At 43.0% G+C, this 576,716-nt stretch overlaps 2 protein-coding genes and 4 long non-coding RNA genes across 11 annotated transcripts; 3 read left to right on the top strand and 3 right to left on the bottom strand.

Moving 5' to 3' along the window:
* The first annotated feature begins 109,834 nt into the window (after nt 1–109,834).
* On the top strand, nt 109,835–131,681 carry LOC307226037. Of its 2 annotated transcripts, XR_013843280.1 has the most exons (4): nt 109,835–110,194; nt 110,686–110,719; nt 111,235–111,374; nt 131,548–131,681. It is a non-coding gene; the product is annotated as an uncharacterized lncRNA (long non-coding RNA). The 2 variants fall into 2 exon arrangements; XR_013843279.1 differs by lacking the exon at nt 110,686–110,719.
* Nucleotides 131,682–131,930: 249 nt separating this feature from the next.
* LOC307226047 lies at nt 131,931–480,696 on the bottom strand. Its single transcript, XR_013843291.1, has 3 exons — nt 480,226–480,696; nt 419,442–419,532; nt 131,931–132,420 (listed from the first exon to the last, which is right to left on the bottom strand). It is a non-coding gene; the product is annotated as an uncharacterized lncRNA (long non-coding RNA).
* LOC307226026 lies at nt 156,190–158,996 on the top strand. Its single transcript, XR_013843266.1, has 2 exons — nt 156,190–158,016; nt 158,225–158,996. It is a non-coding gene; the product is annotated as an uncharacterized lncRNA (long non-coding RNA).
* Nucleotides 158,591–212,899, bottom strand: LRIG3 (leucine rich repeats and immunoglobulin like domains 3). The gene is made up of 19 exons (XM_079994112.1): nt 212,517–212,899; nt 202,078–202,149; nt 201,676–201,750; nt 179,034–179,168; nt 178,387–178,530; nt 177,323–177,466; nt 176,924–177,067; nt 176,378–176,521; nt 175,496–175,576; nt 173,693–173,764; nt 172,509–172,580; nt 169,867–170,030; nt 165,420–165,740; nt 164,082–164,363; nt 162,461–162,913; nt 162,086–162,250; nt 160,307–160,450; nt 159,908–160,183; nt 158,591–159,389 (listed from the first exon to the last, which is right to left on the bottom strand). Exons 1-19 carry the CDS (start codon nt 212,822–212,824, stop codon nt 159,142–159,144), a joined length of 3,444 nt encoding a protein of 1,147 aa, XP_079850238.1. The 5' UTR covers nt 212,825–212,899; the 3' UTR covers nt 158,591–159,141.
* Nucleotides 460,399–574,323, top strand: SLC16A7 (solute carrier family 16 member 7). Of its 5 annotated transcripts, XM_079994298.1 has the most exons (6): nt 501,263–501,324; nt 502,104–502,175; nt 531,111–531,342; nt 560,942–561,085; nt 564,157–564,969; nt 567,007–574,323. In XM_079994298.1, exons 3-6 carry the CDS (start codon nt 531,132–531,134, stop codon nt 567,276–567,278), a joined length of 1,440 nt encoding a protein of 479 aa, XP_079850424.1. In that variant the 5' UTR covers nt 501,263–501,324; nt 502,104–502,175; nt 531,111–531,131; the 3' UTR covers nt 567,279–574,323. The 5 variants fall into 5 exon arrangements, with proteins under 5 accessions (XP_079850425.1, XP_079850426.1, XP_079850427.1 ...); XM_079994299.1 differs by lacking the exons at nt 501,263–501,324; nt 502,104–502,175 and adding an exon at nt 460,399–460,761; XM_079994300.1 differs by lacking the exons at nt 501,263–501,324; nt 502,104–502,175 and adding an exon at nt 465,432–465,531.
* Nucleotides 565,182–566,965, bottom strand: LOC307226068. The gene is made up of 2 exons (XR_013843312.1): nt 566,887–566,965; nt 565,182–566,642 (listed from the first exon to the last, which is right to left on the bottom strand). It is a non-coding gene; the product is annotated as an uncharacterized lncRNA (long non-coding RNA).
* Nucleotides 574,324–576,716: the final 2,393 nt, after the last annotated feature.

Below are 576,716 nucleotides of genomic sequence, written 5' to 3'. Positions count from 1 at the left end.
ATGGGGATGAGGTTCACTGGTTATTTGTGCCTGTTTAGTGCTGGCTTGGTTCATGCCAATGCTGGGTTCACTTTAGCAGTATGTATTGGCTTAGTCTGTTGCTTATACATTGACTGTGAAATCAGCTCCGCTGTCATTAGCCTGTCAAGCTGAAAATGCAGAGCTGTAGCTCAAGAATATGATGACTATTTGAACAAATATTCTAATATTAAAGATATGTAATCACTTGAAAGAACCAATCAGGCCTAGGATTAAATTAGATTTAAATATATAAATAAGAAAATGTATTATAAGAAAGGTAAATAAATTGGAATACGACTGTAATATTGTTTTATGAAATAATAATATTGGAAACTGCTACATTCAAATTAAGAGGAAATTCAGATGGAGGAGATTAGAGGAAGCCAACCAAAATGTTTATGAAAATGCATTTTAATGAATTAATTGAGTTTCTTTTTTTCTGTTTAGGTATCTTAAGTTTGTTACTTTTTCTTCTTCTTTTTCACTTTTCTATTGTGTTTTTGTATATTTTCTTTTTTGTTATGTCTATTGATGAAATTTAATAAATATTATTGTAAAATAAAATAAAATTAAAATTAAAAAATAAAAAGCTGGACAGTGTTGCATCCCTGTGTTCCCCCCATTTTTAATTCATTTTATTACACTATTTATAACCTGCTTTCCATAAAGTGTTCGCGATGTTGGTTGATAATTTAATTAAAAAACCTATAATTGAATGAAATGCAAATAGCAGCTTCAAAGAAGAACGATAGCAGAGAGAGAAGAGTTTAAAGCCTTTCTCCTCTCCCTCACATCCTTTTCCTAGGTCTGCTCAAACTTCCTTTCTGCTGCTGTTATTCACAAAAAAAGGGTGCATGTTGTTTGAATCGTTAATGTCCTGCTCAACCTGGCGCACTGTCCAGACAGCTCCAGTTAGTGGAACTGGCTGAAGGAGCAAATGGAACTGGAACTAGGGTTAGAGTGAGAAAACATGTGCAAAATACTTTGAAATGTGTCCCTTGCATTGACATTGGAAAATAAGAAGTAAAAGTAGTGTTGAAGAGAGGTAGCATGGGGGGGGGGGGAACCTGCTTCATGCTTATGCCCTCCTTAATTCAGGTTTTCAAAGGAGGGAACATCGTGGAAGATCTAAACGCCAGAACCCAGGGTGAGGAGATTACACAGTAGTATGATGTGAAGCTTCTTCCTCCCTTTCTTCCCTTCTCACTGTGCAATGTATAATTTAAACATAGCAGTGAATAGCTGAAGCCCTGCACGGTGTCAGAAATCCTCAGGAATCGTCTACGTGGGCATCACTGCAAGATTTTGATTCACGCTGTGCCTTTTAAGATGCTGATTCTGCAGTATGTTCAACTCTTCCCTTTCTGTATACTAATGACAATACCTGACCAGCCTTCTCCTTCCACAGAATACTTTTACCTGGGAAGAAAGAGACAGAGACAGAGACAGAGACCGACAGAGAGAAAGAGACAGAGAGAACGGGATATATATATTCAAATAAAGCTCCAGCATTGCGGATTAGTATTCCAGGGGCTCCTCTCGCAAGCTATGCCAATTTTCTTTAATTGTTGTAATGATGAGAATGTTTTCGTTGATTGTTACGGTAGGCTCAGGACAATTCCGTTCTGACTTTGCAAAAAGGTGAAATAGCACAAGTAGATCTCATTCTGTTTCGCTATGCAGACGGAAATTACGTTTTGGTGATTATTGTCATATTTGAGTCGAGCAGAGCCCACGTGGCACTTTGAAGGAAAATGTTCTTGTTAAAAGGTGATAAGACAGAAAGCAACAAGGAACGATGCTGCAAACAGAACGAGGCATTATATTGGCACATGGGAGCACCCATTTTAAGCATGGCGCTCTGCTCTTCCTGGGTGAGAGATAGAGGAAACTGCACTGGCGCAAGTTGCATGGGTGCGATATCATTCGCACGCTTTGCATTGTCACTCACATCTCCCAATGCTGTGCAAGCCAGGGCAGCCTTCTGAAACGTTGCACCAGGCCCCCTCAACATTGGGGGGGGGGGCTGAAGACACCTCTGCGCCCTAGATTGTTGTGCCTGGCTCCCAGTTTGATGTTTTGGGGATTTATTTTGCATTGATCTGTTGGGAATTATTGAATAGCTAACTGCGTGAGAGGGTACAGTGGTACCTCGGGTTAAGAACTTAATTCGTTCTGGAGGTCCGTTCTTAACCTGAAACTGTTCTTAACCTGAGGTACCACTTTAGCTAATGGGGCCTCCCACTGCTAAAGTGCCACCACCATGCAATTTCTGTTCTCATCCTGAAGCAAAGTTATTAACCCGAGGGACTATTTCTGGGTTAGCAGAGTCTGTAACCAGAAGCGTCTGTAACCCAAGGTACCACTGTACTTGTTTCTTCAATGTGTGTTTGGGAAGAGTGAGGTTGGGTAGGAATGGGGGTGCTTATTCTATTTTTTTTTTTTTAATATATATAATATTTATTGAAATTTTCCATATAATAGCAAAACAAAAAACAAAAATTGAAAAGCACAAAAAATATCCAAAAAAAGAAAAACAATTAACAAACATGACATATTTAAAGAACCTTATCTTCTTTCACCTTATTTCTCAGACCTCCTCCCTCTCCCCTTCTTGCATTCCATTTTATATTGTCTGCTCAACAAGTTCTTATCATTTTTCTCAACCTTAGCTTAATGATTTCTTTATTCATACTAGTTATTTTCCTTTCCTTCTTTCTACCATTTCTCAATTAATTTTAAAAGCCTTATTTCTAATTAATTTAAAAAACCCAATTTTAACTTAATCTTAAACCTTTTTCCTAAAGTCGACCCAAATTTCCCTTCCACAATTTCCCCACATTCCATAAAAATCGCAAAAGTTATAAAAAGAAAAAAGAACTTAACAAACTATATTTTAACACCCTTTGGATTTCCAAATCCCACCCTCCCTTTCCCGGTTTGATCCCCAAATCAGTGTCCATCAGTCCATCAATTCTCAGCCTGGATCCCAAACTTCCGAGGCTCCTAAAACTCTTTCCATTTCACTCTGCTGGATTTTTTTGACCATCCTTTGTATTCAACACAAACTCTCGGGGAAGATCTGTCCCAATAATGACCATTTTTCTTCCAAGCAGGCCTCTAAATTTAAAAGTGGAGCTCAAATTTTGTTCCTTAAATTTTTTAAAACTGTATGTCCCAAAAGCTCCAACTTCCATCTTGATCTCACTTGTGTTAACAGGCCTCTGATCTGCCTTGATCTTCCACAACATTATAGCTTCACCTTCATTTTCCACCAAATTTTCCACCAAATCCTCATATGTCTCTCTTTCCACTTTCTCAAATTTATCAGATTTCTTTTGCCCAGCTGCAGCAACTTCTGTTCCAACTTCAAGAGCTTTTGGTTCCACAACAAAGGCTTGTATCAAGTCTCTTCCTGTTCCAGCAAGTTTATTTACTGCTTCATTCAATGTTGTCACCCTCGTAGTCAAAATATTACCCTGGTCCTGGATCTCTCCCTGTAATTCCTGAAGCTTTCCCAAGAGATGAAATGTCCTATTCAGCTCAGTCAGTATTTTTCCACTTAGAGCCATTTTTTGCAGTGTTCCAAAACTCCCCTCTAGGGGGATTTTGTTTACTTAGTATCTTTCCAGTTCCAATCCAAAAGTCCAATGTAACTTATTTTTCTTTATTCCCAGCAATTTGTATCCAAATTACAGAAAATCTAACCGGCAGAGTCACCAGAAACAACGTTTCCTTTTATTTCCCAGCTTTGACAGCTAGTTTGACAGCTGTCAAAGTCCGTATCTTTTCAGCAGGCTCTCTCACAGATCACTCCCGGGTCCCGGGGGGTTGCACTTTAACTTTCCAAACCGACTCTTGTCCTCCAGCAAAATTAATTGTAATGTCCAATCATGAAATTAATAATTTTTCTCCACAAGGGACAAAGATGTTTCTCTCAACTTTAGCTCTCTAGTCCTTTAGGTTGTCTGCAAGGCGGGGGGGGGGGGCGGACTTCCTTTTTACACCTCCCCTGGTCGTACCAAATTTAAAAACAAAAGTTCCTTTTTAAATCCAATTTCCGTATTACTCACGGGTTGTTGCTTTTAGTCCGAATGTTCAAGGGAAAAAGTCAGCGCTCTCCGTCCATGGCTTGCGGCTTCACTCAGCAGGGGAAGCAGAAGACTCTCAGCACCGCGCCGCTCCCCCTTCCCCGTTCCGTAGCCTTTAAAAAGGCTCCTTCGCGGGTCGGGAGGGCGCTAATGGTGCCCACCGAGTCACCACGTCCACAGGCATCCGCGCCTGTGGTTTTTAAGGGTCCCCGCGTCGCTGGCGCGGCAGGACCCGAACCCTGTTGAGCCGATTCCCTCCGGAGCTCGGGGGGAATCTGCCATTAGGCGATGGCACTAACCCGGAAGTCCTCTGGGGGTGCTTATTCTATCCCAGTGACCCTGGGTTGCAACTGGGTGGAGAAGATTTCACCATAAGAGATGGGGTATCAGGTTGCACACCAAGTATGTTTGAGCTCCGAGACCCCAGAGTCTCAAGTTCCTGTTAGCTCTACTCTGATAACACTATCCAGTCTGGATGTTCAATGACAGAATACCAGGTCAGTTCACAGCAAGACCTCACTCATCCATGATTTGATGGTGGATGAGGGAGTTGGTCTGGCATTTCTCATGGAGATCTGGGTAGGTGAGCTGGGAGGAGTAGACCTTACCTAGCTTTGTTCACCCAGGTACTTGGTGTATCATGAGCACAGACTAGAATGTGGGGGGCACTGTCATGATCTTTGAATCTCCTACCTTACTCTCAAGGATATCTCTCCATTTGGCAGCTGGCCTTGCTGGCCTCTGGAGAGAGGATGTGGTTGGAGATGTTGTATAGCCTGGGAACAGTCCCAAGGGCCAGAGATAGAGAGAGGCTTGGATGGCTGCATTTGACCTCTGGGCCTGAAGTTTGCCACCCATGTCCTGCTGTAACTTACCCTACAACTAAACCTGCACAAGTGGAGCAATCTCACATTGCTTCTCTGATCACCTGCCAACCACAGCTGTACAGTGGTACCTCGGGTTACATACGCTTCAGGTTACAGACTCTGCTAACCCAGAAATAGTACCTCGGGTTAAGAACTTTGCTTCAGGATGAGAACAGAAATCGTGTGGCAGCAGCGTGGCAGCAGCAGGAGGCCCCATTAGCTAAAGTGGTGCTTCAGGTTAAGAACAGTTTCAGGTTAAGAACGGACCTCCGGAACGAATTAAGTACTTAACCCGAGGTACCACTGTATTGTCCAACTGGAGTTCTATTTCTTGGATAAAATCAGAACGTACCAAGAGCTCTGCTGGATCGAGCCAAAGTTTCAACTCCATATATCCCCTCACTTGATGACCTGGGACAGCTCAGTTGGTAGAGCACGAGGCTCTCAATCTAAGGGTTGTGGGTTCAAGAAACCCCACATTGGGCAAAAGATTTCTGCATTACAGGGGGTTGGATTAAATGACCCTCGTGGTCCCTTCCAACTCTACAATTCTATGATTCTATGTGCTTTCAAATGAGGATATTAATCTGAACTCTCCTAGAAAAATAGCATAATAATATGCCATTGCTGTTGCTTTGGTGTAACTCTAATCACAAGTGGCACAAATGTGTCAGAAAACCTCCTTCCATAGCCAACCTCCACTTAAAAAACATAGTCCTATGCATGTTTACTCAGAAGCAAGTCCCACTTTGTTCACTGTGGCATACTCAAATATAAGTATATATAATATGATGGTGATGTTGATGATTGGGTTTCCTAAACATCCTGCACCTCAAGAAATCAGTTAAAAATATAAAAATATAAATATCAGTTAAAACAATCTGCAATCCTGCCCACATTCACACACAAGGAATTGGCTTCAGCGTGCCTGGGTTCTTGGGGGACGAAGCTCATTTAAAAGATTGGCTAGATGCAGATTTAAAAAGGTAAAGGGACCCCTGAGCATTAGGTCCAGTCATGACCGACTCTGGGGTTGTGGCACTCATCTCGCTTTATTGGCCGAGGGAGCCAGCGTACAGCTTCTGGGTCATGTGGCCAGCATGACTAAGCCGCTTCTGGTGAACCAGAGCAGTGCACAGAAACGCCATTTACCTTCCCACCAGAGCGGTACCTATTTATCTACTTGCACTTTGACGTGCTTTTGAACTGCTAGGTTGGCAGGAGCAGGGACCGAGCAACGGGAGCTCACCCCGTCGCAGGGATTCGAACTGCCGACCTTCTGATCGGCAAGCCCTAGGCTCTGTGGTTTAACTCACAGCGCCACCCGCGTCCCTCAGATGCAGATTTAGGAAGCAACAAAAAAATTGAAAAAGGTTAAAATACTGAGTCTTGACCCCAAAACTATTAAAGAGATCCGGAGTTTAGGAGCTGACTTCAAGAAGTGTCCGATTTTCTGCATTCACCTCTTACATGCGCTGCCGCCTTCTTCTTTTTATTATTATTTCAGCCCATTTACATGACTCCTTTTAAAACATTCTTTACCTGCTGCTTAATTCCCCACTGGAAGTCCTAATCCTTCTCTTTGTGACATGGCCAGGGGCTCCCCTTGCTGTGGAAATAATACAACAGGCCACAAAATGGTGGTCCTACTGGGTCTTTAGGAAAAATGACAGGATCAACCCCAGAAAGTTGTGCCAAGAGCAGCAGCTCTATTATGATTCTGTAGCAGCATGGTCCCTATTTTCATACAAATGGCGCCCTCTGCATAAAAAGGACATTGCTGACAGAAAAAGAACTTTTCTGTATGTGTGTGTGTGTGCTTGAGATAGACTCTTCCTCGCATCTGCAACAAAACCTGTTTTGTTATATGCTTTGAGAGTGCAGAAGACAGACCTTTCTGAAAAATGGGACCAATAAATATTGAAGAGATACGATTACTGACCTCTTTATGAAGAGCTCACAGTGGCTCGTCATTTGTACTGGCACTTGTAGCTGCTTGTCTCTCCCACTCTTATCGTGCAAGAGAGAAGAGGAAAAAGAGGAAAAAGGGGGGGGGAGTTGTGACTAGTCATGGCTGAGAATCAGGGATTGCTGATCTGCAGAGCAGTTCCCCATTTGTTCCATACAAGAGTTACACTTCATTCAGAAACCTATATCCAAATAACTGTCCTCTCATTCCAGCGTGGCAATGCAATGTTAGATGCCTTACTGAGGTCTAGGAAAACCCAGCCAGGTGTCTGTTTGAAGCAGAGGCTTGATATATCGGCAACAGGAATAAAACAAAAATGTGTATTCCACTAAATCAAAATTTGTGTTCCGCAAAAATAAATAAATAAATAAATACATATCAGTAAAAAAAGGTCCAAACACAGAGGAAAATATATTGATTATGCCAGTGCTTTTTTTCTGGGGGCATACCCCTAAACATTTTGTGAATCGTTGCACGTTTGTCCATTTACTGTATTAATTTCCCCCAATTTGAACTACAAAATGTTGGTTTTCTTGAGTCAGAATGAGTTTACCCCTAACCATTTTGTTTAAAGAAAAAAAGCACTGGAATATGCACATGGAATCCAGAGAAGGCTGCCAAGTGATGTACTCAGAAAAGGCCATTCCCTTCTCCGTTGTAGGACACTTCCTTTGTATTTGCCATTTTGATTGATGTAAAGCAGATGTGGGGAACCTGTAGCCCTCCAGATGTTGCTGGACTACAACTCCCATCATCCCTGACCAGGGATGTAGTTCGGCATTTGTGTCACCCAAAACGTGACACAGTACTCTAGGCAGAATAGAGTGGTACCATTACTTCCCTTGATGTGGATACCATACTTCTGTTGATGTAGCCTAAAATAGCATTCACTCTCTTTTTTGCTTTGAGGAAGCAATAAATAAACCAATGCTTTGTTTAACAGTCAGTCATCATTGTGCCTATGCCTCTGAAGTTAATTCTGAAGATATTAGCATGGAGTACTGCTGTAGTGAAATATTCTCTCTTCCTTCTGTGGATTTTTTCACCTTGCTGAAAAGTGACATCACATGCTTGAGACTCCGCCCACCCTCATAACAGAAGTGAATATGTACTTATTGCAAGGGCGGGGTTTTCAAAATGGCCAGTCTGCATCTTGGCACTAACAGATTGCAATATTTTCTTCAAAAATCAATATTGTGTAGACTTATTCCTGCTTCATATTTTCTTTATTTTATTTTATTTTATTTTATTTTATTTTATTTTATTTTATTTATTACCTGCTTCATATTTTCTGTTAGAAATGACCATTCATTCTGTCATTTGTGTGGAAGACTGGGAGATTTCCCCTCCAACCAATATTACCTAATGCATTTCTTAGCTTCTAATTTAAGACAGTCCAGATGAAGTATTGAATCTAATTCAGATCTGAGATCTGTATCCGGCTCCCACTTCATCCATGAATGCCTTGAGAAGCCTACCTTCAAAAAAGTGCTGAGTGACGGGCTCTTTCATATTTTATTTGCTTTATTTATATACAGGATTTATATACTGGTTAATCAGGAAAAAAACCCAGATACGGTTTACATAAAATATGAAATATACATTAAAATTACTGATAAAATAAAATGTTAAAAACTAGTTAGCTAACGAATAAAATCAGAATAAAACCAGCTGTTTTAAAAAGTATATCCTTGCACCTTTCAAGCTGCTATGCAGCTTTTTCTGATGATGCCTGCCAGTCTGTTGTGCGAAAGTTCAGCATTCCAGATATAGAAACAGAAATCACATGTTTGCAGCTATTGATATGTGTCTTGAATAAAGCAACTAGTTTCTGAACAGCTTTATGATAGATTTGTGGGAGAAAAGGGCACATTTCCTAGTCAAATTGAGTCTCTTTGTCATCCATACACTTGTAGTAAGTCATATAGGGGTGTGTGTTTGAAAGGAAGAGGTCCAAATTCCTCTTCAAAGAGTGACTGATGTTTTGGGAACCTATTTAGGCCTATGAAAGTGTCTAGCCAATTTGCCATTAATCTGAGAAAGCTGGATTGATCTGGTGGTGGTGGTTAGCTGAGATCCAGCAACTTTCCAAAACAGCCTATTATGTTCAAAGCTGAAGTGAGATCTAAGTCCAGATCTCATGGCTCCAATTTCTCCATCCACTGAACCATACTGGCTTAAACTTTAAGTCAAGGGATGCAATAAGGGTAGTATTGACAGGGGCAAATACCTTTCAGCTGCTCACAAACATCAGAATGACTGGTAATTTCTTTTTTTAAAAAAATGCAGGAGAGGATGAAGTATAAATGATTGTGAACGTTCATACTCCCTTAGCACAGGCACAAAGAGAAGTCCAGCCAGCATCAGGCAAAATTAAGCACAGAACTGCACACTGCAAGACCCACTGACCTTTCTTTCTCAAAATAGTAATACAGGGAGGCACTGGTAGCGATGAACTGGAATAAGCTGGAAACATGGGATAACCAGCCTCATATAACCAACATGCTTAAAGCTAATTAATGTGTGAAGGAGTTAAGACCATAAGCTGTTCAACCAGACTTAGCTCATGTTGAGAGGTAATCAAGCCTTTGTTTCTCCAGTCTACCTGAGAAACTCAACATATGAGGAGGTCTGAAGTGGAGCAACCAGCTCAGACCACATGGCTCTCACAAGCCATTCTTTTGTTAATATACCAATAATTTAGGAGATTTCACCACTTGGGAATGAAACGAAGTTTTACTGCCTGTGCAACTTTTCTGACAGATGTATGGAACCTTACCTTTGAAGAGTGTGTAACGAAACCAATTTTTAACATATTTTCCCTATGTTGGGGGAAGAAGCAAGTTCTGGAATTCATAAAGGCATATTTTGAAGGTCTAACAGCCTATATTGCTGCACAACCTTAACCATTCTGAGTCTACTAAGAATTCAACGGGGTAAGTGGGGTTAGGATTGCAGCTTTAGTTCTCAAACCTCTACAGCAGTTGTGGCAAACCTTTGGCCCTCCAAATGTTGGTGAACTACGATTCCCATCTGACCCAGCAAGCATGGCCAATGGCCGGAGAGGATAGGAGTTGTAGTTCAACAAAGCATTCAGAGGGTTAAAGGTTCCCTACAGCCACTATACAACTCTTTTCAACAAGGTTTGCACTGAAGGAATGGTATAGATCAGAAGATTAGCAAACCAGAGTGACTGAAATGCTGTTGGTATTATTAGCAGGAGACAAATGTCACAAGGTATCAGGGCGGCTCCAAATGTTAAATATTGTTTCAGGGGGGAAATGTGTTTTACTATTTACACACATGCTGACAGTTCATTTTCAGGCTGGAGCACTCCTTCCCGACACACTGCAGCTTCAATCTCCCTACTGTGAAATTTCAGACAGCTCAAATGCCGAGTCCTTGGAAGCCCTATTAATATTTATACATTCCATACACATCCCGGTCAAAGCATATAAGTTGCAGATCTTTCTGATTTGGAAGCTATTAAGATTCATGACCCCTTTAGCTATTTACTCTGTGGTCTAGGCGCCTTTGCCATCAGCTTACAAATCATTACTGTTCAAATATTGCCCTGAACTGTGTCCATTTGTAGTCCATCAAAGAGCAGTTAAGATCTTTAATGCATTCATTTATCTCCGAGACACAGGTTATTAGGAGAGACAACCCCAGAGATGGAATAGAAGACCTACTTTCCTTTTAATTCTGGATTAATGACTGTTTGTTTGAAGACACCCCCACCCCCTCTGATTAAGAAATAATACCCAATGATTTTCCTCCCTCAAATTGCATTTGAAGATTAATGTTCCATTGTTCAGTGGGGTGATGTTCCAATGTTCAGTGGGGTGAACCCCTGCAGAAAATTAGCTTTTTAAAAGTGTTTATGAAAATGCAGTTCAGCATATTGCATATTTTGCAGAGAAAGAAAGGAGAGACTTGGTGTTATGTTTTTTCACACTTTTAAAATAGTGTGCTAAAGCTGGCCACTATTTTTCTGAAGGAGAAATAGTTGCAGGACAATGATATGGAATGCGCTCACAATCCAAATCAGACCTCCTTTTCAGTTTCCTACTGAACTTCATCTCTCCCCCTAAATAGTAGTAAGACAAGGGGTGATTTTCAGCAGCAAATGGTGTCCACCCCTTCTCTGGATTGGGAGCAAGTTCCAGATCAGTGAGTTGCATCCAGCAAAGTTCTGCTTCGAATAGACCCAGTGAAATTAATAGTCAGGGAGCTGACAAGGAGAAGAGCTTGTTTGCAGGTCAGAGAAAGAGAGTGAAACATTTGGCTGACTTATGGTTAGTTTCATTATTAAGGAAGAAGAACAGAGAATGCATGGAGATTGCTAAGGGTTGCTCCTTAGTAAACTGCTCTTAATGAAGAAGTTGTCCGGACTGGCTTGTAACTTCCCCTTCAGCTCTCTGTGTCTACGGCAAGCCCCAAGGGACCCTCTCTGTGTCTGCCTGGCTCTCTGCTCGCCAACATGCAATAGACGCCTCGTTCTAGGAGTGGGTGGGGGGGCTTGCTGGCTGTTGGCAGAGAAGCTGTCAGGGTGGCTCTGTGGTAGAACTGCCAAGTCTGATTCTGGTCCCTGCCCTGCCAGTTTCCTCCTCTTCATCAAGCTCCCAGCATCCCCTACTTTCCAGCTCTTCCTCTCATCTGGGGTGTGGCTAGTTTCCCATCACCAGGAGCCAGGGCTTTCCCTGGGGGTCTCTTGGTCAGGCAGCTTCCACTCCAGCCAGTCCCTGACCCTGCCCATCCCACAAACGGGGACTCCCGCCATTTGCCAGGTTCATCCATCAGTTCATTGCATGTTGCCTGGGATTATGGGACTGCCATTCAGATTTTTCCCCACGTGTACATGTAAACCTGAGAGAGAGGGATTGTATTATATGGGTGGTATGACATTAAAACCAGTATTTAGATGCACGCTCAGCCTCCACAGCGCTTTTTTGATTGTGTTTCAAGGTACAGCATGAAAAGCGACTCTCAGAGAAGCTGTCACACCATGCATGAAGAAAGGGAGGGAAAACATAATCAGTACTCATGTGAAACTCACTGCAAGAGAAGAGCATAGGTCATAAAGAACAACAAAATAAAAATAATGGTGGGGGGGATGCAAAGCTTTCGCTTCTGAATGCAATAGCTTAGACCAGGCTAGTTAGCTTTTCATCCCGTTTCTTCTACTCTCCAAAAAAGATGAGCAAGTTCTGCGTTCCATTGTTTGCAACTTTTTTCCAATTACAAACTCCCTGCCGCTGCGGCTTAAGAACAACAAGAGCTGTCCACATTCCCTTTAAAAAAGTCATTTTTTTTTCATCAGGCGAAACAAAAAGAACCCTCTTGTGCTCAGAAAGCATTTTAAAGTCGAAATAATTGATACCAAAAAACCGGACTGAATACAGATGTGATAGTATCATCCAGGTAGTAACAAACAAAGGCAGGTGAGCCGTTTCTCTTTTGTTCAAATGGATGGGTAACAATAAAGGGAAAATGATTGCGCTGCGACAAGGCAAAGAGCTTTTGAATTCGAGATCTAGCTTTTCATTTGATCAAAACAGTTCTTCACAATGCCCTCTGCTAATCCCTGGCTTCTTCTGAATAAACAGGGTGATCCCTTTCCCCCGCCCCTCCCCCTTAGAAGAAATCATTAATCAGATAAAACTCTTTGCAGGCCTTATATTGTTATTTAGAGGGGGGGGGGGGTTGCATATAAATGGGAGCATCTCCAACTATTTTGAGACAGCCAGTATTTGATGACTGAATTAAATGGGCCGATTGACCCTGCCGTTCCAGTACATGGGGAGACTGGTACTCCAGGCCAGATGCCAGTTATAACACAGGCCACATTCACACCATATATTGAAAGCACTCTTTAAACAGTCACATACCCTCCAGCATGTTACCGATGAAAACAGGGACTTCCTATTCAATAATACCCCACATTCTCCATAATGGACTCCACATTATACAGAATCAGAATTATTTCAAGGCTATGGATTTTTTTTTTGGCTTGTTTATGGTATTGATGCTTTTGAATGATGGTGTTGGAGGAGACTCTAGAGAGTCCCATGGACTGCAAGAAGATCAAACCTCTCCATTCTTAAGGAAATCAACCCTGAGTGCTCACTGGAAGGACAGATCCTGAAGCTGAGGCTCCACTACTTTGGCCACCTCATGAGAAGAGAAGACTTCCTGGAAAAGACCCTGATGTTGGGAAAGATTGAAGGCACAAGGAGAAGAGGACGACAGAGGACGAGATGGTTGGATAGTGTTCTTGAAGCTACCAGCATGAGTTTGACCAAACTGCAGGAGGCAGTGGAAGACAGGAGTGCCTGGCATGCTCTGGTCCATGGGGTCACGAAGAGTCGGACACGACTAAACGACTAAACAACAACAATGGTATCAAGCTGCACTACATTTTTTAAAAAAAATATCTTCAGCAAGGGTTGTTGTCAAGACAACACCAGCTGTAGCATCTTGAAGAAGCGATGGTTGGAAATAGATTTAGTTTTAGTACATGAATCGAACCCTCCCGGTGGTTGCCAACAATTTTCAGTGATTTTACAAAGAAGAGAGAGAGAGAGAGAGAGAGAGGAAGGTGTGGAAGTTGTTGTGGAATAAGCAGACATTTCCTGCATGCAAAATACGCAGCAAACAAAACAAAGTATTTATATATGTTTACTGATACCATAGCTGCAATTGTTTGCTTGGAAAAATGTATTCTTTTATTTTTAAATGTGTATGGGATATTAATCAGGTTGGTGCACCATATGTGCCCGCTCCTGTCCCCAAAAGTTAATGAAAAACTGGATGCATCTTTAATAGCTTTAGAATACAGTCACAATATTATGGGTGTCTTTGTTTGTTACTTTATTCACAGGCTGCGGAATCACCTTGAATGTACTGTAATGAAACTTACCACACTCATAAAGCACAGCCCCTCTCTCTCTCTCTCTCTCTCTCTCTCTCTCTCCCTCCCTCCCAGTCCCTGAAAGGAATCAAGCAGGACAGTAAGAGATTCAGATTTGCCTTTTGTTTTCATTCTCACCTCAATGTCACCAGGTAACTTCTTCCAAGTGTTTCCATTGCCTGTATGGGTTCTTTGATATTGATGGGGGGCTGTTCATGCTCCTTCGACCCATTTTAACAGGACTTCCTCCCTACATAAGAAACAGAGATAGCTTTATTTTGCATTTAGAGAAAAAATAGCACCTGCCAGTTGTGGCCCAATGGCCACACCTGCAGTTACAACATATTTTAATATTCAAAAAAGATTACACTAAAAAAATAAATAAATCCAACCTTTGAACTGAAAGAGAAGATGAGCCAGTCTGGGAGCTAACCAGAAATAAAATGAAGGATATAAGCTATTTCTGTTGTGTCAAAGTTTTTCATAACATAGGCATTCCTCTGAAAGAAGGAATTGTGCTTAAAGAGAGAGACAGAAGCCCTTGTAAGTGGAGGCCCAAAGTGTTAAATCCAAATTTAGAATGGAAGTTGAATACTTCTCCTTGTTTTCAAAGCAAGGAAGCTCTGTTTACTTGGCTACCTTTTTACAGTCCTATTACATTAAAGAGGTTTTGCTGTTTAAACTGTAATTTCACAGTCAATTAATCCACGGCAAACTGCAGGCTTGTGTCTTTAGAGCCTTAAGATGAATACAAGTCACTACGCAGGCCTATCTTGATTGTAAACCTCCAGGCAAGGGGCCTGTGCATTTAATTCGTGTACAGTACCTAGTATATTTTAGGCATCTCAGTAAATAATTGAGGTTGATGGTGTATGGCAATTTATCATGAGCTGCACAGCAGCTCAAGAATAAAGCACTTCCATGTGGATGATTGTGCTTGATGCAATTTCTACATGCACATGAGTGCTGCATATACAACCCCCTTCCCCAACATTGCCACTCACCTGTGGGACAAGGGGAACTGAATCCTGTATTGCCCTCAAGTGCTCAGTGCAGTCAAAACTAATGGTGTCCACTGTCTGCTCAGTAGATTAGTGTATTGCAAATGGTGAGCATAAAACTCATGGCTGTAGGTGTGGCTGGAAGTCAAAAGAAGCAACATCCTGTCCACTGCTTTTTTCTAGGGGTATGCAGGGGTACACATACCCTTAAACATTTGTGAATCTAAGTTTGGCCTCATTGAGGGGCAGTATTTCAATATGAGTAGGAAAATGACAGTTTTTAAGAAAAAAAGCACTGGTCCTGTCACTGTTAGCATGTAGGAACATACCCTCCAGCAATATCTCTGATGAAAATAGGGGCGTCCTATTCCATAATAGGGATGCGGGTGGTGCTGTGGGTTAAACCACAGAGCCTAGGGCTTGCCGATCAGAAGGTCGGAGGTTTGAATTCCCGTGAAGGGGTGAGCTCCCGTTGCTCGGTCCCTGCTCTTGCCAACTTAGCAGTTCAAAATCACGTCAAAGTGCAAGTAGATAAATAGGTACCACTCCGGTGGGAAGGTAAACATCATTTCTATGTGCTGCTCTGACTCACCAGAAGCGGCTTAGTCATGCTGGCCAAATGACCCAGAAGCTGTACGCTGGCTCCCTCGGCCAATAAAGCAAGATGAGTGCCACAACCCCAGAGTCGTCCGCAACTGGACCTAATGGTCAGGGGTCCCTTTACCTTTTATTCAGTCATCATCATCATCATCATAATTTTACCCAGCTCATCTGACTGCTTGCCCCAGCCATTCTAGGCAGCTTCCAAAATAATAAAACATAAAAACACAACACAATATTAAACATAAAAAAACCTTCCCTGTGCAAGTGTGGTGAATGACCCACCTCGAAAAGTCTAGTCAGGATGGGAATGCTCAGGAATTCCAGCAAGACCAATTTCCATAAAAACATACAAGAACTTTATGAAAAACAAAACCCTGAAAAGAGGAAAAGCTTCAAGCAATTACACAAATTAAGACTGCTCAGGGGCTAAAAAATAAGAAAACCTATTTTATCTAGCTAGCTGACATTTACATATAAATCTTAGAAGGCTGAGCGGCAAAGCAAAACACCTTGTAAGGTCCGAACAGGCAACCTGCTCGCCTCTGCCCAGGTTTTTAAGTGAATGTTGACTATGGGCGTTAACTCCTTCTGCCCAACAAAATCAGCACCTGCTCCCGTAACGTGTCTTTGACTCTGGCCTTGAGGTCTTAATGAGAGGCATCTGTGTTTAGGTTCATTTCTCCAGAAATTCTAACAAATTCCCATGCAACCCACAAGCTAAAGGGACTATATCACCACAACAGGGCTGCCTTCAAGTGTCTCCTAAAGGTTGTATAGTTATTTATCTCCTTGGCTCAGGAGGGTGGGTCCCATAACTCCATACCCTCTGATGAAAATAGGGACGTCCTAAGGAAAAGCGGGACATTCAGGGATCACTGTCACTGCCCCATCTATGGGATCACAAAGAATGGCACCATAACGTGTCAAGAGTTACAGTGAATTTGGCTATTTCATTGTGCCTTATGCCTAGATCTAGCTTCACCTATAAAAAGGTAAAGGGACCCCTGACCATTAGGTCTAGTCGTGACCGACTCTGGGGTTACGGTGCTCATCTCACTTTACTGGCTGAGGGAGCCGGCGTACAGCTTCCGGGTCATGTGGCCAGCATGACTAAGCCGCTTCTGGCAAACCAGAGCAGCTCACGGAAACGCCATTTACCTTCCCACTGAGCGGTACCTAATCAGGAAAAGACAGACATAATATTTTACAAGGATAGGAAGAAACATCACGGGCAGAATAACTGCCACACACAGGAAGAACAAGGATATAGTCTGAGTGCCTCACCTATGGTTTTATAAATCATTTAATGTGTCAATACAAATGGAAGTTGTTAATATTGCAGTTGCTGTAAAAGGGATTGTTATTTTGACCGGAATATAATTGAGATTAATAAGATTTTAGAACGCAGAAATAAAGTAAATCATCAAAGCATCAATTCTAGCACACAGGGGGCCACCTAAATTATATAATTTGGTATTTGAATGATTGGTATTAGTAATTGTATTATAATTTGGCCTTGTTATAATGAGGCTATTATTGGATTATTGTAATTGAAAACTAATAAAAATTATTATAAAAAAGAGTTAGAAAGTATGGTGACATCTCAAAGAACACCACGCTGAATAGGCTTTAGTCTGTTGTCTAGCTGAAAGAACCGCAGCTCCCTTCCCCTATATTTAATGAGCATTAGGCATATTACTTTCACTGACAGAGGTCAGGAAATGCAGATTTTAATTGGGTTTCTAATGGAGATGTGAGCCGTCCATTTGCCAAGGAATCACAGCTGGATTGGATATTACATTTTAATGTAAACTTTATATACCTGCTGATGTTCATCATATAAATAGAATGTCTAGAAATGCCACAGCATGCTGGGAAACTATTAAATAGTTTATAAAACCTTGGCCAGTGTTGTGTTTGAAAAGAAACATTTGAATGTTAGATATAACGGGGGGGGGGGGGGGGGTTAAAAAGAATTAAAGAGAGAGAGGGATCCATCCATTTAAGCAGGGAAATGTCAATGCAAATAATTTTCAGATGCAACGTCATTTCTGAAACATAATCTGTTTTTAAAAAAGTAGTCTGTAAAGTTTCCCCTTAAAACTAAGGAACTGTTTCAACCCCAGGAGCCACATTCCCTTCTAGGCATCATTCTGAGGTCTGTGTCAGAGGTGGGTGGAGCCAGAGACAAAAGTGGGCAGAGCAACAAATGTAAATTATAAGCTTTGCCCAGTAGGTAAGTTTCTGCACACTCACTCACTCAACTCTATCGGCCATCTAAGCAAGCAAGAATTATTATCAGAGTTCGAAGATACATTTGAGGCAAAGCAGGACCAGCGAGTGACGTGGGCTAAGGAGAATAGATGTGCCCTGGAAAGAGTTAACAAGGCCAGATACAGAGGCAGATTTAGGGGAGTGTGATTGGTTCGCTTGCACTGTTGCAAATATTAGTATTGCACAGTTTGAAGTGACTGGCGGTGTAAAAACTGACTCCTTTCGGAAGAAATCATTGTCCAGGCCCATAAAAATATTATTCAAACTTTTACTCTTCCAAACAAAACATAAGCCTCAAAGATACACCCAAAATAACCATATAATGTCTTGTGCGGTCCAGCACAGGTTCAGCATCTTAAAAATATGAAATAATTCAAACAGACCTATAAGCAAAGGTCTCTCCCTCTCTTTAACAGCATCCATTTCCGTGGAGCTGTTTTCCCTTAGAGCTTCTGTTCCCTGTGGCGTTCAGAGGAAGACTAACATGAACCACCCTTTCAAGATGGTGAATTTGCAACTCAATGCCTTCACCACATGATCCAAGGTTCACTCTCAGCACAGAGTAGAAAAAAACAATCAACAGGTAATTGGTAACCCATTTAGGAGCTTTAGCAATACAGTGGTACCTTAGTTTAAGAACAGTCAGTTTTAAGAACAATTCGGTTTACGAACTCCGCAAAACTGGAAATAGTGTCCCAGTTTGTGAACTTTACCTCGGTCTAAGAACGGAAACTGAACAGTGGAAGGGCACCGGCGGTGGAAGGCCTCATTAGGAAAAGCACGCCCCAGTTTAAGAACAGTTTCGGTTTAAGAACAGTTCGTAAACCGAGGTACCACTGTACACATTTATCCATTTCCATTTTAAACCTTCATCTTTCATTTCTGTGTCAATTAAACTTCTTATATTTAACACGCACTGGACCCTGAGTTGAGAGAGCACCATAGGGGTGCCACAACAGTGATATCAAATGAAAGGTGAGAGGTGGGGGGTGCCAAATTTTGGGGTCACACAAGGCATTGCTGAAATTTGAAAGCTCAAATTCCACCGCTGGCTAGAGAACTATATTTGGTTACTTGAGCTCAGGCTCCTCACTCCCATATTGAGGATATAATTCCATCTCCTAAGGCAACTGGAAGCAAGGCACAACAAGGGTCTGCCTTGGGCAGACTGCATCCAGAAAAATGAGGAGACAGCGTGCATTGCTTTAGATTCCACCTAAAGAAAATTCAAGCTGGAGATTGAAAACTTGGTCTCGCTTTATGATGGATTAATACTGTTCCTGAAGGAGATCAACCAATAATTTAAGAGCGTAGACATTCATCATTTTAAATAACCCTGTGATAAGCACTGGAGGGATCACTTTAAACTGTCCTATTTGCTTGAGGAACAAACACTCAACATGATTGGAATCAAGAGTACCACATAGGCGGTCCATGGTACCATATGGACACCATTGTGACAGATTCAGGTGGTGGCTATTCCAGCTGAAATAATGTGAAATAAAACATTGCGATGGAAAATGCTCCTGTACTGATTTTCCAGGGCTATCCCAGCGATTAATATCATTGGAGCTGGTCTTGAAAACCCTGAGCCACTTCTCCACCCATGGGTCTTTTAATGTAAATATTTATCGTTCGTGTAACCAGTAGATCTTATTTACATAGAAAGGGCAGTTTGATACAGTTCCTTACATTTTTATGAGGCTTTTGTTTCTCTCGTAACTAAAATTAAATACACAATAATTCAATGGCAAATATTAGATTTACAAATTAGGTTTCAGCAAATGATTCATTAGCTGACATGAAATATACAACCAGCAGCTTTACTCAAACTTCCTTTAAGACTCCTGTTGTAAATTGTAGCTGACCGTTGGTTTATGGGAAAAGTAAATGGAATTTGTTCCTATATCTACTGAAGAATGAAGTTCATTACAATAAAAGTAATAAAGGTGGTGATATTAGAAAACAGAACCCAACTGTTAACATGTTTGAAAATTAAACTTTTGAAGATACTATAGTGTCAGAAGCAAACAAGCTTCATTTCAAAGCCTTCTCGGTATTTCCAAATAGAGTAACTTTCCTGTGAAAGTTTCAACTTTTGCTACGGGCTTGGAAGCAACTGGAAGCAGATGTGAAGGCTGTGTTTTGAACAAGTGCTCTTACAATACAGTGCTGAAAGCAAGGTGGGTCAGAGCAAAGCTCAAAAACAGCTTTTCCTTTGCAACCACGGTGGTCCCACAGAAGAAGAAACACAAGCAAATTCCATAAATAAGTAAAACAGATCTCTCACAAATCGGTCCAGACTGCTGCAGCACTGCAGCCACTGCTATGCAAGATTTATCACTTGTGATCTCCTTCATTTCCCTGCATGTTCTTATGATCCAGTGACTCCAACGTATGTGTGAAACACTCTGATTGTGAGTCCTCAACCTGAGTTGTGAAGCTTCCCAGACTGTGAACACTTCATGAGTTGAGGAAGGGAGTGGGATTGCACATGCCATCCACGCCCCCCGCCACCTTTCAGCAGATATATTTAAAGCATAAGCAACACATATTGAAAGCACATGACTCAGTGCCAGTTTTACGTATATAAGCTAAACAAGGTATAGCTTAGGGCCCCACTCTCTTGGGGGCCCCAATGTACATTTCTAAAATATAAGATAAAAAACAAATAAAATAAAGCTACATACAGCAACAGTGTTTTGTGTTGTGTAGGTCCATAAATTACCATATAGCACATGGGTAGGCAAACTAAGGCCTGGGGGCCAGATCTGGCCCAATCGCCTTCTAAATCTGGCCCACGGACGGTCTGGGAATCAACGTGTTTTTACATGAGTAGAATGTGTGCTTTTATTTAAAATGCATCTCTGGGTTATCTGTGGGGCATAGGAATTCGTTCATTTTCCCCCCAAAAATATAGTGCAGTCCCCCACAAGGTCTGAGGGACAGTGGACCAGCCCCCTGCTGAGAAAGGTTGCCGACCCCTGATATAGCATACATTCAACACACAAAAAGCGACAATTTATTGTTGACAAAGGACAGCTGGACATATAAAGGGCCCCATTACCTTCAGTAGCCTAGGGTCTCATCAAACCTAAATCTGGCCCTGATATGACTCACCCCCCCCAAAGAATCCTGGTAGCTGTAGTTTCTTAAGGATGCTTGGGATTGTAGCTCTGTGAGGTAGAAGCTACAGCTCCCAGAATTCTTTGGGGGAAGACGTGTGCTTTCAATGTGTGTTGGACGTGATCCAACTGTATGGTGAGGATCTGCCCTTTGTGTTTGACATGAATAAGACGGGCCCCCACCATGTACTGACTGAAGCTTTAAGAAACTTAAGATTCAAGGCCCCTAATCCCAGAGGATTGCTTAAACATTTTGGGTCTTGTAGACCCAATCTGAGTCACACTGAACTGAGTCAAATGGATTATTATTTTTTGTTGTTGTACAGTGGTACCTCAGGTTACATACACTTCAGGTTACATACGCTTCAGGTTACAGACTCCGCTAACCCAGAAATAGTACCTCAGGTTAAGAACTTTTTTTCAGGATGAGAACAGAAATTGTGCTCCAGCGGTGCAGCAGCAGTGGGAGGCCCCATTAGCTAAAGTGGTGCTTCAGGTTAAGAATGGACCTCCGGAACGAATTAAGTTCTTAACCCGAGGTACCACTGTATATATTTCAACAATCCCGGAGTTTGAGGGTCAGGAGCACAAATGTTGTAAAGGTGCGCTGATCTGTCATGGAACAACTCCATTGAAGAAGATAACAATGGCTACCCAGACCTCACTGCTGGTTGCGAAAGGGCCCCTATAACGGTTCAGGGCCCCCAAAATGTACCTCCATCACTGCACCTCCATCATTTCCTTCTCCCCCCGTCCTGCCTCCTTGCCAACAGCCTGCCTGTCTAATTAGAGTTTGAACCTTGATTAAACATGTTGTTAGGCAGCAACAGGGCAGAGGTTGAAGGAGATAATGCAAGTGAGACTCTCGGCCTGCTCTGTCTTATCCTTATATTTACTTATTTATTAAATTTGTCAGTTGTTTGATCTTGTCCAGAGCAACACAAAGCAACTCATGTCCAGCAATTCTCACCTTCTGATGGCATGTTTAGCATTCACTTCCTCACAGACTTTTGATAGCTCCAGATTGCTCCAGGTATATCTGAGGTGAATCAGAGATGCCTCAACCTTCTCTGGACAAAATCTCAGCTCAACTAAACACAGAGTCCTGTTATACCTGCAGAATATTTCCATTCATGGAATGTGAAGCCACTGAGTATGTGACGCTTTGACGTACATCCTAAATGTGACTTCCAATTTGTATATATTTATTGTGCCTATATCATTAGCTTGACTTTCCATAAGTATCAATTGACAATTCTAATCTCCTAGGCAGGGAGAATCCTAGAAGAAAAGACCAACCTTATTAATCATTGGCAACATCATGCCCTCTGGTAAACATATGCATGTTTTCTTAATATTGTATTTCATAACTAAGCACCTAGGATTTATTGACGATGGAAGAATGGTTGACTAATCTACACGTGGGCTTTAACAGGAGTCTGAAGCAGAGATCAGGTTGCTCAGGAAAATAAAACCAGATCATACCACTAGGGGTCACTGTTGCACTTTACCTTTTTAATAGTGCAGCCAAATGTTCCATTTTTTTCGTTATTCTTTCTAATGCAAAAAACCCCTATTAATTTAGTAATCTAGTACACAATAATATTTTCTTAAAGCAAAACTGCAGTGATCTCACCATGCACATTCTTAGTTTATAACAATCAAAAGCAAAGTGGTGTTAAAATGTAAATTGTTAGGATTTTATTATCAATTTCTTTTAATACTTTTTATACTTATCAACACACAACTAGCTAAATCCATCCCCTTTATGTTGGTAGTGATGATTGTCTATTACATTTTTTTAAGTGAGTGAGAATGACAAAAAATGAAAATAAATACTCAGTTACATTACCGTACTGTACATTGATATAAAAGGGACGCGGGTGGCGCTGTGGGTAAAAGCCTCAGCGCCTAGGGCTTGCCGATCGAAAGGTCGGCGGTTCGAATCCCCGCGGCTCGGTCCCAGCGCCTGCCAACCTAGCAGTTCGAAAGCACCCCCGGGTGCAAGTAGATAAATAGGGACCGCTTACTAGCGGGAAGGTAAACGGCGTTTCCGTGTGCGCTGCTCTGGCTGGCCAGAGCAGCGATGTCACGCTGGCCACGTGACCCGGAAGTTTCTCCGGACAGCGCTGGCCCTCGGCCTCTTAAGTGAGATGGGCGCACAACCCCAGAGTCTGTCAAGACTGACCCGTACGGGCAGGGGTACCTTTACCTTTACCTTTTACATTGATATAAAGGTAAAGGTAAAGGGACCCCTGACCATTACATCCAGTCATGACCGACTCTGGGGTTGCGGCGCTCATCTCGCTTTATTGGCCGAGGGAGCCGGCGTACAGCTTCCGGGTCATGTGGCCAGCATGACTAAGCCGCTTCTGGCGAACCAGAGCAGCACACAGAAACGCTGTTTACCTTCCCACTGGAGCGGTACCTATTTATCTACTTGCACTTTGGTGTGCTTTTGAACTGCTAGGTTGGCAGGAGCAGGGACCGAGCAACGGGAGCTCACCCCGTCACGGGGATTCGAACCGCCGACCTTCTGATCAGCAAGTCCTAGGCTCTGTGGTTTAACCCACAGCGCCACCCGCGTCCCTGTGTACATTGATATACACATGAGTATATTCTTCTTAGCCTAATACACATACAATTATCAATAACCTAATATATTCTGTGTAAACTCATTCCAAATATCATTGAATTTATCTAAAGGAAGTCTGCATCTATAAGCTGAAAGTGTTCAATACCAGGATAGACAGTTACCGGTGGTGTTTGGACTCAGCTTGGAAATCTCTCTCTCTCTCTCTCTCTCTCTCTCTCTCTCTCTCTCTCTGTGTGTGTGTGTGTGTGTGTGTGTGCGTTTTCCTCACTCCCTCCTTTTTCCCCCAGCTAGGAAGCAGTTATATCAACATGAAGATTTCTTCTTCTTTAGCTTTTTCCATAAACAAGTTGGCCTAATAAAATATGTTACATACCACATATATTTTGAGACACCAATGAAACAGTACCTGAATGGTTTGTTTGTTTTTTTTTTACTTACCCAGCCTACCTTCCCTATGTTATCAAATACTTTTATATTGAACAGATGGAAAGGATTTGTCTAAATATGTGAACACAAGTGTATCAGCAATCTGGATTTCACAGTGTTCCACATCCCAAGAGTACAGTCATGATTTTTTGTTTACTAAGATGAGAAAGAATGTGACGATTTTGGACTTTTATGGCTCCCATCCTGCAGGACCTGGGGGTAATATAGACGTACGCAATGCACAATTGTCAGGGTGATCTACTCGGCACATACTGATGTCATATTTGAACTATCTTTTGTGGCTAACGTCTAATTGGAAAGAGAAGGAAGCACAAGGAAAAACATGAAAGCCGCTCTAAATGGTACCATATGTTCCAAAATATGAAAAAAAAAATGTGCTCTTTTCATGTTCTGTCCCCATAAACTATCAGTACAGTTGGATCAGGAAAGGCTGTAGATCAGTGGAAGATCAGAATGTCCCAGATCCAACTCCTACCATCTCCAGGTGAATCTGGCAATGCCCTCTCTTTGATATCCTGGATAAAAATAAAAATAAAAGGAAAGGACCCCTAGATGGTTAAGTCCTGTCAAAGGCAACTATGGGGTTGCGGCACTCATCTTGCTTTCAGGCTGAGGGAGCCAATGTTTGTCCGCAGACAGCTTTCTGGGTCATGTGGCCAGCATGACTAAACTGCTTCTGGCGCAACAGAACACTGTGACAGAAGCCAGAGCACTTGGAAACGCTGTTTACCTTCCCACCGCAGTGGTACCTATTTATCTACTTGCACTGGTGTGCTTTCAAACTGCTAAGTTGACAGGAGCTGGGATAGAGCAACAGGAGCTCACCCCGTCGCAGGGATTTGAATCGCCAACCTTCTGATTGGCAAGTCCAAGAGGCTCAGTGGTTCAGACCACAGCGCCACCCGCGTCCCTGTGGCTGGATCCATACTGATCTGTTTAACATTATACCCCCTATTAGAACAATATTAGATATGTCGTTCTAAAATGTCACAGGGCATACTTGTTAATTAAAATGCTTTTTACCTTGGTTTTTTCATCAAAAGCAAGTAATGCCCAGCCACACCATTTTCCCAAAAACTGTTTCTTTCTCTGCTGCTGGTCGCTGGTTGCTCTGCTCTGCCGCCTGATGTCATATTTTAATTCTCCCTCCCTTCCTCCTTCTGTGTCCTTTGCTATCTGCCCCTCAAATACCATTGGAGGGCGGCCAGAGTTTGAATGCAGTGGAAAAAAACCAACAACCTCAAAGGCTACATAGGAGCAGTGTTTCACCAATATAGTAGCATAAAACAATTAAAAAGTAAGCGACAAAAAAGGCAAGGTAATCGTGCAAAGTAGGACATCATGTGTCCATCTACATTATCAAAACCATTCCTTAACCCTTCCTTAATGTTTAAAACCATGAGTGTATGAAGCTAGATGGTCTTACTCAGTAGGAGGCAACTTCCAATTATTCTATTGAATGGGAGGTGCAATTTTGTCCCTTGCTTCAAACATCAAATGCTTTGGGCAACAATGAGTCCCATTTCAAAACATGGAGAATACGAACATCCCCCAGTTATTCCACTGCAGCAAACCTTTATGCGAAATGCAGCTTTTGCTTGCAAGGCTGTTCTCAGGGAAGGAAAAGAACCGATGTCAAGTGTCCTGGAACACCAAGGGCCAGGAAAAGCTTTGAACAAAGAGATGCAGAGACTGTGTAAATAACCAGTACAAAAGGTCACCTCCGGGATGAAGAGAAGAGAACCTGGCAGAACGTTCGGAATGGATTATTTTATACTTATTAAAAGCAAGTCAGCATTTGTGGATGTCATCGCTGATGTTTGACCAATTATAGATTAAAAGTGGGCTGGAAATTATTTGTGGCAAGGGTTGTCTCTTTCAGTTTCTCTCTCCAAGAGTTGGTAAAGTGGGCGTCCCATATCAAGGCCACACAATTCTGGAACAAGCAAGCAGCTCCTATTAAAAAGACAAGAAAAGAGTGCATATCCCTTCTCCTCAGACATGTAGGGAGAGGTAAGTCAGTAAAGCTCAGATGGGTCCTTCCCTCCCATTTGGTAGAGAGCAAACCATCTGCCCACATCTCCTGCTACATCTAACTTTAGGTGACAATCAGGGAAAGTCGTGGTTGGGATTGGCTGCACTAAGGAGTTCCCCACTGGGAATTTAGTTTAGCTCAATGGAATTTCCCCAATGTTCTCAGCAACACACATTCAAACACTGGCTAGAGAGCCAGTGTGGTGTAGTGGTTAAGAGCGGTAGATTCGTAATCTGGGGAACCGGGTTCGCGTCTCCGCTCCTCCACATGCAGCTGCTGGGTAACCTTGGGATAGTCACACTTCTCTGAAGTCTCTCAGCCCCACTCACCTCACAGAGTGTTTGTTGTGGGGGAGGAAGGGAAAGGTGAATGTTAGCCACTTCGAGACTCCTGAAGGGATATCAAATCCAAACTCTTCTTCTTCTTCTTCAATGTACAATCGTACCTTGGTTTTCAAACAGCTTAGTTCTCGAACGATTTGGCTCCCGAAAGCCGCAAACCCGGAAGTGAGTGTTCTGGTTTGCGAACTATTTTTGGAAGCCAAACGTCTAATGGGGCTTCCGGGGCTTCTGATTGGCTGCAGGAAGTTCCTGCAGCCAATCGGAAGCTGCACTTTGGTTTCTGAACATTTTGGAAGTCGAACGGACTTTCGGAACAGATTCCGTTCAACTTCCGAGGTACGACTGTACAATTAATTATACTTAACCGGGACTACAGAGTGCCAGCTACTGGAGAGATGATTTATAGAATGAAAGGACACTCATGAACACTCCTCTGCCACGTTAACAATAAGGTAAGTACAACACAAACCCTGTTAATTTACTGAATTTAATATGGTTTTTTTCTCATTAATTGATGGAAAATAATTAAAAAACACACAAAAACCCTCCACAGGCTACATTTCTGTTCAGAGAGTTTAGTTGATGTTCTTCTGGTCTACCTTTCAGAAGGTCTTTATGATGGCAATGGCAGGCATTGGGTCACAGAATCATAAAATTGTAGAGTTGGAGTCATCTAGCAATGCGGGGATCTTTTTTGCCCAACATGGTGCTCGAACCCATGTCCCTAAGATTAAGACTCTTCTTCTCTACCAACTGAGCTATCCCATGGCAACACACTCATTTCCCTCTCTGGGCACACTTCTATAGTGATGCTGCTTAGTCACTGAGATCACAGCAAAAAGTCTGCATTTTTAAGTGCTAAACAAATGGTCCATTTTGAAAGCAAATGATCCGGCAACATGAAATCACGGCTCAAGTTTCAATTCTATCTATGGGACAGCGCAATAAGTTTTCCTTCTTGGAAAGTGCCATTAACAGCAGTAGGGCTAATGCCTGAGCCACTCCGGTCAGGATTGGGTGTCAAGTTCCATGGAAACAAACAGGACTGCAATAACTGCACAAGTTGTCAGGTGGCAGAGGATCCAGCCCTCACAGCAGGTTGCCAGGAATGGATAAGACAAGGAGAAGTTCTTACAAACTGCTTTATAGTCAATATTCACACAGAGAGGCTTGGAAATGCAGCCTCTTTGAGTAGTGACGTTGCCCTGAGTGACTCTCCACCCTCTCTCCTCTTCATTCTTCATCACTACAGGTGCTGAGAAGTGCCCTTTGCCTCTGGGCTCTCTGCTCTCCTACTTTCAATGCCCACCAGATTCTGGGAGAGGGGAGGTCTGGAATGCTTTCCCAAGACACTGTGTCTGTCAGCTGTCACCCCTCTGGCGCTTCTTCTTCCTCCTCTCCCATTATTTCCCAGCTTTCCCCCTCTTCTTCCTCTAAGCTGTGATCTCCCTCAAACCCCTGTTGTAATCCTGAACTGTCTTCTTCTCCTCTGGAAGGGTCAAGCTGGGGAGGCTGTATTAAGTCGTGGGTGGATATAGCAGACGACACAGAGATTTCTCCAAGTAGTTCTTTAAAAGTAAGCTGGAACAGAACTGAACTGAACAGCAAACAGCTCAGTTATAGGCAGCCGACTGTCAACATTGTAACGACAACAGCCCGGGGTTTCCCGCCTAAATTAACTTACGTGGACCTGAGTGAAAACTATACAGTGGTACCTCGGGTTAAGTACTTAATTCGTTCTGGAGGTCCATTCTTAACCTGAAACTGTTCTTAACCTGGAGCACCACTTTAGCTAATAGGGCCTCCTGCTGCCACTGCACCGCCGCTGCACAATTTCTGTTCTCATCCTGAAGCAAAGTTCTTAACCTGAAGCACTATTTCTGGGTTAGCGGAGTCTGTAACCTGAAGCGTATGTAACCTGAAGCGTATGTAACCTGAGGTACCACTGTATACACAATACCCCTTGGTGGCCAGGGTAAGAACTTCAATAAATAACAGGCAGTCTCCACCATTCCTTCTTTGCCCAGTCCCTGACTACAGTGTCACTGATTTCCATGGGACTATCTCCGGATTGCACCCATGCTTTGAATTCAGCCCCAGGAATTGTTTCTTGAAAAGCATTAGCTTTAGCTGCAGGCTGCTTCTCACGGTTTTGTGATGTGCTGCCATTCAGTGTTTCCAGGAGAAGAAGCTTAAAGGGAGTCTTTCTTGGCTTCTGGATAATTGTACGCGTGCCAAGGGTTTACCACCCGCTTCGCAGTGCGATCTACGGAATGAGAGTATATTGCTGTAGGAATGGCTTTGCAAAGGAGCTTCCCTCCCCGAGATTAGCCTTCCTAAGCTACCTTCATTTTTCACCGAGTATCAGAGCAAATATGTGCGCAGAACATGCGTGACTTGTTGGCACCAGTGCAAAGGAAGCCTCCGGGCACGACCAGCTTATGCATTATCCTTTCCTTGATTTCTCTGTTTTGTTTTAATTTGAAAACTGTCTCTGCTTTAGACGGACTGTACACATTTTTTATGTAACTTGGCTCCAGCAGTATTAAGCAACCGGACTTATACTCTCCCGAGTATTTAGCATGTATTACAACATATGCAGGGGACTGGGGTTTATTAAAGCTCTCCTCTTAGTTGTTCATTTTTCATAAGAGCATGAGAATGCCACTTAAATGAATACTGCAAAGTCATATTCTGCATTAACTCCACCACCTTCCTGCGTATTTGAAAATGGGGCTTCAGACAGCTCTTTCCTCATTTCAGATATTTTTTTTAAAAAAATATTTTTTATTGATTTTTATATTTTTATCTTCATCCCAATCATATCATCTCCAATATACGCACAGACACAATTCCCCCCTCCCCCCATGACTTCCCTCAACTTCCTTTTCTGGTTTGTTGTATAATGGTTTCCCTGCTTTTTTGTTATACCTTAATACTGTATTCTCTAAATTAATAGTAATAATAATAATAATAATAATAATAATAATAATAATTTTTAATACCCCGCCCTTCCCGGTTCAAAAACCAGGCTCAGGCCAGCTAACAACAAATTTAAAACACGTAATTGTAAAAGCAGCATAAAATACAGTATAAAAACATGAATAACAATAAAATTCAGAAATCAATTTAGGGGAAATAACCATTAGATAATCCCCAGGGCTAGCTGGCTGAGTTGATATAACTTGAGCCAGTGAGGAGGCTAGGGGAGAATTAGCTGTGGGGTCTCAGAGTGGGTAATCTTCATAAAAGGGGAGGGGGAGGGTTAAATTGAGTCCTTTCTCTTTTCTGTTTTGTAATTGTAAGGGTTTAGTCAAATCCTGATAGTGAGTTCATTTCTTTGCAACATTTCTGTAAATATATCATAAATGGTTCCCATTCTTTTTTTTGTCTCTATTGTCTTTATCTCTTAGTTTCTCCGTCAATTTGGCCAAGGCCTCACTTCAGATATTGAGGTGTAGAATTAGGTTTCTGAGGTTGCTCTAATGTCCCCGACAATTTCGGCTCAGCGGCACATCTGGAAAGCTAAGAATTGGTTGTGAGCACCACAAAAGACCCATTTCACAGAAGAAGAGCTGGTGATGCTCAGACCCTCCCCCCCAACAGATAAAAACCTACACACGACCAAAAGTCAATAAAACACAGACAGAAATGCACCCTGAGGCATTTCTGAGGTATGTTTGGTGCGGACACTGTGTGTTTTCTGGAGCCAGGTTAAAACCTTTTTATCCACCCAGGAATATTAGACTGCAGTGTTTTTAGCTTGTTCTGTTCATGCTTTTGTACTTCAAGACAATACTGAGGAAGTTGAAATCCAGTGATTCCAAGGTCGATGTCTCAACAAGTTGGATCACGTGACACCTATTCTTAAATAACTTCACTGGTTCTCTACTGGGATGGGCTGTAGCTCTGCAACAGAGCATCTCTTATGCATGCAGGAAATCCAGGTTCCTCATAATCCAGCTAGGGCTGGGAAAGAATCCTGGAGAACTGCTATGTGTCTATGTCAGACATGGCCAAACTTGGCCCTCCAGATGTTTTGGGACTACAATTCCCATCATCCCTCCCTGACCACTGGTCCTGTTAGTTAGGGATGTTGGCAGTTTCCTGCATACCTACAGTTCTGGATTCAGTCTAGAAAGCCCTCTATTATTTGAGACCCCGGCACTTAAAAGATTGCCTCCCCTGCTACCTACTGACTCATATCTTAAGATGTGCGAGAGAGGCACTGATCTCGGTTCCATCTTCCACTACAGTCCACAGTGTGGCTGTGCAGATTGCATATACCTCAACTGTCCCAATTTAAGCGGGACATCCTGGAATTACAGAAGCCATCCCAGCTTCTGATTGGATCCTGGAATGTCCCATATTTTTTTTTTGGTCAGGCACTCAGGCATGAATCCCTTGGCTCCCAAGAGAGCCTGGGATCAAAAAACGAGTGTCCCAATTTTGATCAGTGGGGTGATGTGGGAGGGTATGAGATTGGAGATTTTTCTGCTGTGGCACCCCAGATAGGAAGGCCCACCCCTCACGAAGATACAGTTGTCCCTGAGTAAGTCAGGTTTAGACATCAGATCAAGAGGCACTTGTTTCTTATGGAAATGGTTGAAGCAGAGGTATAGTATGGGGAGCGGGGAAGGGGGCTGTAGCCCTGGGCTCATGATTTTGAGTGTGAATGAACCAGGCACCAAGGGCCTCTGGGCCCTGGAGCCTGGCTGAGCTATGCCGCTGCATCCCCAGCCGCCTCACGAAATGGCCGCTCAGCCAGTGTTGGGGGGATGTGCTTGCCAAGGGCCATGTCGGCTGGTCATGCGCAGGTGGGCGGGCAAGTGGGACGACGCAGCCCCACGAGCCCCCATGCTCTGCTCTAGCACTGCAGGGTTTATTCACCCTTCATGCCCCGCCACTGTGTCCACATGTATGCATGGAAGGATGCAACACTGCTGGGGTGATGTGAGGCACACCTGACACCACCGGCAACGTATTTTCGAAACCACCAAATGAGTCCAAACCAGATCCTGTGGTTAGCACCTATCTCTGCTGTCCATACAGCAAGCTATCCATTATGTTAATGAATGAGGTTTTGAATGCATAGGGCAGGGAATTTACACTGGTTCAGTATCTCTCAATTACAGTTTAGGAGCACCTGCCTGAACCACTTCCACTGCCGCCGCTGGTCTCCTGCACTGCCAGCCACTTTCTTGCTCCACTTATAATTCACATACACCCTCCCAGTTGCCTTAAAAAGGTAAAGGGACCCCTGACCATTAGGTCCAGTCGTGGCCAACTCTGGGGTTGCAGCGCTCATCTCACTTTATTGGCCGAGGGAGCAGGCATACAGCTTTTGGGTCATGTGCCCAGCATGACTAAGTCACTTCTGGCAAAACCAGAGCAGCGCACGGAAACGCCATTTACCTTCCCGCCAGAGCGGTACCTATTTATCTACTTGCACTTTGATGTGCCTTTGAACTGCTAGGTTGGCAGGAGCAGGGACCGAGCAACGGGAGCTCACCCCGTCGCGGGGATTCAAACCACCGACCTTCTGATTGGCAAGTCCTAGGCTGTGTGGTTTAACCCACAGCGCCACCTGCATAGTTCATTTATTTCCATGGGCTTTGGGCCACACTCTTAAGGCAAAGCAGCCTATGTATGCTGCATGTTCTGCTCCTATCTAATACTTTCCTCCTTGTTTGTTATTCATCTAAAGCCCTCCTTGCTTGTTAGAGGTTACTTACTGTGTCACCCCATTGATCATTCACTAACATGCTCGCGGTCTCCAGGCCTGATCGTGATTTTTCTCATGCGCTGCCCTAAATCCAAGCTCCACTCTAATCTTTTGACCTTTATGAGCTTTTCTGCTGCACTACATGCTTCTTACACTGTACAGGCACTGTAAATACCAAAACAATTTATTGTCAATTACGTACCTTTATAATTGCTGGGAAACTCACTGGGCAAAAGCTTTACATTTCCCATTACACCCTTGTGCTTGGAGATGCTGACCTTGAATTTTAATAATGTGTAAATTACATGCTTTTAACTTTTGACATTGTAACGTTAAGATTTAAAAACTGGTATCTACTAGTTTAACACTGTGGTATTTTTTAACCTGCAATTTAATATTTAAATGCCTATTGCCATGCATTGTACCTGTCTAATCATGGTATAAAACAATAGCATCCTTGAGTACTTGAATACAGCCGAGCACCCAGTAATGTAACTTTATTTTCTAATCTCTCGTTCCCTTATAACTTGTATTCTCAGCAGAGGTGACAGAACAATAGACTTTCAATGTGATCTTTAAAATGTCAATCACCTCTTTTCATTATTGAAAATTATAAATTCAAAGTATGCTTTCTTGATGTGCCATGAATGCCATTAATAGGGGTTAGATGAGCAAATCTATACGTGATCCTTTTTCTTATTCAAGGCTACACTGCATGTAGTCAGTCCTCAGTGTTTAATCCTCTAGCCACCCCACTTCTTTGGAGTGTATAAATTAAGTTCAAGCATGACAGGAACAAAATCATGTAGAGTTTCAGGGACAAGAATTCAAAATCTGTCCCAGTTTTCTTTTTTTTAAAAATGACTGTGTTCAGCATCCAACAAAAATGTCAAGGATTGTCAGATATTGTTAGTTACCCCCAATTGGGTAACTGCACACACACACACACACACACACACACACACACACACAGCTATGCAACAACAAGTCAGTATTTGATATGATTTCCCATTGTGAGAAATTCCATTTTTTCCCTTTCTGATATTATTCAAATGTTGTGCTATAAAACCTATGAAGCTTTGCTGAAAGCTCAGCCAAAGCACAAACTCAATGACTTTTGAATCTCACTCTATTTTGTCATGAGCTGGATATTTAAAAGCCACACTAGACTTACTATCAAATACATTCCCGCAAACGTCAAATATATTCTTGCAAATCAGAGTACAGGAAAAATGGGATTGTGTGTGTGCTTGTCTTTCTAAACCTTTCAACAGTAGCTAGTTCATTCTGGAAATTGAGAAAAATGGAATTATATCCCATGTTTAGTCCTTTTTTGAATTTAAATCTTCCTTTCTTTCTATCTATGTGAAACAACATTCTGACCTGGTGATTGAAGGGACTAAATTGGCCTCATTGACTATGCACATAAATAGAAGCTTGAAGAAACTGCTTGGTCGTTGGTCAAAACTAATAACTTGAACATAGTGTGCTTACTTACACAATTTGTCCATCTGTTCTAGTATTGTCTATCAGTAGTTCTTCAGAATCTCAGGGACAAGTCATCCTCATCAACAGCAACAATTTGTACTCTGCTCTTCCCCCAAAAAAGAAGCCAGCAGCAGCTAATAACAGCATACAAACCAAATATAATAATAATAATATCAAAAACAGCCAAGCAAGCTGCTACCTGTTCCCTTTAACTTGAGATGCAACCTGGGACTTTGTGTAAGCAAAATGGTGCATCTTCCACAGCCGCCATGTTTCCTTGAAGAATTGATTGCTGTTCCTGTCAAGAAACAGGAATTTGAGTGTAGGCTTCCCATGGGTATCTGGTTGGCTGCTGTGAGAAGAGGAAGCCAGACTAGATGGGTCTGTGGCCTGATCTACTTGGGCTTTTCTTATGTTCTTAAACCAGTTTGTGTACTGACAGTTCTCTTGCTCTGTTAAGTTGTGGGTGAACATATCAGACGACACAGCGATTCTTCAACAGCTCTTGTTTATTCACAGGCCAGAACAGAACTGAACTGAAGGGTTCAGCCAGCCTGCTTATATAGACTACAACGCAACAGTAACAACTTTCTGTAACTATCCAATCACTGAACATCACTTTCAATTCCTTATTTGCATATGTGGACCTGAGTGAAAACTATCTACAGTATCTCCCTGCTGGCCCAGGGTGAGAACTTCAGTACATAACATGCTCTACTTACACACCCCAGTCTTGCCACCCTGACCTTATGCTTTGGGAAGCCTGATACAATCAAAGCTTTCTTGCCTCAAATCACATTTTTATACACTTCAGTGGAGGGGACCAGTCCCTTCGAACACATGCTTCTAGTTCAGTCTGTATCTCCACATCCCTTACCTCTACCAAATACATCCAATGGCAAAGAAAGAAAGACAGAGCTTTTTGTCCCATAGATCCATACTCTGCAGACAGACTGTTTTGGTTATTAACTGTTATTAACAGTTAGATGGATTTGCATTCTAGCATGGCAAAAAAAAAAAAAAGAGCAGCCAGGATAGGTGGAGAACACATCTCAAGAGGGCTGCATTAGACACTGAGCAGGGGGAGATCATTGGAGAAAAACTGAAGGCAAGAAAATATCCTAACAGCAGCAGTAGTGAACCAACTAAATATGCAAATTGAAGAATTTCCCTTTCTCTACAGGTACAGCGGTATTCTCCTCCTTCCTATTATTCTCCAAATTCCTCAGGTTTATTATCAAACATAGCACGTCCGTAGCCATGGGAACGTGATTAAAGTTGTATCCAGTTGGTGCACCACAAAAAAGGGCTTTTCAATCCCACAGGATGCTACTCGAGTTATTTTATGGATTTTTGTATCCATTGCCCGACACTATCAATATATGTGGTATAATATGATTTTAATATAGTTCCTTTTTCTTTAATAACTTAAGGTGCCCTTGACAGCTGATGTCTGATAACAGGCTAGTGGAAGTAGCCTTCTCAGAGTCACCTTTGTGGAACCTCCAACTAACTTGTGAAACCCACCTAGCTGTTTTCAGTATTTCTGGAAACATTTTCTGTTCAGAAGGGCGTTTGGTGTTAATTTTCTGGTGATTGAATTTATGGAGGTTTTCTTTCTTTTTTACTATTTATACGGCAAGTGTTATAAGCTACAAGCATATACTTACTTACCATATTTTTTGCACCATAACACTCACTTTTTTCCTCCTAGAAAGTAAGGGGAAATGTCTGTGCGTGTTATGGAGGGAATGCCTACGGGTGGCATGCCTATGGATTTTCCTCCTCTAAAAACTACGTGCGTGTTATGGTCGGGTGCGTGTTATAGAGCGAAAAATATGGTATCTCTAGAGTGTGCTCCCATGAACTGGGACTTACCGTACTTCTGAGAAGACATGTATACCATACCAACTGATTATTGATTTTGCAAGGTTTTTGGGGCCATTTTTCTTTCCCTTTTGTAAGAACCCACTGAGCTATTGAGAAAAATATCATACAGCAGAGGATTCATGCAATATCCTCTTCAGTTTTGCCCAGGTTCAGTAAAAATGAACGTTTTGTGGAACTGCATTCTTCTGGAACAAAATGCCTTTTGGTTTTCTTTCTTTCTTGTTTTTGAATTTGTAACATCAAACTTTAATAAATATCTATTTTTAAAGCTTTCGTGTAAAAGAAAGAGAAATTGACATTTGAGTTTATTAGAGCATGCCTTAATGCATTTGATGTTCTGATCTTAGAGACAGAGAGAGGTTTTTCAGGACAGGGGGAAATGCCCCCAAACAATTTGCAAAGCGTATTTGAACCCTGTGCTAATTGATAACAACTGTGGTCTAAACCACTGAGCCTAGGGCTTGCCAATTGGAAGGTTGGCTGTTTGAATCCCCGTGACAGGGTGAGCTGCGTTGCTCGGTCCCAGCTGCCAACCTAGCAGTTTGAAAGCACGTCAGAGTGCAAGTAGATAAATAGGTACAGCTCCGGCGGGAGGGTAAATGGCGTTTCCATGTGTTGCTCTGATTTCACCAGAAGCAGCTTAGTCATGCTGGCCACATGACCCGGAAAAACTGTCTGCGGACAAATGCCGGCTCCCTCGGCCAGTAAAGTGAGATGAGAGCCACAACCTCAGAGTCAGGGGTCCTTTACCTTTACCTTTTACACCAACCTAAGATGTCAGCCATTTTCCAAAGCATCACAGAACAAGGTGCACAAGGACGTTTTGGGCTTGTGTGTTATATTTATTCGATGTTTATCAACCACCCTGAACTCTCGGAAAATCCTCGGAGCACCAATAAGAAGAGCCTCCTGAACCAGACCAATAGGCCATCTAATATCCTGGTCCCACATTGGTCAACCAGATGCCGGTGGGATCTTACTTCAGAGTGTACTGAGTTGGACCATTGCTACAAGAACTCAGATACTCTTTTCATCGACAAAGTTAGTGATGCCCGTTAATTTCAATAGGTCTACTCTGAGTAGGACTAGCATTGAATACTACCCTAACTGCTCCATCATTTTAAATAAGTCCTGCATGTACAGTGGTGCCTCACAAGACGAAATTAATCCGTTCCGCGAGTCTCTTCGTCTTGCGGTTTTTTCGTCTTGCGAAGCACGGCTATTAGCGGCTTAGTGGCTATTAATGGCTTAGCGGCTTAGCGGCTATTAACGGCTTAGCGGCTTAGCGGCTATTAACGGCTTAGCGGCTTTAAGAAAAAGGAAACAAACTCGCAAGAACTCGCTAGACGTTTCGTCTTGCGAAGCAAGCCCATAAGGAAATTCGTCTTGCGAAGCACCTCAAAAAACGGAAAACTCTTTCGTCTAGCGAGTTTTTCGTCTTGCGAGGCATTCGTCTTGCGGGGCACCACTGTATTCTACAATATGGCAAACACATTAAGCTTAACACACATGCTGGTAATAAACAGCTTTTTTTTTAGTTCTGGGCTGCAAGGAATGCTTCTATCAGTGCCAAAGAACTGCATTGGCCTGTGTGTCAAAAAATCATCTAGCATGGTTTTCCGGAAGAATATGGCAACAGCGGCTATTCTCAAAGTGCCTGCAGAATCACAGAACTGTGATAGCAAGTATACGCATAACACAGCCTTAACCTTTGTTCCAGGTAGAGCCGTCAAACTTGTCACCATGGAAACAGGCCTTTAAAAATTGCCACTTGACCCATAGAAATAGCCGTGACCCACTAAGGCACTGTGTCCTGGAAGGAAGGTCTTGAGAAACATAATCATATGGTTGCTGTGCTTGTGACCTGGGACGAAGAACATTATTTCCCCGTTTCGAATTTGTGCCTCAGCATTTGGGGGGCAAGTCTCAGTGGCATGAGCAGTCACAGTAAGCCTAAGTGGTGCTTTGAAAGGGAGGCAGAACATTTGCGCTATTCCACGAGCATCGCCTGCTTTGCTTTCTTTCTCTTCAAGAGTCCAAGAGTATAATTCATTTTCGCCAAACAAAGGAAGGATTACCACCCAGTTTTGTGAGGCTAGAGATCAGCTCCTTCTAAACGCTAGCCCCTTCGGTTTCTTGCCACATGAAAGACGTGTTTGAAAAGGCACACAAAATGGTCAGGCACTGCCTTTGTCTTTGCCCTTTGTTCGCTAGCTGCCAAGTTAAAATTTATACTCACTCAAATGTGGCTGAGATAATTTTCAACAGCTATGTATGGGCTGCTGAGAATGCCCCTTTAAAAACGGGGACATGATTTTCGAAGGCTAATAATTAGGAGCATTGCTGGCCATCGGAAAATCAACATGGCTGAAGATCTCAGTGACGTAGGGGAGAATACCCTTTTCTTTCCTCTGTGTTGCTCCTGACATTGATGTGCATTGTATTCACTAGAGAGCAAATAAATAAAGGAATAAGATGTCCAGTCTGCCAGCTCTATCATCTATTGCTGCTCTGCAATAAAATATGTGGAGTTTTACAGGGGGTGTCAGAATGACCAGCTGAGAATACAGTGGATCATTTTTTAATGATTAGATAGCATCTTACCATCTGCATTCAGTTTAGATCTTAGTCATATTAACTCAATTACAAAGTCACTTAAAAACACATTAGTTCAGGATATTTATAACCTCAACCAATGAGAAATATTTCTGACAGTTAACAAAAGATCTAATTTCATTACACAGAATATTGGTGTAAATGCTGTCCTTTAACTTTTTTCTTTCTTTCTTTAACCCTCTGAAAATCATTAAATGTTTGGTATATTAAGTCTACTTAACTGTCCAGGGTAAGAGGTTTTAAAATTGGGTAGATTTGCAAAGACACTCAATATTCCTTTATCCAATTATTTATTCTGAATAGCTCACAGGGATCCAATTCAACCAAGAACCATCTCATTTGGTAAAGTGTATTAGAATTACAGGAGCAATCTAAGGTAGAAGAGAGGGCCAAGCCAGGCTTTAAAATTGAATCTGGAATCAAATTAATAGAATAGAGTGTGAACCTAGGTGGATTTTCCCAATGAGTTATAAATTTACACATTCTCCTGAACTTTTCTCAAACAGCAGAAATCCACAAAAGGCATTCAGATAGGTAGCCGTGTTGGTCTGATGCAGTCAAAATAAATAAAAAAATTGTCAAGTAGCAGAAGATGTGTGCTTGCACACTAAAGCTCATACCCAGAACAAACTCAGTTGGTCTCTAAGGTGCTACTGGACAATTTATTTATTTATTTTTTTATTTCACAAAAGGCATGTAATGTAGCTGTTTTGACTTTCAATACAGTCCTGCCCATGACAACTCAGAAGTAAGGCCCTCAATGGGACGTTCTCCCAGAAAAGTGTGTTCCAAGTTTCAGTCTTAGTGTCTTTATTCCTACATTGTATTCCCTTCTCACTTCATTTCCTGTTCTTCCTGTTTATTCTTAATTCATGCTAAGTGCTCTAAAATTAGTGAAATTGGAGATTGTGCCATGCAGTTTCACTGTGGGACAGTGATTGTTTCATACCAACCATTCATTTAGTCCAACCCTCTGCTGATGCAGGACGTCCCTTACTACAGCATCATGGATACATGGTCATCTAGTTTCTGCTTGAATGCCACTAATGATACCATTGTTGCCAACTCGTTACATTTTTCTCCAAACCTGATTTGTGATTATTTTTGTTGTTGTTGTCTGAAAACATAACACTGCCAGTCCGTCCACTGTGAACTGGGTAGGCACCAACCAAACACGACTACCATGCTAGAGTGGTTGCGATAATATGAATAGGTGGCATTTATCAGCCTTTGGCAGCAATGGGTGATTTTCACACACCTGGATATTTTTCTTTCCTGTAAAGGATGGGGTCCTTATGTAAGGTTGCCAAACAGTGTCCAGACATGAAATGTCTGGGAAAATCCAGACGCAAGGGAACCCATGTCATAAGTGTAGATTGGGATGAATTTCCTTTAAAAAATACCTCAAACACTTCTTCTTTTTGAGATTTTGACCAACAACTTTGGCCGAAAAAAGCTCCAGAACACTTTTTTTGTCTGGATTTTCACTTGCCTTATGTCTCGTTCTGCCATATCCCCACCCCCTCCATACTGAGTCATGATTTGGTTTTATTAGCATTTATTAATGCCAGTAATGCCTTGATTTGTTAAGCCACAAGATACCAGTAATAGTTAGGCCTTGTTCCATTGTACGTCTATATGTGATTGCTTCCCTTAGATGCCACTCCCCCCCCATCTCCTACTTAATAAATTTATCTTGAGGTATGCCAGTTGGTAATAATTGAAAAAGGTATGCCAATTTTGGGACCAGATTTGTTTAATTATGAACCATACATTTTAAAGAAATTGAAAACCTGAATTTTACCCATTTTGGAATGATGCTGCAATTAATACATGGGAAATATTTTTAAAGCCCTGAGGATTCTATCTATTCTATCCATCCACATATGTATGTAGCTGGTTGTTTTGTCTTTCATTTGTTTTCTATCTCCAATGATGGCTTGGCTTTAAAAGTTCATTATTAAACCACTCTTGTTTATGGGACATATAGTGTGGCAAACAGAGTGATATATTTGCATTGTTGTGAGAATAGCAAGTTTAAATTGTCTTCATTTGTGATTTGCTCACTCCGAGCTCCTCAAGAAGGAACATGATTTAACCATCTTCTTCTTTATATTCTGTATGTGCACTAGAGAAAACAACCAATGATATCTGAGTCATGTGGTACCAGCCTAGTGATTGACTTAGAAACTGGTAATTACAAATCACATAAGGGAACACATGTATCAGAAAATGTAACAGCAAACCAAAAATGATTGCCTTGCAGTAGCTAAGAAATCCATGATTCTAGGATATAAATTGCCACTACCAGAAAGAATATTAAGCAACCATTGATTAAAATAACAGCTAGTGATGAGATTTGTGGACATTAAGAACAAGCATTGACCACTGACAAGCTGAAGTCAATATTTTCTGTACCTATCTTAAAATAAATCTTGATATAGGCAAAACACAAATTCAATAGGTGTGTTGTACAATGTATTTTAAAGGGAATATTCTATTTTTAAAGTTAAAGGGAATATTATTTTTTAAAATTAAATAAATGTAACTCATAAGCTATATATTTGTACCCCCAGTTTTGGATCCCTTTATTTCACAATGTGATCTTATGAGGAATTTGTGAAATTGAAATAAGGATAGCTTCCTTAATTCAAGCACACCAGGACATTAACTTTTATATATATCCTGATACTAAAAGATATCTAAAAGAAGCCCTATTTAAGCCCACGAGGGTAGAATTCAGTTCTGCATGAGGCTTAAGGAATATAGCTGGTGTCCCCATCCTGCTTTTCAGTTGCTATGAATTATAAAAAGTTACTACATATATAAAGAGTCATAATGCACAGTAAAGTGGCCAATGTAATCCAACGTAACCAAGTGCAAAGTGAAGCACATTGTGGTGAAAAATCCCAGTTTTATATATTTTAAATAATGGTTGTGGTGACCGGCCAAGAATGAGACCTGGGGGTCTCAGGCAGTCAATAGCTTGATGACGATGTTCATCAGGAAAAGGACTGAAAATAAAACTGTCAATATCATCATGCTGTTATATAAGACGTGGGTAGTGCTGTGGTCTAAACCACTGAGTCTCTTGGGCTTGCCAATCAGAAGGTTGGCAGTTCAAATCCTCATGATGGGGTGAGTTCCCATTGCTCTGTCCCAGCTTCTGCCAACCTAGCAGTTCGAAAGCATGCAGTGCAAGTAGATAAATAGGTACCACTGCGGCGGGAAGGTTAACAGCCTTCTGGTTTCCGTCACGGTGTTCCATTGCACCAGAAGCAGTTTAGTTATGCTGGCCACATGACCTGGAAAGCTGTCTTGCCTGAAAGCAAGATGAGTGCCACAATCCCATGCTTGCCTTTGATTGGACTTAACCATCCAGGGATCCGTTCTCTTTTTACCTTTTTACCTTTATACAGTGGTGCCTCGGGTTAAGAACTTAATTTGTTCTGGAGGTCCATTCTTAACCTGAAACTGTTCTTAACCTGAGGTACCACTTTAGCTAATGGGGCCTCCCGCTGCCGCCGCGCCACCCCCACGTGATTTCTGTTCACATCCTGAAGCAAAGTTCTTAACCCGAGGTATTATTTCTGGGTTAGCAGAGTCTGTAACTTGAAGTGTCTGTAACCTGAAGTGTCTGTAACCCGAGGTACCACTGTATAAGACTATAGTGAGACACCACATTTAAAGGCCACAAACACTCCACCTCCCGATGGATATGGTAGAGCCAAGAAAACTCAGACGAGGACAACACAAATGATCAAGGTGTTGGCACAACTCCTGTATATGGAACGGTTACATCATTTGGGCCTTTTTAGTCCATTCAGTGTATTTAATGTGTATTATTCATTTATATTTTATTCATATTGTTACAGATCTGGGGTAACAAGAGTTTGGGGGTGCAAGGGCACCCGTAACTGCTAAAATTAGTGAATGCTAGAAATCAATAATAGTAAAAATTTAGGTAGTACTTGGAGCATTGAAGTGAAGTTGCCAATGAACAATGCAGGCTAAGGTTCTTTTCCAGGGCCTCAGCTGGGATAGTCGTTATGAATGACAAAAAGGTGACGAAAGCAAGTCATTATACCATCCATGAAACCCATAAACCAGGCAGGAGGCTCTGCTAGTGAGGGGAGGAGGTTGCCAAGGTGATGGGGGGCATGATGTCATACAGGAAAAAGGTGCCCTTTTGAAATTTAGAGGTTGCTGAAGAAGAGGGAGAGCCATATTTGTAAACTGACAGAAAGCAGGCTGGGAGAGAGGCAGAGTAATGTCTGGGAATCCAAGGCTAGGCTGCTGCGAAGGATGGGCATCTCTTGAGATGTGAATGATGTGAAATCTCGATCCATTGAAAGCTTCTGGTGTAAATATGTGTGGATAAGTCATATTTCAAAAATACACTGTGGACTCTTCTGTGCCTCATTTTCCCCAAAGGAACACAGAACCTGGTTAAGTGCTAAGACCTCTGGGAATCTTGTGTACCGTTCTGTAGAGATTGGGGTGGTTAGTAACAATACCTTCCATTTCTGAAATTTGTATAAGACATATTATAAATATCTGGAATTTGGAAGGAATGTGCGGATGACATGAAATTAAATGTTGTCATTTATAAATAAGGAAGAAGTTGAATACATTTTATAAACTTAGCACAAAGGCACAAAGCTTTGATTTTCTGGAGCAGGATTTGAATTCGGAGCCCAAGCTGATTTGGGCAGCCTCAGCCCCTGCTTTCAACTTCATGTTGCTCTTTTCTGAAGCACTGAAGTGAGGTTGAAATTGAAACTTATGGTTGGTCTGCACCTTATTAGCTAGCTTGTGCTGAGGAAGCTCAGCTTGCCATCTGAAGGACAGCACTGTCAAAATACATCACCCCCGGTAGAAATCTCAGTGCTGCTGGAAGTGAGTAACTTTTTGCCCAGATACATCTAGTGAGTTTAGTCTGTGTCCTCAAATAAATCTATCTTCTACCCTTAGTTAAGAAGCTAATTGTGCATCTGTAATGGTTCATGTGATTCAAGTCCTATTTCTTATGATTTTTTTTAATAATGTAGATATTATTTTGCTCTTTTCTGTAATCACCCCATTTCTTTTTTTCCATATGAACAAAGGATGCTAGCAACGTGTGTTTTACCACAAATGATTGGGATCTGAACAACCATTTCTTGCCCTGCATCTGAAGAGCCTATTTCTGTTGCAGCTTTTGAAGAAAACCCTGCTTTAATAATTCATCTGAAAATATGAGAAATCACATCACAGTCACTCGATATTTTCAACTTGCTTTTGTTTGTTTGCTGCGGAAGCATTTATAACATATTTAGAACTTCTCAAAATTATTAATTTATCCCTAGCTCTGTATCCTTCTCCTGCTTTTGTTTTCCCTCCATTATCAGCATGTTGTTGTTGTTTAGTCGTTTAGTCGTGTCCGACTCTTCGTGACCCCATGGACCAGAGCACGCCAGGCCCTCCTGTCTTCCACTGCCTCCCGCAGTTTGGTCAGACTCATGTTTGTAGCTTCGAAGACACTATCCAACTATCTCGTCCTCTGCCGTCCCCTTCTCCTTGTGCCCTCCATCTTTCCCAACATCAGGGTCTTTTCCAGGGAGTCTTCTCTTCTCATGAGGTGGCCAAAGTATTGGAGCCTCAGCTTCACGATCTGTCCTTCCAGTGAGCACTCAGGGCTGATTTCCTTAAGAATGGATCGGTTTGTTCTTCTTGCAGTCCATGGGACTCTCAAGAGTCTCCTCCAGCACCATAATTCAAAGGAATCAATTCTTCGGCGATCTGCCTTCTTTATGGTCCAGCTCTCGCTTCCATACATCACTACTGGGAAAAACATAGCTTTTACTATACGGACCTTTGTTGGCAAGGTGATGTCTCTACTTTTTAAGATGCTGTCTAGGTTTGTCATTGCTTTCCTCCCAAGAAGCAGGCGTCTCTTAATTTCGTGGCTGCTGTCACCATCTGCAGTGATCATGGAGCCCAAGAAAGTAAAATCTCTCACTGCCTCCATTTCTTCTCCTTCTATTTGCCAGGAGGTGATGGGACCAGTGGCCATGATCTTCATTTTTTTGATGTTGAGCTTCAGACCATATTTTGCGCTCTCCTCTTTCACCCTCAATAAAAGCTTCTTTAATTCCTCCTCACTTTCTGCCATCAAGGTTGTGTCATCTGCATATCTGAGGTTGTTGATATTTCTTCCGGCAATCTTAATTCCGGCTTCGGATTCATCCAGCCCAGCCTTTCGCATGATGAATTCTGCATATAAGTTAAATAAGCAGGGAGACAAAATGCAGCCTTGTCGTACTCCTTTCCCAATTTTGAACCAATCAGTTGTTCCATATCCAGTTCTAACTGTAGCTTCTTGTCCCACATAGAGATTTCTCAGGAGACAGATGAGGTGATCAGGCACTCCCATTTCTTTAAGAGCTTGCCATAGTTTGCTGTGGTCGACACAGTCAAAGGCTTTTGCATAGTCAATGAAGCAGAAGTAGATGTCTTTCTGGAACTCTCTAGCTTTCTCCATAATCCAGCGCATGTTTGCAATTTGGTCTCTGGTTCCTCTGCCTCTTCTAAATCCAGCTTGCACTTCTGGGAGTTCTCAGTCCACATACTGCTTGAGCCTTCCTTGTAGAATTTTAAGCATAACCTTGCTAGCGTGTGAAATGAGTGAAATTGTGCGGTAGTTGGAGCATTCTTTGGCACTGCCCTTCTTTGGGATTGGGATGTAGACTGATCTTCTCCAATCCTCTGGCCACTGCTGAGTTTTCCAAACTTGCTGGCATATTGAGTGTAGCACCTTAACAGCATCATCTTTTAAAATTTTAAATAGTTCAGCTGGAATACCATCACTTCCACTGGCCTTGTTATTTGCAGTGCTTTCTAAGGCCCATTTAACTTCACTCTCCAGGATGTCTGGCTCAAGGTCAGCAATCCCACTACCTGGGGTGTACGAGACATCCATATCTTTCTGGTATAATTCCTCTGTGTATTCTTGCCACCTCTTCTTGATGTCTTCTGCTTCTGTTAGGTCCTTACCACTTTTGTCCTTTATTATGGTAATCTTTGAACGAAATGTTCCTTTCATATCTCCAATTTTCTTGAACAGATCTCTGGTTCTTCCCATTCTGTTGTTTTCCTCTATTTCTTTGCATTGCTCATTTAAGAAGGCCTTCTTATCTCTCCTTGCTATTTTTTGGAAATCTGCATTCAATTTCCTGTATCTTTCTCTATCTCCCTCGCATTTTGCTTGCTTTCTCTCCCCCGCTATTTGTAAGGCCTCGTTGGACAGCCACTTTGCTTTCTTGCATTTCCTTTTCATTGGGATGGTTTTCGTTGCTGCCTCCTGTATAATGTTGCGAGCCTCCATCCATAGTTCTTCAGGCACTCTGTCCAGCAGATCTAAATCCTTAAACCTGTTCCTCACTTCCACTGTGTATTCATAAGGGATTTGATTTAGATTGTATCTTACCGGCCCAGTGGTTTTTCCTACTTTCTTCAGTTTAAGCTTGAATTTTGCTATAAGAAGCTGATGATCTGAGCCACAGTCAGCTCCAGGTCTTGTTTTTGCTGACTGTATAGAGCTTCTCCATCTTTGGCTGCAGAGAATATAATCAATCTGATTTCGATGCTGCCCATCTGGTGATGTCCACGTGTAGAGTCGTCTCTTGTGTTGTTGGAAAAGTGTGTTTGTGATGACCAGCTTGTTCTCTTGACAGAACTCTATTAGCCTTTGCCCTGCTTCATTTTGCTCTCCAAGGCCAAACTTGCCAGTTGTTCCTTTTATCTCTTGGTTCCCTACTTTAGCATTCCAATCTCCTATAATGAGAAGAACATCCTTCTTTGGTGTCACTTCTATAAGGTGTTGTAAGTCTTCATAGAATTGGTCAATTTCAGTTTCTTCCGCACCAGTAGTTGGTGCATAAACTTGGATTACTGTTATGTTAAAAGGTCTGCCTTGGATTCGTATCGAGATCATTCTATCATTTTTGAGATTGCAACCCAGTACTGCTTTCGCAACTCTTTTGTTGACTATGAGGGCCACTCCATTTCTTTTGCGGGTTTCTTGCCCACAGTAGTAGATATGATGGTCATCCGAACTAAATTCGCCCATTCCCGTCCATTTTAGCTCACTGATGCCCAGGATGTCAATATTTATTCTTGCCACCTCATTTTTGACCACATCCAACTTACCCAGGTTCATGGTTCTTACATTCCAGGTTCCTATGCAATATTTTTCTTTACAGCATTGGACTTTCCTTTCGCTTCCAGGCATATCCGCAACTGAACGTCCTTTCGGCTTTAGCCCAGCCGCTTCATCAGCTCTGGATCTACTTGTACTTGTCCTCCGCTCTTCCCCAGTAGCATGTTGGACGCCTTCTGACCTGAGGGGCTCATCTTCCAGCGTCATAACTTTTATATGCCTGTTGTCTTTGTCCATGGAGTTTTCTTGGCAGGGATACTGGAGTGGCTTGCCGGTTCCTCCTCCAGGTGGATCACGTTTGGTCAAAACTCTCCACTATGACCTGTTCATCTTGGGTGCCCTGCTCGGCATAGTTCATAGCTTCTCTGAGTTCTTCAAGCCCCTTCGCCACGGCAAGGCAGTGATCCATGAAGGGGATTATCAGCATAATACAAATCAACTGTGTGAACATCTCATGTTCCGAATTCAAATAAAGGCACTTGATTTCAGTGGGTTTTTATAAATCTTTCTATAAACCACCAAAATATCTCAACATATTTTGTTTCACACTGAAAAAATATGTTTTTAGAGAGAGAAAATTAATTCCGTATGTGTAGTTTTAAAAGTATAAGTATTTCCTGATTCTTCATTTTATCATGCTCTGTAACTACATGTATGTATCTGTGGCTGTGTACATGCCAGACATTTGAAGCATATGACTTCCTCAAAAGAATCCTGGTAATTGTAGTTTCCCCCATCACAGAACTCTAATTCTCAGCACCCTTAACAAACTACAGTTCTCGTGATTCTTTGGGAGTTCTGTGCTTTAAATGAATGCTGTGCATGCAGCCCATATCAAATGCTTTCATGCAACACCATAGGAAGCAATCCCCACAGGAAAGAGTGTGGTTTTGATATTTTAAAAGAATTTCTTGACATTTTACTTGGTAGGGCCAAGCCCTGGCTCCTTCCACTGACTTTCATCAGAGAGTAGAAGAAATGAAGAGTGAAAACAATGCAAGAAACCAAAATACAGCGAAACCTCGGTTTTCGAATGTCTCCGTTTTGTGGTAAAATAAAATCACTATTTTAAAAAATATATTTATTTATTGCATTTATATCCATACTTCGTGTGCTGGGGACATTTCTTCATCATGAGTTCATTGGCTCTACCTGGGTGGGAGGCATGGCAATGTAATTGCAGGCCTGGGCCCTGATTGGCTTGGTGGAGATTTCCAGTTGTAGGTGCCATTTTTGCCCTGCTTCCAAGGAGTCTATTTTCCCTTCTCCTCCTGGACGGAGTGTATATTAGATATGGTGGCTGTTCAATCAGCATAGCAATGGTGTTTCTTCGCTCTTCATCCATGTAGAATGATTCTTCTGTCCATTGAGTCTCCTAGGCCTGGCTTAAAGGTAAAGGTAAAGGACCCCTGATAGTCAAGTCCAGTTGCAAACAACTCTGGGGTTGCGGCGCTCATCTCACTTTACTGGCTGAGGGAGCCAAAGTTTGTCCACAGACAATTTTCCCGGGTCATGTGGCTAGCATGACTAAGCCACTTCTGGCGAAACCAGAGCAGCGCACAGAAACACCATTTACCTTCCCACCATAGCAGTACCTATTTATCTACTTGCACTTTGACGTGCTTTCGAACTGCTAGGTTGGCAGGAGCAGGGACTGAGCAATGGAAGCTCGAACCGCTGACTTTCTGATTGGCAAGCCCTAGGCTCAGTGGTTTAGACCACAGCGCCACCCGTGTCCCCTTTAGGCCTCACTTATGTGGGTGTAAATAACATAGCAGACACAAATTATTTGTAATTTAAAGTCAAATGGAGAAGGAGTAAAAACTGGTTAATGGGAACATACCTAAAAGGCAGATAAATTGCTTGCCGTTTCTTAGCCACCTGCTACTAATTACTTTAGCTACAGGTTCCTAAGTCAACACAGATGTTGCAAGACTAATCACCAGAAAAACAGGTAAAATGCTAAAGGGGGGGGCACCCCACAATAACAAAAAAAATGTGACATGTGCTGTGAAGCAGAGTTTGGGTATTTCTCTCTCTCTCTCTCTCTCTCTCTCTCTCTCTCTTGTGTGTGTGCATATGAAAAAGGTATCTTGCTTTCTTTTTTCTTTGTTCAGCTTTAACCAGAGTCCTATAGATGGGAGCTGTTGTCCCTCTCCTTTGGAACATATGAATCCTTCAATTGGTCCACCCTTTACTGAATAGCCTGGGTGATTATTTTTTTTTGTGCGAGAGGACTTTTTTTTTCCAAACAAAACATTTGTAAAACGATGTAGAAATGTCACTAACTGAACTTAACATTGGAAAAATGAGGAGCTCAGAGAAACCGAAATGGAAGGATTCATCCGTCTGTCCCAAGAGACAATGGGATTCGTCTCTGGGGGTGAAGTCAAACCACTGTGTTAGCAACACCAAATTAACCTTCTTGGGGTCCATGCCTGGGCAGTGTGTATTATTATTATTATTATTATTATTATTATTATTTTGAATTTATATACTGCCCTATACCCGGAGGTCTCAGGGCGGTTCACAGAAAAGATCACAGTATATAAAATCAAAATAAGAACAATAACCCAATAATACCCACTCCCCACAAAAGAGCAGCATTTTAAAAGAGTATAGGATGTCAATCAGGTCAACTAAAGGCCTGGTTAAAAAGGAACGTTTTTGCTTGGTGCCTAAAGGTATATAATGAAGGTGCCAGGTGAACTTCCTTGGGGAGATCATTCCACAGACAGGGAGCCACTGCAGGGAAGGTCCGTTCTCGTGTTCTCATGTGTATGCAGGTCCTGGGCTGCCCCAGCAACATGTTCCCCTCTAGGCCTTGCTGATATGGTCTGAAGGAAAGCAGAGCAATGCGTTTGACACCAGCTTGACTGTAGGAGTTACCAAAAGGAGGCAAACAAGGCGCCATTATTTCTTCATGCATTTGGTTTGAGTGCCAGAAAAGGACTGAAGATATACATTTGACGGTGTAGGAGTTTATACTAAATGGGATCCAGTTCCTCTCCTTGCCCACCATATAAGATTTGCCAAAAAGTTGCTCAAAACGAGAGGATCTATGAACCCTGAGGAATTTGAACACAGATCCTGCCCCCCTCCCAGTGATTCCTAATTATGAACCATCTGGACTTAAGAGGTTATAGAACATGCTAAAAATAATTGGCATCGGTCTGCTAGCTGGATGTGATAATTTATAATTTCCTTTGATCCATCTTCCACAGCTTTTGTTTTCACATGGGTAAACAAACAAGAAAAGAAAATGCACAGATTCTGGATTTATTTTTTCACACAAAGCTATAGTGTAGGTCAAAAATGGAAAAAAAACCCCAAAACAAAACCCTTTTGGTATATTTGGCTGCACCTGTTTCAGGAATCTGCATTAATGCATGCTAAACGATGACAAAAAAAAACCCCAACACCAATGAGAGTGGGCTTTGGAAATGAATTGTGTGAGTTAAAACACTAGAACATCAGAAGGTAAAAAAAAAAAAATTTAAGCCATTGCAACAGGTACAGATCTGAGGCTGAGAACTACATCAGGCAGGAGAATCTTAGATCAAATACTCCCGATTTTTCTTTTCACCCTTTGGGGTCGTTCCTCTGATAAATAATTCAGAGACTGCAGTGGCAAGTAGTTTGCATACAGACAAGATTAAAAAGAATGCTTTGTCTGGGTTAAATTTACAATCTGAAACCTTCCTTTAAAATGTCAAGATGGTAATTAATTTAAGATGGTTTGCCAAGCAGAATCGTCCGACCCTGTCAGAATAATTTCATTTCCTGAGGGTGAAAGGGATGTTGCATTTATCTTAGCAAAGCTTTGGGTTTTATTTTTGCTGTCTCTCTCTCTCTTCCCGCCCACCCCCACCCCTGGTCCTCCATCCCTCCACTCGGTTTGTAACATGTTTCTCATTGTCTTCCAGAAGTAAAAATTAGCTCTGCAATCTTTCCTGCTGAATTTCACTCTCCTCCTCCTCCCTGAGATAAAGCAAATATGGGCAGCAAATTACTACTGAACAGGGAATGAAATACCAGTCAGAGCTTTCGACTCAGATGGAAGAGGAGCCTTTTCTGCTGAGAGTGCTCTCCCCTGTGTGCACATTCAGACAAGCATCTTTGAGTAGCAGCAGGAAGTGCATAAATTCAACAGCATGAAGATTGGGTTTGGGGCATAGCAACGCCTCCTGTCCTGCAGGAGCACAGCGGCGAGATTCCTTATGAATGAGTCCCCTAAATGCACTGCCACCAGCGGGACTTCTTGCTCTTCAAGCTATGTTCACTGGTGTTCAAATGCATTAGAAATCAGGCCATCTAAGGCTCATTCCCACCGGGCAGTGTGAATGTGATTAAACAATAGAGCATCATTTGCAGAATTCATTTAATCAAATGACGTATCCCAACAGATAGATTGCAGATAAATGGATGAAAGACAAAGCTGCTAAAGGTGGTTGAACCAAAATTTTCTCATCTCCCACTCAGGCGAGGCAACTTGGATGGCTTTAAAAAAGTGTTGGACAAATTTGTGGAGAATCACAGAATTGTAGACTGGAAGGGACCTCGAGGGTAATCCAGCACAACCCCCGCAGTGCAGGGATTTTTTGCCCAATGTGGGACTTGAACACCTGTCCTTGAGATTAAGGGTCTCATGCTCTATCAACTGAGCTATCCCAGCTGCAGAAGGCTATCAATGGCTACTGGCCATGATGGCTCTGCTCTGCTTCCTCAGGTGGAGGCAAAGATGCTTCTGAATACCAGTTCCTGAAGACAACAGGAAGGGAGAGGGATGGAAGCTTCAGGGCCTGCTTGAGGGTTTCTCACAAGCATCTGAGTGGCCACTGTGAGAACAAGATTCTGGGTGAGATGGGCCATTGGTTTGATCCAGCAGGCTCTTTTATGGATCTGGAATGGGTTAAATAGCAGGAAGTAGAGAGTGGGACTAAATGGACAGTTCTCCAAAAGATGTAGAAGTGAGAGTCCCTCAAGGGTCACTACTGGGATCTGTGCTTTTCAATTTATTCATAAATGATCTGGAGTTAAGGATGAAGTGGCTATGTTTGCTGATGATACCGAATCGTTCAGATTAATTAGATTGCGAAGAACCTCTCCAAACTACCAGATAAGTGCTGGAGATGCAAAGAGGTGGAGGGAATGTTCTTTCACATGTGGCGGACTTGTAAAAGGGTAAAAGAGTATTGGGAAATAATCCATAATGAATTGAAAAAAATGTTTAAAAGTACTTTCCCCAAAGAACCAGAGTCCTTTCTGTTGGGGATAATTCAGACTGAATTACCCAGGTGTCAAAAAACATTATATATGTATGCCACTACTGTGGCTTGTGTTTTGTTACCCAAAAATGGAAAACAAGTGAGGTCCCAACCAAAGAAGAATGGCAACTCAAGCTGACAGAATATGCACAACTTGAAGACTTAACATATAGAATAAGAGAACAAGAAGAACATAGGTTTTAAAGATTGGAAAACATTTATTGAATATGTGGGAAATAATTGTGTACAGCTGAAAACACTGGCAGCATTAAGATAAATTCAACAGTGTAAATAAGTTTTGAAGGATGCAATAATGGAATACTGAATGGTACTATAGCTTTTGTAAAATATGCAGGGATTTATGATATGTAAAATGAACCATGGGAAGAGAAGAAGGGAAAGTAAAAACGGCAAATGCAATTCAAAGTGTGTGTTTGGGCAAAAAAAATATTCAGACCCTAAGAAGATAATGCTGGATCAAACCAATGACTCATCAGGGCTGTCAGGGAAAGGGACTGAGTGGGGTGTATTTTAGAGTTCTGAGTAGATTTTCTGCCAGTGCCAGGCTGCAGGATACATGGGACTCCTACACTGCCATGGTGGGTGACCCAAGAAATGAGTTACCACACACAAACCAACCCCATATTACACATGTTGGTTCATGAAAGTATCAGTTTGGTGATCTTTACTGCAGACAGTTCTGCACTACAGAGGTTATTGCAATAGACATGATTACTTTAAAAATATCAATATTGTCTTGCTTACTTGGGGGAATTAGCAAGAGCAAACAAATGCCAATACGAATGAATATGTAATGTTTATTTACAGAAAATGTCAGACAGTTGGTAGAATGGCTCTGACGCTTTGAAGCACAAGTCCAAAAATATAGAGCACCAAAGTGCTTAGTTGTTACACATTAAGCAGGCTGCACAAGCCCACATTGCCTGGCCTGTAAACAGAGATTGCCTTATATGGAATAGACATGGGCACCAGAGAAGCCAGCCAGGAAAACCTGAATGCAACTGACTGGAATTTGGACTAATATGAAGGTCAGAGACAGTGAGATTTCGCAAGTAATAATGGTAGGGCTAGAATAGAAAAATGAAACACTAATAATAATGAGAACCTGCTCCTTCAGTTTCGCCATGACCTGCTAGGGTGCATATTCACTGATATTTAAAAATAGCTATGTGCACATTTTGGGTTGGTCAGTCTGCTTGGATCTAAGATGCTTGCCTCTCATTATCTATAAATATCTGGAAAAAACAGAGTTGGGATCAAGCTATGATGAGCAGGCTGAAAGTAGGCTAGCCCTTGAGCTGAGTCTTCTGAACACTCTGGGAGCCAATCACAGTTAAGTTCAAGGTCACCATGCTAGCCAGTAAAGGGGTGAGGCCCGTGAGTGCCTATAAGCCCACTTCTACTCCCAACAAACTTATTTGTTGATGAGGACCTGGAAGCACCAGTACGGTTAATAGGGCTTTTCCTAGATTTGCCCTCTAAGCTTTGGGTGGGGAAAAGAACCCCCTCAGGGGCTTGCCTGGAGTGGTTCATACACCCAGAGAATTGGAACTCAGGGAAGGAGCGAATGGGGAGGACTTTCCTCAGCACCAAAAGCTGTAGCAATAGAAATATCTCATCTCTTTAGCCCAGGTGCAGGAATGGTAGGCTGGCATGTAACTACTGTTTACAGAACCCTTTTAGTGTTAGCATTTAGCATTATTTGTTTTTATTCCAAAAAACAAGAGTGAGCGATAAAGCACTGTTATCACGAATTGAAAAAGACAGTTAGCTAGCAAATGCCTCCCATTCCATAGGATATATCATAAGCATTGCTTTTTATGACGTTGTTAATAAAAGCATAACGACTATGAAACTGGAAGCATGGTACTGAAAATATGATGGAGCAGGCAAAACACTGATATATCATGTCTATAATCACTTTCAGAAAAGCTGTAATTCTGGTGCACCACAATATCTTAGAGGCTCTACCTGTTTTGTTTACACATTGGGTCTGTGTCTTGGCTGCCACCCAGGCCATGGGGCCAGATGCCATGGAAGCAGAAGAGTTGTCCCAATGGGTGGGCACACCCACCCACCCAGCTTTAAAAGAGAGGGCAGGGTGAGCTGCTTCTTCTTCTTCTTCTTCTTCTTCTTCTTCTTCTTCTTCTTCTTCTTCTTTAATTAATTAAATTTGTATACTGCCTTATACTTGCATGTCTCAGGACGGTTCACAGGATAAAATCTGAATATAAAATCACAAAATATATAATCAAAATAAAAATAAGAACAACCCAATAACCCCCCCCAACACACACACACACACACACACACACTTTAAAACAGCATAGGGTGTCAGTCAACCAAAGGCCTGATTAAGAGAAACGTTTTTTGCCTGGCACCTAAAGGGGCCTTGGGAAAGCATTCCACAGATGGGGAGCCACTACCGAAAAGGCCCATTTCCTGTTGCCACTCTCCAGACCTCTCATGGAGGGCCTCAGAATATGATCTTAGGGTCTGGGTAGGTTCATATGGAAAGAGGCAGTCCTTGAGGTATTGTGGTCCTGAGCTGTTTATGGCTTTATAGGTCAAAACCAGCACTTTGAACTGGGTCCAGAAACTAATTGGTAGCTAGTGCAGTCTGACCAGGATTGGTATAATACACTCAAATTGTCTTGCTCTGGTAAGCAACCTGGCCGCTGAATTCTGCACTAGCTGAAGTTTCCGAACCTTCTTCAAAAGCAGCCCTACGTATATAACGCATTGCAGTAATGCATTACCAGAGCATAGATGACAGTGGTTAAGCTATCCCTGCCCAGATAGGGGCATAGCTGGGCCATCTGAGCCTTAAGTGACAGCAAAGTATCCAGGAGTACCCCCGAGCTGCAAACCTGCTCCTTCAGAGGAAGTGTAACCCCATAAAGAGCAGGTGACCGCCCACCCACCCAGTCTCAGTAACCACCCAATAACAGTGTCTCAGTCTTATCTGGACTGAGTTTCAGTTTGCTGGCTCACTCAGTCCATTATCAACGCAAGACACAGGTCCCAGCACTTCCACTGCCTCACCTGAAGCTGTAAAGGAGAAACAGAACTGAGTGTCATCAGCACACTGCTGACAATGTACTCGAAACCTCTGGATAATCTCACCCAGTGGTTTCATGTTGAACAGCATAGGGGATAGGATTGAGTCCTGCGGAACCCCACATTGAAGGCTCCATGGGGCTGAAAAGCACTCTCCAGGCAACAGCCACCAGGAACGACCTTCCAAGTAGGACTGGAACCACTGCAAAGAGGTGCCACCCACTCCTAGTTCGGACAGCCGCTCCAGAAGGATACCATGGCCGATGGTCATAGCTGTCAACATTTCCCGTTTTTTAAGGGAAATTCCCTTATTCCGAATAGGATTCCTCACAAGAAAAAGGAAAAGTTGGCAGCTATGCCGATGGTATCAAAAGCCGCTAAGAGGTCGAGGAGAATTAACAGGGACAGGTTTCCCTTGTCTCTCTCTTGACAGAGGTCATCATACAGGGAGACCAAAGCAGTTTCTGTGCCAAAACTGGGCTTAAATCCTGATTGAAACAGATCTAGCGTAGCCATGAAGTTCTCATGCCTTATGTAACCGTCGATCATGTGGAAGGTCACTGCATCAGGGAGGTTGTGTCTGCTCCCAGTGAAAAGAGTGCCACAAGGTCCTGGGCAACCACACTGTGTCCTTCCTTTCTCACTCTGGTTCATCCACCCTTAGTGGTTAAAGGTAAAGGTAAAGGAACCCCTGACCATTAGGTCCAGTCGTGACCGACTCTGGGGTTGGGGCGCTCATCTCGCTTTATTGGCCGAGGGAGCTGGCGTACAGCTTCTGGGTCATGTAGCCAGCATGACTAAGCCGCTTCTGGCTAACCAGAGCAGTGCACAGAAATGCCATTTACCTTCCCACCGGAGTGGTACCTATTTATCTACTTGCACTTTGACGTGCTTTCGAACTGCTAGGTGGGCAGGAGCAGGGACCGAGCAACGGGAGCTCACCCCATGGCGGGGATTCGAACCACCGACCTTCTGATTGGCAAGTCCTAGGCCCTGTGGTTTAACCCACAGTGCCACCTGATGCCAAATGCAGACTCATTTGCTGTGCTCCCTTCTCTGGGAGAGAGGAGAAGAGATGGGAGTCCTACTTCCCCACCGGGGGCAGCCATATCCTGAGAGGGCGATGCACCTACCTTCTACAGCCCCTGTCCCCCAGTCTCAGCTCCTGGTGTTAATTCTCAAATATTTGAGGGATTATCACTTCTAAATTCCTGCCTATGCCCAAATCCAGTGACCAGGGACAGGACCAGCTATAAAATGAATACATGTATTTGTGGGAAATGAAAGTGATACACACTTGGCTTGGACCTGGAACCTGGAACCATGAAGAGCTCTGTCACAAACAGCCTTAAATAAAACATTTAATAGCTGATTAAAAAACTGGCCCCAGCCAAAGAAATTACCTTTCCACAATGTCACAAGGCTGGACAGCAACTAGCCAAACAGCTTGGAGGAGAAATATTCTCCCTGCCTCGTAAAATAATCCTGAAGGTAAACATGGAATTAAAAATAAACTTTGGAGAGGATAATCCAAAGCAAGCTCTGCATTCCTCGAGGTGCCTGTTTTGCACTTTAAAGGTAATCACCTCAGATCTCGAAGGATTGAAGAATCTAACTGTCTAACTAACAGTTGGGGGAAACAAGCCCATCCCCCGACTTCAGTACTTTGTGAAACATTCATAATTCATAGACGGGGCTATCAGAAAGCATTTCCCAGGATTGTCACAAAATTCTGCCGTCTCCTGCCGTGATGAAAAAGTACAGTATTGTGAATATGATTAGGTGCATTGGAATCGAAGAAAAACCCATCAGCTGCCGCTCCAGCTCTGTTCACGCTCTTGCAATGTAGCGGCTGGAGCGAAAGGAAAATTCTGACAGCTGATTTCACAGAGTTTTACCCAAAAGCAGGATATATTTCCACCACGAGTGATATCAAAAACCTTGACCCTTGCTGCTCCCCTCTCCACTGTTAGGTTTGATTTAAAAGATTAGAAACACTGTAGAAAAAAAATACTCAATCTCCTCAAATGCCTTGACAAAACACATTGGAAGAAAATCATACGGAGAGGACGAAGGAGCATTCTGCTTAGCACATAAATAGACAGGGCGCTGAGAAGGAGATTATTTGGAAATCTCTATCCCTTCCATACAATCTGATCTCATTGTGGAGAGATGAGGGACTTCTGCATTTGATGGGGCTGCTGCAAGATTAGCAACTTTCCTTCGCAATGAGGGCTATTTCCATGCTGCTGTAGCACAAACTTTTTCTAGCAGCGCCAAGCCAAGGGTGAAACGAGCTACAAAATGGTGAGAATCAGTTCCCAACATCAGGATTGTTGCTGATTGACTCAGATGAAATACCATGCTCTGAATAATACACCCTTTAATTTCATCAGTAGCTAGAATTTTTATGCTAACAAGATACAGTGGTACCTCGGGTTACAGACGCTTCAGGTTACGGACTCCGCTAACCCAGAAATAGTGCCTCGGGTTAAGAACTTTGCTTCAGGATGAGAACAGAAATTGCGAGGTGACGGCGCAGCGGCAGCAGGAGGCCCCATTAGCTAAAGTGGTGCTTCAGGTTAAGAACAGTTTCAGGTTAAGAACTGACCTCCAGAACGAATTAAGTTCTTCACCCGAGGTACCACTGAACTGTCAATTCCTTACGTCACTCTTCTAGAAGAGTACCATATGCCATTGTGGTTTGCGGTGGCTACGGAATGGGCCATTTTATTACAATCAGGCTGTAACATTTTTACAATTTTATATTTCAGTTTCTGGAAAAAAAAAACTTATAGCAAACAATCCCCATTTACTTGCACTCCCCCCAAAAAAGAAATATTCCATGGATCTACTGTGTAAATGTACATGCAGTCAAACATTAAGCAGGTTTTCATAATGGTTTAGAGTTAATTATGTCCATTAAACTTCTTCTACTCTCTGTCTTAACAGAGTGTCCCAGTGTGAGACATGGGTAGCGGATGGAAACATTGTTCCTTCCAGTGTACTGAAACATGTACCATGCAGTTTCAAAATTGTCTTTGGTCTTTGCGTTTTTTATTGCTCCTAAGATGCTTCATTAGTTTCTCCTTAAGAGCAATGCTCCATAGTCTATTCCACCATGCCTCTAGAGTCAAGTTAGTAGCTGTTTTCCAACATTGTATTAATACGTTTCTAGCTGAGTACATGATAAAGATTATTATTAGGTCCTTAAGCAGCAAATTCTTATGGTCATTTATAAGCAGATTTAATAAAGCAAGCCTTGGATCAGGTTGTATCACCTGTTTTGTAACAGCAGCCTCTCCAAAAACCATTTTCCAAAATAATTGTATTGGTTTGCATTCCCACCACAGATAGAAATACAGACCCAACTGTTGACATCCTCTACAACACAAAGGACTTAAATAAGAGCTTAACCTGTGGCTTTTCACGGGTGTGTAGTGCCATCTGTGTTTGGTTTTAAAACTATTTTCTTTCGTTTCAGTTGACACTGACTTAAAAGGTTTCGTTGACTGCAGATATATTTCATGACTAATTGAATTAAGGACTGCAGAGTCAAGGTTAGTTTCATTCCTGAAGAACCTTGGAGCTGAAAGAAATTCGTTCCAAAAATCCTTCTTTGTGAATTTTTAATTGACTACCCCTGTATTCTCCAGCTATTTTCTAAATGTCTGCCATTATTGATCTTCTCCTTAAGTAACCAGATGTTTTCAGTAACTTCCCAGGATCCCCAGAAGACAGTTTTAAAACTGTATATCAAATATGACGGTGTTTTTCAGTAGTAGTTTAATATTTAACAGCACATGACAGTTGACATGTCTACTGGCCTAAAGGAACTGGGTCCTGAGTAAAAAATCCCAGCATTCAAAATGTATCACTTCCCACATAGAATGTTCATTGTGGATGTGGGCATTTCATCAAACATGGTGTCTCTCTCTCTCTCTCTCTCTCTCTCTCTCTCTGTGTGTGTGTGTGTGTGTGTGTGAAAAAATTAGTGATGATGAAAGTTCACAGCCAGAAACTTCAGACTTAAAACCAAGGGAGCAGAAGATGAAACTGGTCTCTGTGTGTGCAGCGGGGAAGCAGGGGTAGGGAGAGGTGGAGGTTACAAAAATTTCCCAAAAGTTTTGGCTGGGCACATTTTCCTTCCAGCAATGCCCCTAGAACAGGCATAGGTAAACTCCGGCCCTCCAGATGTTTGGGACTACAATTCCCATTATTCCTGACCACTGGTCCTGTTGGCTAGGGATGATGGGAGTTGTGATCCCAAAACACCTGGAGGGCTGGAGTTTGCCTATGCCTGCCCTAGAATAATGCTACATTATGATATAAAATCACTGAGGATCATTCAATGAGAGAGGATGATATTCCATCCCAAACTGGTACCTCTAGAAAGTTTCATGTCTCCAGCAAAATTAATGAGATGCCCCTAGTGAATTTGGGGTGGCAACCATTTTAGTTCTGCACTAGTTTGTTTGGGCAGTATAAACAATATAATGGTCACAAGGAAGTAACACAGGCAGACCAATTATTTGGGGGTAGGGGAGAATGAATCCAAGGTAAGGTAGAAGGGGGGGAAGCATTCTCCCATTATTTTATAGACCCCACCCCATGATTTTCCCTACCATTGATGCCAATGGAAATCAGTACATAAACACCAAGATTGTCATAATCCCTGCCTCCATGTCCTGTGTCCTGAAGCAGGAGGACTTCAGATATGATGGATCCAAAGTCTTCACTGATCTGACCTGACCTGGAAAACCCTTTTTTGCCATTAACACCATTAGAACAAGAGTGGTGGATTTTTCTGTGCTGATAATAGGGAAGCGTGCGGGGGAAGGCCTTCTTCTCTGTCCACAGACCTCCTTCTCCACAGGCAGAGAGAGAGATCTGCTCTGTCCTCTCACCCTTGGGACACCCTTCCAGCACCATAGGGCAAGGTGCTGTAATAGTTGTGCAGAATTTCAGCAAACTTGCTGAGATTCCTTCTTCCATGCAAACATTGAAAATGGGGAAGCCGTGCCTCCTTTTCCATCCAACCATCTGAGGGGCAAATGACACTGTACCTCACCCTACTTCTCTGTTGCCATTGTTGTTGTTGTTTAGTTGTTTAGTCGTGTCTGACTCTTTATGACCTCATGGACCAGAGCACGCCAGGCCCTCCTGTCTTCCACTGCCTCCCACAGTTTGGTCAAACTCATGCTGGTAGCTTGTCCAACCATCTCATCCTCTGGTGTCCCCTTCTCCTTGTGCCCTCCATCTTTCCCAACATCAGGGTCTTTTCCAGGGAGTCTTCTCTTCTCATGAGGTGGCCACAGTATTGGAGCCTCAGCTTCACGATCTGTCCTTCCAGTGAGCACTCAGGGCTGATTTCCTTACAAATGAATAGGTTTGATCTTCTTGCAGTCCATGGGACTCTCAAGAATCTTCTCCAGCACCATAATTCAAAAACATCCATTCTTCTCTGGTTGGAGGCTTTAGCACTATAGTGCAAGGATCTGGCTGTGTGGAGTCTTCAGGTCCTGTGCTAGTCATTTGTGGAACAGCAGTGGCAGCAGAATTCAGCGTCAGGACCTGAAGACTCCACACAGTCAGATCCTTGCATTATAGTGCTAAAGCCTCCAACTAGAGATGCTGAAAGCATTTCAGATGATGTTTTGACATCCCTTTCCAAGTGCTAGCAAAACCAAACCGTCACAGTCATTCCCACTTCCCAGAGGAGTGTTTGGCCCCATGGGGATTGGGATCAGTCTCTATCCTCAGCAGAAAAATATCCTCCACTAGGCAGTTCCTGATACCCAGTTTGCCTTTGACTTCATCCACCTCAAGGAGCATTCCTCATACTAGGACTCAGGAAGAGGAGGAAGCAGACCAGGCATTTGTGGAGCACACTCGACACTTTGTCTGCATTTGCTTAGGAGATGCACCAAGGTTAAAAACCCTTCAGTGTAACCCTTTCAGTGTAAGCTAAGCATTTCTCTTCATTCCCAAATAATGAGATGCCCAGAAATACTGGGTTTATTTATTTTAGATAGTAGTTTTACCTTGTACTTCAGGGCTCAGGGACCTTTGACCCTTGAGATATTGTTGGACTCCAACTCCCATCAGCTGCAGGCACCATGGCCAATGGTGAGGGATGATGAGAGATGTAGTGCATTTACTGGAACATCAGAATATAATTGCGAAAGGACTCGCCATGTGGGGAACAATGTCTTTTGTGGTGGTATAAACACTTAGAATTCTTATTTAAACCAAGAAAAGATGTCAGGTTTTGCGTTCAGTAGCAAGTCTTCTCAAGGAATTGGCAGTAGGTGGCACTGTAGCACTTTCAAAGATCTAGCTCAGACATCTGGGTTCTGCTGAGGTTTTCTTTTGCTTGATGAACACAAAGAATAAAAGCTGCAGCCCCTGCTATGTAGGCTTGTCCTCCGGCCACTGATTTAACAAAGTTGGTGGCTCACTTGTTTTATTTCAGAGTAATGCGCTAAACGACTCTTTGCTAGATCTGGCAAAAGCACCAGCTGTTTCCAAATTAAAAAATAAATAAAAATGAAGTCTTATTCACTGGGTGTCATTTACCAGCATAAGTGTGACTTTTGGAGTCATATGTTCCACTGCGTAAACAAAGAATTGGATGGAAAGAATTTTCAATAATTTTTCCAGACCGCAAAAACAACCATATAATCCTGGGAGTCTGTTACAAAATAATTACAAGCAAAATGCAGGGCCAGCTACAGTTGCAAACACTACCTGGCTGTGCTCTTTGAACTCAGATAGAATTACAGTGGTACCTTGGTTTTCAAATGTCTCTGTTGATGAACATTTCGGTTTTCGAACGCTGTAAATGCTTCGGGTTTTGAACACGCCTCGGAAGTCAAACATGCCACACGGCAGCTGTCAGCTACTGAGTTTTCAGTTTTTAAACGTTTCAGAACTTGATCGGTCTTCCAGAATGGATTGTGTTTGAAAACCGAGGGACCACTATATTTAAACTCCTTGCAGACCTGCCCATGCCCTGAGATCTGTGAACGATATCTTCCTGGTGGTCCCTGTTCAGGTCAAAGCATGTAGTGCAGGGGCTCAGGGAAGGGCCTTTTGGGTGATGGCTCCACGTCTGTGGAATTCCCTCCCCACTGAGGTGCATCAGGCCTTTTCATTATGCTCCTTTAGAAAAAAGGACAATGTGACATGTTTTGTGACTTCCTTAGAGGAGGTGTGGGGTAAAGACTAGTCCATTTTTACAGTTGGATTTTTATGGAATTGGTGGATAATTTAATGGTGCCTTCCCTCTTTTCTTCCATTTGTTAGGTACTATGGAATTGCTTTTGTTATATTTGATTTGTTATTCTGTTGAAGAAGAAGAAGAAGAAGAGGAGGAGGAGGAGTTTGGATTTGATATCCCACTTTATCACTACCCTAAGGAGTCACAAAGCAGCTAACAATCTCCTTTCCCTTCCTCCCCCACAACAAACACTCCTTGAGGTGAGTGAAGCTGAGAGACTTCAGAGAAGTGTGACTAGCCCAAGGTCACCCAGCAGCTGCATGTGGAGGAGCGGAGACATGAACCCGGTTCACCAGATTACGAGTCTACCGCTCTTAACCACTACACCACACTGGCTCCCACACTGTTGTCTCGTTCCGTGGTTTATCAGTTGTAAATTACTAGATAGCTCTTCCAGGCATTCAGAGGCCCAACCCATTTCAGCACCTGATAAGGGATCTCTGTCTCTCTCATTGTGATTCTTTTGGTCACCCTTCCTGCACCTGATGCTCTCTAGATGCTTTGACCTATAACTCCCATCAGCCTCGGCCAGCATGGGAAGGCTATTTTATATGTGCCATATTTTCATTTGCAGAAGAAGAAGTGCTGTCCAGCCCAGTTAATATACTGCTAAAGGGGGAGTGTATGTGAAAGAGAAGCACTTAACAATATAAGTCTACACACCTACAGAGCAATAATTATTAGCCTTCTTAATACGAGGATGTAAGTCAAAATGACAACTGACAACAGCTCAATAAGAGGTCAAAAACAGCCATGCGGCTGGATTTGTTTAAGGCTTATGTTATCTGGTTTTGATAAGTGAAACAATTGGCCTAAGTCTTGTCACCTGAGGCTCTTCACGTCTGCTTGAAGAGTGCTTGGCGGCGTTGAATAAGATTATAACAATTCCTTTTCTTTTTTGCTTTGTGTCCTTCCCACAGGACGTTCAAAGGCAAATAAAACATTTTTTTAAAAAATGACAGTTTGCTGGAAATAAGGTTAGAGCACTCTCTGGTTTGCTGCTGCTGAATTACATTAACCTGTGAGTGAACGTGAGGCTGCGTTGGCATTTTCACTTCAATCGATGCATGAATTAGTTTATATTACAAAGGCGACAAAAATCCCTGAGCCGGTCTACTGCGTATGAGAAGATCCTCACACAGGAGAAAAGAGACTTGGCGCAGAGGGGAAAGTGCAAAATGGGTGCCTTTTATTCTATGCACCCAACTCCCTTTGTTTAAATCATCCACCTGTCGTACAGAGAAAAAGGGGAACAAGCACGGCCCTGCCATTACTCAGGGTTAGGCAACTGCCTCAGGCAGCAGATGTTGTGGACAGTGATGACAGCCCCCTGGCCTTTCATCCTGAAAACCACCAGCCATTCTCTGCTGTTGGAGGACAGAGATGTGTGTACCATGTGGCCTGTCCTGAACTCCTTAAGCTGGGGGTCAGCAAACTTTTTCAGTAGGGGGCCGGTCCACTGTCCCTCAGACCTTGTGGGGGACTGGACTATTTTTTTTTGGGGGGGGGGATGAACAAATTCCTATGACCCACAAGTAACCCAGAGACGCATTTAAAATAAAAGGACACATTCTACTCAGGTAAAAACACGCTGATTCCTGGACTGTCCGTGGGCCGGATTTAGAAGGCGATTGAGCCGGATCTGGCCCCCAGGCCTTAGTTTGCCTACCCATGCCTTAAGCATTCCTGCTGTCCCTTCATCACTAGTGTTGAAGTAGGATTCAGTGCCAGTCCAATTGCCTGATATATGTGTTAAGGAGGGTACCCTCTTGTCCCTGTGCCTCAGGGAGCAAAATGTCTTGGGCTAGCCCTGAGAGAGAATGGTGACCAGCCGCTCAACAAGTTCAAGGTCATGAACAGTCCACAGATCTTCAAATTCCAGAGGCAAATATTTGAACCCAGGCAGCTAGGGGAAAGAAACTCAATTTTGACTTCTACAAAGGAATTAGCCCTGGTTTGTAAACTCTTCAAACAATCAAATGCTCTTCCAAGGGAATTCTGGGAATTGTAGTTCGGGGGGGGGAATAGGTCTCTCCTAACCCTCAGCATCCTAAGCAAACTACAGTTCCTAGAATTCTTTGGGGGAAGCAATGGCTGTTTAAAGTGGTCTAATAGTGCTTTAAAAGTAGGGTGCAGAGAGCCTTTATTTCGCACTAAGTGAGTTTAGGAGTGTAGCCTAAGAATATAAATGAGTACATAATTTTATAAGAACATTCTATACGCACATTCGTTTTGGCCCATAGTGGAATGGAGAACACAAAAATGGCATCTGCCACAGTCAGATAATAGGCATCATTTCCTTGTTTTGTGTGTGTGCGTATGTGTGTGTCTCTTTTTAGTCCATTGTGACAAAGTACTCTTCTTTACTTGGCTAGGGAATACAGAGTAAAATGATGAGTGTCAAAGTGATCCACACTCAGCAGTGACTAATTGAAATCCTGACAGATGGGACATAATTAAAACCTTTATTATCACTTCACCAACAGTTAACTCACAGGTATACTTCAGACAATAAAAATGTTTTATCCATCCTTCTGCCAGGGATTTAATTTTTTTTATCTGCTCTAGATACATTACTTCAGAACTCAGTTTGATCAGCAAAATTCACAGACAAATATTACAATCTGCTGTAGGTTTTTTTAAAGTAATTTTTAAAAAAGTTATCTTCTCTGCAGTTATTATTACTCACCACATCGGCTGCTTAAAGCTGATGGAATTATAGATTTAAAATGAGATATATTTTATAGGCTCCTCCCTCAACCTCACTGCTAAGAAGGTTTTGCCAAGGAATTCTTAACCCGGAATCACTCCATTTATGGAGTTTGTTCTTCTCAGACAGGGCAGGTCTTGTATTTATCATACATGTCTCTCTTGCTTCCTCAACAATCTCCCATTAGATGCATAGCATTATCTCACACCATCCTTGAAAGAGTTCTGTGAAGCAGATCTGTCTGAGGACTGGCAACTTGTGGAGACAGGGGTGGGGAACGGGATGTGATCAGTCAGTTCCTTAATTTATGCCAACTTCCAGGGGCCATCTTTGACAGGTGGGGCCACCTGATATCCCAGCAATATCCCAAAGTTCAGCGGTGCTTGCTGTAATCCCCAATCAACAGATAGACAGTTCCAGTGATCTCCATTGAAGGTGAAATATGAGCACCAGTCAGAAGATTGACAGTTACATTTCAAGTCTGCAGAAGAAGAATGCTCCAGTTTGGATTCAAATCACTTCCTGTAAATGGACTTCAAGTGCCTCCTTATAATCGCCAACTACTGATCAGCAGCCAGTTGCTAATGGTTGGCATCCATCCGTCTCAGGAGTCCACTTTTGGGGGTGAAGTCAAACTTTTGGAAGGTTACAGCACCTTCTGTAACTGTAGATATCAATACGGGAGAGACATGTTTTGTTGCAGCTGGAGCAGATGAAGGCATCCAGTTGTGTTGCTGCAGATGCATCATGACATCATTATTATTATTATTATTATTATTATTATTATTATTTTGTGCTCCTCCCAGCAGTTGTTCCTCCTCTGGTTACTGCTGAGGATACAAAACCTGACTGACTTTCTTCAGGTGCAGAAGTGTGGCGCCCTGTTTATGGTATTTATTATTTATTTATTTAGATATATTTATTTATTTAATTTCTATACTGCCCTTCATCTGAGGATCATAGGGCAGTTTACAATATAAAAAACACAAAATGCATAATGCAACCATAAATAAAACTAATACCCCACTGCCTTTCCCAGAAAGGCTCATCGATCACACTCACATTTCAACCTCTTAGGTAACTTAGATGAAGACATTTTTACTTGCCAAAGCTTTTTAATTGTAATTCTTTTTTTAGTGTTTATGTCTTGCCTTTCTACTACAGAGCAGCTTACAAAAAATAATAAATAGAAAAGTTAATATGTACACACACACACACACACACACACACACACAGAGTGCTCTTTTTTCTGGGGGGATGCATATCCCTAAACATTTTGTGATCTGTGTACTTTTGTCTGTTTACTGTATTTATTTCCCCCAATCTGAATTATAAAATGGTGGTTTTCTTGAGTCAAAATGAGAGTAGCCCTAAACATTTTTTTTAGAAAAAAGCATTCTCTCTCTCTCTCTCTCTCTCTCGCTCTCGCTCTCGCTCTCTCGCTCTCCTCATGAACATGACCCAAAACAGGCTTTTTAAAAAATAGCATAACACCCACATATTCTTGTAAAATGAATATATCCAAAAGTCAGTAATTACCATAAATTAGAATGATACCGTAAATGTCTCTTCAAAAATGCCCCATTTAGACTGCCTAAATTATAGTAGGCTTATAGGTAGAGGGCCTTCTCGGTGGTGGCACCCGCCCTGTGGAACGTCCTCCCATCAGATGTCAAGGAAATAAACAACTAGCTGACTTTTAGAAGACATCTGAAGGCAGCCCTGTTTAGGGGTGGGGTATTATTGTTATTATTATTATTATTATTATCATAAAAGTATTTTTCTTCACTGGTTTTATGCTGGTTTTAAAATTGGTTTATGCTCCTGTATCTGTGCTGTTCTTCTATTGATTTGTATTGTTTACAGCTGATCTTATTATTGTTGTCATTCTTTTGTTTTATCATCTGTGTTGTATTTTAATAGGTTTGCACTGAGGAATTAGTTATACGAGTGGCTTATAAATGTAATAAAATAAATAAAAGTTGGAAGTTTATGAATGTCGCAGCAGTAATGTATATGACTGACGTCTCATTTATTACTACACTGCAACATGAATAATACTGCTTTGTCTAGATTCTGTGAGAATACTGGATGAGGACCTGATTATGTCAACCACTATATTCTCTGAAAATCTACTCACTTTCACAAATGCAGGAAGGATGTCCAACAGAAAAGCAGCTGTCCCTCATTTAAGCAAGAAGAAAACAAAGAGAGAGAGAGAGAGACCATTCTGTTGACATCCTTGGAGAGCTGATAATGCAATGCATAATAGCGAAGCCAGCAGATCAATAGACATGATCCATTGGCTAAATAGAAATAGTGACATTTTGCAGAAGCCAAAAATAAAAATGTAATTATGATGCTAAAAACTAGGATGGGGAGCTTGAATGCAATTCAGGAAAATGAAGCCAGAATGAATCATTTGCTTTTCTTTCCAGAGGCATTTGGCTTTTAATGAGAAAGTACAGGTTGTACATGATCGGGTACAACTGCAGAGGCAGCTCTTGTCAATGTAGTTAGTGCTTCGAGTTCAGACAAGGACTGGGAAGCCCTGTTTCAAATCTCCATCCACTGGGAGGGGCTGCTGAGACCATATAACACCAGTCCTGGAAGACCTACATTGGCTCCCAGTACATTTCTGAGCATAATTCAAAGTGTTGGTGCTGACCTTTAAAGCCCTAAACAACCTTGGCCCTGTATACCTGAAGGAGCATCTCCACCCCCATCCTTTTGCCCGGACGCTGAGGTCCAGCGCCGAGGGCCTTCTGGTGGTTCCCTTCTTGGCAGAGGGCCTTCTTGGTAGTGGCACCTGCCCTGTGGAACACCCTCCCATCAGATGTCAAAGAAATAAACAGCTACCTGACTTTTATAAGACATCCGAAGGCAGCCCTGTTTAGGGAAGTTTTTAATTTTTATTTTTTTTTTAATAATTTTTATTAACTGGCCAATCACATCAAATTAAATCACATCATATAAATTCCGAATTACAAAGCCAAATTTTTAAATTTTGTTGGGGGAACCCCTACTTCAAGATCCAAAGGGGAATTCAGATCATCTTCTTATTACTGCGTTAATGTCCAAATCAGTCCCAATCAGTCCAAACAAAGTTCATAATTCTATCCAGTCTTATCTTGGTGTTGCCACATCATATCTTGTTCGTATAATTTCTCTTTTTCCTTTACGATCTCTTCTGTTAGTCTCCTTAAGCCGATAGCAAGTGTAATAATCCTGTGTGGATTTCCCGTTCCTTCACTAAGTCCAGATGGTTTCCATATATCTCCTTCGTAGATAACATCACTTTATCCATCGTAAATTTTGGCATTTGTCGCTCTTAAGTCCCACCGAGGAGTTGATTCACGATATGTAAACAACTCTATTTCTCTCTTTCTCCTCCCAGACCCAAGAGCTCCCACAATGCCTCACAAAATGGCAAACGGCATTTTTTCCTGACTGCGTCACTCCAAAACTCTTAGCTTTCCAGCTTCATCTTGAAACATTGCTTTGGATCGAAAGTTTATCTCCACACAGCCTTAAATCCACAGCTTAAGTCCTTAATTTCTGACTCATTAGGGGAGGGGGATTCTTGTTAAGTCACATAAAAAGGTAGAGGCAGGTTTTTCCCCCCCTCCCCCCTCAGTCATTACCGTATCTTGACGTTCTTCTCGTATTTTATTGTTGTCTTGTTATCAGAGATCTCTTCTGTCAGCAGTATTTACTCCCCTTTTTCCTTGATGTATGTGCAATTAATCATGTCCAAATTATTTCTTTTAAAGATCATTGCAACCAGCGGCGCGAATCGGGGACGGCGTCGAGGAGTGCCGAAAATCCCACAGGAGGGCTTTGTGCCTAGTGCCCCCACCCCCACAAATTCGGGGGTGGTATAGGGCACAGCAGGCAAGAGCTGTCCCCCCCATAATCCTGGGGGGGTTAAGGAGGCTAATTACCCCCATCATAGCCTCCAAATTACCTCGTGTGGGTCGGAGAGATGTTATTGTCAGCCATCTTCCGATGCGCCACCTAGTGGCCCCCAAGGAAGTTTTTAATGTTTGACGTTTTATCGTGTTTTTAATATTCTGCTGGGAGCCTCCAAGAGTGGCTGGGGAAACCCAGCCCAATGGGCGGCGTAATAATGATGACGATGACGATGATGATAATATATTATTATTATTATTATTATTATTATTATTATTATTATTACTGCTACTACTACTCAGCGATGAGGCTCACTTGGTAAGTCTAAGCCAGTCATTCTCTCAGTCCAGCCAACCTCACAAAGTTGTTCTGAAAGAAACATGGAGGGGAAGAGGCCATGTATGCCATTTTAAAAATTTCTTTAAACTTCCATGGAATTATAGAATAGTAGGTTTGGAAGGGACCCCAGGCCATCCAGCCTCTGCTTGAAAACCTCCAATTATTTTTCAGTTTATAAATATACATTAAACAAACAATCCCCATATACCCCATTCCACACACATGCAATGTAGATAATGCAGAAAAACATTGTCTGAAAATAATAATAATAATAATAATAATAATAATTTATTATTTGTACCCCGCCCATCTGGCTGGGTCTCCCCAGCCACTCTGGGCGGCTTCCATAAAAACCAAAAATACACTAAAATATCACAGATTAAAAACTTCCCTGAACAGGGCTGCCTTAAGATGTCTTCTGAATGTCAGGTAGTTATTTATTGCTTTGACATCTGATGGGAGGGCGTTCCACAGGGCGGGCGCCACTACCAAGAAGGCCCTATGCCTGGTTCCCTGTAGCTTTGCTTCTCGCAATGAGGGAACCGCCAGAAGGCCCTCGGCACTGGACCTCAGCGTCCGGGCAGAACGATGGAGGTGGAGATGCTCCTTCAGGTATACTGGGCCGAGGCCGTTTAGGGCTTTAAAGGTCAACACCAGCACTTTGAATTGTGCTCGGAAACGTACTGGGAGCCAATGTAGGTCTTTCAAGACCGGTGTTATGTGGTCTCGGCGGCCGCCCCCAGTCACCAGTCTAGCTGCCGCATTCTGGATTAGTTGTAGTTTCCGAGTCACCTTCAAAGGTAGCCCCACGTAGAGCGCATTGCAGTAGTCCAAGCGGGAGATAACTAGAGCATGCACCACTCTGGCGAGACAGTCCGCAGGCAGGTAGGGTCTCAGCCTGCGTACCAGGTGGAGTTGGTAGACAGCTGCCCTGGATACAGAATTGACCTGCGCCTCCATGGACAGCTGTGAGTCCAAAATGACTCCCAGGCTGCGCACCTGGTCCTTCAGGGGCACAGTTACCCTATTCAGGACCAGGGAGTCCTCCACACCAGCCCGCCCCCTGTCCCCCAAAAACAGTACTTCTGTCTTGTCAGGATTCAACCTCAATCCATTAGCCGCCATCCATCCTCCAACCGCCTCCAGGCACTCACACAGGACCTTCACCGCCTTCACTGGTTCTGATTTGAAAGAGAGGTAGAGCTGGGTATCATCTGCATATTGATGAACACCCAGTCCAAACCCCCTGATGATCTCTCCCAGCGGCTTCATATAGATGTTAAAAAGCATGGGGGAGAGGACGGAACCTTTATACACACACACACACACACACACACACACACACACACTGCCCTTCAATTGAGGATCACAGGGTGGTTTGTCGGACAAATACCAGTAATTTAGAACCGACTACATCAGTTCAGTATTTTCTACTCAGCATCTTAGTAGATTTTCCCAGAGTAAGCCATGGGTAACTGCTGGCATTGGCGACATCATCCTTTCCATTGTGATGAATATATATGTACCATAAAGTTTCCAAAAAAAAAGGGTCTCTAGTCTTTGTGTTCCTGAGCACTCTGTAAGATGCTTTGGATCAGGGGTCAGCAATTTTTTCAGCAGGGGGCCGGTCTACTGTCCCTCAGACCTTGTGGGGGGCCAGACTATATTTTGAAAAATATAAATAAATGAACAAATTCCTATGCCCCACAAATAACCCAGAGATGCATTTTAAATAAAAGCACACATTCTATTCATGTAAAAACACGCTGATTCCTGGACTGTCCGTGGCTGGATTTAGAAGGCGATTGGGCCAGATCCGGCCCCCAGGCCTTAGTTTGCCTACCTATGCTTTAGCTGTTCCATATTCTATCCCACCATACCTCTGGAGTTAAGTTAGTAGTTGTTTTCCAATATTGCGCTATTATGTTTCCAGCTGCAGACATTTAAAAGATCCACAGGCCCTTAAACAATAAACACTTATAGATAGCCATGTATGCCATCTTGAACTCCTCAGAGGAAAAGAAGTATATAAATCTAATTAATTAATGTATCATGATCCATAGCTTGAAACATTTTTCCAGAGTTGGAAGTGGCAGGTTCCATGTTGCCTGGTCCCTGAAAACTAATAATTCCCAGTGGTATCCATAAATTTCTAGAAAATGTTAAATAAATGGTTGCTCCCTGCCCATACCTCCTCCCAGAGTTTGGATACTGGGAAGTTTTCTTCTCCCCAGAGAAAGAAAAACGTGGCAGCCTGCAACCTCAAATTCAACCCACGGCAATAAATACAGTAAAAATTACAAATCAATACAAGACTTAATTTTGAAAAGTAAATGCATTAGCTTATCTCAACACCCCACCCCCACCCCTGCCGCTGGCTGGATTCCAGACATCCAAACAATCTCCTTTGCACACAGAGAGGCTGAGCCGTTAATCAATACAACAAGGTATTTCCAGTGCTCCTGGCCTGACAAAAGAATCAAGTAATTCATTATTTTGTCATAAGTCTGCCCTGTTGGAAACATGACTTAAAATAATCTTGAAAAATTGTTACACGCTGATTAACAATTGTGCTTAATTTTTTATTTTTTTTGGTAGATGGAATAGGACAAAAAAATAAATAAAATCCACCATTGTTAATGTAATAAGAGTCTGGCATATAAGTCCAAGGAACCTAGGACTTTCAGAGATGAGTGAGAAGGAATAATTGCACTTTGAAAAGAAATCAGGACAAAAGAAGGCCTAACTTGATACTTGAACCCACAGCACTCACTATTGCACCTTTCAATATATCTTTAAATAAATTTCATTTTCTAAGGGGTCTGAGCACTGGAAACCATTGCGCAATGTGGTTTTGCAATGGAAGGTAAAAAATGGTTTGTTAAAGTCTCTGTGCCAATTGGCTGCTTCTTTTCGATCTTATTCCAATGCAGAGTCTCCAAGTGTCCCTATTTTCCAGGGACAGTCCTGGATATACAGAAGCCATCCCGGTTTATGCTTTGATCCCAGGGTGTCCTGCTTTTCCTTAGGACGTCCCTATTTTAATTGGAGAAATGTTAGAGGGTATGGAATAGGATGTCCTATTTTCAACAAAGAAATGTTGAAGGGGACGTCTCTATTTTCACCTGAGAAATGTTGCAGGGTATGGGAATGTTAAGCACTACCTTTTGCAATAGATAGTGCAAGCTCATTTTATCTTTGTCATGTGCATGTGTACATATGCGGACATGCGCACACATAACTGAGAAACAATAATTGTCTGATATTTTCAGTCGTCCCCTGTGACCAGTCAGGTGCTTCACTAGTCAATGCATGGCAATAGAGATGGGAAAGGTATTCCTATCATCATCTCTCACTATTTGGAGACAGCAGTATATCTCTGGTGCATAATAAGCCCAACATGGTCGCTGTACAATGCTGTACCTCCGCCACTGCCTTCTTGAAATGTAAGAAATGCCAGTGATAAACCAATTTACCAGCCACCGCTATCTACATACATGCACTGGTTTTCATTTGTGCATGAACAAACATATATGCAAAGCCCTCCTTCCTTCCTCTTTTCCTGTAAATTGATAAATGCAAGAAATGGTTCTCATCAAAGGCAAGTTCAAAGCTGCTTTTGGCTGATTTCCCCTTTCCCAGTTCAGTTCACCTGGAATATTTTATATGCAAAGGTGGGGCAAAAACGGTGAAATGAAATAGATCTGATCACACGAGCAATGCGACACAGGAGGCAGGGTGTCCCAGAGCTCACCCAGGGTCACTCTGCAACCCCCCCAACTTCTCAAACGTACCCTTCCGATCATGGCGGATGCAGTGACAAGCTCGCCCATTGAACAGCTCGAGTGAGTAGCTGACTCATAGGAATGTGTGAAGCAGCCAGAAACAGCCTTGGAACAGACTGTGAGAATTTGGAGCAAGGAACACACCTTGCTTCTCACTGTTGCTTTCATCTCTCCAGGAACCCCTCCTCCTGCAGCCAATCCATTCCAGTGTTCCCTGAGGCTATTTCAGCTAGGATGCTGCTTCCAGTTCAGAAATGAAGTGCAGAGATGCAGGGGCAAAACAGTGGGTGCACACCACAAGGCTGTGTCACTGCAGACTCTGTTGCTCTTTCAGCTTTGCTATCTGCCTTCAGCATACCCTCCAACATTTCTCCGATGAAAATAGAGACGTCCTTTTCCATCATCATAATTTTGCTCCTTACAGCTGGCCCATCTGACTGGGTCGCCCCAGCTACTCTGGGCGGCTTCCAACATGTAGAAAAACATAATAAAGCATTAAACTTCCCTATACAGGGCTGCCTTCAGATGTCTTCTAAAGGTTGTAGAGTTACTTATCTCCTTGGCTCGGGGGCCACATAACTCCATAACCTTCAACATTTCTCTGATGAAAATAGGAACGTCCAAGTGGGACATTCCAGGATCAAATCAGAAATTGGAACGGCTACTGTAAATCCGGGACAGTCCCTGGAAAATAGGGACACTTGGAGGGTCAGCTTCAGGTCTGTGACAGACCACACAATCAGGTCTGTGATTGTGTGGTATGTGTGGTATGCCGTGTACACCATGGTGTTGTTGTGTTGGCCTAGGAACTGGGAGACCAGAGTTGACCTCTCCATTCAACCTTGGTGTTCTTGGGCCAGTTGCTACCTCTCAACCTAAAGTACCTTGCAGTTTTGTTATTGGGACTAAAGGAGGAGACAGAGACCCTTGTACACTACTTTGAGTTCCTTGGAGAAGGAGATATAAATGCAATAAACAAGCAATGAATATAATAATGATGATTTTTCATAATATGGTTGAACAGGACTTTTCTTTCAAATCTGATGGGCCAGTAGGCCTGCAAAGCTTGTGGCGTTGTCTTGCTTTCCTCTGCAGTATGTGGAAGGGATTGCTTTTCCAGCTGCTGCTCTCACTTTGTGTGTCATCCTCTGGAGCGAGGGGCTGTTGGGATGAGATAATGATAATGAACAGATATCTCTGCCTTGTCTTGGGGCAGAGAATCGGATTCCACTTCTCAGGCTACAATCCTACCTGGGAATAGAGATGAGGGAGGTATTTTGCATTCTAATGCTAATCTACCAGATCTGCACAGCCTGAAATGAAGCACAAACTGAGACAAAGTTAGCTTTCAAAATTCTGCCCTCTGCCAGATTTGGGGAAGGAGTTGTCCAATTAAAAATAAAGGTTTACAAAAAGTGTGCTTTAAAAATGCATGCATTAGTGAAGATACCGTACAAAAAATGCATTACATTTGGGGAAATTGCTTGCAAATCATGTGTTTGCTAGGCAGAACTACATTTAGAACAATACATATTGGAAGAAATTAACAAACAAAGAAACAAAATCACAAATGTGGTGAACTGAAAATGTAGGCACTCAGGAAAAAACAAAACAAAATTTATGGTTTTGTCCATCTGTAACTGGGAGTAAGTCTGATTACAATCAATGCATTGAAATCACAATTGGGGTAGAAAAGGGGAATTGAGCTAGAAATGTGCATACATTTAAATATCCTGTGGACTGAAGGTAGTTATCTGCAAATACTAACAATTGTGTTTTGTTGCTTTAAGAAAATACTTGAAACAGATAATTTACAGTGCTTTAAGGACATTCATTTATTCAAGGGGATTATGAGATTTTAACAGGTTCATGCCTTTCAAATGGATTATAAAGCACACACATGTTTATGGGGAAATATTATGCCTATTCTGATACGGACCATTGGCTGCTTCTAAGCCCAGTCCTTTTCAAGCTGGTTCAGTCTATGATCTAATACTTTAAGCCACGAAACAAAATAAACAACAATGATAGAAAACATGCCCAGGCAAACTATTTCAGGCTGTGATGGAATAAGCATAAGAAATGACTTACAAAGAATTCAATTTGAGTCCTTGGGGAATTGAATTAAAAAAGCAATGAAAACATTTCCTTGTATCAAACATTTTGTGAAGAAATAAACCACACAAACCTAAAGAGAGAGAGACTGAGGGGGGAAACTGTAGGTGGAAAAAGTGTAATTAATTATTCAAGACAAACTAAAGTACAATTCAAAAGAGGGATTTATGTAAAGAGTTTAGTGCCGATGATTTATTCATAGATGTACTCGGTAAGCCTTCAATAGTTTTGCATACTTTAGAAAGATGACAGTGGGAGAAAACCTGGACTGATAATCATCATACAAACATATGTAGTCACCTTAGCAAAGTATTCTTACAGGTTTTGTATGCATGCATGGAAAGTTTGGATATTGCAAGGACCCCTGGTGTCTGCTGTGCAGAGATACACATTGCCATCTCTCCAAGGTTTGTTGCCAGACAGGGCTTGTCCACGCAGGTTCAACGATGGAGGAGTCTCTTACCACCAGAGTGTCTCCAAAGTGCAACACTTTCCACTTGGAGGTAGCACTTGGGCAAGTTATAGCCTGCATCAGCAGCTGCTTCTGTGTGGCTGGTGTGGGAATGTTAAGGATACAGTAGTAGGAGAGCCTATATTGATTAAATTCCTTCACTCACGCTAGTGAGTCATGTGTAGCAGAACAGATTCCCCTCAATACAGCAGGAAGCTAGTTTGCAGATTCGTTCGAATCTCTTTAGTTAAGATCATTCCTGGTGTCCCCTTTGATCCCTTTGATCTTAAAAGAATAAAGACACAAAGAGTATTTCCTTAAAAGTAACAAGAAGTTTACTCACATTCAGTTCACAGTCTGATCCCTGAAGGCAGACTGTAGCTAGCAGTTACAGAACATAGTGTGTGTTTATCCCTTATGGGGATTGAGTCAATGTGTTGCTGGCTGACAGCCAGCAGACAGCAAAATACATTAAGAGAACAGCATCAAGAGAACAAAATGGCTGCAGGAGAGTAGCATGGCATCAAGCGATGGAGAGATGACTGTGTGATTCAGCTCTTTTATGGAGTCAGTCAGGGTCACACCCTGGTCACATGCAGGGGGAGGACACTCAAGAGCAGTGGAACCAGTCAGTTATACTGACTGGAGTAACATCCCCCTGCCTGTGCCCTCTCTAGGGAAACAAGGAATGTTGTATTTGATTGCTCCAATGGATTATATCCCACAGCTGGCTAATGTAGTGAGCTACTGAACTGCATCTTGTGGCAATTGCCTAGACAATTCCGTATCCCAAGCCCTTGGGCTGACCGCATCAACCCAACCACTCAGGCTAGCTATTGAATTTTCTTCTTGGCAGGAGCAGCCCACCCTGTTTAGCCACCTGAGGGTAATCAGAAAGGTGCCAGCCCATCGCTTACTGGGATTGCATGGCTTCCAGCAAGGTCTCGTGGGAAGCTGTTGCCACTCTGCGACCCCAGCAGCAGCAGAGGTGGGGCACCCATGGGATTCTGATGCCTGAGGCAGCTGCTTCAGCCTGCCCCATGGGTGTGATGGCATACAACCATTCTGGTGCCTTTTTTTCTTAGCTAATATCACAAAATTGGGAGAACAGTTACCTTCCGACACTCACATCAGCCTGGGAGATACAGAGTCAGGTCAATCTGCATGTGGTTTCATCAAAACCAGATTTCTGAAGCATCTTACTCTGTGTTGAAGCCAATCTCCCATACACTGGCTGGGGAACTGGTTCAAAGTAAAGGATATCTATCGTGTTATTTTCTTCAGGCTAAATCTTCTCATCACTTTTATCAAACACAAAGTAAGTTACTTAAACATTTCCGGAGAAAATCTTTGTCAAAAGCAATCACTTCCTCCAACAACAATAATCCTGGAAAACTGACTGTGTAAAATAAAAATAAATAAGTAGACTGAGCCCTGTCAGAAGAGCAAACCCCAAGGTCACGTGACTAATAGGTTATGAGAAGATATTCTCTCTCTCTCTCTCTCTCTCTCTCTCTCTCTCTCTCTCTCTCTCTCCCAGCTTCTGGACTTTATATATTAGTTTATTTAAAATGGGATCTACAGTGATTTCCTGGCAGTCTCTCTTCACCACCACCCTGCCCCAATTCATAACTACTATCACAGTCACCAATAACGCAGGGTAGGTGGAACAAGGCTGGAGGCAAGGTTGACAATATGATTTCACCTATATTGCAGTGCAGATGGACAGGTTTTTGTTGGGATGAGTTGATGGGCGGCGGGGAGCAAAATCTTCTTTTCAATTTGCTCCTCTGTGTCTTCTGAATGTCTTTTCCTGCTTGTTTGGAGTAAATTATCCTTCAGGCAAAGACAGAAAATTAAAGCACAAGCACACAAAAGTGCTCGTCCCTCGAGAGGCCGGCTTCAGGCTGTTGTTTTAAACTCTTTTAATAGTTAAAACAAAAATAAAATGCTTCCCGTGACTTACACGAGAAATAATTATGCAAATAGGTGGATATGCCAAAGAAGTGAAGTCCAGAAGGCATTTTGCCAGATCTTTTGCAGAGCCGGTTTAGCTGGTATTCATTCATTTTTATTTTTATTTTGACCCATCAAATGAAAGGGCGTTGTGCTGCTTTATGATGTTAGATAGGGGGAGAAAGACATTATTGTGTCTCAATTGCCATTTGAAATCCTGAATCTCATTTGCACAGGAGCATGGAATTGAAGTCACACTGCACATGACAATCAGGATTCCATAAGAATATAAGAAGAGGGGGCCCACTAGGGGGCGCATAGGAAGATGGCCGACAATAACATCTCTCCGACCCACGGGAGGTATTTGGAGGCTATGTTGGGAGTAATTAGCCTCCCTAAACCCACTCAAGACGGTGAGTGGGGCCGTATGCCTGCTGTGCCCGATACCACCCCCGAATTTTTGAGGGGGATGGGGGCATTAGGCACAAAACCCTCCCGTGGGTTGGCACTCCTGGACGCCATCTCTGACCTGCGCCACTAGCTGTGAGAACTTCAAAAGAAACGATTTGGCACGAAGGAAACGCACATACTTCAGGAAATGAGGAGGAGTGAATACTGCAACAAAGAGGTCTCTGGAAAAACAAGATTTAATTTATGAGAAGATACGTCAAGATACGGTATGGCAAAGACTGATGGGGGAGGGGGAAAAACGTTTTATTTTACTTATGTGATTAACCCCAAGAATCCCCTCCCTTCAAGAGTCAAAAGCCAGAAATGAGGTTTTAAGGACTTAAGCTGTGAATCTAAGGCTGTGTGGAGATAAACTTTCGAACCAAAGTATGTTTTTAGAAGGTCGTCGTCGCCATCTTGGGAAGCTCTGTCGGAGGAATAAGCTTGGGAGGACAGTGAATATTGTGGGAGAGACTCATCAAAGAGGCTTTAAGTACGACAGAGCTATGAATTTACGAGGGGAAAAGTGATTTTATCTCCAAAGGTGATGATTTATGGGAACCATCGGGATGGAGGTTCACGACGGGAAATCTACGCAGGAGCATTACCGGTGTATATCGGCTTAAGGAGACCATCAGGAGAGACCATAAAGGACAAAGAGAAAATATTTGATTAAGAAGTGATGTGGAAACAGCAAGATAAGACTGGAAAGAACAATGAATATGTGTTTGGACTGTTTGAACATCTATTTGGACTTATTTGGACTTATTTGGACATTAATGCAGAAGTAATGATTAGATCAGAATCCCTCCTCGGATCTGGAAGTATGGGACCCTCCAACAAAATTTTAAAATTCGGCACTGTAATTTGGAATTTATGTGATGTGGTTTGATTTGATGTGATTGGCTGGTTAATAAAAATTTATTAAAAAACCGTAAGAATATAAGAAACCCCTATTGGATATTGATTGCTTTGTTCAGCATCCTGTTTTCTTCAGCTGCTAACCTGATATCTATAGTTCCTTCCTCCACAAAGAAGACATGAAGACAATAGCCCTCTCCCACTGTTGATCCCTGACAGCTGAAATCCTAGGCTGGCATGTATAGCCATCATGTGTAGTAGTCATTGATAGTATTATCTGCCATGAATTTATTTCATCCCTTTTAAAAGCAGTCTAGAGTCCTGATATGCCTGAACAGGAAATATTTGGCCATGTTCAAGGTACCAGGCCACACTTCTGACCCCAATGCTCCTGTCTATGCTGGGTCCATCTTCTCCATTCCTGACCTTCTGCAGAGGGACTGTCTGAAGTGGGCTATGTACACACATTCACTTGAATGCAGAATTGGGAACCTAGTGAAGCAGGGTTCCCTATTACACAGTCTTCTCCTTGTATTCAGATAGAACACAGAGACCTTACTCCCTGAGTACAGAAAGGTGGGGACTGAAGGAGGAAGCCCACTCCATGGCTTGGCACCTGACCAGGCCTTAAGCTGATGTCCACCATACATTAAGGTAAAGGTAAAGGGACCCCTGACCATTAGGTCCAGTCATGACCGACTCTGGGGTTGCGGCGCTCATCTCGCTTTATTGGCCAAGGGAGCCGGCGTACAGCTTCCAGGTCATGTGGCCAGCATGACTAAGCCACTTCTGGCAAACCAGAGCAGCACACGGAAACACCATTTACCTTCCCGCCGGAACGGTACTTATTTATCTACTTGCACTTCATGCTTTCGAACTGCTAGGTTGGCAGTAGCAGGGACCGAGCAACGGGAGCTCACCCTGTCGCGGGGATTCGAACTGCCAACCTTCTGATCAGCAAGTCCTAGGCTCTGTGGTACCTGAGAGGCTTGCCTCGTTCTGCCAAGCCATTGCAGTTGTTCTCTTGCTGTTCCTCAGAAACTTGGGGTAGTGACAGTAGCATCAGAGCTGGTGAAATTGGTTTTGGTGTTTGCCCAAAAGATGGGGAATTAGGCTGCACTGTAGGTATCATTAGAACTCCAGGTCAAGGGAGGATTTTTTTCAGGAGCAGATATGTCACCACCTCCTTAAGGACAGTAGGCACTATTCCCTCATGTAAAGCCATGCTGTCAGTTCTCTGCACCCAGCCATCCAATCCCTCTCATCTAGCTCAGACAAGACCAAAGATCAAGAGAGAACATGGTTGGCTGAGCCACTGCAAGCAGCTTGTCTATTGGTATTGGTACTTTAGTGAGCTCCTTGGAAGCTGCTGATCTTTTATATGATAAAATGACCTGACAGCAGGTGTCTAGGTGTCTTCTAAAAATAAATGATGCTAGAAATAGAAGACAAAGCACTAGAAAAAGGAATAGTAATTTTAAAAAACCCCACACATAGTGGCTCACTTGCATTTACATACATTCTTGGGGTCCAGATGCAAAAGATGAACGTTTATTGAAATGATCGAAAGGATGGATTTGATCAACTCAGATGGAAACCTGGAGAAGCATTTTCTCATCAGATTTTCAGTACTTCCTACATCCACTGCAAGAACAGATTTTCTCACAGAATGTTGGCACTTCCATGGTGTAACGGTGGCATGTTGGAACATCAGAAATTTTGGATTAAAGTCAAGGTCTGATGAAAGATTTGGACCTGTTTTCCTTTTGTTAGAGGTGGTTTTTCCATCAGTGTGCTACAAGCAGATGTTCTTGTAAAGCAATGGACTCCTTTTTTTGTTCTCTGATGTAATAGCTGTTTAAGCCATCTCTCTGATTATACACTGCCGTTTGGGAGCCAAACTGGTGTTCCATATCCATTCTCTTTTGGCATCTTTCAAGCATCTTCCTTGCCATTGAATCTTTGTGTTTATGAAGATGTTTCCCTAGGTGAATTTTCTTGTATTTCATTCCAACTTAAATGTATTTAAATATTTCCTGTTCACATAACCTATCCAACATGGGCCCCAGGCTATTATTGCAAGACTTTTTTTGTTTTGGTTTAAAGAGGAGACCAACAGCAAAATACTAACTGTGCCCACTTGAAAATAAGTCCTATAGAACTCGGGGAGGGGGGGGGCTTACCCCCAGGTAAGGAAGGCTAGGATTGCAGCCTAAGTCAAAATATTAAAATGTAAAAAAAGAATTCACACATAGTACAATATCTAACAGTGCAACTCTATACAGTCTTACCTTGGTTCTTGAATGCCCCAGAACTCGTATGTTTTGGCTTCAAAAAGATCAAAAACCGGAAGTGAGTGTTCCAGTTTTCGAACATTCTTTTGGAAGCTGAATGTTCAATGAGGCTTCCAATTGGCTGCAGGAGCTTCCTACAGCCAATCAGAAGTCGCGCTTTGGAAGTTGAACATTTCAGAAGTCGAGTGGACTTCCGGAACAGATTCCGTTCGACTTCTGAGGTCCGACTGTACAGTCATACCTTAGGTTAAATGTGCTTCAGGTTGAGCACTTTCGGGTCGCGCTCCGTGGTGACCCGGAAGTAATGGAATGCGTTACTTCCGGGTTTCGTCACTCACGTATGCGCAGATGGTCAAAATGATGTCACGCGCATGCGCGGAAGCGGACAATCATGACCCATGCACACGCAGACGTGCAGACGCAGGTTGCATTTGCTTCTGGATGCAAACGGGGCTCCAGAACAGATCCTGTTCGTATCCAGAGGTACGACTACACTCTGTCTCAGAACCGAATCTAGTATAAGCTTCCATCATGGTTCTAATAGTCATGTACTTTTGTACTCTTTTGATTTCCCCCCATCTCCAGCTTTGTGTAACATCTTTCTTGGGGAACTGAAAAACTTACCGCCATTTTGTAACATTTTTCCTTGGTGCTGGATAGCTCAGTCGGTAGAGCATGAGACTCTTAATCTCAGGGTTGTGGGTTTGAGCTCCAGGTTGGGAAAAAGATTCCTGCACTGCAGGCGATTGGACTGGATGACCCTCGTGGTCCAATCCAACTCTACTATTCTGTGATTCTATGTCTACTCAGAAGTCAGCTCCATTGATTTCATTGGAACTTCTTCCCTGGTAAGAATATACACAACTGTAGCCTAGGTAGATAATAGAAGCAGGCAGAACAATCTCTAAAACAATATCCGCATTGACTGTTGTATATAATTTGCATCCGTTTTCCTTGTCCCAGTACAGCGGCCTAATCCGCCATCCTGACTTACAAAGCTAATGAAATGCAGTGTGGATGCCAGAATCAGCCCAGAACATTTTGCCACCTTAGGTGGAGGAGTAAATGACACCTTGCTCCATGTGTCAAGGTGCATTGTTCCCAGTTCCAATTATTTTGGCTACTCCAAGAAACAACAGCAACCCACAAACATGCTTCCCTGGCAGTTAAAATGCAACAATAATAAACTGAATAACAAACACCTTGTTTGCCTTTTCATGCTGAATAAGGCAGCCACCCCACTCTGTCCAACAGGGCATATTTTAAAGGCCTAACAAGCTAAATTTCCATGCTTTACTTTGCTGCATATCGTGTGACTTTAGTTCTCTGCTGGAGTTATCTCACCAAAGAGTACTTGCCCCAAACTTGGATCTTAACACCCAGAACTTCTTCTTTTGATATATTTTTTTTCTCCTGAACCAAACCCCTGAGCAGCAAATTTTGTGAAATCTTCATGAAAGAGTTAAAGAAGGGGTTGGTTTCAAAGTGTTCTTGCATGCTATGGTCCAGCTCCACATTTTAATTTAGAATTTTGCTTGGTTCTTTTCTGTTTGTATTTTATTTTGTTGCCAAGTTGCCTTGACACATTTCATTTTTGTATGAAGTGACTAACAAGTGCTAATTACAAAAAATGCTGATAATAAGAAGGCTATTAATTAGAATGTGGACAACAACATTATGCCATTCCTGTGCGTGCATGTTGGTGATCAAAGTCACAGGATCTTAAGCAATAGTAGCTATTTCATATTTTTGTCTAAGAATTTTTTTTAAAAAAAATGCTTTGACCTTTTTTAATAGAGGAAAGCAATAGGTCCTCTAGAGAAGAACAAAATGCATGAAATGATGGAATGATTGCTGTAAGTGGCTCCGTTATGTACCAGATGAAAAATGACATTTTCTGATCTCCTGCTGTCTTTCTATTCAAAAAACATTAATGCACATTAATTTCAACTTCGCATTTCGATATGATACGAGGAAGAAAACACCCCATGGGAAGCTAATGGGAAATAGTGAGCATGCCTGTGTCGATGGTCATAGTGTCTGGCATACAAAACTCTCCCAACAGTCCTCATCCACATTCAAGAAAAAGAATAACTTGGTGCAAGGTTTTCCTGGCAGCCATTTATACTGGGAGAACAAGGAGGTTCATTCCATCAGACCTCCTGCGGATCAATAAAAGGGCTTTTTCCCAGCTGGAACTCACTGGAACTCAGTTCTGTCCTCTCTCAGGTGGGCACCATTGCCATTATATGAGAACAAAGAAGGTGTTCATGGTGAGTTCCAGCACCTCTTTTTCTAGAAAAATTGCACTGGGCTGGGAGAAAGTCTGTTGCCATCTCATACTGGGATAAGGTCTGTTGCCTTCCCCATGAGGACATTTTACTTCACAGAGCCACTGCAGACACGAAGAGACAGAAGCCTTGTTCCCACTTACATTTGCAGCCTAGTGAAAGAGAAGCTTCACCTCATCATCTGGTGCTAAGATTTCCTGACATCCCGGGGACAAGAGGCGGGTGAGAATTAGAACTGGTACTCAAGTTTTAATATTTTATGTAAGTAGGTTACATGTCCATGGAGTTTTCTTGGCAGGGATACTGGAGTGGCTTGCCGGTTCCTGCTGCAGGTGGATCATGTTTGGTCAAAACTCTCTGCTATGACCTGTCCATCTTGGGTGGCCCTGCACAGCATAGCTCATAGCTTCTCTGAGTTATTCAAGCCCCTTCGCCACAGCAAGGCAGTGATCCATGAAGGGGTTGGACAGTGTTCTCGAAGCTACCAGCATGAGTTTGACCAAACTGCGGAGGCAGTGGAAGACAGCAGTGCCTGGCGTGCTCTGGTCCATGGGGTCACGAAGAGTCAGACACAACTAAACAACTAAACAACAACAACAGCAACAAGGTTAGATGTGTCTGAAAGTTCACACAGGCCAACCATATGCCTTATGGGGAGCCACAAGCAGAACCTACATGCAACAGTACTCTCCCTGCTTATGATTCCCAACAACTGGTATACAGAGGCATCCTGCCTCTGCCAATGGCATACCCTCCAGATGTCAGGGGCTGGACTGAGGAGGAATGGTGGGAGCCACACGCCCCCTCTTCTCCTGAACCTTCCCAAGGGCAAGAGGGCAGTATTGATTTAGAACAGTGGTTTGCAGAGGGGCATAGTCCAGAGGGAAAAAGCTGGGAAATACTGGGTGAGGAACAGCTAGAAGGGGAAACACCAGGAGAAAGACATCTAGCAGATTCAGTGTCCTTGGACAGCATTCTTGGGCTCCCTTCGCCTAGGACTAGACAGGTCCTGAGAGTGGTAGAACAGAAAGCACAGTAGCAACAAGCTCAGATTACCCGACATAGGAATGGCGTAGATTAATGGGGGTGGAGGGAGTGAACCTTAAATGGGAGCATCACCATTTTTAGAGAGATATGCATTCCTTTGTCTCTCGCTGTGATTATTAAAGAAAGTATCTGCTAAGAATGCTCCTTTCGTTTGATCTGCTTAATTACTGCCACCGGGGAAGGATCCGATTCCCTGAAGTCTGACACCAACACATTGAGGCAAAAAACTGGGACATGTATGTGTTTATGGGTTCTGTGCTATCACACAAAAAAGGGGGATGTCCCGATTTTATTGGGGCAGTTGAGGGGTATGCAGTGGAGGTAGAATGTAGCCATCACTGCTACTAGCCATTTATTTTCCATGAATTTGTCTCCTCCTTATTTCAAGCCATCCAAGTTGGTGGTCATCATTCATCTTGTGGAAGCGAATTCCACAGTTCAACTACACGCTGTGTGAAGAACTACTTCTGTGTGTTCTGCTTTTGCCAATGTATTCACTGTTCTTGGGATAGGGGTTTCACATGTCAAGATTTATATTAATTTGTTGTAGCCATGCAAAAAGCAGTGAGGAAATAGTGAAGAAGTGGGGGGGGGGAGGAATCAAGAGCTTCCCATATTTTTCATCTTTCTAACAGACTTTGCAGCCTAATATTTTGATGTCTCCCCCTACCACTACAGTATGATATGAGCATGGAAACAGACAACCAAATGGTTGATTATACATAGACTTGTATTCATGAAATACTTACTCAGCAAAAAGCATGAACATTTTCAATTAGATAGGAAAAGAGATGCTTAAGATTTTGGAAAAAAAGAGAGACCGTCCTTATTAAATAAGTCTGAAGACATACAATGGTTACTACAAAATGCATACCAAATTAAATCAAGCAGGCACATTAATCACTGACAATAAAATAAATAGCCCTATGCACCAAACATTTATTTAAGAGGCCTGGGGCAGCAGAAGAAATAATGATACAAGATAATGAGTGCTGTGAAAAGTTTTCCTCGCCTATTTTCCATGTTTCCTATAAGCACAGAAGATGGACAATAATGGTACTTACTGGAGATGTTTCAGATTGCTGTTGAAAAGTGGGGAATAGCCTGCTGGGTGATATCTTCTAATAGAGCAATTGCAAATCCATCTTCTAATAGAACAATTGTAAATCCACTTGTCACAGCCGTACTGTGCCAACAGTGCTGCGAAGGTGTAGGAATCAGGGTAGGTGTTCAAACCTTTTAAGCATGGGTTTCACTGACAGTCACCCAGGGTTAACAACGGACAGAGTGCTTGTTGGAGGAACAATGGAAACAAATTCATGTTCAGCTGAAGTCTGGGTGCACGTGGTTAGGAAGAACGAAGCAGCTCCTGAATTTGTTCCCACCCAGCCAATCCCATCCACCCCCATCTTCTTCCAACTGTTGGTCGACCAAATTCCCACCCCAAGCGTCATTCCATTCACAGCAGCTCAGATAGCTAAGAGCAGGGGTCAGCAAACTTTTTCAGCAGGGGACCGGTCCACTGTCTCTCAGACCTTGTGGGGGGCCAGACTATATTGGAGGGGGAGGGTGAACAAATTCCTATGCCCCACAAATAACCCAGAGATGCATCTTAAATAAAAGCACACATTCTACTCATGTAAAAACATGCTGATTCCTGGGCCATCTGCAGGCCAGATTTAGAAGGCGATTGCACCGGATCCAGCCCCTGGGCCTTAGTTTGCCTACCCGTGGCTAAGAGGTTTTGAGTTCTGAATGGAACTGATCTTTTGGGAGAGGCGTAGCCAACATAGAAGCGCCTCCCCGCTCCCACAGATATTGCTGGACTACATCTCCCATCAGTCAGTAGGTCCAATGGATGATAGGAATTATAGTCTAACAACATATGGAGGGAGATGAAGCAGAACCACGATCCACTCCATTCTCCCTATATTTAATGGATTGTTGAGAGTAAGAGCTACTAATGCAGGAATCTATATATGGAAGCTCTGACACATAGTAAAGGATCCATATAGCGAAGGGGTGGAGGGTCTTTTATCTGTAGAGGGCCTCATTCCTTTGGGGTATTGTCAGTGGATGCATGCCAGAAGGGGGCAGGAATGGAGCTAGCGGAAATGGGTGGAGCCAAAAGTGGGAGGGACCATCAGCAAAACGGAATGAGCCCCCTCTTTTCTCTCTTGTCATTTCTCTCTCCCTCCACTTTCCCTCCTATTTTGCATTCTTGCCACCCACGTGAAATTAGGCAAAGCACATAGCTCACTCCTGACACATGGAATGTGGGAGGGTGTGTGACAGCAGGGCTTGCTCTTAGCTCTGCATGTCGACAATACAAATACTGCAGCCATCTTTGAATACAGTGGTACCTTGGGTTACATATGCTTCAGGTTACAGACTCTGCTAACCCAGAAATATTACCTCGGGTTAAGAACTTTGCTTCAGGATGAGAACAGAAATCGTGCAGCGGTGGTGCAGCGGTAGCAGCAGGCCCCATTAGCTAAAGTGGTGCTTCAGGTTAAGAACAGTTTCAGGTTAAGAACGGCCCTCCGGAATGAATTAAGTACGTAACCAGAGGTACCACTGTAAAGGTTCTTTTTTTAAAAAAAGGCAGACAATTACAGTTGCAATATCAGAGCTCCTTTATGCAATAAAAAGGGCATTTTTCATGCAACTTGTTATCCCACTGTACCAGAAAATTGGGGGCAGGGGGTTTGCTTAGTTCTCTCTCTCTCTCTCTCTCTCTCTCTCTCTCTCTCTCTCTCTCACACACACACACACACACACACACACACACTTTTCTTCCCAACAGTCCTGTGAGGTACCTTGGGCTAAGAGATAGTGACAGACCCAAGGTTTCTCAGAGCTAAGTAGGAATGCGCAGAGAATCCTAGCAGATGACTCTGCCTGCCCACTACAGTGGGGGATGCAATGCAAATGCACATTCTGTTCTCTACTAGTGCGATCCTATGTCTATTCAGAAGTCTGTCCCATTGAGTTCAATGGGACTTACTTTCAGTTAAGCGGTTTATAGGATTGTAGCTTCAGTCTCAGCAAATCTATGCTTGAGAGAACTTCAATTCTAGTTAGAAGGAAGAGTTAATCTGATGAATGTCTCTTAAATTAATTTTTGATTCCCTAAATAATAAAAGAGGGTGGTTTTTTAAAGTGTGAAAAGTCTACATGTGGATTACTAAGAAGTACTTCTGATTCAGCAGCCCCTGAGAAATTAAAGTGACACTTGGCACTTGACCTTGTAGTCTCTTAACAGAAATATTTTTGTTCTTGGATTGATCTCAATATTGAGTGTTCTTATATAATATTAATATTTCTGAGACTACCTCATACATTTATTTATGTTGCAGGAATCTAATAATGATGTTGGGGTGTGTGAACATGAACTAAATAAAATGGCAATGAATCATGGTTGAATCATTAGATTATTGAATCTCACAGTCATTAATCAAACCTCCCACCCCATGTAACCAGTTAAGAAAAACGAATAAAGCCTTCATTCATCGAAGCTAATCTTATAATCATAGAGTTGTAAGGGACCACGAGGGTCATCTAATTCAATGTCCTGCAATGCAGGAAACTTTTGTCCAACTTTGGCAGAAGAGATATCACATGATGCAATGTTTAACCTATTACTTAAGTTGCCGGTCTACTCCAGTGTGGTGTAGTGGTTAAGAGCGGTAGACTAGTAATCTGTGGAACCGGGTTCGCGTCTCTGCTCCTCCACGTGCAGCTGCTGGATGACATTGGGCCAGTCACACTTCTCTGAAGTCTCTCAGCCCCACTCACCTCACAGAGTGTTTGTTGTGGGGGAGGAAGGGAAAGGAGAATGTTAGCCGCTTTGAGACTCCTTCGGGTAGTGATAAAGTGGGATATCAAATCCAAACTCTTAATCTTCTTTCATTTAATAATAATAATAATAATAATAATAATAATAATAAATTTATACCCCACCCATCTGGCTGGGCTTCCCCAGCCACTCTGGGCGGCTTCCAACAAAATATTAAAATACCGTAATACATCAAACATTAAAAGTTTCCCTAAACATTTAACTCCACCTCCCTTCCCCTGGGGATTGAATATCTTCCTGGGTTCTGATTCAAGACAAAACAAATTATCATTTTGCGCATCATTCCTCCAAAGTTACTTACAGTTGTACCTTGGATCTCGAATGCCTTGGCTCCCAAACAAATCGGCTCCCGAACAATTGAAACCCAGAAGTGAGTGTTCCGGTTTTCAAATGTTCTTTTGGAAGCCGAATGTCTGATGGGGCTTCCACTGCTTCTGACTGGCTGGAAGAGCTTTCTGCAGCCAATCAGAAGCCGCACTTTGGTTTTCTAACGTTTTCGAAATCGAACAGACTTCCGGAACAGATTCCATTAGACTTCCATGGTACGACTGTATTTATAAGTTCTATTGATTTAAAAAGAAGTGTTGATCATGTGTTTAACTCTCTCATTAAGCATCAGTAATATTAAAGCCAATGTCCAGTTTCTGCGGTCAGCATGGTCAGGCTGACAAGGCTAGAAAAATGCCCACTGTGCCAGCGTTTTTAGTTCTTATCAGGCATCTAGGAGGGACTCATGACACTTGAGATCTTTATCAACAACTGATGCAAAACAACAGTGCCCAAGCACCACCTATTTCTTCACAGAGATTGCCAGGAAACAGAATGAATTGGATTGTTTTTGTTTGATTATTTCCTTTTGCATTTTTATGTTGTGACCTGCCCTGTGATCTTTGGATGAAGGGCGGCATACAAATTTAAAAATACAGTTATATAAATTTATAATGAATATTCTGTCTCAGCATGCCTCCGATCCCCCTGGGCTCTCGGCATGTACTGAGAGAGACTGTTCTCTGCCCCACCCATGAGATACAGAAAATTACAAAGCACAATTCTGTATTCATGTGCAGCAAATAAAAGAGAGGTGAACCTGCTGTTTCTGACCTTGCTTGAGTGCACTACACAAAATAAGGGAGTTTGTCTCCACCCATCACATAAGGGGAGCTGTGTGCTCTTGTAAAATCTGGGAACAGATGGGTGTTTCTTGCAGTTCACGAACTACGCTACTTGTTAGAAAAATCTTGCACATAAATCAAACTTATGTGCCACTGAAATGATGCAAAAAAATAAAAGAGATGCTCAACATTTAAGTTCAGTCCAATGTGGCTTTAGCTTCTGAAGCCAAAGCTCTAAATCCTAGCTGTATTTTGTTCACTTGACTCTCTTTCCCTGAACTTTGTCTGATTTCCCTCTTTTAATTGTCTGAACTCTTTTAATCAGGAAAGAATCGAAGTGCAGTTCTTCCCCATCACCTTTGTAATGCTGCGGAATAATTCTATGACTCCATGCTTCTTAATACACCATGTGCCGATTTATACTTATCAAAATTTCTATACTTAAACCCACTGGCATGCATCGAAGACAGATCTGTTGCAATCAGTGGACTTTCATTTGTCACAATTAATTTAAGTCCATTGATTTTAATGAGTCTGCGGTGGGTATGATTAGTTGAATATAGCCAAATATCCCTACATTGTTGGATCAGGCTGTAACTTGTCATCAAGTGAACTAGCAGTAGCAGCCCAACCACAAACATTTGGGGGTTTTTAAGTTTAGAAAAAATGCAAATAAGAGAGGACATGTTAGAGGTGTATAAAATTATGTGTGGTGTAGAATTACCAAATTCGCAAAAGTGAAAATCCTTGCAAAGTTGTTGAACTTTTTTAAGTCTTTGGACTTGGGGGGGGGGGGTTACAGCATTTTTCTTAAACAATTGCCCTGGTTGCCATACGTCCAGGTTTTCAGCAAAAATACCTCTGGATGCTATTTTGACAGTCCAATACCCGGGTGTGAAACAAACAAACAAACAAACATTTTAAGAGAAGACAATACTATGGTGTGAGACAACAAGAGAGAGGAAGGCAGGGGAAGGAGAAAAAAAAATCATGGAAAATGAGAAGTTTTTTTTAAATAAAAAGTTGGCTCCAAGATACAAGTTGGGGGTTAAATGTGGGCTCTGAAATGATTGAAGGCTACTAGAATAACATAAAAATCCTATACATACTGACACAGAAATCCCACTGACTCCAATAGTACTTAACCCCAGGCTAGGGTATATAGGACTGCAGTTAAATCGACCAATTTTAGATAAGGGGGAAGAGTCACGATTGCACCATAAACCCAAGGAAAGTATAGAAAACTACCATTAGTGTTCACCTAAATTAATGCAAGCTTTACATTGCTCCCAGATAATGCTGGGAACTAGAGCGATAGTATCATATAGGGTGTAGCAAAGGTAAGCTTTGTTTTCTCTTCGGCTGCAAGATCTGGACTCCAGTGCCTGTTTTCCCTCAGTGCAGCCTGAATGATATCAACTGGGTTTGTTATTCAGGTGTAAATCCAATGTGTGGCACTTAACAATTTTGTTAATATTTGCATGTTCTTGTTATAAAGTCATGATGCTGTATTGTTACGACTTTCTGGAATCTGCAGCTACTGCATACTGCACAGGAGAGGCATGGAGTCATTTAAAACATGGAGAAGTTGAAGTTATTTGCTTACCTAGCACAGACCCGGTGATTCACTGAGGAATGAATCTGAGGCTCTCATTTTTCTTGCAGATTGAAGGTACAGTTTCTATTCTGTTCCCTCTGAATGCTGGCCCTGAGCAACGCAGTGGGCAGTGAGCAGATGGATTGAATTAAGAGCAGTTTCACTGCCAAGTTCAATCATGTGTGTGAACTGTGAAAAGGAGCATTCATCTCAAATGGCTTTCCTATTTCTTTCTCTCTCCTTTCTTGCTTTACATTTTTTTTAAAAAAAATCAATATTTTTACTCAGCTACACGCTATCCTATCTCCTTTAAAAAGTAAGAATAACGACATTTATTCTGAGCTGAAACAGGAGGGAGAGGGACTGGGGGAAAGCCTGTGAGTTAAAGCCCAAGTAAAGTTATTTTCAGACGTGCTATGGAGTGGAAAATAACCTCTAGGTATATATCGACAATGCGGTCCTAAAATAGAAACACGTGTAATTCTACACATCTGTATGAGGTACGGCTCCACACGAGGTGCCTGATTCCAGGCTCAGCCCACCCATGAGGCAAGGTGGGGTGACCACTTTGGACAGCATGATCCATAGGGGCAGCAGGTTCCAGTGTAAATTGTTATTTCACCTCCCTTGTTCTTGATATAGCTCTTCATTCACTTGATATAGAGCCAGTGTGGTATAGTGGTTAAGAGCGGTGGACTCGTAATCTGGTGAAACAGGTTCACTTCCCCACTCCTCCACATGCAGCTGCTGGGTGACCTTGGGCTAGTCACACTTCTCTGAAGTCTCTTAGCCTCATTCACCTCACAGAGTGTTTGTTGTGGGGGAGGAAGGGAAAGGAGAATGTTAGCCGCTTTGAGACTCCTTCTGGTAGTGATAAAGCGGGATATCAAATCCAAATCCCTCTTCTTCTTCTTCTTCTTCTTCTTCTTCTTCTTCTTCTTCTTCACACCCTTCTTCCCTTGTGAGGAGGGAGGCACCATTTTGTGGTTTGCCTCAGGTGCCAAAATGTCTTGGGCTTGGGCCCTGCCTGATTCATTAGAGAAGGGCTAACACGGTTCCATGCAATGGGGCTGAATTAGAACCAGGGGCCATTCAGTGAACCAGAATGTTGGAAGATCCAGGAGAGACGAAAGGAGGCACTTCTTCACACTGCCAGGGGCGCCGACTTATAAAAAATATTGGGGGGGCGGGGGCCCATACCGACTTATAAAAAATATTGGGGGGGCCCAAGACCTCCAAACCGCTGCTGCTGGGGGAACGAAAGGGGCGAGCCCTGGGCTGCCCCGACCTTAAGTGAACCTGTGAGGGCCCGCCCTTTGCGGCAGCCGATCGGCTGCCGCCGTGGGCGGTGAATATTAATGAGCTAGGGGGAATCCCCGCTTCTCGCGGGGCTGACGCCAGCCCCGCGAGATTGTTGATGGGTCGAGAGCCCGCAACCCCACCCCCTCTCTCGATCGGGAGTGGCTTTGTTTTTCTTAAATTATTGGGGGGGCGGAGCCCCCCAAACGAATTTTTGAGGGGGCTCGGGCCCCCTCAGGCCCCATGGAGTCGGCGCCTATGCACACTGCACATTGTTAAACCATGGGCGTTGCTACCATATGACGTAGTGATAGCTTTAAGCTATACAAATTCATTGAGGAGAAGGCTACCAGTGGCGATTAACTACCTCCAAGATTGGAGGAGGCATGCCTCTGAATACATATTGCTGGGACTCACAAGTGGGGAGAGTGCTGTTGTGGTCAGATCCTGCTTGCGGGCTTCCCTCAAAGGTCTTCTTGGCCACTGTGAGAACAGGATACTGGGTTGGAGTGGCCCTTTGAGAGCTCGTCTTATGTTCTTATTATTTAAAAATATATAAAGTGGTACCTCGGGTTACAGACGCTTCAGGTTACAGACTCTGCTAACCCAGAAATAGTACCTCGAGTTAAGAACTTTGCTTCAGGATGAGAACAGAAATCATGCTCTTGCAGTGCGGTGGCAGTGGGACGCCCCATTAGCTAAAGTGGTACCTCAGGTTAAGAACAGTTTCAGGTTAAGAACGGACCTCCAGAACAAATTAAGTTCTTAACCTGAGGTACAACTGTATCTTGAAAATGTATGACAGGGGCATATACCTTTAGATAGCCATGACTTGTTATGGCCTAATAATGACTAAAGAGTCATAGGTGAAAGGGTAAAGGATGCGGGTGGCGCTGTGGTTGAAACCTACCTAAGGGCTATTAACGGTATAAGATTTACTGAAATTGCCGTGCTTCATAAAGTCTCATATTTTAGATTTTTAAAACTGTATGCTAATGAGTTTCACTAGCAGAACCAGTTGCACCGACTCTTAGCAAACCATATTCTGCAGAAGAGTAAGTCAATTGTCTTGTCCCAGCGATATGTCCAGCGGCACATTAGAGATTAGCAAACTGATGAGTAGAAAACTCATTCATTTCTCTTCTGCACAAGGTCCAGATCAGGGATGCCATTTGCAAGAACACCACTATAGTCCAATATAGTGATTAGACTAATGGATCTCTGAGCAGTGGGACAATACTGTAATCACATTTTAATAATGATAATTCGAGACTTCACTGGGAGCTGTACTTAAAATATCTGGGGGCCATTATGCTGGGAATGGTTGCTTTACATGGTTGCCATACAAGTGCTATCCAGCACCGTCCGTTAAGAGTTTGGGTGTAATCTTCGATACCTCCCTCTCTATGGAGGCGCAGGTTACAGCTATAACAAAGGCAGCATTTTTTCATCTCCGCCAAGCTAAGCAGTTGGCCCCTTATCTCTCTCGCCCTGACCTAGCCACTGTGATCCATGCGACGGTCACCTCCAGACTGGATTATTGTAACTCGCTCTACGTGGGGCTGCCCTTGAGACTGACCCAGAAACTCCAGCGGGTGCAGAATGCCGCGGCAAGACTCCTTATGGGGTCTTCGCTGCGAGATCACATTCCTCCGGTACTATACCAGCTGCACTGGCTCCCGGTGGAGTACAGGATCAGGTTTAAGGTGCTGGTTTTAACCTTTAAAGCCCTATACGGCCTAGGACCCTCGTACCTACGGGACCGCCTCTCCTGGTATGCCCCACAGAGAAACCTACGGTCTGCAAATAATAACATCCTCAAGGTCCCAGGCCTCAGAGAGGTTAGGCTGGTCTCAACTAGAGCCAGGGCCTTCTCAGCTGCGGCTCCAATCTGGTGGAACGCTCTGTCACAAGAGACTAGGGCCCTTCGGGACCTGACATCTTTCCGCAGGGCCTGCAAGACAGAGTTGTTCCACCAGGCCTTTGGTCAGGGCACAGCCTGACTCCCTCCTCTGGCAACCTGCACAGAATTTTGCTTAATCGGTTGCCATTAATTTGATTTTAATTAATTTTTATAATGAAATATTTTTAGAATGTGTGATTATTTGATTGTTTGATTATTTGATTATTGTTAGCCGCCCTGAGCCCGGCTTCGGCTGGGGAGGGCGGGATATAAATAAAATTTATTATTATTATTATTATTATTATTATTATTATTATTATTATTTCCCTGTGAGTTTCTGCTGCTTAAAGAAACACTGCTTGCATTGGATTAGCATACACTAAACTGGGTAGACAACCTGCTGTCCTCCAGATGTTGTGGGCTACAACTCCCATCAGTCTTAGCCAGCATGGCCAATGATGGAATTTGTACTCCAAAATAGTGGCAGTGCAGGCTACCCTTGAATTAAAACAATACAATAAATGGCCTCCGAGTCAGATTTATTCTGTTGGTGGCTGCTAGCAACAGCAAAAGAAAAAAGACAAAAAGACAATCAATTGTTACTTAGGAAGAGAAATGCTCAAGAGAAGGTGGAAATGAAAATTGATGGTCTGTGTGCCTCAAAACAATGGTCACTGTCGTTAATCTGACTATCGCTGCATGCTGTGCCTCTGAATTAATACTGAGCTATAAATGTCAGCCTTGAAATAATTTCATCTGGAGTCCTGATGTGTTGCCATTTGCTGGAGAATATGCTTGCAAGCTGTGTAACACTGAATAAGGTGAGAGACTAGGAGAGCTTTCTAAGGCTCGACAGGAACGTTCCCCGGCAGGAAATACAATATAGTTGTGCGGACAATGGGCCATGGTGATGACATCCCAGTTGGGGATTTTTTAGTTGGGTAAGAGTCGAAATGTAAATGGGTAGAGGGAGGAATATTTCATCTAGATGTCCTGAACCATATAAATATGATGGCATCAATCCTTCATCTTTTTCTTTGTGTGCCTTTACCTCAATACCTGTGTTCGCATGGAAGGATCCACAACCAGAGACATGGCTGATGTTGACAGCTATGACTGTGCTCATCACTATGGCATAAGGATGAGGGAGAAATCAGATTCACATTTCTAGGCAATAGCCTAGCTAATTTGAACTTTCCGAAACAATGAGTGAACTGGAATGCAGCTATCTCACAGCATCTCTGGATTTTGAAATACAGTGTTCCAACAAAAAAACCGAGATGTACTCCAAAAAGTTGTTAGGAGACCCTTATTCCCCCCTAGAGCTAAAATTCCCAGAGTGCTTTAACAGTCACAGAATCATAGAATTGTAGAGTTGAAAGGGACCACGGGGAGTCATCTAGTCATCTAGGCTCAAACCCACAACCCTGAGATTAAAAGTCTCATTCTCTGCTGACTGAGCTATCCCAGTCAATCCCTCTTCCCAAGGAACTCTGGGAATTGTAGATCTGGGAGGGGAATAGGGGTCATCTAACAGCTTTCAGCACCCTTAACAAATGACAGTTCCAAGAGTTCTTTGGGGGAAGCCATGACTGTTTATAGTCAAATACTAGCACTTTAAATGTATGGTTTGAATGTATCCCTAGATATATTCAGCTTCAAGTCACTGTATGGGCAACATATTCTTACAAACCCATTTCCTGAGTATGCATTTTGCCATTTAAATTAAACCTAAACCCAATTACATTTCCTCCCGATTTCTGTTGAGGATCCCTTATTACATGGATTGTTTTTAAAAAATGGAAACACAAGTTGGAGATAATTGGGAGCCCTGAGAAAATGTTCTTCTTTTTCATGAAACAAGCAAACGAAAGTAACACCCCCGAGAGCGCAAAATACAAACATATTTTTTTTCTAGCTAAAAATAATAATTGCAATAAATATATATATATTGTCTAGGGAACAGTCCCTCCTCACCTCTGTGTTTCATCCATCACTTCCTACCAAGCAGAAATGAAATACAATAATTTAAAAGCAAATTTATTACATTTAATAAAATCACATCAAAAATCCAATGTGATAAATATTTTAGATTCACTGTTATTTCCTCAGAGTATTGTTACATTATTCATAGGATGTATGTTCTATGAGGGACCCCCTTTTCACATATACAAATAGCTCTAGGGCAAAATACTGGACTCACATGGGGATAAGCCCTGCTGAATTCAATGAGACTTACTTCTGAGTAGACATGCCTATGATTATGCTAAATGTGCAAATAATTTATTTTCAGTTGTTCTTTATGTAATCATCTTTAGTTTTTCCTTTGGATTGAATTCTTACTTCTAGTAATGCACAAGTTGCAGCTCAGATTATCAGCTGTTTCTCAAAAGCAGAGGTGGAGAACCTGGGGTTCTGCAGATGTTGTCGGGAATCAACTCTCATCAGCTCCAGTCACCATGGGTAATGGTCAGGGATGATGTGAGTAGCAGTCCGACAAAATCAGGAGGGCCCCCAATTCCCCATCTCTGCTCTAACATACTATGAAATATCATCAGCATCAGCAGTCTTAATGTAGTTTAAGGTGGGACATAAGCTAATTGTCGCCATTTTCTTTCGTGCCATGGTAATAGGGCCCGAAGTTATGCTGAAATAAATAAGTTTACTTTCTAATAAATCATCAAAATAAGATTTGCTGCTCAGGAGAGCTTTTCCTTGAATCATTTGCTCCTGAAGAAGAGCGGGGAATATTCAAAGACAATTTATTAGTGCAAAAAAATAAACCAAAGCCACTTCAGACGGTTTTGGGTCTTGGCCTAGTGGAAACAGGATCATTCTAAAGAGACCCAGGCCAGTGTGGAAACCCCTAAAGTGCTTCAGATCTTTGGGTGTTTAAAGTTTTGCTGTATAAATTGTATCTGTGGAAATTTAATCATTTCTTCTCATATATTGAAAATACTAGAGTGAGGAGAACAATCAGAGTGAGTGATTTAACCGGGGGAGCTTGGGAATCAGATCTCTTTGGAAAAAGGATATTAAAGTAGTGTTCTTGTCTGTTTTTGCATTCTTTCCTAGTTCTGTTACTAGTTGTTGTTGTTTAGTCGTTTAGTCCTGTCCGACTCTGTGTGACACCATGGACCAGAGCACACAAGGCCCTCCTGTCTTCCACTGCCTCCCGCAGTTTGGTCAAACTCATGTTGGTAGCTTCGAGAACACTGCCCCACCATCTCTTCCTCGTCCCCTTCTCCTTGTGCCCTCCATCTTTCCCAACATTAGGGTCTTTTCCAGGGAGTCTTCTCTTCTCATGAGGTGGCCAAAGTATTGGAACCTCAGCTTCAGCATCTGTCCTTCCAGTGAGCTCTCAGGGCTGATTTCCTACAGAATCGATAGGTTTGATCTTCTTGCAGTCCATGGGACTCTCAAGAGTCTCCTCCAGCACCATCATTCAAAAGCGCCAATTCTTTGGTGATCAATCTTCCTTATGGTTGAGCTCTCACTTCCATACATCACTACTGGGAAAACCATAGCTTTAACCATACAGACCTTTGTTGGCAAGGTGATGTCTCTGCTTTCTAAGATGCTGTCTAGGTTTGTCATTGCTTTTCTCCCAAGATGCAGGTGTCTTTTAATTTCATGACTGCTGTCACCATCTGCAGTGATCATGGAGCCCAAGAAAGTAAAGTCTCTCACTGCCTCCATTTCTTCCCCTTCTATTTGCCAGGAGATGATGGGAACAGTCTGTTACTAGTACTTGTTGGGAAAATGCTGGAATGTCAAGTCCTTCTGCCTCTGTGTCACATCCCCAGATTACTTTCTTAGGGGCACCTCTGTGGTATATGCCATTTTCATCTTAATAAAACCTTGGTGGAAAAATGGCCATTTAATCCATGGCTGCAAAGGCAGATATTTTTCCTTGCAGACATGGCTTCAATGCGGCTGCAAAGGAAGAATCAGGCTGTCATAGGATGACAGGTGATTCATAGGTAGGTCATCTGTCAAAATGTCCCACAGAGGGCTGGCCATTTCTGGAAGCAGCCCAGTAACTGGACCCAGTATTCTAGCCCTGCTGTCAACAGACTGGCAGCTGTCATGACATCATTTCCACTGTAACTTACAAAGGCCTCCAAATTATTTTCTGTCATTGAAGTTAATGTGTTTGCTATTTGTTTCAGCCGCCACAGTCTGTGTGCCTTAAAGGGTCTCAAAACAGTGCAACAGGAAAAGAAGCAAACCCGTAACAGGATTGTTTGCTCGATCAAAGTGCTAGACCTCTCAAATATGCTGGCATCTTTGAAATGGAGCCGCTTTTTACAAGCAGGCAAGACATTCCCAACATTTGGAATGTTGACCATATTGTTTTGGATTGGTTTACAAAGTGAAAGAAGCATGACTAATGGAAGGCCTTGCATTGGTCAAATAAAAATAAGTACATCTGGGTTGTCAAACTATGGAGTGTGTTTCATTGACGTTATCGTAAAAGTTGATCTTCCAAAGTTCAACTGAGTATGGAGGGATTTGGTGAATTGTTTTCACTGTTTTTATGCCTTCTGTTACAACTCCTTTAAGGGATGAATGGGAAACAAAGGGCTCGTGGTTAGGATCACTGTTCCAGGGATCATGATCAGTAAGTTGAGAATGGTGATGCATCATTGGAAATGGCAGATATTTTAATTAAAATTTCAAAGCAAATGAAATCACCAGTCATCCACGTCTGCAAAGCCATAAAAGCAATGCAACACAATCAAAACAGAATACAAAATGCAGATGTGTGAATGCCTGAGGATTAACCATCCAGAAAAAGAGGTATTTGTGCATGCTGCTTACATAGAACAGTTTCGATAGAATGACACTGAAGCCTTTTGCAGGCATTCTAGTTAGAATTATGTTTGGGAAAACATGGATGCATGTGCTAGCTTCCCCCTATCCACATATCACCATACCATTAATCCCCATTTCAGGGGCGACCAATCTTTTTTTTTTTTTTTTGGAGGGGGGCAATAGGCACATCTGGAATTCTGAAGAAGTGCCATGGGTGCCAGGCACAAAATGGCTGCTTTGTTTGTTTGTGTATGTTGCATAACACAAAATGGCTGCCACATCTATAAATGAAAACAAAATGGTGCAAGCATGCCTTCCCACTGGTGGAAAAAGGTACCTACATCAGCTAAATCTTCACATCTCTGCATTCTGTCCAGGATGGTAAGGAAAGTGGGTGTCCAATCATGGCATCCAATGAAATGTGGGCATGTTTAAGAATGTTTGTTCAATGTACAACAGGTCAAGCCAGTGCAAACAGGAACTGAACTCAAATGGCAAGTGTGCATTGCGGATTTTTGCAGGGATATTGACTGACACCTTTTTCAGCCAACAGAGGGGGTACTGGTGGGAACGCTGTTTTTTGTGGGTGCCAAGCTGGAGCCTCCTGTTCCATGAGTCAGATTCAGATGTCTGCAGTGGGGAGCCTACTTTCCCATACAAGCTTCCCACAAGATGTACTCTCCTGGAAGATCAGGGTTCTGAATCATAGGTCAGCCTACATGCATAGAAAAGACTTTGGACATAAGAAGAAAGCCCACTTCAGAAGTAGACAGTGAGAGGGGATCGTGAGCTTAGTGTTCTCATCTTCTCTTTCATTCATTGCATAAGCAGTCTGAATGACTTAGTAGGGTTTAGGCTTGCATAGATTTGGCTACTACAGAATTTTGGATAACTCAGTTTAGATGAAATGATATCTGCTGGATTCCAAAGCTCTTGGTGGAGTGGACCAATCATACTCTTCATTAAAAGGTAGAGGGTATTTTTCTCCAGTATATAGCAATCATAAATCTCTTATTAAATGACCATTTTCAAACACCAAGTCTATAATTCCGTATCCCTAAAGTGGGAGTGAGCCCTATTGAACTCAATGGAAATTATTTGTGAGTATATGTATATATAGCATCGAGCTGTCAATATGCTACCTTGTCAACTCAAACTACTTACGGCCCATTGAGTCCAGGTTCCTATACCTAATAGGTAGCTGTCCTCAGCGACCTCACATGGGAACAAACTGACCCAAAAAATGCCATCTGCCATGCTGCTGATGGGCCAGTAAAGTATGTTATTGTGATCAGAAGCCAGCTGGCCAGTTCCTTTGTTATCCTTTACAAATAGTTTACAGCAAGAAGGTATTGCATAAAATAACATTTAAAAAAAAATAGAGAATGCTCAGGCTATTCATAACACAGGCAGAATGGGTTGTTGGCTGGAGTTGCAAAGCCTGTTTTCCCAGCCTTTTTATTTGTTTGTACATTTTCTAGTTATCCTAACTTTGGATGTGGTTCTCCATTTCTAAAATACATAATGGTTCAGTTCATGCATAAAATACTATGATGGAAACAATTGTCTCAACAAGCCTTCTATGCTATAAAGCAAATGGATCGAATGTGAAAGGGAAGAATGACAGCTGAAAAGAAAGGAGGACGCACATTTCAGGGACGTTTTTGTCCCCAGTGAAACATATCACACCTGACCAGCTGCTTCTGGTGGGTGCAGAGCTGCTATGCTAGCTTACCAGAATGAAGAGAGGGAGGTTCAAGGAAGGGGAGAGGTGGGTGTGGTGCAAATGTCCTGGCAAGATTTCTGCTGGTTCATTTGCAAGGCACTAACCTCCACTCCACCTCTTCCTTTCTTCTCTCCCTCCCAGTAAACAACAGTCACCCTGCCATGGAGCTAGCATAGTAGCTCCACCCCACTCAGAGAGCCACTTGTGATATTCATGCCTGGGGGTGCCAATTTGAATAAAATATGGGGGGCAGGTAAGCTCCGCCCTATATAATCGATCACAAGAGGCAGCACACGGACATAATTTGAATGGCAATGTCCCTCAAATATTTTATGGGGGTGTGTGAATAGACCTCTGTCCCTAGGAGTTGGCTTCTATGTTCATGACACTTGGGACCTTTCTGCACTCACCTTTTATAGTGATACAGTTGCTTTAAAAAAATGGCATGCTGCCACATGACATCATCATAATCATTCAGCTACAATTCTGAAACTATGTACCGTATTAATAAAAAAAAATCCCCAGCGCAAAAAACCAAACCCCTGACATTTCAGAAAAATCCAAAATGGATCCTCAGTATTTTCATTTGTGTGGCATGGATATAATCCCCCACACCACTTCCCGTGTGGAGGGGCTGGGGATTGATGAGCATGGCTTTGGAGATGTCTGTTTCACATCAATTCCCTTTGACCAAAGTGAGTTCTTCATGTCAGAGGACAGATGTGCCACCTTAACCGAAGAGGATGCAAAGGGCAGCTGTCCACCCAGCAGCCAGGCAACAGCCAACTTTGGGTTTTGCTTTGCCTTTCAGAATTTTCTAGGATGGAGAAAATCAGAACTCTATCTACAAAAAGGCAGGGGGTGGATTGAGGACAACGTCATGAGAGTGACGCCCCATTTTTTTTTGGACTTGAACAGCCTCAGACTCACAGTAAAGCTCAGTGTGGACAAGTCCTCACTGTCTAATAAAAGAGATGAATGACCAAACGTTCAGACAATCAGCTTCAAAATCACCCCTTAGAATAGTGGACAAAAACAGTGACTATGCCATTGTGAAAGGTAAGTGTGAAAAGACACTTTAGGCAGGGCTGCAAAGATTCCTGGCTGAAGTGAGTCTGGCAATTGATGCACACATGCAACATCGTGTCTGGATCCAAACCCAAGCCCCATGTCTTGTAGTTGCTATGTTCACCATGCTTCGTTCTGTATCATAGCTGGCCAGTTAGTACTATTTGCCACTCTGCATTTCAATTCTTTGTTCATCTTAAGAAAATTGTGGCACTTAAAAGAATTCAGTGCAAATCAAAAGACATATCTTGCCATTTGAAGTTCTTACTAGAGAGTTCAGAAGCAAAAGATTATTTGATGTGGGAGGGATTTCAGCTTTTCTGTCACTAACTATAATTAGCACAATAAGACAAATGGGCTTTCCAACATTAGATCTCACAACAATGACACATATAGATCTCTTGTATTTGAAGGGGATTTAAATAGATACAACATTTTGTGATTAACGCATCCAAGCGAGTTTGATGAAGCACAGTGGGGATGCTACCCTGGGTTTGACACTTCTTTCTAAGCAATGTTGGCTCAGCTTCATGGCATTCAACAGACATAAAACATCCTCATTTATTATTGTGGATCTAATCCAGGCCTACAAACACTTACGTCCCAAGAACAATCCAATATAATACATTAAAAATAAATAAATCTCCAGGCTGCATGGATATGGATTCTTTCCCCCTCTGCAAAGTGTGGAAATGAAGCCAAATATTTTATGAGGTTATAGTTTGTGAAGATAGTGAGGAACAGAGGCAAAGAAAACACCGGAGTCTGCTCCAACCAGACGGTCCACTGCCCACAAAGGACATCATCTGCCTGGTGCCTTGACAGAAAGATGGAATATAAAAGTACTGGATGAATAAACAAACCCACATGTTATGGTTGAATTTTAAATTTTGTTAATGCAGTTAGCTGCCTTGGTTTGCTGAAAGACAGGATAGATACACATCTTTTAAATAAATCACTATTAATCAATCATGCATATGGACTCAATCAAGATCAGTGAGTTGGGTCTCAATTAAGAGATTGATGTGGACAACAAGTAGGTTGCTGCACATTCTTATCACAAGATCCCAGCCTTCCAACAGGATGATTTGGAAGGATGGAGGTTGAATGGAAGTCCTCCTCCTGTTGTGTCCCCTGATGAAAAGGTCAAGAGGCTCAAGAGCATCAAAGCTGGTCAACAGCATCAAAGGTGGCAGCATCTGATCCTCTGAGCACAGATGCAGCGCCAGGGGTTGTCCATCCCATTTCACCACCTAAGGTGAAACAGAAATGTGTTGCCCCCTGCATCCTCTTCCCCACCACTTCTACCACTACCAGAATGCTCCCCCCATGCAACTGGAACACCCACCATCCTGGGGCTGAGAAGATGAATGGCAATGTTGTGTGCAGGAATTACCTGCTCTCCCCAAACCATTCAAGAGCTGGTAAATGGGCTAAGAGAATGACAGAGCTGCACATATTTTACAGACCTTCCAAGTATCTCTATTTTCCAGGGACAATCCCAGATTTACAGAAGCTATCCCAATTTCTGACTTGATCCCTGAATGTCCTGCTTTTCCTTAGGACGTCCCTATTTTCATCAGAGAAGTGCTGGAGAGTATGGAGTAATGCAATCCCCAAGCCAAGGAGATAAGTAACTATACAACCTTTAGAAGATGGTCTTCAGGGAAGGAGGTGGTCTCTCAGATATTTAGGCCCTAACAGTTTAGCATTTTGAACACTAGTGTGAGCTTACCCTCCAACATTTCTCCAATGAAAATAGAGGTGTCAATAATAATAATAATAATAATAATAATAATAATAATAATAATACTATTTACCAGTTTCTGATGGAAATAGGGACATCATAAGGAAAAGCAGGACATTCAGGGATCAAATCAGAAACCAGGAAGGCTTTTGTAAGTATGGGACTGTCCCTGGAAAATAGGGACACTTGGAGGGTCTGTAAAGCATGTGAAAGTATCTGAATGCTGAAAGCACTATGCAAATATTGAATCTTCTTATGACCTAGATAGGGTCATATTCTCGTTTCTAAGCAGGGCCATCTTTACCCGGGAGTGCAAGAATGTGGGGCACCCAGGTGCCGAATTCTGGGGGTACCAGGCACCCGCCGTTGAAGCCGCCTAAGCTCTTAACTATCTACCTGTTATGAAATAATAAATAATTTTGATCAAGCTAGAAAAACAAAATACATGTATACCTAGGTATTACCGAAATGCATACCTACTGTTTCACTTAAGGACTTTAGACTTTGTGGGCTCATTTACTAAAGACGCGCCATGCCAGTGGTGGTACTTGTCATTCACAACAGCGGCGCTTAACTCAACAGCGGCGCTTGTCATTCTCAAAGACGCTGTGCACATGAAATTAACTCTTACATCATAGTAAAAGTTAATTTGGGGGCTAAACTAAATTTGGGGGTGCTGGGTGGATCTTTGCACCCCAGCGGTGCATATGCTAAAGACTGCACTGTTTCTAAGCACTAGATGCAGACATTCAGCACTGGGAGTCACATGTGAGACTCTGTTCACATGCATAACCCCCGCTGGATCAAGGAAGATTATAAAATTCACATGTTTTTGGGTTTCACAGTTGCAACCACTTTGTAGACCATGTGATGCAACCTGACTGAGATGCCTTATGGATCCAACGTCCCTTAAGGATAGCATGTGCAATTTTCTGACCCACTGATGTGCACTTTTATCTGCCATTATTTTATTTATATATGACCTGCGCAACCCGTTGTATCCAGGGTAAAATCACCACCCCAGTCCAAGAATGTCTTAATCCATGCTGATCTTGCATATGGCTAACTGCACATTTATTTTGCATTTGGTTGCACTAAAAACGCCCCTTGGCATCATCTCTCCCTTGGATACGTCGGGGTCCTGGAAAATTAGTTCCATGTACATTTTAGGAAATCTTGCGAACAGCTGCGTTTTTCCATTCATGATGGTTTCAAAGGCTGCATAAAGGAATGAAAGCCAAATGAGGCAAAGTTTAAGGGAGAAAACATGTGTGTGACTGTCGGCCAAAGAAAAGGAACAGTCCTGTTTTTAGGGAAGCAGGGAACATTTCTGCAGAGAAGAGAAGAAAAGTCAGCCACAAATTAGAAGCCACAAGCCAGATGATTAGTTGGGCTAAACACAGATGCATTAAATAACAACAGGCCCCCAATCCAGATATATAGACATGCAACAATGGGATGGTGATAGACTGCTTAGAGTGGAGTGGGTACATTCACCCAGGGTGAAATTTAAAGTGCTCACACTAGGCCCTCCAAGTGTCCCTATTTTCCAGGGACAGTCCCAGATTTACAGAAGCAGTCCCAGTTCCTGATTTGATCCTGCTATGTCCCACTTTTCCTTAAAAGGTAAAGGACCATTAGGTCCAGTCATGGCCGACTCTGGGGTTGCAGCGCTCATCTTGCTTTACTGGCCGAGGGAGCCGGCGTACAGCTTGACTAAGCCGCTTCTGGCGAACCAGAGCAACGCACAGAAATGCCATTTACCTCCCCGCTGGAGAGGTACCTATTTATCTACTTGCACTTTTATGTGCTTTCGAGCTGCTAGGTTGGCAGGAGCAGGGACCGAGCAACGGGAGCTCACTCCGTCGTGGGGATTCGAACCGCCGACCTTCTGATCGTCAAGTCCTAGGCTCTGTGGTTTAACCCACAGCGCCACCCACGTCCCTCAGCGCCCTATTTTAATTGGAGAAATGTTGGAGGGTATAAAGTTATGTGACCTCTGAGCCAAAGAGATAAATAACTCTACAACCTTTAGCAGACATCTGAAGGCAGCCCTGTGGAGGGAAGTTTTAAAATGATTAATGTTTTATTATGTTTTTATAAAAGATGGAAGCCGCCCAGAGTGGCTGGGGCAACCCAGTCAGATGGGCGGTGTATAAATACAGTGGTACCTCTGGTTACGAACTTAATTCGTTCCGGAGGTCTGCTCTTAAGCTGAAACTGTTCTTATCCTGAGGCGCCTCTGGCAAACGATTTCCATTGCATCCTGGGAAAAGTTTGCAACCAGGACCAGCTACTTCCGGGTTGGCAGAGTTCGTAACCTGAAGCGTTCGTAACCAGAAGCGTTCGTTACCAGAGTTACCACTGTAATAAAAATTATTATTATTATTATTATTATTAAGATCCTTAGTTTTAGCAGAGAAATGTTGGAGGGTATGTTCAAAATGTTAGGGCCTAAATATCTGAGAGACCATCCCTGAAGACCATCTCAGATGTAAAGACGAGCAAAGCAGCCTTCTTGGTAGAGCGCCACCACCCTCAGAAGTTTAAGGTGTAGAGAGACCTGGGTGAGAGCATCTTCTATGGGAGCCCCATACTTGTGGAATTCCCACACCACAATGGTGCATCTGGCATGAAATAAACTGTCGTGTGAATGCAGCCTAAGATAAAGGACAAGGCAGCACCTAGGCACAACATTTCCACTACTGAAGTGGACTGGATTGGCAGCTGAATATTACTTTCACATTGGGAGTAGGACAGCGTTCCCACCACACCTGAGGGCAGCGGAGTGAGCCACATGGTGCATACAACTAGTGGCTACTATTGCTGCCATCCTTGATCTGCATGTGCCACCTGAAGCACGTGCCATACTCTGCCTGTTGTCAGGGCTGGCCCTGGCAATGAGCTAACTCCAGGAACAGCACACACAACCATATGCAGACATGGTCCGGATCTATTCATCAAGTGCAATATATAAATTAAGATTTCACCCTATGCATTGATCTCATTCCTTCATGATGACTTGGCTCAGCTGGTGAACCAACTGCCCAGAAGATCTTCCTACAAGATCTCATACTTACATAGCAGGCCTAGAATCAGCTTGGCCATCAGTACCTTAAACACAAGACCTGCTTTTGCAAATGTCTAGCGAGATATACAATTCTTTGATGCCTAATGTGGACTAACAGCTGGATGGCAATTTTACCCAGAAGACTTTCTGAACATATGGGCTTTTGAAATGTTATTGGTTTCTTGTTTCCCTTATACAGCACACTACTGGGCTGTCCACAGTTCCTCAGCTCTCTCACAGACTGATTATGAGAGGCTAACACAGAACACCTCTCACCAGGCCCTCACCACCCCTCCCCTGGAATGTGGTGGTGGGGTATGAATATATATTTTTTATGCTTTCAGTTGAAACCAAGTCATGGTCAGACCACATCTCCACACCTGAGATGTGTTTACACTGGAAATAGTTCATATGTTAAAAAAAAGGAGAGAGAAAAAAGAAAAGCATCCGAGCTTAGGTCTCTCAAGCAAATAGTTTCCAGTTTTACTATTTTTAAGTTGGTGTTATGGCAAACTTTGCTCCATATTTTGAAGATTGCTGCTTAGCAAGAATCTCCAGAAAGAAAACAAAAGCAAGCAAACATGCCGGACATTCTTTCCACAGCATCTGTTAAATTTGATGATCGCAGGAGAATTTGTGTGCATGTGGCCATAAAGTTGAAACTTAATTGTAAGATTAATTAACTACTGGTTGCTTGGTGTTAAGATGAACTAAGATATTCACCCCAGAAGCATTTCATGCAGAGCCTACCAAACCTGTGAAACCGAGGACAATGTGTGGCTTTGGAAGAAGTGGAAGAAACACTTTTTAATGGTTTGGGGTTTTTTTTATAAAACAAGCTATGCATTGCATTCTCTTTTGTCTGTGATTAAAAGTCAAAGTATTTGGATTGTACTACATGTATGAGAGGATGCGGGTGGCGCTGTGGGTTAAACCACAGAGCCTAGGACTTGCCGATCAGAAGATCGGCGGTTCGAATCCCTGCGATGCGGTGAGCTCCTGTTGCTCGGTCCCTGCTCCTGTCAACCTAGCAGTTGAAAAGCACGTCAAACTGCAAGTAGATAAATAGGTACCACTCCAGCAGGAAGGTAAATGGCATTTCCGTGTGCTGCTCTGATTTGCCAGAAAAGGCTTAGTCATGCTGGCCACATGACCCTGAAGCTGTACACCGTCTCCCTTAGCCAATAAAGTGAGATGAGCACAGCAACCCTGGAGTCTGCCACGACTGGACCTAATGGTCAGGGGTCCCTTTACCTTTACCTGTATGAGAACCTGTATGAGAAGTCCTTTTATAGCACAGTCCTATAAATGTCAACTCAGAAGTAAAACTCATTGAGTTTAATTGATTTACTCCTGTGTAAGTGGAAATAGGGTTGCAGTCTTGCTTGGAAATGTTTCAATGGAACCTGATTCTAAATATATTGCATCCCACAAAAGCGTATAAGAAAAGTCATACTGGATCAGTCCAAAGGCCTATCTATTCCAGCACAGGATGCGTTGGGTCTGGAAAGCCCAAAGCAAGAAATGAACACAATAGCCCTCTCCCATCCTTGTTGCCACAATTTCCACAATTCCCATTTAAAGCCATCTATATTGGTAGCCGTCACTATATTTTATGGTCCCAAATTCCGAACTTTAACTAAGCACTGTGTGAAGAACTAGTTCCTTTTGTTCATCTTGAATCCCTCATCATTCAGCTTCACTGGATGAGACTGGGTTCTCGTGAGTGACAGAGAAAGCTTCTCCCTACCCACTTTCCCCATGCAATGCCTCATTTTATACCTCAGTCAAGTTTCCCCTTTTATCTAAGCTGGAAAGCTCCAAATGCTTTAACCTTCTTTCTAAGGGAGTTGCCTCACAAAGTCACACATTTCTGAACTTGTTGATGATGCTGTTATGCATCCATACACATACCCCCATCTGTATTGTGATGCTCGTTCGAACCCTACCGAATATATTCTTTAATATGGTTTGAGTGAACTTCACAGTGCAGATGAGAGTGTGCATACAGATGCATAAGAGAATCACTATTTGAATGACTTACTCAAGGCCAGCAGTTACTACATGTTGTTACATGTGACTAGTTTCCCATGTTAAAGATATTAGTTTAAGATGCATTGAAGTTTGAAAAACTTACCTATAGGTTTGCATTTGCAAAGCTGAGAAGTTTGTATTATGCAGGAGGTTTCTGTCTGGCAAATGTGGCAGAAAACATTGGATGTTTCTATTAGGCTAATAGATGACTTGTTGCTGGAAACCTGCGAGATCTCTCACAAAAGGAAGGTGAAACCTGAGAAGTCAGCATTGAAGGTAGCTGCAAAAGTAAGAACTCAGCTCAGCATTGTTGAACAAGCAAGTTGCTTAGGAACTCTCTCTCTCTCTCTCTCTCTCTCTCTCTCTATCTCTCTGGCACCAGAGAGTGGAAAGTTGAGTGGACTGTATTAAGGACTAAACCGAAGGCTTCACTTGCTTGTTTAAAGCAATGTGTTACTTTGTACTTTGCAACATTTATTTGTAAAAAATTGTTTTAAGATTGTTTCCAGTAAAGCTTTGAAACTCATGTGCCCAGTCATTTTCTGCACTGCACAAGGTCCAGATCAGGGATTCCTCTGGCAGCAACTTTAACAGCCCACAGATACAACTGGATTGGGAATAGTGCAATTAGGATTAATGTGTCAGCCTGCTTTGTCTAGGAGCAGAAATATTTCAATGAACTAGGAAAATCACACACACACACACAGACACACACACATTTATATTTCCTATTGGCCCAAAGTAGGGATAAAGAAGTGGGGGGCATGCAGTCAGTCACTGGAAGTTCAGCCAGTGGGATGAAGATGATGGGATGGGATAATGTCTTGTTGCTAAATTGACTTGAATCTCGAAGGCATTGCTCCAGTTTAAGACTTGCCAAGGGGAAATAAGAGGGATGGGCTATCTAGTACAGGGTTGGCCTCTGTGGTGTTCCCAAATGTGGTTTGACTACAACTCCCATCATCCTTGGCCATTAGCCATACTGGCTCATGTGAATTTGCTTCAGCGGTAGCAAAGAGGGAGAATCAAGCAACATCCTTTCCAATACTGGAGAGAGATAGCCGACATATTGGATCACCCAGAACCCATAGGATTGCACCCTTGGGTGGCTATCGAAATACCTTAGTTTCTCAGAAACTCATCCCTTTATCACTTATATTCCCATTTTACAAATGAAGAAGTGAGACTGAATGGTAATAACTTCTCAGGATAATTTGGAGGCAAGGCTGTGTTTGTATGAGGAAACCGAAGGTGCGGTGCTATGATACTTGGTTGGGTGTAGGCCCCAGTCAAGACAGTGGGTCATAGTTCTGAGAAAACAGGCCCAGGTTTGCGCCGCACATTTCCAAGGCACATGGGTCCGCTTGCTGTGGAAATGTGGCTTTTGTGGTTTCGGCTCTTTTTCACGGAGGGAGGGAGATGCAAGACTGACTTCCTTGAATTGTTCAGCAACACCATATGTACAACCGAATGCTGTCTTTGTTCAGGCTTGCAGCCATTTCACCACGCTGCCTCGTGCTTGATTCTAGACACATTGCACCAATCTGCTTGCTAAATCGAGGCTTGTTATGTCTCCCTTTAGTACTGTGCCAGTCTCTGCCTCGCCTCTGACAGAAGCTTGGCAGCTCCTGCAAAAGACCCAAAAGCGGGGGTAAAGCAGAGAGACCCGCAAGCAGGATCCAATAGCGAGGGAGTAGAGCTGGCAGGCAGAAATGGAGCACGGATAATATCACCAGCAATCAAGGCTTTGCACCGGGTGCCAGGGACATCTCACTGAATTCCACCAGGCAAGTCATTGCTGGATTTTACATCCAGAAACACAGCCTCTGTATTCCTCTCCCAGCACAAAATGGTGGCTTAGAGCCACAGCAAAACATCGTGCATAGCTCAGAAGGTCAAAACCAAATTGAGAAAGGAAGGTAATTTCCAAGTTGTTTGTTTCACCCCGAGAAGAAGTGCAATATGTATTCATCTGGAAATCATTAGCTTAAAAGAGCAGTCTGGGAGAAAACTATTTATATACGGTATTTTAAAATTGGAAAACAACGCAGCATCTTGTATTTACTTGACCTTGTTAACCTAAATAACAGAACAGGTGGTACACAAAGCCTTTAAACCGGATTTAAGTTATGATCCTATACTGACAACTTATAATGTAGTGTGAGTTGGAGACCTTTGTGACTTACAAGTTTAAATAACAACAACAACCTGAGAGTAAGGCTCATTAATTTAATGGGGCTTACTTCTAGGTAGATAAGACTACACTGTTGCATTAGTAAAATGCTTTCGTGCAGTGTGATTCAGTTCACCTAGAGAGTTACAGTCTATACTTACCCAGTGAAAATTATTGATGCATTTACAATTACTTTTCATCCATCATGGAAATCTATACATATTGTTCCCCATACAGACGCTGACCAGACCCAGACCTTGGCTTCAGCAAGGTAGTGACCACATGCATATTTAAGATAACAATTCTGAATATTATGAAGCAGATTTTCAGCAGTGGAATAATAAAACCATTTCTACCTGAAATTTGCAAGCCTCTTGGTACATCTTGCTTCAGGCCTTTAACAAACACAGGATCTCTGGCAGTAAGCAGAACAAAGAGCTAATGAAACTTCATGTTCCAATAGGTTGCACATTGAGAAGAAAGAGCAATTGAAAAAGCAAGCCAATAGATTTGTTTTTCAGAATCTGCTGCCTGCATTTACAGTGGGGGGCATGAACGGTTCTTGATGATACTAATTGTCCCCCTTTTACATATTACAACTCTAGACTAGTTTCTTTTGCACCGTAGATTTGAAGCATACGTTTACAGAGATTTGAAATGTGGTTAGATGACAAATTGTCAATCACAAAATTTGAAAAAGTTCCCAGTTTTTGTCCATCCATCCCACGCTGAGGTAAATTCTAATGGCAAGGAGCCTGATCGATCCTTGACCCGCCTACCGTGCAGGCTAAGTACAGGTCATTTTGAGGTTAAGGTCCTGAGGAGGAGATTGCTGGATGAGTCTGCAAGAGGGACAACCAGGCTTTCCTTTCTCTGTTTCAACTATTACGACTTGATCAGGCAACAACCATTTGCCAGAAGGTCAGGTAAGCATATCTGGTTTTGACCTATAAAGCCTTAAACGTCTCAGGACCACAATGCCTCTTCCCATATGAACCTACCCGGACCCTAAAATCATTTTCTGAGGCCCTCCTTCATGTGTCTCCTTCTCAAGAGGTGCGGAGGGTGGCAACACAAGAACTGGCCTTCTCTGCAGTGGCTCCCCATCTGTGGAATGCTCTCCCCAGGGAAGTCCATCTGGCGCCTTCCTTATACACCTTTAGGCACCAGGCAAAAATGTTCATTTTAAACCAAGCCTTTGGTTGACCTGCTTGACATCCTTTACCCTTTTAAAATGTGGTGTTTTTTTTGGGGGGGGGGGTTATTGGGTTGTTGGTTTTATTCTTATTATGTATTTTGTGGTTTTATATCTTGATTTTATTCCGTTAACTGCTCTGAGACCCTGGGAAATAGGGCAGTATATACAGTGGTACCTCGGGCTAAGAACGTAATTCGTTCTGGAAGTCCGTTCTTAACCTGAAACTGTTCTTAACCTGAGGTACCACTTTAGCTAATGGGGCCTCCCGCTGCTGCCATGCCACCACCGTGCGATTTCTGTTCTCATCCTGAAGCAAAGTTTTTAACCCAAGGTACTTTTTCTGGGTTAGTGGAGTCTGTAACCTGAAGCATCTGTAACCTGGGGTACCACTGTATATTCTAATAATAATAATAATAATAATAACAACAACAACAACAACAACAACAACAACAACAACAACAACAACAACAACTTTTTGAAGCATAGGTTCTAGAAAGACTGGGCAAGTTAAAGACCACATAAAGTGAGGGAAGGCAAAGCTCAGAGAAGGAACGAAACTGAAGCCATGGATTTGTACCTATAGCATCTCTGCTTACAACTGAGGTACTCTCTCATTTTCTGAAGATGTCCTTTATGTTCCCAATATTCCCCACTGTCCTGTCCTCGACCCTTATGTATCCTTTTGCACAAAAATATGTTTGCTGCATACACAATGCGCGCTAGCATTTGTGCCCAAACATATCCACAAATGTCGGGGCGGATTCTGAGGAGCAATGGACAGGAGAGGCAGAACAGGGAGAGGAGAGCAGTCAGGGAGAACAGGGGCTCAGGGATGCTGAAGAGCCCTGCAACCACCCGAGGGCTCGGGAAGGAAGCTCCGACTCAGGAAGGGAGGGTTCAAGGAGGGAAATGAAACGTAAGGATCAAAGACGTTTCACGCGATTCCCACGCCTACTTTGTTGGTGCGGGAATCGTAGGAAGCCACTCTCCGAATCTGACTCAACGGGTTCAGACGTGTAATGCTGAACTGTAGCTGTTCTTGTATATATGTAATAAAGACTGTAACTATCATGCTGATTGTGCCGGAGTGTTACTGCAAAGCAGAAACATCACCTTTACAACAAACAAATTTGCAGCCTGAGGCAGCCAAGGGCACCAAGATGGCCGCCACTGAGCTACAGAATTTCATGCTAACTCACGCAAAATATTGTGTTAAGAGAAAGGTCCAGGGGCCTGTAAGCAAGGTTCACATATGAAAGACCTGAAAGTAAGAGAAGCTTGCTTCTGACTTCAAGTGGTCAGCGGTAAAGAATGATACTTTAGAAATCAGGAGATAAGCAGTCAAATAAACTTAATTCACAGGTGATCTGCAATCTATGTCATTTATGACACATTCCCATGCTTTAAACAAGGAGCTTGAAATGAGAATGTGTGGAAGCAGAAGGAGAAATGAATCAGTTTAGGAGGCAATGAATCTAGAATCTAGCCCTGCAGTAGTAAGCAGCAGTGTGTTCCAATCCAGCCACAAATATTAATACTTCTTAGGTTGTTAAACTGAAAATAAGAAGGCACTTCCCACTGTTAGCTAGAGCACTGTTTAAAAAAAGAAAAGTACAGGCACACAGGAAATACTTCTCTGATTCATTATAAAAAGTGATCGTATTACAGGCAAGACAATCACAGCATTGAGTTTAACATAAAGCTTTTTCCGGCCTCCTCACCTCTCTGATACATCATGCATGGAAAATCTCCTTCCAGTAAATGGCATACCTGTTCCACATATAAGGGGGAAGTGTTCGTCTGTGTTTTATCCACCCCCAAACCACCTTGTCTTAATCATCGTACTTACTTATACCAAGGTAATAGAGATGCACCACAAGAGATTTTCATCATGGGCTGTGAAACATAGGAAATTCTACTGCATAAGAACATAGTCAATTAAAAATGCTTATCCACACTCTGTGTTTCATTTGCAAAGTTTATTAAAAAGGGTTTGTTTGTTTGTTTTTGAATGGATTACTTTAATTTTCACTAGTTTGGAATAGCATACTCTACTTTACCAGCTTACTACCTGTTAAAAACATATACACAGGGCCTTCTGTAGGGCTGGACAAATCTTCAGTTCCACTCTGTTTCTCATTTTTCCAATCTTAACATCAGCTTTTCATCATTCTACATCAGTTTTTTTGTTGAAGTCCTTATGCAAATTCATTAGCATTTAGCACAAGTGTATCCCGATGTACATACTTTTCTATGCAATTTTGCCTAATACACATGGGATTATTTTTGCAAAGAGCTTCCCCTGATATAATGTATTTTTCTTTGCTTTCACAAACAGAGGCATTTTTATGCCCCCTTTACCCTAGTGCAGAGCTTTCCAAACTGTGTTGTGGTGGTGGCTGTTGCAGGGAATCAGCAGGATGCTGAGGCAGAACTTGGGGAAGAAAAAAAAGGAAAAGAAAGTTGTGTGAGGAGAAGTAGCTGAGGCAGTTCTCAGTGGCAGCTACCCTTGCCTTGGTTGGCAAGTAGGGCTATGATGTGGCCAAAAATAAAAGAGCTCAGCAACTTTGGAGTTCGGATTTTCACTTTTCAAAATATGGCAACCCTATAGTTAAATGCATGCTATTAAGATAAGTAGGATCTGGAAACATAAACTATGATGGGGACCCCTGCTGCTGTTCTTCTTTTATGAAAAAAAGAACAATAATTGGATTATATTATTTCATTATCTTTTTATTTTATTTTCCCTTTTCTTATTTGCCTTGTGGTTCCCATGTTGTAGGGAAAGGAAAGGAAATGAGTTAAAAATATTTTAATAAAGAAAGAAAAAATAAATGAGCTTAGTAATATTCTGCTCTGCATGCCATCAACACCAATACAGTGGTACCTCGAGTTACAGACGCTTCAGGTTACAGACTCCATTAACCCAGAAATAGTACCTTGGCTTCAGGATGAGAACAGAAATCATGCAGCAGTGGTGCAGCAGCAGCAGGAGGCCCCATTAGCTAAAGTGGTACCTCAGATTAAGAACAGTTTCAGGTTAAGAACGGACCTGCAGAACGATTTAAGTTCTTAACCCGAGGTTCCACTGCACCTGATAAACTACAGGGCAGCAAAAGCACTAGGTTCCATGCTCCAAGGCCAATGGAAAAAGTTTAGGAAGCAGCTGCAAATGGCTCTTCAGATGGAATCTTGCGAGCATTGCCTACAATTGGATCTTATATTGCCATAGTTTTCAGGCTGTGCATCACTACTCAGATCTGGCCAAAGAAGCTTTGGTGAGATTATCTATAGCTACAAACCAAATTGTTTGCAACAATAGACTAGACTAGCTCAGGTGGAGGGTGGTCCATTTAGAGCAAACAGGACACTGCTTCACCAACCTCTGCCTGCTATTAGCAAGCCCCTTCCTGCCTTATTTGCAACTGGTTCATGCTGTAACATGTCCTGTGAGCTTCCTCCACCTTCATCTCAGTAGGGAGTAGGATAGGAACAGTAATTTTGCTGGTTCTGGCTCTACCTACTCTGTCTTGCCTTCTAACCTAGTGCTCCTAATGTGCACCAGTCAACCACAGTGATAACAAACCTATGACCCTCCAGGTACTGTTGAACTCCCATCAATCCCAGATTGCATGGCAAGTGGTATAGGCTGATGGGAGTTGGAGTCCAGCAGCAACTAGACCTGTGTTCTTCAACCTTGGGCCCCCAGATGTTATTGGATTCCATCTTCCATCATATCACTCACTAAAATGTCTGGTGTGGATAGGGGTTGTAGGCCACCAACTTGTAGGATCCAAGCCTGCAGATCACAGATTAAGATGGCCACAGGATGCTCCCCACTGTGAGAGAGGTCCCTATAATGTCTCTCAGGCCAGTCTCACTTATTTGTCTGACATCTGAGCACTTCAGAGATGCTTCTATTGTCCTGGATAGAAACAAAGTTGGACCTCCCCAACTTTGCTTACCTTGCAATATGAATGAAGCCAGTTATGCCAACATTTTGTGAATAGGACAGCATCATATCTCTCATATATTGTGAGTATATTAGGAAGAGCTTCTCTGGAGCAGCCAAATTTATTAGTGTATATCTCTATTCCTATAAACAGGCATTGCTTAATGCATCTTTTAAACATAGCAAGTTGTTGAACTATCCATTTATCTGCCAACTGTGGAAATCTCAAGGTTAATATTAGGACTATTGTAAAAGACAGAAAGTAGCTACAAGTGCAACTAGCATCTTTCATTATCGTTGTTTGACAAATGCACCATGCGCTCCTTAATGACACTATGATAAATCAATGGCAAGCTTCCTAAAAGTATTTTTAAGGAAATCAGACGTGACAAATGTCACAATTCCACCCCGCCCCCCCCCGAACTGTTAACTCACAGAACAATTTGCTTACTTGCTGCTTTCTCCAAATGAAATTCTTGCAGATTCCCTTTGATTTACTAGTCTAATTTGCAGCTATAGCAACTGCCACTATCCGCCTTATTTATGCTGCTCTGCGTTTGTCACCCAGGAATCTGTAATTGCCAATATTGTGCTTCTTTGCAAGACAAAAGGTTTTTATTTCTCCCGGCGGAAAACTACTGAGCTGTAGTACAGTTGAGCATGTAACATCTTATAGCTCAATCCTATTGCTTTAGGCCAAAATTCACCAGGAAATTCCCTGGCCACGTTTTAAAAAATAACATAAAATAGAGATTGCACAAGATCATTCAGTTCAATGGGGTAGGTTCAAGAGATGTTTGCAGCGGTTTGTGCTCTTGGCTGCAATGCTTTGTGCACTTGGCTGAGCATAAGCCCCCAAACAGCAAGATTTACTTCTGAGTAAGCATATATAGAATTGTACTGATAGAGAAAAATAAAACCACTCTTGCTCAAAGCAATAGTATGTAATGGAAAAGAGGTAGACCAATGAGGCAAGACATAAGAACATAAAAAGGACATAAGGCCAATAGCCCGTCTAGACCAGCATCTTGTTCTCACAGGGTATTACAGGGCTTTTTTCCAGCTGGAACTCACCAGAACTCAGTTCTGGCACCTCTCAGGTGGGCACCACTGTTGTTCTAACAGAACAGGGATGCAGGTGGCACTGTGATCTAAACCACTGAGCCTCTTGGGCTTGCTGATCAGAAGGTCAACGGTTCAAATCCCCATGACGGGGTGAGCTCCTGTTGCTTGGTCCCAGCTCCTGCCAACCTAGGAGTTCGAAAGCAGTGCAAGTAGATAAATAGATACCACTGCAGCGGGAAGGTAAACAGCATTTGCATGTGCTCTGGTTTCCGTCACAGTGTCCCGTTGTGCCAGAAGCGGTTGAGTCATGCTAGCCAGATGACCCGGAAAGCTGTCGGTGGACAAACGCCGGCTCCCTTGGCCTGAAGCAAGATGAGTGCCACAACCCCATAGTCGCCTTTGACTGGACTTAACCATCCAGGGGTCCTTTACCTTTTTTATAAGAGAATAAGGGAGGTGTTCAGGGTGAGTTTTGACACCCTCTTTTTCTAGAAAAATAGCACTGGGGTATTATACCATGCACATGATACCCCCCTGTCTCAAAGGAGTGATAGCACTGGGCACCAATAAACTACCAGACCAGGTTGAAGGCCTGGAGTTCAAGACTCTTTACAAACGTTTGCTGTGCTATACCATTTAATAGACTAATATAGCAGTTCCAAAAGTGGGTGGTCCCACCCCTGAAGATGGTAAGGTTACCCAGGAGGAGCACTAAGAGACAAGAGGACAGCAGGGGCAAGTTGGAGGTGTAAGTGGCTATTAGATTTTGAAAAGCTGGGATGACTGGATCAAGTTCATTAATTTAGTTGCCTTAATCAAACTTATTAGTTTTAATTGGATTTTGAATAAATGTGATGATGATGATGATGATGATGATGATGTTTGGTGTTTTATGGTGTTTTTACATTTGCTGGAAGCAAAATAATAAATAAAAATATTTATACCCTGCCCATCTGACTGGGTTGCCCCAGCCACTCTGGGTGGCTCTTTCGAATTGTTACCACGTCAAATTTTATTGTGTTATCATCTTCTTTTATTGTGTTATCACTTTAGTGGGTTGTGCAAACTGCTATTCCGAATAATGCTTTTTATAGAGTAGGGTAGAGGGCGCTGGGAATAGGCTTATTGAACTAAAGGGTTGGTGGCCCCAAAAAGTTTGTGAACCACTGGACTAATATTCCCAGCAAAGTACCAAAGCACAGTGGCTAATAATAACACATGTCAAATACTAGCCAGACTCAGGTAGACTCTTTATAGGGAAGCAGGTCGCCACAGCAATAAGAATAGACTGCCAGCTGCATAATTAGCATTAGCTTTGCCAAAAACCATCCACCTCTCCAAGAGTTCTATTATGGATGGGAAATAATAGCTGAAATGCGCCAGATGAGCCAAAAGGATTCAGGAATAACCCGTGTGTGATATTTGCGTCTCATTTTCATTATTTGCTCCAGCCTGATGAAGGTCTTTGTTACTTTTTTCTATTAAAATCTGCGGGCTGACTGGAAGTCTTTAGCACACACAGGCCATTCCTTCAGAGGCAAGAACAAAGACATTAAATGTGATTTTTTTATTTTTGTTTTCACAAAATCGTTTCACTGTTTATTCTATCTCGGTGTTTTCAATGGAGCCACTCAGTCTACTGAAAGAAGGCTGCCAATTTCTTAACCATGAACTGACATTTGAAATGGTTTATTAGACGGGAAGGAGAAGGGGGTGGGGGCAGAATACTAAAAACATAGCGATTAATTTTCAGTATGTTTTAGTTAGTAGTACACCTCAGAGGATGTGCTAAAATGTTCAGCTCATAAATTTGGGCAAGGTTAATTAATATAAAGTGTCTAGGTTTGTGGACAATATAAACTTCATCAGCTAGCTGCCGGTTAGCTGAAGAAAAGCTTCAGCACTAAGCCAGCACTGTCCCTTGCTTGGTGTAAAGGATACGTCTGGGGAGGTGGGGTAGAAATTAAGACACAAAGCACACCTTTCTTTTTAATTCTGTTGTTTTTAGTTTCCCTTCTCTTCCAGTTCCTTCACTTCCTTCCGGTTCCTCCACAGCAGAAATACAGTGCACCCTCTAAGCATGTAGAAAGACTCTCTGAATAGAATTTGGCTTACTTTTTGGTAAGTTTAAGAATGAACTCCTCAGTCTTTCCCTCCTCACAGCTGTAAGCAACAGTGACGAGCCTCTAGATCAGGGTTTCTCAAACTTGGGTCTCCAGCTGTTTTTGGGCTACAACTCCCATCATTCCTAGCTAGGTCAGAGATGATGGGAGTTGTAGTCCAAAAACAGCTGGAGACTCAAGTTTGGGGGGGGGGATGCTCTAGATCCTGGTGGCCAATATGCTGCTCTCCAAATGTTGTTGGGCAATATCCCTCATCAGCCCCGGCCAATGGTTAGGGTCACCTTGAGGGTCCACCTTGTGCTATCCCTACCCTACTAGATACATGTTGCATTTTCTGGACAGGTTATTTTAGGACATCTAGAGCAGGGATCAGAAACTGGATCTAGCTAGCAGGCTAGATGCGTTGGCTGGATCCCACCTGTCAACTACCTCATGTGACAATCATGTCAGATGAGCCATTTTTGCCGACACAGCTTGAAATCAATCAGGCTGTGTTCACAACCTTCCGTTTTGGCCCAACCCCATGTTTCATCTTGCCTCAGGTCAGTAGTGGCAGGTGTCCACTGGGATATTGGGGGGGGGGGGCGGAATGCATGAAGCCCAGCAGTAGGTGGAGTCAGAACCTACAGTGGGCGGAGCCAACTCTTTATCATTTTGTCCTCATTCTCCTCTGGCGAGTTTTAGAAGAGCAACGCTGAGGCTAAAAAGAAGGAAGCAGATAGCCAGAGCCTGTTAGTTTCTGTTTGCCACTGAGCAGTGCTTTGGAGTCACAAGACTCTGTTTACATTCCACACATTCCATACTGTTGGAAGTCTCACAGGAGACGGGAGACGTATGTGATGTTGTTACTGGTTTCCTGTTCATTTGTTCCTTTGTTTTCAGTTGCTCTCTGCTCTCATAGAGAGAGGATGTATTTCTTTCTGTCTGCGTAGCTTAGTAATAAAGGATAGCATGTAGCCATAAATCTCATCACTTCCACATGCTGCTTTGATTCTCTGCTGAGTAGGATGTGCCTGGAGCCTTATCAGAGGCACAGGTCGTTAATTATTGTCGGAGGGCAATTCTGAAGGACTCAACTTGAAGATGAGCTTTATCAACTCGGTCGTAACGGAGATTCCGACAGAGCCAACCTCTGGACTGGTTATAAGTAAAAAGGCAGGTAGGATTGGATGAATTAAGATGGAGGTTGGTGCGGTGGTGCCCCATTTGCCCCATTGGATCAGCCCCCATTGCCTCAGGTTAAAGGCAGGTGGGCGTGGCTTGACAGAAACAGACTTGCAGCTTGAACAGGGAGGTCTGGCCTATAGACTGGAGGTTCCTCACTGCTGAGGTCGTTCTGCCACTCTTCTTGGGCAGTAAGAGGACTGAATGAAGTGAGGTGGCAAGGCTGGCCTTTGCAGAAAACTCAATGAAAAGGCAGGGCTTTCTTCATAGCCAGGCACACATTGTACCACAAAGCCAATCTTGCAATGTTTAACACGCCTGCTTTCTAGCAGCCGCTCATAGGAGGATAATTACAGCAAGACAGTTTGTGACTGCCTAAGCCAATGGCTTCGAGCTGTTTCAAGATTCTTTGCCAAAAGACATTTTCACACATGAGGCTTAAAGTGGTGGTTGCCTAAACCAGTCGGTAATGCAAATGCTTAATCCTCATGTCTTTAGCTTTTTATGTTTTTTGAAACCTACCTAAGGTTCGTTCCAAGTCGACACCACCCAAACACTTTCCACTTCTCTCTTCCCCACCCCTTTTCTTTGTCCTGGATCAATGCTTTTTCGAAGCTCACTGTATTTGAGCAAGTTAGAGCCCAAAGATAATATAATGTCATGATCCTGGCTTTGTGTCATATCCAAATGTTTCTGAAAGAGATCAAAGAAGAGTGAAGCAACTCAGCTCATTTGATCTACAGGTGATGGTGCTCTTAGAAATTAGAGAGTTACTTATCTCCTTGGCTTGGGAGTCATATAACTCCATACCCTCCAACATTTCTTCAGTGAAAATAGGGATGTCTGGATAAGGGGAAACAAGGAAACCATGGAGTGGGGAATGGGAAGTTTACATTTGTTAAAAATATTGGAGGAAAACAAATACGTAATTAACTTTTGAAAATCAAAGTAAAACTGGCAAAGCAAAGCAAAGCAAAGCAAAACGGAACATTCTTGAATCAAATCAGAAACTGGGGCTGCTTCTGTAAATCTAGGACTGTTCCTGGAAAATAGGGACACCAGTAGGGTCTGCCTCTGGTGGGGAGGGAGTTCCACAACTTAGGGGCTACCACAGAGAATGTCCTTGAGGAGGACATGGCCCATGTGCAGTTTGGGGTGTGCCCTGGGGAGCGGGGTGGTTTTGTCAAAGGATCTATATTTCTTCTTTGCTAACCATTCAGCATTGGCCCTGGAGGCACCCAGCTCCTGGCACACTTGATCTTTTACAAGGGGAGGGGGGGAATTATTTTGATTCATATCCAGGTGCTGAACAAGGTGTTTGAGTTGGTTTGCTTCATTGTCAGGCCTTCGTTTTAAAACTTCAGGTGTTTCCAGGTGAATGTAGAGGCAAACCAACCAAAGGCTGGAAAAAGAGGCCTGGCGGGGGGGGGGGAGCGTCAATCAAATATATAAAATATTATGATGAGCTTAGCAGCCTTCTGAAGCTGAAGGCAATGAAATTTCACCACTAGAAAAAATGCATAGATCTCGATTAAAAAAATAAAATGGCTTGCAAATGGATGTGAATAAAATTATTGATTTGCTTATTTATTTAGTAATAGTTTTGCATTTGTGCCCTGCTTTTGCCTTTACAGTGCTACCTCGGGTTAAGAACTTAATTCATTCTGGAGGTCCATTCTTAATCTGAAACCGTTCTTAACCTGAGGTACCACTTTAGCTAATGGGGCCTCCCGCTGCCACCAACACGCAATTTCTGTTCTCATCCTGAGGTAAAGTAGTTAACCCGAGGTACTATTTCCAGGTTAGCGGAGTCTGTAACCCAAAATGTTTGTAATCCAAGGTGTTTGTAACCCGAGGTACCACTGTACTTCATCCTGCAAATGTAAATCACATGCAGGTTGTTCGTTTGTTTTTATTGAATTTATATACCGCCCTATACCCAGAGGCTGTACCAGGCCTGCTATAAGTAGAGCAAGATATCATATGTAGCAATGCAGGAATGAATTCTAAGAGGTTGTCCACACTAGAGTTAACTGTGTGTTTGCCCTCTCAATTAATTAGCATAGTCCACATGACATTGCCTTCAAACAATGCCAGTCTTGAAGCTTTCTTTCTTTCTTTCTTTCTTTTAAATAATTTTTATTAACTGGCCAATCACATCAAATTAAATCACATCATATAAATTCCGAATTACAAAGCCAAATTTTTAAATTTTGTTGGGGGAACCCATACTTCAAGATCCAAAGGGGAATTCAGATCATCTTCTTATTACTGCGTTAATGTCCAAATCAGTCCCAATCAGTCCAAACAAAGTTCATAATTCTATCCAGTCTTATCTTGGTGTTGCCACATCATATCTTGTTCGTATAATTTCTCTTTTTCCTTTACAATCTCTTCTGTTAGTCTCCTTAAGCCGATAGCAAGTGTAATAATCCTGTGTGGATTTCCCGTTCCTCCACTAAGTCCAGATGGTTTCCATATATCTCCTTCGTAGATAACATCACTTTTTCCATCGTAAATTTTGGCATTTGTCGCTCTTAAGTCCCACCGAGGAGTTGATTCATGATATGTAAACAACTCTATTTCTCTCTTTCTCCTCCCAGACCCAAGAGCTCCCACAATGCCTCACAAAATGGCGAACGGCATTTTTTCCTGACTGCGTCACTCCAAAACTCTTAGCTTTCCAGCTTCATCTTGAAACATTGCTTTGGATCGAAAGTTTATCTCCACACAGCCTTAAATCCACAGCTTAAGTCCTTAATTTCTGACTCATTAGGGGAGGGGGATTCTTGTTAAGTCACATAAAAAGGTAGAGGCAGGTTTTTTCCCCCTCCCCCCTCAGTCATTACCGTATCTTGACGTTCTTCTCGTATTTTATTGTTGTCTTGTTATCAGAGATCTCTTCTGTCAGCAGTATTTATTCCCCTTTTTCCTTGATGTATGTGCAATTAATCATGTCCAAATTATTTCTTTTAAAGATCATTGCAACCAGCGGCGCGAATCGGGGACGGCGTCGAGGAGTGCCGAAAATCCCACAGGAGGGCTTTGTGCCTAGTGCCCCCACCCCCACAAATTCGGGGGTGGTATAGGGCACAGCAGGCAAGGGCCGTCCCCCCCCATAATCCTGGGGGGGTTAAGGAGGCTAATTACCCCCATCATAGCCTCCAAATTACCTCGTGTGGGTCGGAGAGATGTTATTGTCAGCCACCTTCCGATGCGCCACCTAGTGGCCCCCCAGTCTTGAAGCTTTCCCCTTGTAGATCTGGGTTTATCTGAATGGGGGTAATCCAATAAATTGAGGGAAATTGGTAGGGGAGGAATTTTGCTGCCTGAGGAGAAATGGGAAGGTGCTACCCTCGCCAAAGCCTTCCTTACCTGGGCCACGCATGGGAAATGATATACTGTATAATGAATTGAAAATGATGTTGAAAATAGTGTTTGTAAAAAAAAAATCAGAAGCTTTTCTTCTGGGAATTATAGGGACAGAACTACCTAAACTATATAGGGATTTATCTATGTACGCTATAGCAGAGGCAAGAGTGCTACTTGCCCCAAAATGGAAGCAGAAGTCCCAGCAAAGGAAGAATGGATACAAAAACTGATGGAATATGCAGAAATGGCGAAACTTACCGGAAGAATAAGAAATTGAGCACTGGCAGGGTTATTGTAATAACCTGCAGTTTTATAAGAGTATATATTTAAAGAAGCTGAATAAATGGGCAAATTAAGTTAATTTGGATATGCTGAAGATATTAAAAATAAATTTAAGGAACCGCAGAAGGAGGGGGAAGGAAGTCAAGCTTTGAAATGTTAAAATGACTGTAAACTTAGTGAAATGTATAAAACTGAGAAGTATAAAAAAATAATTAAAATACCTGAGCCACGCAGAAGCAGAACCAGCAACAGAGGTAGAGGTGGGGTTCCTTCAGGAGTAACCCCTCTTGCAGTTCTGCTGCATGGGCAGGCTGGCCCTGGAAACCAGACTCCAAGCTACTCCACTCAGGGTCACAGACAATTTGGGGGGTGGGGGGTTCAATTATTACTTTCAGGTACTCCTCTTTCCATGTCCACTATTTCTTCAATTCTTTCATTTCTCTTCTGGCTGTGCTCGTAACTATTTCCAGTAGACTCTTGAACTAATGTTCTCTTCTTCTGTTCCCTCAGATTCGCACTATGCAAAAAACCTGCACATACAAATCAGTGGTGTAGCACAGGTTGTTGGCGCCCGGGGCATATGTGTGTGCACTGCTCCAGCCCAAGTCTTTACCACCAACCAAGTCACAGCAGTCTGAGCCAGTGATGAGTGAGGCAAGGCAAGGGAAGGGAGAAAGAGGCTCAAAACTGCCCCGTGGGGAAAAGCGGTGTGTGTGTGTGTTGTGTTTTCTCAATCTTCTTCAAACCTAATTAAAAGACGTTTTTGCTAATTCCCATTTAACTATGAGCAACATTGGTCCACAACAACCCCCAAAGGTGCTTTCAGGCAGTCCCCCCCTGTTAGGATATATAAAATTATAAAGCAGGGTGGGCTGAACGCTGCAGCTGATTTAGACAGTTTGCTGATGCAGCCTGCCATTTGTACAAAGAGGGAATATGCAATAGGGGTGTGCTTTTGTCTGGTAATGAGTGGGACAATGAAACAATTGGGAACCATTCATTTCATTTATTGCTAGTAAAGAAATGAATGTAAGACTTTCAATATTCCATTCATTAGGAAACAAATGCCATATATTCATTTGGAACTTATTTGGAGTCACTTTAATTTTAATTTTCTTCTAGTCTCTGGAATAGCTCACAGGAGAGACAGGGGGATGGAGTGGGGAGGGGGGAGATCTTTATTTTTTTTTTTATAATGATTTTTATTAATTTTCCACACATAAAATAAAGAACAATGTAACACAGTATAACTTCATAATCATCGGTTCATAACCTTTTTTCTCTGACTTCCCCATACCTCCCTATCCCTGCATCCTTGTTTAAAATTCTTTAGCAACCCTTAAGTCCATTGTCTTAATTCTTTTTCATAAATATTTCTTAAGTTTTTTTTGTTTACTGCTGCAATTCTTTACTTCTTACCCCCTGACATCTTAACATTCCTCAATTTTACAGTTATTTTTAAGATATATCTTGAAATTCTTCCAGTCCTCTTCCACTGTCTCTTTCCCCTGGTCCCGGATTCTGCCCGTCATCTCAGCCAGTCCCATAAAGTCAATCACCTTTGTTTGCCATTCTTCCAGAGTAGGTAGTTCTTGCGTCTTCCAATACTTTGCCAGTAGAATTCTTGCTGCTGTAGTGGCATACATAAAGAATGTCCTGTCCTTCCTTAACACCACTTGGCCCACCATACCCAAGAGGAAAGCCTCTGGTTTCTTAGGAAAAGTCCACTTAAGGACCTTCTTAATTTCATTATAGATCATTTCCCAGAAAGCTTTAACCTTTGGGCAGGTCCACCAAAGGTGGTAGAAAGTGCCTTCAGTCTCATTACATTTCCAACACTTATTATTAGGCAAATGATAAATTTTTGCAAGCTTGACTGGGGTCATGTACCACCGGTAGATCATTTTCATAATATTTTCTTTTAAAGCATTACATGCAGTAAATTTGATACCGGTGGTCCATAACTGTTCCCAGTCAGCAAACATAATATCATGACCTATGTCTTGTGCCCATTTAATCATAGCTGATTTCACCGTTTCATCCTGTGTATTCCATTTTAACAGCAAGTTATACATTCTTGATAAATTCTTAGTATTGGGTTCCAACAATTCTGTTTCTAATTTTGACTTCTCTTTCTGAAATCCTATTTTCCTGTCCTGTTTAAACGTCTCATTTATCTGGTAGTAATGCAACCAATCTCGAACCTTAGGTTTTAGTTTCTCATAACTCTGAAGTTTCACCCTTTCACCATCGTATTCTATAATCTCATGATATTTTGGCCATTTAGAATCCATATTAAGCTTTTTTACTTCCCTAGCTTCCATTGGTGACACCCACCTAGGGGTTTTGCTTTCCAACAGATCTTTGTATCTAATCCAAACATTATACAATGCTTTCCTTACAATATGGTTTTTAAAACTTTTGTACACCTTTACCTTGTCGTACCATAAATATGCATGCCAACCAAAGCTATTGTCATACCCTTCCAGATCCAGAATGTCAGTATTCTCAAGAAGTAGCCAGTGTTTCAACCAGCAGAAAGCTGCTGATTCATAGTAGAGTCTTAAGTCCGGCAGGGCAAACCCCCCTCTATCCTTTACATCAGTTAAAATCTTAAATTTAATTCTGGGCTTTTTGCCCTGCCAGACAAATTTTGATATATCTTTCTGCCACTTCTTGAAACAATCCATCTTGTCCACAATCTGCAGCGTCTGGAATAAAAACAGCATTCTAGGCAATACATTCATCTTAATAGTAGCGATTCGGCCTAACAAGGAAAGTTTCAGCCTTGACCAAATTTCCAGATCCTTTTTAACTTCTGACCAACATTTTTCATAATTATCCTTAAATAAATTCACATTCTTAGATGTTAAGTTTACCCCTAGGTATTGGGAGGGGGGAGATCTTTAAACCGGGATGGCATAATTTGTGACCCTGTTGCTGGACAATATCTCTCCCCTTTCCCACTGGGAATGATAGGGGAAGTGTGATCCAGCCCAGGGGCGTCTTGCCCATAGAGGCAAGTGGTGCGGGGGGGGGGTGCCAGGGTGCCAAGTTCTGGAGGGCACCAGGGAAGAGGTAGAGGCTGGACGCGGTGCCTCCCGGCATCAGCTTGCTGCCCTCGCCCACCTCCGCCATGCCGCGCTGAAGCAGCGCCGCACCCGGAGCCTCCAGCTGCCCTCCAGCTGCTGCCTGCCTCCTCCAGCCACGCAAAGCTGCCGGCAGCACCGTAAAAAGGTTAGCAACTCTAGGAAATTGGGGGGAGTGCGCAGGAGGAATCTTTGCACCACGGCCCGGATATACTTAAGATGGCCCTGATCCAGCCCATTCTCCTTGACCTCTCAATAGTTTTCAGAACTGTTGGCCACAATATCTTACTGGACTGGCTCAGGGAGAAGGGGTTGTAGGCACTGTACTTCAGTGATTGAGGGACATGGATGGCGCTGTGGTCTAAACCACAGAGCCTAGGGCTTGCTGATCAGAAGATTGACAGTTCGAATACCCGCAATGGGGTGAGCTCCTGTTGTTTGGTCCCAGCTCCTGCCCACCTAGCAGTTCAAAAGCACATCAAGTACAAGTAGATAAATAGGTACTGCTCCGGTGGCAAGGTAAAAGGTGTTTCCGTGCACTGCTCTGGTTTGCCAAAAGCAGCTTAGTCATGGGGGGGACTGCCTTGCCTGCTGTGCCCTATACCACCCCTGAATTTGTGGGGATGGGGGCACTAGGCACAAAGCCCTCCTGTGGGATTCCGGTGCTCCTGGACTCCTGCTCCCTGATCCGCGCCACTAGCTGCAAGAACTTCAAAAGAAACAATTTGGATGAAGGAATGCACATATCTCAAGGAAGAAGGGGGAGTAAAGACTGCTAACAGAAGAGATCTCTGATAAAATAAGACGAGTCGGAGGAACAAGAGAAATCATGAGAAGATACGCCAAGACTCGGTATGGCAAATGACTGATGGGGGAGGGGGAAAAAACTTTCCCTTCTTTCCTTATGTGATTAAACAAGAATCCCCTCCCCTCACGAGTCAGAAATGTCATTTTAAGGACTTAAGCTGTGGATTTAAGGCTGTGTGGAGATAAACTTTCGAACCAAAGCATGTTTTAAGAAGAGCGTGGAATGTATAAGAGCTTTGGAATGACGCAGTTAAAAATGCCGTCGCCATATTGGGAAGTTCTGTTGGAGGATTTAAGTCTGAGAGGAGAAATAGAGAAATAGAGCTGTTTTTATATTGTGGGTGAAACTCCTCAGTGGGACTTAAGAGCGACAGTTTTGCGAGATTAATGATGGAAAGAACGATGTTATCTATGAAGGCGATGATATATGGAAACCATCTTGATTTGAGGATTGGAAGAACGGAAAAATTCACACAGGATTATTATTGGTGTTTATCGGCTTAAGGAGACTATCAGAAGAGATCATAAAGAAAAAAGAGAAAATATATGAACAAGATGTGATGTGGAAACAGCAAGATAAGACTGGATAGAATTATGAACTCTGTTTGGATTGATTTGGACTGATTTGGACATTAACGCAGTAGCAAGAAGATGATCAGAATCCCCCTTCGGATCTTGAAATATGGGTCCCCCCAACAAAATTTAAAATTCGGCTTTGTAATTTGGAATTTATGTGATGTGATTTAATTTGATTTGATTGGCCGGTTAATAAAAATTATTTTAAAAAACCAAAAACAAAAGCAGCTTAGTCATGCTGGCCTAATAATAATAATAATAATAATAATAATTTTTTATTTATATCCCGCCCTCCCCAGCCGAACCTGGGCTCAGGGCGGCTAACAACAATAATATAATACAACATTCTAAAATCATTTCATTATAAAATTAATTCAAATCAAATTATGACCCGGAAGCTGTCTGCGGAGAAACGCCGGCTCCCGCGGCCTATAGAGCAAGATGAGCGCACAACCTCAGAGTCGTCTGTGACTCGACCTAACAGTCAGGGGTACCTTTACCTTTACCTTTAACCATCCAGGGGTCCTTTACCTTTTCCTTTACCTTTTACTTCAGTGATTCTTCTCCTGCCTCCAGGGCCATTGTTCGGCACCATAGAAGTTGTTTGGTGTCTCACAGGATCCCACTTTCAGAGCTTCCATCTCAATCTGAAAACGTCTGAAGAGAAGCTGGTGTGCGGAACGATCTGGGGTGGGGTGGGGCTTTCATGTATGCCTCCACCCTGCTTTTAGTCCACATGCATCCAGGCAAACATTGGTTTTGTGAGTAACTTCAGAATAAATAGGGTTAGGATTAGAAGTGCAATTCACAAAGACCTGGCTCTGAAAACAATGGCCACTGCCACTCATTTTCAGAAGATTTGAACATTGAGAGACCCTCCCATGCATCCACCCCCCCCCCAAAAAAAACACCTTGTCGTCCTACCCTTTTCACACTGGAATAATAAAACATTTCAGTAGCCTTTTTTTTCCAATGTAAGATTTCCAAATGCTGACTTTCCCTCCCAATCCAAGAAGAAAATGTGTGAGGCTAAAAGGTCAGACTTCCTCAGAGGACTGGAAATCCATTTCTTTGGCAGTCTTGCAAACGCTACAACCCTGTTTTCAAAAGGCTGCTTCTTCCCTTTTAGGTTGGTATTGGATTCCCCCTTTCTTTCTATTTTCTTTCTGTGCTTTCACACTCTGTTCTGTTTTTCATATTGCTAGAACCACTCGTCACTTCTCTGCATGATCTTTCTATTGGTCGTTAAGGGTAGGGCATCAATCAATCTTGAGATCACTTCAAAAAAAACCACACCACCCCAGCAGTCCTGTGTGGAGTTTGTATTTAATAAATCATTTACCGTAGCTGTGCCCTCAGCCACAGAGGTTCTATAGTTAGTTTACAAGCAGTAAAAAATAGTATAAAATAATCACAACAATTTTTTAATGGCTGTGTTAAAATAATTACAAATGTCTAAGGTCTCCTGCTTCTGAAAAGATGATGATGTAGATGTCATGTTCTTTTCCTGTTTAGAATATTTCAACATTTAGGTACTGCAGCTAAAAAGGTGGTCTCTGGTTGATAGCCTACTCACTTCCAATGGCAGAAGAGCCCCAGAAGATGCCCTTTGTGCAGGGATGAGAAACTGTGGCCCTTCATCTGTTGTTAGATTCCAACCCCTATCAGCCCAAGCTAACAAGGTCAACGGCCAGGAGTGATGCTCATCCAGCAGTGGTCCCCATAGTGGATGGAAAATCCACTAGTTCTGCACCTCTGCTGTAGATGCTGCAACTTTCTGGTGAGGAAAGTAACCTGGGCTTTATTTTAGGTGGAGTTCATCAGGACAAACAGAGGGGAAGTTCCATTGAGGAGCTACTTCTCCTGTAAATGTTTTGGGAGGAGAGCTAGCATTCTTCAGAGGGTTGTGTGTGTGTGTGTGTGTGTGTGTGTGTGAGAGAGAGAGAGAGAGTTTTCTCATTTTTATATTGCAATATATTTACAAGAAAGGGGATGTGGGTGGTGCTGTGGTTTAAACCACTGTGCCGCTTGGACTTGCCGATCAGAAGGTTGGCGGTTCGAATTCCCACGACGGGGTGAGCTCCCGTTGCTCGGTCCCTGCTCCTGCCAACCTAGCAGTTTGAAAGCACGCAGTGCAAGTAGATAAATAGGGACTGCTCTGGCAGGAAGGTAAACAGCGTTTCTGTGCGCTGCTCTGGCTTCACCAGAAGCGGCTTAGTTATGCTGGCCACATGACCCGGAAAAACTGTCTGCGGAAGCAGACAAACGCCGGCTCCCTTGACCTGTAAAGTGAGATGAGTGCCACAACCCCAGAGTCGTTCACAACTGGACTTAACTGTCAGGGGTTCCTTTACCTTTACTATATTTACAAGAGACTTGGTGTGGGAGTATTTAATTTTTAACAATAGACCATGGGAAGCTCCAAAAAAGTAATAAATATAATTTGGATTATAATTTGGTCTTTCTTATTTTATTTTATTTTATTTTAATCGAAGTATTATGATTGGATATATTAATTGGATGATTCTTATAGGAAGATTAAAAAAATGATTTAAAAAATAATAATTTTTAACAATAGAAGTGAAAGGAATGGTTCTGCTTCCCCCCTTAGTTATGACAATCGATTTGTATCAGTATCTGCAGCTCAGTAGAAACACTGGATCCTTTCTCTAGCTCTATTCCCATTTCTTCTAAGCATGCAGGCCTTTACACCTGCAAACCTGGGTAGCTGCTTAATGTGTAACAAATGGAAACCCTCAGTGGAAGTGAATGAAAGCAGGGCTTGGACTATCTACCCATTACATTAAACAAAACACTGTTGAGAGAATTACTGTAATGTAATGGATCCTAAATAAAGCTACTGACATAATTCAGCCACTCTTCTCTTCCAGATTAAAAATAAACTAAAAAATAAACACCCCTGTCCACACCTCATATAAATGTCATTTAATTCTCACGAGGGGCACACGATGACATTGTTATTGTTTCTTTACTCTCAACAATATGCCTGGTGCTCACATCACTCAACTGGAGACATGGGCTCAGGAGTGCTGTTCCCTTCCATGGGTGCAGCGTTCTCTGAAATTAACACCTTGCACTTGTCACATCAGGTTGGTAATCTGTTATTCTGGTGTCACCTGTATAGGCACCGTTAATCACCCCCTCCCCCTTCTTGGCCTCCATTCTATTCGTGAGAGTGACACCAAGGGAAAAGTAAGTTGTTATGGCGTGACAATTCTGGGCAAAGATAAGTTATAGTGCCGTAAACAGAGCCGAGAAACGAGATTATGTTCCACACAGTGATGGATATTCTGCTCCGTGTTTCACGCAGCAGGAATATCTGAAGTGCAACAAGGGTGGATGGAAAAGGCCTTTCTGTTTTGCTGACTTTAAATAACGTGCTATAAAAGGTTTTCAGTGTTGTTGCTGTCGTGTTTAATTGTTCTCTCTTTTTTCCATTTAGGGCTTTAGAAAACGGGATCCCCGTCTTCCTGTTTTGGGACAAGTCCAGTTCGAATGGGAGACTGATGTGAAGAATTCCTCTGTGAAGCTGTATTCTACAGCGAAAATGGATGTTTTGCTGAAGCCATTACCATAGCCCAATACAGTGGTACCTTGGGTTAAGTACGTAATTCGTTCCGGAGGTCCGTTCTTAACCTGAAACTGTTCTTAACCCGAAGCACCACTTTAGCTAATGGGGCCTCCAGCTGCTGCTGCGTTGCCGGAGCACGATTTCTGTTCTTATCCTGAAGCAAAGTTCTTAACCTAAAGCACTATTTCTGGGTTAGCGGAGTCTGTAACCTGAAGCGTATGTAACCTGAAGCATACGTAACCCGAGGTACCACTGCAATCACAGAACTTCAGTTGAAATACTTGATGCATTTTCATCCTTTCCATGGCTGATATTCAACTAAGTTTTACTCAGCTGCTAAAATTAATGGTCCTAATTTATGGTATCTTCACATTAGAAGATTGGAACTCTGTGAGGTCATTTCCTCCCGCTGTGTTTCTAAGCTGCTTTCTTCTGCCACAGTTCACACCAGATCGGGGGCAGGGATGTCTTCACCCAGTGATTTCTTTCCCCACATCAAGCTCCAGTTCAGTGAAGATTTCATCTGTGCACGCGCCAACATCTGCACATGCGCAAAATCTTCCCAAACAGTTCACACCAAAATGGAAATGTGGCTTCCATATTGGAAAGGAACGGAAGCTGCTTTGAGGGGGGGGGGGGGAAAGCACATCATACAGGTGTATTTCTCTAAAAGCTACGGGATACAAACAGATTGCAACTACAGTGGTACCTCAGGTTAAGTACTTAATTCGTTCCGGAGGTCCGTTCTTAACCTGAAACTGTTCTTAACCTGAGGCACCACTTTAGCTAATGGGGCCTCCCGCTGCCGTCGTGCCGCCGGAGCACAATTTCTGTTCTCATCCTGAAGCAAAGTTCTTAACCCGAGGTACTATTTCTGGGTTAGCAGAGTCTGTAACCTGAAGCATATGTAACCTGAAGCATTTGTAACCCGAGGTACCACTGTAACATTGTTTGAACCCAGCTTACAATACTGTGGTAGCAGCACACTGGAGCCACAGTATGCAGTAATGTGAACAACACCCTTAGTTATGTTCATTAATTTCAGTGGGTCTATTGTTCGTAAGATTTAGTGGAATACTACTCCATGCTTTGGCATAGATCTCATTAATTTCAAGGAGAACTGCCCTGTGGATTGTACCCCTACTTTTGCAATCATGTTATTGCACATAGCTAGCTAATATTAAGAGGGAATGGGCTGGTTCTTGTTCAACTATCATGCTGCTTCTAGACAATTTCATTCAACTGCAGCTGTTTGCTAGTTGCCTGTAACTCAGATAACCAAGATGATTCTCTGCCACCTTTCTCAAAGCAGCTGCCACCCATCTTGCCCCTTCATGTGGCACAATGAAAACACATGTAAATTTACCCAGCTGGGAGGGAGGGGGTAAATGTGATTAAAAATCCGCTCAGAGACTTCAACCTCTTGAGGCAATTTGACTGCCCTTGAACAAACTGTCAGTAAGTTCTCGCTCTGAGATTACATTACACAGATAAATTACTTCACAACACATGCATCCTAGATTTTCTTCTTCTTCTTGAAATAGCTTGAAAAAGGGGGCAGGAAATCAATCCTTTTCTATCTGGTTTTTTGAAAATAGCACTGGCCCACCTAAGCTCTGGAGCTGTTGTGAAAGAAGGGAGAGGAAGTGGGGGAATCAGATAACGCTCAGGCCTGCAAATAGTGTCATTTAATTACTATTGATAGGAAAGAAAGGAGAACACATTGCTGTGTCACACAATCAGATTTGTTCCCTCTCCGAACTGTTCTGTAGGCGCCTCCCCATCCATTGGTCATGTGGAAACTGCATCCATCTGTTGGTTATGTGCCTGAATGTTGAAGAACAACTTCCAGAGAGTGGAAATGGGACAAAATTGGATTTGGTTCACATTGAAAGGCAAGCCTTCCTAATTCCCACTTCCCAAAACCGAAAAGCAGTGAAAACAGCGCTTTGAAATTTGCAGCCTAGTAATGTGTACAAAAATGCACACACTATGGTGACATGTACATATAAATTCACACATTAGTGAAAATAACATACAAAATGCATTATATGAGGGGAAACTGATTTGCAAAACTGTATATATTAGGGGAAATTGCATACAGAATTTGGCATTAAAATGCTGGTGAATTTCCATGATTTTAAAAAACAAAACAAAAATGGAAACTGATATGGAGTTGTGGAGAAATGAAGATGGGGAAAATGAGAAACAGAGAGAAACTGAAATTGACATATCCATTTGTCCCTCCTAAAGGGTAGTCTATGGCAGCAAGACTTTGTAGCACCATACAGAGTAACAGTGGAATTCTATAATCTCAACTCAGAAGTCCAGTGGTACCTTGGCTTTCAAACAGAATGCTTTCCTGGAGTCCGTTCGACTCCCGGAACCGTTCAAAAACCAAAGTGCAGCTTCCAATTGGCTGCAGGCGTGTCCTGCAGCCAATCAGAAGCTGCGGAAGCCGTGCCAGACATTTGGCTTCTGAAAATTGTTTGAAAACTGGAACATTCACTTTCGGGAGCCAAGGCGTTCAGCTTCCAAGGTACGACTGTAAATCCCATCGGGTTCAGTGAGCTTTACTCCCAGCCAGCTGAGTGAGTATGAGAAGGCAACCTTAAACAACCGAAGCATAGAGTCCACCTCTCATTGGTAACTGACAGTATAATATTTACTGGCCCTAAAGGTTGTTCAGAAATCATTGCTGATATGAATAACATGAGCATTTGGCACTCATACAATAAGTTCCATACATAGATTTTTCAGAGTGTTTTATGAGTTACTTTAATTAATTCAGTGCTCCTAGCAAATAAAACGTATAGAACGAACAAATCCTGGAAAGCCATCAAAGCCGACAGAGCCAGGATTCTTTAGAATTAATTGGAACCTGTCGAAATTTGCAATTAACCAGAAGGACTTGTAACAAAATGTTGCAGTATATTCTTATCCCTTGATAGTTCTTTCCAGGGTCCCAGTCAGCTAGTCATGCCCATCTGCATGATACTCCATTTCGTTCACCCCAGTTTTCCATTTTTTTCTTTTCCCAATCTCTCTCTCACACACATACACACACACTGTGTGTGTGTGTGTACTTCTGCAAACTTTGTGTTGTCCTGAGAACATACCCTCCAGCATTTCTCCAAATGAAAATAGGGATGTCCTACAATCATTCCATATCTTAGTTTGGATTTGAGAACCTCAAGCCAAATTCTCATGAATTTTCAACTCTGCAACTGACTGTCATTTGCGGTACTAAAATCATGTTAAGGTCAAATATAGTATGTCCAAAACACTAAAACGCCCCTCAGCCCAACCATCTTCTCTTCTCTTTAATGTTCAGTCTTTTTTCATTTATCCATACTTTTGAAATATACATTCCCAATTTGACCATGTAAAAACAAAGGGTTAGTTGTGCTCCAAGAGTCCTGAACTGACCCTCATTCTGATGGGACTTTCCACGCAACTGGTTGAAGTGAGAACCATTCCATGGATTTCCTACAGGAAATGCTACAGTACTTTGAGACTCAACTTACTCGGTTCAGGGTTCTCAAAAGAAAGAAATGGAGCAGATAAGATTTCAAACTTTGGAGCTCAAATCCAAACCACTTTGGTCTGGAACTTGAGACTAGAAATAACTCAAGCAGGATTTCTTGAAAGATTTCCAGGACTTTCTGGGGTTTGGCTTGTCCAGTAAATACTCCAGGAATAGCCTTTTGGAGGGATATTTTTCAGCAATGTTTGACTTCCTGTAGCATGCTGAACTAGAATATTCAATTTATTTTCTCTCCCTTTCTTTTCTTTTTCAAAGAAAGAACTTCCCATACTTATTTTAGAATTCTAGAAGGTTCATGCGCAGTTCAGCTAGAGGTTAGGCCACAGATTCCTCTTTGGTCAAAGGAACTGGTCTGCTTGTATGTGCTGCGTGACCTGAAAGCAATTGAGAACATTGCTGAATAGTAATATTTCCAAGATTCGAGACAGGAACCGAAGAATGAGAAGGTAGCTTGGTGCACTTTTTGAATACTTCAAATATTTGGATCCACCACACAGAGTCACTGAGGGGGAGGAACCACATATCCATTTATAGAGCTGTAAAATACAGCTATATAAATAACCAGTTCATATAAACAACAACAGCATGGATTTCCTGACCCTTAACTGTAATGATGACTCAGTCTCTAAAGCTTGTGTTATTCTGATGCAATGGGACAACTCCCACATATTACATGGTTGTAGTCCTACACCGCAGGACAAATATCTGTAGGATCATCAAGGAACTTCTGCAGAAGCTTGAAGTGAAGCCCAGAACACCAATAAGGAGAACAGAAGCAGGGAATAACCAGAAGTATCCAAAATCTGAAACAGGACTACACAGCTTTGTGGCCCACCATACGGCTCAGGAAAAGCCACTTCCGAGCTGAAGAGGAGGTGGGGTTGCAGGCTACACGCTATCCCCACGTGCGTAGGGGCTGAATCACAGTCCCCAGAAGACTGGGGGAATCCTCGGACGCGTAATCTCCCTGGCCAGCCAATTGGCTGGCCAGGGAGGTGTGGCCCAGACTATTTGGAGCCAGTGCGGCCGAGGATTTCCCTCTCTTCTCCGTTCCAGCTGCTCCAGTTTCCCACCCCGCTCGCCCTTAGGTTTGGCTCTCTGACATTGCTATGGACTTTGGTTGGTCACTGTCAAGGGGCCTGGTAGGAATTTTTTCCACTTGGCAAATTGGCACCAGCCATTTGGTTTTTTCCTACCTCGTAGCAAATCGTCACAACTTCCTCGGCATTGGTGGTTAGGCATTGGTAAGGGTATTGTTATGCAGATGAGGGGGGGGAGGAAGCGCCATCACCTTCCCCCAAATCGAAGGGTAGTCTGGTAAAGGATTCTGGGGGGCATTGCCCTGTCCAAAGCCTATGGAGGTGTGGGCCTAAGGCACGCCCCCGAGTGGTGACCCCGGGGGAGCTCCTAGTTGATGTACATCAGCAGGACTCCCCCTGCTGTCAGTTAATCCTTGCTGGTCTTCAAGCAATCAGGCTGAAGCCAGTTAGTCGATAGGACCAATGCCTAAGCCTGATTGCTTTAAGACCGGCAAGGGTTAACTGCCAACAGGGGGAGTCTTGCTGATGTACATCAACTAGGGGCTTTATTGATTGCAGGAAGTTGTGGCCTTTTTTCGCCCATTAACCTTAAATGATGCGTCTTGTGTCTTTATTTCCCAAGGGGGAAGGCGCAACTTCCTGGATCTCATGTGCACACAGAAGGTCCCAAGCTCAACCACTGGGCTCTCCAGGCAGGGTTGAGAATGTTCGTTGTCTGAAGCCCTGGAGAAGTGCTGAAACTGCCAGTCAGTATCAACAATTCTGAGCTGAATGGGCCAATGATCTGACTCAGAATAGAGCAGCTACCTCCTTTTCTATTAGGAGGTTACAGGCAAGTGTATCGAGCTCTGTTTTCATCACTGTCACCTTTCAGGAAAATACCTTTAGGCAGCTTCCAACTTGGCTTGTTGCTTCTTCACCTGGGTTAAGCTTGTCCTCAAAGTTTGAGCAGGCCCTAGCAAAATACCTTCTGGTGGACCTAGTGATTGAGCATCACTGTGATCTGCTGTGGGCTGCTCAGATTATCCACAAGGCTCCTGGCTTAGTGTTGCTACCAGGGCATTCTGGGAAATTTAACTTGCACCCCCCTTTTGGAGGTTCTGTAGATGACTGAAATAGTGGGCAACTCACAGACTGAACTGCTTGGTGTAGATCAGGGATTGCCAATGTGTTACCCTCCAGATGTTGTGGACTCCCATCGTTTCTGACCGTTAGCTAGGATGGCTTGGGCTGATGGGTGTTGCAACCCAAAATATATGAAGGGCTATATTTGTAGCACGGGGACCAACCCCTGCCCAAAACTGATAGTTTGCATGATTTCATCCATTTACGTTCAAAGAGCACCATCTTCTGCCTCTTGGGAATGCCCGTTCTCACAGAGACTTTTATTTGCACCTTGAACAACTCTTTTCTCCCATAGACTGCTTCCTTCCTCCTTGTTTCGGTTTTGTACTATAGAAGTGAAGTGGAAGCAGAAAAATTATTGCAGGTTGACATGCCTTTAGAACAGGAGGTCACCCTGCTTTTGAATATGTTCCACTGAAACCAACAGGTCTGCCTCTTGAAGGACATATATTTAAAATACCCCCAAGCAGGAAAAGCCACACACATGCATCTGAGGGCAGACTTTTTTCTTTTTCTTTTTTTAAAGCAACCCTTACCACATGAATTCTACAGCTGAGGTACCACTGAGCATTAGTCACAGGCTGACGCAATGTGTGGCCTTACACACACACACACACACACACACACAATCACATATGTACAACCTTGGGGGTCGCTGATAGTAACCATTCTAATTTCCAGGCCAGGAACAAGAGTGAGAGAGGATGGGCTGCGCAGGGTCTTCAGAATCAGAGCTGCTCTTTCTTGAAGTGAGCAAAGGATAATATTGGCACCAGGTTTCCTTTGACTTGAAGCTAATTAACACACCCATGGCCACACACAAAGCAAGCCTGGCAGCGGATGAGCTCATAAACCACACTCTGTAATCAACATTGCTGGCAGCGCTTTGCTCTCGGGTTATGTTTGCAAACGGTTCTCTTGCTGACTCGGCTGAATCTTTCTGTGGCTGCCTTGGATAACATAGCCGGCCTAAACTGCTTTTATTAGCTATAGCTGCCAAAGGTCTATTCTAAGGCTTCATACAAAGTGCATGTGTGTGTGTGTGTGTGTGTGTGTGTGTATGCATATTTATTGTGTGTCTGTAATTCATTAATTTGTCAGTCACCTTCTTCATTAGTCTTAAGGCGATTCCACAAAACAACGGAGTCTAATTCTAATACTATTTTAATTCTATTTGTATTTAATTACATTTTAATGATGTCTTTTTGTTTTAGCTTGTTCTGTTTTATATGTGCATACCGCCTTGCGTCCAGACTGGGAAAAAGGTGGGAAAGAAGAAGACGATGACGACGACGAAGAAGAAGAAGAAGAAGAAGAAGAAGAAGAAGAAGAAGAAGAAGAAAAAGAAGAAGAAGAAGAAGAAGAAGAAGAAGAAGAAGAAGAAGAAGAAGAAGAAGAAGAAGAAGAAGAAGAAGAGATCCTCCACCATAGGACAAGGAAAAATAGGTTTAAATACAATACAAAATGACCTTTCCAGCCCACTGGAAAATCATATTTATGTGCTTCTTGAGGTGATAAAGACATAGCATTAGAAAATAGGCATGCTTTGTTGAAGATAGAGGAATAATCCAGATGTTGCTAAACCACAATGCCCATCAGCCCCATGCAAGTCTGGTGGGAATTGTAGTTCAGTGGCCAGAGGTGCTCCACACCCAATCTTGGGATGATGAAGGAAGCAACTTTCAGGAGGCAATTGGTGGCCTTAGAAATGTCAGTGCTGTGGCACCAAAGTATGATTTCCCCCGGCCCCCAAAGCAAACTGAAGAGGGATGTTCTCCAGGATCACAGCAGGGAAGGAAGGAGTAACCTCATGACCCATCCTTGCTGTTTATCAGTTTTCCCTCAGTGGATGCATCTTACATTTAAAATAAACACACACCCTGAACTTTAAATGCAAAAAACCCCACACATTTAGCACCACATCTTTCCCCTAAAATACTTTTTTAGAAGTCCATTTGCTTTTAATGCGGCGGCGGGAGGGTGGGGGAGAGAGAGAGAAGCTTTCAGTTTTGCAGCCTTAGCAAGTAGATGAGGTGGAAAGATGAAATATTTGCTGCAGTGGCAACTTAGACTGGAGAAGGATTAAATCCAAGGTAAACCCTTTATCTAAACAGAACTGGTGTTTGATGCCATCTCCAGCAGTAGCTGGCCTAATCTGACACATGTGTGTGTGTGTGTGTTTCCTGAACTGTTTCCCTCACTATCTGCTTTTGCCTCCAGAAGATTTAGTCAGTGGGTAAGTTTGGCTTTTCCAATTGCCTTTAATTACATTTATCTTTATTTATACCCAAGAACAATCAATGGCCTCCATCCCCTCTGATTTTTCATTACAGTTTTGGAGTACTTATTATATGAGCAGTTAATGACACTTTGAAAAAGCCCCACCTGGGCCTTCAGTTCATACCAATAGTATTGCCCTAATAACAAAATATCAGCAGTGTCTGTCTAGATGCCAGGGCTAAATAGATGGCAGGCTGACTGGAGAGATAACAGGGTCAATGCTGAGGGAAGAGAGGCTTTGGAGATGACAACATAATTTGAAAAAAAGTAAAACCCGTAATCCAGGATTTCTGCCCATTATTTTTCTTTCCCCTCCCAGAATGCAAGGACATTCAGCTGTCTCCCCCCTAGCTAACTTTGAAACACAGGATGACAAATAAGAATGGTGGCTGCAGAGATTTAGATCCATCTCCTTACCATGTCTTAAGGAGCCCAATCTCAAAATATAAGTGTGTCTTCCCTGCTGATCAATCTTTCCCTACTACATAGTGATAATATGAACATATCCCCTTATAGACATGTGTGTGAGCATGTCCAGGTCTGAGAAACACCACCCAAAATATTGCTGTGACTTTGCATACAAAAGCATGGGAGTGATGGGATCCATTGTTAAACTCTGTCTTTCTTTCTTTTTTGTTCTTCTCTTTATCTTTGTTCTGTTGCGCCTCAGGTTCTTTTTATTTATTTTTAATTGTTTTTATTAGATTGGTCCGAGGTCTCATACACACCTTGTGTGTTGCTGCGGCGGCAGCCGCAAACATCGTTTCCCACGGAAAGGTCAGCCCAAAGTGATACTCAAGTGAGCAGACCTGATGAAGCTCTCGTATCATCGAACTGCAAATGAGAATTACAAATGGGGAACTGGATGTAATATAAAGCTAGATGGCCAACCAGAGCTTTGTAATCACATATGGTTCCAACATGTTGCTCTGCAAAAGACATTTTTAAAATATAACTCATGGAGGAAATGTAATTTCCAAAGCAGAGTCCATTTTATCTACAAATCAGTGTGGCATCTCTCATGGACTACTATACAGTGGTACCTCGGGTTACATACGCTTCAGGTCACACACTCCGCTGACCCAGGAATAGTATCTCGAGTTAAGGGCTTTACCTCAGGATGAGAACAGTAATTGCGTGCTGGCAGCAGCAGGAGGCCCCATTAGCTAAAGTGGTGCTTCAGGTTAAGAACAGTTTCAGGTTAAGAACGGACCTCTGGAATGAATTAAGTACTTAACCCGAGGTACCACTGTACTTAAGTGCTGGTTGACTTGAAAACATTCAGATTATGTATCACAATTTGGACCAGGGAAACAATATTAAAACCCATTTCTATTGTTCCATCCCCCTTCAACGTTCATGAAAAAAATGAGAACTAAGCTCCATTAAGTTCCAAATGAAGATAGCATGCAAAAATAAGAGACTCGGGGCCAATGCAAGACCTTTTGCAGTCACTGCCTTCACCCTACTCATAGCCCCCTCTCCATTGACTTCCTCCGGCCTCCTTTTCCGGTCACTATCTGCAGGTGTCTTCTGGGGCCTTCCATTCAGCAATGGAAGCAGAGGATGTTTTGACTAAGGGCTCAACCACACTTACATATTGCCCCACACTTTCCAGACACAGGTCTGGGCTTTAAAGCTCTGTGTCCCAGATCTTTCCCCGTGAAACCCCACTCTTTAAAGCTGCAGTGCAACAAATGTCAATTCAGGTTTTTTGCAGATTGCAAAATTCAGCAGTAAAGAGGGGTTCAGTTCAGACTGAAACCAGGGACAATGTGCCTAATGGCTAAACTCTCAATGCCCATATGCACATAGGTCAACCTACTGGATCCTTAAGGAAGACATCAAGACCTATTCCTTTGCAGGAATCCCCACCACATTCCTGCCCATGCCTCTCTGTGCTTCTCTTCTCTGTGGCTCCAAAGCACAGGCCACACGCTTCTCAGATTCCATGCAGTCCCTGTCTGCTCCTTTTCTCTGGCCACCCTGGTCTATTTTTCTGCAAGCATTCACATTAGTTCGCACTCTTGACCACACATCTAGGAGGACGCCAGTTCAGTCACTAACTGCTCCTCGACATGCTGGACTGCACTCTTCCTACAGTGCACATAGAAATGCTAACTATGAAAAACAAGAGTTGCCCTCAGAGTGACATCACCCCTGGAAATCCAAGCCTAGCAGGACGCACCATCTGCGATTATGGGTTGCCTAGGCTTCGTGTGTATAATTATGTAACCCCGGGGTTTTCCACTGATTCGTTTTAGAATGAAAAATCCATTTTGTCACTTTCGTACCTCTAGCCAGTGTATAATTATGGGGTGGGGAAGAGATAGTAGTGGAATCCACAAGCCCTACTCCCGACTTCCCTTATTACGTTTCTAAAAAGTCAGCAACAAGGGGGAGGGCAACCCCCTCTGCCCCCACCTGTAATTTGAGCACTGCCACCAAGAAACTTTCTCTAAACATTTTGTGAATTTAATGGGAAAAGAAACTAATATATATAATTTTTTAGTTTCTTCTCTAGCACGGTGAATTGTCAGTTCCGTTGCTTCCCGCAATGGTGGCCTTATTTTCTGTCACAGTGTTTCCTGAGTCTCAGACAGAATCGAGTGTTTAATGTGTCAGCTATGTAATATGAGGTAATGCATGTTCTTTGTACTTTTGTCCATTTACTGTATTTATTTTTTCCAATTTGAACTATAAAATGGTGATTTTCTTCAGTCAAAACGAGAGTACCACTAAACATTTTTTAAGAAAAAAAGCACTGACTAAGGGTATGCCACAAAATTATTGCATTAACTTAGCTCTCTGCCTATAAGCTGCTGCCCATTACAAACTTACAGTATACCAAGGAGAAGGGGGATTATTTGAAAGCTACCTTCTCTCATCCAGCAGGCACATAGCATGGTTAAAAATCTAGAAGATTTATGGTCACAAAGAGACAATTGCTAGCTCAGAATGTATAATCTGGATGCCCTGTGGTATGCTTAGGGCCCATGCTTAATTTGTTGCAAGTTTATTGTAAGTAGCTTTTCTGCTCTCCTGCCCAATTTATCACATCCAACTACACAGTCAGATAATGGCGAAGGGAAAAGGAGAGAAGGAGGAACATAAAGGAGTTGCAGCCCAATGGTAGTTTGCTATAGCTATGACAGTATTTGACAACAAGGCCAATTATGTGCATTTGGTCAGTTGAAAACACTGGGGAAAATGTGAAAGATAATAGCAGATTTTAGTATTGTGCTAGACTCGCACACACACCCCTTGCTCCACACACACTTTGTTAATTATGTACAAAATTAAAAATGGAAGACACTGCCAGAAAGCATAGAGAAAATACAAAAGATGACAGGATGATGTGTTCTGAAAAATGAAACTACCTCTAACGACAAAGGATATAAAAATTTAAATAAAATACTATCTTATGGAATATGGTTGTGTCAGCATGAAATATTTTATAACCAAAGAGAGAGAGAGGGAAATTGCCACATAAGCCAAAAGGGAGAATTTATATTTCAGCATTCAAGTCTCTTCATAAGTGATATCAAGTTGTACAAAAAGCTCTGTTAGCGACACGTGTTGATGACTTCCTCTTGGTTCCCATCATGCCCTGCTTTGCTGCCATGATGGGGTGAGAAAAATCACATGTGGGCTGGGATAGGTACAGTGGGATATTCTGCTGAGGCACTATGTAATATTGCTTGAAATTCGTTTTGGCATTTGAAATCAGATCTAGGGGCTGCTCTTCAATTCGAATTAAGATATTGTTTCTAACAGCTTTGTGCTGGTGCCAGAACTGCTTGAACCAATGTATCAGTTATTCCTGGTTGCTACTCAGCCTAGTGGGTCTGCTCGTGCAATAGGACCTTCCTTCCTTCCTTCCTTCCTTCCTTTTCCTCCCCACCTGCTGCATGCCACATGTCCCAATCTGCCCCAGAGAGTTATGGGAGCAGAAATTCATTGCATTTGTAATGAACATGATTGGATGACACTGTCCTCATTTCCTTGGGAGGCATAATTAACCAACAGCTTTGTGACTGCTGTGTGTCAGAATTGCTTGAAGCAATCTAGCAGTTGTTCCTGGTTGCTGATATCTAGGTCCTAACCCAAAGTCCTGCCACCCTCTTTGATAATCCAGCCCTGGTTAAAATGGCCTCAATCATGATTGAGTGAAAAATGAAACTAAGTGCAGAAACAAGTACAGTGGTACCTCGGGTTAAGTACTTAATTCGTTCTGGAGGTCCGTTCTGAAACTGTTCTTAACCTGAAGCACCACTTTAGCTAATGGGGCCTCCCACTGCTGCCACGCCGCCGGAGCACGATTTCTGTTCTCATCCTGAAGCAAAGTTCTTAACCTGAGGTACTATTTCTGGGTTAGTGGAATCTGTAACCTGAAGCGTATGTAACCTGAAGCGTATGTAACCCGAGGTACCACTGTACAGATAACCTCAACTGCTCCTCAGCCTTCCACCTGGACGGAGAACATGGACCACCAGTGGCCCATCACCATGTGAGAATCTCTGGTCCAGAGGCATGGCTTTCATCATTATCGTCATCATTGGTTTAAACCACAAACAAACCATGTCAGTGGGGAGAAAAAGCAGTACATAAACAATAAAAAAATGAAGGCAGTATATGATGAAGTGCTAGCTTCAGAGAACAAAAAACAGGAATTGTTTCCTTCATGTCCTGCTTACAAGTTTCCCAGAAGCATCTGGCTTGCAACTGTGGGAAGCAGAATTCTGGACGAGGCAAACCTTTTCCCTAGCGCTGAGCTGAACGTTCTCAGCCAAGAATTTCAGTTCTAAAGGAGAGGTGGGGGAGAGAAGAGAAGTGAAATGGCTCTCCTTTCTTCACCATTTTCATTGCAGCTAGTTTCACAGCAGTGGTTGTGACAAAGAGAGCTTTTCTTAGCACAGTGACCAGCTGGCAGCTGACATTTTCCCCACCAGAAGGACCTGAGAAGCATGTTAGGATATGATGTAGCCTCATTGCCAGTGTACTTTGGGAAAGTGTGTCTGCATGTGGTGAAATGGGCAGTTTCCATCCAGTGATAATAATAACTTTCTTTTCAACCACCACCCAATCTGATATTTTAGTTGCATTTTCACCACCCACTTTGATGCCCATGAAACAATTATTTTCATAATGATTAGATTTGAAGTTGGTGGAGGTTCTTCAAGGTTTTCTTTATAGATTTGGATGCCAAATATTTGCCAGAAATTCTATAATATATGTGAGTGTGTGTGCGCGCGCGTGCGCGCGTGCACACACACACATACACATATACACACTGTTGTGTATGTGGTGTATAATTTATAATTTAATAAGTTAATTTACCCTTTAATGTTTTAAGGTTTTTATATATGTTGGAAGCTGCCCAGAGTGGCTGCGACAACCCAGTCAGATGCACGGGGTACAAATAACAACAACAACAATTTATTATTATTAGCATTGAATATGTATTGTATATTGATTCCTGAAGTTCATATTGCAAATATTCATTTAGGGTGATATTCAATGTTATACTCAGAATAGACCCATTTGAAATAAGTGGGACTATGTAACAAATCATTTTAATCCACTGGGTCTACCCTGAATATGGCTATCATTCGCTATCATCTATGAGCTATAAGAACTGTCATTTCACGAACATTCCTTTGCCAACGTTTAGCACAGTTCTAACTTATTTAGCACATTTTTTTAAAGGAAGGTGCATTGCTAAGCTCTGAGAAAAATATGGATTGCACCTGGAGCTTCTTCTATGAGATCAGCACACCACATACACAACAGTTTAAAGCAATCATTAAAGATTTTGACTGGAGTCATAAATACAGAGAAGTCAATCAATAATTCTAAAATATAGCGTCTTTTTCTTTTATCAGCCAAGGGTGAAACACAGGCACATCCACTGAACATGGCTTTAATTGAATCACAGTTGCTTAAGTGTTCTCAGGAGGTGATAAATTAAAAAGTGTTATGCATGAAGGAAATAGGTTTCCACAAGCTGGAAAAAGCAATAAGGCCTGAACTTGGTAATAAATTGCTGGTTATCCACAAAAACCAAGTTGCTACCAATAAAAATTATCTGTGCACCTTTTTTCAAAAAAATGAAAAAAGAAGGCAAGAAGAACATGTTTGCTTCTGTTCTCAAATTAACAAGGCTATCTATAAAAGAGGCAGAATGATTTCCTGCAGCCAACAAATGTTGCCTTTTCTTATCCTTTATGTTGTTTACAAGAACACCATTTAAATCAAGCACAACACCACCATTTAAATCAAGCCATAATTCAATTCAACTGCTGTTCTTTTTTTGAAATAATTCTTTGTTTAATGTTTGATGATGATATTGCTTGCTAAATTGACTGGCATTTGCTATCCACATAATGCAGTCGGTTACCAGAATCTTTTGACATAAAGTAGTAAAACAAATACTAAACTATGTGTTTTTATGTTAAATTTCTGTTTGAGAAGGAAATCAGGACATACGTTTCAAGATGAATCAATGTAATTACTAAAGAATCTTCCACACTTTAGTTTGCCCTTCCACTTCCCCCAGGAAAACCTGCAGTTTAATAATGAATTGGAACAAACAGCAGTGGGATTTTCTGTGGACTGCTGTTTGTTCCGATTAACACTAAAGAACACTAAAGAACAGGTTTTCCGGGGTAAAGTGGCGGGGCAAAGTCAAAACCCATTGAACCTGTGCCTAGAAAACCATTTGTACCCATGCTTTCTAGGTATGGAACAAGTGGAAGTGTGAATGAGCCCTTATACTGAGTAAAATTGTGTACCAAAAAAACAAATTGGGAAAATGAAAATGCATATGAGATTTGGCTATTCTCAGGATAGAGGCAAGCTGCACTTCACTGTTATGAAGAGCATCAGATCTTTCCTCACTTTACATATGCAATCTATGTACTATTTACTTGTTAAATTTGTATCCTACCTTTGAACCCAGAAGCCTACTTTCCCTCATGGTCAATGCAGGAGTTGCCTGTATGCTGGTGATTTGGAGTGGAGTGAGCAGCTAAAAATTGCAGGAAAATGTCTCAAAACCATTGCCTACTGTAGTGTGCCTCCTCCCCTTCTGGCTTAAAATACAGTGGTACCTCAGGTTACATACGCTTCAGGTTACAGACTCCGCTAACCCAGAAATAGTACCTCAGGTTAAGAACTTTGCTTCAGGATGAGAACAGAAATCATGCTCTGGTGGCGTGGCGGCAGCAGGAGGCCCCATTAGCTAAAGTGGTGCTTCAGGTTAAGAACAGTTTCAGGTTAAGTACAGACCTCCAGAACGAATTAAGTACTTAACCCGAGGTACCACTGTAATCATAAGAAAAATCTGGCACTTGGAGTCTTAGGGAAGTTAAACAGAAAAAGGATCTATTTCACAATAAGAATGGTAAACAGAGATATTTTGGGAGTTAGAGACTTTCGAAGAATCAGCAAAGTGTACACACCAAACTCAGCAGATGTCACAGACTTTTCAATAAGATGGTAAGTGTGCACCTTAGATTTAGTTTGGCTACTTAGACTTAACACAGAAATGTTCCAGCTTAGGTTTCGATAACTTGTGGGGTCTGAAACAGGCTGGTACTTTCTGCCAGGCTAGTATTAATCTGCCTATTGTCCTTCTGATTCCTCACCTTTAGAAATCTCACACCTGAGGCTCCTCTATTTGACTCAGCAAGGTTTATTTCTTTTAGCTGGAATTCACCAGAACTCAGTTCCGACACTTCTCAGGTGGGCGCCATTGCCATTATAAGGAGAACAAGAGTGGCATTCATCGTGAGTTCCAGCACCTCTTTTTTCTAGAAAATAGCACTGTGGCTATGGGACGCTGGTGGCGCTGTTGGTTAAACCACAGAGCCTAGGACTTGCCAATCAGAAGGTCGGTGGTTTGAATCCCCGTGACGGGGTGAGCTCCCATTGCTTGGTCCCTGCTCCTGCCCACCTAGCAGTTTGAAAGCACGTCAAGTGTAAGTAGATAAATAGGTACCACTCCTGCGGAAAGGAAAACGGCATTTCCGTGCGCTGCTCTGGTTCACCAGAAGCGGCTTAGTCATGCTGGCCACATGACCCGGAAGCTATATGCTGGCTCCTTTGGCCAATAAAGCGAGATGAGCGCTGCAACCCCAGAGTCGGCCATGACTAGACCTAATGGTCAGGGGTCCCTTTACCTTTACCTTAGCACTGTGGCTCAGTATATTGGACCAGGAAGATCAGTGCACACTCCCTTTCTAGCTGGTTTGGGATTCTTCTTCTCTCACTAGGAAATCTATCCCCTTCCTATGGAATTGGGATTTAAGTAGAGTGTTCCCTCAGAACTCCACTTCTCTTCTCCCAGAATTCAGCTTTCTCATGTCTGTATACCCTTTGAAAGACAATAACCATGGTCTTTCAATCTAGCCCCCAACTCAGAGACTGCCTTCTCTTGCTGCAAATATCCCCTCAGGGTGGATTTTCCATGGCTCAGAGGTTATACTGTTTCCCCAGCCCAATACCATGAACAGAGTCCTGTCTCCACCCTCCTTCTGGCTAGCTGTACCTACGGCCAATCAGAGTGAAGCTCTAGCTCAGCATATTCCACTCTGGTGGAGTTCCACCTGCACTGCTTTTTCCTGGACTTTCCATCACACCTACGCATTTGGAAACTAATGCAAACAACACCATTACCCATATGTGTTAACATGTTCAGACGTAGGAACAGAACAAACCATCTGCTTCTGTAAACGAAGAAGCAGTTAAAAAACCCATAAAAATGCATGAAAGGGTAAGTAGAGCGAACATCCCAGCTCCGCAGTAATACAACATATGGGCAACCCAAGGAACAGTAACAGCAACTCATGGCATACTACAAATCTGGAAAACCACAAGACCACCCACAGTCATCGGCAGTGCTGAGCTTAGCACACATTTTTAAACTGGCAAGCCTCTCCTCATTTCTCAGATGATAAGCTGGTAATTTGTATTCAGCCAATGCACCTCCCAAAATATTCTTTAAAATGCACATGATCATATGAGCCTAGAGGAGGAATGGAAGGTGAGGGACTTTAGTTGTTTAAAAAGCAAACAGAAATTATTAAGGTTGTTGTTGTTTTGCAATTGCCTGACCCAACTGAGGACATCTCAGAAGTTTGCTGGTAGTGTGACTGACTGGTTTGTTCTATTTTTACGTTTCCAGGTAAAGTTCAGAGGGGTGTGCATTTCTCATGTAGGGAAAAACATCTAATGCATGCATCTTAGTGGAATTGACTGAATGCCAATAACGGGGGCAAATTCACTGTTGGAAGTCTTAGGTCCCATCCACACTGTACATTTGAAGCTGCATCATACCACTTGGCTTTCCCCAAAACATCTTGAGAACTGAGAATGCTGAGAGTTGTTATGAGACACCTATTCCCCTCATGGAGCTACAGTTTTGACAGGGTTTAAAAATCAATCCTCGTTTCCCAGAGAACTCTTAGAATTGTAGCTGACAAATCTCTCCACCTTTAACTTACAACAGCTCCTGGGATTCTTTAGGGGAACCCATTACTGTTTAAAGTGGTCTGTTACCACTTTAAATGTCTGTATCAGCAACATGACATCAGCCAACATGACATTACTGAGCTAAGTTCAGTGGATTAGTGTTAGTGTACAAAGCCTTGAATGACCTAGGATCAGGTAACTAGAAGGAACACCTTGTCTCATTATACACCAGCCAGGTCATTGTCATCAGGCAGAGAAGCTCTCCTGACTGTCCCACAGGTGTTTGTTTAGCAGTCAGTGGTGTAGCGTGGGTTGCCTGTGTCCGGGGCATGCGCATTCAACTGCCTAGCAGAGATTGCAGCCAGAGAGATAAGAAGAGTTGTTCTGTTGTCTGAAGAGGTCACTTCCTGATTTGCAAGGAGAAGCCGTTTTTAATGGAGCTCAATGACGGAAGCACACAACTATATTGAGGCAGCACCAAGTGTCGAATTTTTGCACCCCCTAACAATTTTGTGCCTGAGGCAACCACCCCCTGCCTCCCCACACTATGCCACTATTAGCAGCTTCCACTGGAACTAAAGCTTTCAGAACAGTAGTACTAACCCTTTGGGATACACTTCCTGTTGGAATTAAACAGGCACTTGCAAATCCTGATCTGTTCCATTGTTTGCTGAAAACATTTATGTTCTGTCAAGAGTGTTTAGAGAACGCACTTAATTGAATTCCTTGTTGGATCACTTGATCCTGTCCATTTGCAAAATGAAATGTGACTGTAGATTTTGCTTTAATTTGGGGAAACACTTCCACAATATTTTATTATAATGAGCTGCTGGTTCAGAAATGCCTTTATAAGTAAAAGTGAATATTCACATGTAATGGCGTCAAGCTAGCAGTCACCTTTCCTGTATTTGTGCATTCGGTTCTTCCTATCAAATTTCAAGTCACGTTGACATCACTTTGGATTCATAACCAGTTCAATATAAGCTTCACCATTTCTTCACTACCTAAACCACCCCCCCCCCATTTAAATGGCAACCATGTTGTGACTGGTGCCTTCTTCTTCTTCTTCTTCTTCTTCTTCTTCTTCTTCTTCTTCTTCTTCTTATTATTATTATTATACCACAGGTCTCAGGGTGGTTCACAGAATAAAATCTAAATATAAAACCACAAAATGCATAATCAAAATAAAAACAACCACCCAACAGCACTTGAAATGCACCCACAGGTCTCAAAAGCTTGAAAAACCTCTGATATGACAGCATGGGCACTGCCAAAACACGTCTTGTTTTAGTTATTTCATACCAGGACCAGATGTAGGTTTGATGAGGCCCTAAGCTACTGAAGGTAATGGGGCCCTTTATATGCCCAGCTGCCCTTTGTCAACAACAAATTGTCACTGTTTTCTGTGTTGAATATATGCTATATGGTAATTTATGGACCTAACAGGTATCTAAAGCCATTTGCACATAACAAAATATGTATTTTATCAAAGTAATTGTTGAACTGAAATACAATGAAGAAGTATATTAATAGTGAAATACAATGAAGAAGTATATTAATAGTGAAATAACTATTAAGCTCTAACTTAAAATGATTTTTTATGCATAACAAACTTAATAATGCAAAACAAAAAAAAATCCTTCCAGTAGCACCTTAAAGACCAACTAAGTTAGTTCTTGGTATGAGCTTTCGTGTGCATGCACACTTCTTCAGATACACTGTGTATCTGAAGAAGTGTGCATGCACACGAAAGCTCATACCAAGAACTAACTTAGTTGGTCTTTAAGGTGCTACTGGAAGGAATTTTTTTTGTTTTGACTATGGCAGACCAACACGGCTACCTATCTGTAATTAATAATGCAAACACATTGGCATTACATCGTAGGAGCCTACACAGCACATAACACTGTTGCTGTACGTAGGTTTTATTTTATTTGTTTTTTATCTTATATTTTGGAAATGTACATCCAGTTATTTTCCTTTAATTTTTTTTTGAGGCCCACAAGAGAGTGGGACCCTATGCCAGGCTTCCTCATCCTCGGCCCTCCAGATGTTTTGAGACTACAATTCCCATCATCCCTGACCACTGGTCCTGCTAGCGAGGGATCATGGGAGTTGCAGTCCAACAACATCTGGGGACCTACAGGTTGAGAACCGCTGCAAGCTAGAACTTGTTTAGGTTATATGTAAATCCAGCACTGTTCCATACTACATAAACCAAATTCAAAACTTTACCCATTTCCTTCGTTCTGCAGTATATAATTCCATTAAAATGCTTGGCAGGTTAAACCAAGCCATTATTGTCCTAGAATAATCAATGTCTCTTAGCATGTTAAAGCCACAGACAATTGCAGAGTTTCCCCCCTTATCTGTTGGATTCTCACCACCTCCCTGTCCCTCCTATCAAAATACACAAAGCTCTTGTTTATTTGTTATCATTAAGGTTTCTTGCTGGGACACTAGTCTCCCCCAGTCTCTTTTCCATGCATGTATGCTTCTAAGCAGGGCAGTATAGATGCTCATCAGATGCCCAATATACATCGTAGATCATTTCTAACACACACAAAAAATGCAATTAAGATAATGCTAATGACTTTATCAGATATATTTTTTTTAAGTAGTTGAATGAAGTCATGGAATTTGGCTCATAGCAAGAGATCTCTCTACACACTTTTTATTTATGACTTGCTTTCCACCTACGCTGACACAGCTGGGAATTTACAACGGCACCAAAAGCATTACAAGTAGTAACCTCAGAAATTCCACATTTTTATCGGGCTGCATTATTATGGAACGTTTGTCATGCAGCCCAAACGCTGTCAGTTCTGTAAGTGATTTACGGCAACATCAGAAAGGGAAAAAAAAAACCCGAAACAAAAAACACGGGGGAAGGGATAGGAACTCATCCCTGTATTGGACCCTACTGCTTCAGAAGATATTCCTGCCACATCATGCAAACGCATATCAGGAAAATGTGGCTGAAGAGGTCTAAAAGCAAAGCCCAACCTTTTCTAAGCCGTACTCCTATGCCAGTCTACCCAACAAATTCATTGAGACTTTCTCCAGAATCACAGGTTGTATAAAACATCTGTTGAGGGAAATATATTGATTTTAGGTCCTCCCTGAAAAATACACACAATAAAGATGCAGCCAAGGGTGAACATAATTATTTAACAGGTGGGGCTCAATGAGAACACTGGTTTAATATTTGATAATATACAGATGCACACAAATCAAAGCAGCAACAACAAAAAATGAAGCAGTGTCTAAGCAGTGTCCATTAAAGCTAGTGAAATTCTAGGTTGCATCCACCGAAGTATAATGTCCAGATCAAGGGAAGTAATAGTTCCACTCTTTGCTGCCCTAGTTAGACCCCACCTGAGTACTGTGTCCTGTTCTGGGTGCCACAATGTAAGAAGTGTTAAGTTGTGGGTGAACATATCAGACGACACAGCGATTCTTCAAACAGCTCTTGTTTATTCACAGGCCCAAACAGAACTCAACTGAAGGGTTCAGTCAGCCTGCTTATATAGAGCTCCAGTACAACGTAACTCTAACAATTTTCTAAAACTATCCAATCACCGAATGTCACTTTCGATCCCTTATTTGCATAACTATCTACAATATCCCCCTGCTGGCCCAGGGTGAGAACTTCAGTACATAACAAGAAGGATATTGACAACCTGGAACGTGTGCAGAGGAGGGCGAAGAAGATAATAAAAGGTCTGGAGACCAAGCCTTATGAGGAATGGTTGAGGAATGTTTAGCCAGGAGAAGCCTGAGAGGTGATATAAAAGCCATCTTCAAGTATCCGAAGGGGATTCAAATGGTAAGAAAAGAGCTTCTGACGAAACATTCTGTCATTTCAAACTCATGTCCTATCACCTGCGCTACACCTGTATGAATATCAAGCCACAAACTTTATTTTATATCTGTGTCAGAAGGAAAAATAGCATAACATAGCTCTGCATTCCATGAGCGCAGAGTGTCAGGGCCAACCGTTTAGCCTCTTTCTAACTAATAAAACTCAGGTGCCTGAAACTGTGTGCGGAAGCAAACTAAAAATATATTTTTGCAATGTTTCTACCTCCAAAAATTAATGTGTGACAACATGTACTCTGGAACTGGTTCCTCCATACAGGCACATATCAGAATGAAGGGTGCCTTGTGAAGAAATCATAGTTCTTCCTTTCAAAATGTGCACAAACAGTGTATTTGTCCAGAGGCAGCCTTCACAGCCAACACAAGCGGCAAATGTTCTTTTACTCAGGAATTCCATCTGTAAGACATCTTAAGAGGTCCTCAGTGTCCAGCAATTGGGAGTTGACAATTGAAACTGGAGCTCCTCTAATAGCTGAAAAGTGTTGCAATATGCTTAAGAGCATGATACACTTAAGCACCATTAAGGCCCATTGATGTTCATAGGAGATTTAAGTACAGTATATGCCTATTTGCTCTACTTAAAATCAATGGAAATCAGAAGTGCCCAACTTTGGGTAGCTGGGCCTTCTGACAAGATGTAAAGCCATAATACGAAAAGCAGAATTTTACACTTGTTCGGGTCCCACCCTCCTCTATTTTGGCTTGGTGTCAATTCTTTCTCCTCTTATCTGGAATTTCCCAGGATTGGAAAGCCAACTTGTTGAAAGCCCTCGTCTAGGAAGAAGAGGAAAAGAATCCCAAAGTCTGCCTATCTATGCACATCTCACCATGCAGATCTTTAGCTCTTTAGTCTAACGTATGGGTAGGCAAACTAAGGCCTGGGGCCAGATCCGGCCCAATCACCTTCTCACCTTCTAAATCCAGCCCGCGGATGGTCCAGGAATCAGCGTGTTTTTACATGAGTAGAATGTGTCCTTTTATTTAAAATGTGTCTCTGATGTTATTTGTGGGCCTGCCTGGTGTTTTTACATGAGTAGAATGTGTCCTTTTATTTGAAATGCATCTCTGGGTTATTTGTGGGGCATAGGAATTCATTCATCCCCCCCCCCCCAAAATAGAGCCTGGTCCCCCACAAGGTCTGAGGGATAGTGGACAGGCCCCCCTGCTGAAAAAGTTTGCTGACTCCTGGTCTAACTGTCTGTAAAATTAAACTCTGATCTGTCATTAGTGTAACTTTAGATAGAAGTATTGAAAATTGTTGAGTATGAGCATCCAGTGAATAATGAGATTACTCTTAGGAAAGTGAGTATAGGATCACACCATGAGCAAGCAAATCTAATTTAGGGTTTCTTGCATTACTGTCTCGGAGCTGTGTGTCTAACCCTAGAAAAATTAATTTCTTTCAAAACACCGTTAATTATCCCCAAATGCTGATATCAGTGTCTGCCACCACATAACCACATCTGGCAACAATGAAGACAAATTAACAATAACAGTCAGAAAACCTGGCAATTTGATAAACAAAAGCATGAAAAATCCATTCTGTACAGTTAGACCGCCGGTGACTGAAGATGGATTAGCTTCCTGTCTCCAATGCTAGGGCTGAAATTAAAGAGGGAAATTACACTGCAATCTGGATGCCAGGTTCCTGGATGGGGAGAAAAAGAGAGAGCTTTGCCTTCACTGGGAGGGGCAATGGGGAGGGGAAAGGACCTTTTGCTCCAGACTTACTCTCTGAAAGATGCAGCCTACAGAGTTCTGTTCCAACAGCTGCTTTCAATTAAGCTTTAAAAAGTCTGACAACTATATAAATTTGCACCTTCAAAGTGAAGGGATTTTTTAATATATTTTTTAAAAAGAGACTCATAATATTAGCCTACAGGGAGCCACATGGGTCTAAGCACATTGTTGAGATGAGGATTCACAACTTTCAGGAGCCCTCAAGTAATGAAAACAGATGGGGGAGTGTAAATTAGGCTTTCAATACCTTGACATACATTTCTTACCACTCCCACCATTCTTGCTTAAAAATGGCGTGGTTGCAGGGTTCCCCCACTTAAAACCTGGTCTAGATGAATTGTACCATTTAACTGAAGAATACTTAAATGTGTATTTTTAAGACAATAGGGAATTATGTGCTTCCTCCATAAATTGGCCTCCAATTCCTATCAACTGCAGCTACCATGGTCAATGGTCAAAAATTGTAGTTCAGCAGTATCTGGAGGCCACAGGTTAGCCACCCCTACTTTACTTTAGAGTAATACATTTACCGTTTACCTTCCCGCCAGAGCGGTACCTATTTATCTACTTGCACTCTGACGTGCTTTCGAACTGCTAGGTTGCCAGGAAATACAGGGATAACCTCGACTTAATATAGGGCTGCAAATACAATGGCTTCTCTGTAATATATAAATTTTGCACATGCAGGGAGAGTAGAGAACGTTTTCAAGGAAGCCCTCTACTGTGTGCATATTTGGAGGTGATGAAAATCATACCACACACCCTGAAAAATATTTGAGTCCCCCTTAACGCATTATACACAGAGACGCGGGTGGCACTGTGGTATAAATCAGCAAGCCTAGGGCTTGCTGGTCAGAAGGTCGGCGGTTCGAATCCCCGCAACAGGGTGAGCTCTCGTTGCTCTGTCCCTGCTCCTGCCAGCCTAGCAGTTCAAAAGCATGTCAAAGTGCAAACAGATAAATAGGTACCACTCCGGCGGGAAGGTAAACGGTGTTTCCGTATGCTGCTCTGGTTCGCCAGAAGCGGCTTAGTCATGCTGGCCACATGACCTGGAAAAACTGTCTGCAGACAAACGTTGGCTCCCTCAGCCAGTAAAGCGAGATGAGCGCCGCAACCCTAGAGTAGTTTGCGACTAGACTTAATTGTTGGGGGTCCTTTACCTTTACCGCATTATACACAATCATTTTACCAATATACTGAGTGCATCGAGGGGTGCAGGTGGTCAAATCCACAGGCATAGGATGTGGGATACAGTGGTGCCTTGCAAGACGAAATTAATCCGTTCCGCGAGTCTCTTCGTCTAGCGGTTTTTTCGTCTTGCAAAGCAAGCCCACTGACGGCTTAGTGGATTAGCACTATTAGCGGCTTATCAGCTTTTAGCGGCTTATCAGCTTAGCGGATCAGCTGATAAGAGGTTTAGCGGCTTAGAAAAAGGGGCGGGAGGAAAAAAAAACCCACAGGAACTCGCAAGACATTTTCGTCTTGCGAAGCAAGCCCATAGGGAAATTCGTTTTGCGAAGCGCCTCCAAAACAGAAAACCCTTTCGTCTAGCGGGTTTTCCGTCTTGCGAGGCGTTCGTCTTGCGGGGCACCACTGTATCTGGCTTGGCAGTGCTATATGAGCAAAGAACCTTGAGCTTGTAGTCTCAGGATGATCATACCAGCAGTGTTAATGCGGCTGCAAAACACAGTTTTAGGCTGCATTAACAGAACCATTGTTTCCAAGACTCAAAAAGTAATATTTCTAGCCATACCTCATCTGGAATACTGCATAAGGTTCTGGTCACAGCATTTTAAGGAGGATATAGACAAATCAGAAAAGGTTCAGAGGAAGGCAACAATGCTAATCAGTGGTTGTAGGAAGTAACTTGTCTCTAGAGTAGCACTGAGGAATCTCTGGCCCGCAGGCCTAATGAAGGCCTCGTTTGGTCCATGAGTTTGCTTAGGCCAAACCATGATCACCTGTCCTGTATGATCTCAATGTGGGACAAGTACAGATGCAGCTCCCTACCAAAAGGGACCAGCTGCCCATCACCTTCAAAACCCTGTGCTTTTGCCCTTTCGGTTTGTGGAAAGGTAGTTTCCCCAAAGGCATTGGGACCTGTGATTTTTAACTTGTAACCTGGAATGCACTGTGGACATCAAAACTGTTCTGGATCTTACCAAACTGGGTGGACAAGCATTGAAACGGCAAATGCGATTCAACATAAGCAAGTGTTAAGGGAGGTAAGGTAAAGGTAAAGGGACCCCTGACCATTAGGTCCAGTCGTGGCCGACTCTGGGGTTGCGGTGCTCATCTCGCTTTATTGGTCGAGGGAGCCAGCGTACAGTTTCCGGGTCATGTGGCCAGCATGACTAAGCCGCTTCTGGCAAACCGGAGCAGCGCACGGAAATGCCGTTTGCCTTCCCACCAGAGAAGGTACCTATTTATCTACTTGCACTTTGACGTGCTTTCGAACTGCTAGGTTGGCAGGAGCAGGGACCGAGCAATGGGAGCTCACCCTGTCGCGGGGATTCGAACCGCCGACCTTCTGTTCGGCAAGTCTTAGGCTCTGTGGTTTAACCAACAGCGCCACCCGTGTCCCGTTAACGGCAAAACAGTCTAACTTCCCATCTACAGTGGTACCTTGTGTTGCGTAACCTCCAGGTTCAGGTTACAGGTATACTTCCAGGTTTCGCCGCTCATGCATGTGCAGAAGCACTCTATCGTGCCACGCATGTGTGCAGAAGTGGCGCCTCTAGTTATGGATTTTTAAGGTTGCACACGGCACCCCAAAACGAATAAAATCCGTAACCAGAGGTACCACTGTACAGCTTTGGAGTCTGAACTGACAGTGACTGATGGCAAAAGTGTTTGGATATGTGCAGTGTAGCCCCACAAGCCCATCAGAGTGTTTTGGCTCAAACAGAGCAGGGTGCCTTTTGCTGTTTTCGAGTGAGGATACATAAGTAGTAATGTTCCCAGTTACTTCTTTACAATTAGAAGATTTCATCAGCTGTAAGCTTTGTTCCATTCCTAGGCAGCTAACCTTCTGAAAGTATTCTGAAAATACTTTATTGGGGTATGCTTTCATAAAGCAGGCATAACAGACTGTTGAATGACTTGGTAAACAGGGTTTAAAACTATTTTTCGCTCTTTGGCAAAAATAATAATAATTGGATATTGCTACATTTTTAGAGATGATTTTGTTTGGGAAACTGAAATGGTAAAATAAAAAGCATAAAATGATTAACTTATATTCGTCTGGGAATGTTTTGTGGGTGACAGTAAGAGCTGTTCGACAGTGGAATTTGCTGCCAAGGAGTGTGGTGGAGTCTCCTTCTTTGGAGGTCTTTAAGCAGAGGCTTGACAACCACATGTCAGGAGTGCTCTGATGGTGTTTCCTGCTTGGCAGGGGGTTGGACTCGATGGCCCTTGTGGTCTCTTCCAACTCTATGATTCTATTCTATGATTCTATTCTATTCTAAGTGGCACGCAATCAAAGATTCATACAAATCAAACATGTCTGCCTTAAGGAACGCATCACATGTGGATGGGCTATTCTTTTGCATGTGCGAAGCTCTACATACAACTTGGAATTAGGCCAATGTATGGTGGGTTTGAATATGCTGTTGCTCATTTTGCTCTGCAGAACTGTGATGCACATTGGCGAAGCTGCCTAAGTCAAAAGTAGCAGCTCAAGTAAAATAATGAACACTATCTGGAAAAGGAGACTTACAAGTGCCTTTGTTCAGATGCCAAATATTCTGCTATGGGCGCTTATGCACTGTAGTGCAGACAAATTGGTGAAAAGATGGTTGGAGGAGGGAAACGACTTTTTCATTTCTCTGAACATAAAAAGCTGGCTGTATTTTTCTTTTTATTACAGTGGTTCAAGTGCACAAGGCAGCCCAATGTATTAAAAAGTGATATGGAAATATGACCATTTTACCTGCTTACAACTTTGGAATGACCATTAAATGCACACACACACACACGCACGCGCGCACACACACCCCTTGGAAACAAAACTTGTACATATGTTAGTATTCCTTTAGAACACTTTAGCACCCATTTCAACAAAATGAAATCTGTCTTAGTAACAAATGCATAGTTATTATTCACACCGTTAATTTACAAAAAGGTACCATTCAGTTAAAACAAAGCTATAAAATTATTAGAAATATATTCTATAAGGAATGTATAATCTGCATAAAAATGTATAATGTTTTGGCAATAAAACTGCATCTGTATAAAAAAATGTATTTCTTTCTTTCTTTTTGAATCATAGCCCTAATAAAAAACAAGTATGGAGTGTCTTCTTTCCTCTCCTTTTTTAAATAATGTCCACTTTGAGGTAGTATATTCCTTTGGTTCATAAATCAGTTTGCAGGGTAGAGGGGGAGCTATGTATCCAACTCAGAGAACCGAAAAGCAGGAGTCCTAAAATTTTCAGCAGCCTGTCCGTATATACAATTGCCACTGTCCCCTTCATGAAACGTCCGGTCTTTTCTGTTATCATCCTCAGACTCTGAGTCAAAATTCAATGATTCACGAGGATGATTTTGAGAAGCTCTTGGCTGCCAAATTGAAGGCTGCCTACAACTTGAGAAGGAATCAAGCTGATGTCTCCATATAGGTTTCCCAAATGTTCCTGAAAGACACACACAAGAGAGAAAATATGTTTGTCAACTGCTCTCCATTAAGAAGGGACAAAAGGCCACCCCACAGACCAGTGAAATGTTCTTAAATCAGATTCACCTTTCTACCTCTGCCTTTTGACACAGTTAAATGTTGAAGTTAGTAACAAGATGCATTTTTAAAATAGCCAACCTTGAGTTTAGCCAGAGGCGGTATACATGTGGCTGCAGATTTTCACTCAACACTGTCGCCAGCTGGTTGGGGAATTCTGTGTGCAAATGGGTGCTGAATGCTGTATTTCCCAACCCAATGTTGAAATAATAATAATAATTTAATAATTTATTATTTGTACCCCGCCCATCTGGCTGGGTTTCCCCAGCCACTCTGGGCGGCTTCCACAAAGACCAAAAATACACTAATAAGACCAAAAATACACTAATAAGACCAAAAATACACTAATAATGGAGACTGCATCCCCATGGTTCACATTTATTTGCTTTTTCAAAGCTATTTTAACCACTGAAAGCATACCCATGAAAGTGCCGCTTGTAGTAAGAGGAGGCAGCTCTTGATTTCTGCTAAATTCACATGCATCCAAATTCAGATGCAAGCTTCTTGTCCCACTGTCTTCATGCTGAGTGTAAGCAGAGGGGAGCAATTTACTACTTGGAGGGTGTATTCCAGAAATGCTGATATACTGGTCAAAAGGATCTTCAGGCGGGTGGAGATAGGGGTAGCATTCCTTTTCCTTCAAGCAGCTTGAGTCATACAGGTCCGCACACACTGTCCTTTGCTCTGGATTGCAGCCTATACAAACAACATAAGCAAAAAAACAAGGTTGGGTTAGCTTCGCTAAGCAAAAGAGAGCCTTCAAAAAGAGCAATGAAATGCAGCAAACTATTTTAGATATACATATGTAATGAAGATTACCTGTGTGGTATACGTCAAACATATCTGGGCCACATATATTGCTTTTCAAATATATACTTCCTGAAGTTCCCAGATAATGGCATAAGAATGGATCTGTTACAGCTTCCAAGTCATTTTCGCTACAGTTATCTGTATGGCAAATTCCTTCAAAACAGAAATGGTGTATAGGTCAGGATCCCTTTATTTTCACTTTAACAGTCATATGTGAATACATATAATTTTTTATTGATTTCAAAGCAATATTATTTTGAGGTACTCATTTATTTCTTTATTAAGTGTATTTAGAGTCCACCCTTCACCCAGAGGTCCCAGATATCATACTAATTTGAGAACTTAATGAGATTTTTCAGAGTTAGTGGTTTCCAGCGTTAAGAGTTGTGCACCCTTAACATGCAGTTCCACAGAGTCTATTTAGATGGTGTAGCACTGACCACGCTGTGGGACCTCTCAGCTTTCTGTAAAAATGCCCCTAAATTCTAGAAGTAGCTTGTCAAAGGTGTGGAAAAGCTGCTGCTTGGACAGGGTGGTGGCGGAGAAGATCTCCTAACAACATTCCTTACAAAGAACTGGCTGTGCAGCCCTCTAGATCACAGCCATTGCCAGGGTCACTATGATAATGTCCCTTGTCAAGTTAGGTGCACTTATTCTGGCACAAGATTTCCTCAACAGTGAGAGCTATAACAAGGCTGGGGAATCTGTGGCCCACAAGCTGTTGTCCCATCATCTCTGATCATTAGTTGAGGCTGATGGGAGCTGCAAGATTATTATTATTATTATTTACAGTAATACCTCTGTGAACGTACGCCTTGTCTAGCGTCCATTCCAGTGTATGTCCGCAGCAAAGACAGATGTACCAGAATGGGCTACTTCTGGGGTTTGCTGCTTGCGCGTGTGCAGAAGCTCTAAATTGTGCTTCGCGCATGCGAAGAAGCACAAACCACTCCATGCGTGCGCACAGATGCGGCACTTTGCCCTGCGTCCTTTTCAGGCTCTGGAGCGGATCCCAGCTGCAAAACGAGGTACCACTGTATTGTTTATACCCTGCCCATCTGGCTAAGTTTCCCTGGCCACTCTGGGCAGCTCCCAACAGAATATTAAAAACACGATAAAACATTAAACATTAAAAACTTCCCAAAACAGGGTTGCCTTCAGATGCCTCTGGGGGGCCACAGTCTCCCCACCTCTGATCTAGAGCATTAAGTAGGGCACAAAATATGGCTGCCACACCAAGTCCTTCTGTTGCATCTCACAGAAAGAACCAGTGGATACAGACTTTGCCTTCTGGATATGGAAAACTTGGGAAAGTACTAACTTGGAACAAAAGCACCTCTGCATGATGCTGGGGAATGGGGAAAAACTGAACTTATCCTGTCAAGACAGAAAGGTCTCAGCTGACTCTCTTGCTGAAGACGCTTGGTAGCATTCGGATCACTACTGTATTGATGTCCTTGGCCAGTGGTTGAAAAGCTTGGCTCCAGGTGGAAAATAAAATGAAAGAAAATGCACAAGAAAAATCTCCAAGCCATTTCCTGGAAGCACTCCTCAGCAGGATAAAAATGTATGAATTTGCATCTGTAAACACCGATGATCTACTACAGAATGCTAAAAGATGGCAGGTGTTTTGATATTCCAATACCCTTTAAGGGACCATAGCCATTAGTTGACAATTTTCTCATCAACAGAGTCTATTTGTCAAAGAAGGTACCCTCCATGAATTAAGGACAATAGTGATTGGATCTCTAGCTTCGGATGGTACACTTCAACATTTTGAATGCTTACCGCCGCTGTCTCTTTGTTGTAAGAAATATCCTCCCACGGATGAGGATGAAGATACAAAATGATGTTGACTTCCATTCTCCAATGACCCATATCCATCTTGCCTTTCAGCTAGAGTTCCCTGGGATGACAGATAGCTTGGAATATCAGCAGGCAGATTTGTCTCATCTGCGATTTAAGCAAACATGGAGCTATCAGCATCGAGATTCTTTGCCGCATTTTAAGGCTAATGAGCAACAGAGGGATGTATTTGAAAAGCTATTCGCTCTTCTGAATCGGAGTCAAGAGACACAAATAAGCCTGGAAGAAAAACCTCTGTAGGTTAACCACAAACATATTTCAGTCTGCTCTTCCGGTGCCAAGTTTCAGTTTACACACCTGTGTTTGTGATGCTGCAATCTTCATTTCTCCTTCTTGTGTGGTATATGATGACCACCCACACGAGGGAAGTGCCCACCACGCAGCACACCACAGCTATGATCACAACGCCCACAGTGGCCCATCCATCATCGTCCAAAGACGGGGCAGCATTCTGAGGAGAGTCACAGGTTGGTGTGGGAATTACGCTGAGGTGGATGTTGCCTCTCTCTGTCCCAAGAGTATTAGACATTTCGCACGTGTACTTCCCAGCATCTTCAAAGTCTGTGTCCACAATGATGAGCAACTGGTTTCCTGCTGCAAAGAAATGCCTCTCGGTCACCATCAGAGTGCTGTCATCTTTGGTCCAGTTAAGCCGAGGTGGGGGGCTACCACCGGCGATGCACTGCAAGACGGCCGTTTCACCTTTCGTCACCGTTCGGTCCAGCAAAGGCCTCAAAAACGAGGGCGTTTCTGAGGGGGGGGGGCAAATATATGAATATATGAATGTTGCCAAGAATGAATCTTTATTTGCATCAGCCATCAGCAATAAAACAACAATATGATATACAAAGAATAGAAAGAAAAAGTCAATTATATAAAATACATTTTAAGGTTTTGAATCAATAGTCAAATAGAAGAAGAAGAAGAAGAAGAAGAAGAAGAAGAAGAAGAAGAAGAAGAGGAGGAGGAGGAGGAGGAGTTTGGATTTGATATCCCACTTTATCACTACCCGAAGGAGTCTCAAAGCGGCTAACATTCTCCTTTCCCTTCCTCCCCCACAACAAACACTCTGTGAGGTGAGTGGGGCTGAGAGACTTCAGAGAAGTGTGACTAGCCCAAGGTCACCCAGCAGCTGCATGTGGAGGAGCGGAGATGTGAACCCGGTTCCCCAGATTACTAGTCTATCGGTCTTAACCACTACACCACACTGGCTCTCAGTGTGGATCTTATTCTGATTACCCCAGCTAAAAACCTTGCAACCTTTGCTGTCACCTGCTCATCTTGATCTGCCAAGAGAAAGGACACTGTGGCAGTGGCTGGGCGACCCGGAAGGGACAATAAAAGAGGGGTGATAATCTCATTCCTCAAGTCTTTATAAAGAGTGCAAGCCAGAAGGGCATGCGCCACCAATTCGGTACTGCCATCTCCGCAAGGACATAAGCGTTTTTCGTGTGGAATCTGTTGGAATCGTCCCTCAAGTACAGCCAAGGGCAATACAGTCAATCTTGCGAGAGTAAAAGCGCGTCTGTATTTCAGAATTGCTAGGTTATGCAGATAGGGTGCCAGAGAGTTGAAATGGGAAGGTGGAAAATAGTCATAACATGGGCAAAATTTCCTTATTGTGGCCAGGTTCTTCTGATGCTCGATATCATTTAGGCGCTGACAAATTAGACTGTTTGCTTTACTAAAACCCAAAGTGAGTAGCTGTTGTGGTGATAAACCACAAGTGAAGTTTTTGACAGACAATTTTAGTCCAGGCGCTCCTGTGACAATCTTGCAACACTAGGGATATTAGACTGGGGGGCGGGGGGATTTAAGTCCAAGTCCAAAAATATCTCTAAAGCTTTAATCATGTTACCAGCAAGCAAAGACAAAGGGGCACCCCCAGTGTTCAGTTGGCAATCACATTTTATCTTACCTAACACTGTTAATGTTGCATTAGCAGAGATGCTCCCAGCAGTGTTCTGAGCTGTGCAGCTGTAGACACCAGTATCTTCGATTTTGACATCCACTATAAAGAAGACATCGTCCTCAGGCATCACGTGCATGCGTCTCTTACGTGCTGCGGGAAAGTCAGTGCCGCCATCTTTCTGCCAAGCGATCTGGGGCACCGGGTGGCCGACTGCAGCACATTCCAACCGTGCCATCGCCCCTGCACGGATGGTGAGGTCCATGGGCATCTTGGTAAATGAAGGAAGCACTACAAAAAACACAAAAGATGCAAATATATACAAGTGAGTTTTCTTATTAGATAGTGTAGACCACAGTTTTCAGTATGGCCACACAATGTAATTGGAATCGGTGTCACCATCGATTCATGGACAGTTGTTTCCCCTGCTCTCTAACAGCTCAACTAGGTCTAGATTTTTTAATGCCCAACTCCGAAGGAAACATCTGCAAGCTGCTTTTGAAATAAGGACTGATTTCAGGGAAGCACATACAGGGCAATCATTTCCTCATCCCAGGCACTAGCAGCATAACATTACGAAGTGGCTGCTTGCTATGCTATCAATTCTGTTGCTGATTCTCTAGTTTATTTGGGGATAGATGAACCTGTCAATATCAGTTTCTCTCGGTGTGCCTTGTTTCTTCATCAGATTTTTTTTTTTATAAAAAAATTGTCTGCATGAAAATCTGTATGCAATTCCTGCCGATATGCACATTCTGCATTCATACTGTGATTTGAGAAAGGCACCACAAAATTTGTAGATGTGCATATTTTGAATGATTGCTGCCTCCTGGTTTATGCATTAATTCTGGGAGTGTGAGTCATGTGAATTTCTCCCCCATGATACTGTATTTCATTTTACTTGAATATTTGACTGAATGGTCTCCTTAACTGGGTATATCTTGGATGGCAATTCTTTGAATCTTTGATGAACCAAATGCAGTCTACTTTATATAAATAATTTCTAAAGAATCAAATGAGGTTAAACAGGTTGTGACGTACACAACTCGGGAAAACATATATATGAATTAATCTTATTTTAGACAGACCGTATTCATTCACATTTCACTCCAATTAATTAATTAGTTAATTCTGGGACAACTTTGTTGGATATAACCTACTGAATCCCAGATAAATATGGTTTTGGTGCATTCAAATATAATGTGCTTTCACATTTGTTCCCCATGTGTCCAGAGAAGGCAGCCAACAGCATCTCAACTTCCAGTATCCAAATATTTCGGGTGATGCCTTTTGGATTACATATCATATGATTTTTGTTTAATATACAGGTAATCTCAAGATGCTTACTGTTCACTGTGAGTTTAGCTTTGACAGAGTAGGATGAGCCAAAGTGATTTGAAATAACACACTGATATTTCCCCTCGTTGCTGAATTCCACATTGCGCAGCCTAAGAATGGTGGTATATTCCATCACTTCGCCGCCCTGTGCCCTGAGATGTGCGTAATTCTCCATTTCAGCATCATGCAGCAATTCATTGTCCTTCTTCCAAGCAAAAGTCATCGGGGAATCACTGCTGCTGGCGGCTGAACATATAAAACTTAAATTGGAACCTTTGATTGCTGACTGAGTTTCAGGCTGTACAGTTATCTGTGGCTTCGGAAAATCATCTGTGAATATAAGAGCAAAGGGGGGGGGGGAGAAATGAATTGCAATAAGCTCAGAGACGAAAGTGAGAGACCAGACTAGACCTTTAATTATAGGTTTGGAAGAATCAAGTACTTAAAAGAGATATGATGCAGATTTCCAATCAGCAGTCTAAATCATGGGTGGCGAACCTTTGACTCCAACTCCCATCATCCCTGACCATTTGCTACAGTGGCTGGGGCCTGATGGGAGTTGCAATCCAACATCATCTGCAGGGCCACAGGGTCCCCCATCCCTGTTCTAAATTGTACTCTTGAGGGAGGTTCTTTTACCAATAGCTGGGGAAGCGGGTGACGCTAAACCACTAAACCTCTTGGGCTTGCCAGTCGGAAGGTTGGCAGTCAAATCGACAGGGTGAGCTCCTGTTGCTCTGTCCCAGCTTCTGCCAACCTAGCAGTTCGAAAGCACACCAGTGCAAGTAGATAAATAGGTACCGCTCCGGTGGAAAGGTAAACGGCGTTTCCGTGCGCTCTAGCTTCTGTCATGGTGTTCCGTTGCGCCAGAAGCAGTTTAGTCATGCTTCCCACATGACCCGGAAAACTGTCTGCGGACTAACGCCGGCGAACAGCATCTGGTGGAACACTAGTTCTCCATCTCAGGTCTACAGAGTAACTTTGTACTTGAGTTCATCTCAGAAACTGTGTCCGTCAAAGGCACCAGCCTTTCCCAAATAAGGAAGCAGCACACATACACAAATGGATCCTCTGTTTCTTGTCTACAGAAAGAGGACGTTGCTGGATTGGCTGGGGCAAGCAAGCTCAGGCCTCCCATTCCCTCTGATGTTTGGTCATGCTGCTTCCGCATGTGGTTGGGGGTAGGTGGGGCTAAGGGAAGATAAACAGGGCTCTACTGAATCCCATTGGGAAATTGTTGTACTCTGAACACTATAACGTTTTGACCAATCAACTAATGTTTAGCATTTCACTCAAAAAGCAGAAGTACACTCCAATTGCAATCCTCTATGCATTTATCTGACAGCTGAGTCCTACTGAACTCAATAGAGCTTGTTTCTGAATAGCCTAAGATTGTGCTGCCAGTTTCCACCGCTTGTCAGCTATTGGCTTTGCCACTCTGTCAAGGGAGTAAGAGGTGGCATGTTAAAAGTCAGGTTCCTGGCCTGGTGTAAAATTTCATTGCTTATAATCGCAGCAACTTCCATATTGCCTTTTCACCTTTGGGTTGTGCAGCTTTGGCCCATGGAATACCAGCTGACAACTTCTATTGCATAATCATATGCTGATCATACACAACAATGGATCAGCAAGATTATTTTATATTTTAAATCTCATTTTCACCTTCTTTTTTGAAAAAATGCCTTTAGGTCTGAAATTTATCATATTTTGATAGCTGGGAGAAGTACAAATTACATCAATTTCAAATTATAAGGACAAAGGAACTGGTAAGCACACAATTTCATTTTGTTAAAATGCCCTGTTTCTGTTTCCTCGGCTTCTTTTCTTTACAGAACTTTAACCTGGCATGTTGAATTAGCTTCTAAAACCACATACATACAGAGAGAGTTGTTTTCATTAAATTTAGAAAGGCATGTGGTATTTTTCTCCTGCTGAGCAATCATTTTAATGAATGCAAGGATGAATATTTAAATTACTGTCATTCAGCTGCAAGTTCTGAGAATTAAGGAGCACAATTCTTTTTGACTGAAAATATATCTTTAAGCAACATTTCCCACTGAAACATTAACGTGACAACTAGGCTATGGAGATCAAAAAGTGTTTATTAAATTCAATTAATTTGTTTAGTCCATTAAAGAAACCAAATTTTTGTCCAGTTTTTGGTATATGCTGCAAAGAAAGTTTAATTCAAACAGTAACTGTCTCAATTAGACATGAGGGATTTATTTTAAAAGTTATTAAGAAGCCGTATTGCAATGATGCTTTAGCATATATATTTGTAATGTACCACATTTCGGTGCTTCCCAGCTGAATGCTTGTAACATTGGTTCAGCTGAAAGCATGTCTCTTTCTTGTAGAAGTGATTTTTTGTGGCTTAATTTCCCATCTCTAATAATGGGGTCAATTATGCTTTTGGACCTATAGTTTCATTAGTTATATTTTACAGCTCTTCAGAGCAAGCCATGGTAGGTTTTTCTTTTTACAAAAGCTGCATTTCTGCTGCCCGTTATGCATTCATAAATCATTTTCTTTTAATGCCAGTGTTAACTGTGTACAAAACTCCAGCCCAAGTTTGCTTAGGGCCACCAACTATGGCCATTAACTGTGGCTATGAAAGAACACTTTTGATAGTGGTTCAATGAGCAGCACGTTCATGAGCAGCACAAAAATAACAGAAATCCTAGACCTGAACCTTCCTGCTATTCAGCACTGGTGTGTTTTTCACTGTAAGAAAGATAAACCAGAGTTAACCCCTCAAAAATCCACAATGCATGTCAGATTGTTTGCTCTTTCTGGTCAGTTCCCGTTACCACAGGCTCCCTGCTTCTTTAAAACATGCTCACATTTCATTGGCTGTCAGGACTGGACAACCTCCCTCCCTTCCATTGTGAACCGAGAGATGCAAAGATATTCTCACTGTGAGTAAGCTGATGCAGCTGCCCTCCAATAGGGTCTAATGAGGAAAGTGCTCACATCATTAGGGCTGGGCGATATATCATCCAAAATCACTTTGAAGTCCATATTAGGATATCCGTTTCATAATTTTTGACCTGGCGATATATCGCGAATCATGATTCGTGTGCTATGCCAAAAACATAACTTGAGAAAAACCATAAAGACAGCCAATGTCCCCACATAAAGGTAAAGGGAACCCTGACCATTAGGTCCAGTCGGGACAGACTCTGGGGTTGCGGCGCTCATCTCGCTTTAGTGGCTGAGGGAGCTGGCGTACAGCTTCCAGGTCATGTGGCCAGCAAGACTAAGCCGCTTCTGGCGAACCAGAGCAGCACACGGAAACGCCGTTTACCTTCCCGCCAGAGCGGTACCTATTTATCTACTTGCACTTTGACATGCTTTCGAACTGCTAGGTTGGCAGGAGCAGGGATCAAGCAACGGGAGCTCACCCCATCGCGGGGATTCGAACCGCTGACCTTCTGATTGGCAAGTCCTAGGCTCTGTGGTTTAACCCACAGCGCCACCTGCATAATTCCATTCTTATTTCGGACACTGTGCTATATCAGTATATTGTGAAGTTTAGCTGGTGATATATCAACAATGCTGAAAACCAGATACTGCCCAGCCCTACACATCGTTTTGTGGTCCAATCTCTTTCTACTCTCTTAGAAATTAAACTATGCCCAAACAAAATTGATTGTGGAAAAGACATTGGAATTCCCTAATTTTTGGGGTGGTGGGTGGAATAATTTTGCTGAGTTGCAAACACAGAAAAGTGAGTCTGTGAGAAAATATTTCCCTAAAGACCATGAGCTCAATAGAACTTCCTGGGCAGCTGCTAACATGCTGGTCAAAATAGAACGGATGCCTTTGTCCCACCTCTGACTCTTCTTTTAAGGAGGTGGGAGCCAGGAATGCTGGAGCTTTGCTAGAGCTCTCAAATGTTCTTAGATGTAGGAGTGCACAAAGGCCATAAAAATGAAATATTGTGCTTAAAGATGACTATGTGGATTTTGTATGTTAACAAAACTCCTGAAGAACGTCTTAACCTCTGCACAATGAAGGTGCTATTCATATTATACATATTCCTGCATTTTTGCATTTAAGAACACTAAGCATGCATCTGTCTAAACATTTCACAGAATGCCAAAATATTTAGAACAATGCTTACCTAAGTGGCATTCACATTTTAAGCCTAGCAGCATATATGCATTTGCCACCACAAACCACTGGGCCTTTTTTTGTACACAATATGCAACTATGCAGTACACAAAACTTAATCCTAAACTGTCGTTCCTCATCTGAAATAAAACCACAAACTTGAAATATCTGCAGTGCAGAGCTCATGAACAGTGGAGGGGTGTGGGGAAGAGTATTTTAAACAAATAAACAAACTATTAACCCTCACAGTTCAGGTAATAAAGCTAAAGCTGTTTAAATCTGCCCTGAAACAACCATCTAGATGGCAATGAAAAAGGATTACAAAAAACAACAACCTTACCACACACAAAATCTTCTAGGCTGACAGCAAGTACATTCCTCCCTTTTAGTATCTGAGGATGGGCACAAGTGGCATTGACGAAAGCCTGGAAATTGTTGTCCATCAGCCATTCCGGTAGCCATTTCAGCTGGCAGTCGCACAAAAGGCTAGATGTGTTTAGGTACCTATAAAACGAAACAGGAGCGGATTCCATTCATAGGAAGCAGAACTTCACAGCTTCCAGAGCAGGAAAGCAGTATTAAATCAAACCTGAAGATAAGTTAAGCATCAAACTGATGACAAAAAATCAACGGCGTTGCACTGATTTATTTACTTCGTTTGCAGCCAAGCCGGTCTCAACATCTCAGGGAAGGTTCATGGAAAGGTGAGAATCATGGGCTATCAGGTGTACATGTGTTGGAGAGAACATATTACAGGCTTCTTGCTCATTCTGGTCTAACACATACATAAGAACTGAGTGTGGCAGTGTGTACAAGCGTCCTGCCTCACTCCTAACCTATCCAGATGTACTACAAAGCCAGCACAGAAGGATTAACTTTTTATACAAATATAGGAAGCTGCCTTATACAGAATCAGACCATTGGTCCATCTAGTTTGTATACACCTGTATACCTGAAGAAGCGTCTCCACCCCCATCGTTCAGCCCGGACACTGAGGTCCAGCTCCGAGGACTTTCTGGCAGTTCCCTCATTGCGAGAAGTGAGGTTACAGGGAACCAGACAGAGGGCCTTCTCGGTAGTGGCACCCGCCCTGGGGAACGCCCTTCCATCAGATGTCAAGGAAGTAAGCAGCTATCTTATTTTTAAAAGACATCTGAAGGCAGCCCTGTTTAGGGAAGTTTTTAATATTTAATACTGTATTGTTTTTAACACTCAATTGGGAGCTGCCCAGAGTGGCTGGGGAAACTCAGCCAGATGGGTGGGGTATAAATAATAAATTATTGTTGTTGTTGTTGATTGTCCACACTGAATAGCAGTAGCTCCCCAGGGTTTCAGACAGATGCTAGGGACTGAACCTAGAATCTTCTGTATGCAAGGCAGATATTTTATAGCCCTTTCCCTATACTTAGAGGAGAATGAGGGGGACAGAAACAAAGCCTTCCCCTACCTTGCCTCACTGAGCTAAATCCTGTGCTGGCTCCCTGGTATCAGAACCAGGGTGGTGGAGGAGGAAATTACTTAAAGAAGCAGAGCCCAGCATGATTAAGGGTTTGGTTTAGTGTTACGTACATGCAGCTGAACAGGTAAGTGTCTAATATAGTCAGTGCCGGATTTATGTATAAGCTAAACAAGCTATAGCTTAGGGCTCCACTCTCTTGGCCCCCCCCCCAAAAAAAAAATTAAAGAGAAAAAAACCTGGATGTACATTTCCAAAATATAAGATAAAAAACAAATAAAATAAAACCTACATATAGCAACAGTGGTTTTGTTGTGTAGGCTCCTATGATGCAAGTAATGGGCCCCGTCTGCTAGCCTGTTCCCTAAAATATCACTGGTTTGTTCCTTTCTATATACAGGGTGCCTACATTCTGCATGTGCAAATGGCTTTAGATACCTATTAGGTCCATAAATTGGGACGCGGGTGGTGCTGTGGGTTAAACCACAGAGCCTAGGACTTGCCGATCAGAAGGTCGGCGGTTCGAATCCTCCCAACGGGTGAGCTCCTGTTGCTCTGTTCTTGCTCCTGCCAACCTAGCAGTTCGAAAGCACATCAAAGTGCAAGTAGATAAATAGGAACCACTCCAGCGGGAAGGTAAACGGTGTTTCCATGCGCTGCTCTGGTTTGCCAGAAGCAGCTTGGTCATGCTGGCCACATGACCCGGAAGCTGTACGCCGGCTCCCTCGGCCAATAAAGCGAGATGAGCACTGCAACCCAAGGGTTGGCCGTGACTGGACCTAATGGTCAGCGGTCCTTTACCCTTTACCTTGGTCCATAAATTGCCATATAGCATATATTCAACACAAAAAACTGACAATTTGTTGTTGACAAAGGACAGCTGGACATATACAGGGCCCCATTAGCTTCAGTAGCCTAGGGCCTCATCAAACCTAAATCCAGCCCTGGGTATAGTTCAGAGTGGCCCTTGCTACTAGGTGGGGAAAGAATTTCTGTCTTTTTATAGGACCAAAACAGAGTATTATTACTTGTTGAGCACGGACTTCTAGAATTATCCTTGCCTTAGCTGTATACCTCAAAATACGTACAGTGGTACCTTGGAAGCCAAACGGAACCCGTTCCGGAAGTCCTCTCAACTTCCAAAAAGTTCGGAAACCAAGGCACAGCTTCTGATTAGCCGCAGGAGCTTCCTGCAGCCAATCAGAAGCCACACTGGATGTTCAGGTTCCAAAAGAACGTTCGCAAACAGGAACACTCACTTCCGGGTTTGCGGAGTTTGTGAGCCAAAACTTTTGAGTCGCAAGGCATTCCAGAACCAAGGTACAACTGTTATTTCCTTTTTCAGATCCACAGCACCTCTTTTCTTAACTGTGCCCTATGTTGTTCAACAACGACGTGAGAAAGTTGCTAAAGGTACTGCTTTTCAAAATAAATGCATCATCATTACTACCAATGTCCATTGCTATGATTATCTGATATATTCAAACATAACGCACGTCTCATTGGGGCAAACTAGAGACACTTACAATTCTTTAAGTTTCTTCATTTGTGAAAACGTGTTTCCTTGAATTGACATGATGGCATTGTTACTTAGATCTCTGCGGGTGGAAACAAAAGGAAAAGGCAAAATGTAGGATCAAAAGGCAAACAAAGTCAAAGCAAATTCTCACATTCTGCTAAAATAAAACATGAAAAAGAAGCAGCTTGTACCATATAAGTACCACTACACAGAGGCTCATTTAAAAGATAATATATCATAGAATTGTAGAGTTCGAAGGGACCGTGGGGATCATCTCATTCAAGCCCTGCAGTATAGGAATCTTTCTCCCAGTGTGGGGCTCAAACCTATTGGGTCTCATGTTGTACCAGCTGAGCTACCCCAGTTGTATGATTTGACTATATTTCCTAGATACAATGCAATTTGGCAGGGGAATGCCATCTATAGACCCTATGCTGCAACACAGAAAGTCGTCTCATACTCAAACCATCTCTAACTCAGTCTACACTGATAGGCAGCTCCCCTGGGTTTCAGAGGCTTTCTTCTCAGCCCTTATTGGAGATTGAAACTGGGACTGCAACTGGGAACCTGGGTGTGCAAAGCTGTTCCTTTGGAGGAAGCACTGTGAGGGGAGAGACTCCATCAGGCAATGCCTCTTTCCACCTGCCTTGCCCCACCCTCCGGTCCAGGGCCTCCTCATAAGGAAGCTGTTCCTGGAGGAAGAACTGTGAGGGGAGAGACTCCATTAGGCAATGCCTCTTTCCACCTGCCTTGCTCTACCCTCTGCTCCTTAATGTGTATTGTTTTTTTTTTTTTTGATGTACTGTGGCTTGCTGTTGTTTTATTGATTATAGTTTAGATATTATCGTAGCTGTTGAGTGGATTTCTGTTTAACTTTTCTATGTTGGTATTATTATTTTATACTATTCTAATGATTGTTGAATGTTACTTTTTTGACGGAGGTTGACTATTTTAAAGTTATGTTTTATTATCACATTTTTGTATTGCATTAGATTGTTAGAAGATGTACATTTTTTGTTCTTCAGCTTGTAAACCGCCTTGAGTATTGTAAGATAGAAAGGCAGTATACAGCTTAAAAATGATGATGATGATGAAAGCAGGAGCTCTACCACTGACCTATATGCCCCCTTTGAAGGTTATCATTGCATATTTTAAAAATTGTCTGGTTCAATGTGATTTTCAACTACTTACAGGTGTTCAAGTGCATCTAGACCAGAAAACGCTTTCTTAGTAATTGACCTAATCCGGTTTCCTTGGAGTAGCCTGGAAATATAAAACATTTAACATGTAACAGATGAAAATGAAATAGATGTATGATTTTTGGAACCGTTAGGAGAGACTCTTGATAATTGCTTTTAAGGCATGTTTTACTGCACTGTGTCTACCTACCTCTCAACACTTTCCTCTCCTAAACATATACATGTATTCTGCTTCAGTTACTGGAGAGATGAAGGCATGTTCAAAGTCTTTTAATGTATATAATTTGGTGAAGTTTTTTTTTTTTTTTGGCAAGGGCTGTCAGCCAATTTATTTCTACATCTGTGCATTGTGAAGAAAATCTTTGCATTCTAACAGAGCCATTGCCTCTGAACACTGGATTGCCCTGCCAAACATCTGCCCTTGTCTGCCTTATGTAGCTTTCCACTAACATGACTGCCTCTAATTTCTACTCTGAAGAATCTTGGTGAAAGCTATAAGGACTGATTGCATGACACCATGCATGCAGTTAAGATAATCCAAAGTCTTTTCAACTGAAGAGTATTTGGAAACTTTTTTTGTAATTAATGAAAAGAGAGATGTACTGAAAAGAGGGACACGGGTGGCACTGTGGGTTAAACCACAGAGCCGAGGACTTGCCGATCAGAAGGTCAGCGGTTTGAGTCCTCGCGATGGGGTGAGCTCCCGTTGCTTGGTCCCTGCTCCTGCCAACCTAGCAGTTTGAAAGCACGTTAAAGTGCAAGTAGATAAACAGGTACTGCTCCAGTGGGAAGGTAAACGGCATTTCCGTGCACTGCTCTGGTTCACCAGAAGCGGCTTAGTCATGCTGGCCACGTGACCCGGAAGCTGTATGCCGGCTCCCTCAGCCACTAAAGCGAGATGAGCGCCGCAACCCCAGAGTCGGCCACGACCGGACCTAATGGTCAGGGGTCCCTTTACCTTTACCTTACTGAAGAGAAGCACATCAAAGAAGGCCGGGTTAAATTAAGGCAACTCCAAAGAGCAAATCAAGAAAAAATCCTGGTGTTTCTGGACTTTTGCTCCAAGGTTTCAAAGGATGTGTTTATTCCCCCTCTGCCTGCCTCCACTTTAGCTAATTTCGTCTTTCCTGATTACCCTTCTCCCTCCAACTATAAGCTAAATAAAGCAGATTAATTTGAGAATCAAGCTTCTGCTAGCTTTGCACTGTTGCAGCTCAGACCTCAGCAGAGAGGGCTGTGTCAGTGAAGTAGAGTGGTACCCCGGAAGTTGACCGGAATCCGTTCCGGAAGTCTGTTCGACTTCCAGAACCTTTGGAAACCAAGGCATAGTTTCTGATTGGCTGCAGTAAGCTCCTGCAGCTAATCGGAAGCCATGGAAGTTGTGTCAGCTCTTTGGGTTCCAAAGAACATTTGCAAACCGGAATGCTCACTTCCGGGTTTGCGGCGTTCGCAAGCCAAAACCTTCAACTCGCAAGGTGTTTGGGATCCAAGGTATGACTGTAAATGTTAACGTACAGCCAAGCACCCTAGTGGCCAAATCCACCTTACAGATGACTTCCAGCTTCCCTCAACCACTAGCTTCCCTCAACCACTAGCTTCCCTCAACCACTTGCAATACTAGCAATCTTTTCTTTCCCATCCTTCCTGCCTAGTCCTTCTTTAATATTTACCTTTGCCTCCATTGCCTCTCTCTAATGTGCGAAAGCGGAAAGAGATCTGGAAGGACAATAGCAGCTGGGGTGGGATGGGGAATACAGAATCTGCATTTGAAGATAAAGCAGTAAGTTGTACTTACAGCCACCTAAGTTTGTCAAGTCCAGAAAAGGCGCCATTCATATCTTCAATTGTCCAGGAGATTTCATTGTTTTTAAGATCCCTGTTGAAAGAAATAGATAAGTCAGATCCAGGGTCTTCAAAGTGTACAAGTAAGTTTAAATCACAAAAGCAATTGATTCCTAGAAGGAAGCACATTGGGAACCCAGCGGCATGTTCACCCCTAGCCTAAATGTTTTACCCAACTGGAAACCCAGGAAATTGGTTACTCTTTCCACACACAGTGCTTAGAAGCGCCCTCTTAAAAGTCGTTTTCAAAAGCAGCAGCTGCATGTCATAAAATCAGCAAAGTAAAGCAGCCCTGCTATGTCATGATTTTACTTTTTGTTCAACTGATCGTATGATGTTTTAATTTTTTTCACGCCTGTTGTGAGGAATTATTCTAAAATGTGAAGTATATATACAGTGGTACCTCGGGTTACATACGCTTCAGGTTACATACGCTTCAGGTTACAGACTCCGCTAACCCAGAAATAGTGCTTCAGGTTAAGAACTTTGCTTCAGGATGAGAACAGAAATCATGCTCCGGCAGCGCGGTGGCAGCAGGAGGCCCCATTAGCTAAAGTGGTGCTTCAGGTTAAGAACAGTTTCAGGTTAAGAACGGACCTCCAGAATGAATTAAGTTCTTAACCCAAGGTACCACTGTGTGTGTGTGTGTGTGTGTGTATGAAATAAAACTGAAACAGTTAAAGTAGCTTCAACAGTTGTTGTCAATGCATATCAATGGCAGCAGAGATGAAACCTTCCTTGTATCAAGATGTATTCATTGTTTAGAATTCCTTCACATTCATCTACACTAAGATAGTCTTGGTATTGTAGAGAAAAACCCTACTATGAAACTTACAAAGTCTGCAAACTCGATAGTCCTCGGAAGGCACAATCGGCAATGTAGCTCACTCTGTTGTTCCCAACATTCAGCCTCACAAGTAGGCTTAAACCAACAAAGCTTGAATCCTCTAGCCGGGTTAAATGATTATAAGTTAAGTCCCTGCAAGTTTGAGAGGGGGAGAAACGTTTGCTTTAATCAGAATTAATAAGGAACCCAAACCCAATTCACAATTCGTCCCCTGATTAAGTTCAGCCTGATTATTTTTGATATAAGCTTGCACATTATTTTCCATTACACAGAAAATAGCAGAATGGGCTTCCTTATTTTAAAAATTACAGTAACGAAAGACCAAACATAACTTTTACGAGGGGGGGGGGGAACGCAGTTGGCTTCAGCTCCTCACAACAAAATATCATTGCATTAACTAACACACAAACAGCTGTTGCCACCTTTAGAAATCTTGTTACAAAAAAATTCACAGCTCACTGGTAAGCTGTTCATGCTTTGGCTTGTACCCTACTCTTAAAAATGGAAGGGTTTAAACACAAAACTACTACTCACAGCTCACTGAGTTTTTGGCAAAACTCCCAGGCATCAGGGCTGATTCTGCTGATAGCATTTTGGCTAAGATGGAGCTGCTGCAACATCAGCAACCCATAAAGCCAGCCTTTGGTAATCTCTGTTAGGTTGTTATGATCCAGCTGCCTGTACACACACACATACATACATAGAAACAGAAAAGGGGGAGAAAGACCTCAAGTTTCATATGAAAACTTAAAAATCAATACATAACAAGAAGAAATTAAGGCTCTTCCTACTGGAAACAGAAGCCAGAAAAGTTTTACAGGTTGGTGGGTTGTACATTTATATATTGTTAGCATCGCAGTTACTCAAAATAAGCAATGTACTAAGGGATTCAAAAATGGTTATTTTTTGAAGACTATGGAAGCGTATACTTACAGGATTTCCATGCTACTTAATCCCCAGAAAGCTCCATCCATGAGCCTAGCTAGCCCATTTCTTTGTATTCTTAAAGATTTCAAAGAAGGAAGTCCTTGAAACGTAAGCCCATCTATTTTTTTAATTTTGTTACGGTTCATTTCTCTGAGGGGAAAAAAAGAGATCCAAGTTAACTAAAATAAGTTCAGACTTCCCAGCATATATACATATATATATATATATATATATATACACACACACACACTGAGGTCCAGCACCGAGGGCCTTCTAGCAGTTCCCTCACTGCGAGAAGCCAAGTTACAGGGAACCAGGCAGAGGGCCTTCTCGGTAGTGGCGCCCTCCCTGTGCAACACCCTCCCACCGGATGTCAAAGAGAACAACTACCAGACTTTTAGAAGACATCTGAAGGCAGCCCTGTTTAGGGAAGCTTTTAATGTTTGATGTATTACAATATTTTAATATTTTTTTGGAAGCCGCCCTGAGTGGCTGGGGAAGCCCAGCCAGATGGCCGGGGTATAAATAATAAATTATTATATATATATATATATATATATATATATATATATATATATATATTCTGGGCTGCTCCTCTCTTGGTACAATCAGAACGTCAAAGTGTGGCCCCACAAATTGTTGATTACGTACGTTCCTTGTAGCGAGATGGAACAGTAACAAATAAAAGCCAGATCTTCCTGATGTACCAGGATAAAATTGTGAGCTGCAAAAGTAGGGGCATTACTCAGGGCAAAGCAAGCAGATCATATCAATATGAAACCTTAGGACAGGGATGGTGGAAACTGTGATCTCCATTGTGTTGTTGGTCTACAGGTCTCAACATCCCTGACAACTGGCCACACTGACTGCAGCTGATGGGAGCTGGTGTCTAGCAACATCTGGAGCACAACCAGTTCCTCATCCTCGGTTTAAAACATGAATGCATCATGAGAACTATGCCTCTGTTCTATCTAAAGCTTTCGTGCCTTTATGTGGTTACTACTGAGGTTGATGCTCAACCACTGCCAGAAGCCTGCAAGACTAATTTAAAACAGTTAGGCTGTACTTACAGATGCTGGAGATGAGGGAGTTTAAACATCTTCTGTGGGATGGCTGAAATTCGGTTCCTGTTCAGCTTTAATACTTGAAGTGTGCTAGACAGGTTGTCAAAAGTGCCTGGTTCCATGGAGATTATTCGATTATTATTAATGTGGCTGTGGAAACAATGACAGTTAGCAGCTATGGAAACTGTAGCAGATTTCGTACCAAGACCTCATTACCGACTATGTGGTAACTGCTAATCCTAACTTAAGAACTTAATAATCGCTTTAAAATCTCCCCCACCTCTGTCAACCTCCAATCGGTGGTTAAGGGGAACTTTGAATGGAAACATACGTTTTGCCTTCAGCCAAAGTCTATGGTACCTAGCAGACAGGAAATAACCAGCACTGATCCAATGGCAAATAGAATTTAAATTCTCAAAATAATATTTCAATGACTGAAAGATATTCTGTCCTTCCACTCATAGAAGGGACCATTAGATTTAACCCAATGTCTTTATAGGACTATTATTATTATTTTTAAAATCACACATACTGAAAGGGCTGTTTTTACTTTAGTCTACTACTTTAACTATGCTTATCAGACAGTAAATTAATATACAATTTTAGAACTCAAGGTGTAATGAAAGCCTTGTCTTAAATAAAGTTAAACTTACATGTACTTGAGCATCAGAGAAGGAAATGACTCCGCCTTAAGCACAGAAATATTGTTATTGCTCAAGTCCAAAGTTTCTAGACACTGGAATGGTTTCAGGTCTTCAGGCAAGATGTCTGTAATCTTGTTACTTGTCCTAAATTAAAATTTGCATGTCAAATTTAAGGCAGTTTCCAGACAAGTAATGAAATGATTGTACTTCCCAAGAACTTAAGGAAAAATAAAAAGTTTTGCCAGAATGAAAGTAGCAATCCTATATTCATGCACCTGGCCGTAAGTCCCACTGAACTCCACAGAGCTTATTTCTGACCAGACATGGAGAAAACTGCAATGTCAGAGCCACACATAAAAGCAAAACAACATAAAGATTATGGAGGGTTGGTGGAGTCTCTGGTGTGCATTGGGGCAGGGGGATGCAGGGGGAAATGAATGGAGGGGAAGTCTCAACATTTCCAACCCCCTCCCCCCAAAAAAATCACATACAAGGAACCATGAGCAAAAGAGGCATAGCACACAAAAAGAGAAGAAGAGGGAAGGCAACTATTAAGATGCAGAAAGCTCTGAACACATGGAAAAGGCAGAGAAAAATGATAAAAACATGACAGAACAGAGCAGCTAGTCAGATGGATGAGATTGAGCAATGTGCAAAGAACAAAACATGGGGAGGAAATCAAGGAGAGGAGGACAAACAAAACATGAACGTCTTTGGAATTAAGAAATTTATAATTAATACCACCAGGAAAAGAACAAAAAAAGGAAGAGGTGATTATAATGTGAGATAGGAGAACAAGTTAAGAAGCCGAATTCAGGAGCCAAAGAAGGGGAACACTGTGAACTTGGGAGCCAAAGAAGAAAAACAACCAAAACCTGAACACAACAAGAATAAGGCCTTCCATGTACACCTCTAATAACAGGGTATGTGATCATTGCAACTTTGCTGTTCTGCTACAGTGTTCATTGGCATCGTATCTGAAATTAAAATTTAGTTCTTTTGAGGAAACAAATTATTCATAATGACGATTTCTTTATTTGCTTCCTTTGGGAGAGTCAGTTCAGCACAATAATTGTAGAGCTGACCCAGAACTTATCAGGCACTAGGTCAGGCACAGTGTCAAACATGCTGCTCTTATTCTGTCAAGAGCACAATTTGAAATAACCACAAGCAAAGCTCTCTTCTCCTCAGCTATCAACCCAAGAAAAGGGCCACCAGTCGCCCGCTCTGAACAAAATTATAACAATTTGATCTCATGTTTGTGTGTAGGATAGGGTGCCACCAGCAAAAGAGATACCATGTGCCATGCTTAGAGGAATAGAAGGTGCTTTAAAGTTTTCATAAAGACTGCATCGTTTCATCCTTCCACATAATTTCAGGATGTTTTTCTGCATTCAGGATCCAACAACAACCCTCTGAAAATTCTTGCCCAAATAGGAGAAGGTCACATAACAGCAGTTACAGAACAGATGGGGGAAAATGGAAACACAGCTATTCCATTGCCTCTGGCCTACCCTCAACAACAGCCAGTTCCATCCTACTTCCATTCCAACTGGTCCTCATAAGAACTGTGTACCCGAGTTTGCTACCAACCCTTCCATACATACATACATACATACATACATACATTCCTTTGGATGTCAAGCCTGAAAGCAGCAGGGATGATCTTACTATTGATCTTGGAAGCTACTCTGGGAGCCTTTTCAGCTAAAAAATGAGGGTAAAAATGCTTGAGATCAATAAATAATTGGCAATCCTTGTTGAGATGGCTGCCAGAAGACACCTCCAGGTTTGAGGGAGGACTAGTCAAAGAGCTTTCTGCTGGGCCTTCTCCTATATCAGGCACAAGGAGTTCGTGGCCCTTTGAGTATTGTTGGGACTCCCAACTCCCATCAGCCTCAGTCAGCATCACCAATGCCCAGGCATGATGCAAGATGGAGTCCAACAAACATTTGGAAGGCCGCAAAGATTCCTCGCTCCTATCCTTCATAGATAAGATTGTTGGGCTTCTGAGGCTTTTAAATTGCCTTCAGTACTCTGGAGCAATGCAGGAGCCCTCTGGAAAATTCAAAATGGTGGTTCAGAGCCCTAGCTGCCTATAGCAAGAAACCCAAAGCAGGCATTGTTGCTGGCGACCCAGTTGCTGGGCACTGGGTTACTAGAAGTTGCTGGAAGCTGCCAAGTGCTGATGGCAGGCCCGTAAGGCTACTATATGGGGCAGATTAGAAAATATGAAAGGGCAGAAACGTAATGTGGTTTATCATGTTTTAAATCTAAGCAGAGGGAGAAGCTGGCTTGCCCACCTCAATTCTGCTAAAATTATACCATTTGAGGGTACTCTGAGCACATCAATGGGACTGTTCCTTCAAAATAAGTTGTTTCTATTTAAAACAGGATGTCTGGCAACTGAGGTACCCATATAAGCACTTAAGGGAAGTTAGAGGCTGAGATTAATCACCACTCATTAAAACCAAGAAATTGGCTAAAAAGAGAAGCCAGAAGTTGTGGATTAACTAGCCCTCACACCAGATGTGTTAAAAAGAAGTGATATTTTGTTACACCTCAGACATTGTTCTCACTCAGCATCAAGTTTCAGCCCTTGGCCTGTCGAGTCTAGGCTCTTTAAATTTAACTCTTATCTGCAAGGTCTTATTTAAATCTTTTTTTAAAAAAAACAACCCAATGGATGAGCCATGCGGCAGATTTATGAGTGAGCAAGACAAAGTTAGATAACAAGTTTAAGAGGCTTTAGTTTAGACGTTAGTGTTCATAAGGTAATTACTAATAAGGTACTAAAAACTGCCAATTACTTGAGTGACAAATAAAATTTTCCTTGCAGTAAAACTGTGCTTCAGCCTAAGCCAGCAATTTCCTGAACTGCACGCCTCCTAAATTGCAGTGTGAAAGTATTCAGTTAGGGAGAGCGTACACACTGCAGTCTTTGTGTCACCATTGCTTCATAAAAGAGAAATTTCTTACAACTGGCTGGATAATAGCCCCCCCCCCCAATCATGAATTTCAGCTGTTCCTAATGGATCTGAATAATCTCACCTTCAGATCAGATGTTAACTAACTGGCAAATTACTCCAAGGCAGCCTCCTTTACAGATAAGGCTTGCTGGAGCTTTATTGTGGGAATACGGGAAGAGAAAGAACATTCGTTTGTTAACTAACACCGGGCAAGACATTAGTAGTTTAATTACATCTCAATATAGTTCAAAGGCAGAGTAAGTAATTAAACCACACTAAATTTTTGGTGCTGGTTATTTGAAAGATGCACTTGAAGATAAAGCTCTCTCATCTCTGCACTGAGTGTTACACTGTCTTAAAGAACATCATACCTTCAGCCAGAGATCCTCAATCTTTCTAGGCCCACTGGCCCACATGGAGTTTGGAGAGCAGGTCACAGGGAAAAACCCCTTTGCTCCCTTCTATTCTCCCTCCCCACAACAGGCAAACTATCTGCCCCCCTTTTTTTCCATGGGGTCTGAATAAAAGTCAAATCCAGAAAAATGAAACTGGATTTTAGTAAATTCACGTAATTCTGTATCCTCCCCTCCAAATAAAAAGCCATAAAATTAAAATTTATACTGGTAGACTGCACCGTTAAAAAATGTGAGTAAATCACAAATCCAAAGCTTGCCAGAACACTAATCCAATGCACAGATCCATAGAGGTCATCATGATTTATTTATTTTTTTTGCAAAGGATTAAAACAAAACCACCAATGAATTACAGAATGCATCTGCGGACACAGAGGTAACCTATAATTTGATGACTGTTTTGAGGGGATCCCCTGAAAAACCGAGGAGAATTCAAGCTCTCATATAAACTAACCTGAGTTAAACTAGATTTGAATGTCACTTATTAGCAGGAACATCAACAAAACTTTGAAGTTTCCTCAGACCTCGAATATTTCCTTACATATAACAAGTATGTAAGAGCGCCGTCATGCTGCAATTTGCAAAAGTGTCGACAGGGGGCGCTACAAACTACAGGGGGCAACAAACTGGGCTGTCAGAGCTGTTGAGCCATCACAGCAGAATCAGAGAATTAGGAAGCAGCTTGAGGTACAAGGACAAGACTATCAGGACAGGGCAGCTACCCAGCAACCACTGTGCTCTGCTACTGTCCGTCTCACACCGATGACGCCTGTTAGTGGGCATCCTATGAAGGGACAGGGTGGTTTGGTTGAGCTGTAGGTGGGGGGTTGGAGATTGTGAATGGAACAAGCACAGATACAGCTCTTGGGGCTCCCAGTATCTACACCTGTCTTTCTCTGCCTTGGGTCCTCCAATGCTGTTGGGCTACAACTCCCATCACCCCTAAACTAGCAGGACTAGTGGTCAGGGATGATGCGATCTGTAGTCCAACAACACTGAGGACCAAAAGCTGAGAAAGGCTGATCTATACAGAATGCTGATCTTGCTGGGAAACTGGGTGCATCAACTGAAGTCAACTGGTGAGTGCAAAGGAAGAGGAACCTGAATGACGGACACAAATCCCCAGATACTCTGATTTAATTGTATACTTTTTGTTTCAAAATTAGCATTATATCTGAAACACAAGAATGTGCCAATCATGGCTATAAATCACATCAAAGCTCAGAAAGATTATCAACAGTGGTGACCATTTACAGGAGGTCTATCATTACCGTGAGCTTGTAGAGAGGAAAATAATGATTTGCGTAACATACTATAAATAAAACAAATTAAAACATCTTTTAAATCAGGGTTGGGCAACCTGAAGTCCAAGGACATATGTGGCCCTCTGTATTGTTTCATGCAGCAGAAAGGACAGAAAAAAACGTCATGAAAGATGAGTGGCAAAAAACAGAATATATACTTAAAAGTAAAACTAAAACCACACAACTATTATGATTGTGCTGATGGTTACTGTATCCTTAATGTGAGCTGATAATTTATCAGTAGCAGTATTCAGATATTATTTCTTTTCCTTTTTTTTTAATAATCTTATTATTTCTCTTCATTAAATTTGCAAGCTGTACTCATTTCAAGCTGTACTAGTAAAATCTGCAGTTTTTGTAGTTGGTCCTAACAGGTTACTCACACTTTTTGATAAAGATCAACTCCCTTCTTATTGCATTACGTTTTACTTGGCAGGCATTCAGATTTGATGTCAGACCATTTGTGGCTCTACCTATTCATCTTATTGAGAGAGGCAGTGTTGTATATTTTTAACTAGTGATTTTATTTATACTTGGATTTTTGTTTAGGCCAACTTGTTTTTAACTTCTGACTTTTACTGATAATTTTAATGTATCTTTTTTTGTTTCTAATGTATATTTCTGTTCTACTTTTTGTTTAATGTATATTATTTTTGTTCTAAAGCTTAGAGATTTCAACAATTAAACAGTGTATATATGTTTTTTTTAAAAAAACCCTTAAAAGTAAAGTCATACCTTGGAAGTCAAATGGAATCCGTTCCGGAAGTCGGTTCGACTTCCAAAGCATTTGGAAACCAAATTGTGGCTTCTGATTGGCTGCAAGAAGCTCCTGCAGCCAATCAGAAGTCATGGAAGCCCCTTCGGATGTTCGTATTCCAAAAACCTGAACAGTCACTTCCGGGTTTGCTGCCTTTGGAAGCCAAAACATTTGAGAACTAAGCTGTTTGAAAACCAAGGTAAAACTGTACAGTGATTAAATAAATAGAAATTCCAAGGTCCAATAATCTATTTGGTTTAGGACACCCTTTCTCAACCTGTGGGTCCCCAGATGTTGTTGAACGCCCATCACCCCTAGCTAGCAAGGCCAGAGCTCAGGGATGATGGGAGTGGTAGTCCAACAACATCTGGGGACCCACAGATTGAAAATCACTGGTTTGGGACATTGAACATCTTCTATTGGATTGTTTCTCTTGGCAGAGGACTCTCACTATTGTGCAAACAACTAATTTCACATCTTTCACCTCCACTTCTCTTAAACGCCAAACGGCCTTAGCCCTTTGAGAAGGAAGACTCCAAGCATGACTGGATCTCTTTGTGCCTGGAGAAGGGAAGCAGCAGCAGAAGCAAGAGGAAATGTCAGGAGAGACTGCCGCTGTCTCCTTTCTCATCCAAATCCTGAGAGAATCATAGAATGAATTGTAGAGTTGGAAGGGACCCCAAGGGCCATCTAGTCCAAACCCCCGCAATGCAGGAATATTCAGCTGCCCCATACGGGGATCAAATCTGCAACCTTGGTGTTATCAGCACCACAATCTAACCAGCTGAGCCATCTCTCAGACTCTCTTCCAGGGTTTCTATGTTTCATCTGCCTAAGTCCAGAGAACTCCAGAAACTATAAAGTGGACCCCAGCTATATCTTTTGCCTCCACCAACTTCAGCACAAATGAGAGATGCTCAAATAAGAATAAGAGGAATCCTGGTGGACCAGATCAAAGGCCTGTATCCCAGTATCCTTTTTCCCATGGTGGCCAACAAGCAGGACAGGAAGCCAAGAGTTGTTGCTCAGTATCTGGTCCTCAGAGGTACATGGGTGGCGCTGTGGGTTAAACCACAGAACCTAGGACTTGCTGATCAGAAGGTCAGTGGTTCGAATCCCCACGATGAGATGAGCTCCTGTTGCTCTGTCCCTGCTCCTGCCAACCTAGCAGTTTGAAAGCACGTCAAAGTGCAAGTAGATAAATAAGTACCACTCCAGCAGGAAGGTAAACGGTGTTTCCGTGCACTACTCTGGCTTCACCAGAAGCGGCTTAGTCATGCTGGCCACATGACGTGGAAGCTGTATGCCGGCTCCCTCGGCCAATAAAGCGAGATGAGCGCCACAACCCCAGAGTCCGTCACGACTCGACCTAATGGTCAGGAGTCCCTTTACCTTTACCTAACTGGTCCTCATGGCCATACTGCCCCTGAAACCAGTAGGAAGCGTATAGTCGTCATTCCTTACTGATGAATCTTCACTTCCTTCACAATCCTTTACACTTCTGTGACCTCATCTATTTGGCACGCGTCATACACACTGGTACTCCCAGATCAGCCTTTGTTTTCTGTTACCATTTTCCCTTCCAATTTGCTCTGCCACAGACCAAACATTTAACACGCAGGCGTATTCTTCAGCTTTACCATGAACCACATTCAAGAGCTTGTAGAACCTGCTCCTTCCTCCCTCTGTTTGCAGTCCTTTGTTTGCTGCCTCCCCCCACAAGTAACATTTTACCACAATTTTCATTCCTGGGCCTGATTCCAAGTGGATTCCAAGAACGAAATCTTGCCTGTAATTCAATAGGTCATGCATGCACCTTCGTCTCAAGTTCACAACTTCTTTTTCAAGGCTCACATACCCTTAAGCCCATCACAACAAGTTGCTAGTACATGACCATTTAAACATCTGATAAAAACAGTTTTGCTAGTTTCAGATATAGAAGCTTATACTTTTAGGCTTGTGGTCTGAGATCCCACCTATTTCCCCAATCCCAGTTAGCCCAGAAGACCAAAGCACTGGTCATGTTCCCATCACTTGTACAGCTGCAAGAAATGTGACTTCCATATGTGTCACAGCGAACATACAACTTTATACCTTCTCAAAACACACCGGTTGACAAGGAGTTCAGGTTATATCTTATGGCTCAAAAAAACCCCCAAAGGAATGAGAAACCAAGTTTATATATATGAAACAAGGGACAAGCTTGTATGTGCACATTCATCACACAAAAACAATGCCATCAAGGAACGACTAACATGTGAGCAATCATCAACAGATGAAGCAACACAGAACTTTTGGGCTAACATAATTTCACTGGGGGTAGTTCATATATTATCTCCAACCCCTCAGGTGGTGAATAATTAAATGCTGCATATTTTAGAGTGTGTATTTTTAATTTGGGGGTTGGTGGAGAGGGATAGCAGCTAGGAGCAACCTGGAAATTGCTGAGATTTGCCCAGTGCTCATAACCAATGATTGCACATAGTGATCAATATCCACACAACACAACTATTCATCTGGTCCCCTCCCAAAACAATTTATAAGCAAACACCAGAAGTAACCAAGGTGCCACATCAGATAAGCTCACATGATTAAATAACTTATTTGAGAAATTATTTAAACAGCCTAGATGGTTGAAGTGACAGTGCCAAAATTTGTATTGTAAGGGAAAGACAAATATTAAGTAGGGGGGGGCATTCTTTTCAGCCTCAGATGTGAAGGTTATTTAAATATAAAGTAGTATGCATTCACACCAATGCTCTAGCATAACTGCAGGTCAAGAAGTTGTTGATCTTAAGTTGTGACTAGCTGCAGCGCACAAAGGGAACCAGAGTAGCAGTTACACACTTCCAGCAGTAGGGGAGCTACGCTCTCTGAGATGGGGTGAGGTTGAGAAAGCTCTGGTTTCACAGTGGTGGTACCACAGCCCCTCCACCCATGCTCTCATGTACTGCTGTTGGTTGTGACAATCTCCCAATGTTGCACTGGGGATAATAGGAAAACAAAGTTATGAGGATGAGGAAATGGTTGCTGAACTCTTCAGGTTCCAACTGAAATAGAAAGTCAAAGAATGCCAATCATTAACCAACTGGGCCAGTCAGCTCAACAGCCAAACTCTTGGGCACATTCTTATTTCCAATGCAAGGGGTTCTTCCAGTTTTTTCTAGGACAAAATTTGTCAGGCAAGAATAGTCTAACATCTTATTTCCCTACCTGTGCCCTCCAGCTGTTTTGGACAACTTCCATCAGCCCCAGTTGTAGTCCACAACAGCTGGTCGACACCGTGTTCCCATCGTTCAGCCCGGACTCTGAGGTCCAGCTCTGAGGGCCTTCTGGTAGTTACTTCACTGCGAGAAGTGAAGTTACAGGGAACCAGGCAGAGGGCTTTCTTGGTAGTGGCACCCGCCCAGTGGAACGCCCTCCCAGCAGATGTCAAAGAAATAAACAACCATCTGACTTTTAGAAGACATCTGAAGAAAACCCTGTTTAGGGAAGTTTTTAACGTCTTATGTTTTATTGTGTTTTTAATATTTTGTTGAAAGCCACCCAGAGTGGCTGGGGAAAACCAGCTGGATGGGTGGGGTATAAATAATAAATGCTGCTGATGATGATGGTTTACTCTATACAGAAAAATGTCCCAAGGCAGCTGCCTCCCATCATGCAAATCTTGTATCAAGAGCAAAGTTAGGATGGAATCGCACAGCTATTTACAGCACAAAGTCCCCTTGAAAACTTAACAATGTGGTGACTCTAATCGTGCAACAATCTGATCACTTCTAAACTTCTGTAATGTTCAGAGGAGACATTCTCATTTTGGATGAGGCACGTAGAAGTGCAGGAGACATGGCAATACCCCAGCCCTCAAGGTGTGGGGATACAATGAACTAACTCTACGCACTTATCACTACCATGCAGAGAGTTTCGGCAACCATCAAATTATAGCCATTATATGGTCTGCTTATCTTAACTCTACCACCGCAAGATAACTACCAACCGTATTACATGCCTTTCTCAGACATTCATTACCAAGGCATACATTTCATCCCATTTATGACTGTTAGCAAACAGTAAAACTTACAGAAGCTGTACCTGCCCTCCTTGAGAGAGTATCACCAAAGTACCCAGGAGCAAGAAGACAGCCAGGAATGCATGAAGTGTTTCACGAAATACTTAAAACCACACAACAGATGGCCTCACAGGTGTTTTGTTTCACTCATCACCGTTCTTATTGCAAAACTCCCTTTGTTCATAGGCTTTGTTTGCCGACCATTAGGTGTCTAGTACACACTGTAAGACTCCGACAAACAATATCCTATTACCTCACAGTCCTCCCTCAGGCTTGTATAAGAAGTAGACTGGACACAAAAGCCAAGTGGGCTGAAATGCTGAGCCACTGCTACGTCATTTTCACAGAGTAACCTTGTGCATGTTTATTCAGGAGCAAGTCCCACTACGTTCAACGGGGCTTGCTGCCTAGGAAGTGTAGGACAGCAACCTCAGTTTTAATGGGTCCTCTCATACAACACATATATTCACATCACATTCCCAGCTCTAGCAAGAAGTCATGGTGCAGAAGAAAGTGCATTAGACAACCTAACCAACCTGTGACAAACAGGTCTAATTTATGCAAGCACTTAAGAAGGAATTCCATCTAAAGCAATCCCACGGATGATGATAATAATTATATTTATATGCCACCCATCTGACTGGGTTGCCCCAGCCAGTTTGGGTGGCTTCCAACCAATTAAAACGTCAAATGCAGAACAACATCAAACATTAAAAACTTCAAATGCCTTCTAAAAGTCATATAGTTGTCTATCTGTTTGACATCTGACGGGAGGGTGTTCCACACGGCAGGCACGGCTATCAAGAAGGCCCCTCTGCCTGGTTCTCTGTAACCATATTTTTTGCAAAGAGGGAACCTCCAGAAGGCCCTTGGAGATGAAACTCAGCATCTGGGCTGAACAGAAGATACGGTAAGATTTCATGATATGGCAATTTGTAAGTCATTCATTCACAAGGGAGCTTTTTTAAATTCAAAAATGGTTCTGTGCATGAAAATGGAATGGCAAAGACACTACATGAGGACCTTAACAGAGTGAAAAATAAATGAGTGAATTGACCTTTAAATTGGTGATTAACTTGCACAACAGATTGTACTATGCTGCCTATTGAACCACTCGTTGACTCCAGCTTATCTACAGCAATCAGAAGGTCAACACAAATGTTAAATGTAAGGCCCTGGAGCCTTATTAGAACCTGTGGGATTGCTAAAACAAGTGTCCACTCCTGTGCTGCCTGTAACACACAATTCAAGCATTTAAAAGGTTGTCACGTGACATGCTTGAGGTGCCCTTGCAACACATTGCTTTCCTTGTACTATGAACTAAGTCAACCAGACATCACAAATCAGATTTGATAGTGGACTTATTTCCAAAGCCTTGTTGCTTCCCTACCCTTGCAGGAGTATCTCTTCTTGAGATATACTGTACTCCGGGAAGAGAAAAACTTTCCACAGTTAACAGCAAAAAGAGAATTTTGGGGAAATGCTTTCACCAAAAGCGCAATTGACTTTTTTCCCCCATAGCAAAAAAATACAGTGCCACTGAACATCTGTCAGGTACAGAATTCTGTTCTTATGAGCACCTGTGTTTTACACCCTACTCCAGGGTGTAAGTCCTTTCAATGGGAAAAAAGGTCCTAGAGTCATCAAAACACAGCGTCTTTGATTTTGAGAATATATTATCTATCTTGAGTTGTTAATTTACTGCTGGTTAATTGTTCTGAAGAAACGCCATGTGTTCAGATAGGCAGGCTACTCCTCTGGCAGGAAAAAATACTGTGCACACCAATTTGAATGAAGATCTTCTATACCAATAGCAAACACATACTCCATGTGTGGGTCATTATCAGCCTCCATCACAGGCTGAGCGGGTTCTAGCTGCTCAGTCCCACTCCCTTGCCTCAGAGGACCTCAGTGGGAACTGTTGCCTGCTATCCGCAGAACAAGTCTTGTCTCCATCACCAGCTAAGTGAGTGCCACTTATTTAGCATAACTCCCTTGTCTCAGATGTCATCAATGAGCTCTGTTGCCTAGTAGGAAAGACCAAGGAGGAGGACAGGGAATGCCACCTGCAACCAGGGCCAGATTCAGGTTTGATGAGACCCTAAGCTACTGAAGTTAATGGGGCCCTTTATATGTCCAGCTGTCCTTTGTCAACAACAAATTGTTTCTGTTTTTTTGTGTTAAATATATGCTATATGGTAATTTATGGACCTAATAGGTATCTAAAGCAATTTTATTTGTTTTTTATCTTATCTTATATTTTATATACATCCAGGTTTTTTTCCTTTAAATTTTTTGGGGTCCCCCAAGAGAGTGGGGCCCTAAGTTATAGCTTGTTTAGCTTATACGTAAATCCAGCACTGCCTGCAACACTCTGTTAGGAATCTCACTTGCCCTACTGATTTCAGCAGCACTAACCTCCAAGTTTAGCAGGTCTGAGCTGCAAACTCTCTGCAAAAGTTCCTAGGGAGTAAGTTGCATTGAACCAAGTTTGACTTAGGCATATTTCTGCACAGCTCAACTCTAAAATCTGTTTTTATCTGTTTTACATTCTTTGTTAGCTACTCCAATAAGAGCCATACTGAAGGGCATGGCTATATTTTTACTGTTATTTGTAGCTCAATACTACTTATAATGTCATATTTTTATAAATTGTTTTCTGGTCATTGACCGTATTAAAGATATTTGATTTGATTTGAAGAGCCATACTGAAGGGCATGGTATATATATTTTTTCAAAATAAATAAAATAAACAAGTACTCTCACTTCAAGGTAATCTACCATGTGAGGAAGATGACAGCACAGTAATTACTTCAGACTTAATGAATGCTGGCAGCTTGTATCAAATTCATTTGTGTCAGTATTTAACCCCAAATCTCTGGGTCATAGTGTTAAGATACACAAATAACAACAACAACAACAAAACCTAAATTGCTCTATTTCACTCAGTCATAAAGTGGAAAATGAGGGTGTTTTCTTTTTCATATTGCACCAGATTACAGTAGCCTTTTTATTCTATATATAGTTATTCCAGTCATTTGCAGCCTAAAAGCAAAAAGAGCCCATTTCATTCTGAAATTCAGCAACCTTTGTCACCTCAGAATTGGTGACCCTGGCTGCAAGTTACACCCAAATCTGGCAGAGAATTTACAAAAAGCTACACAGACACTACTTTTAAAGCTGTGCTACATAAAAGCTCCTAGATGTATCTGACTACAATCTGGCAAGCTTCATCCACTCTGGAGGGGAGGCTGTGCTTGCAAATTTTATCCACTCCTATGAAAAGTTTTTCAAAAAGTTATAAACCACTTTTAGATTCCCTGTCATAGTATATTGGGGGAGGGGGGAGGGAAACGACTTTGTTTTCAACATATCTAATTCTGTTCTGCATGAGTCAAAATGGAGAGACACAGAGAAGCCCCAAAACAGATTGGGCTGCTTCCCAAAGCTGCCGATATAGATACAAGTCAAATCTTGTTGCTGGTGCACACCCCTAGAGAATATTGTCAAAAGATAACAAACTTTCATCCTTATGATTCATGTGCAGTCAACAATAAAGAGATATAATTTAAAGTAGCCTAAGCCACTGAGAAGCATATTACCAGGAAATAAGTGTGTATGGGGATTTGCTCCTGCCTCCAACATTTCTATCAAACAGCCTTTTGCAAAAACCTCCTTGGAGGGACAGGGCCACACATGGGGCTCCTCTAGAAGCAGCAACTTCTATGAAATTACTTTAGCGGAAGAGAAAGCTCCATGCCTCGTGGGGCAACTCACAGTGAGTTGACATCTTCTTGCAGTGAATTGGAAAGCACACTCACTGAAAGCACCTCTGGGTGTGAACATCAGAATGCACAGCAAGTTCCATGTCAAGTGTCCAGAAGCAGGGAAAAAGTGGCCTCGCCATTAATATAACTGGTATGCGCATGGAAGAATGGAGTGTTTATTTTACCATTTACTCAACATTGTCAATCACACATACCGTTGCAAGACAGAAGGCAACTACCCCCTCTTATGCAGTGAAATATAGCACGGATCTGAATGAAAGCCAATACAATCAAGAAGTCAAATGCTCTCGGAAAATGACAGCCTATTGGATGTACTGCAAGGCTTTCCATCATTCTTCACATATTGGTTGGCTATGTCAAAGCTGAAGGGTGAAACTTATTCACTGGTGCCCTCCAACTAAAGTTTGAGAAGTAGCAGCCAAACTGCACGGAGAAGGCAGAAGGATGATCTTGGCAGTGCCGCAACGGGCTCTCGGCAAAGCACACTCCATCACTTTCTCTGTAGGACTGTATGAGATACAGCACTACTGAAAAAGTGCAAATTTTCATATAGAAATATAGAGGCAAGCCCCTATTTATGCAGGGGTTACATTCCGAGGCAGTGTGCGCATCAGTGAAATCACGCATATTTGAAACACACTGAAAAAGCCTGCAAGTGCCCTGCTCCACACTTGTCCTGCCTCCACGCCACTCTAATACAGTGGTACCTCGGGTTAAGTTCTTAATTCGTTCCGGAGGTCCATACTTAACCTGAAACTGCTCTTAACCTGAAGCACCACTTTAGCTAATGGGGCCTCCTGCTGCCGCCGCGCCGCCAGAGCACAATTTCTATTCTCATCCTGAAGAAAGTTCTTAACCCGAGGTACTATTTCTGGGTTAGTAGAGTCCTGAAGCATATGTAACCCGATGTACCAGTGTATTATAAGAGAAGGCAGGGAACATCTCCCGATCCACTTTCCTCCCACCACACATGATTTCTTCAGTCACAATGCTGAAGAGTTGATTAATGGGTTGGGAGTTAGCAGAGTTCTTATCACGACACTGGGGCATATTGCATCCCATTCTCATAGAGGCTGTCTGTGTTATGAACCCTCCATGCATCTCTAATGGCGGGTGGCTTTGAAAGCAGGTGGGGTAATGGCAAGAGAACCCCTCTCCTTCCACCACTCTCAGAAATTTATTGTGTCCAGACAGGGAAACCTTTCCTGAATTATTATTTTTAATTTTTTTAAATCAGAGCATAACTTAGGACTGAAACCACACTTACAAAGGAGATTGCCATGGACTTTCACTTTTAATGAAACAAAGGAAGTGGCCCTTGCCAAAGTATAACAGAAACCAGGTGAGCATCATTCATCTCACATCCACTTCTCAACTACAGGACCAAGGGAAGCCTAAGAGCAGGAGTCAAGCTTGTCCACATTCACAAAAAGTGCCTTTTCCCCAATTCAGAGACTTCCATTCAAGCACAAAAGTAGAGAATGGAGAGAGTGAGTGCCTGCTTCTATGCAGAGCAAAGAGTGTAATGTGCAGAATCTGTGGTCACACTTCACAAGTGCAGAATTAAGTACCGGACACGGAATTTCTGCATGCTAGAAATCTGTGGATATGTTTGTTTACAGCAACATAGAATGGAATGGAGGTGGTGAGGGCAGGATGGGGTTTTACTGCCCAACACAGATCTGAGAGCGGTAGAAACAGAAATATGCAACAGATGCATGTGCAAATTAGCTTCATTTCCTTAACTGATGCAGGCCACAGACTCCAGCGCTTCTCAGCACATTGTTTGGGGTATCCTGGATTTTTCTTATTAGAACATATGCCACGCCAGTAATAGCAGTCTCGCCCCAGATCAAGCTGCAAAATTGCCAGCTGCACTCCTATCCTGCTCCAACTCATCGGAGGGATTAGTAGCAGAGAAAGGAAGAAAGAGAGGCTGCCAGATATGGAGACAAAAAAGAAGTCCGTCTGCTTTCCAAAATAAGCCAAACGTGCTCTGGGAACGGGAAAATCTGACACAACGATGGCAGGCAGCCCAACACTCCACCCATTTCGAGGAGCAGTTATAAAAGCTCACTCAGTTCAATTCCCAGCTCGTATTTACCTTCCTCCCAATTCCAAAGGCCACTAGTCGGACTGGGTTGATACAAGCCATGCAGTTCTGAGCAGAACTGTCAATTTGCTTCCATGCCAATTGACAGGGCAGCACACACAAGAAAGGTCGCACACAGGGATTGATCGGAGCAGCATTTATCTGGTTCAGTCAGAATTTGTGGAAAGGTGCTAATGGGCACACACTGCAGGCTGAGATTAGGAGCAGTTGTTGCAGTTTGGCCAGATCACTAGTACAGATTGATAACCTGCGCTGCTTAAAATGAGAAAATGGTTACCCAATACTGCTAGTTGCCCAATGCTTTGCACCCCTGCAACCTGAGAATCCTACTGCAGCAAGTTCTGCTCCTGAGCATATTTGCTATGGGGCTAATATTCTGCTCAAGACAACACTGCCACAGAAAATGTACACACACACAAACACACACACACATATATACACATACACACACTAGGCAAGAAGGAGGTCAAAGGACAATTCTACATATCTGTTCCAAGAATGGGGCAACACTAAGTTCAAAATGTTATCTGTTATGAAAAACTAGCCTGTTATTCCAGGCAACAGCCAAAGAAAATCTACATGCAGTGGGTGCTTCTATAGTTTTCTTTAGGTTGCCCTGATCTCTGGCAGCAAAGTGAATTAAACAGTTTAGTAGAAGCTCTCTTTTTCTCTGGAACAGAACCTCATCTGGGAAAACACTGTGTGCATTCATCATCCATAAGGTACTCATGGGAAAGTCAAGGTACAAGCAAGTCAAGCTACGACACAGGTGCCATTATTTAGACTGCAACAATGCACTCTACATGGGTCTGCCCTTGAAGGTGGTTTGAAAGTTGCAGGTAGTGTAAAATGGTACCGCCCAAGTCTTACTGGGTCTGGCACCTAGGGATCGTATAACACCCGGCTTCAAAGATCCACATTGGCTGGCATGAACTATTGACCCCAATTCAGGGTTTGGGTCTTGATATATGAAACCCAAAATGACTTGAGGCCCAGTTATTCAAAGCAGTGACAACCCATCCATTTTAACCTGTCCACCATGATTTGAGATCTACTGTTAGATCTCCCAGCTTTAAGGGGAGGTGTGGGGATGTATGTGCAAGAGAGAGAGGTCTATTACTTGTTGAAAGGCCTTTATAGGAACAGCACCCAATTTGTGCAATGTGCTCGCCCTAGAGTTCCAACTGGCACCAACACTGTTCAACATTAGGGCAACTGTATCAGTCTTGCCTAGATCTCAGACAAGAGACACACTGTGTTTAACTGTGTTTCAGATAGTGTATTTTGTTTCACAATTTTTTTATTGTTTAGCCTATTTATTGCTGTAACTTGCCTTGGGAGGTCATAGGACAAAGGCGATACAGTTGCACCTTGGTTTTCGAACAGCTTAGTTCTCGAACATTTTGGCTCCCGAACACTGCAAACCCGGAAGTGAGTATTCTGGTGTGTGAACGTTTTTGGGAAGCCAAACGTCCATTCAGAAGCCGCACTTTGGTTTTTGAACGTTTTGGAAGTCAAACGGGCCTTCCAGAATGGATTCTGTTGGACTTCCAAGTTAGACTGTATATATAGACATTTAAAATAAATCAATAAATCTCAAGAATGTTGACCATAATAGCAAGTTCTGGATGGAAGACCCAATTCTCTTTCATTGTGGGGGGTTTTTTGGGTGGACAGGTGATCAGACACCTGTGAAAGATGCTGTCAATCCAGGTCATTCATCCCAAACTCTCATCACTCAAGTCTCAAAGACTGCAATATTGTGTTGTATGCTTTAAGAGAACCCTGTGTTCACTGTATGTGGTCCTTCAAATATTTAAGGAATGCAAATAAGCAAATATTTTAAATATCTGTGTTTAGGGATACAGAATATGGCTCTGTATCATTTATAGCAGTTTAAATCCAGAATCCCCAATACTGGAGGGTGTGGGGGACTGCATTCATTCCGTGCTAATTTCTTCCAAAACAGTTTTTAATAAGGATGATAAAAATAAGTATTTAAATGCTCATTTGTCAATAGTTGAGTACATAAAAATGAATGGGACTGTGCTGAACCAAAATCTTTTATGGCTAAATTTTAAGTCAAGCAAGGCAACACATTAGTATTTCCTTTAAAATTCCCCCAGGAGGTCTAAGAGAGGACATATCCACAAGTACCAGTCAAATAGAAGATGTGGGTACTCTGCTTTGAAAGTAACGCTCACTTTTCAGCATTCCCCAAAAAAACTCCCTAAAAGAGGGTGCCCGCACTGCCAAATAATTGCACTGATTATCTACCCCAGGGGTCAGCAACCTAAGGCCCTGGGCTGGTAGTGCCCCACAGGGTTCATCTATCCAGCCCATGACAACCCCTGCCACCCCCCTGCTCTTACCGGCGCGGGGGCCGATTTCCCGACTGATGGCGCCTGTGCGCATGCGCACAGGCACTTCTCCGACCCAGATGTGTGCTGGAAATAGCATGTGTGCACACGTGTGGGACGGAGAAGCATCCATGCGCATGCACTATTTCCGGCACACATCCAGGTCAGAGGAGCACCGGAAACTCCGGCCCATCCTCCAATGGACAGAGCGCAGACTGGCCCATCGTCCAGTAAGCTTGCTGACCCCTGATCTACACAAATGCCCATCTCTGGGAACCGGAAGCTGGGGATATTTTTGCCTAGCAAAGGTTCCTTGTGAATTGGAGGTTGGGCAATCCAGAAGACAACTCACAGAAGAATTCAGTGTGGCCTCCCCTCAACTAAGTGGGGTACGGCTTTGTCATTTGATAAGCAGAAAAGCCATTTGTCATTTTAATTTTTATTTGGAAAAATCACCAGCATCTATTTTTGCAGAATCGTGGAGTTGGAAAAGAGACCATTTAGTCAAGCCCCCTTCCTCTATCTGCAATGCAGGGTGTTTCTATAGCATCTCTGTCAGATGGCCACCCATCCTCTTCTTAAATATCCATAGCAAAGGAGATCTCTGAAATTCCTGAAACAGTCTGAGGAAACTTCACCTAATATTTAGCCAAAATCTGTTCTCCTGCAATTGCCGCTTGATGGTTCCAGTTTTGTTCTCTGGAGCAAGAAAGAACAAGTCTGTTTCATCTTCTACTATTCAAACACCACTATCATATCTCTCTTAATCTTCCCTTCTCCAGACTAAATATACCCAGCTTTTTCAACAATTCTTCATAGGATTTAATTTACATACGCCCCATGCCACCCTAGTCCTCTGGACACACTCCTGTTTATGTAGAAGCCAAACAGACCACAGATTGACCAATGTAGAAGAGAAAGAACCTGCAATCTCAATGATATTGCTTCTGTTAACATACCCTAAGATTGTATTGGTTTTTTTAAAAAAAAAATCTGGAGCATAAAACATTCGCTCAGAACAGCAGACAATACGTGCTGAGTACAATTCACTGCAGAAATTCCTAGGCACACAAGGTAAAAACTTAAAGTCTCAAACTTATACAAGGGTTACTATTCACTGATTCAAAGAGGGACACTGGAACGTTTAAGAATCTGAATGGGCGGCAGAAGTATCAGTAGATGTGTTTAGATGAAATATAGATAATATTTGCACACTTCCTATGTCATTTGTGCACATGTAAGCACACACACATCACCAGGACTCACTTAGAAACAGAACTGACCCCTATGCAGAAAAAAAGGCTAGCAATAACACACACACACACACACACACACACACACACACGAAAAAGCTTTTCATAAAAGCTCTCTATAGATATTCCTTCAACAAACTCAGCCTTTGAAAGTGGGGGGGGGGGACATTGCCATAATGCAGCCACACTGATTCATAAGATGTCTCTTCCAAAGTGCACAACCTCAAAATCACTTCCAACTTGCTAGATACCAACTTGGAAAATTTAAGTGCTGTGATGGCAGGAATTTCACAGTACAATCCCATACATGCCTAATCAATAGTAAGCACCATCAATTACAACAGTTCTTACTCCCAGGTAAGCAGGTACAGGATCACAGCCTCAGCCATTCTTGCACATTCCAAGCTGTGAGCTCTGAGAGAATCAGCTTCATCCTGGCAGGCCACAGGGTCGATTCTGCTTTGCAGGGGGTTTTGTGTGCCTGTGTGTGGCGCGGAACAGTTAGCTTGAAGAATGTAGAGCGAACATCCCTGATTACATACTCAACTGCCACCTGATCCCTGTCCTTTGCCTTTATTTTATTTTGTGCTCATCCCAAAGTTGGGCCCATGCTGTGCTGACCTAAAGGTGGCTTTCATGTCAAAGCAGCCATAATAAATTGCTACTATTTCTAATTCCAGTCATTCTCTGCAGAGGTCAGGAGGTGGATGGTACATACACTTGTAACCTCAGCCGAGTTCTGCTGAGCATAATCAGAAGCCTTCGGAGGCCATTCAGAGGCACTGTGTGAGTTTCAAAGGACAATGGTAACAAGACACCTCTTCTCAAGCAGCCCAACTGTGCCGCATAACAATTCCACATCTTTTCAGGAAGCACCTTAAAAGAAATGTGTACTTTTATTTATAAGGGGGAAAAAACACCCCATACACACAACCAAAATCAAACAAAGATCTTTATATTTGGCCGGCTTGCTAAACTAACATAAACTCACAAGTTCAAGATTGTGAGACTTGACTTTTGAAGTCTTTTCACAGCTGCAGAGGAATATTTTTAGGTTTTCCTGAGCTGCAGTTACACTTCTTTGGAATGTAAAAAGTAGAGGACACAACAGAAAGCCGTGGTGGCTGGTGCTGATTGAGACATGGTAGGGTGGAAAACGGGGAAACCAACAGTGGATGGAGCCAGAACAAATGAAAGGCAGAACCAAACAATTCAAGTTTTGTCCCTCATCTTCCTCCTTGTGGTGTTCTGTTGCAAGGGCAACTCTGAGAAGGAAGCCAATAGGCAATGCTATTTACTGGATTGGTCATAAATAGTGAGGTAAATATTTGAGGCCTTGCTAAGGGCAGATTGAGGTTGGTGGGGCAATGTCCCATTTGCACTAATGGAGCAGCTTCCACTAGCAGAGATAAATAATAATACTAATACTACTACTAAAAGTAAAGGTAAAGGGACCCCTGACCATTAGGTCCAGTCACGAACGACTCTAGGGTTGCAGCGCTCATCTCGCTTTATTGGCCGAGGGAGCTGGCATACAGCTTCCGGGTCATGTGGCCAGCATGACTAAGCCACTTCTGGCGAACCAGAGCAGCGCACGGAAACGCCGTTTACCTTCCCACTGGAGTGGTACCTATTTATCTACTTGCACTTTGATGTACTTTCAAACTGCTAGGTTGGCAGGAGCAGGGGCCGAGCAACAGGAGCTCACCCTGTTGTGGGGATTCAAACCGCCGACCACCCATCTGACTGTGTTGCCCCAGCCACTCTGATGGCTTCCAACAAATCAAAACATCAAACATTAAAAACTTCCATATACAGAGCTGTCTTCAGATGTCTTCTAAAAGTTGTATAGTCATTTATCTCCTTGACGTCTGATGGGAGGGTGTTCCACAGGGCAGGCGCCACTACTGAGAACGCTCTCTGCCTGGTTCCCTGTAACCTCACTTCTCACAATGAGGGCAACTGCCAGAAAGCCCTTGGACCTCAGTGTCCAGGCTGAACAATGGGGTTGGGAGATGCTCTTTCAGGAATATAGAAGATCTAGCCTTGTTCTTCAGAGCCCATGTGATAAGATTTCATGGTATGGCAATTTGTAAGTTGTTCATTCACAAGGGAGCTTTTTTAAAAATAAAAAAAAAAGATTCTGTGCATGAAAATGGTAAGGTAAAGACACTACATGAGGACCTTAAGATAGTCAAAAATAAACGAGTGAATTGATCTTAAAAATCTTGATTAACTTGCACAACAGCTCAGGCTGAACGATAGGGGTGGGGACCTTAGAAACCAAACTTTTACGCCTCAAGTTGATATTTCACCTATGGAATTCTACAGTAATAGGCTGCTGTTAATTTTATGGACCAGCTCTCCACTTCTTCTTTTCCCCCATAAACCATCTGCCTTTCCTTTTCAGTTCTCTCCTCCACCCAGCTTAATCTATAAGAAAGCCACACCAATATCAAATGTCATTCAGCTCTTTCCCAAATAGGAGCAGAGCAGACACAGCGGCTGCAACCAGCTGACTTAGCTGACCTAGGCTCAGAGTAAAAACAGCAGGATAATAAGTCACCAGATGTAAGCAATTGAATACTGATCACTTTCATTAACTGAACGGCTTCCCAAAATTTACCATATTATTTTAACCCTTTAGCGTCCTCTACCAACAGACACCGTGCAACTTGTACTTAAGTGCAGATTTTCACTGTCAGAAAAAATGAGACAACCGTGAAGCAATCGAATAGCACTTCCAAGTCACACAAAGAACAACATTTTTTACTTACTAAGGATTGGACAACTTAAGACTGAGAAGTTCTTACAAACATTCCATTTCACAGGAGCAAAAGGTTATGAGTTGGAAAGTTGCCAAATTCTTGAGAAAAGGGAAATTATTGTGATCAATATTCAGAATGGGATGTTCAATTCTGCTTTTCTTAATTTCTAACTAAACATACAGACCTAGAATTTTAAAAAACAAAAACATTGATCATTAGAAAAAGGTAAAAGTCTTGACAAAGAGGTGCTCTGTTCAGAGCTCTGACAAAGAGCTGTACTCAATTCAACTGGTGGGAGTTCAGCCTTTCTTTTTTTTAAAAGAAGTATTTCATGTATGCAGATCCATATGTTCTGTTGGACTGAAGTCTGCATGTTTCCCATAATATCCATCTATGACATATTTTTTGGAAGAAGCCGCTCTACGAAAGCCAGCAACCAACTCCAGGCAAGCAGCAGCAAAGGAAGCCACCTTACACAAAGTCAGAATGTTGATTCCCAGTCACAGACTATACAAGTGTAGGCCTGGCTTGCACACAATGCTAAACCATAGTTTAGCTCTACATGCACAAGTTAGAATGAGCCCAAGCACACCCAACCCTCCCCTCTCCTCCCACGCAACTAGAAGGACTTCTGCAGTATTTAGTTTCACTTGTTATGAATCCTAGAAAGCGAAATTAAGCTGTACTGAAGTGTTTCTCCTAGTGGTCTAGAAAGGAGAGGGAAGTGTGCATATTCAAGGTTTCATTCACTCGAGCTCATTCTATCTTGTCTGCATAGTGATAAATCATGGTTAAACATTATGTGTTAACATGGCCACTGTTTTCAAATATGAATAAAAATATTTTTAAAATCGACTTACAGAGTCAGGAGAGTGATGTTTGCTGAAACAGGTCCCAAATTTGGTATGGCTTCAAATTCATTACTGTTTAGTTTTCTGCCAACATTAAAAAAAACCAAAAACACAAGTCAGCTGACACAGAAACAAGAGCCGATTGGTATTTGCTGATTTCCCCTTGACCATTTTAACCCATCGCACTAACTTAAAGTAGCCTCCCCAAAGGGAAGTGGGGACAACCTATAGCAACACTGACTTACAGATACCCTCTGAAACACCACCCCCCTGAAAAGTTATAGCCTCATTTCACATTGTATAATTTTGTGCCCATGCATCACTATGAATATCACCACTCAAAATCATTTAAAGGAATGTATCTTACATCATGCATATTATAGTCAAACAGAAGAATATGCAGCCACTTACATTTCTCGTAGTTTACCAAGGTGACTCAAGGAACTAGGCTTGATTGAAGACAATTTATTGTGGCTCAGATCTCTACAAGGATACAAGAAGAAAAGCTCTTGTATCAATTTCACCATTATCAGGTACATTTCAAAGAGAACAAGCAAGTAGCTTGCACAGAAGGAAACTGGATCATATATTGAAATATAACACATAAAATGCACACTGATTTTGTTGTGCCTCTCCCCTCCATCTACAGATAACCTTGTTATTGTTCTTCTAAGGCAGGTGTGAGGAACTTGTGGCTCTCCATATGCTGTTGGACTGCAACTCCGATCATCCCTTACCAGTGCCTTTTCATTCTCCACCATCTGATCCAGGGGTGAGGAACTTGTGACTTGCCCAACATTTCAGGACTACAAGTCCCATCATCCACAATCACTGGCCATGCTGGCTGGCTGACTGGGGAGTGTTGAAGGCCCACAGGAAGATACTTTTGCATCCGCTTAAGTTGGCTCAATTAATTGCCAATAAAACACCGTCACAGTTCTACATCTCCTATTCAGTATATGAGCCAAACTTTTTTCCCCCCACCATAGAAGTCTAGGGGGGCAAAGACTGTTGTTATAGTCTTGCGACATCTGGCAAATCCAACATAAAGCTGTTGCTCAATTTATGGCTTTCACCTGGTAAGTCTAAATTTGCAAAGTCTAGGTATATTGACGGCTGGGTGGTACGGAAACCTCTCCTCTCCTGTGTTCACGTGTCTTTGCACCATTAATTCTCACACATAAAAATGTTAATGCATGCCATATGTGAGTAGTGGAAAACAGGCCTGGATAAACACTCCAGCCTCAAGGCATCGGCATTTCGAATGCAAAGCTGAACAAAACAGCCCCATCTGCAACAGATGTGTCTATCCTGCAGCATCCTAAGCCCGCTTCCTCATGTGCATCAGCCATAATGGATGGAGGCATAAGTCTTTCCAGGGCACCCTTGACGGAACTGAAGAGATGTAGGCCAACTAATTCAACAAGACTGAAACGGTGATCTGAATTAAGCTCACTTTAACACAGAGAGAGGCCTTTCTCCTGCCTCTGCGCCTCAACTGGAATATTTGGCCTTGGCTCACAGGGATTAGAAGAACTATGCAAAGCCACAGCCAAAATGCTATGAAGTCATGGCTGTTAAAAGTCTAATACATTACTGTTCATCCTGCATTAGACAAGAATCAGCAATTATTTCAACAAAGAGCTTTCAAAATCCTGCTGCAAAAAAGTGCTGTTTCCAACAACCTGCCTTTCTTCAGTTCACCTAAAAAGTAAGAAAGCAGGATGGGGGGGGGGGGAGAGAGAGACACCCTATGAAAATTTATTTAAAACATGCTTGTTTGCCTTAGGACCTACCAGACAGTATCAGACATGAGTGGATTTGTTCTGCTGTAGCTATAACATTGGGGCGAGGAAGGGGGGGGGGGAGAGAGAAATCTGGCAGAGCCTTTAAACTATAAAAATCCTGCAATTACAACCACTGCTGTGCATGATCACCAAACTGGAGCCAGACACTTTCACTCACAGCTCAAGCTCACCATCCATCTGGAGTCCATCAAGGCAACCATAAGCATAACAACTTGCATTATGTTTCAGACTAAATTTGTGTTTTCTGACACTGCCGATATCCACAGATTTTCCATGCACTGTGCTGCTTTAAAGCGGGGGGGGGGGGGGGAGGAGATGCAAATATCCCTCAAAAAGCCCTTAAGGTTTTCTTCAACCTGATTCGGAAAATTATGACTCCCATCCCAAAAAAATTACAATGTGCCTTTATTGCTCAACAGCTCAAATCAAACAATTACCAGCACTTTAATAGGTCTTCTATTTATAGCAATTTTTAACACTATCTAGAATCAACAAGGAGAAGATGACTCTTTTGAAGAGATAAGCATTCCTGCAAAACTGCTAGAAACAGGATGGGAGCTAAAATAATGATATAATCCTTTCTGAAATCAGCTTCTCCCCTGATGTAATAGGTTTTTAAGTGTGCACATTTGTCTTTTTAAAAGGGCAGGAGCAACAAATACAATTTCTTAAACCAGTAGAAAAAATAATGTGAACAGACCTCCTCCTTATAATTTAGGAGCAGAAGCTGGAATCACAAAAGTGGTGGAAACACATTTTCCACTCCCAATTGCCTCCTCCCTCTTTGCCCTTCCCTTAAACCACAGTACATGGAAAGAAAAATCTCTACAGTGGTTTAAGCTTACTAGTAGCACTTTGAAACTTATAAGGCGGCTGGATTCAGGCATTTCAAGCGCAAGCTTCACTTTTGAAAGCAGAGCACATTTTAAAATGCCATGGTGTTGGTACAAACTCAAAAGTGCAGCTTCCACACTCTTCTCACCTTAGAAGACACATAGTGGACTGCTGGCTTGGAAGCTTTTTCCTGCAAAGGAAGACCTTCTTGAGGAGGAAGCTTCTGCACATGAAACTTCTGGTGCAGTTTTGCTTTCAAAACAGAATTCCCCAATGCTCTCTCTGTGACGAATTATGAGAACCAAGTGTGTATAACATAAACTTAAAGGACATTTTAACAACCCTCTGCTAAAAGATAGCAATACTTGCTGCTTTAGTGTATAAATGCAGAATTTAAACTCATCAGTTAACATTCTTTTCAGTTCACAAATGAACAGAAATAAATATTTATCTAGAGTCGACACTTGAGTCTGATTGAGGGAGGGATTGACATTTGGGGGGGGAGGTACATCAGATAAACAGAAGGGTGTTGTATGTTTAACATCTCCCTTCTCTACTGCATTAGCAAGGAGGAGAGCATTTGCCAGTTTCAACTATATGGTTTGTTGGTAATGTGGGGATCTGGTTAGTCTTCAAACTATGGTTTAGTGTAGCAAGTCATGATCAGAAGAACCAAGGTTTGAACTCTGCTTATTTCCCAAAACTGTGGTTAAGGCAAACCACAGTTAACCTGGTTTCAGAAATATCGATAAACTTCAGTTAGTTAAAGCAAATGCGCTTTTAAGAGATAGCTTATAGGAGGAGGAGGGAAAGTCAGAAAGCAGGACAATCAACATACGCCTAAGGCACTGAAGTATTCCACAGTTCCAACTTTTAACAATCCTTGGTTTACAGAATGGTACTAAGCTGTACTAAATAAGGTCTTCCAAGCCTGTGTTTCTGTGTTTGTCCAAGTAATTGCTCACCATGAAGGGTGGTGTTATCAGCAATACAATTCACAAATAATCTCAACAAAGTGAAGTGGTGAAGAAACAGCTCTTGGGACGTTTTATAAATGTGTATGTTAGGGATCAGCTCCATGTGTGCCATTTAGGTGCAATCAATATGGTCTTTCTTGGAAATGCCTGAAACTTAATTCAAAATTTTAAAATGCAAATCCAGCAGCAGCTTCTTAATCAATTCCCATTGGGGCCTTTATAGCTGCTAATTCAGCAAAAAGAAGGAAAGCTAAAAAACAAAGAGGCAGGCTGTAGCTGTTTTAAGACACAGATCCAAAGTGACTCATAAATCAGCATGCTATGTTCGGATTTTAGTCTGGAAAATGCTGAAGAACAGCTGTGAAAACTATCCAAACTTTTTTCCTCTGGCAATTCTGGTAAGAACTGGAAGGTTTAGAAAATGTAAATACCAAGATGTAATACAAACATTAGCAGAAACCATCCTTTAGATTTCCCCCTGTCTCAGTGACAGCTTCAACATTCCTAGACAAACCCTGGTAAAATAATCTAGAATTCCAAAGAGAACTGAAAAAACAGCAAAGATGTATGGCGACTGTTCAGAGTCTCTCTTCCTCTCCCATCCTGGCTGCTAAACTTTAAACCTAACAAAAGCGAAGTTCTTAAACTGTAGTGTTTCTCTTGAGCGACTAGCCTCCTGCCCTGAAAGCAGAGGCAAACCGTAAAGAAAATTTGTTGATAAACTATTACAAACACTCACAAGCTCTGAACAGTCTTGGTTTTATTTAAGTCTGTGAATACCTCTTCAGTGAAAGCCTGTAGTAAAAAAACTGTGTTAAAATTGGCCACTTTCCCTCACTCGGAGACTTTTGCTATGTCAACTGCAATTACAAGAGTAACCACAACTCAGACAACACGTACAGATAATACAATTTTGGTCCTCCATCAGCCAGTTCAAAAAACAGGTCTGGGATTCGCAGTTGCATCATTTGTTCCAACCCACCACCCAAAATCACATCCAGCAAGAAATTTGAATGTAAAAGGGGGGGGGGTAGGTTTTTCACTCAGATGGCTACCAGTGTTTAAGATAGCAAGAAGAGCCTGCTGGATAGCCCATCTAATCCATAATCCTGTTCTCGCAAGCAGCACTTGTGCACAAGAGCACTCTCTCCTCAGAAATGGGGTGGTTGCCTTGAGTGGGAAGAACTAAAGGGAGACATGCGATAGGGGAAAGCTCTGGTCAAGCAAGAATTAATCAGCATCTCTCTACAGCACGGATGAAGCACCTCCAGATGTTGTTGAGACTCCTATCAGCCCCAGCCAGCATAACCAATGGTCTATGAGAGGTTTACTCTCAGGGATCGAACCTGCAACCTCAGCATTCTCAGCTCCACGCTCTCACCAGTTGAGCTATACTCAAGCAACATCTGGAGGATCCTCACCTCTGCTCTACAGAAGGATCTAAAATTGAATTCAAAAATTTGCACTGCTTAGGGCAGGCATCCCCAAACTCGGCCCTCCAGCTGTTTTGGGACTACAATTCCCATCATCCCTGACCACCGGTCCTGTTAGCTAGGGATGATGGGAGTTGTAGTCCCAAAACAGCTGGAGGGCCGAGTTTGGGGATGCCTGGCTTAGGGTAACTAAGTCTATAAAAAATCTTACAGGAGTTAGCCTGCAATCCCCCTCCCCCTTGAAATAAATTATAGTAGACTACACTAAGCTTACTTCTGAGTAGACACGTATGGGGTTGCACTCTTAGCATGCTATTTCGATCATTTTTACATACAGCCTATTCCTTAATATGTTTGCTCAAAAGTAAGCTGCATTCTGGGAAAGCAAGCATAGGATTGCTCTCTTGAAGTCCACACACCAAGACTGCATTCCTTACACATTTGGGAGTAAACACTACTGAACTCTGTGTGGTTTGCTCCCAAGTGTGAAAAGGAATGCAGTCTTGAGCCGAAATGCTAAGCACTCTGGAGAACACATTCCTCTGCACAGTTTACTCAGAAGCAACCCTACTGGAACTTACCTCCCAGTAGATGTGTTTAGAATTACAGACTTTCTGGAAAGTAAGATCTTCTGAAATCAGTAGGAACTCTTCCCTGGGAAATATATTGGTGAGGTGCCAGAGATTTAAGATTTTTGAAGCAAGTAGTTTTGGTTATATAATCAACATGAACTCCCATCACGAATATTTCGGCAAACACGCTTGCAGCCTCATATTATTCACAGACAAAACTATCTGGGACAACAGTGATCTACGCTAATAGCAACAAACTATTTTGTTTCCTTATTGCCTCTTAACTGCCTAGAGTTCTTTAGCAGTCTCAGTTCTGCTGCATAAGAACAACAGGAGGCAAGAGAAGAAGGCCACATGTCTGCCTGCATGCTTTTTAAGGGGGGTGGAAAAGCAAGTAATGAACAGGAACTTCTAAAGGCATTTAACTCAAACAAAAGAAACATTTGCACAAAACCTAGCAGACCACATGGTCTGGTGACACCTACAAAGATGGTAACCCTGTGAGTTTAAGAACAAGTGACACAGCTGCCCAATGAGTGATCACAGCAGGGTTCCTTACAAAAGGCCAAGTGCTTATTTATACAAGTGGAGCCCATTTTTCACACTTCTTTTAAAGGAATGCGAATGTACATATGGACAATTTACGTCTCCAGGGGAAATCCAATTAGAAAGCTTCCACTGTGCTAACTGAAACAACAAAAGATCTGTTTGTTTTAGTGGCCACTAAATTAACTGTCACAGAGATATCTTGCTATTATTTCTGTTGACCCAATATCCGTCTTAGAAAACAACCCTTTAAAATCAGTTTTAATTCCTAATTAGCATTTTTTCTATAAATTACATGCTAGGATTTCCTACCACTTATTTGTTAGATTGTTACTATTGCACCTTTAACCAGGAAAACTACCATCATATTTGATAAACTTTTGTTGAAAAGTTTATGGGATTTTTTGTTGTTGTTTAAAATCAAATCTACAAATAAAAATTGTGACAAACGTTTCTTGTCAAATAATAGCTTGGCCTTTAGATTCTTCAACTATTTGTGGCTCTGATCATATGCACAAGTTAAAGGTAAAGGTACCCCTGACCATTAGGTCCAGTCGCGGACGACTCTGGGATTGTGGTGCTCATCTCGCCCTATAGCCCAAGGGTGCCGGTGTTTGTCCGCAGACAGCTTCCGGGTCATGTAGCCAGCATGACTATGCCACTTCTGGAGAACCAGAGCAGCGCACGGAAACACCGTTTACCTTCCCGCCAGAGCGGTACCTATATATCTACTTGCACTTTGACGTGCTTTTGAACTGCTAGGTGGGCAGGAGCTGGGATCGAACAATGGGAGCTCACCCGATTGTGGGGATTCGAACCACCAACCTTCTGATTGGCAACCCCCAGGGCTCTGTGGTTTCCAACTTAAAGGTAAAGGTACCCCTGCCCGTACGGGCCAGTCTTGACAGACTCTGGGGTTGTGCGCCCATCTCACTTAAGAGGCCAGGGGCCAGCGCTGTCCGGAGACACTTCCGGGTCACGTGGCCAGCGTGACATCGCTGCTCTGGCGAGCCAGAGCCGCACACGGAAACGCCGTTTACCTTCCCGCTGGTAAGCGGTCCCTATTTATCTACTTGCACCCAGAGGTGCTTTCGAGCTGCTAGGTTGGCAGGCGCTGGGACCGAGCAGCGGGAGCGCACCCCACCGCAGGGATTCGAACCGCCGACCTTTCGATCGGCAAGTCCTAGGCGCTGAGGCTTTAACCCACAGCGCCACCTGCGTCCAGGTTTCCAACTTACCTGGGAGTAAATGCCATTAAACTCAACGGAGCTTACTTTTGAGTAGGGACTGTTCTGTAAATGTTCCAGAGAGTCAAACCCAGGTGTTATGAATACAACAGTCACTTTTTCTCAGTAAGGAAGACCTCCAGAGGAGGCAATTGAACAGAATTAGCCAGAACTAATTCAAAGACTTCCTGTTTACTTTAAAGTTCTTATCTGCACTTGCTTCTGAAGTGCAAGAGAAAATTAATAAACCAATTGAGATGTGATTGAAATGACAAGAGGTTAAGCTCAATCACACTATTCCAAAGTTTTTCACCTACTTTCTGACTTTAGAAAATTTCCAAGTCTTTGTGGAGGAATCAGTGTGGATACTAGATATTAAAATACCAGCTCAATCCTGTCCCATCTCTCATGCTTGTGTTGATGAGTTAATTTAAGAGCTAGTGGAATCAGTAACTTAGCACAAGAGACTGAAACCCACAGAACAATGAATGAATGCTTGTCAAGTTACAACTACTTTACTGTGTCAATAAATCATCACGTGAACAAAAGCACAAGAGACCACAACTTTTCTAAAACTGCTCTCAGCTTGGAGGAATGTTGCTCAGGGACCATACTGGGTCCCATGTTTGCTTAAACAAGTATCAGCCAGAGCAGTTCTCAAAAATCCACGTTTTTTTATATAGCCAACATTTGGAGAAAAAGCAAGTGGAGTTGGAATGTAGGATGCCAGAAACCCTTGTTTTAAAGAAACATATTTAATATACATTTAATTAGCAGAGAGTCAGAGTCCCTATTCATCCCCTTGCCTATTAACACAATGGCATTTCAATACATATTTGTATTGCTTTTAATTCTCTGTGGAATCCTGTATTGTTTCCAAGCCATATTTCTGCATCATTCTCCCAATAAGAGAGGCTCCCAGGGCAATGGTTTCTGCACATGAACTAAAGATGTTACCAACTGTAGATCAGCATCCTCCTTGTGTAAAAAGAAACTCTGTTTGGATGCTTCCTGGTGAACATAGCAATTTTCATTATGCATTAGGCTCATCAAACATTAAGTTATATGCACATGATATAAGAATGCAAATTTCCACATGAAAGTGCCACCCATTTCTTTGACTTTTTAATGTGTCATTATAGGATAACGGCATTGAGGAAATGGAAGGGGGAACAAAATTGCATCATTTTTCCAAGGAAAGGTACAGATCACTGTTAGAAACTGAAATATGAAAGCTAGGAGCTACATGGCACCTTAAACCTAGGTTATGGGCGCAACAACAGAATGTCTAGGTGCACTTTTTTATAACGAGAATACAAAGCTGAAAATGAGTGAACTGCAGCTAAAATGTTATGTTCATTTTTCACAGCCTTCCCCTACCCACCCCCATAATATTCTTAAGAGGGTCTCTCCTCCAGTCTTCAGAGAGTAGCTGGAAGTGGGGAGGCAACAAAAGGTCCTCCTTTCCTTCCACTCTGCAGTTTTAATCCGAAATCTTAGGCGCAATACTGCGCCCAGAGCTCAAAAACTGATCACACTGATGAAATTCACCTAGAACAATGGGAGTTTCAGACATAATAGGCCTGAGATGTTGCCCCTGCCCATTACACTCCTATATGCTGTCCATTCTAGACGGAAGAAATCCGCTTTGCCCTACAGACACACAACTAACCACATTTACACATCCCTCTGCCTCAGACCCCACCCCCCACTCAGAAGTTTCAAGTTGATTACTTGCGCCAGTCAAGACTGACATCTGGAGCTGGTACCCTTAGGCAAGGCCCCAGCATCTCAAGGCCCTGGCACCTGCCAACATGAGAGGTTTGGACCCGTCTCAAGAAGATGAGGTTCCACCCTCTTTGAAGCAATCTTTCCTCTTTACCACCTCCTCCTCCTCAAGGGAGGCACAAATCAAAGCAAGTGGGAGATGCAAGGGGCAGCCACTTTCCCCCTCTCTCTCCCCCACCCCACACATAACCTTTCCCTCTGCACAGCAGTGGGAACAGAACCCAGCCCTGCTTCCAGAGGGAGCACCTAGGCGAGGGGGGCGGCCAGTTCAATGCCACCCTTGCTGCTCCTTCACCCATCCAAGCCCTCCCCTCAGAACCACAACCTTCAAAGGAGCATTAGGCAACTTTGTGAAGACAACCAGCAAATTACTAGTTACGGCAACCATGCGCTACCTCCAGGAACAGAGGCGGCGGCAGCAACAGAAGAGAGCTATTGCTTTCCTGCCATGCTTACGGGTCTCCCAGAGGGAGCTGATTGACCACCGCAGGGAATAGGATGCTGGAATACATAGGCCTTGGCTCTGAAGTTCTTACAGTGGGTTGGAGTTGCCCCCACCAGGGCCCAACTCCACATGCTGGCCCAAGAGAAGCAGTGGTGTCTGTTTTGCTCACCTATGAGCTCCCCATGTGTAGTGCAGCAGCTTGGAGGCACTCCCTCTAGGAAGGCCTAGCAGATTCCACCCATACCTCCCTGTTGCGTGAGAGAGAGAGGGTAGGGCAGGGCCTCTGCCTTATCTCTCACCTGCTCACTTTCCAGCTGGCCTCTGGGCAATGCAACAGGCTGAGATTGAGTACAACAGTCCCAGTTCCACATCCCAGAGAGAAACAAAGCGAGGGGATTGTGTTGAGGGAGTGGGTTTCCTCCAAAGGAGAGGTGGCTCTCCATTAGGTTGGTGGGACTCCCAACTCCCATTGGCTCCAGCAGCGTGGTCTATGGTCGGGACTGAAGCACTGGTTTTCTACCTCTGCTTTGAAGCCATCTCTGTCACCTGACAGCTCACCCACTTTGGAGCCAGGAACTTCGCTTGGATGCCCTGCCATTTGGGTGGGTTCATCTCTCCCCCCCCCCCCCCGTGGCAAAGCACAGTGAGTGTGTGGAAGCCACTAACGTCTAGGAATCAGCCTGCTAAGAGGATAGGGAACACAAGGAAGCCCACTCAAAACATGCCACTGCCCCTATGACTGCCCCTATGTGTAGCTCAGGGGGTCTAGCGGGGGCAGTGACACAAGGTCCTGGGTTCAAACAACCAAGTTTTATTGGCAGATGGAGAAGACAGGAATATATGAATCGAAACGTAGAATTGGCATCTGTTCACAAGGAGGAGATGCTTCGAGATAAAACTATACAGGCCTAATAAGGTGAAAAAGCAGCACTCAAGTCTAAGTCCTGGGTTCTCCAAGAGGCCCAAAATCTTGGCGAGCCGCTGTCAGCCCGCGCAGACAACACCGAACTAGATGGGACTCTGCAAAAGGTTCGTCCCTTCCACACTCCAGCCTGTTTTAAACTTATTAAGCGGTGCAGAAATCAAATGAGAACAGGAATAAGAGCACGCGAAAGAATAAATCAAAGCCATTCGCTCCTGGGACGCGGGGAGCCCGGAGCGCCCCCTAGCGCCCCTAAGCCCGGCAGGAGCGAAGCCCGCTCGCCCGCTCTCGCTACTCACAGCTGCACGACCCAGTCCGGGAGAGGCTCGGGCACTCGGCTCAGCTTCAGGCGGCTGCAGTCCAGCAGTTCCCCCCGGCAGCGGCACGGCAGCGCCGGGCACCCTTCGGCCAGCGCCGAGGAGGGGGAGAAGGCGGCGACCAGGCAGCAGCAGCATAGGAGCAGCGGCGGCGGCAGCGCGGCGCCCATGGCCGGAGCTCCCTTGGCGCGCGTCGGCGCGGCGCGCTTTCCGACGGGGCGGCCGGGCGCGCTCGGGAAGCGCGGAGCGTGTCCCGTTTTGGGGGTGCTGGGCCGGAGGTTCCCTTTCATGGCCGCCTGCCCCCGCTAGACCCGCGGGCGAGGCTCCGCCGCTGCACAGCCAACTCCAGACGCCTCGCCAAACTTTCCGCCGCCGCCGCTGCCTCCTCGTCGCGGCAGCGCCTGCCTGGGCCCGCCCCCTGCCATGTGATGACAACAAGGCGGAGGGCGGGCGCTCGGGAAGAGATGCTCGACGGCAGAGGCAAAGCAGCCGGCCTCGCCGACGGAGCTGCGCCGCGCAGCCGAGGCCAGCAGCCCCGCTGTTGGAGGCACGGGGCGCCAAGACCTCCAGGAAGCGCTCCTGGCTTCCCTCTCTTTTCTACCCGCCTTCGAGGCTTTCTACCAAGACCCGTCTGCAGAAAAGAAACGCGCGCAATTTCAAGAAGTCCCCCAGTCCGCAAACACTTCTCTCTCTCTCTCAACACAGGAGCCAGCTAGCAATGCCCAAGCCGGTGCCAATCTGCTAGGAACTCACCACGAACGCCTCCCTTGTTCTCTTATCATGGCATTGGCACCCATCCGGCTGGAAAAAAAGAAAAGCCCTGCAACAACGGGTGCCATCAGTGCCAGATTTACTTATAAGCTAAACAAGCTACAGCTTAGGGCCCCACCCCTGTATGTACATTTCCAAAATAAAAGATAAAAAACAAATAGAATAAAACCTACATACAGCAACAGTGTTTTGTTTTGTGTAGGCTCCTATGATATAAGCAATGTGCCCCGCCTGCTAGCCTGCTCCCTAAAATATCACTGCTTAGATCCTTTCTATATCTAGGGCGCCTACATTCTGCATGGACTGGTTGCATGGCAGCATGGGCAAATGGCTTTAGATACCTATTAGGTCCATAATTCACCATATAGCATATAAAGGTAAAGGGACCCCTGACCATTAGGTCCTGTCGTGGCCAACTCGGGGGTTGTGGTGCTCATCTCGCTTTATTGGCCGAGGGAGCCAGCGTACAGCTTCCGGGTCATGTGGCCAGCATGACTAAGCCACTTCTGGCAAATCAGAGCAGCACACGGAAACGCCATTTACCTTCCCGCTGGAGCGGTACCTATTTATCTACTTGCACTTTGACGTGTTTTCGAACTGCTAGGTTGGCAGGAGCAGGGACTGAGCAATGGGAGCTCACCCCGTTGTGGGGATTCGAACTGCCGACCTTCTGATCGGCAAGTCCTAGGCTCTGTGGTTTAACCCACAGTGCCACCCGCGTTCCATATAGCATATATTCAACACAAAAAACGGTGACAATTTGTTGTTGACAAAGGACAGCTGGACCTATAAAGGGCCCCATTACCTTCAGTAGCTTAGGACCTGATCAAACTTAAATCTGGCCCTGGGTGCCATTAATAACTGGGAAGACAGAAAGTCTTAACCTGCGTTTTGTTTGCACATACGTTAAAAATGGGTGTATGTGGAGAGTGTGGTAGAGATATAAAGATAGAGATAGAGATATATTACTGTTGTAAATAAAGGGATGATGAAGAAGACAAAAGACAGGACTGTACTCACTCTTTGAAGACTTAGGGACAAAGTTTCATGGGCATCTACTGCAATTTGAGGGGGGAGGGGTTTGAAGTAATTTTTTCCAAACAAAATGATTCCTCTCACCAGCCCAATCCTGTTACACCCTTTTAGCTGTGAGCAGGCAGTGGTGCCACTATTGAACAGGGGCTCCCACTCACCGCCATTTTAATTTGCCCAAATTGCAATGCTCCAGCTCATAGATCTGTGAAACACTGTGTTTACTAGGCGTAAACCCTGCTGAACTCAATTTGTTTTACTTCTGAGTAAAATATATATTAGGATTGTGCTGTTAGGGGGACATATACACCCATTTTTGTCATGTATATGAACAGTAAACAGTCTATAGAATGCTTTCCCCAGCAAGGCCTGCCTGGCACCTACATTAACATCTTCTTGGTGCCAGTTTAGACTTTCTTTATTCCCAGGTATTGATGGCACCTGCTGGGTTTTATAAGATATTTTTCTGTTGGGTATTAGCTGGCTCCTCTGCTGAGAGATAGGTATTTGTAATGTGGGATGTTGTTCTGTTCCTGTTGCTCTGCTTGAAAATGTGTGTTACTTTTCTGTAAGTTGTCTCGAGTCAGTCTTGATATGAAGCATCTAAGCAATGATACTATGCAGCAATGAAATGAAATTATGAAATGCAATAATTATTATTTGTTTACATTATAAAGTGATGCAAAAGCATGCAATACATGTTCTCTTTATATCTTAATTGAGTGAAAATAGCATACATCAATGAAAAAAAGGCTAGCCTACTGACTGCATAATGCTCCAATTCCTGGAGTTCATAGGAAACTGCTTTAAAAAAACAAAAAACCACCATTTTTTCCCTTCTTATCTAGAGTGTTGGCAAGGGCAGTGACTCATATGCAAGTGTTAATAGAGGCATTAAGCTTTCAGCATTCACTTTCAAGAAAAAGAACAGAAACAAAGCTTGTCTGAACTTATCATGCCGACTGAAACGTTTTGCATAAGTGTAAACTATAAACGGGTGGGAAGGTTTCAGAAATAAAGAATAAGCATAAACAAACTCTGATCTTTAAGGATGCTTTTATAATAACAGGGGCTTAATAAAGCAATATATGCATTACAGATATACTATTAACAAGGCACAGAACTCTTTTAACATGCTTAAGAAAGGGTGGGAGGCAGCATTGGTAGTTATTATACACCCAAATTAGTGGCTTCAATAAAGTACAATGAAACCCTTGTGCTAATTCAGTTCATGCCCCCCTGATGGAATGACAGTACCATAATCTACAAAAAGATGCAGGGTGGGGTTCCGGTTTAGCAGCCATGAACCATCTCCATCACCAGATAATACTGTACAATAATTGTTTCATGCAAAAACTGTGTGGCCCAGAACTGGGCAAACACTGGATGTGTTTGGAACTTATAACTATTTGTGTTATGACGAAATATGGCATATTCTCATGTTAATTCGTATTGAAAGCTGTGTTTTGGTGTATGGGGGCAACATCTTCATAAGGCCTACCAAAAGGTCCACAGAGTAATGTGCAGGTTTTCAAGCGCACCAGAATTCTTCATCAGGCTAGATGTAATAAATGTAGTCGGGTAAGGGAGGAGAGAGAAAGGCTGTTCTAACCATCTGGAGTGAGTCTTTAAGATTGGGCGTGGGAGGAGGTAGCAAGGATTCAAAGGATGCTTTGCAGTTCAGGTGGCACCCAGGACTCCCAGGAAGGATAGAAGATGATGGCAGGTCCTCTCTGTAAATACAGCAGCCATATGTTAGTTCTGTGTCCATTTAGGCAAAACAGAAACATCCTTTTGTAGGTGACAAGCAAGAATAAAGAGAAACTGGACTGTAAAGGTAGCCATATTCACCCATAAGAAATTATGGCACACAACATTTTTGTCGTTCTATCAAAGGTATTGGCCTGATAATGCATTTTGGAAGTTTTCTCGTGTCTCAACACAGCTACTTTTACCTTTTTTGTAGCATGTAAACTGCAGGTGGTGGGAACAGGGGCAGAGGAAGGGGAGTGTGGTGGGGGCGGACTCACCGGGTGTCACCACTGAGGGGGGTGACAAAATGCCGGGCGGCACTCACCGCAGGAACTGCAGCGTGCCCAAGCCACGCGTCTCTCCTGGGAGTGACGCGGTGGCTTGGGTGCCCGCTGGCTCTGCGCTGCCCCAGACAGTCCACCCGCCGCCTCCTCGCCCCCAGCTGTAGGGCAGGCAGATTCCTAGGAGACCCCGCGAAGCATCCTGCCCCGGCTCACCCCACCTTGCAGGCGGCTGGCCCCGCCCCTGGGCGCAGTGCCTGCGCGCCACCCCAGGCGCCTGATCTGCTTGCTCCGCCGCTGGGTAGGAGATTAGTGGGACATGATTTAGAGAAGCAAATTGCCTGTTTGGGGGATCACAATTTCACAAACACAAATCCATGAAATCAATATAAGCAAAGGCTATTTCCTAATCGTTTCTTTCCTGGTTGTTTCACAAGAAACAAATCAAATTTAAGCTGCTTAGGTCACCCAGTGTACCATGAGGCATTGAATGTTAACTTATGTTTTGCAAAAGCTGAGTTCAAATCAGTGGAAGATCATGGGCTAGTTGATCTCTCTCAGTCTATCCAGGGTAGGGCACCTCAGATCCAGCTGCCAAATGTGGCCCTCCAGGCTTCTCTACCTGGCCCTCAGAACTTTTCCCGGAGCACCTAAATATCCTCCTTAAATGATTTTGCTTGGGTGCAATGGCCCTTGATAATGACTTCCTTGCCTGGATGCAAGTTAAGAGGGGCGTGTGTATAAACTAGCCTAGTGTACAGAGGCAATGCCCCTCCCAGCATGCGGCCCCTGAAATGTTGCCTGGAAGGGAATGTGGCCCTCAGACTGAAAAAAGGACCCCCACTCTGGACTAGCCTATCTTGCAGGATTTTGGTGATGATAAAAAATAGAACAGCCTCCATGCATATCCATTCTGAAGTCCTTGAACTAACAGGAGCGAAAACACAGAGCAAATTATGTACCAATTTGTTTGGAGAGGATTTATTTCCTTATTCTACTCTTGAGAAAATAAGTCATTTCTATTTGAGTTCAACGGGCAGCTTGAATGCTATGAGAGACAGGCATGGAATATAGCACATTCCTAGAGCAATCTACAGAGATGAAAGCTAACTACAAGCTAAGGATGAAACAGCCTGTCCCAATCATCTTCAGAAGGGACTTTTACATGCAGTAGATGGACTGACTTTAATCTAATACGATAGACTTCTTTTAAACTAGAACCCCTGTCCTAGCTCCCACCCAAAACATGACAACAGAGGCTCTTACTTGCGAGTAAGAAAGATAACTTTATTCAGATAAGTAATGGTCCAGGCTTAGGAGTCAAGAGTCCAGGAGAAGGGCAAAAAGTTCAGAACTGAATGAAAGCAATGGAGATGTCCCAACAAGTTTCCGTGCTCCTCCCACCAAACTTTTAAAAATGTGGGAATGGTGAGGATGTAGATACACATTGCATCTGGGCAGGTGACTCATGTCCCACCTATGGAAGCAGTGCCTGGATCTTGGCAACAAAGCTGAACCTTTGCCTTCTGCTGCTGTTTGCTGCACAACCCTGCCCCCACAGTGGTTGGTTGAGGCCCTCCCCAGGCCCCCATGATGCTCTGCATTCTGAAGGTGGTGGAGGGGAGGGCCAGGGTTTCTGCTCCCCCTTCCCTAGTAAAGGTAAAGGGACCCCTGACCATTAGGTCCAGTTGTGACCGTCTCTGGGGTTGCGGCGCTCATCTCGTTTTATTGGCTGAGGGAGCCAGCATACAGCTTCCAGGGTCATGTGGCCAGCATGACTAAGCCGTTTCTGGTGAACGAGAGCAGCACACGGAAACGCCGTTTACCTTCCCACTGGAGCAGTACCTATTTATCTACTTGCACTTTGATGTGCTTTCGAACTGCTAGGTTGGCAGGAGCAGGGACCGAGCAATGGGAGCTCACCCCATTTAAAGTCTTAGGCATCCATTGCTTTTTCCAGGAAAACAATATTCTCTGTTACTTTCTATTTCCTTATGTATTACTTTCTCCAAGAAGGACCCACAGCTGTTCCCATGGTGCTTCTCCATTTAAGTTCTGTACTATCCAGAACCAGATCCCGTTAGCATCAGAAGTTCAACTATATCATGTGCTTTTAGAATATTCCCAGGGCTACATGAGTATATACTCCTATGTAAGAACACCCCAAGTTCCAGATCCCACAATGGTGTCACTTAACTTGCCAGGATGTAGATGAGGCGTGGCAGGGTGGCAATGAGATCAGAGCTGTGCGGACACTGGTGGAGACAATCCACCATTCCCACAGGTGCACCAAAATAGACCTGTCACCCTTTGCCACAACCCTGACCCAAGCCAGCCCCATAAGGTGTAGCAATAGCAATGCTGGGAGGTTAGCTCCATGTCTTCCTCACCCCCCGTCCATCTTCTTCTTCTTTGGAGATCACTCATAGCCAAGTAAGATGGTCTTCCATTAACACGGTTTTAACAATGAGTCCGTAAGTGGCTGTGGAGGCCAAATAATAATAATAATAATAATAATAATAATAATAATAATAATAATAATTTATTTATATCCCGCCCTCCCCAGCCGAAGCCGGGCTCAGGGCGGCTAACAACAATAAAACAGTACAAATGTACAGCACAAACAGTACAGCACAAATTCTGGATCCACACGTCTTTCCACAGTGGGGACATTTGTTTCCGGGCGGGAGCTGATCATGGTGTGGATTTGCCAAGCGTGCCTTCCTCCTAGCATGTTTCTCCCTTGCATCCTGAGTCTGAGCATCTTCAAAGTCCACGATACCTTTGGCAAAGGCTGTTTTCCAACTGGAGCGCTTGCAGGCCAGTGTTCCCCAATTGTCAGTGTTTATTTGCCTTGAGAGAGTCTTTCAACCTCTTTTGTTGACCATTATGCTTTCCATTTTCAAGTTTGGAATAGAGTAACTGCTTTGGAAGATGATCATCAGGCACCCGCACAACATGACCAGTCCAACAAAGTTGATGTTGAAGAAGAATGTTCATGTCCTGTGAAGACAGGCGAACTAATATCAGTGTACAGTGGTACCTCGGATTAACTACTTAATTCGTTCTGGAGGTCCGTACTTAACCTGAAACTGTTCTTAACCTGAAGCACCACTTTAGCTAATGGGGCCTCCTGCTGCTGCCACGCCACCGGAGCACAATTTCTGTTCTCATCCTGAAGCAAAGTTCTTAACCTGAAGCACTATTTCTGGGTTAGTGTAGTATGTAACCTGAAGCGTATGTAACCCGAGGTAGTAGTAATAATAATAATAATAATAATAATAATAATAATAAATTTTATTTATATCCCGCCCTCCCCAGCCGAAGCCGGGCTCAGGGCGGCTAACAACAATAAAACAGTACAAAAGTACAACACAACACTCTAAAATCATTCATTATAAAATTAATTCAATTCTGTACTGGAAGAAGCAGAGATCACCCCCCACACACACACACACACATAGGATGCTACTGGCTCGTACTAATTGGTTCACTATAAACTGGATAGCAACTCACAGGTCAATTGTTGTCTACCACCAATAGATACTCTCTATGCAATCTCCCTCCATTTCCCAGAAAACGTGCCATTGTCTTCACAAAGCCTGAGGTGCTCAGACACAGAAAGTTGTAAACTCTATGGGACCTTGCTATCTCAGTTAGATGAAGAGTGGCACCACGATCTGAGGAAGTGCCTTTCACAATTTATTTACCCTTGCATCTACAGTCTCCTGAAAGAGATAGCGATAGCAATAGACACTTGAAACAAAACGAGACTGATGCACTGAGCCAACTTCAACAGCAGTTTTTTTCTACAACATATGTGGTATAAAATCATTTGTCAGAACCATTGCTGTTGTTAATTTTTTCCCCATCTATAGTTCGAGAAATCTTGCCTTAGATACTGGAATATCTATGAAACTATCCTTTTACTCATATATACTCATATATTCTCTAGCCAGAGCAAGGGATACTTTGCTCCTCCTGTTATTCCTGTCCCCTCTTTCCTTACCCTTCCCAACATCTTTTTTCATATAATCAAAATAATGCTTTTGCCCCTGCCAGGCATAAAAATATCAATTGATAATCCTTTTTATTTTATAATAACACTAAAACCTGATGACCGTTTACCACAGTTCCTGTGATTACTCATTGCAATTTCACATGCCTTTGAGGAAAAACAAGAAAACGTATTTAAATAATTTCCCAGTAATTGCAGTTCCTTTTCGGAGTGTGTCATAGGTCCACAGTGAATGCCCTGAAATGCATGTAGAATTCTCCTTTGTGGTAGTAATTATACTTGACTTTATGTGATCCAAGACCCAACCGTGAAAACCAAATTATGCATAATTTGAGCTGGGCTGATTACAGCTAGCAAAACCATATGAACTCTCTCTGAAAGCTTTGCCTAGGGCACCAAATATTCAGCCATTTGTAGCGTTCGCCCAAATGTGGAGTGTTTGTCTCCATTACAAATAAACTCAAGTATCCTTCTGGCAATTCACATTTCATAATGATTGCTAATGTCTTCAAGATATGTCCTGCATATGGTAAATGGCAAGTTAAATGCTTGTGAGTGTGCTGCAGAGGGAGGGGCAGTCGATTAAACATTCATCATTTAAGATTATGTAACCATATATATTTTTTAATATAGGTCACAGTCCTAAAACCAGGCCCTTTCAACAAGATGCACTGAATTTGTGTGTGTTTACTTTCTGATCCTATAAATATTTCTTGGACGCAAGACCCATTAAAATTGGCAGGTTTATGAAAAACAGCAAGATGCCATGTTTTTCAAGACACATAATTTAAATGAAATAAACTTTATAATGCTCCGTGGCAAGAAGACACAAATAAGCCCCCATTAATTACAAATACTGTATTATAATTATATCATGTCCTAGCTCTGGTTTTTGTGATAGGAAGGTTGATGTCTGGGTCCCTAAATTTTACTCCTAAATTTTCGGAATGACCTCTCTCATAACCCAAAGTAGAATTATACTTTGCAAGCAAGGTAGGACCTTAAAGTGGTACCTTGGTTCTCAAACTTAATCCGTTCCATAAGTCTGTTCCAAAACCAAAGCATTCCAAAACCAAGACGCACTTTGCCATAGAAAGTAATGCAAAACAGACTAATCCATTCCAGACTTTTAAAAACAACCCCTAAAACAGCAATTTGACATGAATTTTACTATCTAACGAGACCATTGATCCATAAAAATGAAAGCAATAATCAATGTACTGTACTATAAAATAAATAAGACCGTATTGTAAATGATAAAAATTAATTTTTTTTTCTTACCTGCACTGATGATAGTTATTGTTAGGATGGGGGGCTTTTATCCCTTTCTGCAGTAACACAGTCAATCAATCAGTAGCTGAACTGGGTTCCACACAGTCACAAAAACAAATTAACCAAAAAAGCCTCAAAAACAAAAATGCTAAATAAATAGCAAAAAGAAAAGCGTGATCCTTAATCCGTTCCGGAAGTCCGTTTGACTTCCGAATTGTTCAAAACCAAGGCGCACCTTCTGATTAGTGCAGGTGCCCCGGAAAGAATAGCTGACAACTGCATCATATGTTCGGCTTCTGAAAAAAGTTCGAAAACCGGAGCACTTACCTCCGGATTTTCAGCGTTTGAGAACCAAGGCGTTTGAGTACTAAGGCGTTTGAGAACCAAGGTACCACTGTACTGTGCCTTCCTGTATCAACATCAAGAGGTGGAGAGGAGGGATAGACTGGTCCATTGACTTTCATGAAGCAGTACAAGACATTACTAAAATCTATTTTGGAAAAGAATATGAATTCCAATTGATCTGGCATATAGAACAGAAGCAGAGTGAAGAACTGTAGATAAAAGGTAATGGGTCACAGGCGGGGGGAACAGAGCTTCAGAGAGGTACAGTAGTAATTAGTACAATAAAAGATTATTTGCTTTAATTGTTTTGTTCATTATAAAAAAGGATAAGCCACAAATTGCATATCTAGTAATGGAACATTTTATAAAGGTGAAACAGCAGCTTTAGTAATACTAATACAGGAAATAATAAGGGGCATGCATCCTGTCCTGGAAAATTAATTAATATTATTACTATTAAATTAATTACCCTACACTTCAGTAGCAGGTCCTAGGATGGGTTACAACAATTTAATTTTCAGAAGTCAAAACAGATTACAGTTGTAGGGATAAGGCTGGTTCTGAAAAAACACAGGCTAGGCTATGTATCTGCTTCACATACTGTATTTTTCGCTCTATAACACGCACCAGACCATAACACGCACGTAGTTTTTAGAGGAGGAAAACAAGAAAAAAATATTCCAAACGAGATAGTGGATATATGATTTTTGTGGTTCATGCTGTGGCCACAGACATGTGATCTGACAGTGAGTTTGGAGTAGCCCAATGCAAAAATCCTGAGGATCCATGTGGATCCATGCTTTGTAACCATGGAGGAGGGAAGGAAGGGGAACCATGGATCCTCTGCTCACGACTGCAGCAGATCCCCCCTGCCACCCGCAGGCATTCGCTCCATAACACGCACAGACATTTCCCCTTCCTTTTTGGTAGGAAAAATGTGAGTGTTATGGTGCAAAAAATACAGTACATGTTGCTTTGACCTACGGTCAGCAGATTGCAATGGCAACAGTAATCCTCTGGTTTTGATAGTTGTTTGAACAATAACTTCAACCAGTGCTTTCCCCACCATCATAGCACCATGACAGACAAGCTACACAGGCCAAAATACTGTAAGCATGTTATTGCAGTTACTAGAAGACAGGAAAGTTTCCCTCATGTTCTTCTTTGTTCTTACACGTCAACTGAGCATATTTGTACTGCCATGGCTTCCTTCAAGTAACCTTGATAGTTTTGTCAGGGTATTCTGATCTCTGTGTTATGGTTTGCGAACACAGGTAGGTCAGACTGAGAGGTAGTGAAATGTCTACTATTATCCCTGGCTTTTCAGTCCAACGCTTCACCAGGCCCTTTGCAGAGAAGCCCCAGAGACAGATCAGGAGGGGGAAAGGCCTGCAAGGTTTTGAGGATGTCAGCACTGAAGGTTAAAAAAAAAAAGTGTATTAAATGATCCAGCAAGATAGGCAATAATTTGCAAGTGTTCCATGGAGGGGGGAGTGGTGGCTGAGTTTGAGAACTGCTGTCCAGAGGTAGAGTGTGGCCCTTAAAAAAATTCAACCTAGAGAATCTTTTCTCATTCTGTGGTGCTGTTGTGAAATATAACATGAGCGTATAATTTCTTACATATTAGCTTAAATGCTCACTTTAAATCCAATCTCAGAGCAAAGAGTGAAGCAGGAATAGGGTGCTGCTACTGAGAGTTGACTGGGAAGCAGAAAGCCCTTACACCAGGGGTGGCTAAACTGCAGCCTCCCAGATGTGGTTGCAACTCCCATCAGCCTCAGCTGGTGTGCCCTATGGTAGGGGATGACAGGCGTTGTCATTCAATGACATCAGGAGGTCCACAGCTTAGCCAACCTTGCTGCAAGAAGCAAAGATCACCCCTGTTGAAGCAACGATTCTTCAACATCAACTTCGTTGGACTGGTCATGTTGTTCAGATGCCTGATCATCATCCGCCAAAGAAACTACTCTATTCCGAACTTGAAAATGGGAAGCATAATGTCGGTGGTCAACAAAAGAGGTTTAAAGGCTCTCTCAAGGCAAATAAACACTGACAATTGGGGAACACTGGCCTGCAAGCACTCCAATTGGAGAACAGCCTTTACCAAAGGTGTTGTGGACATTGAAGACGCTCAAACTCAGGACTAAAGGGAGAAACGTGCTAAGAGGAAGGCACGCTTGGCAAACACTCACCATGGTCAACTCCTGCCCGGAAACCTATGTCCCCATTGTGGAAGGACGTGTGGATCCAGAATTGGCTTCCACAGTCACTTACGGACTCAATGTTAAGACCGTCTTTATGGAAGACAATCTTACTCGGCTACGAGGGATCAGCAAAGAAGGAAAGACACCCTTCCTGTGGAGGGTGGCATTGGAGCACCTGCCTGGCTTTGAGCTTCTCTACACCTTGTGTCCACTATCACCTTGTATCTCCAGCCTATGAGAGCGTGAGGGCTCCCATCTCCTTTGGTCACCACTCAGAGGCAGAGAGGTACCTCAACACTTCTAGATACTTCCATCTTTCAGTAGCTAGTCATTAACCACACACTTCTCCATTTCTATTAACTTGGAGAGGCTCACACAAGCATAGTTCCCAGTTAAAAGCTGATTAATCAGCATATTACAGGGGGATAATATTTCTTTTAAAGTGTCCCTTTGTAATTACTGTCTCATGCTGTCTTCTGGCAACGTTTGCGTCTGTTTACTCCTGCAGTTTGACACATTGGAAAGAGCTTTGCGGAGCGAGGGCATTTGGCGCTCTTTTGGCCTCTGCATATTTTCATGAAAGTAGCAATAAAGGATGTGTTATGACTAGATAAATGAGAAATTGGTTAACGAGTTTCAAATTGCTTATTGCCTCAGGAAAGCTTTAAATAAACCTTCCTTAGATGTTACTTCATTTGTTAGGATTCCAAAATCAAGTTTAATACAAACAGTGGAGTGGAGCGAAGAAAGTACAGCCGAAAAATATTTCCTTTGAAGCTTAAAGAACATATGAAAGCACATATTAAGACAAATATTTTTCTTTGATTTGCGCATTCTTTCATTTTTAAGATGGGGGAAACAATCCTATGAAATAAGAACAAGGCCAGATAGCAAAATGTGAACCCCCTGTTTCCCTATATGTTCTTAGTTTTCAGTTTTCTAAACAAGTAAAATGTACAGTTTACTTATCTCTGTCTTTACTCAGGAGTAAAACCCCATTGTGCTCAAAAGGCTCTCCACCTATAGGATATATACTATAATCACATGAAAGAGGGGAGTACAAAATATGGTCTGAAGCTCAACATCAGAAAAACTAAGATCATGGCCACTGGTCCCATCACCTCCTGGCAAATAGAAGGGGAAGAAATGGCGGCAGTGAAAGATTTTACTTTCTTGGGCTCCATGATCACTGCAGATGGTGACAGCAGTCACCAAATTAAAAGACGCCTGCTTCTTGGGAGAAAACCAATGACAAACCTAGACAGCATCTTAAAAAGCAGAGACATCACCTTGCCAACAAAAATCCATATAGTTAAAGCTATGGTTTTCCCAGTAGTGATGTATGGAAGTGAGAGCTGGACCATAAAGAAGGCCGAAGAATTGATGCTTTTGAATTATGGTGCTGGAGGAGACCCTTGAGAGTCCCATGGAATGCAAGAAGATCAAACCTATCCATTCTTCAGGAAATCAGCCCTGAGCACTCACTGGAAGGACAGATCCTGAAGCTGAGGCTCCAATATTTTGGCCACCTCATGAGAAGAGAAGACTCCCTGGAAAAGACCCTAATGTTGGGAAAGATTGAGGGCACAAAGAGAAGGGGACGACAGAGGACAAGATGGCTGGACAATGTTCTCAAAACTACCAACATGAATTTGATGAAACTGTAGGAGACAGTGGAAGACAGGAGTGCCTGGCGTGTTCTGGTCCATGGGGTCATGAAGAGTCGGACATGACTAAATGACTAAACAACTACAAACTATAGTCACATGGACTCTTGCTGTAGCATGACGGGAAGGAAAAGAGATTCCAATTGCATGAGGGAAAATTCCAGGATTTTATAGGTCGTGTGAGGCAATGCCAGGGGACTCCCTTAACCTCCAATGAACTGCCTTCAGCTTTGTCAAGTCAGACACCAATCCAGTTATGTGGTTGTCTGGGAGGGGATAGTGGGCTTCTTGCCAGATTTGTAGTCCCAGCCAATGACCAACCATGCTGCCTTCTGTAGCCAGCCATGCCCAGAGACTATGCCATATCTACATTGCTAGGTTTGCAGTCAGTCTTAAAGAAACACAATCCCTGAACCCCCTCCAGGGAACACTTGCAAATATGTGGATCATTTAATATACTTTTTTTTAACTTTCAGTGCTGACACTCAGCAACCCCCTCTGTAGGGACAACCAAGCAATCAGGTACCAGATTCAGGGCCAAAGTTTACCATGATAAGCCAAACCAGGTAATAAATGCAAGACCTTACAAAACTAAGCAGAACTCTTTAACCTAAAAATTGCAGAAGAGAGATACAAAGATGCCTTTGGGAATCGAAGTACAGGCCAAAAATAGCAAGAGGTAGTTTGCCCCACCCTAATACCGAGCACAGACCCCACCAGCAAACTGCATCCAGGCGTTGTGGTTGTTGCAACATTCAAATGGGGGTTATTAGACCCAGGTCAAAGACCAATTTTTATACAGAAAGCCCTTGATACAGGAGGGTAGATTTTCCTTTAGCCAATCTGGGTTTAGGGCCTGTCTCCCAGCTCTAGTGAGTGTTCTTGCTGGAAGATCATGCAGCTACTAAGTGGATGTCTGCACTGTCTCTGCGATCTTGACACAATATTGCATCAAACACCCCACACGTTGGTAAGTTGGACTAATTAAATGGAACTTTTAATTAAACAGAAGACCATAGCCAGAACCAGTGGCGTAGCGTGGAGGGTGCAGGGGGGGCCGGCTGCACCGGGCGCAACATCTGGGGGTTAGGGTTAGGGGACACAAATTACTTGCCTTGCCCCGGGTGCTGACAACCCACGCTACGCCACTGGCCAGAACCCTAAGTAAAATGAACCATAGAAATTGGAAATTCTTTACAAAAGTAATGTGGTTTATTTACATTTTTTGCTTTTTTTTTTTTTTTTTTTACTTGTGTTGAAATAAGTTACTCAACAAAATCAAAAATGTCTCCCACCTCTTGCATGGTAAAGGAGCACTACAGAAAACTTGGTTAAATTTAGGGCCCACTGTGGGGTAATTTGAACTTGTCTAATAATAAAGCAGCAATTTCCATGGAAGGGACTGAATCTGTGGAAATACTTTAAGGATTTAAGCTGTCCAAAATGTCTGGTATTTTGAAATGTCTGCTAATCATTTTGCTTTTCATAGTCCTACTGTCACCTTCTTTCATGAAAATGCTTTTTTATAGCATTTTTCTCCTGCAGCTTTTTATATCAATTTTGCTCTCAGTGTGGAATAAAAGTGAATGTCAGAATGCCATGCACTTTGGAAATTTCTTTCTTTCTATCTGAAGCACACCTTTCAGCAATGTACGATATTTTCCGAAGACCAAAATTGCCCATGAATCAGCTAAACATGCAGCTACTTGAAGAAAACTTCCTTTCCAATATATTCGGTAAACATATTGCAAGATTGTACAGGGTTTGTTCTAAGATGTTTGGCAGTAGAGGGGATGTGTTGAAAATATTAGTTCAGAAAAAAATAACCTCACAAACTTCTCCATTTCCCCTCAGGAGAAAATCTGATGCAAAAGTGATCCCATGCAGAAATGGCATTCTATTCATTATTTTAACCTGTTGTTAGGAGGGTGAAGAAAACCTGAAGAACAGCTACAGGCCGGTGCGATAGTGACTTTCTAGAATTGTAAAAAGGCCTTAAGTTCTTAGTGGAGGCCTTTTGCAACCATTGTGGCTTCTTGGGTGCAAGACCTGGACCCATCTGCGCTACAGAGTTAAAGCAGTATCATCCCACTTTAAACATTTGCGGGTTCCCCCAAAGCATCATGGGAACTGTAGTTTGTTAAGGGTGCTGAGCGTTCTTAGGAGACGCTATTCTCCTTGCAGAGTACAATTCTTAGGGTGATTTAATCATCAATCCCTCTTCCCCAGGAACTCCAGGAATTGTCACTTTGTGAGGGGAATAGTGGGTGTCCTAACAACTCTTAGCACCCTTAACAAACTACAATTTCCAGGGTGCTTTGGAGGAAGCCATGATTGTTTAAATCTATATGATGCGGCTTTAAATGTATAGTCCAGATGGGGCCTTAAGATCTGAGATAGTGGCAAGACCTGACATTTACTTTGCAAAGACTTCAAGACTGAGTATTTGTTATTTATTGTTATTCATGACATTAATATCCTGTCTTTCCTCCAAGGAGACGAAGGCTGTGTATGTGGACCCCTTTGCCAGTTCCCAAACACAACACAACAAGTATGGCTGCTGCTGGGATGCTGTCTCCAAAATGCCTTGCTGCTCAAAGGAATGACCCCCTCTTGGTCCTTTCTCAGAGAGAGCTGAGGCAAAATATTATTGTTATTGATTAAATTTCTATACAGCCCTTCATCCAAAGATCAATATACAGTGATACCTTGGGTTAAGAACTTAATTTATTCCGGAGGTCCGTTCTTAACCTGAAACTGTTCTTAACCTGAGCTACCACTTTAGCTAATGAGGCCTCCCGCTGCCACCATGCGGTCGCCGCACGATTTCTGTTCTCATCCTGAAGCAAAGTTCTTAACCCGAGGTACTATTTCTGGGTTAGTGGAGTCTGTAACCTGAAGCGTCTGTGACCTGAAGCACCTGTAACCTGAGGTACCACTGTAAAAACAAAAAAACCCACCAAAATAAACAGAAATAAAACCCTCACCACAGTTTTAAAGGCCATAGATTAATTAGCCAAAGGCTTTGGAGAAGAGGAATGTTTTCACCTGGCGCCTAAATAGAGGAGGAAGAGAGCTCCTTGGGTGTTTCCACCATACCAGCAGAACCAAAACTAAGCCGGCTCTGATAAAAGGTGGAGAGGGAGCTGTAGCAAAGATGAAGGAAGCCATGGGGCAGGTGGAAGGAGGAGGCAATGGGGGGGGGGGGGAGAGAGAGAGATAGTGGTGGCACTGACAATGCACACAAGTGAGGATGGAACCCACTGCTTACAACCCATATATATTACAACCCATATATAACATATATTTTTATGGATTGAGGAAATGTGATATGACTTATAGTCTGACAAACCATCAGCTTAAAATTTCTTTGTGCAGCAGTGCAGATCCCTGAGCCAAATCACAAACTGCTTTTCAGTTTCAAAAAAAGTTGTTTGCATGAAGCATGGGCAGCTGCTGTTCGAGAAAGACACCCTCAGAGCTTCCTTGCTGCATGGAACTAGATGTTTTGGATCCCAGCCTAAATCTTTTAACTTCGACAGTATGGCGATGGGCAGCCATTGAGAGACTTGCCATCCACCCGAGCTGTTTTTAAATACTTGCCAATTTAAATGTTAAGCATTTTGCTTTCTCTCTCTGAAGCAGTGGAAGACATCCAGATGATATCCAGACGATTAAATGTCTTTATCCTGTTAAAATCAGTCTGAAGCTCAGCTATAATTTTCTAGATATCCTTTCAGCTTTTCCTGTTTATAAGCCTTTTATGTCCATTCTGGGGAAATGCAGAACACCTGGGATTGTTCATTATTAAAATACTTAATAAAATACATTTCTAAAGTTCAGCAGCATTAATCTTCCAAATGACTAAATTCAATAATTTCCTTGACAGGGCAATCAGCTACTTTGTTCCCAGCGGGTGAGTGTTAATGATTAAAATAAAGACATTTGCAATAATATATAGTTTGTCAAATAAATTACCCCAGATAATTTCATGTAAAGACAAGGTATTCAGCCCAGCAATGACCAGCTGCATGCAAGAAGAAACCTTCCTCTTAGGGTGAAAATAGAAAGGATGACAAACATGGCATTGGCTTCAAAACCAACAAACCTGTGTCAGGTTTGATGAACTTAGTACAGTGATATGCTTTACTTGCAGAGGGTTCCAGGTTCAGTCCCTACAAAGAGTAGGGAAAGCCTTCTTTGAAATATTGGAGAGTGTAGACCAGGCATAGCCAAACTTGGCCCTTCAGCAGTTTTGGGACTACAACTCCCATCATCCCTGACCACTGGTCCTGTTAGCTAGGGAACGTGATGTTCTTCAGATGTTCTTAGATTCCAGCTCCCATCAGTTCCAGCCAATATGGCAAATGATCAGAAATGGTGGGAGCTATCATCATCATCACCATTTATTAAATCTCTATACCGCCCTTCCACCAAAGATCACAGAATGGTTTACAATAAAAACACACACAAAAACACATAACATTATAATAACAAACAAAATCAATACCACCACCCCAAGTTTAAAAGGCCATCGATTGTTTAATTAGCCAAAGGCTTAGGAAAAGAGAGATGTTTTTGCCCGGCACCTAAAGATCTCCAACAAAGGCGCCAGGTGAGCATCTTTGGGTAGAGCATCCCACAAGTGGGGAGCCACCGAAGAAAAGGTCCCTTCTTGTGTTGCCGCCCTCCGGACCTCTCGCAGAGAAATGAGTGTAAACAATTATGTGTTTCAGCTTGTAATTTTTTTAAAAAAACCCATACCCTAATAAATATGAAACAGTGTCCAACTATACCATCCCATCAGTATCCAACTATATCATCCCATCCAACTATATCATCAGCACAAGGATTGTTATTAGAAGGACACAACTTCCCCCTTCCCCTACTCGCCCTTAATCTGTTCAGGGCTCCCTACCCTCCGCAACACTCCAGAGCAGATTTGGGGAGCACATGAGGTCTGCATGGAGAGAGGAGAGTGGAAGTGTGGATCCTTGCATTGATGTAACCACCCGGAAGCACAAACACCATTCCAGATTTATTAGAAGCCAGTTGGGAAATCACGAGCATCCAAACATTATTGCTTATATTCATTCATTCATTCATTTCCAGCTTGTCAGTTCACCATAGCTGGAGAATCAGACACTTTCCCTTCTGTATTGCACACCAAAAAGTTTGGAGCCCTTAACAGATGCTTGAAGCATTTTTTTTTTTTTAAAAAAAAACGGCCTTTAATCTTTCTTATTTCCAATGTAGTGAATTGAGTTTTAAACCAAACTTTAAAACCATCCATTTTACGTAGGGGAAATTATGTTTGCCATTAACATAAATAATAACATGCATTTAGGAACGCTTAACTTTTAATGATGGTTAATTTGCTCTATCCTTTATTCTGACACATTTCAGTGTCTCTATCATTGTTATTGATAGCGCCATTGTTCTGAGACATTCAGCAGTCAATCAAGGCAGGAAACAAAGACTTGAATATGTTTTTTTTAAAAAAATGAAACATTCTTCTCATTAACTGAGAGACTTTCACACATGAAAATGCATTGGATGAAGCTCACTGGTTCATTTCAGACCTGGGAGAGCAAAGGTGATAACTAGATTGCAGTCAGAAATGAGAGTTGGGTTTCACAATGAGCTTCGACTAATTTGTAAACAAACACAAACACAAATCTTTTGGCAGCCTGCCGGAGGATGGGGGGGAAACTGTTCCCCAGCCAACCAACTCATGAGAAATATAGCTTAGCTGATCTTGAGATAAAAAGATTTTTCCAAATATATTCAGCACTGATTGCCACCTCTCTCTTGGAACAGAACCAGGCAGTGATCCTTGAGGAACTTGCAACATGGTAGCTCAAGACTGTCTAATGTTTATGAGTGTAGCGGTTCTCCAAAGACCTTCCTAAAGGAGCTTAGCAAGGGAAAGCTGTCTTTGCTCTAAGCGTCAATCCAAAGACGACCTGCAAGTCACTTCTCCTATGCAGCACAATCTGTGGCCTGGTGAAACTGGAGCCGTTCGATTTATTATACCAATGTAGTCAATAAAGTTGTTGTTTAGTCGTTTAGTCGTGTCCGACTCTTCGTGACCCCATGGACCAAAGCACGCCAGGCACTCCTGTCTTCCACTGCCTTCTGCAGTTTGGTCAAACTCATGCTGGTAGCTTTGAGAACACTATCCAGCCATCTCGTCCTCTGTCGTCCCCTTCTCCTTGTGCCCTCCATCTTTCCCAACATCAGGGTCTTTTCCAGGGAGTCTTCTCTTCTCATGAGGTGGCCAAAGTATTGGAGTCTCAGCTTCAGGATCTGTCCTTCCAGTGAGCACTCAGGGCTGATTTCCTTCAGAATGGAGAGGTTTGATCTTCTAGTCAATACAGTAGTCGATAATAATTCCTATTTTATTGTTGGCTCATATTTCTTCATTGGTTTGGTAAACTCACTGTCTGTTCATGTATCTGCCACTCTGTGAAACTGGGAAGCAAATTTATTGACTTCTTATTCATTTAGAGCTATATTTAGAACTATGTCGGAGCTATCTATGCACATCTGAAAGAACAAGTTGGACAACTCCCTTCCCCAAGAAGCATACCATCTGAAATAGATACAATGGAAGAAACATAAGCAGGGATATGCAGAGGAGGAATATGTGATTATTGTATCATTTCAGCCTGCTTGTGCTACTAATGCTATAACACCAATGAGCAGCAGCATCTCTCTCCCTCCCTCTCTCTCTCTCTCTGTGTGTGTGTGTGTGTTGGGGGGGGGGGATGGAGGCATGGCAGTGCCAGCCTGCGACAAAGTTGAGGAACCTCTGGTTTGTATCATGGCAAAGGCAGCACCATCACTGGGAGCTGGGCTTTTTTTCAGGGGAAAATCACAGGAACTCAGTTCCGGCCCCTCTCAGGTGGGCACCATTGCCATTCTAAGAGAATGAGGGAGGTATTCATGGTGAGTTCTGGCACCTCTTTTTCTAGAAAAATAGCACTTACTGGAAGGTTGCCATCGCCCTGGTGCTCTGCCATCTGGCACTGCTGATAAATGATAGGGGTTTTGTGTGAGTGTGTGGCAATTCCAGAGGGAACAGGAGAAGTAAAGTAGTGCTGATAGGGAGAAGAGAAGAAATAAATAATAATAATAATAATAATTTATTATTTGTACCCCGCCCATTTGGCTGGGCTTCCCCAGCCACTCTCGGCGGCTTCCAACAAAGATTAAAAATACATTAAAATGTCACACATTAAAAACTTCCCTGAACAGGGTTGCCTTCAGATGTCTTCTAAGTGTCAGGTAGTTGTTTATCTCTTTGACATCTGATGGAAGGGCGTTCCACAGGGTGGGCACCACTACTGAAAAGGCCCTCTGCCTGGTTCCCTGTAGCTTTGCTTCTCGCAGTGAGGGAACTGCCAGAAGACCCTTGGAGCTGGACCTCAGTGTGTGGGCTGAACAATGAGGGTGGAGACGCTCCTTCAGGTATACTGGGCCGAGGCTGTTTAGGGCTTTAAAGGTCAACACCAACGCTTTGAATTGTGCTTGGAAATGTACTGGGAGCCAATGTAAGAGAGAGAGAGAGAGAGAGAGAGAGAGAGAGAGAGAGAGAGATATGAATAGGAATGAGATTAGGAGAAACAGGGTAGGTAGTTACATTTGAGTCAGGTAAAATCAAGAGTTCAAGCTGCCAAGGCAAAGCAGCTCCTACCTGATGCTCTTCCTTGTGTATTTGTTTTCATTTATTATCCCCACTCCACCCGCCCCCCGTTCTGCAAACAGCACTCAACGACACTGTATGAACGTACAGTAAAAATTCTATATGTGTTAATAATACTGAAAAAGGAGCACATAAAAACTAATCAAAAGGCTGGTTCATAAACGAGCAGTAAAGCCTTGAGACAAATTGGTACATAATGTGTAGAGGAGAGTGGGGAAAGAGACCTTCTTGGAGGCTTGATTTGGTCCCTGAATCTGAATTTGCTTCTCCTCAGAGTACAGCTACCACCCCAAACACAATTCCCTGTCCCAAGGAATTTACTGACTAATCCTCAAGGCATGTTTCTCTTGATTACAGCTCCTATGGTTTTATAGAGGGGAGACACTTTGCGTTGTCATCAAGCAACAGAAAGAGCTAACATGATTATTATGCCATTAAGTGTTTAGAGAAAGTCCTAGAACAATCAAAACGTGCTTAGCGAGACAGTTTGCACTTACGCAACGTGTCTGCCTCAAGAATGTGTCCTTAATTTGGCTCCTCTGTGATGATCGATTCACACAACGTGTTTGGCATGGTGAAATGAGGGATGTTTACCCGTTGTCTGCTCTGTTATTCTAAGTTACCTCCCACAAGAAAGGCTGTGTGGCGTAGTTAATGGTGTCACAGAACACTTTTGGAAGAGTTTTCAGAGTCACAAACCAGTCAATTAATCTGCAGTGCGTCACCATGGCATCACAAACAGTTCAGTGGTTTTAAAAAATATTGTTACACAGCACCCCAACCTCCACAGCAGTACGAAATTCCAGTGGTCCAGGCACTTACCCAGGGTGTTTGCTTTGTCTCGTACACTTCTGAGTATGCCCCACCTGAGGGAGGTGCAGAGAGTGTCCAGGGGACATGCCTAGTGCCATTATTGTCAGTCTTTTGGCACCAGTCTCATAACTTTTTGTTCACTCAGTTGCTTATCTTCTAATGGGGTCAGTTGTCCTTATTAATAAGTTTTTAGATGAGCATTTTATGTATTTTGCATTGTTCATGGTTTGAAAAAAAATCCTGGTCTTAAATTGCTTTTATTTATTGTATTCTGGCTTGTTAAGTTGCTACGAGAATTTTTTCCTTTTGCATAAAAGCTAATGACAAGCATAATAAATACAAATTGAATGTGTGCATGAAAGGGACCAAAATAACTCCCAGGTCCCATTTTATCATTTAACCTTTTCTTTTTGAATGGGATTCTGACACCAGAGGTTCCATGTTGCCCCCATGATTGAGGGGCAATGGTGTGCATTGCACATGTGTGACCTCACACGCATCACATGTGTGTGATGTCACGTGTGTGATGCGCACACAACATCACGTCATCTGAAAGAGGCCAAGCACTCCGGAGGAGTCAGACAACGAAGCTGTGCCATGCTTGGCTCCCTACTCAGTCTCCTCTGCCCTCTCAACAATGAAGGGCCCCAACCCCCTTCCAACAAATTGTGAGGGGGATGAAGACACTTTGGCTCCCAAGAGTTGGCACACCTGTCTGGCACCATTTGCCTCCTGCAACCAATGGGAAGGCCATAAGGTCTTTGTTTCCTTTGCTAATTTATGAATGGATCTGTTGACAAATTTTGACTTGCTTGATGGCTTCTCCCCATGTCTAAGCAACCTTTAAAACGGTTGAATTTCCACGAAACTTGCTCACTTAAGAGGAAGACGGGACTCTCCACTGAGTCTAGGCCAGTTCCTTGGTGCCTGTAACGTCTTCTCTTCCAGTCAGCCTGTTACTCTCCATCTGATTTTAATAGGAAAGACATCTCTATCCTCCCCTCAAAAAAAGGAAATACTTCTTTAATGTTCCTCAGCAAAGTCAACATTTATATTTCCAGACTTCATTGCACACAATCCAATGCGCGCCCCCCTTGCCACTGCCCCACCATGCATGGTTTAAAGAAACACCCAAATGGTTTTGAGTATCCTACTTCAAACAAGATACAAAGCTGCATAAATGGGTCACCGCCAAAATTATTCTTACAAAATAAAAACCCAAGAATGCCTTGGAAAATAGTGTGGTTATTGCCTCATTGTTCCAAGCAAACAAGGCATGAAAAAATGGATCAGGCCAAGCCGGGTGGCAAGGACCCACGACTTCCTGCTGGTGCTGCTGCTCCTGCCCTGGGCTCCCTTTGGCGGTGCTCACTTGTAATTGACCACAATGCCCCGTAGTAATGCAACATCTATTGGTGCCAAAAGAAGCTTCTCTCCTGTGGCTAATAGCAGTATTGGAGTGTGTGCATGGTTTTCATTAAGACTCTTCAGCAGGAGGAGAAAGGGTTTAACATTCCTCCTGAGATCTTACTGTCCCAATGTTGATTGCTGACTCACCCAATTGTCCCAGAGAAATATCTTATATGCATCCATACATTTAAAGTAATATATAGTTCCTCCCCCCCAAAAAAACCCCTGCCTTAGATGCAGAACAGCCAATAATAATAATAATAACAATATCCCTGCCATCTGACTGGGTTTCCTCAGCCACTCTAGCTGGCCTCCAGCAAAATATAAAAGGTAAAGGTACCCCTGCCCGTACAGGCCAGTCGTGTCCGACTCTAGGGTTGCGTGCTCATCTTGCTCTAGAGGCCGTGAGCCGGTGCCGTCCGAAGACACTTCTGGGTCACGTGGCCAGCATGACGAAGCTGCAGCTGGTGAGCCAGCACCAGCGCAGCACACGGAAACGCTGTTTACCTTCCCGCTATAAAGCGGTCCCTATTTATCTACTTGCACTTAAGAGTGCTTTCGAACTGCTAGGTGGGCAGGAGCTGGGACCGAACGATGGGAGCTCACCCCGCCGCAGGGATTCGAACTGCCGACCATACGATCGGCAACTCCTAGGCACTGAGGTTTTACCCACAGTGCCACCCGCGTGCCTCCAGCAAAATATAAAAACATATTAAACCATCAAACGTTAAACACTTCCCTGAACAGGCCTGCCTTCAGATGTCTTCTAAAAGTCAGAATGTTGTTTATTTTCTTGACATCTGATGGGAGGGCATTCGACAGGGCGGGCATCACTACCAAGAAGGCCCTCTGCCTGGTTCCCTGTAACTTTGCTTCTCACAATGAGGGAAACTGCTGGAAGACCCTTGGAGCTGGACATCAGTGTCTGGGCTAAACAACGGGGGTAAAGGCACACGTACTGAGAACCAGTGTAGATCCTTTCAGACCGGTGTTATATGGTCCCGGCAGCCATTCCCAGTCACTAGTCTAGCTGCCGCATTCTGGATTAGTTGTTGTTTCCGAGTCGCCTTCAAAGGTAGTCCCACGTAGAGCGCATTGCAGTAGTCCAAGTGGTGGATAACCAGACCATGTTATCTGCTCTGCATGCAAGTCAATCCCTGACATCTCCAATTAAGACTGGGAATGTTGCCAGGCAGCAACCCTGTAGAGTTGATGCCAATCAGTGTGGACAATACAAGTTTCACTCAGCATAAGGCAACTTCCTGTGTTCCTACAGTTAAAGCAGTTTTATCTGTGGATGGCTATTTTTGAGTCCATGATCAAAAGATAAGGCCCAACCACCCACTTCCTCCTATTCCCACCACCACAGTTATTGAGTTCCATGTGTCTAAACTTTGGGAAGTACCTGTATACTGCAGAACCACTTTTTCCTGCTTCCTCCATCTGTTGCATTTACTTTTAGACTACGGGAGAATGGATGATGAAAAGACCATGCCAACACTCCCTGTTGCCTGACCGAATTTCTGTATAGAAATCTCACCATGAGCTATGTTAACACCCACTGTTGCCGTGTCATGTCTATCACTGAGCGCCAGGAAATGGACTTCAGTGGCAAACCATATTAAAGCAGTCGTTCAATTTATTCTGAACTAAAAAGAAAGGGGGGGGGAAATCCCTCCATTTCAAATGAATTGCAACCCAGGAGTCGATCAACATTTGTCACCGCAGGAAGCGCTCCACCAAATCAAAGTGTAGTCCCTGTTCCTCTGAACAACGTCCTGCTCCTTTAGCAGCAAATCCAGCAACTCTACCTCTGAGCTAGACTCCTAGTTAGAAACATGTCTTTCATTTGTGGGAACTAAGTCTGTTATTACACAATTTAGCCCCAGAAACAGAAAATAGGTGAAGCAAGCTGTAGCTCGTTTGAACATGAAAGAAGAAATCACCTATTGCTAACCAAGAAGATTGATAGCATTTTTATTTTATTTTTAATTTTTTTCCCCTGCAGAAGTCTGTATTTGCATAAAAATAGTTTCTCCTTTCCTACTGGAGGAAATAATGAAGACTCTAGTAGTCCCGAAGAGATCAGTAAAAGAATCTAAATTACAGCCAGCTGATGCCGTGGAAGCCTATTTTTCTGAACTTTCAGGATTGTACAGCTTGCAATTCCACTCTGGGTTCATCTGTCATGATGAACGATACTGCCAACAAGTGATTTTTATAAGAAAGGAGGGAGCAATTCAGAGTATATCCCACTGGCAGCCTCTCCCAGTCTGGTGCCTTTGAAATATTGTTGGACTCCCATCAGCCCCAGCCAGCGTGACAAAGAGTCAAGGATGGTGGGAGTCATAGCCCAACAACATTTGGAGGACTCAAGCTTGGGAAGGGCTTTTCTAGACCACTGAGCAAAAAACCCCGTAAAGCATGGGAACCTGTGGAAAGACCCCTTGTTAAATAATCCTTTCCCCTGATACTTTTAGTTTTAAAATCTTGAAGTTCAGTTAGGGATTAGACAAATCCGTCAATTTCAGTTTCCCTCAGTTTCTTATTTTCCCAATCTTCAGTTCTCCACATTGCTACATCAATCTGCATTAAAGAAAAAAAAAAGTCTTCATGAAAATCAACCAGTGTTTTATTGCAAATTTCTTCAAATATACACATTGCTTTAAACGTATCAGCTGTTTTTTGTGCTTTTATTTGTTTTCTGCAGGTTTTTCTTGTGCATTGCCTTGAAATAATCAGATTCTCAGATTCTCAAACCTTTATTGGCATATCTACAAGATTCCATGGGACGCGGGTGGCGCTGTGGGTAAAACCTCAGCGCCTAGGACTTGCCGATCATATGGTCGGCGGTTCGAATCCCCGCAGCGGGGTGAGCTCCCGTCTTTCGGTCCCAACTCCTGCCCACCTAGCAGTTTGAAAGCACCCCTAAGTGCAAGTAGATAAATAGGTACCGCTTTATAGCGGGAAGGTAAATGGCGTTTCTGTGTGCTGCACTGGTGCTGGCTCGCCAGAGCAGCTTCGTCACGCTGGCCACGTGACCCAGAAGTGTCTCCGGACAGTGCTGGCCCCCGGCCTCTTAAGTGAGATGGGCGCACAACCCTAGAGTCGGACACGACTGGCCCGTACAGGCAGGGGTACCTTTACCTTTACCTTTACAAGATTCCAGTAGGGTTCAATTAAAAAAAACAACACCTCAACAAACCAACAAACTCCTGCATTTAACACTTAAGTTGTATAGCATCCATGAATCTTCACTGCATGTTGCAGAAACCTGGCTACTATCTCCATCATATCCACATCCTGAGTAAACATAAGGAAGGATTAATAAACTTAGATCAAATTGTCTGATACCAGGGACAGTGCAAAAGAACATGGATGACTGATGCCTTGAAACAACCATGTAGCTGATGGTGATGGTGATTTGAATGCAATTTTGCCTAATATAAACATTTTTAAAGCACTTCCCATTATATAATGCACTTTTATATATCATTTTCACTATTAACATTTCTAGGCACACTTTACCTCCACATTCACATTTTTATACACATTACTTGGGCTTGAAAGCTGCTTTGCAAAATTCAGAGGTGTGCGAATTTTGAAAGATGGCTGCATTTTGGGTGTAATTTCAGAAAATGAACATGAAGGAGATTCCCTTTCAATGTGAACCAAATTCCTCTCCAGTCCCTAGCTTTAGTGCAGGATGGTTTGATACCTGTTGTTGTTGTTGTTTATACCCCACCCATCTGGCTGGGTTTCCCCAGCCACTCTGGGTGGCTGGCAACAGAATGTTGATAATAATAAAAATAACAAAGTGATAAAATATCAAATATTGAAAACTTCCCTAAACAGGGCTGCCTTCAGATGTCTTCTAAAAGTCAGATAGTTGTTTATTTCTTTGGCATCTGATGGGAGGGCGTTCCACAGGGTGGGTGCCACTACCGCACATAGCACACAGAACCAGCAGTACAGTGGTACCTTTACTTGCATTCACCTCTGGTTGTGTATCCTTTGGGATTTTTCTGGGTTTTGCCCCACGTGCATGTGCAGAAGCACATGTGCAGAAGCTCTACCATACCGCATGCTTGTGCAGAAGTGGTCCCTCCAGTTGTGGAAACCTTGGGATCCGACTGGAGCTGCGGAACAGATCCCATCCGCAACCTTTGGTACCACTGTAGTTCCAACCTTCCAATTGTGCTGTTGAAGTTATTAGAACAAAAAGGCAGAAAATGCAGACATTTATGTTTAACCATTTATTTATATTTTATATTTTTGCAGGACAGTTACAGAGTTGAGTGTGCATGAGGGTGAAGACACATTTCTGCATCACTGTATAATTTTCAGCTACTGGACTTTTTTAAAAAGTGTACCTGAGTGGGGTCTTGAGCTCTGCCCATGTGAAAGTGTGAAGAATGTACAATTTGTAGACTGTTTCGCAATGTCACCTAACATGCCTATGTGCAGGTGGAGAGGGATCTACATTCATAAATGGGAATAATCCTGCTATATGCACATTCACTTGGACATGTGAAAAGGCTCATAGTTTTTGAGAAGTGTGTGTGGTATTCTGCTAAGTTATAGTCAGAGTGGACCCCACTGAAATGAATATACAGTGGTACCTCAGGTTAAGTACTTAATTCGTTCTTGAGGTCCATACTTAACCTGAAACTGTTCTTAATCTGAAGACCACTTTAGCTAATGGGGCCTCCCGCTGCCGCCATGCTGCCAGAGCACAATTTCTGTTCTCATCCTGAAGCAAAGTTCTTAACCCGAGGTACTATTTCTGGGTTAACTGAGTCTGTAACCTGAAGCATCAGTAGCCTGAAGCATATGTAACCCGAGGTACCACTGTAACTAAGTTAGGTCCATTAATTTCAACGAGTAAAACTTGGCTGAATACCATTCTATGTAGCACCAAATTATGGCACGCATACTGTTTTTTACGCAGTTTTGCCTGCACGATTACAGCAAAATATGTACTGAAAAGGCCTCTCCCGTCTTATCACGGTTATTAATAAACCACAACAGAAGCCTTAACCTTTCTGTAACCCAGAATATCCAATCCACACATTTCCTTTCTTAAGTGTTTTAATGAGGGAAATTAAGTTGTTGCGAGCTTTCAGTAAATAATGGCACATTTTAATTTCATAATTGCGGAGCTTAATTATATCATTACTGTTTGTACTTGCAGTTCAGCAAGGAGCACATTTGATGTTTTGTTGTTTCTGTGCAATTACAGGTGGCATAACCGTCGGAAATAATAATGGGCAGAGGAGCAAAGGACTCTGGCAAGAAAGTTGCTTCTTCAGAAGTCAGCAAAGCCATGGAAGAAAAGTATGTAGAAGTCCCAGCATTTCCGGTTCTTCCCAGAATAAACCACTCACTTTATAGTTCCTCTATCATTTCTTTGGAATTCCTCTGTCAATTGTATCATACACTCTCGACTTGTTCTGTGCAAGAGCTTTTAAAATAATGATTTATCATACATTTTGTCTATGATTCTGTTGGTTCTCAGGCCTGCAAGTAGTCCAAAATCCCAGTGGACACCAGCTGTCACTGCCTTACGAACATTTCTCTGTATCCTCAGGCATTTCAGTCTGTTGCATATGCTAGTCTGTTTTAAGGATTTTATCTTCTGTTTTTATAATAATTATTATTATTGCCTCCCACAGCTCTCTAATTGATCACTAATGACAGGAAGTATCCTTCCAGGAAGAAAATGAATATTTGCTAGGATGTGTACTGTGAGCAGATATTTAATAAAATACCATGTTAACAGAAAACATCGAAAACAAAGGCTTGACAACTATGGATTCCAGTTCTGACTAATGACTCTATTTGCATTTAATTATGATTAAGAAAATCAAACTTGCTGTGTGAAAGAATGACTTGTGGGACCAAGCCACAGAGTAATACTTTTCCAAAGACGCAACGAAGCCTTATGCAGGTGTAAATGAGAACAATCCTTAATGCCTGTGAGAATCTGGTTCATAAAATAGATGAATATTTATTTGGCAACACAGAGCCACAGATTTAATTTTATTTCAACCATCTACCTGAAACACTGATTTACAGGACAGTCCTGCAGTCTAACATTGTTGGAAGCTGTTACACCAGGACTAATACTGATGTAGATATAAGTCCATGCTAGCTTTCCCAACCTGGTGCCCTTCAGATATTTTGGACTACAGTTCCCATGCCCCCAAGTAAGCATGACTGTGGCTTTTGGGGCTGATGGGGGGTTGCACTTCAAAACATGTGGAGGCCACCAGGTGGGGGAAGTCACATCTATGCACTTAAGGCTCAAAGAAAGCACAACAGCCAGAGAAATATAAAACATGAAAATACAAAAAGACAGGTTCTTTGGTAACTGCCATCAACCAACTGTGAGAAGATCATTTGTTCCTCCTCAGACACATGTCCACACCTGATATCACATATGTTGTCAACCGTGGGGCAGGTGGACATGGAATAGGGAAAACGGCGCAAAGGCCAAATTAGGACCCCTACTGGGTGTAGTTAGGCTGGTGGACCAGAGATCCCCCTCTGCTGCTTTAAAGGCACACAATTCCTGTCAGAAGTAAGGTGATTAAACATATAGTATGAGATTATGATACTGACATCTGGTAGTGCTTGACTGTGAATAGGCAGTAGTGATTAAATGTATCCATGTTATGTTATCTTGTTTATATAACCCTAACAGTTAATGCAGGGATGCAGGTGGCGCTGTGGGTTAAAGCCTCAGCGCCTAGGACTTGCCGATCGAAAGGTCGGCGGTTCGAATCCCTGCGGCGGGGTGCGCTCCCGCTGCTCGGTCCCAGCGCCTGCCAACCTAGCAGTTCGAAAGCACCTCCGGGTGCAAGTAGATAAATAGGGACCGCTTACCAGCGGGACACAGGTGGCGCTGTGGGTTAAAGCCTCAGCGCCTAGGGCTTGCCGATCGAAAGGTCCGCGGTTCGAATCCCTGCGGCGGGGTGCGCTCCTGCTGCTCGGTCCCAGCGCCTGCCAACCTAGCAGTTCGAAAGCACCTCCGGGTGCAAGTAGATAAATAGGGACCGCTTACCAGCGGGAAGGTAAACGGCGTTTCCGTGTGCGACTCTGGCTCGCCAGAGCAGCGATGTCACGCTGGCCACGTGACCCGGAAGTGTCTCCGGACAGCGCTGGCCCCTGGCCTCTTAAGTGAGATGGGCGCACAACCCCAGAGTCTGTCAAGACTGGCCCGTACGGGCAGGGGTACCTTTACCTTTACCTTTACCAGCGGGAAGGTAAACGGCGTTTCCGTGTGCGGCTCCGGCTCGCCAGAGCAGCGATGTCACGCTGGCCACGTGACCCGGAAGTGTCTCCGGACAGCGCTGGCCCCTGGCCTCTTAAGTGAGATGGGCGCACAACCCCAGAGTCTGTCAAGACTGGCCCGTACGGGCAGGGGTACCTTTACCTTTACCTTTAACAGTTAATGCATGTGCATCATTTGCCTCAGACACCATTTGTGATTTATGGTGCCCCCCCCACCTCCCCATGTGATACACAACCCTATGTTGTACCCCATTCTCAGTACAGTGGTACCTCTAGTTACAAACTTAATTCGTTCCAGAGGTCTGTTCTTAACCTGAAACTGTTCTTAACTAGAGGTGTGCTTTCGCTAATGGGGCCTCCTGCTGCCGCTGCACTGCTGGCACACGATTTCTGTTCTCATCCTGGGGCAAAGTTCTCAACTTGAGGTAACTCTTCCAGGTTAGCGGAGTTTGCAACCTGAGGCGTTTGTAACCTGAGGCGTTTGTAACTCGAGGTACCAGTGTACATATATTAGGCATGCCAGGCAGGCAGAATGACACCATAGCATTCTTCTCAGTAGTCTTTAATTCCCAGGATCCCTGTAGACACAGAATTGAAAACAACAACAAAGCCACCAGGATCCTTCCCAGAGGGCAGCTGGTGGTGGCAGGAAGGGGATTGTCAACCTGTTGCAGACTTTGGGGCGGTCTTTATCTCTTCTGCAAACCTTGCAGCAATAATAATAATAATAATAATAATAATAATAATTTTATTTATACCAGAGCCGAGCTCAAGGCGGCTAACACCAGTAAAATTACAATAAAAATTAAAAAATAAACCAATTTAAAATACAGGTTACAATATAATTTAAAATGTAGCCTCATTTTAATAGTAGCCCGTAGATCAAAACCATAAGGGGAGGGAAACATAAGGGTCAGACTGAGTCCAAACCAAAGGCCAGGCAAAACAGCTCTGTCTTGCAGGCCCTGTGGAAAGATGTCAAGTCCCGCAGCCATAGAACAGTTGATGGTAGATTGCCCTGTAGGGATGGGGAGACAGAGATATAAGAACATAAGAAGAGCCTGCTGGATCAGGCCAGTGAACCATCTAGTCCAGCATCCTCACAGTGGCCAGCCAGTTGCCTATGGGAAACCAGCAAGTAGAACATGAGGACTCTCCCCTCCCATGGATCCCAGCAATGTGACCTATTTCACACTGAAGAACAGGTAGCAGTGATTCTGAGATGCAGCAGAATATGGTGACTGGTTCTAGATAGTACTGAGGCTTGTGATGTTATCTTCAGAGCCCTGAGGCCTGTGTGCCATTGCTGCAGCTACTTTTCAGTAACATCAGAAAGTTTAAGTCACATGGATACACAATGCAACATCTTTCCATACCAGTGATAACTCAAATTCCAGAATGTAGGGTGCTACTATGAGAAAAGAGCCACAGCATTATCTCTTCCCATGTGACCTAGATCTCCTAATGATGCCAGGGTGGCATGGGAGGATGATACTGCCTTTTCTCACACCCAACGCCAAGAGGCACAAATGTTGGCATGGGAAAGAGCCTGGGTATGGGCTCTTCCACCATGACCTACATCTTCTGACAGCACCAGACATCAAAAGGGGTCCAAGGAGGCCATTTCAAGTAGTCATCAAAGAGAAGGTCATCAAAGAACATGCCCTAGCTCAGTGGTAGGGCATGTTCCATGCATGTAGAAGTCCCAGGTTCAATCCCTGACATTGCTAGTGGGAAAAAGTAACTGGTGATGTAAAAGACCTCTGCTTGAAATCCAGAATTGTTAAGTCTTCTGTGCTCCTAGATCAGTTATAGATGAATCAACCTGAAATACTGGTACCTTCTCAAATGCTTAGAACAGGAATATCTTGGCATCCAAATTTGCTTTCATCAGTTTCCTGCGAAACCTCGACTCTTGTCATGCCATCTTGTATACAAAATTAAAATATGTGAATGATGTGCATTTCAATTGCAATCCGTGGACTTAAACTACATAGTAACATGCTTAGGAGCACAACCCTTTATGTATTTATAAAATAATTTATTTTGCTGTCCATCAGTAAATATTCCCCGGAGAGCTTGCAAACAAGGCACGATTAGAAAATACAATATTTATTAATTAAAATCAACAAAAAGCAATAAATGCTAGTCATCGTCTAAATCATTTCCTTGCAACAGACAGCATAAACAGAAATGGCTAACACCCTGGATTTGAAATGAAGTTTAAAAGCCTGAATGAACAAAATAGTCTTCTCCTATACCTGTCTATTCAGAGGTAGAGTTGTGTACACACTATACTTTTAAAGAACATTTATCTGAAGCACATTCTTTCCCTCAAAGAATTCTGGGCACCGCGGTTTCCTCCTCACAGAGTTAATGTTCCCAGCAACCCTTAACAAACTACAGTGCCCAGAATTCTTTGATGAGGGAATGTGCTTTGAATGTGCTTTCAAGGTATAAGTGTGTATGCAGTGTAAGTCTCACTGAGCTCAATGGGACTTAAGTGTTCAAAAGCCTGCAGCCTAAGTCCCACTGATTTCAGTGGGATTTAAGCATGCCTGCCTTTTGCAGAATTTCAGCCAGTCGTTGCTTTCGGGATGACAGCAAAGAAAGTAGGTTAGCTGACTTTGAAGATTTATGCAGATCTCTAAAGATTGTTTACATGGAGCTGGTTTCGTAAGGCAGTTATTTGTTGATCAAGATCTTCCTGCCCTTATGGAAGAACTGCCAGCAGCAGGCGTGACCTGCAATCCAGATAGCAAAGGAAATGGGTGTTTTTCCTTATGGGATAGGAGTTGATATAACCTGGCACTTGCTGAGAACAGCAAATTCCTTTTGCAGATATTTTGACCTTAGGCGTGCAGGTTTTGTGGATAAACCTTATGTTTTCACTTCTACAGCTTTGAGCTATATTATTATTATTATTATTATTATTATTATTATTATTATGCCACCCATCTTACTGTGTTGCCCCAGCCCCTCTGGGCAGCTCCCAGGAGAGCAGTAAAAACACAATAAAACATCAAACATAAAAAACCTTTCCTAAACATGACTGCCTTCAGATATCTTCTAAAAGTCAGATAGTTGTTTATTTCCTTGACATCTGACAGGTGGGCACCACTACCAATAAGGCGTTCTGCCTGGTTCCCTGAAACCTCACTTCTTGCAGGGAGGTAACCAGCAGAAGACCCCTGGAACTGGATCTCAGTGTCTAGGCTGAACGATGGGGGTGGAAACGCTCCTTCAGGTATCCAGGGCCAAAGCCATTTAGGGCTTTAAAGGTCAGCACCAACACTTTGAATTGTGCTCAGAAACATACTGGGTGCCAATGAAGATCCTTTAAGACAGGTGTTATATGGTCCCGACGGCTGCTCCCAGTCACCAGTCTAGCAGACTTTAGAGTTGGGATGGGGAACCCTTGGACCTCAATACATTGCTAGACTCCAACTTCCACCCTCCATGGGATCGATGGGAGTTGGCGCCCAAAACCTGTGAAGAGTCACAGGTTCCCCAAACCTGTTTTAATAGGTAATTCAGGATCTATTCTTGAGTACTCTCAAGCTATGTAACATTCAATTCTATGATGGAAACTCACTATGATATATCTGCTCTTGTCCACCTTTCCGCCTGATCTTTTCCGATACCCCATCCACTCTTCTCTGCATGTTCACTGTATACTCGACACATGCTTTCGAACTCCAGCACACCTGTTTACCCCAGCCTGAGAAACAACAAAAATGAACATACTGAAACGAAACAGGATGGGGAAAGATAAGTTTCCTATACCTGCTGCTGCCACTACTGTTGTACACAGCGAAGGGCAGTGCTAAACTGCTTTGTTGCATGTAGTATATTATGCTCTTAGCCAAATATTTGGTAGCCAGTGATGAGAGATACGCAGTGTCAACTGAAGCTAAAAGCCAACAATATGTAGACCTGAACCAAGAGATGCTGGGGAATAAATGGTATTACTTGCTGATACTTTGAATTTAAAACATTTTGCACCATGTTTGTTTGATTACAACATACACAACCCACTTACTCTGGTCTAGCAAACAGTTAACAGTCTCCTTGTATCTGCAGACCCAGACAGGAAGGAAAAAACAGAAGATTTCTCAAACACCTAATAGGCCACTGTAGACAGCTGGTGTGCTGCATTGGGCTTGGCGGGTTACAGTTTTTCTAAGCTTGTAGTTGTGTGTGTGTGTTTTAAATAATAATCCCTTCTGCATGTTTTTCTGCAAAAGAGGTTCTCCCTCCCTGCTATATTCAACATATTAGCGAAAGTTAACTTCTGCAAGTGCCTGATTAAAGAAGTGCTTCCACTTAATGTTTGCTTGTTCTCCCGACAAGATCAAACATGTCTGTGAGAACTAATAACAGCAGTTACATTCCAAAAAACACAGATCTAAATTTTTCAGGCGCTTGCAATGTGTTTGCCTTGGCTCGGCCAACGTGGCATTATAGTCTATGCCGTGATGGAATGATAATTGGGTTTTGATGAAAAACATCAATCGCCATTGCATTGTGATTCGCGTTATATTTGCTTTAAAGTGAAGCTCAAAGTTGTTGTGAAATAAAACCGTTTGGTTTTGGTGATTGCATTTTAAAAGCTTCATCCCTTTTCCTTACAGGGGCTGTATGTGAGTCATGGCTCGAAATCAATAGAGTTGTGGGGATTTTTTTGTTTTTGTTTTGAAAACACATACACATACAGAGTGGGATTACCTGGGGGGGGAAACTATCAAAGGGCTTGTCATTAAAAGAAATATAAAAAACCGTGTTCTTTGTCATTCCTACCCCCAATTTCATTTCACTCTTAATCCTAGTTATAGCCATTGCTCTGCCAGGACTGCTGCCAGGAACAGGCACCTGATTTTGATGAACGTTTTAAAAAAATGGTTTACCAGAGTCGTTCTCATATCTGCATGAGGAATGATTCAGCTGCGGTTTGTGGCGAAATGAAATTCAAGTAGAACTTGCCCAGAGTGGTAGAGCTGCCTTTGGAATATATCTACATACATTATCCTAGCCAGGTGCAAAGACACCCATCTTTCTCCCATGGTGGAAAACAAATGTTCAATTATAAACAAACAAAGGGTGTGTGTGAGAGAGAGAGAGAGAAGGAAGATGAGCTGGATACTGTTTGAGCATTTAATCTCGCTGCTAGCAACGGCAAATGACTTTGAGCAAGAAGCAATCTGGAATTAAGAAGGCTAATGTTCCTACACTACTACTAATACTAGTTTTAATAAATGACGAGTCAGTTGTGTCGTACAATAAGCATTCGAAGGAAGGTGTGGGCATAAAATGTGGGTGGGGAGCAGACTCCACTCCTAAGGTCCCTGTTCCCACCTGCTCCATCACCCACAGGGGCTTACAGGGTTGCTTACAGGGGCTGTATGTAACACAACTCATGGAACACAGCTCTGTATGTAACCCCACAACTCTATTGATTTCGAGCCATGACTCACATACAGCCCCTGTAAGCAACCCTGTAAGCCCCTGTGTTGAAAAAGGAAGTTTCTAAATGGATAGAGAAAAGTTTCTCTCCTCTCTCTTTTTCTCAGAACACTAGAATTTGTGGACATCCAATGAAGTCGAATGTTGGAAGATTCAGGACAGTTAAAAGGCATGGCTTAGTTAGTTAAACTATGGAACTCATTGCCACAGGAGGCAGTGATGGCTACTAACATGGATTGAACCCATAGGAGCCAACTCCTGGGGGCCGAGGTCCCTTTGCCCCACCAATAAAATATTTGAGGGGGCTGGGGCATTGATGGGCATTGCCCTTCAAATGGTGTGTGTGTGTGCCACATCATGGGATTGATAATGCAGGGCAAGGCTTTTGCTGAGATTCTTGCATAGTCAGGGGTTGGACAAGATCGCCCTTACAGTCCCTTCCAACTCTACAATTCTATGATTCTGTGATAAACATGTACAAGATTCCTGTGTGTACCAGTACATTGGTAACCTTAAAATGGCAATCAGAGCAAAAGCTGCAGGAAATGGATGCAATGTTTTTGCATTTAGGCATCAGGATCGGAGGAGGCTGTGTCAGACCCCTGTTCCTTCTAGTTCAGCATTGTCTATATCAGGCATGGCCAAACTTGGCCCTCCAGATCTTTTGGGACTACAACTCCCATCATCCCTAGCTAACAGGACCAGTGGTCAGGGATGATGGGAATTGTAGTCCCAAAACATCTGGAGGGCCAAGTTCAGCCATGCCTGGTCTATATTGACAGGCAGAGCATGTCCAGGGTTTCAAAAAGGAGTGTTTTCCATCTCTGCCTGGAGATGTTTTGCATGCAAAACATCTCTCCCAATAAGGTAAATTCCGGTACTTTACTCAAAAAGTTTGTATGATCAGACTGGGCTTTCCCAAAGAAAACTTTAGCTTCTCGCTCTAACTGTTGTAACATTCCTGTTTGGCAGTATTGTTAGTTTTGCCCAAGAAGGTGTGAGACGGTTGGCATCACCCTTCCCTCAGTGACTGTGTCATGGAATATTTTTACTCTTCTGCAAACAACTCATATTCAAAAGAAAAATATTTCTCCAAAGGCTTTATAACTTCTTCTAGTGCTATAGAAATCCCTCACAGAAAATAAAAAACGGGTTGCTGCTACCCAGAGGCACAAAGAGTCTTCGTTATTAAAAAATGCTTGCCTAATTAGTTTTTCTTTCAAGTCGAACCACTTTCTTAAGCAACAACTTGGCAAAGCGGCCCACATGAAAATGAACAGAGATCGTTGTTTTCACACCACCTTTGTAACTAAGCAAGCAGCAAGTAACTATTAATTATTTAAAGGTTGCTCCCTTTTTTTAAAAAAAAGGAATCTCTCTTCATAATGGAAGTAAGAATGACACAAAGCTCTGCAAATCACACTTTTCAATGCAAAGCACTAGCCTAACTTAGCATTGGTGCTGCCTGTGTTATCTGTAATAGTTAACTTCCTTTTAAGTTTCAGCAAGACATTACACACACACACACACACACACACACACCCTCTATCTGTGACATTCTGGGCTACAAACTACTGACTTTATTGCAGAGTCAACCCCTAAAACTTGCTGTTTCAGCTGTCAAATGATAAAATTATACATCCTTTGTTTTAGATTTATTCTCTCACATTATGCCTTTACTGCAAAAAAGGGAAAAAAAGGAATGAAAACCAGCTCCATGCTGTATTAATGATGCATCTTTAAGAAAGAAAGGAACTAAACAAACTTTAAAAGAAACTCTAAAGTATACTTTCTAGCACTTTTACCCAGGGATGGCTCCTGGCTTGAGAAGGTGCTGGACAAAGTCCGCAATTATGATGATGATAGTGATTTAAACTTGTCAGTTGCTTGTTTGTCTCTGAGTGACTTAGAACACATTGCTATGGGTTCGTGGAGGAGCAGAGATTCCCCCAGATTCCTTGATGCTAGATTCTTGGATGCTGGGCAGCGCTGGATTTATGTATAGGCTAAGCAAGCTGAAGCCTAGGACCTCTAACTCTAGGGGGCCTCACCAGCCTGCCTGCTCCCCCCATGCCACAGTTTCCCCTCTCCCAAAATTGCAAACCCAAGACTTCATGCGAGGGCAGGGCAATTCGGGCCCAGCAACTATGAGACTCAGGGCTAGCCAGTGGGGCCCAACCTGAATTTTTTTGTAGGGCCCCAGTTCACAGCCAAAGTCTGCAAAATCTTAGAGATATAAATAAAATCCATCTAGATTGCCCTGGTGCGAGGACCTCCTTAGGAGCTGCCCATGGGGCTTAATTGGCCCAATTGCTCCAATTGCCTTAAGGCCAGCCTTGATGAGACTGTGCAGGGGTTGGACTGACAAGCCCTGCCCCTTCTAGGTCCCTGGTGTCACTATTCAAAGTATAAACTCAAGGATTTGTTATGGAAATAAAGGCGGGGCACTTATTAGAAATCAGTTTTGTCACTACTTCCACTCCCAAACCCCGGGATGATGAGCCCAGCCACCTTTTATTCACAGTCGGATAAGCACTATACTACAGCATGGCCATAAACCTGTACGTATACACCCAATATGTACCAACGGAGATTTATGTTACTGCTTTATGAATGAACACTATATTTTATGAATGGACTCTGTATTTTGTGAATTACTTAAGAGACACCAATAGGGAGCTTTAGAATCTGACAGCTAACCAATTGGGTACTACCAAACAGCAACCCCTATTGCTGAAAGCAGGGAACTAGCAGGAACGCTTCAGCTCAGCCTTTGCACTGTTGACTGAACACCTCCTGCCATGCAGATAATGGAGAAAGCTCATAAATTGTATCCCTTCTGGTTTTGATTGGAAAAACTTGTTGCATTGTTGCAAGAAAGTGTCAAAATTGTATCCCCTTGTACTTGACAGTGCTGATGGACTACTAACCTGCCCTGTCATTTGATTGGGTGCCCACTTGCCCTCCTTCTTGACATGGAATGCTCTCTGTTGGAGTCTCCAGTATAAAGACCATAAGAAGGGAGAGGAGGGACCTTGAAGTTCCCAACAGCTGTTAATCAAGCAAGCACACCTTTGTGCAAGTCACCTTTGTCATAGCCAGGACGCTTATGTCCTGGCCAGGCCTGCACCCAATCTTGTTTTTGTACAATCTTGTTTGTCCTCGGTAACCAAAATCATATTATCAACATATACAAGCAGAAAAGTTGTTTTCCTTCATTTCCAAGTAATCCTACAAAACAAAGTGGTACTAGTAAAGAAAAGTTCCAGGGTAGCAACAGAAAGCAAACTAAAAAGTGCAGTGATTTTTAGGAAGTCATTAGTTTGCACCAGGCGTCCTATTGGGAAGACCCAGTTTTCTGAGTGCATGTTCTGGAAGTTGGGCAATAGGGGCAGTACAGGATTCCTTTTGGTGTACCGACCTCCCCGCTGCACCAAGGATTCCCTGCCCGAGCTGCTTCAGGTCATGGCGGATGTTCTCCTGGAGACACCTAACTTGGTCGTCCTAGGGGATTTTAACATCCATGCCGACACGACCTTACAAGGGGCCGCTCGGGACTTCGTGGAAAGCATGGCCTCCATGGGGCTGTCCCTGAATAAGTCTGGCCCAACCCATAGCCGCGGACATGCCTTGGACCTGGTGTTTACCTCTACGGATGTTGGTGATCTGACACTAAGTAAAAGTGAAACGAAAGAAGTGCCATGGTCAGACCACTTCCTGGTGCAACTGGACTTCTCTGCGACCCATCCCCTCTGCAGGGAGGTGGGACCGATTCGGATGGTCCGCCCCCGCCACTTAATGGATCCAAATGGTTTCCAGAGAGTGGTAGGGGATGCTTTATCCCATGTTGATGGCCTTTCAGCCAATTCCCTGGTGGCCCGCTGGAATGTGGAGTTAACCAGGGCTATTGACTGTTTGGCTCCGAAGCGCCCTCTCCGATTGCATGGAGCCCGGAGAGCCCCGTGGTTTTCCACGGATCTGAGGGCAATGAAACAATCGTTGAGACGGCTAGAGCGCCGGTGGCGGATAACCCATTCTGAATCTGACCGGACACAGGTTAGAGCTCAACGTCGAGCCTACCAAGTGGCGATAGCGACGGCGAAGAAGACTTTCTTCACCGCCTCTATTGCATCTGCAGAAAACAGCAGCAGGAGACTCTTTCAGGTGGTTCAGAATTTAGCGGAACCACCTGTAACATCGGGGCCCAGTACGGGCCACATGTTCTCCTGCAATGATTTTGCAAATTTTTTTGCAGATAAAATCGCTCAGATTCAGGAAGAAGTAGACTCCACCGTGGGAGCAGGGCCGGGGCGGGAGAGTGCTAGAGTCCTGTCTGGTCAAGTTGTGTGGGATCAATTCCAATCTGTTACCTCCGAGGATGTGGACAGGGTGCTTGGACGAGTGAAGCCAACCACCTGTCTCCTGGATCCTTGCCCATCCTGGCTTATAAAAGCTAGCCGGGAAGGACTGGGCGATGGGCTTCGTGGGGTGGTGAATGCTTCCCTCCGTGAGGGAGCCTTCCCAGACCCGCTGAAAGAGGCGGTTATTAAACCGCTTCTTAAAAAACCATCTCTAGATGCGGCCACGATGGCCAATTATCGCCCAGTCTCAAACCTTCCATTCTTGGGCAAGGTGATTGAGCGAGTGGTTGCTGAACAACTCCAGGCACGCCTGGAAGAAGCGGACCATTTGGATCCCTTCCAGTCGGGATTCAGGCCTCATCATGGGACTGAAACTGCCTTGGTTGCACTGGTTGATGATCTCCGGCGGGCTAGGGACAAAGGTGAGAGCTGTTTCCTAGTTCTGCTGGATCTCTCAGCGGCATTTGATACCATCGACCATAACATCCTTCTGGACCGTCTTGAGGGGCTGGGAGCTGGGGGCACTGTCATACAGTGGTTCCGCTCCTTCCTCCTGGGCCGTGTTCAGAAAGTGGTGGTGGGGGATGAGTGTTCAGACCCCTGGGCTCTCACTTGTGGGGTGCCTCAGGGTTCTGTCCTCTCCCCCATGCTTTTCAACATCTACATGCAGCCGCTGGGAGGGATCATCAGGAGGTTTGGGCTGGGTGTTCATCAGTATGCAGATGATACCCAGCTCTACCTCTCTTTTAAATCAGAACCAGTGAAGGCGGTAAAGGTCCTGTGTGAGTGTCTGGAAGCGGTTGGAGGATGGATGGCGGCTAACAGATTGAGGTTGAATCCTGACAAGACAGAAGTACTGTTTTTGGGGGACAGGAGGCGGGCAGGTGTGGAGGATTCCCTGGTCCTGAATGGGGTAACTGTGCCCCTGAAGGACCAGGTGCGCAGCCTGGGAGTCATTTTGGACTCACAGCTGTCCATGGAGGCACAGGTCAAATCTGTATCCAGGGCAGCTGTTTACCAGCTCCATCTGGTACGTAGGCTGAGACCCTATCTGCCTGCAGACTGTCTCGCCAGAGTGGTACATGCTCTGGTTATCTCCCGCTTGGACTACTGCAATGCGCTCTACGTGGGGCTACCTTTGAAGGTGACCCGGAAACTACAACTAATCCAGAATGCGGCAGCTAGACTGGTGACTGGGAGCGGCCGCCGAGACCATATAACACCGGTCTTGAAAGACCTACATTGGCTCCCAGTACGTTTCCGAGCACAATTCAAAGTGTTGGTGCTGACCTTTAAAGCCCTAAATGGCCTCGGTCCAGTATATCTGAAGGAGCGTCTCCTCCCCCATCGGTCTGCCCGGACACTGAGGTCCAGCTCCGAGGGCCTTCTGGTGGTTCCCTCACTGCGAGAGGCCAAGTTGCAGGGAACCAGGCAGAGGGCCTTCTCGGTGGTGGCGCCCGCCCTGTGGAATGCCCTCCCATCGGATGTCCAGGCGTTGGACAACTACCTGACATTCAGAAAACATCTGAAGGCAGCCCTGTTCAGGGAAGTTTTTAATATGTGACATTTTAGTGTATTTTTCATTTCTGTTGGAAGCCGCCCAGAGTGGCTGGGAAACCCAGCCAGATGGGCGGGGTACAAATAATAAATTATTATTATTATTATTATTAAAAATGCTTTTGTAGTTCATCAAAACTATCCAGCAATATCAAGTTATAGGAAAACTGATGCTATTAACAGTAATTCTTCTAGTTGGTTAATTGGTTCGGTAACTTCCATGCACATGACGTGTGATGCTAATTATTTCCCCCAAGAGTTAAATGATAACTAATCAGAGGCAGCTACAGTTGCAAATGGCAACAAAATATCTGTGAAAGGAAGAGGAGCAGGTTTGCTCAAGTGTGTTGCAGGTAGAAATACTGTTTGTAATGACGTGAGAGCAGTAGTTTATTTGCTCGAATTAAAAAATAAGAAAGTTTTTAGAATTAAATTCTAGATTAAAATTGATTACTAAATTGTGAAGGGGATTGTAAGAAAAGCATTGGGGCCTAATTTGAATAGTAGAGTGCCTGGTATCTGGTGGGCCATCTCATCCTTTATTTACACACTGTGGCTGCGGACCAAATCACCTTCCAGGAGAGTTATGAGATTCAGGTGAGGATCAGGTGCCTTGTCAATCCCAGCAGGTATATAAGAGGATGACCGCCCTGGCCAGGCCTTCGCCTCCTCCTCGAGAGAGATTCAGAGGGTGGCAACACGAGAACGAGCCCCCTCTGCAGTGGCTCCCTGTCTGTGGAATGCTCTCCCCAGGGAAGTTCACCTGGCACCTTCATTATACACTTTTAGGCGCCAAGCAAAAAGGTTCCTTTTCAACCAGGCCTTTGGGTGACCTGATTGACATCCTATACCCTTTTAAAATGCGGCTCTTTTCGGGGGAGGGGTGTTATTAGGTTATTGCTTTTATTTTGACTTAATATATTGTGATATTTTCTGTGAACCGCCCTGAGAGCTCCGGGTATAGGGTGGTATATAAATTCAATAAATAAAATGACCATCAGGATTCTCCATGGTGACTTGCCACTATTTCTTTATTTCAAGGGATGGTCCCTTATTTAGCAACAACATTTAGCATTGCGAAATGGGGAGCTGTTGGTTGAAATAAGGAACAAGTGGGCAAGCCAAGCTGGAGTTGAATTCTTCTAGGAAGTTGAACTGGTTTTGTGTCACTTGTTGTTTACTGATAATTCCCCCACATACCCCACCAGCCACAGGAGGGACACTGTGTATTTAGGAATGATGAATTATTCTGATGGTTAACTTCTTCTTCCCATGTTATGTTTATGATGAAAAAATAAGTGAAAATAAATACAAGCAGTCCTGTCCTTTTGAGACATAGGTAAACACTCTTAAACAGCTAGCATACGCATGTGCTTGTATCTGTCATTATTCTAAAGAACCGCTGTGTAATATATTCACTTTGTACACATGCACAGATATTCTGCAGCAAGAAATATGGTCACGGGAAGAACTTATTTACACTCCAGCTTGCATTGGACGGGAAGCTCCTCTGTCGACTCCTGAGCTGAATCAACAGCTCCCTCCCCTGTTAATTTATGCCGAGTTAGAAATCAAATTGCAATAAAGTTGTGCCTGCAATAAAACAAGTGTGTGTAGACTATAACTGCTGCATGATTGATTTCATGATATATAACTCCTTTCATTGTGAGCCACGGAACAGGTAGAGGCATGGTAGACTAATTTGGTTTATATATACAGCTGTAAGGCTAGACACTGCATCATTCTTTTCGCAGACCCATGACTCTAGGCATGTGGAACTCGTAGCCATGACAACAATAAAGCAGTTCTGAATTTGAGCCTGAACTAAGAAACTCTGCTTTGTCTCCATCACTTCCTGTTCATGACCTGACTTTCCAAGCTCCCTCTCTCTCTGGGCTGAAGCCATATGAATGATCTATTGAGTAGAGCGACTACTGCAAGCTGATCCTGGAACACACGGGTTGATCTTTTGAGTTTCTCGCTGACATGGGCTCTGCTGTCAGAGCTGGCTGCAACAATATTTGAACAGTTAAGTTCTGCAAAGGGCCCTTGGCTGCTGCAGCTCTTGGCGTGGGTCTAAGCAAGGCAGGATGCTGAGCGAAGCAAGTGTGGCGACTTTCCCCCCGAAGCCTGTGTCTTCTGAGGGTCTGGCATTTGCTGGGTGGTCTCCCCCCCTTGCCTTCATGGTTCAAGGACATGTGGATTCACACATCCCAAAAATATATAGAGCAGGGGTGGGGAAACCCTTTTCAGCCTGAGGGCTGTGCTGCTTCTTCACAAACCTGCAGGCCAGGAATGGGAGTGTCCAGAAGACAAAGTGGATGGAGCAAAAGGTATGACTCTTAAGATTTGTACAGTGGCATACCCTCCAACTGTCCTGATTTTCCAGGGACAGTCCCAGAATTACGAAAGCCAACCCCAGCTTTTGATTTGATTCTGGAATGTCCCTGTTTGCCCCACTCAGGGAGGAGTATGAGCCAGCTCTTGTCCTGAGCAGCAGCCACCACAAAGAAGCATCCGATTGTCACTCCATGGCCTCTCCATGACTACTGCTTCTGGCCTCCACCTTTGGACAACTCATAGTGGCTGCTGGAGAGTGGGCAAGGGGGAGAAGAGGCTGTCACTGCTGAGGCCCAGGCCTGTGTGACAGGCTAGCTCTGAGGGGCAGGCAGAGGGGAGGGCCACCCTGGGCAGGAGAAAAAGGGGGAGTGAAGCAGAGCACAAGGAATCTTGATTATTAATGATTTGAGCACCCATGTCTAATCTTGCCCCTTTCTAAAATTTATTTATTGGTGTGTGCTTTTCTTTTTGTAAATCTATCAAAGAATAAAATAAAATAAAATCAGGATTAAGGGGTTTTCTCAGGACAGTGGAGGATGTGTCCTGTTGGTGTAGTGATGGTGGCATTTGCCCTTCTTCTGAAAGGAAATACTCTGAGGGGAGGGGACCAAAAAGGGGAGGTCAAAGTGTGTCAGTTGGAGAGGAGTGAGAAATGTCCCCATTTTCATCTGAGGAATGTTGGAGGATATACAGTAGGCTACAGCCAGCTTTTTCCTCAAAACCCATCCACTCCCCAAACCTCCTCACTCTAAGCAAGCAAGATAAATTATCACAGTTCAGGAACACATTCCAGCTAAGCAAATGCATTCAAGGAGGGAGCAGAGAAGAGGAGGGGTGTGGCCTTGGAAGGGCTGTGGGCATACCCTGGACAAGGTCCCAAGAGCCCATAGGTAGCCTAGGCAGACAAGTCATAGATGCCACATTGGTTAATCCTGCTTTAGCATGTCATTTTTTGAACACCCAATGGTCACCTTACAATAGACTACCAAGCTGCACATGGCATGCCAGCCATATGAAATGACCTGTAAGATGCCTATCAACCATTTCTGATTTGCACAAGCCTAGCTAGTCAGAAAAAAGGGAGGTGTATCAAGTTCCCAGTAGTGATGTATGGAAGTGAGAGCTGGACCATAAAGAAGGCTGATCGCCGAAGAATAGATGCGTTTGAATTATGGTGCTGGAGGAGACTCCTGAGAGTCCCATGGACTGCAAGAAGATCAAACCTATCCATTCTGAAGGAAATCAGCCCTGAGTGCTCACTGGAAGGACAGATCCTGAAGCTGAGACTCCAATACTTTGGCCACCTCATGAGAAAAGAAGACTCCCTGGAAAAGACCCTGATGTTGGGAAAGATGGAGGGCACAAAGAGAAGGGGACGACAAAGGACGAGATGGTTGGACAGTGTTCTCGAATCTACCAGCATGAGTCTGACCAAACTGCGGGAGGCAGTGGAAGACAGGAGTGCCTGGCGTGCTTTGGTCCATGGGGTCATGAAGAGTCGGACATAACAAAACAACTAAACAACAACAACAAGATCAAGTTCCTGGTGGTCCATCAAACATGGCTGGTAGGTTGTGTTTGGCTTTGTGGATCTTCCTTTTTCCAGCTGGCTCAGGTCTTGTGTCTGCATTCCTAAGCCTTGTGCAGGGCCCTAACACCTTAGCAACATCCATTGCTGCATTAATCACCAGCCCCGGTTTGGAGCTGCCATTAATTTCCCACAATGCCCTCTGATATTGCTCTGGAGTAATGAGAAAAATGTCCATGGTGGCCCACCAGAGGGCACTTTGCCAGGGGTCCCCTCAAGTCAGCTCTGATCTCTATTCTCCTTTGCAGTAGTTTGAATCAATGCTTCTTTCAAGGGCAAAAGAAGAAAGTTCTGCTAATTGTGTGTGTGTGCGTGGCAACAGAAAAACAAGAAAGCTGAATCTTTTTCTTCAATGCAATGCTCATATTTCTAAGGATGAGGAACAGATCAGCCACTATCTTTATTTTGCTACTTCCTAGCTGTACGGTAATGATCATTTTCAGGTGTTTAATGGACCTTAAGAAACATATGTATTGCTTTTTTATAATTTGAAACAAAGAGTGGAATTGTGTTTGGATTATTATGCTAGCAATTTATTTTGGATAGAATTCAGTGCCTTCGCAGTAAACACAAATGTCTGAAAAATCCACTTTTTACTCAGTAAACAAAAAAAGATTGAAACCTAATTTACTGAAACATACCTTGCGCAGGATACTGAATCAGCATCTCCTGTCAGATAAACTTGGGGTTCTTTTATTAAGTAAAGTGAAGGTGTAAAATATGTTACATTTCAGAAGAAACGGAATAATTTCTTGCATAATGTAACTTGAGCTTTTCTTTCTTTTCAGGAGGAATGGTTTGTTCTTGTTTATGATAACCAGAACTGGAGAGAGAGAGAGAGAGAGAGAGAGAGAGAGATGTGAAGGGAGAAATACAAGCTGCAGAGGAATTCCTGGGCTAGCCTATGCAAAACGAACTGGCCAAGCTAGAGCCATTAAAAAACAATACGGGGACCATTGAGGGCCATTGGCAATACAAGAGAACTGTCCTTTCCACCACCTGAAAGTGTGAACAGAGACTGGGGATTTGGAAGGTTGCCAGGGTAACTGGGTGTGAGGTGACAGGACAAAAGGAGCCTTGAGCAAGGGTTGCTGGGAAAAAGAAAAACTGGGATCCATCTTGGGCAGGTTGACTGAAGTCTGGCTGCAATGTTGTGGAGGACAAGCCCTTCTTGAAATGACCATGCTGTAATATCAGGACTCCCTCCTGTCAGGAGCTCATCCTGCACTTGAGTAGGACCCTGGCAGAGACACATGCCTGACTGGCATGTTCTCTTCCTCCTGGTCAATCGTTCAGGAGCTTCATTAGCTTTTTTAAGCCTGAACATCACAGCGACCGATGCAAACAGACATCGGCACACTTAGGGATCCGCAGAGTCTTCGCAGTTGCGTAACAGAACTCAGCAACCCAGCATTTTGGCTAATCTACTTTATTTACATATAAACACACACAGAGCACTGAAACATGGCTCTCTCTCTCTAGCATCAGACAGCAAAGAGAAAAAGAACAAAGGACAATAGTCCCACTTCACAGAACACAGTAACACAAACATCCTGTCTCCGTCACTTCTCACTCTGTGGAGTCAAAACATATACCGTCGTGTAAAAGACCAAAAATCCCATGACTGCAATCATGGAGCAGGAATTCTAACACCTCCATGCAGACTGAAGGTGTAAATAGGTGAACATACCACATTTCTTAAGCTACAACAGTCTCTGCCATATATCAATTCTCCAAAGGAACTGTAATGGTTCTAGGGGGTTGCTCATGCGTAAGTTGCCGCCACTCTTGGCTTGGTTGCCTGGTTGAACCCTTTCTGTCTGGACAGCCCTTCACTGCGTGGCTGTCTCAGTCGCTGGCAGAATCCCTCAGTGGGCGTTTCTTAAACTTCTTCCAGCAAAAAAGTTCTTTGACGCCAAGTTTCCTCCTACTCTCCCTGCGCAGAAGTCTTCTGCGCAGGGAGGGTGTGGGCAGCGGAGCACCCATGCTCTCCCCACTAGTCTCCGTTGAAGAGTCCTGGAGCCTTTTCTCCGATTCCCCCATCTGCCCCCCTTCTCTCCTGGTGTTACGTTGATTTCCTTCCCCAGCAGCTGGGCTGCCTCTCTCCCTGCTGGGACCCTCTCCGGCATCGCTCTGGAGCCTTCCCTCCACCTCTGTCTCTGATGGCAGTTCCCTGACAGGAACATAGACCCTAGGCGAGTGCTTGGAACCCCATGGGCTCTTGCCATTGCTCGGTAGAGAGAGGAGGAGGCACCCAACTTTTGTAACAATAACTTAGCCATTAAATATATAAAAAATAACAAATACAGCAAATAATCCAACCACAGCAATTTAAAAATGGAACAACCAGTTATGCTTCCTAAAAGGAAAGGTCTTAAGCACGTTAGAGAGAGGGGCTGAAAGGAACCAGGACCAAGCAAAAGATTTTTATGACGGCAATTTTGTTTTTACCCTTGGCCAACAGAACTGGCACCCAAAGCTATATAGTCCTTGCATCTTTTGTTCTGTCACTATCTGACTACTATTAGGTCAAGCCTTTACCATTTGCTAATGACCAAAGCAAATGAAGGCACTGGTTCCTACAAATTCTTACAAATACATGGAAATCCCACTTGAAACAATGGGGCAATGTGCACCTCAACTTATAAATGGCTCCAGGCCAAAACTTTGATACAAAAGGTTATTCATTCCTGTCTAAGCTGATTTTGTAGGCTTCTCTCCCCACCACGACACCCCCTCCTCAGAAAAAGAAAACCCAGGGAAAAAAGTATGGCTGGTACAGGAGAATAAACACGGAGAAAATGTGTTTAAATCAATAATAATGCGGGGTATTGGTTTTCTATATATAAAGATAGAGCTAAAGATAAAGCATTTTAAAATTAAATTCTCTGCATGGCAGGAGATAAAATATAATTATTTGGCATGAAAGGAAAATAAAGCCATTAAATACATTTTTGTACACAGCTTCTATTACTGGGGGGAGGGGGACTTAATATTAAGACACATATGAAATTGTTAAAAGGATAGAATTAAAGAAAAAAGTATTGTTTTTGTACATCAACACCATGCACTGACAATACCCCACTGTCATTTAATTAAATTGAGATTAAAATTTTACGAAGCCCACGCTACAGAAAAGAACTGCATATTGTTTCATGGCAGTAAATCACCCAAATTTCATATATATTCGAACAAGCATTTTCTAGAGTGCTACAGATAATTTTATTTGCACAGATCACATTTTGCCAAGATAAGAAGTTTTGATTTTCAGTGCAGCTCAGGATAATATACTTTCAGACCATTCAACAATGTTCAAAAAAGAGCACTGCATTTTTGGTATTCAGAAATGTTGCTGATAAAGCTTAGTGTGAAACAGCAGAACAATAAATGCAATTCTTAATGTGTAACAACGTTTTCTTCCAGTTAGTTATTGCATAACATTAAGATTTGTGCTGAGTTGCAAAATGTTTAAGCTAAACAGGTCGTTTAATGGCTCAGTTTTAAAACTTGCCGCATCAGCAAATAAATGCTTAGAAATGGTCATACCAACCTTTGTACTAGCACAATATCTTGCCAGCTTTCCCAGTGTGTTGTTTGATGAAGCAAACGTTTGGCGTTAATATAAATTAAAAAAATAGTGTATATAGTTGTACGCACTTGGGAGTTCAGTTATATAGTGCACGAAGTTAGGGTTGTAATGTCAACTTTTGACTCTTTAGCAAGGCGTTGTATCAATTTCAGTGGGTCTACTCTGAGTAGGACTAGCATTTGATACAGCCCAATACATCTTGCTTCAGGGCCTGATGCACATAGATTTTTAGCTCATTAGGGCTGCCTCCATTTTGTTTCACCTCTGCAAACCTAAGAATTGCTTTCACGCTCAAAACATCCTGCTACTTTTCGGTTTACGTTTTGTGAAAAATCACAGAAAATGCGGAAACTATCAAGTAAGGAAACACTGGGTGAATTGAATAAAGTGCTGTCTGAATGCAACCAGTGTGTGCTTGTGTGTGTGCATGTACAGGCAACCCCACATTTACGTGTTTTCAAAGCACGTGTTGCAGACCTGGAAGTGGTATGAAAAGGGGCAAAAGTGGTTCTAAAAGAGCGCGAAAATGGCAAAAATGGCACGAAAACAGTGTCTAGCAATCCCACAAGACTTTGTAAATGCAATCCCAGGAGCCCTTTGAGGCCTGTGGTTAGTCAGATTTTCAGCAAGGAGGTTTGGAGGGATCGATTGTGGTTGAGTATGGCAGATCTGTTGTTTTTTTAAAGGGTTTTCACGGGTTTGCAGGGTGTTTGCAGGCTTTTTCAATGGCGGTCCAAATAAACACGTGGAATGTAACCCCAGTGTAAGTGGGGCATGTAAGGTCAGATAGGCCAGGAAGGGGTTACTGGGTGTGCCTTAACTATCACTCTGTAGTCATGCCATCTGAAAAAATGCTTAACATTTATCTTTCAGAGTGAATAGATGCATAAACATTCAGAATTCACGCATCTCCTTTGGAGGAGGGGGATAGAGAACGAAAGGCGCATTTCACACACAAGCGGGAAATATGAAACATTCCTACTTCCTGTTTCCTTGTATCACCATCACACTCAAAGTTACTCTATATGTGGGTAGCTAAATGTCAGTTGCAGTTTCTTGTCTTCCCATGATGAGCAGAAATGTGTCACCAGAGAGCCTGGGTGTCTGTGTGTGTAGCAAAAAACTTTATAAGCTGCAATTTACATTTATTAGCTTTCCAGGCAGAGAATACAGAAATGGGAAAATATCAAATGCAGAATAAAGTTGGAAAAACACATATATATATTTTGTTCATCATTATTTTTCAACCTTCTCTGTTCAAGAACAAACTAAAGTCATGCTTAAAAAAATAAAAAAGACCCTTCTAGTCATGTGATTATCAATGTGTGGTCAAGGCTGCTCTAGGAAGGTCTGCAACCTTGGTAAATTAACTATGTTGCATATGTAACTGGAAAATATTTCACCTTACACCCTAGAAAAATGCTGTCAATTCAGACAGATGCTGATACGCTATGGATAGGTCACTGAGCTAAGTAATGTCAGGTCCTTTTTATTAATGGAAAATGCTTCTTCAAGTCAGCATTAGATCCAATTCATCAGCACAGAACCAATCACGACTGTGTCGCTGTATTGTCCTTCATCCATAGTGAATAATCAAACTATAAGGCTACTTAAGGCTGCAATCTGAAACACAAAGAAGCTTGCTTCTGAGTAAGCATGCACTGTTAGATGCACAGTCTTTATATGCCAGCCTTTCAAGAATCTGTGCTCTTAAAACTCTGGAAAGTTGCCTTGTTTAGAATTAAACTTTTATTCTCTGCTATATATAGCAATGTCTTTTAAAGGCTTCCTTGCAAAGAGTCATTGATGAATGCAAGCTAGGCTATCCACAATGCACACACACACTATAGAAAGCCATGCATAAATGGTATGATTTGCTTGTGACTGACTGACTATTTACTCTTTCTTTCAAAGGGGTTTGCAATCTACTAATTGCTTTTCTTTATGCACCCTTAAAAGGTTCCTTGTAACCTAGCATCTCCCGAGTCCCCTTAAATTGGTCATCTGTGTTCCTGTTATAGCAGAAGTTGTGCAGGAACAAATCATTTTCCATTGGCTTTACCTTTATACATCCCCTCTTCTTTAGTCTTGCTCTCCTAGCTGGGGGATAGATATAAAAGTGATGAGAGTTTGGTTTATCCTTGGCCTTTATTATCTGATACCCACGCAAAAAAAAAGCAGAGCTTTGATCTACTTCCTTAGAAAGATAATCCGAGTGATTATGTGGCAATGTGTTCATTGGTAGCTATAGGGATATACCTCTTTAATCTCTTGGTGTTGAATACTTAATCCAGTAAGGATTCTTGGCAGGGAGATTTAAAGAACAAAATAATTAAACTGTTCGCAGGCATTGTTTCCAGGAATGCCGATGTCTGGTAGCTTTACCACTGCTGGGTCTCCCATATAGTGGCTTTGTAACAGAATACTTTCTGCAAAAGCAACAATGCACTTGTGCATTCCAAAGCAAAACACAGCAGAATGGATTATTTTCCTTGCCACCATACGAAGTCAAGGTCCCTCAAAACAGAAACCTAGAATATCTGCTACGGCTGGAATCAGCAGTGTTTATATCAGGCATTTCTCAGTTAAAGCTGGCTTCTGGCCAATAATCTCTGCCCAGGTCAGAAATGTTGGGAGACGTGCCTAGAGATCTTCCTATTACTTTTCAGCTCTAGAAGATCCTCAGGGAGACAGCCATCTGCAGAGAGCAGGACATTGTCTGGATTGTGTCTGCTAGCTCTTCAATAAAGTTCAGATGCGGTTCATTTTAGCACCTGTCTCAAGAGGTTATTGCACCCTGTCTGAACACAAATCATAAATCAAAGCAGGCTGACTCTGAGCTGGGGCACAGGCTCACTAGAAAGGTTCATAAAGTTTTTAATGATTCCAGGGTGAATTTCACCTTGAACCTACGCATCACAATGAATGTGCTGCAAGCTGTAATCATCATCTTGCTGCTGCGCAGATTTCTTAACAAATGTAATGGCAATAGCTCATCGTTTTGACTCCCACCTGAACAAGCCTAATGGAAACAACATCCAGTACCTGTTCAGTTTTTGTTTTAGAGACACAGCTATCAGGTTAACGGCTAGAATCTGTTGGGAAGTATGTCTTTCCCCAGTCCCAATACAACAAATTAAGATTCACACAGTTTCTGTGCAATTCTTACACATTGACCAGATTTTGTGCAAGGAATCTTCACAGTGAGCTACACCCAATATTTGGAAGTTGTCATAGTGTGCGAGTATCACACACTTCCGATTTCAATAATTATCCCTCTTACGTGGAAGGGCAGTGCTGGATTAAACCTGGTGGAGGTCCCTGGGCAGCTGAAATCTCAGGGCACCCCTTGCGAATTATCTTGAAGCTTCTACTCGGTTACCCACAAATATTCTACTAGGACCTGGAGTCGGTGGGAACTTGCAACACACCTAACTCACAGAAAGCTTTGTATCTGGAGGTTTCTTGTGCGCAAGCTCTAGTGGGATAACATTGAACTAAGAAAGTTTGATTGTAATTTTCTCTCAAGATCAAATAAATATTTTTCTGATCCATTGTTGTGGGCTCCTAAAAGGTGTGCCCTCCTCTTCCTATTTGGTAATCCGGCTCTGTGGAAAGGGAGTATATGAAACACTTCACAGATCCCCTCCTGCTGGAATGAGTTCCTTTTCTTTGTGGGTTGAATTTAATCATCAATGAATTAACCTGACCCTGTAGGCTGTCATAGAGACGCAAATTCATAATGAATGGAAGTGGCATGTGGATCTGCCAGCAATACATGATTCAAGAGACCACAAAGTATGGTGTGTGTGTTTGTTTATTGATAAGAGGGCTACAAACACTCAACCCCACCACTAGTCTTGTGAGTTGTAGACAGCAAGGAGGATCAGGCCCCTGGTCCCTCTCTTCCCTTTAAAGCATCAGCAATGTGGGAGGATTTCCACCTCTGTCACCACAGTTAGTCACAAGCCATGCCTGTGCTGATGTTACCTTCTTTCCATATGTCAGCTGCAGTTACAACTTTTCCGATTTACTCCTCTGGAAGTGCACCGTAATATCCATTCATTTATTCATTTTCATTTCATTTATGAATCTCTTCTCAAAGCAATTTCACAGTACAATAAAAACACACATAAAACAATGGCATATATCAAACATTTAAAACAATAAAAACAATTTCAAATCAATCTCCCCTTAGAAGGCTCATTTAAAGAGGTGAGTCTTCAACAGATGCCTGAGATGTAACAGGAGGAAGTTCCAAAGACCAGGAGCCACATCATATAGACTCAAACTCAGATGAGATGTTACCTGCAAGATGCCCACTTCTACAGGGTGTGGTGATTGGCTGGCTACATAAGAGGGTGAGATAATCTAAACGCATGGAAGTTTACACCATCCTACACATCCACAAAGCCAATCTATTCTAATTCCTTATGCAGTCTATGAAGAAGCTTGCTTACTGCTATGGTGTTGGGGGTCAATCATAGCCTATTGAGAAGCTTCACAGTGCTTGGGAAAATGGCCAAGGAGATGAGGAGGCATCAGTTTGTGCAAATGCTGCTCTCATTGAGAGACTCAGGGCGAATCTACACTCATTGGTTATAACGTCAGAAATGCGTTATAAAAATGTAGAGCAGTGAAACTTTGACAATGGAAAACTGCATTGAGAGTTATGTAATGTTATAGTTCATAATGTTTGTACATATCAATGTAGATCCAGCCTCATACTGTACTGGACAGGGCAATGGCTTTATCCCATCAGATTTGTTGATGTGTAGGATGGTACAAGCCTCCATCCCTCAAAATATGGACAATCAGAAGGTTGGCGGTTCGAATCCCCGCAACGGGGTGAGCTCCCGTTGCTCAGTCCCTGCTCCTGCCAACCTAGCAGTTCGAAAGCACGTCAAAGTGCAAGTAGATAAATAGGTACCGCTCCAGCGGGAAGGTAAACGGCGTTTCAGTGGGCTGCTCATGACCCGGAAGCTGTACGCCGGCTCCCTCAGCCAATAAAGCGAGATGAGCGCCGCAACCCCAGAGTCAGCCACGACTGGACCTAATGGTCAGGGGTCCCTTTACCTTTATTAATAACACAGCAAATGATTGTATCCAGCATGATCTTAAAAACCTTTCATGCTTTGGGACATAAAAAAATGATAGTATAATAGTATAATAATATTGTTGCAACTTAGTTGCATATAGTTATCTATAGTTACCTTATCATGTGGTGGGCTGTGAAAGCCTTTAATCACAGATACGTCATCTCATGCACTACAGCAGTTAGATCCAGCTAGTGGAAATAAATACTGTATGTGTTCCTCATATGTATATTCCTGCTGCTGCCAAGCACTGACAGTATTGATGGTTCTAGACCACCAGCACTGCCTGAAAATATCTGTATATTTAAAGCTCTTCTATGTGATGGGGTATTCATATTTCTTCTAATCCCCCTAATAGTTAACTCTGTATGTTTTCAATGTTTCTTTTAATATAAAAACAGACTTATTTTAATTTGTTTTCAATTCTTCAAGTTGACTTTACACTTATTTCCAGACCCTTCCCCCACAAAAAAAAACAACATTTACGCTGAAACTTTGACGCAGGCAAACAGAGACATGTCTGGAGGGGGCCACTGATGGGGGAGCAGAACATTGGAAGACAAAATGGTGAGAATTGTTATTTTTTGCAGCTGGGCAGAAGAATGTCGTTTCAGAACTGAGCTTGCTGGCAAAGCCCCAACTGTATATAAATGGTTTGCAGCTGGTTTAATAATCAGTCTAAGCCTCTGGTAAATGGGATAATTGTTATTAATGTTTGTAATGTTTTTTGAATAGCATGAATCATCATAATCAGATTTCCTCCCCCCACCCTCGGTTTCGTTTGTAAGTATATATAATGGTAAAAGAGTTGGACAATATATAGAGTAGCTGGATTGTATAAAATGGGCGATAACCATTGCCTCACCGTCTCGAATCCAGACAGTGTGGTCTGTTTCTAAATTTGCATCTCTAATAATAGCCTCGTTCAAAATAATGTAGGCATTGTGGAAAGAATTAAAAATAAATAGAGCACTTACATAGACACCCCATTCAAACCTTATGCATCATGCACAACATTTTTCTTCATTGTTCTCACTGGAGCTATATCCAATTTAATCTCGAATAGCGTAATTTAACTGACAATGGCTTGACTACTTCCCTTGGCAGTTATTTCCAATGCCAAATTACTGTAACGGTGGAGAAGTTTTCTTTCACATCTAACCTGAATGTTTTTAGTTTTCGCTCATTACTCTTCCTCTTACCATTTTAAGTAATGGACTCTTTCTTCTTCTCCCTGAATACTACTCAAACAGATGAACTGTATGAGCAGGATTTCCTCGGGGTGGAATTCCGTCGCCGTTGACCAGGGATAAACAGTGGTTTTTTTGCCACTTCACTGCCTCTTCGACAAACATACAGCAGATATAATAACTGCACTGGGGATGTTGTGTCCACCTGAAATTAGGATGGCTACTTAAAAAGCAAGAAAAGCTAAAATATATCATGGAAGGATGGTCAATGTCAGAGCACAACATGTTATACATATTTGAGAAGCAAGCAATTGGCCGTTGTCATAGCTCCCCAAGTGACAAGTCAGCTGATCTGAGTAGATATACAGATTCAATTAATATCCAGCATAGATTTTCAGTGTCTTCAGTAGCAAGCTCACATACACACACATACACTAGGCCTCAGAACCCACCGTCCATGGGCAGCTCCTGCCTACCCATTCCTCCAGAGGTAGAATTACCTGGCAGCAGCGTCTGGATCTGGGAAATTAATTAATCACCATGTTAAATTTCAAACAATGGTATGGGGCACCTAACAGTATTATGCTGGGTGCTCCTGAGAATTGTGGGAAATTTAACATGGTAGGTGGTTTTCTGCATTCAGTTGATGCTCTATCTGGAAAGCACCAACATTGTGAACTGCCCTGGGATCTGTGGCTGTAGGCATTTATTTTTGCTGTTGTTGTTGAATATAATAATAATAATTTATTATTTATACCCTGCCCATCTGGCTGGGTTTCCCTGAGCGGCTTCCAACAAAAGATTAAAAATACCTTAAAACATCAGTCATTAAAAACTTCCCTAAACAGGGCTGTCTTCAGATGTCTTCTAAATGTCAGATGGTTGTTTATTTCTTTGACATTTGGTGGGAGGGCATTCCACAGGGTGGGCGCCACTACCAAGAAGGCCCTCTGCCTGGTTGGTTCCCTGTGACCTCACTTCTCGCAGTGAGGGAACCGCCAGAAGGCCCTCAGCGCTGGAACTCAGAATGCTTCTGGAGGGGTGTTAATATATTCACTCAGTGCTTTTTTTTCTAAAAAAAAACAACACCAACATTTAGGGGTACTCTCATTTTCCTACTCATATTGAAATACTGCCCCTCAATGAAGCCAAACTTAGATTGACAAAATGTTTAGGGGATTGCGTACCCCTGTGTCCCCCCAGAAAAAAGCACTGTATTATTGCTATCCTTTGAGAATGCCACCCGTAGACCTTTTCATACCCATTAGCAAACAATAAGTGTTTTTGCTTTGCAAGGGATGCACCAACATTTCACATTCAGAGGATGGGAGGGTGTGCACATTGTCAGAGGCCAATAAATAATGAGGTTCTCTTGGTTTGATGTTCACTCAGCATAAATAGACCCTGGCAAGGAGGCAGGGGGAAATTGCAAAAAAATATAATATCCAGAAATCCAGATTCTCATTCCTTGGATGTTTTGAAGCATCTGTCATGGATGCTTTAGCTGGGATTCCCAAACTGCTGAGGGTTGGACTAGATGGCACTCAGGATCCCTTCCAACTCTCTATAATTCTATGAAATACCGTATTTTTCTCTCCATAACATGCACTTTTTTCCTCCTAGAAAGTAAGGGGAAATGTCTGTGCGTGTTATGGAGCGAATACCTACAGATGGGGGGGGGGATCTGCTGCAGTCGTGAGCAGAGGATCCATGGTTCCTCTTCCTTCCTTCCTCCGTGGCTTGCTTTGAAACAGCAAAGCGGGAGAGGAGCCGCTTACACAGGTGTAAGCGGCTCCTGTCTGGTTGGCTGCTTTAAATCAACCATGCTCTCTGTCCCTCTCTCCTCCCCAAACAGCTCGCTAAATAGCAGCAAAGCTTTTCAGTGAGCCGAGCCGGGGAGGAGAGAGAGAAGCAGAGCCTGCTTGTTTTAAAGGAGCAAAGCGGGAGAGGAGAGGAGCCTTCTTCCCTTATACCCCTCTCCTGCATTATTAGCAGCATCCCTCCCCACACACCCCACGTATGTTCTTTCTCCCCTTAAACCCCTCTCCTGCATTATTAGCAGCATCCTTCTCCACACACCCCATGCATGCTCCTTGTCCCTTGAGTGCTTTTCCTTCCCTCCCCACTTAAAACATGGTTACAAAGCATGGATCCACATGGATCCTCAGGATTTTTGCATTGGGCTACCCCAAACTCACCATCAGATCACATGTCTGTGGCCACAGCATGAACCACAAAAATCATACATCCAATGTTTCGTTTAGAATATTTTTTTCCTTGTTTTCCTCCTCTAAAAACTATGTGCGTGTTATGGTCAGGTGCATGTTATAGAGCGAAAAATACGGTAATTATGTGAATGGACTTGCTTACAGAAGGGCAGCTCTCCGCAATAGCAAAGGAGGCAAATCTGGTCTTGAGAAACATTACAGATTGAGAGTTAAATATGCTCAAATAGGATTTTACTTCATTTGAAGCATAAATATCCAGTTGCTTTGTGTCGACGACTGCAGTAGCTAAGGGACAAGTTTGAAGCTGTAAATGCAAAGCACAGTTTACATCCCCCCCCTCTTTGTGAGGCAGGATGCTGACTGTTCCAAAACATAGCAGAACAACTGTTTCCCAGAGCTCAGGATTTGAATATACTCTTCAAACTGCAGACCACACATGTGCATGGAACATCCGATGGTGTCAAAGGCAAAATTACACTTAAGCTCACCACACAACCAGTAAATCTGATTTTAGTTTAAATTGTTATAGACGTGTCTCAAGATTCAGGGGGAATTCTCATATTTCTGAGAGACCGTTTGAGAAAGAATAGGGGAAGGCGGCAGAAGCAAAGACCTCATCCTGGCTCAGCCACAGATATGCCAGTGGAAATTCCTCAGCTCAGCTCAGAAAGGCAGCTGAGGGGAGTAAAGTAAGTCCCCAGAAAGGGCTGTTTCAGGGGAATGGGTGGGGGCATGGGATGGGGCATGAGGAGCCTTACCCCTTTCCCAAACTCTGTTCTACTTGGCCATGTTTCCTAGAAAACCAGCATAATTTACACCAGAGAAAGGGTGGTGCAAGTCAAACTATTCTAAGGCTTGTTTTCCCTCTGCCAGGCTCAGATCAGTTCAGCCAGCAGCAGTCCTGTTGCTGAATGGAGTTTGGAATAGGGTTGTTAACATGGCCTAATTTACCTCAGCATAAATTACACTGGTTTCCTGTAGTGTGGATTGTTCTGCCTGTGTACAAAGGGAATAATGGATATCAGAAGCACCTATTAAATGGCAAAGAGGAGGAGGAGGAGGAGGAGGAGGAGGGGGAGGAGAGAGAGAGGGGGGGTAGCACACACTTACTCTAATGTCTTGTGGCACCTCTAAGGCAAACATATTCATGATGGTAGAGTCTTTTGGAAACTTTATTTCACTTCATGCAATGTTATCTTGAGTTACAGACATAAAGAGATGTGTATGTGTGTGTGTGCCTGTATTTTTTTTTTGGGGGGGGGCTAGTTGTGTCCGCTTTTTCTTTTGCATAGAGACTGGCCTGTTTTTCTGACATAGGACATAGAAGGGCATTCTACATAAACAAATAAAAGACACAATTTTTGTAGGCTATATATTAAAGGTAAAGGTAAAGGTACCCCTGCCCGTACGGGCCAGTCTTGACAGACTCTGGGGTTGTGCGCCCATCTCACTTAAGAGGCCAGGGGCCAGCGCTGTCCGGAGACACTTCCGGGTCACGTGGCCAGCGTGACATCGCTGCTCTGGCGAGCCAGAGCCGCACACGGAAACGCCATTTACCTTCCCGCTGGTAAGCGGTCCCTATTTATCTACTTGCACCCGGAGGTGCTTTCGAACTGCTAGGTTGGCAGGCGCTGGGACCGAGCAGCGGGAGCGCACCCCGCCGCAGGGATTCGAACCGCCGACCTTTCGATCGGCAAGTCCTAGGCGCTGAGGCTTTAACCCACAGCGCCACCTGCGTCCCCTAGGCTATATATTAGCTTGATGGTAATTAATGCACGAAGGGGTTAAGACCATAGAGTACGCTGTCCTGCCAGGCTTAGCTGGATCACATCCCCTCATCTTAGGAGGAAGGTGTTGGGAAACGCCGAGGCTGATGCCTCTCCCCCAACACAGCACAGCCCGAGATGAGTCATCACTCCTGTGTCCTGTCACACTGATGTGACCCATATCCAAGGACATGAGCACACGACACTAGCAGAGTCCAAACGGAAGCTGAGCCTTGAGGTGTGACATCTAAGCCTAATTTATTATGTACAAAATCAAACGTAACAGAACAAAGAAAACATGGCTCCTCTCTTTCTTCCTTGGAGAGAAGGGAAAAACAAAAGCTATCTGAACTTCCGTTCCCATGACATCCAACACTGTGGAACGTAAACACAGACGTGTGACAACAACAATCACACAACTGTAGCATGGAGTAAAGAAATTCCCAACATCAGGGTTACTACAATCTTTGTTCTTTTTCTTCCACCATGTGAACTCTACCAGTGAACGATGCAAGCTTAGACTGCATGGCTTAAGCAAGCCAGTTTTGTGTTTCTATACAAATAATTTAGAAACACTTTCTATTTCTGCCTGTCTTTTCTTGTGGCCAGCTCACCCTGCCCCATTCTCTGAAGAGCAGCAGATGCCATGAGGGCAGGAGCGGAGGAAGGGGTGCGGTGGGGGTGGTCTGCCCCAGGTGTCATCACTGAGGGGGGGTTACATTTGGCACGCCACCCACCCGCGACTTCCCCCCTCCCCCTTCATTTTGACTGCTCGGGGGAGGCCTGGGAGTCGCGGGCGGGCAGTGTGCTGTTGCCCCCCACTCCCGGGCTGCTTCCTGGGGGGGGGGCGGAGTCTCCCCTAAGCTGTCAAAAGGAAGAGGGAAGTGAGGAAGTCTGTTGGCAAAGTGGTGCAGCTCCCTTTAGCCCCTCGCCCAGGAAGCAGCCTGCCATGGGCGTCTTGCTCCACCCCCCTGGGTGTCTCACCCCCTGGGATGCTCGCCCCGCCCCCATGGCCCCACCCATGGGTGCACAGCATGTGCACCGCTCCAGGTGCCGGAGCAGCTAGCTCTGCCTCTGTAAGTGGGTACTGATGCTACACTGTCTTGCACTGCTGGTGCTGTTTACAATACCCACCAAGCTGTGTGTATATGTAGCTGTCGCTCAGAATAGCACTTTTGCACTCGATGTAGTCCATGAAAGCTGATGCCGTCATAAATTTGTTTGTCTTCAAGGCGCCCCAAGACTCACGGTTGCTTTTGTTGCAACAAACTGATGTGGCTACCCCTCTGGAAATGGTTACTTTCCCTGAAGTCAGTGAAAAGTGCTACACGCTAAGGTGGAAATTGGATGGAGCCTCTCAGAAGGTTTGCTTCAGATCCCTGCAGAAAGCTGACCAAAAACATCAGTTCTGCTAGGTCGTAGTAGAAAACTTTTAGAGCTCTTAGGAAATGTACTGAACATTTAAGAAAGCATAACAAAGCTGCAGTATAAATGAATGGTATATTGGTGGTTAGAAGAGCGTGTCTGTTAGAAGGGTTAGTTCAATATGTCTGGCGTGTGCACGCGCGCGCACACACACACACACACACACACGATGCAGGCAGATTCCTTCCTAAAGTGAAACAGGTCTGCATCTGACTGGTGTCTGGATGAGAGACCACCTAGAATCGAATGCATGCCACCTTAAGTTCTATAGAAGAAAGGTGGAATATACATGAATAATTACATAATGTTACAGATGAAAATACAGTGGTACCTTGGGTTACAGACGCTTCGGGTTACATACGCTTCAGGTTACAGATGCTTCAGGTTACAGACTCCGCTAACCCAGAAATAGTGCCTCGGGTTAAAAACTTTGCTTCAGGATGAGAACAGAAATCGCGCGGCAGCGGGAGGCCCCATTAGCTAAAGTGCTACCTCAGGTTAAGAACAGTTTCAGGTTAAGAATGGACCTACAGAACGAATTAAGTTCTTAACCTGAGGTACCACTGTACATGAAAAGGAAAACAGAAAGAACAGAGGCTGGGATGTAGCATCTTCTTTTTACCTGCAGCTGAACTCTGAATTTTCCCTCAGGCTGCCATTACTCAGCCGATTCAGACACTCTTCCCCAAGCTTAATTCTCTCCCTTCCTGGCCCTCCATTGCCCTGAGCTTAATTATCCCTCTAGGTATTAATGCTTGCTGGCCCATGAGCCCCTACCACCTGAGCTTCCTTCTGGAGGGGCATCTTAAATAGTAGGGGCTATTTAGCTTGGACAAAAAACTGACTGAGATTAGGGATGACAGAGATGTATACAATTATGAACAGAAAAAAAAGGAATGTATTGTCTGGTACACTCGTGTTGGCTGGTTGACTGAGTTCAGGACAAAAAAAGGAAGCAATCATTGGTGTAGGACACCATTAAATTACAGAACTTATCACCATGGGAAGTTGGAATGAGCACTAACACAGATAGCATTTTGAAAGGTATTTGCAACATTGCATCTTGGCCACAATAGCTAAGAATAGAACCTAATATTTAGGAGAATTTTATCTCCGAAGGTAAACAACAGGAGATGGCTAGGTCCATAATGCCTCGCTTGTCAGCTTCCTAGGGTTTTGGTTACCAGAGGTGGGTTTATAATCTGATTCAGCAAGGCAGCGATTACGTTCCCACACAAAGATTTTGAAAGGGAAAATTCGCAACCTCATTATGGTAACACAGTGTAGTGGTATAAAGTTAAAGGTACCCCTGCCCATATGGGCCAGTCTTGACAGACTCTAGGGTTGTGCGCTTATCTCACTTAAGAGGCCGGGAGCCAGCACTGTCTGCAGACACTTCCGGGTCACGTGGCCAGTGTGACAAGCTGCATCTGGCGAGCCAGCGCAGCACACGGAACGCCGTTTACCTTCCCACTGGTAAGAGGGCCCTATTTATCTACTTGCACCTGGGGATGCTTTCGAACTGCTAGGTTGGCAGGCGCTGGGACCGAACGACGGGAGTGCCCCCCGCCGCGGGGATTCAAACTGCCGACCATGCGACCGGCAAGTCCTAGGCGCTGAGGTTTTACCCACAGCACCACCCGCGTCCCTGTAGTGGTATAAAGGTAAAGGTACCCCTGCCCGTACGGGCCAGTCTTGACAGACTCTAGGGTTGTGCGCTCATCTCACTCTAGAGGCCGGGAGCCGGCACCGTCCACAGACACTTCCGGGTCACATGGCCAGTGTGACATCGCTGCTCTGGCAAGCCTGCACCAGCGCAGCACACGGAACGCCATTTACCTTCCCGCTATAAAGCGGTACCTATTTATCTACTTGCACTTTAAGGGTGCTTTCGAAGTGCTAGGTGGGCAGGAGCTGGGACCGAAAGACGGGAGCTCACCCCGCCGCGGAGATTCGAACCGCCGACAATACGATCGGCAAGTCCTAGGCACTGAGGTTTTACCCACAGCGCCACCCGCGTCCCCCCTCTATTAAACTCCTCTGGTATACTCCTCTATTAAAACCCTGTTTTTCAAACATGAAGGAATTTAAGGCTGAAAACATGCAATTCCTAAGTACCATCTGCATGTTACTCGCATGGACGGCAGTCACAGGTTCAAGCATTCAGGCTGCCTTCAAAGCAGCATTGCCATGCCACCTGTGCCTCTGACGACCATATGTTGCCTGCAAGGGAACATCTACGCATATGCAGCTGCTCATACATAAGCACAGTTCCTCTCCAGTTAGTGCCCTACATGCAAATAATGCATGAATAGAGCTTAATCTTACCCTCTAGGAACTCTTTTAGTAAATGGAGTGTAGCTGGAACTCTTTTAGTAAATGGAGTGTAGCTGGACAAGCTGGAAATCCATGAATCCATTGTCCTGTTTCCAAGGTGATGCCCTGCTGTACCATTGGTTCCCATTCTTCTCCCCCTGGCCACGTTGAAGTAGCACAGCAGTGCCACGATTTAGCCATGGTGTTACTTTATTTGCATGCAGAATTTGCTGGTGGCACATGAGTCAATCAATTTGCCATGAGTAAGCACTTGTTCTGAGCAGGATGGTCATGTCTGTCATATAATCCATTCTACTGAAGGTCCTGCTTGAGTGCTGAACCAGTGATGACACATGCACCTTAAAAGGTAAAGGGACCCCTGACCATTAGGTCTAGTCGTGACCGACTCTGGGGTTGCGGCGCTCATCTTGCTTTATTGGCCAAGGGAGCCGGCATACAGCTTCCGGGTCATGTGGGCAGCATAACTAAGTCGCTTCTGGTGAACCAGAGCAGCGCATGGAAACACCGTTTACCTTCCCGCCAGAGTGGTACCTATTTATCTACTTGCACTTTGACGTGCTTTTGAACTGCTAGGTTGGCAGGTTGCTAGGTTGACACATGCACCTTAGATCAATGCATTTTCCTTCATAGAAAGTCACTGTTTAATGGGTGGAATATGAGTTATTCCACCCTTATCTTGTTGGCTAATGCAAATAAAGTTTCTATCATCTATCTATCTATCTATCTATCTATCATCTATCATATATTGAAAATAAACAGTCATATAAGTGACATTAATAAAATGAGACTATAAAATAGGGACCCTTTGTCTAATCTTTCCAAACTTTGCCAGGTGCAATGCCCAGAGATGGGGGTAGTTCAATTTCTGAAATTATAACCTTGCCCAGTTTTATAGCCAAGTCTTACAATAGAAGGCCCAAGCCTATAAGAAGCATGATAAAAATAAAAATAAAGCAGTAGTATCTGAATTGTACCTCTCTCTCTTTTTTCTTAATTTTGGTATGATGTAATCAATCCCGTGCCTCCAAAAGAAATAGCATGTTTTCCAAGCCATGGTCCTCTTTAGCAAGAACTATCTTTAAAAAAAATAAATCCCTTCTTTCCCCCAAAAGAACCGATCAGCCTCGGAGGAGGAAAACATCCCTGTGTTTCTCAGAATAAATATTCCCTGCTAGCTTTCTGGCATCCATTGAGACCACCCTTTCAGAAAGAAATCAGATCCTAACCAAACAAGTATGTGTGTTTGCGTGTGTGTGTGTGTGTGTGTGTGTGTGTGTGTGTATAGTTTTAAACCCCAGCTGTTAAAACATTTGGGCTGATTGCCGACCCCCTTGCAAAGCATACAATCATCTTAGACATTTTGCTTGTGTGTTTGAAAGGAAACGTAGACCCTCTGCAACGAGCGTGAACAGCATGGCTCATTCCCATTCTCTGTTGCTGCTGTCCTCCTCTTCACCACCTTCTTTCCACATTCCTGGAGGACAGTCGGAAGATTTATTGTATAATTTCTTTGGCGGCTGTTAGCCGAGCGTGCAAGTACAGCTTGCTTTAATTAGGAAATCAGAGCATTTATTTTATGTAGGTCACATCAGTTTTTGATTCTGAAGCTCATAAAGTTATAACCTTTCTGAAAAGTCAGCTACGTCTGCATGCATGTGGATGTGTGTACGGCCGAGCTTTGTAGGAGGAGAAAGAATGACTCACTGAAGGCTTCTGAATGTTCCCCATGTGCCAGGAAACACAGTCCCCTCTCTTTGAGACAAATGGCGAGAAAAACCTTTCTCTGAATATCTTGATGTGGCACTTGACAAAATCTGTATATTGTCTGACAAGCATAAAAATGCTTCCAGGCAGGATTTAGAATGACAGACGAGGCCTCCAACTGCCTGCAGTCTGGCAGTTTTGGAAAGAAAACAGCTTATCGCGAGAAGTATATTTCTATCTGTCCTTATAATTCATATCCATTGGAATTACATTAAAATAAAATGCTCTATCCATCAAAGCACTAAGAGCTCCCCTTTCAAATAATTTTTCAAATCCTGTTATCAGATAATGGCATTTTGGCTGCAGTCCACATCTGGACTATAAGTTTAAAGCAGTGTTACAGCAGTTTAGGGCAGATGTGCACTCAGAGGCAGAGAAAAGTGGGAGTGGTGGGTGTGGCCTGTCCCAGGTGCCATCGCTGAATGGAGGGTGACATCACCATGCTCGCAGCGGCCGTGCACCCCCCGGATGCTTGCGACAGGTAGGTGCACACTCCCTGGGAAGCTCGCTGCGGGTGGCCGCGCACCTCCTGGGACACTTGTCCCACCCCTGGGACATTCACCCCACCCCCTGGGATGCTAGCCCTGCCCTCACAGGTGGCTAGCCCCACCCCCCGGGTGCACACCGCTCCGGGTGCTTGAGCAGTTAGCGCTGCCTCTTTCTGAACTATGCCTTTAAAGCATATTCAACACATCTGAGAAGAAGAAGAGTTTGGATTTGATATCCTGCTTTATCACTACCCGAAGGAGTCTCAAAGTGGCTAACATTCTCCTTTCCCTTCCTCCCCCACAACAAACACTCTGTGGGGTGAGTGGGGCTGAGAGACTTCAGAGAAGTGTGACTAGCCCAAGGTCACCCAGCAGCTGCATGTGGAGGAGCGGAGACGCGAACCCGGTTCACCAGATTACAAGACTACCTCTCTTAACCACTACACCACACTGGCTCTCAGAGGTGCCCCAAAATTTTGAAGGATGAATCTAGGCCCCATCAATATTCTTCAGCCTGTGGCAGGCCTTGTTGGACCCTCCCGCGGCTGCAATGGGTCTTGGGCGTACCCACAGCCACAGCAGGCCCCACCAGGCCTCCTCCCACTGCTTGACATCACACGCATGCCACACGTGTGACATCACACACGTGCGCTGCTGCCCTAAGACGGGTGGAACACAGCACACGTGACACACATAAAGTGAATTACATAACTTCCCCCAAAGAATCCTGGGAACTGTAGTTTTCCCATCACAGAGCTTCAGATTCCCAGCAACCTTCACAAACCTACAGTTCCAGGCATTCTTTGGGGGAAGTTGTGTGCCTTAAATGTGTGTTGGATGCACTTTCAATGGATCTGCCTTATTCATCAGTTATGGCTTCCCCCAAAGAAATCTGGCAACTGTCTTTTGTTAAGGGTGCTGAGAGCTGTTAGGGGACTCCCTAGCCCCTTCCCAGAGCTACAGTTCTTTGAGTGGTTTAACAATCTGTCTTTCCTAGGAAATCTGGAAATCGTAGCTCAGTGAGTGGAATCGGAGTTTCCCAACAACTCTCAACACACTTTACAAAATACAGTTCCCCAGACACTTGGTATTACAGCACTATAAATGTATAGTACAGATGAGGCCCTACACACACTTCCATGGGAGTTAAGTCCAGTTGAACTCAGCGTGACTTGCTTCTCAGGAAACATGTATAGGATTTCACTTACTTTTCTGATGTTTCCAGGGATTTTTCTCAAATTGCTCCTCTCACTACAACAAGTACAACCAGTTCATCAGCCAAGACACTGCACCATCCTGCTGTCAAAACACAGGTGCTTATTCATTTAATATCCAAATTTGCTTATTTATGATGTTGGTGGGCCTGCTTCCAGCATAAACACCTCATGGAAGACAATTGAAAGACTAAAAATGATAGGTTTTTATTCCTGTAATGGACAGTAATACACCATTGGAAGGAAGTTTCAAATGGATCAATTCTTTCCTATGATACATACCAGAATCTACCAGAATTCCTGGCAAGCGTTTGCGTTGTCAATGATTAGAGATATGAAATTTCTGGAAATGTTGAAGCCATAACAAAAACCATTAAAACAGAAACGATCACCATTATAGTTAAAAATAAAGAAAATGATTGTGTATTTTGAAAATTGTTATGGGTTATATTCAGCTAAGTCCTACCCAGAGTAAACTTACTGAAATTAATAAACCTAAGTTAGTCATGTCTATTAACTTCAGTGGGAGTGAATAGGACTAACAGTGAACACCATCCTAGGTCTCCTGTCCTCCACAGTGTCAGTCAGACATATATTTCCATACAAAAAGCTGTGGAACAAGGGCCAAAGGACCAAGACTCAGTGAATACTATGTAAGCTTTAATCAGTCTCATTTTCTGAGCTATCGCTATCAGTTTCTGCTTTTTCATATTCGTCACCATATTTATCATGGACTTCTAAAAATTGAAGGTTGGTCTGGACTGAAACAAGCTTTCACATCTACCCTTTCACAGGTCACAGTCCAGCATTTTTTCCATTTTTCAGAAAAACAAAACAAAACAGGCTTCTGGGGAAATGGAAAAGCACAACAGTGTTTCCAGACCCCTTTAGGTTTGCAGGACAATGCTAATAGCTTTACCTAATAATAATAATAATAATAATAATAATAATAATAATTTATTATTTGTACCCCGCCCATCTGGCTGGGTTTCCCCAGCCACTCTGGGCGGCTTCCAACAAAGATGAAAAATACACTAAAATGTCACATATTAAAAACTTCCCTGAACAGGGCTGCCTTCAGATGTCTTCTGAATGTCAGGTAGTTGTTTATCGCTTTGACATCTGATGGGAGGGCATTCCACAGGGTGGGCGCCACTACCGAGAAGGCCCTCTGCCTGGTTCCGTGTAACTTGGCCTCTCGCAGTGAGGGAACCGCCAGAAGGCCCTCGGAGCTGGACCTCAGTGTCCGGGCAGAACGATGGGGGAGGAGACGCTCCTTCAGATATACTGGACCGAGGCCATTTAGGGCTTTAAAGGTCAGCACCAACACTTTGAATTGTGCTCGGAAACGTACTGGGAGCCAATGTAGGTCTTTCAAGACCGGTGTTATATGGTCTCGGCGGCTGCTCCCAGTCACCAGTCTAGCTGCCGCATTCTGGATTAGTTGTAGTTTCCGGGTCACCTTCAAAGGTAGCCCCACGTAGAGCGCATTGCAGTAGTCCAAGCGGGAGATAACCAGAGCATGTACCACTCTGGCGAGACAGTCTGCAGGCAGATAGGGTCTCAGCCTACGTACCAGATGGAGCTGGTAAACAGCTGCCCTGGATACAGATTTGACCTGTGCCTCCATGGACAGCTGTGAGTCCAAAATGACTCCCAGGCTGCGCACCTGGTCCTTCAGGGGCACAGTTACCCCATTCAGGACCAGGGAATCCTCCACACCTGCCCGCCTCCTGTCCCCCCAAAACAGTACTTCTGTCTTGTCAGGATTCAACCTCAATCTGTTAGCCGCCATCCATCCTCCAACTGCTTCCAGACACTCACACAGGACCTTCACCGCCTTCACTGGTTCTGATTTAAAAGAGAGGTAGAGCTGGGTATCATCTGCATACTGATGAACACCCAGCCCAAACCTCCTGATGATCTCTCCCAGTGGCTGCATGTAAATGTTGAAAAGCATGGGGGAGAGGACAGAACCCTGAGGCACCCCACAAGTGAGAGCCCAGGGGTCTGAACACTCATCCCCCACCACCACTTTCTGAACATGGCCCAGGAGGAAGGAGCGGAACCACTGTATGACAGTGCCCCCAGCTCCCAGCCCCTCAAGACGGTCCAGAAGGATGTTATGGTCGATGGTATCAAACGCTGCTGAGAGATCCAGCAGAACTAGGAAACAGCTCTCACCTTTGTCCCTAGCCCGCCGGAGATCATCAACCAGTGCGACCAAGGCAGTTTCAGTCCCATGATGAGGCCTGAATCCCGACTGGAAGGGATTCAAATGGTCCGCTTCTTCCAGGCATGCCTGGAGTTGTTCAGCAACCACTCGCTCAATCACCTTGCCCAAGAATGGAAGGTTTGAGACTGGGCGATAATTGGCCATTGTGGCCGCATCTAAAGATGTTTTTTTAAGAAGCGGTTTAATAACCGCCTCTTTCAGCGGGTCTGGGAAGGCTCCCTCACGGAGGGAAGCATTCACCACCCCACGAAGCCCATCGCCCAGTCCTTCCCGGCTAGCTTTTATAAGCCAGGATGGGCAAGGATCCAGGAGACAGGTGGTTAGCTTCACTCGTCCAAGCAGCCTGTCCACATCCTCGGAGGTAACAGATTGGAATTGATCCCACACAACTTGACCAGACAGGACTCTAGCACTCTCCCGCCCCGGCCCTGCTCCCACGGTGGAGTCTACTTCTTCCCGAATCTGAGCGATTTTATCTGCAAAAAAATTTGTAGAATACCTGTTTCATGTGTTGGCTATTGTACATCCTTGGAGACAATGTGTGGGATTTCTGCATGGACTCATATGTACACTTTGGCACCACAGAAAGGTTATATATAGATAAAATAAACAGCAAATGACTTTTTTCCAATGGGGAAAGAGGGGTTGCATTAACTCAATGTGAGACATAGCTTTAGCTTCCAGCTGTTCTTGAGTGATGGTATAGGACTGTTTACAAATATACACCCACATGTAAACTCTTGCAGAGCAATGGATTGGGTTTTCTCTCCCTATTTTTTGCCATCAAAAGGTCTGTATATGTTGGCAGATATGGCAAGATGAAATTTCCGCCTGGGACAAGATCACAAGTATTTGCAGAATATAATTTCTCGTCGTCGTAGATCCATGAAGCCAAATCTGAAAGTTTCGCCAAATGCCAGATAAGTGCTGTAGACAGGCAGACTGTCTCTAGTGGATTGTTCCTGGATCAAAGAATGATCAAGTTTTCATCCTAGCTCTTTCACTGACAGCGTGTGGTCTTTGGCAAATCACAATTCTTGTCTAGTATCCTCATGTGTAAAAAGAAATGGAGTTTCAATATCTGCCTATTTCACTCAAATGAGAACTAAGTGAATCAAGTTTGCAGTACTTGATGCTGCAACAGTTTAATAAACATGTACGTGTGAAACAAAGAGCTGATTCTCTTTATTTGGTGCACCTATTTTATGTACACATTACCTTGGGCACGGATATTTGGTGCACATCCAAGGGCAGCACTATTCAAGTCCAGATTTAATGTCTCCAACACAAAACCACAACATGAAACTGCTGAATATATAATATATATAATAAGTTCAATGCTATCACTTGCAGATTGAGCTGAGCCAGGATTTTTAGCACATTGTGTTAATTTGCTTACCACTGCTAGGGTATATGCCAAATATCTGTAGAACATTATCAACAACTGTTTTGCGAGTTGCCACTGTTGTCTTTGGGTTGCATCTAGTGTTAGTTCTAGTCAGACCAGACTCATTGAAAACTATGTGCATGATTAACTTAGGTCTATTAATTTGAATGAGTCTACGCTAGGTATAACTTAGTTGTATGCAACCTTTTATCTGTACTTTCCCTCTGAAGTCACTGTCTATCATCCTCACTGCCACCCCAACAATGTGTATATAGCTGTAACTCAGGATCTGTAACTTCAAGCATCCGATGACATGAACTATAATAATAAATAATAATAATACATTTTCATTTATACCCCACCCTCCCCAGCCAGAAACAGTCTCAGGGCGGCTAACACCAATAAAATTACAATAAAACATCATAGAGTGAGGGAACAACAACAAAAACCAGTTAATTAAAATACAGGTTAAATTACGGGTTAAAATACAATTTAAAATGCAGCCTCATTTTAATAGGTAAAGGTAAAGGTAAAGGTACCCCTGCCCGTACGGGCCAGTCTTGACAGACTCTGGGGTTGTGCGCCCATCTCACTTAAGAGGCCAGGGGCCAGCGCTGTCCGGAGACACTTCCGGGTCACGTGGCCAGCGTGACATCGCTGCTCTGGCAAGCCAGAGCCGCACACGGAAACGCCGTTTACCTTCCCGCTGGTAAGCGGTCCCTATTTATCTACTTGCACCCGGAGGTGCTTTCGAACTGCTAGGTTGGCAGGCGCTGGGACCGAGCAGCGGGAGCGCACCCCGCCGCAGGGATTCGAACCGCCGACCTTTCGAACGGCAAGTCCTAGGCGCTGAGGCTTTAACCCACAGCGCCACCTGCATCCCATTTTAATAGTAGCCCATAAATCAAAACCACAAGGGGAGGGAAACATAAGGGTCAGACTGAGTCCAAACCAAAGGCCAAGCAGAACAGCTCTGTCTTGCAGGCCCTGCGGAAAGATGTCAAGTCCTGCAGGGCCCTAGTCTCTTGTGACAGAACATTCCACCAAGTCGGGGCCAGTACTGAAAAGGCCCTGGCCCTAGTTGAGACCAATCTAACCACCTTGCAGCTTGGGACGTCCAACGTGTTGTTATTTGTGGACCTTAAGGTCCTCCTCGGGGCATACTAGGAGAGGTGGTCCCGTAGGTACGAGGGTCCTAGGCCGCATAGGGCTTTAAAGGTCAAAACCAGCACCTTAAACCTGACCCTGTACTCCACCGAGAGCCAGTGCAGCTGGTAAAGCACTGGATGAATTTGATCCCATGGCAAGGATCCCGTAAGGAGCCTTACCGCGGCATTCTGCACCCACTGGATTTTCTGGGTCAGCTTCAAGGGCAGCCCCATGTAGAGTGAGTTACAATAATCAAGCTTGGAGGTGACTGTCACATGGATCACTATGGCCAGATCAGGGCAAGAAAGGTAAGGGATCGACTGCTTGATACGGCGGAGATGGAAAAATGCCACCTTTGCTTTGGCTGCAACCTGCACCTCCATGGAAAGGGAGGCATCGAAGGTTACACCCAAGCTCTTGACAGAAGGCGCTGGCACTAATTGAGCCCCCGCAAGAGATGGGAGGCCCCCCAACCCCATGTCGTCCCGACCCAGCCGGAGGACCTCTGTCTTTGAAGGATTTAACTTCAACCGGCTCCCATGCAGCCATCCAGCCACAGCTTCCAAGCATCTGGTCAGTGTGTCTGGGGCCGAGTCAGGATGGCCATCCATCAACAGCCCAAGAAAGCTCATGTCATAAGAAATGCATTTATCTTTTATGTGCCACAAGATTCTTTTGTTGTTTTTCCTGCAAGAAACTATCACGGCTACTCTCCTGGACACATTTCCATGATTATTCAGCTACAGGGGAATGAACAACTAATTGAAAGACTCAGAAAATGGAGTTTGCTTGAGAGAAAGTAAGGACTTCAGTGAGCTGGCAAGGAAAAACAACAAGGTACTTTGAACATCGTCAGACAAGCCATCTTATTTTCATTAGTAAGAAATGCAAGACTATTGCTAAATATAGCTACGTGACTAAGAAGGTGACAGATTAATGAACACCTTTATGGGTTCTTAATAACATTCTAATTTATCCTTGTTTTCAGCCTTTTATCTTTGATTTTCATAAATGTTCAGGCAAGCCAGGTTTTGTTCGTGAAAATTTTTGGGAGTCTAATTTCAGGCCTCTGGCTGAGATTTCTTTAATGAAAATTGTTACTTTGTTCAACACATTTGTATAGTGACTAAATGCTTTTTTTGCCCTTAAAGAGGTCTCTGCAAAGGCCACAGTGTAATCCTGCCAAGACAAACAGCAGCACAACGTGACCTACATTTCAATCAAACAGTTAGAATTTAAAATTTGGACCCATAAATAGTAGATTAATCGTCTGATTAATACTCACTATGAATATTCCCCAAATGAGTCACAATTTTTGATTTTATTACAGACCATGTGCTAGGCCATTTCTGAATAATGCAGAAATGCTAAAAAAGCAACACCCTTTAAAACAAAGGAAAAGCCAATTCAATTAAGAGTTAACTTCAGAAGTTGCAAAAGTACAAGTTTTCCAAACTCAAAATACTTTCAAGGACAGTCATTTTGGACTATATTACTAATCAGAACATAATAGAGAAATCAATGCTTAAAATCCGCTTAGACGCCCAACCAGAGATTCCTGAGCAACTCAAGAAAAGTGCTAGACAAATCCTGCTGGTTACTGATATTTGACTCAGTCTCTTTCTAACCCCCAGGAAAGTCAGAAATTCTGCAAAGAATGTCTATATAGTTGATTTGTCCACATGCAGGACTTCGATGTAATCCAAAACCAGATTACATAGTTGCTCAGCAGGCAATATAAACCCTCCCTTGAGGAGCCTGTTGGAAGTGCAGTGATCACTGCACACCAAGCCAGATTGTGCAAGGATTTGTGTCATCTAGGACAGCACTCATCCTGATTCCCTAGCACAATGATTATGTGGTGTGGTTTGTGAATCTCCAGTCTACTGAGCATTCACTCTGATTTGTTTGTGGCCTGGTTATATGACAATGAGCATTCAGCCAGGTTTCTTCCCACCTGTCACTTGTTCATTCCACACTTTTCAGTTAATTTCCCGGTCACTTTCCTAACTGCAAAAAGTTCATTTTAAAAAACCCAAAAACAGACTGTGTTATGCTTGGGAGCCAGGGCACTTTAATTCATTTTAATTATGCAAACCTAAATTATGTAATTTTTTTGTTTTTTTATATTGAAGACAACCCTGTGATCGTCGGATGAAGGGCAGTACAGAAATTTAATAAAGAATAATATTTTTTTATAAAAAATATCGGTATGCACTTGAATCCCTCCTACAAAACATTGTTAGTCCGGAGGCCTCCGTAGATAGATAGATATCAATAGCTAGTAGATTAGCTACACATGATGTTTAAACCAGCAAGGATAATAGTTTCCGTGTTATGGTCAAAATTCAGTTTCTTGCTCTGGAGAACACAAATCCTCATCTTTTTTAATTTTCATATTAGACTTGAAGGACACAAGTCATTTTAAACATTTATATCTATAAGAGTTTAAAGTCCTCTGTGGGGTGTTTAGCAGGGCTGGTGGTTTAACATACCTTTCACTCCCTCTATTTTTCTCTGCTCTGTTCATGTATATCTTTGGCATATTTTCAGCCACAGACCAAATGCGTGGAATGGGTCTCTCTGTGTTAAGGTGCACCGCCATTCCCTCTTTGTTGGCATTTGGCAGTGCAGTGGAAGAGGACCACTACAGAGTGGAGCTGTGCTGTTGTGAGTCCCCCTGCCAGGACTGAGTCAGCAAACCCCCCCCCCCCAAGATAGGATGTTTAGGGGCAGTGCTGGAGGTGGTGCACCAGATTCTTCAACATTTTCAACTTCAACTTCAACTTCAGCATCAACATCAACTTCATTGGACTGGTCATGTTGCGTGGATGCCTGATTATCCTCTTCCAAAGCAACTTCTCTATTCCAAACTTAAAAATGGAAAAGAGGTTTAAAGACTCTCTCAAGGCAAATCTAAAAAAAGTAGTATAAACACCAGCAATTGGGGAACACCAGCCTGCGAGCACTCTAATTGGAGAACAGCCTTTATCAAAGGGGTGATGGGCTTTGAAGACGCTCAAACGCAGGACCAAAAGGAGAAATGTGATAAGAGGAAGGCACACTTGACAAATCCACACCGTGATCAACTCCTGCCCGGAAACCAATGTCCCCACTGTGGAAGGATGTGTGGAACTGGCCTCCACAGTCACTTACGGACTCACTGTTAAAACCGTGTTTATGGAAGACATCTTACTCGGCTATGAATGATCACAGAGGAAGAAGAAGAAGAAGAAGAGGAGGAGGAGGGGGAAGAAAAGATTTGGATCTATAACAGGTGATGCAGCAAAAAAGCAAGCAAGCAAGCAAGCAAACAAACAAACAAACCATCTCCGGCTAAGAGTAGCTGTGCTTCAGTTCATGCATTGTTTCAGAAAGTGTGAATTAGGTAGGTTCACTATAAAGACTGAACTGAGCCAAGTTTACCAAGTCTACCCCTATCTTCCACCCAGACTGGCAGAAGCCTTTCAGGCTCCTCTGCATCTCTTCACACTCTCTTAATAAACCATCAGAAGGGGATTGAAACTAGATCTGGGCCTAGCATGTGTTTAATTTAGGAAAATTTAGGAAAATTATTAGTGAGTCTTTTTTGTTTGAATGATTATGTGGCGAAGATTCCATTTGTTCACGAGTTGGAGACATTAGAACAGGAAGCTCCTTTGCTGAAAAGTGGAAGAAGAAAGGGGAAAGAAAAGAAGAAAGCTCTTTATGCACTTGCCCTGGAACATTTGGGCCGTGTGTGTGTGTGTGTTTGTGTGGAGATCAACAGCAATATCATCACAGTGGATGCACACTATCTTTATTGGGATAGCACATTTCAGAGCAGTTTTATTTCCCATTTCTGGTGCATTATCTTTTGCCTCCCATGCTGTGTCACAGCATGTTATCTTGTTTTGCAACAAGACGCCATGTGAAGCCTTAAGAAAGAAAGAAAAAATGAAACTCCAAAGAAAAATGTATACACACTTTCCTATTTCAGAGGCAGCGCAGTCCACACTGTGCAAGGAACACGTTGCAGGCGCTCATCAAAAAAACTGGAATTTACATAATTCCCATGCATTTGCTTCTACCCGTTTAATGTTTGCTTAAACAATTGTAATTGAAGAAAATGGTCCACCATTAGCAATGTTATTTCCCCTTTTAAAGGTATTCTTAAATACTGAGAGAGAAAATGAGACCTTTGACTCAAGCAGCATGAATGTAATTCTAGACCTGACATGATAAAAACAACAGGCAAGGCAATGAGGTGAGGGAGATCGGGAATCTGAAAAATCACTCGCAGAGGGTAAAGGCAGAAAAGAGAGTTCAATTCTATAGCTATACAGATTGGAGCTAGGAAGAATAGAAGTGACAATAGCTATTTTTAAAAGCAGCTCACAACAAAGTAGCACAGCTCTGGAGGAATCCCCCCACCTTAGGTAATGGGGAGCCACACGACTGGTTCACTGAGAAGAGTCCAAAAGTGATTCAACTTTGAGCATATTATTCAAAAATTTTGAGGCTAATGGCTTGGGCAGAGCCAAAATATCCTTTGGGACAGAGTCAAATTATCCTCCCTTACTCATAGCCATAGCAGGGAAAGGAAGAGTTAAACCATAGACTCAGAGACTCATTGGAGGGGGCCCATAGGATCATCTAGTCCAATGCAGGAATTGTGGGCACTACCATTTAAGAAGGATATTAAGAAGCTGGAACGTGTGCAGAGGAGGGCAACCAAGATGATCAAGGGTCTGGAAACCAAGCCTTAGAACGAACAGTTGAAAGAGCTGGGTATGTTTAGCCTGGAAAAGAGGAGACTGAAAACAGGTCTGATAGCCATCTGCAAATATCTCAAGGGTTGTCACATGGAAGATGGAGCAAGCTTGTTTTCTCCTGCTCTGGAGCATAGGACTCAAACCAATGGTTTCAAGTAACAAGAAAGATTTCAAATAAACACCAAGGAGACTTTCTGAAGGTAAGAGCTGTTCGACAATGGAACAGATTCCTTTGGGAGGTTGCAGGTTCTCCTTCATTATAAGTCATGGATGCTTTAGCTGATATCACTCAGATTCCTCCATCCCTAGCAGGTACGATCTGCACAATCCCCCAAAAAACTTACATTTGAGGCAAAGACACAATTATAGCACCATATCTCATTTGGCCCTGGTTACTCATGCATTTCTGACAGAGGACACTTCTGAAGGATATGTAGAATTCACCCCAGTGAAGTCCTGCTCTTCAAACAGGTAGATTGCTTAAGGTTCAAATGAATAAAGTACATATTGTTTTCTCCTTCTTTGTGTTTTTTGGGCCAGACCGAGCTGTGAAAATCAGGGCTGACTTCAGACTTGAGGGGCTTCTGATCATTGTAGAATCCTCCGGAAAAACAATCTCTCAAAGGACCTGTTGACGGCATTTTAACATTGCACTGTGGAGAGCGTACTAACTTATGGTCGGTGTGTGTGGTTTGGGAGCTGCACGGCCAGGGAAAAAACGATGCTGTCCAGGGTTGTAAAGACTACAGAGAGAATAATTGGGTGCACTCTTCCCACCTTAGATCAAATCTGTGCTGTCAGGTGCCATAAGAAAGCTGCAGAGATAGCACAGGATAGTACACACCCCGGAAATGATCTCTTTCAGCTTCTGCCTTCTGGAAGAAGGTATAGGGTTATAAAGACCAGGACTAGCCGCCTGAGAAACAGTTTCTACGCAAATGCAATTCTGGTTCTAAACGCAGCATAAGGGGTCTCTATAGTATAGTGTATTTTAAAATGGGGTTTCAGAGTTTTTAGGGGGTTTTGAATGTTTTATGTAGTTTTTCAATTTCATTGTTCTGCATGGGACAATGACAATAAATATATCGTATATCGTAGCCATAATGCCTTTCCACTAAGATTCCCACTCACCCAGAAAGCTCACCCAGCAGCGATGGCGCCACTTCAACTTGTCTTTGATCAGTGTTGGGCAATCATCATTTAAAAAATTTCCAGAACACGCCCCCAATGTAGCATCACTTTGACGAATTATGGGAAATACAAGGCGACTCAGAAGTGCAGGACAGGGGGCAGCCCAAGTAAAGTGACCAACAATGATCAGTCTGCTGATCCTGATCCTGGTGTCACTGCAGAAAATGGCACGCCTGTGTTCCCCTTCCTCTTCCAGACACCCATAGTTAAGGAAATGCGGGGCACGATGTCATGTTGTGCAACTGCTTGCTCCTCCCTCCTCAGGTCAATGAATGACATGGAACGGGCGCAGGGAAAAGCACAACATGTGAACACATTTCTTCAATTATCCATTACAGGGACTGGAGGGATAGATCAGGTTGCCATGCGCGGCGGCAGCCAGCCATCACTTCTGAAGTGGCTTTGAGTAGGTCTTGAATTCATTGTACAATTTCCCTGGAGAGACAGTTAATCCCTCAACATGTCAAAATGCCTTTTCCTATGCAGCTGTTGTTGTTGTCCTTTCCTGCATATTCTTTGCAGCTGTCATCTTGTTGCTTCAGTCATAATCCAAATGCAAAAAATAAAAATAAAATTGTTTGATGCATGTAGCCCATAAACCCTTCTCCTCCTTACCAAGGACTCATTACTGTAAATAAAACCTAAATATTACAGATTTTACTTTGTCAGTCATCACCTTCTGTACAATCCATGACCACTTAGAAAACAACTGAGAGCAAATGAGTGATAATATCCCGCTTTTATACTGTACCCACTATTCTCTCTCTCTCTCTCTCTCTCTCTCTCTCTCTCTCTCTCTCTCTCTCTGCAATCAAAAATGGGGGAGACATTTGATTCTGCTTGTATTTAAAGGCCTGAGGGTCATTTGGACTCACAGCTGTCCATGGAGTTGCAGGTCAACTCTGTGTCCAGTGCAGCTGCCTACCAGCTCCACCTGGTATGCCAGCTGAGATCCCACCTGCCTGCACACTGTCTTCCTAGAGTGGTAACTGCTCTGGTTATCGCCCATTTGGACTACTGCCATGGGGCAGGTGATTTGGAAACTACAACTAATCCAGAATGCAACACCCATCCTAAAGGATTTACACTGGCTTCCAGTATGTTTCCAAGCACAATTCAAAGTGTTGGTACTGACCTTTAAAGCCCTAAATGGCCTTGGCCCTGTATAGCTGAAGGAATGTCTCCACCCCGTCATTCAGCCCAGACACTGAGGTCCAGCTCTGAGGGTTTTCTTGCTTTCCCTCACTGCAATAAGTGAGGTTACAGGAAACAGGCAGAGGGCCTTCTCAGTAGTAGTGCTCACCTGTCGAGTGCCCTCCCATCAGATGTCGAGGAGATAAGCAGTGCTTTTTTTCTTTAAAAATGTTTAGGTGTACTCTCATTTTCCTACTCATATTGAAATACTGCTTTTCAATGAGGCCAAACTTAGATTCACAAAATGTTTAGGGGTATGCATACCCCTGCGTCCCCCCAGAAAAAAAGCACTGAAGATAAGTACTGTAACTATACAACTTTTAGAAGACATCTGAAAGCAGCCCAGTAAAGGGAAGGTTTTTTAGAAAAAAAATTAATATTTTTATATATGTTGGAAGTTGCCCAGAGTGGCTGGGGCAGCCCAGTCAGATGGGTGGGGTACAAATAATACCATTATCATTATCATTATCATTATCATTATCATTATTACTACTAATGCACATTTTCCAAAACCATGCATGAATCAAACCACAGTCATCTTTTGGCATTCTCCAATCAAGTAATGGGTAAACATATATTAGTTTAAAATAGTAATGTACACAGGGCATTGTTTTAGGAGAACTTGCTTTGCGAAGATGTGTATGTTCAGCAAACTCGCATATAAACATGTATATTAGTAAAGGTAAAGGTAAAGGTACCCCTGCCCGTACGGGCCAGTCTTGACAGACTCTGGGGTTGTGCGCCCATCTCACTTAAGAGGCCAGGGGCCAGCGCTGTCCGGAGACACTTCCGGGTCACGTGGCCAGCGTGACATCGCTGCTCTGGCGAGCCAGAGCCGCACACGGAAACGCCGTTTACCTTCCCGCTGGTAAGCGGTCCCTATTTATCTACTTGCACCCGGAGGTGCTTTCGAACTGCTAGGTTGGCAGGCGCTGGGACCGAGCAGCGGGAGCGCACCCCGCCGCAGGGATTCGAACCGCCGACCTTTCGATCGGCAAGTCCTAGGCGCTGAGGCTTTAACCCACAGCGCCACCTGCGTCCCTAAACATGTATATTAGGATCAATTAATACTAAAATGCTGGTGAGTTTTCATGAGGACTTAAAAAAAAATACCTTACTGATGTGGAAATGTGAAGAGCTCAACTTGACTGGAAAAATGATAAACCATGAGAAACTGAATCGGACAGTTTTGCCCATTCCTAGCTACAGTACATCTGACAGAGAACCCTTTCCCTAAACTTAAAAGACCATCACTGGACTGTCTGAATTGTTTGTTCCCACCTTAAAAGGGCTGGCAAGATGAAGCTGGGTACTCTTCCCAAGTGAAGGAATGCGATAGCACTGGGGGAAGCAGTGAGGGTGTGGAGAAAGCAAGATTGGAGGCTAAAGGGTCTTGCTTATGGATCGGGATCCTCATCACCATAAGTCATTGTGAATATAAACCCAGAGCATAGTTAAGTAAAGGTTAAGGGACCCCTGACTATTAGGTCCAGTCGTGGCCGACTCTGGGGTTGCGGCGTACAGCTTCCTGGTCATGTGGCCAGCATGACTAAGCCGCTTCTGGAGAACCAGAGTAGAGCATGGAAATGCTGTTTACCTTCCTTCCGGAGTGGTACCTATTTATCTACTTGCACTTTGATGTGCTTTCAAACTGCTAGGTTGGCAGGAGCAGGGACCGAGCAACGGGAGCTCCCGTCGCAGGGATTCGAACTGCCGACCTTCTGATCAGCAAGTCCTAGGCTCTGTGGTTTAACCCACAGCATATTCCAGAGTAATTTGTGTAGACACCCAAGGATATGAATGCTGGCATTAGTCTTATGGATGTAAAAATGGAAAAATAGAGAGAAGTACAATACAGATTCAACAGGTTATATCTTTGCAGCTTAGGTGCAATTATATTCTTACTCCCAGCATATTCCCAACCAAGGCATTGCAAGCTAACTTTACAAGCTTCCCAGCTTTCCGCTTTCATAGAAAGACTTTAATGCGACAGATTGCATTTTCTGTTTCTGCGCATGCAATTACGGCATTATTTTGTTGCTATTAGCGAGCCATTTCATCCCAAACTGCCTGGACGAGGCAAAGCGATGGCAAACAGCAAGTCTGTTGACACGGACATTACGATTGATTGACACTGGCTGCAAGCAAGCTCAGAGGTATTTGAGTCCTGAACCCTTGGAGAAAAGTTGCTCTAGGCAAAACTGCAAGAGGAGCGAGCTTTGTGTTTTGGATCTCCTGGGACCTGTAATATATTGAGGGGTGGGATAGACAGAATAAATTACTGTCATTTATTATTTTATATTGAGCAAAAAAATGCCTGCCAATATAGCAAGGGGGTTGGGGAATGGGGGAAAATGCAATTTCTTTCTTTAAAATGACTGTTCAGCAGTAAAAGCCTCATAAATGCTTCCAAGTTCCAGGAATAATTTTCTGGGCCAAACTCTGTTGCACCTAATTTTAAAATTATGTCTGTATTATAACCTCCTGTAAAATAATGCATGCTCTTTTTTAGTGGGTTTTACCTGAGATGCTTGGCTAGAATAGATTTCTCCCTGTATAAAATGTATTATCTCAACAGGTAAATTGAACCAATATGGTAAGTCAGGTAGATATTCGGGGCTAGATGATGGGGCTAAGGGTTGGGCTTATTAAACTTGATGACATGCAATGGTGTGGAGTGATATTAAAAGCTTGAAGGTAGACTATGGTCAAACCCACTGCTTATGTACCAACCTCCATGCACTGCAACACCACATTTTGTAGACCTTCCTGCCTTCAGAGGCCACTGAGGAATATCTGGTACTGATCTTCCATGCAGGTTCATGTTAGGAATGGCACTGCAAGTCACAGGAATGCATGTCTTGACTGAGGACCTGGCCTAACAGCTGTGATCACACAATTTTACCTATTACCCTGATCACTGTTTTATACTGGGCTTTGAACAACTGCAGTTGAAAGGATAGATGGTAGCCACCAAGCTCCAACATTTCCATTCCTCTTCTTCAGGCAAAAAAACGTGAGCTACACATAACTTTTTGTTTTGTTGTTTAGTCATTTAGTCGTGTCCGACTCTTCATGACCCCATGGACCAGAGCATGCCAGGCACTTCTGTCTTCCACTGCCTCCCGCAGTTTGGTCAAACTCATGCTGGTAGCTCCAAGAACACTGTCCAACCATCTCGTCCTCTGTTGTCCCCTTCTCCTTGTGCCCTCCATCTTTCCCAACATCAGGGTCTTTTCCAGGGAGTCTTCTCTTCTCATGAGGTGGCCAAAGTATTGGAGCCTCAGCTTCACGATCTGTCCTTCCAGTGAGCACTCAGGGCTGATTTCCTTCAGAATGGATAGGTTTGATCTTCTTGTCGTCCATGGGACTCTCAAGAGTCTCCTCCAGCACCATAATTCAAAGCATCAATTCTTCGGCGACCAGTCTTCTTTATGGTCCAGCTCTCACTTCCATACATCACTACTGGGAAAACCATAGCTTTAACTATAGGGATTTTTGTCGGCAAGGTGATATCTCTGCTTTTTAAGATGCTGTCTAGGTTTGTCATTGCTTTTCTCCCAATAAGCAGGCATCTTTTAATTTTGTGACAGCTGTCACCATCTGCAGTGATCATGGAGCCCAGGAAAGTGAAATCTGTCACTGCCTTCATTTCTTCCCCTTCTGTTTGCCAGGAGGTGATGGGACCAGAGGCCATGATCTTAATTTTTTTGATGTTGCGCTCTCCTCTTTCACCCTCATTAAGAGGTTATTTAATACCTCACTTTCTGCCATCAAAGTTGTGTCTTTATACATTTTTATACATGCAAAACACTTTATACATGCAAAATGTAAATTGCAATTAGCATAAGGTCACATAGAGTTTCTTCAAGTAAATGAAAAAAATTTGTTTAGTCATGAGATCAGCACTTCAGGCAATTGTAAGACAATGCAGAAAATAAAAAGCTACCAGGTTTTCCTGAATTATTTCCTCTGCCTTACAATGTCCTAGGAGTTGATGGGAATGCAGTGATGTGGCTGGTGACTGTGGCTTCCGTGATGTGATCACATCACATGATGGATAACAGTTGAAGAGGGCTAAAATTGCAAGTAGGTGAAAAAGGCTGTTAGGGTTGGTTCCAGGCAAGCATCCATTAATGAGCAGCATTCCATAATTTGGACAACTGAAAAATATCTTTTCCTAAGCACCTTCCATTTAATATCTGGTTGGGTGGTGGGGCCAGGAGAAGGGTCTCAGACAATTATTTTTCATCATTAGTAATCAGGCAGTCTTACGTAGGAGGTGGTGTTCCTTTGACTGCCAGTGTCTTGTCACACAAGGCTATAAATGTGAACACCAGAGCTTTGAATCATGTTTTGAAATGGTCTAGGAACCAGTGATTGATTGATTGATTGATTGATTGATTGATTGATTTTAAGAGTGAGATGTATTTCATTTCATTCACAGTCTAGGACCCTCGTACCTACGGGACCGCCTCTCCTGGTATACCCCATGGAGGACCTTAAGGTCCATAAATAGCAACACCCTAGTGGTCCCAGGACCTAAAGAAGTTAGATTAGCTTCAACAAGAGCCAGGGCCTTTTCAACACTGGCTCCGGCCTGGTGGAACACTCTGCCTCATGAGACCAGAGCCCTGCGGGATCTGATTTCTTTCCGCAGGGCCTGTAAGACAGAGTTGTTCGCCTGGCCTTTGGCTTGGAGCCAATTTATTTCCCTCCCCCTCTTTCTCTCCTCCTGTGATGAGGCTGCATTTTAATATTTTAATGTTTCAATATTTTAATGTTGTATTTTAATCTTGTTTTTAAGTTGTATTCATTCAATTTGTTTTTATTATTGCTTGTTAGCCGCCCTGACCCCGGCCTTGGCTGGGGAGGGCGGGGTATAAATAAAAAATATTATTATTATTATTTACCTGAAAACTAGCAACTGCACTTCGGATCAGTTCTTCAAAACTCCTTGGGGACTTGCTGAAGGGTGGGATACAAATAAGTAATGAAATTATGTTATGACTATTTCCCCCATATGTCAAGTAAATATTACCTGTCTGGAAAACCAATGTCTGTCTCCTTATCTTTGCTTGAACTTCAAAACCCTGTATATATATTTGAAATGGTTAAGTAAAACCCATTTTATCTTCTGGAACACATTTGCAGAAATCCTTTAAGTTAAATGGGTGAAGGTGAACATATGGTGTGTTTGTGTGTGGGGTTTTGTTTGGTTTTGTTTTAAATAAGGCTTTAAGCCCTGGGAAAGCAGAACTGAAGGGCAATGGATGTTTGCCATCACATAGAGGACCAGGAGCTGTTTACTGCTATTCAAGGAAGGATGCCAATAAGCCTAGTCTGAACTGGATATAAGTGTGGGCTAGTCCTCCAGATCTTGTTGGACTGCAGCTCCCATCATCCTTGGCTATTGGCCGCTCTGGCTAGGGCTGGTGGGAGTTGTATTCCAAATCATCTGGAGAGCTAAACATTTGCCCAGGAACAGGAATGGGAAGGAAATCTGAAGGTGAATTTAGCAAGTTCAGATTTCCAAACCGATATCTGTTCTTCAAAATTCGCTTCTACAAATTGTGCAATATAGGGCTCCAATCCTATAATGGTGTAGTACAGTGGTACCTCAGGTTAAGTATTTAATTCGTTCTGGAGGTCTGTACTTAACCTGAAACTGTTCTTAACCTGAAGACCACTTTAGCTAATGGGGCCTCCTGCTGCCGCCGTGCCACCAGAGCACGATTTCTGTTCTCATCCTGAAGCAAAGTTCTTAACCCAAGGTTCTATTTCTGGGTTAGCGGAATCTGTAACCTGAAGTGTCTGTAACCTGAAGCGTCTGTAACCCGAGATACCACTGTACAAGAAACTTATTGATGGTGATATACAGTGGTACCTCGTGTTACATACGCTTCAGGTTACAGACGCTTCAGGTTACAGACTCCGCTAACCCAGAAATATTACCTCAGGTTAAGAACTTTGCTTCAGGATGAGAACAGAAATCGTGCTCTGGTGGCGCGGTGGTAGTGGGAGGCCCCATTAGCTAAAGTGGTACCTCAGGTTAAGAACAGTTTCAGGTTAAGAACGGACCTCCAGAATGAAATAAGTTCTTAACCAGAGGTATCCCTGTATAAGCCAAAGACCATGACCAAAAAGTGCACACAAATAATGCATATATTCTTTAAAATATACAAAAATGGATTGTGTTAGGTCAAATTACTTGTAGAAATGTGTATATTAAGAGAAATGTGCATGAAAACTCATAAGAATTTTTGTACAGGTTTTTTTTTTAAAAAAAACTTCATTAATAGAATGGAATTGCCCCCCCCAAAATGAGGGAAACTGAAATTGACATGTTCACCCATCCCTTTCTAGAATAAGCCCCATTGAAGACAGCAGGACTTTCTTCTGAGAAAACATCTGTGGAATTGTGCTGCAAACTTTTTTTTTATGACCATTTATCTCTTTTTTGCTCACCTCCATTTTTGCATGGCATCAGCTTAGATTCCTCCTCCAGGGTAGCTCCTTACATGCAACCGTGTAACGGGAAATATTTGTTTCAAACTAGCAAGCACCTATTCCCCACCTCTTCCTTTAAGGGGAAGAAAATTTCATTCCTGTACGGCTGTTGCAAGTCAAGTCAACACCTGTGAAAACACTTAGCCGAATGGAGATTTTTTTCATCCTCCCAATGAACCCATCCCAGACCTTTGTTTGGCTGCCCTCAGCCACAGGCTTTGTTTATCCGTCCTCTCAGGCTACCTCAGCTGTGACAGTTTTAGGATTAGCCCATTATTTGCTATCCATACATGGTGCAAAGAACAAATAGGCTGGTTTAAAAATTGGTGGCAAGAGAAAGCTGTAATGGGGAAGAAAAGAATCAGAGTCCCCGAGGAAACTGTCTTTGACATTTTATTTTATTTTTGTTTATTATTTTTACCTTAAGGTCATCACTGAATTCCCACCCTAAGGCTTTTTTTTTTTTTGAGAAGCCAGTAGAGAAAGTTGAAAAGAAGCTCTGAGAGCTCCCTGTGGTTTTCACTTTTTCTCCAGATGTGACTACTCATGAGGCCTTTCACTTACTGTACACACAGAGAACACTGGTGAACTCTACAATCTCTCTAATAAATTCATTAAGGTTTAGAGAAACCAACTCTTTTCCCACCTCTGAAGTTCTGAACTCTTTAGAACCAAAGACTTACATGCTACTGATAGTTTGTAGTCCATTGTCTCAAGGGATTGGCAGGAAAATGTTGTGTTTCACCTTCTTGTAGGTTGGTTATATTTTCTTTAGGCTGCAACGTTCATTGAATGCTGCCAATGGAACTTATGCATAAATAGCCAGACAAATAAGATTGCCTCCTTGAGATCTCCATCCTCGGAATCACTGCAGTGTAGTGTAAAACTTCTGTGAGGCAAAGATAGGATGGATTCCGTCAACACACACCAATGGAATTCCACTCATTGGTGCATGTGAGTGAGTGGGCATTGCCTGGAGAGATAGGAAACTTGGGCAGCACAGTAACAGTAGAACAAAACCAGTTTTTCTGTGTCCCAAAAAACAGAGTTTATTCTGCTCTCCGGATAGCGGAAGGCACTTGCGTGATCAAGTCCACAGCAAGCCCAAAGAAACGAGAAGTTTCATGCAGTATATATATCCTCCAGACACCCTCTCCCCCTTCCCCAGCCACGTCAGCTTGTACACGCAGGTTGACATCACAGATGTTCCTGCTCCGGCACTCTTAACCATAAAAGGGATTTCCTTCCTGCACTCTTGCCCATAAAAGGATCTTCCTCTTCCTACTCTCATCTTGGAGGAAGAGGTCATCATCTCCGGGAACACGCTTCTGGTGTTTTTCCCAGACTTGGGTCTGTGCGTCTTTGTGGTAAGAACATAAGATAAGGCACAAACATGTTTTCTCTATTCTTCTGATACAGTCAGGGTCATCATTGATGTCACAAACGGATAAAGGAGAGAGCTGTGTTCTTGTTATGCATTTGCTCAATGGCTCAAATTATGCATTTTAGCTAAGGAAAAATAAGGATTTTGGTGCAGTTTAAAACTGCCTGCACAGTCAGTTTTGGGTTTGGGGAAACCCATTCCTTCAAGCCCAGCAAAGGCCTCGTAAAAAATGTCAGTCTCTGCCTGATACTGAAAATATGTTGGAGCTAGGCGGACCTCACCAGGGAGATCATTCCACGGATAGGGAGCCACAACTGAAAAGGTTCTCTCCCTTGTCATCACCTTCAATCTTCTCTCAGAGGTCATCAGTAGCCCACTAGATACCTCTGAGGAATTTTAAAAGGTCCTTACATTTTATATCCTGCTTTCATTCCACCATGGAATCCAAGGTGGAGGGCATGTGATTCCCATGATGTAAGCTAAGCATGGGCCAGATCCAGACCTACTCGATTCCAGCAAGGTAGACAATAGGCCTCCTCTGCTGTTCCAAAGTGATTGGTATTATAGCCCTTCCTTCGTTGACCAGGATTAAATAAAAGGGTACAAAGTCACCCTGAACTTCCCATCACTTAGTGCTGTGGGAATGATTCTCTGTTACCAGACTAAGATGTTGGTGGAAATAGTTTTTTTAAAAATAAAAAAATTAAACACAGAGACATTTCAAACTTTCCAAGGTGGTCAGTCTCGTCTTGCTTCTTTGACTCTACGATACAGTTGGAATTCCATGGTTAAGTAACTAATTTTCCATGCGCTGTGTGTATGTGTTTTTCCACAGTTTCATTTGCAGAAGTACTTGGTAATAGCACAACTTAATTGGCATAGCTAATGGAAAATGTTTTGTTTGTAATTATTTTTTCTTATTCATATTTTTAATGGCAATTGGTCTAGGCAATGATCACAACTATAGCAAAGTTTTTCTTCTGCACAGATAGAGAGAAAGAGAAAGAAAGAGAGAGAGAGATTATGAAGCTGAAATAAACTTTGTAGTCAATGAGACTCTCAGATGACAAAACCTAACCTCACTTCTAGTTGATTAAGCTTGCAGGCCTACACACATTTTCCTGAGAGTAAGCCCCACTGAGTTCAGTGGGGCTTACGTCTGAGTAGACATGTACAAGATTGCACTGTAAAATATTATAAGGCTTGAATAATAGTTCCCAAGTAGATTCCGAAACATCTTATTTCAAAATACAGTTATGGGAACAGTGAAACACTATATGCTGCTGGCAGACGGATGCAAGCGTTTAAACCTTTAATCAAGCACTGCTGCACATTTCAGATTATAAATTGTTTATGAGTGAACTGGAGTCTTTCCACACAAATCTATTTCAATTTAATAAAAGTCTGGAACTTTTCTATGCAGAATTCTGTGGAGCATAGTCTTCGAGTGTTCCGATTTCACTAATGTTATGGTTTGTTCCAAAGACACAAAGGTCCCTCAGCATGAGTGCAATGAGAACAGTTTGTCACAGTTAAGGTCACAATCCTTTCCACAATGACCTGGCAGGAAGGACTGTGGACCATGCTAAGGATTGCATTCGAACACATAATGAATGCTTTGGTTTCAGAAAGGTGTGCAAACAGCTCTGTGCCTTCCTTGATGACTTTAAGAAAATAAGAGCTTGCTGGATCAGGAAAATGACCTATCTAGTCTAGCATCCTGTTTTCACAGTGGCCAGCCAGATTCCTGTTGGAAACCCAACAGCAGGACCCGAGCATGGGTTGCCATTTCCAGAAACCGGTATTTGGGGGCATATTGCCTCTGACAGTGAAGGGAGAACATCGCTCCATACCCTCCAACATCCCTCAGATGAAAATAGAGTCATTTCTCGCACACTCCCAACTGGCCCTCCTGAACCCCAAATTTTTTGTTCCCCACAACCACAGAGCATTTCCTATTAGAAGTAGGGTGAGTGCTACCACCACCACTTCACCAAAGGGACCCAGGACACAAGCCCTCCACCATCTTGAGAAAACCCTTTCATCCCGATTTTAATTTACCTTATTGGCCCAAAGATAAGTGGCACCCGAATATAAGCCGCACCTTTAAAATCCAGGGGGGGAAATGAAAGAAAAAACAGACAATACCCGAATATAAGCCACTCCCTTAAAATTCCTCAGGCACTCACACCTGTTCCATTTTACTGTATGTGTTTCAGCAGTGGTATCGTAAAAGCGAATTTTTGTAAGGTCGCAAATTTAAGCTGCACTTTAACTTTTCACAGTCGGAATTTGGAAAAAAAGTGAGGCTTATATTCAGGCCAATATGGTATTCTCGGGTAGATTTGCAAAAAGAAAAGCGCACAACAATAAATAACTTTTAGAAAAAAAATGGCTTCGATTGGCCGGCTAAACCTGGTGAGTGTAGCCAATGGAACTCAAACCCTCAGTGAGTTAGGGACTTGCCCCCCTCCCCCACATGCATAGGCAGGCTCCAGCAGATTGAGCGAGACGAGATCAATAGTTATATATTTGGACTTTTATAACTTTGGGTTGGAAAATTCAAATAAAAATCATTTCAGAGAGAGAGAGAGAAGGAAGGAAGACTCTCATCCTAAACCTCTGCTGCCTTGTGGGATATTTTTGGGAGAAGAAAAGGCTAAGAATTAAATCCATCACTTTGTAACCTGCAGAATGGAACTCACCTGCCTCCCCCAGTGAGGAATATGAGTTCCATATTTGCAACTCGCCTTTCTCACCTCCTACGGATTCCTCCTTCAGACTTATCCCAGGAAATGCAAACAAGAGTCATGTGTCGCTTGCTTACCCAGGAGGCCACTGCTGTATATTTTGGCTCTTCAACCCTCAGTATGTTTTCAGTGCAGTATACATGCCATCTCAAAGAGCTGTTTCCACTAGATCACTACTGGGACAGAGAGTTTTTATTTCTTTTGAAAGCGACCCCTCCAAACGAAAGACCGCAGGTTCACTAGGTACATTCAATAACCTGAAATAAGTGCCACCCACAGGTTCTTCATTCACACTCACTAACATGTTTTTTTTGGAAGGTATCAGGACGTGACTGACCCATATGAAATACCACAGGAATTAAAATCACCACCACGGGGAGCTGTCCTTGTGATGGTGGTTTTCAGTAATGCCATTCAATTTGTCATGTGATAGTACGTGCCCCTGTGAAATTTCATAAGTAAAGCCCAGTCTTTGGGTGCCTGTTCTGTGAATCACTAAACAAGATGGCCTGGCCAAAAATGATAGACAAATCTATGTTCTATTGGAGATTTCCCTTAAATGAGGCATGTAAGTCATTAACTTTCTGAAATGGACAAAGATGAAGCCTGGCAAAACATATTTAATAAGCATCACTGCCCTCTTGTGGTCAAGTCTCCCTCCTAAGCGAATGGCATCCAGCTTTTTACAACAGGATCTGGCAACAGAATTAAGTGGACCCAGAAGTCATCTCTCTCCTAGATCCTTTTGGTTCTACTGTTTTTTAGCTTACTCAGCTAAAAATGCTTCTGACTCAAAAGTGGATTTCTGGACCTCATCTTCTGCTTAAGAATTGAGAAGCTGATTAAAGGCATGTGAGTGAGAGAGGTCAGATAGATCTAGAATTGTTGACATTGATTTGGGGAAATGTTTTGTTCTTTAGATCTATCCTTGCAGGCTATGTGCTCCATCTTTCAGGAATAAAATGTTCATTTCCCACTTGTGCATTTCTGTGTCTGCTTAAAACATGAATAGGATTAATCTCCCCATTCCCACATGCCAACCTTTGAACTGGCTTCTCTAGCTATCCCATTAACAGCAATCTGGTTTGTAGCGATCAGCGGGTGATAATGTTTAGCTCCATCCATGGGATGGGAAATATCACCCACTGATTGTTACAGACCAAACACCTAAAAAAAAAAGATAGAAGTGAGCTCTCCCCACCCAGGTAGCCAGCAAAACTAATTGCATGTTGGATTACAGTATTTCCTATAAATGTGTTCTTGTAGTTTTATCCCACTAACTTTAAAATGAGGTTTGGCTGATCATCTGGACAAGACATTATTGTGATGGTTCCTGTTGCACCAGCTACAGTTGCCACCACCAAAGTTTACAAGGCAACAGTCCTCTTTATGTTTGAATATGTCAGCAGATGACTATGTACATAATGGCTAGAGTGACCTAGCTATATCCTGCAGATATAGCAAGAGGGACAGCTATGTGACAGCAGCTCTACACTAGTATATGAATTGGCCCTGGGTTTGGTTGTAATGGATCTTATTTGTGCTGCAATGACATTTCATATAACACCAGTCCTGAAAGACCTACATTGGCTCCCAGTATGTTTCTGAGCATAATTCAAAGTGTTAGTGCTGACCTTTAAAGCCCTAAACAGCCTTGACCCAGTATACCTGAAGGAGCATCTCCACCCCCATCGTTCAGCTCAGACACTGAGGTCCAGTGCCAAGGGTCTTCTGGAGGTTTCCTCCCTGCGAGAAGTGAGGTTACAGGGAACCAGGCAGAGGGCCTTCTTGGTAGTGGAACCCGCCCTGTGGAATGGCCTCCCATCAGATGTCAAGGAAATAAACAACTACCAGACTTTTAGAAGACATCTGAAGGCAGCCCTGTTTAGGGAAGTTTTCAGTGTTTGAAGTTTTATTGCTTTTTATTATTGTTGTTGTTGTTGTTATCATTATCATCAATATTCTGTTGGGAGACGCCCAGAGTGGCTGGGGAAACCCAGACAGATGGGCGGGGTATAAATAATAAATTTTTATTATTATTATCATTAGTTACTGCAAATCATATCACTGTATCACATTGTCTATACATTAGATCATCCTCTTTAATATTTGGCACACTAATAGTAGAACAAAAGCTTTACCCTTGGAACAGCTTTTATCACTCACACATAACATTTGCTATGAATCATTAAGAGTACATGTTCTTCTCCATTTACTACATGCTAATAATGGATTCCTAGGTTTTGTACATCAAATAAAAAGGGGGAAATAATATTTCATTTAGATGTTATACAACGCTGGTTCCAGTATAATGCTCCTTGAATGAATGTTCTTTGAAACAATGAGTAATAGAAATTGTAATGCACTGGCTTTTGTTTTTGTTACCCATTAGAGGGTAGAGACAGCACTCTCAATAGTAGCCTCAATAGTACAGAAAAAACAACATATTCCATGCATCAGACCTATATGCTAATGCCCTCTGCTGGATGAAATCAGGAGTGGCTCAATGTTTCCTCTTAGCCAGAATCTGTGTTTGGAGCCATTAAAAAAAAGCTAAACATTTGAGAGGGAAGCAAGTCTTATAATTTAGCATTCCTGCAATCTAAAATCTAGAGCTCTGGTTATAGCAGAATTGAACTGAAAGACAGAGAGAGTTCATGCCATTAGATCAAATATATATTTCACATTATCCTTTCTCTTTCAGGGCTAATTCACTATGGGTTGCACCCAACTAGGCCCTATTGAGAGTAGACCGGTCAGAATAACAGACTTAATTAACTAAAGTCAGATGATTTCAATAGGTCTATAGTGAGTCAAATACAACCCTTTCTTCTCCTCTTCTGTTTGCAGATAGTGAGTGGGTCATCAGAATTATTTACGAGGAATACAAACTACCATTTTGCATGGTAACTTACCAGGAACGCCTCCCTCGTTCTCTTAGAATGGCAATGGCACAAATAGTCCCAAGGCAGCATTGCTTAGCCAGGGTTGGTTTCATTTGGAGTGAGGGGGGATGTCATTGGAGACTTAAGGCATTTGGTAACATTTGTGTCTTCTTTTACATATACAGTGGTACCTCAGGTTAAGTACTTAATTCGTTCCTGAGGTCCGTTCTTAACCTGAAACTGTTCTTAACCTGAAGCAACACTTTAGCTAATTGGGCCTCCTACTGCCGCCGCACCACCGGAGCCCTATTTTTGTTCTCATCCTGAAGCAAAGTTCTTAACCTGAAGCACTATTTCTGGGTTAGCGGAGTCTGTAACCTGAAGCGTATGTAACACGAGGTACCACTGTATACATGTTGAACATAAATAGAGACCCATAAATAGAGACACCAACAAACTGCCCAAGTCTAGCGCTCCCTTATCAGATCTCTGTGCAAACACCCAGCAACCTAAAACTAAGCTCTTTGTGGATTCCTCAGTCTATCTCAAACTCAAAACATGGCTCATTTTCCTCCCACACATGGACCACATTTGCAAGTCACAATAAGCCAAAGAATGGAGGCACACAAATGTGATGGCTCCCAGAGAGAAGCTCACACCTGCTTTGCTTCTCCCTGGGCTTCTTAGCTGAGTATGGTGTGGCAGCTTACCCCATGTTATCCAAATCTGGGAGGAGAGACCTTAATCCAGGTTCAAATGAATGATAAGCAATCTTTGGCTTGGCTTCCACACTAGAGGAGCCAAATGGGTACCATCTCCACCTTGAGAGCCAGCATGTTTGTACTAAGGCATTGTTTCTCTTAGCATTACATGTGAACATGGCCACAGGAACCTTGCTCAATCCCCTGGCTAGAGGGGGGATCCAGATGATGAATATTATCTGATTTCCATTAGCCTTCTTAGCTTCCATGGAGACACATTGCCAGAATTATCATGGCCCTCCTTTGTCATACATGAGAAATTGCCCTGGGGCAATCAAGTGTAGTGTAGTGTAGTAACCCACCCTGACAGCCCTGTGCTGACAGAAGTCTGACAGAAAACCCATAGCAATATAATCCAGTCTTTCAGAAGCCGCTATGGAAGTTAAACCTGTAATTGTTATATGGGTATATTGGGCCCAGGTTATCTGAAAGATCATATCTCCCTATACAAACCTGCCCAGGTGCTAAGATCCTCAGGTGAACGCCTTCTCTCAATCCCACCAAAATCAGAAGCACAGTTGGTTGTGACACGAGAGAGAGTTTTTTCTGTGGCTGCTCCCATATTGTGGAATTTCCTTTCAAAAACGGTTAGAGTGGCTCCTTCTTTGCCATCCTTCTGCAGGCAGGTTTAGACCTTCTTCAAACAGCCCATTGAAAATTAATGCTGTTCAGTTGGCTGCTGTCAGGGCAAGGTGTTTCTAATTGCTGGTTTAAAATGTATTTTGATGCATATTAATTATTGTTTTGAACTAGTTTTTTTACTTTGTATTTTAAAATGTTGTTTTCAAATGTTGGAAGCCTCATTGAATCCCAACTTGGGAGGAAGGTGGGAGATAAACATATCAAATAAATAATAATAATTCCAGGACTTCATCTGCAAAATACCGTATTTTTCACCCTATAGGACGCACCTTTTCCCCTCCAAAAATGAAGGGGAAATGTGTGTGCATCCTATGGGGTGAATGCAGGCTTTCGCTGAAGCCTGGAGAGCAAGAGGGGTCGGTGTGCACCCCTCCCCGCTTGTGGAGAGCTGCCTGCACCCCGAAGCCTGGGGGCACGCTGAGCTCAGCGCCCCCCAGGCTTTGGGCTTCGTGCAGCTCTCCGCAAGCTGTGGGAGAGCTGCGCGAATTACTAGGTGCGCCCTATGGGCCGGTGCGCCCTATGGGCCGAAAAATACAGTATATTATTTCTTACAGTGTACCGAGATGGACAGTGTAGCAAGATACTCTTTTTGTTTTGTTTTCTATCTGACCAAACTTCTGTTCAGCTCCTGTGAGTACCAGTCAGCAGCCCAGCAGGTATGCAAGTGAAGAAGCACATTTGCCTCATTTGACTGCTTACTGCTGTGGAATTTAATATGTCTGGAAGTTGCAGAAATATTGAAGATTTTAGCGGAGGATATTAACATGATGGCTCAGAGAAAACAGGTGTCCTTTTACTATAAGTCTAATTTCATTTTTCTCTCTGGATAATAATAATTTGGAATGCACTGACTGCAGAGTCATAAAAAGATACTTAGAAGCTCAACAGTAGAACAGGATCAAATGAGCTGCATTTGATTCTTGCCCAGTAGTGCCAGCCTCAATTGCTGGCATTTTCCAGGTAGGCCCTATTTTGCATAAGGTGCAGAGCTCAGAGGAAGAGGGTCTGACTGCCATCCTATATCCTACTCTCTGTAAGCCCTCTTGAATTTCCTTGGATTTACTGCTGAGTAGACAATGTACTCAGTATAGTGCACTGTAAGTGTGTCAGTTGCTTGGTAGTATTTGCATTACTGAAGATTCTGTTGAGAAGAGGGGAATTGAGCTATTGCAAAGACATTTTAAGTGATTTTTAAACACTGATCCCTATACCATTCTGGGTTTTCCAGAAATGTCATAAGCTGTCTTATACTGAGTCAGACCATTGGTCTAAAAGGTAAAGGTAAAGGACCCCTGGATAGTTAAGTCTAGTCAAAGGCGATTATGGGGTTGTGGTGCTCATCTCGCTTTTGTCCACAGACAGCTTTCCGGGTCATGTGGCCAGCATAACAAAACTGCTTCTGGTGCAACGGGACACTGTGATGGAAGCCAGAGCTCATGGAAACGCAGTTTACCTCCCTGCTGCAGTGGTACCTGTTTATCTACTTGCACTGGCGTGCTTTTGCACTGCTAGGTTCGCAGGAGCTGGGACAGAGCAATGGGAGCTCACTCTGTTGCAGGGATTCGAACCGTCAACCTTCCAATCGGCAAGCCCAAGAGGCTCAGTGGTTTAGCTATTGTCAAGTGGCAGCAGCTCTCCCTGGTTTCAGACAAGAATTTCCCCAGCTCTACATGAAGATGCAGGCCATTGAACCTGAGACCCTCTGCATACCAACAGATGCTCCACCACAGAGTTATACCCCTTCTCTTATATAAGGTTTGGCTTCCAGATGACATCTACCAGAGCCTAAACTGCTGAAGAATTCAGTATGGAGCATCAGGGTCTGTGATATCACTAAGCTGTGATATCAGATGATATCAACCCTGTACCCCAACTTTTCCAAATCACCTCATTTCTTCAGAAGACTGTTTTTTTTTTAAGGTGGTGCTTTAGTGTCAAGTGGAAATATTGCAAAAGGCTGGGACCTGACAGCAGTTATTCCATACCAACCAACCTTCTCCTCATGGACCTGTCTCATATATTCTGCAATGGTTTACTTACCTCTAGTTCACAGTTCCCTTACCCATAAATAGTGCAACTTGTTATGCCAATAACTCTTGGCTGCCAGAAAAATTAACTATAATGCCAGTTCCCCCTCCTTCTGTTCTCCCCCGGTAAAAGCCTGTGATGACAAGAATTATAGAGCAGATGCAGAAATTTAAGCATGCATTCAAATCCCTTATCTTTTACTATTCAAATGCAATTATGAAGTGTGTTTGTTTTGCATTTAATTAGAGAGTAGAACAGATGGTGAAAGCTTAGCATAAACTGATGTGTCCATTAAAGTAATTTGTGCTGTGCAGGGAGATAGGCCAAACCCTGCTCTGTTACCTGCGTGATTCCAGGGGTTCGGTCTTTGGTGAGGATTTCAGGAGGCCAAGATGGCACGTGAAGAGGTTGCTATTAACTAAGGAGGGAGCATGAATTGCTCTCTAGCTCTGAATGGAGCTAGTCACCTCTTAGTAAAGTGTTCGGATCAGGTAAGGCAAATCAAGGTGCTTTGTCTGAAGTACGGTGATGGCTGGAGGAGCATGATTATTAATCTTTTTATGTTTTGTCAATTGTGTAATGAATTCTTCATTTTAAAGTCAAGGTTTGTAATGGATGTTGAGATACACTTTTGGGGAAGTAAGAAGATAAGCTGATGATTGTGGAATCCTCATCACAAGATTGGATACAGGGAAAGTGGGGAGACACTTGTTTCTTCCTCTCCTGTTTTGTAACACATTTTGATCCGTGGCAAGGTCAAATGTGGACTTCAAAGCTTCTGAAACACCATTCGCTTCAGTTTTTGTCTTGATTCCTTGTGATTTGCCTTGAAAGGAGATTTGGAATTCTTTGTTCATTTTTATTTTACTAAGGTCTCCACTGAACCTTCCTCTAAACATTCATTCCAGATTAGTACACTTTAAGATATCAGGAAATATTGAAAAGAAACAAAAATGAAAACAGCAGAGTGAAATCTGAGAAGGAATAGACCAGGCCCGTCCAACTCCCAAGAGACTGTGATCTACTCCCAGTGTACAAAAACTGGCAGTGATCTACCCATTGTCACTGAGGACTGACCAGAGTTGTTGAGGTTTTCTTAAGGGAGAACGACATGCTTCGCTCATCTCACGCTCCGCCAATAACAAATGCACGCAGCACTAAAGTCAATCAACGTATTCCACATCGCAATTAGACAACAACATACTCCATCCACTAGACGCAATGGAGGGACAGGGCGAAGGCGCGGGGGGGGGGGGAATATTCGTTCTGTAGTTATTCTAAGCCTGAGATTGATAAGGATCCCACGATCTACCAGGATCACCTGTCGATCGTGGTCGACCAATTGAACATGTCTGGAATAGACCAAATAGCTTCTTTATTAGGGCGACTGGGCCACCAAATGGCTTGCAAATGTCTTTCTCCGTACCAATCAGCTGGTGGGCGCTGCAAAACATCACTTTGAAAACTGTTTGCAAGTGCTTCACAATAAAACTGCTCACAAACAGATTTCAAAGATGAGCCTAGCTGGCATCGGTTCACTATCATGGCACGATATGCGCTTTCCTGCACATGAGATGTCCTCTCGGGTCTTTGTGTGTTGAGCACAAAGATCTGGGTGGAGTTGCTGACAAATGTGTTGTGTAGGTTATTCATCCTTGCTGGATCCAAACAGCGGTGATAGAGTCTGCTGACGTTCCGGATCACTCTTGAGAAGGAGAGAATTGTTTATTCACTTTCAGTCAGGCAATCAACTGCATTACAGAGGCAGGCATCCCTGGAACATAATTCTGGAAGGGGTGACATTTTGCAGGACTGAAGGACCAAAGAATTAATCTGGAACCAGAACTTTTATTATCACATGAATGAATGAGATGAGTTTAAAACACAGGCTGACTTAAAAGGAAAAATATGAAAGTGTAGGCCTCTTCTAGATAACCCGTTTCCTCAGCTTCATCCTCATTTGCTTGCAGCCAATGTGGATGTCCATGCTAATTTCTTTGCAGAAAGATTAGATAATGTTATTGCATTTCCACTTGCTTTATCACTCACAAGACGTCTAATCTTTCAGGGAAGTGGGTCCGTTATGCAAGAGCTTCAAACCAGCTTTTGATTGTACAACCTGAATCTGTAGCAATGTGATTGAATCTCGCTTATAAATAGGGACAGTGTGGAAGCAACCTGACTCACCTGTTTTGAAGATATAGACTGTTAGGTAAGCAAGGACTTAAATACAAAGGGCAAATTTTCAGGAGGAATTTGAAAGCAGAGATAATCAGAAACAAGCAGTATCAGACAGCTTCCGGTTTGTAGGCAGCACATCGAAAAACTGACCTGAAGCAGCATGCTGTAGTATTTGAAGCTGACATACCCTAGCTGTTGTAAAGCACTTACTAAATGTTGGCATTTGTGCTTTATTTAGCCATTCAGTTAACAATTTCAATAAATAGATAACAAAGAGGGTCACATTTTCAATTTTGAGGACAATCCCAACTTTTGGATGGTTGTCACATTTTATATACTTTTGAAAATGTCTGTTTCACCTTTAAAACACCTTTAAAACATCATAGAAATACCATTTATAACACTGTGGTGTTTGTTGATTGCTCTCATACCAGTGATCTAGTTCTTTAAGCTGGGTTGCTTCTTAACCCACTGGCGTAGTATTAAAAACAATTTGAGTCTGTCTTAACTCATTACAGATATATACAACACATTACTAATTTGTTCCATTTTGAACCTTATCTGAACTTGGTTCACTCTAGGCATTTCCCGCACACTCCATCTGACTATATAAAGACAGGAATAATTTTTTTGCCTGCTTGGTAAATAATTAGCAGCTATTTTCTGCAAAGGTTTGGGTTAGATAGCCTAATTAAAGCAATCATGCAGATTATTTATCATGCTTAATCCTAATCAGTTTCCACTTCATCTCAGCAGGGTCCTATATTACTCTGGACATTCGTGTTTTTTCTTGCCTATATTTCAGAAATTTTATTTTTAAACAGCTCAAAATCTTTGCCTGCCTGGCTTATTAGTTTTATGCATAGATTTATGGCCTAGTAGTTCAGTATGGGAGATAGCAATTAACCACACATCAGACAGACTGTCACCTCCAGTGGGCTCAAAAACTAAATTAAATGGGGGAAAATAGAATTCAAAATACATAATGCAGCGTTGTGTGTGCATAAGTCCAGTTTATGCAATCATTCCCTTGTGGTTTTTTGGAAGGGAAAGAAACATGCAAATGGCATTGGAGCACCCACTTCTCACATTATGTAATGAGTTGAATCCACACTAAATAAGCTTAACTTTGTTCCCATCAAAATTAAAAGGACTTAAGGGACGTGGGTGGCGCTGTGGGTAAAACCTCAGTGCCTAGGACTTGCCGATCGTATGGGTGAGCTCCCGTCATTTGGTCCCAGCTCCTGCCCACCTAGCAGTTCGAAAGCACTCTTAAGTGCAAGTAGATAAATAGGTACCGCTTTATAGCGCGAAGGTAAATGGCGTTTCTGTGTGCTGCGCTGGTGCTGGCTTGCCAGCTGCAGCTTCATCACACTGGCCACGTGACCCGGAAGTGTCTTCGGACGGCGTCGGCTCACGGCCTCTAGAGCGAGATGAGCACGCAACCCTAGAGTCGGGCACGACTGGCCCGTACGGGCAGGGGTACCTTTACCATGACTAATTCATCCCGCCAATTTCAATGGCACCTGAGTTTTTATAATTTAGTTTGGATACAAACCTCTGTGCATAGTGGAGGAGAGAGGATTTTTAATCCACAGGCAGGATTGAAATGTCCGGAACCATAGAATGAACAAGGACAAAGCAGGTGTAGCTTTGGGGAGCCTTACTGGGGACATGAGACCCATGGGAGAGTTGAGGAAGAAAGCGTCATTCTATTGGGGGGGGGGGGAATCTGACCTGAGAACTGTTTCCTCTAGGAGTATTGGCACAGAGGTCTCTTTCTCTTTTTTATATATATTTATACATTTTTATTGGTTTTTTTTACATATCATTTCCAATATTCATTTAACATAACTTCTTATCTTATACAATATTTTAGACTTCTGTCAACACCTCTGATGATTTTCCGTTCTTTATCACTTGTTCTGCATTTCTTAATTTCTCTATTATTCTTAATTATCATTAACTAATAATTCTCCTCATAGTCTTTCTTGCAATGTTTCAAATAGTCCTTCATAGAGGTCTCTGTCTCAGTGGATTCCTGGCTGTTATGTATCACAGCTGGTTCATGTACCGGCAATCTGTGCAACTGACTCTACACACCTAGCTACTTCGTTTCTGGTATGTGCAGGATCAGATAACTCCATTCCAAACAGGTTTCCATTTAAATAAATCTGTAGGCCGGGATTGGTAAACCTATGCCCCTCCAGATATTGTTGGACTACAACTACCATTACCTGTACAGTGGTACCTCTGGTTACGAACCTAATTCGTTCTGGAGGTCCATTCTTAAGTTGAAACCATTCTTATCCTGAGGCATGCTTTTGTTAATGGCACGTCCCACTGCACATGCACCTCCAGCACGCAACTTCCCCCAACATCCTGGGGCAAAGTTCACAACCAGGAGCAACTTCTTCCGGGTTAGCAGAGCTTGTAACATGAAGTGTGCATAACCAGAAGCATTTGTAACCAGAGGTACCACTGTAACCACCAATGATGCTCACCAGGGCTGATGGAATTACAGTGGTACCTCTGGTTGTGGACGGGATCCATTCTGGAGCTCTGGTCGGATCCCGAGGTTTCCGCAACTGGAGGTGCCTGTTCTGCGCATGCGTGTGGCGTGATAGAGCATTTCTGCGCATGTGCGTGGCGTGTAAAGCGCTTCTGTGCATGCACAAGTAGCGAAACCTGGAAAAATACTTCCAGGTTTTAAGTAATGCAACCCGAAGTTTACATTACCCGAGAGGAACACAAGCCGAGGTTCTACTGTAGAGTCCAAAACATAAAGAGGCAGTCCTGCTCTATAATTTAGTCAAATGCTTGCGTTCCTTCAGCATTTTAGCAATCCACCTATGCCCTCCCCTCTGAACCCTTTTTTCTGGTGCTTCCTCCTCAAATCCTATTAGCATAAGTCATTGTAAAGTGACTTATTTCTCATCATTCAAGCGTTCCAAACTCCTGCTGTAAGGAAGTGATCAAAGGAATGAAAAAACCCTCACCCTTGAAATAAATAACACAGAATAACGCACATCCTCCCAACTGAGCTCTGCACCTCTTTGTCTTGGGATTGAATAGATTTCCATTCTGTAGTGATTCCTGCTGCTTGGCAAAGGAAGTCTAAGTAAGGCTCCATGAAGACCAAACAGAAAGTCCAGTCAGCGAAGGAGGACTTTGCCAGGGTCTCTACCCCATCCACGCTCATTTCTATTTGTGCATCATAGGCCCCATATGTACTATACATTTATAAAACCACATCATATCACATTAAGCAGTTATGGCTCCCCCAAAGAATCTTGGGAACTGTAGTTTGTGGAGAGTGCTGAAAGTTTGTGAGGAGTCCCTTCTCCTCTCAGAGCTACAGTCATCAGAGCTCTGGAAACAGTAATAATCATAATAATTTTATTATTTGTACCCCACCCATCGGACTGGGTTGCCCAAGCCACTCTGTAGCTACTTTGTGTTCCTTTGAGAGGTTTCCTGTATCTACAGTCAGACTACGGTAGCTATGTATTATCATACACTTCTTATATTCCACATGCCATGGAAAATTCTGGTGCAGAATTAGGCTTTCTCAAATGGCAAGCTTTTAATATATATATATATATATATCTGGCCTCATTGTTTTAAAGAGGGTTTTTTTAAAAATATATATATATATGCGCAGGCAACTCAATGATCAGATCAGTCTGGAAGGACCACACAGCCAGAGTGTCTTTGATTAGCACAGCAATTGGTTCCTTCTTGTACTGCCCATTAGTTTTCTTTCCTTCAAAACTGTGAGAAATCGAGATATTGGAACTGCTGTGCTTTTGTGTAAATTAAGTCAGTTTACGCATGTCTGTCCAGCTTATTAGGAACATAGGATTTTATTTTCCTTGACAACAGATTTCAGTTTGTTTTTGTTTTTTTCATCACAGAAAATATTCAGCTGTGCTCTTAATATTATGCATTCATGTGCCAGGATAATATTTGCATTGCAGATTTTTCTTTTTAGGGTTTTGGAATTCTTATTCTGTTTCATGTTATCACTCTTCAGGAAACCTTTATTAGGCAAAAAAATAATGTCCCCTTTGCACTGTATTATTATTTTTTGTTATTTATATATCACACCAGCTGTGTGCAATGCTCTTTGCAAGTGAGTATGAGACGTTGCCCTGGGGTTAAAGACTTGCTTGAGAGATGGAATTCATCACCAAAAGAAAAAGAAAAAAGTCACTCTTCAGAGGCCTCACTTCACTTTATTTCACTTATGGCAATATGATCTCGCTGTGTACCCTGACCTTGGGAAGTAAGACTTCCTTCATAACAGAGTGCCAGTATGATTTGCTAGATCTTCTTTGTTTCTGTACTGGTGTGAAGCCTGGCGTCGCATGCCAGGATCAAGCCAGAGACCTCAAACAACCTTTAGTGTCCTATGATTTGAGCTTACTAATTATGAGTTGAATTATCTTATGATTTGAAGAGTATCAAAATCATTTTGATTCGGGGCCTTTGGAAACACAAGTAGCCACACAGTTTGGTGAAATGCAGAATCTGGGCCACCCGTAATATTTAGTCTAAATCCTTTGCCTTGTAATCTGAACCCATGGGATTGGTTCTGACTCTCTGAAGCAGCAGTGAGGAATCTGTGGTACACCCCCCCCCCAATGTTGTTAGGCTACATTTCCCACCATCCCTGACCATTTGGGGTTGCTGGCTGGGGCTGATGGGGGTTGGAGATTGACTGCAGCTGAAGGACCATAGGTTCACTGATTTATTTCTGGAACAAAATAAATCAGTTTCGCTCCATCATCTTTGTGACAGTCCTTCATATTTTTGAAGCTATCATATTGCTTTTTAATGGTCTCTTCTCCCTGGTAAACAAACTTTTTTAAAAAAAAAAACTTCCAGCAGTTGGAACTATTGATAGGTGAATTCTCCCTAGGCAAACCAGATTAGCTTAGAAATGAGCCGTGCTCTTTCCCCACAAAATAGCAATAGCTCTGTTTATAGTCAACCACCCTGATTCCCCAAATCACACTTTCCTTGGAGGTGTTTAAGCAAAGGTTGGATGGCCATTTGCCATGTATGAATTAGTGGAGATTCCTGCAATCCAGGGGGTTGGACTACATGTCACTCAGGATCATTTCCAAATCTACAATTCTATGATTCTATTATCTACAACCCCTTGCCCATTCATTTAAATCACACTTACCAGCGCCATGGGAGTAGTTCTGGCTGTATTCCATCCAAAATGGAAAAAGGAAAAGGAGGGAAATCAAATCTCCCCTTCCCTTTTGTCAGGGACTGGACTAAAGAGGGTGAGAATGGTAAGGAGAGGAAGGCAGAATTGAACTACAGCAGTGGTTTGAGGAAGGTCACAGCTCAAAGACAGGAGAAAATAAGAGTTGGGAGGTGTTGGGAGGAGGGAGGAGGGAGACAGAGCCAGGGAAGGCAGAGACTGAGCTGACACATTATCACTGGGAAGCATTTCTGACCCCCCCCCCTTTCTCCCAGAACTTGGCGTTCATTGAGGGTGCAAGAGCAAAGAACTCAGAGACAATTAGCCCCTGGCAGCCACCATAAGGGAAAGTGCTGTTGGTAGGAATGGAGGTGGGAGGAGCTTAGTTGGAGCAATGCCATTAACAGGAGGCAACCTGCATTCCTTATTTATGGCTGTGATGATGGAATAAACACCTTAGTAAGAACTCTTTGTTTTCCTCTGTTCTTTGCGGCCACTGGGAGAGGGAGAGAATTCCCTGGAGTCTGGCATCTTTCTTCTCTGACACACTGCTAGCAGGCCGGGAATGAGGCCTTGGTGGAGACTGGAAGTTGTAGTTTTCAAGTTTCGGTTTCCCTCACTTTCTCCACCAACTAATCCACACTTCTCATTATGTGGCTTCCATCTTTCTCCTCCTGTTCTGACAAAAACATGAATTATATGAAAACTCACATTTTAAGGGTAAAAAAATATATGTTGTGGTTTGCAATATACTCTGTCTGCCTCTCCAGAACATTTTCAACTTCTATCTGTGCACTCTTACCAGGAAGCACTTGACATTGAAATGAGTAGGATTTACTTCCAAGTAAACATGTCTAGGCACAGACAGCATGTAAATCAAATGGTTTAATATCTGAACCCAGACTTGGGTAGGATGGATTAATTGAGTGCTGAATTTTCTTTTCTTCATAAAACTATCAAATCTCATTTAAATTGTAAAATGTTATATGCTTCACTGACACTCACAGAATCAGTGAGAACAGGATAAAGAAAATTCTTCCCTTAGGCCATGAAGTTATAGCAGATGGTAAAATGCATTTCTTGTCTTTAAAAGGAAACCTGGCACAATAGTATCTTTCTTTTATTTCAAGCCCAGGAAAAAAATATTGCTGGATATATTGCTAGGTTATTAGTTATTGTCTTTCCAACTTTCGTTTTAAGCATTTTCTTTTCTTTTTTATTATATGCAGGCTGTACACAATATTGTCACTGTGTTTATGCTGGCATGGGAATAGAGAACTTGTAGACCTCCATACGGTGCTGAACTCCATCTCCCATCATCATTGATCATTAGTAGTCCTGGTAGGGGATGATGGAGTTTGTAGTCCAGTAACACCTGGAGGGTCACAGTCTCCCCATCCCTGCTCTAGCAAAATACCTTACATGAGGCAGAACCTAGGTGCAACTTGATCATATGTTTTCCATTCCAAGTCCATCTCTTTAGGCATTGGACCACAATAACTTTAAGGTTTATTTCGATGATATAATCTATTAGCATCACAGTGGGCAGTTTTAGATGTGACATAGTAAAGCCATGAAATGTGACTCTTTCGGTGATCTGGTTAATAGTGTAAATGCTTTGACTGCCACAGTACATAAAAGAGATGGAACACATAGCGCATTTGTCATAGACTTATTGCTGTAAAAAATGCTTTCCAGTGATAAACCGTCTCCTTCCTAGTTATATGTGATGTGGAGTGAGGACCACATTTCCCTTAAATGGGTCATTTTGCTCTTTTTGCCTCTGAGGTCCGACAGTGCTCTAAAGAAGACTCAGGTGGTGATGAGGTTTGGACCACTTCCCGCACAGCCTTGTAGCATCATCAGACTTGTGGAGAGGGGGACCAACCGTCCCTCTATCTCCTAGACCCTGCAGAAGCCAGCCTATTAAGCAACAGTCAAGGGCCTTTTAAGGAACACGGTGCCATGTTTCGAGGCTATGAGACCCAATGCAAAGCCTCACATGGTTTCAGCACCTTGTTGAGGCAACAACATTCCATAGCTCAGACAGCTGGGTCCACTGGGAGCTGTCCAGGGTGCTGATGTCTGCTTTGAGAGACCTGCCTTGATTTGTTCGGACTGAATTTGACTGGACTTGATGAGTCTAGAAGATTGTGGCCACCTGCTCTGCAAGCCTCAACTTCCAGTAAAACAGGATAGAGAGGTGGTTATTTTTCCCCCTGTTTCTTCCTGCAGCCTTCTCTGCCACCTACATGCTATGCTATTCCTCCACTTCTTAAGATCAGATTTTCAGAGAGTTCAAGAGGCTACAGAGCGGAAGGAAGAATCAGCAAAAAATGCCTTCCCTCTTTTCTTGAGAGGGATAATTCTATGACTGTAGCTCTACTTACAGGATGTCTGGATCCATCTGATTGTTTCCAATCATCTCAAAAGAAGTTCAGGCTAAGAATGTGAAGGAAAACCTAGCACAGGTCTTATTTCTAGAAGAATGATGTTTATATACGCTTTCTCCAAATACACAATATAGCAACTGCTTGAGGAAAAACCAAGTTTGTGCCACCAGCCCGGTAAAGATTTTCACCTCAATGGTATATACTGTATCTTTTAACTTCACACTGAACTGCTGTTAAAGTACAGTAATTTTCTGCAATTTGATCTTTATCTCAAAACAGTAATTTGTGAGCAACACTCCAATATATTGCTGTGTACTTTAAGATATTTTGTGATTTCTTGGAATGGGGTTTTACAATACAAGCCTTCCACTGTAATTTTTTCCTAGAGTTTTTTTCCTCCTTCACATCTAAATTACATTCATATGGTTCATTGTTTCACAGCATGGATAACCAGGGAAAGCAAAACAATATTACGTGTCCACCAGTTCATGGAGGACTGTCTACACATGCTCTGTTTATCTCCAGCTCTTTTGAGTGTAGGACTAATGCAAGATGGATGGTGTGGGGCTGTGCAACCTGACACTGAGTGATCCACACCTGATGTTAACTGCTGTGTTAGCACCATCCCTGACACCTGCACATTAAGCCCAGATGGAGCTCCATTCAGTCCACTTGCACAGGGCCACAGATGTATGACACACTTGGTGCCCTTCTGTAGGAACCAATGCTCAATGCACAGATGCCAAGGGCAAAGCCAAGAGGAAGAGTTCCACCTTCTAGTTTTAGTCCAATATGTGGAGAGATGTGTGAATAGGGCTAACAAGATTTTCTCTTTGACATCATCACCATATTTGACATGCCTTTCTTAGTAGACCTTACTTCCTGAGTCACTGACTGGTATTAGAAAATCTGGTAAGACTGGTATTAGATTTTTCTTGGCTTTTCCACTGAATTGAAGTAGCTCAGATACTTACAGATCATACCAAATATATGACTTTTCACTCAGAAGGCGCAGAATATTTGACCTGAGTGTAAGAATGAACAGAGGATTATGTTTCTTTTTCTTATTGTAACAGAAAGGGATTTTCAACAAACTTTATCCATTTCCCCTCCAAAGATTCCCATGTTTTCACTTTGTGAACTTGATGACTCACAGTCCTTAAATAGGCTCCAATTAAAGAAGATTGAACTAGATGATTATGCAACACTCAGTGCTTTGGTCTCACTTGAGGAAAATAAGGAAGTAATCAGAGTATTCTCATCTGGGTAATTATTGCTCTTGCTGATAGATTCCATATTTACCATGGCTGAATATCACTTGCAGTTCACACTGTTCAGTGAAGCAAAGCAATCTGGAAGACTATGCCCAGTCAGAACTGATGTGGATGTTTATTCTTGCTGTTTGAAAACAAGGAAGACTGAACAATAGGTTACAGAGGCAGGTATATGTAAACGGATTCCTTGGAACAAAGTCTGGATGTTATTTATTTCTGGACTTCTTTGAAGTGGCTGTATTGAAGAACCGCTCTATTTCTGACAGCTTTGGTCAACATTTTAATTGCTTACAGGTCAGTCTTAATTTTGAAATTCCCATTGTTTCCCATAAAAAAGAAAAAGGAAAAAGTTGAGCTTTAGAATGTAACCAAACTTACTAAGGAATAAATCCCATTAAAGACAGTGGAGGTTATTTCTGAGTAAATTAATTTTGTTCTTATGGTGTACGGTTTAAACAACCCTCATATGATTGTTATATTTGTTTCTACATTTGCTACTGCTTGGGATTTTCTGGCCTCCTTCCTTTTTTAAAGAAGTCTTTTTAGTATACATACGTAGCTCTGTTAGTTGCATCCGCATAAGTTACAGAGCAATCCTAACTGGAGTTGTGGGGGTGTGATTTGGCAGGTCTACTATCATATTTGAAACCTTGCTGACTTCTATTGGCCAGGACAGAAGATGTGTGCCAGGCTGCCTTCTTGCAATTTTCAATAAGCCAGTTCCAGACTGGTGCAATTGAAGGCCCCATGGACTGGGCTCTTTGGGCAATCTGCAGGGCTTTTGATCAAATGCATACAAAGCAATTGGTAGATCCTTTTTCCTTGTAATGCACTATTTCAGGATTTCCCTTTTGCTATTGCTGATGGGAAAACCTGTGTGCTGGTCCTGGGGGCTAACTGAGAAGTGAGGTCCGAGTCCAGTCCAAGGTCAATGAAGGCAGTCCTTAGAAGTAGAAGCTGGGTGCAGGGCAGGGTGACGGGTGAGGTCAGGAGCTCTGGCAGGGAAGCAGGTCAGGGATCAGGCCAGAACCAACCACCAACAATGTTGCTCCCACAACTTGGGACTGGGCTAGCTGGCTTTTATCTGCCCCGAGGCATAGGGCAGCCCCGGTCCACTCCTGGCCTGGAGGTGAGCACTCCTCCTGCAGGAACTTAGTTCCCTCTGCCTCTCTGCCCTGAGCCTCTGCAGCTGGAGGGTTACCAGACCCAGATTCAACCTCGGCTTCCTCTGATGGTGCTGAGGGTGGAGCACCGGCAGGCAATAGGTCCTCCATCCCCTCGGGAGCCAGAGCAGACTCAGTTGGTGCCTGCACCTGAGGATCCACCACAGGTGAGGACCCTTCAGGCTCATGCCCCAGCCCCGGCTCAGCTGGTTCTAGAGGCGGGGAATCCTGTGCAGGCTGGGATTCCTCAGGTTCAGCCTCTGAATCCGATTCCCAGGCCAACACAACCTGGTTAGCTTTCTGTCCACCTGGTACCTGCACCATAGGCAAGCCCCATTGGCCAGCAGTGCCCGTCATCATTGATAGAGACCTATGTGCTATGCTAAGCTCTCGCACATGCCATCAACATTGTGTGAGGGTAGGATAGTACCCTTAGTCTATAGTCTGAACAAGATCTAATATCACAGACATTTTAAGCATACCAATATTTAAAGCAAGTGGGTGTTTCTGAGAGATGAAGTATTATTTATTTATTTTAAAAAGGATGCATTACTGGCATGGACTTTCCTTCTAACAGTGGACTCTGGTGGTTGAGTACCTACTGGGTTGAAAGTGAAATGTGGAGGCTCCCAATTAAGGCAGTGGTTGCTACATACCAAGGGCATACAAAAGTACATAACACCAACCGTCCTTTTCCTTTAGCTGATCAGAGGGGAACCCCAGCCCCCAGCCCCCATCAACCACTCTGCTCACCCTTTGGCCCATACAGTGCAAGAAGATTCCCTTTCCGGACAGACTGGAGCTCTGAACAAGAACATTCCTGGGTCTGGGGAGATCCCTGCTGCAGGTTCTGCTTCTTGTGTCTAAGTCACTTGTTCTGACCTAAATGGCCCAGGTCCTGCTTTTGGGCTTCCCTCAGGCAGGCCTTCTGGTTGGCCACTGTGAGAAACAGGATACTGGATAAGGTTACACCTACATTGGTCAGGATAAGAAAACAAGAACTCAAGAAGACCCTGCTGGATTAGCCTTTTTAGTCCAAACAGTGGAGGTAGGACACAGCTATCGGAGTTAGTAGTCGCTGATAGTCTTGTCCGCCATGAATTTGTCTAATCCTCTTTTAAAGTCATCAAGCTACTGCCCATGACCCATGCACTGTGTGGAGAAATACTTTCCTTTGTCTGTCTTATCTTGCAATATTGCCCCCAGGTTCTAGTATTATCAGAGAGGGGCAGAAACTTTTCTTTATCCACTTTCTCTGTATCACGCATGATTTTATACACTTCTATTGAGCAAGGATATAACTTGCTTAGATGTATAACTCTTCTGATAAAGAGTTCATTTCTCTTTCATTTCACCGCTTCCTTGATGATTCACCTCTTCTTCTTCTTCTTCTTCTTCTTCTTCTTCTTCTTCTTCTTCTTCTTCTTCTTCTTCTGCAACAACAACAACAACAACAACAACAACAACTCCTCTCCCCCCAGTGCTTCTACTAGTGGCTATTACAACTCATGTCATGGAGTTATGAGCAGATCAGTCTTGACTGTTAACCTCATTCTTTAGGTTATGTTTAAGATTCCACAAATTGCATATTTGTGATCCTTTCTCATTGGATATTGCAGTGAGAAAGAAGTGGCCTTCTGTTACCATGATCAAACCCATCAAGTTTGTCTGTCAAAATGTGTGATTTTCCAATGCACAGAACATAAACACACACACACAAAAACACAGCAATTCAGTCTGCTAAACCATATAACCATTCCGATCGACAAACTTCATTTCTGACAGTTTGCGGTGAAAGGTGGCTCTGCGTTCTTCCTTCTTAGTTGCTTAGCTATTCGGTGTACAAAGCAAACACACAGAAAATTGTAATTTCTTTTGGATTCAGTGTTCCTTCCCCTTGTGTTAAATATGGGAAGCCCAGGGTGGTTTTTGGTAATGTAATGGAGCTGAGCTATATACCATTAGGTGGCATGTACCCATTCGTCGTCGGAATAACATAGTGTATTGGGGGTGAACCATGCACAGGCCTGCTAATCTTAAAATGTCAGTGCTGAGGGGAAAATGAATGCAAAGAAGCAGACAGCCTGTCTACACTTTCCTCTCTGCTGTGTGACTAACTGGGGAATTTTGATTTGTTCACTTGCTAACCATGCAGATATCATTATTCTCAACAGGGTTTTTATAGGGCTGCTGCTACAGGCCACAGCTCCCCCCACCCTGCTGTTCTCTTGCTCTCTTGGTTATGTGATATATGCTTCTTTTTATAACAGCAATCTTCTACCGAAGTCTGCACTTATGAAAATATAGACCACAATAACAGGCTGCTCAGGCTATATAAATGGGCAAGAGAGAAAGAAAAGTTGCTTCTGCAAATATTCCTGAACGATTTGGAACCAGGTTGGAAACCTCTGACCTGCAGGTCTAATTAGACTCTCCGGGCCTCCCTATTTATCCATTGAGGCTGAGTTGGTCAAGCCAAATGTAAAGTAATGTTTCAAAGAATCATAAAGTTGTATGGTTAGAAGGGAGCCCAAGGACCATCTGGTCCAACTCCCTGCAAAGCAGGAATCACAGCTCAAGAATCCCTGTCAGATGGCCATCCAACCTCTGGTTAAAAACCTCGTCAGAAAGTGGTGGGCTTTCCTTTGTTGGGAGTCTGTTGGACAGATCTTAGTTCCAGAAAGTTCTTCCTAATGTTTCATTGGAATCTCCATTCTTGTCATTGGAATGCAAATGTTAAATCCAATTTTATGGCGCAAACTAAAATCACCTGTATGCGAATTACCATAAAATAGTGATGCCCACTAAAGGGACTCTTGGGCTTGCCGATCAGAAGGTCGGTGGTTTGAATCTGCGTGACGGAGTGAGCTCCTGTTGCTCTGTCCTAGCTCCTGCCAACCAAGCAGTTCAAAAGCAGGCTAGTGCAAGAAGATAAATAGGTACCGTTGTGGTGGGAAGGTAAATGGTGTTTCTCTGCACTCTGGTTTCTGTCATGGTGTTCCGTTGCTCCAGAAGTGGTTTAGTCATGCTGGCCACATGACCCGGAAAGCTGTCTGGGGACAAACGCCGGCTCCCTTGGCCTGAAAGCGAGTTGAGCACCACACCCCATAGTCGCCTTTGACTGGACTTAACTGTCCAGGGGTCCTTTACCTTGTTTTTATCTTTTTAGTGATGGCCACAGTTCAAATAGTTCATTGATGCCAGTGATCTCCATGTAGGGAAAGATGGATATGAAACAGAACACTGCTGAAGTTAAAAGCATAGGGCCAATTGCTACAATGTGATCTTATCATAACAGATATAGTATCAACTCAGCAAAGTTGGTTTCCAAATGCATACTCACTAGGTCAAAGTTACACAGCACAACTGTTTCCCCTATTTCTCCACAAACAGTGGCATAGTGTGATTAGATTTGCCAATCAATCAAGTCACAAGTCACATGCTATGACGCTATTCTAGATCCCTTTGAAATCTGTTAGATGAGTAAGTGTGCACATATCTTCCAGTTGACTTATAGAAGCAAGTTAAAATCTCCATCCGCTTCTTCCCACATGTGTTCAATGCGCCAGAGTGTTCCATTTCAATGAAATATATACACCTGGAGGTTCTCCAGGACTGGATCTCATTAATCATCCTGATAGAATAACTGCAACCATCATTGTGTATGGAGACTGTTGCTTGTCAGCAACAAAACACGAAAACATTATTAGCAATTAGGTGTCATGGGATACATAACACTAATGAAATAAATATCATGCTCTTTATTAGGGGTGTCGTCTAGGGGATTGTCATAAACAACTTTGCCCGTCTGGGCTGCATAATCTTTAGCAACCTCTAACAAGTTTCTTGGAGAGAGATTACTTTGTGCCTCTACGCAGAGAGTTGATGTACTGCTGCTGACATTATAATGCATTTTAAAGAGGAGCACTAGGACAATTTCCTGCAATTAAGACTTTATCTGGGGACCAGACTCTGCCTGAGCTTCACAATGCTGCTGATTATTGGTTGTGCATTTAATTTACAGCGAAAAGCTGTTTGCCTGTTAACTGTTTTCACACATGGAGCAGATAGATAGGAACAATAGGTCAGCCTAGATCTCAGAGTGTTGGAAAGTCAAATTATGTAGCTCTTCGGTATATGTCGAACCACTTATTTTGTCTCCAGGCAGCTATGGCAAAGCAGTTGTGACCAAAACCGTGAATAGGCAAGACATGAGTGACGTATTGAACTTGATCAATAACTTTATTAATAACAGGGGAAAGAGAAGTGTAGTAAGCTGACTTCAACCTAGGACGAGCCAAACCCTGCCCATTCTGAAGAGCATGACAATGCATAACCCAGAGGTGGTTTTTAGGGTGGTGCAACAGTTACAGCAAGTCGGTGGGACCAAATTTTAGCATTGTACAGGGCTCCGCTGAGATTTGAGAGTCCCAAATCCACCCACAACACAAACCTTTGGCCACAGATAAAGACTCGGACACAAACTAGCCTATAAAGCCTGTGGTCATGCCTGCAAGATTCAGGGGCTTGCTTGCATGCATACACATACCATGCGCCTCCCATCTCAACCCCTCTTTTCCTGGCCACAACAACACTCCAGGCCTAGCATGGGATGGCTGTTGTATTGTCTGAGTGCTTCAGCCCAAGCCTCATCACTTTCTTAACCCTCAGCGCCATACATGGTTTTCCTGGGAGTAAGTTCCATTGATAGGACTTTCAAGGTACACATGCACCAGATTCCCTTCTTAGGGTTGCTTGTGGAGGTAAAGTTCATGATCTCATGGTAGGTCCAGTTCAGTTCAGTTCCTAAGTTTATTGCTCTACCCATGACAAACGTAGCAATAGTATTAACGAAATAATACATAACATGCATTCCATGCATAATAAAATGATACATAACATAAATAAGATATCAGAAACACCAAGAAGCATAAAATCTAGCTTAATTTCAGATTCTTCTTCTTATTTTATTATTATTTCTTAAATTGATGTACCGCCTTTCATACCATACATAATAAAATGCTATATAACATGCACCAGAAAGGCCAACAAGCTTAAATCTAGCTTAATTTCAGATTATTATTCTTATTATATTCTTATTTACTCAATTTGTATACTGTCCTTCCTCCAAAAAAGCCCAGTGTGGTTCTCAACAGAAAAATACAGGATGAGAATGCAAAAGTAAACCTCCAAATCACCAAAACAGCTTATAGAAATTTTATCTAATTTCTTTTTCCTGATTTTTGTGTGTGTGCAACCAATGTATGGAGGGCCACTCTGTTTGTTATGAAGCTATTATTGTCACTCAAAAGAAACCAAGTCATTTCTGCTAGGGTGTATCTGTTTGCTTGTGGGAACATCTCACTGTAGGTGATTAGTGTTCATTGCATCTGGCTCTTAATCAATGTGAAACCTGAAAACATAGAATAAGAATATAGAATCAGTAGAAAGCAGAAAAGGAGAAATACTGAAAACTTTAGGTGCATACAGAATGTTTTCATGTCCTTTTAAAAAAGCAGTTTCTTTCTTTTTTTGGAAAAATGAGTTGACTTATTAAAGGAGACAAACAGTATCAATATGTCATTACTTTGGTCTAATTACAATTCAAGAGAGAAAAAAAGTGGGGAAAACATTTCAGAAAGATACCCAAAGTTTCATGAAATATACAGTCAAGCAGGCCTGCAACAGAAGAAAAATAATTTTTTTATTATTATTATTTCTGGAGATGACTAGAATTCTCACCATTCTTTTCGACATCCTGTTTCCTTAAGCTGCTCAGTAAACAAATGTTTTTCCCTAAGGCAACCAGACATATTTTCTCTGACCCTTACAAAAAGGAGGCCCTAGAAATAACTAATCTGTTCCTGCTGCAATGACTTCCTTTTCCTTTTTATTTCTGGTGACAAATTTGACAGTTGTTTGTATGGATGACTAACTAGTAATATGATCCAGGTAGGTCGGTTTGTTTTCACCAGTATGCTGAACTAAAAGCTACCATATTAAAACTGAGGTGAGGGAGAGGAAAGAGGGCTCAGCACCTCTTTACAGAAATGATGGAGAAGCTCACTAATTTTGCTTCAAAATTACTTTTGCTAGACCCCTGAGATCAGCCAACCAGAAAAAGACATACAGTTAGACTGAAAGAACTGGGTGTCCCTGGACAACATTCTGAGCTTATGAATTTGGTTTGCAATACCAGAACTGAGTTCACACTACTTTCCCACAAGAATCCACTCCTGATTGCCCAAAGTGTTGTTCAGTTCAGTAACCTAATTTAGGTAGGAAATGTCACTTTGTGGTGTCTGTTATTGAACAATTGCTGATCTACTGGAAAGCACTAATAGATCCCGATCTATCTTCCATTAAGAGATGCAAAATCTTGCTGATGTACAAGCCCACCCAGAGATCTACTATTACTAGGGCTTTACTATCTACCCGCATTCTAGAGCAGAGCTTTCCAAACTGTGTGTCACGACCCATTAGTGTGTGGGCTATAGTGTGTAGGTGTGTTGCACAAACACTCCCTGTGCTCCTCCTGGGGCTGTAACAGAGCTAGTTTAACCTCCAGTTTGGTAGTGAAACTGAATTACTGTGTCATGAAAAGATGCATGTCTAAAAACTGTGTCACCAACAAGAAAAGTTTGGAAAGCTCTCTCTAAGAGCATCCACAACCGGGCCACCCTCCTGGAACTCCTTTAAACTGTCCTCAGTGGGGTTGCTCTCACTATCAGACCAATCAAAAGCCCATCTCTGTCAAGGGCGTGGCTTTCACTGGTCTCAGATTCCCCTAAATAGGTTTATGCTGAACCATGGGCATAGAGCCATTGTGTCTGGGAAGAAAGAATGGGAAAATAAAATAAAACCTGGAATATAATGAATGGCATGTAGTTTAAAAGGATTTTTTTTTTTTTACGTGCTAAAAATATATGTAAAAAAGAAACTTTGCAAAAGCCAGAAACCTTTCAGTGACAGAGCTACTCTGTTGTGGCATGTTATAATTTATCTACTAAATGCAAAAAAAGATGTCAGGCTGCTTAGCACCAGCAGCAACAAACTGAGTTGGCTTTGACTAGGTGACTCGACTGATGCTTTTGACAACTTTGTCAAAATTATGGCTCTGGTTTGCCTTTGGCATATAGATATTAACTGTTGCAACCGAATTTTCAAAGGCAGCCTACTAAAAAAAACCTGTGCTGTAAAAATCTGTCTTCTAAAATTGATGGCTGGCCTGGTGATAATTCCAACTCCTTAATATTCATGTATAGAAGACAGCAGTGGCAGAATGGAATGTTGGTCTGTTGCAAAAATGTGATGTGAATCTTCACAAAAGTCATTTTCTCAGATGACAGAGCATCGGATCTAAAAACTAGTCCCATGTGACTATAACGCCTACTTAAGGGTCTTCCCTTATCCAAAGGTACTGTGTGCTGTGACATAAGGAGCTTCACCATTTTTACTGACAGTTTTATGTCGCTGTCCTTTAAAGTTTCAGTCTAGATTTCTACATTTTGTATATTTTATCACCAATTTGAGACCTACAGCTGTGGTACATGAGCATCATTTAACGTTTCCGTTTAGATTTCTACATTTGTATAGGTAATTATCTTCTTGAAATCTACAGCTGTTGACAATCATGTGCAAGTGAGGAATCCAGCATTGTCTTGCATAGTTCCCATTCATCTCAATGGGCTTTTGCAAGAAAAATTCCATACGGGAATTTATTATTTGGAACGTGGGGAACTGCCATTTGTCCACCTAGCTCAGTACTGTTGACACTGACTGATAGCAGCTCTTTAGGGTTTCAGACAAGGGCTTTCCTTATCCTACCCAAAGATGCAGGGGACTGAACTATGGACCTCCCACATGTGTTTTGCAACTGAACTAACAAGATCATCGTTTGGGTCTCAGTGTCTAAAGGACCACCTATTCCCAAATGAACATGCCCATCTATTAATATCATGAATGAGCCAGCTCCCTGTGATGGTTTGCAACCAGCTCCCAGTGAAGGTTTGCAACCAGCTGAAGAAAGCAGCCAAGAACAGAGAGGGTTAACTGACAGGAAGGATGAGCATCAGCTAGTGCCAACTCCCCTGCCCCTTGGAATGCCACTTGATAAGGGAGTGGCTGAGAGCGGGACAGAACCAGCCAACGCTCTCGAGAAGTGAAACCTGATGCGAACAGAAAAACAAGCAGTTTGTCAGAACAGTAAGAGATTGGAGCTAAGCCAATCCCTCCTAAGAGTAGGCTAAGGGAAGGACTGTTAGACTGGAAACAAAGCAAGAGGCACAAAGTGAGAAAGTTCAATATCTTCTGTAACCGAAAGGAGTCTTCAGAAGGGTCATCATGATTGACGATGCCGGGAGGCTGTGTTAGAGCCGTCTGGAGCTATCTGTTGTTTTGACAATAAATCATCCTTTTTAATTAACTACGCTTACTGTGTGATCAAGCCGGGGACTGGAATCCTGACAATTAAGAATGTCATTAGAAGACCTCCTTTGGGTTCCTCTTCCTTCACTGGCTAAGTGGGTGGTGATTGGAAGAAGGATCTTCTCTGTTTGTCATGGACTGGCAGGATTCAGAGGAATGGTGGGAGGTAGCAGCTGGGGAACAACCAAGGAAAGAAGGCTCAGAGCTTAGGGGTTAGTGGTGGGATGACAATGTGTGGTCAGAGAAAGAAGTAGGAGAAGATTGGGAAGAGGAGATGCCAGAAACTGAAATGAGTTTTAGTGAGTAGGGAGAGTCTGTGACAGACAGAAGTCCAGAATCCGAATCAGAAGCAGGGAGGAAAGAGGCCAAGAGACAGAGATGAATCAGGCTGGTGAAGAAGCCAGAGTGTCTTCCCCCTCCTGCTGTGACAAGCCCCCTCCCCACTGCTATCCCAGGACCAGAAGAGGTATGAGGCAGGAGGAGTAAAGACAGATGCACTGGCACAGTCTCAGATTGCTTGGGAAGAACCTGGGAGAAGAGGGGACTTAGACAGCTGTAGGAAGGTGGAGACCTTCAGTCTCCACAACTGTCTCACAGGGGCAGGACCTACTGAGAAGAGTTGCTGTGATCATTCTGCCTGGCACTCCTGAGCCGACCTGGTTTCTTCTAATAAACAGTTCACTTACTCTGTGTAATTTATTGTGACACTATGGTAGCACCTCAACTTTGAAACACTTTCCTCAGGCTCATCTGGTTTCCATGGATTGTATTTTAGGGCTGTTATTTGTGTTATTTCAGTTTGAAGATCTGTAAACGGCCTTGATTTGTTTTCAGTTGTAAGTTATAGTACCATTTCTAATTTAATTAATTCAGCAAACAAACAAGTGAAGTGTACCTTTATTTATTTAATCGAGTGTAATATTATATACTTTTATATATATTATATACTTTGACCAAACTGCGGGAGGCAGTGGAAGACAGACGTGCCTGGCGTGCTCTGGTCCATGGGGTCACGAAGAGTCGGACACGACTAAACGACTAAACAACAATATTATATACAGTGGTACCTCAGGTTAAGAGCTTAATTCGTTCTGGAGGTCCGTTCTTAACCTGAAACTGTTCTTAACCTGAGGTACCACTTTAGCTAATGGGGCCTCCTGCTGCCGCCACGCCACCGCCATGTGATTTCTGTTCTCATCCTGAAGCAAAGTTCTGTAACCTGAAATGACTGTAACCTGAAGCGTCTGTAACCTGAGGTATCATTTTATTCTGTTTTTAAGCAATCCTATTACTCTACTAATTCAGTAGGTGGTGGAAGCTAATAATTTCTTGATATATTTTAGGGTAGGTTTAGTTGCATTAGTAAAGAGAGAGCAACACAAAGTTCTTAGATAGTAGATTTATTGCTCAGATAAGCCCTGTTGTCCAGCCCACTTCGGCTGCACAGCTCTGCTGGACTTCAAAGGCCACATTCCAAAGGCTCTGAGCAAAAATGCAGAGTTTACGCAGCAGCAAGAGAAAACTGCAAAAACTTCTTCAGAGCTTTCTTCAGTGTGCTAAAATAAAGTCCACTCAGGATATTAGCAGCTAAAAGCAGTTTATTTACAGCAGACTATCCATTATCTATCACAGCGAACAGCATCGTGAAAAACACGTCCTCTCTCCTCAAAAGCGAAAGTAGAGAAAAAGAACAAAGACTGGAGACTCTCGGACATGACGTAGAATCTCCCCCCTCCCAACAGTGGGCAGTGCGTACACTCTGAGCTGTTTTAACCCTGTAAGCTCAGGTTATCCTCACAAAAGTTCCTTTTAAAAGTTTTGCCTAGTGACTTCCAGAGGTGCTCTCTGAGGAGCTCCAGGGTATGTTAATATAATTTAACTCTTTCTTTCTTTCTTTCTTTCTTTCTTTCTTTCTTTCTTTCTTTCTTTTTCCTTTTTTCTAAAGTTTTCTTATCATTTTGGGTACAGATGGTGTTAAAAATAAATTTAGTCTGTATTCTAGGGAGATCAGATGATGGGGCATATTTTTCCTGTATGTTTTATTGTAATGTGATAAAAAGCTAATGCCTGTTGTTTAATCTGATGGTTACTTATGATCAATCAAAACAGGTGTGGATAGCCTGGGGTCAATCTATTGGTTGTTGGAGTCCAACTCTCACCAGCCCCTGTTAGCATGGCCAATGGTTAAGGATGATGAGTTCTGTAAGCCCAACAACATCTGGAAGATCACACATTCTCCATCCCTGGATTGAAACCTTGTTGGGTCCATTGACAGTCCTCTGTGTCCAGAGGAAAGTCGCCACAGAGGTGCAGACATTTTGCTTCACATCAAATTGCTCCCTTTTCAAAACATTGTAGGTTGCATGAGATGGCGAAGTCCATTCTGGAGCAAAGACAGACGGACAGGTGTAATATCTTTTCAGAGCTTCTTTCAAAGGAAGGGATGCTGAAAGGATAATGAATTCACAAATCTGAGCCTCACCTCTCTATGTGTTTGAAACAGAGCAGAGTGAATGCAGATCAGGCTGATATTTCTGCAGGTGATGCCCCTGAGGTCGGACCAGATAAGATGATTTATGGAATTGTTAGTAACCCCGTGTGATTAGGATTTGCCCTATTCCTTTTCTCCCTTGCTTTTTCTAGCCTGGCTTCTCCATTTATCTTCTATTGCTTCCAAAGGTTCTTGTACTCTGAAACTGTGGGCTTGATACTAACCGAAGATTGAACATCTCTCTTTTAATTAATATGATTTATTAGGCTGGAAACTAAAACAATACTGCTCCAGTTTTCATAGCTCCTCTCATTACTGACTCCTTTTATTGAATCCCCCTTTTCTGATTTTCCTTGTTAGCTTTGATAAAAACTCTCAAAAAGCCATAAAAAACCCCTCACGCCACACTCACACAAAAGCCCTGTGGAGCAGAGTGCCATTGAGCACTGAATCTATTTACGATTCTATTCCCTTCCACATTGGGATTATGACAATAGTTTTAGGCGGCAATGATATAACAAGGAGGTTTATTATATTGCGGAGGAAGGAGAAGGTGGCTATTTCTGTCAGAATACAAAGTAGCCTTTGACCTCTATCAAAGAGAAGTGTCATCACACCATCTCATTGCCTTAATTAATATGTGCTAGCAAACCTAGCCCAGCTGTTTCTTTCGGGGGATATTAATCACCCGCTGAATTGTCCTTAAATTAACTCCTTCCACTGCAGTAAAGCTTCTTCTTTTATTTGCTGCCTGTTGCCATATTTCAACAGCTACTTATTCCGGAGCTGTCCTACCGAACCCAAGTTAATCTGACACAAATGGTTTGAACCACATACTAGTGTTACATTGTGGTGCAATAGAAAAAGCTACATTTTGAGAGGGAGGATTGAAATTGAAATCCTATGGGTGGGAAACCTCTGGTGTGTGGGCTGAATGTCTCTGTTTGTGTCAGGGACTGGGCAGAGGAGGAATGGTGGAAACTGCCTCCCCAGCCTGACCCTTCCAGGGAGGAGGAAGAGGAAGACAGTATAGATTTACAACAGGGGTTTGAGGAAGATCGCAGCTCAGAGGCAGATGAGGGAAAAGTTGGGAAACACCAGAGCAACACCTGGCTGACACGTTGTCATTAGAAAGTATTCCAGACCCTCCATCTCCCAGAAGCTGGTGAGCCTTAAAAGTAGGAGAGCAAAGAGCTCAAAGACAGAGGGCATGTAGCACCCATAGAGGAGATGATGAGAATGACGAATGAGGAAGTGGGAGAAAAGGGGGGAGAGGGGATTTCACTTGGGACAATGTCATTATCCAAGAGGCTGGGTTCTATAGCGTCTCTCTGTAAATATGGAAATAAAAAAGGACTGTAAGAAACTTTTCCTTGTCTTTATAATTCCTGGGCAACCAGCTGGGAGCCACTGACAGCACCCTGACACATGCTGGCCCTGTCCTGGGCCCTGTCCTTGAGGGCTTTTGCCTGGCTGCCATGTTTTCTTATACAGTGGTACCTTGGTAGTCAAATGGCTTGGCTCCCAAACAAATCGGCTCCCAAACGCTGCAAATATGGAAGTGAGTGTTCCGGTTTGTGAATGTTTTTCAGAAGCCAAATGTCTGACGTGGCTTCTGTGGCTTCCAACTGAGTACAGGAAGGTCCTGCAGCCAATCAGGAGCTGTGCCTTGGTTTTTGAACCATGATGGGAGTCGAACGGACTCCCGGAACGGATTTAATTTGAGAAGCAAGGTACCACTGTATAGTAATAAATGTCTCTTCTGTGTCTAGATGTAGAAGTGTCTTTATTATGATGGTTTTTATTGATTTCATAAAATTTTGATAAAGCCTGATTGTTAAAACAAACAAACAAAACCTAAAAGCAGTTTACAAAAAGATATGTTGGTATGGAGCAGAAACCTCTGGCTTTCAAAACTGGAATCTAGGCTGTGTTCACACTCCTCTTTACAGTGCAGCCAGCAAATTTCCAGTGCTGGATTTTTAATCTATGTTTGCACATGACTTTATAAAAAATAATGCATGTCCATTGTTCTCCTGTACAGTGGTATCTCGGGTTAAGTACTTAATTCCTTCCGGAGGTTCATTCTTAACCTGAAGCACCACATTAGTTAATGGGGCCTCCTGCTGCCGCCGCACCGCCGGAGCATGATTTCTGTTCTCATCCTGAAGCAAAGTTCTTAACCCGAGATAGTATTTCAGGGTTAGCGGAGTCTGTAACCTGAAGCGTATGTAACCCGAGGTACCACTGTAATTTGCTATACGATGCTATTGTTTGATGCGTTGCTTCTCAAACCAGCTTTGCACTGATCGGTGTCCTCAAACCATTCTGAATTCATTTCTAGCAAGGTGTGAGCGCTCTTGTATAGGGTTAAAAAAGGCCTTAAGCATGAAATGTAAGGTTAAAAATGCCTTAAATACTACTACTACTACTACTACTGACAACCAACTAACCAACCAACCAACCAACCAACCAACCAATAAAGCATTGTCATTTTATTAAGGCTTAGCACCTAAGTGTCTGATCTAGTGTGTGTTCATGCCACAGTAGCTATATGTTACTCGGCTGTAGGAGAAACAGATTCTTCCACTCCCAATGGTTCTTATCCTTCACCTTCAGCATTTCTGCATGGCAGGTTGGGTCCTCCAGATGTGCATCTGCAACACATCCAATCTCATAATTGTCTGCAACCATTCCATGCTGGTTTCCTGCCAGTCCCTACCAGGGATGGCATCCTAGAAATATTGCCTGTTTCTTCAGCGTATATGCAATGACTAAAATGGTTGTAGAAACTGCTTTTCATGTCCTGTTCCTCCTCAATTCCCTGCTTGCTGTGCAATAACACAAAAGTCATGGATGCTTCAGCAGATTAGAGTAGGGTAGTTGGTGCAGGAGCCAAGGTATTTGCAATGGATTAAAAATTCCAGTTGCATACTCTTCTATGGTCACAAATCCTTTATAAAAACAGAGGTGATTTCTGGGCTGGATCCTGGCAACTGTGATTTTAATGCTTTTTTAATTTTAAATTATACTCCACCTTAAGCCTGATGGGGGAGGTAGTACATAAATGTCTTGATAAATGAATAAAGAAACAAAATGCCATTTCAAAGTGGTTGGCACAATGTTATTAAGTGCAGAAGTTTTACCCATATCAACCTAAATAAGGTTAGGACAAACAACTGCTCAGCATGAAAACACTGTTTAACACTCACATTGCTAATCAACCAATTAGTGCTCAAGACCTTTTAACAGGAAAAGTGCTAATCTACTATTCATCTCTGTCATGGGTAATGACTTGTTTAGTGCTGACAGCTGCTAATCAGGACTTCAAACACTTAATTGGGCAAAAATAGGCATCGTGTCCAGAATGGAGGACAAAATCAGATGTATTTCTTGAATCAATATTTGTATTATTGAGGCTGCAATCTTGAGGGTAATGCAGCTTACTTCTGAGTAAACATGCATTGCGGAATGTTCAAAGCATGTCACATGCTTTACACAAGTCACCCAAGACTCATAACTAATCTGCATATTTAAATAACATACAAGATTTGCATAACCCTAATAGAAATTATTTGAACAGGGTGACTAGCAAGATAAAGTTGGTGGAAGTTGCATGTTGGAGCTGCAGTCCTATACTAGCTTACTTGGCAGTAAACCCCACTAAATTCAATGGGGCTTGTTTATGAGTAGATATAGACTGAATCACAGAGCTACTCACTGATATTTTTATTCTGAAATTGCTGCTATCTCTAAGTAACCTTGAACGAATAACCTTGAATGAACTAGATGATCAGATATAACAAAAGATGAGTATTCTCTACAGTGGCGTAGCGTGGGTTATCAGCACCCGGGGCAAGGCAAGTAATTTGCGCCCCCTAACCCATGGATTTGCACCCCCTAACCCGTGGATTTGCGCCCCCTAACCCGTGGATTTGCGCCCCCTAACCCGTGGATTTGCGCCCCCTAACCCGTGGATTTCCCTAACCCCCAGATGTTGCGCCCGGTGCGGCCGCCCCCCCCTGCACCCCCCACGCTACGCCACTGATTCTCTACATTTAATAGGTGCATGAAAGAGGACTGAGAGAGCTTCACCTGTCAAAATTCTTCCAACCTATGTATTGAAATAAAGGAGACTTTAAAAGTGACTTGAATTCGACAGCCTTATTCTCTAGCATCCTTATAACTCAAGCATAGCTTTGGAAAACCATAGTCCCTTTGCAAGAAAATGATGCAAGACTCAGTCCAATTCAGAGCCAAATGACATATGCTGTTAAATGCATTGCATTTAAAATGGAGATTGTCAGTGTTGGTGCTGACCGTTAAAGCCCTAAATGGCCTCAGCCCAGTACAGTAGTACCTCGGGTTAAGAACTTAATTCGTTCTGGAGGTCCGTTCTTAACCTGAGGTACCACTTTAACTAATGGGGCCTCCCACTGCCACCGCGCCACCACCATGCGATTTGTGTTCTCATCCTGAGGTAAAGTTCTTAACCCGAGGTACTATTTCTGGGTTAGCAGAGTCTGTAACCTGAAGCATCTGTAACCTGAAGCATCTGTAACCCGTGGTACCACTGTATACCTGAAGGAGCATCTCCACCCCCATCGTTCAGCCCAGACACTGAGGTCCAACTCTGAGGGCCTTCTGGCAGTTCCCCCACTGCAAGAAGGAAGGTTACAGGGAACCAGGCAGAGGGCCTTCTCAGTAGTGGTGCCCACCCTGTGGAACACCCTCCCATCAGATGTCAAGGAAATAAAGAACTACCTGACTTTCAGAAGAAACATGAAGGCAGCCCTGTTTAGGGAAGTTTTTAATGTTTGATGTTTTATGGTGTTTTCAGTATTCTGTTGGGAGCCACCCAGAGTGGCTGGGTCTCCACAGCCAGATGGGCGGGGTATAAATAATAATATATTGTTGTTATCATCATCATCATCATCATCATCCTGGTGGGCAACCACAGATGAAGATTGTATTCCAACATTGACATGGGAGAAAACTTCTCACTGGTGTTGATTCTATTTGGGGACCCCTGCAATGATGATTTTCATTAAAAATAATTTTTTCACATTTAACAAAATTACATATATTTTTCCCTGGAAAAGATCCTGATGTTGGGAAAGGTTGAGGGCACAAGGAGAAGGGGACGACAGAGGACGAGATGGTTGGACAGTGTATGGGGTCACGAAGAGTCAGACACGACTAAACGACTAAGCAACAACAACAACATATATTTTGGCCCTTATAGTCTTAAAGCGGAGGAAATAGAAGGTATCTTTCAGCATTTCCTTCACACATATGTACTGTGCTTCATTCCACGCCCAATAAACGTGGGGCGTCTTTGCACTAAATTGTCTGCATTCCCTCATTTTATTGTAGGTACTTTCTTCACGCCTTCTTTAACAGAGCCAGGAAATGGAGATATCAAAGCTGGAGGGAGGGAGAAAGCTGAAATCTTGTGGATTTTCAAAAATCCCCAGGTGTGTTCAAAGTTACAAAACACTGCAGAGAATTACTGACTGGCCCTTTCACTCATGTAAGGCAAAGGATTTAAGTCTGGAGACAGAAAGTGCTGGGATGCTCTAAATTGATACTCAGCCAAGAGCATCAGCCAGCTCACGCCTTGCTGTCAATTTCAGATTCCTGGACTGGCACACATAGCTGGAGACAAGCAGCTGGGGAGTGAAATTCTGCACATAATTGTGCCCAACTGTCATATTATTCCATGTTTCTCTGAAGAATTTTGTGGGCAATTTAGCAGTCCAAATAATAAGAAAACAGTATTGTGCCAGTATTATTGTTGCTGAGAACTGGAGAGGGTAAGATGGCCAACAAAGTAATGAGCAATAATTAAATTCTGGAAATAATCCAAGGTGTCTGCTGCATTAAATTCAGCTTAGTGCATTTGATTGTTTTGGCTATGCCTACTAGTTAAGCAAAATCTCTTGCGGTATTTACTAATGATTTGGAAAATACAGGGGTGTACATAGATGTACTTTTCAAGCAGTTAAGAAGAGAGCAAGACACTCAACTGGGTGGAGAAAAAGTATAGTACCCACTAAGGAAGAAAGGCAGTGTAAAATGTTTGAATATGCTGAACTGGCTGGTCTAACGAACAGGATAAGAGAAAACGAAGATAAGGAATATAAGGAGGAACTGATACAGTGGTACCTCAGGTTAAGAACTTAATTCGTTCTGGAGGCTTTCTTAACCTGAAACTGTTCTTAACCTGAGGTACCACCTTAGCTAATGGGGCCTCCCACTGCCGCCATGCGATTTCTGTTCTCATCCTGAAGCAAAGTTCTTAACCCGAGGTACTATTTCTGGGTTAGCGGAGTTTGTAACCTGAAGCGTCTGTAACCTGAAGCGTCTGTAACCTGAGGTACCACTGTAATATTTATTGACTATTTCAAGAACCAGTATAGACAAATGCATAGCTTATCAGGTCTCGTGTAAATCCAGCAGAGTTGAAATAGAGTATTTAACAGATAATAAATTGGATGATTAAAAAGATATGGATTACGCAGAGTAGTAGAAAAGCAAAAGGAACCAGGGAAAGTGTGGAAGGAAACTGATATGGTATATGAAGATATGCTGTATTTGGTGTGGTTGTAAGTGGGGCAGGGGGAGGGGAGGGTGGTGAAATATGCTCTCTGTTCCCATTTTTGAAAATGCAAATAAAACAAATTAGAAGAAGAGGAAGAAGGCAAGACATTTAGAGTAGTGGCTAGATTCTTGAGCCTTTAGTGTAGATACCTGTGTGATGTCTCTTCCAGTGGACATTCATCCAGATTTGTTTGCAGGGAGATTAAATAACGTTGGATATTTAATGAGCAATCACTCTGGTTTGTTTGTGGGGAGGTTAGTGCTATCCCACACTTCCCAGTGCATTTTCTGGTCACTTCCTTTATTGCAAAAAGTATGATCTTTTGGGAAGCAGATTTGTTGCATGACACCTCCCAACTAACCACATTTATGCTACTTGATTGTGATTGAATTGCACCTGGGAGGGAAAAACTGTCAAAAACATCCACAGTGTCTGTACTGGCCCATCTTTCTTACTGAATTAATCAAGTTCCAGGACCTTAGAACTATTTAAACAAAAGAAATCTGGAAATTTTGTCCCTGTTATGCATACAGGAACAGATTTATCATTTATACACATGCAAATCATTCATATAAATGAGCCAAATAATGATCCAATTCAATGCAAAAGTAAACACTTGTGTGTCAGTCCTAGCTGCCTGTCCATCCACCCCATGCCATAGTCTCTCACTAGCACAGTGAAAAGTTCTAGCAGTAAAGATGCTTACAGAATCTACTGCTCAAATCCTCGCATCATTTTTTTGTAATGGCTACATAGCATGGCTCCGTTACAATTCTGTTCAGAAGTATTCAGTGGGCTTTATCCTCCAATAAGTACTATATGCAGAGGTTTTGGTGTCAGAGCATGCTATCCCAAAGCGATACCATCCCTGAGCCACTTTGCAAGGCTGCAATGATCCCAGCCTCGCCAAGCAACACTGGGCCGTGTACCGCTCTGCGAGGCTGGGATCTGATCATATCCCAGCCTCGCAAAGTGGAGCTGGCTCAGGGAGGGCTGTGTGAGAAGGTTGCCATGAGCCCTTCAATCCCAGCCTCAGCCTTGAAGGGATAGGATCCAAAGGCACATGGAGTCCTTTCTCTTGGTGCCCTCCATGAGCTGCTTTGAGAGGCTGGGATCTGATCAGAAATCTCATTGCTTCCAGTTAAACCTACCCTTTACTCTGAGGTGGCCCCATGAAACTGAAAGACAGATCCAGTCATGGGTGGTGCAAACATCAGCCAATATCTGTGTCCATGTGAATGCCCCTTCACACACTCCTTCACAAAGCCACCCTCCAGCTGCTTATCTGAGCTCAGGAGGTAAAGGAGTTGACACATTATTTTTGAGGTGAAAACTCTGCCATGGTATTTGTTCCTTAATCATTGTTTCTGCTTCCCACCTGGAGAACATCACTTGATGCGTTGTGTGCAGAGCATAGATATGTGAACTCTCTGCACGATAATATCTAAACAGCCAGTTGCTCATTCTCTGTGAGATCTTCACCCCCACAGAGTCAGCCTACTTTGCTTTTATATGAAAATATTCGATCAGGTGCTTACTGCTTGTCAGAAGAATTTCAATGGCGCTATAAGGGTAGGTAGGGAAGCTGGCCTCTCCTGAATGCTCCCAAGGAAGGTGGCTCGGGTATCTGATTATGTGCATCTCTCCTTCACCCTAATAATATACATGTTTCATGTGCTTTTTGTGGAAGGGATGAGGGAGTCTGGTCCTTGAACATCAGGAGGTCTTTTCAATCTTCTAGAAAGAACGGTTGAAAGCAACAAATCATTTTATAAATGATTTGTTGGTTTCATCTGTTATTCCAGCAAGTGGCATACAGTCGTACCTTAATTAACAACTTAATTCATTCTGGAGGTCTGTTCTTAACCTGAAACTGTTCTTACCTGAGATGCCACTTTAGCTAATGGGGCCTCCCGCCACCGCCGTGCGATTTCTGTTCTCATCCTGAAGCAAAGTATCTGAGGTACTATTTCTGGATTAGCGGAGTCTGTAACCTGAAGCATCTGTAACCTGAAGCTTCTGTAACCTGAGGTACCACTGTACAGATCTGTGTGATTTCCCACGAATAACCACAAGATATATTAGACCGCAACATTATAATGGTCTGCTACGAACAGTACCACTGCATTTCTTTTTAACACTGCATATTTTGTGTCACTATAGAAGTCCCTTCTCTCTGTGGACAGACCTCTCTCCCACTCTCCCTATACAGAAGATGGTCTGCCATATGCATTGAGCTCTCCCAGGCACCATAGGATTGTACTCTTAGTTACGCTTAACTCTGCCTGAAATCAGTGGGACGACTTAGCTCTAACTTAGGTTCATTTATTTCAATGGCACTTAATCATAGCACACTTTTTTTCTGGATGGGCAGTAATATGTGTGCAACACATGTGCTTTAAAAACTGCTTTCAGGTCTGGGGGATGTATGGGTTGGGAGATTCATGCCCTGGGTTGGGTTTATGAATCCTTTAATGAAAGGTCAGCTTTGAAGCACAGATCAATCGGTGGGAGCAGAGGGAAAGTTAAGCGTTCTCAAGATAAAAATATTTTCTGAAAGATACATGCATCATTCAGTTTCTGTAGCCATCCACCACAAACCTATTTGTTGATGTAGTGGATAGCTTTGTTCATTTAACTTTATTATTAACAATTAAAATACTCGTCGTTGTCTTGGACGATCATTATTATTACTGATGATCATGTGAATGTATTATCAAATGTCCACTGGCATTCCCAATGGTTCCCAAATTATTTACTAACTAGACTTTACCAACACATAAATACATGAAAATATGTGGATGGGTTTCCTATTTCTATAATTTGGGGTGATACCCAGATCATTTAAATTACTGGTGCTCTCTGGTATTCTTTTAAGAAAATGTTCAGCTAAATTGTAGAATCAATATGAGCAATTGCTGTGATAACATGTGCTTTTCTGTGAAACCACTTTGTAACCTAACAGCAATAGCCTCTGGAGAATTTTATTTACTTTTATCTTGATGCTTGCAGCAGATTATATGATCCCCCCTACTGGTGCATTATTTGTAAATGGTGTAATCCCATCTGAAAGCATACCTTGGGAAACCTTTCTAAGTCAACAAGTGCTCAAGGAAAAAAGAAAATGAACTTCAAATACTCAATAGGGTTTTTTTTTTTTAATTCATGTTCCATATAGCTGCTCTTACAGACCAGAAGTTGTTGAAGAAGAAAATGGTCTTATGGAGTAGTTTCTTCCCTGTTTTTCACCTTCCTTCAACTTTCCCCTCAGTCTGTATGGAACAAAGGGAAGGGAGCCCTGTTGTGTGGTTAACAAATTTAAAGAAAGAGAAAAGGTAGAGAGACAGTCCAAGGTTTGTGTTTTCCCAACTTTCTTAAATTGTATTCCCATTGTGCCATATTTGAAAAAAAAGGGGGGGGGAAGCATTGGTTTTTCCGCAGCTGGTTGTGCAGAAAGTTCCATGGAAGACTTTATAAAATAATTCTGAATTCACCAGTTCAGTAACCTATATCTGAATGGCTACTGGTATAAGCTTCCTCCTGTCCACCACCTTTGACTTTTATTTCTATAACCATTATATATTGGGTGATAAACACACACACAAGCACACACACACACTTGTAGGGTAACTGTAATAATTTTGTGTAGGGGGTCATAGCCCAGAGATAAATTAGGCTCAAATGAATTGTTTGTTGATTGTCAATAAAGAATCCAATAGATCTTGGATATCTTATTCTCAGTTCAGAAAGATTTGGCATTCGATGTGCGCTTACAACACCAGTAGCCTGAACATGAATTTTGTTGATACCTAGTACAGGCACAGAGAAAGATGGCTTCTTCAACACAAACCTCATGTGTTGTCTCAGATCAATGATGTCATCAAAATCATCAAAACACCATGTCCAAGTCTGAGGCGTAGCAAGGCCTGTCACCAGCCTTGCTAGTGAGACCAAGGAGAAAAGGATGAGTTGTGTAACATTTCATCCAGCAGTATAAGGGCAAACAAATGTTATCAGCAGGGCTTTTTTTCAGCTGGAACTCAGTTCTGGCACCTTTCAGGTGGCCTCCGTTGCCATTCTAAGAGAACGAGGTAGGTGTTCATGGTGAGTTCTGGAACCTCTTTTTCTAGAAAAAGATCACTGGTTATCAGCATTACATTTATGTACGTCCAATTCCTTGCTTGGCCAAAATCCTGGTTTTTTTTTAGACAATGCAATCTAGCATCAACACTGCTTATAGCAATTCATCCGTTGTAGTTTCCTTGGTAAAAGGAAATCGTTCTTATGAAGCATGCAAAATATTGTTCCATGCAGCTTCAGTATAGGAGTTAGCTCTTTGACTCTGCAGGAGTCCCCCTACCACATGCCTAGCGCAGTAAGAGTGCATTAAGATTTCTTTCTGAAGGCTGAAGTGCAAGCTCTGAAGTGTTGGATCTGCCTGATGCATGGTGCTGAATCCACAGCTTAAGAAAAGAAAAAGTGGGAAGGAGAACTCTGGTTATTTATATGTATGTATTCCAATTTATCAAACACTTTACCCAAGCTCTAAGCATCTTGAATAATTAATGAAGCACATACATAATAATAAACATTTACATTCGGTGATTTATTTTTCAACCCAAATGATGCCTCCCGTGAAATATTTCCAAATCCCCACGAGCAGATTCTTATCATAAACAACCAAAATCTCCTCATCAGTCTTCCATCCAAGGAAGGACCCAGAGAACTGCACTAGTCTTGTTGGCAATCGGGAAACTCAGTAGTATATATATTTTCCTCCTGGGAAACCATAGGAAGAGAACAAGAGAAAGCGCCAGATGTTGCTGGCATCACCATCCTGAAACCTCTGGACCATATTCCTCCAAGAGAAAATGGACATTTATTAGGGAGCTGTGCTTAAAAATTATCTCTATTATGGTAGTAGTTCCGTTTTACTATTCAGAAAAATTGGCATGAGATTTTGGTGTGTGTGTGTGTGTGTGTGTAGTACAGCAATTTTCCCCACTTGGCTGTTTGGCTGTTGCCATTTGGGTTTTGCCTGCCGCATAGCAAATCGTCACAACTTGTAAGGTTGTGGATAGGCTCTGGTTCAGGTGATAGGGATGGGGAATGCTCTCGCCATCCCTATGTGAAGGGTATTCCATTAAAGGAATCCAAGGACTTGATGGTTTGGTCAACCCCTGAGAGGGGGTTGTGCCCGTGCCTGAGTCCAGGGGGACATTTGGGTGGTGGAGATAGCCCGTTCATGCTTATCCAGGTATTCACCCTTGGCTGACCTATGTTGGTGCCCTGGGTCAGCACTACCTGCATCACAGGGAGTGAGTCGAACCAGAGCCTATGCAACCAGTCACTTTCTGTAATCAATAAGGTTGTGGACTAAATTCTGCCAAAAACAAAAATATTATTTAGGGGGGAGGTTTCTGGGTCTGAACACGCAATTGATTTTTGCCATTGTAAATAACTTGTGCCATAGCCTTGTCAGTAGCAGGCAGCTACACTGTGTGAGCATTTGATTAGAGGTCTGTGATGGGTCCTCTACTTATCATGCACCCAAACCAAGGTGAATCCATTGTTGTCCAAATTAACTCATTTACCTGTTGTATCCTTATGAATCTGGGTTTCTTTATATGACTACTTGTGTTAGGCCTGGTTCCCTGAAGACCTGGGTGCTCTGGTTCTCCTCCCCCAGCCAAGAGTATTTCATTTAAAAACAATTAAAAACAATTAATCCAGAAACTTTTGTTTTATTAATAAAATAAAACACAAGCTGGTTGATCAGAGGTATGGTGCAGCCCATTTAAATAACACATGTTTTGGACATTGAGTAAGAATTACAACTAGCCTGATGCTTGCATTGGGTGCAATATATTGTCAAATATTTAGGGTCAAATATTTCCTACCCACTTTAGCAATGATTGGCTGCATGAGGAGTGCTCTACTGGACCAGATCTGGTGCACAAACAAATTGCCGGCTGGCCTGCAAATCTATGCCAGAATTTATTCGTCTTCTTCTCTGGCGATCACTTGTAGTCGAGTAAGATTGTCTTCCATAAACATGGTTTTTAAAGTGAATCCGTAAGTGACTGTGGGGCCCAATTCTGGATCCACACAGTAGTTTCCGGTTGGGAGTTGATCATGGTGAGGGTTTGCCAAGCGTGCCTTCCTCTTAGCGCATTTCTCCCTTTCGTCCTGAATTCGAGCATCTTCAAAACTCATGACACCTTTGGTAAAGGCTGTTCTCCAATTGGAGCACTCGCAGGCCAGTGTTTCCCAGTGGTCGGTGTTTATACTAGTTAATGCTGATATAGCAAAGACAATGAAAAAATTAGCTTTAGACGTACAGTGGTACCTTGGGTTAAGAACTTACCGGTAATTCGTTCTGGAGGTCCGTTCTTAACCTGAAACTGTTCTTAACTTGAGACACCACTTTAGCTAATGGGGCCTCCTGCTGCCGCCGCGCCACCACCACACGATTTCTGTTCTCATCCTGAAGCAAAGTTCTTAACCCGAGGTACTATTTCTGGGTTAGCGGAGTCTGTAACTTGAAGCGTCTGTAACCCGAGGTACCACTGTATTAGAAGGTGGATTTTTTTCTATAATTGTTGTTCAGTTATTCAATATTTTAGCCAATGCCATCTTTGGTTCATTCCTGAATACAGGACTATAAATGGAGTCTCAAAATCAGTTCATGATATGAGGGTGTGTATTTTTTAGTGGGGTGGGGCAGGGTAAGGAAGGGGGTCAGTTGTTCAAGAGAAAGTCAAAATTTCATTAGGCTAGCATAAACCTTTTGTGAGAGGCCAAGCAACTCTTTGGGCATCGGCAAAGAGAGGCTGAATAAAACTCTCCACAAAATGTAATTACCTTTCTTCTCAGCATCAATAGAAATAGATATAAAATATTAAAGTCAAAGGTAGATTGCTTAGTAGAGAAGAGAGCAACATTTTCTATTTCTCTAGAGAAATCTTGTGAACTATTTTGTTCAAAGCGACACTAATTACCATCATGTGATTAATCACAGACTAAGGAACTTCTGAAAGATTGCACTAATAATTTAGAGAGTAGAATGAAATTTACTCCCAATATCTTTGCCAAAGCAGTATACAAACTACCTGAGATTTGCTTTTATAAATATAACTTTCACATGGCCAACAAAGTATTAAAAATTAGAACATGAATATGCTCCTCTTGCTTTTTTCTTTTTCTTTTTAATGAAAAGCAGCCATAGGAGAATGTCAGTTCAAGCAACTGTATGGTATGGGAAGGAGCTGCTAACCCTATCCTTTGTTTGTTCACATTTGTCATTGTGCTTTCTCCCTGTTGGGAAAAGCTGCAGAGATCCAATTGCTCTTCTCTTTCTCCCGTAGGAAGAAAAGTAACTGGGTGTGGCCATATTTGACCACAGAACTGACAGGAGCAAAAAGACCAAGCAACCTTTCTCCCCAAAGTTATTTCTCCCAGGTTGGCAACCTCCTGCATCTGCTTTTCATTAAAAACTAAACCAACAAAAGATTGTTCACACATCTCCTATGTAACATCTAATTTGGCCCTTAGGCAGCAACAGAAAATAATTATCTCTCTGTTCATTTAGGTACATGGTATTTGCAGAAAATCATAATTAGAAGTTTAAAATGAATAGAGGTTTGTGTGTGTGTGTGTGTTTGGTCAACATATAAGTAACTATTCAGCATTTCTGGTAAAAACAGGCAGTATTTCAGACAAAAAAAATGATAAACAAGTAAAATTAGATACCATGAAAATTTAATTACAGAATATGATATGAGAGGAAATGAGTGACATTTCACAGATGAGAGAGAAAATTAGAAATTTTAAAATGCTAATTTTAATAAAGTCAATTAACACACAAAGCAATGTGTTGAAAGACTTTTTTAAAAGGCAGTCATGAGTTTTTTAAGAAGAAAAGGATAGCATTCTGCATTTTAGATCCAGTTTGTTGAGAATAATTGCTTCTTTTGCTTTTGCAAGATACATTTCAATCTCTTGATACTTAATTTACAATGGAAAAAAATGCTTTAGTTCTTGGTTGTGTTTTGTTTCTTGGAAATATCCCCAAACTGTCAGATAATGCATTTTATATAGTATAAACCTCAATGGGATTATTTCCCTTTTGAGATGAAAATAGTCAGTAGAGCATGAGACTCTTAATCTCAAGGTCATAAGTTCGAGCCCCACGTTGAGCAAAAGATTCCTGCATTGCAGAGGGTTGAACTTACTGACCCTCATGGTCCCTTCCAACTATACTATTTTATGGGGGGGAAATTGATTATCTTGTTTGGGGGCAATTAAAGTATCACAAGTATTTTCTGGGAAATCATTGGTGCAAACCCTGGTTCATCTATGGTCATCTCCAGACTGAACATGTGAGTGTTGGAAGTTTGTAGGGCAGTAGAGTGTACACTCCAGGCTCTTTATCAATGCCCTTGCGTGTGGGTCTCCTGTCTGAGCACAAAGGTTTGACTGAACACACTTTAAGTCTGCCTGCAATTAGGGTTCCTGATTGTGTATAGGCCTCTAAGCCTGCATTCAAACCATATCTCTAAAGCACTGTAGCATGCCTTTGAAAAGTCATGGCTTCCCCCAAAGAATTCTGGAAGCTGCTGTTCGTTAAGAGTTATTACGAGACCTCTGGTCCCCTCATGGAGCTACAGTTCCCAGAGTTTGATTATTTCTTAAACCACTCTTGGAACTGTGGCTCTGTGAGGGGAATAGAAGTCTCCTAACAACTTTCAGCACCCTTAACAAACTGCAGTTCCCATGATACTTTGGGGGAAACCACCATTATTTAAAGTGGTATGATACTGCTTTAAATGTATGGTTTGAATGTGGCCTAAGTTTGCTGACCCATGTCCATGTGGTGGGAAGCTAAGCAGCGTTTCTGTGTGCTCTGGCTTCTGTTGAAGTGTTCTGTTGCACCAGAAGTGGTTTAGTCACGCTGGCCACATGACCCAGAAAGCTGTCGACAAACGCCGGTTCCCTTGGCCTGAAAGCGAGTGCTGCACCCCATAGTTAAATTTGACTGGACTTGACCGTCCAGGGGTCCTTTACCTTTTACCTTTACCACACCAGTCTGACACCAAGACAAGTTGATGATTGTTGACTGCGCAGGTAGTACATTGCTCCAACCAAGGTCACAGGTGAGGCTTTATAAGTCTTGTTCTTCAGCTCACCATTCCCAAACACCAGCCCTTGACCTAATGCATCTCTTGAAGAGCCAACCCACCCCCTGTCACTTTGTCACCCTTCTGTGGTCTTGTGCCTGCTGTGTTGTTGGACATTTGTGGTACCTCAGGAACACTTGGTTTCTCTCACGAGTCAGGCTCCAGGGATAGCATCTGTTCAAGCTCCAGCCCCCTGGGTTCATGCTCCATGGGCTCTGTTGACTAAAAAAACATAGAATCACAGTGTTGAGCTATGTCTGCCCACATCAACATCATGAACCGTGTTAGATTCCCCAGTTGGTGGTACAGGAGCCCCAGACTCTGTAGGCTTCTTCTCCTCCTCTCAAGGCCATGACAAAAAGTAGATTACTGTATTTTTTGCTCTATAAGACTCACTTTTTCCCTCCTAAAAAATAAGGGGAAATGTGTGTGTGTCTTATGGAGTGAATGCAGACTGCGCAGCTATCCCAGAAGCCAGAACAGCAAGAGGGATTGCTGCTTTCACTGCGCAGCGATCCCTCTTGCTGTTCTGGCTTCTGAGATTCAGAATATTTTTTATCTTGTTTTCCTCCTCCAAAAACTAGGTGCGTCTTGTGGTCTAGTGTGTCTTATAGAGCGAAAAATACAGTAAGTAGCATGCATGTAGAACTTGCTTTATGCTCAGCACCTGAAGGTCTGAGAGGAGCCTGCGCATGCAAGGACACTGGGTTTGCATGGATGCCACACCCCTTTACACACTTTTAAGCCCTTCACATTCAGACAATTCCCACAACTTTAGTAGAAACACCAAGACATTCTGTCTAAAGCAGTGCCCAAATTATGCCCCTCTCCCTTTTGCAGCAGTATTCAGACACCAGTTGCTTTTTTTTTTTTCCAATCACGCCGCTGCCACCTGAGGAAAAGGGTAGCTGCACGGGGCAAGTCTAAGAGAAGAAGAAGAAGAAGAAGAAGAAGAAGAAGAAGAAGAAGAAGAAGAGGAGTAGTAGTAGTAGTAGTAGTAGTAGTAGTAGTAGTAGTTTGGATTTGATATCCCGCTTTATCACTACCCTAACGAGTCTCAAAGCGGCTAACATTCTCCTTTCCCTTCCTCCCCCACAACAAACACTCTGTGGGGTGAGTGTGGCTGAGAGATTTCAGAGAAGTGTGATTAGCCCAAGGTCACCCAGCAGCTGCATGTCTGCAAGGTCACACCACACTACACAAAAGATCTATTCAGGTGTTATGAAAGCAAGTCACATTGTAAGTGCATGTTGAGTACGCTTAGAAGCTTCCTGAGTATGAGGAGCCTTATCATGGGGAGGTTGGGAGCAGAGGGATCAGGGGCAGTGTGTCTTCACATATCCAATGCATTTCCTTTTAATAATGGCTGAGTAGGGCTCAAGGTGTCAATCGTTTCCGTGAAAACAAAACACATCAGCTTGCCTTTGAGGGAAGAACGCTGGTAACAGATTCTCATTTGTGGTGTCTGGCACGGACAGACACAGACAAACACACACACACACACACACACACACACATCCTGTAGGCCTTCAATTGCTGTCAGGGATGATGGAGTAGAAGCACTGAAATTGTTGAAGAGCTTGAAATTGGAGCTGATGCTATGCCAAGAGAACAGTAACTACAAAGCAGGGCTCTGATTAGTCAAGAGGAAAGAGTGTTGGAAAGCAGCCTTTCGAAAGAGGTTGAATACACATGTCTTACCTGAGCCCTAGCTGTTGGCAGAGACTGGAAGTGATATATTCATTATTATGAAACCATTTTAAAGCTGCTTGATTATACACTGTGAACAACACACCCTTGCTATTAATTCAACACCTGGGCTGGATCTAGATGCGTAAAAAATGTGAATTAGTTAAATGCATTGTAAATGTCATACAGGGAATTCCCGTTGGCAAAATATGGGACTCCACAGCGCCATCTGGTGTCACAGTGTTATAACACATATCAAGCACCTTATCTTTACGAATGTAGGTGAGCCCCTGGACTTAGTCCACACATATTGGTCGATGGTCATCGACTAAAGAAGATGAATTCATGTGTCACATTTTAGGGGGTGCATATGTGTAAAATGGGGACGCAGGTGGCGCTGTGGGTTAAAGCCTCAGCGCCTAGGGCTTGCCGATCGAAAGGTCGGCGGTTCGAATCCCTGCGGCGGGGTGCGCTCCCGCTGCTCGGTCCCAGCGCCTGCCAACCTAGCAGTTCGAAAGCACCTCCGGGTGCAAGTAGATAAATAGGGACCGCTTACCAGCGGGAAGGTAAACAGCGTTTCCATGTGCGGCTCTGGCTCTGGCTCTGGCTCTGGCCAGCGCAGCGATGTCACGCTGGCCACGTGACCCGGAAGTGTCTCCGGACAGCGCTGGCCCCTGGCCTCTTAAGTGAGATGGGCGCACAACCCCAGAGTCTGTCAAGACTGGCCCGTACGGGCAGGGGTACCTTTACCTTTTACCTTATGTGTAAAATGACACCCTATTTTTACCTTTCATTGAAAGATTGATACAGAAGTAGATCTACAATGTAGCCTTTCTTTTACATTGTCCCCTACAAAGTAGTAAACAGTGGTTACATTTAGACCATACACATGAAGCATCACCGGGGCTTTTTTCAACCAGAACTTGCCAGAACTCAGTTCCGGCCCCTTTTTTTCTAGAAAACTTGTACTGGGTATTAGAAATCTATAGACTCTACCATTCCTTATACAGTGGTACCTCGGGTTACAGACGCTTCAGGTTACAGACACCGGTAACCCTGAAGTAGTACCTCAGGTTAAGAACTTTGCTTCAGGATGAGTACAGAAATTGCGCGGCGGCGGCAGCGTGGCGGCAGCAGGAGGCCCCATTAGCTAAAGTGGTACCTGAGGTTAAGAACAGTTTCAGGTTAAGAACAGACCTCCTGAATGAATTAAGTTCTTAACCCAAGATACCACTGTATGATAACTAGTTGTTTCAATGTCACCAATCATTCTCCCACTGTGAAAAAAAATGTAAATTGTAAGCTCCTTGGAGACGATAATTTATTTATTTATTGTATCTGAAACTCTATAAAACACCATATATGCTGATTACACTATATACATAATAAACAGTAGTTTTAAGAACAAGCAAACTGATGTTAAGAGTATCCCTTTATATGTCAGTATTGGGGCCAACAAACAAACCTGTAACAAAGACTACTGAATTCATCTCCATCTCTCTCTCTCTCTCTCTCATACACACACACACACACACACACTTCGGAAAAAATGTTGGTTAGAATATATTATTTCTTCCACACCTTATGCTCATTCTATGATTTATCTTCATGAGTTCAAGTTGGCTTCATCATTGATGAGTAGTGAGGAATATTTACACTGTTTTCTTTATCTTTCCAGCACCCTAATCGCTCTTGAATGCATAACTGAGCACAGCAAGTCTGCTCTGCTCTTCCACATGCTCGCCCATTGTTTTCTGGTGCTCCTGGCAATTTCCCTTAGATCTTGCAATATCCCTGATCTCTCCGAGTCACTTTATTAAGCTCCCTTGGTAGCTTCCTTCATAGTGGGGCCTTGACAGCGCTCATCAATTCTGGATACTTCAATTAATTGCACCACCATCTTTCAGTTAGCTCCTTATACTGCTGGTGTTTCAGATCCCCCAGCCAAAGAAGCAAGCTGTGAGGATGTTAACAGTTCAGTGAGTTAAATGCATTGACAATCTTCAGATAGTCTAAGGCAAAATGAAGAAGATGAAATATGCTTGAAATGCACTTGTTCCGTTTACTAACAAATTATTTTGTCTAGTTCTTCTGGGCATCAGGATGATGACTTCAGCAGGTCCAATAAACAAGCATACCCTCCAACATTTCTCTGATGAAAATAGGAAAAGTGGGACATTCCAGAAGGGCTTCTCTAAATCTGGGACTGTCCCTGAAAAACAGGGACACTTGGAAGGTCTGAAAGTAGAGTCCTTCGGACAAATGTCAGGCTTGCTTCAGTTTTCTGGCACTAGCAGTGGGCATGGCCTGCTTAAGGGCCAGATACAACCTAGTCACTAATAGCATGTGTTGGACAGGCAGACAGGGTCATAGCTCAATGATGGATAATCTGTGTTCATGCAAAAAAAGTCTCGGTTTTAATCCCTGGCATCTCTGGGTGTAGACAATGCTTTGCTCGACAGACCAATAGCCCAGCCCAACAGCTCTCTATGTGATGAGATAGACAAATAGATGGATAGATGATAGAGAGATAGAGAGACAGACAGATGACAGATCTATCCATGACTCTGTGGAGGCAGTGCACACAGTTCACTAAATCCCCGCATCAGGACCTCCTAAATTCCAACATCCCACAAAGTCCAATTTATTGTACGCATGGATCCATAGAATTATTCTGTGGAAAGGATCTTTGTTCTTTGGGTCAATCATCTACTAAAGAGGTGCCATATTGCTCTAGATCAGCGTACAAGCTACATATGTACTAGATACAAGATGTGTCGATTCACCATTCTGAGATGATACTACTACAGAAGTCCTTTCAGGTGCCCCCCTCTCATGTATTCTACGTAGAGGAGGTGCTTGCTAGTCCCACCTCTCCATCACATTCCTGACAAGCCATCCTGACACCCCCTCCATGCATTGAAGGAGTAATGTTTGAAGTAGGTGTCTTCTCTCAATGTGGAGGCTCCCAACACAATTTGGAACTTTGCAGGAAGCCTCCACAGATAAAACAAGCTCCCTGCTGCATATGTTCAGTACCTATGCATGGACTTCAGTGAGTGTTGGCCATCAGGTAGGGGGATGGGGTGAGGACACATGAAAGGTAACACCTGAAAAGAGCTAATGTTAAAAGCTGAAAAGGAGCTGGGCTGAACACTGATCAATAACAGCCTTAAGAATTCGTAGTAGCAGAAGTTTAAGAAGGAATCATCAAAAGTGTGTGGTGTGTGGGATAATTATTCCACACACCACACACTTTTGATGATGATCTACCAGAAAAAATAGAGGAAATGATGTTCTTCATTTGCTCTGGACTGTAACCTCCTGATTCCCTGACCAGCATGGGCAATGGTCAGGGGTGATGGGATTTGTAGCCCAATGAAATCTGGAGGATACCATATTGACTACCTGTATACTAGGGACTGTTTCTAGAAAATAAATTGGTGCAATTGTGTTTTGCTGCTGTGCTCCTGTTTATGGAATTGGGAGTGTGATGTGATTTGGAGCCTCCCCATTTCCAAATGAGCTTCATGCTGTCTTCCCCACAATTTTTTTCAAAGGTTTGAAACATTAAACCAGTCTCCATTAAACCTTCAACACTTTGGTCACACCTTGGGCATAAAGATCTATGGGGCATGCAGTTCATACCAACAATTCTACTCATCAGGAATATTTGAAACTATATCTTCTAATTAGAGCTATACTTAACTCTCCTGGTCACTGCCAACACCTGAGTTTCCACATTCAGCACCGAAGCCAGCCCTCCTAAGGTGCACACCACACACACTTTCAGGGGATATGCCAACCCATGCACACCACCTGCAAACCAACTTCCAGTGCTACAAAACAGTTGCCTGCCTCCAATATCATATTTCCACTCTCCCCAATCAGCTCATTTGGAAATCAGTTTTGGTAGGTTTTACCTCATTTTCCCTTCTTGCCAGAAAGACTAGTCAATGGAGATCTCACAATGGAGGAGGCGATAGATTCTCAGATGCCTCCTTGCTGTATTGCACTGGTGAGTTTCCCAAAATTATATTTTTCAAAGCAAAACAAAACTGAGGTTGACATGGACGGCATCATCACAGAGCTTTACCATGACATTTGGATGAATGCAGAAGAAAGAAGCCTACAGTAGCTCTGTGAAGATTGATGACTTGTCTTTAGCTGCAGTGGTGCTGAGAATGACTTTTAGACTGACTGATTTCACAGCACATGGAGGGAGGCTCAGAAAAGAGAAGCTGACTGTAAACAAAGCATGGATAGATCCTTTCGGAGAAATTGTGAGAAATGTGTTTCTTTCTCTCTGTCACATTATTATAATCCCCTCAATGCATCTCTAATAATAATAAGCCCAGATAATGATCCAAAAATTCCAAAGGAAGAACACTCAATGATAGATGGATGAGAAGAGACTGACATTCTTGTCTGAACCTTTCCCTGTCCACCTCCCTTTGATTGATTCACATCCCTTCCTCTGCTGGTACCACAGACCACTTTTGTACTTGCAGGAGGAAACAGCTGTTCTTTCCAGAAAGCAATCAGTGTTCTCCAGTTTCATCTCAGCTGTCAATATGGATGCTGGTCCTCTGACATATATGTTGAAGTCCGAGCTGGGGAGCTGGGAGATGTAAAGGAGGAAACCATGAGCAAACCAAGTGCAGCAATCTGCAGAGTGGGCTTCCCTAGAACAAGGGAACTCCAAATGCGACTGAGGGGGAACACACAAAGCATCTGTGCCCAACTTGGATAACCCGTGAATCTACTTTTCCCATTGCCTTTTTACTTTCTTTGGAGCACCTGTGACATCTAAATCCTAGCTTCTACATTTCCTAATTCACTGTCACTATCAATTCAATTTTTTACTGTTCGTTCAGAGAAGTGTGACTAGGCCAAGGTCACCCAGCAGCTTCATGTGGAGGAGCGGAGATGAGAACCCGGTTCACCAGATTACGAATCTACCGCTCTTAACAACTATACCACATTGGCTCTAGGTCCCAGGGTGGGTTGTACCAATTTACAACACAATGTTTATAAACAGTTTAAAGCCAATTAGAATCACAAGAATAGTGTGGGTCTAAAAATATTTATCTCAGATGTAATGGTTCTACTAACCACCCTAGTACAATTACCCAAAGTTATAGCATGCTTTTCGTAATGGTTCATTTCGGCCTGCACTCTGTCACTTTCACAGATGTAGTTGGGGTGTGTGTGTGGTTTTAAACAAGTAGTTCTATTGCTTAATGGTTTTCTATTATTTGCTCAGCTTGAAAATCTCACCAGACCGTGCTGTTAAATTTGACAAAGTGTGCGTTTTAATTATGTGTTTGGTGTGTCTTTTTAGTTTTGCTTTTCAAGCCAGCTAACAATGAGACAGCATAGTGTGTATCTGCCATTTATTTGTGGTCACACAAAGTGTTACATTAGGGACGCAGGTGGCGCTGTGGGTTAAAGCCTCAGCGCCTAGGGCTTGCCGATCAAAAGGTCGGCGGTTCGAATCCCTGAGGTGGGGTGCGCTCCCGCTGCTCGGTCCCAGCGCCTGCCAACCTAGCAGTTCGAAAGCACCTTCGGGTGCAAGTAGATAAATAGGGACCGCTTACCAGCGGGAAGGTAAACGGCGTTTCCGTGTGCGGCTCTGGCTCGCCAGAGCAGCGATGTCACGCTGGCCACGTGACCTGGAAGTGTCTCTGGACAGCGCTGGCCCCTGGCCTCTTAAGTGAGATGGGTGCACAACCCCAGAGTCTGTCAAGACTGGCCCGTACGGGCAGGGGTACCTTTACCTTTTACCTTTAAAGTGTTACATTATTTTATGTAGCAATATTTCTGCTTTTTATTAGATTCTGTGGACTTTATATTATTGTTATTTTTTTGCTGACCTGTAGCAATCAGTTATTCTGATTATATTTTGTAATTGTTTATCCATCCAAAAAGAAAAAGAAAGAAAAAAGAAAGAAAGAAAATTGTAAGTAAAACAATGAACTTCAAATGCAGCAGTAAAACAAGCTGGAGTTCCTCGTGCATACCAAATATTAAATTATGCACCTCAAAATGCAATGTAATATGAAAGCTATTATTTATTCAGGTACTTTTCTATGCGACTGTGGAAACAAGCTAGAAAATGTGGTTTTTTTTGGACTTGTACCAATCTTTATTTATTCATTTATTTTTGAGCAACGGGATCAATGTTCCCTTAGCAATGTGCTCATGCACCCTCAATCTTCTAAGGAGAGCAAGAAACCCATAAAACATAATGGGAGAGGGCAGCCTTGCTGCAACAATAGTACCTTTGTCATGAGTGGGAGGGGGAAGTTTAGGTCCTGAAAGAGATGTGGGATATGTGCTCCAATGCTGGAGAGAGGAGGGCACACATCCTTCAAAGAAAACAATTATGGGCCCCACCAGACATCCTTTTTTTATTGTGCATTCATGATGATTTGTGCTCATGTTGGCATTGGGGCGATTATATGTGATCCTGCTTTTAATATTGCTTGCACCTGCAAAAGTTTCAGGGTTGACATACTGCTTCATTTCCAACTGCTGAATGTTCCTGTAGCTTCCTGCTGAAATCCGGTAACTTTTCAGACCAGAAATATTTGGAGGGAGGGGTTGTTCTGCCTTTGTTGTACCAGAACGCCACAGTGCCCCATCAGATATCCATAATGTGGCTACCTTGGGGGAACATCACGAAACAACTAATAAAGCAGAATGATGTGTGGATGCTCTGGTATAAATCCACCACAAATGCTGTTATTATTGCAGCAATGAAATGTTGCGGACACCAGTCTGGGGAAAAAGAAAGGTTCTCAAACAGTGAGGTAAGGCTACAGGAGAAAGTGGCTCACCATGTTTTGTTTGGGTTAGAACAGGCATAGGCAAACTCGGTCTTCCAGATGTTTTGGGACTATGACTCCCATCATCCCTGACCACTGGTCCTGTTAGCTAGGGATGATGGGAGTTGTAGTCCCAAAACATCTGGAGGGCAGAGTTTGCCTATGTCTGGGTTAGAATCATAGAATTGTAGAGTTGGAAGGGACCCTGAGGATCATCTAGTCCAACCCCCCGCAATGCAGGAATCTCAGCTGACAGGTGGTCATCCAACATCTGTTTCTAAACCTCCAAGGAAGGAGAGTCCACAACCTGCCAAAGGAGACCATTCCACTGTCGAACAGCTCTTACTGTCAGAATGGTCTTCCTCATGTTTAGTCGGAATCTCCTTTCTTGTAACTTGAAGCCATTGATTCAAGTTCTACCCTCCAGAGTGGGAGAAAACAAGCTTGGGAAGGACTGTATGTGGTAGAGAGGAAGCACTTTTTCTGGAAGGAACTATATAAATATAAATGAAAAAATTTAAATATCTAAAATTCCACAGATATAGAAAAAGTCTTTCTTGTCATCACTGATTTCACTGTCCTATAGATGCATACAACAAACAACCCATCATGTTTTTTAAAAAAATGAAATTTCATTGGCAGTGGAAGAAAGAACATGGTGTGCATTTATATCAGGAATACCAAATTAAAAACAAAAACATTTTTTTAAGAACCACCAACCCAAATATGGAAGTTTGAACTAGAGGGTCAATTTCCATACTATTGGTGTGGGGTGTGGTATAAAAAAAATGTAAAACGTTGTTTGGATAGTATCATTCCTTTAAAAAAAGACATCATCTACACCAGCATTAAGCAATAACAGAGAAAATAATAGAGTTATTACAAGCCAGTATAATAATTTGAGGTGAGGACTAGTGATCTCCTCATCATACTTTGGGGTTAGAACAATCACTATTACATAGCTACAGGGTTTATTACAAAGAATATCCAAGATGATTAGGGTCTTGATTCAAAACCTATTACAATCAATGGAAAATACAGCATTGACTTTAATAGGGTTTGGATGAGGTCCTCGAAGAAGAAAAATGTAGAAAAATGAGCATATTTCACAACTATCACATTAACCGGCTAAGGCAAAACCATCCATCTTTTCTAATGGCATTTTACTAAAGATGGATTTGCTCTATTATTGCATGTAAAAGCTGACTCCAATGTCTCAGGCAAGAGGCAAGTTCACAGAACACATATTCTAGAATAGGAGAGAGAACCGAGCTATATTGTCTATGGTGTTAACTAATTTAGTAAACAGTCAACCACCTTCCCACTATACTTTCAGAGTCGTATAAAGCTAGTTTTATAGCTGCTCATATTAAAATCACGAGAGACCACTTCAGATAGTCTCTCCTTCATTGGTCACATCTACACTGTGCCTTTAAAGTATTGTTATACCAATTTAAACCGCCATGGCTTCTTCCAAAGAATTCTGGGAACGTAAGGAGTTCCATGGAAGTGAGAGCTGGACCATAAAGAAGGCTGATCGCCGAAGAATTGATGCTTTTGAATTATGGTGCTGAAGGAGACTCTTGAGAGTCCCATGGACTGCAAGAAGATCAAACCTATCCATTCTGAAGGAAATCAGCCCTGAGTGCTCACTGGAAGGACAGATCCTGAAGCTGAGGCTCCAATACTTTGGCCACCTCATGAGAAGAGAAGACTCCTTGGAAAAGACCCTGATGTTGGGAAAGATTGAGGGCACAAGGAGAAGGGGATGACAGAGGACGATATGGTGATATGGTTGGACAAGCTACCAGCATGAGTTTGACCAAACTGTGGGAGGCGGTGGAAGACAGGAGTGCCTGGCGTGCTCTGGTCCATGGGGTCACGAAGACTCGGACATGACTAAACGACTAAACAACAACAACAAAAGGTATCAGATGCTGCAACCTTGATGTTTATTTTAGTGTGATGCTATCCCCCTTTTTTGCCAATGGGTGGGTTGTTTGTTTCAAGAACATGGGAACTGGAATTGAGAGCTCATCAAACCTGCGATTGAAAACTGGATATTGGAACCGGTATATTAGATACTTCATAGATAACACTTCCTGTGAGAGATTTGAACAACCTCTCTGATACAGCTGGGAGAGATGAATTGTGTCAGTGCAACATCTTAGCTGACTTTCAGGGAGCTTCCAGAACAGCTGTTTTATTGGGTATTCATGCTAGTACAGTCACAAAAAACTTGTGCAAAAATTATACATTGTCACCTCTGACATAATAATGCAGAGGTTATATGACATTGCCAGTTGGTGGCTGTTATCCCACACTTTTCAGTGCAATTTGACATTGTTTTTCTGAGCAGACCTTTTGCAGTGACGGGGTAATTCTCCTTCAAAGTGTGGGATAACTACCATAATTTGTACAAATAAATAAAAGGTCTGGAGGTGCCTTCTGTCTCTGTGTTTATTGCAGCAGAAGGGTTATGACCAGCTTCTTCCATCCTGGCCTTAATAGCTAGACTGTTCTTGCTGTGTTCATTTCATTAAGTAAAGCCTCCTTAATCCCAGCTCTTGGTGTACCTCTTCCTTTCCCTACGAGGGGAAAGTTTGAAACTGATACTGCAAATGTTCAAAGGCAAGAGTAAAAAATAAATAAATGCAGCTATATGGCAATTTGTGGAGGGACATCCTGGGCAATGATCGCACTGAAGGAAGATTGAGCAAACAGTTGAAAAAAGCGTTTAGACATTCTGTGCTTGCTACATGTTCTCGTTTCTCAGCTAGATGGCACTATAGATGTTGTCTCAAATGACACTGCACATAGTAACAAGAGTGTGTGTCACTTTCTTCTTTTTTTAAATAACTTTTTTATTAATTTTCAGTTCAAATATACAATTATATCCAATTTTGACAAATTAATCCTTGTTTGACTGTCTCCGGCTGCCCTGACAATCATCCATATTAATCTCTCTATTTCACATTCCTTATTTTTGTATTGCCATTGTCTTCCCTCCCACTTCTAATTCTTTTAAGCAATACATCTTATGACTCACAGTGCTTCTTGAAACCCCACTAGTGTTGTTTGCACATCACATATACTTTTCAGATAATCCACAAATTTCCCCCAATCATCGATAAGTTTTTGGTCACGGAGATATCTGATTTTTCCAGTTAGTTTGTCCAACTCTGCATAGTCTGTCAATTTCATTCTCCATTCTTCTATCGTCGGTATTTCCTCCTGCTTCCATTTCTGGGCCAATAAAATTCTTGCTGCAGTAACTGCATATTGGAAAAGTTTACTGTCCTTTCTTCTTATTTCCTTTCCTGTAATCCCTAAAAGAAAGGCTTCTGGTTTCTTTACAAAGGTATACTTCAACATCTTTTTCAATTCATTATATATCATCTCCCAGAAGGCCCTCACTTTCTTACATTCCCACCACAGATGGTAAAATGTTCCTTCAAGAGTGTGTGTCACTTTCTTCCTTCTCCTTCCTTCTTCCTGGATGAGGCCTTTCAAGGGTTGTGTGTATGTGTATGTGTGTATGCACACATGTAGAGAGTAGCAGTAGTACTGATAGGAGGTTAGCCTGCTGTAAAGAGTCTGCAGTAGCCGAAATATATATTCTTGTCACTCAAAACCCAGTTGTGCAGAGATACTTTTTGACTAGAACCATTTTTTCCAAGTGAATTTCACGGCCAAATTCACTCACAGCAAAGGAAAGCATTCCCTGGGGGAAAGGGTGCAAATGTATTCCTGAATTAATCCAAATTATTACTCTTTGGTTGGACTGCAAAGAATATATATATATATATATATATATATATATATATATAACCTGTCACTTGGTAAGATGTCAAGTATCAAGAATGATGGAATATGTTGATGCCATATGTCCATAAAGTATTCTCCACATTTATCAACATTATGCTTAACCCAATTCTGATATATGGAGGTTTGCGGCTGAGACAGGCAACTTGACTGAGATTGATGGACCCCACTGAGGAGAATAAGAATATAAATCTTTGTCTTATCACAAGGCAAAAGGAGAGAGTAAGATAGGTATGAAGCAGTGGACATAATCTGTTTAGGTTTCAGAGAGACACTTGACATACTATGGGACTATAGGATAATATATCTTCAGGGTAGTAAGCAGAGTACAAAGACAACTATATACAGGCTTGTTTGCTTCTCTGTGTGGCAATGTGTGGTGTCACAAAGGGCAGGCAGTCCCCCCACAAACCCATTAAAACACACACACACATTTTCATTGTGCTATTCTCCCTTCTGTTTAGCTTTCTTTACTTCCTTCTTTTGTCTTTAGCAATGTTTCCCTCTTATAAACTCATTTCAACAATAGCAAACCTGAGCGTTTATGACTAAGATTTGCCCACTAAACCAGGAGATGCAAAAAAGGATGCTACATTCACCATGTTCTTGCTGCTTTGAGACTCCCAAGCACTCCAACTGAAAGGAAAAGCGCTTCTGGGGGTCAAAGCAGGGTTCCTAGTGCCATTCATGTCAATGGGTGGAGTGACAGCCTCTCAGCAGCAGGTAAAGGTAAAGGTAAAGGTACCCCTGCCCATACGGGCCAGTCTTGACAGACTCTGGGGTTGTGCGCCCATCTCACTTAAGAGGCCAGGGGCCAGCGCTGTCCGGAGACACTTCCAGGTCACGTGGCCAGCGTGACATCGCTGCTCTGGCGTTTACCTTCCCGCTGCTAAGCGGTCCCTATTTATCTACTTGCACCCGGAGGTGCTTTCGAACTGCTAGGTTGGCAGGCGCTGGGACCGAGCAGCGGGAGCGCACCCCACCGCAGGGATTCGAACCTTTCGATCGGCAAGCCCTAGGCGCTGAGGCTTTAACCCACAGCGCCACCTGCGTCCCGTCTTAGCAGCAGAGTCTCTACCATTTACCAGGATTTGGAAAGGTGAGGTCAGGGCTTCACAGTCACACCTGCAGAGCCATTATGCTGTAAGAGTCGCACAGCCACACCCTTGCTGTCCTCTCCTACCTGGTAAGTGGCATAGCATGGCTTAATGTATCCATTTTTATATATTCCACGGGGTGCTTTTTTGAAAACCTAATGTACCTGTTGTAGGTAGAACACACAAATACCTGTATCTTTGACGCCCTTTCACTTTTCTATAACATGTATGTGGATGTGATACAGGACCAATGAAAGACTGCTGCTGTACCTCCACCCCATCGGCAGTGGCGTAGCAAGGTCAGGTGGTACCTGGTGCGAAAAATTTCTTGTCACCCCCCCCACACACACACTTTGAAATCTAGTTGGACTCCCAAGAGACTGTGACCTACTCACAGAATAAAAAGACTGGCTGTGATCTACCCGTTGTCATTGCCAGGAGTTGCTGAGCTTTTTTTAATGGAAGGATTGACCAAAGCTGTTGAGCTTTTGGGGGGAGGCTTTTTGTTTGCTCGCCTGCCTCTTTCCTGTCCTCTCACTGCCTGCCTGCATGCCTCCTACCAGTGATATCCAAGGCAACACGATGACCAAGTACAACAATGCGATGTTGTTGTTGTTATACAATTCCATTCACAATATAGTTTATGAAGCATTTCTGTATCCTTCTGCTGTGCTGAAGAAGAATTCCACGAAACAGTGGGGATATCCAGAATCACTGTTCACTACGTCTGCTTGCAGACCACTTCGGCAGCGTTGGACGTCATAAAACATAGTTTTACGGCTTGTTTTCACCAGATAAAAATCTGACCCATTGCTTCTTTCAGAGATTTGCATAGTCTAGAAAGACTTTCAGAGACTTATAAGACTTATGTTTATTTGGTTCTATGTTTTCAAGAGAATCCATCAAGAGTGCATATATTGTGACTTTCAGAGATTTATAAGATTTCTGTTTATTTGGTTTTGCAGAGAGCGCATATTTCATATATTTCATACTGTTCAATGTTCTGTATAGATTATATAAAGAGTTCATACTGACATCGCATTGTTGTACTTGGTCATCCTGTTGCCTTGGGTATCACTGATAATTGCTTGCAACACAGGGGTTTAATTGTTTGGTTACTGCATGCCTCCTACAGCAGCCCAGGAGCGCAGGGCTGTCAAAATGAAGGGGGGAAGGCCACCAGCAAAGCAGCAAAGCTCCACCCCTTCCCACGACAGATCACGGTAGGCAGGAATCACAGGTGGGCAGTGCACCAAATGTCACCCCCCCTGGTAATAACAGCCGGGGTGATTTGCCCCCACCGCCCTCACCTTGCTCCACCCCTGCCCGTTGGGTGTGCTGCTCCTGTTTAAAAGGGATGAGTTGGGGTGGGGAAAGCTATTTTTCATATACTGTAGGTGTATTTAAGGTATAATGGACACAGTTGAAAATACATCAGAATTGCTGCTAGCCCAGAGATGGAAGGAAGAGGACTATGCCGAAATGGCAAAACCAGCTGGGAAGCTCAGGAACCAAGCAGACAAGAAATTTAAAAAAGAATGGAAAATGTTTATCACGTATATACAAAATCATTGCAAACGGGTCAAAACATTAGCAGGATTCTAAATACACTTGTAATGTAACAGAAACTACAGATAATTCAGGTAGATGAAAAATTTGGAGAAGTATTGATATGCAGATGAAAACAGAATTAAGAGTACCCATGGAAGGGAATAGAGGGGTGTCAGGAGATTCAGAGTAATCTCGAAACGGGAATATGTGTGATATTCTGGTGTAACTTTATTCTTTTTCTTTTCTGTTTTTTCTTTCTTTCTTTTTGAAAATCAAATAAAAAATATTTTAAAAAGAAAATACATCAGAATGGAGATGCTTATTGATCCCAAAGGTGTGAAATGTATTTGGGTGCAATCTATTGCAGGGGTGTAGCATGGGGGAGGCAGCAGGGCCATGGTCCCAGGCACACAATTTTGAGGGGGTGCAAACCAGGTGCCCCCATGCAGGGACCCATGTGCCAGCCTGCCAGTCAATGAAGTCTCTGGGCTCCAGAACATCTTGGCCTCGCCACCACATCCCCACCCTCCTTGTTGAATGGCTGTTCAGCCAATGCTGGCTCGCTCCTCACTCGGATAATGTACAGCTGCAGACAGAGGGAGTTGGGCAAGGGGTAACCCCAGCATGACTCAGCCTGAGGCCCCCCTCCATGGGCATTGGGGGAGGATTCACCAAGGGCCGCATTGGTCAGGCTCCCCCCTGCACGGGCAGGCAGGCAGTGCAGAGTGGCCCCTCTTGGCTCCAGTGGCTGGGCTGGTGCAGCTGGCTCACCCTCCATGCCCCGGGCACCGACAAACACCACTACGCCACTGATCTATGGCAAGGTAATCTTGTGCCAGACCCATTGAAATGAATGGGACTAGGAACATTTTTCTTCAGAAGTCATTCATTTCAATTGGGCTTGTGCTGGCCTATTGCTCGTGATCAGTCCCAAGAACTCTTTGTCCTGGGATGTCGTTCCTGGCTTTGTTAGAAAAACAAGATTGACTTGCTCCTTTTATTGAGCTTGCCAAGTATTTATATATTTATATATACAGATATAGGTATCTTAGCAGCCTTGTAAATTAGGCGGTCTGTAATTTTAATTTCAGAACATCATTGTATCAGCAGTGTTACACTGAAGATGTCAGTACTGTTTAGACTCCTACACCAAGAAAGGCAGGCCTTGCAAAATGTACACTGTCTAGTGGTAATGAAAAATATATCTGTAAGTGGTTTTGCAAGTACTGATACACAAGCAAGCCAAATTGAGACAAGGAAAGATGTTGGTCTTTGCCAGCCCAAATGATTTCTTCTATCAAGTGTCAGATTTAATGGCTAAAACAGACCAGACCCTACTTAAATCTATCCTTTGACAATGCTAATTGCATATTGTATATGAATTTGTGCGTTTTCTTGCTGTCTATCGAACATTTGGCGAAAGAGGGTATTTCCATCTTGAGATAAGCTTGCTGTTCCCCAGAGAGAAGGTGTAATGAAGAATGAAGCAACTAGCCAAGAAAAATTGCTTGTCTGAGTGTATAATTAAGTTTGATTAAAATAGGAACTCCCTGCATTATCTGCTATAGGTCCGTATCGTTGAAACACCAGGAGAGGTACGGTATTAGCTGGATTTATGAACTGAACTAAAAAGCATTGGGTTCAGAAAGTAAAAATAAAAACGAGAAACTTCCCAACTCAGATGTAATGGGATTTTTGGCTTTTAGCAATCTAAGTGGAGGAAATTCACTAGTGAAGAAATGTGCTGTACACAACAGTTGAGAAGAGAAGAGATTGTGGAACTAAATTGGAGCAACCAGCAAATGCCTGAAGATGCCTATAGGACAAAAGCAGGGATGGTTTTATGTTCTCACCCAACCTGCAATGTGTATCATAGTTGTGTAGGGAGAGTCTCTTTGGACATTTGGAAATTAAATAGGAGTGGCCAGTGTTCAAGCTGCCCATCAGCATTTGGCTGGCCACTATGAGAACAGGGATGCTGGAGTAGATGGACCACGGACCTAACCCATCAGCCTCCTTGTGTGTTCTCAGCATTGATGCCTGCAATTGGCAAGAAGTATATAGATTTTGGATTTGTTAGACCTGGTATATGTTCATTTATTTGGTTTCTACACCATTCTTTATCAAGTGTGACCTCAGGTGATTTCCAAACATGAACATGATTATTATTATTATTATTTTAAGGATTATAGTGTTCTACACCATGGAGGCTGGTGCATTACAGAAAATGAGATGCTGCCCCATGAAACTCAGTCTGCCCTCAGATAGCCCTGGTTTCTTATTACAACTGGTCCAGAGGATGGTTATGGCTGTCAATTTCCTCCTTTTTATTCTCCAGTGTTGGCTTTGTATAATTCAGCAGGGAGGAGGATGGGGACAAAACTAGAATTAGTTCTTCGTCATTGAGATTGTATGTAAAAGGAAGGCATTGCATTGTTGCAATGATACCTTACATTGAAAAGTACAGTGCCCGTTAAATAGAAGAAAGGGGGAAGGGAAAGCTCCTCAGTAAGTCTCCAATTTCAGCAGGTTGCATTTTCTGTGCATCAAGCCACTGCAGTATTAAGCTCTTTGTTTTTGCACATTGTTACACTGGTAACTAGATGCCCAGAGAAATGTTTTTCTGTTGCCTGTAAATCTATAGCCATTAATTCAATCCCCACTCCCTCAAATGTAGTAGGAGTGACTGCAGTCCTCAGTGAGTCATTGGCAGTATGGTAGTCACATATTTTAGATTAGACCTCCGTTCCTTTCTGAACCAAGTTCTGTACCCAAAAAGCAACAACAGCTGGTCTCAGGAGCTGCAAGTCCCTGTTGTTTTTTTTCAGATTGAGCATATGCTGCCAGTATTGTTGTTCCACCTGAGTCCAGTTCCCTTACAGCTTGCGTTGTCATCGACATTGGAGTTTATGTGCCTGCGAACACGTAAAATGGTCTATGAATCCTGTCTTGGATGCTGTCCAGCATAATCATAAACTCTCTGGGGTCTACAAAATTCAAACGTCTCACTTAGTACCTGAGAGATGGCTTGAGTAATGAGGAAGAAATCTTCTTCCTTTCCTCCTGTCAGGCATAGCCTGTGCCAAATGAGCAAGCATCTGCTAGTGGAAGCAGACTCCCCTTGCAGCAGAAATCCCTTCATGTAATGCGAGGGGATGGGTTATCATGAGCGCAGTACGTGGAGCACTTGGGGGAAGTGATGTCCCACTTTTAGGTACATTAGAAGTGCCTGAGGAGGGGGAGGGATCACTCGTGGATATTACAACTCTTACTGCTTTGCATTCTGGTTCATCATTTGCATAACGACTTTGCAAAGTTGTGGAGCGCCTTAGTAATTTACTTACTGGGCTTGCCTGCACACGAATCTTTGCTGGATAACCAATTCAATGCATTATTCTTCCTCAGCTTGATGGTTTCCAGATCTTTTGGACTACAGCTCCCTTGAGCAATAATGTCTTTGATGGCTGATGGGAGTTGTAGTCCAAAACATCAGGAAAACACCAAGGTGGGGAAGAAGGCTGCTAGCCATCGCTATCATTCCCATCTGATAGGTGGCCAGCTATGACTGAAGGATAGTCACACCATCTTATCCAGATATAGAGCAGGTATCTTAGAAGATGCATGATCTTCTCCATGGGTAGGCAAACTAAGGCCCAGGGGCCGGATCCGGCCCAATCGCCTTCTCAATTGCTTGCGGATGGTCCGGGAATCAGCGTGTTTTTACATGAGTATAATGTGCCCTTTTATTAAAAATGCATCTCTGGGTTATTTGTGGGGCCTGCCTGGTGTTTTTACATGAGTAGAATGTGTGCTTTTATTTAAAATGCATCTCTGGGTTATTTGTGGGGCATAGGAATTCGTTTACCCCCCCCCCCCCAAAAAAAAAATATAGTCTGGCCCCCCACAAGGTCTGAGGAACAGTGGACTGGCCCCTGCTGAAAAAGTTTGCTGACCCCTGGATCACTTCTCCCTAGCATCACAGATCAGAGTTCATTTTTTTTTAACCAAAGGGTTAAAAGTTTTTCATGTCCTCTCTCTTTGCATACATATTAAAGGCTTGCTGGCAGTGGTATCCTTTTCCTAAGGTCCACTTTTGTGCCGCTTGTCCTGTGACTCTTTCTTTGGCCGGTTTAAATGGCTGTAATTTGCTTCTTTGCGCTCATTGCCACGTTCCACTTAGCCCCCACTTTGATGGCATGAAATATGTACATCCCTTAGCAGTAGTGAGCCACCTTGGCCTGGCTCCTCTCCACCTCCTGTCAACTTCTTCACAGAAGTCAGTTTGTAACCTGCTCTGCCACCTTTTTGATGTTAGGAACCAGCATTCCAGCGGGACCCACCCTTTGTTCAGGCTCATCTTGTTCCAAAATGTCCCGCAGTCTCCAAGCATTTGGAAACCATACAGAAGCCAATGTACATGTTAAATGCCACTCTGCACATTACACAGAAGGTACACAGGAATTAGTTGGATGCCCCTGGACAGACATGTTGACCAGATTGGTTTTCATTCCATTTTAGGAACTGCTTATGCATCGGATTGCTTCACATGGTGACTTACATGCCAGTTTTGTTCAAATCCCTAAGCAGATGTATATTTCATGATGGAATTTCAAAATGTGCTGTGAGTTTCCAGTAGAAGTAAGATGGGAATGAGCGGCTTGCTGTTTTGTAATTCTGTTATCTACACTACACCATCAGCCCGAGAAGGAAAAGAAGATCAAATATGGGGGACTTTTATCAAAGGGGCGAAAAATGGGCTAAAATATTGAAGTCAGAGAAGCCCCCTTGATTTGTCCTGTTCATCTTTCCCTAGAGAGGAATTCAACTCCGAGGCATCTAGGATAAGTATCTAGAGATTAAATTAGAAAGGAAAAAAAAACCTTCTTTAGTAGAATTGAAGGCAGAAAACAGATTTGGCAACATTATTTATTTACCAATATATATATATACAGCTTGGTTCTAAGTGGTTTACAAGAAATATTAAATTCATTGATTTAAACAATTTAAAACACTTTAAAATATTTAAATTTAATTATTATTAACAGAAAAAAATAAAAAGTTTTAAACACATCAACCTTGGAGGTGGGCAGCACTGCTTTGCAGTGGTTCCTGTTCTATTTAGATGCTCATTTCAAGAAAGTGTTGTCTGGGGAGTGTTCTTTGGCCCCCATGAAGCCTTCAGAGTGCGGTTCCTCAGAGTTTGGTTTTATCCGCCATGCTGTTTAACATGTACATGACACTGCTGACTGGGGTCATCCAGAGTTTTGGAATACTGTACATTGCCCACAATAGGCTGATGACACACAGCTCTGCTTCTCCTTTACATCTGCGGGTGAGACAGCGGATGTGCTGAACTATTGTATTGCCTCAGTCATGGACTCGATGAGAACCAGTAAACTGAAGCTCAATGCAGATAAGAATGAGGCATTGTTAGTGGGTGATTCCTAGACTGGATGGATGGAAGGTGGCCTGATTTTGACGCAGTTACACTTCTGAATCCATTGCTTTCTCTTGCATACCCTCCAACATCTCTCAGAAGAAAATCAGAATGTGCGTCTTTCGGGGCTGCACTCTCGCATGAGTCACATGCAGTAATCCAACATCAGTAAAGTACACAAAATCTAGTAAAGAATGAAACCTCTCCCATGAGTAATTGATTTTTTCTTCAAAATACAGTGGTACCTCAGGTTACAAACACCTCGGGTTACAAACACTTCAGGTTACAGACTCCGCTAACCCGGAAGTTGTACATCAGGTTAAGAACTTTACCTCAGGATGAGAACAGAAATCGCATGGTGGCAGCAGCGGGAGGCCCCATTAGCTAAAGTGGTACCTCTGGTTAAGAACAGTTTCAGGTTGAGAACGGACCTCCGGACCGAATTAACTTTGTAACCAGAGGTACCACTGTATTTTTTTATTTGATTTTACAAATATAAAATTATAACAATACAACCATACACATCCACAGCTAAAAGATTCTTCTGAATCTTTAGACTTCCCACCTTCCCCTCCATGGGTTCTATTATTACACCTTTTCTACTACATCTTTTTCAATAGTCCATGTTTTATATAACTCCTTTAACTCCATAGTACTTGCTACATTACAAGTGTTATTGCAGTCCTGCTAATTGGCTTACAGTGGTTTCCAAGATAAGTTATAAATTCCCCCCGTTCTTTGTTGAAATTTTGTTCTTCTTGGTTCCTGAGCTTTCCGGTCAGTTTTGCCATTTCGGCATAGTCCAACAATTTGATTTACCACTCTTCTCTGGTAGGGACTTCTTTCCATCTAACAGCATCTGTGCGGACGTTGTTACATACATAAAGAGATTTTTCTACTCCATGTGAGTAATTTTCAGGCAGAGTATAAAATGTGAATAATGAGGAAAAGAGGCAAATTTTGGGTTGTGATGGGGAAGAGCAATGAAAAGCTGAACTGAAAGAAGAACAGCAAAGATTAAAAGGTGATGACATAGGTGAGTAAAATGCTTGCAAACAGAGATACTGTGAAAACAGATGACTTAGTGAGGCCTTGAGTAGTCCCTGTGCTTTCAGTTTGGCTATGGGGTGTGATAATTTATGCCCAAGACAGCAATCTTATGCACACTTAAGTGGGAGTAAGTGAACTCAGTGGGATTTACCTCTAAGTAAATATGCATAGGACTGGGCTGTAAAACTCTGGAATTTTCTTCTGCCAATAAAACACACCAATAACTAAACACAAGAGGCTTATCAGATGTGTCAAAAAAATTCTACTTGATGGCAATGGGGGTTGTGCTATGACTTTACTGCAGATTTGATCAATCTGCACTATGTAAAATATTTTTATCTTTTAACAGAGGAAGGAGCGTTTCTTATCTGTTGAAACTATCAGATGTGATTTATTTTTATCGTTTGAATCCTCCACTGTTCCTGTGCTTGATTAATTTATATTAACATTGCCTGGGAAGAAAAGCAGCTCAAAATATAAAATTTAAAAATGGGAGGTTAAATACTCCCCACCATCCTGGCTCATTCCTGTCTTCACAGATTGGTTCCACATCTTGGTTTTCGTACAGTGGCGTTTCATAAAGTACTATTTAAAATAAAACAGTATGTTTAATAAAAGCTCCATCGCACTTAGCACAGAAGAGGTGGTGTCTCCGGAAAATAATTTGCAGCCTCTCTTTCAACATGGAAATGAAGGAGTGGTGAGACTGATGCCACTAGCAGGAGGTTAACAGACTAATTTGCAAGGAAGCTGCATTAATTTTTCTGTGCAATCCACCCACTGAACTATGGCTAGGGTTGTGGAAGAAATTCAATTTGCTTTACATTTTAATGTGAACCTGGCCCATATTATCAACTCTGATTCCCCCTTACGTTGGCGAGCTTATAAGGTACTGGGAACATATTGGCATACATGGTGGGGATGTAATTATGTACACAAGTTCTGTAAGCAGGTTTTTAATGGAGATTGCCAGCATTAATGCCCAAAAATTAACCTTGGATGCTAAACTTTGTTTCTTATCCAGTTTTGATGATGTCAATAGAGACCTTATATCTCAATAATTAGTTCTGTACTGGTTTGTTGCCTCTCATCTAGTGATCTCTCAAGGGCAGAAGGATCTACCTTGTTATTCTATGGATCTATGGTTTTAAAAAGTCATATTCATCGCAATTTCTGAAAAAAGGACTGATAAAATTCGGGCCACTAGGGGTGATGTGAATCACCTTGACTTTACTTCTGCTTGGGGAGCTATTTGTGATTTATATGACCAACCAATTTCATGGTTGGCACATTCCCACTAAGTATGAGTTTATTTGGCAACATTCATGGATATTTGGTAGAAAAATGCACCTTGTATTCCATGATGAAGTATATTTTACGTCATTTTTTTTAAAGCTTTCTGTGAATATTATTATTATTATTATATTGTGTTAAAAATTTATTCTTCCTGTTTTCATGACTAAGTACAGATACAGTGAAGCTGCAGTATCATTTGGCTGCCTCAATTAGCCCTTAGGAATGCTTTCCTCTATTAAGGTCACTTTTAAGGAAAAGGCTTAAAAGGAAAAGGCTAGTATTGTGATGTTTTAATGTAACACTCTGTATGTGATTTTTATATGTCTATATTGTGTATGTGTGTGTGTGTGTATAAAGTTTTTCAGGTTTCTAGGGAGATTGTGATCCTTATTTTCCTGTTCTGCTGGATTAGTAAATGCTGGTTTCGGTGAATGGAATTTGTCTAGGTAGCAAATGTTAGACAATGAGCTTTGCACCAACAAAACCAATTTAAGACAGCTTCTAATGAGATCCTCATAGCAAATAGAAATGACTAAATAGATGGATATAAGACTGAGATTAGAGGAATGCAGTCACGGACTCTGCCAATCTCCTTTAAGCTTCAAAAATCTCTTAATTATGTTACTAATCAAGGATCAAGATTGGTATGGCCTGCAAGAAAGGAAAGTGGAAAGAGAAACACCATCCATCTGTTTCAATTTAAAATGAAATGCTTTTGTATCTCTGCAGCTCTTTTAATATATCTCTGGAGTTCCAATTCTTCCATTCAGATTTCTGCATGTAGCAGGTGAAAGACAAAGTCAGGATTTGCAGGGACTTGTCTCTGGGACTTGTTTTCAATAGGACATGTTATGGGAGAGAGTTCCTTTGAGCATGTGCAGACTGGTGCTCCTGATACTCTTGCTAAGACGACCATTCTTTTGCTGAGCCCCCGGTGCTCACATTTTCTTGTCTGTCTTCTGAATTTTCTAGCCCTGCCTTTCCCTCTCGGGGGGAACTATATTTCTACTCAGTCGTTTCAAGCAGGCAATTACAGCTTTTCAATGTAACTCTAAATCCTTTGTACCAGAGCCTACAGTGCTTCAAAGAGGGGGGAGTCGCAAGGCAGGGAGGAGGGAGCACAGTGTACAAAAGAATTGCATGGCATGTGTTAAGTGGAGAGGTGCTTGTTTAACTTGTACAGAAGAATCAAGGACAGCCTTTTAGAAGCACTAATTTGGATTCAAGTTCAGTGTGCATTTGACTGGTTTGCTGAGGATTGATCCCTGCCCTTTCAGTAAGACTGGTGCCTTATTAAAATATGACATCCTAGGAGTATATAGACTATTGTAAATGAGAGAAGTGCTCTTGCCTGAGATGTGATCCTATCTTTGTGCCTCTTTGGAGAGCGGGAGACTATTGTATAGCTCTGCCTTTAAGAGCACTGACATTTCTTATGCAATTTCAGTAGCATATGGTGAAAAGTAGTTTTCTGTACACATTCGTATTACTATGCCTCCCAACATTTGCAGCCCAGAATTTTAATACTGATGCCCAGTGCTTTTTTTCTAAATAAAATAAAATTAAAATGTTTAGGGGCTACTCTCATTTTGACTCAATAAAATCACCATTTTATAGTTCAAATCGGGGAAAATAAATACAGTAAATGGACAAAGAACATGTGGGACGCAGGTGGTGCTGTGGGTTAAACCACAGAGCCTAGGACTTGCAGATCAGAAGGTCGGTGGTTCGAATCCCTGTGACGGGGTGAGCTCCCATTGCTCTGTCCCTGCTACTGCCAACCTAGCAGTTCAAAAGCATGTCAAAGTGCAAGTAGATAAATAGGTACTGGTCCAGTGGGAAGGTAAATGGCATTTCTGTGTGCTGTTTGCCAGAAGTGGCTTAGTCATGCTGGCCACATGACCCGGAATCTGTATGCTGGCTCCCTCAGCCAATAAAGCGAGATGAGCGCCGCAACCCTAGAGTCGGCCACAACTGAACCTAATGGTCAGGGGTCCCTTTACATTTACCTTTACAAAGAACATGCATTACCTCATATTACATGGCTGACAGCTCACATTAACTTCCACATTGGCATGAGGTTGTGTACACTAACACCTACGCTCCTACTTCCAACACATTTAACGCTCACTTCCGTCTGAGACTCAGGAAACACTGTGACAGGAAATGAGGCCACCATCGGGGGTAGCAACAGAACCGACGATTCACCGTGCTAGAGAATAAACTCTTTAAAAAAAAAATTGCTTCTTCTCCTGTTAGATTCACAAAATGTTTAGGGGTATGCGTACCCCTGCGTTCCCCCCCCCAAAAAAAAAGTACTGCTGATATCAATATATAGACTTGAGTTTAGCCTCTTGGTTAGCTGTCTGTGGTGAGCAATAATCATAATTGTATAATTTAACCTATATCTGCAACTACCAGCCCCAGCAACAACCCATCAAGTCCTTTAATGATATCACCATAACTTTGTGTGATGCTTCTTTATGTAGACTTGCTTCCTGTTTCGTTGTCTTTAAAACAGCCATGCAGTTATTCATTCTGTGTTTCTGCAGTGATGCTTGAAACTTTTTCTTAATCTAACATTATTGCAAAAATGCTTACGGATGTGACTTCTAATGATATTAGAAGATGGCTTCTCAGAAAAGGAGGTGGGCCTCCTTATGAAAGCACAGTCACTAGAGAAAGCCTAGGTTCCTTCCTGAACTCCATTCTCCTAATTAGTCTTTCCCGACCTAGTGTTCTTTAGCTGATTTTGAACTATGACTCCCATTAGCCTCAGCCAGCATGGCCAATAGTTAGGGATGATGGGAGGAAAACATCGGGAGGGTACAAGTTGGGAGAACTTCATAGATTTTATGGTAGTTCTAACTGAAGCAGGAAGCAAAGTCCTCGTTTATGACTCCTCACTTATCTCTATTTGCAAAATGTGGGTGCAAAAATGAATAAGCCATCAATGCTTGGAATAGGCCACCTCACTCTCTTTGTTTATGTGGCCTGGGTTTCTCTTTGTTTCTGTGGGCTCATCAAGCCCTTTTTCAATCAGGCTATGGGATAGGGCTGTTCCCTATCTTCCAGGCAATGTATGTTTCTGCAGTTACACAGAGAGAAAATATTGCCCTCCCACCTGAAAATGTTGAATTCAAATATTCTGAGCATGGTCGCAAAATTCAGATTCTCACGCCAATAATGAAAACACCCGAACATCTGTGAATCTGAATTTCGAATTCACTTGTCATATTCTAAAAAGATTATTTTGTTTCACAAACTCGACATCCCAACCACCCATAATCTGAACCTCAATGCTAATAGATATATTTTGGTTTTATATAATGAGCTCTGTCTTGAAGGCGTATTTTATATCACAATTCTATGCATTTCTGCTTAGAAGTAGGTAAGTATATATGTGTTATATTCACTTTCTTTCAGCTTTTGTTTTCCCCAATTCTGCTTCAATTTGCAATTCTTTCTAAATAAATGTATGCATGGAAATTCATGTGCACATTTGCAAGGCATCTTAATTAATGCATCTTAATATAGGAATTTTTGTTCACAGTTTGGCCTGATATGAACATTTTTTGCAAGTAATTTACTTCCCCCCTCTAATATATGCAAGGCTTGTGTGCTTTTTGGTTGGAGACCTGCACCACAAAACTGAGGGAAGTGTGAATTTCAAAGTATAGCTGTGTTTCTGTTCACCTATTGATTTGGGGAATTTGGTACATTTCGATTCAGATGTGAACTGAGAAAACCCTCTCTGATGCCTACTAAGAAGTAAGCCCCATTAAGTTTAATGGGACTCAATGTCACAACCTTAAGATTGCAGCCTTAAGAAAATAACAAAGCATCAAGGATACAATTCTGTGATTCTATGATACATGTGCTGAAGCTTCCCCATGCCTTCATGCATAAATAGCATCACTTGCAACAATGCCTGCCTTCCTGTCAATCACCAAGACTTCTTTTTGAGACTCCCTGTTTTAACAAGCACTGAGTACAAACTGAGTTTTTCTAAGCAGGAAAAAATAGGATAGGATGGAAGAAGCTGACCAGATGTCCTAGAGCTTCGTGCAACATCTTTCATGCAGACATCTGTAGCATCTCTTCAATTTTACATCAGGTGGGAGTTATCTCAAGAGGAAAGGTATGGATTTTCTTTTCTCCCAACATAACTCAGGGTGACCTTGCGCTTCAGGTTATTACTGCATTTTAATCTATAGACTGGATGCTTAAACCCAACAGAAAAGCAGAGAGATGCACATTGTTTAGAAAAGGATGTTCAAGTTGAAAAGGATCCATTCTCAGTGTTTAAAGTGTCATTCTGTGCCTTAAGGGGATCTAGTATGAAAACAAGAGTTGCTGTGTTGCTTCCATAGAATAAAAAATATCAGAGGTAGGGTGGTGTATCTTCTAAAACACATAGATTGCATGAATGTTACAAAATTCAAAAATGACAGTGAACAGAAGGAGCGGTTATGAAGTGCAAATAATATGCCACCACATGATCACATCCAATGGTGTTTTACAGCGGCGTAGTGTGGGTTGTCAGCACTCAGGGCAAGGCAAGTAATTTGCGCCCCCTAACCCGGGGCAAGGCAAGTAATTTGCGCCCCCTAACCCCTAACCTGCCGCCGCTGCCAGCTTCTTCTTGCTGCTGCCTGGGCTGGTCGGGTGTGGTTCTCTCCCGCGCTCAGCGCTGCGCTGGGCGGCCGCTGCACTGTCCCTCCCCCAGATAGTCCCTCCCTCGCTCTCTCTCGCTCCGCACCGCAACGCATGCCTGGCACCCTCCCCCTCCACAGTGGGCGGCGACCCGGCAGCTCGGATCGGATTTGCACAGCCAGCACTGCAGTGAGAGAGAGTGAGTGAGCCAGGTAGGGGCAGAGAGCTGCAAGTGCGAGCCCGCCCCCCCAAATGTTGCGCCCGGTGCGGCTGGCCCCTCGTGCACCCCCCACACTACGCCATTGGTGTTTTATCCTAGACTCTAGTCTAGATCAACGGTAGCCAGAACGGAGCCTTCCAAATGTTGCTGGAGTGCAACACTTATCATTGGTCATGGTAGTTGAGGGTGATGGAAGTTGAAATCCACAATGCTAGTGTATCTGTCCAGAACAACCTCTGAAGTTGTGGGAGTCTAGGAACACAAAGATAACCATTCATATGAGAGATAAAGGAATATCAGGTTGCATAGAAATTATCAGTCCCCCCCCCCCACGCTTGAATACTCTACTCTGCTTGTCCTATGACCATGGGGACAAGGTATCAATGAACATGCAGATCTCCTAATTATTTGAAAACAAGACTTCTTAGTTCAGCTATTCATTTTCCCCATGATGAGGTGAGTGGGGCAGCAAATGGGTGGATCCAGTGCTTTTTTTCCCTTTAAAAAATGTTTAGAGGTACTCTCATTTTCCTACTCATATTGAAATACTGCCTCTCAATGAGGCCAAACTTAGATGCACAAAATTTTGGGGGGTATGCGTCCCCCCCCCCCGAAAGAAAGAAAAAGTACTGGGTGAATCAGTAGCAGACTTTGGGCTCTCAAGTTTCAGTGGCAACCTGTGCGATGCTAACACTCCATTCTACAGCCTTATTGTCCCCATCCCCCCCACAGCCCTGTGCCAATGCCACCTAACTGGTCGCTACACCCTAAAACTACCTCCAGGTGGATCCAAGGTCCACTTCAAGCAAGAATTTTTGGAGCTAGTAATGATCGAAAAGGCGTGGCATTTAAAGCTGCATGGGATTCTTCACCTAGTGTTATGCAAGCATCACAGACTTGCGGCCTTGCTTAGTCAAAGTTTAACATTGGGATCGGGGCAAGGGCATGCACACAGGCTCATCTTCAGTCTCACGAGGATATTTTGAGCGTGTTTCTTGAATGCACTTAGGAGCTCTCCTCATGACTGGGACAACTTATGAGTCCTGGTTACAGTTACCACTCAGCTGAACACGCTTAGAAACCCTCTTCAGACCTTTGTGCTAATCACAGCAGCCTGCACGCTTCAAGATGTTTAGGCAGGAATGCATCTCTGTTTTCACACCAAGGCTGGCGCTGTGGGTTAAACCACAGAGCCTAGGACTTGCCGATCAGAAGGTCAGCGGTTCGAATCCCCGCGACGTGGTGAGCTCCCGTTGCTCAGTCCCAGCTCCTGCCAACCTAGCAGTTCGAAAACACATCAAAGTGCAAGTAGATAAATAGGTACCGCTCCGGCGGGAAGGTAAACGGCATTTCTGTGTGCTGCTCTGGTTTGCCAGAAGCGGCTTAGTCATGCTGGCCAGATGACCCGGAAGCTGTAGGCCAGCTCCCTCAGCCAATAAAGCGAGATGAGCGCCGCAACCCCAGAGTCGGCCACGACTGGACCTAATGGTCAGGGGTCCCTTTACCTTTAACTTATTTAGGTGAATGCCTGAACAAGCCTAATTCTCCCTGCTGGAAGGATTTACTGTGCCTTTTCTTGTCATTCTTGTGTCTACACGTAATTATTTCTTCGGCATGTTCCTTTTTTGGTGGCATTAAGGGAAACTGTGTCATGCTATTCTTCAAGGAGCAAGCAACTGCCATTCACCCAGATGTGGAAGGGTGGTAATTTTTCATTCCTTCCCATAAAAAAAAATTCTGAAATTCTAGGCCAACAGGGAAACATTCTGACTGTACCACTTTGGGAGGCTTTCAGGTTATTAAAGTACTGCGTATGTCAGCTGTCAAAACTCTTACATCCCAATGCCGTTTTTTCTAAGGAGCTTCTGAAAATGAACTTTCTGCACTCCGAGCTCAGTAATTTATGATTAAATTGGAAAGTTGGAGAAAGTCTCTGGAAAAAAAGGAGTAAGACGTAAAGTAAAATGATTAGCTGTAAGATTATGGGGTGGGTGTTTATGTGTATACGAAGCACCACAGGCCAAACAGCAAGTGTGATGTAGGAACAGATGCATTGATTGAATACATCCAATTCCTGAGGGTGGGGGTGGCGAGGTTCATGCAGATATATTCTTAAATTATTGTACTTTTCCATACATAAGATGAGGTTTATTTCTTATGAAATAATGTCAAAAATGGGGGATTGTCTTATAGACGGATAGTGCAGGGGTGGGACAGGGGATTGGTTGCTGCCACAAGCAGAAGATTTTCTGGGGTGATTGGGCAGGTGATTGGTGGCTGTGGCAAGGGCTGCTGTCGATTGGCTGTTGCCGTGGCAATTGGGCGGGTGATTGGTGGCTGCTGGTGGCGAGCAGGCAGACAATTGGTGGGTATAGCAACACACACGATTGCCATCGTTGGTCTGGCGGGTGAGTTTTCTTTTGCAATCCTCCCCCTAAAAGAAGCTCAACAACTCTTGGCAATCTCCCCCCCCCCCATTTTCTTAATTTTGTGTCCCCCAACATAGGGGGCATCTTATACACAGGGCCGTGTTATACACAGAAAAATACGGTAATATGCAATTCTATGCATCCTTATTTCACAATACACCCAACAACCAGGATCAGTGGGGCATGCTTCTAACTAAGGACACATCTGGTTGTGCTCTTTGGCCATGGTCCAGTGATAGCTTCTCCTGCTGCAGCCCAATTGAAATGAATACCCTTGCATACCTATTTGAGTTCCATGAGGCCTGAAGCAAAGTTTCCAGTGATGATGCAAGAAGCCACAGGAAAGCAAATGCTCCCCTGGAAAATCATTTCTTCCCACCCGTCACTGGAAGCATCTGCAATTGCGATGGTTGAACAAAAAGGTAGGTTTTCTTTCATGTTGACGTCTAACAGCCTATGCATTTGAGACTAAACTTGTCTCCACAGAACTTCCTCTGCCTTTTCTCTGCCACAACCTGCTTCTCTCTAGTGATGCCACTGAATGGATTGTACTTTAGATCTTTCCCCAAAGCTGTCGTTTTATGAAATTGACATAAAAGATGCATAAGATCGCCTCTTGTCAGGAAGACAGTAAATTGGATTTCAAGTGTATGAAGTGTTTGCCAGTAGGTGTAAACAAGTGTGTTAGGCAGATAAGCTGCAAGAAGAGGGCCTAATATTACTGTGTAGCAATAACCCTGACCTATGTGCAGTAAAACGAAATGTACAATCTGGTTCAATAAGGTTGCTGCTGATGTTGGAATGATTTAATCACCGTTCTCAAGATTGGTAAAACCAAGTCAGTGCTAAGATTAGGAAAGGTTTACTGAGTTACAAGAACACACAATACAGGAAATGTGGAGGTACAGAAGAATAAACGGATCCATGTGTGCCCTGAATCATCCTTAGGAAAGAGGCGTATCCCAAGCAAAAATGTAGCAAACAGAAATCTTATCTTTCTATCCATCATTCTCCAATCGATACTTTTCGGCCAAGTTAGTCCTCACAAGCTCCTCTTTATTTATATATATTAAAAATCATATTTTCTTAAATTTGGTACGGCTACACCACAGTTTCCCAAACTTGGGTGTCCAGCTGTTTTTTGGACTACAATTCCCATCACCCCTCACCACTGGTCCTGCTAGCTAGGGATGATGGGAGTTGTAGTTCAAAAAACAGTTGGGAAACCCTGGGCTACACAGTAGTATGAACTGCTGGACGCAGCCTTGGGATACATCTGTGCTTCTACGGCCACATTCAGGCTATACATTTAAAGCACTATGATACTGCTTTAAATAGACATGGCTTCCCCTAAAGAATTCTGGGACCTGTTGTTTGTTAGCTACGAAGTTGGTCCTATTGGTTTCCTTAAGATTTATTTCTAAACAAGTATGTCTAAGATTGTGCTGTAAGGAGAGTTGCATAGACCTATGTGTGGAAGAATGGTACAATTGCCAAGTAAACATATTGGTCAAGTAAAAACATATTAGGTCCAGTTGTGACTGACTCTGGGGTTGTGGCGCTCATCTCGCTTTATTGGCCGAGGGAGCTGGCATACAGCTTCTGAGTAATGTGGCCAGCATGACTAAGCCGCTTCTGGAGAACCAGAGCAGTGCACGGAAACGCCGTTTACCTTCCCGCCGGAGCGGTACCTATTTATCTACTTGCACTTTGACGTGCTTTCGAACTGCTAGGTTGGCAGGAGCAGGGACCAAGCAATGGGAGCTCACCCCGTCGCGGGGATTTGAACCACCGACCTTCTGATCGGCAAGTCCCAGGCTCTGTGGTTTAACCCACACCCGTGTCCCTTCAAACATATTGGTCACTTTACCCTATATTTTCACAGGCTTAACTGTTTCCCCTCATTTCATTTCATCACAGAAAACATCAAATGATCTTTCCTTGTTTGGTATTCTCAGTCTCAAAAACCTAACAGAGAGACACTAAGAAACCAAAAGGAATGTTATCGCTTTCTTCTTTGTCCTATTTCACACTCTTTACTTCATCTTATTATTAATTCTCTTTCATTGCAAGCCGTGTGTGTGTGTGTGTGTGTTGTGTGTGTGTGTGTGCGTGCGTGCGTGCTATAAACACCCTCACACATGCACTTTGCATTGCTTACTGTTTCCTGGGCTGCTATTAGCAGACAGCAAATTAGATGGGGTGGGGAGTGGGGGATAACACCAAAATTACCATTCTTTATTCAATTATTCAGCATTAATTAGCAGGCTTGGTAGTTCAGGGACTGCTTCTCCTCATGTCGGAGCAGAGGTTTTCAGTTCAGAATGGCATCTGTCTCCCAGTGTTAGCGCAACAACAAACATTAATAATGTATGGATTATGTCACAAAGGCAGAGGTGCCGCATTCATCTGTCTCCCTGGCATTTGAATGTCAGAAACTGTGAGGGAAACATTGCTGTCTACTGCAACCTCAGGGGTGGGGGAAGCTTCTGCACGCTGGAATAAATATTGATACTTTAGAGCTGCATTAAACTTCCTATTTCTGACACATATTTTAGGGGTGGGAAATGATTCATAATTTGAGGTGAAATGGCCATCAGACACAGAATTTTTGAAGAAGAAGCTCAGCTTAGACTTCATTCTGGCCTTTTTCACACACACACACACACACACACACACACACACACACACCCCTTTGAAAAGCTACCCATGGAAGAGAAAAGAGAAAGTCAGGGCTGACCAAAATGGCAAAGGCATCCTTTTTGGCTTGAATGCTTTTCATCACAATAAATTTCCAACAGCCTGCAGAATATACTTTCCTTCTTCAACCCATTGTCCTTGGCCAGATTGACACATGTCTGAAACAAGAATGGCAGGTGGCAGCCATTTTGCTGACCATTGACCTCAGCAGAAAGTCACAGAACTCTCTTGCACCAATTGCAAAAGGGATTTGATTTTTTTATTTATTGAAATGATTAATAACCTCCTATCCATTGTTGACACAATTCCAGAGCAAGGAACAACATTAAAATATAGGAAAATGATATTTAATGTAAATACAACTTAATATAGACTCAATAAGTACACAAAGAACATTTCCAACGTTTTAGCCAAGTGCCTCAATTCTGAATATGATTCCCAGCAATGCAATGTGAACTGGACAGTGGTAGTGCATTCTTGCTGGTTCTGTTGGAGCTCTGAGAAGGTTTAGATTCCAGAAACTAGGCTTGCCTTCTGGCAGGTCTGTCTGGAATGGGAACAGAGAGCAGGGCTTTGCAGTCATTCTCAATCAAGTCTGACTAGCACATTAAATGGTGGGGAGGATACAAGGTGGCATTTTGATACCAATGAAGCCATGTGGACATGTGCAAGGACCACGGATCCCATAATAAATATCCATCTTGAAGAAACCTTGGTCCTTCATTGATTAGTTTCTGTTCATAGCACTATGAAGTTCACTGTGTTACATTTATTCCACTCCTTGGAGAAGATCAGCATAGGACATTTTCATCTCACAATACACCTTGGTTGTCAAACAGAATCCATTCCGGAAGTCCATTCAACTTCCGAAAACGTTCGACAACCAAGGCACGGCTTCCGATTGGCTGCAGGAGCTTCCTACAGCCAATCGGAATCTGCAGAAGCCACGTCGGATGTTCGAGTTCCAAAGAACGTTCGCAAACTGGAACACTCACTTCCGGGTTTGCGACGTTTGGGAGCCAAAACATTCGAGTCGTAAGGCATTTGGGATCAAAGGTTCAACTGTAGAATACAGCTGTAGAATACAACTCTCAGCTGTGATATTTTTCCTTGTACTGGCAAGTTATGAAATCACTGTGGTTGTGGCAATAGCTACCATGACACGAGGCTACATCAAAGGAACACTTGATCACATGCTATATCCTCCATGCACCTGCATTACCAAGCATGGTTGGACTATGGCACATGGAGGAGATCTGAAGCATGTGAACAGCCCTCAGACAAACCCAACACATACTGAACTCCTTTGCTATAATTCTCTGCTTCATCTTCAAACCCCTAAGTACCCTCCATCTTCCATTCAAGTGGCAAAGCTCCTCTTGATTTTAATAGAACTGGACTGTGTCTTTCTCGATAACCTCAATAGTATGAAGTCAAACAGCTTCCCCGTCCCCTGGCATTCAGCATTTCCATTGCCACCCATGCATTCTCCAGTTTCAGAGCGCTGGATACTGCCCCTGGCTTTCCCTTTTGCATGCTGGTCAACTTTCTGGTTAACCGAGGGAAAGAAAATAAAGAGGTAGGAAACCTATGCAGAAATTCTGCTAAGTTGTTTGCATTCCACTGAAATACTTCTTTAGCTGAAGGGAATCAAATCAATGAAATATGATGAAACCATATGCTCATTATTTCAAAAAGAGAGCAGCTGCTTCAGGGAGTATTGAAAAGATTTATTAATTCTACCAGTACTGCTCATTAAGAGTAAGTATCTCCGTACCTGTCTTGCTCGACAAAAACTCCTCAAAAGCAAAAATCCACCCCCACAGAGTTCACATGGATGTTCATTCCTGGCAGTGGTCCCGGCATTATCTTAGGGCAGAGAAAACAATATGTGAAACGGATGCTACTGGCAAAGTAGCGTAAGAAAAACAAGGAAGGAGGGGGAAAAAACATAATTTCACAGGGTGGCAGAGGGAAGAGTTGTATAAGTGCCATTACAGTGTGGAAGGAAGACTGGCATAGAGGAATTCTTCCTTGTTAGGGGGCCATATGCGCTTTTAATTGAGTTTGCAAGTTTCCAGGCAGGCTGCCAAATGGATGTCTTCCTTCTGGCAAGAAGGATCGAGCCTCCTCTCATGCTCCACTCCCAAGATGCTGCTGCAGAAAGATGTGCACCCCCCAACCCCCAACCCCCAAACATTATGAATCTGGTAATTGATTATATAGGCCAAGCAATAAACAGGCCACTAGTTAATGCCCCAGAATTTTATCAAGGTCACACCTATATGCTAGCAGCGCAAAGAGGTGAACAATATAGATCACAGTGGTATAGTCACCGGGGAAACTTTCAAAATGCAGGTGATCAGATGCTTGATTATTACATCTGGAGCCTCACATTGACGCATTAGACATGACTTGTAACCCTTCTCCGGAGAGCACCGGAAGAGAGTGATCAGCAAAATGATATTTAGTAGCTGCAGAGCAATACAAATTGGGAAACAACCATTTTAACTGTACAGAGTATTTTATATCAGCTCTTCCCTATGAGAACAATTTCTTCAGCTATGTAGATTTTCTTACAAGCTGGGAGAATTCCTCAAAACTTTGTTACCTAAACAAATAGGGAAAGTTGGGGTGAACTTGGTACGTGTGACACCAGTCTTTGGAAGTGTGAGCTTCTGGATGATGTCTAAATAAAGAGAATATTATTATTTCACTGGGTCACCATAATACAAGTTGGGAAACCAATTTTGGAGCTAGCGGCAGCCAATTGTTATGTGTACAGCACTGAGTTTGTTTCATTATACAGGCAAAGAGTATGCTGACTCAGTCATTGGAGAAGGACTTCTGATTTTAAGTAAATATTGACAGTACCTTAAATGGAACATAATTTAACAGATCCCAGAAACAGGTGAGATATCCATAGACAACTGAAAGCACAGTCCTTGTCATAAGAAACAGAGATAATTGATTCCATGATACATGGGAGGGTAAATGAGAGGGGAGGAAAGGGTGGTGAACGAAGACAAAGGAAGGACAATGCTAAAAATCAATATTCAATTATTACATAAAGCTACGCACACAGACTGATAGCATGGTATGTTAAAAATGAAATAAAAATAAAGGCACCACAAAGGCTGGATTCATTTCTTCTTCAAATGTGCCACAAAAGCACACAGGAGGGATTAGTATGTGAAGAGGAAGTTAGTTTGCCAGAACATTGGGACAATCAGACTTTTTAAAAAAAATTCCCAATAGTAGAGAATATGTTGCAATATGTCTGCTTTAAATATGTTCCCTGGGTGATAGTGGGGCTGTTAGAACCCAATGCTAAAATATTATCAAGAATGTATAACTTGCTGTTGAAATGGAATACTCAGGATGAAACAGTTAAATCAGTTATGATCAAGTGGGCTCAAGATATAGGTCATAACATTATGTATGGGAACAGTTGTGGACCACCGGCATGAAATTTACGGCATGTAATGCCTTAAGAGAGAATATTATGAAAATGATTTATAGGTGGTACATGACCCCAGTCAAGCTTGCACAAATTTACCACTTGCCCGATAATAAATGTTGGAAATGTAAAGAAACTGAAGGTACATTCTTTCATCTTTGGTGGACGTGCCCAAGGATTAAGGCTTTCTGGGAGATGATCTATAATGAAATGAAAAGGGTATTTAAGTATACCTTCTTGAAGAAACCAGAGGCCTTTCTCCTGGGCATGGTTGGCCAATTGGTGCCAAAGAAGGATAGAACATTCTTTATGTACACTACAACAGCAGCAAGAATACTCATTGCAAAGTATTGGAAGACAGAAAGTCTACCCACCGTTGAAGAATGGCAGATGAAAGTTATAGACTATATGGGACTGGCAGAAATGACTGGCAGAATCCGGGACCAGGGAAAAGAGACGGCGGAAGAAGAATGGAAGAAATTTAAGGACTATCTTAAGAAAAATTGTAAAATCATTGAATGGTAGAACGATGTTGATATAGAAATTAAGGGGTTTTCAGCCGTAATGATTAGGTATCAAGAAAAGAAAGATAAAATTTAAATAGAAATTAGGAGAAGGATTTGCTGAATTGAATTAATTAGAGAATGGAATACAGGAAGGGGAGGTATGAGGAGGTCGGGAAAGTAAGTTTTATGAAAATAAGGGATTGAAATTATACTTGTTATTGTATGTGGTTTGTATGTTATGTATGTATTTTTTCTTTTTTTTCTTTTTTCTTTCTTGTTTTTCCTATCTTAAATAATTTTTTGAAAACTTTAATAAATATTTTTTTTAAAAAAAGATAGTGGGGCTTGTCATGAGATGGGAGTCTCTCATTTGAAGGTGTCTAGGCTTTAGGATGCAGAAATTAAAATGCATCCCCTGGGAAGGCTTCGTGACGCCTCTCCTGATGTCACTAACCTTTGCCACATTTAACGAAGTCCCAGGCTTTATGGCTTCTTCCCTTTCTTTGATGGTGATTGGTTTTCTGGATCACCTCACTGCTGAGACCCTTGTCCCCTTTTGGAGACAGTAAACTGGGATCGGACTAGGAAACTTCCCCAAACCTGATAGAAGTCAGTCAGCATAGTTTACTAGATCATATTTATATGGAATTTCATATATCCAGAGGAAACAAAAAACAATTTGCAATAATAAAGCAGTACAAACATAAAAATACTAGGAGTATGCACCCAAAGCGTTGGGGCGGGGGGGATAATCTTAAAAAGCATAAAATATCTGCACCCTCCAGACAGAATGAGCAGCAGTAGCCACCAGAAAAACCTATTTTCATCAGTGTTGTGCAAATGCCCATATAAGGTGGCAAGTGAGAGTCTAGCATATAACTTTGAATGGATCTGAAGTCCTATCCCTTGATATAAAACGGCAGCACTAGAGGTCTCTGTTTGTTTGGAATTCAACCAGCTGCCTCAGGCTGAAGAGTAGCAAGAATAGGGCTTTTTTCCAGCTAGAATGGTCACAGTTTTAGAACTGTCTCCTTATCAGAATCCAGATGGTTTTATGGCCTTTAGCAGGCATCTGACCTTGCAAATTGAGATGGAAGTGGAAAGCACAACTCAGACTTAGATGTCAAGGTTGCTAGTCCTGAATTCCTTTATCCTCCCTTATTTAGCTTTTGCTATCTGCAGAACCATCTGTGAAATAGTTATCTAGGCCAGTGGTTCCCACACTTTCCGGCCCTCATGGACCACTTAATGATTGTTCTGCCTGTAGTAGCATTTGTAATTTAGATTTAGATTTAGATGATTTAGATAAATTTATTGTCATTGTCCGTATATACACAGTATACACAACAACGAAAATCAAACACCCAAGACCGGATTCACATACACATTTGCACGTATCTCCAACACTCTCATCCTATTCAGACATAATCTATTAAAACATACATAATCCAGAATATAACACAACCTATTAGAAGCATAGCATAACCTAAAACCTATCTCATTCCTTACTACTCACTGCTTGCTATTTCTTACAACTGGCCCTGAGATCATTGTTTAGTGCAATCAGAGCTCTTGGATAGAAACTATTCAGAAGGCGTGTAGTTCGTGTTTTCATTGTTTCATTGTTTGAGAAGCTGTATGGTTTTTAATAGTACTTTCATTGCTTCTTTTATTTCTTAGATATTGTATTTTTGTGTATTACAATTTACAGAAATTCATGTTTTACAATAAAACACATATGAGAAATAAACGTAACAATAAAAATATAATTAAAAGTAGGCTGAATATTTAATGCGAGGGATTTGGAAGGCATTTGGAAGGCATAAGATGGATTTGCTTCCCTCTAATAAAACAATTCTCTGATAAATGACCTTTATTGACATTGGAACAATATGGCCTTTATTTTGCATGAAATGAATAGTAAATCTCAGCCTTTTTATTTATTTATTTGTGTTTTATTATTGTGCATGATATTTTCGTGTCGATTTTTACCACAGTAGTGGTCTCAAGTCATTTTCGAGACCAATAAAACAACACCAATACTACCATACATTTCAAAAGTTATTTTTTTTAAAAAAAGTCACCATTTAAAACATCCTAAACAAACAAATAATATAACAAAACAAATAAATAACAGAAAACAGGACTGAGTTCAGAGCTATTATGTACAAGGACTCCAAAGGCCTGGGACAACAAGAATGTATTAATTTTGTAAAGGAAAACTATTAATGGTGTGGCCATCTGTGACTCCAGAGGTAAGGAGTTTGGAAGTTCATAGGAGAACATCTGGAATTGTCGTCATATCTGACTGAAATAGGCAGGTGCTGGGGAGGAATTTATTCTTCTCTGTGATGAAGATGCCTTCAATCTTCTTTTCTTCTTTTCCCTCTCTTTGTCTGTGGGCAAGGATGGGGAAGAATTTTGATTGGGTCTGCATTTAAGGGTGAACTTACCTAATTCAGAAACTACACACAAACCAAAACACAGCCACCCCCCTCAATATGTGCACTTTGCACCAGTAATGAATGCTTCACCACTGCCCTCTCGGCCTCGATGATGTGGTCCTAAGGAAAGCAGAGCAATACATTTGTCACCAGCTTGACAAGCCCCATCTGCCCGTCACTTCCTTCCACAGCACATGCAGAAACTGCCTTCTTGGCCATTGGACCCACTATTGGTCTTGTCCACTCAATTGTCCAGAGCCTGTCTTCACAAGCAGGGGAAGCCCCTGAGGGTTTGAAACCACCTGGTTTAGTCAGCCAGTTGAAGCCATTCCCAGGGTATGGCTGCTGTCACATGCTGACAGCTTCTAGGAGCCACAGGTGGGGACCAAAGGTGGACAAACTATCCCCAAAAGAGCATGACAGGTCCCTCCTCAGAGGTACTGCCTTCATCCTATCACGACATACACCCCCATTTCAATATAGCACTGTGAATATATAGCACATGACCAAGCTCTTGATATAATATCTACTCACAAGTAAATTACATTCACCCTAGTTGCCTCAAATAAAATAAAAAATGTTGTTTAAACCCCAGCTGTTCTTTTCTTCCCATTGATCCTTCCCAGTTTCTTCTTCTGAGGGATTAGGGACTAATTTTCTCTTGGATCACCTTTCTGTAAATTGTTACGTGAGTTTACCATGGATGGGGGGATGTCTTTAACTACTGATATCCTCACATTTTTATTTTTTTAATGTTATTAAATGGAGCAACTGAGGCTGATCCATTAGAGTGCACGAGGCACTGCCATATCAGCGTCAATCTGCCCACAGCCAATCCTCATTTGCCTGCCTTCTTACAAGTCCAGAAGTCAGCTTCATCCTCCTTAGTGTCAGTGTTGCCTGTTTAGTATACCTGAAGGAGCATCTCCACCCACATTGTTCATCCTGGACACTGAGGTCCAGCTCCGAGGGCCTTCTGGCAGTTCCCTCCCTGCGAGAAGTGAGGTTGCAGGGAACCAGGCAGAGGGCCTTCTCCGTAGTGGTGCCTGCCCTGTGGAACGCCCTCCCATCAGAGGGAAATAAACAACTATCTGAGTTTTAGAAGACTTCTGAAGGCAGCCCTGTTTAGGGAAGTTTTTAATGTTTGATGCTTTATCACTTTTATATTATTACAGTGGTGCCCCACAAGACGAATGCCTCGCAAGATAGAAAACCCGCTAGACGAAAGGGTTTTCCGTTTTGGAGGTGCTTCGCAAAACAAATTTCCTATGGGCTTGCTTCGCAAGACGAAAATGTCTTGCGAGTTCCTGCGGGGTTTTTTTCCTCCCCCCCTTTTTCTAAGCCACTAAGCCGCTTATCTGCTTATCCGCTAAGCCGCTAAGCCGCTAAAAGCCGCTAAGCCGCTAATAGCGCTAATCCGCTAAGCTGTCAATGGGCTTGCTTCGCAAGACGAAAAAACCACTAGACGAAGAGACTCACGGAACGGATTAATTTTGTCTTGCGAGGCACCACTGTATATTCTGTTGGGAGCGGGCCAGAGTGGTTGAGGAAACTCAGTCAGATGGGTGGAGCATATATTGTTGTTGTTGTTGTTGTTGTTGTTAAACTCTACAGGAAGGAGAGACCAATGCATGCCTTCCCTCAATATGCCCAGCTGCCCCTAAAGGGAGGTGCGTGTAACCCAGGTTTATCTCACGTGCAAGTTGATTTTATAACATATGGAACACAGTTCCTTTCATCACATGTGCACCACTTTACACTGAGGTAAATTCTGTCGACGTCATAGGGATTTTACCAATGTAAGTTGTCTTTGATTTGCTCCGTTTATCTCCGGTTGGCTGTGGGGCGGAAAAAACAGTCCTTAGCAGAGGGTGTAATTTGCTTTGACATTCAAGTTACAGGCAATAAGGGTTGATTGCCAGTAAATTATACCAAATAAGCTCTGCCAGTCTTGATTTTGGAGCAATGATGAATAGAAAGCTACCATCATTTCATGAATGGAAATATTCCTGTGACACGTTTTAGAGGTTTTAAGGATAAAAGTGCAGCAGAAAAGAATGTTCAAAGTGTTTGTGCTACAAGGCCCTGCTGCTCTGCACACACAGGTATTCAAAAGATGAAACATGAGTTGGTAACAGGCTGTAGTGTCACCAACTGGCAAAATTCTGTATGTCAAAGGTTCAGGGGGTCAGAAAACTTTTTCAGCAGGGGCCAGTCCACTGTCCCTCAGACCTTGTGGGGGGCCAGACTATATATATTTTTTGGGGGGGGGATGGACGATTTCTTATGCCCCACAAATAACCCAGAGATGCATTTTAAATGAAAGCACACATTCTACTCATGTAAAAACATGCTGATTCCCTGAATGGCAGATGTAGGTGATAGACTATATGGGACTAGAAGAAATGACCGGCAGAATCCGAGACCAGGGAAAAGAGTCGGCAGAAGAAGACTGGAAGAAATTTAAAGACTATTTGCAGCAGCATTGCAAAATCAATGGACATTAGAGGGATGTTGGACAGAAATTAAGTGGTTACCAGCTGTAATGTAAAGGTTGAGCAATAAGTTATAATAAGTTATAATAAGTTATAATAAGTTATAATAAGGATTTGCTGAGTTAAGAATTTGAACTGGAATACAAAAGGGGGAGGTGAGAGGAGGTCTGGGAAACAAGTTAATGGAAATAAGTAATGGAAATTATATTTGTTTTAACTGTTTTTTTAATTTTGTATCTTTGTATTTTTGTCATTTTTTGTGTATTTTTGTTTTTTGTTTTTTGTATTAATTTGGAAACTCTAATAAATATTTATTAAAAAAAAAAAAAAAAACATGCTGATTCCCGGACCGTCCGTGGGCCGGATCTAGAAGGCGATTGGGCCAGGTCTGGCCCCCGGGCCTTAGTTAGCCTACTCATGTTCTAGTTCAATCCATGATTTCTTCATATAGGGCGCAGTGGGAGGGGGAACTCTGTCTGAAATCATGCAGAATGGAAGTTTTCACACTTTCCACTGCCAGGACCACTTGAGAAAATTACCGAGGTCCTCCAGTCACAAAATGGCGACCCATGGAGGCAGAGATTGACATAATCAAGCTATCATTTTCTATTGATAGCTAATTCATCCAGTGGTGCTGACTTGGCCCCCAGATTGTAGGTGCCCAGTGGTGCATCACCTGGAGCCTTGCCTTCCGATGGCTTTCCAGCACTATGGCCAGGGCAACTGGGCTGGGCCCCCCACCTCTGCTGTGGGGCCTCTCTGGGGGCCCACTGTGGCTGCGGCCATGCTTGGACACCCACAGTAGAAATTTTGTGGATGCCAGGACTTCCGGTTGGCGCCAGCGCTAATGGCGGCTCGCTCTCCGTTCTCCGGAGAGGGAGCTGCTCCGCGAGTTCGGGTCTGACTGCTACGGCAAAGCGGGGACCCTTAAAATCACAGGCGCGGAAGCCTGTGAACAAGGAGACTCGGTGGGCATCGTTTGCGCCCCCTTTTACTGCAAAAGAGCCTTTTTAAAGGCTCCGGAGGAGCATCGGGGGTGCGCAGAGCTGAGAGTCGTTACCCAGCTCGTGGAGTGAAGCCGCATCGCCATTAGCGGAGAGCGCCGACTTCTTCCTGAAATTTGGACTGAAAGAGACTCCCGTGAGTAGGATTGGCAACCTTTTCGGGACTTTAAATTAAATTTCTAAAAATTTGGCCGAAAGTGGGGACGGTAAACAAAGGAAGTCTGCCTTCCCCAGATTGCATGACTGCTAAAGCAACGGATTTGGCAAGCTGCAATTGACATATTTTAAGGATAATTTTTTTTTTTAAAAAAAGGACTAACCCTAGCATTGACCCAAGTCCCCCCCCCCCAGGGAGCAGGAACGGGGGGGGGGGGGTGAAAAAGAAAGGAAACCTGCAGGAAAACTTTTAAAGGGACAATTTACCGCAGACTCTGACTCTGGGAACGGACTGCCTGGGTGAAGCACTTTGACAGGGAGCTGTCAGATGTGTTGCAAAGTGGGGACTTTATTTGACACAATCTATTGAGACTTTGTAAAAATTATACGGTTGCAACTAAAAAGACTGAGAGAAGTTTTTAGTAACTTTTCCCTCTGAGGGTTTTTGGATTCATTGTTTCTCTGCTATATTGAATATCTTAGCTCCCTCTAGAGGGCTGAAAGTAACAGTTGCAACACGATTGTTAATAACAAAGTCACTGGATTTTTCCATTCAAAACCTGTTCCTGTGAGAACGACCTTGGGACATGAGCGGCCCTGTAGATGAGATAGCAACAAGATCCAAGTCTAAGGCAGCACAAAAGAAAAGGGGCTCTTTATCAGGACTATTGCCAACAGGTCCAGGTGGACAGGAAAAGGGAATAAGTGCATTCATGGAGTCAGTGATGCAGGCATTATTGAAGATAAATGAATCTTTAGAAAAATTGAACAAACAGAGCACAGAAAATACTAAGCAATTGGCAGATTTAACGGCAAAATTGGACTTAAATACCAAGAGCGTAACGTCTAACAGAGATTATACACAAATTGGTCGAGGAGAACGCCACAATAAGGAAGATTGCAGAAGAAGCTAAATCCACCGCGGAATCTACACAGGAAAATTTAGTTCCTGTTTGCAGGAGGCTTGACCAACATGAGGCGACCCTGTCTTTATGGGACATGCAGCGTAAGGAGAAGAATTTAAGACTCAGGTTGGTTCCAGAGAGTGAAGGGGACAACCTAGTGGACTTTCTCACAAAAGAAATTTCAGACTTTTGGCAGGAAAACCTAGAGGGAACAGAATTCGAGATAATAACTGCCTTCAGATTGGGCAGAAGGCAAGGCAGGAAGATTCCAAGGGACTGCCTGATAACACTGAGATCTAAAGAGGAAAGAGACAAGATACTAAGTTTGCATTACCAGAAAACACTTCAGATCCAAAACGTCTCTGTGCAAATCTACAGGGATATCCCAAAATATATTTTGGAGGTGAGAATTCAGTTCAAGACTTTGGTGGACCTGCTGAAGAAGAACAACATACCTTTCAGGTGGGAATTTCCACAGGGTTTGTCTTTTAATTTCAGAGGAAAGAAGGTCAAGATAAGAACAGTGCATGATAAAGAACAATTTCTACACAAGTACGGAGAGGACCTGGTGAAAGGGGTTTTGAACTCAACTGCAGATACAGATTTGGGGAACTTGACATTTGGACTCAAATCACCAACGGACGAAGAACAGCTGCAGGGTGCAGTTGGAGGCAACTAACCAACAATGTCTCTGAGATTTCTAACTTGGAATTGTAATGGACTGAACCTTCCCAGAAAAAGGCGTGAGGTTTTCCACATTTTGAAAAGAGAACAATTGGATCTGATTTGTTTACAAGAAACCCACGTGACAAGGGCACAGAGAAGACTACTTACAAATAAAAGATTGGGACAAGAATTTATTTCATCAGATAAAGTCAAGAAAAGAGGAGTGGTGATCTATGCAAAAGAGAAATTGGCTCCAAGACAGATTTTCAAAGATGAACAGGGTAGAATTTTGGCAATTGAGATTCAGATTCAAGGAGAAAAAATTCTGATATTTGGAATTTATGCACCGAATGAAGGGAAGGCAGAATTTTACAAGAAATTACACGAGACATTAATGGACTATCTGGATTATAAGGTGATCCTTTTAGGTGATATGAATGGTGTCGTCTCTACAAATATGGACAAAGCACAAAGACAGGTGCTCTCCAAGGACGGGAGATTACCTAAGAGTTTCTTTGAAATGACTGACAACTTGGACCTGATCGACATTTGGAGAACAAGAAATCCTCTCGAGAGGGAGGGAACATTCTTTTCAGAATCACAGATGACCTGGACAAGAATAGATCAAATATGGATTACTAGTGGAATGGCTCCAAAGATAAAGAAAGTGGAAATCTGCCCAAAGACATGCTCCGACCATAATGCGGTAAAGATGGAAATGAAAATAACAACAGCTGGTTCCTTCAGATGGAGAATGAATGACACCCTATTTAGAGATCCAGAGGTGTACCAAAAGGCCCAAAAGACTTTGAAGGACTACTTTGAGATAAATCTGAGGACAGAAGTGGAGAAACGAGTGATCTGGGACGCAAGCAAGGCCGTGATGAGGGGTTTCTTGATACAGCAGAATTCCTTGAAAAGGAGGAAACAGCAGGAGAAGAAAGATAAAATTTTGGAAAAGATAAAAGACAGTGAAAAGAAATTGAGATCCAACCCAAAGTCACATGAGATCTTGAGAGAAATTAAACTGTATCAGAAGCAATATATGGAATTGATGAATCAGGAGATTGAATGGAAAATTAAACGAATGAGACAAAAGACATTCGAATCGGCAGATAAATGTGGAAAACTCCTATCATGGCAATTGAAGAAGAGACAGAAATTGAACACAGTCACAAGTTTGGAGGTAGACGAAAAGAACATTTCTAAACCAAATGAGATCAGCAACTGCTTTCAGAGTTATTTCAGAAGACTGTACGCACAAGGGCCGGAAAACGAAAGAGAAATGGAAGAATTTCTTAAGAAACATGGATTACAAAAAATTTCGCAACAAAGTATGTTGCTTTTAAATGAGAAAATAACTGAACAAGAAATTGAGGGTGCCATTCAAAATATGCAACTGGGGAAATCTCCAGGGCCAGATGGATTAACCTCCAGATACTACAAAGCTTTGAAAGACTGGATAATTCAGCCGCTTAAGGAGGTTTGTAACGAGATATTAGAGGGGAAAAGGGCACCTGAGACGTGGAAAGAAGCCTTCATCACACTTCATCAGTCTTTGGTATAAGACTGAGGTTGATAAAAAACAGATCAAGAACTACCGCCCTATATCACTACTTAATGTGGATTACAAAATTTTTGCAGACATTTTGGCAAAAAGATTAAAGAAGGTGCTGGTGGAGGAGATCCATAAAGATCAGGCAGGCTTTCTCCCGGGTAGGCATATATCTACCAATGTAAGGAATATAATTGACATTATAGAAATGTTGACAGTGAATATTAATACAAAGGCAGTTTTAATTTTTGTGGACGCGGAGAAAGCCTTTGACAATATATCTTGGAAATTTATGAAAAAGAATCTCCACGGGATGGGGGTAGGCCAAAGGTTTGAAAATGGTATAAGTGCAATTTATTCTGAGCAAAAGGCAAAGCTAATTGTAAATAATGTGGTTATGGATGAATTACCTATAGAAAAAGGGACACGTCAGGGGTGCCCAATATCCCCATTACTTTTTATATCGGTCCTGGAGGTTCTGTTAAATATGATTAGGGGGGACCAGCTGGTAAAAGGGATTCAGGTCGGAGCCAGACATTACAAATTAAAGGCCTTTGCAGATGACTTAGTATTGACCTTGCAAGAGCCAGACACTAGTACCAAAAGAGCTCTAGAACTAATTCAAGTATTCGGCCAGGTCGCAGGATTTAAGTTGAACAAACAAAAAACTAAGGTACTGGAAAAAAACTTAACAAATGTTGAAAGAGATAGATTCCAAGAGGAAACTGGGTTAGTGGTGGCAAAGAGTGTAAAATACCTGGGGATTAACATGACATCTAAGAATGTAAACTTATTTAAGGACAACTATGATAAGTGCTGGACTGAGATAAAGAAAGATTTAGAAACATGGTCAAACCTGAAGCTTTCCTTGTTAGGTCGAATTGCAGTAATCAAAATGAATGTATTGCCTAGAATGTTATTTTTGTTTCAGACATTACAAATTGTTGATAAACTGGACTGTTTCAAGAAGTGGCAGAAAGATATATCTAAATTTGTCTGGCAGGGCAAAAAGCCCAGAATTAAGTTTAAGATACTTACCGACTCTAAAGAAAGAGGGGGGTTTGCCCTGCCGGACTTAAGACTCTACTATGAATCGGCAGCTTTCTGCTGGTTAAAAGATTGGCTACTTCTTGAAAATGCAGACATTCTAGATTTGGAATGATTTGATAATAACTTTGGTTGGCATGCATATATCTGGTATGACAAGGTTAAAGTGTATAAGGGTTTTAAAAATCACATTGTCAGGAAAGCACTATATAATGTTTGGATACGGTATAAAGATTTATTGGAAAATAAAACTCCCAGGTGGCTCTCACCTATGGAGGCCAAGGAGGTAAAGAAACTTAATATGAGAACCAATTGGCCGAAATATTCTGAAATTTTAGAACAAGAAGGTGGTGAATTTAAATTACAAAGTTATGAGAAAATAAAGTCCAAGGTACGAGATTGGCTCCATTATTTTCAAATAATGGAGGCCTACCAACAAGACAGGAAAATTGGTTTCCAGGTGGAGAAATCGAAATTAGAAACAGAACTGTTAGAACCCAATACTAAGAATTTATCAAGAATGTACAACTTGCTGTTGAAGTGGAATACATTAGATGAGACAGTGAAGTCTGCTATGGTTAAATGGGCACAGGACATAGGTCATGACATTATGTTTGCTGACTGGGAGCAGTTATGGACCACAGGTATTAAATTTAAGGCATGTAATGCCTTACGAGAAAACATTATGAAAATGATTTACAGGTGGTACATGACCCCAGTCAAGCTTGCGAAGATTTATCATCTGCCCAATAACAAATGTTGGAAATGTAAAGAGACTGAAGGTACCTTTTTCCACCTTTGGTGGACCTGCCCAAAGATTAAGGCCTTCTGGGAAATGATTTATAATGAAATTAAGAAAGTGCTTAAGTGCACCTTTAACAAGAAACCAGAGGCATTTCTCTTGGGTATGGTCGGCCAGTTGGTGCCGAAGAAGGATAAGAATTTCTTTTTGTACGCTACTACGGCAGCAAGGATTCTTCTAGCAAAGTATTGGAAGACACAAGAGCTACCCACGCTGGAGGAATGGCAGGCGAAAGTGATTGACTTTATGGGACTGGCAGAAATGACCGGCAGAATCCGCGACCAAGAGAAAGAGACTGTGGAAGAAGATTGGAAGAAATTTAAGATGTATCTTAAGAATTATTATAAAATTGAGGAGTGCTAAAATGCTGAGGGAAAAGAAGACGTAGAATTGCAGCGGAAAATTGTGTTTAATTTTAGGGTGGAATTGAAAAAGAGAATGAATTTACATTTAATTGGTTAAGAAGGGTTGCTGAATAATGGTTCAAAATTAAGGATGCAAAGAGGGAAAGGTATGGGGAAGTCCGGGAAAAGAGGGTTGTGGAAATAAGGTTAAGAAAATATGAGTTTTTGTGTTTGTTTTTATGTTGTTTTTGTTTATGTTAAAAAATTGGAAATTAATAAAAATCTTTATTAAAAAAGAAAAAGAAAAAAAAAGAAATTTCGTGGATGCCAAGATACCCAGGACCACCCACCCCCCAAGTTGGAGCCTATGAATTCATCTTTCTTAAATATTTGACACAGCATTTTCCAGGTGGCAAGGAGTTCCATAGCTCAGCTTTCTTGTTGTACAGGCATTTGCTCTGGAGAAATTGTGGCTCAGCCTCCCCATTTTAGTCAGAATTTACTGCCAGAGGCTCTAAGCAAAGGCCTCTTATTTTTAGTTTTCCCTTTCTACTGTGCTACATGCCTTTCGAAGTTGTTTAAAAATACAACTCCTGTAATTTCTTCTCCTATTCTCCTTTCACACTCAAGTTGTACCTTATTCTTAACTTTCCCAATTTCTTTCATCCCTCCTCCCTGGTCCTTTTACATTAGCTTCTTCCTTCTATAACAACTTTCCTCTCTTTTCTCCTTACTTTATATTCTCATTTGTTTGATGAAGAAGAAGATAAAATAAATATTACCCTTTTACTGTGTATGGGGTGTTAGGAGTGGGGTAGTGCCTTTGGTAGGGGACATGCCATGTTCCTTCTGCGCTGGCTTGGCCTTCCTTGTCACCTAATCTAGTTATGTTTGGCCACCTCACATTATCTTGTGGTCATTTTATCTGTGAAGGGATGCATTTTTGCTTATGTCACAAACAGTGTATGGAAAAGTGGAACTTTCATTTTTTTCCATTTTCCATTTTTTCTTTTCAGATGTATACATTTCACTGATTTTACAATCATTTTGACATTTTAAAACATGACTTCCTTCCCCCTCTTTCTGCAGTTCCTTAAATTTATTTTCAATATATTCTGCATATCCAAATTAACTTAACTTATTTATCATCTTTAAAGATATGCTCTTATGTAACTGCAGGTTCTTACAATAATCCTGCCGGTGTTTTTATCTGCTTACAATTTATCTGTAAATATTCAATAAACCATTTCCATTCTATTATAAAAGGTTTGGTATCTTGATTTCTTATTCTTCCAGTAAATTTCGCCATTTCTGCATATTGCATAAGTTCTTGTATCCATTCTTCCTTTGCTGCGACTTCTTCTTCTTTCCATTTTTGGGCAAGTAACATTTTTGATGGAAAAGTGGAACTTTTGAAGACAGAGTCGAAAAGCAACTGACAGGGAGAAACAGCGATGGAATTATAACTGGCCTGAAATGCTTTGGTGTCACATCAGTCTTCCCTGAGTGAGATGTTTCAGATTTTTAGGACTATAGCTCTTGTTAGTCCTAATCAAGATGGCCAATAGTCAGGGATGCTGGGAGTTGTATTCCAAACCACCTAGAGGGCATTAGGCTGGGTAAGGATCTGTGTTACATGATCAAGTTTAAACAGAAACAAAAACCCTCTAGCGCAAAAGCTAGAAGAAGGGACCTTGCTTTTAATCCAGCAACTGAAATATAAATCTGATACTGGGTTATGTCTAGGGAAAAAAGAGGTTAAGTACTACATGAAAAGATATATTACATTCTTATTTGTCCGGAGAGATTCAAACCGTAGATTAGGCTTCCTTTGAAATGCTCGTTTTAATGACGTTTTTGCCCTTTTACACAAAGCCAGGGCATCCAATCGATAACAATGCATGGAAAAGGAGCACCATCGCTTTGAATCACCCACACACATACTTGAAACACATGCCTTTATTTCTTTGTAGTGCTCCTTTGAAGTACTGACCTAGCCTGGCTCTATCTAGTTTATGAAATCTGACATAATCACACTGCAGAGTAAATTTCCAGTAAGGAAGGAGGGAAAGAGAGGATTTCTGCATCTCCCCCTAACCCTTTCAGCTCCTCCTGTTTTGTTCCTTTGCTACAAATGTATGGAATCGCTACAGGGTATACAAAAGCGGCAATGTAGTATTTATAATATGGTGCCATTTGTTTGGGAATGTATAAGAAAGAAGCTTAATTTGCACACTTTGAATTGTGTGCTGATAGTCGAAAAGCAAGACAGCATATGGCCAGGAATATTATAATTCTTTGTACAGCTAACATTATTAAAACTCTTATACTCTCTGAATAGATAAAAATCTTACTAAAAAGTTTTAAATGTGCAAACAAATTGCTGAGGTCCCTGAGTCACAACGCAATAAAAGAGCATTTTTAATTTATAATACTCCAGAGGGAAATGTGTTTAGCATTGCTTACTCAAAGAGAATGTGAAAAGCAGAAATAATTTACCAGCAGCTGAATGTTTGGAGTTCTTCAAAATAGTCTCTCTCAGACATTATGAAATCATGGCCGTTCTTTCAAATTGATTAGATCTTTTGCAAACACACCATCCCTGAAATCTTCATTGGTGATACCCACGTAATTTCTATGCTGCGCACTGCTTCATGGTGATGGCACTGAACTTTTTAATTCTCTGACTTGGAATACAAAACTCAGCAACTTAGAATGTTTGCCATTGTGTGACCTCATATTTCCCTCCCTGCGAGAAGTGAAGCAACAGGGCACCAGGCAGAGGGCCTTCTCAGTAGTGGTGCCCACCCTGTGGAATGTCCTCCCATCAGATGTCAAGGAAATAAACAACTAGAGAAAGTCAGCAGGCTTGTTTAGATAAGTTTTTAATGTTTGATGTTTTATCACATCTTTAATATTCTGTTAGGAGCCTCCCAGAGAGGCTGGGGAAACCCAGCCAGATGGGCGGGGTATAAATAATAAATTATTATTATTATTATTATTATTATTATTATTAGACAACCAAATGAACTGAAGGCAACTTACACAGCATTATATCAATAGCACTTGCCAAAGGAAGGTGGCTGTAGGTGTGTTTTGTTTTGTTTTTTAAGTGAGTGAGTTGAGGCCAATGACAAATTTCATCCAAGGATATGCATAGTGTGTGTGTGTGTGTGTTGTGATCTCCTCTAGAGCACACTGTGAGGAGGAAAAGAGGCAAAGCCTCCAAATCTTGCTAAGAAATCATTCTTTATCAAACATAATTCTTGTAAATAAGAAGCCCAACATGTTTTGGTTGCACAAACAACTATCTTAAGCTAAAGGTAAAGGTAAAGGGACCCCTGATTAGGGAAGAGAAAATACAGTTATTCTATCAAAGTAACATATCTCTTGGCTTTTGCCGCTGGTGCCCCCCCCCTTCTTTTTTCTTACTGACCATGTGTCTCATTCTCTCCAAGTCTAAAATCCTCACTTTCTCTTGCCTGAGGTAACTGGCCTTTACCAATCAGGACAGAACTTGGACTTCCATTCCTTTCTTTCTGCAATTTCTCTACATACACTATGGTGAATTGGTACTTAACATGTACACACCATTACTGAATGGTATTTAGGATGGTTTGGAGGTCATCCTCCACACTACGTTGTCATCAGCATACTGAAGCTCTTTGACGGAAGTTATGGTAACCTTACTCTTTGCTTTCAGCCTGCTCAGATTGAAGAGCTTTCCATCTGTTCAATATATGATCTCTACTCCGGTGGGGAGTATCTCTTTGACAAAGTGTAGGATCATGGCAATGAAAATAATGAATAGAGTTGGGGCAATAACACAACCCTGTATAACATCTGATCCCACTGTGAATGGTTCACTTTGAGAGCCATTGTTATCTGCAATTGTTGCTAACATACTATCATAGAAGAGCCAAATGATGTTTACAAATTTATCTGGGCAGCCAATTTTCAGAAGTACAGTCCACAGGGCGTTACGATTTACAGTGTCAAAATCCTTAGTCAGGTCAATAAACACCATATACAGGGGTTGGATTTGCTCTCTGCATTTTTCTTGAAGATGTAGAGCAGTGAAAATCATGTCCACTGTCCCCCTAGAAGGCCGAAAACCATTTTGGGATTCAGGAAGGGTCACCTCGGATATTGTTAAGAGATGGTTTGCTAAGATCCTTGCAAGAATTTTGCCGGCTGCAGCTAATAGAGAGATGCCTCAATAGTTTCCACAATCAGTTCTGTCACCTTTTTTAAAAAGAGCTCGATAATTTTGGCATCCCTAAAGTCTGCTGGGATTTCTTCTCTTTCCCAGATTTTTTCGATGAGCTTGTGAAGTTGTTGTGTAAGTTCAATTCCGGTTACTTTTAAGATTTCGCCAGGTATCCGATCAGATTCACTGGCTTTGTTGTTTTTCATTTGGTTAATAGCTGTGCACATCTCTCCCAGATTTGGAGATACTGCAAGCTCATCTCTAACTTGTTTTTGTGAAATTTGTGAGAGGACCTCAGCAGCTGCTCTGCTCTCAGTTCCCTGCTCTCATCATCCCTGGCTAGGGCTCTCAACATTGGCCATGCTGGCTGGGACTGATAGGAGTTGGACAACATTTGGAAGACCATAGTTTCCCCACCCTGTTCTGCTCAACTAATAACACTGTGGTTTGGTGCACTTTATGTTATTCTACGTGGATGTGGCTTTGTGACTTTCATCTTGATCCTCAACTACAAGGGTGTTATAAGCATTCAATGAGATGTGCTTGTAGCAGTTAACAAGACATACTTGCATAGATGAGCAGGGCATCAAGTGTTTGCCCTGATTGGGCAAACTGTGGCAGCTTTCCCCTTTGCTTGCCTGGAGGCAAATAAATTTATCTCCAGCTGTGGGAAAGCAAAAGCATAGGAAGTTGCTTCATACTCAGTCAGACCTTCTTGGTGTCTGCTCCCAAATTTTGGAACTCCGTTCCCAGAGAGGTTTGACTGGCTCCCTCCTTGTTGATCTTCTCCCAGTAGGTGAAGACTTTCTTGTTCCAACAGCTTTGGAAACTGACGTCTTTTAATGAAAAGACTGGTGCTGTGCTGCTTTTATTGTAATTACCGGTATTTGAATGATTTAAGAGAGAGAGAGAGAGGGGGAGCATTCTATCAATGTTTAATTGTCTTTTAAAAGATGTTTTTAGAGGTTCTTACCTTGTGTCCCTGTCAGGTAAATTGGCAGGAAATAATAATAATAATAATAATAATAATAATAATAATAATAGAGGTCTGTCTATCTCAGTATTGTCTGCACTGATCAGCAGTGACTCTCCAGGGTTTCAGATCTGTTGTTCTCTCAAAAGAAATTGACTTTGGGGGAAAAATAGAATCCAATGTTACATTCATTACTTTCTGATTAAATATATCAGTTAGCATTATGCTAAGATAATGGCTATGGAAACAATCACAACTAGCTCTCTATTGCATATATTGAGGCAGTTGGTTTTAAAATGGAAACGTGGTAATGGTTGCAGTTTATAAATATGGGCATTATTTCATCAAATTTCAGAGGAAACTGATCTTTTATAGAAAGAGGTTATATGTTGGTGGCAATGCTCTTAGTATTATCTGCATGTTTTGATTCATGCTGGGCCTTTAAGATGACTTTTTAAAAAAGACAATGTTTTGATTGCTGTCTTCATTATGCATCCTCTGTGCGTCACCTCGACTGAGATGTTGTAATACTTATTATAATCAGAGGACACGTCTGTTAATTGACAGCCCAAGTTGATAGTGAACTTTGGTAAATGCAATCTAGAGACTACCAACATCATAATTAGATGACATCAGCTTGTTTTGTAACAGATAAAAACTCCCGGGGCCAATTTGCATGTTCCTTTTTTTCAGTTTTGTGACTACAAGAGTCATGCTTCTGCATATCTAGAACAAAAAAAATATGGTGTGCAGAATGGTAACACACAACTGGTAATGCCTACAATTCGCTGGAGCACACAGATCTCAGACTGCTGAGAATGTCGTGAGTTCCTACTTAATTAATTAATTGTATTGTAGACAAAGTGTGCAGAGAGGTGAGCGGCCTCTAAATTTGCAAAGTATGAAAGCAAAGGTCATATTTTAACTAATCCTATGTCTTCTGGGCTGCAGGAAAACAATACGGTATCATTAATTTTCACTTGTCTTGATTAGGCTTTTTCTAGCCCATTAGTGATTTCCTACATTGGCTCCCAGTACGTTTCCGAGCACAATTCAAAGTGTTGGTGCTGACCTTTAAAGCCCTAAATGGCCTCGGTCCAGTATATCTGAAGGAGCTTCTCCTCCCCCATCGTTCTGCCCGGACACTGAGGTCCAGCTCCGAGGGCCTTCTGGCGGTTCCCTCACTGCGAGAGGCCAAGTTACAGGGAACCAGGCAGAGGGCCTTCTCGGTAGTGGCGCCCACCCTGTGGAATGCCCTCCCATCAGATGTCAAAGCGATAAACAACTACCTGACATTCAGAAGACATCTGAAGGCAGCCCTGTTCAGGGAAGTTTTTAATATGTGACATTTTAGTGTATTTTTCATCTTTGTTGGAAGCCGCCCAGAGTGGCTGGGGAAACCCAGCCAGATGGGCGGGGTACAAATAATAAATTATTATTATTATTATTATTATTATTATTATTATTATTATTACACATTTGTTGAGAGTCACCACTCCACCTAATATCAAGGACCACAAGCACAATTACTGCCTCACCTTACTCTTCGCTCTGTTGGCATGGGACTTACTGAGTAGTATCCAATGCTAGTTTTCCTCAGAGTAGACCCATTGAAATTAATAGGTATGACTAACTTAAGCTCTGACAAACCTAGACAGCATCTTAAAAAGTAGAGACATCACCTTGCCAACAAAGGTCCATATAGTAAAAGCTATGGTTTTCCCAGTAGTGATGTATGGAAGTGAGAGCTGGACCATAAAGAAGGCTGATCACCGAGAAATTGATGCTTTTGAATTATGGTGCTGGAGGAGACTCTTGAGAGTCCCATGGACTGCAAGAAGATCAAACCTATCCATTCTTAAGGAAATTAGCCCTGAGTGCTCACAGGAAGGACAGATCCTGAAGCTGAGACTCCAATACTTTGGCCACTTCATGAGAAGAGAAGAATCCCTGGAAAAGACCTTGATGTTGGGAAAGATGGAGGGCACAAGGAGAAGGGGACGACAGAGGACGAGATGGTTGGATAGTGTTCTCGAAGCTACCAGCATGAGTTTGACTAAACTGCGGGAGGCAATGGAAGACAGAAGTGCCTGGCGTGCTTTGGCCCATGGGGTCACGAAGAGTCGGACACGAGTAAACGACTAAACAACAACAACAACTTAAGCCCATTAATTCAAATGTGCCTACTCTGAGGGCTGGATACATCCCCTAGATGGGAATGTCAGAGAGGAGTAACCATGAATTTGGCCAGGGTATGAACACCGCTAGGTCTTACAGCCACATAGCACAGCATCCTGTCAGTATTACTGTATCTATGTGGATTTGCTTTTTGTTTGCAAGCCACTTTGTGCAGCTCTAGGCAAGATAGAGTGACTGATGAATTTAGTTAATAATAATTATAATACTAGTATGTTTCCCATGCTCTGGTTTCCTTCTCACTTCCTTGCCCTAGAAAAGGGAGGGAAACGCACACTCAGTTTCCTCAGGGAGCTCACCAGATCAGCAGCAGATTCTTCACACTTTGCTGATTTCCCTCCATCTAACCTTTTGCTAGGTAAGCTGTTCACCAGTATATTGTGAAACGCCAAATTTCTCAGAAACATTGTCCTGGTGAAAGCATTATTATAAAGACATTTCTAACTGTGAAGTTCCCTTGTACTGCCTATCCAGAAAAAGATATAGCTGGGACCATGTTTTAGTGACCCAGCCACGAGGTGAGCAGGGGCAGATTGTGTGGGGCTGCCCCAAAGAATCACACTCTTCTTGGGGGACAAGGGCAGTTCCTGAGATCTGCTCCATCTACCGTAGGTGAGCAGCTCATTTTAATGTTCTCCTAGCCATATGGGACCTGAATCATTGTATAATGCGATCTCCAGTTGGTTTGGAGAATGTCTCAGGGGCACCACAGAGCACAAACGAACTGATGACCTGCTCTGAAATTCAAAGAGTGCTTGCCTTTCAAAAGGGCAGGAGGCACATCAAACATGCTGTCCTTTGCTCTGCCCCATTCTTAAAATAAACCATTGATTCCAAGCAAATTCTTTCCCCTTCATGTTCAGCTTTCTCCCGTGACCTTTGTGCCTTGGGCCAATTCCAAAAGGCCACAGCTGCCTCTTAAGGAAGATGATATTATCGACCAGATTCATTTCCTGCTAAATAGTATTCATCAGCATTTGAATCCCAGGGATGTGATCCTTTAGGGACAGGGCTAGCCAATATGGTGCCCTCCAGATGTTGTTGGACTACAAATCCCATCAGCCATTGCCAGGATGGAGATGGTGGGAGTTGTAGTCCAACAACATGGCCATCTGTCATGGATGCTTTAGCTGAGATTCCTGCATTGAAGGGGATTGGACTAGATAACCATTGGGGTCTGTTCCAGCTCTACAAATCTATGATTCTAATATCTGGAGAGCACCATGTTGGCTACCCCAGCTCTGATATTTAAAGCTGCCAAAGGTCTGTCTTTCTTTCTTTCTTTCTTTCTTTCTTTCTTTCTTTCTTCATTGTTTTTTGAAACAGCAGTTTATCTTGATCCAATAAGGAAATTTGTTTTGTTTTTTGTGTGTGACAGGGTTTTTGGTTTTCTTTTTTGACTTACAAATTTTGTTAAAAGAGCTAATTCAATGTAAGCGCAGCAACTGTCAGTCCTATCCCTGGCTAATATACAAACACCAGTCTTTCCCTGGCAGCAGTGCTGTCATCAAGTTTGAATTGACAATAATGACAGCATACATATAATTTTAGGAAAACATCTCCTTACCTAGAAAACCACCGGTGCTAAAGCAAATACAATCTCTGAAATGTGGGGGGGGGGGGGGATCAGACAAGGGAAGGAATTGGTCCTTGGTGCTGGTTCTTGATGCAAGGCTATTTAAAATACACCCACACACCCTTTAGCATTAAAGTGATGACCACTCCAACCTTGCCTATTGTTGTTGCATGATTTCCCTATCCGAGCACCTGTTGTACCATCTGTTGGGAGAAATGTAGACAATTGTGCATGGTATCTGCTGGAAGTGAATTGAATAATGTTAAATTTTGTGGAAGAAAATCTAATAAAATTATATATAATAATAAAAAATATATTTTTAACATATTTCAAACATTTTGAATACCATTTTTTATTCTCTGTCACCTATTGATGGTGTCTCCTGGCGCAAGGAGCATTCCTGTTCCTGGTTTCATTTTGCTGCGTATTGTGCATTCTTGTTTTTAATTATTCTGTATTGAATTTTTTTTTTTTTTTCTTAGCTGTGCAGGCAATATTTATTGCTTTATCAAGAACAGATAATCCAGTGGGAAGAACAAAAGAGCCAAGTAAAAATGATTAAAGTCAGTGTGGCATTGTGGGTAAGTCTGCCCACCTTCAATGGTGGGTGGTGTTACAGCCAGACCACAGGCCGAGGCTGTGATCTGGTAAAGGGCTGGGTTAGAGGGCTGCCGGACATCAATTGGCCAATGCCAGCAGGTTTTGGGTGGGCGTTTCCCAGGGGGTGGAGCCAGCCAGCCAGCCAATGAGCACCGCCCAAGTCTGTTCCCAGAGTTGCTGGACTAGGACTAGGACCTAGGAAACCCAAATTCAAGTTCCCGTTCAGCCATGAAGACTGCTGAGTGACCTTGGGCCAGTCCCTGTTTCTCAGTTTAATTTACCTCATGGGGTTGTTGTGAGAATAAAATGGAGGGGGGGGGAGTGTGTGCGCCACCTCACCCTCCTTGTAATCATAAATAAAATAAAATAAAAAGAGGAGGGCAAAGAATCAAATCAAATCATTGGTCAGAGGTCTTTCTACGTTTTTTTTAAAAAAGACATAGAATAAAAATGGTATTCAAAATGTTTGAAAGATGTTAATACAGTGGTACCTCGGTTTAAGAACAGCCTTGTTTATGAATTATTCGGTTTACGAACTCCACAAAACCGGAAGTAGTGTCCCGGTTTGTGAACTTTACCTCGGTCTAAGAGCGGAATCTGAATGGTGGAAGAGCACCGGCTGCAGAAGGCCTCATTAGGGAAAGCGCGCCTTGATTTAAGAACGGTTTTGGTTTAAGAACGGACTTCCAGAACAGATTAAGTTCATAAACCAAGGTACCACTCTGTATGTGTTTGTGTGTGTGTGTCATTTTATTAGTTTTTTTACACAAAATTTCACATTATTCAATTCACTTTCAATATACAGTAATAATTTCTTACATTTTTACTTCCTATCCTCATGTCTGTGATGTTCCTGTTGTATTCCTGTATCTGCTGCCATAACTGCCATTTATTTCCCATCATATCCTAACTTATGTGAAGACAGTGAGAAGGTCCTCCTTCTGTTGTTGCCCAAAGCACTTCCTTTTGCCCATCTTGAATCTCCCACCATGCAGCTTCACTGGATGACCTTAGGCTCTAGAACTATAAGAGAAGGAGAAAAGGGGTCTTCCTATCCACTTTCTACAGACCATGATAATAATAATAATAATAATAATAATAATAATAATAATTTATTTATTTCCTGCCCTCCGCAGCTGAAGCCGGGCTCAGAGTGGCTAACAACAGTGAAATGATACAGTATTCTAAAATCATTTCATTATAAAATCAGATGCATCATTGTATACACACCTCTATTATTTCCTCTGTTGTTTACTTGCCTTACATTTTAAAAAGAAGAGGGGCGGAGACAGTGGGTTGAGAATCAAAGTAAAAGGGCATCTAATTGGGGTGATTCCCCTGTCCCAGTTTCCTAGAAGGGTCAGTCAGTGAAGCATCTGATGAAGAGAGAAAGAGAGGGAAGGAAGGAAGGAGAGACATTCTGTATGCAGCTGAAGGATTCAATGTAGGATTCGAGAGCTATTGTGGCAGGATATAAAAATGTACTCATAAGAGCTGACCTTAGCAATGCTCTCAAGGTGAGACAAAAAATGAAATTGCCAACAAACATATTACAACTAGCGATTAAGTGGCTTTTTATACACTATTGGGAACACTGGCACAGACAGTTCTGATGCAGAAGACAAGGTAACTTCTGATTACCTCCTGCAGTCTCTGTGTGGTGGTCCGATACCCAGATTTCAGTGGGGAAATGGCTTGATTGTGTAGGTGACATGTGTGTCGTGCATTATATGTCATTGGCTACAATGAGGAGGTGTTAAGCACCCTGAGAAATTATGCAAGGAATGTTCCTCTGACGGGCGTCTTACATTGCTTTCATTAAGGGCACAGATTTATCACAATTTAGTGTTGGGGCGTGGCTAAAATGAATAAGGAACTAACTGGATTTCTGAGCCTCACATACAGTGCCATCCTAAGAGTTGGCAAAGGAAGTTATAGGTTATGTTGTCTGCTATATTTTTATAAGAAATGTGTGGTTCTTGCATTCATTTTTGTCAGAGGCAGGGATTCTGTTACGGCTTATGTGGCGGGAAAGTTTGTTTTGCTGGGCAGGTTGGGTCCCCAAGTGTTTTCTTTTTCTTTTTCCCTGCCAGCAAACGGTTAACAAATGGCAGCCTCTGATTGGCTGGGGTTCCAGGAGAGGGGGTTGAAAAGGAGAGGATTTGGAGAGACAGTTTGATAGGTTGGGAGATTGGCTTGGGAGATAGGGAGTGAGAGGAAAGAGAGTTGGTTCTGGGTAGAAGAGACATCCACTCTGAGGAATATAACACAAGCTAGAGAAAGGAGTCTCTGAGTTTAGTGTGAAGGATGGTGTGTGGTGTCCTGTAAGAGTAATCAGCCAGGAATTAACTGGGAGGCTGAGGCTGAACCAGGAGAAGTAGAAGCTGTGAAAATACAGTCTACTTAGGACTCATTCCAGTCAGGAGGGGAGAGATTCTTCTACAAAAAGAGAAGACTTCCAAACCAGTTGGGAGAGGGGTGGAGATCCCTTGGGTCTGTTACTTGGAGTACATCAAGAGTAGGATTGTCTAAGGGGTGTGTAACTGACAGAAAATACCACCTTGTTTAAGAACCAAAGTATTGAGCAGCAACAGCTGTGCAACAACTGAGAAAGAACTGAAGTGAAATAACATTATAATCTGAATTATCTTATGTTTTACCCACTTTGTGTCATAAGCTTCCTTTATTTAATAAAACCATTCTTGTTTATTTGATCAAATCCTGCCTGAGACTCCAAATTACTAAGTTTTCCCTCCCACAAATCCCCCACAAGATAATCTGGGGTAGTTTGTAGGAATTCGTGGAATTGGTGTTCTGTGAGGTGGGTGCACTATATTTAAGTGAGGGCAGGCCCAACGGCGCCAGGGGGAAAAGTGCCATTAACGCTGTTGCAGCTTATTCTTCTGTGTGCTAAGATTATATTTATGGGTTCACAGTACTGGAATCTGGATTTAACTAAGGTAAGATACTCATACAAATAATTTTCTCCAAGGGTATGCAAATATTGCGAAGCAAATCAATAGGCCTCTTCACTAATTGAACAATTTTACTTCATAATCTGCCGATATGATGGAACACAACACTAGGTTCTTCGCATTAAATAATGATTATTTATTAGCACCAAAACTTCCGTATGCCTTTCTGAAGTACTAGACCAGTTAAGATATATAATACAGTTCTGCGCTTTGGATACGACAGGCAACTGTAAAATAGACAATATGGGACTGGCCTATCAGCACAAACAAGAGGGAAGGGCAGACACGGCTATTAAAGCACTGGGTCTCTGAGTGTAAAATGATAGTGCAGAATCATAAAAGCTATGCTTCACCGTGATCACACTTTTACAGTAACCTACCAGAGCCAAAATTGCTTCCAAAATCAATTAGTACTCTGCTTAAATGAAGAAAACCTCAGGGAAACTCAGGAATGGGGTTTTTGTGTGAACAGGCTGAGTTTTGTAGTCGAAAGAAATTACCAGACTTAGAGAAAGTTAGAGGTGCCCTGTTTATTTCTTAAAAGTATATTTGGCCTCCTAACTAAGCCATTATTTTGAATGTGTTTTCTTCATTTTTGAGATCAATAGAAAAACACCTAAAGCAAGGTTGACTGAAGCTTCAAACCCATGTTGGAATGGATGCAGCATTTACGAAAGCCAACAGCACCAGCAAAGCATCAAACATGAGCAGAGCCATACCATAATAAGCACAAGCACACTGAGCTATTGTTATAATTGATGTTGCCACCAAAAGAGCAAAAAGAAAGGCTTCTTTTAGCCTCTAAGTTTGGCTGAACGGTATTATACATCAGGTATTGATACTCTGTTTTGTTCTAATTTATATAAGTAATTTGAATCACTTCCTAGCAACAGAGAATAACTCAAAACAAAATTGTATTTGCCACTGACTCCACACAAGTGAGCAAAAGTATGCCTACCACAGCGAAATACAAATGTGTGTTGCATGCAGAGGAGCAGACTTGCCCCCCACATTGATGGGGCTGGTGTTACATGACCGGTCCTGCACCCGCCCAGCACACCAGTTCTCTTCTGGCAGAGGCTGGGGAGGGTGAAATTTGCCACTGGGCAGGTGACTCTGAAGTTTTAATATCAATAAATAAATGCCCATAAGTGGGGCAGGAACCCAGAAGTTGCAGTGCTTGTTGGCAGCAGAAAGATCTTGGGGAAAGTTTCTGTGTCTCTCAAATTGTCTTTGTTTGCCCCTGGCTAATGTCACAAACAAAAGATATTTGTTTTTGTTTTTTTAAAAATAATATTTATTAAAGTTTCAAAGAAGTTACAAGAATAAAAAAAGAAAAAAAGAAGCAAAAAATACAAAATACAAAAAAGTAAACACAATTAAAAGCAAATCAACCTTTCCATGTCTTGACTTTCATTTACTTGTTTCCCTGACCTCTTCACACCTCCCTTTTTTGTATTCTAGTTCAATTAGTTATTTCAGCAAATCCTTTCCATTTTTGCTTTTATCTTAATAATTTATCTTAATATATTATAACATTACTGCTAAAACCACATAACTTCATTCCAACATCCTTCTAACATTCCTTAATTTTACAATATTTCTGTAGATAGTCTTTAAATTTCTTCCAATCTTCTTCTACAGACTCTTTTCCCAGGTCTCGGATTCTGCCAGTCATTTCCGCCAGCTCCATGTACTCCATCACCTTCATCTGCCATTCTTCCCGGGTGGGTAGATCTTGTGTCTTCCAATACTTTGCGATGAGTATTCTTGCTGCTGTTATGGCATACATAAAAAAAGTTCTATCCTTCTTTAACACCAATTGGCCGACCATGCCCAGGAGAAAGGCCTCTGGTTTCTTCAAGAAGGTATATTTAAATACCTTTTTCATTTCATTATAGATCATCTCCCAGAAAGCCTTAATCCTTGGGCACGTCCACCAAAGGTGAAAGAATGTACCTTCAGTCTCTTTACATTTCCAAAATTTATTATCGGGCAAATAATATATTTTTGCGAGCTTGACTGGTGTCATGTACCACCTGTATATCATTTTCATACTGGAACGTGTCCAGAGGAGGGCAACCAAAATGGTCAAAGGCCTGGAAACAATGCCTTATGAGGAACGGCTAAGGGAGCTGGGCATGTTTAGCCTGGAGAAGAGGAGGTTAAGGGGTGATATGATAGCCATGTTCAAATATATAAAAGGATGTCACATAGAGGAGGGAGAAAGGTTGTTTGCTGCTGCTCCAGAGAAGCGGACATGGAGCAATGGTTCCAAACTACAAGAAAGAAGATTCCACCTAAACATTAGGAAGAACTTCCTGACAGTAAGAGCTGTTTGACAGTGGAATTTGCTGCCAAGGAGTGTGGTGGAGTCTCCTTCTTTGGAGGTCTTTAAGCAGAGGCTTGACAACCATATGTCAGGAGTGCTCTGATGGTGTTTCCTGTTTGGCAGGGGGTTGGACTCGATGGCCCTTGTGGTCTCTTCCAACTCTATGATTCTATGATTCTATGATTCTATAATATTCTCTCTTAAGGCATTACATGCCGTAAACTTCATACCTGTGGTCCATAACTGTTCCCAGTCAGCCAGCATAATGTTGTGTCCCACATCTTGTGCCCATTTTATCATAGCAGATTTCACCATTTCGTCCTGAGTGTTCCATTTCAACAGCAAGTTATACATTCTTGACAGAATCTTAGTTTTGGGATCTAACAGTTCTGTTTCCAATTTTGATTTTTCCACCTGGAAGCCAATTTTCTTGTCCAATTTGTATGTCTCCATTATTTGATAATAGTGAAGCCAATCTCGCACTTTGTCTTTTAGTTTTTCAAAGCTCTGCAATTTCAATTTATCTCCCTCTTGTTCCAAAATTTCCCAATATTTCGGCCATTTGGCCTCCATATTGAGCTTTTTCAGAGCCTTCGCTTCCATCGGTGACAACCACCTTGCGGTTTTATTTTCAAGTAGGTCTTTATATCTTGTCCAGACATTAAACAATGCTTTCCTAACAATATGGTTTTTAAATGCTTTATGTGCTTTGACCTTGTCATACCACAGATATGCATGCCACCCAGATACATTAAAAACAAAAGATATTTGCAGGAAGTTGAACAAAATGAAGAACGAGATTGTTCTCATGTTTAGATGGCTTCAAGCCAGTTCACACATGCAGTTGTTTTGGAGTCACAGTGATTATGGAGCTCCTGCCAGGCTTGTATCCATGGGCGGCAGAAACAAAAGCTTCTGAAAAACAATTGTGATGTCCCGTTGTCTGCTAAAACAACAGCGAAGAAAATGGGAAATCGGTCAAAAGGGGAAGGAAGTCCTCCAGCATCAAATAGTTGGGAATCATCTTGTAATTCTTTGGAAAGCGGCCCTGGCAAAGAAGTGGACTTTAATTAATTCCTGATGAATAGACCCCTAGTGGAGGAAGTGGAGGAGTCTGCAAAGAGACCAAGCAGCCAGGAAGCATAAACGGAGAATGTCTTGTGCTTCAGAACTATTTCAGATGGTGAGGCAAATGCAGTGATGTTCAGCGGGTATTTGTTTATAGGCAAGCATAAACAAAAAAAGCTGAATGATGAAAGGCATTATTGGGTGAATTATTTTTAAAGTTTCAGTCTCAACAAATCTACGGCGGCAGTATTGTTAGTGGGTCAACAACTCCCTCCACCTTGTTTATTATTGGTTATTAAGCATCAACAGCGTGTTCTTGCTTTGTAGTTGAAATGGAAGGACCCGATGAAATTGTATTTCGTTAAATTTCTATGCCACCCTTCACAAAAACATACAGCGTGATTGCAAACAAAAACAATACTCCACATACAGAGTTTAAAAGGCCATAGAGAAGAGGAATGTTTTCACCTGGCGCCTAAAGTTACGTAATGAAGGCGCCAGGCGAGTCTCCATGGGGAGAGCATTCTACAAGTGGGGAGCCATCACAGAAAAGGCCTGTTCTTGTATTGACAGGAAATTGAAGGTTGTTCATTAGCTTCAGCCAGTGCAGGATTATCCAGGCCAGATGAATTTATCATTCCCATATGAAAATTGTACTTTCCAAGAATCTCCAACTCCAGTTGCCAACTGGACATGTCAGCAATCAGATGACAGAGCCGTGTGCATAGTAGCAAAATACGGAACTCCAAATGTGTGTCTGTAAAAAGAGCACATTTATAGGCCTCTACGCTTTCTTATCAAATACAGGCAGAGTTACTAAGTTTTATCGGAGAGAGGATTTGTACATTCAACATGGGAGGGAGGGAGGTCTGGGTAAAGCTATTGAACTCACTCATTCCTGCTCATTATACACTTCCTAAAATCGCAGAGATTTTATCATAAAAAGTGGCAACTTTAAAGACAGGAATTGTTTAAAAATATAGAATAATATCCAAGGTTTTGCCTATTTTTCTTTGCTTTATGAGTTTAAGTTTCTTTACGGTACCGTAGTTCACAGAACAATACTTCTGGGGTTTTTTTAGGTACTATGAGACTCCTTGCTTTTTATGAAGTTTGAATCTGTACAATTTCTGGACATCTATGTGTCTGCCAGATAAATATCTGTCTTACTGGAACAGTACAATGTTTATTTGGGTTTTCCAGAGACCAGAAGATCCAATACAAAATGTTTTCCATTTAAATATTATGCCTAGTCACACTATCAGTTTAACATATGGTGGTTAGTAACATGTGGTGGTCAGGGGTTCATATAAGACAAACAATCTTACTGTGGAGTAAATCCCATTGAACTCAATGAGACTTACTTCTGCATAAACATGTTTAGGATTGCACAGTTAGTCTGATTAATTCATCAGTAAACACTATTTACCTTATACCGTTTACCCTATTTACTATTTATCCTGCTATGAATCTGAAGAATGTCATCTCATGTATATTTAAAACGTCTTTCATTCTTCTATTTTGCAGGTGTTTTGCGGGGGGAATTTATCTCTCGTTTGCATAACTCAATAGAAGAAACTCCAGATTGTTTTATATCAGGATCATTGCGCAAATCCAACTTCCCTCATGGGGATGACCTTTTTCCCCCCCCAGTTTAAGCTCAAAAAAGAGATCTCGCCATCCTGAACATTGTTAAAAACAAATGAGCCAAATTATATGGATGCCAATGTAAATTCAAACAGTTTCATGGCTGAAGCGAGAAACAAGCAAACACTTGAAGACATTTATCTGTGCAGTCAGAAGCTGACTGAACTTTTGCAGATGGGTGTACAATGCACCCTCTAATTTTCCTTGGGGAATCCCACCAAATCTCAGGCATTCTTCAACGTAAGTTTTCAGCACATCACTCTCCCCTGGTTCAAGACTATAAATGTGTCAGCTTTTGAGGATGCACCTGTTTACACAGGCATTCACTTGATCCTTCAACCTGAACCTCCTGTTTTAATTGCTATGCTGTGTATTGCAGAGGTTTTCAACCAGGGTGCCGTGGCACCCTGGGGTGCTTTGAATGATAGGGGTGCCGCAGGCCACACTGACCTCTGTCCCTCTTTCCTTCCCTCCCTCCTCAGATGCTCTTTTGCATCTCTGCCTCCCAAAGCAGCCCTGGCTACAAGCTCCTCAGGTGAATGGTGCCTCTGGGGCTGGCGAGGGGTTGCTTCCCAGGCCCCTGTGGGGTAGTGTGAGGAGGCACCTGTCTTTGGGGCAGGGGGGACAGCTCAGAGACCAGGGACGGCAGCAGCAGCTGCCCAGAGGACTCTGAAGGAGAGGGAAGAGGCTGAGGGAACACTCCACAAGGGAGGGTGTTCAAAAAGGGGTGAGGTGCTCCCAGCTCTGCAGGCAAGGGGTGACATAACTGGGCTCCTGAGCCCCTCAAGGTTGCTGCAGAAAGAATGTAGTTGGTCAAGGGAGCCGTGGACTCAAAAAGTTTGAAAACCTCTGGAGTATTGTACAGTGGTACCTCGGGTTAAAAACTTAATTTGTTCCGGAGGTGTGTTCTTAGCCTGAAACTGTGCTTAACCTGAAGCACCACTTTAGCTAATGGGGCCTCCTGCTGCTGTCGCACCGCCAGAGCACGATTTCTGTTCTCATCCTGAAGCAAAGTTCTTAACTCGAGTTACTATTTCTGGGTTAGCGGAGTCCATAACCTGAAGCGTATGTAACCCAAGGTACCACTGTATTGCATATTTGAATGGTGGATGTTTATCAGTTAACTGGAATGTTCATTGTGTCTTTTAATTATGGATGTTTATATTTTAATGTTTGTGAAACTGGTTTTTATATTTTGTATACTGCTTGGAAGCCTATTTTTTGTAGCATCATTACTAACAACAACAACAACAGCCTGTCAATGCAAAGAAGCAATCATCTGGTTGATAAATCACATGACCCCTACTTGGGGTGTTTACCCTTCATTCAATTACAAGCATGTGAATGGGAGAACAGGGTTGAAAATACTGGTCGCATACCATCCATTGGTCTAGCCCAGCTTCGATCCATACCTTCGGGGTAAAGATTTGAACGGGATTTCTGTTGCACACACACACACACACACACACACACACACACACATACACACAGGTTCTTAGCATGATTTAGATATAGATAGATAGATAGATAGATAGATATAGATAGATATAGATAGATGATGATTGATGATAGATGATGATGATAGATGATAGATAGATAGATAGATAGATAGATAGATAGATAGATAGATAGATAGATAGATAGGTGATAGATATAGATAGATGATAGATATATAGATAGATAGATAGATGATAGAGATGATAGATAGATGATAGATAGATAGATAGATGATAGATATAGATGATAGATAGATGATAGATAGATAGATAGATAGATAGATGATAGATAGATAGATGATAGATAGATAGATAGATAGATAGATAGATAGATAGATAGATAGATATAGATAGATGATAGATTAGATAGATGATAGATAGATAGATAGATAGATAGATAGATAGATAGATAGATAGATAGGAGAAGAAGTGAGAGTTTTAAACTACAGTAACTTCACCATAGCTGGACTTCAGAGAGCAAGATTCGCACAAAATGTTCACATGAATTATACACTTTGGCCAGCCAGGGAGGTGGGAGAACCTTACAAAGGAAGATGATGTGTCTACATTAGGTGTTTACATTGATTATCACTACAGCTAAAGCCATCCTTCAATTATAAAGATCAAACACCTCTTCTGCTTCTCACAGTGTGGAATAACAAATACTGCTCCGGTGAAGAATGCTCACTTTGCCTGGTTAAACAATCAGAAATCATATATGTAAACACTGCTAGAGCTATATATGCATTTCTCTTTGTTCAAAAGTCAACGAGGAATGCCAGAAAGGACTTTGGGTTCTTTCACATGGGTAAAATTAGCCTATTATTAAGGTACAATAGGACTAATTTCACGCTATGTGTGGCCTCTGGATGCATGGTGCATTGGTAATTGTGGATGTTATTCAATATGAGCATTCTCACTGCAAACATCTAGAAGTAGAATTGTACTTGCCGATGAACCATTTTTGACAGATGAAATCTTCCCTATAGCAGTTGAGTATCCCCCCTTGCAAAGCCACACTTCCCAAATCTTTAATATCCCAAACCGAGCCTTTCAAGTCTAATTGGATATTCTCTCCTAACAGCAACTGAAAGTTTTTGTCTTCTGTGTGTATGCATTAGGTCTATTATACTGATGGATTTATTATTGGCCCAGAATATTGACAAATAAGAAACATCTCTAATATAATATGAAGTAAAATTGAGGAATTATGTTGAGAAAGATGCAACGTTTGTTGAAATGATATTTGAAGTTGTATTTTGATTAAATAAGACTTGTAGGTCTCTTCTCATGGCCAAACCAAAAATCCCTACTACATCATTCATTGGAACATCTTTCCCCAACTTGATGAGCTGTATATATTTGGACTACAACTTCCATCAGCCACAACCAATATGGCTAATGTCATGAGATTATGGGACTTCTACTAGGTTGGGGAAGGCTATATTAGGGGGAAAGCGGGGATGGATTGAATGACTTGAGCCACCATTGCAGTTGCCATCAATTGTGGTTAACAAAACACTTTGGAAATAACAAAATGGCTGATAAATTAAATAAAAACGGACACAAGATCTACCCACCCTGGAAGAATGGCAGATGAAGGTCATGGACTATATGGAACTGGCGGAAGAAGATTGGAAGAAATTTAAAGACTACTTACATAAATACTGTAAAATTAATGAATGTTAGAATGATGTCGGAATGAAGTTAAGTGGTTTTAGCAGCAATGTTATAAAGGAGTATGTAAAAATGGATTGTTATTAGGTGAGAATGCAAAGTTATAATACATCAAGGTAAAGGACTAAGATAAAAATAAGGAGGAAAAGGATTTGCTGAATTAACTAATTGAACTGGAATACAAAAAAAGGGAGGGGTGAGGAGGTCAGGGAAACAAGCAAATGAAAGACAGGACATGAAAAGATTGATTTGTTTTTAACTGTTTTTATTTTCCTGTATTCTGTATTTTTTTCTTTTTTTTCTTTTTTCTTATTCTGTAATCTTATTTTTTGAAACTTTAATAAATATCTTTAAAAAAAAAAAGATAAATTAAATAAAAACATGGCCATGAGCAGTAAAAGTGAAAGACTCTCCTGGATGATCAAATAAAACCATTACCATTTATTTGAAGACAGGAATTATACTGATATATATTTTTGTGGAAATTAACATCATCTTGCATTAAGAAGCAGAACAGGATGAAATAAATTATTTCATTATTTCATCCATTTATTATTATTATTATTATTATTATTAATTATTTCATCCATTTAAATATCTCAGTTCTATTGACTAGGGCCCTGCGGGACTTGACATCTTTCCACAGGGCCTGCAAGACAGAGCTGTTCCACCAGGCCTTTGGCCAGGGCACAGCCTGACTCCTTCCTTTGGCAATCTTCACAGAACTCTAGCCCAATGGTTGCCATCAATTTGATTTGAATTAATTTTATAATGAAATGATTTTTGAATGTTGTATTATTTTATTGTTGTTAGCTGCCCTGAGCCTGGCTTCGGCTGGGGAGGGCGGGATATAAATAAAAATTATTATTATTATTATTATTATTATTATTATTATTATTATCAGAAGCACCAATAAGAACATAAGAAAAACCCTGCTGGCTCTGGTCAATGGCCAAACTAGTTCAACATCCTTTTCCGACAGTTGCCAACTAGATGCCCATGGGATGCTCAGAAGCAAGTCCTGAGTGCAGCTGCATGCTCCCCAATTGAATGGATGGAAGATGATTTAGAACTCTCCCAGGTGAGAGACAGGAGAGGTATTAGATGGTCCTGCGGTTAATGTACCCATGAGTGCTTCAGAGGTGGGGAGAGTATCTTACATAGCCAGTGTTATTTTTATAAAAAAAGAGGTGCCAGAACTCACCATGAACACCTCCCTCATTATCTTAGAATGGCAATGGCACCCACCTGAGAGGTGCCAGAACTGAGTTCTGGCGAGTTCAGGTTGGGGGGAAAGCCCTGCACATAGGTATGCTTGGCAGTGTTTCTTTGTACGTGGGTAGTAATGTTGCAGAGTATAATTGGTTTGCATGTGGGTGGTTGATTGATAGAGAAAATGTGTGAGATAGTGAATGACCGTAGTGGTTGGGTGGGATGGATGGTGAGAATGAAACTGGGCGGATGGTCATATGAGCAGTGTGTTTTATATCATTTGGGATTGTACCTTATGGTGCCTTGTAATGCTCTCCCACTTTATTGATTCTGTGTTAATGGATGCTGTATATGTATTTGATTTTGTTTCTTATGTGGACCATTTTTACATTGTACTTATTGTGTGTGCTCATCTCTGCTTGTGTATGTATCTATAACTATTTTTTCCAGATGTACACATAATTACATTGTCCACAAATGGCAATAATATTAATAATAATTCTTAGCAACTGGTATTCAGAGCTGTACTGCCTCCAACCGTATTTTCATGTGAAATCTTTGTTGGCCATCTGTTTTGAAAATTGGACATAATTGTTCAGTCCTGAAGCAAACATTATATGTCACTTGTACAAGATTGCTGCTACCCTAGAAGGAACCACCGCTTGACATTGGATAAAGCTGCTGCTATTCTGAATAGTTCCATGGGGATCTTATCCCTCAGCTGAGGGGATTAGCTATCATTTGATGGAAGATGGACTACCGACTATCTGTGTTTTACACAGTTACTGTGCGCTGTGTACAGTATATCTAGCAAGGTGTCATCATAATGGCCCCTGGGTTTACCCTACCGTACTATCCAGCCTGCCACTTCAGCAAAAAAATAATAGCTCCAGCAGCCCTAGTAGGACTCGAGAGGTTGTGAGAAGCCATTTTAACTAGAATGAAAGGGAATCCGATCACATTGTGAACAATTGCATTGCGGTATTGTATGTAATTACACTGGAACATAGCTTTGCTTTTAAAAAAGAAATCACCTAGGTGGATTTCGGCGTTATCTCCTTAGTGCATAAGAGTAAAAGTCAGCCACACTGTCCAACTCAAATGCTGAAAAGTAATCTGAACAAAATGCTTCAAATAGTGACTTGTATCTTCCCATTGCAGCTTAATCTGTTTCCTGGCTACTCTACACACACACACACACACCCTTTCCTCTCCCTCTCCCTGCAGCGTAGTTCACATAAGCAGCAAAAGAGGTGGTAATCATACCTGCGAAATGTACTGCCAGGCTGAAGATGGGGGTTTGTGTGGTGTAATGGTCCCCATGATAAAGAAAAGCACAATTGTTTCAGGAGCGGCATACGATTGCAGAAACTATAGCTGATCCTATACATGCCTGCTCAAAAGTAAATCTCTATAGGGCTTACTCCCAGTTCAATGAGCACAGGATTGCAGCCTAATTGTATGTAATTAATTGATTCAATGGGGGGGGGGAGTGTATGGTCAAAACAAAAATGTATGTGAGAAAGATGGTCATACCACTGTCAGACTTCTATTACTTTAAAATACCCACTTCCTTTTTTTAACCTGATCAAAATTTTATAACAATCTAATCGATGAAAAAATCCCAGCTTTAATTCATAGACATGAAAACACCCTGGTGTTATTTAATCAGTCATTCATTCGTCAGCCAATCAATCAATCAGGGGCAAAGTTAGGCTAGAATTCTTCTCTCTGACACCTAGCTTTCTATGTGTGGTGAATAAATACTAAGACTGAAACAATTCTGTACTGACTTACCTGAGGAAACCCCAATTAAGCCCAATGAGATTTATTTCTGAGTAGGCATGTGTAGGGTTGTCCTTTTAAGGAGTTGAAAACTGCTATGCCCCAAACTAATTTAGGCTGTGATACATGATCCATTTACATCAGAGTACCGTGGTACCTCGAGTTAAGTACTTAATTCTTTCCGGAGGTCCGTTCTTAACCTGAAACTGTTCTTAACCTGAAGCACCACTTTAGCTAATGGGGCCTCCCGCTGCCGCCGTGCCACCAGAGCACGATTTCTGTTCTCATCCTGAAGCAAAGTTCTTAACCTGAAGCACTATTTCTGGGCTAGCGGAGTCTGTAACCTGAAGCGTATGTAACCTGAGGTACCACTGTACTTCCATTAAATTTCACAAGGTTACTCTCAATAGGCTTCCTTCAGCCAAAAGGGTGAGGGCACCTTTGGAAACGTATCTGCACAATCCTATTCATTTTTGTTATGTGGCCATTAAAAAAACAACTGGGTTGCCATATCCCATTGCATTTGCTTGGCTTTATAGCGGCAAAGAATTGTTCAGATCATTATCTGCTAATGCAGTTCCAGTATGGAATTATGTTGTATTGCATCTGGGAAAACAAGCTTCTCTCCTTGTCTGAGACCTCTGAATGAATTACGTCTTTAAACAAACAAACAAACAAACAAACAAACAAACAAACATACTAATATGTGAATAGCTCAGCTGATTAGAGTGTGGTGCTGATAATGCCAAGATTTCAGGTTCATTCCCCGTATGGGACAGGACATATTCCAGCATTGCAGGGGGTTGGGCTAGATCACGGTGTCAAACACAAGGCCCGTGGGCCAAATCTGGCCCGCCAGACCTCGTCATGTGGCCCGTGTAGCCGCCGCCGGCTGCCAGCCTTCACCTTTTATTCTCGCTTTTTTTTTTTTTTTGACACAAGAAAGCCGCCTCTTCAGCGCATGCGCGGCAGCCTACAAGCCAGAGAACGTCTGCCCTCTAGCGGCGCCGGCTGTTCTACACAGGAAACTTCCACTTTACATGCATTCAGGAAACCTCCGCTTGTTTTTATATTGAGCGCATGCCATCCTGTGATGTGACAGATCCAACGGCTGCCTGAACCCTTCTCTCCTGTACCGTAAGTCCTACAGATACAACCGGCCCTTTGAGGGTGACCAAACTGCTGATGCGGCCCCCGATGAATTTGAGTTTGACACCCCTGGGCTAGATGATCCTAAATGTCCCTTCCAAGTCTACGATTCTATTTCTTTCCCAGAAACAATGTTCCTGCTCTGTTACTAACGGACATAATTCCTATTAGCCAATAGGTGGCACTGGAAGCACTTCACATTACCTAGCAGTCCCCTTTGAGAGATAGATGTTCTGTTTCACAGAAGTAAAGGTATATTATGCACACAAATTAAAAGCCAAGGCACATTTAAAATTCTATCATTAAAAACATTACACATTTTCAGATCGGAATTATGGAACTATGGAGAATTGAAGAGAAGCCCTGTTAATATGAACAAATGGACTACGTTATTTGTAGCTTTGCTATAGAGAGTTTGAAGGCAGATTGTCTAATAATGCAGTCAAAGCCAGCGACATCCTGGGGAGCTTTCTACTACGAAGCTGAAAATCTAAATATCTGGTGGGAGTCAGGAGCTTTCTGGAAATTGGTTGATATTATTTTGTGGTGCCTGCCCAGATACCAATTTGCGATTCCTTTAACTGCTCTCATTGCTAAATCCTTGGAGAAAAGAGAGAAAAATGCATCACCAAGTCATATAATTTAATTTTTCCTCACCAGCATTCATCTGAATTTTATTAAGACTCAATCTCAACAAGCAACCTTGTCATTCAATTCCCGAATTGTTCTATGAACAGGCAGAAATAAATTAAATGTTTCTGACTGCATTTCAAAGAAGACTTGGTGGGTGGGTGTTAGGAATGGGGAGGGGATAATTGTCCAACTTGGACTATGTTTGCTGAAGTAGCATAGTTTTTGGTTCAATCAAATGACATCCCAGGGTCACTGGACAGAAAGGTCCCCTCTCTTCACCAGCTACCCAAAACAAAGAGAGAATCCGTGTGCCAAGACCAAACAGAAAAAAGGGGAAAGGAATAAATCACAGATTGCTAAAACCACATTTTAGGTCAGCAAAAAAGCAAACTGGAAATGAAAGAGTTTGCCCCCCCCCCCTGAAAAAATCACTTGATGTCTGAGCATGAAGGACTACTTGAAAAAAATGGTGGGCAGCTTACTAGGGTTCAAGCATAGGGTAAAAGGTAAAGGACCCCTGGACGATTAAATCCAGTCAAAGGTGACTATGGGGTTGCCGCGCTCATCTCGCTTTCAGGCCAAGGGATCTGGTGTTTGGCCACAGACAGCTTTCCAGTTCATGTGGCCAGCATGACTAAACCGCTTCTGGTGCAGCGGAACACCGTGACGGAAACCAGAGCACATGGAAACACTGTTTACCTTCCCTTTGCCGTGGTACCTATTTATCTACTTGCACTGGCGTGCTTTCAAACTGCTTGGTTGGCAGGAGCTGGGACAGAGCAATGGGAGCTCACCCCATCATGGGGATTCATACCACCAACCTTCTGACCGGCAAGCCCAAAAGGCTCAGTGGTTTAGACCACGGTGCCACCCGTGGTGTACTGGGCCGTACGGGGGTTCAGACATAGGACCTCTATACAGCTTTTTGTTTGTCACAGTATATCTTCCCCCTTTATCAGCATGCCTGTGTCTTGCCTCCACAGAATTTTCTACATGATTTCAGTCCCATCTACTACTGTCTACACACTCCATGGATTTACACTTGATCTGGATCCAAACAGATTAGGATATCCTAGGCCCTAAACCACATCAAGTTTAAGAGGCCCTATAGCTTTAGCAAATTCTATATTATTATGAAATCATATAAAACTTTAAGTTTAAACCCTTTCATTACAGGCTCCTCATAATAAGAGGATCCACTGTAAACTTTTGCTTACTTAGCTTGTATTTCAAACTAGCCCTGGATTCACGTGACTTCTTCATTTCCTTGTTTATGAGGGGCTCTCTTTATTTTTCAGTTTTTCACATGAAAATGAGGCATCTAATCATAAGCCTGCATTTTTATCAAGCTTATATTTTGATCAGGGCCTGTATCTTAAAATGAGCTTAAAGATCTTCAAATGTTTCATGCCAGGCAGAAGAGCAGCTGCCTAAGAACCTTGGCAATGTTTTTCCTCCTAGACAAGGGGGCCCCCTGATTTATAGCAGAAAACAATTATCAAAGTCAAAAAGGGAATTACAGGCTGAGAGCGAGGACACTGACCCTACATATTACAGAAGATAAAAAAAGCAGAGATAAACATAATTAAGAGTGGGTAAATAGTAAAATAAAACCATGTGCCTCCCATTAAACTTGAGCCATATTTTCCTAAGGTTCAAAGGTCAAGAGCAATGGAAAAGCATCTAGCTGGCAGAAAGGAAGAGAGTATTTTGGGAAGTCTTTTTCTAAAGTTGTTTCTTTCTTAAACTGAGATCCTTTTAAGATTTCTTTTCCTTTTAAAAGGTTATTTATGTTATGTATTAAATATATTGGCTTAAATGTAATTATGCAAAGGAATTAGAAGCTAAGAAATGTTAAATCCTTATGCTAGATTCTTATTTCATATAGTTGGAAGAGATCACAGGGGCCATCAGCCACCAGCCTAGCCCCCCTTGCCAAGCAGGAAACATCATTAGAGCACATATGGTTGTCAAGCTTTTGTTTAGAGACCTCCAAAGGAAGGAGATCTTTCAATGATGATCCTTGACATCTGTTTAAGATAAAAATTTAAGATTAAACCATCTGTTTTGGAGGGCAATAGGGCGAGGTGAGCTGGTAATTAAGGTTCCTTGTTGAGACACATGTAAGATATATTACTACTTATTTGTCATTTATAGATAGAAGAATATATAGCTTTTTGATTCCCATAAAAGGACAAGAAGGAAATGGGTGTATCTTTTGTGATTGGTTCTAGCAAACAGCCAATAGGAATTTCAACCAGGCTGATTGGACAGAGGCAGCCACAGGAGGAGCAGGGGGGCTGGATTAAGGAAATATAAGTGCTGGCCAGAATGGCAAGAGGCCAGGCCAGAGCTTGGTAATCATATACCACTGTGCCTCATATTTATTTGTCTGACAAATAAATTATTATTTTAATTTCTCTATTGCTGCGTTGAATATTTCATTCCAGCTAAGCGTTAACCACAAGCAGGGTGCTACAAAACCATTGTGTAAACCAGAAGTGCTAACAGAATGTATTCACCAGAGGTCAAACACAGGTCTCCATGCTAAAGAAATGTCTCCCCACCACCCCAAATTCTGAATGATTGGCACTCTTTGCCAGAAGTTGTTGTTTCTTATACAAATGCTTTCCCTTTGGCAGTCCTGGAAATGCCTTATGATCTATACTTAAGAATCAGCATAGAATCATAGAGTTGTAGAGTTGGAAGGGGCCATGAGAGACATCTAGTCCAATGCAGAAATCTTTTGCCCAACCCACAACCCTGAGATTCACGGACTGAGCTATGACTACACTAGACTACAATCTTCCAGTACGTAGAATTAAAACATCTTTTAACCATCTGTCTCCTTCCTTCCCCCATCACACACAGTAAAACATGCCATGTTTCTTGCCCAAGATATGGTCTGAAGTCACATGATGTTACCACCTTGCTGAAGCTAAGCAGGCCTGGGCATGGTTAGTGCCTGGATGGGTGACCACTTGAGAAAAAACATATATGCTGCCTTAAATTCCATGACAGAAAAAAGGCGGGATTTAGATGTGTTAAATGAAGAGTGGGGAACATGTGGCCCTCCAGATATGGTTGGATTCCAACTCCCATCAGCCTCAGCGAGTATGGCTAATAGGAATGAGGGGAGTTGTGATTCAGCAACATCTGGAGGACCACGGGTTCCCCACATCTGTCTCAATTAAAGAAACAAATATTTACCCAGTCTACAGTGGAAATTTCCTCTCCTTAAAACACACCCGTAAGCAATAATTTTGAAATAATTAATTATATTTATATTTATATATTTATATATTTATATATTTATATCCCAGCCTTCCTCCCAAAGGAGCAAAGGATGGTAAGCAGCAAAACAATACTTCTTTAAAAAAAGTTTTAAACATTTAAAACCATTAAATGTCATACCCTCCAACATTTGTCCGATGAAGATAAGGATGTCCTATTCAACAACAACAACTTTATTACAGTATTTATACCTTGCCCATATGACTGGGTTGCCCAAGCCACTATAGTATAGTATAGTTATCTCCTAGGCTCAGGGTTGCATAACTCTATATTATCCAACATTTCTCTGATGAAAATACGGACGTCCTAAGGAAAAGTGGGACATTTAGGGATCAAATCAGAATCTGGAACTGCTTCGGTAAACCTGGGACTGTCCCTAGAAAATAGGGACACTTGGAGGGTCAGAAATGTTTCAGAGTTGCCACAATGTCCGTCATCATTATCCATAGATTTTGGAGCTTTTGAAACAGAATTTTAGTTCTCTTGATGACTGCACAAAGCTGTTTTAAACCACAATCTACATAAGGGTTTGTTCACAAACAGCCGGGCCAAATGTAATTAGTTCATTAAAAATGTTGTAATGGGAAACCCCTGTAAGACATGAAGTGAATAGTTTTCAAATCGGCGCATGCATCAAAAGTAAGTCACTATGCGGTAAGGTATAGTAATTTCTGCAGCAGTTCATTAGAGTTGTTTCCAGCTGTTACCTAGTCCCAGGAATTTCTGGATGCTTTGAGTAACTGCTATTAACATGTTCATCAAGGGAAGAACATTTCTGGGCTTTTTGCTCTGTTAGAATGCACTTCATTAACAATAAGAACGGTATTTACAAGATATTTGCATTGACTCAGCACTACAGTTGTACCTTAATTACCATTACAAGGAGCTCTTTATATATTTCTGCCTGCATTGTCTGCTGCCATCAGGAAAATTAATGCCTCTTGTACAAAGCAATGCATTATTATTGCAGTAGCCTTTTGCAATGGGCAATTCAGCTGTATTACTTGCTAACGAATCAGAAAGGGCCCAGGAGAACTGAAATACTTACAGTTAAGTTTGGTAAGCTAATTTTCATTTAAGAAGCAAATCGTTTTGAGGTATATATATATATATATATATATATATATATATATATCCAGGAAAGGGCAAATCAGGGCTCTCAAGTATTGGGGTTTCAAGCTGGATGTGAAACCATGCACATAATTGCTATTGCATTATTTTATTTTATTTTGCAAGTGCAAGGCGTTGGGGGGTAGGGACCAGATCAGGCCTCTGGCCGAAGAGTTTGTTCTCTGCTGGTTCCAGTCTAGCTCAGGGGTCTTGTGCCTTCTGTTTGCACTTCATTGATGCTAATTCTGTGAGTAATGTCATGCCTTATTTGGTCCTCAGGTTCTCAGAAAAGCTCTGGAATATTGTAGCGATGTCCATTAACACAGGAACATAGATGGTAAAGGTATGGAATGGGGAAGTGAATTTAGGAGAATTTGGGAGGGGAAATGAAGAGTGTGGTTAAAAATGGGTTGGGCTTATAAAACATGGAAATAAAAAGAAGTGCTGGGCAGACATAGGAGAGCTGAGATATAATTTGAGATATTTTACTGGAGGGTTTGACTGCTTAATGGCCATTGCAGGCATCATGCTCTCAATCAGGTGCTTTGCTAACTGCAGGTTTGGGATGCAGGCCATGTTGCCGGGCACGTTCATTGTGGCCATCACTTATTCAAAAACAGGGCTGGTTTGTTTGTTTTCCATTTGAGGGTCAAAGAGGAGTTGGAATAAATCCATAGACAATAGGAGGAGGAGGAATGTGGCTCTCTAGATCACAGGTGGGGAACTGGATCTGGTCAGAGAGCCACATCTTTATTGCCACATGACCCTGTGCTCCTAATTTGACAGGAGGATGGGGCAACCCAGCTGTCAATCACCTAACATCACAATGATGTCAGCTGACCCATTTTTGCCTGCATAGTTAGAAACCAAAACACCCAGGCAAAAACCAAAATGTGTGCAATACTTTCCAAGCACCAGCAACTAGCTGATAATCGCCACATGGGACACACTGTGCAAGGGACTTTGCAGGCACCAGGAATCAGCTGCCTGCAAATCCAGTTTTGTCTAAGACCTGGCCACACCTGATGACTGTATAGGTTAAATAGGGAGGCCCCTGGGGCAGAGGTTGCCCACCCTTGCTCTAGATCAACAGGATCCACATACAGAAGGACTGTATGATTATTGTGAGCATGGGTTCGCTGACTGCATCAGGACCCAACACCTTGGCCCTCTGTACCTGAAGGAGCATCTCCACCCCCATCATCCAGCCCAGGCACTGAGGTCCGATGCCAAGGGCTTTCTGGAGATTTCCACACTACGAGAAGTGAAGTTACAGGGAACCAGGTAGAGAGACTTCTTGGTAGTGGCGCCCACCCTGTGGAATGCCCTCCCATCAGGAGTCTGTTAAGCAAGTGTTGAGCAACTATATCACTTTTAGAAGAAGAAAGACCTGTACAGGGAAGTTATTAAATGTTTGAAGTTTTATTGTCTTTTTAATATTTTGTTGGGAGCTGCCCAGAGTTGCTGGGGCAACACAGTCAGATCGGCGGCATATAAATATTATTATTATTATTATTATTATTATTGAAGAAGAATCCCTTCTCCAAGTGTCTCATGCATGCTCAGGCCAGGTAAACTGTTCACAGTTTTTAAGGCAGCAGCAAGCAGTTATGGGGAAAGACTTCTCAACTGAGAAGAGTTAAGAAATAATTGCTGTAGAAATGATGGAAAGTATTCCAAGAGGTACCATGCCAAGAGGTACCAATTCAAGTCAGCAATTGGATATCTTCTGCAGAGCAAATCTGAGACCTACATAGCATCTAAATAGTGAAGAATCAAATTGAAACATGTTCAGCATTCAAAAGATAGCATCACTTTGTCTGGCAAAAAAACTATCTGTACTGTAACTATTGTTCAGGAGCAATTCCTCCCAGGTATGAAAATTCTCTGCTTCCTTGTTGCCTCAACATCCTGTGTTCTTGCATCTATTGCTAGAAAACGCTTTTGTTTCCTACTCGCCGTTCCTTTGCTCTCCTGCTCTGACTTAAATTAATGCCTTGGATTTCCTTGTCCTTCTGGTTTGTACTCATTCTCAAGCTGTAATCCTTGGTTCATCTCTGACAATCTCCTCTGACCTTCAAGGGCTGACATGGATTGGCTTCTGCCCAACACACCTATCTATCCAGCTTGATTTCCGACAACAACACATTAACCTTGATAGCCTTGAAGTTGGCCACCCACACATTGAAGGGAAGTAAACATTCCTTCTGACCAGTCATGCATATGAGGGTATGCATGTGTGCAACGTTTTTCGAAGAAAGTCTGTTCATTGTATTCATCTGCAAGGCTGAACCACGATCAGAAATAACCACAAATCCTGATCATAACGTTGGAAATGAGCAGATATCAAGGCATGTGTTCAAGCTGAATATGCAGCTTGAGTCATAATATGCAGGGAAATATTATATCTTGTCCATGGTTATTGACAATCTATACACCAATTCTAGTGTAGAGCCCATTAGGAATGGTGGAGATAATCAAACATCAATGGAAGGTCCACGGTGCTCTTTTGGTCTTCGAAGGAGTGAGCCAGGGGTCGGCAACCTAAGGCCCGTGTGCTGGATGCAGCCCAATCGCCTTCTAAATCTGGCCCACGGACAGTCCAGGAATCAGCGTGTTTTTACATGAGTAGAATGTGTCCTTTTATTTAAAATGCATCTCTGGGTTATTTGTGGGGCATAGGAATTCGTTCATCCCCCCCCCCCAAAAAAAAAAAAATATATAGTCCGGCCCACCACATGGTCTGAGGGATGGTAGACCAGCCCACGGCTGAAAAAGTTTGCTGACCCCTGGAGTGAGCTGATTGGGTTTCATGCAAGCACCTGCAATATGTAACAATGCCTATTTTAAAGAATCTCAAACACAACATTTTCAAATCTAGGCCATTATACTAATGATACTTCATTTGTTGTCATTGTTCTGAGTTACATCAGCACTGATGTGCTGAAATGCGCATTCCTTGAACTCTGTTTTACTTAAGTGATTATAGTAGCCATTAACATTCACTGGTACGTTTCTGGCCCTGTTGTTTTGTGTGTATAATTCTCCATTACATGATTGTGGGGTAGGGAGGTAAATGGTACCAGTAGGCTTATAATAACATAGGGAAATAAAGTCTAAAAGAAAGAATAGTTCTCTGAGCTTCTCACAGAAGTACTTGAGGTAATCCTTTCAATGAAATGGCTCACTAATCTGCACAATCAATGTTGCTTAGAAGTATATGCCCTAAAGCAAAAAAAAATATCATGAACAGAGTGAGGATGAGAGAGTACTGGAGAAGGGTGGTGATGGCTGGAAGCAAACATTTTATCTATACCATCCTAGATTACTTTGCTGGGTGGAGGACCCAGCATTATCAGTTGGGGGGGGTCACACAACAATGTCAGACTAGGTAAAGGTAAAGGGACCCCTGACCATTAGGTCCAGTCGTGACCGACTCTGGGGTTGCGGCGCTCATCTCGCTTTATTGGCCGAGGGAGCTGGCGTACAGCTTCCGGGTCATGTGGCCAGCATGACTAAGCCGCTTCTGGCGAACCAGAGCAGCGCACGGAAACGCCGTTTACCTTCCCGCCAGAAGACTATGCAACCGTAAAGGCAAGAGAAGAAAGTCAAGTGCTACAAGGGTTAAAGAAAAACTGTGCAGACAAACAACAACAATAATAATTTATTTTTTTGTACCCTGCCCATCTGGGTTGCCCCAGCACCTCTGAGCGGCTTCCAACATAATATACAACAACAACACAACAGAACATCACACTTTAAATGATACCTTCTCAGTGTCACCAGCATCCTCAAAAGAAACCTGTTAGGTGCAGCAACACAAATGGGGATTGATGGCTGAGTAAACTTTAAAAACAGCAAAACAGTAAAACAAAAGGACTTTGTTCAGCTGCATGCACAAGCCTGATTAAATTCCTTTAAAAATCTATTTTAAAAAAGGAAAAGGACATGTCAAAATTCATGTGACACAGCAAGACCGATAAATTACAGTGTTCCTGGAGGCATGCAAATGGTTACTTGATGATGGGCTATGAATAGCAGTAGCGGTACTGTAAACAGTGGTATTCATTATGTAAGCAATGCTTGCCACACTGTCATGGGGTTCAGATATAATACAGCCGTTTTCTCAAAGCACCAGATCAGAAAAGGGAAACTAAAATGCTCACGTGGATGGACTGACTCTCCTATGAAGAAAATGTTTGGGACCTTTCTGTTTAGAGAAAAGGCATGGCAGGAGTTTATTAAGTTATGCATGGCATGGATGGAGAAAGTAGATGGAAAATGTTTCTCTCCCTCTCCCATAGCACTTGAATTTATGGACATCCAATGAAAGAAAGTACTTGGAATCATAGATTTGAGAGGCACTACCAGGGTCATCTGGGGACGCAGGTGGCGCTGTGGGTTAAAGCCTCAGCGCCTAGGACTTGCCGATCGAAAGGTCGGTGGTTCGAATCCCTGCGGCGGGGTGCGCTCCCGCTGCTCGGTCCCAGCGCCTGCCAACCTAGCAGTTCGAAAGCACCTCCGGGTGCAAGTAGATAAATAGGGACCGCTTACCGGCGGGAAGGTAAACGGCGTTTCCGTGTGCGGCTCTGGCTCGCCAGAGCAGCGATGTCACGCTGGCCACGTGACCCGGAAGTGTCTCCGGACAGCGCTGGCCCCTGGCCTCTTAAGTGAGATGGGCGCACAACCCCAGAGTCTGTCAAGACTGGCCCGTACGGGCAGGGGTACCTTTACCTTTACCTTACCAGGGTCATCTATGCCAAGCTCCTCCAATCCAGGAATTTTTTGACCAACATGGAGCTTGAACTGTGAGAATACCCAGAGCTTAGAGGGTTAACAGTTCAAGGGAAATGACGTCCTGTCACTGGGGATGTGTTCTCATCTTTGTTATGTGAACGTTTTTACTTTCTGTTTTGGCTGAGATAGGAGAGGCATCATGTCTTTGCTTTCTCCTGGCTGAACCCATGAGATTAAAGTCTCATGCTCTACCAACTGAGCTATTCAGAGGACAGCACATAGGGCTCATCAGTGGCGGAGGAAGGAGGGGTGCGGGCCACCCCAGGTGGGCTCACAAAACGTTTTAGGAGTGACTTGGTGGTTTAGGTGCTTGCAGGTTCTGTGCTGTCTGAAACAGCAACGTGGGACTTGCCTCTGCCTACTGACTCTCCCTCCCGCTGCCCTACAGCTGAGGGGGAGGTGGCAGAGAGGCTCCAAGCGTCGGAGAGGCTCGCCCTGCCTCGATGTGTGGATCGCCCCACCCCCGGCAGCTGGACACCCCCCCCCCCCCCGCACCAGGCAGCTGAGCGGCTAGCTACGCCGCTGAGCTCATGCACATTGACCTTTTGCTCCAAGCTTTCTAGGCACAGGTCTGTGCTTTAAAGCGCTACGTCTGAGTGTTTTTAGGGTTGTTGTTGTTTTGTCTCTCCCGACACTTTTGCCACAAAAGGCCATTTTTTTCTGATTCAAATAGCAATTTGGATGAGCCCATAATCAAACTGAGGTCCAGCGCCAAGGGCCTTCTGGTGGTTCCCTCATTGCGAGAAGCAAGGCTACAGGGAACCAGGCAGAGGGCCTTCTTGGCAGTGGCGCCCGCCCTGTGGAACGCCCTCCTATCAGATGTCAAAGAGATAAACAACTACCTCGCATTCAGAAGATATCTGAAGGCAGCCCTGTTCAGGGAAGTTTTTAATGTGTGATATTATAACGTATTTTTAATCTTTGTTGGAAGCTGCCTAGAGTGGCTGGGAAAACCCACCAGATGGGCGGGGTACAAATAAATTATTATTATTATTATTATTATTATTATTATTATTATTATTATCATTATTATTATTATCATCATCATCATCATCATCAACTGTAGGACTTGTTCCAAACAGGAGCCAGAAATGGCCACCAACCTAGATGGTTTAAAAAGAGGATTAGCCACATTAATGGAAGGAGAGGGCTACTGATGGCTACTCATCATAATGGCTTTGCTCTGCTTCCACAGCTGGAGGCAGCGATCCTTCTGAATAGCGGGTCCTTGAAGCCACATGAGGGCAGAGGGCTCTGGTACTCTGGTCCCACCTGCTGATTTCTCACAGACACCTGTGAGAACAGGATGCTAGACTAGATGGGCCAGTGGCTATTTCTAGTCCTCAGGAACTTCACCAATTGAGCGTACTGTATCTACCAGGCTTGCACACCTTGTGACCTGTCAAGTCACATGCAGCCCAGCCATGCATTGTGGCTGCGATGGCCTGGGACTCAGACTCAGACTTGGAACCAGAGGAGACTCAGTCTGCACCAGATCCTTTGTCTCAGGCATCATCTGAAGTAAATCTGGGGCCTGATCCTGAAGAGTCCCAGTCTGCACAGGTTCCTCTGCAACAAACACCAGCTGGGCCGAGTCAGGGGCCTGAGCCTGCCCTGGCTCCAGATGTGGGGATGACCTCGTTGCCTTCAGCTGGACCATCACTTACAGCTGCTCCACTACTGGTTTGGTCAGGGGAGACTGAGGCGGCCTTTTGGTCTAGTAACGCACCAACATCTCCCGAGCTGCAGAGACTGAGGTCTGAGAGAAGGAGAGACCTGAGTACTCGCAGGAGGAGTGCTCACCTGCGGGCAAATTAGGGAGGTGAGTCGCCGGGGGATCAGGACCGGCCGCTATCTCAACAAAGATAAAATGCTGTTGGAGCAACACTGCAGTATGCTAGATGCTGCCTGAGATCCTGTACCTGTCCTTCCCTGGTTTCCTGCCTCGTGTCCTGCTTTGGCCCTGTCGGACTGACTCCCAGCAGAACCTTCGGATTCTGGACTGGTCCTGGACCGCGTTTCAAAGGTTACCCCTGGGCCCAGCACAGTGGCAATCAGGACTTTGATCAAGTTCCTGCTTTTGCCCCACCCCCACCACCTAAAAAAATATAGCCTAGCAGGTCATAATATGTGGCTGGGGCTCTTGGCTTGGCTTGGCTGAGTCACAGGTTGCAAGCCCAGCCCATAAGGACCACCAGGGAAACCAAAACGCCAGGGAGACCATAACAAAACAAGCTCTGCTTTTGTGACACATATGCTGCAGAAACAATAATTCGGGAGTGTTCAGAAAGTCTGAATTTGTTACAGGTATGTGGCTATTTCTTTTGGTGCTTTCCAGGTTAATGATGAAAGGCGGATCCTCACTCTAATGAGGGATTCGACATGCTGCAGTCTGAAGAGGAGACTTGTTAATAAACTCTCATTGAATGATCACCCGCTGCTAAGTGAACAGGCTTGGCAGGCATAAATAAGAGACAGTAGCTGTTCCAAACTGCCAGAGGTCTTTACAAGGGGATGTCCATGCTGCTACACAAAATTATTAAGGGAAGTGACTGGGAGCGGGAGACGCAGTATCCAGCTAACTATCAGAGAAATGACTTTTTATCTCTTGCTTCATTGCATTCAATCTCCAATTAGCTACTAGACAATGTTTAAAAATATTTCAAATGCGGGTGGAATAAATAGAAAAGGAAGCACTTTTCTGAATATTGCATGCAATAGTGTGGATCAAATGTGGTCATTAATACTATAATAATTTTATTATTTATATACCGCCTATCTGACTGGGTTGCCCCAGCCATTCTGGGTGGCTTCCAAAAAATTAAAACATGAAGCACAGTAAAACATCAAAAATTCAAAACTTTTCTATACAGTCATACCTCATGTTGCGTCTGCTTCAGGTTACGTGTTTTCGTGTTGCGTCCTGTGGCAACCCGGAAGTACTGGAACGGGTTACTTTTGGGTTTCGCCTCTCGCGCATGTGCAGAAGAGCTAAAGTGTGCCGCACACGTGTGCAGACGCACCACTTCAGCTTGCATCAGTTTCGTGTTACGGACGGGCCTCTGGAACAGATCCCATCTGTAAAATGAGGTTCCACTGTACAAAAACTGGATGTGATCTATGCCTTAATGTGCATTTTGGGTACCATGTCTTGTTTGTTTGTTTGTTTGTTTTTATTAAATATCTATCCCACCCTTCCTCCCAAAAGAGTCCATGTCATATCTTCAGTAACTGTTGCTGGCACCCGTCTGTCTTGGGAGACAATGGAGGAGTTGCACCTTTGCGGTTGAAGTCAAACTGTTGGAAGGTTGCAGCGCCTCCTGTGGCTGCAGAGATGGATAGTGGAGAGACATGTTTTGCTGCAGCTGGGGCAGATGAAGGTGTCTGTGCTGCTGCAGATGCACCATGGCATTTCTTCCCTCTGTGCTCCTCCCAGCAGTCATTCCTTCTTAGGTCACTGCTATGGATGACCATCTGTCTCCAGGTACTGCAGTTACAACATGCTGCATTAACCATTATTCTCTGCATTTGTGTTCTAAGGTGGCATGGATAATATTGGATCTGAAGGTGTACCAAATGCCAGTAATTCTTTTCCAGTTGACCTCCAACTAATCAGAGTCACATACAAACAGCAGACTGAAGATTTCCACAAATTCAGATGCTACAAAAACAGAGGTCTCTTAACCTGGCAGTGAAAAAACATGCAACATAGGCATCATTTTGGAGAAGGCATCCCACAACTAGGGTGCCAACACTACCAGAAACCAATTACTTTGGTTTTACACAGCACACTTCCAATAAAGAAGGCAGCTGAAGAAGAACTTCAGCAGAAAATCTCAAGATATGGGTCCCAAACTGTTTAGGGCCCAGATAATAGTTTGCTCAATACTTATGTAAGTATATCCTAAAGCCCTCAGCCACAGTAATAGTTCACATGAACATTTTCCCAACATAGGTTTCCTAGCTTGCCAAAGCAGATCTTGTCTAGCATCCCAGAGTGCAATTTTATGTGAACTTTTAAAGGCAATGATGCTTCTGTTAACCCAAAATTAATTAGATTAATAAGAGATGGATAAGAATGATGCCTGACTGGTTTTTTTCTGGCTTGTTGTGAAACATCCAGGGTTCTGGCCAGATTTATGTTTTCCAGTCTGTGGACTCTGCCGGGTTGTACAAACCAATCATCATGCAAACTCAGTTTCAATTGCTATTGCCACAGCAGCCTTGAGGCATCATAGGAACATTCTATTTACAAGGCAGTTTTGGGGAAGACTCATAATGCAGCAAGAAGAGTTTTACAGAGAAATAGAAATTGAAGGTTTCAGCGTAAAAAGAAATAGCTAGAGGAGCGATGAGACAAAAAGAAATGTTAGATACCATCGCATCATTTGAAACACACAAGATGTTGCAAGGGAGCAGTCAACAGGCCCTTTGCATCTTGTGCCTCAGTAATATCAGAATTCAAAATATGTTGTAGGGTGGTATTTCTAACAGGGCACTTTTAAACATATAATGTGTGGATTACATTCTTTACCCCCTTCCAAGCCCTCATGAATCCCATCCTGCACTCAGTGAATTCAGCCACACACACACCCAACAAAGTGCTCTTTTATACAGCTGTACCTTGGAAGTCGAACAGAATCCGTTTCGGAAGCCCATTCGACTTCCAAAACCAAAGTGCAGCTTCTGATTGGCTGCAGGAAGCCGCCGAAGCCCCATCGGAAGTTCAGCTTCCAAAAATAGTTCGCAAACCGGAACAGTCACTTCTGGGTTTGTGGCATTAGGGAGCTAAAACATTCAAAAACTAAGCTGTTCGAAAACCAAGGTACAACTGTACAATGATCTGAATAAGTATAACCCCCCACTTTCATAAAATAATTCAAGGTGGTTTACAAAATAAAATCCAACCAAAGCAAAATATAAACCAGTATCTGTAAAACCAATTTTTTTGTGAGCTGAACATTGAACTGATGCAACCCCTCCACTCTTTGGCAAAGAGGGAAACAAAGGGGATTGGGGGTGAAGTGAGGTTAACGCCACGGCTAGTTTGATTTTCACTGGGATTGTAGCCTTATTTGATTTCACCGATTGGGTCTGCGTTGCTCCAGGACAGGAGGAAGGAAGTCAAATGACACCAAGGTTGGTTCAAAGAAAGAGTTTATTCTGCTCTCCGGATAGCAAAAGGCACTTGCGTGATCAAGTCCACAGCAAGTCCAAAGAAATGAGAAGTTTCATGCAGTATATATATCCTCCAGGCACCCTCTCCCTCCTTCCCCAGGAATCCAACCACCTCAGCCTATGTACGCAGGTTGACATCACATATGTTCTTGCTTTGGTATTCTTAACCATAAAAGGGAATTCCTTCCTGTACTTCTGACCATAAAAGGATCTTCCTCTTCCTACTCTTATCTTGGAGGAAGAGGTCATCATATCCAAAGACACGCTTCTGGCGTTGTTCCCGGACTTAGGTCTGTGCGTCTTTTGTGGTCAGCACATAAGGACTTCCGGGTTAGCGTGATCGGCTAATGGCGGATTCCCTCCGAGCTCCGGAGGGAATCGGCTCTGTTGCAGACGGGTCTCACCGCGACGGCGACGCGGGGACCCTTAGAAACCGCAGGCGCGGAAGCCTGCGGACTTGGTGACTCGGTGGGCACCTCAAGCGCCCCCCCGACCCACGAAGAGCCTTTTTAAAGGCTACGGAGAGGGTACGGAGAGTGGCGTGGTGCTGTGAGTAGACCGCTACTGCAGTGGAGCGAAGCTGCGAGCCATGGCCGGAGAGCGCTGACTTTTTTCCCTGAAATTTGGACTTGAAATAACCCGTGAGTAGAATGGAATTTGGACTTTAAAATTTTTACCTTTAAATTTGGTACGACCGGAGGATGTGCTAAAGGGAAGTCTGCACCCCCTCTATTTACAAAAGATTTAAAGCAAGGATCGGAGAACTAAGGTGGAGAGATCTTTTTTTTCGGTACGAGTTAAAAGATATTAATTCCATGAATTTGACAGAAGAAGATTTGTGCTGGAGAGTAAGAGTTGAACTTTAGAAGCTTTTGTCTAACCCCCCCCCCCCCGACCCGGGAGTGTCCCTGTGTGTGAGCTGGAGGGAAAGGAACAAGGAGTTTGACAGCTGTCAAAGGAGCTGTCAAACGGGCAGTTAAAGGAAAAAATTTTTACTGTTTAACATCTCTCTGGACTAAATTTGCTACATTTGAATTAAAGTGCTTGGGAACAAAGTAGTTACAAATAACAAAGCAATAGATTTGTTGGGAAAGGACTATTAAGTAACTAGAATCCCCCTAGGGGAAACTTTGAAACATTACAATGGCTACAGATGGAAAATTACAGGCAGAGATAGAAAGAATGTTTCTTCTCATGGGAATACTGCAAGAGCAAAGCATGGCTATGAACAAACAACTTATAACCTTGAACTCTAAAACAAGCAACCCTGCTGAATGCATAAAGGATCTGACTGAAACGAAATCTGCAGCTGAACCAGAGGAGACTTTTTTGGAACTGCAGGAGAGGGAAGAAGGAGTTAAGAAACTATAGGAGAGTACCAATTTGAAGCCTACACTGCTAGAACATAAAGAAGAAGATCTTGGGATTACCAATTTGCGAAAGATGCGAAAGTGGAAAGAGGAAGCCCATGGAACACTTGGAATATTGGAACTTAAAAGAAACAAGAAATATGATTGGGGCTTCCTCTTCGAGCATGGGAGATCAGTTGGCTTGTTGCAGCAGCTGTTACCAAGTATTTTGGATGGAAGAAAATTTGATGAGACTGTGCCAGAGCTCCTTCGAGAACTGAGGACCAACAAAGAGGGCTACCAACAAAACCGGCAGAGAGAGACTGACAGAGACTTGAAGGCCTCTGATGTGAGGAATCCAGGCTAAGAACTGTTTTGTGGACACTTATTTGGGAAGGGACAGAAACCGGGGTAGGGAGGGAGGGGAGAACAGAATTTTAAAACTTTTATGACTTTTGTGTTTGGCTATTATGACCTACATTTAATATAAAAAGGGGAAAATTCGTGGAAGGGAATTTGGGTCGACCTTAGAAAAGGACTTAATATTTATAAGAAAATTGGATAAGTAAAATTTGGCCAAGTAATAAGAATTAATTTTAAAAATAACAATAATATGTTAAAGAAGAGAGATAAGAACCTGCTGAGCTAATTATTGGATTTGGGATGTATGAAGGGGGGGTGGGGGGAAGTCAGGGAGTGGGGTTAAGAAAGTAAGGTTATGAAATTATACATGTTTTGTTTTTGTTTTGATCTCTGTGTTTTTTTAAAAATGTGAAAACCCAATAAAAATTACTTAAAAAAAAAAGAAGCACATAAGATAAGGTACCGATGTGTCTTCTCTGTTCTACTGGTGCAGTCAGGGTCATCCCTGCTGTCACAAACTGATCAAGGAGAGGGCTCTCAGCACAGACGGCTTTTTGTTTATACATTGACTCAGAGCTCAAGTTAATGGATTTTAGCTAAGGAAAAATAGGGATTTTGGTGCAGTTTCAAACTGCCTGCACAGTCAGTTTTGGTTTGGGAAACCCATTTCTTCAGGATGACTAAGTTCTCACCATCTTGCAGGAGGAAAGAGCCCATAGACTTTGGTACATTCAGTCTCCTTGGAAGTTCAGTGCTTGCATTTCCCTTCCAGCCGCTGCTGCTCTGCAGGACCTTTGTTATCAGTGGTGGACACTGGGCCTGGTGTTAGTGAAAACAAAATTAAGGTCCCTTTTCAATATCTGTATGTATCTGCTGAGAAGAGGGAATTGTTTCAGATGAAGCTTTTGGAAGGTTCACCAGAGACTACCACATTGCCACATTAAAATGCTAAGGTTAATTAAATACGAAGGGTGGCGTAACTGTGAACTCCTGACATGATTCAGCAAAGCTGGGTGTTATAAAACGACAGTTTTATAACACAGTTTTTGCAAAGATGAACACTTTCAATTAATTCTGAGTCATAGCGAGCACACAGACTTTTGGCTTGCACACATAACTCCCTGTGGCGTGGAGAGAAAGGGAGGAGATCTGCATAGTGCTGTGCTCATTCTGCTTCTCAGAGTGATGAGAAGTTTCAGTGCTGCAGCACCTATCTGGGTTGGGTTTCCTTTAGAGGGAGGTCATTGGAGGCTTTTTGGTGTTTACTAATATTTGTATTAGGGACGCGGGTGGAGCTGTGGGTTAAACCACAGAGCCTAGGACTTGCCGATCAGAAGGTCAGCGGTTCGAATCCCCGCGATGAGGTGAGCTCCCATTGCTCGGTCCCTGCTCCTGCCAACCTAGCAGTTTGAAAGCACGTCAAAGTGCAAATAGATAAATAGGTACCGCTCTGGCGGGAAGGTAAACGGCGTTACCGTGCGCTGCTCTGGTTCACCAGAAGCAGCTTAGTCATGCTGGCCACATGACCCAGAAGCTGTACGCCGGCTCCCTCAGCCAATAAAGCGAGATGAGCATCGCAGTGAGAGTCAGCCACAACTGGACCTAATGGTCAGGGGTCCCTTTACCTTTACTTAATATTTGTATTATGCACAAATACATGGGTTGAGCATAGGTTAAAGCACAGCATGGTGCTCATCCAGACTTCCTTTTGTCCTGGATTTCTAGGCACAGATTCATGCTTTAAAGTGCCATGTCTGAGCACTATTATTATTCCCCCTCCCCCCGGTGTTTTCCCCCTTGCTGATTGGCTGGTTTGAAGGAGCCCTTTGTCAGGAACCCACCCTGCAACTCTGAGGCCACTGGGCATTCCCAACAGGTAAGGTAAAGGACCCCTGGACAGTTAAGTCCAGTCAAAGACAACTCTGGGATTGTGGTGCTCATCTAGCTTTCAGGCAGAGGGAGCTGGCATTTGACCACAGACAACTTTTGGGGTCATGACTAAACCGCTTCTGGCGCAACTTAACAATGTGACGGAAACCAGAGCGTACAGAAACAACATTTACCTTCCCGCCACAGCGGTACCTATTTATCTACTTGCACTGGTGTGCTTTTGAACTGCTAGGTTGGCAGGAGCTGGGTGTGCTGGTCCCGGGGGAAGGTTACCGTGGGGCGAGGTCTGGGACCTGAGTCGAGGGTCGGCAGACAGTCCTCCACAGGCGAAGTGGGGTCCAAAGCGAGGAGCCGGGCAAGGACAGGAACTTTGGGGGAACAGGCCTGGGTGCTGGCCGAAACAGCTCTTCAACGACGTTGCTCCCGCAACCTGGGACCGGGCTGACTGGCCTTTATCTTCTCTGAGGCCGGGGCGGTCCCGGCCCCCAGGAGACCCGCCTCTCCTGGCCTTAAGGCGAGCACTCCTCCTGGGAGAAACCAGTTCCCTCTGCCTCTCTGCCCTGAGCCTTTGCAGCTCAGGAGAGGCTGGAGGGTTACTGGACCCAGGGGGAGACTCACCTTCCCCTGACAGGGCTGGGAGAGGCGCGCTTGTAGGCACTGTGTCCTCAACTCCCTCCAGAGCCAGAGTGGATTCCCTGGTGCCTGCTCCTGAGGATCCGGCACAGGTGCAGGCGCTTCAGAATCAAGGCCCTGCCCCAGTTCAGCCGGCCCTGGAGGCGGGGACTCCTGTGCAGGCTGGGATTCCTCTGGTTCAGCCTCTGAATCAGATTCCTAGGCCATCACACTGGGACAGAGCAACAGGAGCTCACCCCATCATGCAGATTCGAACCGCCGACCTTCTGATTAGCAAGCTCAAGGGCTCAGTGGTTTAGACCACAGCACCACCTGCATCCCTACATTCCCCACAACACCTGAGAAGCATGTGAGGCCAAGCGACGGGTATCGAGGTAGGAGTACGAGTGACCACAAACACTGCCCCCCGGGAATGTGGTGAGTGGCCATTTTCTGAACTTGGCGCTGCCCCATTTTTCTGCACTAGCCACTAGCTGATGGCTTACTTTGTGCAGCCTACTTGATTCATGCAGGAATGTGAGAATTGTGGAGAAGGGCCATTTCTCAGCAGTAAAACACCTGATTTGCCTGCAAAAGGTCCTAGGTCTAATCCTCAACATTTCTAGGTAGGGTTGGGTGAGACCTGTGCCTGAAATCTTGTAGGGTTGCTGCCAGTTAATGTGGTCAGTCCTGAGCTAAATGAACCCCTGGCATGGCTCATTATAAGGCAGCTGCCTATGATCCTAGGTTCCTATGCTAACATGAACTTTAAATCCGTGTGCCTTCAGAAATTTCATAGGGCCAGCTGCCTCCATGCTCATTTCAACAGGTGGGGTTAGGTAAATGCTTTCTAGGTGACCTACAGATACCTGTGAGCTCCTGCTTCTCCCATTGTTTGCAGCGGGATGATCTAAGTCTCACTTGAATCCTGACTTTGCTTTTACCATCAGAGTCTTTTATTTTCCTTTTTGCAAGTCTACAGGGTTCATCCCAATAGCAATTGTTTGATGATAACTTCTGTTTTATAGTAGCAAAGCTTCATCTCTCCTGGTATTAGCACTCTCCCCTGTGTGTGCAGAATGCACAGCACTGCCCTATCAGATCAATCACGAATCCTGCACTTTCTGGAAATCCTGGGAGGAAATTTGTCGCCTACAAACTGCATGCTAGCAAAAGCTACCTGGCAAGCTGTTGGAGGCAATGTTTTGCCAAGCCGAGTTGTAAGGAGCAAATTATTGCTCCCACTTCGCCAATCATTCCATGCAGAATGCTTTCCCTGAAGTTGAAATTTCACTGATTATAGTCAATAGTCCTTTGACTCACCTCGTTCATGGCGTTCCTTGAAATTTACTGTCTACAGTTAGCATGCTTTGTGCTCGCAAAGGGCTAAGTGCCCTCCACAACTAGGCACAGCTGTTCAACGCAGCTCTCTTTCAGGCTCAGGGAGTCTCTCCTGTGATCTAAAACTCTACTACAATTTACTTTTGTTGGCTTGAAGCAACCGTCAATTTGAAAGGGATTTTGCAGCTTGGTAACTGAACTACGAGATGATGTTGGGAAAAAAACCAGAAACAGCAGCCGCCACCTGCTGATCTGGCTCATTTTGTGTTTTAGCAAAGTTTCCTGCTAATACGGGCTATTGAAATTTGAACTGGAAGAAACGTTTCTAGATTGTAATCAAGAGAGGTCTGATCATCACCTCCTGGAAGCTTGATCTCCCCAATGGAGATGAGGATGAATGGGGGAAAGGAATTTGAAAGAACCTATTAGTGACTATCCAGATAAAGTGTTTTCAAATGGAGAAGCATATTTAGCGCTGATCTCCTCAGGGTTCTTGGAAAGGTTAACAGAAACTCAATAACTGATCAGCCAGTTATACACTCATGCAGATGGGGTAGCAAAATGGGAAAGATCAAGGAAGACTGATAGAAAGTCAGTAAATCTATGGGTTAGACCCACTTTTCATTTTCATGCATGTTTAGCATGTTCTGTATCTTTCTAAATATAATTATCTGAAGTCTCATGATCTGGCAACAGTTTTACAAATGGCGTTACATATGAGCAGAACTATGCAAGATGACTCAGAATTTCTATTCCCCCACCCCCCAAAAAAGGTTAAGTTAAAGGTGTCTTCAAGAAATATGCAATAGGTGAATGGCCCTTTATTGTATTCATAGTTTTGCTTCCTTATTCAGCAGAAAATAAATTGATGTTAGGAACAAAACTTACGTTGCTTGAGTATGTTACACTGGCCACAAAAACAAAGCCCTCCCCCATATATTAATGGAAGGGTGAACCAAGCACCACAAATACACAGTTTGTGAGTTTAGATTTGTTGTACTGTCACTGCTTTCAATCTGATACTTAACACATCAAAGAGACAACCACTGAACCTGGTTGCACACCTTGCACTCCATACTTAAAGTGTCTCTGCCCTTCCTACTGAAAGCTGAAATTCCATTGTGTTAAATAAATAGCTCATTGTTTTCAATTGTAATTAGAACAGAATTTGTTTCCCCAAACCCCTTCAGAGTTGGAAGATTCAGGGCAGTTAAAAAGAAGTGCTTCTTCACACGCAGCGTATTGCGAAACTATGGACCTCTCTCCCACAGGGAGCCAGTGAAGGCTACCAACTTGGATGGCTTTAAAAGGGGATTGGCCAAATTCATGGAAGAAAGGGCTACCGGTGGCTACTAGCCATGATGGATGTGCTCTGCCCTCCACGACTGGAGGCGGCAATGCTACTGAATACCAGTTGCTGGAAGTCACGGGAGGGGAGAGGGTCCTTGTGCTTGAAACCTGCTTGCTGGTACCCCACAGGCATTTGGTTGGCCACCGTGAGAACGGATGCTGGCCTAAATGAGCCATTGGTCTTAAATGAGCTCCCCAAATTAGCTCCCATTACCTATGTGCCACCAGCAGCCAAAGAGTTTCCCGGCAAATCATTGAGATTATATTGCAGTTCAGCAGTGCAATTCTTTAGGTGTATATTCAGCCATTCTGCTGACTTTTAGAGGGACTCACTTCTAAGTGTGGATAGAACTGCTGTCTTAACTATTCCGTGTTTGTTCTGCCTCTGTGGGTTCCTTGGGCTGCCTTTCAGGTTGGTTGTGTGCTTGTTTTCTTCTCCTTTTAATATTATATTCCAATTGCCATGAGGCCCTGCCTTGTGAGTGGTCTATGTGTCCTTGAAAGGCAGGATACAATTACCGAGATAAAGAAACAAACATTTGCAGCTGAATTTGGAGCTACATGTGCTGGAAGACTTGGGACAGACAAAAGAAAGTACTTATTTACGCACCATGTAGTTAAGACTATGGCATTTGCTCCCATAAGTGGTAGGCCCCAAGTTGGATAGCTATGGTAGGTGGTAGCTATGGTAGCTATGATATAAGTGGTAGGCCCCAAGTTGGATAGTCCAGGGGCTGGACTGAGGAGGAATGGTGGGAGCCACCACCCCCTTTCTCTGCACCTTCCCAGGAAGAGGAGGACCGTGTAGATTTCGAACAGTGGTTTGCTGAAGGGCAGAGTTCAGAGGCTGACAAGGGAAAAGGCTGGGATATCTTGGGGAAGTAGGAGGAAGGAGAAGCATCGGGGGAGAGTGTGCTGGGCCCAGGGATTAACCCAAGCAACGCGGTCCAGATCTGGTCCTGTATCCAAGGATTCTGCGAGGAGTCTGTCCAACAGGGCCAAGGCAGGACACAAGGCAGGAAACCAGGCTGGGTCAGGCACAGGGTCTCAGGCAGGTTCTAGCAAACAGCAATGTTGCTCCTGCCACCTGGGGCAGGGTCCGACAGCCTTTTATCTTTGTTGGGGTAATGGCCAGTCCTGATCCCCTGGTGACTCACCCCCCCCCCCCCCGTCTCGCCCGAAGGCAAGTACTCAGGTCTCTCCTTCTCTCAGACCTTAGTGTCTGCAGCTCGGGAGATGTCGGTGGGTTACTAGACCCAGAGGCTGCCTCAGTCTCCCCTGACCAAACTGGTAGTGGAGCAGCTGTAAGTGATGGCCCAGCTGAAGGCAATGAGGTAATCCCCACATCTGGAGCCAGGGCAGGCTCAGGCCCCTGACTTGGCCCAGCTGGTGCTTGTTGCAGGGGAACCTGTGCAGACTGGGGCTCTTCAGAATCAGGCCCCAGACTTGGTCCAGATGCCGCCTGAGGCAAAGGATCCAGTGCGGATTGAGACTCCTCTGGTTCCGAGTCCCAGGCCATCACAGAGAGGCAGTTAACAGACTCAGTGTCTCTTGAAAGCAATCCTGACCCACCCTCTCCCCAAACCAGACGGGCTGTGCGAGTAGCAGAACAGAAATCTCAGAGGCAGAAAGCACTGACCAGCCTGCACAGGGGTGATGTAGATTAAGGGGGACCGAAGGTGTGGGACTTGACTTGGAGCAACGCCATCATTATAGAGACAGCGTTCCTTTGTCGCTCTCTGTGAATACTGAATAAATTACATTGTAAGAGCTCCTTTTGGTTATCTGCCTTTTGATTGCCACTGGGGGAGGGATCGTAATTCCCTGAAGCCTTGCCAGAGCCTTGACAATGGCTTTAAAAGAGGATGAAACAAATGGAGGGGGCTATCCACAGCTACTAGGCACAATGGCTATGTTCTTCCTCCATAGTGGGAGACAGTATACTTCTGAATATCAGTGTGGTGTTCCCGAGGGCTAACAGTGCGGCGAGGTCCGAGTCCAGTCCGAGGCCAAGGGTCCAGTATGGAGGCTGTCCGTCGAAGCTGATGCGGGCTCCAAGGCAGGGAGTCGGGTGAGGTCAGGAACTCTGGCAGAAGAGCAGGACAGGGTGCAGGCAGGAACAGGCTACCAACAATGTTGCTCCCGCAACCTGGGACTGGGACTGACTGGCTTTTATCTGCCCCGAGGCATAGGGTGGCCCCAGTCCACAGGTGACTCGCTTCTCCTGGCCTGGAGGCGAGCACTCCTCCTGCAGGAACTTAGTTCCCTCCATCTCTCTGCCCTGAGCCTCTGCAGCTCAGGAGAGGCTGGAGGGTTACCGGGCCCTGAGGCAACCTCCTCTTCCCCTGACGGGGCTGAGAGTGGAGCACCTGCAGGCTTCAGGGGCCAGAGCAGATTCAGCTGGTGCCTGCACCTGAGGATCCAGCACAGGCGAGGACCCTTCAGGCTCAGACCCCAGCCGCGGCTCAGCTGGTTCTGGAGGAGGGGACTCCTGTGCAGGCTGGGATTCCTCAGGTTCAGCCTCTGAGTCTGAATCCCGGGCCATCACAACCAGTTCCTGGAAGCCACAAGTGGAGAGAGTGTTGTCATGGTCAGGTCCTCTTTGCAGGCTTCCCACAGGGATCTGGTTGGCCACCAAGAGAACAGGATGCTGGACTAGGCGGGCCATTGATCTGATACTGTAGAGCACTTCTTATGTCAGTTCTCTTGAGTTTTGTGTATTTATTTACTTATTTTGAAAGGTGCTTGGAGACTCAGGACAAATATGATGAGTTTGCCAACAAAGTGCTGATCAAGTTGCATCCTCCTCTGTGTGCAAAAGGCTGCTTAAAATGCCGTAACGCGGGTTTTGCGCAAGAGTGTCTTTTCACACAAAGGAGCGCAATCAAGTAAATTAATATATAGCATGCTACAAGAACAAAACCCGACCTGTCATTTGATTCTTGCTTATGGTTCTGTGATATACTGCAGGAATTGTATGGCTGGGAAGAAAACAATTCTTTATGCATGGAGGTAAGCATTCCATCTTGAGCTCGAGGGAGTGTTGCAACGAAACATAATTAATTATGCTAATACAAGCCGAAACTTACCAACCTCGTCCCTAGTCAATTTATTTCATGCTTTGTACTGACTATGAAACATTACATTTATGTTGCAATGGACAATCAATATTATATTTTCTAAATTAGTTGTGAATGTTCTTTTTTCTTCTTCTCCCTCTTAGGCTGCTTGGGTTATATTTACTTAAATCATCCCCCCCTCCTCATTGCCACAGTTCCAGTTTCTGTCTAGGAAGGGAGGGGGAAGAAGACTTTCCTTTCAAAGTACCGGAAAAGAGTTCACTCAGGGAAGGTCTCTTATTGAACAGTCTGTGGAAAGGTTTCTCATATTCAGGGATGAACTAGCTTTGAGATGGAGAGCTTGTGATATATGAAAGCCTTTTGGGGTGTTGGATTTGCAAAGCAGACCAAGGAACTTTGCAGGGAATATCAGTGCCCCATTCTCACCTTCCAATGAACACATGAAATCCTACTGTGGCAATGCCAAATATAGAAATTTAACAAGGATAGGATTTTTCCTTGCCCTGTCCTACATGCTTTAGTTTTTTATTTTAAAAAAATAAAATAAAAAATTGAAAATATTTCAGTTAAACAAAATACAGTCGTACCTTGGATCTCGAATGCCTTGCGACCTGAACATTTTGGCTCCTGAACGCCACAGACCCAGAAATGAATGTTCCGGTTTGTGAACATTCTTTGGAACCCAAACATTGGACACAGCTTCCGTGGCTTCCAATTGAGTGCAGGAAGCTCCTTGCAGCCAATCGGAAGCTGCGCCTTGGTTTTTGAATGTTTTTGGAAGTAGAACGGACTTCTGGAACGGATTCCATTTGGCAACCAAGGTACGACTGTAAAGTGAAAAAAAATGGAAAAGGAAACCAAAAGCTGCATAAAGAAACCTATAATTCTATACGTATTTGTCTAAGACAAAGATATATAAGTGAAATTATTATTCTAATACATATACATTTATTTATAACCTAAATTTTAAAAATGCTTTCCAGTTATCATAATATTTGTCCATACACAGTCTATGCCTCTAAGTTCATATGATGCAAGAGTTGTCATGTCTTTTATCCATTGATTAAAAGGGGGGGTGTAGATCTATCTTCTCAGTGGATCAATATCAGTCTTTTAGCCATAGTGAGGGCACGGAGAATCCTTTTACATTGACCAGTTGTCAAATTCCATGTAGTGGGTAGGTAACAAAATATTATCCTCTGACAATGCTAGCTTCCTCCCAAAGTAATATTTAGACAATCTAGTACTTTCTAGTACTGTCATTGATGAGATGCCTGCATTGTAGAGGGCTGGATTAGATGGCCCTTGAGGTCTGTCCCAACTCTATGGTTGTATTATTCTTTTTTGTAAACCGCTTTGAGGCTTTTTACAATCAAGCAGTGTATACACTTTAAGGAATAAAACGTGAGCTACATAAATAATAAAGCAATGAAGGATGTGCAGAAAACACATCTATTAGTGAACCATACTGGAGGGAAATGCCTGCAGAAATGTGTATGTTAGTCAAATCTGCACACAAACTGCATTCATTGGGAGAAATTTGAACTAAAGTACCAATGAATGCTGGTGAATTTTTTTTTGAAAAAAAATTCTGCAAATTGCTGTAGTAATGTGGAGAACTGGATTTAAGATTGGAAAGATGAGAAATGGAGAGAAGCTGAAATTGACAGATTGCCTATTCCTAGACGCAGTCAGCATCCAGGGATGAAGGGATGTTGTTGTGGGTCCCAACAACATCTGGGTTTAACCCCTGTCATGCACAGGGAATGACCCAAACAAGTGCTGCTTAAGCAAAGCTGTGTATGTTTTATTAACTTTTGTTCAGGCCTTGTTTTATCCCCTTCCTGTTGTCTGAATGTGAAAAAGCAGTTAAAGCAATGCAAACAATTAAATCCAAAAAAGACCAAAGTGAAGGGAATAATTTGTAACAGAGTGTCTGCTGCTATATGGTTGATAAGCCTTCGGTGTGCGTACCTGCAAGAAATCACCAGGAGCAGGCAGTGTGTACAAACAGGCTTCTCTTGCTAGATGAATAGGACAGGAAACATCTGGCCGAATGGGAACTCTGCAGTGATTAATTTAGCCGCGAGACAGCATCTTCACTTCTATGCAGAAGGGGGAAAATGCTTTCATAGTCAAACTGCGGTCCAATATTTGTCTCTGCCGAAGGAAGCGGAAAGTTTAGCGTAGGCAAAAAAAAACCCTTCTTTCGTTTCATTTCTTCTCTTATGTACAGATGAGGGTTCTCTAAGTCAGGCACACATTGAAAACATTGTACTCAAACTTGCATGGCAGAAGTAGCCTGACCAGGTGTAAGAATGCTCCTCACTTCAAACATCCGCCCTCCAGTTCAAAGAGGGTGACTGTGTGTTGTTTTCACCCTATTTCCAGAACACCTAAAGAGGGCAACATGCACACCCCTCAATGTGCTGTCCATATCGCCATGCTATACAACATCTGAAGCCATCAGAACTGTGTTCACAACTTTCCATTCTTGAACCTAGTTATTGCCAACTGCTCAACTAGGTGAGTAAAATTGACCTATCTTTTCCAACATTTCTAAATCTTGGAAGCAGCGCAGATGCTGCTGCAGCCAGAAAACCACACCAATCCTGCAATAGTAGTATGATGTCAAAAATGAAGGCTCGTGTTGAATCCCTCTTTCCCTTCTATGAAAAGTAAACCACAAGTATGAAGACACCGGGCTGTGGATGTTGCATTTTGGAAACGGGGTTGAGGAACATGAGAGGAGGGCTGTGGGGGGTGAGCGATTAGCTCTGCCCCCATCCTTGTCATCTTCCCTGAGTTGGAGGGTGACTGTATGAAGTATAGAGGCTGTGAGAATCCCAGATGTATTCCCAATAGATTGTTTACTTTGCATATAAAAGAGGCTGCATTATTGTTTCTGATCGCCAAAGGTTTACTTTAGGCTTTCTATAGGGATGTGTAGTGGTGTCAAATGACCAGAGCTCAAACTACAGTGGTACCTCAGGTTACATACGCTTCAGGTTACACACACTTCAGGTTACAGACTCCACTAGCCCAGAAATAGTGCTTCAGGTTAAGAACTTTGCTTCAGGATGAGAACAGAAATTGGGCTCTGGTGGTGCGGCAGCAGCAGGAGGCCCCATTAGCTAAAGTGGTGCTTCAGGTTAAGAACAGTTTCAGGTTAAGTACGGACCTCTAGAATGAATTAAGTACTTAACCCGAGTGTCAGGGAACTGCCATTGGAGCCAGAGGGAGAGGGAGGGCTCCAGAGGGATTACGGAGGGCGTCCCAGGAGGGAGAGAAGCAGCCCATCTTTTGGGGAGGGAAATCAGCGTAGCACCAGTGGAGAAGGGGGGCAGATGGGGAAATCGGCGAGGTGGCTCCATGACTCCTCGCCGGAGACCAGCGGGGAGAGCACGGGTCCTCCGCTGCCCACACCCTCCCTGCGCAGAAGGCTTCCACGCAGGGAGAGTAGGCAGAGACTAGGCGTCAAAGAGCTTCTTTGCTGGAAGAAGTTCAAGAAACGCCCACTGACGGATTCTGCCAGTGACTGAGACAGCCACGGGTGAGTGGCTGTCCAGACAGAATAGGGTTCACCCAGGTAACTCAGCCAGGTGTGGCGATGACTTACGCACGAGCAACCCCTAGAACCATTACACCGAGGTACCACTGTATGTAAAATTTAATGTAGCCTACTTAAATCATGCCAGATTTTATTAGATATGATTTAGCTGATCAGCAGCAGCACTACACAATTTCATGTTGATTTTGCTTAACTATACAGTGCCTTCCTTGTAAATCTGCCATATTAAGCAGAAACTGCTTATTCAAAGAAATTAATAATAAAAAAGTGAGTTTAAAATAAAATCCAATCAGTTCCTTCCTTTCAGAGACCAACAACATTGACTATTGGAGTCAATCAGGAAAACATGGATTTCACTGGTGTCTGGCGACTTGAGCCAATATATCCTGCAAAACAATTAGAACCATCTGTGGTTAGCTAAGCATTTGATGAAGATTATAGCCAACAAATTATAGTTTTAGCATGCAGGGTGAAGAAAATGTGTTTACCTCCTGATGCGGAAAATAGTTTATGCTCAAATATTCTTACCTGTGCCAAATACAAATGAACAACATTGGCAAGGTGGTGGGAACATAGTCCTCTTGCAGGAAGAAATTTATCAGTAACTTTTATGGTCATCCTTCCATAAAATCTGAAGTGTGCCTTACTAGGTTTCTAATGTATCATTATTGATGTAGAGCAGGGGTGGAGAATCTTTTTTCGACCCAAGGGCTGCATTATGGCAAACCTTAAGTCAGTGGAAGACAAGGCAAGATGCAAAAGATGCGGGTGGGTGGTGTGACAAGAGTCAATGAGTGGGTGAAGCAAGAGATGTGACTCATTTTTGTTCAGTAGGCAACACTCCAACCACCCAAAAGTAAGAGGTTTCTAAGCCCCTCCTCTCAATATTTCCATCCAGGAAAACAAAGGCAGCATGACAGTTCAATGACAGATTCCAGTGATGCAAAGGCATTTGAGGTCATGGAGCAGGGCTGGTAAAGAGGTGTTACAGTATATATACAGTATATATATAGGTCTTACAGGAAAAAGCAAGGGGTGAGAAGGTGAAAAATGGCTTTGTCATGTATAATGAGATAAGAATCCAATGTCTTTGTTCAGACCAGGTCTCTCCATGGTTTTAAGTTTGGTAATAAGTTGCAATTCAGCAGCTTCTCTTTCCAGTCTATTTCTGAAATTCCTATTGCAGTCGTTAAGAGTCGTCAACAGGCTCATCACAGCTATCTGCCAATCACCCTATCCCACCACCCTTCTGAGTAATACCCCTCCCCACCTTCTCACTATATAGAAGGGTCTGGTGACTTCTGTTTCAGTGTATCTGAAGAAGTGTGCATGCACACGAAAGCTCATACCAAGAACTAACTTAGTTGGTCTTTAAGGTGCTACTGGAAGGAATTTTTTTATTTTGTTTTGACTATGGCAGACCAACAGGGCTACCTATCTGTAACTGGACCTATATTTTTGCCTTTGACTTGTGATACCTAAATGCAGAACTTTCTATTTATCTCGGTCAATTTCATCTTGGTTTCAGTTCAGAGGTCCAATCTGTTGAGATAATTGTGAATCTTGATCTTGTCTTTTATGGTGCTAGCTACGTACACCTCTCAACTTCACATCATCTGCATATTTGAGAAGCAGCCCCTCTCCGCTTTGTTGTCCAAGTCATTTATAAAGCACAGAGCCTAAGATGGAGCCCTGTGGTACTCCACCCAAGACCTCCAGGTTGATACAGAACCATTAATGAGCACTTTGGGGCATGGTTGTTCCAATCTGATCCACCTAAAAGTGACACCATCCAGCCCAAATATTACCAGGTTGACATCAAGGATATCATGGGAGATTGTGGTCAGGAATTTATGAAACATACCAAAGTCTTTTGGAGTCAAAGAAAATTGTACGGATAGACTGACATGGGAGGACAAGATGGAGAAGGAGGAGTCTTAATCTGAAAATAATTTGCCACGTTTGCAAAGCATAGCTTAATAACTGAAGGTGTTTTACCTTGCTTTTTAGTACCTTACAGTGGTACAGCTTGGGGAGGAAATATCACTAGATTAGTGGAGAGAGCCACTTTGCAGGAAAGGGTTGCTGATGGGGAAACTTCTACATGGCTTCATTTTCACATACTACTCTTAGTATGTATGAATGGGGTTTAATTCTACTTTGACAAATAACAGTGATCTGGACTGATTTTGTCAAAACCATCTTCCTCCATTTCTAAAATCTGGTCCACCTACTTGTCAGAGCCTTAAACTCTGCATCTCCAAAAGATTTGGGTCAAATCTTTTCACTTACTCCCCATTTCACAACTGAAGGATATTTGAGAGAAACATGATCCTAGGCAAGGTCACTTTGTTAGAATCGTATTTGTTATCAGGGAATAATGATCATACTGCCATGTCAAAGTGACAGGAGTGAGAGTGAAGGCCTCATTCTATCTAGTAAAAAGTAACGAATCAGCAAAACGCTCTGGACTGAGTGGGAACGGGTGATTTGGGCGAGACAAGCTTGAAAATAGATAAAGTGAGGCTTGTCCAAGATGAACACTTCTCTGGCAATGCAAAAGGAACTACGCACATCCGTAGTGGGGAACATCAGACCCAGAGGTCAGATGTAGCTTGCCAGGCATCCCTAATATAGTTTTGTGAGTCTCCCCAGGCCACACATCTTCACCAGTCCTGCTTCATGTTCTTAAATACTTTTGCATCACTGGAATGTGTCCTTGACCTGTCATGCTGCCTCTGTTTTCCTGGGTGGGAAGACTGGGAAGAGGGGCTTAGAAACCTCTTAGTTTTGAGTGGTTGGAATGTAGCGTATTGAACAAAGATGAATCAAATTCCTTGCTCCACCTGTGGAATGCCCTCCCATCAGATGTCAAAGAAATAAACAACTATTAGACTTTTAGAAGACATCTGAAAGCAGCCCTGTTTAGGGAAGCTTTTAACACTGGATGAATCATTGCATTTTAATATTCTGCTGGAAGCTGCCCAGAGTGGCTGTGGAAATCAAGCCAGATGGGTGGGGTATAAATAAATAAATCATCATCTTCATCATCATCATCATCCACCTGCTTGTTGCCTCTTGCCCTTTCTACCACTACATGGGAACGCTAGAAGGTTTCTCATGAAAAAAAAGAGCCCTCAGACTGAAAAAATTCTTCTCCCCTGGCCTACATCAATAAATATGCTGCAGAAACCTAGGAAGGTAGAAAGCACACCTGAGATTTTATGGAAGGATATGCAGTGATACTAATCAACGTTTTTTTAAAAGTTGCTGATAAATTTCATGAGGACTATGTTCCCACCACCTTGCATTTGTTGATGGTGAGGGCTCTGCATTTAGGTAATCTCATGGATGTTATATTTAATAATTATTGTTTGCTGCTTTTTAAAATGGATTCAAATTTTGGAATGTGAATGTTTAATGATTTATAATTTATCTAAATCATATATACATACAGTTGTCCCTCCACTTACGCACAAAGGACTCACGCATGACTCTGTATATGCACGGTGCCAGGAAATAAGTAAATAATTCAGTTCAATGGTGGGAGAGAGCTGGAGAGTCCTTGTGGCTCGTGAGGAGACCCTGTAGCCCTGAAGAGAGCAGAGGCAGAGCGGGGCTTTGTTTACGCTGCTCTGCCTCCCCACCTAACAGCTGGCATGTGGGGTAGTGCAGCCGCTTTCATATGCATCCTCCAGCCTCCTGCTGGCCCCAGAGCTTCAAGTCTAGTTGTGGAAATTTTTGGATACAGTATTTTTGGTGTGGATTGGAGAGAGCAGCAGAGAGGGCATTTAAAGTATGTTTTGAGGGTGCCCCCCACTTTACGTGACTTCACTTATGTGTGTGGGCCCCCTGGAATGTAACTCCTGCATGAGTTGGGAGTACGTGTGTGTGTGTGTGTGTGTGTGTGTGTGTGTGTGTCATCCTTCCTCTTGGGATCTTACTCAGTGCAGGTAACAGCAAAATGTAATTTATAAAATAGTTGTACAGTGGTACCTCGGGTTAAGTACTTACTTCGTTCCGGAGGTCTGTACTTAACCTGAAACTGTTCTTAACCTGAAGCACCACTTTATCTAATGGGGCCTCCTGCTGCCGTGCCACTGGAGCACAATTTCTGTTCTCATCCTGAAGCAAAGTTCTTAACCTGAAGCACTATTTCTGGGTTAGTGGAGTCTGTAACCTGAAGCGTATGTAACCTGAAGTGTATGTAACCCGAGGTACCACTGTACAGCCATACCTTGGAAGCCGAACGGAAGCCGTTCTGGAAGTCCATTCAACTTCCAAAACTTTTGACTTCCGAAGCATGGCTTCCGATTGGCTGCAGGAGCTTCCAATTGGAAGCCACGGAAGCCCCACTGGATGTTTGGCTTCCAAAAGAACATTTACAAACGGGAACACTCACTTCTGGGTTTGCGGTGTTCAGGAGCCAAAACGTTTGACTGCTAAGGCGTTCATCAACCAAGGTACAGCTGTGTTTATAAAATCAGGAGAAAAACACAAGAAAATAAAAATTACAGCAATTACTAACCATCAGCCACCATTCTCAATAGCCTGGATAAAGATCCATGTTTTGAGCTGGTGACTGAATGCCATTACATTGGACACCAGCCAAATTTCAGGGAGCAAGGATTTCAAAAGCCTCCCCACTTCCCAGCATCCGGGAGCAGCCACTTCACTTGCCTTGGAATTGCGCATGAGCAAAAGTGTATAATACACTTCGTACTTGACTTCAATTTACAATGTAAATACCGTACGTCACAGCGCAACCAATCTGATGCCTATCATTACAAAAGAATATATCTAGGAGGCATGCATGATGACACTTGTGTAGCCGCATTCCACTGAGATTCACATCAGCATGAAGGGCAGTGCTCAGCTCTGGGCACTACGTTTTCCCGTATGCTGACATACTGGAAGTTCCCTGTGCATTCAAAGAACTTGAGCCAGAGAAGGGCTTTCCTTTTTTAAAACTGCAGTTTAGTGCTCTCTGCTTGGTCTAGGCTTTCCCCTTAGCTGCCCCACAGCTGTTACAAATACTAAGGACTGAACACTGTGGCAGACTGTCTTGCCAGAGTGGTGCATGCTCTAGTTATCTCCTGCTTGGACTACTGCAATACGCTCTATGAGGTGACTCGGAAACTGCAATTAATCCAGAATGCAGCAGCTAGACTGGTGACTCGGAGCAGCCCCCGAGACGATATAACACGGGTCCTGAAAGATCTTCATTGGCTCCCAGTACGTTTCTGAGCACAATTCAAAGTGTTGGTGCTGACCTTTAAAGCCCTAAATGGCCTCGGTCCTGTATACCTGAAGGAGTGTCTCCATCCCCATCATTCAGCCCGACACTGAGGTCCAGTGCCAAGGGCCTTCTGGGGGTTCCCTCACTGCGAGAAGTGAGGTTACAGGGAAGCAGGCAGAGGGCCTTCTTGGTAGTGGTGCCTGCCCTGTGGAAGGCCCTCTCAGCAGATGTCAAGGCAATAAACAACTATTTTACTTTTAAAAGACAACTGAAGGCGGCCCTGTTTAGGGAAGTTTTTAATGTCTGATGCTGTATTTCTTTTAATATTCGGTTGGAAGCCGCCCAGAGTGGCTGGGGAAACCCAGCCAGATGGGTGGGGTATAAATAAATTATTATTATTATTATTATTATTATTATTATTATTATTATTATTACAGAATCTTAGAACTGTAGAGAAGGAAGGGATCCAAAGGGATCTAGTTCAACCCACTGCAATGCAAGGGCACTTCTGAAACAATGAGATCATACCCTCCAACATGATGCAGCCCAAAGCCAGGACACCCCCTTCCTGGTCCAAAATTGTGAGTCATATGACCTGTGCAAGATCGCAGACCCAGAAAAAGCATTTGTTTGGGCACAGTGCCCAATAATGTGCATTTTGGGGTGCCATGCGAGATCAATGACCCGAAAAAGTATTTCGGGGTGAGATCCTGGACCAAATTCATGCAAGAGCAAGGAGCCCAAAATGACGATCATGCTCTCATGGGGAGAAAACAGGGTGTCCTGGTTTTTCCAGGCCAGTTGACAGGTATATGATATGCCATGATAGTAGAATGACACAATGTTCCTATTAAAAACTGATTGCTTCTATCAGCATTAACGTAAGTGGACAAAATACGGTTGGAGATGTTGATGCTGGAGTTTCAGAGCTGTGAAGCTTTCATAAATTAACACCATCACATTGGAAAGGGCAATGTATTTCTGTGACACGCTTGTCCTCTCCACAGACTGAACTATGCAGTGGTGCTGCTTGAAATTGGTTACAGATCTAAAAAAGAGGAACTAGCAAGGAATTCTTTCCAAAACACCACAATTAAAAACAAAACACAGCTCCGCTTTATGTTTTTCATTACTCTGCCCTCTTTGGGTTAAAGGATGCAGCAGGGCACTTAACCTTGACTGCTTCTGTCTAGATCAAGTATCCATGTTTTCTGTTTTCCAGGAACTATCTGTGGTTCTGTTCTTGTCATTCGTTTTCTGCAGAGAGATACACTGTGCACGGCTAGCTGTTCCATGGAAAACAGCTGCCAATGCTTGTCATGCCATCTGCGCTGTATGACTTTGGGACATAAGCAACAGCTCTGTGGAAAAACTGTGCCAACTTCCATTCTTAGTTACAATTGCTACCCAATGGCATCAGTGGGATGGCACCGATACAACATAGGGATCTAGCCGATTGATTCGAGCCGCGAAATAATGAGCACCAAGGATAACCTTACCATCAGGTGACTCCAAGCATCTGCTTACAGTGACACATTGCAGGGGGCTTGTACCACCGACAAAGGCAGTTTCAATTCTCAACACGACTTTTGCACATCCCCTTTTAGTGAGGAAGATCAGAATGCATGGACCGTCGGCAGATCTGATAGCAGGCACAATAGATACAAGCCCTCCTTTAGATCCTAGATGTCGCCCCAAACATGTGAGGTGGGATCCAGAGGCAAAGTGAATCACAGTAAATATTTCCCATGTATTTCTGAATGTTGCTGCAATAATGCACAGAAGTGTGAAAAGACCCTGGAAATCATGGAAAGTGTGATTCCTGAACGCCTACCATGATGGAGCTTTTAACACTTCCTGTTGCCCAACCTTATTTAGTAATAATAATAATTTATTATTTATACCCCGCCCATCTGGCTGGGTTTCCCCAGCCACTCTGGGCAGCTTCCAACAGAATATTAAAAATACAATAAAACATCAAACATTAAAAACTTCCCTAAACAGGACTGCTGTCTTCTAAAAGTCAGATAGTTGTTTATTTCCTTGACATCTGAAGGGAGGGCATTCCATAGGGAGGGTGCCAAAACCGAGAAGGCCTTCTGCCTGGTTCCCTGTAGTCTCGCAGTGAGGAAATCGCCAGAAAGCCCTCGGAGCTAAAAATGGGGGTGGAAACACTCCCTCAGATATATTGGTTATTAAGTTTAACTGTGGGACAGAGAATAGGTGATAACTATCTGTAGAGCACAGCAGGCATCTAGGAAAAGGCCAGATTGGGTCTGATTCTGAACAGATCCCAGTAGAATGATGGAAATCCAATGACCAAACATAACTCACATGGTTAGGTTGACATGCGCACATTAAATCTGTGCAAGAACACTAGTTGCTCATACAGAAAGAGAGAAGGCTAAATGTAGCTATGAAACAGACCATTGCTCAGTCGGTAGAGCATGAGACTCTTAATCTCAAGGTTGTGGGTTCAAGCCCTACGCTGGGTGAAAGATTCTTGCACTGCAGGCGGTTAAACTAGCTTACCCTTGTGGTCCCTTCCAACTCTACAGTTCTAGGATTATGTATTTTTATTGTATCAACATAGATTATAACAAAACAAGAAATGGTAAATAAAAGAGTGCTTAAAACAAGGTTCAAGTAATCACTATGTATCTAACTGATCATTATATAAGCAAACTGGGTTAAATCAGTGCAGGTGCTACATCCAAACAGCTCAGTTTTGTTTAGCATTGGGCAAGCGCAGAAAGTAGCAGCAGAAAAAGAAACAGGAAGATCTGTAGTTTTGCACATTGCCTGGCCAGTCCTATTTAGACTGGGCTACCTGTGCTGACCTATTAATACCCTGATCAGCCACATGGAATAGCAGGTATGAAACAAGTTGTCAGGTGCCAGCACCAAACTGATATACCTGCAATACCATCTTGCTTGAAAGTCTGCATCAAATAATTCTCTCTTTTAGACCATAAGAAAAATCGATAGGTCTGACTAGGTGGATTCTCGCAAGTATGGTTTACCTTTCAGAAATGTAATCTCCAGAATGCAAGAAGGTTTTCATCATGCGCATGCTTCTTCAAAAGTCCCATTGAATTCAGGGAGAATTCCTTCTGAGTAAACAAACTTAGGATCCATGTCATTGGCAGCACAATCCTACACACATTCACTCGGAAGCACATTCTGTCCTGTTCAGTGGGGCTTACCCCCAGGAAAGTGTGCCTAGGGTTGCAGCCTGAGTCTCTGGCTGTGTACACACCAGATGCTTATAGCACTCCACCAAAGAATAACTGTAGTTTTCAAGGGTGGTGGGAGCTGTAGTTCTGCCAGCAGGTGAAGATCTTCTTCCAACAGGCTTAGGGGAATTGACTGCTTTAAATGAAAGGTCTGGAACTGTGCTGATTGTAATTATGTGTAATGTTTCAAACTGATTTTATATATGTATATAGTTTCAATTCTATTAATGTTTCATTGTTTATTGAATGGTTTATTTCTTTATTTCTTTTTTTAAGCGATTCTTGTTTTATCTGTAAGCTGCTTTGAGTCCTGTAAGGGAAAATGGTGGGGTATAAATAAATCATCATCAACCACAGCAACAACGGTAGTAATAATAATAATAATATGTAATGTGCATTCCCAGCTATTAACAGGTGTCCTTGGGACTGTGTCACTGTGAGTGGAAAGCAGAGAACTATTTTCAAACTGAAGGTACATTCCTGTTCACATAGGTTTAAAATAAAGGCAAAAAACAGGGAGAACTGCTCTGAGGGCTCCTCCAGACCACCTGTTTATTTAGCATTCATCCTGATTGGCTGGTCTTTATTGATCTTTCGTTCTGATTAGTTTATGGGGTAGTTATATGACTGCACTCATCCTGCTTTGCTTGCAGGGTGTTTACACAGATTTGTTGTGCTGGAGTAGTAGGGAATGAGGTGGGATGCTCTTCCCGTGCCAGTGAGCAAGGAGGCCAAAGTGGCTGTCGTAGATCTCTCCATAGGGAGCACCATGGAACCAACTCTCTCTGACTTGGGTGTCCAGAAAAAGGGGGTTTTCCAGGGAGGAAAGAAGAGGACATCACCGGTTGGTGCTCCTGAGCTGCTACAATTTGTACTGGTGGTGGCGGGTACTCCCATTCACTCAATGGGGCATTTGCGTCTAATGCCACTTGGAGGCAGAGGAGCCAACTCCTAGGGGCCAAGGTAGCCCCCCATAAAACATTTGAGTGCTGGACCCCCATGGGCAGGGGAGGCAGCTGCCACCCCCAATCAAGTAAATAAAAAAAAAAAACTTAACTGACCAATCACATTGCAGATAATTTGGTTCTGCTCCCTAACAATACCTTAAGGTATACCTCCGTAATACCTCAATGACTGCCTCTTCCCATGTGAACCTACCCAGACCCTGAGATCATCTTCTGTGACCCTCCTTCATGTGTCTCCTCCTCAAGAGGTGCGGAGGGTGGCAACACAAGAACTGGCCTTCTCTGCAGTGGCTCCTCGTCTGTGGAGTGCTCTCCCCAGGGAAGTCCATCTGGCGCCTTCATTATACACCTTTAGGCGCCAGGCAAAAATGTTCATTTTTAACCAAGCCTTTAGTTGACCTCATTGACATCCTATACCCTTTTAAAATGTGGCTCTTTTTGTGTGTGTTCTTGTTCTTGTTTTAAGTGTATATAATGTGATCTTTTCTGTGAACCACCCTGAGACCTCTGGATATAGGGTGCTATATAAATTCAATAAAATAAATAGAATAAATCCTGGCTATGCCCACGCATCCCTCCCCCAAGTTAATGGGCATCACCATTCAAATGGTGAACGTGTGGGATGTCACGTGGGATAAGGTAAAGGTAAAGGACCCCTGGAAGGTTAAGTCCAGGCAAAGGCTTACCTGCAAACCCTGCCCCACCCCAATACAGTGGTACCTCGGGTTAAGAACTTAATTCATTCTAGAGGTCCGTTCTTAACTTGAAACTGTTCTTAACCTGAGACACCACTTTAGCTAATGGGGCCTCCCGCTGCTGCTGCTCGATTTCTGTTCTCATCCTGAAGCAAAGTTCTTAACCCGAGGTACTATTTCTGGGTTATGGAGTCTGTAACCTAAAGCGTAACCCGAGGTTGTTGTTGTTTAGTCGTGTCCGACTCTTCATGACAGCATGGATCAGAGCACGCCAGGCACTCCTGTCTTCCACAGCCTCCCACAGTTTGGTCAAACTCATGTTAGTAGCTTCAAGAACACTGTCCAACCATCTCATCCTCTGTTGTCCCCTTCTCCTTGTGCCCCCAATCTTTCCCAACACCAGGGTCTTTTCCAGGGAATCTTCTCTTCTCATGAGGTGGCCCCTTCATGGATCACTGCCTTGCTTGAATAACTCAGAGAAGCTATGAGCTATGCCGTGCAGGGCCACCCAAGATGGACAGGTCATAGTGGAGAGTTTTGACCAAACGTGATCCACCTAGAGCAGGAACCGGCAAGCCACTCCAGTATCCCTGCCAAGAAAACTCCATGGACAAAGACAACCCGAGGTACCACTGTATTTTATTCAAGTTAGCACCAGTGCTTGGATGCGTGGCCGAGGATCCAGGTAAAGGTAAAGGTAAAGGTACCCCTGCCCGTATGGGCCAGTCTTGACAGACTCTGGGGTTGTGCGCCCATCTCACTTAAGAGGCCAGGGGCCAGCGCTGTCCGGAGACACTTCCGGGTCACGTGGCCAGTGTGACATCGCTGCTCTGGCCAGAGCCAGAGCCAGAGCCGCACATGGAAACGCCGTTTACCTTCCCGCTGGTAAGCGGTCCCTATTTATCTACTTGCACCCGGAGGTGCTTTCGAACTGCTAGGTTGGCAGGCGCTGGGACCGAGCAGCGGGAGCGCACCCCGCCGCAGGGATTCGAACCGCCGACCTTTCGATCGGCAAGCCCTAGGCGCTGAGGCTTTAACCCACAGCGCCACCTGCGTCCCATGGCCGAGGATCCAGGGCGTGGCCAAATGGTTGCCCCCCACATCCTGTCCCTACGATCCTGATCTAGTTATGGGGCAATTTGTGTCCCCCCCAACACCTTCAGGGCGCAGCTCAGCGTCCTTAGGCCCTGCCTTCCCCGCCGCGTCCTCGCCTCGCCTCTTCTCCTCTCCCGCCGCCGGGAGCCTTGGAGATGTTGCGGCTCAGGCAGCAGGCGCCTCCCCGCCGCCCGGCAGCCTCCGCCCCACTCGGCGAGGGCGGCGGCGGTGGCAGCGGCTCCTGGTCGAGCCTCCCCGGCTGCCCTTGACACCAATCCCCCTCGGAGCGGCAAGAAAAAGCAGGCAGGGGCAGGTGGCGGAGAGGACGGCGGCGCGCCTCCTCCTCTTTCTTCCGCGCGCGGCCTCCCAGCGACTCCAGCCCGAGGCGGCCGCGGCGCACAAAAGGCCCCGCGTCTTTCGTGCCGCCTCTTTTCTTTCGCGGCGGCCTCTGCAGGCCACGTCATGGGGAAATAAATAAATATCGCCCCATTCAGCCAGTGGCAGCGAGCAGGAACCGGTGGCGGCGGCGGCTGGAAGATTAGGACCAGCCCACCCAAACTAGACACACACAGAGAGGGAGACCAAGCCAGGTAACGTAAAACGGAGCCATCCAGTTCATCTTTTTTTTTAATTAACAAAATAGATGGGCAGGGCGGCCGGGTTTCTAGGCACAAGGGGGCCGCCGTCTGTTCCAGCCCCATTGTCTCCGCCGCTTCGTGTTTGAATGTCCCTGCTTCTGCCGCCCGAGTGTGTTGCTAACTGTGTCGGAATGGTGTCGCTTAAGCAACGAGAAGAGCGCCTGGTCTGCTGCTGCTGCTGCCGCCGCCGCCGCCACGATCGCGTTGGCTTTGGGATGCGAGGCGCCCAAGTCCGAGCTCACACTGTGGATGATGCATCACACACGGGGGAAGCGGGCAGAGCAGGCGCGAGGGGTGCGGGGTGGGCGGGAGACCCACACTCTGAACGGCGTCCGCCGCCAAACAAGCAGCGCGGAGTTGCAAGCAGAACACGGTGTCCCACCCCCCGCGCCCCCGTGGATGAGAAGGGCTTGGCCACCACCGGCCTTAGGGACGGATGGATGGGGAGCGCAGTCGGAGCTCGCCTCCTTGGCTGCCCCCGTCCGATCAGTGACCTCCAGAGATGTACCCCGTGGAGAGAGCGCGCAATGCCACTCACCCCCGTAGACCCAAGTGACAGATGCCCATCCGAACCACCATACACCCCTTAGAGCCACTCCCACGTAAGCCCCCCCAAAACATAATTTATTGGAGGGGCCGCTCTCAAAGTGGATGGGCATTGCTGTGGTGCGCGCGCGCGCGCTGCGTCATCATGTGGCCTGGGGCGCACCTGAGCGCCCCCAACATTTTATTCAAGTTGGCACTCCTGCACCACGTTGCGTGTGCGCGCCCGATCACAACCGATCCCCCCCCCTCTCCTCCCCCCCAATCACGTTGCTCTCCGGTTCCAGTCCCTAAAGCACGCCTGCAGCTCTGCTGCTTTTCGGAGAGGGGCTCTTCTCCCCCCCCCCCCACCCAAAGGAGCCATTTTGAATGGGGGAATGGGTGGCACGGTGGAGAAGGAAGCAGCTGCTTGCCTGGGCTGGGCACCGTGGCTTGCAAGAGTGGTTTAGGCAGAACGCGTGCCGCTACGTCGCTGGTGCGCCTTTGTGTCTGCGCTGCCGCAGCAGGAGGAGGTGGCTAAGGCGTGTGCACGCGGGTCTCCTTCTGGAGCTCCTTGCCGAGCGCGGCCCTTGCCTCCGCCTCCGCGCCGCGAGGGGACTCGGGGTGGCTAGGATCAGGCGGTGTATTTCTGGGCAGGCAGGTCTGCGTGGGGCTGGCTTTTCTTTCTCTACCCCCCCCCTCCTGCTTCTTGGTAGTCAAATCCTCCAAGGGTCAGGCGCCTGGAGCCGGATGATGCTCTTCGCGCTGGGCGGGGAGGCGGCGCGTCAGAGGCGCGCGTGGATAGCCTGCCTTTGCGCAGCGCGTCTCCTGGTTTCCAAGGCCCCACCTCGGCGGCGGCCGATGGGAGGCGCGCGGCGGCCAGCAAGGCTTGCGAGGGGATGAAGGAAGCGAGAACTCGATCCGTCGGCGAAGGGAGGGATGCCGACGTCACGAGAGTGGGGGCTTGGCCGGCAATCTGCAGCCGGTTGGCTCTGGCGGGCGCCAGGCCACGTGGAGCGCGGCGCAGCAGCCGCTGGCACCGCCGTCGGCCCGCACGCCGGAGAAGGGCACGCCAGGCTCCTCGCAGATGCAGCCTCCTCATTCATTCCTGGCGCCTCCGCAGGGCAATTTGACCTTGCCGGGCAGTTTCCGTTTCGCGCCGCCTGCGGAGCTCCGGAGCTGTCCAAAGAAATCGTGTGCACGTTTTTTTTTGCGGGGGGGGGGGGATCGGCTCCACGGATCTGGAGGGAGCTTCCTTCTGAGTAAATAGATCAGGCAGTAAAGGAGGAATCTAACGTAGGATGGTGGGTTATGTCATGGACGTGTGGTCCTCAATTCATTTCATTTGCAAGGTCATTGGCTTATAGAGGAGCGTCAGCATAGTGGCTTTGCTGCTGGGACTTATATGTGAGGCTCTGAATAGTGGTGGCCTTAGGAGTCGACTCCAGTAAGGTAAAAGGTAAAGGTACCCCTGCCCGTACGGGCCAGTCTTGACAGACTCTGGGGTTGTGCGCCCATCTCACTTAAGAGGCCAGGGGCCAGCGCTGTCCGGAGACACTTCCGGGTCACGTGGCCAGCGTGACATCGCTGCTCTGGCGAGCCAGAGCCGCACACGGAAACGCCGTTTACCTTCCCGCTGGTAAGCGGTCCCTATTTATCTACTTGCACCCGGAGGTGCTTTCGAACTGCTAGGTTGGCAGGCGCTGGGACCGAGCAGCGGGAGCGCACCCCGCCGCAGGGATTCGAACCGCCAACCTTTCGATCGGCAAGCCCTAGGCGCTGAGGCTTTTACCCACAGCGCCACCTGCGTCCCAAGGACACCTTAAAAACGTGATACATTTGTTGTTACTTAAGCTTTCCAGGACTAGAGCCTACTTCTAGGTGCATGAAGTGCTTTGTTCCAAAAGTATGAAAAACAAGCATTGCATCATATAGTAGTTGGGCTGAACTGGGTGGGTGGGGGAGCAGTCAATCTTGCCCTCAATATAGAAATATTTAACCAAACCAGTTTAGCCAGTTCCATTTCAACTTCACCTTTTCCTTTCCTCAAACTTAAACCACACAACCTTAATATAAGAGTTGTTGATAAGGAAATCATTTATTTAAGCAGAGTGGTTTCTGAGGCTTTAAAGAAACAGTAACATAGAAATGGTATTTAGAACAGAAAATGTTTTCTCAAAACCATCTGAATTGCATTGTTTTACATCAGGACCCATGGCCAATAAGCGGTGCATCAATGGTGGGGAACCTGTGACCCTTAAGATGCCATTAGACTCCAGTCTCCATCATTCCTGGCCATTGGTCATACTGGCTGGGGCTAATGGGAGCTGGAATCCAGTGACATCTGCAGGGCCATAGGTTCCCCATCCCTGTAGTCAGAAGAGTCCCAAGTCATCTTGCTGCTTGAGGCAGAGGACAAGAAGTCATTCCCATTCTTAGTACCAAGGTGAGCCAGATTGGCTGTTGCATCTTCAGCATCCTTTGCTGAACCAGACTGGCTGTTGCATCTTCAGCATCCTTTGCTGAACCTGAAGCAACAGGCTAGCTTAGGGGCACAAGGCAGATCACATGGAGCTCTTTCCTCTTAACATCTTGCTGCCGCATCCCAGCATTTGCCTCCTGAGGCAGCTTCCTCACACTGTCTAATAGTAGGTCTGGCCCTGCCTGTAATGGACCCTCTAGTGAAACCTGCTGATGAATCTCATCTGATTCCTTGGGCACCACAGGTCAAGATGGTGCCCTCAAGGGCTGAATGGTCCTGACATCCATTGAACTTTATCAGAAATAAAACCATACAATGCACCATAACCATGCACAGCAAAATGCAAAAGGAAGATATAATTAACATTGGAGACACACAGGTGATCTAGGCTTTTTGTTTGGTAAAGGTCGGCTGATCTTCTAAAAGAAAAATCTGAATTTGTTGCAGTTATTTTGTTTCACACAGAAGAATGGCAGCCTTCAAGCTAACTATCAAGGGCATCGCTTGTTAAATAATTCCATTTGGCAAACTTGTGAAAGAACTCTGGCTGTGACCTTTGTCACCAGACAAAGTAGCTCATACTAGGCTAGATGGTCCAATGATCCATGAAGGTTTCATATGATAAAGGTAATGAATAGAAAACACCCTTAAAAATGACTTGTCACATTTGTCATGCATTTCAGTAGAGAAAATGACAAGAAAAGCTTGTTGTGGGGTGGGGAGTCAAGTTCTGTAGTCCTACAACCATGTATGCAGTGGCCTCCACAGCCAGTGCAATATGGGGCCCCTGCTACTGCTACTACTACTACAGTGCAACAATAGATAGAGCATCATGAGTTCAGCATAGATGTCCACACACCTGGAGCTTCCTGTGGTTTTCTGAGCCCTGCATTTCAAAACACTTGCAGAGAGGCACTCAAATGTGGGGAGAAGAATGTGCCATTGCAGACTTTTGCTTCACAGTGATTAATATACAGTGGTACCTCGGGTTACATACGCTTCAGGTTACATACGCTTCAGGTTACAGACTCTGCTAACCCAGAAATAGTGCTTCAGGTTAAGAACTTTGCTTCAGGATGAGAACAGAAATCGTGCTCCAGCAGCACAGCAGCAGCAGCAGGAGGCCCCATTAGCTAAAGTGGTGCTTCAGGTTAAGAACAGTTTCAGGTTAAGTACGGACCTCCGGAACGAATTAAGTACTTAACCCGAGGTACCACTGTACAAATTGGTTATTTAGCATGCTATTTGTGCTAGATGAATCTTAAGCAGTAACTTTGCTTCTTTATACATTTTTTTTTAAAAAAATCAATTTAAAAAGACACAAAAAACCCACACCTACATACATAAGTCACCATGTCTATAAATGACAAATCTTTTCTGTTAGTGAATTGCTATCTACCTTGCCCTTAAAGAGAGAGAGAGAGAGAGAGAGAATCTGAGCTTTCAGTGCCAGTGCTGTGCTATTCATGTACAATCTTTTTTTCTAATCCATGTTGTGTCCTGGGACGCAACAGTCCCAGGGAAATAACCAGAAGTCAAAAATGATATAGTTCTCTCAAGCAAAAGACCTTTTGGGTTGTCGCCAAAGGCTGCACCTAAACTCTTATGCAAGTGCACTTGGGCTCTCTGCCCAACAGTTTGAAAACTCGCAGGCTGCAGTTGTAAGCTCACAAGAAACGAAGCTTTAGCAAGAAGCCAAATGCTGACAGTTGCCTAAGGTACTAACGGAAGGTTAAAGTAAGAATGGGGTGGGGGTGGACATTCTCACATTTTACCTGTTCCATTATGTTTGCATGTGTTCCTGCAAGTTCTCATTCCGGAACTGAACGAGAAGAAGATTTATTTACAAAAATATTGTAATTTGGTTGAATGTTAAGAAGGATGCTAGATCATAAATAACTGCCTACCACTGAATTAGATCTGAATTTGACGATAAGTGAGATTAAGGAAAATACAAACTTTTTGGAGAATTGCTAGATTTTATTTAAATGAGCGGAGATAAGATTGCAAATAAGTGGGTAATTTGCTTGGAAAATTTTTTTGTAACGATGCAAGTGCGAGCGGGAGACGTGAGGGAGTCCAAAGAAGTGACGAAATTATGTTATGATATAAGTAATGTTGTTTAATATTTATGCATTTGTATTCAAAAAACTTTAATAAATATGTATATATATAAAAAAGAGAAGGTACGTGCCGTGTTGAGCAGCATTGATCCAGTCAAATTTTAGCTCTTAGTTTTTGGTGCAGTTTCAAATTTTGTAGATCGTAGAGAATAGCTGGTGCGTGATATTGATAAAGCACAGCCATGTGTGTGTTTTGGACACTAGGATTTCAGTCCTAACAACATATATGTGAAAGTAAATTCCATTGAAGTCAGTGATATTTACCTCTGAGTGACTATGTTTTAATATCCCTTTTTAAGACTCCCATTTACATGCACAAGCATGTACTGGTGGGCACACCACACCCCGGGAGGAAGAGATCAAATATGTAATATCAGTGGAATTGTAGGAATTGTAATGAGATGAGATAAACTGCTTATAATAGAAGGCTACTTGGCCAACCATTGAGGCAAGTAAGAATCACTTCCAGGGGGTCATATAGAAAAGTGTTTATATATGGAAGGGAAAAGTTTTCCCTTTTTGCTTTAGACTCTCAGTGTGCCACAAATGACTATTGTGTGCACATGAGAGCAAGTATTCTAGCTCAGAATCAACATTTTGAAAAGTAACATTTGTGCTTCAGTTTGTGAGGCTCTTGTCAGTCCTCTCACCATTGCTTTATTGTTCTGCAACGGCAATTGTACTGTGTTGTCTTTTCCTTCTCCTGACTTTATTATCTCTGTTCCTGAAAGATAAGCTCTGTATCATAGGGGCTTTCCTGTGAAGCTCATCCTATTTTATAGTAGGCCATAGCAGGCTTATGTTGGGTTAAGCAGCTAGGCAAACTATACCTGAGTGTAGACTTTGAAATGAGCATTTGCGGCTGTTGAGGGGGCCATTGCTTATCCCATCCTCTTGTCTGTCTTGTATCTCCTCCACCATCTCCTTATGTTACGTTCATCTTTCCTCTCTCCCCCTTTCCTCTTTTTCTTCTCATTTTCCAGAGGAAGAGGAATGTGTGTCAAAGACAAAGAAATCATTAGTGTCCCCAGTGATGGCTCCTTTCCTAACTCAAAATTGAGAATTGGTGGTGAGGAGTCTTACAGAGGGCTACTAAATATTTAGTTTAGGGATAAGAAAGAAGAAGATAAGAAATGTATGCGTATTTGAAGGCAAACCAGAATGTTCCATTCCAAGATTAGGCCGAGAGGGGAATGCAGCATTATAGCTGGCTAATTACGTTGTCTAGAGTGGCTTTAGCAATTCAAAATCGATAAGCACAGATAGGGCTATCGTAGACTTCATTCCAGCAGCTAGAAGGCCTCCAGTGTACAGAGGGAGTGACAGTTTACTGCCCTATGGCATATGGAGCCCCCCCCCACGCTGCTTTATGTCCACCTCCCATATATTTTCGTTAAGTAAAAGGAACTACACTAACTAAAACAGTTCCTGGGCTTGCTCTAGAAATACATCTGCCTCATCAGAAGCTATGGCTCTGACCTGAATTCTGTGGGTGGTATCAAACAAAGTAGTTCTGCTCGCGCAATGACTACTTCACCCCCTCACCCATCCCTGTGTTCCCTTCTACCCTCCTCAGATCTGGTGCAGAAGGTTCAGAGAATCTCCCCCAACAGATTTTGGAGAATGGGGGGGGGGGAGAGAAAGGGGAAGTTTTGTTGTGCAACCCAAAGTCCTTGTGCTAATGGAACAACTTTGTTGGATACTGCCCTACATTTGACTTCGTTGTTCAGCTGTGTTTTGATTTCCCCCGATTTTAATCTTCTCTTTTGTTTTAGTGTAAGGAGATACAGAGTACTGTGTGCTTAGCAGAAATCAATGAATCTGTCAATTTCAGTTCTCTAACATTTTCAGTCTCCACCCCACAACTATTCAGTTATCCAGAATTCCATGGTAATTTGCTTTAAAAAAAATCATGAATTTTTGTCTGCATTTCAGTGTGAATTTCTCCTTATAAACACATTTTTTGTGTGTGCAGCTTTGACTAATATGCCCATTTTTGCAAGCAATTTCTGCTAATGCAATGCATTTCGAATGGTTATTTTCACTAATACAGTGGTACCTCGGGTTACAGATGCTTCAAGTTACAGACACTTCAGGTTACAGACTCCGCTAACCCAGAAATAGTACCTTGGATTAAGAACTTTGCTTCAGGATGAGAACAGAAATTGTGCGGCAGCGGCGCGGCAGCAGTAGGAGGCCCCATTAGCTAAAGTAGTACCTCAGGTTAAGAACAGTTTCGGGTTAAGAGCTGACCTCCAGAACGAATTAAATTCTTAACCCGAGGTACCACCGTACATGCATTCCCATGTGCTTTCCTTCCTAATATATTCATTTTTGTGCACAAGTGTTTGGTTGGAGAACTACATCGCAAATTTCAGAGAAGTGCGAATTTCAAAGCATAGCTGGGATTTGGTTTGCATATCAGTTTGAGAGATGTGGAATAAGTAGTTTTTCGTTAAAATGCAAACAAAATTGAACTTCTCCATCCCTAGTGGTTAGTCAGTGGAGGACTGGCAAAGGAAACTGTGTGGTTCTGATGCTACAGAAATAAAATGTATGTCCCTATCCCTGAACTGGTGCAGTCTGAAGTGCAGGTAACTGCTGTGGCTTAACAAAGCAACAGAGCCTTCTAAAAGGAAGTCTTAGCATAGGAGGCTTGTTTGGCACTTGAAGAAGCCTGTATGTTACTTGGAGCACATAAGGTCAGAGTGTTGACACTCAGGAGGCAAAGCATTTTCATGCTATCATTCAAGAACAGCTGGGATAGCAAAGGGGATGGCGCTCACACATCAAACTCAGTGGTGCAGTGTGTTTTCTCAATAGAAGCGTGAGGCAGTGGTGTGTGCAGTGGTGTACAGGGTGGTTGGTCAAATAGATTTACTGCTTGGCTGTCTTCTTGGGAGCAGCTGCTACATCCCACAAAGAGCAGACAAGCTGCATGATGGCCTTCTTGTATCTCAAAGTTAAGTTTCTACACAACAAAGCAAGCAACACTCATCCGTATGTGCCAGACTTCCAGTTACAATTCAATATGCAACTGCAATTTCTCGTATAGTACAGAAGCAAGGAATACCGATGATGATAAGGTTCAAAAATACATACAAGATGTAATATGTGCGCATTAGGTAGGGATGACAGTGAACTTGTCGGGAATAACTGTGAGCTCTGCTTCCTGCACAAACCCAGGTGCAAAGCCCAGGTGTGCTCAGAAAGCTCCTTAATATTCCCTAAACCATCAGCCTGATCTCGTGCCCTGCAGGTGCAGTTAGAAGTTCACTTTCGTGCCACGGCTGTAAAAAGCTCTGCACATAAGTGCAGATGCAGGCAAGAACGTGTTGCTTTAGTACTCAAAAAAGTGCTTGATTTCATTGAACTCAGTGTGCTGAAGACCGTTTTTCTTCTGACTTGTTGGTTAGAAAGGAATGGAGCTGTATGGTGAGGCATGCAGTTTGAACCCGTGCATGCTTGCTTGAGAGTAAGTCTTCGTGGTTTGTTCAGGAAAGTGGGCGAAGATCAGGATTGTGAGCTGGGTAGATAAAAGTGTTAGAGGACTGCATATTGTCCTCAGCTGTTGTCATTGCAAGCTTGACAGCAAAGTACTTCTACTCCAGAGATTTTCTGCAGCAGGGGGCTCTTAACAGTTTTGCTCGTGAAAATATTGCCTCGTGATAAAGTGCCATGCAAATTGGATGGACAGAAACATGCACAACAAAGCATTAGGCAGATCAAGAGAGTAATATCTGCTTTTCCATAATGGTAGATTTTAAATTTATTTCAGGTGACTGTTTATAGCAACATGAATTGCATAAGACCTTAGTGGCTGCTTAGAAACTTCTTTTAATGTCAAGTGCTGGCAGGCAGGCAGGCAGTCAACAATGCAAGACTCAAATGCCTCGCATTAACTTTGGGGCGAGGTCACATTGTGGCCCAAAGTTTCTGTTCTGAGATTATTGTGATTATTTTTAAAAGTTCCCCCCAACAAGTTTATTGTTACCTGTTGCTGTGTTCTCGTTTCAAAAAATCTTTGAAGCAGAAAGAGTAATGTTTATGTCCAACGATTTTCTGCCAGACCACATAGGAGCCCAAAGGAGGGGAAGATACCAACTTCTAAATCTGAGCACTAATGTTTAGTGGAATTTGGTATTATCAAACGGCATCAAGCTCAGTGAAAGGTCTAAAGAAATTGATAAGCACACAATGCTTTGTACATCAGTAGGCATCTTGCTTGAAATTGGGAACAAATTTTTTAGTTCTAAAACCTTGGTCTGATTTTTGATATTGGTCATAAGTCTGACATTGCCTTCTTTCTTCAACAAGCCAGTATGGTGTAGTGGTTAAGAGCAGTAGACTTGTAATCTGGTGAACTGGGTTCGCGTCTCCACTCCTCCACATGCAGCTGCTGGGTGACCTTGGGCTAGTCACACTTCTCTGAAGTCTCTCAACCCCACGCACCTCACAGAGTGTTTGTTGTGAGGGAGGAAGGGAAAGGAGAATGTTAGCCGCTTTGAGACTCCTTCGGGTAGTGATAAAGCGGGATATCAAATCCAAACTCTTCTTCTTCAATGCTGGCAAGAGGAATGTGAAGAATATTAGACCTTCTCTGTCCGCTCCCACCCCCCTATCCTGTTGTGTGAATTGGATCCCTTGGGTTGTTCTTGTTGAGCTGCCTTGTTAACCTTTCAGGTCACCACATCCAGCCAATTGTTTTTGCAGTTTAGACAAAAATCACTCTTCATAAAGGCTCCGTTTCCCTGCAAACTCTTTCCTATTTATCTAGCTAAAAATGCTGCTGCAGGTTACCAACCAAGTATGCATTCCTGACCTTTTGTTATTACCACCACCCAAGAAAGGTCACCATGCTGGGTTCTGCACTTTAGGAATAGAATTGCCCGACCTGAATGCATCTAACTGAACCTCATTTGGTCAATGGTTCAGCATACTTGAGCATTTCCAAGAAGGTAGCCATTATCACCCACCCTCTACTGTGCAACATGTAGGTAGCAGAAAGGACAGAGTCTGTTGCATCAAACATCTTAAACTTCACAATAATTTGGCCTCCATTAATTATCTTTCGGTGCACTGCTTTTGCATGTACAGTGGTACCTCTGGTTAAGTACTTAATTCATTCTGGAGGTCCGTTCTTAACCTGAAACTGTTCTTAACATGAAGCACCACTTTAGCTAATGGGGCCTCCTGCTGCCGCCACACCGCCACCGTGCAATTTCTGTTCTCATCCTGAAGCAAAGTTCTTAACCCGAGGTACTATTTCTGGGTTAGTGAAGTCTGTAACCTGAAGCGTATGTAACCTGAAGCGTATGTAACCCGAGGTACCACCGTATTTTCCTACTTCATTTGCCCTTTGCAAAGCACCCAAATGGCAAAGGAACCGAGCCATTGAAGTAGCTTTCCAAATGTTCCTCTGGCCTCATTTACAGCTTTGGAGAGCTAGCTCCAAATGTCACTGTATCAGGATGTGACTGCATGGCTTTTTTTCTGCTTTAAGGCATGTGGAACTCATTCAGGTACTCAGTCTCATGTGAAAAGTGCCCAGTTCCATCTAGTAGTGGCTAGAACATCCTGCACGGTTTTCCTGCTGCTTCAAGCTTTTCCTGCAGTGGTCAGTAGTGGACTTCATGGCTCCCTTTCCATGGATTCTGAAAGACCTAGCCAAGCCAGACACTGGCGATGCTTGACTACTGTGCTGTGGAGCAGGCAGTCCCACTGAACTTCTTTTTGTGCCAAGAAAGCATGGAGAAATTGGTCATCATCATTTTTAAAATAGTTGTATGGGCTACCAATATGTTCTCCTTATACAAGGATTGAGCTGACATTGTGCAAAATCTCTACATAATCTACCCCTTTTCTTCTCAGACTTCATATCCACGATCTATGCTAATAAGTGCATGTATGTACTTCTAAAAATATTGCATTCAGCAATATTGCATTCAGAGAGTGGCAAATCTCAACAGCGTAGCTCTGTGTTAAAAGTAAAATTCTTTTTTTTTTGCCCTTTGTGTTTTAGCTGAATAGATATTACACATAGTCATTATAGAATCAAACTACTTATGTTCAGGTGTGTTTGATTCTGAATCTATATTTTGAGCCATAATCTAATTATTTTGACAATTTTGGTCATGTGCCGGATTTAGAATTTAACTATGTAGTAATCTGACTTATCTACCCAAACACCTGGTTCAATTCAGTTCACATTGAAGTGAATTGAAATTCCAAACAATGTTTGACCAAAAATCCACTGACATAAACTGAAACGTTTATGTCAGTGGATTTTTGGTCAAACATTCATTGTTTGGAAAATTTAAAAAACACACACATAACAAGAGGGAAGTCATGAATTTTCACTGTATGTCCACCATTTTTGTTTTTAAAAAACAATCTTTCGACCATATTTTAGTACTTATCTAATTGAAAGATTTATGGGGATGTTTAGTTAGTCTGACAGCACCAAGCTGAACTCTGTAGCTGAGTTCCAGTCTGGTATGACTGGTAAAACAGGATGTACTTTTGGCCGTTCTTTCGATGTTGTTCAAATGATGTCAGGAATCACAGTGAACAAGAAATGAATTGTTTCCCCGTTGAACCTGCTTGAGAAATTAGAAGCTGCTATTCGAACTGTTGCTTACAAGCGTAATTTCTAGGTACAAGTTTATCTTCATATTGTAAGTTCTAATAGTCTGGGAGGAAGAGGACAAGAAAAAGAGGAAGATACCCATAGGTTTTGAGAGTTACTGATTTATTTGTATGTTTTGGAATACTAATAGAAAACAGAAACAGAAAGATCATTCTCGACAGTGGCAGCAGTTCCCGCCTTGTACAGCTGTGGGCAACTTATGGGCAAGGGCGAGAAAAGCTTCCCATGCTATTGGCTGGCCAATGTCATCAGCCCCGGTTGGTGGTGGAGAGTGACAGGACTCCCTTACCTCTTTTGACATTAAATTGACCAAACAGAGGCCAGTGGGGTGGGAATTTGGACCTGGCGAAGTCTGTTTCCACCCAGATCCACGTCTCCAAATTATAAAAGCCACCTTCCAACAATCCCCATTGAGCATCCCATCCTCCCACTCTGTATAAATTTTGGCTCCACTTGAAGGTAAGCAGGTGGTGTATGTGTTTATGACCTTGTTGAGGAGTGACTCGGTTGCCATATTTGTGGCCAGGGAGGAATTTACCTGCATACCAAATAGGCTTGTTTAGAGGTTTTCCCTGCCTCGCAGCAATTGCCACAACTTCTTGGTGAGAAAAGGCATTGGGTTGCATCCTTCATCTAATTAGGGGTGCGTGAAGGAGCTATGCCCCCCTCTTCTCGGGATCAAAGTATCAGGGCACCTTGATTATGGAGTCCAAGGAGGAGGATTCTGTCCATATACCCAGAAAGGGGCTAACGGGCCATGGAACTCCCCAGTTGGCATCCTGGAGGGGTCACCTGTATTTGATGTGCATCATATGGGGATCCTTAACCCAGGATTGACCCTGATGGAAATAATCAGCCAGCAACCAAGATGGCATATCCAGTGCTAAAGTGAAAGCCTTCTTACATCTGTAATCAATAAAGTAGCCTGTTTGATCTCACCCAAAGGTTGCGATGTTGTTTATTGCTTCCTATGCCCCTACCTCAGCAACCTCAAGCTTACTGCGATTGGCCTGCAAAATAATTTGCCAGAAGCAATTGTTTAAGGCTTTTAATGCATTTATTTAATACAAATATATCTAATAGTTTCTTGGTCAGATTTAAGTTACTGGGGATAATTTGTGTGTGTGCTGCTAACAAGTGGAGTAAGTGAGAAAGCTTGGATGCATTTCTGTAGCTAACAATACTGAAATATATGTAACATTATATGGTGCATATATTTTCACTTTGTGTCTATCTAAAATGCTGCAAATTTATTCACTAAACAGCTAAACAATAGGATTCTGCATTTTGTTTGATGAGTGCATTTGAAATTGTTGTTAGTCCTAGAGATGAATCCACAGGATAAATGCAGGCGACATATTCCTTATTCACCCCATCTTTCTAATGGGCTGGGTACTTTGCTCTGCTCATCACAAGTTTCTTACGGCCGTTTTCTCCCCCATATAATATTAATCTCTTCTCATAAAGTATTTTGAACTTCATTTATGAAAAAAGGTCAAATAGGAGGTATCTATTATTATTCTAATCGTTGCCATAAATCAGTTCGGGTGTCACTCTGTTCCATGCAAATGAACACAGCACAGCTTGTATCCTAGCTGATTTCCTGTCCTCATTTCCCTTCCTCTGTTCCTTCTGCCAGTCCCTTAGGAAGTTGTCTAAAAGCTGACTCTTAGCACTTTAGAAATGGTGGCACTAGCCATTTCACTCCACTGTCAACCTGAATGAAAGAATGAACGAATGAATGAGCACATTAATGAAGGGGGTGGGGAGGGGAAGAGCAGAAACTTATGAAAGGAGAAAGACAGTAGGGAATGTCAAGAACATCCCTTGCACAAGGTAAGGATGAATGCTGAGCACAAATAGGGAGGGAAAGTGAAACAAAAGATTTTTTTTTTTAAAAAAAAGTTGTCTAATTCATTGCGTTCAAAAACCCTCTCCTAGAGCAACTGAACCAAAGCTGTGAGACAGGTGGGGAATAGGGTCCCTATTTTTTCCACCCTCCCATGTCAGCTAGGTAAAGGTAAAGGGACCCCTCACCATTAGGTCCAGTCGTGACCGACTCTGGGGTTGCGGCGCTCATCTCGCTTTATTGGCCGAGGGAGCCGGCATACAGCTTCCGGGTCATGTGGCCAGCGTGACTAAGCTGCTTCTGGTGAACCAGAGCAGCACACGGAAACGCCGTTTACCTTCCTGCCAGAGCGGTACCTATTTATCTACTTACACTTTGACGTGCTTTCGAACTGCTAGGTTGGCAGGGAGCAGGGACTGAGCAACGGGAGCTTACCCTGTCGCGGGGATGCGAACTGCCGACCTTCTGATTGGCAAGTCCTACCTGATGTCATAATGATTTCCAGTGATTGACACTTGTTAAAGCTCAAAAGGAGGTTGACGTAACCCCTGATCGGTGGTCACAGTAACCTCTTGATGGCACAGCTTTCAAAGGGCATGCCTTCAGAGGGGCTTGCTGTAACTGCCAATCAGCTGTTTACAGGGATTCCTTGTCAAGTCAGTTTGGAGGAAGTGGTTTGCCTTGAAACCATCTCCTCTGTGTGATACGTTTCCCCCCTCTGCAGACATCTGCGATTTGAGGAAGTGGTTTAAAACCAAACTGCTTCTCAGCTGCGCTTGCGTCCTTTATGAGGAACTCCTTAATGCAGTCAAGCCCATCAAGGCTCCCAGCATTGTTCACTGTAAGCTCCCAATGGTTCCTTTGCAGCCGCAACTGTACCTGCTCCACACCTGGTGCTCTTATTAGAACCGAAAAATAACTGTCACACTAAAATAGTTAACATGCTAAAGAAGAAGGCCACCTAAACTACTCATTGCCATATTTTAGAGTCTCCACTACTATGAGAGCAGAGATATTTCCAGACCGCCCAAGTGTCCCTATTTTCCAGGGACGTCCCTGATTTAGAGAAGCCATCTCAGTTTATGATTTGATCCTGGAATGTCTCACTTTTCCTTAGGTAAAGGTAAAGGTACCCCTGCCCGTACGGGCCAGTCTTGACAGACTCTGGGGTTGTGCGCCCATCTCACTTAAGAGGCCAGGGGCCAGCGCTGTCCGGAGACACTTCCGGGTCACGTGGCCAGCGTGACATCGCTGCTCTGGCCAGAGCCAGAGCCGCACACGGAAACGCCGTTTACCTTCCCGCTGGTAAGCGGTCCCTATTTATCTACTTGCACCCGGAGGTGCTTTCGAACTGCTAGGTTGGCAGGCGCTGGGACCGAGCAGTGGGAGCGCACCCCGCCGCAGGGATTCGAACTGCCGACCTTTCGATCGGCAAGCCCTAGGCGCTGAGGCTTTAACCCACAGCGCCACCTGCGTCCCTCACTTTTCCTTAGGCTCTCCCTATTTTCATTGGGAAATGTTGGAGGGTATGGAGGCCCCCAAGCTGTCCGAAGGCAATCCTGTATAGGGGAGGTTTTTTTAAAAAAATAATAATAATAATGTTTTATTATGTTTTTATATACAGTGGTACCTCAGGTTAAGAACTTAATTCGTTCTGGAGGTCTTTTTTTAATCTGAAACTGTTCTTAACCTGAAGCACCACTTTAGCTAATGGGGCCTCCCGCTGCACCGCTGCTGCATGATTTCTGTTCTCATCCTGAAGCAAAGCTCTTAACCCGAGGTACTGTTTCTGGGTTAGCGGAGTCTGTAACCTGAAGCATCTGTAACCTGAAGCGTCTGTAACCCAAGGTACCACTGTATGTTGAAAGCTGCCCAGAGTGGTTGGGCAACCCAGTAATCTGGGTATAAAAAGTAAAATTATCATTGTGGAATGAGACGTCCCTATTTTCATCAGATAAATGTTGGAGGGTACGTATTTCACCCACAGCCCCATAAAGGGTTGGACATAATAAGATGAGGCTGCTGTAGCAGGCCAAAGGCCCTCCTAGTTTAGCACCATGTTCTCACAGTGGCCAACTAGATTGCTGTGGGAAACATGCACTCTGTGGGAAACAGCATTCTGACATCCTGTAATTTGCAGCAACTATTCAGAGCCTGTGACAATGTAGGTGGAACCTTGCCATCATGGCTGGTTTCCAAGGAACTTTCTTTCAAATTAAGCCTGACTCAGATCGCACCTGAGGGCTAGTATCCTGTGCACATTTACCTGGGTGTAACTGAACTCAGTGGGAATTGCTTCTGGGTATGGATTGCGGTATTGAAGGGGAATATTACTCCTAGTTTTCTATTAAGTAATAAAGAAATGTTCTTTGTACCATTTCTAGTAAAGGAGGTTTATTGGAAATATTTGCAGTGTTGGGAAATACCATCAGCTGATTCATGTGGGAATCCTTAAAGCACAGTCTGGAGCTCTTAAGTTGACTAACAGGAGACAAGTTATCGGCAGAAGGTGAACCCAGGATCTATTGCAGTTCCAAAGCCTTGCTTAATACTCTAGCAACATTTCAGCAACACCACTGGAAGAACCACTGGCCAAATATTCAGCGATTTTCTTTTTAATCCTTTTACCCCTTTAAAAGTTTACACACTGAATGTTTTACAGGGGGAAATCAGCTAAGTAAATGTTTGTGTGAGGAGATGGAGGTTTCTGCCCTGTCTGTACTTAGCAGTAAAAAAAGGAGAATTTATCGGTGTGTGCACACATAGAAGAACACAGTTGTACATAAAACAGGGTTGGACAGAGGGTAACATTATTGATATATCCCTGGGTGACTTGCTGCAGATTGGTAAGGGTTTCTGTCTCCCAGCTTTTTAACAATAGCAGCAACAAAATGACTGCCCTGCCCCAAATTATACAGCTGATAGAGAGCTTGGAAAGACCAGGAGTGGTGTTTTGGGTTCAGGGCTGTTGGACATTTGGTACTGGTCCTCCAGATCCTAGGTTCAGAATAATTTAGTCTTACTGTTGTACCAAGCATGGAATAACAATAATAAATAAAAATGATATTAGTAATAATTAGGGCAAAGGTTTTGTGCAACTGATATATTATCCAAAAGCAGTTTGAAGACTATATTGTGATATCAGTTTCATAATTTTTGACCTGGCAATATATTATGAATCATGATGTGTGTGTGTGTATGTGTGTGTTTGTGTGCTATGCAAAAATCACAACATGGGGAAAACCATGAAGCCAGCCAATGCTTCTCTCAGTTCCTGCAGCCCCTGTTAACTCTGCCATTTCAGTTCTCACCTGTCTCATTGCAGGCGGCAGTGAATCACAAAGAGCAGCCGCTGGCAAAAATCACAATGCGGGGAAAACCATGCAGCCAACCAATACCTCTACATAGCTTCATCCTTATTTGAGACATCATGATATGTCAGTATATCACGATATTTAGCTGGTGATCTATTACAGTGTTGAAAACCAGATATTGCCCAGTCCTAGTAATAATAACAGCAAAGTAGGAGCAGTAAGCGTAAAGTCTTCTTACTTCTGGTGTAGACATGGGAGAACTAGTTCAATAGTGTTAGGGCTTAAATGTGATGCATCCCTTGGAACATACTGCCTGTTTTCGATGACACTTTGTGGGTTGTCCTATGAACAGGAATCGAGCTTCCTGTTGGATTATGCTCACTGGATTTAAATTGCACAAAACAAGCATGGCCCCAAACTCTCCTTTTCAGTCTTCTGAAGGGGCCTGTTGTAGGGAGACCTATATTAAGTAAACAGAAAAAGAACAGGAGGAGGAATGCCGAACCATATCCATACTTATCATTTCTGCAACAGTTAACACAGAAATAGGAGAAGGGACCCTGCCTTATTTCCAGGGTTAAGACTATACAAAGCCTTGTGCGAGATAAAATGATGGGATGGGTGGATTTCCCACAAGTCGTTCTTCAGATGTAAGAGAACTCTGTTTTCTGGAACTAGCCAGCTGGGATTCTTGGTTTCACAATTCTTACTGCTTCAGTGGGTAATTTCAATTGTGTTAGTTGACTCCTGCCAAGTTCATTAACCTTTTGTGGCTTCCCCTTCCTCCCGCCTCTAACAACTTCCAGAGAAAGGAACTGTTTGTATTTGTTTTGCTAAAAGGGTGGACTTGAATTCTTGAGATGAGCCCCGCTGAGGACGGAACTTCTTGTGTTTGGTTGAACTCTTACCACCAAGGGTGACACAGTTTTGCTCTTTTGACTCTGCCAGGAGAGAATCCATCTATTTGTTTCCTCACCTGCAACAGTGTTTATTTGGATCCTGCTGTGGGGAGAAATGGACTGTCTACTTCCTTGGCTGGAAGGAAGCCCCCAGAAACTGTTCACTATCCAGAAGAGAAACGGGCTTATTTCAAATGTCTTTGTCTCTCCCTGCAGCCTAAGGATGAGTGAGCCTTTGTGTCAGGGAACATGTCTGCTGGCGTGACTTTTCTTAGAAACATAAAGGGACAAAAGCGGAGGCAAGGAGACAAAAGAAATGCACCTTGGTAGTAGAATAGAATTGTAGAGTTGGAAGGGTCCACAAGGGTCATCTAGTCCAACCCCTGCAATGCAGGAATGTTTTTGCCCAGCTTGGGGCTTGACCCTGCAACCCTGAGAAGAGAAAATTTTCAAATAGCTTACTTCATATGGTTCTCACTTGGAGTCGATTCCGGCAAATGCCTGGCTAGTGTAGTAGCATAGTGGATAAGGGCTAGGTAAGAGATTGTGCTTGTGTGTTTGATTGCCAAACTGTGGTTTATCAGTTAGATAAATTACTGTTTGGTGATTAATAGGGAGCATGACATCTGCAAATAGTCTGAGACATTGCAATGGAAACTCCGATAAATCTCAAATCAGATCCAAATTATAATACAAAACAACAAACAAACCCCTAGCATCAAAAAGAGACTTCCATGATAAACATATCTATCCCTTCTTTATGATCTTTTCAGCCATAGGTCAAGGCAAATAACTTTTTATGCATCCAGGTTTTGGGGTTTAAATGTACATTATGCTGCCTCTGTGCAGGAATTTCATTTTTTGTGTTCTCTCTCTCTCTCTCTCTCTCTCTCTCTCTCTCTCTCTCTCTCTTATTGTTGGTTTTTCTATTGTCCCTTAGTTGGATTAATTCCATAAATTTAATTCTGTCAGTTGCTTGATCCGTTTTATCTGCCCAATTTTTCATCTGAATAAAACAATAAGTCTGACGAAGAAAAAGGCTTTCTTTGTTTTTAGATGATGTAGGGGCACATCATATCAGGCACTAGCTTTGAAGAAATTTCCCCTGATGTATGTCATAGAAGGGGAAAGCTTCTTTTAAAATGGTGCCTGCTGCTTACGGTTTTTGAAAGTAATTGCGCAAAAACAACTTACAAGTTTTTTTGTCTTCTAAAAAACAAAAACAAAATGTAAGATCTGCTGCTGTGTTCATCTGTGGGACCTTTTTGTTTTATCAAGATTTTTTTAAAAAATAAATAAATGAACGGAAATAGTTCATTGATTGAATTTTCAAAGTCTAGCATTCAGAAGACTTGTAGTGCTGAGCTGCAGTAGGTCACGCCCAGTAGCAGATTCCACTGAGCAACAGGTCAATGGAGACAAAGTGGTACCTCAGGTTAAGTACTTAATTCATTCCGGAGGTCCGTTCTTAACCTGAAACTGTTCTTAACCTGAAGCACCACTTTAGCCTATGGGGCCTCCTGCCGCCGCACCCCCGGAGCACAATTTCTGTTCTTATCCTGAAGCAAAGTTCTTAACCCAAGGTACTATTTCTGGGTTAGCGGAGTCTGTAACCTGAAACATATGTAACCCGAGGTACCACTGTATATAGAAGACACTCTGAACGAGATACATATATTCCAAGATTTCTGTTTCATGACTGTCTCTGTCTGTCTGTCTTTCTGTTTTATTTCTCACCCACCTGTGAGTTTAGTCCAGGACTTACACCGTAGCCTGCACTGAATTCTTTCTGATTGGTTGATCGAAACTCCCTTCTTATTGACTATCGCCTGTCATCTAAAACTTCAGCCAGGACACAGCCAGTATCTGGGTAACATGATGAGCTTTTTGGTTGACAAGAGATGCTGCATATTGTTATGAATTGGTTTTGACTCGAACTGCAGCCTAAACAGCAGATCCTGACACCTTTTGCCTTACCTCTCAAAATACCTGGCCCTCTGTGTTGCAAACTTATGGGCAGTATCTGGGGATGTTGTCCAGCTTGCAGTTCGCTGGTTTGCAGTACTTTCAGGGTAGGGGGTGGGTGGGTTAAAGGTCTGTTGCAGAGACCCGTGGCGTGTTGTTTTGATAATATGTGGTGGCTTGCTGTCTGGATTCCTGTTAAATTCAGGGTCATTATGCTGGAATAACAGCCCTAGTATCTCTTGTTTAATATGGAGCAAAGGTTAAGTATCTAATAGGTGGTAAGCAGGACTTTGCGTAAATAGGGCTTGGGAATGACTTCCACGAATGAAAACTGTTAAGGAATGCATCCATTGTTGTAAACAGAGGAGCCCGCTGAGCTCTATGCTGTGATTTTGTGTTATTTCTGACATGATTTCCTTATATAGTTCTCTCCACCCTGAAAATTCTGTGCTTTTATAACCATAATAATTATACTGGATGCCCTAAAGAAATTTATCTTATGATCACATAACACTGGAAAAATAAAATGTTCTCTACCTTTTAAGCTTTAACCTTCGTCCTACTTAACACAGTCAAGCATGCAGCTATTAAATAATTCTGATACCCTGTCTTATTATTACTTAATCCTGGCATGCCACTGTTATCTAAGCTAATAAATCTTCAGCTGTATGTGTTGGAGCTATGCAAATAATTCATTAAAAAGTTCTTTGTTCAATGACAGTTGCATCCTTTTTTTCCTCTTTTTTGAAAAAATAATGAGAGAATGAGAAAGGTATTCTTTCTCAATCAAGACACTCCTTTAGTTTCTGTTGCAAGGTTGTTGTTTTCTTCACCCAGGTTTGCAAGCCTCTGTTGCACTCACCACCCAAGTTCAGGGGAAAGATTTTCCATGACATTTCTATGCTCAGAAATGGATTCAGTCACTACTGGATGTCTTAAATCTTCCAGCTGGGCCCCAAATAAGTGGGGGTCTTGAAGTCACCAAGAGACCCTGATCTCTCAACTGCAGCATACATGCCATGGATGGATCTCTTCTCTCTTCTGATACACAGATCCCAAGGAGAGCCAGAGCCACACCAAGCAGGCTGCAATCATTTCAGAAGCTATGATTTTGCACACAGAGATCCTGTCGCAAAAAACTGCTGTTGTCTTTGCCCAGCCTAACTTTGCATGTACACGTTAGGTAGTGTAAATGACTATTGTGAGAGCCAGTGTGGTGCAGTGGTTAAGAGCTGTGGACTTGTAATCTGGTGAACCGGGTTCGCGTCTCCGCTCCTCCACATGCAGCTGCTGGGTGACCTTGGGCTAGTCACACTTCTCTGAAGTCTCTCAGCCCCACTCACCTCACAGAGTGTTTGTTGTGGGGGAGGAAGGGAAAGGAGAATGTTAACCGCTTTGCGACTCCTTAGGGAAGTGATAAAGCAGGATATCAAATCCAAACTCTTCTTCTTCCTCTATTGCTTCTGAACAGCGATACTGCATGATCCTGGATGCACAGAAGCAGGCAGGGTGCCAGCCTAGACTACAGCCTTGGTACAGTTGGAGTCTTCCCTTCTTTCCATGTCCTCAGATGACTCAGACTGGTTAGCCAGGAAGCTTCATTCTGCACTCCGCTTCTAAGCCCAAGTTTGTGCCAGTACCTAGGCTACAAGACCGAGCCTGTCAGGAATTCCCCTTAAAAACTAGTCCTGTCCTGTTAATCAATTTCCCCTGGTGGTAAGATTCCAGTTGAATGTATGCTCACAGTAGTAAAGTAACATTACAGTTTAAAAACCAAACTGGGTGTTATAAAAGCAGAGTGCCCTTTTTACTGCTATATGATAAGGGGGTGGGGAACATTATAATGGCAACAGCTGCCCATGAAGTATGTGGTATCATATTCATCATATGTGTTTGGAAGTTTCAATGTAGCACATATCCTATATTCCTTTTTCATCTCCAGGACAGTTTATTAGTAGAAAAGGGACAATTAACAAGTTTAGAAGATGAACAACTAAGAAGGATATGGTAGTAAAATAACCACCATCATATTAGGGGATTATATAGTGTCCTGAAATATGAAGGTTGCTGTGTGAAAACCAAAGCAGCTAACAAGACATTTAGTATCAATATGTACACTCAAAATCATTATAAACGTAAACTCGTCTTTCTGGGAAAGCTTGTAAAAGTGAACATTAGCATTTGTATTTTATGGCATGTATACCATGCTGGGTCTTTTCTAACTTGTCTTCCACAAGGCTGGTTGATGCCCCAGTGCTGAAGGACCTGATGCCCCAGTGCTGAAGGACCTGATCCAAGAAAGGAGGAGGAGTGGCGTTATATGTCAGGGATGTGTATACCTGTGAAGAGATCCAAGATTTAGAACCTCAAAGCCAAAGTGAGAGCATTTGGGTCAAAATTAAGGGAGAGATGAATAACAGGGACCTCATTGTGGGAGTTTACTATAGATCCCCAAGCCAAACAGAGACATAGATGATGCCTTCCTGGAACAGGTAGCCAAGCATGCAAAAGGAAGGGAGATAGTAGTAATGGGGGACTTCAATTACCCGGATATTTGCTGGATGTCAAACTCAGCCAAGAGCATAAGGTCAAACAGATTCCTCACTGGCCTTGCAGACAACTTCATTGTCCAGAAAGTGGGAGAAGCAACAAGAGGAACAGCCATTTTAGATCTGGTCCTAACCAATGTTGATGACCTGGTTAGTGGGGTAGAAGTGGAAGGATCATTAGGCGCGAGTGATCATGCTCTTCTGAAGTTTACTATACAGCGGAAAGGAGCAGCCAAGCATACTAGGACTCAATTTCTTGACTTTAAGAAAGCCGACTTCATAAAACTTAGGGAAGTGCTGGGTGAGATCCCATGGTCAGTAATACTAAAAGGAAAGGGAGTTCATGATGGCTGGGAGTTTGTTAAGAGGGAGATAGTAAAAGCACAACTTCAGGCAATACCAATGAGACGGAAACATGGAAGGTGCCTAAAGAAGCCAGGGTGGCTATCTAAAGAACTTTTAACTGAGTTAAGATTAAAAAAGGATGTGTACAAAAAATGGAAAAGGGGGGAAACCACCAAAGAGGAATTCAAACAAATAACCAGCACGTGTAGACACAAAGTCAGAAAAGCTAAAGCACAGAATGAACTCAGGCTTGCTAGAGAGGTTAAAAGCAACAAAAAAGGCTTTTATGGGTATGTTCGTAGCAAAAGGAAGAACAAAGAAACAGTGGGGGTCACTCAGAGGAGAAGATGGTGAAATGCAAACAGGGGACACAGAAAGGGCTGAACTCCTCAATGCCTTCTTTTCCTCAGTCTTCTCCGATAAAGAAAACAATGCCCGACCTGAAGAATTTGGAGCAAATGATTCAGCAGAGGAAACACAGCCCAGAATAACTCAGGAGATAGTACAAGAATACTTGGCTAGTTTAGATGTATTCAAGTCTCCAGGGCCAGATGAACTGCATCCAAGAGTATTAAAAGAACTGGCAGATGTGATCTCAGAACCACTGGCAGTCATCTTTGAGAATTCCTGGAGAACAGGCGAAGTCCCGGCAGACTGGAGGAGGGCAAATGTTGTCCCTATTTTAAAAAAAGGGGAAAGAGAGGACCCAAATAATTACCGCCCAGTCAGTCTGACATCAATACCAGGGAAGATTCTGGAGCAGATCATTAAGCAAACAGTTTGTGAGCACCTAGAAAGGAATACTGTGATCACCAATAGTCAGCATGGATTTCTGAAAAATAAGTCGTGTCAGACTAACCTGATCTCGTTTTTTGACAGAATTACAAGCCTGGTAGATGAAGGGAACGCAGTAGATGTAGCCTACCTTGATTTCAGCAAGGCATTTGACAAGGTGCCCCATGATATTCTTGTAAAGAAGCTGGTAAAATGCGGTCTTGACTATGCTACCACTCAGTGGATTTGTAACTGGCTGACTGACCGAACCCAAAGGGTGCTCATCAATGGTTCTTCTTCATCCTGGAGAAGAGTGACTAGTGGGGTGCCACAGGGTTCTGTCTTGGGCCCGGTCTTATTCAACATCTTTATCAACGACTTGGATGATGGACTCAGGGGCATCCTGATCAAATTTGCAGATGACACCAAACTGGGAGGGGTGGTTAACATCCCAGAGGACAGGATCACACTTCAAAACGACCTTGACAGATTAGAGAACTGGGCCAAAACAAACAAGATGAATTTTAATAGGGAGAAATGTAAAGTATTGCACTTGGGCAAAAAAAATGAGAGGCACAAATACAAGATGGGTGACACCTGGCTTGAGAGCAGTACATGTGAAAAGGATCTAGGAGTCTTGGTTGACCACAAACTTGACATGAGCCAACAGTGTGACGCGGCAGCTAAAAAAGCCAATGCAATTCTGGGCTGCATCAATAGGAGTATTGCATCTAGATCAAGAGAAGTAATAGTGCCACTGTATTCTGCTCTGGTCAGACCTCACCTGGAGTACTGTGTCCAGTTCTGGGCACCACAGTTCAAGAAGGACACTGACAAACTGGAACGTGTCCAGAGGAGGGCAACCAAAATGCTCAAAGGCCTGGAAACGATGCCTTATGAGGAACGGCTAAGGGAGCTGGGCATGTTTAGCCTGGAGAAGAGGAGGTTAAGGGGGGATATGATAGCCATGTTCAAACATATAAAAGGATGTCACATAGAGGAGGGAGAAAGGTTGTTTTCTGCTGCTCCAGAGAAGCGGACACGGAGCAATGGTTCCAAACTACAAGAAAGAAGATTCCACCTAAATATTAGGAAGAACTTCCTGACAGTAAGAGCTGTTCGACAGTGGAATTTGCTGCCAAGGTGTGTGGTGGAGTCTCCTTCTTTGGAGGTCTTTAAGCAGAGGCTTGACAACCATATGTCAGGAGTGCTCTGATGGTGTTTCCTGCTTGGCAGGGGGTTGGACTCGATGGCCCTTGTGGTCTCTTCCAACTCTATGATTCTATGATTCTATGATTCTAAGTTGCCTCAAAACAAACCTTTCATTGTGGCACCACAAGGATGTAGATGACTGTAGTGAATGGGCAGGTATAGAGAAACTAAGGCAAGTCTTAAGCTATGTTAGTGCCAAGTTGTGCAGGGGCTTTGTATACTAATGGTAAATTCGGTCCGTTAGCATATTGGCTTCCTATCCTATGCAAATTGTGTGGGGCTTGATATTTGTTGTTGTTTAGTCGTTTAGTTGTGTCCAACTCTTCATGACCCCATGGACCAGAGCATGCCAGGCACTCCTGTCTTCCACTGCCTCCCGCAGTTTGGTCAAACTCATGCTGGTAGCTTCGAGAACACTGTCCAACCATCTCATCCTCTGTCGTCCCCTTCTCCTTGTGCCCTCAATCTCTCCCAAGATTGATATAGACTGTGACAATGGGGGGGGGGGAGCAGGGAAATGTTAACCCCTAACTGCAGTCCCTGTCCCTCCCCTACATCTGTTCAGAGAGTTTAGGGAGCCTTCCAAACAACATGGACAATTGTATGAGAGGGGCACAGGGAGGCTGTAGCGGGAAGGAAGAATCTGCAGAAAATCACCTCTGCTTCTCTCACACTAGCACACCTTTCCATTATATCAAAATCCATCACACATAATGATTCACACACGCCCTCTTAATAAGACTTGCTTCTTATCCTCTTAATGCACAAAGTCTGGTCTGAAAAAAGATGGTCTAGTTTTCTAATAAAGTCTGACCCCAAGGAGCTGCTAAATTCTCCCAAATAAATGCTACCCTGCTAGAGACTTTGCAACGCTGTGTCGCTTATATAAAGAAACTTAATTTTTATTTTACTGCTGCATTTCTGAGGTTATAGAAATGATTTTCTGTGTGACTTCCACATGCAGCACCATTGCTTTGTGGACTGAATATTATTTTATAGTTGAGTCACTCCTGCAAATATATATTATAGAATTGTGACTGTGACTCTAAACAAGGGTATTGTTTCATTCATTAAAAATATAATACTTCAGTGCTTTTAATAAATGATCATTATCTCTGTGAAGTAGCACAAAAGGGTTTAAAAAGAAGTCCTCGTAACCTTCTGCACTAAGTAGTCTGAGATGCCTTTTCAGTTTTCAATTGGTTGCCTAAAATAAACAAACAGCATGCTTTATCACCGACCAATCAGGATTACAAAAGGGCTTTAAATGCTCATACTAAAGTTTCTATAGCCAGGAGAGTTAATTATTGTCTTTGGACAGAGGTCTTCTACCAGGTAATTCACCACTTTCTCTTCCAGTTTTACTTAAAGATAGCAGACAATGTTGGACCATAATAATGGATATTAATAATTAGCAGTAATGAAATGATTATGGGTTGTTTTGCATTGTGCTAGCATGTTGGTGTAATTGTTTAACTGCATGTATCACATGTATATTAGGTCTTTTAGGCTGCAACTCTGTAGACACTTACGTGAATTCAAGTTCCATTGAATTTAGTGGGGCATACTCCTGAGCAAATGTGTTTACATACCTCTAGCCCCAGCCTTTTCAAAATCAGATGTTTTCCTAGTCATTTCAACATAACAAATGCAACAATTTTACTGTGTTACAGGTGATGATGGAAACCTTTTCATGAATAATTTGAAGAGTATGTGAAAGGCCCGGTTATGAATTTTTCCAAGTTCTCATTTTTATTAAGAAATAATATTTTTTAGATATTCTTGTGATATAGTTTCCTTTGGAAATCAATCTATATATTTATTCCTTCTCTTAACTGACGGTGTTTGCCTGATTTATCTGTTCACCAAAGCCTTTGCCTAAATTAGAGAGCCTAACAATTTTCATGAAAGCTAATCACTTATGCAGCTAAAAAAAAAAAAAGCTCTAAAAATTAATCAACCTGTACCTGTTTCATCAAATTGGCAATACCTTTGAGTAATTAATGAAACACTACCTGCTACAATGATGAAATGTCTGCATAATTCACAAAGGGCTGTGGTTATTTTGCAGATTTGACAAATGAGCTTGAAAATTCACCAGTTAGGCAGGAGATTTGCTTTATTCCTTATTTGTTGATTCCTGAGATTAGGCTGAACTTTAGTTTATTTCATGACCTATTAAGACATTGCTGATTTTCCCGAATTAGTCAGGGACTTCATTTAAACTGTGAGAGTCAGGCAGAAGTAGTCAGAATTTTATGTTGCAAGCAGAAGAGCTTCATTTCAGCAATTTATATACAGTACTGTTGAAACTTGCTCAAATTACCACTATTAAACATTTATTTAGTGCCAATCGTTGTGCTGTATGATGTTACCAGTTATACATGGAACAACTTTTCATGACATAAAGCAGTATTTTGATTTTAAACGTAAAACCATTTATGATTACTATTTTACAAATATAGCAATTGACAGTATACTTTTCACAGTGCAATCCCGAACATGCATACTTAGAAGTAAGTTCCATTGATCTTCATGATGTTTAAACCCAGATCATATAGGAATGGAGCCTTAGGGTGTAATCCAATTCTCTCATACCTGGGAGTAAATTCCATTGAATTAAATGCGTAGGCATGTAAGATTGCATTGCCAGCATGTATACATCTGTAGATGACAATAATCTGGGAAATTATCCATTGTTATGCATATTGAGACTACTTCCAGACTAGATTTAGTCAATGTATTTGTACATTAAGTAAAACCGAGTGGGTGGAGGATTTAATTAATGCATGCTGGATGGAAAGGGGGAAATGAATAGACTAGGCAAGTGAAAAAAGAAAAATGAGGACTGTAAAGCAAAAATTTATGCTGGATTTCAAGGTGAGGACAAAAAGTGGAAATATAAAGTGAAAGGGACAAGTGGCAATAAAAGAGACCCGACTAAAGAGCTGGATGTGCTTGAAACAGCATCCAAGAAAGATGTTGAATGGTTTCGCAGAATAAGAAGGGGGAAAAAGAGACTCATAATGCAGGACATCAGAAATGAATAATCTTTTATGAAATAGTCCAACTTTTATAAGCATGCATTGCCTTGTTAAATAGATACATCTCAAGGTGAGACACCTGATACGATTTCTGCCAAGACCACTGTTATTTTCCCAATCCAGAGATCCACGTGTGCTTCTGAGACAAACAAAATTATTCGAAAACATTTATCTTAGGTCTTTTAAAAAAGGGGGTGGGTGTTTAAGAAGTTGCATTTGTTTTGGTAGCACACAATTTCATATCACTTTGGTGCCCAAACTATACACTTTCATTATAGCATGCTTACTAACAGCCTCTGAGGGTGCTGCAAAAGAGATTGGCCAGAAATCCACTGTGCTTCAAGGCATCATATTTATTTCATTTCTAGACCACCCATTGAGCCAAATCCTCTGGGCAGTTTACAGAAATATAAGCAATATAATATCATCCATAAAGCCATATCAATGCAAAAACTCAACATCCACTATAAAATGTTACTAAGAAGCAACATAAAAACAGACTAGCATAAAATTAGCAGGAAAAACCAGCAAGAGAAAGCATTTCATGCTTTGACATTTTTTTAAAAAAAAATCCAACTGAAACTAAAAGGCCTTGTTGAATAATAAAAAAGTTAAATTCACTTGGCCTTGAAAATAACATAATATAGGTGCTAGTAAAACCTTTTGAAGGGACATGGGTGGTGCTGTGGGTTAAACCACAGAGCCTAGGACTTGCCAATCAGAAGGTCGGCGGTTCGAATCCCTGCGACAGGGTGAGCTCCCATTGCTCGGTCCCAGCTCCTGTCAACCTAGCAGTTTGAAAGCACGTCAAAGTGCAAGTAGATAAATAGGTACCGCTCCGGCGGGAAGGTAAACAGCGTTTCCGTGCGCTGCTCTGGTTTCGCCAGAAGCGGCTTAGTCATGCTGGCCACATGACCCGGAAGCTGTACGCCGGCTCCCTCAGCCAATAAAGCGAGATGAGCACCGTAACCCCACGACTGGACCTAACGGTCAGAGGTCCCTTTACCTTTAAAAACTTTGGGGGGGGGAGATATTCCATAACTGGGGTGCAACCACCAAGAAGCCTCTCTTGATGCCTGGCCATATACAGGCTGGGAATGCATATGAGAATCCTAACATAGTAATGTTTGTACTACTGACAGAAAGTTATACAGTTGGACCTGCTGTCCTTACTGAGTAAACTTCAAAATATGAGTACTGAGCATGCCATTTGAACAGATGTTCTCTTCAGATGCAAAGTAGTTATACCACCGCTCCAGGTGAATGTTGAGTTCTAGAGATTACAAATAAATTGTTGATCATTCGGAGAAGGGTACAGTTAAGACACTGGCATTCTTGCAGGATCTTGATCAGATCCAGCCAGGCACCTCTTACATTCTTAAGTGATCCTGAATATATTAGGGTAAGATGACCCTGCTAGATCAAGCCAAAAGTTCACCAAGGTAGTCAGCAAGAAGAATTTGAGTGCAACTGCACTCTCTGCGTATGCGATTCCCAGCAATTGGTATTCAAAGACATACTCTCACAACGAAGGTGGAACAGATCTATTGTGGCTAGTAGCCATTGATATTCCTTCACCTTTAAGTAGAACTTTAAGATCCCCAAGGCCTGTGTCTCTGTTTAGTATTCCTTATGCTCTTAGTGGTTCCTGAAAAGTTGCTTTAAAAGTAGCACACAAATTGACTTGCCAGGATACCTTCCCGTTTTGTCAAACAGCCAGAGAGAGAGAACAAGAGACTTAGTTTTGTAGCATTTTTCAGTTCCTCCTGGGTAGCCTCAGAGGAAGGAAACGTCTTGCCTGACCCACTTAGTATCAGACACATTGGGATGTAAGGTGGGTGGGATAAGCAAGAGCACACTGTGCCATAAAACCACACTAGAATAATAAGAATGTAGTTGGTTTTATGGTACTGACATTGCGTCTGACAATCCATTTTTGATCTCCTATTACAATGCAAGGAAGTAAGGAGATAAAAATTATCAGGAAACCAAGAGTATCCAGAAACTGCAGAAACACAAACAGGAAAGCAAGATGGGATGAACTGGAGAAAGCATGGGATTCTTATGCAGAAAAAAATATTCCTATTTGAAACTGATGTTATCTATGTGCTCACAGGGCACCCCCAGGGAAGCACATAAGTAGGTTAATAACATGTTTTGCAAGAAAGAATTAGTGTTAAGTTGCAGGTACAGTGGAGCATATGCTTTGAATGCTCAGGCTCCCAGTGAATGGGGCATCACAAATGATGTGAGAGACAACAAAAAGTTTAAAATGGCATATGGATCCAGACTTACCAATAGTGGAACTCTACTAATAGGACCGGGACGCAGGTGGCGCTGTGGTCTAAACCACAGAGCCTAGGGCTTGCCAATCAGAAGGTTGGCGGTTTGAATCCCCGCAACGGGGTGAGCTCCCATTTCTCGGTCCCTGCTCCTGCCAACCTAACAGTTCGAAAGCACGCCAAAGTGCAAGTAGATAAATAGGTACCGCTCCGGCGGGAAGGTAAACGGCGTTTCTGTGCACTGCTCTGGTTCGCCAAAGCAGCTTAGTCATGCTCGCCACATGACCCGGAAGCTGTACGCCGGCTCCCTCAGCCAATAAAGCGAGATGAGCACCGCAACCCCAGAGTCGTCCATGACTGGACCTAACGGTCAGGGGTCCCTTTACCTTTACCGTACTAATTTTCCGCTGATTCCTCGCAGCCCCCTGTTTTATCCCCAAGGTTGTTCCTGGGGTGGGGGGTGTATGGACAGACCTATGAAGGTCACCTTTCCTTTCCTCCAGCAGCAGCCTCTGCTGGCTCGGAATCCCTTGCATAATGGAAGGAGCCCTTCCATTCACAAAAGGGCATGGCTGGATATGTCCCAGAATCTTTCAATGCCCTAATATATACAGGCACATGTAAAATATGACAATGCTTAAGTTTAGTATGGGTGATCTTTATCAGACATAAATTTAGTGGCAAACAGCCTATATCGTAGGAGAGAATTGAAGCCATAATGCTGCTTTCCCTTGTTTGTTCTTTTTAAAATTGAAACTACCCAAATCTTATGCCTCCATTTTGCATTTAAGCCTATAATCCTAAACACACTATCTTGGAAATAAATCTTCCGTGAATTCACTTACTATATGTGCACTTCATTTTCTTATTTCTTGAAAGGAATTCTGGACAATTAAGTCTGTCTTCCTACACATGCAGAGAACATCTAGTATGGAAACAGCATTTGGAATAATATTATGAATGCTTTCAAAAGAACAAAGAACAAACTCACTGAAAAGCTTTAAAAGAAAATACCATTGCTCTGACTTGCCTTTTATTTGTGTAGCCTGAAGTAGAAATCACCCAAGTTGTTTCTGGGTTAATTATATTATTTTTACTTTAGATGACAACATTGCAGTTGGGAAAGAGGAAGGGAGGAAAGAGAGATCAAATGGGCTTTGCTGAAAAAGATAGGATTTAAACTGTCAACTTTGTAGGTTCCATTTGTGCTACGCTATTATGTGAGGCAATGGTTCTTACTACTTTACTTGTTCTCAAAATGCAGTAACTCTCGCCTACTGAAAATGCTTCAGGGTCGAACCAATAAAAATAATTTGAATTTTCTAAATAACTATTGCTTTTAGAGGATGCATTTGAGCAAGAAGTCGGCTCCCCACTTCAAAGAATAGTTAATGGTCTTCAGATTCTTCTCTCTCCATGTGCGCCCTGAATCATAGATTTCACTGACATGCGCATGAAAATGTACCGTTCGTTGTGAGCAGGCAATTTTTACCTCAGTCTTTTATGTAGTTTTGAATAAGTGTGTCTCTATTGCAGTTATAATGAACTTTGTTGAAAATCTACGGTATGTCCATTCGTACATGGAGGATTAAGGCAAGAGGGAAATGGTTGCCATAGCAGATCAACAGTATCACTGAAGGTATTACCTGCCACAAATCTGCCAGGGAGATGCCCCCTCTTTGTTAGCTCTGGTGCTGCTAATGTCACTGCAGCCAACGACTGAAGGGAGAAAGGACAGTGTATGAAGTATCAGAGAGAACAGGAGATAGAGCCCCTATGTATCTCAAGGCAACCTTCCAGACTGCATGCCCTGCACGTTATGAACTAGGCAGCACTTACAAAGAGCATCCAAAAAGGTGGCAGTCGGGTCTGTAAGTCAATAAACCAGAACATGGTTAAATTCCAATACATGGAGAACCATGATGGAAGGAAGCATGCACCCACTTGTCCACAGCACAAGTCAATTTTTGACCCTGAGGCTTTCAGAGATGCAGCTCAACTCATGGCACTTTAGGAAGTGGAGCCATTTCAGACAGGTATGGAAGGGAGAGGTCGAGTGATAAGGAGAGGGAATGTCAACATTTCCATGGTCAATAGCTTCGTCGTGTCAGGAGCCCCAAACCCATTGATTTCACAGGCTGGAAGGCCCATGTTCTGTCAAGTCAGGGGTCAGAGGTTTGCTATGACAACAGGCTCTCTTTATATTATTATTGGAACGCCCTTCCACTTCCCTTTTGTGAGGCAGAAATTGGGGCAGGCTTAAAATACCTTCTGAAGATCCATCTATTTAAGCAGGCTTTCCCTTGCTCATAAGATACATCACACTGCTCTACTTTATTATGCATTGACATTTAATTGATGCCTTATGTGTTATTTCTAATGTATTTTTGCTTATCATGTTGCATGTAGACTTTTTAAAATAACCTTACTGTGTTTTTATGTATGTGTTTTGTATGCTTAGGAATTTGGCTATTAAGTGGTACATAAATCACCTTCCTGTTTATTGGCTGAAAATAGGAGTATTTAAAAACAACAACAACCAGGTTGACAACACCAGCCATGTAGTTCATAAACATACACAAAACACATACACAGATGCAGCCAAAAAAAGGCTTGAGAAAGAGGTAAAAGACATGCTTTGCCCAGTTACTTCTGGTCCAAGCACTGTTGCCCCTGTGTTAAAATCTACTGGGAAAGGTCAATGCAAAATGAGGAAAATTTAAACACCTTGTATAGTATACAGAAAACACTTTATTCTCAAATGCCATTATGCATTGAGCAGATCGACCAAAGAGCTGTTCGCACAGCTGCAATTCCCCATTTTCCTTTCAAAATTTGGGTCATAGTCATTAAAAGTTGCTGCATGGGAGTTTGCTATTACCTAGTCGTCAAATAATTCCCAACTTGTAGCTGGGCATTTTATTCTGCCGGGGGGGGGGGGATAGAGAGAGAGAACTGAGAGAGCCCTCATAACTGGCTTTTTAAAGTTCATTACACCTTCATTCTGACACAAATGCTCCTCCAGCTCTCAGATGACAAATGTTACTGAGAGATTTTTATGGGCTTGTTGCAATTTTAATTTTAGTGTGCATTGTTCTACATTTTCACTTGAGGGAATTGCATTATAATTTTCCCGCTCTTGGTACTGGTTTCTTCAGACTTCATTTATTACATTTATATTTTGCCAAAATGTATCCAGAATAAGAAAGGGGGTAACAAAAAAGAAAATGTTTCAAAAGAATGTAAGTTTTGTTAACCCCAAATGACAATAGTAGAAATCTTGCCCCAGAAAACCAGGAAACAAAATGGTGTTTTCTTTCTGCTATTTTCTTCTTGCATACACTTGCTGTAAGAGTTTCTAAAGTCACATTTCCCCCAAACAATTGTCCAAAACCCCCCACAAAATCTAGCAACAATGAATCTTTCTTTTCCTTCTTTGTAGTAATGAAACCACATTTGTAGAATTTTATGGGTCAAGTGGGGAGGGAATACCTGATAGTGATAAAGAAAGGCGGGGAGATCAGTTTTAGGTGCCATTTCAGTTTAAGAGATTTCTCAGTTCGCTTTGAGACTGAGCATTTATGGGATTGGTCAGGATGACGCACACATGGTAACTCAAACTGTGAACATGAAGGAAAGTACTGGGAGGGAAAGGAAGAGAAGGAGATATGTACAAATTGAAATTGATGCCCAAGGTTCCTTAGTAATGGGTTTTTGTTGCCATTATAAAATTTCCAGGGAGAGATTAACAGCATCTTGTCTGCTTCTAGGACAACTGGAAGTGTTCTGCGGCAGACTAGGAGAGGTTACAATGACTCCCTGGGACATTTTTAATGTCATCTTGTGCCTCCAAGTCAGGGACACTCTAAAAAAGAACAATAGGGTTCAAGACTAGCACAGTCCAGCCACTGAAATATGAAATTTGGTTTACTAGAGGTTTGTGAACACATTGTGAAGAACATTTGTGCCTCTTAATACCATAATTGGAAATAAAATAATTAGAAAATATTAGAAAATGCCCAACTGATTTCAATGGGTGCCCACTAAGTATAAGTCTGGATTCAGCCTGCAAGTAGCATTTGAGCAAAAACTTAGTTGTTCCTCCTTAATTAGAAGCGGAAGCTCAGAGTTTTCAAATAATATTTCAGTAGCACATATGACTGTCTCATAGCAACCCTTCTTGCTTATATCAGCTTGACCTTCTCCAGGTCAACTGATGGTCAAAGCTTGTGGTGGCTGGAATGCCAGATGACTAAGAGCAATGCATTCAATGAGATTGCAATGGAAGTCTTTCCTAACATGTTAGTAGAACTCCTTCCCTGCCAACAAGTTCAAGGGGAGCTTTCAGCAGGTTTATTAATTTCTATTTATAAACCTTGGAAACATTCTAGCACACTGTTCGCTCTCACTGAATAAAGGAGAGCTAAATAAATTGTACCCAGTCAGAAACTGGTGGTGTATTTCTGAACGCTTTATGTTGACTTGCTATTACACAAATTGGAAAAGTCCCATAACGCTGTTTCATAGATTGTGGGTACAGTAAGCCTTGGAAAATAGATGTTAACAGAGAAGCTTATCCAACAGGTACGTGCCATTAATAAGAGACTTCCCCTAAAAAGTACATTTCACAGTTGGAAAAAAACATTGGTGTGCAGGAATTATGAAGATTAGGGCTAAGGTAAAGGTTGGTACTTAATGGGGTCAGCATTGCAATTTGCAGTTCTTGGTGTCAGAAATAAGGGAATGAAAAAGAATCTTCTGTTGTCTTTGTAACAAGAAAAGAAACAATGTTATCTTGTTGTTGAACTGTTTGTTGCTTCTTGATATGAAGAAGAAAAGGCTTTTGGGGGGGGCTATGGAGTTGTTCTACTCCAAGTAGACTCATTGAAATTAATGGAGTAATGTCAGGAATGTCTATAAATTTCAATGGGCCTACTCTGAGTATGACTCACAATACAGCCCATTGTTTTGTGTGACATACTTAGTCTACTCTCATGAGGCATCCCAAATGAGCAGCTTTGGGGAGCTGTGTATGTTTGCACACCTCCTTGGAGACATGACGCATAACTTTGGATAATGACGGTGATCAACAAGCCCATGAAAAGATCTCCCAGACCTATAAGATGATGATTGTGAGTGGAAATGTACATGATGGCAGCTGACCACTGTCTTCCAACATGGGGTGCTGCAAAATACTGGTAAAGTAAGATGGAGTGGTTTCAAATGGAGGTCCTAGAAGGCCTGGACCCTTTGACTTTCTTCTAGCAACCCCAGTCCCAAACTGCTTTTCTCCTCGTCTTTGAATGTTGGGGTTGGGTCGGGAGGGAAGGATGTCACAGTGGGAAGTGATGAGCAGATGAAGGTTCAACATGCTGCCTATCACTAGGATCCACACCCTGTTTTTTCAAGTGTTTGATGGTGACCTGAGGACCAAACTACAGACAACACTAAAACTTATAGTTTGTCCCAGCTTGTTTTCAATTGATGAATGGTAACTGGAGGGACCCATTGCAGTGTGATTTTGGTGGTGGTGACAGGATCATCCTTTTACCTTCACACACCACGGTCTATTTCTGAAACTGTTATTTGCATCCACAGCAAGCTACACTTGCTTCTGTTGCAGCTTGACTTCTAGGTTAAGTAGCAGATTTGGAGGGGGTTTTTGGATGGTGGGAACAATGAAGGAAGGGTTTTTAAACTTTCTATCACAGGCCTGATCCTGTTTAACCCTCTCAATCCTGACAGTTGCTATTTAATGTCGTTTTAAAGCAAAATAAAAGAAATGCACAGGGCCAAACCATTCAGTGTACTGTGCAGTTTGGCTCTGAGTTTGAAGAAGCAAGCCTTCTGCCATCATGCATAGTCCTAGACAGGATCATGGGAATGGAAATGCCTGAGAGCTGACAGGCAAAACTTTAGAGTTTATAGGAAGCTGAGACTGATTGATGTGGGGAAAAGCTGGAAAAGAGTAAAGTAACATTCCGAAAGTGTTAATAAAGTTATTAGGGTCCGTTGTGCTGCATATTATCTAAAGCCAGGAGAACGGCAAAGAGAAATGCAGCAGGGTCTATGAATATGTATACCAAACATGACACACATACTAAGTAGAATCACAACAGACCACTTGATTGTATTATTTTGTGTAAATTTTGCCTCTCCCTCAGTTTTTGGTGTTAGGTCATCTGACTGGAAATTCAAGACTCATTAGATTGTAAATTCTCCAAGGCGGGCACTGTGACTTTCATTTGTCTGTGAGACATTTATTTTAATAATACAAACGTCTAAGTAATGCCTGTGAAGTTATCAATGTTTCCCCTGTAAGTTATTTCTCTTTCTGCAACATGTTGCTCCCTAACCCAGTGAATTTGTATAGGCCACTGAGCTCTGATCTGGACCCTGTTTCCCAGACTAAGGTGGGCTTCCTCATTTATTCCAGTGGGTGATGAAGACCCATATGTACATATTTTTAATGTGAGCAGATCAATGGTTTTGATTGGAATGTGCATGCCACCTGAGAGCTGCATCCACAGCTGGACTGGGATCTGCAGTCCACAATCAATTTGTTTGGAGTTATCCCAGTCATATAAGAATAGTATAACACCAAAGAATGTAGGCTGTGGAATTTGCCTTCAAGTGTATACTAAGACTATGTGAAGTTTGATCATGTACATGTGCTGTGGCAGGGGGTTGCTGCAGAAAATGGCAAACCTTTGTCAAGTTCCCCATTCTTTCTCTTCTAGTTATGGAAATATGTAATACCATCATGATCTGCATTTCTCCATCCTTCCTCCATATCATTGACTTTTGTGGGGAGATGCAAGAAAGCTAATGATGTGGAACTCCTCATGGAGTTCACATTCTTGGCAGTAACCTCACATTCATTGTCACTTTTAGTTTTGCCCTAAGTCTCACCGAAGTTCCCTGGGTGCACATTAATGTGCATCCAAGTGGCAGTTTCCATTAGAGCTGAAATGATGGAATCAGAAGGGTGTCAAAGGAATCAAATAGCATAGGGTTTTGGAGCTAAGATTCTCTTTGGGATTGGCTATCCATTCAACACTTTCTAGATCTTGGCCTAACATTCAGACCAACAATCAGGGGCTCATATTTGATTTCACAGCTAGGAAAAAAAGACAAGATGAAAAGGGAAAAGATTAGAAGAAATATGAAAGAGAGGGAGATAGAGAGAGAGAGAGTGCGCACTTTTGTTACAGTTCAAGTAGAGTTATGTTAAGGCTGTGTTTACACTAGCACGCCTATACCCTGATCTATAACTGACCTACACAATTTGCAGTATACCAGTTTGGTGCAGAGTGCATGCACAACCCAACAATGTGATTGTCACTGCAGGTAGGCGATACTTGGAGCAATTAGCATCTGAAGTGTCAGAAGAGATGTTAACAATGACTTATCCAGCAGCACTGGAGAAGAAGCTGTAGATGCAGTTAAAGGGGTAACAAGTAGGAAACCCAACAACAACAACAAAATACAGCGTGCCATTCCCTTCAGGGGTTGACTAGTACAATGGCAAACAAATATTAGAATGGTTTCTGTGATGCTACAGATAACTGAGAAGTGAACAGCTCTGAGCAAAGTTATATAAAAGGTAAAGGGACCCCTGACCATTAGGTCCAGTCGTGGCCGACTCTGGGGTTGTGGCGCTCATCTCGCTTTATTGGCCAAGGGAGCCGGCGTACAGCTTCCGGGTCATCTGGCCAGTATCACTAAGCAGCTTCTGGCGAACCAGAGCAGCGCACGGAAATGCCGTTTACCTTCCTGCCAGAGCGGTACCTATTTATCTACTTGCACCTGGCATGCTTTCAAACTGCTAGGTTGGCAGGAGCAGGGACCGAGCAGCGGGAGCTCACCCCATTGCGGGGATTCGAACCACCGACCTTCTGATCGGCAAGTCCTAGGCTCTGTGGTTTAACCCACAGTGCCACCCACGTCCCCAAAGTTATATAGCTCTTGTTCATTGTCCAATGGCGGGGGAAATGAGGTAGCAAGTTACAACAAAGAGGCCAGATGGAAGAGCTTAAAAGAACAACGGAAAGAGAGAGAACAGAGTTATTTAGAATGATAACTTAGGAGGAGTTTAATTAGAGAAGCAGCGAGAACAAGCACTTTTAACACAAGCATAGGATGTTGCAATGCAGTTTCCTCATGCCACAATGTCAAGCTGTGACCTGACAATAACCCAGAGGAGTGTGGAAGGAACTTTGGCAGTGGCTACCTGTGTCCTTGTGAGTGCCTGTGTCCTCCTGCTTGAAGGAGAGAGGCAGAGTGTCTGGCTGACGGGAATGTCTAGGGTGAAGGGTCAGATAATAGCAGACTGCGCAAATCATGAGGAAGGGTGCATGCCGTGATAGGGGAGGCGGAGAAAATGTTTTCACCAGACACCTTGTTCAGTACAGCTGATATTTTAATGCTAGCTTGGCAGAGAAGTCAGCAATGAGCACAGAACTGACCAGATCCAAGAAAACAAGGTCCAGTGTGTGTGTTCATAATAAACACAATTGCTTGGAACTAGACTGTCATGTTGGAGAATCTCCACCCACCCCTGAACCTGGCTTTTACCTGATTGTTTAAGGAAGAATGATGATCAAAATATTATTTATATTACAAATATTATAATAAAAGTAGTGTGGAAGAACACTAAGTTCCATTTGAAACTATGTTTGTTTGTTTTTTTAAAAAAGAGAGAAATGGACAATGTTTAAAAGATACCCAAAGGGTGCAATTCTAACCCACCTTACCTGGGAGCGAGCCCCATTGAATTCCATATGACTTACTTCTGAGTAGAGATTGGGAAACCCAAGTGCCTATAAGTATATGGTATGATAGCAGATCACCAAAGAACAAGTTCCATCCCCCCCGTCTTCTACCCCCACCCTTTTTATTGCTCTTCACATGATTGACTTAACCTCAATATAGTTCAAACCTTTAGTAGTTTGGAATGAAATTATTTGTTCTGGATTTGGTGGTATGGGAGGGAGCTTTATGTTGTAAGTATGAAATAAACAATAAAAGTTTATTTTATTTTTTCAAGAACAGCAGCTAGAACCGTAGAGCAAATATTTGCAAAGAGGGAGTTTACCAGAGTCAGGTCTCAAATACAGCCAATGCAATCATGCAAATAAATCTACACAGTTTACTAGTGCACCAAAACTTTTTCAAAAAGCAGTTATTACTGAAATAAAAGCCTGTTGCGCATGTATACTTGTCTTATAACCCAATCTATATATATTTAGTCACTGAGTTAAATGGCGCTTACTCCCAGGTAATAGGATTGCCTCCTTAGTCCTCTGTGGTGCAACAATAGTCTAATCAAAAGAAACCAACTCCCTTCCAGTTTACAAAATCTTTCCTTCCTGTTCACCTGGAATCAAGTTTTTATTACCAAAGGCAGGCATAGGCAAACTCAGCACTCCAGATGTTTTGGGACTACAACTCCCATCATCCCTGACCACTGGTCCTGTTAGCTAGGTATGATGGGAGTTGTAGTCCCAAAACATCTGGAGGGCCGAGTTTGTTATGCCTGCCATAGGAGATGTGGCAAATGCCATGTAGGGTAACTTGAGTGTTTTGTTTCAAAAGGATTTAGACTAAGCCTTAGGATTACCTGATGCTGCCATGTTTGGCAGTGGAACGGACCCTGCAGGTCCAAAGAAGCGTCTTCTTCCAACTGTGACTAGTGGCCGCAGGAGGCATTTCATTTTCACCAGGGTACACGCCTGCATATTAGAATGCAGTCCTTTTAACTACCTAGTAGACTGCCCCCATGATGGCAAAGGCACAGCCACATCTCTCTCTGCAGGAATATCTAAAACTTCAGAAGGCTGTAGACCAGTGCTGGAGCAACACTCCTCGTTTCCTTCTGAGTCTAGCACCCAGCTCAACCCTGACTCTTGTTCTACAGAGAGCTCTCCATGGTCCTGACCCCTAGCTGCCTGACCTCTGCCATGCCATACTATGTACCTGATCACCCTTATATCTTCCGGCCAATTTTCTCAATTTGAGAAGATGTATTATGCATGTTGTTTGTTAATTGTTCAAATGAAGTGCATTCACTGTTGCGTTGTCATCTGCTCCTGACAACCACCAAAAACAATCAGAGGAAGTTGACCACATGCCTATACCAGGATCTATTTCTACAGTAGCAAAACATGTCCAGTGGAAATGTAACAAGCTTCTCTTGGCTCAGTTAACAAGCAAGTAGAGTTTCCAAGTGCGTGAAGTCTTTGTTTTCCCCCAAGTCTTGAATAACAGCCAGTTGAATACTAAGGCAAAACGCCTACCCTTAGCATGTAGGCATTGTCCAAAGGAAATGGAAAGTCACCTTCACCACCTGAATTCAGTTGCTGTCCTGTGCATACATACATGTATCTGTTGATTTCCATGTTTTTCTTTGATTTCCATAAGGCTTACAGCACAATCTTAAGCATGTTCTTTTTCCTTTCAGAAGTAAGCATGAATCCCACTGAATTTTAAGGATTTTACTCTCAGGTAGGCATGCATAGAAGTGTAGCCTTACACTCAGTTAAGTAGTATAGGGTTGCAGCCTTAGAGTTCAGTTGTAACACAGAGAGTTAAGCACTGTTACAATGGCTCTTATCTCTAAGTCAGTGTATATACTGTCTCAACTTTAACCACATAGAACTACAATTCCCATTATCTTGCTGACTGGGGCTGATGGAAGTTGGAGTCCAACAACATCTGAAGGGCCTATCCCTGACCTTGTCTATAAATCCCTGACCTATAGAATATTGTCACTAAGCAGTTATCCACACCTAGCACCAAAAACTCAGGTGAGCTGAAGGAAGTTCTTCTTCTCAGTGTCACATGAAAGAGGAAAACAATGCAGGTTAACACCACAAATTTCCTAGTGATATTATCAAGCTCTTGGAAACTTCCAGGACTTCTGTTTTGATTTAAGATTATTCTGGACTTCCAAGAAATCAGGACAACCAGTAAAAATATTGCAGAGCCAATCTAAGGATGTCAGATATACAGTACCTTGCTCATTTACATAACTCCCTGCTAGACCCTAATATTACTCCACCCTTTGCTTAACACAGCAGTGATGGGAGTACTGGAGGGGGGAATCTCCTCTTCCTTCCCTCTCTGTTACTCCGTTGTGCTTGATAACAGCTTTGGGGAGTAGGGAACAGTGATGAGAGATGTGTCTGGGGATATTGAAAACATGAGTCAGGGTAGAATTTTGGAGCTTGTGAAGTGCAAGTTTGGAAGTGGACTTTTGACAAGACACAATATTTATTTCCCAGCTTGGCTTAGGAAAACTTCACTGGCATCTCTGCTTCCCTTACATGTGGCATCCTTCATTAGAATAATGGAAGGTAGGATTGAGCTTGTTCCTTGCTAAGTGACTAGACAGAATACTGCCTGAACGTACTGCTTGGTATTTTTGGATCTACATGGGCAACAGTTGACTTTTTAAAAAGGCTGGGAGTCCTGACCAAATAGTGGTCCACATGCTTACTAAATGGCATACACAGAATTTGGGCAAACCCCAAATTGGTTGTATGGCAAGTCCATTGATCCGAATGCATCGTAAATGCATTTAGAAGACTGGGTTGTCCATGGATAACCAGCACGGGTGACTCAAACAAGTATACCTCAAACAAGTGGGAAAACACACCGTTTTGTGAGTCATGGTGTCTTTAATTGCATATTATGCAAGATAGATTACATACTCAGCTTTAAATTGAGAAACGACAAGGATTAACATTTTATTGCATCAGATAAAATATTGCATTCAATTAAGAACCTGAGAGGAGCCTGCTGGGTCATGCTAATGGCTCACCTAGTGCAGCATCCTGTTGTCACAGTAGCCAACCAGATGCCCGTGGGAAACACAAGCAGTACCTGATCACAGAGGTGCAGTACTTTCTCTGTTTGTGAAGCCTGGCAACTGGTTTTCAGAAACATTTGCTGCCTCTGTCCACTAAGGCAGAGCATAGCCATAATGGCTAGTCATCATTGATCACCTATCCTCAGTGAATTTGGCTAAGTCTCTTTAAAAGCTATCCAAGTTAGTGGCCATTGCTACCTCCTGCAGGAGCCAAGTTCCATCGTTTATTTATATTCTATAGATTAAGCCAGGCTTCCTCAACCTCGGTCCTCCAGATGTTTTTGGCCTACAACTCCCATGATCCCTAGCTAGCAGGGCCAGTGGTCAGGGATGATGGGAACTGTACTCTTAAAACATCTGGAGGGTTGAGGTTGAGGAAGCCTGGATTCAGCAATGGAGATACTATTATTCACAATGCGATCCTAAACATTATATAAACAAGCCCCATTTTGTTCCATGGGACTTACTCCCATGTGTATAGGATTGCAGTTGTACAGTGCAATCCTATATATGTTCACTCTGAATTAAGTCCAAAAGGCTTGCTCCCAGTCAAGCAATGTGCTTGATGCATCTTTCCGTCTCTTCTGTTTCTCTGCGAAAGTTACTAAGATGAATGGCTTGCAGAGCAAAACAAAAGCTTGCCTGCTGGTTCTTCTCTCTCCTTCCTGAAGCATCAAATGCCATTCCCATTTAAGCATTGCATTTGGTCCAAACGATCCCACGTCACCCCCCTTCGAACTTGGCAGGGGATGATTTACATGAGCAGCATGTACGTAACATCTGGTTGGGAAGGGTAGCTGAATAACTTTGTGCAGTAGAGGCATGAAATGAAAATGGCAAGCTAGTGTACATAATTTGGGGCTCAAGGGCCCAGTTTTTTTCCTGAGCAAATCTGGCTAGGCAGATCTGACAAAAAAATAGTGCCAGCTTGAGACATGTTAATGTGGGCAAATATAATCAGCTCCCAATTTTAAGTTAGACTAATTCAAACAATGGGCAGATGCTGTTGGAAGACAGCAGAGTCATTTCCCATTTAATCAAACTATAGACTCGAACAGTACTTTACTAGCAATGACAGTGTTGCCCAGTGGTACACCTAAGCTTTAAAGGCAATTCAGGAGCTTCACTTATGGCACAGGCAGTAGATGCCAGGAGGTAAGAGAGGCACACTACTGAGCCATCTCTGCTTTCAAAAAGTAATTCTGAAAGGCCTTTCTTGTAGAGCGAGGAGAGCAGCTAACTCTTCACAGTGAAAGAAACTTCACGTATGAAAGATTAGGCTTAAAATAAGAGCAAACAATCTCAGAAGGATATCTTAGTATGCCATCAAGGGAAGGCAGCTGTGTTCCATTTTTAGGATATCAAGTTAACAAACGTTATGCTTTCAACAGCAGTAAAATAATAATGCAGAAAGCACTATTTCCTTCCTCTGGATCCAGCATCTTACAATACACATGGCTTTCTCCATCCAGGCAGGTTGTCATTTATCTTCTGATGTCTTCCTTTCCATAGCATAGATTCATTCATGGGTATAGTCAGCACTATGTGCTGATTTACACAGCCACCTGCTGTTGAGTCTCTTTTAAATGATGGGAATAGGGATTCACCTTTTCCCACAATACATAGTAAGGCAGCATTGGGAACACCTGGCCTAGGGGCCTCATAAGGTCAGCTAGGCCTCCCAATTTGGCCTTTGATGTCATGCTTCTGTACCAGGCTGAGGGGAAGCAACTTTCTCCTGTCTCTAAACTTTCTTCCCAAACCTCTTATGAGGGTTGTTGGCAGGCTGCCTGCGTCGTACCTGACAGGGGTTTTGAACAAAGGATATCAAAAGTAAAGCCTTTCCCCTGCTCATTCTGGTCAGCCATTCCCTCCCTTCCCCCCTCCTTCCTTACTAGGCAGTGTCAGTCCTCACCACAATATATTTTTATACAGTGGTGCCTCGCAAGACAAAATTAATCCATTCCGCGAGTCTCTTCGTCTTGCAGTTTTTTCATCTTGCGAAGCACGGCTATTAGCGGCTTAGCGGATTAGCACTATTAGCGGCTTAGCGGATTAGCACTATTAGCGGTTTAGCGGATTAGCAGCTATTAGCGGCTTAGCGGCTATTAGCGGCTTAGAAAAAGGGGGGAAGGGGAAAAACTCGCAAGACGTTTCGTCTTGCGAAGCAAGCCCATAGGGAAATTCGTCTTGCGAAGCACCTCAAAAGACGGAAAACTCTTTCGTCTAGCGAGTTTTTCGTCTTGCGAGGCATTCGTCTTGCAGGGCACCACTGTATAACTTTTTTTACAATGGGTGTACTTTGGTCAGACAGAGCAAAGCTCCAAACGTTTCATCTAGCCCTCTTCAGTTTTCAGAGTGCCTCTGGTCTCACAGAGAGCTCAGAGACACTTGAGGGAGACCCATGCCCACTCTTTAAAATGCTTTCCTTTTTTCTCTCCCCCACCCACAAGCACTGTTGTCCATTGTGGTACCATCTTTTTTGGGGGAAAGGAAGGGACTGCGGGGTCTTAAGTCTGTGCCCAGTGGTCCAGACTTACCACCGTGACCTCCAGGCAAAGAGAATCAATGTCTGGTTGCATGTGTAAATTGTGGCCCGGTGCCATTGCTCAGACTTTGTTCTGCCCAAACATCTGCTTTGTAAGAGAGGCAGTTTGGGATACTAGTTAGAGCAGGAGCAGAGAAGGTATTCCAGATATTGTTGAACTCCAGCTCCGATTGTCTTCAGCCGTGAGATAGTCAGTGTCTGCCCTATCCTCTATCACAGGATTGCTATGAAGAAAGGAGGAAGCTTTCCCTGCACTCCCAGGAGGAACAGGGCCACTGTAAAAAGAGAAAAATAAATATAAATTTAACACACACGGACCTCCTTACAAATCAACAAAATAAAACCAGACAGACTTCCTGTGGTGTTTCCTCCCCAGAAGTTAATACTGTCACTCAAGTGCATTTTAGAATCTCTTGAGCTGCTTCCTCTGTTATTTTGAAAAGCTGCAGCCTTGTACTGTTAAGTCGCTGCTGTGACTGAAGAAAAATGATACAATAAAACAAGGACTGCATTTGTTCTGCAGAGGTGGGGTGAGGAAATGTGCAAGGCAAAAAAACCCACAACAACACCACCTTTGGGGTAGCTGGAACATGTAAGCTAAAGAGTTTGTGCTGAGGTGGGTGCAGCGCCTGCCAACCTAGCAGTTCGAAAGCACCTCCGGGTGCAAGTAGATAAATAGGGACCGCTTACCAGCGGGAAGGTAAACGGCGTTTCCGTGTGCGGCTCTGGCTCTGGCTCTGGCCAGAGCAGCGATGTCACGCTGGCCACGTGACCCGGAAGTGTCTCCGGACAGCGCTGGCCCCTGGCCTCTTAAGTGAGATGGGCGCACAACCCCAGAGTCTGTCAAGACTGGCCCGTACGGGCAGGGGTACCTTTACCTTTTTTATTATGTGTTTGCATATCTTTGGAGAATGGAGTGAGCTTTGTGTTTTTAGCTACATTGGTGCCTCTGAAAGCATGACAGCAGAACATGGAATGCAACACAGAACTCCTGGTGCCAGTGTAAAGTGGCACCTCACCAGAGGGCAGCCTGTAGCTTAGTGGCAAAGCATCTACTTTTAATGCAAAAGGTTAATTTCCCCCCAAACTCCAGGTAGGATGCTTGAAACCCTGAAGAAGAGCTGCTAGTCAGTGTCCAACGGGGTGGGCAGCTTGTGGCCTTCCAGTTGTTGGATGGACTACAACTTCCATCCAAGCGACTTTTCTCTGTAAGATCCTTGGTGCCCCTAAATGCATAAATTATTTAATCTTATGTGCTGAAACTTGCCCACATCTGATGGAAACCAAGGCATGGCTCTCTACAGTCAAGGCCTGGCTGAAAGTCCACTTTAGAACAACATCTAACTCCTTAACCTCTATGCTTGAAGAGCACATCTCATCCAGATGGTATAGAGCAATTCAAGACAAAATCCATAGTTTGGGCATTCCTCTCGAGAGCCTTGAAGCATGTGACGAAAATCAAATATTCCTATTAATCAGGCGACCACAAAAGACAGCGCTTGTTACTTCATACTCCGAGATCTTGTTGTCCAGAGGCCTTAGGTATTACAACACCCTGTGGAACCTGTGTCAAATACCTAAAGGATTTACTACTCCCTTCCCATCCTAAGAGCCTTTATGCTCGCAAGATTAAATTCTTTCCCTTCTGCAGTGACTAAAGGCAGATTCTCACAAACTCCATATCAAGCCCGTTTGTGTGCCTGAAACCAAGACGTACCAGATTCAATGGGCCACTTTCTCTTAGATTGCCCTTTACATAGCAAACCTCACCAACTGATGCTGAGTAAAATGTTGGATCTCCGGCCCACAACTCCGAGGAGAAATCAAATGAGGTTTCTCCTGGCAGATCGGGACAAAGATACCACTGCTCTAGTAGCTTCCTTTTTAGCCACAATTTTACCTGAAAGGATTCCCAATAAACCATCCCTTCGGGAAATAGACTGGGCATAGCAGAATATCTAAGTGCACATGACCACAGTGTGACCCTATAACCGTTGACAGCTTCACCCTTGTCCTTTTAATCATCCTAGTGATTTGAAGCGTTTTATATTGCAATGCCAATAAAGGTATTTGATTTGATTTGACTCCAACTTCCATCAGCCCTGCCTATCTTGGCCCAGTGAGCAGGGTTGCTGGAAGTTATAATCCAACAACATCTGGAGGTTCATAAGTTCCCCCACTCCTGGTGCAGATGATACTGGTTGACATGGGTCTGACTCTGTATAAGGTAGATTCCTGTGCTCCATGGAAGTAGCCTTCACTGGGTCCGCTGAGCCCAGACTAGTGAAAAGAGACTCTGGATGTGTGGAGAGCAGCCTTGTTTACAGCACAGGTGCACATTTACACTGGACTGTTACATTCGAAGGATTTGAGAGGCGGGTGAATTTTGTCCCATATCACATGCCTCTGCTTGTCTGACGCATTTTCTGAATCATGTGACCTCCCTCACCCAAAAAAGGGAAGGGCAAGCCAAGCCCTTAAATGTATGCACGTTTTGTCATCTGTGACTTTCACAGAGAATCTTGCAGTGTCCTTTACAGTTGCTATAAAAACGTGTGTGTGTGCTGGAAACCCGAAGCTGTGTTTGTCACATGCTTTCAAGTAGGAAAGAAAATGTTCCTCTGCTTTCACATAGTATCACATGACACCCATCCTTTATCTGGACGTAACTGGCTGAGAGTGGTTCAGCCAGGTATTCAACTAACATACGTTTCTTCCTTGTTTTGTTTTTTTAATTATTATTTAAATGGGGCCATTAGCTTACTTATTACAAGCAGTTACCAAGTGTTTTGGATTTGATAACAGGAACTAACAGAGAGGCATGTGATAGTTTCCAAGGAAGAAAAAAAGAAAGAAAGAAAAAAGAATCCAGCTATACTGCAGGTATCTTGCAATAATAAGTTTGAGCTGCTCCTGCAGTTTTGCCATTCAAATCCAATTGTGCCTTGGCCTTGGGGGCATTTTTCCTCTTAATATTGCCCTATGACATTAATTTCAAAGTGAAATGCCATTCCCACATCATACTTGGAAGAATTCCCTCCCTTAAGTTGTTTCGGTTTGTTAACACAGAATTTTGGTGGTCCTGGTTCTTTTTACTGAGTTGCATCAAATATATGTGCCGAGGCACAAGAGAAACTGTACTTTCTCAAGTTTTGAATCTTTTCTCTCTTGCCTTCTTGGTCTCATTCCCATGTGTCTAGTGTGTGTTGGTGAGCTTTTGAATCAAAAACAACCCCTTTGTAATTTCCCCATGCAAAAGTGAATTTTCCAACATTTTTTTTTTTAAAGGCACACAACATTAATAATGTTTCAAAAGCTATACTTCTGCTTTCTGCTCAATTTCACAGATCATCTAGTTTCAATACAAAACTAAATTTTACAATTAGGATGCTCTTTAAAAAGTATACTGAAACTAGCCACTTTTATTCTAAACGGGGGGGGGGGGGCACTTGTGGGGCCCTGATCTGGAATGTGCTCTCTCTGATCCAGACCAAGTAGGATGAAATTTTGAGTAGGAAACAAGGGCTGGGTCCCAATCTAGATCAGAGCTGTGTGACTTCTTTTTTCCCCACATAAAAAGCATGCCTAAATAGTCTATTTTAAATAAACAATTCTGTTTCTCATAGGGTAGTTTGGCCCTCATGCCAGCAGTTCTAGGGCACAGATTTCCTGGCAATCACCTTCTCTTTCTCTTACATTGTTTTTTTATTATTATTATTATTATTATTATTATTATTATTATATTATTTATACCCCGCCCATCTGGCTGAGTTTCCCCAGCCACTCGGGGCAGCTTCCAATCAAGTGTTAATAACAGTACAGCGTTAAATATTAAAAACTTCCCTGAACAGGGCTGCCTTCAGATGTCTTTTAAAGATAGGATAGCTGCTTATTTCCTTCACATCTGAAGGGAGGGTGTTCCACAGGGTGGGCGCCACTATTGAGAAGGCCCTCTGTTTGATTCCCTATAACCTCACTTCTTGCAATGAGGGAACCGCCAGAAGGCCCTCGGCACTGGATCTCAGTGTCTGGGCTGAACGATGGGGGTGGAGATGCTCCTTCAGGTATACAGGACCGGGGGTGTTTAGGGGTTTAAAGGTCAGCACCAACACTTTGAATTGTGCTCAGAAACGTACTGGGAGCCAATGCTGATCTCTCAGAACCGGTGTTATGTGGTCCCGGCGGCCACTCCCAGTCACCAGTCTAGCTGCCGCATTCTGGATTAATTACAGTTTCCGGGTCTCCTTCAAAGGTAGCCCCTGTGATGACACATATAGAAGGATACTTGACCCCAAGCACACCGACTTGCCCCAGTGATTGAGGGGTTCTGGGCCACACAATGTGTGGACACCATGTGTGCAGGCCACGGGGCATGCTGACATGTGCACACGCCGTGCAATGTGCTGACATGTCATGACAAGTTTGGGAGACATCTTGCAACCTTCTGAGAAAGACTCTCCTCCCTGAAAGAGAGGGGAGTGGTTGTGGACGGGAGCCCGAGCACCGCTCCTAGCAGGGGGCGTTGCCCCCTGCCTCCAGCTCACCTGGCTGGCACTCACGCCCCCCCCGGTGGCTGTCCAACCAGGTGCCATGGGGGGGCGTGTCCAGCAGCCTTTATGCTGCAGTGCCAGCCTCCCCCCCGGCCTCATTTCTCTTTGTCGTCCTGGGCGAGTCACCCACCCTCCACTCCCTTTGAGTTAGGGCTTAGGTCATTGGCCTTGCTATGGACCTTAGGTTGGTCGCCCCGGTTGCCCGGGGGGCCTGGTAGGAGTTTTTCCATTTGGCATTAGGCTTTTTGGTTTTTTCGCCTACCTCGTAGCAATCGTCACAACTTTTTGGTGGTATTGGTGGGTAGGTTAGGCATTGGAATAATGTGTTGTGGTGTGTCGAAGTGCTAGGTGTGGCCATCGCCTATGCCTTCAATTTCTAGGGGTATTCCGTTAATGGAATCTGGCGGTCGTGTATTCCGTCCGAAGCCTGCTTGGCGGGAGGCCATGGCACGACCCTCGGTGACATCAGGGGTGAGCCTATAGTTGGATTAGCATCAACAGGTGATGAACCCCTGGTGAATAAACCCACTTGTTTCGCGATCCAATGCCTAAGCCAATACCTTTTCATTGCTGTAATCAATAAAGTTGTGGCCTTTTCTAGCCCATTAACCTTATATCACTGTCCCTGTGTCTTCATTTTACTTCGCAGGGGTCGGGTCCTCGAACCACAAGCAGTTTTGTGCTATTTGCCCTTTATGGCATTCCCTCCAAGTAGATAAATTGAACCTATCTCTATTGCTGTTGCTTCTTTCTCTTCTTCTTCAGTACTGATAAGAGTGTTGAAGGCACACATTTTCTTTAAAGGAGGAAGGAATAAACTAACAAGAAAAAAATCTTTTTTATGGAAAAGCCTGTGAAATTTCATCTCATGCATGAAAGAAACAGTGAGGTTTAAAAACAGTACAGTCCCTTAAGAACTGGGAAGAATAACAGCCCATCTAGAACACACATGCTGTTGCTGTTTATAATTTTTTGTTGGAATTTCTGTGAAATAAAGGGCATCTGTTTGGCATAGATTCAGCCCCAGCCCTTTGCAAAATCAGCTGAAGTTATCTGTTCCACTTTCACACTGATTAATAGAGGAAAGGGATAGATGGAAAGCAAGGAAATGAGTGTAATGCAGTCCTCATGTAATTTGAATTGTGTGTGAGTGAGTGAGTGAGTGAGTGAGTGTGTGTGTGTGTACACACATTGTAGACCGTTTTCTTATGATTAATTTTTATCTTGTAGCTGCTTATCAGCTTCAGGTTTAAATATGAAAGAAGCTAACATGCTGCTGCAATTCCATCACAGCCTGATGGAGCAACACACTTGTTTATTTTTTGACAGAATTATAGAAGCATAGAATTGTAGAGTTGGAAGGGACCATGAGGACCATCTAGTCCAACCCCCTGCAGTGACCTTGTGATTAAGAGTTTCATACTCTGCCTACTGAGTTTATTTTGTCTATATTTTGGGATACTTAAGAAGTCTGTCATCAGGCATGCAGACATAGCAGTGAAACAGATAATATTCTAGATTATACACACAAACAACTAAAACAACTTCTTGTGTGCAACAGGCTCTTGTGCATTTAATTTTGCCAGGAAAGGGAAGCATCATGCATGGTGGTGGGACCAGTGTTGTGCCGTAACACTTGCACAAAGGGGCGGGTTCTTTGTTTGGGCAGGTAGTGGGACTCTGGTGCTAGTCATTAGCCGCCTTGGATACTGGTTTATGATATCAGGCCTTAAGCTCATTTTTTAAAAATGCTGTCAGCTTTAACAACAGCATCAAGTTTAACAAGCCTTCACAGACAGAGATTATTGATGGATGTTCAAGGTTTTAGAGTTTCAGTAAACAATGAAATGGTTTCAAGCCAAAAGATTTTGAAAAGCACCTGGAAAGTAACAAGTAGTGATGAGCTTTTGAGCCTTTTGGGGATTGAGGGCCAGTTCTGCTTCACAGCTGACTACGTGAGAGGGTCAGAATAGTAGACTGCAACAGAACAGAACAATAGCATCAGATCCATCAACTGCAGATGTAATGTTCCTTCTTGTCTTATAACCTCCAACACCCTGTCCCATCTCCATGCTTTGTTGGCAACTGCAGCTTCAGGACTAGGGGATTACCGGTACATTTTGACATCATGCCCACTCTAGTGGAAGTATTATTTGTTATTCTTTATTCAGCTTATATACCACCCTGTACCCGGAGTTCTCAGGGCGGTTCACAACAAGACCACAACATATAAAATCAAACCAAAAACAGTAACCCAATAACTCCCCCCCCAAAAAAAGCCACATTCTAAAAGGGTACTGTATATCAATAAGGTCAACCAAAGGCCTGGTTAAAAAGGAATGTTTTTACCTGGTGCCTAAAGGTGTATAATGAAGGCACCAGACGGCCTTCCCTAGGGAGAGCATTCCACAGACGGGGAGCCACTGCAGAGAAGTCCAGGTTCCTCCACATGAAGGAGGGCCTCAGAAGATGATCTTAGGGACCGGGTAGGTTCATATAGGAAGATGGGGTGTGACGGGAGAACTCTATATACACAAATACTGCATACACAACATGTGCAACACAGGCTGTTGTAAAGCCCTTTCACCATGACATGGCTCTAGGCATGTTAGCTCTGAAGCAGGAGCAAAATCTTTCACCAGAGTTCTGAAGTTGAGGCAATTGTATGATTTCTGTAGGTCCTTGTAGACTGCTATCCAATTCCAGCATTTCAAACAGCTTGAATCAGACAGAATTAATGTCATCTAAATGCATCATCTGATAATCTTAAATGGAATATTTCCCTATGACAGATTCAAATGTGACATCCATGTATTATATCACATTGTATCCTTGTGAATCTGGTTCATCATATATATTAAATATTACAGTTGGTTACTATGCAATAAGGATGGATTTGATTTTAATAATTCCATGGATTTAAAAGAACTGGACGTGTTCGACTCAGGACTTGCTATTCTTTGACACAAACACAAAATCTTCTCTCTCTCTTAACTCTTCTATTTGATGTTTATTTGATGTTTTCTTTCTCCTTCTTTATAAAGGGAAAACCCTATTATTCCTTGAGCATCTGATATCATTCTTCCTTTTCAACACTGAGACTTGAGGACTGTCTGCCATAAAGATTGCTCATTTCCTTAAAAGTTCACCCAAATCACATAGCTTCTTTTGTTAATGTACAGTATATAGTTTTGCAGCAGAGGTTTTGAAACATTCATGCATCTTCTTGGTTACATTAAAAAAGCAATCTTTCTGTGAGTTAAAACAGAGCAGAGCACAACAACTGCATATCCAGACCACAGATTTTTTGGTTAAAGTATTATTCCCCCCTCGCCCCCTGGTAAGCAACAATTACTATTTCTTATCATAGCATAGCTTAGCCAATCTTGTTTAAATACAACCCTGAACCTTGCCTGACTTAACACACTGAACTCAAGTGGCTGCAGGGTCGATGAGGCCGAGCGACGCTTAGTCACAAGGATATGAAGGTGACCTTGCTCAGCTGTGGCGTCAGATATTTTATCTGTTATCTTCCAGTGAGTTCCCTAACTGTATCCCTGAGTTGGTAGCACAGATATTAAATATAAAGAACCTCTTATAAATAAGGAAAGCATGTTGAGAACACTGGATTCTGTGGATGGGAGATGCAATTAAAGGCCCTGAGAAATATTTATGCAGGTAGCATTCTGATATGTCACTTTTGCCAGTATAGGTGATGCCTTTTTTTCCCTTCTTAAAAAATAGCGACAATTAATTCTGTCATTCAAAACAGACTCTATTCTCATTTCCTTCCCTACATTTAATACAGATGCATCTTTCCATTACATGAAGTACTTAAAAAAAAATATGCTTCAATTAGCAGGCTAAAACTTCAGGCCTTTAGGAAATAACAAGTCCAGAGTGTTCCAAACTTTTCATGTCAGTGACACACTTTTAGACATGCATCATAATTCAGTTTTACTAGCAAACTGGAGGTTAAACTAACCCCTTTCCATCTTTGGTAGGAGTGCGGGGAATGTTCACGCAACATGCCTACACACTGCAGCCGACTCACTAATGTGTTGTGACACACAGTTTGGAAATTTCTGCCTTACACCATCCTCTTCTGGGCTCCATGTAACTCCACAACAGCCTAGGGGTGCTATTGATGTCCCAAATTAAGCTCAGTTTCCCTGGTAAAAGGTCTGGCTCAAGGATAGTCACTAGGAGAAGCTTTAGTAAATCAGAAGACTGGGCATTCATTTAGGATGCAGCATGAGTCAGAGGCAAGGATCCCGTCCTCAGAGATACTTGGGCCACATTGGAAGGAGCCACACAGCTGAGAACACTGAACCTTCAATTAGTTTGGAAATAGATCAGCTACTGTTTTGTAGCCTTTCAACGCTGGTAGTTTGTTGACAGTGGAGTGTGGTCAATGGACTAGTCCCTTAAATGTTCCCCTGGAGCCTCCTTCCCAAAGCTTGGGAAGCTTCTGCCTGGCTTAGGAAAGGAGGCACGATGCTCACATGCACAACATTGCAACATCACATCTATATAGCCTCAAATCACCCTTGCAAGCTGCAGCCCTGACTGTTCACCTACAAAAAAATTCACTGCACACTACTGCTTTGTTGGGCCATTTGGGATTGACCAGCTGCAGGACTTCCTATTTTCCTTTGAGGCCTTTTCTTTTGCGCCTTCTCCTTATTGAATTAGCATTGCTTTGAAATACTATAATAGACATTGCTTCTGTTTTCATACTGTGGTGGCATGTGGGAACCCCTTCCTAGCTAAATCCTTGTCTAATGGGCATTTCTATATTCCAGTACATTTTGGGGGGAATTGAATTCATGAACCATGAGTGCAGGTCTGTCGAAAGTGAAGTAAATGGAAGAGTTAAAGACATGTTTTAACATGTGTCGATGACATAAAAGTGGCTTAGAAGCACTTTGCTTTGGCTGGATTCAAATGCCAGCTTCGTCAAGCAACCCACTGGCTTTTGATAAGCCACTCGTATTTATGTCGTTACCATTAGAACGGGAATTATAGAGGTGTCCTTCGCTATATACAGTAGCTGGGCAGAATTCAGATAAATACATCCCCATTCTGAGTGTTAGAATTTTAAAGGGCTAGAATTATCCTTACGTATCTGCAAGTGGCTGACATGCTCAGAAATGTTTTAGTACACTTTAGCTTAGCAAATGAGCAAATGGCTGCATGCTGCTCCGTTTTCACCTCAAGCCAATGTTTCTCTTGGCCTGGGGAGACTTAATAAATTTGTTCACATTAAAGCACGTCTATGAAGTACATAAAAAGAGCCCTGCTGAGTCAGACCAAAGGTCCATCTAGTCCAATATCCTGTTTCTCACAGCGACCAGGCAGATGCTTCCGGGAAGCCTGCAAGCACCCTTCCCTGCTGTTTTTGCCCCCCAGCAACTGGTAGCCATCTCAATCTCTCTCTCTAAACACGGAAATTCCATTTAGGTACTGAGGCAAGGAAAAGTTGATAGATCTGTGTTAAGCTGCATGAAGAAGAAGAAGAAAAGCCTTTAAAATATGTAGGTCTTAAAACTTTGCTGCAGAGAGGGCAATTAAAAGAGACCCCAGAGATGCTTACTATGAAACTCAGGACGAGAAGAAATGGTTGGAAGTGCAACAGCAGAGATCATTCAGTTTGTAACCTAAAGGTTAAGTCTGTTATCAGTAATTTAGCTGGACAAGATGGGTGTTGAAGGTGTTGCATAGCAACCAGGCAGTGAGGCCTAATATTTGATGAGGGAGCATGTGCCCTGATTAGCTGGGTCATCCAGAGGGTGTTTTCCTTTGTATGTTTAGTTGAATGTATTCCTGCTGTGTATGTACAAGGCCAGATTTAAGAAAGACAAAACCCCTCTGTGCCTTTCTCCTCAAGCTATACACTGTGCTTTGTTCAGTTTCCTTAGTGAAGTGCTCCCAGAATTTCTCTTCCCTCTGGACTCTCTGGTCTCCTTTATTGAAGCAGCTTTGCTAACACCAGTAGCAGAATTTTAGATCACCCTGCCTGAAGTGGGTGCAACATATAAACAGATCTTCCTTTCTAATGCCAGAAACCCTGTATATCCATTCTCTTCCTTCAAAGAAGCGAATGTTTGGACAAAGGCATACAAGCAGAGATGTGCAATTTGGGATTGTTCAAAACTGTCGTGTTTGAGCAAGCTGTAAAGCCTTGCCTCATCTTCATTCATTGCCACACACCAAAGCCAATGTCAAAAAGGCTTTTCTTGCTTAGGCAAGTTTTATTTTATTTTTTCACAGCCAGGCTTAAGCAGGTGTGGAGTAAGGGCAATCCATTTTAATATAGCGTTGCATCTCTTTTTATTTGGTATTTCATTATGTTGTCTTGATTGTGTGGTGTCTTTAAACTGCCATTATGAGCTTGAAGAGCCCTAGAGGTGGGTGGAATAGAAATTGAAGTAGAGTAAGTATATGAGTGGATATTCAGCCTTCATTTTTCCCTTTCTTCACATGTGCCCTGAAATTGGACCTGTCTTTCCTACCCACATACCCCTGAACATATCTGAACACATCTTTTTGCAACCCTGCAGGGATGTCCACATGGCCCACACTCATACACTTTCACTGAATGCCATTGAGAGTGACTGGGATGACACTTGATAGTCTCTGCACTCCAACATGGGAACCAGACATGACACACACACATCTCCAGTGGCTGCACAGTCATGGAATCATGGGATTGCGGAGTTGGAAAGGACTTAACAGGTCATCCATTCTAGCCCCCTGCAATGCAGGAATCACAGCCAATCCAGCAATTAAGTGAAGAGATCTTCACAGATTATTGTATTTTTCCGTGTAGAAGAGATACTTTTTCCTTAGAAATAATAGGCAAAAATTGCGGGTTGTCTTATACACGGATAGCAGAGACAGGCAATTGGTGGCAGCAGCCAGCAGGAGATTGGCAGTGGCGATTGGGCATGTGATTGGTTGCTGTGGCAAGGCCTGCTGATGATTGGCTGTGACTGCAGCAATTGGACGTTGATTTACGGCAGTGGCGAGGTGTGCGTGCAGTCGGCTGTGGTTGCGTCAAGTGGGCAGGTGGCTTTTGGTGGCCAGCGTGCAGATGTTTGGTGGCCGTGGCAATGCGTGCGATTTGCAGTGACGGGCAGGCTGTAGAGCTATTGGTGGCGGTGACCCCCCCCCCAAAGCTTAATAATGCTGGGCAATCTCCCCCCCCCAATTTTTTTGTGGTCCCAAAAAATAGGGGTCGTCTTATACATGGGGTGTGTGTTATACACGGAAAAATACGGTATGTATGTGGAAGCATGTGCATAGGAGTTCCTGCACACTAGCAGATCAGGGCTCCTACCAGCCAGGAACAGCCCCTACAAACATTCATTGTACCCATGGGAGGCCCCTTCACCCTGACACAGAACACCTAGCCAGCAAGAACATGGTCAGTGCACACATCAGGGGAAGGGGAAAAGTTAGGACAGGATAGGTGGCGAAGGCTTGTTGCCCCTTCTGTGAAACACATGGAGGGCATTCAAGTAAATTCCCTTTGTGCCCTTGACTCTGACACTTGGAGGTTCACTTGAGTGCCAAGACTGAAATTCAAGAGCTCTTAGAAAGTATCCACAGATTAGTGGGGAGTTTTGATGGGTCAGGGGTTTTATATTGCTTGCTATAATACAGTTCAGTGTGAATGAATGCTTCACACTTGCCAAAAGGCTTTTAGAGACTGGACAACCTTTGGATGACTCTGGTGTTTTTCATCTTGGCCCTCGTCCACAAAGCAGGTCAAAGCAATGAGTTATATGACTAGTTGTTGTCGTAACCACTTCACAAGCTGCAGATGGTTTCCTCTTACATAATGAAGCACTATGAGGAGGTTTTACTAACCAGTTAAACCACATATTTCACTTTTACTATTTTAGACCATAAGCCTGAGGGAAGCCACCACCAACTCTGGAGCAGATTATGAGGGTCTATGGTGTGTGTGTGTGTGTGTGTGTGTGTGTGTGTGTGTGTAGGGGTGCTGCTGCAAGGAAGAGGAGAGAAAATTCTGATGTTCAAGTGGCAGTCTGTTTCATCCATGGGACTGCACCATGGGACACAACCCTATGCTATTTAACAAGGAGGAGCTGCTATGCTATGCTCTTGGAAGATGGGTCATTGTTGACCAAGAGGTGAAGGGGAGAGGCAGCAGGGTGCTGGGTGAATACACTGCAAGGAGTGCTGGATTGGCTCTGCTGGTGTGTTTGCACCATACTGGCATCCTCACCACCCTGCTCTGCTCCTTCCTGGGAAGCAATAGTAGCATACCTAATAAGAAGTAAGCATCATGGCTCACCCTTGTTGAGCCACTTCTGATGTTGTTACACCTTCTTCTGCTCTTACGTGTGCTAATATTCAAAACCCTAAAGTACCCTGCCAGTGCATTTCCAATTTCAAGGAATGGTCTTGGGCCCAGCGAACAATTTAAAATCAATTGCTTTGGAAATCTAAATTCAACCACATCCAAATGCTTATCATTAAGAAAATGCTAATGTTTGTATTGGGGAAATTAACACAGATGGACACGCAACGTTTGACTGGGGTCATGTGATCAAACATTTATGCAAGTCGTCAGATATTCTGGCCAATCTGAAAAATAATCAGTGAAACCATCTGTCCAGCCTGGCATCTTCCTCAGTGGCAGAGGCAGTTAGATATCGATACCACTGCGGGAGTCAGTGTCTATCTTTGCTTAACAGAAGAGTTATTTATAGCAAATGATGATGATTCTCTCTAGTTATTAGTTCTCTGGTTAATTATAGGGAGCATAATTGCCACGTGCATTTTCAAAACAATGTCAGGCTTTTCAGGTGGCACTCAAGGTAATTTGTGCAACAATAGGAAAGTATTATGGACAAAGCACAGACTAAATGAATTTTTGTAGGAAAACCATGGCATTGCAGGCATCCATCACATTTCCTGCATGCAGCAAAAATTCAGCTTGGGGAAGTGGTTTTGATAAGAAAGATGACTCTCAAAAAATAAACATAAAAACTTTTCCAAGTTTATTTATTTATTTAAATTGCATTCTCTGGCAGTTGTTTTGCACTTTAAGAACACCTGAGGAAATCATTCATTCGATGTCATGCCCTGTGTAAATTCAGTGCAGTGTGCTTATGTGTTCCCCCATCCCCTTTCCTGGTGTAAAGGCATAGAGGAGATTGGAAGCTTTTCTCTTGGTCTTCAACGAACTGCTGTTTTTTTGGTTAAGTCCAGACTCAGACAAACCATGGTTAGTATTATCTATGGCTTATTAATAAGACAGGATCATAAACCATGGTTCGATCCTGGGTTATTTAAAGCCATTTTTGTGATCATCAGCAAGGAAATGAAATGAATGTGTTTATTCACATCTTTCCCCCCTGGAATTGGATTGTAATGGAAGTACTTTCTGCATCCTCTTTCCTTTCCAACCTCCTACTGACAGTTGCATAAAATAAATGGGTCAGCATAAACCTGTAGCTAATTGTGGGGGGAAATAAGTTTTTTTGTTGATGATGTAGGCTTCCTATATCTAAGTTTATGGTTTAATCCCACAGAGCAATTAAACCAAGAAAATGAATGCACATGCACACAAGTATATATACAACTAACTACAAATATATTTGCAAGTACACTGATGCACTTTTCCTAAGAGAATAGCTTTTTGTTAGAAATGTCTTTTGTCGTTTTTGCCCCTACACATCCTATACAGTACAATTATTGTTGGCATCCATCTGTCTTGAAAGACAATGGAGTGCACCTCCAGGGGTGAAGTCAAACTGCTGTGTTTGTAGTGACCTTCCCAGGGTGCAAGTCTGGATAGTGAATATGGAGATCCTGAGCTGCCCAGGCAACCAGACCCCTCCTTGGCCTCGCTGATGTGGTCCAAAGGAAAACAGAGAATATGTTTGGCACCCCATTGGCTGCAGGAGTTGCAGACTACAGTGTATACACAGTTCATACTTATACAATTATGCATAGCATAGCCCTGAATTTTCACGGCATTAGCCTTTTGATTAAAAACTGCAGTTTCGAAGGGTACAACTATATGTGAAAGTAAAAACCACATATCTTCCATCTATTCATAGCTATAATCCCCACTGTCGAAAAAAACAACTGCAGAATTAACAGTTCAACCGTATACAGGTCTACTCAGAAAAAAAATCAATCGATTTCAAAGGAACTTGCTCCCAAGTAAGTAAGGGGGTAGAGGATTACATATTAAAAGACCCTTTTGTTAACCCCTGCCGTTATCCAATAATGCACGTGCTATTGTGTGTGGTGCACATAAATACCTGGATTTTAAAAATCTGGACAAATTATTTATTGCTTTTGAATCATTATGCGGGGGAATGGAGACAAAAACATCCATGATATTTGTGCCCCCCCCCCCCGCGCACACAGAAAAAGTGTGGGTAAGCATCCTTGTAAAAGTTCATGTGCATCATATCTGAAGATTCTAGGAATAACAAAACCATCCCTTGCAGAACTTTCCTTCTGCCTTACATCATAACGAACACATTTTTTCAGTAGGAGCAGTTTGTGAACCCATCTTTCAGTTCTTATCCCAGTGCAAGCACACTCCAGTGCAGACAGTCTGGGGATTATCACTGTGGAGAGTGGGATAATAATTCTTGCTGGCTCTGCCTGACCTCCAAAGATTGGTCAGGTCCTTTGCATAGAACCTACCCATATGGAAGACATACCAATGAATTTTTGTGCATGGATGCAAGGGAGTTTGTGTGGGGAGAGCCTATGTGCACACATTTTATCCATCTTTAAGCTCTGTCCAGAAGACCCAATCTGTTTGTGCGCATCAGGAGCAGGGGTCAGCAGACATGATCTTGCAATATTTTATGTGCACTGATTATTCCATTTTGCAGTAATCTGCATAAGGCTATAATGGAGTACAATAATCAAGTGTAGCAAAATCAGATGATGTACATGCACATCTGAAATGAATTCAGCCTAAGAGAGTCAATGTAGGACACTGTTACAGTGCTAGATTTGGGTATGAAAGGACCTCAATCAAATATTTGCTCAGCCGTGAAATTCACTGGAAAGCCTTGTGTAAATCATCACTAACCCTCCATTCAGCTTCACAAAGTTGTTGGGAAGCTACAGCATGCCATGGATCCCAGGGATAAGGTGGAAAGAACATGCAGGCATTTTTTATATTCTGTATAGATTGACCTCTAGTGGAAATTTTAAAAGAAATCTATGATAGCCATAGTCTGGTTAGATAAACAGGTATCTGAGTGTCACAAGAGAAAAACATGACTCATGCCTTTCCCTTACAGATCTGATTAAATTTCTCTCCTGAAACTGACACCAAAGTCATTGCATAGATTGATGTTCACTGTGTCCCGCTTTCCAAAAGAATTTGCTTTTCAATTTATTATGCTTCTGCAACATATGACTCACCTGGTTTGTCCTGCAAGTGCTTTCCTTGCTGCTCCTCTGCTAATTTGAAAGCTAACTGGTTAAGGCCAGAGTGTTCACATTCACATTCACTTTTCACATTCATTTATCTGACATCAGTGTCCAGAGCATGACCAAACTTACATTCACACATGATACAAACCATGTGACTTGGACTCATGCGCTCCCCCTCTTGTCTCATCCTTCAGTGTGGCTACAAATAAAGTTGGGGCTGAAATTCGGTTCAGTGTGCATTTAAAGCAGAATCTATTAAATTAGCCTGACAATTAACATCGCAGGGGGTTGGACTAGGTGACCTGCTGGGTCCCTTACAATTCTCTGATTTTATTCTGCAAAACAATACATGAATTGAAACACACCATCCTTCCAAATTCACACTTCTCCAAATTTTGCAATGCAGTTCTCCCTCCAGGTGCGCAACCTGAACATAAACACTTGCCCTGGGATGAACGGTGCATAAAATGCATCTATTTGTGTAAATAACATGCAAACATGCATTATATTAAGATAATTGGCTTTGCAAAAATAGGCAGGTTTAAGGGAAATTGCACACATATTATGCATTATTGCATACAAACGCATGCATGTTAGGAGGAGCTTGCGCAAAATGCTGTTGAATTTTTAGGAGGTCTTTTTAAAAACAACCGCAAGCTGATGTGGAGATGTAGAGAACTGAATGCTGGGAAACAGAAGGAAACCAACATTGACAGATTTGTCATCCCCTTGCTGTGAGAAGGAGTTTGGGAGACTTCACTTACTTCTGTTTACAACTAGCCCCTGCTCCTTTGATAATGTTGAAGTTAAAAATGTTGGCCATAATTCAGTTAAGCATTTATCCTTGGCACTCACTCCGAAACCAGTGGTGCTTAACTTTGGCTGGGTCATGCCCTTAACGCTGGGGAGTTTTTATTTATAGATGTGTTGTAGAACAGCCTGTATTGATGCTAAGATATTTCAGTCTTTCAATCTCCATTTGTTTTACCTGGCCACAAACGCTGGTTTATACAACAACATGTTTATGATGGTAGGGAAATGTGAAACTGCTAACGGATTGGTTTTTAAAGAAAACGTCAGAGTATATTCCCATTTGATGGGACTAAAAGGTAAAAGGTAAAGGTACCCCTGCCCGTACGGGCCAGTCTTGACAGACTCTGGGGTTGTGCGCCCATCTCACTTAAGAGGCCAGGGGCCAGCGCTGTCCGGAGACACTTCCGGGTCACGTGGCCAGCGTGACATCGCTGCTCTGGCCAGAGCCAGAGCCAGAGCCGCACACGGAAATGCCGTTTACCTTCCCGCTGGTAAGCGGTCCCTATTTATCTACTTGCACCCGGAGGTGCTTTCGAGCTGCTAGGTTGGCAGGCGCTGGGACCGAGCAGCGGGAGCGCACCCCGCCGCGGGGATTCGAACCGCCGACCTTTCGATCGGCAAGCCCTTGGCGCTGAGGCTTTAACCCACAGCGCCACCTGCGCCACCTGTGATGGGACTAAATCCCATTAAATCCAAGCACAAGTTGGCTGTGGTTTGAGCTAATAAAATGAAAGTTACATCTTCAGAGGGGGAAGAAATGGCTCTTCAGTAAGGGATGCACAGAATGTATTACTTGCAGTGATACTATCGAAAAGCATTTGCTCTCGTTTATGCTATTATGTGCCAAACAACCTACACCTTCCGAAACAGAAACACGGCAAGTGATGAGTGGGATTGACAAAGTTACCAGCTCTGCACAGTGTTAATTTGAAATTCAACAATTTAGGCAATAACACTGTTACTGCCAGAAGTAGATTAGCAACATCCATCCAGCAGTTTTCTGGAATGTGATTTTCTCACTGGGTATATCCTTAGAAAGGAGCCTGTTTTGATACTGGTAACGTATTCTTTCTGTATAGTCTCAGAAAATGTATCTAGGGCAATTTTTTTTGTACCAACACTGCATCAATTAATGACATGTTATGAAATTCAAAAAATTCACAGAAGAAAGTTTCTTAAAGACATGTACATCGAGCTGTTCTTACCGTTTCATATGTGATTTGGTGGCAATAGGTATTTTATTAAATATTATTTTTATTACAGTTTTTACTTTAAGGAACTCAAAGCAGCACACACACACACACCCAATATTATCGTCACAGTGACGGATCTGCTGTCGCCCACAGTTTTACTCGAGTGGGGATTTGAAAGTGGATCTTCCTGGTCTAGACTGTGCTCATATTTACTAAGGAACGACATAGTGGATACAGTTACGGATTGTGATAACATTGTGTTTACACCGTTTTCCAGCAGCGGCAGCGCACCGGATGCAGAATAAAATGGCAGTGGGTCCACAGCCCTAGTCTGAAAGCTAAGCACCACACTCCTCTTCCTCTCTACAACTCAGACGATGCCAGTGTATGGTGGTCCCATTTTTGCCAACGACAAATATCCCATAGATTTCAATAGGTCTAGATTTAGTAAGCTAAGCCCCGGCATCTCGTGCCTTCTGAGAAACAGTTTACAGTGGTACCTCAGGTTAAGTACTTAATTCGTTCCAGAGGTCCGTTCTTAACCTGAAACTGTTCTTAACCTGAAGCATCACTTTAGCTAATGGGGCCTCCTGCTGCTTCCGCGCTGCCAGAGCATGATTTCTGTTCTCATCCTGAAGCAAAGTTCTTAACCTGAGGTAATATTTCTGGGTTAGCGGAGTCTGTAACTTAAAGCGTATGTAACCCAAGGTACCACTGTATTTCCCACGCTTATTGTCAGAATTCTTTGAGAAGTGTGTGAGCCCTATTGCGTGCAAACAATGAGTTGCGGGCAAAGCCTTTTGAAGTTTCAGTGATTGGAGGGAGAGGACTATTGCCCTTGTGTTCTGCTTCCTACAGGTATCTGGTTGGCCATTGTGAGAATAGAATACAGGACTAGATGGACCAGTGAGCAGCCTCTCCTACATTTTCCTCCCAATGCTGCCCCAAGAAGCCAAATTATTATTATTATTAGGCCATGTGGGGGCATTCACAAGGTGACCGTGTATGAAACATCAGCCATACCTCCCATTCTTTGTGTGAAGTTGGCCTGAGAGACCCACTGGTGTGTGTATTAAGGCATAGGAAGCAGGGAGGGAGACATACTTGTTGAAATAAAAATGGGCTAAGTATGTTCTGCATACAGAAGAAGAAGAGAAGAGTTTGGATTTGATATCCCGCCTTTCACTCCCTTTAAGGAGTCTCAAAGCGGCTAGCAATCTCCTTTCCCTTCCTTCCCCACAACAAACACTCTGTGAGGTGAGTGGGGCTGAGAGACTTCAAAGAAGTGTGACTGGCCCAAGGTCACCCAGCAGCTGCATGTGGAGGAGCGGAGACGCGAACCTGGTTCCCCAGATTACGAGACTACCACTCTTAACCACTATACCACACTGGCTCTCTTACACAGAAAGATGCTAATAATTTCTAGGGATGCTAGACTGGAAGTGCGACACTGTGGGCTAGATAATACAGGGGTCAGCAAACTTTTTCAGCAGGGGGCTGGTCCACTGTCCCTCAGACCTTGTGGGGGGGGCGGACTATATTTTGGGAGCTGGGAAATGAATTCCTATGCCCCACAAATAACCCAGAGATGCATTTTAAATAAAAGCACACATTCTACTCATGTAAAAACACCAGGCAGGCCCCACAAATAACCTAGAGATGCAATTTAAATAAAAGCACACATTCTACTTATGTAAAAACACGCTGATTCCCAGACCGTCCGCAGGCTAGATTGAGAAGATGATTGGGCCACACCCGGCACCTGGGCCTTAGTTTGCCTACCCATGGATAAGAACATAAGAAGAGCCCTTCTTACCTTCCCTCATGCCCCAATACCAGATTAATGTTTATCTTCCGCCCTCTCCCATTGTGGTTGGTCTGACTTCATATGGCCTACGTAAGCAAAAATCTCCTTGGTTAAAGAGAAGGAAGGGGCCCTTTTAAAAAAGTTTTATACAATGGCTTTATAGTGAAAGATTAAGGCATCTTGGGAGTTGAAAGCAATTTGTGTGTATATATTAGTAGGTAGTTCTTTAGTTCTCAGACCAAACACATACTGTAGTAAGTTTGCAATTCAACATCCTTTCCCCCACCCTCCCCAGAAATAAAGTACAGACTGACGTTTTTCCTTCCGTGCATTTATATTTTCCTTTGCCCCAGTAATTTTAGGGGTGTTTTTTCCCCTGTGTACTTCAAATGAATTCTTTATATTGTCCGACTTTCAGGTGGATAAACACACATTTTTGACTACGTAAATGCCACTTTGTTTAGTTTGCCATGCCGAGGTAAAACATCCCACCACTCAGTACATGCTTAGTGATTTCTTGTGCCTTTCCAGGCTAACTACATGGTTTGGTCTGTCGCACAAATCCCATTCAGTTCTGTTGGAGGGCTTAAGGAGGACTTCCTGGTGCCTTAAAATTGTTGTTAAATCCCAAGGGGATTCCAAGCTAATATTTGTTAAACACCCTTCTTTCTTTAAATGTTGATGGCAGTCCTTTTAAACTGCCCTTAGCTGCTGTAATACAACTTGGTGTACTTAATGCTTGTGAGGTACAGGGATTTAAGGAATAGTAAGAATGATTAAAATAGACTGATAAGTGGATCAGGATTTCTGCTGCAGTGACAAGCCAACAGTTTGAACTGTAAAGAGAAAGGTTAGCTGACCCTATTAAAGCAAGTGTGGCGGAAAGGCTCTGAACAGTTTTGGGTTTATATTATTTTATTTGCGGGTAGGCAGGACCAGGGAACTGTCAAACAGCAAAACGGCATTTGATCAGCTTTATTCTTATATTAACCATTTCTGCCAACTTAAGGAGTAGTCCCCATGCTATTGGTGTCCATATCATCTTCTCAGCTTATTTTAGCTCCCTTAATCACTGATCCTTCGGGCAGCGAAATGAATGGGAGATCTGCTCTTTCAAGTCCCATTCATTTCAGTGCGCCCTCTTGTGGTTGTTTCCCTTGCTTGAGGTTGTCAAGACTGAGCCATGGGCAGCTGTTGGAGGTGATCTGAGTCTGGGAAAGGGAGCTGAGGAATACACCTGAGTACAGAGCCAGTTCAGAGCCCGAGATTACTTCCTTGCCAGGAAAATGTTCCTAGATGCAGTTTGTTTAGCTCACCCCATAGGACAGCTGCATGCAAAACCAAAGGTTCCTGGTTCTAGGAATGTGTGCAGTTTGAAATACAAAGCAAGACAGAGCCTGTACTTTGTATAAGTGGGGTTCAAGTCAATTTGGTGAGCAGTTTTCTCCACTGTACATTGTTGCCGTGTCTTTGGAAACACATTGAACAAGTTTATTCCATAGATTCTTAAGTCACTGTGATCCTTGCAGCTCTATCAGCCAGTGAGGAACTGCAGAAGTTGCACACTGCTAAACATAAAGGGCCCTTGATATTATCAGAATTGTAGCCTATCCTACAATAAATACGGAGAATTTGCAAAAAATATATATATAAAAAAATGGGAGAGAGTCGAGCATTTTCAGAGCTTCTCCTGACAAGCTATTTATTGTATTGAGAGTTGATTTTGTCAGCTGGCAAGCAGAGGAATATTAATGAAGCATTTGCAGACAAGCAGTCTAAACAGGTTGATCATGATTGACTAGAATCTACAGTGCATGATATCAAGATGAATTATTTGTCATGGCTGTTTCTCTGACCTTGTTATTTCAGTTTTCATCCTTTTAAAATGTTTGGTATGGTATTCATTGCTGCCTGTCTTTGTCAACCAATCCTATTGCTGTGGTTCAGACATATTTGCTCATTTTCAATATGGATCTCAATTATACCTATCGGCCCCGATCCAGCTGGTCTCCATTGCATCTACCCATCCATTCATGCCAATCCAAGCTAGGGGGCAATATGATGTGTGCAGAAATCAGAATGTTTACAGCTGGATGGGGTACCACCCGTAGTGGCCAGTGAGTTGTTGTGGAAGGAGCTCTGTTGCTCCCCTGGCTTGCCAACACAGCAGGTCGCTGGTGCTTCCGAAGAGTGCAAGGGAGAGGGTCAAGTCAGTGAGGCTTGGTGTGGTGCAGGCACAGCATAGATGAAGCATCAGGAGCATCAAACAGCAACCTGCTGTGTTGGGAATCCAGAAGAGTAACAGAGCACCACCTCCCTCACCACCTCACTGGCACCTACCAGGTACAACGCATACCCAAGGGTGCTGTGTGCACCCTTCTTCTTCCTGATCTGTGCATGCAATGCCTTCCAAAAGCAAAATGATACTATCCGGCTGTTCAGGAGAGGACGTAGGAGATGGAATCAGTCCCAACCATTGTCTTTTCCCTGTCAATCAAACAGGTTCTGTAGGGACTTTCAACTTAAAAATAAAAAATAAATAAAGGGAATTGTACTGTGTTGGTGCTGACCTTTAAAGCCCTAAATGGCTTCGGTCCTGTATACCTGAAGGAGCATCTCTACCCCCATCGTTCTGCCCAGACGCTGAGATCCAGCACCGAGGGCCTTCTGGTGGTTCCCTCATTCTGAGAAGTGAGGTTACAGGGAACCAGACAGAGGGCCTTCTCAGTAGTGGCACCCGCCCTGTGGAACTCCCTCCCTTCAGATGTGAAGGAAATAAGCAGCTATCTTCTCTTTAAAAGACATCTGAAGGCAGCTCTGTTTAGGGAAGTTTTTAATATTTAATGCTGTATTGTTTTTAACACTTGATTGGAAGCCGCCCAGAGTGGCTGGCGAAATGGGCAGGGTATAAATAATAAATTATTATTATTATATTATTATTATTACATCCAGCCTTGATTTGTCTGTATGAGTTCTGTTGTATCAGAGCTTTCCAGTCCCATTGCAAATAGAATAATTCATTTGAGGCATACTGAAATTTAGCAGCTATACTTTTTTGTTTGTTGTTTGTTATTGGGGTAGTGATTTCCTCATTAGGCAAGGTGTCTCTGATATATCATTAAACAGGACTCATCATGTTTTCTAGTAGAAACACTGGGAAAAGAATCTCTTCATTAGTCTGCAGAAGGCTCCGGTGATGGAAGGCTCTGTTCCTATGAATGCTCCAGTGCACTAATTTACATGGTGTTATTTTTGCAACAATTGCAATTATCGTGTCAATCGTCTTCGGACATGTTCAACCCATGATGATACTCCACATTACACTTTTGTGTGTGTGTGTGGACAGGTATGGACAGTATCTGTCAGCACAGATTAAACAAGATTAAATTAATAGTCATCTGGACACCAACAATGGGGAGAGAAATAGTCCAATGCTTTTAGGAATCTCTGTCATAGCTATCCTGTGTGTAAGGACTAGTTTTCTCAATTGGTCCCATTTTAGACTACAGACAGGTGCTCATGTGAGGAGCTACTCCTGAACATAGAAAACTAACTTAGTGGGGAGAAGGTTAGGACTGAGCCCCCATTTCTGACATTTAGTTTTCTTTTTGAGGAGCATTCAAGTGGGGCACATTCTGAAATAAGGACCTACACTTACATTACTTCCTCTAGGACAAGTGAGGACTGAAAATCAACATTGGGAACGTGGGGGGGGGGAATCAAATCACTCTTACCCGACAGTCAAAATGGGGGAATCAAAGGCCATGCTGGGGGGGGGGGGGAGGAAGGGGCCAGCTCTGAATCACTCCAGGTGGATGCAGACCCTGGAAGACCCTAGAGGGCAGCCACCACAATTTCAATTTTGTTGAAATATGGCATCCTTTTATAAAACACTTTACTGGCTAATCTGAAGAATGGCAACTACCAAAATCACAGATTGGACTTTAGCAAACTTGACTAGATTGATCCGCCCTGGAAGGGGGCAAGTTGGGATTTTGTTTTTGTGTCCCTTTCTCTCTCTTTTTGTAATTGTTATATATTAGAAATCAATAAAACTATATTTTAAAAATATTCCTCCTCAGTGGTGGGAGGAGACCAACAGTGTCCCCTATTCTCTAAGAAACAATGGGGGTGGGGCTGTGAGGAGGAGGCAGATTCAGCCTCCAAGGAGTGCATTGCAGCCATCATTGCCACCTCAGAAACAACAGCATGAAATACATTCCTTGGAGGCCAGATCTGCTGCCTCTGTGGATCCTGCCAGCCAATGCGGTCACCTCACGTCGCCTCATGGGTGAGCCTAACCTCCTTGACCTCTTATATCTAAAACAGGAAGCATTCACTGTACAAATACATATCCCACAACTGCCCCTTTTTGACCGGTACATTCCGGATTTACACAAGCCACTCCCGGAATACCCCAGACATTGCCAGTAGCAACAAAGGCTTCCCCTCCTTACCTCTGGTCAACATGGCAGTGTCCAGACACTGAAGCTGGCTCACCACTCTACCTTCCATTTTCCCTCTCTATGTTTCCTGTGGAGGTCTGTGGGTGGGGAGTTAAAGTGTGCAGTGATGGTGGCAGATAGGCAGGCATGTGAGTTAGCTGGACAGTGATAGCAGCTGTGAGAGGGATGGTGGAGGAGCCGCCACACTAAGGAAGATTCAGGAAGAGGCCTAAGGACATGGGCACGCAGGAAGGGCAGGGGACAGATATCTCTCTTTGTGTGTGTGTGTGTGTGTGTATACATATACATATACATATAATATCATTAGAAGTTTACATTCAAACAATTTATACAATCATTTTATGAGATTCTCTGAATCTCATGACTTCCCCCCTTCCCCTGCGTGGGTCCTTGAAACAAAATTTAAACCTGCATATCAGTACATTCTCCACCATTTTCATTTTTCCAAATTATCTATAATCTTCATTACTTTACAAGTGTTTCTTGTAGTCCAGCTAGGGTTTTAATTTGCTTACAATGTTCTCCTAAGTGATAAAATTTCCCCTTGTCTTCTTGATTCCTGAGTCTTCCCATTAGTTTTGCCATTTCAGCGTAGTCCAACATCTTGGCTTGCCATTCTTCCCTTGTTGGGATTATCGCTTCTTTAGGGGACAGGTATCGGCTGCAGCTGGAATGTGGAGGGAGGGAAGTGGGAAGGGCGACTGTTTTCTGGGGGAAGGGCAGCTGGGAGGGAGGTGGGCAACTCAAACAGGGAATTGGGCGCTGTGTAATTCAGTTCTTTATTTTATCCCAGTTTTGTTACTCATTATATAACCAATCTTTATTTTCAGATTTAATAGCACTAAAGGTCACTTTTCACATTTCACATAATGAAATAATGTTTCCATCAAGCCCTTCAGGTTTCCAAAAATGTTGTTTCATATAGTCTAATTCAAGCCATGTTCTGAATGAAGTTTGGACTTTGGTTTATATTGGAAATGCTTTTACAATTTTGCATGCATGTATGTATATACAGTATGTCTTTTAAATGGTTTTAATCTTGAGGTTTTACTACCTTTGCAAGTCACTTTGAGTATTATTCTTCATGAAAATGATACCTAAAAATAACTATTAAAATGTGATGCTCCCTTAAGGCTGAGATCAAGCATTATTTTACATTTTAATAGAAGTACTAGATATAGGCCAGGCCCACATATGGTGCAAATCAACCACACTTCACTGGAGATGGTGAAGCTGGGTAGATTGATACTAGAAGACCCAAAATGTCACTTTACCATCTGTGATTAATTGCTAAATACAACCACAGTGGCTTGGATCAGTGACCTGGAAAAACTACAGTATACCTAATAAGGTTCTTCCAGTAACCCTTGCCAAGGTTTTCACCCTCCCTGAAGGCTACCTTGGCTTTTATAGATGAGTAATTGCACTACATCATCCACTGACAGTCTTACTTGAGAATCTGCTGCTGGCTAAAGCATTGGATAATAGTTTTGTATTATTGTATTGAATTGGCTACTATATATGGACAGTATGCTGAAGAAAGAGGAAGCTATTTCAATAACCTTTTCAACTTTCTTTTTTATTCCCCGCTGCAGCCTACTTATAAAGATTAAAAAATGCCGCCCGCAACGACGACGCAGTACGCTCCCCCGGACGGTGGATGGGGTTGGGTTGTGGTCTTTGGCAGTTTCATCTCCATTGGATTTTCTTATGCATTCCCTAAAGCCATCACAGTCTTCTTCAAGGAGATACAGGAGATCTTCGGCACATCATATAGCCAGATAGCTTGGATATCATCGATCATGTTGGCTGTCATGTATGCAGGAGGTATATGAGAACCTAACTTTTCTTCTTTTTTGCCTGTCAGATGGTCTTACAATATTAAGCAAAGTTCTGCTCCATGATTTTGCAGTTCATGGCTTCTCTAGATTTGTTTTCATAAAGAACCACATATTGTTTTCTTCTGCTTCCTCTCCTAAACCCTTCCAATAACTATCACTCTCTGAATGCATGAGCGTTCATTTCAAACAATGATGCAATTGGTTTTGCTGTTTGGTGGGTGGCACTGTGGGTTAAACCACAGAGCCTAGGGCTTGTCAAACAGAAGGTCGACAGTTCGAATCCCCGTGATGGGGTGAGCTCCCGTTGCTCGGTCCCAGCTCCTGCCGACCTAGCAGTTCGAAAGCACACCAAAAAGTGCAAGTAGATAAATAGGTACTGCTCCGGCGGGAAGGTAAACGGCGTTTCCATGTGCTGCTCTGGTTTACCAGAAGCGATTTCGTCATGCTGGCCACATGACCCGGAAGCTGTACGCCGGCTCCCTCGGCCAATAAAGCGAGATGAGCGCCGCAACCCCAGAGTCGGTCACGACTGGACCTAATGGTCAGGGGTCCCTTTACCTTACTTTACCTATAGTGCAGAAGTGAGGGCAGAAGGCCCACTGGGATCTACTAGTGGTTGGCTGTGTGATTTAAAGTAGATCAGCAAGGATTTCTGATTCCCTAGTGTGTAGCAGAGGTAAGAACAAAATGACATCAAGGAAATAAGGGGAAATGGCCAGGATAAGGTATGGATTTTTGTCTGGAGTGGCTGTGGAATTCAGTTTAGCTCTAGTACTTTAATATAATTTCTGGTGTCATAGGTTTTTGTTTTTTTAATTCTAAGTGTCTTTTGTACTCTGCCTGGCAGATCCTAGGGTTTTAGGGAAACAGCAACCCCAGATGCTGAGATCAATAAATCAAGCAAAGCACAATCATGAACCAATAGATGGAACAGGGTATCAAGTTTTATGGACTGATAAAAACAATAGGAATAGTGAACCTGGAAAGTTTACTGCTGATGGACATGTCACACTGATACGGAAAGTAATGGATAATAGAAGTCATTTAATAAAGTAACAGAACATGCAACAGACTTTGACCCTCAGCTGTTGAAATAGTATCAAAAAATAGAAGTAACTGTTTGTTTTGCTTTTTTAATGAACAAAATGAAAGATGATTAGGATTTGTAGCAGCCTTACTCTGCCTGAAGTCCTCAAGGTGTTTTGGCATGCTGGTTGGGATGATAGGAGTTGAAGTTCAAAACTTATGAGGTGCACCAGGTTGTGGAAGGCTGATTTAATAAAATATGACCGATTAATTTGCTACTTAGCAATTTGCTACTTTGCTAAGGTTCATGGGGTACCTTAACTTCCCCCCTTATTGGAAAATATAGCATTATCAAACAACTCAAGTAATACTGTAATTTGATTCAATTTTTCATCAGCATCATCTTTTCTGGTTGACTGAGAATGTTAGAACGCTGAATCTTCACTCTGTTGATTTCCTGTCTGTCTTCTTGATCACTTTGCTTGCAACCACCCCTGATGCTAATGGATAAATTTCATGCTGCCTCTCAGTTTAGCACTGGCATCGACCAGTTTCCCATTGGTGTCACTATCTCTTAGGATAGGAGAACATCTTGAGAACTTCAGAACAATTCATCTTTTTTGTAGTATTTCGTTCCACCTTATACTGTACAGTACATAGAAACCCAGAAATGTTATCTTCCTGTCCAGAATAAATATCAAGCATAAAAATAAAAAATAAAGGATTTTGAGCAAGCTCCACATTCTATAGCGAAAGTAACAAGTTAAACAGTGAAGCGGTTATTTTCTTATCTTGCTGTATGGCTTTAATGTGCTAGCAGCAGGTAGCCTTGCCAAAGCTAAACATTCTTTGAAGCCACAGCCACCACAAAATAGCTTCCCAATAAATAAAGTATCAAACAATCACTGGCAGAGGATGAAAAAAAGCAAACAATTATAATAATGTTTGGGAGGGAGTTATTCCTTTGGGTTGTTGCTTTTCCTATCAAATTTGATTGTTTGATTTTTAACATTTGTTGTACTATTGCTTGAATGAAAGCAGGAAAAACATAGCGTGTCAGGTACCTTGTTTATGGCGAAGCCTGGCAGATATCTTGAAAATGTTGTGGGCACACTGTGTATCTCTTAATGCTAATTAGGAAGAACCTGAAAAACATTTGAGATCTGACACACTCATTATGATTTAGCGCTCTGCCTATTAATCTTCACAGCGGGGTCGTTGGGTAAGTGAGACTGAGGATCTCTGCTTCGGAGCCTTCAGCCTCCTGAGGTAATTAGCAGGCATCTGTGTTTCGGTAACAAGGTATTAACTTACCTTTCAATATCTGGGAAAAAATGAAACTAATAAAAGACATCCAGGAAGGAGCTAAAGGAATGTTAATTATGTTTATCACTTAACTTCATACTTCGAATAAATGTCATGAAATTATAGCAGGCCATCTGGCAAATCCATATGGTCTCCTGGATTCGTGGTTAATTCCAACAGATAGGTCAAGCACAGTGTTCATCTCCACCCCACCTCCTTCAAGAATGCAGAGGAAAAATGTGCAAAGTTGAATGAATCAAGTTCTGTATAAAAATTTCACTTTGCCCCTTAGGCACGCTGTGGATCTGCTCCTCTGTGGAGCACATTTGTCAGTAGGAGGCTTCTTTATTTTTATATGTGTTTCCAGGGCTGCTGCTTCTTTTTTTCAGCCCCAAGACTTTCTCAGTAAAGTCAGTACAAAGATCCTCAATTACTATCTGTTGGGTGTTGCCCTAAACTAAAGGTATAGTATGGCAGCTCGGTCATCTCAGGTGTGCCTGACTGCTACATTAGTCTAATGACAAGTAGGAAGTAAAGCTATTTTGCTGCCATTTTCTTCCTCATTAAGTTCAGACACTTTTCAAACCTTCATTCATATGGAGGGCTAAATAGTGCCTTTCCCCTGCAAAAAAATAAATAAATAGCATACTATCATCAGGATTTGGACATACAGTGGGATGGCACAGGACAATCAGTGCACGCTTATATATATTTTGCTTTTAATTTTATACTTAAATCTCCCATCATTTCACAGGAATGAATTGCTTTTCAATTTGTTATGAACACTGGGAAATAAATAAATCCCACAGCTGTTTGCCCATATTCATACATTCGTTGCACAGATGTACTATCTGTAACGTGGGTACAAATTGCCATTGTGCAATTGCAGCTTATCTACACTTTGAAAGAAAGTAACATGCCTCTGGTTCTCATGACCAGAACACCTGGATTGTGTGTGATAGTTCCAAGAACCAAAGGAAGACAGAGATAGAATTTCATCTTCATTCTCCCCCAACCTCTGGGCTTCCTTTCAGTTCATGCCCTTCCATCTCTCTTTCTATTAGCCATCTCACAGCCCAAAAATTCCAAATGCTATGTGCTTTAGAAGCAGGATACATTGCAAACAAAGAGGAAGTATCTGCAGATTTACGTGATCTGCTTTTCTGCAGAATTCAGTTTTCCTTCTTTGATATGTTCTTTGGATACCATATTGCATTTTACAGTGGAAACCGTTATAGCTTTGTCACAAATATCTGCCTTTTAAGGTTACCTTTAACTGCAGCAAGTTCCTGTTGTTTTTGTTCATAGGACAACTAAAAAATAGTTCAGTGATAAGCTCTTGGGGTTTATTTTGAAGGTTAATTGGAAAAAGAACATTTCATTTGGTGTGTTCAGAATATTTGCTAATGTTACTCAGTAGGCTCTCTGTACATAATGCAGGGAGGCTGTGTCAAAAGTTTAGTTAGCAAAAGAAGAGAGAGGGGAAATATCATATAATAAAGCAAGTAATGGTGCAGCAAAAATGAATAAAGGGGAATTGCCTGCCCTTCAAAACACGAGCGCTCAGACTAGTGATTGGCAGCAAGTTCAGAACAAGCAACGCATTATCAGTTTATGGAACATATTGTCAAAGGATATTGTGATATCACTAGCATAAGTGGTTCTTTAAAATGTTTTTAGACAATTCTAGAAGGCTAGGCTTATCAAACTGAAGTGGCAGAACTTCCATATTCAAGGTCAGTGCACGTTTTGTTAACATATGCTGGGAACAAACAGCAGAAGAGAATTATTTCCATCCTCTGTTCTGCCTTTATTGTAAGCTGCAAGGGGCAGCCATTGTTGGACATGGAGTGCTGAACTATGTGGTCCAAATCCAACAAGGCAATTCAGAACATTTTTAGCAACATTACTGTGAAGATAAAATGGTATGCACTGCAAAAATGACAGTTGCAAAATTCATGTAACACAAACACCAGATGGCTGCCTTTAAAAACAGAAAAGACAAAGACAAACAAAACAAAAAGTTTTTCATATGGTTAACTAAGACTCCAGAAATTATTTCCCTAAACCATCAATAGTATCTTCTCAGTTAAGACATTGGTTTTGAGAAAACAGAACAGGCAATGACTGGGAAATTGATGTGACCTTTGTGTCCTTTGCTGTGCGGGACAAACTTTTACCCTCTATTAGGATATGTACAGCCTTGAATTTTAAGAACCTCATTTAGTGTGCCCTTGAAAACACAACTTCCCAATTTCCAAATGCCTCCTGGGCGTGAGGGAATACTTCACATTTGGGTGTGTGTTTTAACACACAGAGAGACAGACATTTTTACATCATGCTGAATTAATTTGATATTTGCTGGTAGAGGTGACAAAGAAGTAGGAATTGCGACTTTTGCTGCCAAACCTAGACAAAAACACCATAACTAGTTTAATGGAGTGTGTGTGTGTGTGTGTGTGTGTGTGTGTGCATGTGATCAGAATTGTTCAGGAAAAGAAGTAGAATGGAAGCATTGAAGCTGACAGCTAAATCATCCTTCCAAGATTATTAAAGTGATGCTTCTGCATTTTTAAGAATCTAAAATACTGAAGGTTGCTGGACAAATGTAGATAAGTTCAATTGTCAATATTGTATCAAAAACTTTCTCAATAAATAAATATAATTTTCAAAGAAAAAATATGATAAGCAGGAAAAGGAGAGTTTATTATAAATGTCAAAAGGCATATCTTTATGTACCTATAGGTTAAAGTGTTGGCTATGACAGACCTGGGGACGCGGGTGGCGCTGTGGGTAAAACCTCAGTGCCTAGGGCTTGCCGATCGCATGGTTGGTGGTTCAAATCCCCGCGGCAGGGTGAGCTCCTGTCTTTCGGTCCCAGCTCCTGCCCACCTAGCAGTTCGAAAGCACCCTTAAGTGCAAGTAGATAAATAGGTACCGCTTTATAGCGGGAAGGTAAACGGCGTTTCCGTGTGCTGCGCTGGTCCTGGCTCGCCAGAGCAGCTTCGTCACACTGGCCACATGACCCAGAAGTGTCTCCGGACAGCGCTGGCCCCCGGCCTCTTAATTGAGTTGGGCGCACAACCCTAGAGTCGGACACGACTGGCCCGTACCTTTACCTTTTTATGACAGACCTACTTTTTCTTTTTGTTGTTGTTTTGCAGTGTAGAGCAGCCCTCAGCCAGCTACAGTCATTGCATACACTCTTCTCCAGGAGTAAGTACCACCAAAATCAGTGGGACTTGTCTCTAAGTATACATAAGGTTGTGCTGTAAATCCAGTTAAAACAATGGCATATATAATATTTGCTAGAAAGAGCAGAAACTCCGTTTCAGGTGGGATACCCTGGTACCCAGTCAGTGCTGCATTAGCATCTTAGATTTCTCCATTCATTTGTATGTATGGACAAGTTTCCCTTCTACTCCAGGAGACATGACTTCTCCTAGAGAGGATCTCATAAATTACCTCTCTAGCCATGTAATGCCTTTCTCTGCTTTTTCATTCCTAGTGACTTCAGTGGTCTGAATATTGTATCATCTCACATCACACCAAGCCTAACAGTCTACTTTAGTTCCAAGCGTCCCATAGCCAGATAGTTAATTCTAAGCACAGTTGCCTAGCACTAGAGTTTATTGAACAAATGGCACTTCAGTGTACAAGTGTTGAGGAGTCTTTATTCCTCCTCCAAGAATTGCTGAGTAAACCAGGTTGTGAAAGGCAGTCATAAATAAGTAGGAGCTTCTTTAAAACACCGTATAAAGTATTAATACCTTTAATTTGTTTAAGCTCTGTTCTTTGACATTTGCATTAGTTTTAAGGGCATTTTGAGAGTGTGTAAACTAACTTGGGATGTGTTCCCATAAAATGTGACACCAAAAAAATGGAGCCTACAGTACTTATGAAAGGGTTGAAGTACTGCTAGGGACTGTGAGACATCATTGTCAGCATAAGGTATATATGCAACCATCTTGGGAGAAACACACATGATAAAATCATAGCATTTTAGGGTTTTTAAGGCATCTTCAATGTCATCTAGTCCACCCCCCCTGCTCAGTGCAGGAATTTAGGTACAGCATCATCTATGTGGCAGCTCATCAGCTACTTGAAGGCAGCTGCCATGTCTCTCCTTAAATTTCTCCTCTCTGGGCTCTCTTCTCCAGATACAGCTTTTCCAGCCATTCCTCTTAGGACTTCGTTTCCAGAACCCCACACCTTTCTGGTTTGTGTTGTTGTTTAGTCGTTTAGTCGTGTCTGACTCTTCGTGACCCCATGGACCAAAGCATGCCAGGCACTCCTGTCTTCCATTGCCTCCCGCATTTTGGTCAAACTCATGCTGGTAGCTTTGAGAACACTATCCAACCATCTCTTCCTCTGTCGTCCCCTTCTCCTTGTGCCCTCCATCTTTCCCAACATCAGGGTCTTTCCCAGGGAGTCTTTTCTTCTCATGAGGTGGCCAAAGTATTGGAGTCTCAGCTTCAGGATCTGTCCTTCCAGTGAGCACTCTGGTTACCCTCCTCCAAATTGTCAATACTCTCTGTAAAATGTGTTGTTGTACGTATCTTCAACTGAAACAGCCTGTGTAGTGTGTGCCAAGAATGCTGTGCTGGAAAGCTGAAATCTGCCACTGTTTCTCAGTTATGAAATATCCACTTGTTTATTTTTAAAAGTGTATTGAAGCAATCATAGGCTAGCTGTTTTCAGGCCAAGGTTCAATGGCTTCTATTGGGGAAACATGATACTGCTGAGTCACAGTACGAGCTACTGTTTGGCTCATAAGAACAGAGCGCTTTGACAGTTGTACCAAATGATGTCCAGAGAATGAAACTGTATCACCATTGCACCAATGTTTTGCCAGCACTGAGCATAGATAAGCAGGGCAGAACTGTTCGTTTAGCTAGAATCCTGGTCTTATGAGCAAACAGTAGATCTTCAGTGAACCTTCAAATGTAAAACTGAAGGAAAAGTTGCTCTCTTAACAGCCTGATCCTTTTGTGGGATGTGGCTGTGGTGATGCAAGCAGAAGGTTCATTTATAGAGAAATCCATGGAAGACAAGACTGCCAGTGGCTCTTAGTCAGAACAACTGCATGCTACCTCCAGGATCAGAGACAGCATGATCCTGAACACCAGAGCATAGGGGGAAAGAGATATTGCCCTCATGTCCTGCCTCTCTGTTGGCATCTGGTGGAACATTTAGGAGAAACTGGTGGATGCCAGACTAGATAGGCCTTTGGCTGGCCTTTACTTATGTTCTTATGGCAACTGCTAGTGTTGCATTTTGTACAACAGTGAAGTGTTGGTAGCTCTTTCCACTCTCCCTTCAAAACCTCCTTGGTGTATCCCTCAACGATGACAAGGCTGCACTATTTGCTTCTGAGAGCTGTCAATCTAGAGTGTTATACCTCTATTGTATTAGCCCTGGCTTCTTTTCACTCTGTGTGCCCCAAATATGTCCTTTTTGAAATGTTCTTCCACTGGTGGCACTGATTCCTATTTTGATACAAAGGCCTTCTTGTGGTGTCTTTGTGCAGAAGCCCTGGTCCTTAGCTTAGGTTTTCAGCAGAATATATTTAAAAGAGGGATAGACCAATTCATGGAGGATAAGGTGATCAATGGCTACTAGCCATGATGGTTGTTGAAATATACTTGGAGTTAAGAGTCGATTTCATGCTCTTTATTCAGCTCATAGTGGTGAGGAGGAATGGAAGTTCCCGCAGAATGTCAGCTTTATATACATTATTAACACAATGGGCCTCACATGATTGGCTAATTCCGGGATTCTCCTGTAGGCCAATCAGGTTGCGGATTCACTTCCACCTGGAGCTGTATTGGGTGGCTCCTGTGGACCAATCAGACTGCTGCATTCTGGGTCCTATTGTTCTAGGACCAATCAGACTGCATTCTGAATCCTATTGTTCTAGGACCAATCAGACTGCATTCTGAATCCTATTGTTCTAGGACCAATCAGACTGCTACATTTTGGATCCTATTCAACTCAGTACATAACGGCTGTGTTCTACCTCCACTGCCAGTATGTCTCTGAATGCCGGTTTCTGGCAACCACAGCTGGAGAGAGTACTGTTGCATTCAGCTCCTTCTTGTGATCTTCCGATAGGCATCTGTTTAGTACTGCGAGGAGAGAATGCAGGGGTAGATGCTGGATCCAGCAGGCTCTCCCTTAAAGTTCAACAGAACCTAGAATCGGGCTTTTAATCTTTTCCAAGTTCCCTTTAGTGATCAACTTCTGCAATAAATATATTTATGGGGGAAAGCATAATCCTTTGTCATTTGCAGGGCATTAGCAGTTCACAACTTGTTGGACCCAATGTTCATTTTTCATGCACATATTTTTAGAAGGAAATCTGCCTCTCAGTTTTTCTGTCTCTAGCACAGCTTGGCAAGCTGTGCTGCCTGCTCCCTGTCATGTCTTCTTTTCTGACTTTTGTGTGTGTGCATCCAAATTACTAAAGCATTTGTTCTAAGTGATTGGATAGTTAATTTAGATAAGGGAACGGTGCTCTAAGCTAGCCTACCGTCGTCAGCCAGATCTTGCACTCACAAGATGTAATAAGCTTGGAATTATTTTTATGGTGAGAAAACATGTTTTATTCATCTAATTTCAGCTGTCCTTGCATCTGTTAGCTTCCAAGTATAAAAACAACCGCAAGTGTTATTAACTCTGATCCCGTTTCCTTATATAATAAAAAATTTAAACCCTGATTCACAGACTTCTTCTGTAGTTTGGGATGCACAAGGCACTCACGCAGCTGCCAAAGAGCATAAGAGGATTTCTGCTGGATGAAACCAACGGACTATTTAGTCCAGCACCCTGTTTTTCCACAATGGCCAATGAGATGCCTATAGCAGGAATGAAGAACCTGTCATCCTCCAGATGTTGTAGGACTCCAACTGCCATCAGTCTCATCCAGCATGGCCAGTAGCTGTGGATGATGGGAGTGGAGCCCAGCAACATCTGGAGAGTCACAGCTTCCACATCCCTCTCCAGTAGGGACAAGCAGAACATAAGCACACTAGCCCTCTCCTCTCCTCTCCTCCTGCTGTTTCAAAGCAACTGGCCTTTCAAGGCATGCTGCCTCAAATTCTGAAGATAGCACAGTGATCATGACTTGAAGCCAGTGAGAGCATCATTTTCCATGTACTTGTCTAATATTCTTTTAAAGCCATCAAATTTGATGACCATCACTACATTTTGTGTGAGTTAATTCCATACTCCTATGTGCTGTACGTTTGTCTGTTCTGAATATCCTACCATTCAGCTTAATTGCAGGGCCCCATATTCCCATATTATTAAAGGGGAGAAATGTTTATCTCTATTCACCTTCTCCACACCATGCAATATTAATTTATAATTTATTATTAACATTTATGTATAATGTATTTATGTATGTATGTGGTGCTGTAGTCTAAACCATGGAGCCTCTTGGGCTTGCCGATGAGAAGGTTGGCGATTCAAATCCCTGCGACGGAATGAGCTCCCGTTGCTCTGTCCCAGGTCCTGCCAACCTAGCAGTTCGAAAACACACTAGGGACCGCTGTGGCCGGAAGGTAAACAGCGTTTCTGTACGCTCTGGCTTCTGTCATGGTGTTCCGTTGTGCCAGAAGTGGTTTAGTCATGCTGGCCACATGACCTGGAAAGCTGTCTGTGGACAAACGCTGGCACCTTCGGCCTGAAAATGAGAAGAGCGCTGCAACCGCAAAGTCACCGTTGACTGGACTTAACCATCCAGGGGTCCTTTACCTTTATGTATGAATGTATGTTTGTGTGTATGAATGTATCTACTCTATCTATCTATCTATCATCTATCTATCTATCATCTATCACATCTATAGACCACCTTTATCTTCCACGGAGCTTAAGGTGGTATACATAGTTTCCCTCATCTCCATTTCATTCCATGGTACGCAGAGAACAAGAGTTAAGAGAAGTAAACATGACAGTCTTTAATTTAGTGAAACAAAGAATTAATTTTGAATAGTGTACCAGGTAGAAAGAATCAATTGAAACCAAATTGTGTAGTGTTATCTAATGGCTGGAGGGGATATAGCCCACAAAATCTGAAGTCGATCTTCAGCTGATGAGAAATCATTGTCCTCTAGGTTTAGACTGTGCCTTGAATTGCTAGGTTTGGTATTCATCAAGGCACATGCAAAACAGAGAACTCTGCGCTGGTGCATAACAGCTTGCCTAATGATGACTTCCGGAGAACTCAAAAACCTGCCATGCTTTTGTGACATTTTGCTTGAGCCTAATAAAGGCATTGTTCCACTGTGCCTTTTGGAGTTTTTCTACAGACCAACACAGCTTTCCTTTTTATGTGCCTTGAAATCATCCCACATTTACCCAGGAATCCGATTGGGACTTTTATTTGGAACCCGAAGGTGCTTTACCACAAATTTTCAAAAGTTGTTAAAAAATAATATAAAACTACCAGGTAATTATGACAAACATCAAAGGGCTGAAAGAAGCAACTTGCCATGAGAACTTTGCTTGGTGCAAAACACTTGACTCCCACTGTCACCGAAAGCAAGTGTTTGAAGAAGGGCGCAGGCATGTGGCTGCATTCTGTCTGTGGCCAGTGTGGTGTAGTGGTTAAGAGCGGTAGACTCGTAATCTGGTGAACCGGGTTCGCTTCCCCGCTCCTCCACATGCAGCTGCTGGGTGACCTTGGGCTAGTCACACTTCTCTGAAGTCTCTCAGCCCTACTCACCTCACAGAGTGTTTGTTGTGGGGGAGGAAGGGAAAGGAGAATGTTAGCTGCTTTGAAACTCCTTCGGGTAGTGATAAAGCAGGATATCAAGTCCAAACTCTTCTTCTTCGATACTTTATACTGAAACAAACTTCATAAAATAACTCAATTAAAGTAACATGATGTTGAAGGCTGGCTATTACTCATTCTAGGTCACACTTCTGACATTACATGGTTTGGGAAAAGCCAAGAAAATCATATCCCATATACATTCCAGAGAGACATTGAATTGGGAACCTTTAAAAAAAATGTATCTTTTTTATTTGATTAGATTCACATCCTGCCTTTCCTCCCAAAGGAGCCAAGGGTGGCAAAGTGCCAATAGGTCATGTTCCTTTATGGGCCAGCAGCCCCATAGCAAGCAGTTCGGTCCAATAGCAGAAGTGGGTGGGACAAATGTAAAGTTTATTTCTGTGCCCTAGGTTATAGCTTCTATACACCCATTCTATCTTCCAGGTGAGCAAGAGGTATCATTATACATGCATACACACATCCCAGTGAGGTTTAAAGACTCCGGGAGGATCTGAAGCATGATTATTAAGAGGCATGGCCTTGGGAGAGGGAGATGGTTGTGATAGGACCCATTCCAAATGCATGTGTTTAGTACTTGCGCCAATAATCACTGGAACCAGACACAGAAAAGAGCATGACTTGCATTTGCTCTGGTTGCACAGAATTGCAGTTAAAGGTATTTGCACTGTCATATATATTGCTGCTTCTAAAGCTGTCAGTTAATTAAAGGTTTGTTTGTAGGTTAACTAATTGCCTTGTTTTCAAGCAGCACATTGATTAATTAAATTGTAAATTAAATGGAAACTACAGTACCATAATAAGGGTGGGTTTCTTTGGTTGTCGTTGAGGACATTTCATCTGTCAGCTAAGTGACATTTATTGTTTCGGGGCGGGGGCGGGGGGGGGGATCATCCTCCACAAATATATGTGCAGATTGTGCTATTTTTGTAGGCGAGCCATAAACAAGAAGCCATTTATAGGGGCCCACTGATTAAAAGCAGATGGGAATTTACATTTCTAATGCAATGGATTGATTGCAATGAAGACGTGCTGGATGTAATAGGAGTGCCAGCAATCATGAGCACCATCCGCTGAACATCTTGCTTGTTTTGGTTAGTGGCACTGTAGGGCAGGTGAATCACATGGCTTTCTGGATCCTAGCTTACACTTTTCCTACAAATATAAATCACTGGCAGACAGTGTATACAACTGAAGCCGCAACGCAGATAGAGACCACACACTCATATACAGAACACCTCACATGCGTACTCAGCAGGCAATAGCCTTGCTCTTCGCCTCTCTTCATACAAACACACACACACACACACACACACACACACACACACAGAAATTCACCACACAGAGAGAGAAGAAGAAAAGGAAGACACACAGCCCCATCAGCTCCTCTGCCAATATGTACCAATCAGCAGAACAGCAAAGGAGCTCCTCCTCCTCAATGCATAAGATGGCAAGCAAAATCGCCCTCTCTGCTCTTCAGAGACCAGAAGTTCAGGGACACCCTTGCCTTGGAGTTCCCTTACTTTGAGACATCCTTGGGGAGGTAGCTCCAAAGAGCACTTCTGCTGCCACTTGTTTGCTGTTAAATTTTAAGGCTGGAGTTGCCCACCTTTCCAGATCAGGGGGCACATTTTGGGTTTTGAGAGTGTGCTGTGGGTGCCAGTTACAAAATGGGTGGCATGGCATGAAGCATAATTAGAGAGAGTTACAGGCATGGTGAAGCTTTCCCCCAAAATCTATTTCCTTACTAGAAAAGCCTTGGCTACAATGCCAGGCTTTTCTAGTAAGGAAATATTGTAAGTTAACAGGACTCCTGGGCCTACTGTGATTATCGGCAATTGCACAGCCTGAGTACCTCAGGCTGTCAGAACCTGATTGGCTGAGTTAGTAATACCACTGTCAGCCATATGCTTAAAATCCTTTCAAACAATGTTGATGGACCCCTTCTCAATCTTTATTTATCCCTCCTTTTAAACAAACAAACAAACAAATGGAATGAAGGAGCATTGAATTGTTTTATCTTGTCCTTCTTGGCGAAAATATAAATAAACCAAATAGGAAGCGCGAGGAACCAGAAATAAGGGAACAACGATAGAGCTGAATGCTTTATTTAGATAACTACTTGCTTAAGCTCTCCACTTTAATACTTATTTGCTGCTAAACTTATCTCTGCTTCTTAGTTCCTGCTCACTTATGAGAGACTTAAGCTAGGAATGGCTGTTATCTTTTGCATGTAAAATGTATTTTCAGAAAACCAAAATCTTCTCATTATCTTCTGGGAGTGTTCCACATTGCTTTTTCCTTTCACCTTCCTGTGGTTCTATGGCAACATAGATTATCCTCCCATTGAAAAAGGGGGGGGGGGACGGACCCAGGCAGAATATTATCATCTCATAAAATCTGGGATGGAAAATGAGAGCACAGCTTGCAAAAACCTTTTGTCAAAAGCAAAACCATCTTTACATTTGCAGGATGCAGTGCAAGCTTCCTTCTTATGTTGATAGTTAAATAAAGAAATGCTGCTCACCTGATTAACAGTTGCAGGGAATCCGTATTATCCCTAACCTTGGAGTCAGGGGTCATGTAATAAAGCATCCTGGAGATTTAAAACAGCAACCTCAGGACACTGGGCTGATTGGGACTAAAACTTGTGAGCTTTCTCTGTTTTGCAGGTGTCACCTGAAAGCAACTCCTCTGTAGTTGAGAGAATTATGCAGCTGCAAAACAAGGATACAGTTGCCAGCAATCTCATGTCTTCCCTCAGCTTAACTGAAGCAACCGCATAGTATGGGGAGCTACGGCCTGGTGATAATGGGAAACTAATAAATTACTTGACCTTAATAATGAAAAATGAAAAATGTCCTTGCCCATAGTTATAGTTCTCCCAGTCCTGAATGTAGTAGTAGCAGCAGCACAGAATTAGAAACAAAGGAACAACGACTGATCTGATTGCCAGACCATTGTCCTCATTTGAAAATCCTGTACATTGTATATACTAGAGCTGTGTGCCTATCAACTCTCAAAAATTATTATCCATCCTATTTGTAAGCAGAAAAATAGCCAAGGTGTTGGCAGGAGTAGTGGGTTGGTTGCATATAACTTCTGTTCTCAAAGAGATGCTTTGGTTGCCAGTTACTTCTGGCATTCAAGATGTTTATGTTGACATGAACCATGAGTGATCTGGGGCCCAAATATCTGAGAAAACTTCTTCTTCTGTGTGTCTCTGGATTAAGATTGAGGTTGAATCCTGACAAGACAGAAGTACTGTTTTTGGGGGACAGGAGGCAGGCAGGTATGGAGGATTCCCTGGTCCTGAATGGGGTAACTGTGCCCCTGAAGGACCAGGTGCGCAGCCTGGGAGTCATTTTGGACTCACAGCTGTCCATGGAAGCACAGGTCAAATCTGTGTCCAGGGCAGCTGTTTACCAGCTCCATCTGGTATGTAGGCTGAGACCCTATCTGCCTGCGGACTGTCTCGCCAGAGTGGTGCATGCTCTGGTTATCTCCCGCTTGGACTACTGCAATGCACTCTACGTGGGGCTACCTTTGAAGGTGACTTGGAAACAACTAATCCAGAATGTGGCAGCTAGACTGGTGACTGGGAGCGGCCGCCGAGACCATATAACACCGGTCTTGAAAGACCTACATTGGCTCCCAGTATGTTTCCGAGCACAATTCAAAGTGTTGGTGCTGACCTTTAAAGCCCTAAACGGCCTCGGTCCAGTATACCTGAAGGAGCGTCTCCACCCCCATCATTCTGCCCGGATGCTGAGGTCCAGCGCCGAGGGCCTTCTGGCGGTTCCCTCATTGCGAGAAGCAAAGCTACAGGGAACCAGGCAGAGGGCCTTCTTGGTAGTGGCCCCCGCCCTGTGGAACGCCCTTCCAGCAGATGTCAAAGCGATAAACAACTACCTGACATTCAGAAGACATCTTAAGGAAGTTTTTAACGTGTGATATTTTACTGTATTTTTGGTTTTTATGGAAGCCGCCCAGAGTGGCTGGGGAGGCCCAGCCAGATGGGCGGGGTATAAATAATAAATTATTATTATTATTATTATTAAGATCAGCAGAGGAGGCTTTCCTGGTGTTTCACTTGTTAAATGAAGTATGGAGGGCAGCAGAAGGGCATGAGAGGCCATGCCTCCTACTGGTGCTGATTGGCGGAGCCCCTAGTGCTGGCGAAACAGCCGGCTGGCTACGAGGAGGGTGTCAGTCTCCGCCCCCAGCCAGATCACTGCAGGACCCAATGCCCGGCCACAACACCGCCCACCAAAAAGGGTATGCAGAAATGGAGTGTGGAGGGTAGTGGAAGTGCCTTTTCAGTGCTGGCTCCACATCTTTGCTGGTTCCACACAGCGGCGGAGGAAGCCACTCAGGCACCTGGGACAGGGCACGCCTCCCATAGGAGCAGGGCAAGCTGCCCATAGGGGCAGGACACACCACAGGGCCACCGGAGTCTGCCTGCCTCCTCGCACTTAGCCGCCCTACAGCTGGGGGCGGGGAGGCAGCGGGCGGACCATTTGGGCAGCACGGAGCCTGCGCACACCCAAGCCACTGTGTCTCTCCCAGGAGAGATGTGTGGTTTGGGCGTGCTGCAGGCCCCGTGATAAGTGCTGCCCGGCATTTTGTCACCCCCCTCAGTGGTGACACCTGGGGCGGCCCGCACCTACTGCCACCCCCTTCCCCCGCCCCTGGTTCCACATCACTGAAGTGCATCTTGTTCCTTATATTCTTTTAGATGTCAGAGTTGGGAATGGAATGGAGGGGATGACTGACTGGAACAGTGAAAAGGAGCACTCCACATTGTAACATTTTTAGGGCAGATTCCAGTTGTCCAGAACTGTAAAACGCTGGGGTACTGCGTTCATGTGCGCAACCGATAGCATGTGAGGCTACTATACAGATGTGGCCTTATAAAAGCTTGTTGTGCTGCAACAATGCACCACCACCAAATACCTTAAGCATATCTGCCATTTCTGTAGGTTTTCAAAATGAAAATAGGAACTGGTAAATGCACGTTAATTTCAAACTGCTTTATGCCAGAATATTGTTTTGTTCTGTTTTTTGAGTGGATGCTAAGAATGTTGTCATCGTATTATTGTTACCGCTTTCTAAACAGGAAGGCTGGGCCCATGTGGACTTAATCCCCCCCCCCCATTTTAGCTCTCAAGTGTTCCTAAGCATTTATCTATTGCTTTGCCTCCAGTCATTTTTATCAATAGGGGAAAAAAATAAAGGCTAACCTTTAGATGTCATCGAGTTATGAAAGGAACTGCAGCAGTCCCTGTTGTCTCGTTTCTAACCTATTCGAAAACAAAGATTGTTAGGCTGGCACGAGAACAACATTGTTCTGTGCTTCTTTTCTTCTCCTTGGATCACCTATATTGCTATATAATGTTTGCACATTTCTGAAAAATATTCACTTGGAGACTCACATTCCAGCTGGGGCACAGGGAGAGTGTAAAGCAAGACTTGTGTCTTGGGAGACAGTATCCTGAGGACCTGAGAGAGAAACTTGGAGGTCCTCATCTAGCCTCTGGGCCTGATATGAATACCAATGTCTGAGGAGGCCTACTGTCAAATAGCCAAGCCAGGAAAGCTTCGCTCCAGCTTTAGTAGCATTTTAGCAATAGCCTCACCCTCAAGGCATAGCATGAAGTACTCATTTATCTTATTTATTTTAAAATAATATTATTTATACCCCACATATCTGGCTGGGTTTCCCCAGCCACTCTGGGTGGCTTCCAGCAAAATATTAAAATACAATAATTCATCAAATATTAGGGCTGCCATCAGATGTCTTCTAAAAGTCAGGTAGTTGTTTATTTCTTTGACATCTGATGGGAGGGCGTTCCACAGGGCGGGCGCCACCACCAAGAAGGCCCTCTGCCTGGTTCCCTGTAACTTGGCTTCTCACAGTGAGGGAACTGCCAGAAGGCCCTCAGAGCTGGACCTCAGTGTCCAGGCAGAACAATGGGGGGTGGAGACACTCCTTCAGGTATACTGGGCCGAGGCCATTTAGGGCTTTAAAGGTCAGCACCAACACTTTGAATTGTGCCCAGAAACATACTGGGAACCAATGTAGGTCTTTCAGGACCAGTAAGCATGGATGAATCTTGTCAATATATGTTTCCGTCAGTTTCTCATTTTCCCAGTATTAAGCTCAGTTCTCTGCATTGACACAGGGGTGCATGTGTATGCATGCATGGGTGTGTGGGCCAACTGCATTTTAATCTTTAGTTAAGGATTCAGGCATTGGGACACAGGTGGTGCTGTGGGTTAAACCACAGAGCCTAGGACTTGCTGATCAGAAGGTTGGTGGTTTGAATCCCCACAACGGGGTGAGCTCCCGTTGCTCGGTCCCTGCTCCTGCCAACCTAGCAGTTTGAAAGCATGTCAAAGTGCAAGTAGATAAATAGGTACCGCTCCAGTGGGAAGGTAAACAGCATTTGCATGTGCTGCTCTGGTTCGCCAGAAGTGGCTTAGTCATGCTGGCCGCATGACCTGGAAGCTGTACGCCGGCTCCCTCGGCCAATAAAGCGAGATGAGTCCCGCAATCCCAGAGTCATCTGCAACTGGACCTAATGGTCAGGGGTCCCTTTACATTTAAGGATTCATGCATGTCCCATATTCTTTTTGTAAACCACTCCGAGGGCGTGTGTTTTTCTACAATCAAGCAGTGTATACATTTTTAATCGGGGTGCATCGTTTCCTCTCCTGGCATTGAAATCACCTGCCAGCAGGATATCCATGCCAGGGAATTCTAGTTCAGCCTTCTCCAGACATAGCTCTAAATCTTCCCAGATTTGTGATGACTGGGAAGGGGTGCCTATGGGAGGGATATATATATTAAAGCAGAGGAAATCTCCTCCTTCACTGCCAGAAATAAGTAGGATTTGTAGGTTGTTACTTTTCGCCCACTGCTGTTGCCGGACCTTGCACTTTAGCTTGATGGAAACAAAAGTGACTAAGCCACCACTAGGTCGGCCTCGGAGATTTGGTTTTATTGCAGGGGTAGCAAAGGCTTCGTATCCCTGAAGAAAAGGGACATGGAGATCTAGACACCATGTCTCCTGTAGACATATAATCTGAAATTTTGTAAGGAAATTCAGAAGGTCGACGTCACCTTGCCTAGATAACCATCCCGCCACGTTCCAAGATAGAATGTGGAAATAGGGTGATGGTGGAAATAGTGGCAGTCAATCTCTTTTCCAGTGATTTGGGGCTCCTGAGTTAGGCTCCTCCTCCTTCTGCTCTGCTTGGTGTTTCCAGGTTTGAGGTCGCTGGTCCCTAGGTAGGTGTGATGGCTTTAACTGGGGGGCCAATAGGTTGATTTGGCCCAGAGGATCTTCGATAACACCATTACAAATATCATGATGATCAGCTGATGTATCATGGTGTTCAGCTGGTTTTTGCAGAGCGAGGGCTTTACCGACCCGTATAGGCTGTACAGGTAACAGGTCAACAGCTGAATCTTGTGTCGGTACTGCTAGCGGGTCAAAATTTAACAAATGCTGTGGATCTTGGTTGCGTGTTGGGCTTAAAATAGTAGAAGCCTCCAATTCCGGCATCGACGCATATGAGGACGAGAGCATTTCAAACTGGTCTTGTTTGGGTAGTCCAATACCAGGCTCGTTGCACGTGGAGACCAGGGTACCAAGCGGGGGGTGTAGAAAATCAATTAAGTCATTTACGGGCAGGCTTGCCACTCTCTGAGGGGTAATGTGTCCCGGCTCCATTCCCCCGACTGTTTGTTCTTTATGGCGCACAGGCCCAGCATCAGCACAGACAGCACCTATCCTGGTGCATAGTGGTGTGCGGGTCAGATTGGTGAATACCCTTGTGAAATAGATGTGCCATTTTCTTGTACGGTTTCTTAGTCCTAGAATCTTTGCAACGCAGTGGGTAGATCTAAAGTTAATAACCATACGTCTCGTATAAGGTCCAGATGGCAGCCATGAGATGTCCACGATATCTACGGGGCGTAATGTCTCCCCCAACAGTTGGGACAGGGAGTTTGCGACCGAATGCTTATCCGCCCATTTGTTGTGATTCAAAGGGTGGTTTCCCACCAGTACTGCAAGTTTGCTGTTCTGGAGTTGCAAACTTGAGTTTTGTACTTGGTTGGGCAGGCATCTCACTTGTTTTTGTGCAAGGTTGGCCTGCACAGTTGAGCAGGGGTGAGCAGGGTTTGCAATATTGTTAAGCTGGGGAGGTCTTGTCAATATCTTGTTTCCGTCAGTTTCTCATTTTCCCAGTATTAAGCTCAGTTCTCTGCATTGACACAGGGGTGCATGTGTATGCATGCACGGGTGTGTGGGCCAACTGCATTTTAATCTTTAGTTAAGGATTCAGGCATTGGGACGCAGGTGGCGCTGTGGGTTAAACCACAGAGCCTAGGACTTGCTGATCAGAAGGTTGGTGGTTCGAATCCCCACAACGGGGTGAGCTCCCGTTGCTCGGTCCCTGCTCCTGCCAACCTAGCAGTTCGAAAGCACGTCAAAGTGCAAGTAGATAAATAGGTACCGCTCCGGCAGGAAGGTAAACGGCGTTTGCATGTGCTGCTCTGGTTCGCCAGAAGTGGCTTAGTCATGCTGGCCGCATGACCTGGAAGCTGTACGCCGGCTCCCTCGGCCAATAAAGCGAGATGAGTCCCGCAATCCCAGAGTCGTCTGTGACTGGACCTAATGGTCAGGGGTCCCTTTACATTTAAGGATTCATGCATGTCCCATATTCTTTTTGTAAACCACTCCGAGGGCGTGTGTTTTTCTACAATCAAGCAGTGTATACATTTTTAATCGGGGTGCATTAAAAACCACAGTGGTGGTTGGTACCAGTTGGGGCTAGTGGAGCATATGATGGGAAGGTCAGGAAGAAGAGGAGGCCGAGCGAATAACAGGTGGAAGCAAAGTGGCTAGCCGTGGGGAACTGGCTAAGGGTAGACTGAGGTAGGTGGGGCAGTGCCCCATTAGCACTGATGGACCATCCTCCCTTGGGATTAGGTATAGGCTTTCTTTAGAATGAGAAGACTGTTAGGGTCTCTCCCCCGCCCCCTTCATACTCTAGCAGCCTACAAATTCTATGTTAATCTATTTTTTTTAAAAAAAATAAATGTAAAAAATTGCTTCCTTCAGCATAACTACCCGGCCAAAGATGCTTCCAGATTGTAGCTCAGGTTTTCACGAGTAACCATCCATGGCGGAGAGGAAAGGAGCACCCACTGAGATTAATGGGTCATATTTCCAAAAGCTTGGTCTCAGCAGGAAGTTTTAAATGTTTCACTAAGGGCATTTGTATAGCAAGCGACAAGGCCCCCCTCGAATCTCTCATTAAGCGCGGGAAAAGTGCATAAATTTTTATCGGCTCCATTGTTAAAAAATTTATATCATTTCTCACTTCACTTGGGCTTAGCCGTTCTTGGTTTGGCATCTCATTTGCAGAAGGAGTAATCTTTTGTGGCAGCATTGCACTGTGCGGGTCATCTGCAATAATGTTTAGGTGAAACCTCTGGAACGTTTTGAGTGCAGGAATGGCTGCATGGCGCTTAGATTCACAGAAGCACAGAAGCCCTTGGGGGATTGAATTAATCACTGTTAAATGCTAAGCACGGTGAGGGCGGGAATCAGCCTGTCTATTCCTGAACAGGAAACATTTATTAATTCCACCAGGCACCTTACATTTGCCACTGAGTTTCTTAATGCTCACCCCAACACATTTTAACACTTAAATAACAAACCAGCACTTCCCAAAACATTGTAGAGGAGGCCATTTGAAAGTTGTATATTGCATGAAGATTCTATTTCTGCTTCTCAGGAAGAATATTTCAGTTAGAAAAAGAGGTCCATGGGTAGACAGAGTTGGAGTGGAGCACAGAAAACCTGAGTTTATATCTGTAATCAGCAAAGAAGCTGATGAGGGTTAAGGGAGACTGGCAGAGAAGACTTTTGGATAAATCTTTCTCTAAGCTGTCTGCCCATCTATGAAAGACAAGCTACAGATGTCAGTCCAACATCTGGTGCCTTCAGATGTTGGACTGACATCTCCCATCATCCCTGAGCACTGGCCATGCTGGCTGGGAATAGTAATTTATTATTATTATTATTATTATTATTATTATTATTATTATTATCCCGCCCATCTAGCTGGATTTCCCTAGCCACTCCGGGCGGCTTACAGCATATCTAAAATCATAAAACATCAAATATTAAAAACCTCCTGATACAGGGCTGCCTTCAAATGTCTTCAACAAGTTATGTATTTCTTTCTTTCTTTCTTTCTTCTTGACATCTGAAGGGAGGGTGTTCCACAGGGAGGGCACCACTACTGAGATAGCCCTCTACCAGGTTGGAAGTTAGAATTCACAAAATCTGGATTGCCATGTGTTTTCCATTCAGACTCCACATCCATCCTTGAGTGTGGGAGAAAGTGGTTTGGGGAGGGTGATGGTGACATGGAAAAAGCTACAGTCGCTTTTCTCCACTCCCTGCCTTAACTCATATTTGCAGCCTGCTTTGGGTTTTGGATTAAAAAGAATATGGAGGCAAGAGTCACATAATGTGGAATTAGAAGTTCTCCCCTTGGGATTTCAAGAATGTTGATGGAGCCAGTTTGAATGGAGAGTTGGTAGTGGAAGCCTCAAACCTAACGAACATTCTTAGGAACACAGGAAGGTTCTGAATACTGAGTTAGACCACTGGTCTATCTAGTAATTACTGACTGCACTGACTAGCACTGGCTTTTTGGGGTTTCTGGCAGGGGTCTCTTCCAGTCCTTCCTGGAGAAATGAGAAGTGAGAGTGCTGTGTGCATTGGCAAGAGGAATTATTTTTTCCACAGTGTGTCCAAAATCTATGCAGCCTCCCATCCTGTACCCTGTGAACAATTTGAACATTGCAAACAAGGGGAACACCTTGATTGCATTGACATTCCTCTAGTCAGCCACTGGTCCTTATCTGTCCAAAGTGGAGCTTGCATCAAAAAGCTGCACAGCCTTCCTTGCATCTAAGTTTCTGATTTACGCCACCCCTATTTGATGTCACAAAAGGTGCCTGTTGCCACCTCTGGGAGACACTGCACAGGTGTTTTCAACATCCGTAGTCACTCGGTGTTTCCAGTGCCATTGTATAAACAGTGGAAACAATGAGCAGAGATGATCAGAGCCTCTCTGAGCAGGCAGTGGTGCTGGAAGTGATCCAGAATACACAGAAGCACTCAATAATCTTAATCAGAACATTTATAACTGAAGCTATTGGAGAGATAAAGCAGTTGCCTGAATTAAGCAGAGATACAGCTATACCCACATCGAAAGGACTTATCAGTCTGTTTGGAATCGTAAGTGTGTCGCGTGGCACCTTTATAGCACACCTCAGAATTAAATCAACACCAAGGCAAAGAAGATGGCGCCAGAAAGGAGCTAACTTCTACTGCTTGCCTCAATTTAGCTCAGCTTCAGTAACCAGTGCTCTTGCAGCATCCCAGATAAAAAGGTAAAGGGACCCCTGACCATTAGGTCCAGTCGTGGCCGACTCTGGGGTTGCGGTGCTCATCTTGCTTTATTGGCCGAGGGAGCTGGCGTACAGCTTCTGGGTCATGTGGCCAGCATGATGAAGCTGCTTCTGGCGAACCAGAGCAGCGCACGGAAACGCTGTTTACCTTCCCGCCGGAGCGGTACCTATTTATCTACTTGTACTTTGATGTGCTTTCAAACTGCTAGGTTGGCAGGAGCAGGGACCGAGCAACGGGAGGTCACCCCATGGCGGGGATTTGAACCTCCGACCTTCTGATCGGCAAGTCCTAGGCTCTGTGGTTTACCCCACAGTGCCACCCGCGTCCCATAGCATCCCAGATAGAGTGGTGCAATTCACTCTGTGTTGAGCTACCCCTGAAGATAGTTTGGAAGCTGCTGCTTGTGTAGAATGCTTTAGTCCGGGAGTAGCAAGCAAGGACCATATCGCTCCAATCCTGAAAGTACTGCCCTGGCTGCCAGATTGCTGCCAAGTCTAACTCTAGGTCTTACGAATAACATAAAAAGCCATCAGTGACTTGGGATCCTAGTACTTGAGTTACAACCTGCAGGCAATGCCCTGATCCTTGCCACATCTGTGGAAGAGACTAGGAAAGTAATGACAAAAGACAGGGCAATCTCAGTGCCACCCCCTGCCCCCAGTTATGGAACATCTGATTGGCCCGCACAGTCAAAACTTCCAGGCAACAACTGATTACATTTTTATTTAGGCAGGCTTTCAGATCACAAAGCACATTGATTTCCTGCATGTGGTTCTGCGGATATTCGTGCCTGCTGGCTTTTTATATTTTTTATTGTAACTGTTATTTTAACATTATGTTCCATTTTACGGCTTTATTGATGTTGTGCTGCTTTGACATGGCAGAGGATTTTGCAGGTGGGATCATCTACCATCAAGCTGCTGTTGTTGACACTCAGTGACAGGTCTCAGGTTCCATCCCTGGGATCTCCACCAGGTGTTACTTGAGTACTTGCAGAGTTGCTGCCATTCCATATAGACTATCTTGGCCAATGTGGACCAAATTATCTAACTTGTTCCTATATTGCCTGTTACATTGCTAGCCCTGCATCCCAGCATGTGTCAGTTTTTCTGTCAGCCCTCAAAAGTGTTGCTTATTTGGGAGAAGTACAGATACGTTTTACTTACTTTGAACATGTTTGATTTTAGCCTTTGAGATGCATAGGACAAATGTAGGTATGTAATTGTTCTTGTATGCTGGCTTCCCTTTGACTCACAAATGAATGGAGTATACCTATTACCTAATACCTTTGTACTGATAAATGTTCTTCTGCCTGAGAGCACAGCAGGATATGGATTTTATGCCAAACAAATCTTCATTCCTTTCTGGGTTCTTTAAACTTATCTGCCACTACCATAATCTTACGTAGTTTGGGGGAACAAGGAGAAAAGGAAATGCTCTATATCATCTGTGTTTCTGAAAACATAAAAATTGTACTGCTTTTTCCTGTATTCTTATTTATATTGTTTAAGAAATCTGTATTGCTGATCCTAAATCTGTCTGTGCTTGACTTAAAATGCATCATATCATGCCCAAACCTTCAATTCACTAGATACACACAACAGATGTGAGCACTACTCATCATATTGAAATGTTGCAGCTTTCCCCCTCTCTCTTTTTTCTTCTTCCAAATGCTTTCCTACACATGGACCATTAACTACCCTCTTTTCTACATCAAAAGTGATGATCTCTATCAACCCCAAAAGATGGTTTTAGGGTTGTGCGACTGGTTCAGCTGCAGTGGGTGCCATGCTGCAGGGGACACCACAACAGTGCTGTAGAACAGAGTGAAAGAGGTGGAGGGCACCAAATTTTAGTATCACACAGGTTGCCACTGAAATTTGAGAGCCTAAAGTCTTTCCTCTGCAAATACAAAACATGAAAATCTAAGTCCTCCTTGGGTGAATAATGAAACAGAAGAGAGAGGGAATAGGACAAGAATGGGGAACTTGTCACCACCATATCTTGTTGAACTACAATTATTGTTAATAAGAATCAATTTTTTATAGGGCCTTTCATTTGAGGACCACAGAGCAGTTTACAATATAACAACACAAAAATGCATACCATAGTAACAAACAATAGCCCCCTCCCACAATTTAAAAGATCATAGATTGTTTACGGTACTTAGGCAAAGGCTGAGAGAAGGGGAGTGTTTTCGTCTGGCACCTAAACGTATGTAATGAAGGCACCAGGCGAGCCTACCAGGGGAGAGCGTTCCACAAGTGGGGAGCCACCACAGGAAGGGCCTGTTCTCGTGTTCTCTGGACCTCTCATGGAGGAGGCACAAAAAAGGGCCTCATGTGATGGCTTCCAACTCCTGGCATGCTTGATCATTAGCCATGCTGGATGGGTTTGATGGGAGCTGAAGTCCAATGATATCTGGAGGGCCACAAGTTCCCCATATCTGGCATAAGAGGTATGAGGCCATGCATGCCAGCTCCAACCATGCATTGAGTGGGAAGGAGGCTTCCAAGCATGTTTGGATGAATGAACTTAGATGCCTCTGCATGACCAATAACCCTGTAGTGCAGCATTCCAATCATGTGGAGGCATCTAACCATGTTGAGAGGAATGTGGTTAGAAGCCCACTTCAGACCTTTGTGTTCAGTGTGCACCATGTGGGAATGAGAGCGATGGGAGTGGGTCTTGTGCACATGACCCTACTACCCTTGTCACACATTCACTTCCAATGCCTGAAGAGGACTCTAAGGAAGGATATGCATGAAATTGATTTAGCCTGCCGTCTTACACCTACTTGTCAGGGAGTAAACCCCATGGGACGCAGGTGGCGCTGTGGGTTAAAGCCTCAGCGCCTAGGGCTTGCCGATCGAAAGGTCGGCGGTTCGAATCCCTGCGGCGGGGTGCGCTCCCGCTGCTCGGTCCCAGCGCCTGCCAACCTAGCAGTTCGAAAGCACCTCCGGGTGCAAGTAGATAAATAGGGACCGCTTACCAGCGGGAAGGTAAACGGCGTTTCCGTGTGCGGCTCTGGCTCGCCAGAGCAGCGATGTCACGCTGGCCACGTGACCCGGAAGTGTCTCCGGACAGCGCTGGCCCCTGGCCTCTTAAGTGAGATGGGTGCACAACCCCAGAGTCTGTCAAGACTGGCCCGTACGGGCAGGGGTACCTTTACCTTTACTTTAAACCCCATGGAGTTCAATCAGGCTACCGGTATATATATATTAAAAAAACATATGTATAGGATTTTCTCTTTAGCTTCTGTTAAAACAGATTTCCCTAGCTGAAGAGCAGCAAGCCTTCATCTTGTTTCAGCGTTGCCTTTTTCACTTGGTCCGTCAAAGACATATCTTGGAGAATAGCATTAACATCATGCCAGTGACTGCAAAAAAGGAAAAGCGGGGTTGATTAAAGAGACAGGCTGCTATGTAGCAGACACCACTTAACAAATAATAAAAATTGTTAAATGTGCAATTGCATTTGTGCATGGCCATTAAAGGCTTGATTACATGCTCGTAGCTACAATGTATTTGGATTTATATCCTTGGCATCTAGGCAAGAAGCTGTAGCATTATATTAGACTCTTAAAGTAAAAAGTAGGCACAGATTCCTTCGGGGTGGGTGGGTGGGGAGTCCACTTAGCAGGACATATGGAAACTGAGTGCATTTAAGTAATTTATTTGCTGGCTAACTTTAGCATTAGGCTTGATATGACAGGTAACATTTTCCGTATTTTCTTATTTAGTGAAATATTACCGCGTCTGTAACCCTTTGTGTATCCCACCACCAAAGCTATATTTTATTATAGTGTTTAAAAGTGTGGGAAGACTCATTTAGCCTTTTGAAGGTGCTGTCTCAGAAGGCCTATGTGATGGTTTTCCCAATAGAAGATTAAGATGTTGACTGAGACCATATCTACATTATACACTTCAAGCTCAATTATAACACTTTAATAGTCATGGTTTCCCTCAAAGAATCCTGGGCAACGTAGTTTGTTAAGAGTGTGGAGAGTTGGAACCCCGTTTCCCCTCAGGGAGTTACAGTTCCCAGAGTAGCTTAACAATCATTCCCTCTTCCTAGGGAGCTCTGGGAATTATATTTCTGTGAGGGAATAGGGTTCTCTTAACAACTCCCAGCAGCTTTAACAAACTACAGTTCCCAGGATTCCTCCCAGGGGAGGTCAAGAGTGAAAAAACTACCAAAAGGTTATTTCCACCCTTGAATAATATTGGGTTGTGTCCAATGTTAGTCATACTCAAAGGAGACCATTGAAATTAATGGACATGTCTAACTTGGGTCCATTGACTTCAGTGGGTCTATTAACATGGCTGGATCCAACACATTTCTTGCTCAACGAGAGGCCAACATCTCAAAAGTTAGGTTGCCTTCCAATATTCTTGTGCTTGCAATCTTTTGACATATACTCTGAAACAGAAGTCCTGGGGTTTGAGATGCGACTGATTCCTTATTAGCACAGCATTCCAGTAACAAGGAGAGAATATTTGACTAAAACATATCTTTATTGCCATACAGGATAGGCCTGCAAGTTAAAGATTGTCAAACTGAGACCTCCGCAAACACTAGGTTACAGCATATTTTACTTAACTTCTCACACTGCGAATGCAAAGTTTGTTCTTTTATTGGGTGTTTTTTTTAATGGAAAGCTTATGCCCTGGACAACATACAGATAGATTTTCAGTAAAAACCAAATGCAGTGCTTGACATTTCACTTTATTGCAGAGTCGTTTTTAGCACTGGCTTTAAATGTTAGGCTGCTTTGGCTTCCTTTTTATTCCTTTTTCCTTTAAGGATGGTAATTTAGTACTTACAAAACTAAGACAGGTGAGATCCTCAAGGAACATATTTGGGGGTGGGGAAAACTCCCCAAATGTGTCTGACATCCCTTCATTCTTGATATTTAATACATACATTCCATTTCTAAACCCTTCAAAATTATACAGTATATTGCTCATGTGAGAAACAATGGTTTAACATAGCAAAATCACAAAATCACAATGCATAACAGACTGAAATAAGTCTAGCAACTGAACTTCCTTAGAAATATGATTTATGACTATAGATTTTCACAATTTGTGGGTCTACACCACTGCATAAAAAGCCTTATCTCAACAGAATAGTACTACACTGGCCTATGTAGCTTCAGAGTTCATAAATGAAAATAGAATTATTTCATTTTTTATTTATACCTTAGTGAAGCAGCATATAAAGAGATGCTGGACAGAGCAGTCTATTTCCAGTCTGTGTCAGTTTCACACGTGTTCATTCATAAATCCCTTCCATCTGGTTTCCAGTTTAATCTGTGCATTTCCACCCCAAGCATACTAGCCATACTCAGAGTTGACCCACTGAAATCAATGAGTAATTGGACTTGATTGGTTCTCACCATTTTAACACAACATGTATGTTATCTGAATGTTACAGTTATAAACATATTTTATCCTAAAATATGCAATTTTATGCATATTGGTATATTTTTGAGACATGAACTTCTGCAATTCAGAGAAGTATGAGATGCAAAGAATAATTACATTTTTGTCTATGAATTAATCAGGGAGGTGCAAATGAGGTCAGTTTGGTGGCAAATGTTGAAAAACAAAATTTTCTTCCATCCCTCCTAGAAAGAGAAATACTCAATATCTATGCAGATTAAAAATCTGGTTGATTTCTAAATGTATTCATATCCATTATATATAATATGTGCATGTACCAGGTGTACATAAGTCCTGTTATCTGTCACTTTTTCTGCACGGCCACTTTCTCTGTGGAACCCGCATTTCAAAATAATAAAAAAGCAATTGTTAGGCAGAACTGTCAATGGGGACACTGATCTAAAAAGACTCCAGTGTCCATGTGTGATTGCCAGCACATGGGAATTTCACATCACATCCAGCCTAAATAAAAGGGTTTCATCTGTTTAAAATGTGGGTGGAATGCAGTATTATTGGCTGAGTCATTTGCCAGCTTATATTTCAAGTGGGAAACTTTAGCCCCAGGGGCCAAGACTTATCCAAGGCCTACAGCACATGCTTTGCACCTTCCTTGGCTAATTTTGCCTAGCTGGAATGTGTCCTTGGATGGCTGTAGAAACCTGCATACTACACAAAAGTAAAAACCCCATTTCTTGCCTTGCCCACCTTTGTCTCTGTCCCCCATGATATTGGTGATATTCACCAATACCATGCATTTGCTCTATTATTTTCACTAACAGAGGTGTTTGCGCACACACTTTACCCTAGCCTATGCATTTTTACGCATGACACTCAGCTGGAGAACTGTATCGCAAAATTCAGAGAAGTAGGAATTTCAAAGTGACTGTGTTCTGGTTTTGCAAATTTATTTGTTTATTAAAATATTCATACGCCGCTGTTCTAGTTGTACAAAAATACCAGAGTGGTTTACAACAATTTTGTATCTGAAACCACATTTTTTAAAAACAAAAAAACCATACAATACAAATTAAAAATCCATAATCAGCTAACTATTATGGAAAGACAGGACAGAAAAGTTTTTAACATACTGTTATGGAAAGCACCAATCAGACAGACCCACCCTTAAATATGGAACTGATTCCAAAACCAAACTGCCCCCATCCCTGCTCTTCAGACCCCAATTGCTGCCTTCATCTATCCACTCCCTGCCAGCCCATGTTATGACAGCAGCTGAAGCAGATGGCTTCACTCCACTGCACAGCAGGCCCAGCCCTGAATAGGTGTTACATGGGCAGTTAGACCTCTCATGTTCACCTCTGTAAGGATTAAAACTGGTCTGATTCAGTGGAAGGCTGCTGCAAATGCACTGATGTGAATAACCAAGTTTCTTCATATTTTCCGAGCTGAATGTGAAGTCTCCTGTCCCTCGCGGAAAGTGCTCCTTTTTTCCATTGCATTTATGCTTTCAGAAAGTAATTTCTCTCTTCCCCCCTCCCCTGTATTTAGGCCCCATAAGCAGCGTCTTGGTGAACAAATATGGCAGCCGGCCAGTCATGATTGCCGGCGGGATCCTGGCTTCATTTGGAATGATTAGCTCTTCATTCTGCAACAGTGTCCTAGAGCTTTATATCTGCATAGGTGTCATTGGAGGTAAGTATTAAACCGCTATCCCAGACAAAGACCGTGGGTTTCAATTTTTTAAATGATAATTCAACTTGTGGTGCATGTTCTTTGCACCATTCTTACTGGGTCACGTGCAATTACAGCCCAGGCATTGATTAGCTCGTGGCAGCACTTATTATAGTCATCAGTACTCCATTTTTCTACAGGTTCTTTTAGCCTTTAATCATGTCACTATACACAGCAAGGAATACAAATCCAACTGTACCCAAAACGCCCCAGTTGCTGTTTGCCATGTTATAAGTTTATTCCCAGTGTAGTAGAGTTTTATGTGGAAATTCTGTATAGGAGCAAGCTCTAGATGCAGTGTTTCAAAAAAAAATAAAAAATGGGCTTGAGTTACAAGAGCCTGAGGATTGGGTTTGTATGATGTAACATCAGCAAAAGCCCTATTGATAGAATGCCCATTCTATTAAACTCCTGTTCATATGCATGCAGCCAGCAGCCAGTTTGCTGTTCAGCACCCACCCTAACAGAGCCTCTAGATGGCTTGTTTTCTAGGCTTAGTTATACTGCCTAAGGCTGCTGCATGGTCTGCATTTGTGAATGAGATGGTCTGCATTTGTGAATGAGAAACCACACACAGATCAAGAATGGCACACAGGATTGTTGTCTCTCAAACACGATGCTTTTCACAACATGATGCTGTTACCAACCTACAGGCTGAAGTTGAGGCTGCAGTTTGTCATGTCCTGTCAATTCTTTCAGCCTTGAGTCACAAAGATGCAGCATGCTGACCTGGCTGTGCAAAGTTAACTGAAAGATGCATGGATCAAGTTATGACAGGCAATCCTGTATGCTTTAAAAAAAAAAATCAAAAAAATTTGTAGCAGTAGCCATGCACTGAGTAGACATGACAAGTAGACTTCTGAAGACAGAGACTGATTCAGGATCTGGCAGGCCATGATGACACTGACCTGTGCTTGAGCAGCTTGGAATAGCTTCACCATTACAGCCACCAGACTTACCATATTTTTCCGTGTATAAAACGCTCCCATGTATAAGACGCCCCCTATTTTGGGGGACTAAATTTAAAGAAAATGAGGGGAGATGGCCCAAAGTTGTTAATTATTTTTTTTTAGGGGGAATTGCACTCGCGCCATCACAGCCCAGCAGAGCCGTTGCTGGGGGTTGGCAAAGTGGGCAGCCGCTCCCCCCAAGCCCTGGTGGGAAGCTTCCTAGGGCATGGACCACCAACCAACTGGCTGGCATTCACAGCTTCCCCTCCACACCACTGCAGGAAACGCTCTCTAAAGCATGCACCTCCCGCAGTGGCATGGGGGGGAGTTGCACTCCCACCAACCAGCTGGCTGGTGTACACAGCTTTCCCTCCATCCCGCTGCGGGAGACACTGGAAGCCAGTGTGGTGTAGTGGTTAAGAGCGGTAGTCTCGTAATCTGGTGAACCGGGTTTGCTTCCCCACTCCTCCACATGCAGCTGCTGAGTGACCTTGGGCTAGTCACACTTCTCTGAAGCCTCACAGAGTGTTTGTTGTTAGGGAGGAAGGGAAAGGAGAATGTTAGCCGCTTTGAGACTCCTTCGGGTAGTGATAAAGCAGGATATCAAATCCAAAACTACTACTACTCCTCCCTAGAGCACGCGCCTCCCATGGTGGCATGGGGGGAGTTGCATGCCCACCAACCAGCTAGCTGACAGTGCGCAGTCCCCCCCATGCCACTATCCAGCTTTTTTACGTCTAATACACGTAAAAATATGGTAAATTCATTCACCTTATTCTCCCAATAGCTTTGTGAGGTAGGTTAGCCAGAGAAAGCAGGTCACTCCAAGCCATCCCAGCAAGTTTCATGACTATATAGAGATTTGAAGCCAGGTCTCTCCTGCTCAAATCAAACCCGCTAGCTGCTGTGAGGACTTAGAATTAGGCTGTAGAATGAGAAAGAGTGTTATCCACATAGGATGAGTAACATCCATAGAGGAAAGACATCTTTGCTCACAGAATATGACATGAATGCATTCAGGGCTACTCTTCCTTCTGGTAACTAATGTAACCCAGCTGTAAGATTGCTAGAGGCAGACTGGCTGCCGGCGATGCCAGGCCTATTCCGCTACAGTGGTGCCCCACAAGACGAATGCCTCGCAAGACGGAAAACCCGCTAGACGAAAGGGTTTTCCGTTTTGGAGGTGCTTCGCAAAACGAATTTCCTATGGGCTTGCTTCGCAAGACGAAAATGTCTTGCGAGTTCCTGCGGGGGTTTTTCCCTCCCCCCCTTTTTCTAAGCCGCTAAAAGCCGCTAAAAGCCGCTAATAGTGCTAATAGCGCTAATCCGCTAAGCCGTCAATGGGCTTGCTTCGCAAGATGAAAAAACAGCTAGACGAAGAGACTCGCGGAACGGATTCTTTTCGTCTTGCGAGGCCCCACTGTATATTCTTCCTGTAAGGTTCCCAGTCACAGCACCAAACAAGGAATCTGAAATGTTTGTGTAAGTCTCTCCTCTATGGGAAACCTCGGGACCCCGCAGTGATGTGGGAGGGCGTCATTTTCTGTGTAACGGCCCATGTCCATTAAGCATTTTAACCCTTATTTTTATGTGTACCTATTCAAACCTAAGTAAAGGATAAAGCTAAAGGCGGAGGATTTATCCTTCTAAACTCTTGCCGTTTTCGTCGAGAAGGTGACATTTAATAACTTCTGTGAAATGAACCAGGAGCAAATTGGATTATAGCTTAGTAAAATACAGAAACAGTGTGCTCAAGGTCTTGATATCATTGTTCCTCTGTCACTCCGTTGTCTGCAACATGAATCGTGCGTTGCAGAGCTCTCGCTTTTATTGCACTGCAATTTGAGGGAAACGAGAGAAATTTTGTGTGGCATATCAGTGACATTAAAGCACATGGGAAGCAATGAACGCTCACGTTTATTTGCCAGCGCCAACAGCTTTTTAATATTTCTGGAGAATTACTAGCTGGCATTTTGGCTGTTTGTTGTTTATATGGGGTGCTTGGAAGGTGACAATTTGGTACTATTCTAGGGGAATGCTCTATTTTTCATGTTTTGTGTGTGTGTGTTTTCTTTCTTTTAGGTTTGGGCTTGGCCTTCAACTTGCAGCCAGCTTTGACAATGATTGGCAAGTATTTTTACAAAAAACGCCCCATTGCTAACGGACTGGCCATGGCTGGGAGTCCAGTGTTTCTAAGTACTCTGGCACCTCTCAATCAGTTTCTCTTCAATGCTTTTGGCTGGAAGGGAAGCTTCCTCATTTTGGGAGGGCTTCTTCTGAACTGTTGCGTGGCCGGGTCTCTTATGAGGCCCGTCGCACCCACACCAGCCCCTGCAGTCAAAAAAGACGTAGAAAAGGGGAAAGGAGATTCTGCCTTGCACAAGAACGACAAGAAGTCCGTTTGGCAAACCATCAACACATACTTAGATCTCTCCCTTTTCAAACACAGAGGGTTTCTGATTTATCTATCTGGAAACGTCATCATGTTCCTTGGCTTTTTTGCCCCCATTGTATTCTTAGCTCCTTATGCCAAGCACAAGGGGATCGATGAATATTCTGCTGCGTTCCTCCTCTCCATCCTGGCTTTTGTTGATATGTTTGCCAGGCCATCCATGGGCTTGCTCGCAAACTCCAAATACATACGGCCCAAAATCCAATACTTCTTTAGCTTTGCCGTTTTGTACAATGGCATCTGCCACATCATGTGCCCGCTGGCCGAAGACTACACAGGCTTGGTTGTGTACGCAGTACTTTTTGGACTTGCCTTCGGCATGGTGAGCAGTGTCCTTTTTGAGACCCTCATGGATTTGGTTGGTGCTAGCAGGTTTTCCAGCGCTGTAGGACTCGTCACCATTGTGGAGTGCTGCCCTGTTCTTTTAGGCCCTCCGTTGGGAGGTGAGTATATCGATGATGGTCATGATAAGAAAATGGCAAGTATGCATTTGATCTGTTAAGCTTGGCTGGTTGGTGCAAGTCAATATATGAAATTTAACTCCATGCCCACCTCATTCAGATTTATTTGCTTTCCTGGCCCCACTGGAATCAAATGTTTCCTTGTCCACACATTTCCTTCTGTCTTTAAATCCTGTGTGAAAACATTTTTTTAAAAAATTCCTTACTCCTTGGCCCTTTGGTTCCCTGCACCCGCCCTCCAACTTCCTTCCATGTTTCCATAAGTTCCCACCTCTCAATCAAGCAATTAATATCTTCTGGTCATCCCAATCAGATTTCTCCCCTCCCTCCATTCTCCGCTGGCTTTCATCAGACAGCACACAGTCTTATCAGACATGGTGAGCTTTTTCCACAGGCTCCCCTTTCCTCACCTCTCTTTCTCTTCCACACAGCATAGGCAAAGATCCTTCCTTCTACCATTTCCTACTGTACCCTACAATATTATTGTTGGTATTACAGGTCTATCCTGCATTTCCACCATGAAGACCAAGGCAGTGTACATGCCTGGTTCCTGGGAATCACAAGTGCGGGGGGATGCTGTTGTGGGCAATCCCACAAGATGCTGTTGTCCTTTAATGCAATGGTAGTCCTGTCTGAATTTCCTTCAATGGGTATAAGGAGAGAAGAGCAATGGATCACCAGATATTCTTATGGCTTTTATTTTTATTCAAAGTTAGGTGTGTAGACATTGATATAATTTTAATTTGCCCTGGTCTAAATATAAAAAACCATTGAACAGAACACTGAATTATCGCAATTGAACTCAATCACGACCTTTAATTGCCATGCAAAAAGAGCTTTCTTCAATTAGAAACTGGCTACTCTAGCTCTCAGTATGCCACCTAGTGGTGTATTTACCTCCTGTGTTAGTAATGATCAGTCCTGCATAGACTGCTAGTTTCTTACTGAAGATTCCCGAACTTATTTTGGCATATACGCTTTCAGAGTTTCTGCCCTTCTTACACCCATCTTGCCATTTACTTTTATTTAATGGTGGCAAACATAGCATTACTTTCTGTTGAATCCCTTGACAGTCCATAGATGGGAAGGATCCCATCTCCCATTATATAGTTTACTTATTTTATACCAATGCACAGTCAAAAGGACAATTCATAGCAGCTCATAATCAATAAGCTACACCTGTGTTGCTCTGGATTGGTCATTTTTCAGCAAACAGACAGCACCTTTCCTAATGTGAATTCTCTTCCTCATTCACCGCATGCACACACACACCCCTCCAACCTTGCAGTTCTTGAAGTAAGGGGCCTTACACCAGTGAAGCATTTCCAGAGAAGTAGTTATGTTAGCCTCTTGGAACAAAAGAGTCTTGGGACACCTAAAAATCTGTCAAAATTTATTCTAGTATAAGCTATTGTGTACTCAGGCTCACTTCAGTAAATGCCTAAAGTGAAATCCTAGTTAACAAGTATGCAAAGGAGAACATTTGAGGTAAGAGTCAAATGGCAATGCAATGCAAAATTACAGTCAGTGATGAGCAGAGTTTAAATATATGTTAAATTTAACATATGAGCAGCAGATTTGTGATGATTGCCTTAACTCTTGAACCATTTGCAAGGAACAGTCAACGATAGCACAGAAATCCTGGCACTGTTGAGCTAAGTACAGTGGTACCTCAGGTTAAATACTTAATTCGTTCCGGAGGTCCGTTCTTAACCTGAAACTGTTCTTAACCTGAAGCACCACTTTAGCTAATGGGGCCTCCTGCTGCCGCCGCGCCGCCAGAGCACGATTTCTGTTCTCATCCTGAAGCAAAGTTCTTAACCCGAGGTACTATTTCTGGGTTAGCGGAGTCTGTAACCTGAAGCGTATGTAACCTGAAGCGTAGTTAACCCGAGGTACCTCTGTAACACTATTTCTACTTGCAGAAGTTGCATTCGGACCTTCCTTTCTGTCTGCCACGAGAGAATGATTTGTTTAATCTTCAGTATTATTTGCAGGGATTCTCTTTTTATCTTCCAGGTTTGCTCGTGGACATAACGAAAGATTACAAATACATGTATTTTGTCTGCGGTGTCATTGTCATCGTTGCAAGCATCTGGCTATTTATTGGGAACGCGATCAACTACAGACTTCTGGCAAAGGAGAAGAGAGCGGAAGAGGAGAGGCAGAGAGCCCTCAAGCATGCCGATTCCAAGGAAGTGGAGCCCTTGACCCACAAAGAGAGTGAAGAGACGGTCAGCAGATCGAGCAAACTGCCAGAAAACCCGTCAGAAAGAGAAACTAATATTTAATGCGTGCGCACACACAAAAAAGAGATGTGGTTCAAATACTCATATTTATAACTTCCATTAGAAGTATTTCTTCAAAGTACAGGCCAGGTTTTATAGAAATAATAATCAGTTGCAATTCTGAAGGGGGGGAAGGAGTTTGCAGAACATAAAATAAAACCCGTCGCTTAGATCCCAATCCGTCCCCTTCCATGGAGAGAGAGAGAAGGTGCAGAAGGATTCGCCGTAGAACATCATAATTTCTGTCTCTCCCACTGTGCTGCCCCAGAAAAAGGTAACCATGGTGCATTTAGATTATCTGAAACTCTTGTATTTAGGGGGGTTGGGGGGAGCTCTTTAGAAGGGAATGCTTCAAAAAGTGGTAAGCTAGATCTGCATTTGGGACCCCTCCTGCTCATTGGTATTCAAGCCTGGCCCTTGCAGTTTCGATGGCTGTAACATGGCCAACCACTCACAGCTAAATGAAGCCTTTCTGCACCTTGCCTGAAGCATCTAGCACCTTGAAGCTCCTCAGATGCAAAATCTTATCCACCAGCAGTGCAGAAGTAGCATGGTGCAGCAAAGGCGTAGGTTATGCTGTAGTCCTCTGTGGATCCAGACCCCATTCTGTTCTCCGTGCAGGGAAGGAATAGGATTGAGGCATTATATTGTGTTTTGTTTTGGTGTCAAAAGTATTAGGTCTCCTGTTTTTAACTTGGTGTGAGTGAGTCCGTTCAAATGCTGACTCAAATCTGGGTAGAACTTGGACGGCAAGGTCTTCCAAAAAAAACCCAAAAGATTCCTGCTACAAACATGTGTCTAATGCAAAAACAGGTGGTTGTCTAGGAATGGAAAACAAAGGTCTTAATCCTTTAGATATTGACCTCTTCACATGGTATGTTTTGGGCCAGAAGGAGGAAAGAATGTGAAAACATGATTTTAAAAATGAAAGGTTACTGTTAACAGCTACCTGAGCAAAAAGCGCACAAAGCAAATTACTCTTTCATAGGGAACTTTCAGTGGATCAAAAGCCGTTTTCTTTCTGATCAAATTTTACTATGTGGATTTTCAAGGACAAACGAAATCAGATACAAGAACTGGTTGGTTTTATTGCTAAGCGCAATAGGTGTTTTAATTGTGGCAAATAAAGGGTCATTTCCCTCTGCTGTAATAGATTTGACACTGAAATATTTACAGCCTGATCCTAAGACTTGCAAAATAATACTTAGGATGGGTTGTGTCCAACTGCTGCATTGTTGCAATATCACAAATACGTAGATATGCTGGCACAGATGTTTAGGATCAGGGTATAACTTCTGAACAACACGTTGCCTTGTGCTCATCACTGTATTCCAGACATGTTTGAAATCTGTTTTACATTTGTAGTTGTCACTGCCACTTTACCCAGTTACCTCTGTTCTTGAGACCTTGGACTCAAAAGTGTATTTAGATACACAAAACTGACCCCCACTAACAAAATTCCTGCCAAGTAGGAGTTAGGGGGAATCTACACTGGTTGGTTATAATGTTTAAAATACGTTATAAAAATGTGACACCAGAGGGTGCTGCAGAGCAGCGATCCATTAGCAATGGGAAATTGCATTGAGAGCTATGTAACTTTTTTTTAACGTTTAATAGAGTTTTTCCAGATCAGTGTAGATTCCAGCCTTAGTCCTTTACTACTGTAGACCATGTGTGCTCAGGCATTCATAGGGCTAATAGGGACCAGATAAAATAAATGTGGGAGCTGCATACAGCCTAGTTGGTCATCCTGGATTTCTCCCCGCTATCAATATCAGAGACAGTAAGCTTTTTCGTCTCTGTAGGTAGATCAAATTATTTGAAAGCCAAAGAAATCTTCTGGCAGTTATCAGTTCCTTATGGACCAACTTGGTCCAGAGATTCAAAGCTAGTAGGTTGTTTCAGCCCAGCGTCCACAGAAATGTACCTATTGGTCATGCAGAACATTTCCCAACACTGATGAAATTGAAGTAGCACCAGATCAGGTCAAAGTAGTATGTATTGCAGCTGGTGTGTTTGTCAGTCTTTGCAAAGGAAGTCCTCAGCCTCATCCCAGCTGCATTTCCAAACTCAGCCTGGCCAATGCATCCCCTTCCATAAGCCCCTTTCAGGTCAACGGTGCATGTGGCCAGATCCTTCGGCCATTTCTAAGACCGTGGTGGCAATGCAAAGCAAGACTGTCAATCTTGCGTTCATGCAGAGTATGAGGTGAAACGTGTGTTATGCACTATAGCGGGGTCAAGCATTATGTCCTACAGAACACCACTTTAACGGTATTTCAGTCTTTCACCTTTAACAGGCATGACCAACCCCCAGGAGACTGCAGTCTACTCCCAGTATAACAAAACTGGCAGTGATCTACCCACTGTTGTTGCCAAAAGTTGCTGACCTTTTTTTAAGGGGAGGATGGAGGATTCTGCAGAGTTGTTTAGCTTTTGGGGGGGTCACAATCGACCTGTATTGCCCCCACGATCAACTGGTAGATTGCAGTCAACCAGTTGGACATGCCTGATCAATAAGGTCCTATAAAACCCAGTATTTGATCTGCATATAGATATGCTATATTTTCCATAGAAAATGAAAATGAGCCACCAATTTACAGTGTGCTCCCCACCCCCATTATGCCTGCAAAAGACAGCCATTCTTTCAAAGATGGATAAAATTAACTGTAATCCTTGTGCTTGAGATACGCAATAGGTAAAGGTAAAGGGACCCCTGACCATTAGGTCCAGTCGTGACTGACTCTGGGGTTGCAACACTCATCTCGCTTTATTGGCCAAGGAAGCCGGCGTACAGCTTCCGGGTCATGTGGCCAGCATGACTAAGCCACTTCTGGAGAACCAGAGCAGCACATGGAAACGCCGTTTACCTTCCCTTACCTATTTATCTACTTGCACTTTGACGTGCTTTTGAACTGCTAGGTTGGCAGGAGCAGGGACTGAGCAGGGAGCTCACCCCGTCGCAGGGATTCGAACCATTGACCTTCTGATCATCAAGCCGTAGGCTCTATGGTTTAACCCAGAGCGCCACCTGCAATACATGCTGCTTAAATCAAGAACCAAAAAAGTAGGGTGCCCTCTCCATTCTGTGCCCCTTTAGCATTGAGTTTAACCTTTCTGTCCAGGAGAGGGGTGGAGCAAAGAGAAACTTGTTTAAGCTTCATGGAAGCAACAGCACTCACCCCTGTTTTTAATATGGATCACACTCAGGGCCTGTTTGTTTCAGCCAGAACTTGCCGGAACTCAGTTATGGCACCTCTCAGGTGGTTGCCATTGCCATCCTAAGAGAACGAGGGAAGTGTTGATGGTGAGTTCTGGCACCTCTTTTTCTAGAAAAAAAGCGATGATCACACCCAAACATCAGTTCACAAATCTGGGGGGTGGGGGGCTTTGAATGAATAGGCAGGATGGAGCAAAGGTAATGGTGGTGGGTTGTCCTATGGTATAGCCCCTCTCCACCTGTAATCTGCTACACCAGCAATGTAACTGAACAGCAAACTATCCTACACATCCAATGAGACTTATTAATAAAGCAAGGATGACTTCCGTCCCATACTAGGAAAATGTTCTCCATTATGACAGGTGGAACCGGGGTGAAGGGTTGTATACTGCAGGTGTCCTACTTGGGATTACAATGAATTTTGTACCACCATCCATGGACTCCCTATCAGTCGTGAAAAGGCCAAACACTCTCAGAGCTGGCGGTCGTGTTTTAGTTTGACCAGAATATTTTCCCCAAAATGCAAAGCTTTATTTCCCCCCTGGTTGAGTGACTAGGAGTCACTCACATAAGAAAAATTGTAGTGGTGTCTTCAAGGACATAATTGGGACGAGGGTTCAATTTGATCCTTGTTGACCCCAGATTCTGGGATGAGGGACCGGTTTCACCTCTCCACTCTGCTGTGCTGTAGGCCATTTATTTTACCCTATAGAACTCAATTAGCAGCCTTTAAAAACCAAGCCAAACTTTATCTGCATAGCCCGACTCTTCACCTATTTACATATATACCTTGGGTTCATTTGCTTGATGTGACACATAAATATATACAGATGATTGCCACTTTTTTCTCAATATTAAGCCATTATTCATAGTTAAGCACACATGGTATAAATTAAGTGCATTGCTGTTTAACATTACCTGCCTGCAAGGAAAATAGTAATTTGTTTTTTTAAAAAAAAGCAAACCACACACGAATCTCACAATGAATGTAGTTCAAGACAATGTTTGTTTAATATATGAGGAAGAGAAGGTGCAAAGCTCTTGGGTGGATATTTTAGAACAAATGTTTTAGAAGTGAAAATTCAGGGTTTGATTCATAAAATATGTATGCACTGTTTATGCAGCACTCCTTTCAGAAAAGTAGGAACGTTTTCAAATTCATTGAAGCTCTTCCCTTTTTTTTAACCTCTAAAAATTTGACTATTTGGCAGATTCTCAAGCATATTTAATATGCTAACACCTCAAGGGTTGTTTTTTTTTTTAAAAAAAAAAAAAGAGGGGAGAACAAGGTGACACATTTGCCCCCGCTCTCTTCTTTGCATATCTTATTTGTTGTTTTGGAATAATTTCATTATGTTTTGCTTGTCTTTATTTACATTGGTATTCTATGTACTGTAAAGGGAGAATGCAAAGCTGATCCAAAGCATCACTGCCTTTTTTGAGACCTAAGGCACTTAAAGCACATGTCTGCTCAGAGCTGAACTTGTAGTCCAGGATCTGGATAACCATGTGGATCTCCTAGATCCTTTAAAGTCCTTTAAAAAGAACTTAATTTATGAAAGTTAGCCAGGGCTGGCCCAACAGTTTTTTCCACCTGAGGTTAAGGAAAGATTGCGCCTCCACTCCATACCATATACTGGCTGGCAATTGTATTGCAACACTGGCAATGGGATAGCATCCTCAACTACACCTGAGAAAGCAGGCCAGGTTAGGGGGCTCAGGAAAGGTCACATGACATCAGAGAAGCTGGGAGAGCTCGGGAGGAACAGCCATGAGCGGCAACTGCCCCCAGTATTTGCTGCCTGAGGCACTTGCTTCACTTTTCCTAATGTTTGGGCTGGCCCGAAGTTGACCATTGTGCAGTTCAATCCTATTAAAGTAACATCTTAAGATTAAGTGACCCCTATCAGTGCTATTTTTCTAGAAAAAATAGCCATGAACACCTCCCTGGTTCTCTTAGAATGCAATACATCTCCTCCTCCTCCTCCTCCTCCTCCTCCTCTTTTTTTCCTGTAAACTAGAGACATGCCTGAGCCAAATTCAAGTTCTGAATATTCTTGAGCTCTGGGAAATTCCATATTTGGTTCCTGTCAAATTATTTTATGGACATTTATGTCAATTTAATTTATGGACATTTCCTTCTTGTAGGGTTCTCTGAACTTTTTGTGGCTCCTAGATCTTATGCTAGATGATCAACCTTGGTGAAAGGACCACATATTTGGACCAATTCCCATCCTTGTGCCAATCTTCTTGCTATTGCAGAGCTGAGACATAAAACCTCTGAAGCAAAGGGCCTGCTCTATAGGTGGAGGCGAACCCATATGACTTGGAACCCTGGGTGACCACAGATCTAAATCACGCACAGAGCCTGGGAGCCTCATCTGCTTCAGATGTCTCAGCACTGATGGTGAGGGCAGAAGGAGCCACACAACTTTGAGAGTTTCATGCAAGTAATACCCAAAGAGCTCAGCTGAGTATTTCTCTTGAGCTCCATTGTAGGATAATAATGGCATACCCTCTGGTGCTTGGATTGTCTTCCATAATCCCCTTCCTTTTATGTCTTAGTGACTGTTCTTTCCTGCTAGAGTCTCCTTTCTTGCTATTTCTAAGTCTGAAGATGAGTACAAAACCTCAAAAGAGCACCTATAATATATATTTCCAATGCAGTCATCAGCCAACCTCCGTCCACAATATGCAGCCATTTTGTGTACTGTAACTGTGTAAATAAGAACAGTAGCCCACCCAGTCTGATTTTTTTAGCTGTAAATGATACCATATATCCAACTTTACATCGTCAGAGAAAGAGGTGTTTCTCTGTTGTCCTAAAATCAGCCCTTGTTAGGAGATAGTTGGAATGGAAGCAGGGTTCCACGTGTACAGACCAAGCCTGAATACCTTGTGGCAACCAGCACAATGCCTGCATAATTTTCTGAATGAATCAACCCCTAAATTTACACACAGTGGCTGGAATCCAAAAGTAAACTCCATGTGCAGCCCTGGTGGTGCTTGCTTTTTTAAAAATTAACCACTGCATTTCCCACTGCTAAAGAGACAATCCATTGGTCCATATAAAAAATAGCTTACCTCTTCTGCAGTGGAATATGTTATGGCCAAAACAGTAAGCAAAATCCTCACTACGCACAGTTCTGTTCCATGCACATATCTTCCTGCTATGGATCCCAGCCAATATGTCTAGTTTTACTGGAATGTGTAAATAATGACATTAACATGAATGTACATGAATGTATTGAAAAGGTATATATATATATACCAGAACAAATCCTTAGTCCAAAAGAATCAAAGTTGCCTGGTTCTTTGCAAGCCTTCCTTTATCAAAATGTAATCTTCATCATTCATATCTGCTGGGAATGTTTTTCTTTTTTTAATTGTGTTTGGTAAATAAAATTTATTTGTAACAGATGAAAAATACTTCAACAAATTGTTATTTTTCTGCAACGCAGTACTTGATTATTCTCATCTTCAGTCTTAACTTCAAGTATTTATTAAAAGAGAGAATTGCAATATTTTATAACATTGCTGTACTACCCAGCCTCAACAATTCAATGTGGCCTGAAATACTGCTGCATATTTTCACTGCTGTCAGAGTGTAAGGAATTGCCTTTTTTAAAATGTGTGTGTATATGTTGTATAGATGATCTCTGAACAAATTGTACTCTGGGTTGTCTTTAAAAACAAACAAACCCCTGAGGTCTTGCAGCGGTTTGCCAATATGGCACCCATGGGCACTAGTGTGCTCTCCAGCACCTCCTACGGCACCCACAAAATATTTCCTTTAAAAAACATTAAATATCTCCTCCAAAAAACACAACTCACATGAGACTGCTTGTTTTGTCTGCTCATTTCCTGATTCACTGGTTCAGCCTCACATTGAGCACACATCCTTAAACTTGCCCACATTTCATTGGATGCCAGGAGTGGACACTCACTCTCCTTTCTGTTCTGAACAGAGGAGGAGTATAAAGACCTCTGTGTGTATGTGTGTGATGGTGACTGACAAAGGTGCCTTTTCCCCAATGGATGAGGTGGCAGGCCATACCATTTTGTGGTCTCCTCTCTCTTGTTTGTTCTTTTGGATGTGGTAGGCATTTTGTGTGATGCTCCTGCGGCAGCCATTTTGTGATTGCCACCAACAGTATGTTCCAAATGTAGCCCACTGGCTCAAAAAGCTTGGTGACCCCTGATCTAGGGCATTATACAGCCACAAACCATAAGCCTGTGCTGGGGCAAAGAGTTTGCCATCTTGCTTCTTGGAAGTTCAGGCCTTAGCCATGAGAACATATGCATGAGCATTGTTTTTTTTAAAAAATAAAAAAATACTCATATTAGGATTTTGAAAGCATGAAAACCAAATCCACAAACCATTTAAGCCTGATGTCACAGGATGGAATCACAGAAGAACTTGGGATCCAGTCAATGCCTCCACTAAAGGCTGGAGATGTGGAAGTTGCTGTAGGAAATTAGGGCAAGCCAGGAAAAAAAAAATGTCCTCTTTCCTTCCATTAATGAAGGCACACACTAGATCAAAAGCATTCCATGAGTGTAAGGATACCAATTAGATCTCACCCATAGCCTTCTTTATGGTTGCGATATGACAGTGATGAATGAGTAATATCATTGTCAAGACAAACCTACATGAAGCATTTTCAGGTCTTGTTGATTCCACTGAAATTGATTTTAAAATGCTCGCATTTGTCTGGAGTCTGTCCACTTGCAACAGCCCTGCATCATACTCAGGTGTTTACTCAGTAGTTGCTTGGCTTCAAAAGCACCTAGGTGATTCTGTTATTTTTTGCAGGCCCTTCCAGTTTGGTAGCACACCAGGAAGTCTCGCTAGGAGAAGGCAGTTTTCACTGAACACAAAATAACAAGCCTGATTTCGTATGTGGTTCTGCATCTAAAGTGTAGGCAAATAAAAAATGAACAGTGCACTGTAAAGCATTTAGACTAGAAGTTTGCAGTCATGTACTCAACTTTGTTTTTTGGGGGGATATGAAAATATACTCGCAGTTTGACCCCTGAAGCGGGCCCATCTCATACATTTTAACATCATCACTGGTGCCCATTCACTTCCCTATCCCTCTGGGTCCAATCCACACCACCTCTCAGAAGAAAGGACAAAGTGTACTCCGGTTGCTGCTCCTTCATTTCATTCATATTGTTTGCTTGCTAAATGAAGGGATGTGAACAGGTAGTAACAGCAAGGAGAAGGAGCAATAAGGCCTGGTGACTGGGATGGTGAGGAGACACCTGTGGTTCTCCAAAATACAGGGATGAGTGAAGTGGTTGGACAACAACCCCCATCATCCCTCATTATTGGCATTGCCAGCTGGGACTGATGGAAGTTGGGGTGCAACACTTAACTGCAGAGCACCATGTTGGCTGTCTCTTCTGCTTTTTCCTTCAAGCCCTTTTATCCTTCTCTTAAATGTTTCTCGGTTTGTTGCCTATTCTGAAGCTTTTCTTTAGATACTTGGGGTTCCCAGTCTTCATCCTACCCCACAAAGCTAGCCCTGTCCCTAGGTCCTATGAGAAATGTTAACCCCAGTCAAGCCAAAGTTTTTTCTTAAAAATGCTAAGACTGCAGATATTCTGCCTGTCCTCTGAGCACTTGAAGTGCTTGTGAGCATTCTGTGTCGTCATACCACCTCAGCTCAACAAGCACTATAGATTGCATATAGAGTAATGATGAAAAACTTTCGAAGAGAGTTCCTTTAATACTACATTCTGTCAATAATCTCAGCATATCACAGAGGAGCTGTCCACAGACAACTGAATTGCAGTAAACCCAATCCAGTGCTGCAGGACTTCCTTCATAGCATTTCCAGTCTACCATCACTGAACAAAGTGACCTCTAAAAAGAATGAGGACAGAAAAGGCAAGGATATGTGATGTTCTGTAGCCAGAAAGTCACCCTGCCTCTGTTCTAATCAAAGACTCAGAGATAGGTTGATTTGCAAATTAGCAGCCGCTGGGCATGGAATACACTGATGAACTATCTTTAACTTTCCTGAAAAGATGAAATGAACTACATTAGAGTTTCGGGATTGGATTCTTGGCAGTGAAGACTTACTGTGGAGATGGTGAAGCTACAATCCAAACTTTCATCCAGTGGACTTGAATCCTGCCACTTTCATAGGCTTCCATACCTAACTTCGCAAAGATCTTTTTGATGATGTGCTAATTTAGGAATCTGGGCATAAG

The sequence above is a fragment of the Podarcis cretensis genome (assembly GCF_951804945.1).
Source record: "Podarcis cretensis genome assembly, chromosome: 10".
NCBI classification, from domain to species: domain Eukaryota; kingdom Metazoa; phylum Chordata; class Lepidosauria; order Squamata; family Lacertidae; genus Podarcis; species Podarcis cretensis.
Note: the sequence above shows the minus strand (reverse complement) of the source record. Positions and strands in the feature narration are given on the sequence as shown.

Excerpts from the sequence above, each read along its gene's own strand:
- LRIG3 (XM_079994112.1), bottom strand. The coding sequence starts at position 212,824 with ATGAAAGGGAACCTCCGGCCCAGCACCCCCAAAACGGGACACGCTCCG. Across the intron at positions 175,577-176,377 it reads CTATCGAGTTTGCAGACTTT|GGATCTTAAAAACAATGAAA; the intron begins GTAAGTTTCATA and ends TTCTTTCAACAG. Across the intron at positions 162,251-162,460 it reads TTGCAGCATCACAAACACAG|ATGAGACAAATCTGCCTGCT; the intron begins GTGTGTAAACTG and ends CTTAAATCGCAG.
- SLC16A7 (XM_079994299.1), top strand. The coding sequence starts at position 531,132 with ATGCCGCCCGCAACGACGACGCAGTACGCTCCCCCGGACGGTGGATGG. Across the intron at positions 531,343-560,941 it reads GGCTGTCATGTATGCAGGAG|GCCCCATAAGCAGCGTCTTG; the intron begins GTATATGAGAAC and ends CCCTGTATTTAG. Across the intron at positions 564,970-567,006 it reads TTTAGGCCCTCCGTTGGGAG|GTTTGCTCGTGGACATAACG; the intron begins GTGAGTATATCG and ends TTTATCTTCCAG.